Genomic DNA, 531,060 nt, shown 5'->3' on the forward strand with positions numbered 1-531,060 from the left:
TATGTTGTCCAGCCCATGAAGTTTTCCCAGTTGATTAATGCAGTGGGAGATCCGTGGAAAAAAGGGTGCCCCAACTGTCGTGTTAAAAGATGCAAACTAGTAAGAGAATTCCCTCAGGTCTGGTTGAGGATTTACTGTACTGTGTGGTGTCCCTCCGCGGGGGAGTATTTTTTGTGGCTTTGTGGTTGGAAAGTTGGCCAGCGCTGATGGAACACTTACCTGTTGCAGGCTTATTTCCTCGACTGTGATCTGGGTCACATGGGGCAGGCCTGCAGTGTTAGTCAATGGTATTGGATGTCTTTGACTGCAGCGTCCGGGCTCCTTTGCATACAGGGATTCCATGGAAGCACAGGCTCATTTTAAAGCACAGTGTTACAAAACCAGGCACTGTGGTTGTATAGTCAAATTAGTTTTGCATTTTTCCAAGCTTCGTAGGGGAAACTAAAAATGTTGTTCCTCGTTGTTAATTAAAGATCTGTAGAGATACAATGTTATACAACTTTATCAATGGTAGAGTTGTATAACATAAAGTACATGCCTCAATTTTTATTATGAGTGTCTGTGTATAATGTAATAATGACAATATGTATATATTTTTTCGTATTAGGTGGACCACTTGGCCAAGAATGATGCTCTAATAAGTAAAGTATCCTAAAAAATAACCATTTTCTGCAAGCTATGGCTTTTATTATTATTTAAGACACAAAACCAGAACAGACACCTTGTCAAAATCAACTTGTTAAAGGTCAAAAGGAGATGAAAAAATACAATAAAATCTGCATCCCTTGTTGCTGAATGTAGCCATGCTTTTAATGGAGAAAGTAAGGATATACATGGGTCTTTTCTTCAAAAGACTGGATTCAAAACTGCAGCCAGGTGGACTAAGATGCACTAATTCTCTGCAGTCAGATGTGTACGGTTGACATACATCGTACAGATATCACATCCAAATCAACTGCACACAAGTATTAAACTGCATGTGAAATACATTGCCTTCACGTCCTCCGCAGCAGAAAGAAAAGAAAAATGAAGACTCAAGTCATTGTGCATATTAGATCACTTAGTGCCGGTTAGGCAATTGAATTGATTATACAAATTCCTTTTAATTAATGTAACTTTGAATAAATTAAAACAATATGAAATGCCTTTACCATGTCAACAGGGGATGTGGAAAGTGTATTTATTATTTTCACAGAAGGCAATATCATGTACAGCTGTCAGTTTTCCTAACTCAGAAAGAATATTTCAACTCTCCTGACATTTGGAGTAAAATTAACACATTCAAGGAAGCTGAGTGGCAAAACCCAGCTGTTTTGGCAGGATATCGCCAAGACATAAAGGAGCAAAAAAAAGCAGTGTATTTGGAAGTACAGATCTTGGCATTTCAATGGTGTGCTGATGGATTCAAGTAGGTGGTTTTTGGAAGAATATTCTTCCACTTGGCATGCTTCACAATGAACGTTGAAATATACAGCACTTGCCAATTGTTAAAAAAAAGAAGGAATTTCAAAAGTCAAATAAGGTTGTTAAATCAAGGTCAAGAGCAATATCCGGACTGACAGATACTTAACACTTGTTCAGAAGCGATGGACTGTCTGAATAACTCTGTTTATGTGCATTGTTTTGGTTGTTTTGTTTGTGGATGCGGCTGCTTTCACTGCTAAGTCGGGGAAGAAAACAAAGCAGATGCAGGACAATTTGATCAATGATCTCCCAGAGTTCATCGAGAGGGCACATAGGGGTTTACCAAGGCTGGCTTAACCACCAAAGGAACAAAAACCTCCATTACCTACTCCTGCCGAGCCCACTGATGAGACACCAAATTAGGGTCAATGAAACCACCAACTAAAGATTGATTATCAGAACATCAAAGTCCCTCATGTAAATCCAGCCTTTTTCAGACATCTGGGGTATTGATACAAACCCCTCCCTGAGGAGAGTTGCTGGTTAGAAACCAATATTCCTCATAGGGGGTACGCTGACCCACCCTCTACAAAGACCCGTGAAGTCTGGAAAGTATGTCTTAGTGAAAGGGTTGAAAAGTTTATCCACACCATCCTCTACAGACCTGCCAGGTGGGCCTCTTATGCAACTGTCCAAAGTTCAAAAGGGGTTCACCGTCCCAAAGTTACATTCAAGGACACCTCAACATGTGTAAGAGCATCTTTAACTTTGCACAACAAACATATCTATCAAGGACCTGAAAGCAGCAAAATGTTTCCAATTTGCAGTGAGAGTGGTCAATGGAAATATGATAAACAATTACACAAACAAGCAAGTTCCCTTCACCCAATACGCCACAGGCCCTGCAGCCCCTCCCCCTGCCCTGTCACTCACTAGAGTATTTTAGTTCAAGTTCCACTGCGGCATCCGGCTGTGTTGCGGTCTCGGTTTCACCTCCCACTTCCTTTTTTTGGTCCTGACGTGTTTCCGTCCCCTGAATTAGAATCAACTCTTTCCACACCGAGTTGTGATATCAGGCCGTCTTCCTCCTCTTGCCGACAGTGTTCGGAAACTAATAAGAAATCCCCAATGAGGTCTGAAATCTGTCGCCCAAATCCTTTGCTCCAGACCATGTGACAGAGATACAGGGCAACATCAAAACCTAGCAGCTTGTGCAAAACAAAGAGGAAGTCGACGATAAGATAGAGGCAAAGAGGGCAGACCTGTTGCAGACTATACAAAAGACGGTTTGGCTAACTTTAATTAGTTAAACCTTTATGCTATCAATATCCCTTATACAGTACATTGTGTACAGTCTGAGCCCAATCGCTGGTGCATTTCAGGAGCAATTCTCATGACCGCTTGGTCCGTATTTCAGGGATCTGAGGGCCTAACTGAGCAGCACATGGCTCTGAGATGTGTCACTGAGAACAGCACTGCTGAAAATAAAACATGTTGCTGTAATGATGGAGGTGGGAACGCAAGGACGTATTGGCAAGAAGATATGATTCAATCGCCTGGACTGTTTTTTTTTCTTCCCTCCCCTTTTAAACAAACACCAGACGGCCATCCGGCTGGTATGACAATATCACTTCTTAGATTTTGACAAGCGTTGATTCCCTGCAGCTTCCCCTCCCTTTACCAAAAGGAGAAGAAGAAAAAAAGACAAATTCACAATGATAATTCCCCGGCAGCAACTATACCCTGCGTGCTTTCAACTTCCAACAGATTCTAGGGAAAAGGAGTGATTGTTTGGGTGTACAAAAGACAATCCCTTGCTCCGTATTCCAGAGAATCGTTGACATTCTGGTATTTCCGTATGTGGAGTAATCACATTAACAGATGCTCAAGAATAGGGTAGGAAAGTTAATCTTTTGAAAAGAAAGCCAACTATTGAAATGGTCCAAATCTTTAGAGAGAATGGTCTCACAGTTAGGGTTTGAGTCGGCCTCTGCCTGGACAGAAACATTACTGCTTTTCACCTCTCCATGCAGCTGCTTTACAGGCTGTGGCTGTTTTCACTATCAGAGAACCATATTTTGTGTTAAAAAAAACAATACTGTGTTGCTGCCACGCACAAGTGCACTCACCGATCATCCACTCAAAAAATGAGACAGATTCATTTTCATCTCTCAGACAAAATGTCTTTCAGGCTTTTTTCAAAATCTATTATTGTGTTGAATTATTTTCTCAAGGTTTCAAATTGGTCATTTAAAAAGAGAAAATGACGGTATTATCAAATCATACTAAATTATTCTATTATTTTCCTATGTACCCAGCCAATGGTCATGTACCCATCCCCATCCTCCGTAAGTGTTTAGCTTATGAGAGTGACACCTCAGTGTGGTCAGGTTCTGAGCTCAGCTGGGTAAGATGACTAATAATAACAGATGAACAGATGAGTACCTGTCTTGAATCTTGCCAGGTTCTCTCTATGAATGAGGATTGCCTGCAGTAATCAAATGGCGGTAGTGGAGTCAAGAGACCTGTATGTATGGTAGTACAATGGTCCCCCACCCCTCAGAGGTATTATACAGCACTATAAAGAATGCTGAGGGGTGAGACAACAAACTTATACTGACTAAAGGGTTCACGTATCAAGTGGCATATCTGACTCTAATGACACTCATTAAGGCGAGCCACGGCAGACAAACACATTTTTTTTTTGTTTTTGGGCTATTTTTGTCTTCTTTTATACAAGTATACAAAGTCCAACATGTACATTAAGGTGTTTATTTTAAAATAACGTTTCTGTTTGCGGCTGTATAGTTCTCCTGTACAACCATCTTTATTGGCCAATGCCATTATCTCAAAATTAGTATTTAACAATACTCTGGACAAAAAATCTCCACTTCAAAGCGACTAACTTCTTAGATTAAGTTAACTTTCCATAGTCATTCTAGCACTATTCTGATGGTTATTACAGAAGGATTTGTTCATATGTTGTTAATTGTAATTTTTTTTGTAAATCGTATCTTTTGACTGTATTCTTAATATGTTCTGTAAAGACTAGACACAAATATGTTTTAAAAATGAAAGCAATATTTTAACTATGGCTTTAACTACATCTACATTTTAGTTTTTTAAAGGGCTACTTTGAACAAATAATTATTTATAGATATTGCAAAATGTGTACATTTATTCAAACATTTCTGAAAAAATGGTAACAACAAAAAAATTGTTTTTAATGGAAGTATTGAACTGGCAAAGTTTCATGATTATATCTATAAGTTAAAAATGTTACCCTATTCACTTGCAGTGTCTCGCCTTCATGGTCAAAATTTCTCTTTCCATTTTCATAGCAAAGGCAATATTTCATCTAACGGAGAATGTCACACTGAGGATCATTTAATTGGAAAGCAACAATCAGAAGGATAGTCAAAAGCAGGCGCTGCTGCTTGTAAGGCTTTACACACATAATCCTGTCTAAAGCTGTGCAATCATTGGGCGCTATCCAAAAGGAGGAGAATTCACAATATCTGGTGCTATCATGCTGGCTGGTAAATACCTAGACTTACAAGGGACCTTAAAATAGTCCGGTCTCTGTTTGTAGTGAAGAGACATGTTTCCACCTCTCCCATCTGCCTGCTCATGGAAAGGACAGATAGTGTGGGACCTGAGGGCGATGTTAAAGTCATCCTGCCTCCCCTTTTGTTTCCACCTTGCTCCTCCATCTGGGTATGGCAGGAAGATCAGGACTGCTGCGAGGTGACACACAACTGCTACATTTAGTGGTGTGGGCGGTGTCCCTGTTAAACCTCTTACAGTCGCGCAAAAATACTCAAAACCAAGTGATGCTGTTCATCGCAGTAGAGTCAGAGGAGCCATATCATGGTAAGAGCTTTACTGAGCTTTATCATGTAACATTCACAGTCATAATAATGCACTCCTAATATCATGACAGAGGGAAGTTCTTTGTGGATGTCCGAGGTCACAGAACATTGCCTCTGGAGCAGAGACGGTTCCCGTTCAGAGATGCTTCAGCAGGAGAGATGACTGCTGTGGGTTTAGGAGCTGTGTGACATCGTTTGGCTGCCGATCTCAGCTCACAGCCTGCTGTCAGCAGACTGCGTTGTTACCAAGTGCTGCCGCTTTGCTCCTTTTTCAATCTCAAATGGATATGTCACATGGTTAGTATTCTTCATTTGTCACAATTCAGGATAAAAGGTTTTTGTTTTTTGTTCTTCAGTGCGCATTTTGCTCGATACATAACCCAATCACTGAATCAATTACCAGAATAGTTCCTGTTGATCAACTAACTTGATTAACAGACTAAGCATAGTGCGACTAACGGCTATTTATATTATCGGTGTTTGTGATCATTTTCTTGATTAATCGATTAAACCATCTGGTCTAGAAATTGTGAAAAAAAACAGTCAAAATGCTGGCACAATTAGTGCAAGGTGGCGTCATCAACTTCCAAGGTTCATCCATCCGATAGTCCAAGACAAAAAGTGACTCAGTCTACTGTCACATATGAACAAAAAAAGAAAATTAGGCATTTCTGCTTATATCGACTAATGGATTATTTTTTTAATTTGAATTTGGTTTTTGCTACTTTGATTGTTAATTTTAGTTGTTAAATTATACGAATACTAGAGTATAAAGTTATTTATGGATGAGGAGAGTTGAAAAAGAATCTCAAAACTTTTACTCTGAACCCAACAAGCTTCTGTATGAAAAAAAAACACAACCAGCCAAAATTCTAAACGTCAAAGTGTTCCTTTAAGGCAGCCGACTCCTGGCTGAAACTCAGGCCCGCTGTAGCAACCAAATCCTGGCTCTCTTGACTCCACGCAGCTCTGATTAATGGTAGAGGCTGTGGGTGGGTGGTAGACATGGATCTGCCCATTACCACACTGCAACATTGCAAATGGCTTCAATTACTGTGGAGTGTGCTGAGCTGGCACTAGGGGCTCTAGGAGGCAACAAGATGAGCAACGTGCACCATCCAACTAACTATCCGCTAACTCCACTGTGATCCATTCATTCGCACAACATGATCATCACAAACACGCTCTCCCTAGCAATTTACCACGAAATAATGTGAGGAAGAAAAATCACGAAAACTGACAAATTTCGGATATTCAACTTTAACCTTAAGTGTCTCAACTGATTCTGAAGTGAATCTGTTTATTTTGTTTTTGATAAATCTGCCATATAATTTTTTGTTCCAAGTCAAGAGACAGGGGGCTGGACGTGTGAACAGTGTATGTGCAAACTACCGTGTAGGCTGGAACACTAGATAGCCTCTCTCAAGGCCTCCGCGTTTCCCTGCCCAGCTTTGTAACACTGTTTCCCTTGACAAACTGACTGACTTGGCGGCCCTAAACAGTAGCAGGACATATTGAGGGCTTGCCAAGTGGCTAACAAGTATCACGAGGGCCTGTGTGCCCACGCCTGCCCCCCACCCTGGCACCGGGGCAGCCTCCAGTCAGGGACAGCCTTCCTGAGCCATGAGCGAAGGGGATTCCCTACGATCACGCCCCTGTGCCCTGTGCCAAGAGCGCAGCCCCCCTGTAGTTCCTTGTGTAACAAAGCAGCTGTCTCCATCAGTTCACTGACCCACATTCATAACCTTAACACAGGAGGCACAGCCCACACCCACGGTTCCACACAACAGCCCTAATCCACCTGTCACTGTTCACCCCCTTTACTACTTAAGTGATGGTCAGAGAGATGAAAAGAATAAACATGACAAATTTGCGCTAAAATTGAGTCAATGACTGCGCTGCTGGAAGTGGAAAATGATCATTAGGAGTCTCCCACCCACGACTGAATGCTCTCCCTTCGCAAATCACATCAATTAATGTCATGGGCTATGAAAAATGCTCTCTGTGTCATACCACATGGAGGGAGGACAGACGCTAATAAGTGAGCATACTTAACGGAGGAGGTGGGGAGACATGGGATTCCCTCCGTTCCACTTGTCTGTGCGGGAATACCGTGCTCATCACTGCCAAGAGAAGGCCATTTATAATACAGCAGGTACACCAATGAATTTAGCCAAACCAATAATGTAAAATCAAATATTTTTCCATTAATGACTAGGCTTACATCCCTAATATGTCATGCAGAGTCTATTTCCATTACCCTCTTTAAAAGGGTAGTTATCCTCTCCAGAATTGACCCATCAAATGAAACATTTGATTATCCAAGAGAGAATTTCTTAATTTCATTTCCCTTGAATGGAGAGATCAGTTTGCGGGAGAGAGAGGAAGTACTACAGCGGAGCTTAAACTCATCCAGTAGATTAAGGATGGGTGGATCCACTCAGTTCAATCGCTTCATAATGCGGGGGCATTAATTTACTCGGAGCTGGGAACAGAAAATTAGTACTTTCCAGATCATTTTGTGCAAAAAAAGTATAAAAATATTCTAAATTGCAGGCTATTATTTATGCCATTATTTTTCTTCAACTTAACCACTTCTGACAGAGTGAAAAGGTGAAAACCCTAACAATGCGATAAGAGTTCATCTCATCCTCCCCAATTGTGATTTTGGATATGTAAAATACATAATTTTTTTTCCAGAGGTTTCAACATCAAACAGACATCAGCCTAATGTGCCTGGATTGTTTGCTGACATAGCCGTCAAAAACTTCAAACAGCAGAGACTGGCAGCTCCACTCATTCAGGGCCGCAGCGCTTGAAGTCTCAAACCGCCCTGATCTCCCCTCAAATCACCGGCTGTGACCCGAGTAGAAAAGACAGACGGGCACGCCTCCTGTGAGGTGCTGCACTTTACATCCAAGTGCAGTTGCCCACCTCCAAGAGACTTTTCCTTCAGGGGGAGGAAAAGTCAGAAAACCTGAAGAATAAACAATACCATAACTCTGCTTTCTGCAAGACAAACACTGCTTGTCTTTTGAGAAACAGACTGAGAAAACAATATGGTTATGATATCAAATGTCAATAACAGTTATCAAGGTTATAAACAAACATACACCGTTCATGTTTACCGATAGGGATTCTAGATTTGGGCGGAGGTTAACAAGCTGGGGTCAGTCAGACTCGTGCAGGTGTGCGTGGGAGAAACGATACTTGTCTTGACCCCGCAGGCATTAACACTGCAGCAGAATTACTCTGTGACCTCATTAACATTTCCCTTGCTGTAGGTTGAAACACTTGGAGAAACTGATCTTTCTAAAGCAACTCCAAATGCTTCGATTAAATGCTCATAATTGTTTGTGAATTATGCGTAATTACGTGCATCCAGACACAGAATGAAACCTGGACTGAAAGATGCTTAAATGGTGTCTGGCTGGAGCGCCTTAATCGTCATAATCAAATAAATCAAATTGCTAATAACAGCAGCTACAGCATTGCAGCGTTTGCATGGTTTAAAACCTAATATGGAAATATGTCACCCTGCATAAAGGATTAAGCCCACTCAAACATGAGGCAATACCTAAATCAATTTAACGTTGTAAAATGACACAACTTCCTACTGTATGTCAGGAAAGAGAAAAATCAACCTGCTAATTCTTACAGAAATAGCTGCAGTCGCCTAAAAGACAAAACCTATAACCACAAAAACCAATAATGCGTGTAATTTGAGAGGAAACGTTTGAATGCCTCGGTGTAATCTTTCTATTGCTGATTCAACAACAAACTGTTGGCAGTTGTTTTGATCAGTGCTGGTATATGATAGATGATACTGTGAACTGGTGAGTGGAGTCATTACCGCGGGATGACTTCTCCTGCTCGGTGAGTGACACTGGTGCGTCTGGAAGCTGCTCAAACAACATAAACTGGTAGCGGTGGAAACCAGACTTCTGCGGTGGGGTCGGAGCAGAATAGTCTGCAGGGAAAAAAAACGGCAGAATCTCAATCAATACAGCTGTGAATGATGAACAATAGCACACAGCAATGTGACTGACTTAATTCTGCTGGGTTTAATCTTTAATATCCCAATTATTTTCATTCATACATCCTCTTTACGCATCCAGATTCTTTTTTTTTTAAGATTACAATAAACCAGTGGTCGCTATAAATCCATAAAAATGTAACCCTGAATTCCTAGCATTCTTCAGTCACTCCAGGGTGCAGGCAATAGGCAGGCTACAGATTTCCTTAGTATACATTATCTTTAATCAACTCGGCAAGACAGTAAACAAACCCAACCTCACATCTAACTCCAAACTCTAATGTTGCACTTGTTAAAGACATTACTCTCACAAATGTCGCTTGCAGAATTAAAGGAAAAAATGACCAACAGGAAAGAGCTCATGAAGATGTTTTAACACATAAGCAATAATAAAGTTAAGTAACATACATAGCCTACATGTAAATCATAAATTGTATTGTGGAATTATTTAAACTAAAACAGATTTAGTTACCATAGTAGGCCTACATTGTACAGCGTATACAACATAAATGAGTAAGACAAACTAATGTAATAAAAAATACACCTTGATGTCATGAGTTCTGTAAATAAGGTTACACATGTCAACTGAAAACAATGCTTACCAGTTAGGGTCGTCCCTTCTATGTGTCCTGTCTTGAGTGATTTGCCCTGGTTATTCAGAAACAGAATGAGTCAAGCATTTGGTAGATTTGAATAAGATGGCTAGCTCAGGTCCAAACTAACTATTTGACAATAAATGCAGTACAATGGGCCATCACATCACTTCCTACGACACAACATAATTCCAGCCTTCCTTCATTTTTGCCAAATATTCTGTGTTCGCTCATCTTAGTGGTCAGTCAATGAATTAGCACCCAGTGTAGCAACTAAAGAAAGGCCAGAGCCAGTTTTGTTACAGTCTAACCTGTATTTACACATACTGTCATAGCAAGGAAATTTAGCAAGCATAGACCAATGAACACAATAATTCAGGGTAAACTATTGGATTGTATAAAGAATGTTAAGGTTATATATAATATATACAAGATCTGTTATATTATTGTCTGCAGAAGAGAGACAATTCCCAGATAAAAGACAGTTCCAAAGCAAATTAAACCAGTGAGTGGATTTCCAGATAGCAATTTCCCATATTATTAATTGTATATTAACTTCCTGTTGCCTAGAAACAGACATCACATAACCTGATGTGAAGCGCAGATATTTCTCATAAGCATATTCTACTGTATACTTGTCAGGTTAAACTCCCTCAACCCCAGGAAACACACTGTCATGCACCTCACACTGCAAATTGCACACCGGAATGTTTGTTTAATAGACTTGGCTGCATATTGCAAGGAGGCTGCATCCTTGAGTGGGAGGAAAATAACTAAATATGTTGTCTGTGAAACTGCCTGAAACCGACTTGAGGTAAGCATGGAAGTCCCCATCACGGGCATCAAATATCTGGTCTCAGCACCCACTTCTTTCCTCCTTTTTACACGCACAGGCTCCCCCCACAGGGGGACAAAGGTACTGCGTTACTAGACAGCACGCGAGGACAAAGCACATCCAGGACAAGGGGCTTTTTTTTCTCGTCTCCTTGATGATTAAGCAGAGTTTTCAATTTTCTGGATGATGGAACCAAATAAAATACAGTTTATAGAGGTATAGAAAGATTAAGCTGCATATTCTGACCAACTCAGAATATGCAATGGTATTATATGGTAGGTTTTTTAATAGAATATGTATGAAAATAGTGCACCTGTCACTTGATGAAATGCTTCTATAGTACATTATTAGGCTACTAATACATATGTGCTACTTTATAGGCACAATCACATAATGTGTCTTTAAATCAATGCCAGAATGACTGAGATACACTTTGTGATGATTTATTTAGCAAGAAAATGTTGATCATTTTTCAGTATCTCTTTGAGTAGAACAAATGTAGCAGTAAGCATGTGTCCTCCATGGTGCATCATCTCAACTTTAATCCTGTAACTTCTGTTGAGCAGGTTTAGCAGTAAGTATAGGAGTGCAGAGTGCCAGTGTTTACACAGACTGGTAAAATTCAGAAGATCAGTTTCAACTGTGAATATCTTCATCTGCTGATCAGTGAGAAAAAAATCTTTATTTAGAAATAGCATGAGTCCTGCAGTATGCAGGATCCAAACTCATTGCCATGGCAACAGGTAGTCAACATTTGAGCGTGGAACATTCTCCCACATCTTAATGCTCGGTTCTCGCTCACTCTCCACGGCTCCCTCTGCCCCTTTATATTTTATTATAATACATTGAGTAAAAACAACAGAAAATTTATGCAATATTGAAATGCAGCCACATAATAAAAGACAAAGTCAATCGTGTGCAGAGCTCACAAAGAATAACATATTAATATTGTCGAGATATAAAAATCTTATAAAGTAATTACTGTAGTTATGTGTATTTCCGAGCAGAGCTGGTACCACAGTAGTTGTGACAGGGCAGGGCGGCGTTAAGGTTACTGACTCTTGGTTTTCACTGGGGAGTGACGGACCAGCTCACACTAATCTACAGGACATTCTCACATGTTGGGGGCGGCCTCCCTCAGGGACCCTGCTGTGTAGGCGGGGCACAGACCGTGAAAAGTTCTGACCACTAAATGACTGACAGCCGCTTGCTGTGTTAATTGTGTGTCTTAGAAAAAAGGCTCAAGCACAGGTTCAAACATGTGTAACATTGTATTCTTGAAATATTTTACATACTCAGGAATAGACTCGCAAAGTTTCTAATAAATAAGTTATACAGTTACATCTGCGGACAAAAATAAAGTGCAACAATTGCCTGTAGAAGTAATTCAAAATTTAAATAATGACTAGAATGATTCAAGCGTTTCTTGTAATGCCTCACCCAACCCTACGAAATCTGGGAATTATGTCATAAACTAGGGATATAATATGATTACAAAGCCCCCACAATGTCACATTGTTAAACCCACCAATCAGCACTTAAACAGCTCTCTCATTTCAGTAATTTCAACTTCATTTCTACTGCATGGATGATAGCGGTTATGGCTGCTTGCACTACAGAAAGTTTTTCATATAGTAAATCCATCACAGCTTTGTTAGGGTGAATCAAAAGCCACCTAGTGCATTGATGAAGTTAATCTGGGATCAATGATATCCTCAGCTAAATTGATACTCTGAGCTCAGGGTAAGAAAAGTCAAAAGCTCTAATACTCCACACCTCCAGACACTGTAAAGCTCCCCAATAAAAGCAAGAACAGTATACACTGTATATGCTGAGGATGTTTGGTGAAAATTGGTGCATGGTCAGAAAGTTAACCTGATGGATGTCATATCATATGATATTTAATCAAATTAAATAATACAATTCGATACATTTAAATAGTTTAAAAAGCTGTAATACATATGTATTAAAGGGTTTAATTAAAGTCTGATGTGAAGCAAGTGTGTTCTTGTTAATTATTGTATACTGTATTTTCCATTATATCACACTATGGTGTACCACTAACTTTTATACTTGTGCTCAAACATATACACTAAGAATAAATGGTGTAAATCTTTTGCAGTTTAATATAGTTATACCAGCTGACTGCAAACTGTTATTTTTGGAGTATCTGTGCTGGCCTGAAATTCAGGATAATAGATCATTACATAAGGCAAAAAAAAAAAAAAAAAAAAACCCTGGACAACTAGAATTGCACAGAATGTTTGCTTTTGATACAATTCACATGAGCCTTTTTGACAGGCAATACATATACTGTACAATGTAAAATGTTGTATATGGCCATTGTGGGACAGGGTAACATTATAACATTCTCCAAATAAGAAGATAAAGTGAAGCACTGTTGAAATGACAAAAATACTACTCATACTATTTGAAAATTGTGCAAAGTATAGAACTAAATTATAAATAAATCATCACAAATCACTGCGATTAGATGCCATATATTATCAATAATTACCGTCACCAAATATTAAACCATGACAACCATCAGTTCAATATAGGTTGGTCATCTTAACAGCATGGAGGTTTGGTGATCATCAGACTGTGCTTGAAGAAATATGCCAATCATTTAATCTAGAGTTGCCATGATGCTAGAGTTGCCATTTCTATTTACTAAGTTGAAGGACAAGCCTAACCTTTTATTTTTATTTAAATGCTTATGAAACAAAGAGATAAATCACCTGTATAGAGTTATTTCTGAGGTATTACGCCAAACTATGCTTTGCATCCTCATACTAGGGGAATACCCATTCTTGTAGCTATGATAGTGAATCATTCACTGAGCAGTGTCGGAGAGGCGGAAACTGACAGAGAGATAACAACTGAAAGCCTCAAAATAGCATTTTTTATTTTACATACTACGAGAAAAAGAACAACATACACATAAAGGTGCGTCATTCTTTGAAGAGGAACCAGGAACCAAGAAGAACCAGTGAACAATAATCAGGAGTGGGAGGCAATTAGTAATTATGGCACCTGAATCTGGCCTTTGTATAATTTATCTCAAGTCATCAATTTCCTCTTAAATATCAAATTAAAAATCAAATCCAAACAATAACATTGGAAAGATAATTGTTCTTTGATTGTAATTCTAACTCTAACTAAGTGCAACAATAAGTCACCTAGAAAATGTAACAAGTTGTTAGAGGTGTAATTGAACAGCTTAATATTTTTTATACTGGGCTGACAATGCTGGTGACCAGACATCTACCGATGTACAGTATATGTGGCGCCAGGGGGTGTAGTGAGTAGGGACACAACCTTTTTCAGATGGAGGGCCGAAGTTCAAGACATGCCCTGGTTATGTGGCCAATGAAAAAGACAGTCTCTACAAGCTGTTCTACAGCTGACCCTGACCTCTGATCTGCCTGTGTAGGGCAGCCATGGAAAACAACATTGTAGATTCCAATATAAGTATAGTATATAGTTCTTTTAAATCGAGTCTGAAGACTTTTCTGTTTCCATTTTAACCTGTACTTTTTATTTTATTTAAATGTTTTACTTCTTTTAATTTGCTTTTAAATGTCTTCTAATGTGTTTTATGTATTTTAATCTTGCCCCTGTAAAGCACTTTGAGTGGCCTTGTGTTTGAATTGTGCTATATAAATAAACTTGCCTTGCCTATAAAAATCACCATACAAAGAACTGACCATCCATTGTTTGTTCCTGAATTCTAATGAAACAATTTTAACTTAACTTTTTTTCATTTGCTCTATTGAAATGTAGGAGCCAGTAACCCAGTTCGATACCAGATCTATGTTAGTCCAGTTGTGGTATAACGAACACTTCATCCTGTCTCTCCATGTTGTTCACCGCTTGCCTTCATTCTTTACTGACTGTATTTCACACTATGACTCAGACAAAAGCAGAAAGGATCCCGAACAACCCACACGTTATGAGCAATGAAAAATTATGAAATGTTGAAAAAGGCGATGCAGCAGAGCTTTTTCTGTGGGTCACGTAATAGCCTGATACTCCAACCACCGATATTCAGTGCAATATCTCTGGATCTCTGTTCCGAATGAAGCACAAACGTGGCCTATCGAGACCAAGTCATTTATCATAATCAAAAAAAAGAATCAGAATTGGTTCAGAGTTGGAAACAATAATCTGCAAAGGAAATTCTCGAAAACATTGTTGATGGGACACGGATGACACTTCTATGGATCTGAAAGTGACAAACACAGGTACAACGGAGGGCAAACTCACTTAACATTTGAAATGAAGCTTAATATTATACATGGAGTGTTAACTCCTCCAGGCCCTAGAGAAAAGGATGAGCAAAGAGTTTGTATAATGTGTCTACATAACTTCCACTAGGAATCCTCTGACAAGAGCCAATAGGTAGGAGTCGGCGAGGAGGTGGTGGGTGGGTGCAGGGGTTCGGTTTCACCAGGAATACCCACTTGTCCAACAACCCTTCTCCTTTGCTGTGTGGGTGAGTGCTTTCCTTTGTCAGTTAGTCATGCACCTCCTTGTAAATCCACCACTTCCCTCCCCCTCCCTCCGCTGTACACCCCGTAAACCCACACCTACGACAATCAGCACCCACGTCCGTCTTCTAATGCAGTTCTGAGAGCATCATTCTCCCTTTCGCTTGCAGTCAGGCTAACAGACGGGGAGAGAGAGCATGACAGATGGTGTTCACAGCTCTATTTCTGAGGCTGGACTTGTACCGCCACAGCCACCCCTCCCCCTCCCCCCATTGCCTATTCCACTCAAGCCAAGTGCTTATGACTGCCTCCTCATCTCCGCCTCAGTAATCAGCCCATTCATTTGCAGGGTTATTGTGAATTAGACGGCTGTGTCTTACAAGGAACCTCACCGTTTACAGGTTTTCACCCCTAAAGTGGATTAGAAAATCCCATGACTGCTCAACAAGGAGACTTGGTTATTTTGAGGAGGTTGCTGGAAATTGAATATTTGAAGAAATATGCCATTTTTGAATTTATGATGACTGAGTGACAAGGTTGTCTAGTGTAATGAGTGAAAAAAAGACCAGCACATCACATGAATGAGTTCACCAACACGGTATGCAACAATTCACTGACAAAAGCCACTCAACCCTTCAACCTCCTCGAGCCGGACTTGGTCGTAAATGGTCATCCAACCAAAGCTAAAGGTGCAGGACAAAGTTTCTGCTGGCCTTCAGAGGAGGCTGAAATCAGACATAAATAAGGACGTTGATGCATTGCCCCAGATCTGGTTAACAAGTAGGAAGCCAAACGTTGAGCAAGGAATTCAAATACCAGAGCTTCACTTTGTAGCTCCTGTGACCATTACGGCCTCTGCACACATCCTGCGTCTACCTCTGGAGCGCGTCGCCTTACCTTACTGCTGCGTCTCTCTGACTTTTCTCGGACACACATGGAACGTCTCAGCAGCAGCTGCAGCGCTGCTTCTAAAAGCCCTATCTTTCTACATAGAGTTTTCATAGATAATTCCCATTAAAAATTAAGTTCTTTCCTGTCATTTATGATGCATATGATTTATATTGAGTCTAATATTGAGTCTGGACAGTAATCCGTGCGCCCCATTGCCTTTTTCTTTTTTTTTCGCTTGTTGGAAGTCTTATTTTGAAAGGGACACACCAGGAAATGGTGAAACTACAGCGAAAGCTGCCAGTATGAAGTCAATATGACTCGCAGCAGAGTATTTCTCTATCAGTTAAAGCAGAGAGACCCGAGAGAGACGCGCGGCTCTCAGAAAAAAATAGGCGAGCCTCCTGACGTAAAGGGGAGCGTCGCTGCAGACGTGCCTCCGACGCGCATCAGCAGTGCGTCTGAGGTTGGATGTGTGACCACTCTAGGTTGATTACACGGTCAGTGAGAAAAAGTCAGACGCAGACGCGAGGTAGACGCGCAGTAGAGGTAGGATGTGTGTGGAGGCCGTTAGGCCGTTACACTTCTGTTAACCACCAGGTGCAAGGTGCAGGCTGTTCAATTCATCAGCCTATCTAACAATATATTTGGGCCTGGATACAACCAACGTCGAGATCATCAACATGACTTTGAAAGTTACTTTTTCTTCTACACTTCCAACTGACCTTTGAGAAGGGTCCTGTACTCACCCGGGCAGCCATTGAAAATCTTAAAATAGCTAGTCAACTTATATCAGGTTTGACATGAGCTGTGTAAGCTTTTTTGTGTGACAAACTTCCTTATGCGGTCACTGTTGCTTTGCACCAAGTGGTTTCTATTACCATAGATAGACACTAGTCCACAGTTCATCTCTGTGACATACACTGAGGGAAGTGGCATCAAACCCATGTACAGTATACAGTATGTCTGTTAAACTGAGGACAAAGAGGTGTGAAGAGACTGAACCAGGTGTTGGAGAATGGCATCAGAGCTCAGCTAACTCACTCTTGTGCCATTGGAGGCTCTCTGGTGCTCTTCAAAAGATACTGTGCAGCCTATGCAGGTCATGATCTTTTTCTATTTCCCAAGATAGATCAAGATGGCACACAAACATACCTTGGCAAAATCCACTGTTTCATGAACTGGGAGTAATGTCAGCCTGAATTTTACAGCAGGCAACTTTAACTTCTCGGTTGAGCAGCTGGTAGATGCGCATAACAGTTAAAGCATGTATAAATAAAGTTTTATTTTCATATTAGTGTTTTGCAAAGTAGTGCAACAACACCAATAAACTAAACTTAATAAATGTAATCTTTTAACACAAAATAATCATTATAGTGCAAGTACAATTTTAATTCCCTTTTTTCATGTTCTTTATTAATTATGAAATAAACAGACACATTGGTATATTAATAATACAAATTGATAACATTGACCGTTATCAATAAAAAAATAACCCTAATATTTTTTTCCCAGAGACTCTAAATGAGCCTGTGTGAGCTTATAGGCTTGGGTCTGGGATGACTGCTTGGTAGAGCAACCTAATAATGATCAACTGAGCGGGATGTATTGGCCTGTGCAGGACAGGGGTGAAAGCCAGTGGGGGAGTCACCCATGATCTGCTTCAGTGCATCAACAAATTAACCCACTTAACAATAGCCAGCTAGACTAATGGCTTTAGTAAAGGAACTCATTTGGCTTTGGTAATGAACTGAGATGGAAACACAAACAGTCCAGTTATTAAGTGAACTCCAGCCATCAGTGACATCACCCGACACACTGTGATGTACCAAACCCACACTACATTTGTCGTGCTCATTAGCAGGGAACCATACCATTACTCAAAACACTGACTTAAGAAGCTAGCCATCCCAAACTCATTATCACTTTGGTCTATTCGGTGTGTAATTTGCATACATTACAAATTCGCCTTAACAAAGCGAGCCGTGCCTGGCTGGTCATCTCATTCTCATAGAGCAGATTGGGCCTAACAGGGCAGAGAGTACAGACCAAAGCAAAGAGCGTTTTAATAAGATAATTTCAGCCGACCTGGGTGCTGCTTCCAGCCCCTAACAGCCCCAGTGTGTGTGTTTAGTGAGTATGGGTGCTGATGAGTCTGTACTTAACTACTGTTGAGGGAAGCCCAAGCCTGAGTTCCCAAGGTAACAGTCAGTTTGAGTGGGGGCTGGCTGACTCATCTGAAGGGAATCCTGGAACCTGAACAAGGCTGCCCACTCGCCCCACCCCCAGCTTCATCAGCACAACAAGCAAACAAGGTGCTGACATGTCCCCAAATAGGGCTTCCCACTGACGGGGGTGGCACTGGAAAATCCCAGCCATAGCTTGCCTACAAGTAAAGCATCCCAAAGCTCGCATGCACAAATACGAGGCCGCCAGTAAGACCATAAATCTGTGAAGATAGTAAACTGATATACTGTATTATAAAAGAGCTGTATGCCCACAAAGACATCCTGGCACGTGCTGGATTTTGATTAATACATGAGAGATTGGGGGAGATGTCAGGGGGCGGGAGAGGAAGATTAAGCTTATTAAAACATTCAATGGCACAGGATTAAAACAGTTTGAGGAGTGACACAAAATAAATGAGCGTCGGAACCTTGTGGGCCCAGGCATGGAGGAGGAGGAGAAAAAGAAGTGAGAAGAAGAGGATGAAGGAGGAGTAGGTGGACAAGAGAACGAACTCTTTGCCCACACAATTAATTTAATTATTAAAAAATTAAAAGCGATCAACAGGCGTGTAATTGACCACTTAATTAGTTCAAGGTCAGTCTATTCTTCTGAATTTGGAAGGGCGGTGGGGACATTTTGGTGAAATATCCTGCAATGTGCAATGATTTCTAAACTAATGAACAGCCACGAGTGTTTCTATTTAATAATAACTTTTATGTACCAATGATCCAATATTGTGTAATTCCTAGAAAAACAAAGGACATATATAATTTAAAAACTGAACAGTTATTCTAGAAACAGTCAAATCTATCCATTAAACAGAAAGTGTACATGTACACTCACTAATCCTGCTGTTAGGAGTAGCCATTTGATACGCTTCTGTCCATGGTTATGTCTGTTGATAACTCCATAGTTCATTCAGTGTCTTTAGTCATTAACAACTGAGAGCTGGTACAAAGGGATTTAAGAGGCAGCATTACTGTTTTGAATCGCTGGATGTTTAATTCTTCTATTATAATTGAGGTAGGAGCGAGGCAGAGGTTATGGTAACTGCTGGAAACCTGTCCCACTTCACAGAAAGGTTAATGAACCTTACAAGTCCTATGGGAGATGGAGTATGCTGTTAATTTGACAAACGTGGGAAATAAATGCTTTTATGCTTTTATTGACGGTGACCAATAGCGGCCTTTGCTGAAATGAAAGGTTTTAGTCTTGTGGGTGCTTTGCTATGAGGCAAAACAATAACGTGGAATGCATTTGTTGGAAGAAACTAAGTACATAATTGTTTGAATAGCAATTTCAGGCCAAAAAGCATCTTCATTATTAATTCCTACTACTGGAGAGCATATACTGTGCAAAATGTACAGCAACCTGATGTTATGAAACATCTGACTTTATTCTGAATACATTTGTGGGAATGGGTTTTTAAAAAGCTGTACTTTAAATCTACATATTTCCCCATTCCATTTTACACACCGTTGGTCTGGGTTTCATTTTAACAGGGCACCAAGGGTATAATACACCGACAGCTTTAGAGGAACGTGTGTAACAGAGTCAGTGCTAACTGCAATTAGTCTATGGGTATGAAGGAATCATCACAAAAGGTGGCTGTGATGCATCTGATCAGGACAGAGGTGTTAGGCACAGGACCAACTATGTATACAGTGTGCATGATTAAGAGATTAAAAGGATAATCTCCTTCCCATTCAAATAGCCTGACGGAGGCAGGGATCTGGTTTCACAAAGATATACTTTCACTATGGCTTTAATCTAACCAACAGTCAGAGTTCATATACATCCAACTTAAATCAGTGGCTCAAAACGGTGAAGCTTCCAACGATCTTAGGTAAAAAATAATTTGGGGTAAAAAAATCAGGGAAAATTATAACCCTTTTCAATTAAAAAAACATAGACCTTTTTCTGGAAGAATTCCAACAATTGAGCATTGTATTAACAAGCACTTTCAGAAAAGAAAATGTGCATTACATGTGCATGCATCTGTAGCAATATCCCTTTCATATTAAATGATTAAACTCTGAAAGGGATTGTATTGTACTTTTGTAAGTACTTTACTTTTGATACAACACGGTTTGGTATTTGTACTTTTACGTTAGTAATATTTTAAATGCAGGGCCTATAATAGAGAAATTTGACATTAAAGACCCACATAAAGGTCTGAATACTTCTTCCACACCTACTTTAAAGATACTCATATAAGCAGATCACATAATGGATCATATTAAAGGGTTTGCACAAAGCAAACACTCTGGAAATTCTTTGGAGAGTGGAGTTAGAAGGTTCCACCGTTACGATGAAAACACAGCTCTGGTGTTGGACTAGTGAAAGAGCAAAAGTGACAGTCCTAACCTAATAGATCCGTCTAACTTTATATCCGCAGTGAAACCAGCCCTGTTCTTGTTCCTTTGGATACCCCTCTCTTCTGAGCATGTTGGCTATATCTCTCACTCTTCCTTTCTCCCAGCGATACTATGGGCACCGTTTCCTGTATCTGTGTTCACACTGTTTGCCAGAGGAACACACAAGAATCCGAGCTCCACAATCCCTCTTAACCTTTGACCTTGGCTTATTGTTACCTGTGAGCAGCACTGTGGCAAACATGTTGTACAAGTACTGTACAGCCCTGCAAGCTGTTTGTGTTCTGCAAGTATGGAGGGCAGGGGAGGAGGGAAGGAAGAGAGGGAGCTATTTAATCCCCCCCAAAGGAACTCCCCTCTCAACCCGTATCGTGAACTCACAGGCAAATCGTGTTGCTGGAAGGCACACCACACACACACTGCTGTCTTTTTAATTTCATCAGCTGAAAGAAATCTATACAGTGCTTTGGAATCCGACTGAGCAGCGGAGAGAAGTGAACTATACAGCACCCTGGTATGTAAACAGGTTTCTCACTAAGTGTAGCATACACGTACCACATTGTAACAAACCTCTTGGCTATGATAATGTTCAATAGTACAGATCAGAGGTCTTGGAAGATGTTATGGTTGTTAGTCCTTAAGCATATCAAGAAGAATATGTTGAACAATCCAGAGAACAATTCAGAGGGAATGCAGCAATCATGCACAAATTCACGTGTAACACGGATAAAACGTTGGCTTCCATTGAATGCATTGTATTTTTCTTTTTTTTGGGGGGGGGGGGGGGTTGCTTTTCACTAGCCATTATGAAAAGAATTATCTCTTGAGAATATTAGGAACGCTGTCATTAAATTCCAATTTAACCAGCTTCTTGGTTACGGACAGACATGTTCTGTAATCTGCCCTGAATGTGCTCAAAAATTGTTCAGAAAAATAGGAACAATTATTATTTAATATTCATTAAATACATACAATTTATATCCACAGACAATTAATCGACTCCCACCACCAAGCTTTAGTAACTATGATGGAAAGACGTTCTAGTATTTTATCTCACTGTTTCTGGTGTGCGAGTGCACTCATGCTAGTTCTTATTTTTCGTATACAATAGTTCTTTACACTACAGTTTCTGTTATTCTAAAGTTTAGTATAACTTTTGGAATACAAACAATTCTAATCAGTATGTAGAGTTAGACAGGCCACTATAATATCTGCCAACTTTGCATTCACATGTCACACTTAATTATCATGCCAAAATACAAAAAAATACATTGGCTGCAGGAGGTCTCTTGTGAAGTCTTTGTTTTTGTGTACAATTAACTGGCAAGCATGCTATATACTTAAGTGAGTGCTATTTTAGGTGTGCATAATTGTTAGTGAGTTGTTTTTATCAGCATGCCTCACTCCCATTCACCGTACCCTGGGGACACCCCAGAGAGGAAGCATTTTCCACAGCCGCGGCCCGGGCAACCCCCCACTAACCTTGACATTTGTTCATTTAACCGCCCCTCTCTCTCCCCCTTCTGGTTTCCATGCCTGCTTTTTCCCCCATCGTGTCCATATCTTTAAAAAATGACCAGTTTACCTGGGAACAGGTAGGCAGACTCTGGCAAGCCCCCCCACCTGTACCCTGAAACACATGAATCCGCACTCAGGGCCGACTGCCAGAGATCCTGCTTTACTGACTGAAGTAGAAAGAGGGGGGGGTGACAAAGACGACAGCTTGTGTGGGGGAACATTGTCTGCGGCTGCGACTAGAAATCTTTTCAGGAAAAACAGGATTTTATACACAATGGTCGTGGGTGTGAAGAAAGGGGGCACATATTAAAAGCGCCTTTATGTATGCAGAGCTACTGGTATTTTAAACTGCATTTGCATGGAGAAGGTCCAATCTGTTCTAGTTTTTTGCCCACTAGGCTATAGTGTGACAGACTGGATCAAAGAGGGCTTTCCAGGTTGTCCTTGTTTTTTTGGAGAGTAATCGTGATATATCCAGGACAGTGTGCAGGGTAGAACTTCATGGAGCACGCTGGCACACAGTAGGCCTACTTCCTTAAATTAAATAAATGCGTAAGGGATGTGATATTCATTTCTGTCTTCCTGACAAACAAACTTTTTTCACATGGTCAAATCAAATTGAAATTATGTTTCCTATAAAAAAACTATTGGGCAACATCTGAAAATTATAATTTATGGATGATGAAAACAGCAGCATTCATGACTTCTGATAGGAAACCATAGCAGCTCACATTCTTCACCCAGTGAAACCTCTTCAATCATCTCACCACGGCAACCACAGCAGGGAGGTCAGTTGTTTTAGAGATGGCTAGAGGCTTGGTAGGTTATCAGCCACAGTTATGTTTGTGTATATGTGTGCGTTTGTTGTTCGTGGATGGGGGATGGAGCTGACAATTGAGTGGAGGATTCTTATGTAATTTTCTCTTTAGGTGGTGGAGAACCGAGAGAGCAGCAGCCCACACTGAAGAAGAACCCGTTTGTTAATAAGCTGCAAGTGAGATAAGATCAATAGTACTATTACTATTTATTTTTAACTTTGTACACAAGCCCAGGGGGTCCAGATGTCACACGGCAACAGGGACACAGTGAGAGAAAGTTCAGATATGAAGTGGGCATGTCTCCCCACAAATAACTGGTGCCTGTTCTATTATGCTCTTTAAACTATCCTTCACACATGCATACAAATCTATGCATGCAGACAGACACAAATGAGAGTGTACAAACTTAGAAAAGGCCACATTACCAAATATATTTTTTAAAGTAGCCAGGCTAAAGCTAGAAAAGCCAAACTAACACACACTAGCATGCAAATCTGGCTAAGAGGCTGCGAGGATAGTTTGATGAGGTTAAGTGAGGAAATGACTTCCAAAAGCTGAACTCCAAGTAGTACCACCTCTGACATTTGTCTGGCTGTAGCTGACAGCAGGATGAGCACCGCTCTAAATGTTAAGCACCTCCAGCTGGGCCTCCATGTTAAGGGCTATTGTTGACTTGTACCAAGGGAGGTTTCAAACAGTTATGAAAAAAGATGAATGACTGACCTCTACATAAACTTTTTTCAGGTTTGAAAAAATGTCAAGCTGAAATGTAAAATGTACAATCTTGGTAATTTCATTAAAAGTGAAAATGTTTGAAGGTATATTCTCATAACTGAATAAACAAACCTTCTAAGCTTTGTAAACTAACTGCAGGCTCTGCAAATGTAAACAAATCCCCCTCCCCTGAAACTGCGTAGTGCACCTTTAAAACATTTCCAGCATAACAGCACATACAGACAGGTGCATAGTCCACATCTCACTTAAATATTATGGACAACAATATGCTTGCATTCTTTAAGTAACTCAATACAAAGAACATGTGTTTATTCTGTCAGTTTAAGTTTAAACAAAGGCAGACAACAGGTGCACATAGTAGAGTTTAGATTGGATGAAGTTACTTCATTTGACTTGGAGCCACGAGGAACTTCTGTGCAAAAGTTTGCAAACCATAAACAAGCCAACTGTTAACCGGGGTTATGAGCATGTTTAGCAATTTACGAGGGAAAAAAATCACATTAAAAAGGAAAATTGTTCAATTCCTGTGCGCCCACCCCCTTGTCATAAGATATGGATGTCCCGTAAGGTTATTTGTGTTTGCTGGGAAATGAAGTACTCAACTGGATTAAAAAACATACTGCATATGTTTGGAAATCTGTTTCCCTGGGCGTATGAGTGGAGTGAGCGAGCGCGAAGCAGCAGCTTGCGTCTCCTCCAAGAGAGAGGGCAGACACTCTCATCATTAGCTGGGCTACAATGTGCTCCTCTACCTGCTCCAATCTGCACAGCCAGGCTCCACTCTGACGCCAGACAGATGTTCCCAGCACGAGGTGCAAAATACCGCGAGGGAGAACCAGAGTGAGCAGGAGAGAGGCAGAAGAATGGAAATATTCAGGAGAGAACACAACAAGAGTTTAATTATGAATAATACCAATGGTTCTTTGTTCTCACAATGAAGCTATGGTTCGTCTGGCCTTTGGGAAACTGTTTTTGGCTTCCATATGGGGCAGCTGTCTGTCAAAAATAAACGCTAGATTCGTAACATGCCACAGTAGGGATAATTACAGGATAAAGAACAATGCAATTATGTATGTTTATTTGCAATATTGGATAGGTATTTTGCTGTAACAAGCTCTAAGGCTATTGCAGAGGTTAAACGGAAATTTTATTTCAACACTTTGTTGCTCAGATAATGATGATTTGCTAAACTTGCAATAAACTGTAACCTAAAAAGATAAACACTGGTAAAGTTTGAATGCAAAAATATTTATGTGACGAGACAGAGGAAGTTTCACAGAGGAAGTGTCACAGAGGAAGAAAGCTCCCTAAAAGATTAAAACTAAATTCACTCATTTAACTGGCAAGTATTGTCAATCCTACCACAACCTGAGCTCATTCCTATGTGACATGAACTATTGTTGTTCAAATAAATAAGTACTTATGAAGAGTCATGTCATAACATTGGTTAACACAGTATTTTTTCATTCTAATCAAAACTACTACCTTTTTGGCCTGTTGGAGAAAGTGGCAGGAAATAACAAAAAGACAACAAAACACCAGTGCTATCCTTCTTGAATGAAATGCATTAAGAAGTTACACGCCTAATAGTTGGCAGTTAAAGGACATCTTGAGGTGTGGAGCAGACGATCTCTGCACGCCGCAGAATTCACAAACACAAAGCCAGCTGGTCTGATACAGTCACAATACTTCACTGTTTGTATTTGCCTGACCAGCAGCAGAACACAGGCTCTGTTCCCCTTTGGGGGCTGCTACAACAGAGCTGGATGCTAAAGCATGTGAATCCCTCATGCACCAGAATAATAAGCACATCATGCTGTGTGCTGAACGGTCCAACTGGCCTTCAACTAGCCAGGGAGAGGAAGTTAACAAACATATCATGGCTGTTCAACCCAAAGAAAGAAATGAAAAACCATTCTGACTCTATGGGACACTGCATGACCACAGTCTGAACACATCATGGTGGGTCATGACTCTGTTGTCTTGCTCTGGCTGTTGATAAGAAAACTATCCAATCAAACAGCAACAAAAGTTGAAAGTATTAACGATTTTGATTCTTATGGTTACACACACATTTTTTCTTAAAATCAATTTAGAAAAGAAAATCAGTAACAGAAATGCAAGACTGATCCTTATGTTAACATTTCTGCACCACATTACAATAGTATTTCAGACAACTACCACCTCAGATAGAGACAAACCCTCAGCAGAGAAGCTTAATACACTATAAAAACCCATAAAAACATGAGGCTATACATCGCTGTTTAAATAGGATTTACAGCGATAATGAACACCTTGGCTTTTCTCAGAGCAGGAAAAAGCTTGAACTGTAGCACTCATTTGCAAGTTCATGTTGCATCATGTTGACTCACAAACTGCCAAAACTATAATGAGAGAATAAGTATTAACAAGTTAAAGTACCAGCCAGAGCTGTATTTATATAAGCTGCCTTCATTCACATACTAATGATTTGCTTGTTACAGTAATTATCGCTGCGAGACCATACCGGAACATCTGCATTGATTTAGAGTCTGGGAGAGCAGAGAGAGGGAGGGAGAGTCTCACAATCTGGAATTTCGACTTTGAGAGCAATACAACAATCTGTTGATGATTATTTTGGTAATTTTCCATAATTGATGTAAAACACTGAATGTGTTGCAGAAGATTCAAAATTGTGTAGCTCGGGGGTCATTGGAAATGGGCTTCTGCGATTAAAATTCTCATACAGCCCTTAAGTTCTAAGGGAAAGTGGACAGCTGGTGGAAGAAGACGAGACACCAAGCCACACAGTTTACACTGAACTGCTGAAGTAAATAGTTCTCGGCAGTGAAAAGTACTGATGTGATTAATGGTAGAGCCAGTTAAATAAAAATAATTTACAGCTGATACAAACATTAAAATATGATCGTCTTAGTTTGGGGGGGGGGGGGGGAGGGGGGTTATTCTGCATATTTCTAAAAGTGAATTGATCATTATATGGATGAACCAAAGAACAGAGATTAAGTTATGTGATTTATTGCACCATACACAAACAGGTGCCTAGGATTCATGAGACACCCCTACAGTGGTACCTGCTATCAGCAGGTACCACATGGTATCTACCAGCTATTCTTGCTAAAATGAAACTTCAGCCTAGTTTAGCATTGTAATGCCTCGTTTCCACCGAGCAGAGAGGGTCGGGTCGGGTCAGAGCGGTTCGGTCCGGTTATTTTGGCTTTTCATTTGCCCGCATTGAGCCGCTCCGACCCGCTCTGCTCTGCTCGGTGAAAGCGAGGCATAACAGTCACGGCTATTTTAGCTTTCAACAGTTTTTCGGTTTTATCTATGTGAATGTTTTTATTACATAACATATTAAGTCTGGGAAGACATACATGAATACATTATATCCAATATATCTATATACTTTAAAGTGAAATCTTTTAAACCTTTTTTCCATCATCATAATTTTTTTTATTGGTCTTTGCTTTTGCATATTTTTCCACACAATACCATAAATTCTTCAATGTAAAAAAAATTAAAAGCAAACATTTTCTGTCGAAGTCTATTCAAAGTTTTTATAATATCCATCCAGAAAAAATCATTACAAATTAAAAACACTTTCTATTCTCTTCGGGGTTTTTTTATATAGCTAATGCTCAAATAGCTTCATAAAAGGCTCCACACTGTAGTTGTAGATGAAAACTGTAGGTACGTAAATGCACTGCAGAGTAGGGGGCAACAAATATCAGGCTCTCAAACACCTCTTTCATGGTTAAAGAGGGTTTTGGCGTGGCTGACACATAGTAAGATCCTCAGCACATGTTTTGATTAGTGAAGAGCTAGCTACATAATATACAGCTCAAAACAAGGTGAGTGATGAGTCTATAATACAAAGGGTAGTCCAGTGTATCCTTGTTCTGCTACCATCGCTTCTCTAATGAGACCTCAGCTGGAAAAGCTATGCCGTGTTGCTCAGTCCAGCCTGACCTCACTTCACTCTAGGCTGAATTAAGGATATCCTCTACCTTCATAGCCGTGTCTTTGGATAAAGAATACACACTAATTATGAAAACATCTACAAACCGGGGCAGGACTGCTTGACCTTGGACTAATGAATATATATGAAAAGAACATGGTTACTGCAGCTCTAACTGTTTTGACAAGTGAGGAACAAAACCCTGATCCATTTGATACCATGACCCCTTTACAAAAAACAATACCGTCAAACGAATAAAAATAGTGATGTAACTGTACAGTAATTTGCCGTCTTTACCTCATACAGATGAAACAAAATTACACCCAAAAAAATTATTTCTCCGGTCGTATTTTTTTAGTAGTTTGCTTAATTCTCTACAGACAATAGTTCATAAACTGCCCTACATTGCAGAGAAAATCACAACTGCACTGAAACAAAATCCAACACATTCACATGGCCACTCGGAAAAAAACAAAACTGAGGTTCTGTGATGTCACCTAGCCACCTCTGGTCAATTAAACACCTCCCACAATGGGTTGGCATCACTCAAAAGGCTCATTAACCCTTCTGACCAACCACCAGTCACAATAGGAAAAACATCCCGTCACATTGGCCAATCCCTACATGGGCAACACAGGTCAACACCCACACGAGTGACAGGAAATTGAATTGCTCTATAGAATGTGGTCTGTCTGAGCACTTAAAAGACATTTGTTTATACACAGCTGGTCACACGGCCAGACTTTATGGGCTTCATAATAAGCAGTAAAGTTGATGCCTACTGCAACTGTATGAAGTGGAAATTACTTCTTTCTTTGTTTATCACTGATGTATGAGAGCGATACGAGGTAAATATCCACAGGCAAGTGGTAGGGCCTATGTGCTTGGCTGCTTGCATAAATCATCTCCAAAGCGCAGACCTGATGAGTTGAATAACAACATTCAAAATGTATACCTATTCAAAGCTTATATATATAAATATATACCCCAGATACATCACATTAGGATCTTTGAATTAATAAGGCATTTACTTAGTTTAAAACTACGCCTTATGAAATGAAGCGGGATCAGTGGTACGTCGCTAAAGCGTCTTTGTGCGTTTTTTCTTTTAGACCACTAGACTTAATCTACTGGGTTGATCTCCTGGTTCCCGCGGGATTATAAAATGTCTGAAAACCTCCAAATATTTGAGGCAATCAACAACTCAACACGCATTTGGCGTTAGAATGCAAGACTGAAAACACACAAACGAATGGATAAAAAGGAGCGAAATATGAAGAGAAATAAGGGGATCGGAGCCGTGCCCATTTCGGGGGTGTAAAATATGGAGACGTGTGGATCATTGGGGGAGCTGCTCTGCCTGGGGGAACAGATGAAGGGAGGACACTCTGCCAAGATCTCTCCACTGGAGGGGGAGCTGAGGGACTGGAGCTATATGGGAGAAAGAGTGTGCGCCTCGCATGCTGCTCTCCTCAATCTCAGTCTCACACGCCTGCATTGACACGTCCCAGGCTCTCTGCAGCGGAGGGAAATTGCTGCTGACAGGCCCTTGCAAACTTTCACAGCCATTTAGAAAGACTTACTCCCACACTTTTGTCACAGGCATTTATTGCACAAGATACATGATATGAAAAATTAACATTTTTTTGAATTTGGCATCCCTTTTTACACCAAGTTAGGCTTAAAAACCATTCATAATTTTTTGGTAATTTCTGCCTTGCGATCGGCCCCACTGCAGATAAACTCAAGACATGCCAAGTGATACCCCGAGATTATGAAAATGCACAATTTTCAAGAAAGAGAGATCCAAACACAACTTCATGAATTTGTACCATATGAGTTCCTAATCCTGTAACAAACGCTGTCCGTGTCACCAAAACACATGAGGCTGTGGTTTTTGAACTGTACCTGTATGTCCACGACTAGCCAGTGCCTCCAGTGAGCAGATGTTTGTTTGGTGCGGCTTGGAGCATCAGGATCAACCATCACCAGAACATACATCTTTTTCTGCAAACAAAAAGGAGATTCATACAGTATATTATTGATTTTAATACAAACAAAATGCTTCACTACAGAACCACAAACAGTGACTGCCCCAAAGGCAATTTAAGTAGCAGCAGTACCTGATCCCTTTTGTTTTTCAGCTGTCAAGGGTATAATGCTGCTTAGGAAAAAATAGAATACAGATAATATTGTTATACAGAGCATTTAATAAATAGGCAACAATGCAACACACATGCTCATATTTTGAGCAACCACGCTAATCACCAACTGCAGTACATTTATTGAAATAGCAAAAGTACAGATCTGTCTATTCTCTCTTATATCTGTGACATCCATGAAATGACAACATTTTGGATTCAATAACAAATCCTCTTGTTAACATATTCCCAGTAACTTTCTGCCACTTAACCAGCATCTTTGTACCCATCAATCTGTCAATGGATAAAGTGAGAAAAAAAGCATCTTAACTAACACTTGATCACAGTTATTGGACGTTGACTTGGCAACTTAACTGATGGAAAATGTTTCATTCTGTCTGTCCCTAAAAGTTAGAGAATTTTGAGAGCAGATTGAATTACTGCGAGAGCACATTTGTCTTCCCTGGTCCTGTGCCCAAAATCTGCCGGACCATATGATGGGCTTTTTTATTTTGTTCACTTCCTCTACAAACAGAGACACTTATCAAGGCTGTCTCAATCCATGATGTCCTCTTACTGTATATGTACAATCAACTGAAGCAAGGCCATAATGATATCAGCTTTAATGCATATAAACAGATTCAGCGTTTTTTACTTCCTTTCACTGACTGCCAAACAACACAGTCTCAAATGCTAGCACGTAAACATGAACCTTAAACCTCTGTTTGTTGTGTTCCATCATGACATTCTTCAAGACCTCTGAGAATTTATCGTAAGCCGATGTACTTGAATGAGATAAAGAAGTAGTCATGTATTTTTTCTGCAGATGCTCATTTTCAGAAGGATTCTCTGCCTACCTGACAAGCAGTAATAAGCGTAAACAACTAAGCCTAATAATAGGATAATACTGTAGTCTCAGTGATAGTGCCTGCAGGTAACATCCAGACACACCAGCAACAATAGAGCCTCCTCCACAGCCTGTCAAAAGTGACTCTATATCAGTGACCCCCCCGGGCAGCTTACCAACCATGACCTGTTGCCTTCTGAAGAGTTGTAATCCTCATTTGTACATGTTTGCTACCAGGCAAACACACTGTGATAATGTAGTTACACTAATATTTAAGTCAGACCCATGCATTCAGAAATAACATGGTTTCAAACAGCACACACACAAACACACACATGCAGACAAACACAAACTAAAAGGCAATTAAAGAATTTAAATTAAAAATGACCTCCAGTCACAATTATCAAAGAAAGGAATAGCACTTTTTTGGATTTTTTCACTAAAGTTACCATGGATGGAAATACACTGTAAAGGACGGATTAGTTTAGCCAAATTTAGAACATTAAAAATATTTCACATTTATTATGAACTGTAACAACAAAATTGTAGCCTATTTAGGATGGGAACTGAATTGGAAAAAATGGGTTCTGCACAAATATATACTAGATTTCTACCTGTAGGAATCTGGCTGGTCCAGCTGGCACGGGCAACAAATAATACAAGAGTCTCCCTCCATGTTTGCACTTCACACATTGTGGCATGTACCCTTCTCTCTTACGAGGACATTTTTTTCTCCATCTGTCAATATTCACATTAATTACGCACAGATATGTGTGAAAGACTCCAGGGAAAAACAGATGCATATTCTGCCATCTGAAATCATTTATCAGGGCTGAAACACTAACTAAATGTAGGCTACATCAAAAATTGTTTTAACAGGGCTAATTCGCACGTGAATGCACATTTCCCCCCCAAAATATGTTAGCACTGAGACTAATGAGGAAACTTAAAATTTGCCTCAATTATAATTCGAAATTTTGATCATGCTGCAGCTTATCAAATCTATCACTGATGACAGGTCCTTTTCTATGTTTGGAGGACACACAATGATTTAAAGGTGAAGTAAGCGGTTTATTTATGTTAATATAAATGTAAAATCGCTCTTTATTCATACAGTGATCACTTACATAATGTGCGCGTTTCATAAAGCCGATCTCGTAATCGGCAAATTAATTTATTGTAGTATCCCGAAATTTTTATCCAATCAGAAGAGAGAACGCTACAAACCGACACGCGTCTCACTCATATATAGTATATACACTCCATGGTCTCACTGCCGGTGCACGCCAGAGCAACAGATGGGTGAATGTGTATGCGCTTACAATGGCGGAGCAGGTAAAAATCCTTCCCAATGTCTGTTTTGATGGTTTTTATCATGTTTTATCACACTTATGGATCTGAGATGATGCTAGATAACTTGCTGCTTGAAGACCGCAGTGCATTAATGTGGTGACGTAGGGACGAACGAGGGGACTGCTAACTGCAGTAACTGACAGGAAGTTAGCTAAAAGAACCATTCCGCTTACAGCACCTTTAAGTAAACATTTGTAAAAATTTAGTAAAACATTGTTCAATTCTCCTGTTTGATCCCGTTTGTCTACTTAATTTAAAATTATTGTTTAAAACAGATGAGAGGTCATCTTTCTACTGTATTATGCTCTGTAATGGACTACATGAAATACAAAATGTCATAAAAATGTAAGGGCTCAGAGCAGTAGTCAAATCTCGCTAGGTGTCGGCCACAGACCGCAGTGCTCCATCGGGCCATTATACAGGAGGGGATGTGAGGCTCCAAGGTGCAGGCTGGAGGTGGGGGGAGTTTGAGCCTGCATTCTCTTGGGATTAACCTCCCACTGCCTTCTGTGATCACAGCAAAACGGCCCACTGGGGCAACACCTCAGACGTTGTGCGGCTGGAATACACCAGCCAAATGAGCGTCTCTGTCACGGCTACTGGTCAGTGGTGGAGACGAAAGGGGAAGATGCTCTCTTTAGCAACACCTATTTAGACTGAGTGGGCAGTCTTTTACTAAATGCATGAACTCAATACAGTCTTCATGATTAAATATCAAAGAAATGCCATCGTTTTTTGAAAATACATTTTCAGATTGCATTTTCATGTCATGAAACTCCCACTCCATGCCAAAAGCATCGAATAGATACAGTTATTGCAAAACAGAAGACGGCGTAGAACAAAGGCAGAGGAAGACCAGTGTCTCTGAGGATGCAAACTACTGGCTTACCTTTGAGTGAACTCTGCTGGGGATGAGAATCAGAGAGATGTCTAATCGCTGCTCTGGTAGAGCTGCCTGGGCTATCGAGCCCAGCCTGCTAACTGATGACACCACGAAGGGCGAGAGTGAGTTAGTGAGAGGGAAGGAGGGAGGAGAGGCCCCTCTGTGAGTTTACAAGTTCATGCTTTATCCCTGACCCAATAGCAAACAGTGTCGTCCGTGCAGCTGCCTATTAATATACCCATAGCTTTATCCTCCCAGTTCTTCATCTCCTTCAGCCTCTGCGCACAGAACCCACAATGATTCATTAAATGGCCAACTCTGCTCACTGCTCGACCCAGGGCAAAGCAACGCATCGATCTCAAATCCCTGTTTAAGTAGCAAAAACACTTGAACTCGTTTGGTAATTAACAGGTATCTGTGTTGTGATTACGAGACGGCGATGGCTTAACAACCATCGACTGCAGCTTAGAGCAAGGTTGAAAGATCGATCTGTAAGTACAGAAAAATATACTCTGAAACACAACTGTAGAAGTACGTTTTTTCAGATAATGAAGCAGATACATTTAAGACACAATTCCAATATTTTTTTGGATATAATGTAAAAAAATAAAATAAAGATTTCAAATTACAATTGATATACAGTACAGTCTGATAACAAGTGTATTGTGGACTTTTATACAAAGGACAAAGTAATGAAACATTTTGGTGGCAGGAGAGCGGGTGAGGTGGACACTATCGCCGTCAGAAGAGGAGGTTCATCCTGGTGGAGGGGAGGTCAAAGGTCAACTAGGAAGCAATAATTGAATCCTAACCAGAGAGTGGGACCCCCCATACACCCACAGATGAGATGGAGATAGACGGGGGCTGTGGCACTCCCCAGAGGTCACCAACCTTACATGTGAAAAGATCCTTGTTGTCATTAATAACAGCCAACCCCCATCTCTCATCTGCAGAAGCTTTGAAACCTCATTGTTCCTCAGAGCAAGCAGCATTGTACATCCTTTGGTAGGCAGTCATAAAGGGCAGATCTGTAATTTGCCAGAAAGGATTTGGGTGTGGACAAAAATGTGAATTTCGGTTCAAACATGACTACGGACACGTGAACACAGCTTGGATAACTAGAAGTTTTGCTTCATCCACAGCAGGTAGGCTTTTAATACATGTACAGGACTTTGTAAATATACACAAAGACTTATACCTGTCCACTGTCCAACAAACATTTTGCAGGGATTTCCTTTCAATAGAATATATGCAAAGCTGATTTCTTTTTACATAAAATGTTGCATTGTTCACAGCCATGTTTTCTTACGAGCAATGCCTTTGTTGCTGGACTATTAATGTCACCACTTGACATTCATTGGACAAGCATGATAGCAGATCTACACTACCAACAAAACAGGAGCCCATGTATGAATACATTGCAAGGTACCAAATAAGGTTGCGTTAAAGCACACAAAGAACTAGGCTATGTTTAGGGAAAGTTCAAAGTTTTGGTTTAATATATTTTAAAGGTGAAGTTTTAGGTTAGCGTTCCTTGACACTTGATTGAAATATTCCCTGACCAAACCTTAAACAAAGTGCTTATGTTGCCTATACTTGTACTACTTGTACTTGATATGCAAAGATAACACAAATATTCCTCAGCATGTTCTGAAGCACCTCACACAGCGCAGGCTGCTCAGTACCTCCAAACCTGCCTATTTTTAACTCAGCCTCCCTCCCACACAGGACTGGAGTGTGAAGTGGCTTAGAAATCCACACTTTGAGGAGTCACATGTGGATACAAACGCAAATTATGGGCCTAAAGACAACACAGCTACTAGATCCCCGCTGGGTAGCCAAACAGAGGAGTGACCTACAGCATCATGAGGGGCAGCAGTTCAAGATGATTCACAGCAGAATATGAAACACAACTTTACATAATTACATTAACACATTAACACTTTTCCTGTTTGAACATAAACATCTGTATTTAATGCTGCATTTTAATCAAATTAACACATGGCAGAAGATAGGAAGAGACATGTCAATATTCTTTATAGCATATGCTTAACATTCAAGAAAGATTTTCTGTCTTTGTGTGTGTGTGTGTGTGTGTGTGTGTGTGTGTGTGTGTGTGTGTGTGTGTGTGTGTGTGTGTGTGTGAATAACAAATTATCCAAACATCAATTTTTTTCCACCTAAACCACAAATAAACAACTCTTTGATAAATTGATAACATTTTTGAAAGCGGTCTTCCCTGAACTCTGTTTATAAAGCCTTGTTCTTTGGCGATGCAGGTTGAAAGTGCTATGAAGCCATAGCTAACAGTGAGATGGTTCACAGTCTGATTGAAGCTTGAGGGGGGTGAGGGAATTAGTAGCAGCCTAGGGAACCATTTCTGCATTTTTCTTAACGTCGAAGACTTCTTTCGCTGCACCATGCTTGCAAACACAGCCATGCTCATGTTAAGCTTATTAGTCACCCTGGATGCGATCTTGCTAGCTGAGGCTTTCAACACTTTCTAGTTGTGGCTTTAAACACATACACCTACTCACTGCCATGAAAGCATGTCTGCAAATGCACATGCTAAAACACAGTAACTACCGCTAACAGGTACTCTGAACTACCATGCAGCCAGGTGCTGGGGTATGAGCCTCTAATCCAACCCCTGCTAAATGAGGCATGAGGGAAATATTTTTGTCATGTAGTTTGCCTGCTGAGAACCAGTGTTGGGAATAACGCCGTTCTCCGTTCTTTTTTCAGGAACGGGGTAATCTAACTAATTACTTTTTCCGTCGTTACAACGCCGTTATCGTTACTGAACGTTAAATGCGGTGCGTTACTATTGATTGAATAAACAGTGTAATCCGACCGCACCCCTGGCTCCATACTACACAAACTGCTAGTGAGGAGACCGTTGTGTTTTAAGTTGTGTTTTATTCAGTGTGGATGACATTATAACTGTCAGTTAGCGCCGTCACGTCAGTCAGCCGGAGCGCCTGTTTAGTGAAGTTTCTTTTTCTTTCTCTCTGCTGTGTGAGCGTGCACGTTGCAGCAGTAACCACCTATCAATCCACGGTTGAAACGTGCTTTCCCTGAGTTTCTTTGCATCGCCCTTGTGAGTAAGTGCATGGAGTTTCCCGATCTCTATAAATTATAATTTATGCACGTTATTAAACGGCCGCGATTCGCCAGCATGTCATCACGAGCCGAATATTGCTATTGTTCTTTTCCTGGGATCTGTATGCTGCTGTGCATGTTAAAGAAGGAAATAAACAGCGGATAAATCCTTACTCCTCCTCTCATCGTCTCATGCTTCCTAGTCTGACGTTTTTGGCCTTAAGTGGTGTTTTAGCCGACACCCCTGAAGTGAATCCAGTGATATAGCAGATCAGCACGGTACATTCAGCAGTTTCCTCTACTACTTTTGTTGAGAACAAAATACTTTGTTGACATATAGCAACTTTTTTCTTTTTACAGTATAGGCTAACGCAAATAGTTACTTTCCCTGGTAACTAGTTACTTCTATTATAAAGTAATTCAGTTACTAACTCAGTTACTTTTTGGAACAAATAGTGAGTAACTATAACTAATTACTTTTTTAAAGTAACGTTCCCAACACTGCTGAGAACACAACGTAGTCCATATCCATAATTAGTCTACTCAAGCATGTCACACACTGGATGCTTTGGTTATTTTACTGTATGTGCAACTGACCACAGCAAGCATACACCGGCATGACATGAGATTTCAAAGCTGTAAACACCTAAAGTTGATATTTAACATGTAATTTAAAAAAATAAAATACAATTTTTCTGGGTCACCATATTTTATTTTGGCAGGTGTTTAGTTTTAATGGAAACCAACAGTTATGTTTTTTATTTGCAATAAGAAGAGGGATAGATTGGGCTAAATCACGAGTATTGTTTATATTAATAGGACAATAGTTGGTACATCTAGTTTGACACTTGATGCCACACTTTTAAGGACTTGAACATGTATATATTTGCAATTACTTTAAATGAAACATATGAAAGGGTTACACTTCATGGAGAACCATCATGCAGCAAACACAAGTCTGAAAATGATGGGATACATGCTGCCATTAGGGAGCTTAGTTGTAAGCACTCTGACACCCATTCCTATTTGGCCATCGGAGCTGTTAAAGGTGTCAGGCCTGTTCACAGGCACTGTGTGTTTCACCAGCCAAGATGGCTTCCACATTTTTTGTGATTAATTATGGTTTCTGATGGTAGTACAGTGAGAAAGTGTAAATTATTCCCACATTTTCTTGTGCCCTCCATTCAGTCACTGTTGTGTAGGAAGATGCTATTGACGCCATTCATGGATGGCGACCAAAAGGCTTCTTCATGGGGTGGCAAACTCTAGTGCCTATTAAGGGGTGGAAGTGGTAGTGTGTGTGTGTGTGTGTGGTGGGGGGGGGGGGGGGGGGGGGTGCTTGGCATGTGGGCTGAACCTATCAATACTGCCAGTCATCAACAGGGCCAGATTTTCCAGTATGGAAGAGTCTTGTTTCAGTGGGCGACGCTGGGTGTTGGGAGACTGGGAGACTGGGAAAGAGGACTGCCCAGGGCTTGGAAGCTTGAAACAGAATATTTCAAACAGACAAGCACCGTCTGTGTTCCAGTGTCACCAGCCCACCCGTCTGACAATCAGGGCCATGTCATTGCACGGGCTCTGAGTAATGCAGGGAGCACTCTTATCACCTTAGAAGATGTGGCACCCTCAGACGTCAGAGCAGTCTGAGTCTTTTGCAGTAGAAATAGCAATGAATGATATCAAGCACAAGGTATGCAAGACAAAAATACAGTAAACATGCTCACCTAGAGGCAAACATTAGGGACACGAATAGCAGATCTTCGGGAAAACCACAATAACTGCGCTTTGATTTGAATCCTTTACAAAATCCATAATATGTCCTCAAAAACTCATACTGAGCATGCAGCACTTAAAATCCTTAGTCCTCCAGTTAGAACTGGTTGAAATAAAATAATTTGTCTGACAGATCATTTTGTGTATGTTGATATATTTAGCGCTGTCAGACAGGACATCACAGAGAATGACACTTATATCACAATGCACAAACTGTTATCAGAGGAGGTACAGGTTTATGGTTCAAGGGCTCGTCCATTCATAGAGAACAAGCTCAGCCTCTCTGCCTGACACACTGATAAAGACAGCACAAATAAGACAGCTCCACGGCTCCATTTTTGCCTCTCCCCAAAGGAATAATATATCACCCATCTGAATGTGGCACGCATTGAATCATTTCCAGCGCTGATGATTCATTTGAATAAATCAGCCTTTTTTATTTTGCCAACTTGAACTGATAATGAAATAAGGAAAACTGAAGTAAAAATATTAGATATGAGGAAGGACAGGTGTTGGAGCGTTCTATAGGATGGGTAATCCTTATCCCCTTTCAAGCAACAATTAATGACTACAGAAATAATCTTCGCATATATGTTGTTGCAATTCCTTTTTGATTGTCAACCATAACCTGCCTAACTCACATTAACCAAATCCAGAGGGATATGTCGCTGCAGGCAGATAGGATCTTATCCTGGATTTGCATAGATAAATGCACAGCAATAATTCAAGAAGAACACAGGACAGACGTAGTTTTGACCGGAGATATATTCTTGATCTGACCACACACTATCGACAAGACCTGCTCCCAGGAGCTTTATTTTAAAATACAGTTGATCCATTTAAAGAGGTCCACGTGTTATCTGCATTAACACTTAAAACACCAAAGATATTTTAAGGTAAAACAAATTAAATATGGAGGCTTCCTAAACAAAAACTTTCAATGTCTTCCACAAAAAGCTATGGATGCACAGGATCAGCCTATCGGCAAAAATGAAAAATCAGCAGCTTGTGCAGTGAAAGGGTTATATCCGCATTCAAGCTAAGAGACATACTCTAACATACACAGACACAAATCCTGTTGAGCTGAGCCGAGCAGAGATACCCTACCAGCCCTCCAAGGCACAATTAGGATTTCACGGGGGGAAGAAATCTACATTCCTGCACACATGAAAAAAGTCCTTTTCTCACTCCCCACAACAATATCAACTTTTTACTCAAGGAAAAACCTGAAGCACCATTCGATAGGATTTGGACAAAGAAATAAAAAAACAAAGCCAGAAAAAAAATCTAAATTTAAGCTGCAGTTGTTAAAGAAGAAATATTATGGTTGAGGAAAATCCAGTCCTAAGCCTCCCAGTTCCAATCAATTTCTCCTATTCTCTGTGATATGAAGAGAAGCAGCCTCTCATAGTTTGTTTTGAAGTGCTCGTCTGTGTGGAGCTGCGGTACATTCGACAGTGTTTTGTATTGACAGCCTCAGTGTATGATTTTAACACCTGTCAGACATTCAGCCCAAGTACTTGAGATCGAGTACCAGCCAGTTTGAATAAGGGATGTGATCGAGCAAAACATCACCTTTCCTTTCATGCATTAATGAGTGGACACTTTTACAAAAACACATCATAGTTAAATAGTTATGGACATATGGTATATAAAGGGCAGTGTTACCTACATATGTTCTTTGCAAGGTATCACTGTGGTTCATCCACACCCTTTTAAGCATGTTTTTACTAGATATAGAAATACAATAATATAGGTACTGAGTCATTTTTTTAAATATTGATGTTTTGTTGCAGAGAATTACTTTTCAAGACTGTTAAGTAAGACCGTAGTGGACTAATGTATGCTTCTTATAAAGATGCAAAAAATACTTACATGAATGCATTATGTTCCTAGAGAAAAACAAACCAAAGCAACACACATTGCACTGTGAAGATGAATTTGAATTTTCCCAAAACAGAACCAATAGTCTTTTGGTCCAACATAAGAACTAAAAAGTGGTACACTGCTTTTGCTTTTCATAATGATTGCTGTCTCAATGCATAGCAGTCCTTCTCCATTTATCACAATAACACATTTATCCATTATACAAACCAAATAAAAATGTATTTCTAGTCATTTTCAAGATTTTTTAAATGCCATCATATTTCAAGCAACAAACTCTTATCCAAAAAAAATAATACACTGTGCTTATATCACGGCCACATTTGATCTGGCATTTGATATCACGTCTGATTTAACTTTGACAGACGTTAAGCTAAATACCACAAAGACAATAAATGGACTCAGGCTTCATCTACAATGAATGTCTCCAAGTTTAAACTTACAGTTCTACTGATGCAGTCTGGCAAAATGAATGCCCTAAAGCACATCCATAGAGCATTATGCCAAATAAGGACATTAGCAGCACTTGTGTTTGACCAAGACCTTTCAGCTGCCCGGCCTGTGAAGTGGTGTTTTAAGGAAAAACACATTGTAACCGTCACTACTGATTCTCAGATTGATGTCGTGTCTGAGGAAAAGGTTAAGCACATCGTCTTTCTCAAAATGCCCAGATCTGCAGTCAGGCATAAAGTTGGCATCCAGATAAATCATGCCATCACTGTGCCTCAGTTTTCCCATTATCCATACCTCTTATGACATTCACAGAAAGAAACAAAGCATCCTGCCAACACCTACTCTTTGAGAGAGCTCTTTCAGCTCAAAAGCTGAGAGCTCCAAACCTCCACACCACAGTGTGGGCAGTTCTGGCAGAGCCATGTTCCTAAGAACACTGACTGTGTGCAACAGTTGGACTAATAGCAGAACAAACCAAAAACATTTAAATGGACACACAGTAGGGACAGCCACAGCTCCGTAGCTGAAAAGCTGGTTGACTTCTGCCCACCTCTCTTATTCAAGAGCGGAAATATGTCCACAATGCCTCTCAGGTCTTAGTGCCATGAGGGGCGGTGCACAGCTTCAGCCACTCCAGGGTAAAGCAAATCACTTTAATATGTTAAGAAGATTAAGCTGGATAAATGTCTAGATACATTTTATGAAAAGCCACGTAAATCTGTAGTGTTTTTATTTGGGGAGGGGCGGAATGTGAGTCAGTTGAGACGATCAACACAAACCCACCAAAAGGCAACGGGATTGGCTAGGGAAAATTGGGTTTATTTGAGATTTTGCATTTTAAGCTTCTTGAATCTAAGACCATCCCACCTCTTTCTTATTATTTTTTAACACCAACCTTTGGGACAACAAAACCATAGGAATAAAACGCTGGTCACATGTGCCACTGCTCTCAGCTTAGACACAAGACTCAAACACAAAGAAGATAAATCTATAAAAGTTGAACATGTCTAAAGTGAAGTACTTTCAGGATGGTGGTATTTTTCAGGTAAATAACAAAAATCTAATTGATTAATTGAAGCAAGGAATATTCAAAATACAAAATGGATGGCTGACTTTCTTTTTCTATTTTAAGAATTAGCAATCTGAGGGTGTCCGCCTGTCAGCTCACTGTGCTAGAAATTCAGTGTGAAAATGAAAGGGAGAAATGGAACAAATAATGTAAAGGGATTAACAAATCATTTGCATAGCATTTTCTCTGCTTCCAAACTACAGGATCAGGAAAATTACAAGGAATGTGGTTTTATCATGCCCTGCTCCCAGATCAATCAAAGCATCAATGGACCTGATTGCTGCTACCATTAGTGACAGCCTTTATAATGTCAAAAGCAAAATTAATAACTGGCAATATATCTTACATTTATATTTCCTTAACTGGTGAAACAGATTGACAAGGCAACTTAACGAGTTGGGAGAAACAGGGAACATCAGATGAAATACATTCTCTACAAGGCAAAAACTTAAATAGAGTGCATCTTTGAAAAGATACTTTACTTTCACTGTGCCAGACGTGTATTAACCTGTTTTTTCTTAACACTCTCTCTCAGTCTCTCCATCCAGAGTTAAGACAATAAGACCACAAGGGAGATGAAGGGGATGGCATTATGGAGAGTTAAGCATTGTGAGCAGCCCTGAAGCTGTTCCTAAAGAAGGTGATTCAGAGGATTGGGACAAGACTGTAACTAAACCCTGTGCCGGACCACAAATGAGAAGCACAAAACATTTTGGACAAAATGCCACTAAGCCAAGCATCTGGGTCTTAAGTAAACTTCACGTGATCACTTTTAACTTTTTGATTACTTAGTTCTAAGAGGAAAGAGGCTGTCAGAAGAAGAATATGTCAATCACCCCAGTTTCAAACAAGCACCACAATAATAGGGTTCGTCAACTACAACTAAGTATCTAAATGAAAATTGAAATGTTGCCCTAATCTGCCCTAAACCTCCTCACAAATTAAGAAGCTTATTAAAATAAAAAGTACCGGAGAGGCACAGCCCGCAGACCTTTTGAGATCTTAGAACACACAAGATAAGACTAAATGAGAACTGTACAGAGCAGCTCAATATTTTTTTCAAGGTGATATTTTTGGGATCATGATGCTGCAGATGTCTCCAGGCTGGACTGATCACATTAATGAAATGTACAAGTTTCTTTCTGCACTGAGCTGCGACCGAGTCGACTCCGGCTCTTACAATGATTCCCCGGTAAATGTTAGGTTTCTGAGGCTCATATAAATAGAAATTTAATCTTGTATGTTTGTCTAAGTATCCGTAGCAGCACATGCACTTCCCATGCAGATTATGAATCTCTGTTTGAACAGATTTTGCCGTCAATGTATATGAACTGTCAAGATAGAAATTCTGTGTGAATACTGAATAATAATCAGGAGGCACAGTATTTTTTATGATAGACCTGCTGCTTCTCTTAGTCTTTTGCTATTGCTTCTGTGACAAATCATGATGGCAAATTTGGATCAATTTGGAAATTAATGTATTACATCTTATAATTGTCCTGTGTGTAATTTCCAAACTACTAACATGTGGAAATTCACTTAAAAGTTGACCTCTCTTTCAATTCTAAACAAGTTCCTATGCATCAAAGCAGAGTCTAAACACACCAGGGTCGGTTGATTCGGCTTTACCCGTTGAACCACAGCCTTTCAGCTGAGCTTTTGTCAAACGATGAAAATCTATAATTTTCTCCAATACCGCTGCTTGCATATAAACCTGACCATTGTCATCTGTAAGAGCATCTCAGAGCTTCCTTAATCTGTTCTTATCCTCCCATTGATAATACAATACATTTTTCTGGTAATTGAAAGCATATTTTACACACAGCCACAGAGTAAAAGTATTGCTGCCTACGCTCTTAGACCAAATGTAAGGTGAAGGAATACCATGTTAAGGCAACAACAGGAAACAAAAGGGAAGCGTCAAAATACCAAATCGACTGACAGCATACAAGTGAATGCATGGGTGAGTGGAGGGAAGAAGAAAATGGGAAAAAATTATAAAAACATTGGTTATGAGGTATAGATGTGTCAGGTGCAATCTCATTTAGGCATAAGAGACATTTGCACATTTGTCTCTTTATCCTTTTGACCTCAGTGCCGCCAACTGAGGGAAAAATGGAAACCCTGCGCTGCGCCACAGCCTACATACTGAAAGTACTACTGCTTGCACCTACATAGGTCTACATGCCACAGACATGCTTCACAAGGTACAAGTTATTCTTCTTCTGTATGGAAAGGTGGCTTAGGAGGTTTATTGCCTCTCTTCATTCTACTGAATATGCATAATCAATCCAGTGCTCCTGCTAGCAGAAGGTTGTAATTCTTTCCTCTCCAGGAGCCTGCGTGAATCATACATGCTGTGCAGTAATGGGCAATGGCTGAATGGAGCGGGACACGGGTCAGCTTAACAGGGTGTTATAATGACAAAGGGGAACATTAGCTAAGGAAATAAACTCCCTGAATCTTGGCCAAACACGCCGATTTAATCCGGCAGAGCCAAAAACACCCACTTGATGACACTGAATATGCAATTAGATGGCTATTACAGAACATGTTTCACTTGTTGACCCTTGCTGTCATGTGAAGGCTCAAGAAAGTGCCTTGTCTCTTCATCTAAATATACATACTTGACTATCCACTGAATAAAGGCCGTTGCCTACTGAACATAAAATCCCTATCTGTGCGCTCTGTCATCCCCAACCTATCAGGAATCCTGCATGGGTGGACATGTAGGCCTTCCTAGTAATGACAGGGTCTGCTAAAGAGGAACCCCACCCTCGCCTTCTCCAGCATGCCAACACAGGGGCGAGTGGGCAGCGCTGAGACGGCAGCCTGCCGTGGGCACTGCCAGGCTTAAAGCTGCCCTGTCGTCATCAGAGGCTTGCAGAAAAGAACGCTGAGATTCACCAAAAAAAAGAGGAGGGGGATCGTTGCATTTAAATCCTCTCTCAACGCCCCCACATGTTTTAGCAAAGCATAAAAATCATTCACAGAGAGAGAGAAAGCGAAAAAGAAAAAGATATAGGGAAATAGAGAGGAAACAGCTATTAGCAGCAGTAAGCAAGCTCAAGAGATCATAGTGAGGCAGCTCTAATCGCAGTAATGGTTTAAACCCTCATTCCATCCACCAGATGCAAGAATTGTCTACCCAAAAACAAGGCTTTGAAATCCCCCATGTCTAAGAATGTGCCCTGTGGCTATGGTCCTTACTGAAAAAGAAAAAGAAAAAACAACAACTCTAAAACTGTCTCCACTCTTGGAATGACTATGAGGTAAAGATACCTCCTGTGGCCTGTGTTGTTTACAACGGCTATATCAAAATATGAGCATGCTTGTATAGACTCATAATCATCAACACATAGTAGAAATCAATCATGAGAATGCTCTAATGGATGCACATTAGACCCAACTCCAAATGTATGCATTAGTGATAGATATGAATCTCAACAATGGTAGAGCCAAGTTACACTGCACTATTATTTAAACAATGTCTTGCAAATAATATGTTTTGCAAGTAGGAATTTGTTCAAACTACAATATTTGTAATCTGTTTGCAAACTACATTAAAATCAGAAGGAAACATGGTTTAAGAAGGTGTTTACTCACTTAAAAATTGGTTGTGCCAGAAGCTCAAGTTGCCATGTGGCCAAATACAGAGCTTTATAATCCTCTTCAGTGTAGAGGTCTTTGGTTATTTTTAAGGTCTTCTTAATTTACACTTTTTATTGTATTATTTTATGCAGGCAAGGGATCATGTGACAGGTTTTTATGTCATTGGCAAAGTTTGCTGGTTTTCCAAACAGCATCTATCAACATGAAAAACCCATGTATGTCCTCCTTTCTGTGAAAAAAATAAATAGAACCTTAAAAGCATTTACAGTAGACATTTATGTTAAACTTAGACACTAAGAATCTAGATTTCAGACAGCACACAGTGCCACACATCTTTTGACATTAACTAACTACTACCAGCAGTCCACAATTAATCTGCATTTGTATAAAATAATAACTAGCAACAGTAATGTTGTTGCATTCTTACATTTAAAAATATATTTTGCACATTTTACCAAAAGTTACATTTGATGATGACCAGTGCTGAGCATTATTTTGACCTCTGAGACACAAATGATGACAACACAATAATGTGATCTTAGCAGTTGGTTTTCTAAGTAAATATATTTATCCTGTGAATATTGAAGTTGGTTCATATTAGAGCTTTGACTGCACATTTCTATAAGTGCCCACAGACACTTTTTACAGCAAATAAAAGCAGCGTTCCTTATCTAAGTATTACTCCCAGAGGTCAAATATGTGTGATCCTTATTATCTGGCTGTAGACATTCCTACAATATGTCAAATATGACAATTTTTTTTATAGTTTACACGAAGAGGCTACTTTTGAATGAACTTATTAAAGGGTCTTCTGTCTTTCATTTGGATCGCTGTAACAATTATTCTTGATTACACTGAAGTCCATGGATACTATTTGTTCAAAATAAGAAACTGTATCAGGACGTGAAACAAGAGCAAAAAGTAAGTTTTTCCAAAGAGTCCAGTAATTAATTACTTTAATTTCCACAAAGACAATTGTCTAGATAAGATGTAGTTCTCATCTTAACACATGATAGTGATCAGTTACATACCTGCTGTTGTTATTTGTACAGTTCAGAGGTTAATTTAATAACAAAACTAAGTCCCCCCTTTTAAGACTTATGGCAACTTTCAGATATCTGTACTTTGAACTTTTTACAGTAATTTCTAATCATATTTCATTCATGTAAATTGTTTCTCTGAAGTTTGAACACAGAAATCTGCAGGTGTTGTGGCCCTTTGCCTTTGTTTTGCGGTTATGAGCACCTATTTAGAGGTGGGTTTATGGGACTGCTACCCATTGCGCTCCATAACAATTACTCAGCAGGCACATATCCCGTCCCAGTAATGAAGTGGGAGTTGCAGTGGGTGGATTTGAGCATGAGCGGCCACTATTCTGTATTCCTACTACCGAGTACAAGGGCTGAGTGGCAGAGAATAGCAGCAGCGCTCGAAACATGGCGCGGTGACAGGAAGCGTGGTGGACCAGCAGACCAACCACAGAACTAAAGATCTGCTCCTTCAATAGTGCGTGTTTACTTTAATGTCAGGAGAAATGGAGAATTACATTTCAAAGCACAGTAAATAAAGTTTGTATTGATTTAATCCAACACGTAATCTGTTTTGCTGTCTGACACTGATTCTGGCAATAAAAGAGAATCATGTAAGACAGCATTACAGATAATACGGCCATAGATCAAATGGAGTTTGGGCAGGGGAAGGGCAATAGATCATGTTCAAGCAAGACTGCTTAGCTCTGGAATTCATAAACTACCTCCTAAATCGAGGTGGCTTTCAATTTAAAGATATAGGATTTGGTGTGCGCTTGATGTAATTTCATTGTCAACTTCAGCATGAGTTCTGTGGAGAGGGAGCCGTAGCCTTCTCAATTTGTCACTCAATAATAAAACAATACACACATAAATAAATGAATACAACATAGAGCATGGGAACGACTCTCTGTGATCATTGCATATCTAGCATGACCAGTGGAAGTATTTTTAGAGGAACATACTAAACGCCATTGAAGCCACACTCCATGTAATGTCGACCCATGTTCCAAACTTGTTTTTCTTTTTCAGTTTATGTGGTACAGAAGTTATTTAGAGGCTGCTATTCAATGTCATACTCTTTCTGAAAAGCATTTCCTTTGTTTATCTTCAGTACTGCATTTTTTCCAGCTTTTAAATCATATTTAACACAAATAATGCATGAATCTAATAATATTGTAACCTAACACTCAAACTTCAAACTCTAGTTTTATGCGTTACTTTCAATTACAGCCAAATGCTTTACAATTAGTGATAGTAGTTTAGTCTTATGGGCATGGTTTGTGTTTTTTACAAAATATGAGCAATTTTTTTCAATATACATGAGTTCACACTAAATGATACTGGTTGACACACTGGTCCTCCAAAGCATGCATAGCATTTTTGTGCTGCCTTCCGAAATGTAATTAAATAAGTGTAATGACATCTAACTGAAGATGTAGATTTCTTTTTTTGTAGCTTTAATAGCTTGAAAGAGAGGCTAGAACATTTATCAAAATCAGGAACTGCATTAAGAAGATCAATGACAGTATTATGCCCTCTACTATATATCATATCATACATTCTGAATAGTATAAACTGTAGATAGGATATTGCATTTAACACAATTGTTCACCGAGGTGCTTACAAATAAGATGTGCTAGCACCACCGTCTGGTGACAAAGATTACTACATTGTCAAAATACCAGTGATCTTTACAGGTAATGTAGTCAATAGTAGAAAGTGGCAAGAAAGCGCAAAGCTGGAGTACAGACTGACATTTGACAAGTTACTGAAACATTATTTCATGAATACACTTTTTCAAAAACGGTGTGACCCTTTTGTTGCTTGTGATAATAACTCAAAGCCACTTGTTCAGTTGTGGTAGAGATGCAGCATGTCTTATCTATGACTGCACTCTAGTGTTAAAAATAAACACATGCATGTTTGCTAAATAACACTGACTACACAATGACAACATTTTACACACCTTATGTCAAAAGTGTCTCAAAAACAAACACAATGCAGACCTATGCGCCTGAAGCATGAGGAATATTTAATTTTTCATTTAATTTAACATTTATTTATACTTAAAAGATCATTGAGGGGTGACCCTCATTTACAATGACGTGGAATCAAACAAATGCATAGCAAAAACAACAACACAAACACATATGTGTTTGTAATATGCTTGTACAATAGCCTTTGTATGCTAGTATTTTCAGTATGCTTTTCGTTAATAAGAGCTAAGAGGGTGATTCTATGTAACATAAAGAAAGAATAAGTAAAATATTTGTGATCTGAGACAGTTCAGTCATGTATATGTTTCATGAGAAATAGATAGTAGATAATATTCTCTAATATATTTGTTAATCAAAAGTAAGGAATTTAAAGTCACTGCACACAAGTGAATGCATCCTACTATAACTATAAATTTAATTTGAAATGCCCCATAAAATCATAACAACACAGACAAACACAAACACACACACCTCTTACCTTGTGTGCTGCAGATAAGTAAATCTGTGGGGCTTTCCAAACCGTGCTGACCTTTTCTCTGAGTTTCTCTTGAATTACGAGGCATTTGTCAATGTTCAGTTCTGGATAGATCACTTTCAGTCCCCCACTTTATTTAGAGAGACAAAAATGGAAACTTATTCTACACAATTTTATATAACATTCTGTGAGGACAAAGTGAACCGGTGTGATAAACAAAGCTTTGAGCAAAACGTGCTTAAGTAACATTGATTAAGCAAATCAGGCTTCATTTCAGATTCCTAAATGTGGATTTCGTGTGTGTTTTACTTTTCCATAGAACTGTGAACACAGCTGTGTAAGTGCTACATTATGGACTAGGCTACTTACTGAAAGAAAGAAGAATCCAGAGAGCTCAGGGTGTCCATTTTTGCTTCTATATGGTAAAACCCCCCAATACAAGCAAAATACACCAGAAATGTTGCCAGCAGATCCTGCAGAACAGCATTGATAGTCATGGAGAAAAAAAAAGACAAATACATTATGTTCAGGAAATGTAGGACACCGAAAACAATCATTTCTCGTCTAATCCATCTGAATGTTGAAACTAGTTTTAGATGCCAGACACAAACGATGACAAAAAATTATAAAAACAAAATGAGCAGGAAACCTTACTATGTCAGACGTTGAAAGCAGAAAGTATTATGCATATTTTCTTGAGAAAAAAATAAATACTCAAAACGTCTCTATGAATGATGCTGTATGATCTATTTCACCTGCTGAGCTGTCATGTCCACCTGACCCGTCACCCGCCTACACCTGTGGACTGGTCTGACACATCATCAGCACCACACCGCACAGGATAAGAATCCCATTTATTATTTTTTTTTTTTTGTATTTCTTGTCTGTCTGTGTGAGGGAGGGGGTGGGGGGTTGGGGTTGTGTGTAATGTATTGTAGGGGAGAACGGGGTAATATGTCACAAGGGTTGGTTGTCACAATCATTATATCTCGGAACCAGAAGGCGCTGTCTGTGAAATTTTGGTATGTAAATATCCAGAATTGGGATCAGAGGTCACCTACATAGTCTTCTTTGGAGTTAGACTGCTGAATTTGAGGTAAGAGGACTGTTTGTGTTTTTCATGTCAAATTGAAAATATTTAGCTCCTCAGTATTTTTCTTCTAGGCTTTAACACAATGGGATTATGACAAAACACTTGTTACCCATAAAAAGTGTGAAGGGTAAACTATAGTTTAGATTGTGGTTAGCAAGCTAATTAGTTGTCAGATGGTTGTTGGCCTTGATGCTAGCAAGAAATTCAAGATGGGGTTGGTCGTCACATTTTTTGGGGGGTTGGTTGTCACATGTTATCCAAAGGCTACAGCCAGAAAATGAACCCAATAACGAAAGAAATTGTCAAGCTGTATCTTCACTGACACCCCAGAGAAGGAGAGAATAGAGCAGGAAAAGGCAGCTAGCATTCAAAATCAAAACAACCCAGTGCATCTCAAACTAGACCAGCTGCCAAGGCTATATTAAGTTATGTAGGCCTATTTTTCAACTTGACAATGCAATTAAACTTTCAAATTTAGTTCTGCTTTCTTGCCTTCTTTTTAAGATTATTCCCATTAAGATAACATTGTGACAAACATTCCCATAGTGTGTGACAACCGACCCCTTGATGGGGTTGGTTGTCACAATGTGTAAGGGTGTCTTTGATTATTAATTTCTTCTTTATTACAATAAGATAGAAAAAGTGAGGGGTACACATTTCAAGCCAAAACCTTAAGCTTCAATTTAATGTAGGAATGACTATTGAAAGATGTTTAGGTGATTAGCAATTCTCACTAGAGTAAAAAGTGTGCCTACACCCCGTTGTCCCCTATGTGTCTACTTACTTTGTCTTTTTTGTCGGTATAAAAAAAAATGAAAAACCCATTAAAATATAAGTTTAAAAAAAAAGAATCCCATTTACCCCAAAACATTGGTTTTCATTCTTGGTATTTCTTGTCACAGTTAAAGACACTGGGAATTACAATATTAAAGTGTGTCACACGCATCCATTTAGCTACAGTTGGAGGGACACGCGGCACAAGAAATGTAGGCCTATTAGGTACTGCCAATGCGTTATAGGCACTCTCGGTGTCAAACTTATTTATTTCTAGCCAACAACAAACGTATTTAGAACATTAGGCCTACATTTGAATGACAATTAAAAAAGGGAAGTAATTTCATAAGTAACATAGTCACATTAGCTAAAATTAAAATTAGCCTTCACTTGTTTTAGCTTGTTTATATTTGCAGACACTGTCACACTTTAAACGTCGACACGTAGGCCTACGGTGCCGTTTAGGCTACTAAGTGTCCGTTTAGACAAAGAATATAATAAATATCGTCGCATATAAACTGCAGTCTTCGTAAGTTATGTAGGCTACGTTCAATTGTATTGAACATTACCATCTCTTAGAAGTTGTCCACTTCTGTTTTGCTGCAGGTACTTTCTTCTGGTTCAGGGAGGACGCAGTTGCTGCTGCCTCCTCTGTGCGTGCACGAGCCATGGACGTTTTGTAAAGGCACGACCCCATGAGGAGGCTGCAGACGTTACACATGACAACTAAATGGCTTAAAAAAATATAGACCTTGCTCCTTTTTTAATTTATTTTTTAATTAGTAAATATTATTTACACATTTTCAAGAACACATGCTACAGAATTTCAAATGTACACCTCCCAAACAATAAAAACAGCTCTCGAGAACAAAAAAACCTGATGACTAGGGAAAATGTCATCTAGGCTTTAAACACTGAGAAAACATTCAAGTTTTGTTATTCTTTTTACATTTTTTTTTTATTTAATTTAATTTTCAACTGTTTTTGAACAAGGCATCTTAAACTATGCAGTAGTGATTGTGCAGCATATTCAATATTTTCCTGGTGCTGCTAAAGCTCCCTTTGGTTTGTGCTTTTCTGCAGCCATGATATTAGCACCCACACATATGTAAAAGGGCCCCACGTCCTTGTAATTTATGATCTAATCTTTTTTTCAACCTGATTTTGTCTAAATATCGATGGATGCTGCTTTACTTTTGAATGCATTTTTTTAATGGAACCTGGTGCTACAAAGCAGTGCAAGTTTGTAGTTTCAAAGTCAGACATGTCAGTATGCATATTACACAAAGAGTTCTTTCTTAAACTATGCCAAGTCTGAAATGCATCGCACAATTTATATTTACACGTTTGAGTTACAATCTAAACTCAGATGGACAGCCACTAAGCATGTTTTAATATATGCAGACCCCAAAATCGGAGCTCATTAGCGTAAAGCAACTTTAAAGTAATAAAACACATTTTGAAATCCCTGCATTAATTTCATGGTTAATGTCACTAATTGATGGTGTATCATTATGTTGGTCTAGTGTGGTCAGAGTATTTAATTAGTTATGTTTACCGCTTTAAAAGGGCATATAGCCTAAACCCTATGCAGTGTTCAAACAGAAGCTCACTCATCGAACAACCCAAATCATACATCAATTGCTTTACATCCTAATTATGGTAGATGTACATGTACAAATACACACACAACCTAGAGAGCACCATGGCAACTGAGCATACAGAAAACAAACTGGTAACCACAGTAACAATACTTTACATTCAATACCATAGACACTGTACATTAAGGCATGAGGTGTTGTTTTGATGCTTAATGTCAGCAGAAGATTAATTGAGAAATGCAATTCACTGAGAAATGAAATGCATGTCTATGAAATGTTTCAATAACACCATCAAGGCAGATTATAACAATATAGACCCTCCTGCTGTTAAACTATTTAAATAAACTGGTTATTATTATTTGTAAGTCAGTTATTCCTTTATCAGAATTTGGATTAAGCTTGCTCTAAAAGAGTATAGTAATCCTGGAGACTCATCCCTCTGACTGAAATCACACCAAGTGTTCCAACAGATTTGATCAGATTTAATAAGATATTCAAAATAACATCTTATGTTGACTTCATAATTGACTAAAGTTAATGTAATTGAGAATAATATTAAGCTACTGCTGGAAGCACCAGCACCACCACTTATCTATTATCTAACACTTTAATTGACAATGAATAAACTTGTTTTGGTCATGCATTTTAGGTATTAGGTCAGGAGTTAATATAAGCAAGAAACTGGTTTTGTCAATGTTTAATTCATACCACTTAATAATTTTAAGTTCATTCTCGTGCTCTAAATATCTGACTCGTCAAAAAACTGAAATCTAACAGCAAATCATATGCAGGATTAAAGAAAGCATTTAAACTTTAACCTATGCTGGAAAAGCAGAATTGACTTTTTTGTTGGGAATACCCTAAATCTTTATAGTGTCATTTATACAAACATGTGTCTACTTTAATGTGCACCAAAATCCTATTTTTAGTTACGTTAATTAGTCAACTGTTCATTTGATCTGCCTGTAATTTGCATGGATACTACAGTATATAATAGATGCAACTTGAGGTCGGCACAATGAGTATTCAGTTATTTTCAACAACAGTTTGTAGCTGCACAGTAACTACTGTAAATGCAAGTTGGGATAAGTCAAGTCTATATTCAGTATATGTATTACTCAGTAATACTGTATGAATCTGCTCACTGCCTGCAGTGCATACCATTAAGTAACTGCACATTAGAGAGATGCAAGTTACAAGTTGCAGTTCATTTGATATTTTGTACAATTTATAATACTACCCATCTTCTTCTTCAGAGCACCATGCTTTCAAGTCCATCCTACAATCATGTACAACAGTAGATGACAATCTTGAACATATACTGTGAGGTGTCCAAAAAACAACCATGAAAAATGATTTGATCTGAACCTGTGCACAATTTTTTTTAAACATTTTTACAACCTTGTACTCCCCCAAGTTCCTTTTTTTGTGACAGTAGTCTTAAGTGTGGTTCACTAGGATGCTGCTACTGGAGGTTCCTGTGTGTGTCTCTGTGATGGAGAATCCAGAAAGTACTTGAGGTGCGCAGAATAGAATGGATTACTTCTCCCAGGCATGAGGAAGCATCCTGCATGTACAAGTCTCACACAGCCAACTGCAGACAGTCAGGGGGCATCCGGTGATTAAATAGAAGGTAAATCTTTAAAGGCCAAATCACCACCAGTGACAGATATGTCAAACAAACTGTCACAGAGGGATGGCGATGTACATGTGGTTAATTTAGCTCTAGAAATGCTGCTATTGGCTTTGAGATGCATCTTGTGTTGCTTCTCAAGATGACAGAGATCTGGCTGATGGAATCATTCAATGAGAAACAGAGGGACTCAGGAAACATATGCTAACAAGCTCCATCAAGCAACACATAGGAAATAATAGTGATCTTGTTTGTTTTCGCAGGCATTTTACAGAAAAAAGTTATATTTTCCTAGATTTGTGATTTCTTGTATGTCTGGACACTGATGCATTCATGTAAACTAAAGCCCTTTTATGACAAGAGGCCACAAATCACACGATCACATTAATTAAGTGCTGAGTGTGTCCAGACTAATCACTTTTAGCTGCGTAAGCAATACACAAACATTCAAAGGTGGAATGACTTAACAAAACTGAACAGGAGTGGAACTTGCCAATATTTTCATTTATGTGTACACTGTCATAATCAGCACAGCTAGAGTGAATGACTTCAGTAAGTGGATTGTGGCAGGGTTTACTATTGTAACATCCTGTGGATGAGATCATACTGTACACATTGGTTGATAGATTGTACAAACACTTAAGGGCAAAGTGTTATCTCTGAGACTGAAAAGTTTTGTGTTGAATTGCTGGTTGTTGCAGCTCATAAGCAGCACTTGGTTATCAGGTTCAGGTTAACTGATGACAATTATTATCGTAGTTGGACAGTTCTGTGCCAGCAGAGTCCTATTTCTAAAACACACAACACTTGATATGAGTTGTTATTTGCGCCAGTTACACTGTGCCATTTGTCAGAAAGGTTCATATCACTGAGGTTTGAGTCTCATGTACACCGAGCTAAAAATCGAAGGAACAAAACTCATTACTTTAACCGCCAGATTGAACTGACCTTTAAAACTCGGAGGAGTGCCGTTTGACTGCAGAGGCAAACAAAAAGGTGGAGAAACTGTGTGCCTGAATAATTGGGGCGTACCTAGCCAGCAGTGCTTATCTTCTTTTTCTTCTTTTTATGCTTTACAACCCATGTCCACACTGATGTACTTCAGAGTGGACTTAGCTTTACCACTTTGTCAGATTACAGCGGATGAGCCAGAAGAAGGAGAGTTTGAGTTAGGAGAGGAAGGAAGGTTCCAGAAGAGCCACTTGCGTTTGCATTGCCGTCTCTGGTACAAGTAGTCCTCCTTGTCGCGCTCTTTGCGTGTTCTTTGGTAGTGGTCATCCTCTTTCAGGTACCACACAGGTGGCCAACGATGTTTCTCAAAGTATTCTTGGTTTTCTGCATCAGAATTAATATGATTAGGAACTTGAAAATGCTTTGTAGGATTTTTTTCAACTGTCAGTTGTCCAGTCACTCACAACAACAAACAGGGCATATAACTGGGAAATAACATATTTATATATTATATACACATTTTTTACAATAATATTTGTGTAAATATATCAGCATTATTCCCCATGATGTATAACAGCCAAAGCATTCATAAAGGAAATGTTAGTTGAGAAGCTTTTGTACAAGCCTAATTTAATAACTGACTTTGTAACTTTACAGATTTAATTTCAATTGGCCAACTTGACTTAACGCCTTTTAAACACATATTGATTTTGTGCTGGAGTGTTTGAAATGGCCACACAAGATACATGTGCGTTACCTGTCGATTTCGACTTCATGTCTCTGGGAAACTTGCGGCAGACACTGTTGTAGTTGGTGCAGATGTGGTGAAGACACCAGCCAGTGAGTTGCTGGGCACCGTGGAACTGTCGACATATCAAATCATTATTTGTCATTTTGGTATTTGTTAACTTTTGTAGGGGAGAATGGGGTAAAGTGAGACACTTTTTACATTTGCTCCCCTCTAAGCGAGCTAAAATGATATATCCGACAAATGTACACATTTCCCAATAATTCAGGATGTTTGACATTATCAGAATTTATTCAGGACGAAGGGCAGTGAAAATATGATTGTTTTAAAAAAAGTTGTCTTGTGTCTCACTTTACCCCAGCTTAGTGGTAAACTGAGACAGACCAGAGAAATCAAGGGGGTAAACTGATCCACTTACTTTTTCCACTCTGAAACTACCATAACAACAGTTGTTGTAACAGTAAGAATCCTGACAGTTAGCTTGAAACCCACATATTCCAGAACTAATGTCAGACTAGTAACAGAATCATGGGGTTTGTCAATTAAGAGCTTTTTTTTTCCTTTGTTTGCTCAACATTCATTAGCCGCTGTAGTAATTCATCACTGTCGTCTATACTATACTTTCAGCTGCACTTTGTATTGAATGCATTTAAGTTCTTGCCCATCAGCACAACATTGCTGAGCCTGACTCTAATGCCCTAAAGGCCCACTGCCCCAAAGATCGTTTTCCTTTCATTTGGGCAAATAGCTGACTTGCATTTTGAAAAACCTTGTTTATTTGGCTCTACCTACAGGATGTATAGATTATTTCAGCAGCCTCCAGAGCAGTTCTCCCTAAGAAATGCCTTCATAAAAACATAATTTGCCAAAGCATTATCCTATATAAGAGCTTTAAGTGCCTTCCCTGTTGAGTGCTAACTGACAGCTCACACTACCTGGGCCATGTCCAAGTACACCAGCACATCTCCATCTATGTCAGCCCCCATCATTGCTGCCTCTGTCAATACTGTGACTGTGTAGAGCTCTGAAAGAAACATAAAAGACAGGCACTTTAGACATCTGATTTGAAACAGACACAATGGCTTTGTGTAATACAAGCCTGTGGTTTAGAGGGTAATAAAAACACCAAATCTATTACCTGTAAGTGCAACCAGGTGGGGGAGGCAAAGACGATTGGCAAGAACAATAAGCTCCATTGAGTCCAGATCAGTACGAGAACAAAACCGCCCCGTATAGAGGTATTCCAGCACAGCCCTCATACAGCTGCGAGTTGTATTGGGAAACAGCACCTTAAAAACAGGAAAATGTGACACATGATGTCATGATTAAGAGGCCCAAGGCTTGTGCATCGCTTTGAATTGAACATTTTCACTTTTGTAAAAGCTGTTTATAGGATGAAATGATTTTTTTTAAGAAATAAGGAAAATATTGTTAATTTAAGATATGTTTCAGATTCAGCAACAATATAAACACATCTATATCATCATAATTGGTCAGTCTAAAAAAGCTTTTAAGAGCCATGGGATTTTTGATTCATTTAAATTATTTAAATATCCAAACAGATGCAGTGGTTGAATGATTGAATCCATTTATTGCCTTTAAGTGGTTGAGGTCCCAGAACTAGAGTATGTTTGGTTTGGTCACAGAGTACAGTGGAATTGTATTGGAACAGATTTGGAAGAAGATTAGACCACATAGTTCATTGTAGAACAAATGACAAACTAATTATTTATTAGAATAATTTACTTTTGAAGGTATACGTGCTTTGTGTTAATAATAATAATGAGAACAAAAAACATTTTAAACATGATCAACAATGTGCAGTAAATGTTTTACCCCGTACAGAGCTCTATTGGTCATATGGACGTCAACATACCTCTTTGGTGCAGCTTTCCACAAAAGGCCCGCCAAACATAGCTGCCATCCAGTCACAACTAGAGATGAGTAAAGGCTTGTGGGCCATGATGGTCCCATCATCCAACTTGAATACTACATCTGCAATACAGAGGTGAGATACTGACGACACCTCACTTACAGCTGCAACCACTCAAGCATGCAAAAACATGGATCATTAATTTCCACCCACCAGAAAAGGTGCCTTTGGCCAAACACTCTTTGACTCTGTTTGTGCGCCGTACGTGGAAGGCTTTGGTGATTTCTTGGTTCATGAAGGCTTCATTGTTAAGAATGTTTGCCACCATCATCCGCAGGTCAAACACCTCCAGCAGCTCAGCGATGTGTGCAATGTGCATTAGCTCTTTCTCGTTCTCGTCCAGCTGACCTGTGTACAGGTAGCGAAGTACAGCTCGGAAAGGGCCCAGCTGCATGGACTGGTCCAAGTGCACTACTGTCATGGGCCTGGGGCTGTATGTCACAGGGTCATCCACCACCTCCTCCTGTATGCTGAGGAAGGCCCGGCTCCACGAGGAGAGCAGCCTGGCCCGTCTGGCCCCCTCAGAGTCTCTCAAGGTTCCGTCACTAGTGCAGGCCCTAAGGTTGGCCCTGTCTCCGTCATCGCTACTCTCGCAAACATCAAAGCTAGCAGCACGCATTAGCAGCTCTCGGCCGGAGAGAGGACCACGAGAGGGCCTTTCATTCTCCTCGTTTGGTGTGTCCAATATAAAGAGGTCATAGAATTTGGAAGAGGATGTCGCCAAGTATATCTTGTGTGCAAAGATTTTCTGTCGCTCCTGCAGGACCAGGATCACGTCGGCACAGTGAGGGTCCTCCAGCAGGCCGACCGGATGCTCCTCTGTGGTGGTGGGGGGAGGAGGCACAGTGATGATAGGTGGGGGTGGTTTTGGTGGCAGGAAAGGCGCCTGTAGGAGAGGCCTCTGGACATTTCTGAGGTGGGATTTCCAAAACTGCAGGTGGCGGCGTGAGATGAGCGCGGCTCGGATAGCATTGTCAAAGACGTCCTTGACTCCGAACTGAGCGACAACACTGGTTTCATAATATGGCACTCCCAACTCTTTAGCCACCTCCCGGCCTCTCTCCGGAGGGAGAATCTCATTGGATTTTATGGGTCTGAAAAACAAGGGAATATATCAAATAGGCCACTCTGTCACTATAACAAACTAAATAAAAACAAATACAAACATTTTCTTGTGTTTGAACTTAAACCCCATTACCTGGCTAAAGGCCTCCGTGCCCTGTTCACTGCCTCCAGGTCTGCATAGCGCAGGTCCAGCTGACAGCCCACTAAGATGACAGGAGCGCGGGGGCAGAAATGCTTGATTTCAGGGTACCACATGGTCTTCACGTGGTATAGGGAGTTGGGGTTTGCGATCGAGAAGCACAGCACCACCACATCAGACCTTAAGGGGAGACACAAGATGAATTCAATCAACCCAGGTAGCACCAGAGCAACAGCTATTAGACTAACTGTGAATTTGACAATATCTCACCTGCCGTATGCAAAACGCCTGTCCTTATGATGATCTCCAAAAGTATCCCAGAGGCGAAGGGACACACTGACGTCATCCACCACATCTCTGGAGCGCTCTAATACCTATTAAGGCATTATATATTCAGGGATATTTAACCGTCAGTTTCTGTAAGTCACTAATGAATGAATGCTTAAATGTTTATATGAGGCGCATTGATTAGTGGTGTATTAAAGTGATCAGATACAACACAGCTTTTCACATTTTGGAAAAAATGCAAGTAATAACAACAAGTTATGAGCTCACATACTGACCTCCTGGCATACTCGGTACTGGTCAATCGCCCATACTGTGGGCACATGTGTGGCGAGTAACTGGTACTGAGTGAGTGTGGCATTGCAGGCCCGGGCGCAGATTAGACGGGTCTTTCCAACGGCATTGTCTCCGACCACCACACACTTGATAGTCTCAACGTTTGGCCTCTCATAGTCCATATCAGAATCTGTCAGCTGGGACCTGTCGAAATACAAAACGAGAAAAGCAGAGAAAGTTGCATCAGCAACTGAAATCCTAAACTATTGTCCTGAACAGAACAGGAACATGAATCAATGCAGTTCTAAGACACTGTCTGTGACTACTCCTCATCTGCACCGCACGTCCTGTCTGCAGAGCTATCAATGGACGGTCCCGTGACTCCCCCACCCCCTGCCCATTCACAAGTTCCCTGTGCCTGCTCATGACGTAGAGAAAAAATTTAAAGGGACAAGCAAAAATAGAGAGTAGATATTTTGTGTGTGTGTGGGACACACACACACACACACATCCAGTGCCGCAGAATAATATGACAATTACTTTTGTTGAATCTTTTTCAAAACAAGCAGATAATTTAACATAAACTGTAACGTTTAGTTACAATGGTTTACTAAAGGCTGCTATAACCGTATCCAGGTATTTATATAATCCAGCCAACCATTTGCAATGGTTATGCAAGTCTAAAATACCACCATGTTTACACTTCATACATAACAATGTCAACAACCCTTACTATAAAGCTTAGAGTGAATCATTGCAGCCCAATTCAACAATGAGCAGTAGACATGTAATATCCACAAATACACATGATAAAATGAAATGGACAGGAATAGATAAATAAAAAGTTTCTGTCTCTTGAAAATGGTGGCTGACTAATAGCCAGACTAGTTTCCAAGGGAACTGTAGCCTTTACACGACTATTATACTGATTTTTTTTCTTAAATTCAACAAAAACATCTGCATCTGTTTTCACTTGTGCCAACACAGAACAAAGGATATCTAGGCCTAACTGTTTAGGCTACTGAATGTCCCTGGGTCCCAAACCTTGCCATGTCATGGACATATCCATCGTCTACATCCCAAAACAACAAAGACCAATATCTAACTTTTGTCCCAGAATCCTCACCCTTACTGTTCCGGCATCACAGCCTTTGATTAAGAATGTAATTTGTAGGATACATGCTCAGTAGCCTACCTTCTTATGAATGAGGTGCGACGCCCCTGAGTATTCCTGTACCTGCCTGGACCCTAAAGGACCTGCTATAGTATATAAGGATTCTTGAAGCATCACTTTTGGTATGACCTACATACTGATTCAAGATGATGACGTGCTACAGTCAGAAAACATTATCTCTTAAGAATGTATATTTCTAATGTAGCCTATATGACTTGCATCGCCCGAGAGATTAGGCTACTATTAAGGGTTACTACGGTTTTTTTTCTTCTAACGGTCACTTTACGTCTGGAGCCATTCATAAAATCAGCCTTTCATTGACTGAGCAATCTGCATCCCTATAGGCCAGATCTGCACTTACATCTTCACAAAAACATCTGACAGTCTGACTTTAGGCTGGGTCTGGCCTGTATGACACTGAACAGATACAACGCCTCTAAAATTGCCCATTCATATGCCCTTTCCGTAACAGTCTAGCCTTCACTGCGCAACTCCCGAATAAATGTATTTTTTTTTGATAATGTCAGATACTCCAAATAATCCACACAGCGCCTTCATGCTATCCTCCAAAATGAATCACCGTTAAATAAGCGTGCAGCTCCATTTATCATCCACACCAAAGATGATAAAATAGCGCATATCCTACCAAACGGACCGAGCAGTCCCTCCACCACCGAGACACTAGTCATGAGGCTCTGCTGCATAAGGCAACACGTTATGTAACTCCCCGTCACTGACTCTTGAGCCTATCTATCTGACTGGCCCCGCGTCCGTAGCAAAACCAGCGAGGAAATAAGACTGCTTTGATTATCTTGCAGGAAATGTGTCAATTCCCTCTTACCGTAACATAAGGAAGTGCTGCATGGAGTAGTTCGATGAACGAGACAAAAAGCAGGGCTCTGAGGGATGCGGCTTGCACCTGAAGACAGCTCGTATTAAACTTCATCTTTAAGGCGAGGTGAACAAGGCTTGAAAAAAGACGGACGGCCGCAGATTTTTCCGTAAAAGGTCCTCCGGATCAGCACGTTAAGTCCGATACCATTGCCCAAAACACGAACGCCGATCTGGAGTCTGTCCTTGCGAAGCAGAGCTGCAGCTCTGCCCGTCATGAAACCACCTCCATTTACCGTAAGGCCTCCGTAGCTAATAATAGGCAGGCGCACCGTTGAAATAAAACCCATTCATTACAAAACACAGATCCACCCTAAAGTCACACCTAGATAAACAAGCCTACAGTCCAGCTCATGCTTTTTTTAACCTTTCTCAAAAAAATTATCTAGACCCTAGTCTACTTTGCATGGTTTACAGTATGCTTGTGTTGTGACAATAGGGTTGTGACAGTAAGGTTATAATAAAATAATATAAAACAAAAAGCATAAGAGTACCCTATAGGCTAATAAGGTGTGCACAATATTGCACCACATACTCTTAGGCATGAATGAGGTCATCTAATTTAGGCCTATATGAATCACAGTGTGTATGTATACTATATAGCCTTTGTACACACACTCAGGTTACATGTGTCAGATAGCCAACATGTCACACACAAAAAACAACAAAAAATCAGATCGCTGCCACACATAGGCCTATTATAACACAAGTGTTGGTTTGGATCCATACTAATTAATTTAGTTGATGATGATATCACCATGGTTCAGCATCCCTTTTAATTGAGCATTTGCTTAACTGTAGTAGATTGTCATTTTTTATAGATTCAAACACATTACATTAAATAGATCAACATGGACAGAATTTGCAATTAACCAAGATGATTATTAATATAGGGTTAATCATTTTGGAGAATGCCCTTACAATCACATGCAGCAATGGCTCTGGCAAAAAGAAATTGGTGTGATAATTTAACATCAGGAAGTGGGCTAAAGCAAAGAAATAAATTGCCATGGTTGGTCGGTGATAAATAAAAGGCTACTTACTCATGGGTTCTGTTAGATAAAGTTTATTTTCCTATTTTCTGTGTCCTCACAGCCTCTGATTATACTATTAAGGAAAGGCTGTAAATCTACAATTAACCAAATTCTCAAGAGTTGGTTAATCTTTCACCTCCTTCCCTCTGTTGCTGTGAACCATGTCAATCACAGTCTTAACAATGCAATCCAGTGTTTGTAGATCTTAACTTTGCTCTAGGACCAAGAGGATCAGATTACTGTTAACCATACTTCCAAATTTTAGAAGACATTAATGCCAAGGCTGCAGTGTGGACGGCTGCACTTGTGAAAGAAATGCTTCAACTTCCTTGACTGATTCACACAAACATTATGCTGTGAAAATGTTTTCTACACATTTATATCCTATTGCATTTTTATTTTATTGAATTATAAGTGGTCACAGTATCTCAAGCTTTATACAATGATATCAGCCGGTTCATATAGTAAAATGCACTTTTGCAAAACTGTGATTCACTCTCAACTTCTATCAATACGTGTTTCTGTAGCTCCCGCAATGCTGTGTTTGCTCCACCAGGTGAGGCTGACAGTCAAGATTTCCTTAATTCTTTCTTTAACACTGAGACACAACCTAAGCATATAAAAAAGAGAGCAAGGGGTGTTTTTATTCAACATAAAAAATAAAATAAAATGTTGCATTGTGCTATGACACATTGTACTATGTGTTTTATTGAATGCCATCAACCTGCTAGGGACTGCAGATGAAAATTAGCCTGTATGGCTGAAACTGGCAAATTAACATGATGTTAATTGTCCACATGTTAATTAGTGTGCATTGTCCCTTTTAAAGTACAGATTTACTTACAATGTATGTAGCAATTGTGTTGTAAGTAAAGGTATTTTGTACTCAATCAATAGGGAAAAAATAATAGATATATGATACGGTATGTTGAAGCTAGTTAACCAGTAACAAAAACATAATCATAAATACATAATAAGAGATAATTAAGTTTCAATGTTCGGACAGACAGGGGTAAATAAGACTGGAAGAAGAGATACCTTTTTTAGCTGTTTTTAGTATTCAAGTTTATTTTGATTATTTTGATCTCTTAGCTTCTTTTTACAGAGCTAAGTTTTGAGCAGTATCCTTTATATGAAGCAGAAGGCTGCTTTTGCCTATTGCTTAAGCTCTTAAGATTGATTAAGTTCTCAAAATGATTGCAATTCTATTGTATTGTTTACAAATGTAACACATTCAACCCTGTATGATACATTGAAACAGTAGTGAATGAACAGTGAAGTATTTAACACAACTTTGATGTAATGTTTAATTACCATCATAATCTTTTAATAATAATAATAATTATCATTTATTTACATTTATTCATTTTGGACACGCTGTTGAAACGTACTTTGGAATGAATGAAAAAAGTAAAAGAATAAGTCTGCACAGCTGTGTAATTCAACAGGAGCTGGTAAAATGCAGTCATTAAAGCTATCTGTAAATTCTGTCACCCCCATGAGGATTTATGAGTAATTACAACAACAACAACACTGTCGGCGCATCTACTTGAGGTATCCTCCTGTGATCGTGCATGGATTTTATACCTTCTGCTGTACATCCAGGTTTATAGCAGTAGAATCAAAAATTGAAACATTTCTTGGGTGCTTCTGGTAATTTTTCTGAACTCCTGCGCCAGTAGCACACTAGTTTTTAAACACTGCCATACTGAGAAATACAAAGATAGTTTGGTGGAGCTGAAAGGCTTTATCAACTTTGTTTCAACTGGTCTGGTGATGGCTTGAATGTAACTGAGATTCATTTCTACGAAAAAGTTATGCACTGTAGCTTTAAGTGCAGAGAACCAGGGCCGCTGCTAAGCTTTTGGGTGCCCTAAGCAGAAATTGTCAGTGATGCCCCCCCCTCAAAAAAAAACACCAAGAAGCGAGCGGAAATTTTTTGCCCTTGCAAGATCTCTGCGACTGCTTTTTGGCACATTTGCCAGCATTTACTAACAGAAAGAACAGCTTAACTTGTGAAAAAACTGCCTTTGCAAAGGAATTGAGTGATAGGATCATAGACTGATTATGAGATAATGGGCCCCTGGGCTTACACTCTTAAAGGGCCCCCCACTTGTCCCTATCCAGTCAGGTACACTGAATTTTTTACACGGATACATACAATTAATGGCAAAAACATATTAAGGAAGTCAGTGTTTCCCACAGGATTTTGGGGTATTGTTGGAGGGACCCTGTACCTTGTTGAGGGGTCCCGGAATTTTTTTTACCTTTTTAAAGTAAAATGCATCAATCTGGTGCACTTTGTGAGGAAATTTTAGAGACTAGAGAGATATCAAATCCTGAGATGCAGAAGGAACATTATTTTTCAGATTTTTCTTAAACAGGTAGCACTCTTTACTCTGCAACTGTAAAAACAGTAGATTGGTCTGCAGACCCATGTTCTATGATGGAGGGGCCCATTTCAACAGATAAAGGGTGGATATGAACAATTTAGAATTCACACATATAAAGGTTATTTGTGTATGTGTGAGGGGGCCTTCAACCCCCTTAGACAGAGCTACTAATGCTGTTGTTTTTAACTTGTTTGTATTTCTCCCCTACTAGTTGAGGGGCCCATGATGATTTCTATCTTGTTACATTTTAATGAGTATTTATATTTAGGCTATTCCTTTTTGGACCCTGTTATTGACATCAGTGACTGAGCTCTTTGACTATGCAACATGAAAAGTTACTATCAGTATCTCTGGCTAAGGGCCCCCCTGAGCCCTTGGGCCCCTGGGCCTGTGCCCGGTGTGCCTGTGCAGTAATCCACCCCTGGATAGGTTACACAATTAAGAAAAAACAACGATGGGCCTGTTCATAACTAATTTATATATTTTTTGTAATGTAATGATTATCATGAACTTTAAAAAAAAAAATATATTTTGGGGGGGCCCCGGACCATCTCTTTTTCCTTTTTAATAAAAAAAATAAAATAAAAAATTATAAAAAAAAAAATTTTGGGGTGCCCCCCCCCAGGAACTTGGTGCCCTACGCAGTCTGCGTACCCTGCGTATAGGGAGCGGCGGCCCTGCAGAGAACCCTTTGCTCATTTTGTGGAAGTGTGAAAATGATAGCAGTGGATGCACTCTACGTAATGATTCACAAAGTGAAACATTTAGGTACTGATTTGCTACACTTAACTTAGAATTGTGCAATAGCAGAAGTGTGTGTGTGTGTGTGTGTGTGTGTGTGTGTGTGGGGGGGGGGGGGGGGGGGTAAATGTTGTGTAAGCATTGATTAATGTTGACTACAATGAACTCTGTGCCAAAGTCCAGACAGGTTGGGGTCTCTTGAACCATTCAGATAGTCAGAGGATCTTTGCTGTCTGTGGGTTTCTTTTTCTTCCTCTACTATGGCTACAGCTCCTTTCTGTCTGGACTCCTACCATGTATCTGAGGAGTTAGGCTTCATCCTCTCTGATCCTCTGGTAGGTGGAGTTTTTACATTTTACCATATACACAAGCCGTCATTGTTTGGCTGTCAGGAAATCTCATTCTGTAGAAAGGAACACTTCAGTTCAGGAGGGAAATTGCCGTACTGAGTCTTGCATAGGCAGTTATTATCTCAAATTAAAGTAAATTAACATTACATGAAAATGGTGCTCATATTGTAGCAGTTATAACACTGTGAACCCGTGGCTGGCCGTATTGATTGAGAGCAGAGCCGGCCCGAGGCATAAGCGGACTAAGTGGCCGCTTAGGGCCCCCGACTGCCTGGGGGGCCCCCTCCAAAAAAAAAAAAAAATGTTTTATTTTTTTTTTAGTTTGTGTGTTTGATATTAACATCATATTGTGCAAATGTGAGTTATCATACAAAAAAAGGAATAAATGTTTTGGTCTAGATAATTAATAGCCTAAAAATGTAATCAGTTCATCTGGGAGGAAATCCGAAATTATCTGATCATGTCACGTTCACATCCATGCACAGTGTGTATTGAGTTTATTTAAAAACAATTGGAAATGGGGCTGCCCTCAGTTGCCCATGCACTGTGTATAGTCTATAGCCTATTTCAGCCTTGTCTGTGGAAAAAAAGATACAGTAGCTGGACAACAGAGTTCTTCTGCTTAGTTCCTCACACTGCATTTAAATGCATTCACTATATTACAGAGAAATATGTCCCGTAAAAGAAAAAGAGCTCCAAGCCCAACCCAGAGGACCCTCCATAATATTTTATTTTATATTAATATATATATTTTTTTTTAAAGATATTTTTTGGGCATTTTTATGCTTTATTGATAGTGCAGAGAGACAGAGGTGAAATGGGGCAGAGAGGGGAGTGACATGCAGAGGACGACCGCGGGTGGGAATCGAACCCGGGTCTGCTGCTGGGCCCGGCCCGGGAGGGGGACGCCTTACTATATTAATATTTTTATGGAAAATCCATGTGTCCTTCTTCAATAGCTTCTAATTCATCTGACCCAGTGTCTCCAAATTATTTGTTCACACAATTTCTCAGATTTAGCCTCTTAATTTTCCTCTCAAAGTGCACCAGATTCATGCATTTCACTTTAAAAAGGTTAAAAAAATCTCCCGGGGGGGCCTACCCCCGGACTCCCCTAGGAGGGTCTGAATCTCACCTGTCAAATATTTTCGCACAGCTGCACAATGGAGGCACTAGCGGAAAACACTGGGTGTGTGAATGATATTTAACAAAGATCTATAGTTTCAGCAGCACTAACATTGGAGAGGGGCCGCCTAATCATATTTCGCTTAGGGCCCCCTGAAGGCTTGGGCCGGCTCTGATTGAGAGCAATTGATTTAGGGAAGTTGGTATTGTTCCTGTTTGTTTTGTGTAATAAATGTTATTCCTACTTTATGTGTTGACAAAATCACGTTTTATTTCAAGTCCTCTTCCAATTCCAAACCTGTAACAAGCTTCTACAGGAAATAAAGCTGTACAGTTTGATTCCTCTACAGGGGATTTTAAACAGATTTTTCAAAATCTGGAGAGGACATCTGTGGGTCTAATTACCACACACTTTGCACGGATCGCTTTGAGAAGTTTTATGATGTTTTACTTTATTAGCTGTCTCTGTACTTAATGTCCTGTCTGTCTTTCCCTTTGTGTTTTTCTGTTCTCTGACCAAGTTTTTTCTTGAGAATGAGACCCTGTGTCTCATTGAAATTACTTGTTTGAATAAACGTGTATCATCAACAATGAAATGCATATTTGGGTACATTTATAGGTAACATGTCTTAGATTCTTGCATTAGTTGACCTTCACATCTGTGCTGTGGCCTTTTTCATTACCAATTACCATGGTGATCAACATTTTCTATGGATGCCCATTTTTAAAGGAAGAGCTTCCACCTTACTACCAGCCATGGATGGATATTGCCCTGCGAGTCCCAGAGCTTGTGTACTCTCACGAGTTGCGCTCCCACATTAACAAGGTGAGTGGGGACAATAAACTGACAATTCACTATGTTTATTGAGCCATGGCTCAGTGGTGATACTCTGTCGGTCCAGATGCCGCTGCTGAGCAGCCAGTTTCTGCAGAAGCACCGGGAGTTGCGGCTTGCCCACCTGGCCCTCAGTGCCATGACCATGGGCTACGCCTGGCAAGAGGGCGAGAACAACACAGTTGAGGTAACTCTGCGGTTCTACTTTTTGTCATATATGACTTTTTCATTCCCTATCTTCCTGACTGCTGTTGGTTGCTCTACAGTCTGCAATTTATATGAATTACTTTCTATAATAATCTTCTTAGATGCTGCCACGCAACCTGGCTATCCCATATTGGGAGGTGTCACAGCGCTTAGGACTTCCCCCAATTCTCACCCATGCTGATGCAGTCCTGGCTAACTGGAGAAAGAAGGATCCAGAGGGGTGAGGCCAGTCATTTTCAGCAAGTGGTTTGGTTGTCTCCTTAGCAGTTGTAAAGTATAAAATATGCTCTCTTCCTTTCTCATGTTCATCTTTATGTCTCCTGTACAAGGCGTTTTGACATGGAGTAAGTGCATTTTTACTTAAATTCGGATCCTTTATACACATTATGTGTCTTCATATCATGATGAACGAAAAGGTTGTTTTACTTGCATCACCAAGGAACCTGGAGCTGCTGATCCGGCTCCCAGGTGGAGACAGTGTTCGAGGTTTCTTTATGGTTACTCTGCTGGTGGAGCTGGCAGCAGTCCCTGCACTCAGGGTGAAAATATTTAAAAGAAATAAAACATTTATACTACTTGTTGTAAAAAAACATCTGAGGATTAATTGTGTTTTAAGTTGTTTACTGAGAATGATAAAAGTCACTTTCAAATGGCCATCATTACACAAATGTCAAACAAAACAATTGTATCTTGACAGAACATTCCCACTGTGATTAATGGTGTCAGGTGTGGTGACACTGAGGCTGTGGCCAGCGCCCTGGAGGACATCAGCCGGTCTATAAAGGACATGACAGATGCACTCAAACTGCTGCATGGTAAACGCTCAAACATAACTTATGTGTTCATAGATTTCAAGTATTGCTATTTCCCTATGAACAAGCATTTTGATCAATGTGATTCTTCTCAAGTGTACGTGGAGCCCCCCGTCTTCTATGGCATTATGAGGATCTACCTTTCAGGGTAAATGTCTCTTTGTTTTCGTTTTACTGGTTGGTGCTTTATTTGCAAAGTGTAACATGGTCACACTTTATTATAATGGTACATGAATCATGAATTCATGCCTGAATGAATGCATGAAAAACCATGAATTAATTCATGTAGTACTTCATGACCTATCAGAAATGCACTGGGATTAATGGTATCTCATGCATGATTTAACACAGGAACAATACATACATTAATGCTTCAGCTATGCTGGGCTTACACAACACGACTTTTCACGCGATTTGACAGTCGCAGACAATCTTCCAATGTCGGACTGAAATCACGGGAGTCTTGCTGGAGTTGAATAAATTTAGACATGAATTAATGATGATTCATGTAACATTAATATTAAGAGTTACCGAAACACGTTTTTGTGTGTGTATTGTATGTGTTTTTGTCCATGCACACATGCACAGGTGGAAAGACAACCCCTGTATGCCAAAAGGCCTGGTTTATGAAGGGGTCCAGACAGAACCAATGGAGTTTTCAGGAGGGAGCGCCGCACAGAGCAGCCTACTGCACTGCTTTGACGAACTTCTGGGCGTCAAACATGAAGCAAAAAGTGGTAAGAAGGTGGATGTTTTGCTTTGATTGATTGATTACGACAGTGCCAGTAGAGGAAAGAGAGGGACTCATTGTGATGATACTGCCCCCATGTAGGTGCCTTTCTAACCCGCATGAGGAACTACATGCCACCCACTCACAAGCAACTGATCCAGGACATCTCTTTGCAACCCTCACTACAGAGCTTTGTCCAGCAGCAAGCCTGCACGCGGCTAAAACAGGCCTTTCAGCACTGTGTAACAAAACTGTTGGATTTTCGCAGCTACCACATCAATGTTGTAAGCCGCTTCATCACTGTACCCGCTTCCCGTGCCCGATTACTTCGTAAACATAGCCGGGAATCAGAGGGGGAGATGATCAGCAGGGCACCCACAGCATTAGAGGAGAGGGGCACTGGTGGCTCGGGGATCATGACCTTCCTTAAGACCGTGAGAGATCAAACAAAAGACGTCCTCCTGCCTGAGACAAGCCAAGAAACTAAGCAAAACGGCTGATGTGGACTGTCAATAAAGTGTCAACTACATCACATTAAACAAGCCATAAATGTCCTCTTAATTATTTCTTAACCCACTGTTTTATATGTAATTAAAAATATGTATTTGGCAAAACAAGAGTCAGAATCCTCCAACGCTTGTGTTACATGTAGCTTTGTTGTGTCTATAAACAAACCTCAGCTTAATAGACATGAGTGAGACCCATCATTCAGTCCAAACCACTATTGAAACCATTCCTGTTACTTTCCATTAAATTTCAACCACTAATTCCTTCTTTATTCTGAACTGGAACACAGAGTATGCATCAGACATCTGTTCCAGACCCACGTTTCTGGAGGAGTTTTGGACAAAATACTACTAAAGTCATTACAAAACCCTCTTACTTTTTGAGGTTCAGTTCAAATGTAGTTTAGAAATAACAAAGAGGTTTTGCCTTGTATAACTTGAAAATTAGTTATCTTTTCGGTTGATAACCCATCCGAGATTACTGGAATTTGTTTTAAAGTAAAAAATAATAATTGAGAATGTTTTCAGCTGTCGAAAATCAAGCAAACTCAGTGCTGCAATACCTACTGAAACCATGGCAGGGCAGTCAAGGGCAGCATTATAATCCACACCAAAAGAAGATTTGACAGGGTTTGCTTAAAAAAAAGCTAAAACAGTGGGCAACAAATGAGTGCACCAAAGGCACACATGCTGCTGATTTAGCCTGGTTACACACAAAACTGATCTGATGAAATAATGCATTCATCATTATTAACAGTCATTGGAAGAGGTGTGAAATCCACACCAGCCAAAAAACTCCTGGAAAAAAAAACTAAAGTATAGACTGACTGGAACCTGACCTTTCCCTTTCAGAAAATAATAAGCCTTTGTTACATCAGTGGGTCCTCACAATGGGGTTGTCATGTCGAAGCACAATGCACAATGTAGTGCAGAGATGCATCACTTATCAGAGTGGTTACCTCAGCACTCCTGCCGTCCTCCTGCACCAGCCCACATACAGCCCTCACATGCCACCACTATACTTCCTGGACTAAGAGTGTGGAAAACCCAGAGCAATGAAGGGATGGATTGTGCCATGAATGGCTCACACTGTGTAATCTTCACCTGTCCTGGCGCGTCTCCACTGGTGTTTCATTACAATAGCAGCCTTTGCAAGATCAGATAAGGCAGACGATGTGGCAATTAGACATGACAATTCCCTTCCAACCGATCTACTACATCTTATCCTCTTTCCTTTTTACATGCTGGGTAGCATGGAACACAATGGAAATGCAAATGAGAGAGAAAAACTATTACACATGCAGCCTATCAAGACTTTAGTGCAAGTGTTTTAAAGGTTTTTGATGTTTCGCGTAAAGCTTTCGAGTGCTGATGGATGTATAGAAAATACATATAAAGTGAACAAGAGCAGTCATTGGGTTGGTAGTCATTCTTGACTCCATTCATTGCCAACTGTTGACTCTGACACGTTTCATAACCCGATAAACTTTTTGTAAAACATGACAGGAAGGCTCGAGGTGAGGAGGTGAAAGGTTAACAGAAACTACGCAGGGATGGAGAGAATTGGGTGGGGAGGAGGACAAATAGTGTGTTCACGTGTTGCGGTGATCTGATTAGAGACTTCTTCCACAGCCAAAGCAAATAATCCTTTTCCCTATTGACTGACTGGGGAGGACTCCCTAACAACCTGGCAGTAAACACAGGGCATCTAAGGATGTCTTCATTGTGTAGTTGGGGCCGGGCCTTACAAAGTTTCACCTCGCATCACAACAGTGGCTGGTTTCAGTGTGGGACATGACTCACAAGAATATAAAAGGTGTCAGTTATAATCATTGTATATCGTAAATGTTGGCTTAAAAGTTGCAAAGGAATCAACTACAAATGCTCTGCAGTATTTGGGTACGGACTAGCCAAACAAATGCTATCAAGAATTATCTCAGTTAACCAAACCAGTGATTTTCCTCACAGCAAAGGGCATCTGGAGTCACTCTTGTTTTCATGAAATTTACTCAAACATCCATATTCCATCTATCAGAGCCCAAAGGATACAGGCATGGGTTCTCCTTTTGGTTAGACATTCGGATATCTGTGCCTTGGTGGTTGACCACAGGATATCCTGGATTCTGTTATTTCAAAATTTAATTCAAAATGCTGCTGCTCACCTCGAGCCAAGCAAAGCCAGGACCTTTTTCACCCTGTGACTGAGCAGCCATGGCAGCAGCAAGGGATTGATTGTCTTTGGCGTGCAAATGACGGGTGTAGCTGGAAATAATGGGCTGTATGTGAAGTACAGTAGGTGGATCTGGGCGTTTTACCACTTTTTACTCATCTGGACTTGACTATCTTTGTCAAACATCTATGTCTACACACCCACAGGTCAGATACGTCTACATTATTCACTTACTAATAATTCTGAACACACCCTTTCTAATTAGAGCTCTATAAATCCTAATAACCGGCTCTCTACACTATTCGTTCACCACCATGTTCAAAATCTTTATGGAGTATAATTTTTAATCTTCATATACCAACATTGAGATTGAGATTTCCTGCATTCTGGTGAATTTTTATGCACCAATCTGTGCCTTTCCTGCATCAATCTATGGTGTAAATGTATTTCTGTTAAGGAAAAGACAACATTCAGGTTTTAGATTACACAAATATAATGGAGTATAATGAAGTAATGCTCTCAGTCATCCTGTATTGCTTACAAATATTAATTTTCTAGGACTGTTCAAAACATTCTGCACATTCAAAACATAGCACCTATGTTTTGGGTGTTTTTTGGGAATCATGTTCATCTCAACAATAATATATTAGAGAATGAGACCTTGTTAAAGCATTGGGCTCCAAAGTTTAAATTTACATAAAATTACAGTCAAAATCATAACAGAATACATCTTTATCTCATAAAGGGTTAGGCTGCTGTCACAGGTCCCATATTAGACACTTGATATACAGACATTGAAGTGTATTGGGCTTATTATTTGGGAGGTCAGCAAGGTTAAGTTGATGCAGTCCACCTTAGGGGTGTCTGAAATCGTTGGGAATTATATATACAGTATAATCATTGCCCCGACCTCATAATATCCATTTTGTGGTCTGAGTATAATGTACAGAAATATGTGACACTTCCCCCCTAGGGGAGGGTTTAAATTGTTCCTCACAAGTCTTCAAATGCCATGATCACCTTCAGGCTTGTGAATCATCCTTCCCATAGTACCTCCGTTCGGAAGGTTTCCATAGAAGCCTCTCTAAACACATGGACACGTAGAAGACATTTACTGTGTTGTGGGTTTACACACTTTACTTTCCCGCCTACTAGTCATCATTAAAAAATACATCAAGCTCCCTGTCACCCACCACGCCTTCCTAATACTTTTTTCTAAACCCAGCTCCTCTTTGTGCATCACCTGTGATGTCTGTTAGAGCATGTTAGCTGCTTTTGATGTAGTCATCTTACAGCGACTGTATCACTTCCTCCCCACTGACTGGACCGAAATGGAATGCCAACATGAAAAAAAAGAAGCTGTCATGTTCACAGGCTGAAAGGCTGCTTTTTCAGGTGTAGAATTACTGTTGTTGCCAGTGTTGATGTTCCGGCCCAGATGACGTCACTGACTTAACAGGAAAGTACACGTCATATTGCAGCCTTTGCTCTTTCAGGGAAAAAACTAGTGGCCAAGATGTGATCAAGATGCTGCATCATGATGCACCGTATGCCATAGATATTCTTCGGCTTTGCATCTGGTGGATAGTTACGGTCCATCTTTGCAGCCCTGTGAGATGCCGTGTTTAGCTCAACAAACCAAGAGATTGTAGACATGTATTTGTTAAAATGACTCTGTTCTTGTTTTGATGATTCACCCGTGATGTTTCCTGATCCTACAGGCACAGTAGTGTGTTGAGCGAAATGGTTATATACTGATGCTAAGAAGGTATAATGCTGACCATGTACCACTATATTTGTGTAGCATGTTGGCATGGTAACAATTCCTAATTGGCAGTTAGCACAAAGTGCAGGTAAGGCTGATGGAAATGTTAGAAGAGTCATAAACCAAATGACCAAATTGTAACCGCAGTGTTTCACTTCATGCTTTTATTTTCTTCTTGCTTTGAAGTTGCTGTGGCCAGGCAAAGGTAATAGGTATTTTATCACAATATCAAAATCTGTATAGATATTTTTTATGTTGTCAGCCTTAACTTCCTTGAACTCTACAGTCTGTATAAATCAATTAATAATAAGAGTCTCTACTAAACTGTAGTCAAAGTAAAAATGAGCAAATCCTGAACTTGAGTGTTGTTAGAGCAACACTTTGCAGGACGACTAACAGTGACCTAAATGCCATTACAATTCAGATTGACTTGCGGGGTTGGTTTCCCGAGATACCTCAACCACACATTTGAATCCGATTTTGACGGCAGCAAAAAGAATACATGACATTCAGATGGCTTCCCTCACAGGATTAGCAGAAGCCCACACACGTCACAGCCTTTTGTCTTAAAGGTTAACACAACGTTGTGCTGTGTGACAGGGAATACAGCTCAACCTCTCACCACTGCTGACTCACTTCTGACCCGGCCAGGTGCGCAACAGACAACTGTGCGTTCTCACACAAACACACACACACACACACACACACACTCCCACACGTGTGTGCACACAGACACACATGCAAATGTGCTGAAATGGGCAGACACACGGCATGCCCAAATGAGCAAACATGCATGCACGTGTGTACACAGCACCCTCGTTCCCCCTGACCTGCAGACAGAGATACCTCATGTGTGTTTACACCCACTTTCCCCACTTGGCTTTCCTCTCATACCACACTGCTATTGTCCTCCTCCCTCTCCCTCCGCTGATTGACTTCCTCTTCCTCTGAGTTGTCGCTAATGTCACCTTCCCCGCTGGCGCCCACACACTCATGTTATCATCAGCTTCTCATCCGGGTTCGAAAATACAGGAAATTCCCTGGGGGTCTCCTGTGTGGAACATACATATCCATCTCTCCCTGTCGCACACTTATTCCACACTACACACACAGAGCCATGCTGCATGATAAGGGGGGCGTGAATGAGCTCAGGGGTAGATTACACAGTAGGTGTTCCAAGATAATACCAGGAACCTCAGGAACTGGAGATAATATCTGCACTGGGATGTTCAACACAAACGTCGGCTCAAGCTTTGCAACAGGTTGAGTGACAAGCCAAATCTCTGACAGAAATGAAACAAAATTATACAGACTGAAAAGGACAACAGATTAGATTTCACGCTTTCGTTAAAGGCTTCCAAGCAGTGAAAAGATAAGTGCTGTAATTCACTACAAAATTGTTTTATGGCAGTCAATCAATGGGCAGCGGAGAGAGGGAAATCTTTTCTTCCCAGACCCTAGTTGCAGTTTGGTCACGGACACTTTGTACTGCAAATTTGTGGACACACAGTCTAGTCTTTGCTTTTTTCTGCACGGGATAAAGCTAATTAATCCACATGGTCGATGGCTTATACTCATGTGAGAAAAAAAGGGGGCTTCCTTTGGAGTGCAGCTACCGAGAGCTGGAATGAAAATCCTGCAATGGTCGTCTAATCCCAAACTTCCCAGTAAAAACATTCCACTTCCTCCCAAGCGAGATCTGGACTTGTTCGCATGCAGAGCTGAGGCAGGCAGAGGGGTGGGCTGCTGCGACCAAGGGGACAAGCTGGAGACAGACAGGATCAGGCAGATGGGAGGAGCGGTCAGGTGCAATTTACAGGCCTGGGGAGACCACTGACATGACACAGCGCTGCACTGTTCTACCACAGGCGGAAAGAGGAATGGACAGAGGAACAGGATCTTATTGTGCAACAACTAAAGATGAACATTTGAGTCACAAAGTCACCAAGACTGCAAAAAAACATCAGGCGGTATACGATAGGCAGCAACATTTATTTGCCTGCCCTAGCTTTTAGGGTGAATAGTTCCGGCATGTAGACATCTTCTCTCATTGTTGTTGATTATTCACACAACCATTCACAAGGCCAAAGACTGTGACAGCGTAAAAGACAAGCTTTATTTTTACTTTTTCTCTCTCTCTAGGTCGTCCTCGGACGAGTCCTCCATCGTTGCTTCCAGTCATCCCGATTCTCCATACATCTGGCCAGTTCATTGGTACTTTGCACTCCTGCATCCTTCTTGAGTATATCCACGTAGGTTAGTGTAGGACGTCCTTGCGACCGATGCCCATGGTTTGGTTTCCATAGTACCAGTTTGCTGGCTGGCAGCTCTTGGTGTCTTTGGCAGTGTCCTGCCAGTCTCATTCTCCTGGAAGCTACTTTCTCACTAACCCTTGGTAATCCTACATACAGGTTACTGTTAGTAACGTGTGCTCTTGCTGATGTTTAGTACTGCACGCAGCATTCTGGTGTAGCACCCGTCTAGGGACTTCTGCAAGGTTGGCTTCAGGGACCAGCATTCGCTGCCGTAGAGGAGAACAGACTCTACCGTTGCAAAGAAAAAGCTGAGTTTGATTTGACGGGGGAGGTTGGAGTTTCACACACAGGTCATGCCGTTCAGGGCCCTCCATGCGAGTGCCTTCCTCACCTTTAGGTCCTGCTCGGTTGAGTTGACCCATGAGCCCAGATACTTAAAGTCGACTTCCTTCAGCACAGAGCCACCAGTTGTTGTCAGTGGTTGATGCTCCGGTGAGATGTTGTAGGTGATGATCTCTGTTTTCTTGGCGTTTAGCCTAAGGCCAACCTACTTTTTGCCCAGATTTAATTACTGAAGGAAACAATGTCCATAGTTGTATGCACAATCACTTCACAGGTATCAAGACGGGTTTTGCAACATAACAAGCTGCAAGAGCTGGTCAAGACCCTTTCAGAAAGATTGTGGTCTTGTCTTCCTGGTTGGCTGTTAAAAAATGTAGAGTTTGAAACATTTGATTTCGAGGGTCAGGCTTTCTTTTGAGTACCACATTTAACTTTTTCTTTTTCTTTTTACAAACAATGTAATGTTGTTTTATTCACTCATTCATTTAGTAGGATTCCATTACGTTTGCTTTTTATTTTGTAAATTCATGATTTGGGATTTTGTATTTCCTTTACCAATGATGATTATTAAAACTATGTTGGTAGTTTTTTCCCCACATGATTATTGATAATGAAAACAGAGTTTCCAGCCATGCAAGTGGTTTTGTGACACAGTACATCATCAACATGCTAAAATACTAGGAATGTTCATTATATTAGTTTAGAGTGTTAGCATGCTTAAATTTGATAATAAAGACTTAAGACAAAGTACAGCTAAGACTGATGAGAATGTCATGAACATAATTGATATGCAAATCAAAATCTTGACCAGATAATGGCGTTAGAGGAGGGATTGTGATACCAACAAAGTTTTAACAGTTCATCCTTTGGTAAATATGAATTACTTCCAAATTTCATTGCAATACATCCAATAGGTTTTGAGATATTTTAATCTTTAGAACAATTTAATCGTCGTTGGCTAAAAAGCAGTGGTCGGTCTTGGTTGTCTTGGAAACTAACGCCACAATAGATATAATTTAATTAACAAAATGTGTGAGCACAACATCTTACAAAGTATCAAAGAAATATTGGTTGATTAAAACAGACAGTTACTACGGTAACTGTCTGGATATAGCTGTTCATATGGAGTGAAAAGCTCCGTACCCTGGTATGACAGTCAGACCTTTTATCCCACCCTTAGGTCAGCCCGTTGCCGCCCACACAGCGTGAGTTTACTCTTCTCATCCATGCTTCCAAGGCACTGTGCCCTGAAAAACAGTTTTCATCAAACAAACTATAACAATTTGTTCTGCCAAAACATGTTCACCTAAGCCAAAAACCAACCGAATTTAGATTTAAGACCTTGTACTTTCTGCCATGTAATTTACAAAATTGGGGAAGCCAATATTGTTAGTTTCCGTAGTGGGCTTAATGCAAAACACATAAATAGATGCTTGCCAAATGTACTTGTTCAGTATTTTCAGGGATAAAATTAGTTTTCTGAGAACTAAAATATGTTTCATTGCAAAGATCAGGAAACCCCAAAAATATATGTGTCATCAGAATTACTGCTGCAAACAAACAGTAGCACAGTGAAAAGTCCTTTCTCATTTCTGTTGTGTAATTACATAATCTAGTCTGCTGATATAACTGAGTATGTTTTGTAATGTGCAGAGAGAGCCTTTATGCTACCTATTATATCAACCCAGTCGACTGGGTTGATTAAATATGCAGAGCTCACTACAATTCTGGTAGAAAAAAATAAATGGTTGGGACTGCAAAGATCCAACCCTTGCTACTTTTTACTCTTAGATTTTTGCATGTCAGGAGCTCCTACAAGTTGTATTCTTGCTTCCCTTTAATACTCTGTACATCGGTTAATTCACATCTTCGACAGCATCCCCAGCCTTTCTCCAAAAATAATTAAATTAATTGGTTCTCCCATGTGCCAAGACAGTGTGTGTCTGGCCAGATCTAATTCAATAACTTTAAATATACTTAATTGTAAAAATTAGATGACAAATTAGAGTGTTTGACATTTTCTTGCTTTTCTTTTTCAGAGGCATGTATTAAAATCAGCTGTGTAAAAAGCAACAAAGAGTGAAAAGTGAGTTTTTTTTTGAAAAACATGCACATGAAGACACGTGCATTGAACTCATGTACACACGTACACACGTACACACGTACACACACACACACACACACACACACACACACACACACACACACACACACACACACACACACACACACACACACACACACACACACACACACACACCAGAGGAAGTAATCCCCGCAGCAGGGGCAGAATCTTCACTTTTCAACACCAGTCTCTGAGCAAGCGAGGTCTATAAAAAGTAATTACCCTGAAAAGACTGTGGTAGCACTGCAGTTCACTGTGACTTGTTCAACACAACCAAATTTTCTCCATTACTGTGAAATATATGATTTAACCCGTGATAGTACAAAAACGACAAACTATCAAACCGAGAATGGACATCATAGTGATATTATGTGCCCTGTAATTGCTCCAATGACACTTGTTTGTGCAGTTTTATACATGAAAAGCGCTTTCAAATCTTTGGCAGAAAATTCTCCATGAGTTTTGAGCTTAGAGGTTAATTGATATCTAAAATAGCACTAGCAGTTTGACAAGACCATCTCTGCACAAGGTCCACCTACTGGAAATGTTCCTGGAGCTTTCAGTGCATATAGTTTGCCCAGCTGTCATGGAGATGGCTCAGTTATTATCACAGTGCCTAAGTATGACATTTCAGTCACATGATAACATATTGGTGGGAAGATTGTAACCCCTCTCTCCATTTACTGATGAAGGCCACAAGATACGACAGAATGCACTCGGGGAAAAAAAAAACAGAGCTGCCCAGGGACATTAAAATCTTCCACAACTCAGAAAATCCCTTGGCGTTTTCCTTCAATAAACTCATCATAGATTAAAGTTCATTGTCCAGCATGACATTATTTGTCAAGAGGAGTGAAACATTAAAAAAAACAGCAGAACATTGTGGCCCCATGCATTCCCAGTATACAGCAGTGTGAAAGGCGGATGTACTTTTATTGAGCTGATTATCCTCTAGCACATTGTCCCGCTGTGAGCAATGCTCGTGCCTCAGTGTCAGAGCGTCAGCGCTGTCGCCGTAGCCTGAATGATGTTAATGAGGTTCAGTGACTTTTTGTCTCCCTCTTAGTTCAGTACATACTGTATCATGCAGTGGAGTGGTGAGTTGGATTTTGGCTGATAACCTTTGTTATCTTTTTTATTCTTTTTGTATATCTGATGTAGAAAGGCTGTAGAACAAATCTTTAGGGAGGTGAGGATTATACAGGAATGTGATAAGGATAGGTCAAATGCACAAGCAACCATTTAACAGTAAATTGTGTTTCTAAGCTCCCCAGATCTTTCCCAAATCACCAGAGTTTAAAAGTTCTTCAGGAAGAGAAACAAATCCTGGAAAATGTTGCAGTTTCTTCACAAAAACTAATAAAATCCATCCATGTACATGGAAGACAGTTCTGTGAAATGAGCCAAATTATTAAGAAAAATGTTGTGGGAACCAGAGTCAAGGTCCTTTCTGGATAATGGGGCAGGATGTTCTGGCTGTGTAGTCCTCACCTGCTGGCCTGGCACCAAGCAGACCCAGGAGAAATTATCGCGCAGCAGCTCGAATTAAACAGCCTCATGCAGACAAGCTTGTTCCATTAACAGATAACCACAGAGACAGGCATGTTCCACCATGCTCCTGTTGTGTCTGAAGTTTTAGGGTACAAAGCTGAAAGCTGGATGCCAATTAGGGACTTTGTAATGTAATTTAGGTGGAAAGCATCTGACTTTTGAGCTAGAGCGTGGATCTGCACAGAGCGGCATAACATTGTGTCCAAAGGATTGGAAATGCAAACAGATTTCAACTCACAAGAAAAAAAGTTACTAAAACATTAATCAAAATTTCTCTTTGCCAACTTTTTTATTTATTAACATAAGGCCTTTTCAGACTGCAGGAACCATTTCATAGTTCTAGGAACTTAGTTCTAAGAACCTCCCGTTTTATTGCATTTGCACAGCACAAACAGTGAACTATCTTTGAACTATGCTTTGAGGAACTTTTTTATCTCCAACTCCAGAGTAAGTACTTTTGCAGCACCAGAATAACTATAAAGAATGTAAGTGTACATTGATCGGATGAAACCAGGAGCTGGCACCAGCATTTTTTAAACCCCTTTTATATGTAAGCACTGTGACACAATTCATTATTCTCCTTTCCCAGTCCGTTATAACCATAAAACCCACTACACACAGCAGACTTGCAATGTGTTTGTATGTTACGTAAAAGTTACGCTGTAAGTCGCGCAAATGTGGCCACCTGATAAACTCAGTCCAATATGCTGTGAAGGTTTTGAGTTTCCCCAAACTCCTGCTCATCTGTTATTTGGTGTTGTTATACAGTAGGGGGAGAAAGTGATTTAAAATGTTACAGTTTAGAGGCAGATGATACATCTCTCTGTGTGTAGTTATTTAATCCACTGTCAAGGAAAGGAAATCCAAGCAACCAACTGAGATCTGAAAAATTGACGTCCCCTACTTTATTTTCATATTGTGGATAATTTCAACTCCGGCCTTTTCGGTATAATGTGAGCCATGAGAACTTTAGACAATGTATGTGTGAGATAAAAACCCAGACTCCATGGAGCCAGTCCACCTACTGTATATACAGCTCAAACAAGTGCCAACATGTACAAGCAAAGAAGTCTGTGTGGTGATTAAGTTCTTGAGGATGACATGATGGCCCATGTTTGTCACTTGTTCATGTTACGATACTCTACCCTCTTACAATCAGATTACGAGTAATGACTGAACTGAAAATATAAATCGATATGCCTGATATTGCTGGAAATCTTGACACGAACCAAGAGTGTAGAGTGCAAGAGTTAGTCTCTAAAAACCTGTGAAATTTAAGATTATCTGGATGATTAAACACTATTGGCATATGTCACCTTCACTTTCAGCGGTATCTAGACATATGACTGGGTTATTGTATCCACGTCTGAGGAGTTGAGTTTGCTCTTGCCATTCTGCAACAGACACAGTGAATAGACTCATATTGTTAAACGGAGCCATTGACTCTCACAGCTGATTTCAAGAGTAAGATAGTAGGCTGTTAAATCTCTCAAGGGAAAATAAATCAAGTAAAGAGTCTGCAGCGCTGAGGGAGCTGATAGCATTTTCCTGTGGATAGGAAAATGGAGCAGCCTCTGTCCTACACCGCTGGTGGGAACGTCTGTCAGCAAGCCACAGCCGGGTCACATTAACTACCAGTTTTCCCACAATCTGGCCTTTATTAGAAGGCCTAATAGCAACCCTTGAATCAGGTAGATCTGAACTGCACCACAGAGAGAACACTGAACACTGCCTAATTCATACAGGACGCCCTAAAAATATCTCCCTGTGATGCCAAGGAAAGCAGTCAGTTCCTCAGCTATTACAAAGGATGTTGTTGATCTTGAGTGCGCGGAAGGTGGTGGAGCAAAAATCTCCATTTAATGTCAGGCAGGTCAATGAAAGGTTGCTGGTTGAAGTTCTTTATTCTCCTTAAAACAGCAGCATTGATCCAGCATCAAGGTGGGCCAGAGTGTGGATTTGGATCTCATTTGTACAGCAGGTTTTAAGATGCAATGTGGCCTTAGTCCAATTTGCTTGGAAACAGATCTGTGACTAAACAAGAAAACACACCAAACATTTGCACTCATAACCCAGAGGAAAGCACCGTTCCCTGTTCCCTGTGCTTCCACCTTATTCATGTTGTGAAGCAGCGACAGGGAAGGCTATTTCCCACTTTACAAATAACTCATTGTGGTTTTCTTGGAAGCAATGTTTGACCAAGATAAAGTAAGCTCCAAACTGAATGACTTCCACACTTTATTCTTCTCGGGCGCCGATTGTATTGTGTTGAATTTACAGCTCCATCTTGCTCTGAGACCACTACAAACCACTTTTTGTTTTAAACTGTGTGTGAATTACTGATCAATTTTATATTGCTCTGAACCAGGGGTGTCCAAACTTTTTTCACTGAGGGCCACATACAGAAAAATCTACGAAGGGCCGGGCCACTTGGCAAAAATAACACATTCATCAGGACATGTAGCTGCTCTGATGCTTAGTTTCATATTGTCTTCGTAAAATGTAATCCTTCTTCACCCCTCCTCTAAACATAACAGGTTCTGGCTACTGTAATGAACAAATAAGACATCCTCTCTGGTCTTTCAACTATCTGAGGAGAAGAATGCCCAGCGCTAGCCCAGACACCATTAACTTTCACATCAGTTTTTTATCCAGTCAAAAACGTTACTTTCTGTATTAGTGTGGTAGCAAGGGATCGAGTGAGTTAAATTTGGTATTTTGCCGACATTTGTAAACAACACAAGTGCAAAACATGACTAATTATGTTTGTGTGTACGTGCTTTCCACGTCTGTTTTTGGACGTTCTGTCCAAAACTCAACATTTAGGATTAAGATGTGGACAGCTCAGTTCATATGGAACTTTAGGGCTGATGACTAAATCTGTCACAAAATACAATTTGGGCTTCAGGATTTTGATTGACCATCAAGGTTAGGATTGTCACATATATACTTAGGATGTATGTTGAACACCTAGATTCAGTTTTTGTGAAACCTGAATCAAAATGTTATTCTAAAAATTCATAGCGGTTTTCAATTGTTTTTTGAAGTAAATGTGGCAAACTGAAGCTGTATATTCAGGCATTCGGGACCTAAGTGGTCAACAGTTTACATTATCTGTAGAGAAAAACATCTTATATTTCTCACGGATCTCATTCCTTCCCTGAAGTATCTCTACAGCCATTGAGTCCCTGTGAAGGTTGCACAGAGTTATCTTTCATCTTTGAGGGAATCCTACGCCCTATACACTGTCTGCTGTAACCGTGACTCTGAGCCACCAGGGACCCTGAATGCTCCACATACAATGGTTCAGTTTTCAGCATTGAGTAAACAGAGGATGTAGCTAATATTATCTGCCCAAAAATAGACTTTTCCAGCAAGTGGAGCACAGAAAAGCAGCTGTGCATCCTGGGAAGACTGGAGACAGCGTCACTGGGATGCTGATGACTCCCAGTATGAGCAAGTGAGGATTGAACTGCATTTCAAACACATGGGAACCAACTTAAGTGTGAAAGGGAAAGACTATTGAGTGCAGATTGAAGGGCAGGTCGTTTGAAGTGTTCATGATGGATACACTCGTAGAGGAAGAAACACAGGATAAACAATTCAGTCCCGGCAACAGGAGGAAGTGAAGTCAAGTGAACAGGAAGTTCCCCAGCTTCCTGTTGAAGACGTGAATAATTGGTGTTAATGATTCTTAGTGCTGAGAGGGCAGTCGCTCACAGCTTCTTGGTATTGGCGAACATTTATCAGTAATGCTTTTGAACACAACAGGGTACCACACTGTCAATTAACTGTTGCATAAGAAAGGGTCTGTCGCTGCTACTTTTCCTTCTCTTACCTACACATTGGCTGTTGTTGCTTCTTCTTCTTCCTATGGATATGCCATGGATTTTATTTCTTTGTGAGAATTGCCATTATTCTCGTTCATAAAAGCCAGACCTTCCATTGAGCACAAATACAGTGTACACGACGCACTAAAGTGAGTAACAACAGGCCTCATATATAGCAAAATAACCAATACTTTCCAGGAGGTTAACTTAAGAAACCTCTGGCACCACACATGGCGATGGGGGAACATAAAATGAATGCCAGACTTTTGCACCCAATTAAAAGTATAAAAAACGGGGATAAAATATAGTACAACAAATATCCACTAGAATGCAGACTTGTTTTGGATCCAAAGTATAACCTTGTGTCAACAAGTTTTATAGATGGCATTTGATAGTTATCACTTTCAGGCTGTAAGTATGAGGACATGTAAGCCCTATTTAGGCTTTTAATGGACTACGTTCTTATTCATTTTATTCATTTCATGCCTTTCTTTTAGGTGTATTCTTAAAGAGACTATGAGGAACTTTTAAATGTGTATTAAGCAGTCTCATTTTTCCTCTGAATATCATAAATGACCTGAAAAAGCACACGAGACCATCAGCGTATGGAACGCTATTTTTATATACAACGTAGTTATTATTCAAGCCTTTGCTCGGGTCCTAATCACCGCCAACTCAGAGGAAACGATTCATGGCAGGCACACCAGAAAAGCCTGTTTCCCAAACGGTACTTTAAGAAAAAAGTTTACTTTGCTACAACATCGTCAAATTACCATTATTAATCTTACATAGTCACATATAAAAACATTACCTCATCGCTCTTTCACTGGCTTCCTAAACAAATGCATGCACCCTAGGCACACGCTCTCAAAGATCTTTAGGACAGCATGTGCTGCTGTAGTAAAAACACTACCGCTTATGTCCCAAGGTGCTGCAAGTATCAAGAAAAACTGAAAGGTCCTTGTAGTTACTCTAAATCAGCTCTGGCCTAAGTTTCAAACTTCAAATATATTGCGTAAAAGCCCGTCATAACACAGATGAGGGGATTTTTCACTGTAACGTTAGCCTCTCTCGCAGCGAGCAGTGTCATCTCAAAGAGCTCCGGCCAAAGGTAAAGACATGAGAAATGCAAGCGGAGCATGGCAAAATGATGTGACTCAGCTCACACACGGTTGGCACAATGCAAGCTTTATGGCTGCTCACAGGTGGCCCTTTAAAGTTTACTTACATCCTCTATAAAGCTGCTAAGTGACTATGCACTGACTCATCTTCACCAGCACACGGCTCTGTGTGCACCTGCATGATCACACGCAGGCAGAGGTTGCCAAGCACTAATGGAAAGGCAGCCAAGAACATGCACACACAGAAACACTCACTCAATCTATGATCAAGTGAAAAAAAGAAGGAGTTAAAACTGGGCTATGAGTCTCTGCAGAGTTTCCTACAGGATTAGTGTCGGGATTATTGCAAAGTGAGCCGGGAGCTATTCTTGTGCAGCTAAACAGAAAAAGGGTACGTCAATGAAAACAAAACAAGTAGTATTTCTCCAAACAGGCTGGTTATCATCCCAGACGTAACCAAGCTTCCCAGGACCTGAGCTGTTTACAAGCTCATGAATTTCTTAATGGAAAGAATTCGCCCCCAACAAAGTCACCGCCAGTGTTGTTTAATGTGTTTCTAATTGAACGCCTCTCCTTTTCGCCTCTGTCATTTTAAGTTGAATTTTGATAGAATTATCATGTCCCTCCCCTCCCTACTCAGTGCATAAGTAATGTACAGATAAGAAAAAAGAAAGGGAACACGAAAAACAGGACAATAACCCACTAGTCTTCTTTTAAATTCACAAAAAAACATAAGATTACTCCTTATGTTGCATGACTTCATTTCATACTTGTATTATGCTGTTTGAATCATGCAATAGACATGTGTTTTCATTATTTTTTAATAACAGTATTATTAAATCTTTTACCAGTGGAATGAACATTAAGATGGTATTTCGCAAAGTTTTGTGGGACTGACAGACCTCATGCTGAAAAGTCTCCTTCCCGAGTCGATTGACCACTAAAGAGAGGGCCAAGCTGAAACAACTGTACCACTAATTTGCCTGGGCTACTAATCAAAAGCCTATTATATGTTATTTGAATTAAATACTTTTACATAAGCCTCTTCAAGGTCCCCTTTCACTGTGATATAATACAATATTTTATGTAATTTTAAAATAATTAATTTCAAAAGAGACATAGAAGAGGACTTCCGGGTTACAGAGCATGAAGTAGGTGCGATTGCTTTCTAGCTCCCACTAACTATTTCAGACTTAACTGATTAAACCCTATTTTCATCGATTTTTTTGTGCTTGTATTGCCGGTAACACTAACACTGATTCGGAAAAATGCCTAAAGGAAAGAAAAACGCAGAAAGAGATTTGGCAGAGTCAGATATGTCCTCGGACAGCGTTAGCTTTGACGTTAATGCTAGCTCAACGGCTTCCATTCCGGACTTGCTTGAGCAGCATAGAGCAGCCATAGCCGCTGAGTTCAAGTCATCGTTCGCCAGCATGGACACTAATGCCTCGTTTCCACCGAGCAGAGCGGGTCGGATCGGAGCGGCTCAGAGCGGGACAGCTCACTTTTAAGAATCTCGGTGTTGTTTCCACCGCCGACCCTACCCTTACTGGTAGGGCGGGGTTTAGGCTGGACAGCGATAACCGCCGCCAGAAAGTGGGTCAAACTATCGGGCTGTGGAACTGTGGTCAAGCCAGCGGTCTCTCGTTTTTGCTTGGTCAAACCAGCCGCTTCTTTATTTATTCCCCCCGTGTTGTGAGCACAGAGACGGCTCGGGGCAACTGATAGAGACAGTGAGCGAGCAGCGCTGGCTGCAGCAGCTACGTGACATCGTAGCAGTGGGACACAGTGTAGCCAACTGATTCATTTAATGACGAGGAAAAACACCACACAATAAACAGTGCCGCGCTCACATTTTCGCCAAAACTCTCTTCACTCTAGCCGAGGTGACTACAAACGGCGGAAATGATTCAAACCAGCCGCTTCTTTATTTATTCCCCCCGTGTTGTTGTGAGCGTGTATTTTACTACTATCTATGGCGTAAACACACAGAGACCGCTCGGCGCAACTCATAGAGACAGTGAGCGAACAAACAGTGCTGGCTGCGGCAGCTACGTGACTATGGGACACAGTGTAACCAACTGATTAATTTATTGACGAGGAAAAACACCACACAATAAACAGAGCTGTGCTCACATTTTCGCCAAAACACAAGACTCTCTTCACTCTTGCCGAGATCTACACATGGCGGAAATGATTCTTTCGACCAATCAAATGACGGCAGTGTGTAGCTCCGCCTTCTCATGCATTTTCGGCCCGCTTTCAGGCGGCTAGTACCCCTACGGAGGAGTACTGAGATCGGGAGCGGCTCAGAGCGGTTAGGTGCGCTTAAACCGTACCCTACCCAACTTTTGGCAAATGAAAAGCCAAACTACCCGGACCGAACCGCTCCGATCCGACCCGCTCTACTCGGTGGAAACGAGGCATAAGCTAGACAACTTCCAGGCCGTGGTCTCAGGCCAGGGGAAACGTATAACCGATCTCGAGGATAATGCAGAAGCTGTTTGCGGACGCCTGGAGCAACTTGAGGCTACGTGCTCCTCACTGCAGGAAGATAACAAGTCGCTGAAATCTAAACTATCGGATTTGGAAGGGAGAAGTAGGAGACAGAACGTTAGTATTGTGGGCTTACCAGAGTCACTTGAGGGCACACGCCCCACCGCCTTTTTCGCCGAGCTTCTCGTCGAGGTTTTTGGTAATCAAGCTCTCTCTTCTCCCCCGGAGTTGGACAGAGCTCATCGCACTTTGGCACCCAAACCGGGCCCGCGTGAGAGACCACGTCCCGTCATCATCCGCTTCCACCGATACCAGACTAAAGACTTGATCATGAGAGAGGCACGTAAACAAGGCGAGCTGGAATACCACGGCCACAAGCGCCGGTTCTACGAGGATTACAGCGCAAAGGTTTTGAAGCAGCGGGCTGAATACAAGGGGGTCATGGCTGAGCTTTATCAGCGCGGTCTCAGACCCTCTCTCCTCTTCCCTGCCAAGCTGCGCATTACTCTCCAGAGCGGCGAGAGAAGGTGGTTGCGGTCCGTCTCTGAAGCATATAACTACATCTCTACATTGGGTGTGAGTCCGTAGTAAATACGATTGCCTGCTGTGAGTATACAACTGTGGATGTTGCCCCCTTGACTTGGTGGTAGCCAAGAGGGTGTGATATAAATCCTGTTGCTGTTGTTTGAGAAACAAGAGACACGAAGCAAAACTTTCATTTGTCTCGATCGCAGGATTTATTCTGCACCAGGACATTTATTACTTCAAAACATCCTGAATTTTACTTTATACACATAACATTTAACTGGCGACATGACGACTGACATAAACGTTTGACTTCAGAGATATGTAACTCCACTGTATGACAACATAAAATCAAACAATCCACATCTTTGTCACTTTTGCTATTCCAAAATAGATATATCCAAAACAATATAAACATATCAAAAATAAGTAAATGCATTTAGCTTCTCTGTATTATTGTTTGAAATGTCCCTTTTATATCAACTAACATTTAAACAGGAACTCTATTTAATACTATACAAAAACCCTTGAAATAACATATTCAACATTTTACTTGACACTTAAAAAGTCATTTCTTATTAGGTTACTCTTTTGGTCTAAGTTAAACTAATTCACTCAGTACACAATGTTATCAAAAGAAAAATACAAAAAATTCACTAATTTGGCTGTTATTTAACTTCTGTTCATTCATCAAACACAACTTAACATTACAGAATGCACCTTTAATAGGTCTACGTTCGGACGCAATGACATATCGGGGGCGACTGTGGCTCAGTTGGTAGAGCGGGTTGGCCGATGATCAAAGGGTTGGAGGTTTGATCCCCGCCCTGCCACCTGTGTCATAGTTGTTTTGTCCTTGGGCAAGACACTTAACCCACCTTGCCTTGTGTGAATGTCGATAGTTAGCCTGCTATCGGTGTACGAATGTGTGTGTGAATGGTAACGTGGGAAAGGAAAACAGGTTTCCCTAGCAAAAGAGTCTTCGGTCTCAATGGGATATACCTGTATAAATAAAGGTTAAAAAAAATTAAAAAAAATATCCCATTCAGCTGTTTAGCTACGGTACGGACGTCACACCCTTGCATTGTCCTCACACTCACGTGCCTCAGCATAGCATTACAACAATCAATCAATCAATTGACCAATCATACATAGATTAAATCCATAAACACATATTAAAAACCCACGTTTGGTATAAACTAACTGTAAGCGGCTAAACCGTGCCAAGGTGAAACTCATAACTTCATGAACCCAATGTCAGCATAAAGCTTGTAAGAACCCACTAGCTCCGCTAGCTTAACAGCATTAGCATGTAGCTTCATGGTCACGATCACACAAACATTCACAAAACAGCCCGTTACTCTTATTCTGACTGAAACTACTACACTCATGATCTAACTAACATGTTTACTCTTCAAAATATGCTGTGTTTGTGCATTTTGGAGGAATATTAACCCACATGTTGTTTGAGAAACAAGAGACACGAAGCAAAACTTTCATTAGTCTCGATTGCAGGATTTATTCTGCGGTGCCGTGCCCCCGTGGTATTTAAAAAGATCTGGCATAAAAAAAGCTTAAAATGCATCGGCGATTTATTTATTAATGATCTATTTGCTAGTTTTTCTCAATTGACAAAACATTTTGGTATCGAAAAGACAATTTTTTTCCGATTTCTGCAAATCAGGCATTTTACGCAGAAGTTAATTCCCCAATTCCTTTATAAACCCCCAGCCACTCATGTCGATTTGTTTCTTTCTGTAAACCCCACATTAAAAGGCTCAATTTCTGTGTTTTTCAACCTTATTTCGAAGTGCATACCCATCCTCACTAGCAGCTATAAGAACCCTGTGGGAGCAGGACCTAGGTTCTGCCTTCATAGATCACGTGTGGGATTCAGTCCTGGATCGGATACACTCTACCTCCATGTGCACCCGACATGGGGGTTGCGCTCTTGTGCAATTTAAAGTAGTACCACATATCTAAAACTAAATTAGCTTGTATGTACCCTGATGTAGACCCGACCTGTGATAGCTGTAAGAGCGCACCGGCATCACTCTTTCACATGTACTGGTTGTGTCCCACCTTGACTGAGTTCTGGACATTTTTCAAACAATTTCTGAAGTACTTCAGCATCAAATGGAGCCGAACCCTTTTACTGCAATTTTTGGCATTGCTCCAAATTCGGGCTTGCCTAACGTGAAGCTGAAGGTACTGGCCTTTACCTCATTACTTGCTCGTAGGGTTATCTTACTCAAGTGGAAAGATCCTGCTCCTCCTTCCCACTCACATTCGATTAGAGACATTATGTCATGTATGAATCTAGAGAAAATACGTTACACTACCCAGGGATCTGAGAATAAATTTTACAAAATATGGCGCCCCTTCTTAAATTATTTTAAGAAGCCAACTACAACAATAGAAGAGTAGCTACCCCCTCCCCTCTTTTATTTAATTCAATTTCATTTATTTATGTTTTTTGTTTCATATTGATTATTTATTTTTATTTCTTAAAGTGTGTATTTCGTTTCTGCCATTTTTAACATTTATGTATTATTTTGTGTACTAATTTCTTAATGCAGGATTGTTTGTAATTGGGTGTGAGGCTGGGATATGGGTGGGGTATGTTCGGGGGGAAAAAATGGGAAAACATGTATAATCCATTGTACTGCAATTGCTTTGCAACTCTGTCATTTAATAAAAAAAAACCTTTGAAAGAAAAGAGACATAGAAAATAGGATGAATATTCTTTTCTTTTTGTCTTCTTTTTTCTAACATTTTACCATTTGCTTTTAAATTCATTAAATAGTTCATCATAATACTGAAAATGAGGAACCAGATTTATTAATCACTGAAAAAATCTGTTCGCAATTTGCAGCTTGTAAAGCTTCAATAAAAGTGTTACATGCTGAACAATGTCAAAATGTTCTTATTTCCAGCCTTGTCTACTTCACATACTATAGTGTATGTGAAGTGATGGTATACATGCTTGACCACTCTGATATTTAGTAGGGTATTATAAAGCCTTGCTGTCTGTCAAAAATCTGAAAGAAAAGCAAGGAAATTATTATCATTATATCATAAAATCCAAAGACTACAGCCAAGCACAGCCATATACTGTATAAACAATGTGATGGAAATCTACTTACCTCCAATCAAATAGAACTATGAATCATGAGCTGTCAAGTTGCCAGCCGTGTATGTAAACCATTACGTCTTGAAACTGCAGGGAACTTACCGAGGTCCAGTGAGGACATACACAGACACTATGGTTCATGCAATCCCCACTGTGCACAAAGCCATTCTTTAATTCTGCTTTCCATGCAAGTAAAGCTGCTTTATCTGTCATCCTAGACAAGAATGCAAACACACTCACTAACAAGTACCAGGAGAGAACACCATGAACATTGCTGTTGGAATCTGTTGAGCTCTAATAGTTAACCAAACATTTGAATACACTGTCAGTTTGGTCAGTGTTTCGGATCATCTATTTCTCTCTGAGATTAAACCAACCTATCAATCTCTTTCCGGACCCTTTTAGAAATGTAGCAGCAATCAAAAGACACACACTTGGCTTGTCACAGCACCAAAACACCTTAACCTACAACATTTAGGATTATGACTATTAAAGCGGACTGAAGTTAGCGCTAGTACCCACGCTCCTGAGCAATATGTTTGCGTCATAGCTCCAGCCGTTTCAAAAGCTCTCCAACTGGGCAGCTGGAATTTAAAATGTCTCAGGGAAGTGAACATGGATTTGCCAAGAATGCTCACATGAAAGGTTAGAAGGACCCCTCTTGTTTTTGTTATTCGTCCCGCTCACTGTGAGTGTTCGATGTGGTTTATGCTCCAAAGTTATATATATAACCACAGGATTAAATGGCTACAGTAATAAAAACAGCACTCATTTAATTTCCCTTTGACTCACAGATAGGCCTATACACAAGCCACGCAAGAAAATACATTAAAAAATACTTTCTTATCCCCTTTCTTCTACATCTAATGATTGTGGACAGTAAAGAGTAAACTGGTTTCAAACTTTCCTAAACAGGTCTACTTAAAAGACTGAGAGATTTAGGGAATGTGTGCCAAAGCCACTCCACGACCAGGCACGTCTAGGCATGGTACATCTAACCGAAAAATGGTAAAACCTATAAACAATGAATCTTTCACTAATCATTACTGTATGTGCTTTACTTCCCACTACCTCCCTGTTACTTTGCATTCAACACAAGATCTATGCATGTTGGTAAGCGTCAAATATCCCTAGCTCTAAGATGGGAAGGTCAGTCGGTTCTGAACTTTGGTCCAGACTTAAGGTGCGAACACACTGCACTCCGTGGCTCGGCGGTTGGCCACGCGAATCGCAGGTTCCACGCCGCGTGATCATATTGGGTCACATTGTGTCCGCCGTCCAACCAGACTCTACTCTGGGGATATGCTGATGCTAACCGGTGCTGAGGAGGACAGTCTGCTGTGCTGATGGTGCTTTACCAAACTAACCGGTGCCAACTTGGTTCATATATAGCAAAACTGATAGCTGTACACAGGCAACAGACAAATATTCACAGAACTTATGGGAGCCCGACCTCCTCGCTCACCCTGAGCATGGACCATAGATAGTATATAAAAGGCATGAAGAAGGCCCTGAGCCACGCCTGCTCCTTTTTCCGGTCCTTGTAGAGGACGCTGGTGATGTCATAGAGCACCGGGATCCCGCAAAATGTGACTATAATGTTTTCATCCATCTTAATTTCCTCTGTCTATCGTCCCGAAGCGAGTGACGTCGGGAGGAGCTCAACGCTGATTGGCTACCGCGGCGCGGCCGGCGGCAAAAAGATCAATGTTCTCAACTCCTGCGGCGGCCGCACCGCCCTAGCCGCACGGCGTGAACCGCTCAATACATTGACTTTGTATGTAAACTCGCTGCGCGGCGGAGTGCAGTGTGTTCGCACCTTTAAACAGCTAAATATATGCTTTTAAAAAAATTAAGTGATGGCAACTTGGGGCCAAAATGCATTATGGCGCTTTTCCACCGCATGGTATCAGCTCGACTCGACTCGACTCAACTCGCATTTTTGGCTTTTCCACCGCAATTTCATGGTACCTGGTACCACGTAGCAGCTGCTTTTTTGGTATCGCCTCGCTCTAGGTTCCAAGCGAGCTGAGCCGATGCTAAAAGGTGACGTCGGCAGACGGCCGGCCACTGATTGGCCAGAGACTATTGTCTGGCCAATCAGTGGCCAGAGACTACCAGCTTCATTCTGTTGTTTATTCTCCCCAACTCTCCGGGACTTTTGAGTGTATTTACGCCGCGTGCAGCCTTCTCTGGCTCTCTTTCATTTGATTTGCATCACAGATCTGAATTTATTTTCCATATATTCGCTAAGCTCACCCAGTGTTGGTTGTTGGGGAAGTTACTTATCATACGAGAGGAGACATGTAGGGCAGCTAGCAGCTAGGCTAATAGTAGCCAGCTGGGACAGACATGATAGCGAGCGATTACATTACAAGCCTCGGACTGAACTGATTACCTCAATAAAATATTCAGGCTGAGACACGGCTTGCATTTGAAAACACGTATCCTGAAACAAGCACTAAACAGTCAACTTTATCATGCCCGTGTTTACGTGCATAGGGATGTACGTGACGCATCCCTACAGCTGACTGTGTGGCAGAGTCACACATCGGGACAACAACCATCCCTTTTAATGGCCCGTAGCAATATTCTTCTACTTCTTTTAGCAAACAGATACAAGGGGGGTATTTCTTAAACATTTTTCATCCGTGTTTTTGGCGGTTGGTTCAGTTAATAGTGCAACAACTGCTCGCAATTTCTGCTCTGCTACTTTGCTCCGGAGTAGGCTTTCAGCCCCTTACGACGACCCCGCCCACGTTCAGCAGGTACTATTTGCGGTGGAAAACGACCCGTGCTGCTACCAAACCAAGTTGAGTCGAGTCGAGTTGAGTCGAGTCGAGCTACATTTGCGGTGGAAAAGCGCCATTACATTAGTTTAAAAAGAACAATCTTGACAAAGAAGTTTGAACACAGTAAACCTGGTCATTGAGAGGGATTATTTATTTATTTATATTTTCATTAAAATATTGCATAGTCTGCCTTTAAGATAAAACCATATGCATTTGTGTATATTTCTTGCTCTTTTAAATTACAATTGCTTAAGATTTCCTAGCCTTACACATAACATCACCACCAACAAAGAAATGTATAATATAAAAGATGTTGCGGTGGTTAAGGACGCCACCTGGGGCCTGTTTCAGGTAGCTGGTTTTGAGGCAACCCGGAGTTTGTTCGCTCTGAGTTGGTGGAAACTCTGGGTTTTCCGTTTCAGGTAGCAGGTTCAATGCAACCGAGAGTCAGTTACTGCGGCAACATACGCCGTGGGTCTAACCTGCTGGATAGGTGGTTAGACCTACCCGAGTTTGTTTTCACTTTACGCTGCAGCTCCGACTGAAGAAAGAGTGTCACTGTCACACGCGTCCCTGTACAGTTTGAAGCAAAATCACTCTATAGAAATCTCCATCGGGATGTTTTTATCATTTCCTGATGATTTTACGTTTGACAAATCATTTATCTGATCAGTAGCCTTGTTCTCAGCCCTCGGTCCGTTCATAGGCGGCCACCTTACACATCGTGACATGCTCTACATTCAGATTAATAAACCTATTTGTAGCCTATTGTATGTTTTTTAACGTCTGTGCCACTGAACAGATTTATGTCAGGTGGATTCATGTAACGCTGCGGCTGCACGCGATCGTTGTAGTTCACTTGTGCGATCCTAAAGTCACAGACAAGCCTCGTTAAATAGCCTAATATGAATATAAAAATGATATAATAATTTAAACTGTGATCACTTGAGGAAAATGGATCTGGTAATAAATCAATCAGGCTCTTCAATGGAAACTGTCACCTAATGTGTCTTGACGTTAATGTATTTCACTCCCCATTTAAAAGAAGCGACAGTCTGTTCTGTTTACTGCACAGTAGGCTTTAGGCACTGTAAGCAATGCTGTGCCGCGCCAGCTTTATTACTTTACAGCTGATATGCGTAACTTTTTAAAATAGACTATGGCTTCTCATACGGAAGTGAAATGATTATCTTGACAAAAAATGTTTACTCTGTTTTTTTTCTGAATTGCCGAGGAGATTAGATCAGAGTTATGAGACAATATCCCGTTAATTCTTCTCCATAGGCTACCATAAGCTCATTCGTTAATATTTCTAACTCTAGTGGGAGGAGCGGAGATTTCTTTTTTTCTTTTTTGAGAAGTGGAGAAGTGGGAGGATCAATCATTTGTTTCTTCTGTTTCCATGGTGAATCATGTTATCAGCGATCCATTGACGATGGCTTTTATGCACACGCTCCACCCAGAGTGAACACGCTCAGAGTTGATAAACCCAACGCTGATCCACTGTTCTGAAACCGAAAACCCAGAGTTGCTTATCAACCCTGCGCTCTGAGTTAACCAACTCAGAGCGTATGATTAAACCCAGAGTATGTAAAACCAGCTACCTGAAACAGGCCCCTGGAGACGTAGGATGTAATCCTGGCGCTGGAAACCTTAGTTTTCCCTGGTGAAACGAGACGGTGTGGATCCGGCTCCCCCTCTGGCAGCATCTGAAGTCTTCCTGCATCCACACTATTAGCGCTTTACTTAAGTATTACCATATAAACATCTGGTCAATGATCAAAATCCTTCGTGATTTTCTCTACTTATGACATCTATTGCAGCATGTCCGTCCTGGGAGAGGGATCCCTTACTTTGTCAACTCTCCCTGAGATTTCTTCAAACATTTTTTTTTAATCCCGGTAAAGGGTTTTTTTACTGGGAGTTTTTTCTCAGCCGAGCTAAGGGTGTAAGGGCAGGGTGTCATATTGTATCATATTGTATGGAATGTAAAGACCACTGAGGCAAATGTATCTATTTATGATATTGGGCTATACAAATGAAACTGATTTGATTTGATTTGATAATAATTATGATATTGTATCGGACAGTATCGGTATTGGCCGATATCCAAAACCCAGATATGGGAATCTAAAAATAGTGGACCGGTGCATCCCTACTAAACATAGCAGTCACTGTTCATGGAATAATATGTGGAGGTGTGGACTGCTTCAATAATGGGTTATAATCTAATTCAAGAGTTATTGTTTTAGTGGAGATGAGTGATTTCCTAAATGTATCTTTTCTCTTTGTGTCACCATTTGATTTAGCTGCCTTATCACCTATGAATGAATTAATATCCGCCTTCCTGCAAACAAAGAAGAGAGGCAGTGACCCAGCCTTCCCTTGTTTGCACATCCCTGGCTCTCACATTTTGATTCAGTTCTTGATGGATCAGTGGAAAAACGTATGCCAACTTCAGTTGCACCAGGAGGATATATTTGGAAGTTATTAATGGCCTTTCTGTCAGTAGAGTTTGACGTTGAATAGACTGAGGAATATACTGTCCAAGAAAGCAACCATTACATTTAAGGCTTTTAGGTGACTACGCCTAAATACAGAAGGATGTAAAACAAGTGAAAAAGCAGTGTGAGGCTATAAAAGACAGTTTAACAGAAACCATGGCCATGGACACAGTGTTTGCTCTTGCAGGGTTTAAGCCTTTGGATTTAGTCTCTCAACTTCCTCCATTTACAAGGGGACTATCATCCTAATATATCCTCTTCCCATATGACTAAAATGATTAACAGATGTTTTGTTGAACATTGCTCTGTTCCTTTGAAACAATGCACAACTGTCCCTTTCCTGAACTGCAAATTCAGAAACTGAATATAAACCTGTCTATCCATATGTCACTACAGTTGTGTGATGTCAAGTATAAATCTAATTTGTGTGTATTCATGTTATGTGGTTAAGGGTATGAAAATTTTAAGAGAGTGTGTATTTACAATTCTGACAAACAACAGAACTTAACTAAACTAGACAAACAACGCCCATACTTTACTGGATATTCAGATTTTAGAATAGAATGCAAGTCACAGTCGTGTGCTTTCTGGAAAAATTGATAAAAAAGGATGATGATGTAAGTTGAGGAGCTAGACATCTGTGAAAAGTGAGACGGCAGCAAGCAGTGAATAGGTGGCATTGTACAGCAGAGCCTTGGAGAAGATAACTTCATCATGAAGGTTGCTGTCACCAAGTGCAGAGAGAAATGGCTGCTGTTGAGAAACGTTATTTGTAGTTGCAGGAATGAAAGTGGAGGAGAATTAGAAAAATTAAACGTCTGTTGAATGGTACTAAAATATGTTAGATAATTTCCCTTTTCCACTGAATAAGATATATATATATCAAGGACTATTAACGAAAATAATATAAACTTAAGTCCAACTAAAAATAAATTGGTGCTTCTTTTTTGGCTAGTAAAGCATACAAGCTCAGTAAATCACCTGTTTTCCCTTGAGAAAAAACAAAAACCATAGAGGAGAAATTTGGTCCGTTTAGATGGTGTGGCCCTGAAATACAACAGACAACACACTGTCTGCCCATGACATGATGTAGATGACAGCACAAGTTTGTTTAACTCTGGCAGTTTGCCAATGGCTGTCAATTAAACATGGAAACCACTAGGGCTGGCCCGAATTATTCAAATGTTCGAACACTGTTTTTTTAGGTATTATTTGAAGCTCAATTTAGTATTCGGAATATTCATTTTTTTTATAAAAATTTGTTTGTTTGTTTGTTGCAGAAGTATCTTAAACTGCAATATGTTGTCAGCAAATAATAATATTCAGATATGCAAGTTTAGAATAAATTATCAAATGATTTGAACTTTGACCTAGTTGGCCGCTGACCTTTCAAAGCACAACCGGTGATGCACCAGCTGTAGAGCGGTACCAAGCTTTGTTACCTGACAATAGTCATAACCATTCATAATGTTCATGACAGGTGTGGTGTGACATCATGGTTTTGTCATACCCCATCAAATAAAGTGTTACCCATTTTTTCTGCCTTTCAACCATCAAAACAATTATTTACAATGCAGATAAAAACACAATGACAATATTTTCAACTGCAAAGAAGGACTATACTAAATGTGATTTCAGATGCTCTAAGAAAGAGATGAGTGCACTGAGGAGAGTGGTCGATGAAAGCATACCCATACTGTCCCTGTTATATTATATATTAAAAACATAAAGGGCTATTACATCTGTTCAAACTTAAAACTTATGCATCGTATTACCCTAAGCGCAATAAAAGTGAAATACTACAATTTTTATAAATGGGTAACAAAGTCTGATTTATGAAATAAGCAGCAAATGTTGTAGCTGAACCTGAACTGAATGCTTTAAAATACTTCATAATTTTTATTTGGAAGAATTTAAACGAGTGTTTGCTGCATGAAGCAAGGCAAGTTTATAGCACCCATAAACACAACATTTAAAATACAAATATAAGGGAGGCAAAATACATTAAAGCACAACTAATTGATTATTTTTTGTTCTATGTTTTTTGCCACTTGTTGGGTTAATTAACCCCTCTTTTTATCTCTTCTTTGTTCCCACCAACTCCAATGGCGCTTTTCCAAAACATGGTATTGGCTGTACTCTACTGTATTTGTCTTTTTTGGTTATCCACTATGACCAAGTCCCTTGTACGTAAACAGCCAAGCAGAAGCAGAAAGTGACGGGCTGAAACAGGAATTTGAAGAAAACAATCATAATTGCAGTCGACAATAGCACACAAGGCAATGTATGGCTGACATTCTTTACTGAACAGCTAATGGTAAACATCAGCCGTGCAACACTAGAAAAACACAACTGTTGTGTCTATTCTGTAACACAAATTAAAACTTGAGTCTCCAGAGCTTTTCTTCTCCTGACACTATCAGGGACATGAATGCATTTCCAACTCCATCTTTTAAAGACAAGTTTGAGCTGCTGCCATTCTCAACTAAGCATCAAATTTTCCTGGTATGGTACTTCAGGGACTAACCTGTAACATGGAAATCAGCTTTTTGGCAACTCCCAGGAGGGGCTGTTTGGTGAGGGAGTGGACTGCCATGTGCCAAAAGAGGGCCAACAGTGCTCCTGGATCTAGGCAAGCTTCCATACCCCAGCACGCACACCAGCCCATCTTCCTACCCCCGGGGCATTCTCACTGATGGCTTAGACTGGCTTTTCACTCTGCCATGATGCTTTCATTAAGCTAGTTTATTCCCCGTTTTCCACTGCTGGGCATCTCTCCCATCTGCGTTCACTCACAGCGATCAGCCAAGCTGCTAAGGCTCTGGAAGACATGGAGGCTGTATTTCAGTGAGGATGCACAGTCGTTTTTACAACAAATCCCATTGCTTTCTCCATTATCCATCGCAGCGGTAGTGTGGTCAGGGTGTCTGCCATGAAACTGGTGGGCTGTCGCTTGGTTAGATGCTTTTTGCCTTTGTTTGGCTCCAGGCTCATCTTGGCAAAGGCAGGTCATGGCTTTGCTGAACAGGCCTAGGTTGCTGCAGCTGTGTATCAAAGCAGTTTATGTTGCCATTGAGTGAATAATTGCCCCTTCCTAATTAACCAGCATTGTTACAATCAAATTCTTCTTTTATAAGCACTTTACATAATCCAAAACAAGTTATGTAATGGATATATATTAAGCATTTGGGAAAGTGAAACCCACATATTTAGCTGATATATATATAAACACGACAACGATAAAGAAGGCACCAGTTAATTGAGCGGTTGCAGAGGAGGCTGTAGGGTAAGTTACAATGGCTGAAAGATTGGCACATGCTGTTTTTTGGACTGTTTTTGTTTGTTCTGTTTCCAGCTCAATTATGCCTTTTTGTAAAAAATTTGGTTATGTTGATTGTTTTATTTTTTTCACTTAGTTCTATTCATCACCACAGCCGTCCCACTTGTACAGTCCAATTACATGTAATGTCTGTAATTTCACTATGGTAATGTTGGTTTGATTTGTGGCTGTGGTGGTGGTTGCACATCTGGCTGCAGAATCATTCCATTTCATTTTCATTGAATGCACTTGATAACATAATAGTAATGAACTGTGTTAACATAAAACACATTTTTACTACACACATACTTATTACTATTTATAACTGGAGTTATATCCAAGTAAGTACTAATCCCTTGTCTCGTTACAAAGGAGACAACTCCTGTGCAGTTGCTGTCTTTACTTTAATTTATTATTTGTGTGTGTGTGTGAGAGAGAGAGAGAGAGAGAGAGAACAGAGATCTCAGTGAGCAGGTTTCCAATGGAGATTGCTTTACGAGATGCCTTTTTTTTAAAGATATTTTTGGAGTAGTGTTTTCACCTTTTATTGATAATCAACAACAGAGAGGAAACATGGGAAGAGAGAGGGGAGACTGACATGCATCAAAGATCACCAGTGACGGTTCAATCATGTGGCATGCCCTCAAGATGTTTTTTTTGGAGGTTGCCGCTACCTTGATTTTGCCTATGAATTATCTCCACATACGTCATAAAAAAATACTCTCATCAACACACATTTTACACAATTGGTGCAAAGTAGATGACTCTTGAGTGCGATGTTGAATGCATTGTTCATTTAAATTGAAACCTGGTTAATTTAAATGCCATGGCATGTGATCCACAGCAGTTTTAACTCATCAGTCAGTCAGTCAGTGCACCTCATGCCCTGTATGGAATCATCTGCATTATGTTTTTCCACAAATTTTGACTTTAAATTGTCATAAGAAGATAACAGTACACACAGCAAGAACGATTATCTGGCATGTTTTCTTTGCAATGCCAGCATCTGACACAGCACTGTAATGTGCATGTTGTATATCACTACTAAGCCCGAGTTCATTACTCAAGATGTTATTTGACCATGAGGATGCAGTTGGCATGGAAAATTTGGCTGTAGCAAGAGACAGAAGTTGTGTACAATGCTGCCCACAGAGCAACAATGTCATAAACATCCTGGCATCTGGCTAATGTTCCCATCATAAGCTATGCTCAAATTCAATTACCAAGTCAACATTCTTTGAGCGATGTTGAAGGGCTCTTGATGTAGTGCTATGAACATAACCATGATGAGGCATTACGCATAGATGGGATGAATACCACAAGAACTGAGAAACACTCTAGCATCATAAAACGAAAACCCAAAGGTCCTCCAGATTTCATGCCATGTTCAGTTCTGGTCATAAGAAAAAAGCTGTATATAAAACACATTTAACAACTTTGGAATTAGTATAATGGTGGGAATTATGGCTTTTTGGTGGATCTGGGGATATTTAAGACATTATTTTCTTTTTCTGCGACACACACCCACTCAAACTCCAGTAAACAACTACAGTAGAGCTTCGCAAACAATTTCTGAAACTTTTAAATGCATACATTTATTTGTTTGTCTTATCTTTCTTGTTTCTCCACTAAACTGCTTCTCAATGGAAGCTAATTTAACTGCAGAGGAAAGAAAACAAGCAAAACTAAAAACAATCATCAATGTTTTGAAAGTTTTTCCAGAATCCTAAAATAGTCCTATCTGGATGAAAATACAGTCCCTGACAAAAGTCTTGTCACTTATCCATTTTGTAGAAACAACAGCTTATAACCTGACTTTTAATTAATCCATTGGTTTTAGAAATGGCTCGTATGAAAGCTAAAACCCTCCCAAACTATGTTTAATAAACTAAAATAAATTTGCTTCACTGAAGAAATATTAATCATTTAATGAACACTGTAGCGGCTTTCCATTAGCATTTCCACTAGGCTGCATGACGGTTGGTGCTCTGACGCGTGCCTATAGTCATATAGATTCAGTTCACAATTTACGAATGTCCACTGGTTTCTTTAGTGTTTTATGATGCTTCGTTTATTCACCGAGTTCACTGAAGGTTAGACTTGAACAGACAACATATTTCACAGTACACCTGTAAGCTCCATGGCACGGTCGAAAACGTTTGCCTTCCGGCATGCAAGCACCTGCATAGTGTGAGTGCACCTGATAAATAGCCTTGCATCCGGTTACAGAGTGTTGCCACCAGGCGGTCGAATTGAGCATAACAAGACAACACAAACAAACAAACAAAAGGGTAAATGGCTCTTACAAACACAGAAAGGCCAGATTTTGGCAAGACAAAAGTGTTGTCGCCTATAGAGAGTAACGTGAACATTTAACAAATAATTACTTCAGATACATAACAATATGTTGCATAACATCAGTGAATTAAGTAGTGGTTTTGTGAGATCCATATTTGATATTTTGGATGACTTCCATGAGCTTGAAGGACTGCATCCATGTGGTTTGACAATGATTCATACAATTTATTGATGAAGTCATCAGGAATAGCAAAGAAAGCAGTCTTACATGCCTCCCAGAGTTCCTCAAGATTCTTTGGTTTGGTCTTTCATGCTTCCTCTTTCATTCTATCCCAGACATGCTCAATGATGTTTATGTCTGGTGACTGGGCTGGCCAGTCCTGGAGCACCTTGATCTTCTTCGCCTTGAGGAACTTTGATGTAGAGATGGAAGTATCTTTCAGTAATCTTTCATTAGCAAGTAAGAGGAATGTTCTGCTTTGCTGACCGACCACGCCAAAAGTTTAATTTAACACTTAACCCGCTGTTCGCTAACCGAACAGGGCTTAATATGTCACCTTGTTCATTGCTCTGATTGGTCGTAGTGCTATCCAATTGTGTGCAGTGGCATTTGAAATGCACGCGTGGGTGCCGCCCATTGAGTTGGAAAGGTCTATTGATCGTGACCAGACCCTATCGTTCCAGATATGGGTCTGGATTTCCAGGCTAGCCTAAGATGGCAAACATGGAATAAACATTAGAATTTTAGCATCGTCTTTGTAAACATTTAAGCATGTTGTTGTGTTACTTAGCATTAAGCTAAAAGCACCACTTTGCCCAAGTAGGCTACAGCCTCCAAAACTGCCAGCATGAAGGCCTACACTTGTTTTTAAAAGAATTGGATCTTTATATTAAAACAGATGCTAATTGTATCAATTGATAATCGAACCAGCTGGATTTATTATGCATCCAAGCCTTGGAAGGGCTTAACAAGCTGTGAATTGTTTGAGTCCATTGCTGGATGACATCACGTCTTGCTAGCAAAAGTTGAGCAAGGACCTTTTTCCTTTTCCCCAATGGTCTATTCTTTTCATTCTTTTTTCAAACCCCTCTCTATGACAACGCAGTTTGAATTAACGAGGACTCTTCATTTTTGAATCAGTGCGCTTGTCGGTCTGAAAAAGGGCCTTACAATATTTGACCAAGAATAGGATGCTGCTGCAGGACTAATGCAAGATAAATGTGAACGATGGAGAATGAGGGCTACCACTGTGCAGCTCATATCAGATTAAATCTGCAATGGTATTAGCATGCAAATTGAAAAAAAGGGGCAGTATTTCCTTTGGATTAACTGCCACTGCCTGTGACAATGCATAAGTGCTACACTATAGACCTTATCACACAGCCTTGTGAAATCCTGAAGCTAGGGAAGGTTTCCACTGGTTTAGTCATAGGAGTCATTCAAATGTGCTGTTGGTCACAATTTAAAATATATTTAGGTACAGGCATCACTCTGACACTGCAGAATTCATCCTGATGGGTTAATGTGTGAGGATGTAAGCACACACACACACACACACACACACACACACACACACACACACACACACACACACACACACACACACACACACACACACACACACACACACACACACTTAAGTTTATTTGCTACTTTTATGTCTTCTTTTTTTACCCTTTGAGTGGATTGTCTATCAAATCAAAAGGGTCAGATAATATTAGAAAATATTTGAAACAACAATTAAAAGGATCAATGACATCCATTAGCCGATTTCTGATTTACATTCCTCCAGAAGATTGGAATATGCAATATCCATAATTTATGATTAAGAAATCAGTTTCATGTAACATAATAATAAGACTTTTTTTTCATCAATTAATGCGATAAATAGATATAAACCTAAAGTGTCCTCTGTTAACTCGCTCCTTTTTAGTGGGAGCTTGTGGAATCATCCAGTCAGTTACAATAGGAGATGAGGTCTTTGCATGGTTTTCCACACTTCTCGCCTCTCTAGTTGCCTCATGTTGCTGGAGTGGATATTTGTGGTAGCTCTATAATCAAGCATGTGCCGTGATCCTGGAGGCTATGAGCTATGGTTAGGTTTGGCTTGGAGAGTTGAGCGGCGGTGACATGCTCCTGCCAGTCATCAAGGTGTAACTCAGTCCACCATATGTACTCGTCAGCCAACTTCATTTGAAGCAGCTCTTTAAAAGCAGTGTTTACCATCAGTGCTGCCTTAAAAACAAACAAAGAAAAAAATAAGAAACTCAATCACTTGGGTTTTAGAGACAAAACTGAATAATTGAAAACACTTGTCTGTGTGAACGGATGTGGGCACCCCTCCAAAATGTATTCCTGAGATGCCTGGGCTGGAGACAGATCCAGATGGGTCTGAACTGAAACCAGATGGCTGTGTGAAGGGAACATAGCCTAGGTACTACCACATGCTGCATACAGAAGGACGCCTTCTAAGGTACAGGCACTGTGATTTTTGCTTGGTGTGTGTGTGTGTGTGTGTGTGTGTGTGTGTGTGTGTGTGTGTGTGTGTGTGTGTGTGTGTGTGTGTGTGTGTGTGTGTGTGTGTGTGTGTGTGTGTGTGTGTGTGTGTGTGTGTGTGTGTGTGTGTGTGTGTGTGTGTGTGTGTGTGTGAAGTGTTTATGCACAAATGCAAATGTGTTCATGTAAAGATGAATTACCCTAATTATCTTAAATTCCACATGACAAATATTTTCATTTGAAGACATTAATTGAGGAATTACTGAACATCTATTGCCTTATTCAACCAGCTTGTTTTAGGATTGGATGACAAAATGTATGACAAGGCTATAGTATAACTTACTCCGAGAACTGCATAAAAGCAACTGTATAAAAGCAATTAAATCCACCTTGTATCTTTTGGTTCATGAATACAGTACTGCACTTTTCTTGGTCAGAAAAATGTGGCTGTAACAGTAACATCAATTGCATTTGGACTAGTCTACAAGCATTAGATATTCAACTGAGGAGCCATGACATTGCATTTATAAGGTCTGACACAAAGAATAAATCATTGAAAATGTTGCAAATCTGAAAATGTGTGTCTCATACGGTATTTCATTGGGTTCTGGAAGCACATGTTCCAGAGGTCTCTTGCTACACACATTTGGGCTGTCTGTATAGTTCTGTGCTACGTTTCTTTATGATGAAGCCAGAGTTTTTTAAATTGTCAGTCATCTTGATGTACAGTGGACAATGAGGTATATTCTCTGTTTAATACATTGGAATCATTTCTGCTGTGCACAATAAGATATCGCTCACTTCCCAACAGACAGCAGGTGTTTTAAACAGCCAATCATAAAAGCACCACTGCATGATTAGGAGCAATGAGACTCTGGGAATGATATTGCACAGTCAGTGATTTCCAGAGTTCTTTGAATGGCCTTTGGGTAATTGTGTGGGTCCGATAAACTAATGCATTTCAAATGTATCTGCAACAGCTCACGCAAGAAGAAAGTACTTGTTTCCACCGTCTTACTTCAAAAGCATTCCCATTAAAAAATGTTTCCAATCAGAATTAGCTGTCTGCAACTGAAGACTAGCACACAACATGCACACAGAACCGAAACCACACTTATTTTTGTCCTCGTAAAACGTATTTGGGCTCCTGATCTGCATGAGCAACCTTCTTTGGATTCCTTGAGGAGAAAACATTTCAGTTGTCTTGCAGAGAGGTTGAAGTGTAGAAGCAGCCGACAGAACAACACCGACAGAGCTGGAAGCTGAGACTCAGCAGCTTGCTCAAGGACACTTCGGACTGAGATTCTTCTATTGTATGGATGAATTTATTGAAGTAGATGTACTGAAATACTACTCACTAATGTAACCTGAAGCATGTGAACCCTAACCCATTTGGATTAAAATATATAATAAATAATGTTTTGTGATGCCATTGATGAAAGTAGAACAATTAGATCCCTGAACAGACTATTATCTATTTAAAGTATATCAGCAAAGAGTAATCAACCACATGAGCTTAATTTGGGTTTCGAGTAAATTTGTAGAAATGTTGTTAATGTAGTGTTCTGATGCTAATGTTTCATGCTGTAGAGCTACAGTGTGTTTTCATTCCAGCCTCCAGATGTATAGCCCTGCTATGCTACTCATACTGGATACACATTCAGGAATGCAGGTCCCCTGAGTTTTTGCGTTATGTTCAAGTCATGCAGACATCTGTTTGAGGAAAAACACCATTCATTCAGACACTCAGGGGAAGAAATATGTTTTAATGCTCTGCAGAAAATTATCTGAAACTGTACATCCCCCCATTCTGGTGATGTGACAATAAGTACTTTGTCAGTCAGAATCATACTTTTTCTAAGAATTGTGAATTCCACAGGGCCACAATAAAATAAAAGCTCTGAAAACAGCGGTGTCTGCTAATTTCAGCCTGTCTGAGTGGTGAATACCACTTAAGATGGTAAATAGGTTTAGCTGTTCACTGTACCCACAGAAACCACATCTCCATTTGGTTGCTCCACTTCTGGTATTTTAATAGACTTTCCCTTCACAATACGGATTATAAGTGTGGTTTCAACATCATTGAATCATTTGATTTATGGAAGCAGCTCTGAAAGTTTTTCAAGATTTTTCTAATATAATTAATCAAATTTCCTGGCAATCTGAGGTTGTGTTTTTATTGTAAGTATTTTCTTGTCATTTAAAAGTGACAGCATTACTCTTTTACTTTTGTGGGGGGTATTGCATGGTGTAGTGCTGCTACCCGCCTCCTGTTCATAATATTTCCTCTAAAATTAAGTGTTATTCTCATGTGAACAGCATACGAAAAACGACCATACATCGCACATCTAAACTCACCCAGAAAATTCCAAACGTAGGTGCTAACATATCATCATGACTGGTGTACATGGGGGCAACTTGAACGTAATTCTAATCCTGCAGGGCATCCTTTCCAATTCTCAAATATGACAATCATAAGGTTCCCACTACATCCTTCCGTTACACCAGAGTGTTTGAAGGTGTTGCTTTGGAGTAATAGCTCATACAGTATTAGTCAGTAACTTCTGACAAATGTCCCTCTTGTGGACACAGTTAGACTAGCACTATCGTTAAGGTAACAACTTGCCATTGCTTTGATACTGTATAACTCATTATTACAGACTTGTTAAAAAGTGTGAGTGCAGATATTAGCAATATTTGTGATTAATTTGCTTGGGTTTGATAAAAGATGAACCTCCTATATTATTACAATAATTTCAGATCTCTTGCTCATAGTGAGCAATCGCGTAATCATATAATTATAGAGGAAGTTGCTGTCAGGCAAACAGAAATAAGCTCAGGGCAAAATTCAACTTAGATGCAAAGTGACCTCTAATCAGAGAATCAGGTCATCCACCTAAATGTAAATGAATGCAAAACTCCCACATTGCAGCAGAATGTTTTTTTATTAATTTTTTTATTGTATGTTCATTCTCTGTAAGATTTGACCTTTCAATGAACTCTGCCCTCTATCTCCACTATGCCAATTTTGGCTTTTACCTATCTGCAAACAGAGTGAATCAGCTCCTTTAACCTGACAAAGGAATTCATTATCCTTCCCCCCCAGAGGACACAGAGGTGGTAGACTCAAACGTGTTTGTGGTATGGCTATGCTCCAAAAAGGAGAGTGTCTGCAGTGATGTGCTAACAAGGACGAGACAGGCCTTCAAACTCATGAATAAACTCTTAGTTCACGTCTTCAGTTTCGGCTGAGAAACCCCCACCCACTTGTGTGGAAAAGCATGGGAAGCAATAAATGCAAGACCAGCAACACAGTCATGGCAAGCATGACTCGCAGCTCAACATCTGACTCAAATTCTACATTGTTTGGATTGTTGTTTTATTCAGGTCTTTTGGGTGTGCTGACATAACCAAGGAGTAAACAGGCTGGCCTTTGACACTGTTTTCCAGACTTAATCCTCTGGAATCTCCTTTGCTGTAACAGAGCAGATAAAGATGCTAATAGTGAGAAATTAATACGCGTTGGACAGGTGAACTTCATTTTTAAAACATGGACATGTTTATCAAATAACAGATATAAAAACAAGACAGAGCTCAAAGCAATGAAAAATAGTATCAGTATAATATCAGTATTCAAGTTGAGTTTGGATTGTCAAAATTCTCAAACTTCACGTGTCTAGCATGTATCTTCTGCCTTCAGGGACGTTGGGCGTTGATAATGATTGATTATGACAGTCATTCATTGGGCTGTTACATTCATATTATCTTTCCATTACAAAGGCTACTGGTGCAGCTGGCATGGGCCCATATTTGGATTACCCAACACAGATAAGGTGCCAACAGCTTGACATCATGCCCAGCTGACAACTCTTTTAGGAAAAAGGCAACCACAACACGGGAATAAGAGAGATAAAGAGACCTCTTTTGCTCTCTGAAACACCCAAGGAAGAGTGATTTGACACTTCTTGCAAGAAAAATACCGCTGTTATTTAAGTAATATGGGAAGGTAATGGGGGGATTTATTAACACTTGTAATGAACTGTGTTGCATTGCTGTTGATTAGACGACAAGCATGACTTGAATAATTAGAGGAACACTTTTTTCTGATGATTGTTCAGCATTTTTTTTATCCCACATTCTTATCATCAGGACAATTCAACTACCTACAGTGTTTGATTCTGTCTGTAATAGTTGAGTGTTGCACTGGGTGGAGAGGAGTGAGGCCTCCATGATTAATGATAGCTCAGAGTCCCACACATCATCCTCTGTATGCCGGCACGTGCAGCTGCAAGTTAGTGGCCAACATTTCAGGAAGAAGAGAATGGAGAAATAAGTTGACATTACTGACGCTTTATGTCAACAACACAAGTAGTTTATCTTCATCTTAAGTAGATTCCCTTAAGTAAAAGCAACAATGGTACCATCATTAAGTATGGTTCAGGTAAATGTCAGATTGATAAAATAGATATGTCATTTGAATATTCTGAATTGATATTTGGACAAAGGCATTTCATTGCAATGTGCGCACCACATTTGACTAAAATACTAGTTGTTTAAATGGATTGGTCTTCTAGTGTGTTGATGGGCTTTGCATTTGTTGAACTTAGGGATTGTCGAAAAATTATTTGGAGTGGGGAAAGGAATGAATCTTAATAAAGCAAGATATATTTATGTTATATTATAAAATGAGATAATGTTTTTTTACAATAGATAATGATATACAGTACATATTAGAAAAAGTTAACTTGAAGCTATAGCACATAACTTATGTTTTGAATAAGGAATTCTGAGTGATTACAAAAACACTGTTGGCCCATCAACATAAGGTAAGCCTTTGGTGATCTGGCCTTCATTTTATACCTTCTGCTGAATGTCCAGGTTATTTCTTAGCAGTAGAATCAACAACTGAAACTGTCAGGAAAGTAAAATTGTCAGGGTGCGACACCAGTTTATAATGTTACCATACAGAGAAATACAGAGAGAGTTCTATTGGAGCTTATAGGCTTAATCAACTTTGTGTCAACTCATATGACAATGGCAAGAATGTATCATTGATTTATATGAAAAAAGTTAGGCATTATAGCTTTAACAAATTACAAAAATGTATGAAAATCTAATTAAAGGCATAGCGTAATATGTAAACTGTGGAACAACATACAATAAAATGCATGTGTTCAGGCTGAAGAAAGCATATATGCATTCAGGATCTGGTTACATAATTAACATTCAAACGTGTAATACCAAACTGTGACTGAAACCCAAACACATCCACTTCCACCACACTACTGAAACAAGTAAGTGAGTTTATTTTATAGATTATATAATGGTTATTGACCAACTTTATACAACACATTTAAATGAACATATCGGTTAGAATGCAGGCAGCGACTGGCTTGCTTTGGGGAGCTAATGTTGTTTTTGTAGTAATATGAATATCCACATTCATTCTGTGAGTCTACGAATGACACATTGGTCCTTCTCGTTACCACTTGATTGTGAAGAGAGGAAATTATGTTAATTCAGCGCAGGATTGTTATCCTCTGTATATGGCAACCTAACCATATTTGAGAAGAGAATGCTATGAATAAGAATAAAAAATGTAAATTTAGGATGCTGAAATTAAAAAACCCTCCCCTACTCTCATTATGTATGCAAGTATGGCTTCATGTCAGCCTGCATAATGCAGAAGGAATTCAACATGTGTACAATATGGGCAGTCATAAAAAGAAAAATACAACTTTTAATTTATGTATTTTTTTCTTTTTCTTTTCTTTTTTTGTATACAAAAGCAAACTGTTGTATGTTGTGTTGGCAAACTTATATCAATGGGAATAATGTATTGCCTGTAACATACAATAATTATGAAGATATTAAAAAAGATATCTCGGAAGGTTAACTGTTGAAATTAAAAATATATTTATATTTTGTTTCTTCGGATAATAAAATACTCCCAATCCTACACTGCTGGCCGCTGTTAAATGATTTTATCAATTAGTAGTGGAAAGACCAGGACCACGGTCTTGAATACTGCGTTCTGATTGGTCCAAACGCAGAACTCGTAATGTTCAGCGCTCCCATATAAACCCATGCAGACTTGACATCGGTTCTATCTGTCATGCAAGTCAAAAGGAGAGTAAGGATTCCAACGTGAAGAAATAGCTGGAAGCTCACTTGTTATAGCCTACGTTTAAGCTTTTGGAACGTTATTCCTTTTTGATTACACACACAAAAGCAGGAGGCGTCTCTTTGCATTTAGTTTTATTATCTGTGTTGAGAGGACGATGCCTTTAAGGACCGGACTTTTTCTCCTGATGGTGCTGAACGCATCTGCATATGAACTGGATCAAAACGAGTCCTACTCGCCCAGGAGAGCACGCTTCTCTGCCAATAGCCCTTGTAAGTAAGACGCTGCTCCCATCTGCATATCTGAGAGTGCACTGCTTGGTTGGCTTTTTTCTTACACACCATTTCTACAGCCTTACATTTGCGCGCTTACTATGTGGAGATTTGTTTCTTCATATCATTATTATTAATATTTTTGATTGGCCTATGCAGCCTTTCTGTAAAACGAGCGTTCAATTCATGGAAAAGGCTGCGGGATTAATGCTGTGGGTTTTGCCGGTGTCCTGCCGGCAACAGATGAGCACGGAGCTTGGTGCTGACACCTGAGAGCGGAGACCGTCTCACGCTGATCTTTTTCTCATGGCTTTGGCTGCTGCATAGGTCCCACAATTCAGCATTATAGCGGACTTGTTGGTGGTTTCAGTGCATTAAACATAAAGTGGAGTGCTGTATAGCCTTCAAGTCAGAAAAAATAAGTAGGCTACACCATTATCATTTGTTTGTCTCAGTATGTTTCACACCGTTTGTCACTGGGGCTGTGTCCTTTAGACAAAAGCATGCAAGCCTATTAGCTACCAATGAAAAAAAAAACCTGGGTTGAAATCTCTTAAAATGACACTGCAAAGCATAAATCTGCATGGCTATATTCAGATGGTGACTTTTAAGGCAAAGGTACAGCTCATTGGGATAAAGGGATGCTGATTCCCCTCTACAGGAACTGCTTCATCATCCTAAGATTTGCTGCTCACTCTCTGTATTTTGTGAACAATCTCTCATTCCTTACGGACTTGGCACATGGACTTGACTTCATCTAACAGTGTAGGTCAACATGAGGCCCCAAGAGTCTGTCAGGTAGGCTTAGGCTCCACTGTGACATTTCCTAATGGTTATTACAAAGGATTTGAGTCAGGCTGCTTGCCATCACATTGGATTCTTGGATTCAGAATAAGGAAACTAACTAACCAGCTATCTGGATTCACTGTTTTACAGATTATGTTTTATAGCTCTGTCTTGGTTTAAAATTTCAAGTCGGTTGCATGGACCTAGAGCTACGTTCCTTATGGCCAAGATCAATTTTTGGAAAATGCACTGAAGGGCTTAAAGATGTTGTAGGGTAGCTGTTCCATGGGTTAAACAAATATGGGGATCAGGGTTACTGGTTGGTTAATCAGCCAAATAACTATTCCAGTCATGTGAATCTCCTGAAATGAAGATGGCAGCGTTTTCCAAACACGTATTTCATTATGGAGATGTTCATGGGAACAGTTAACTGGACTGTGACATGTGCTGAGTCAATAGTTAAGATTATTAAAGGGGTTGGGGTTTACAGCAAAAAATCTAGGACAGAGTTTGGTGGCAGCGTGCGTTTGTATTCGTGCATGTGTGTGCCAGCAGTACAAGTGTATATTTGTGTGTCTACAAGGCACACCAACAATTTTTAGGAAACTCTTTGGTATTTCTGGTGCTGTTCATCCAAGCTCTTGCTGGAAAGAACCAAACAGTGGAATATAGGTCCCTGCCAAGAGAAAAGTACAGTTGTGCCAGACGGTGTCTAAGACTCTCCGAGTTGTAAGATGTCCAATCTCCGGTCAGCTCTCTATTTGCCCTGAGTGACTGTACGTCTTTTGTGAATCACCAAAGTATGAAAATCCTCTTTTGTTCGCCACATTTCTTAGCTGAAACCCTGGCAACCCATGTGTAATGAGCTCAGTGAGTGTGCAGTCATTCCCTGTGAACCCACTGTTGGCTCCCCTGCTGATGGTCCATTCTCTGTGCCCACAGCAGATGTGGCACGCTGTCTCAACAGTGCCCTCCAAGTTGGCTGTGGAGCTTTCGCCTGCCTGGAAAACTCAACTTGTGACACAGATGGCATGCATGACATCTGCAAGTCCTTCCTATACAGTGCTGCTAAATTTGACACTCAGGTATACGCTTTAATTCATTTCACAAACACTACGTACAGTTTGCCATTTTTCCCTGTTTTTTCTACATGAACATGAGCTGTGTAGGATTGTATGGGCGTATAACTGTGAGGGCAAGAATGTGTGAAGCACTGCCTTTTTTTTCTTCAGGGTAAAGCATTTGTGAAGGAGAGCCTTAAGTGCATAGCCAATGGCATCACCTCGAAAGCATTCCCCACCATCCGCCGCTGCTCCACCTTTCAAAGAATGATATCTGAAGTCCAAGAGGAGTGTTACAGCAAGCTGGATATCTGCACTGTTGCCCGATCAAATCCAGATGCTATTGGTGAAGTGGCACAGCTACCAAGCCATTTCCCCAACAGGTGAGCCCTTCCCCTACTGTACATACTTTACAAATACTTTATTTTTAAAGATGGTCATGGGTTGAGAGTTTAAAGCTTGTGATATTCAACAGGCTCTTTGTCCATAGAGTAGATTTAAAATCAAGGGTGTATTCTCCATTGAGGACAATCAGACAGTAAACAAAGATGCTATTCATTTTATGTGAGAGACCCTTAGACATGTGTTTGGATCATCCTAAAGATACAGATAAAAATACACATGCCTGACATGTTGGACATAACCCTCTGACTGATTTAAGCAGCATAACAGATGGCAAATATGTTTGAATCTCAATGTTTTGGTTACCATCTGCTTCATACTCTTTACAATGAAAGGAATATCAAGTTTGCATGTTTCCGTTCCTATTGTTGGTATAATTCAAGATTCAAGATTTTTATTAGTGTCCCAAGAGGGCAATTTGGTTTACAGCGAGGAGAGGCGACAACACATAACAGTACAAAACAGTGACGGACACAAACATCACAATATGTACGCAGGCCTGGGCACTAAAGTGCAAAGTGCAAGAATCAGGGAAAAACCAACACAACAAAGTCAGTTCCTTTCCCGCCATAGCTTTAGACGGGCCACGCAGGGGATAGAGTCTTGCTGTACGGCAAAACTCGCCCGAAATATGACCAGAGAAGACTGCAGTTGGGAAGTGGATACAAAAGGGTTGGGAGGGTGGAGAATAATAACTAAGTTGTGAATGGAGAAGGGATGGTCACTCCCATATGGATCAGGCTACAGAGCATATGTGTAAAAACATAGAATTACGTAGGAACTGTTAGAGAGTACAACAGCAATATACAGTATATTGTGTCACTACTGTACATTGTTGTCCTTTTTGGCTTTGAGCTCTCTGAAAAGATACTCTGAAAAGACGCTTTGTTTTGTTATTGTCCTAGGTTTTATGGTAAGCTGCTTCAGAGCCTGATGGACTGCGATGAGGACACGGTGGAGCGCGTTCGGACCAGCATGGTGTCGCGGCTTGGCCCTGAGATGACCATGCTTATTCAGCTGCTGCAGAACAAGCCCTGCCCATCCACTGCTGTGGCTGCAGCTGCCGCCATCCCAACTGGAGTGGAGGGCCGTGGGAGCTGGCGCTGGTCCATGGGTCCCCATATGTACAAGATCCAGCCTAATCTGCGAAACAGAGACTCTGCCAGTCATTTTGGCAAAAAGCGCTCAGCCAGTGACAGCTCCTAACTTCCACTCAGTTTCAGAAACTCCACACACTCCTCAAAACATCACTAAAGCTCCTCTATTCCCTAGGGGTGTTAAAATACATTCCTCCGCTAGACTGGAAGTTACAGAAATATGCACCTCTAGGGAATGCCGGAATGCCCATAGAGTTGATATCAGAGTTTGATTGTTGTTATATAGTATATCCTACACTTAAGGCTTCAGTGAACCCCCCTCCGTCTCCTAACCATCGATTGTTTTCAAATGTGTCACTCACAGTAAGTGTCGAACATGTGGCACCTCCTCCAGCAGAGCTGAATCCTTAAGATGTCTTTTAATGCCAAGCAAAAAAAAGAGGGAAAAAAACAAAAACAAAAAAACAGCCATAGTGTTTCACGCCTCAAGAGCACAAGTCCATACTTAAAAGATGAAAACACAATCTCAAAATCTCGACATTTGTTCTTGAATAGATGTCAGTAGTTTGATTCATATTAGTTCACTGATAGGAATGGGAAATTATTGATAGATGTATCTTATAAGTCAAATTGTGAGCATGAGATGTGTAAATTATTTTCTATTTTCTGACACCTAACACAACAGTTAAATGTACTGTATACTAAGTTATCTGAGACAGCCATAGCTAGCCCTCTGAAAGAGAGGGCGCATACGGAGTGAAGTCTGTAGAGGTGTCATGGTAACCTTTGAGAGGTTACCTTAAACTGACCAAAAAACTACATACTGCCCTGAATGCTATTCATAAAATACCAAAATAGTGTATAGCTATAGCACTTACGAATGCTTCTTTTTGATTTGTTTTTTTGATGGCAGATGTAGCCATGGTCATCTCTTTCAAATCATCCTCGTTCACAAATGGATTGTCCAGCTTGAGGCCAAGTCTAACTATCAGAAATAGTCCATTATGATTTCCTTGTATCCAAACACTTGTAATGCTTATGACTGTTGAGCTCTGCGGTATATGTGGGACCGTGGTTAGTGGAGTCTGTATCCTTGTTCTTAACTGAGCGTGAAGCAGTAGTGTATGTGCAGTTGCTGGTTAGCAAGTTCACTGATGAGTCTGAGAGCAGCCATCTTCTTGGACTGATGATCATCATTCTCTGAGGTGATTAACGTGACATACACACTGGCTCCCAGTGTCAAGATTGAAAATGATTATTTAAAACAAAAGCCTTGTTGGAATGATATTTATTTTCCTACTATATTATTTAATGTTTTATTTTTATGTTAAATGCATTATTGTAGTTTTAATTAGTTTACAGATTTAAAAAGCAGTTCTGTCATGGCTCCTATATGAACATGAGCACTATGCCAAAAAAGAAAGTGAGCTGACACTCTGGTGACTGAATGGGACCCATGTCATGACTCTGTGCTGGCCATAGGGGAACAAGGTTGGTCATTCAAGTCAGGTCTGATCTACTTTATGGCTGTCATAAGGGACCACAACAAAACGATAGCTTCATTTTGACACACTTCCTGGTAAAAAAAAAAAAAAAAGGTTGTTGCAGCTGCTAGATGTGCTTGTTCAATGCTGGGGCTTCGTGCACATTATTAAAGATTGACCGGGTCTGGTCACAGTAAAACAAACACCAACATCACTTTTGACTATTCAACACATGCTTTAGCTTCTCTCTGCATATGCTGAAAGTAGTTTTCTTAAAATTGCTACATATTGATGAATTCTGCCCAAGCTAGTCTCAGTGATTATCTTCATCCTTTGCATTCCTCTCCTGTTATTATTTATTTTTATATGTTTTTGTATATGTTGCTCCTGAAAACTTGGTTTCAAATAATTGTCAACTTTGATATTACGAGTGTGATCTGCTCCAAGATGGTAGTTCCCCCAGAAGGTTAAAGAGATCAAAGACTATTTCTCTATGTTACATAATGACAAAGGAAAATGAGGGCACCATCAACATATTTACTTTATCTTTCTGGAACCCAGAAGGAACAGAAGCTCATGGCATTAGGTGGTTTCAGTAGGTAAGAACTGGGACTTTGTAACCGTTCATCAGTGTAACCAGAAGTCCCAGTACACCTTATTCCTTAAGCAATTCTCTCCAGAAACATCATATGAAACCTAAACCTTTTTGCAGATACATTTTTGGCCTTTGCTGAATGAGACAATCTTTCAGAATCGTAGATTAGTACACAGCCACAGTCACTGAAAAGAGTATTAATGCTGGTGTTTGTCTTAGCTGTACCCGGTAAAATGGATGCTGGTTTGCCATTATCTACAATGGGATAATCAATGGTTTAAGTTAGTTTCTGTTTGTTTGGTGAGTAACTTACAAATGATTGTGCACATTGAAAATGCAATATAGAGATGAACTTGAAATCAGGGCTGGGTTCAGTTTACTACCAAGCAAATTCATTGCTTGAAAAAATAATAACTTTAAACACACTTCTGAGTAATTACTGAGAAAAAATCCTGCCTGATTTGGATGGCCATCACAGTTTTACTTTGACTTCATGAAAGGAATTGAACCCAGTTCTGTTTGAAAGAAAAAGTGAATTTATATATTGTCTAACAGATGAGAAAAAGAGATGTCAGTGTCAATTTAACAGCTATGTTAAGAATTCCAAACTATGCAATAATCTCTCATACAAAGGATACACAGCAACACAGAAATTGACCTTTATTTTATTTAGTGCTAGCTGATGCTCTGTGAATAAAGCAGCAGCATGCATGCTCTCATACTGCACTCACAGTGTGACGGCATTGCTTCTCTTAATTGCTTTCTGTTTCCGTGGTTTTTGTAAACTGGTGTTTCTTTTTTGTTCTGTGAATATGAACTTTTCTTTTGTCATTTGGTGTGAAACGACATCAGTTCTGAAGGAAACACTTGGGACGTTAAGAGCTATAGTCACACTGTAATATATCCTAGCTTACTATTTTATGTTCAAAATGCACTTTGCATCTTAACCACTATAAAGGGCATTGGAACATTCAGCACATGTGCAATTGAGACATGTTTAACTTACCCGGTGAATGGAAATTTAGTTTGAATATATTTTGCATCCTGAAGGGTCAGGGCTTCTTCATGTACTATTGATACATATGTCTGTATCTTTGTTGTCCATGGGTAAATCCAAAACCCAACAGCTGCTGCTAAACCGTTGCTTTCCTAAATGATGCTGTCCAGATGCCCTCTACTGTGGCCGATCAGTGAGCTCAGCATCAGTCCACATTTACATTGAAACATTTTAATGTATATCATATTTATTTTCTAAGAACATTCCTCATTTCAAATATATATTGGCAAGGGCAAATTGACTGTTTCCTCACCAAGTCAAATGTAATGGTAATTTCAGAGAATGTACCTGTATACTGAATGTCTGTTTCGACGAGAACATGCCCAAGTTAGCTGATCCATGAAGGCTGTTAAGAGAAAGAAAAGTGGGAAAAAAATCAAAGGCTTTCAGTTATTTTCTGTTATTAACATATAGGGTGCTTAAGGTGGTACTGGAGTATTTTTTAATCTACCCATGGTTAGTTTTATGAACGTGTGTTCTGCTGTCAACACTAGAGACTCAAGACTCCTTCACCTTTGGCACTTCGCGGTACTCTTTCCTCTCAAGACTTGAAATAGATTGATAAATGTTGTGCTTAAACAAAATCAAAAAGCTTCAGTGATTAGTAAAGTTTATTTTGTATTCATATATAAGTGACAGTTATTTTATTATCAGATTCAAAACTATCAATAATTTTAGGAGATTACTGAATTTTCCTGATGCTATGTAACGCATGATTGACCCTTGTGAATCACTTGCACTTTAAAATATACCCATGTTACATATATACCCATACTGTGTATATGTTTGGGTTTTTCCCTCTGTACTGAAAAGTCATGAAAGATACAAATGCATCAATTGTGTGTCTTTTGCTGATCAGAAATAAAATATTTATCAGATCTGGCATATGGTATGAAATATGTTGCTTTGCTCGTGTTTCACTCATGTAGTTCTAGTATTACTTGCAGATTTGCATCAACATCTTTCAATTTTAAAAACCCCAACCCCAAATGTGGTCTGTAATTGATGGAAGTTCATTAAAACTGATTAAGGTGGCGATACTAATACAAAAAACCCTAAAAAATTATTGGGGACACATTCATTGGTCTCCTCAAACCCCACAAGTAGAGAACACACATAGAAACAAATGTAGAAAACAATAAGAGTATAAATTACTGTTACGATGGGTCACCAAGATATGGAGTTTGTTTACTCAAACATTTATGTTGCATTTTCTAGATTGCTGTTTGGCCTCATCCTCTACTCTCCCACAAGATCACTGTATCAACAATAAATGTGTGACCCATGAGTGGCAACATGATAACATCCAGATTAGATTAGCATTTCTTATTTCCTTACCAACATGAGAAATGGAAACAGGTTCAGTCTTCGGTGCGCCATCATCCCAAACACTTGCATGGCAACAGTTTAAAAAGGGTGCATCGATGTCCGTTTGAACATTAGGAAAAACTGGGGTAAGGTTATTGAACGGGTATTCCACACACTTTTCAAGTGTGTCCCATATCTTCATTTGATCCAATGACACACCAGCTAAATATGAAATTAGCCTATGTGCATGCAGAATATGAGAGAGATGATATTTGGTGTCTAGGATCTGACCTTGTTTCTCTTCACAAATAAGTGCCAAGTTTAGGATAGCAGGGATTGGGGAGTGACAATAATAACTCCACCTAGGAGCCTACAGGTGTATGTTGCAGTCAAGTTGGGGCTTGCTGTATGATCATTATGTAACAGACAGTGGCAGCAAGTGACAACATACAGTAGCTTTCAAGTGAGCAGTAAGGGTGGGTGGGGTGGGGGGGGGGGCTGTGCCTGATCGACAATCCCCAACGTGCTGGGTGTGCACTGCGTTTAGATAGCAGTTTACAGAGCCTTGGCTGTGTACTAACACCCAGGTTTTTTCAGCGCAAACACTACAGGCAGGTAGCAGATGGTAAGTAGATAATAGATGATTTTGACAAAAAGTGTTCTGGGTATTACTGACTGGGTATATATGCCTTTAACTTCATATAACCTACAGTACTTGTTAGTAGCCTATGCAGAGGCCGATAACATGTCCCACGGAATACGGAGCCAAGTTTAAGCTCCAGATTTACTCTTTTTTTAGCTCTATTTGCCCTCCACCTGCTGCTTAATGCTACACTATGCAAACCAGTGAGTTTGCAGGGTATTTCAGGCTTTTTCGGCCAAAACAGCTGCCTTCTCTAACGGCAATATGAGAGCGGTGAGAGCGAGCCACAGCAGTTAAGTTGGGGGCCAGAATGAGCTTAAAGAAGCTATACTGCTCCATAGGGCTGGAGGGAACACTATGAGCGACCCTTTTCACATTACAATTACATAGCCCAGTTAAGCTCCCATTTGGTCCCTGTTTCCTAGAGTTACAGAACATTTTGTACACTATAGACTTCCTTTGTCCTGAAGGTTTATGATTTTCCATTGAATACTGTGACTTTACTTTGGTGTGGCTTGGCCGTATGTGAATTGAAATACATATTCACATTCCATGTTTATGTATGAGTTTCTTCGAACTACACTTAGGCAAATTAATAACTAAATATGAGCTATTTATGAATAATTTCTGTCCAATGTATTGTGTACTCTGAAACTAAAAAGGGAATCAAATTCTTTCCAGTGAATGACAAATGACAATGAATGACAAACTAGCTTACATTTTAACACACAAATCACCAGCACATAATAGCCTTTAGTCTTCGGTGCAAAATCTTGCAGCATCCACAAAGAAAAACTGAGGACATAGAGAGCACCTCCTGATGAAAATGAACTTTCTTAAACTTGAGCACAAACGAGCTGAAACTGCAAAGTGCCTGTTTGGTTGGAGAGCCTGAGGAAAAGAGGGGGCAGAACACAAGAGGCTCCATGGACGCTAATCTCAGTCAGAGGGAGATATAATTTCATGCCTATTTAGAGAAGAGTCCTGAAGGGCTTTCTCATCAGCCGCTCTCCAGTCTCATGGATAGGTGATGCAGCAGCTCTGCACACAGATTTGATCATCTCCTTCTTTAAAGAGACATTCACACTCAAATCATCAATGAATTTAGCACAATCATTGGTGGACAGAACAAAATGCTTTGGTATTTTCACATATGAAAATCAGTCTTTTTGCCCAGAACATTCTGTACGCTGCTGGACCTGGATAATGCATTTCGTTCCGTCATGTGTTTAATACGTTTGAATGACAAATCAAATGAACTAAACTAACATAGCAGCAGTGATGTGGTGTTGCAACTTTTAAAAGCAATTGGGCTGGAATGACTGCTTTCAACGCTGTTAAACATCCTGTTGCCAGGAAACATTTGAACAGATTTTTGACCCTGTCTATTCACTTTGTTGCCTGTTGCTTGGACTGCTGCCAAGTGTATCACCACCCTGACAATCGCAACCAGAGTTATAATGAATAATGACGAAATTAGAATATAATTATGCAGATGCCATTCATACCATCTGCTGGTGTTTTTTTAATTCGATGTTAATGTTTTTTTCAAAGCTGGTAATAAAACAGTGCTCCATTTGCAACCATCAGATACAGCGTTATGGTAACTTCTGCTTAACATTTTTATATAAACCTTCTGCACATGCATTTCTGTCCAATACATCCACCTGCACAATATCACTCGGATGAGGAATTGATGCATGCATTTCAGACCCAAGCGCACAGTTGGGTGCACAGTGTTGAGGGAAGGTGTAGGCTCTCCCTGAACAAACACAGTGACGACTTAGTTGATAGTAAAAATTTATCAGGAGCCTCTGGCTATGAGCGTCAGCTAGAAATCCACCATTGTTTATAATTGTTTTAACCTCTTGATCTGATTCTGAGGGAGGAAAGCAATGTGTCCATGGTGCATGCATAGTGTCAGCAACTTGACGGGGAACATGAACAATGCACCGTGGTTAGTGCGGTACGGCAATTGCCTCTCCCCTCTCCCAGTGTGTTTTATATTAATTCTGTCCTTTCCCTTTCCCATGAAACTTGTGGCATATTCATCAGCAGTGTGACAAATTAGATGTGCAGTGAAATGGAGTATGACTGAGAGCAGTGGATGATTAGATCCACTCCAATCTTACCCAGCAATCACTATCCCTTCATTTCTGTGGGGAAATACCCAAGGATGGGGAAGAAAATTAGATCAAATTTTACTGAACAAAGCACATAGAGTGGCAGGGGAAAGAGATGAAACAGAGTAGTTTTCCATTTCTGCCAAACATCTCTAGATTTAGTCTTGGAATCAAATGCAATGCAGTTTCTGGTTCTGGATATGCTGAATACATTCAACCTAAACCTTTTATCTGTTTGCAGAATTCAAAATATAGACATTGTTAAAAAGGGGTTCACTGCATTGTGTTCCCAATTCAATTGGCACAACACTAGACTATTTGTGCACCTTAAATCTGCCTTAACCAATCGAGCATTATATTCAGTCACTTCACTAGTGCAGTTTAAATGAACACTCTTGAACACTTGAAAATGTTGCTAGCACTGGACATTTGAACAGCTCTCTAACTGAACATTGTAAAAGGCAGGAAGGTTTAACCAATATGGATGAAGTCTGGTTCGCAGAGATAATGTATGTCTTTCCTTACTGCTGATTGCACTTGTCTTACATTATGTTTTAGCCTTTCTGTTAGATAAAGAAGACATGATAAGAGGAATATGACTACACAAGTCACATACCTTGTTTGAATATAGAATATAAAGTCAGAATTCTCTGTTATGATTGAAATATCTCAATTTGATATAGAATAAAGAATTCTCTGTAATAATGCAATGCTGAACAGCTAGCATAGAAGGTCATTCATGCCAACTGCAATAATGACCATATGATTTTCAATTCTGTTATTATTTTGATACAAATTTCCCTCTGATGTTCATTGAAGTCCAGTATCTATCTATCTATCTATCTATCTATCTATCTATCTATCTATCTATCTATCTATCTATCTATCTATCTATCTATCTATCTATCTATCTATCTATCTATCTATCTATCTATCTATCTATCTATCTATCTATCTATCGTATATACTGTATAGTATATATATCTATCTGTCTATCTGTTAGATAAGGAATAAATGATAAGAGGAATATGACTACACAAGTCAGGGCCAAATAGGAATGAGCGTTCGTTTAGAGAAAGATTTCAAGTTCATGGGTCTCCTCTTTTTTTCTGATAGTCTGAAAAGAAGCTCCCTGTGTTACAGCTTTTCTCAGTCGCTTTGGTGCTTTTCTCACATCACTATTAACATTTGCACAGCAGTTAGTGCATTTCTCAAAACAATTAGTGCAAACTGCAAAACCTAGTGGATAACCTGCAAAAGTATGTCACTTGCTCAAAATGGATAGTTTATTCCTCAAAAGCAAGTATTCATGTCAATGAAACTGCCAGTGTCATCAAAATGAGAAGTCTTGACACATCGTTTATGAACAAGATAGTCAAATGGCTTTGTCATGTTTTCATTATGACAGTTTATTCTCTCAGTGTTTTCCAATGCAAAAAAAAGGTCAGAACTCGGTGACACTACCTGAAAATGCTTAAGACAGCACTATACACTACTTGTACAGCCATTTGAAAACTACAGTAAAGTTACACATTGCTGTAGTTAGGGGAGTAAGTGAGTACAAGACACTGAATACGTATGTTTCACATTTTTACTGTATATGCTCTTTGCAATTCTACAGCATTGTGCAAAAGAAAAATACACTTCAGTCACTTATTTAGAACAAACGAGCTGTGCACAAATGTGAACAATATAACAGGACATATTGTAACTGAACATACAGGTATATAGGTAAATCATTCTGGCACATCCAGACGTTCCTGTCTGTCTGGCCACATATTTTCATCTAAATCACAACGGATATTATCCCTTGCAATGCAGCGAGAAAAGTATCTATGATAAAGAAAAGGTATAAAATTTGCTTGACAGAATTTGATAACTAGTTCAACAATGTTGTATGTAATGACTCAAGCAATGAAATGAAGACTATTAGTTGTATTGGGAAAGACTATTCAGCATCCATAAGTATAGTTCATTTTGACTGACATGACATAAGCAAATGACAATGTTATAAAACAGCAGAGAAATGTATGAAAGCAACTGATACATGTCCAAAAGCATTTGCAATTTGTTCAGAGGAAGGAGAAATTGCTTCTATGATGTGCTCAAATGACTAAATGTTGTGGAGGTTGAACTAATAGGTATGAGAATTTTCATTCTGATATGAGAAAAGCACCAAAGCAACTGAGAAAAACTGTAAAGCTAAGGATTTGGTTGTAAATTTGCATCTAAAAATTATAGTAAAAATTATCATTTCTTAAACAAACTGAATGAAGTGTAAATTCAACAGCACTACGCAGAACACTGGATCACAATAAATTAATGATGTTCTGTCACTTATTTATCATAAGTGTGGATAAATCCATCCTTGTATTGAAGCCCTTGGAATTATCACAGAGCGACAGAGACATCTGGTGGCTGATAACAGGTTACACTTATGTCTTTCTTCACACATGACACCCTGCTTCAACCATTTGGAGTTCTATAAACAATCCACAAGCACTCTACACTTTGGCCAAAGAGCACAAAATGATGCTCTGTTATGTCAAATTGAAATGTTTCTTTAAAAATATGTCATTGTGTTTGCTGTCCTTATTCTCCAAGAATGAATCCATCTGTTGCAAGTCCTTATCCATTATTTTTTCGAGCAGTGAAGATATACGTAATATTAAAAGCAACAACTACGCAAAATTGGCTGTTATAGACATAAGCCTGTTAAACGAACACAAAGTATATGGAAGTAAATGAGTGTCATCGGATTTTGAAAATAAAAAGCCATTGAATTTTAAGCACTGAATATTTATGCATTGAAATAACGTATCTGAATTTTTTGCAGCATTGAAATAATGTATCTGAATTTTTTGCCGCATTGAAATAATGTATCTGAATTTTTTGCCTCTGAATTTAACTCATTACATTTTAAACACTTCATTTTCACCTTTATTTGACAATGTTCTCAAATTCAAAATTAAATATTCAACGTTAAAAAATTCAACGTGCCAAATTCAACTGCAAAATCCCATGTATGAAATTCAGAGTAAAACTTTGGGGACCCAAGGAAGAGCAATCGATCATAGATGCTAGATCGCTTTCAAACAAGGAGAGCCAGTGGGAATATTAGCTTGTTGCCTTGGATACCCCTGACTGATGCAGGAAGGCAAATCAGGTTTTAGCAACACAAGTAACGATGGTGCTTGGGTGAGTACAAACATGTTTCTATATAGGGAAGAATATAATGGCTAGCATATATATAGAAACATGTTTGTTTCCCACTTGCTCTCTTTATTGAACGCGATCTACTATCTATGATCGATTGCTCTTCCTTGAGTCCCCAAAGTTAAATACAAGTGAAAATTTGTTGTTTAAAATGTAATGAGTTCAATTCAGAGGCAAAACATTCAGATACATTATTTCAATGCGGGCAAAAATTTAGATACATTGTTTCAATGCTGCAAAAAATTCAGATACGTTATTTCAATGCATAAATATTCAGTGCTTAAAATTCAATGGCTTTTTATTTTCAAAATCCGATGACACTCATTTACTTCCATAAAAGTAGGATTAATAATAGATATATATTATAATCATGCTATCATGTTGTGTTATAATACATTATGTTCAACAAAATCATCTTAACAGCTCCATTACTCTTTTGTATGATTACCAGGGACTCAGGGAGCCTAAAGTAGTCCTGAATATATAAGTTAAGTGTACATGTCTTAATACCACACCTGTATTTTGTCTTACGTTTTCTGTAAAGAAAAGCTCTTTGTTTAGGGTTGGTGGCTTTGCAGTAATCCTGTAGGTCCTTGCACAACCTGCTGCCTGAGCTACCATCTTTCAGCTTCGGAGTCTCTTTAAAAACCACAACGTACCTTTAAGAATGAAATGCTCCCATACTGTATCTCGTGACTACTGAATGAGTCTAAAGTCTAACAGAAAAGTCTTCCTTTCTCCTGAATGGAAATATCAAAGTAAAATCACATTTTGACAAGTATCTTTATTCCATTTTGGCCATAGGAAGGCTGGGTTTGGTTTCACTCAGCGCAACACAACTCTGTCTCCTCTTTCAGCTGCCATCAGCTTCCTATTTTTCTGTGTGATGAATTAGGGGTATTTTGTGGCAAACTGTGCTTGTCTTATGTTACAAATGGTTGAATCAATAAGAAAGGGTTTGACTCAAAGGAACAGGAGTCACACAAACTCAGAGAGAGCATTGCTTTTAGCCTTCAGAGAACACTGCAGTGATTCAGCAATTAACCCATCAAACTGGACACCCTGAAATCCCCAAGGTGTCAAGCAATTATTTTTCCCTCTATGCTTTTCAGTTTCGGGTTTCCTGGTTTGTCAGTATAAGGTATGAAAGTTTCACACAAAATCACAGCAGGTATTGCATTAAGTTTTGAGGTTGTGTTTAACCATTTTTTGAGACAAAACTTTAATGGATGAAGCTAAAGCAGTATCTCTCAGTGGATACAATTGTTGAAGAGCACATACAAGGTGCACATTCGAAGGTAGTGTTTTAGTTCAGTAAAAGTCTTTCCCAAAGAAGTGGAAAATGGGTTAATTAAAAAGAAATGATAGACCAATGATACATTCTCTAATAGAATGTAGAATGTAGGATTCTATTTTAGAAATTATAATCCTCTGTTCGAATGGTGAGTTCTGCTATAATGAAAAATGTAAAATTCTCAGTTAGAATAATGTAGAATGAAGAATTCTTGTGTAGAATGTGTGTCGCTTTTTTCTGTTAAAATATAGAATTGTCTGGTTGAATGTAAAATCCTCTAGTAAAATGTAGAATTCTCTATTATAATGGAGAATGTAAAATTCACAGTTAGAAATACCCTGTTTGAATATAGAACGTAAAGTCAGAATTCTCTGTTATGATGTAAATATCTCAGTTTGATATAGAATAAAGAATTCTCTGTAAGAATGCAATGCTGAACAACTAGCATAGAAGGTCATTCATGCCAATAACCATTTACAAGCTTATGTGCTTGGAGACCATATGATTTTCAATTCTGTTATTATTTTGTTACAAATTTCCCTTTGATGTTCAATGAAGTCCAGTTTCTTTCTTTCTTTCTTTCTTTCTTTCTTTCTTTCTATCCATCTATCCAATGTAAAATTATCAGTTAGAATGTAGAATTATCGTCTAGAATGTATGTGGTAGGCTTTCCACTTCTTCTTGAGTTTATCTGGGGCTGTTCCTCTTTGCACTCTGGAAACAACAGAATGAAATGATTAAAACTAATATTCTATTAATACAGGATAGAAACACAATTTAAATGTTACATATTGCAATAAGGTTTTTCCTTTATGTTCCTTTTCTGTGTATGTGTGTGTGTGTGTGTGTGTGTGTGTGTGTCCAACTATTGGCCAATATCTTCGATATCAAACGCCACTAATTATTTCCCAGCATTTCCTTTCCCACCACAGCCAAATCATTATTTCTGTACAGTCCTAGTAAAGGACAATGATGAATCATACAATTACTTGATGGTCTCAATATCTGAAGCAGTCGCTATAGAGAAAGAAATTAGACAACAGAGCAGCAACAACCTCTGGCATCGTCCGCTCTCCTCGTCTCACTTCATCCTCTTTTAAGACAGTATGGACAAGGGAAGCAGACTTTGAGCAGGCCGCTGTGAGGACTGGGGGAGGGGGGGTTTGGGACACAGGTGCGGACCAAGGGTGTTAAAACTGGTGTATGGTAAAGGACTGTATAGGTAGTTCACGGACTGCTGGTGTCGCCTTGGTGTGTTGGTAAGAACACCTCTTGAGTCAGAAATGCAGTTTAGGATTTTTACTGGAGGTTTTAGGCAGTACAGATGCAAAGAATGTGGTCTACAAGGAAAGGGAAACAAATATACATTGGTATTTGTAATTAAGGAATATAAACCATACAAATCCTCATATGCAAATAACATAAAACAATGCACTCGCCACTTAATGGTAAATCTGGACTATTCTAATAACACATAAAATACAGGAAAATAATCGGCCATTAATATATTAAGAAAGTAAAACATATCCGAGGCCGTTACATAACGTGACCAAACAATGGCGATCCAACCGTTTCTAAATCAACGGCAATTAAACATATAACTTCTACAAACAGATGAAAATACTCACGAATCGTCATTGACACACACACTTGCATCCATACAATGGTGTTCAGCTACAACTTAACAGGAAAAGGAGTCATTGACAAGCCACGTAACGGGCAAACTTATCCGCGGTCGAAATAATATGAGCGAGTGACAGTTACGAGGGACAGTTATGGGCAAGTGACAGCATGAGTATGAGCTGTCAATCAACGCTGGTCGCACGCGTCACAGTGATCAACGGCTGCGCGCATCACGGCAGCAGAGCATGCACTCTTGAGTTCGGAACAGCCATCGGACTTTCTAACAAAGGGGTTTCTACAAGTTATCCCCAGAGGGATAACCACTGAATCGCTAAAGCGAAGAAGGGGAGGGGGAGAAAGCAAAAAGCCACACAGGCTACTTTAAAATACCAAACTAAAGTGAGAACAAAACCATCACTGCCAAGCAGCTGAACGGACAGACAAACACTTCAACAATTATTTTCTCTTAAACTCAGAGGGCACTAGGATACAACCTCTCACTACCTCTTAAGGTGAGACAATGAGCAGCACAGAGCACTGGGGTCTCAGGGCATATATAATCTCTTCACACCTGGGTTCAATCAGCCAATCAGTGCACACACACCTGATTGCAGTGAGGAAATCAGTCACCATTCTCACGGAGGCGAAAGATTCCGTGGACTCACAGGGCTGAAATCTACCGTTTCCTCACAGGACCACCCCTCTAATGAACGGCACCAGACGTTCCAACAGGACCCCCCACCCACCCCGGGTGGAGGCCTCCATGGAGGGCTGAAATCTACCGTTTCCTCACAGGCCGCCACCCACATGCAGAGGAAAAAGAAGACAGTTCATACAACAACAAGCAGCTAGAAGAACCACAAGCGACCTAAACCGCTAAAGGACAAGCAAGCATGCAGCACTTTGTTGGTGTTAGTCAGTTAAACCAAAAAAAATCTCATTCTTTTATTGTGTAGAGTTAGCTAAATCTAAGCGATTATTTTTTTTCCAAACCGTTTATATGGAATTCATATGGATCATTGAGTGTTTTTGGTCAGGTGACAGAAGCAACCCGAGGTATTTGAAACCATTTCTTCAAATGTTGTTAAAGTTTCATCATGTTGTTTCACTTAGAGATGCTTTACCTCAAATACTGCTCTAGTGACTAAACCAAACTTTCATTATTTACTTATTTTTACAGTAACCATTATTTTTAATCAAATTACATTAAAACAACCCTTCATTTTATTCCTGTTGTTATTTTCACTTCATTTATTTTTTATTTATTTAGCGAATGCAAAGTCCTTTAGCCAAGCAGTTGCCTCTTGCTTTGCTGTATGAAGGGTGACGAGTCCTCCTTTAAGTTTTTGTAGAGGGCATGCTTCAATGATGTGATGCATTGTTTGCAGCTCTCCACACACACACTGTGGGGTTGGGCTGCTGCCCCATTTGTGAAGGCTGGCCAAGCAGGGGCCATGTCCAGTCCTGAATCTGTTCAATGTTGTCCACTGCTTCCTTGGGAGATTGGTGCCAGAGACCGGTAGGGTGGGGTCTGACACCAGATGTTGGTTTGGGACGTCCTTAGACTCCCATTCCTTTTTCCAAACTGAATTTTCACTGACAATCAGTTTGTTGTTCAAACCTGTTTTGACATGATTTATTATCAGTAATCCAAAAATGTTATGGTGTTTGAAATCAATTGTCTCTATCTAAAATATTTATTATTATGATGTTCGAGAATGTTTTGTTTTTATTTCTCACAGAGTTGCAGATATGTAGATTTATAATACAATCTTAAAATGTCACACATTGTATGATTTCATCTTCTGACTGTCAACCCCAACTGACCAAGACTTGAACAAACCCCCGTCCAGCTTGGTTGGCCATAATCAGTTGTCTTACCCAAATTATATTCTAAATAGGCTCATTATTCATATTGTGGCTCAGGTGGTAGAGCGGGTTGGCCAATGATCGAAGGGTTGGTGGTTCGATCCCCGCCCTGCCACCTGTGTCATGGTTTTTGTGTCCTTAGGCAAGACACTTCACCCATCTTGCCTCATGTGAATGTCGATAGTTAGCCTGCTATCGGTGTGTGAATGTGTGTGTAGGTCTCCTTTGAAAAAGAGTCTCCGGACTCAATGGAACAAAGGTTAAAAGGTTGTTTTACCATGACCATAAAAGCTTCATCTTAGAAAACAAAATCAAACTGTTCAAGTAGGGGAGAACGGGGTAATGTGAGACACTTTTTTCTGACAAAATCACCACCATCAACCATTCACTTTTCCCTGTACATGAACCCCCTGCACATTCAATGGCCCCTCCCCTACCCATTTCGCTGGACATCCCAACCCCTCCTCCCCATTGCCGTCTCTCCCACTTTGACTTGGTTACCCCTCTTGCACTCTCCAAGCTTATCAGCTCCTCCAAACCTACTACCTGCTCCCTTGACCCCCTCCCCACTCCCCTGCTCAAGTCCTGCCTCCCCGTTCTCTGCCCCTACCTCACTAACCTCTTTAACTCCTCACTGTCCCATGGAATTGTCCCCTCTGCTTTCAAATCTGCTGCTGTCACCCCCACCCTCAAGAAACCTGGTCTCGACCCCGCCTCCCTCTGTAACTACCGCCCAATCTCCAACCTCCCCTTCCTCTCCAAAACCCTTGAACGCATAGTCACCAAACAACTCCAATCCCATCTCCACGCCAATAACCTTTTTGAATCCCTCCAATCTGGCTTCCGCCCTCTCCACAGCACAGAAACCGCTCTCCTTAAAGTCTTCAATGACCTCCTCACCTCTGCCGATGCTGGTTCCCTCAACTTCCTCATCCTCCTTGACCTGAGTGCAGCCTTCGATACTGTTAACCACACCATCCTGCTCACCAGACTCAGCAACCTCGGTATCGAAGGTACTGCACTCAGCTGGCTTCATTCTTATCTTTCTGACAGATCTAACTTCATCTCCCTCCATAACCACACATCTGCCACAGTCACCGTCACACAAGGTGTTCCCCAAGGTTCTGTACTCGGCCCCCTCCTCTTCATCATTTACCTCCTCCCCCTTGGTCAGTTACTTCGCCATTTCTCAATGGACTTCCACTGCTATGCTGATGACACCCAAATTTACCTCAGTACCAAATCCCCCCACAACCTCCCCATCTCCCACATTGAATCCTGCCTGTCTTCCCTTACACTCTGGATGAAAAATAACTTCCTCAAACTCAACAGCAACAAAACTGAACTCCTCCTAATTGGCTCCAAATCCACCCTCAGCAAATTTACAACCCCCCCACACTCACTATTGATGGCACCATGGTCTCCCCCTCCCCCCAGGCCCGCAATCTTGGCGTAATTTTTGATCCCACCCTCTCCCTTGAACCCCACATCCGTCACACTGTCAAAACCTCCTTCTATCACCTCCGTAATATTGCAAAGATTAGATCCTCCCTCACACCCCATGCTGCTGAAAGACTCATCCATGCCTTCATCTCCTCCCGCCTTGACTATTGTAATTCACTCCTCGCCGGCATCAGCACCACCTCCATCAACAGACTCCAACGTGTCCAGAATGCAGCTGCCCGTCTCCTCACTCACACCAACTCGTGGAACCACATCACCCCAGTCCTCAAAAAGCTCCACTGGCTCCCCATTTCTTTCCGGATCAATTACAAACTCCTGGTCCTCACCTACAAAGCCCTCAACCATCTGGCCCCCCCATATCTCACTGACCTTCTCTCCCCCTATCAACCCCCTCGGGCCCTCAGATCCTCCTCAGCCAGTCTCCTCTCCACCCACACATCTAAACTCTGCAGCTTTGGTGACAGAGCTTTCTCCAGGGCAGCTCCCAGGCTCTGGAACAGCCTCCCCCAACATATCCGTGACTCTGAGTCCCTCACCATCTTCCAGTCCAAACTCAAGACCCATCTCTTCTCCTCTGCCTACCCCTAGTTCACCCACCAACCCAACTTTACATGACATTTTTGTTTGTTTATTGTTTTGTTTTTGTAAAGCGCTCTGAGTGAGAGAAGAGCGCTATATAAATAAAATGTATTATTATTATTATTACTTTTTACATTTGCTCCCCTCTAAGGGAGCTAAAATGATTTATCAGTCAAATTTACACATTTCCTATTAATTCAGGATGTTTCCTAGAAAAGAGCATTAGCAGAATGTATTCATGACGAATGGCAGTGAAAATATGATTGTTTTAAAAAAAGTTGTCTTGTGTCTCAGTTTACCCCAGCTGTGGGGTAAACTGAGACAGACCAGAGAAATCAAGGGGGTGAACTGATCCACTTACTTTTTCCACTCTGAAACTACCATTACTGTACATTAATGAAATCTGTACTGTGTCAAAATTGTTGAAATATGTGTTGTTTGCTGATGATACAAATTTATTTTGTTCTGGAGGGGATCTGAGGCAGCTTTTGGATACAGTGGAGAAAGAACTGAAAATCCTAAAACGATGGTTTGATATTAATAAGTTGTCTCTAAACTTAAAGAAAACTAATATCATTATACAAAAAATCAAACATGAAATAAAAATCATCATAGACAATGTTGAAATAGAAAGAGTCTATGAAAACAAATTCTTAGGAGTGATCATAGACCACAAATTATGCTGGAAACCACATATAAAACAAGTAAAAAGAAAAGTATCCATGTCCACCGCAATACTATATAAAACAAAAGATGTACTCAATTCAAAATCATTACACATGTTGTACTGTTCTGGGGAAACATGTACACAACTGTTACCAATCCGTGTATCTTCAGTTCAATCCATATCCGTTTGGAAATCAAGACACAAAAAACGAAAATAACAGTTTGATTTCATGTTTTAATTATTATTTTCGTTTAAAAAACTGACTTTTATTCAAAATATGCCTGTAAAACATGAATTGATTGCCATTTCTTATTTTTTATTTTCCATGTCGCCCTTTGAACAAGAAAATGGGAAAGGAGACAAACAGTCAATGTAAAAAATTTGCATTTTCATTTTTTTAAGTTCCATATAATAATTTATATTAATCAGCGGGCTAAACTGTGTCCCGCTGCCATGACACGAGCTATGTGCGGCCAGCTCCGTGATGGCTCTGACCCATAGACTGTTTTCTGACCGTGGCTATCTCCGTCTTTTAAGTAGGCTATAGCCTCTTGTCGGTAGTGGAAACGCATGGCAGATCTAGTAGGGTTACCCTGCCGAACCGTGCCGAACCGAACTGTGCTGCTCAGAGGAAACAAGGTTTGATCTAAACAGCGACAGACAAACAGCTCAAAACGAGACAAACCACCAAATGTTTCATCTTTATAGAAAGGGGAAACATATTTTGGCTGGCTGCCAAAGGCTGCTATGTCACTGTCATAGGCTACCATCAAGTGCCTTAATTTAAAAAAGCTCAATTCAGATAATTAGGCCTAATAAAAGTGGACATATTGTAGCCTAGACAAATGTCTTCTTTCCTCGACACACACACACACACACGCACACAAACACGCAAACACTTAAAAGGGGTTTTTTAAAGCGGGTTGCAAGCCCCCCAAATGGGTGATTGCCGACTTTGACTCAGCAAGTGAAGTGAAGACAGGGGAAAAAGGGAGAGACAGAGACGCCTCAGACGCAATTTTCACTCATGGACCTAACCAATAAAAATGCTTTCATCTGCAGCTGTCTGCACTGGGGCTCATGCCTCAGCTGATCACGCGAGTATTAATAACATTATCAATAATGTAGGATGTGTCCCCAGTCCCTCAGTTCCCAGTGCGATGCTGACGTCCGCACGCGTAAAAGGTGATTAATGAATAAAGAGTAAAACAAACATTTATTAGATGACCATGAGACTCAAGGCAATTGCCTATTTTGTTGTTTTTGTTGTTAATTCCTTTTAATCCATTGGCAGATTATTGGGTGCTGGAGGGAAAGTCAGCTCAGGTGCCTTTGTTGAATGTTGACAGCTTCTACTTCTTCCACTTCTGAGGTTTCCTGAACTCCAGAAAGTGGCGAACTCTCTTCCAGATTGAAGTTCTCTTTGTTGTCTGGGAGCTTACCATCACAGACTTGGACCTCAAGAAGTTCAGTTGGTTGTTTGATGGGGAAGGACTCCTCCTGCTTGCATTGCTTTTCTCCTGCTACTTTGGCCTCCTCAAGAATAGCTAGGTCTTGTTCTTTGGGGAGGGACAGCCTGCACGGCTTCTCCTCAGATACTTTAGCCTCCTTCAGAAAATCCAAGGCCGGTTTGTTGGGGAGGGACTCTTCCTCTTTGCAGGGCGTGTCCTCGGTTATTTCTGCCTCCTTCAGAAGTTCCAGGCCTGGTCCGTTCGGTAGGGAATCTTCCTGCCTGCTTTGATCCTCCTCAGATACTCCAGACTATCCAAGGTTGGTTCTTTGGGGAGGGAGTCCTCCTGCTTCTCTTCAGCTACTTCGGTCTCTTCCAGAAAATCTAGGGCTCGTTCATTGGGGAGGGGCTGCCTGCACAGCCTGTCCTCATATACTTCCGCCTCCTCCAGAAGTTCCAGGGTTGTTTCAATGGGTAGGGACTCTTTTGCCTCGTTTCCACCGAGTAGAGCGGGTCGGGTCGGAGCGGCTCAGAGCCGGACAGCTCGGTTTTAAGAATCTCATTGGTATTTCCACCGCTGACCCTACCCTTAGGCTACTGGTAGGGCAGGGTTTAGGCTGGACTGCGATAGCCGCGGCCAGAATATGGGTCAAACTATCGGGCTGTGGAACAACTGTGGTCAAGACAGCGGTCTCTCGTTTTTGCTTGGTCAAACCAGCCGCTTCTTTATTTATTCCCCCGTGTTGTGACCGTATTACGTCGGTTAATGCAAAGAGATGGCTCGGTGCAAGGCGACAGAGACAGTGAGCAAACAGCGCTGGCTGCAGCAGCTACATGACATCGTAGCAGTGGGACACAGTGTAGCCCACTGATTGATTTAATGACGAGGAAAAACCACACAATAAACAGTGCTGTGCTCACGTTTTTCGCCAAAATACAAGACTCTTCACTCTTGCCGAGGTGACTACACTCGGAGGAAATTATTCTTTCGACCAATCAATGGACGGCAGTGTGAAGCTCCGCCTTTTCGGCACACTTTCAGGCGGCTGGTACCCCAACGGAGGAGAACCGAAAATAGGAGCGGCTTAGAGCGGTTAGGCGCGCTTATATCCGTACCCTTCCCAACTTTTGGCAAATGGAAAGCCAAAATAACCGGACCGAATCGCATTTGTGTCGGCACGGCGTATCTTCAGTAGCCTGGCTCCGCCCGCCTACCTACTTCCGCTCAATTTTCATTTTACTTCAGTAGTCACTCTGGGGCTGAAGTGTATTCATGGGTTCCTTCTCCAGCCAGACTTTTGGCGGTCCAATCAGCGAACAGAGCGAGTGGCTGAGAATGATGACGTCGAAGTCGCACGCCAGTTTCAGTTGAATGCTGCGTTCCTTTATACTCGGAACTCGGAAATTTCCGACTTGGTAGTTCAGAGTTCCTACCTGTCTGTGTTCCAGTGCATCTGCTCGGGAAAGTATGGACGCCTACAACCTTTCTCATCCAAATAACTAAACCTTAAAGTCCTTTCCCACCGCCGCGCGGCAACGCGCAGCCTCCATTCATTTCAATGAGGGAAGGGCGGCTGAGCGGAGGCGGTTACAGCCGCGGCGGTTGGACCAGGAAGCGGTTGCCGTGAACGTGCACAGATTTTGCTCAACCGCTCAGCTTTCCCCGTGTTGAAACTTTCAGCGGCAGCCGGCGGGCGGCAAGGCGGTTATACAAGGCATCGTTGCAAACTGAGTATCCAGATCTAAATAACACGGCTCTACCATGTATTAATTCAATGCTAAAGTGTATGTAATTTAAAAAAGATTGAATATATATTCTACGCTAAACACAAACATGTGGAACCAGCGATTTAAGCCAATTTTCTAGGGGAATAATTTTTTAGAGGGAACTGTATTTTTTCTCTGTACTTTTATTCTTCATAAAAGCTCATATAGAGAGACTATAACATCGTTATACGAGAGAGATAGAGAGAAATAAGTGTGGTTGACTTCTGGTCGGGCTATCCCAACGATACAATCATCACCGAAACATCTCGCTGTCATTGCCGCCGAGGCAGCAGCCGCTTTTAAAAATGCCGGGCTCCCCGGTGGAGTCCTCTGGCAAGAAAGCGGTTGAGAGGGCAGTTGCCGCGCGGGCGCGGCGGTGGGAAAGGCCCTTTAGGCTCTAGCTAGTTACCGTTGCCTGGTATCGGTAGATCCATAGACTACAATATGTAGTGAAGTCGGAAATTTCCGAGTTCCCAGTACAACTGGAATGCACCGTCAGAAGCCGGCTCATGACATACGTCACGACCAAACGTTATGCGATTGGTTGGCTGATCCAGAGTGGCACTGGGCAGATCCAATAGTTTTAAACTTCAACACCCGCCTCCAAGTGAGTGAACGTTTGCCAATTACAGCAGTTCCAGACCATCTGTACAAATGAAATTAAGTACGATGGTCTGGTTGGACCAGGCTATATCAGCAGAGCCTTCGGCCTGAAAATTATTATAATTTTTTTTTTTTTATAAATAATTCTTGTGCATGCTTGTGCATGCTCCCCGCAAAAAGAAAACAGATTGTAGAATCCAGTTGGTTCATAGACGGTTTATGAGATGATGGGCCACTGGGTGCAGACTCTTAAAGACCCCCCGCTCCTACCTATCCAGTCAGGTATACTGACTTTTCCGCACAGATACTGTACATTCAATTAATGGTAAAAACATATTAAAAAGAAGTCAGTGTTTCCCACAGGATTTTGGGATACTGTCCCAATTTTAAAGGCACACATTTTGTTCCGGCCCCCCCCCCCCCCTCCCCCCCGGAACAAAATGTGTGCCTTTAAAATTAAAACGCATCAATCTGGTGCACATTTAGAGGCTATATCAAATCCTGAGATGCAGAAGGAACATTATTTTTCAGATTTTTCTTAAGCAGGAAGCACTCTTTACTCTGCAACTGCAAAAACAGTACAGTAGCTTGGTCTGCAGACCCATGTTCTACGATGGACAGACTCATTTCAACAGATAAAGGTTGGAAAGCTACTTTTTATGAACAGTATAGAATTTACACATATAAATCTTATTCCTGTGTGTGTGGGGGGGGCCCTAAAGGCTCATCATGAAGCCCCTTAGACAGATCTACCAATGCTGTTTTCTTATGCTTTTGTATTTCTCCCTGAGGGGCCCATGATGATTTATTCCCTTATTTAGGCTATTCCTTTTTGGACCCTGTTATTGACAGCGACTGAGCTCTTTGACAATGCAACATGAAAAGTTACTATGAGTATCTCTGGAGGGCCCCCTGAGCCCTCAGGCCCCTGGGCCGGGCCCGGTAGCATGAGGTGAAGGTATAGCATGCATTAGTTGATTATCCATTGGTGGTAACTGTAAAGCAATCAAAATAATCTCAGAGTGATTTGTTCATTTCCAATTAATGATAAAAATAAATCCTTATGAAATCAATGCATGAAGTCACCATGCGTGATCCATAAGCTTGTAATTTGTAAACGTATTTTAAACTAGTGTTAGAAGTTACCATGTCATCTGTTTTGACTCCCTTTGTCCTGAATAAACGACCTATTAGCAATTCCAATCAGTGTTTTAAAACACTCCCGTTCAAAGCGTTAAGTGCCCTCGATATGTCTCCCTGCGTGCTGCAGGGGGACATGGCATGTCTGTCCTTGTTCCTGTCTGTGTGGACGCGCGTCTCTGCCTCAGTCAAGCATCGCAGGCTGGCGCCGCCGCCTCTCCACTTCCACAACATCAGGTATAATGTTACTGTTTGTTGTGGCCTGAGAACACTAATAACCTGGCAGGAAAACAATGTTGATGGTAAAGCTGTTCAACATCACCTAAGATCACTCAACCCCCGAGGACCTGCAGCCTGATTAAGTGGCTTTACTTGGCTGACCAGAAGCGTGGTTTAGGTAGCCTATAGCCCACTGAATAAATTAGCGCCTTTTCAAGTTGGTTAATTAATCTGGGATAGTTTCACTTGTTTCTAACTGTGTTTGATTCGACGCAAACTTTCATGTGTATGACTTTTTTATGTCTGAAATGTCATAAATAAAACGAGGGAACGTTTTTTTTCGGTACAGCAGTCTGATTAAGAATTAACAGTCAAATGATATGTCACAGAATTACCTAAAACGTGTATTTAAAAGTATATTCTTCCAATGGTTTTGTAGAAAGCCAAAACTGCATGCACTCAACTACAGACGCCGTCCACAGTCTTATTCCTTAATCAACAATGTAATTAGGCCTACGCATGCTCACATATATAGAGCAAAACGGATACGATGTGAGGTGTTCCTGTGTAAGGTGAGAAGAAAAGGAGTTGTGTGCGCAGGCTGGGTGTTGGCCAGTATTCTGGAGAGGGGTGACAGATATCTACCTAGCAGGACCCTTGGATGATTTCAATCTTCACAGGCAGACCAGGCCCTCACTCATCAGTCACTTAGGAGAAACGTCCGGCAGCATCACCAGCAGCAGCTCCAGCACAGTGCGTAAAAAGGATCCCAATCATTTCACACAGCCATGGCTAAAATGGTGGGAATGCATCCCAGTTCAACGACCACAACGCCCTTTTCGGTCAAGGATATTTTGAAGCTTGATTTCCACCATGACTTTGAAAATGAATTCTTCATGACTGACCAAGTTGTTCCGATGCATTATCAGCACGTGCACGGCGCGTCCCGGAGCAGGGACATTTACGACTGCAAGCCGCCTGAGCCGTGCTTCTCTGGGATTCAGGAGAAGCCCGATACACGCAATTCAGCAGCAGAAGAGGAAATTCATGAGCAAGGTGAGATGACATATTCATAATAATCAGTCAGTTCCAGGTATATAGGCACAGGCAACTCTTCCAATGGTTGGTTTGGTTTGGGCCGACTGATGGAATGAGGCCTCGCGGGCTTGTGTTCCAAGGGATAGCCTAGAACATAGCCCACCACGAAAGAACTGCCACATTTTGCTTTCCTTTGACTCCTTTTTTAATTTGGAAACCAAACAAAAAATTATAAACAATAATTTGTCCTATATTTTGCAATCACTAAAATGTATGAGGAAAAAAGAGGCATTGACGGTGACGATTAGGATGTATTATTATTATTATTATTATTATTATTATTATTATTATTATTATTATTATATTTGGTCATTGTAATACATTATTGCAACCTTTTAAGTAGTGAGATGCGTGCACAGATAAAGAGAACTTGGCCACAATTGTGGCAAACTAACACGCACTGTAATTGGTTTTGACTACTATATTTGACTATTTCGTCTTTAAAACATTAAAATACTAATACATAATATAAAATGGTATTCATTGCATATATATTTTTTAAACTTTATTTAATTTTTCAAACAAGTTGCAGAAGTATGCTAAAAAGTTGACTTACAGGCTAGGCTTATGTTTTTTTGTTTTTGTTTTTGTTTTGTTTTGTGCAGAAATAGCCTAAATATACTATAAATTAAACTGCGGAATGAATGGAATTTAAACTTACAGAAACTACTAATCGATGTTGTAAAATGTTTTAAAAAAACTTTCCTAAACTAGCCTATCATATTATATAAAATATAAATACATATTCGAAATATTTTTCAAGCGAAATTATTAAGAGATATAAATTCCATTAACCTACATTTGACAGTTTATACATTTATTTGACTGTTTTCTTTTCTGACGTGCAGATACAAGCGGTCCTGACAGTTCACCTGACTGTGAGAAAAACTCAAAAAGCAGAGGCAGGCTGCGCAGGAAGCCCCGGGTCCTCTTCTCCCAGCCTCAAGTGTCGGAGCTGGAGAGGCGCTTCAGACAGCAGCGCTACCTGTCCGCCCCGGAGAGAGAGCACCTGGCTCACATGCTCAAACTCACCTCCACGCAGGTCAAAATCTGGTTTCAGAACAGACGGTACAAATGCAAGCGCCAAAGACAGGACAAGTCTCTGGAGCTGGCCGCGTATCCGCCTGCACCGAGGAGGGTGACGGTGCCGGTGCTGGTGCGGGACGGGCAGCTCTGCAGCGCGGGCTCCCATTCAGCACCTTATAATGTGACTCTTGGACATTATAATCCCGTGTTTGGATACGGAAACAGCATGTACAGCTACAGTTATCACAGCGCGTCTCCTGTCGCACAGCATAACCAGTTGGCTGATTTAGCAGTTAACAGTGAAGGGCCCTTCAACCACGGACACTTGCAGACTTCATTACAGGTTGTAAGAGGGTGGTGATTAGAATAATTGAAACGGTATGTTGAGTATAAAGCTATCAATTATTTCACTGTCAAATGTCTATTGTATATTTAGTATTGAATTGTATTTGTACTTGTAGCTATGTTCTCTCTTTTTGAAAATATCTGAGAAAAAATTATTGGTTATTGATTTGTTATCCTTTTGAATTTTTCTTAGATTATACAAATAATTCACACTTGTAATAGCTACAAAATCAGAATTAAAAAGGTTTAATATTTGTTACAAAATAATAGTTTTTTTTTACGTCAGCTAATCTACCAAATACCTATAGTAGGCTACATATATATAGTTATTTGCTTCCATGGACATCAATTAAATACATAGTTATTTTCTGTTAGACCATTATTATAGTTTTATCTGGGATTTTTTATTTCTTTCAAAACCTAGTCTTACTGCGTCAAGTAAAGGGTCCATCCACATAACCAATGTTAACCATGCTTATAAAGCTTTTAATGGTAATTTAAGTCTAAACTCTATAAGTATTACCTATTTCAGCAAAACGATACTCCCAGCTAAAATGTTAATTGCTCCCCCTAGGATTCAATTAAAGTGAACATGCCTGATTACAAACTCTTTGGTAATCTGCTATGGAGCTGTCATCTGCACAGTTTATCAAAGAGAGCCATCAGAAAGCTAATGGATGATGTGACATCTGACCTGACTGGGCTGCTCTATCAAACTGAGCTCATTATTGGCCCATTCACAAATCCGCTGATAAGGCTGGAGAGCTCGTCCTGTTCTGGAGCTTTGCTTGGTAAACAAACCCGCAGACAGAGTGGCTCTTCAACTGTTTCAAACTTTCAATCAAACAGGAAACAGTTCCAGTCTGACCTGTCACTCAACGATCATTCACAGATAGGACTGAATTCCCATTCCCATTCCCACTGCTAAGAGATTCTCAGTTTAATTCAGCATGCTATTGATTGGTTGTTAAACTTATTCGAGCACCTGCATGTACTATATTATATGGCAGCCTACAAAAAAAGCACTTAATCCCAAACGAAATATGCTCGGATTAAAAAAAAAAGACACATCAAACATGTATAGCAAATAAGGTTTTAAAAGTCCCAAATGTCCTTGTGGTCTATAACTTGCTCCAATGTTCAAATAATAACACATGAATGAAGTCAGAAGAATGTGTGTGTGTGTGTGTGTGTGTGTGTGTGTGTGTGTGTGTGTGTGTGTGTGTGTGTGTGTGTGTGTGTGTGTGTGTGTGTGTGTGTGTGTGTGTGTGTGTGTGTGTGTGTGTGTGTGTGTGTGTGTGTGTGTGTGTGTGTGTGTGTGTGTGTGTGTGTGTGTCCCTAAATGGATATGGAGGAAACACCTCCGGGAGGAGACAGGAGCTGAAGGACCATCTCTGCACAGATAAGAGAAAAGCTGTAGACAGAGAGGAGACCAGAGACACTTCAAGAGATCAGATAAGGCCCCGGGTGTGTGTGTTTATGTGTGTGTGTGTGTGAGAGAGTGTGAGAGAGTGTGAGAGAGTGTGAGAGAGAGAGAAAGAGAGAGATAGAGAGAGAGGACTATAGTTGTGTTAATGATGAGTGTTCCCTGAAATCCAAAGTGATTGATTTTTCAAATATTTCTCTTGGCTAAAGTAGGTCACATTTTTCATTCACAATTTTATGAAACACTTAAAAACATAAAACAAATACAAAAGATCAAATGAAACTCAACGTCATTGGAAATGAGGGTCACAATAAAAGGTTGAATGAATAAATCTACCAGCTACAGTCTATATAGACAAATCCTGAAAATAGGCATTATGGCAAAAGAACAAATTAATTTCACTAAAGCATTTCCAAATCATACATTACATTCGTGAGGGGAAATACGCTTATGTGCAGTAGTTTTTTTGTGAGATTTCTGTTAATATTTCAGAATTTGGTCAGATATTTTCTGGTACAGATTGCACACATGCTTATTACAAATAAAGTGAGCAAATGATGTGCTCACTCTATGAGTGGGCTGAGAGAGTAGAATAATACAAAAAAAACAGAAGTTGCCTCTGTGTTTGTCAGAAAAAGAGAGAGAGAGAGAGATGTGATAGAGATACACTTTGTATGAATGAAAGCAGAATCCGTAAAGATGCTTGATTACATTGTTGTGATGAGGGTCAGTTTAAATGGAGGATGACGTGAGTATGGCCATACAGGCTTACAGAAAAAAGGGGTTTGAACTCATGCAAGTTACGTCAGTTTTAGGGGCAGATTGCTCTCTGGCTATGTCATAGCTTCCAAATGCAATCCTGCTAATCCGGTGTTTATGATTGGTGCTATGATAGGTAGCATCACAGGTCCTCTTTCCAACCATTCAGCCTGTAACTAAACTAAACTTAATTGTGTAGGTATGAGCTATGATGATGAAACTATCCATTAAAGCTTACCCTTGATGGTGTATAATCAGACTCTCTTCAAACTAATCCTTTGGCAAAATACAGTAGCTCATTGTGTGTTAGAAGTGGCTGCTGGCTTACTATTTGAGGTGAGCTGATGTGTGGCTTTAAAGCTCCCTCTAGTGGAAGACTCCCAATTCACATTCCCATGAAGAAAAAAGTAATTTATTTAAACATAATATCACCAAATGGGCTTTTTTTGTTGTCAATATTTTATCCACCAAAAAAAAACACACAATGAATGAGATAACTGTAATACAGCCATTCATGAACGATACCTGGTTTGATGTTCATCCGTTTTGTTGTACATTGTTGCTCTAAAAGCGTGATACATTTTTTTTATTGGTTAGAGCGCCCGCCCATAGAGGCTCAGTCCTCAGAAACGGCAGACGACGGGTTCGAATCCAGCCCTTGGTCGTTCTCTGCATGTCATTCCCCTCTCTGCCCCATTTCACCTCTGTCACTCCAAACTGTCTGATAAAAGCACGAAAATGCCCAAAAAAATATAATTTTTTGATATGAAAGAGCTTTTTGTCTGTGCACTTCAAACTGACCTGTTCAATCTGACAACACGTGTTATGTGACACAATACACAGAGTGAAGAACTGGCGCAATAACACAGGTGTAGGTTATACAGTAAAACAATACTGATGCTAAGCAGATAAAACTCTAGAGTTACGACAACGTCTGGCTACTTGTCATCTCAGACAAAGAAATGTCAGGAAAACAAGAGAAGATTGATGGCAGAACAACGTTCACTGGCACAAAGAAAACATAGTCACCACCACATAGCATATGTAGTGTGGAAGACAAATGGCTTCCCAGGTTGAAAGGTCAGAGGTTCTACTGCGTCACATCTGATGCTAAGCTATGCAGCCAGATATATCAGTGCAATGAAAGCTATAAGGAAACAATAGATCGAAAAGGAAATGTCATTCTTTTCAACCAAGAGCAATCATGTGGATTGTTTCAGAATAAGGGCAGAGGATGACAGCATATAGTGCCCCAAAAGAAAAAAGCCATTGGATCAGAGCAAAGCACAGTCACCCACTCTCACTGCTGGCTTTGTTTGCAGTTTTGCCATTGGGCTGAGTACATGCGTTTTTTTTTGTTATTCACTCGAGTTAATATGCTTTTAAAGACAACTGCATGTGTGTTTTATGTATTTTTGAAGTGATACTGAAGTGTTCACAGCTTGAAATAAACCTTTAGCAGAGTCATAAAGCAAGTAAAGTAAGTACAGTTTATTTATATAGCACTTTTCACAGAAATAAATTCAAAAAGTGCTTCAGAAAGTCGTCAAAATGTTGATTTTTTTCCAATTACAAGCATGTTATGCTATGTTTGTGTGATCCATAAAGACACAAGAGCTTTAAAAAGTGAAAAAAGAAGTGTGTCTAGACAGAGGGATGAAAGCTTTGTTTGCTTACAGTTCAACGTACTTTTATAGACAGACGGTCGCAGACAAAGAATTCAAGGTGAAACATATCTTACCGATGATCTTAATACCGTGTTGACAAGACTGCAGCAAACGCTTAAGAGGAACATCAGTTGGATTAAAACAGATGGTTTTTTATAAAGGATGATCCCCGGCACAGGACAGTACAGGTTAAACTTCACATTAGTCAGTATGACTTTAAATATAAGTGTTCATATTACTCATACAGTACTTGAATGTGGAGTCAGCAATTTGTGAGTCTGCTTGTTGTCAAAATCACTTTTTGTCTGAATCAGTGAATATCTCCTCATAATCCCCTACCTGTATTGTCTGTGCGCTGAAAAAAAATCCTGCCTTAATACACAACACAGCATAGGCTCTGTAAACAGCTATGTACACAAACAGTATGTAAACAAAGGGGACTCACCAGAGCTAGCAACATGCCTGTTTACAGAGCCTAGGCTGTGTATTAACAATTGATTTACCGTATTATCAGTGCACACACAGTACGGACAGGAAGCGGATCATGAGTAGATATTTACTGATTTTGACAAAAAGTGATTTAGACAACAAGGATTCTCCAGAATCGCTGACTCCTCCACATTTAACATTAATGAAAACAAACATGACAACAGTACATTTAATTGTTGCATTTTCACCACAATTAAGCAGTGAGAATGCAAGCAGTCCTCAGTTTGACTTTGTAAATTGTTGGTGACCGCTCAGTGTGTGGTTGGTGCCATGGATGCTGGAGGAGTCAGCAAGGGCCAGGGGGCACAGAGAGGACCATGTTTATCGTACCTAAATTCATGCATTTCCTAACGAAGCATGAACTCCCAGAGGAACACAGACGCTGCTAGTAAACGTGTCATTCTCTGGAGAAAGTCAGGCTGAACTACAGAGAGAACAACAAACAAACAGTCACTAAAGCAGTGACTGTGTCTGCTGCAGGAGCCGGCCTAAATGTGTCCAACTCATTAGTGCTCCAGTAGGTCTGACCACCCACTCTCAGCTCCCCTACTGCAGCCACATTCATCTCCCTAAAGCAGCAGACAACCGGGTTACCATACACTGAGCTGATAAGGGCATGAAGAGGGATCGCCTACCATTTACTGCAAGAATATTTCAGTTTGGGCCTGTATTGAGTCTGTGGTGGGATTTTAGAACTTTTGCACCGCTTTTCGGACTCTGAATTACAATTGATTTCTATTATGAGCATGTGTTTTTGGCCTATTTCATACTTATTTATCATCTCATTTGGTATGTCATGAAGTTAATTTACCTTGTATACTGTTTTAGGAGAGGATCAAACAGTGTAAATATATGGGATTAAACTACAATATACCAAACGTACAGTCAGCATCATATTTCATTATAAGGAGGGCTTTCAAAAATGTTGTCCACCCCATTTATATAAAGTTGAAACAAAACATTAAAAACATCTCTCTGTATAATGCAACTGACAACTGTCTATAGTAGTAATAGAATATATTCTGTATAAAACGTTACTATGACTTATTTAATAATATAATGATACAATGTACATATATTGTATAGGTTTTAAACTGATAACATTTTAAACATTGTGCATTTTACAACATGTTTTCATGGATGTGGTATATCCTTAGCATGATTTAAAATAATAATAATAATAATAATAATAATAATAATAATAATAATATTTCTCCTGACATATGGATGTTGATAAGACATTATGATTGCTTAATCTCATAATTCAGATCTGAAGAGGCAAACAAATCATAGGTACTGAAAGTAAAAGTAGAGTTGACAGTATACTTGGCCACCTCCTTTACTTGTCAGAGTAAACCCGCCCCAACCCACCCCACAGCTCTTAGTATAAATTCAGACGGTGTGAGTGTGTGAGGAGACACGCTGCGTCAACCTCGTCTCCCGCTGTTGCACTCTGGCACCGACTGAGGCCTCTGACTTGTGGATAATTAGAGGGAAATGTCTGGAACTGCCAAACCTATCACCTCCTTCCTCATAGAGGACATTCTCTCCATTAAGGATGGCACCAGATTGAATGGCAAATGCTGTTCACAGAAGATGGAAAGATGTTTACAGTGGAATGAAGAATCTGAAATGTTGTCAGAGCAACTGTACCCTCAGGAGACAGAGTTTGGAGTGCAAGCAGGTAAGCCATAGCTGTAGGCTGTCAATACATGAATGTTATGGATCAATGAAATACATTCCTCTTTTTTTTAACTTTGATTTGGACTTGCACATTTTCTACAAATGTATAGTTTTATGGGTGGGAAAAAGTGTTTCTTATTCAATTTTTTTGTATTTTTAGTGTTGGTTGTTTACCTTATGATGATAATGAAGCTCTTTTCAAACCACCATGTCACAGCCCTAATATGCATATTTTACCATGCTGACTGACGTTACCTGATCATGTCATTTGATCTTTACAGAGTCTCTGGACACATCCTCTCCCAACACTTCTAAGTCCAGCAGCTTTTCCCCCACTGGGAAACAGAAGCGCTCCAGAGCTGCCTTTACACACCTCCAGGTGCTTGAACTGGAAAATAAGTTTAACCACCAGAAATACCTGTCTGCCCCAGAGAGGGCTCACCTGGCCGGCACTTTGAGACTAACGGAGACCCAAGTGAAAATCTGGTTTCAGAACCGGAGGTACAAGACCAAACGAAAGCAGCAAACATCAGAGTTCTGTAAGGACGTGTACAAAGCAGAAGGACTGGGCACAAGAGACAATTTGGTCCATTCATCACTAATCACTTCTTTCTGCAAAGCTTACCAATACAGAAACTACATGTGGGACTACAGTGGCCCATGGGGGCCAACGTTATGGTGAATCTGAAATGGTGTATTAAGCTTTGATTTATAATCATAAACCTATTTTGAGTTTTCCCGATGTTGAGACGCTGTTCACTTTCAAAGTTGATTCTTTGTTATTTGACATTGTTTTTGAACTCACAAGCTACCTTTCCCAGTGTGCCTTGGTCATGAACGCATCCTTTAATTTCTCCATAAAGATGCTATAAAAAATCATACAAATGTTGTGGTAATGGACATGATGCGGGTTTGCACAATGAAACATTTGATCACTGAAGTCAATTGTAGCATTGCTGATTTGATCATTATTTAATGACTGTTGATACAATTTACTTTTCATCAGTTTAACTCTAGCTAATTTTTCACATATTAAGTCATACATACAGCAAATCTTATCAATTTTGACATGTTACTCAGATCCTTGTGAACATTTTTGAATACCAAAACATGAAAAAACTGGGAACTTGTGAAATGATACTGCTGATTTATTATTTTGTAGAACAACCTATGCTTGTAACGATGAGCTGGGAATGAGCTATGTAATAATACTCTAACACTGACAAGTTGTGTTTCATACCAGAGACATTTCAAGTATCTATTTGGAGTTAAACATGATAATACTGTAAAATTACAAAAGAAGATACAACTAGACAGACATGAGGGTGATATTGTAAATGGGGGCCAAAGAATAAGATCTGATTCCTTAAAAAAAAACCTGACCTGATTACATTGAGATAAATGGAGCGCTCTTGAAACCATTTTGTTAAGAAAACTTTATAAAACAAACAGACTGCACTTTCTTTTCTTTGACATTTTGGGGGATATAGTTTAAAAATGACTCAGTGTGGCAATCGAACAAAAATTTAAAACCCATTATTCATGGAGAAAGGATAGATACTAGATAGCTAATCGAGTTTAAGACTAACATTCAGCAAAATGGGAAAGTCTGATGACTGAAGCAGTGACAAATAATTGGATACAACAAAGAAATGAATTCCAAAAAAAAAGAATGCAAGGTTACAGCACGTACGCAGTGGTGTAGGAACACGTGAGAAAGCACCAACTTTCAGTTTATCGTCCATCAAGTTAACGCTGGTTGAATTGCATCTTTTTTAAAATCAAAGACGGACTGCGTTGTCAAGTTCAATCAGAGGATGCCGGTTTTGCTTGTGCCACTGTGGCATGAAGTGGTGAAGCCATCATGTGCCTTGTGAATGTCATAATGAGTATAGTAACAAAACCTGTTAGTTAACATCATAACCATTGTGGAAGACAAAGAGGGTAAGAAAGGGTGATGGAAAAAATTAATTCAAATCTAACATTATTATTAAAGTCTCGCAGGCAGTGTTAGTTTTTCGTGAAGGCACAACTCTATGAATTATATAAAAATAATGTATAACCATATATATTTAATTTAATTTTTCTTTAGAGCCTGTGATACCCATTTCAAATTGTTTCATTGTTAAACTTAACAGAAAAGTTTTTTTTGTCAGTTTAATGTATACTTTTTAAAATGTGCCGCAATTTATCTGCTAAAACCACTCAAACAATAAGCTAATGTAATTTAATTCTAAACCATTTCCACATAGATCAGTGTGTTTGGTGCATTTATAAGCTCCATACACTTATCTGCATAATCTGGTCCCATGGCAGTTGCATTTCGCCTTAGTTTAAAGGGTATCTACCTGCAGGTGTGTGATGGTATGAGACACAATATGTCCTTAAGATGTCATAATCTCACACAGGTAGATATGGAATGCACTGTGTTATCTTTGAATGTACTGATAGTATCCATCCTTAGAATATAGAATGTCGTCTTCTTTCCTTATCCTGTACAGTAAGTATGTTGCTACAGGTCACTTCCTCCTTCATCACAAGGTTGAACTTTCAGGTTCAGTGCAGTTTGATTGTGTGTTATTCTGCATATCTGCAAATATGTACAGGTTAGAAATGTACAGGTTAGGCTCACCCACTTTGCACATCTTCTTCAAAATCTTCTGTCTTTTGACTGTCAACATTCATATGCTGTAATTTCACCACAGGGAATGTCACCACCATAGTGCCAAGTCAAAGTAGTACTATTTTCATAATCAAAATATATATTTAGAACATATAGGTCACTTCTGTTGGCAAGACATTCACACAAAGTATTGAGCATCAGCTTTTTCAACAAAGAGGAGAAAGGACAAAGTTGTACATCATTCAGATGAAAGTATCCTTATGTTAATCAGTTCAACACAATGTTGAATTAGTGGCATACAATTTGATGGCAAAAAAAACTAAACATATTTTTTACATCATTAGCCAGACTAGGAACCAATCAAAGAGTACACCTGGTGCAGTCTTTGGAGTGAACGGAAACTGCATCTTGTATAATTTATGCATTAAAATATCAGCAAAAAAAATCACATTTGTGGAACAAAAAAATAAAAAAATGTCTCACCTTCAAGGCAACTTCTATATGTATGTGGATACTCTCTTAATCCCTAGTTTCACTATTGCTTAGTGTGCCTATTTGAACAATCATGAGGTTGTAAAATATTTCCTAAAGAGATTCATCCATAAACTGTCAAGGAAAATCTTTTACAAATTCATGAGAAGTTATCCTGAAGTCATGTGGTCTCCCAGAATCCAGTTATTTACATAACTGAACTATTTATATAAAGGCTGATGTGGCCTAAGGTTGGCATGCTGGGCTGACTAAGTACAGTCAGTGTCTACAAGTGCTGATAAGATGATGGCATGCAGGATTTAGGGCTTGGCCTATTTAAGAAGGGTATGTTTGCAGTAACACAACCAATGTGTGAGAAGAGGACTGATAGAATTGATAGGGCGATACTTAAGAGCTCTCACGCCAGTAACCTGTTTGACATTGTGGGGGATTTGTCTTGTGCCTATACGGGGAAAAACAAGTGTCAAAAGAGTATCACAACCTTTTCTTCCCCATTCCTTACTGAGGAAAATGTTTGTCTCCACATTCTTCAACTTTAAAATGTCGCTCAATCATATGACTTTTGTAATCATCAACTCAATTGTCGTATCTAGGGATTAATATTGAGCCTAAATCATACCATCCAATTAATTGAGCATAAATACTTTGGACTGTCAACTTAAAAATAATAAATAAGTATAAGTAAAATACAGCAAACGTTGAAAATATTGTGGTATATCTTAGAATGTAAAACCTAAAAATAAAAAAATAAATAAAAAAATTGAATCCGGTATCTTAATGATTTCCTTCAACTAAAGTGAGTTCTTATCACCATGCATCGTAGGCCCTTGGAGTAAACAGGTAATTAGACATGAAGAGGGCAGATAGCATCTGTTTTGACGGCACTGAAAATCTGACAGTATCTCTCAGCGTCTCTCAGTGTCTCAGGTTTGTACGCGCGCACACTCATCAGATAAAGCAGCTTGTTGAAGGGTGAAGCTGCAAGGTTAGGAAAAAGAACTATTATTTTTGCGCCTGGCATTGTATTACCTGCACTTCCACCGGCTCAAAGGGACACGGTACATTGGTTCACAAACACAGAAGACTTAAAAACAACATCCTCCTGTCTGTTTCCTTCTCTATGGTTTCGTCAGGCCAGGGGAGTGTCTCGAAAATCTGTCCCTGCACCACCTGGATTAACTGGCTTTGGGCAGGCTAAATGACAAAAAAAGCAGTGAAGAAGAGTTAACTGCCTTATCTGCACTTCTATACTTAGATCATGGAATTTGACAGTGCATGGCTACGTAAAGATGTTTCTTGGATATGGCAATAAAGCGGCCATAAATGCATAGAAATACAATGTTAAGTCTCAGGAGTTTATCTTTTTTTCAGTAGGGATCTGATTATAAGATCCAGTGAGCAGTGTGGTCGTGGAGCCGTCGTCGTGCTCTTCAAGGTGGCCAATGATGCTTTGAAAAACAAGCAGATCTTCATAACAGATGAGGGGAAAACCAAACCCCCACCACAAAGACGGCCTTTGTCAGTGCTCCAATATGCCGTGACTGTCTGACAAACTTGTTGGGAGTTTGATAAGGAGGGTTTAAAACAGCCCTGATCTTTTCACATGGGAACACTCATAAACTTCCTCGGATATTGTAACTGGATCCCACATGTTACGGTACCAGTAGAGCAGCTGCCTTTCCTCTCTCTCATCAGCAGATACACTGCTGCATCCAACCTATCCGATGGATGATTACCATTGATTGTGTGGCTGGCAAAAGAGAGAGTGTGTGTGTGTGTGTGTGTGTGTGTGTGTGTGTGTGTGTGTGTGTGTGTGTGTGTGTGTGTGTGTGTGTGTCAGAGAGAGGGAGAAAGAGAGGCAGACAGAGAGAGAGAGAGAGAGAGAAGAGTTATTTCCCAGTGTTCTTATCTTTGGGATAAAGATATAAAGTAGTGGGACAGTTTACCGCAGATCAAAGCGATTATGACAAGGACAGAGGACATGGGCTGAAGGAGGCATTCATTGTGCGCTTCAGATAAACAACCTACTCATGGACAAGGGCAAAAACTAAACACATCAGGGACAACAACGTCACAGCACAAGTGTACGTGTCCGGAGGCATGTTGGTTTCGAATAAAGCTCTGCACTGTCTGCATCTCAATAGAAAATCACATCAGTCTAGCTTGTCTATCATTATACTCTGTATTGTGTGTAGGACACCCATTACGAATACAGTATTTACCTTTATATCAACGGTAGGATAACAAACTCAGGAACAAAGACTGTATAATTACTGCATAGATAGCTGTGAACAATATGAGGTCGATGGGGGCACGCAAACATTGAAGTGTGTATCTAATACTGTACTTGCAATGCAATGTTGATGTGATATTCACATGGGTATTGTGTAATGAAATTATTTGGCATATTGCTCTCACAAGACACATGTCTTTTTGATTGTCCCATTTGCTGGTGATCTATACATGTGTGTTCAAATCCTCATCTTCACCCAAGAGGGAGAGCATTTGAAGAGGAAACATTGTCATGTCAATGGAGAATAGAAGATAAACAGAAATATTTCTAACAGGTAATAAGATTTGGCCTTTGCAATGAAATACTGAGTTACGGCTGATTGAGTTTTTTGATAACTTTTTGGCTTGTCATAGTTTCTGTTATTTTCTTCACAGTATAAAGGAAAACAGTATATAAGGGAAACTTGAGGTGATTCCAGGTTAAACACTTGTAGGTGCTTCTTCCAACACTGCACACAATCTTTGTATGAGACAACAATAAGATATGTGCCAACCTGCTGGATTGACTGTGACATCATTATGTACTTGAGTGTTTGTTGGCTAGCGGATACAAACAGTGTAATCTCTGCCTTTGAGTACAACCTTTAAATTACACTATACCTCCCTCTACTGGAACTGTTTAACTCCTGCAGGAGCAGTATATACTTGAAAGGGCTGGTTCACATACATTTTCAATTAATGTATTTTATCAATTAATTCTTCTGGTTTTTAGACAAGCCAGATAGTTTTCGTTTGTCCGATTACCTCTGCATCACTACAATAGAAGTGAATGGATTTGTGGGTCTCACAACACTGAGGAAGTACATTAAAAACATTGCCATGTGTTGTACAGGTATGTGTACCAGTTTCACTAAACAACTACATATCATGGGGTCAAAAGTGGTGTTTTCAATATGAACCTCATGTTAATCTTTCTTTTGAAACTGGTAGCTCGGATGCCGTCGGGTAATTTCTTTGTAATACAATCAATTTGTTTTAACATCAATTAGATAGTTTTGTCTAATTCTTTTTTTATTTAAGCCCCATTAACTTGCAGAACTCTTGGTTTCTTGTAGTATAATGCTGGGAGGGAAAATACACATCTGGCTATGACAGGACACGGAAAATGTTGAATTGGTTCAGAAACAAAACAAAAACACAGCATTCCTCACTTGCATGTTTATTTCAGCTCCAGTGTTACATACTGTAGCAGCATTATTACATTCATTTCATATTTGCATGGTCAAACTTTCAAGCATTGTTTTTCTGGAGATGGCACTCATCAAAACATCATCCCAACTCCCATTTCAATAATTTGTGCGTAAGAAGCATAGAAATATGTACATCATGGAGATCCCCACAAACAATATAATATCTCTTAAAATGTAAGCATCTATTAGAAGCACTTAAACACATTTAATATACTTTGGACAGAAGTAATGCAACATAGTTTGGGAATTATGATTCACTACTATGAATCAACACCTTAAAAGGACAGAGGGAGGGCAAGCTGTGTCTACTGCAAGTGTAATGTAATAAATCATAAGCTGTTGACCGGCTTTATTTTTCTTCATGATTAACTTAAAATAAGTGGAGTTCCTTCAGTGAAATCAACCGAAAAAACTAACACAATGTGGGCAATAGACTAATGTAACACTGATTAGATTTAGATAAGAATAAAACAATTGTATGCATATAAGCTTGTATAATTAGGCAGCTTTCATATTTAAAACAGACAAAATATCTATTTTATTCATGTGGAAACGATATTGCTATCAATATAATAAGTTCATATAGTCTAAACAGACTGTTCAGTAAATAAAATGTAGGTTACAATGAAATTTCCAAAAATATTCACAAGAACATACAATTTGCACTTTCAACAGTTTTTTGTAACTTTTAACTGCCGTTTTGTCAAGTAGTCAATTTAACCTTTTGGAGGAGCAAATGGAAATGCTGAGTGAGCAAAGACATTTGTTACCATCGAGTTCCAAACTCCAAAAACATACAGAAAATAAGCCTCTAGAGCTAAATGAGTGAAGCTGAACAGATTAGGGAATTTAACGAGTGGAAACTGTAGGGGAAAAAAGATGGGGGAAAAAATTCACAACAAGCAGGCAAATAGTATCATGATTACATGTTAAAAGTAAGATGCATAGAATGCAATGCATGTCTTTGGTATATTAACGACTACACTGCCGCACAGGCATAATGAGTCCGTTGCTAAAGGGTTTGTGAGACCACAGGAATCTGACGAACTCTCTGAACCTTGCCAAAAAAACAAAGAAAACTCCATAATTAAAAGCAAATAAATCTGGTTGCTTGCTGGATTACATCAATATCTGAAAGGAATGTCTTGACGACTGAGTGGAAAATAGTCGAAAGACAGGAAATGTGTAACTACAACAAGATGAGACAAAAAAATGTTTTAAAAAAGTGAAGTAGCATTGCCTGCTTACTAGCTCAAGCAGCTGGTCAGGCTTATGCTAGTTACAAAGAATGCCAAAAGGTAATTAGTCAGTTTTAAAATAAAATTCAAGTTACGCGCTTACATTTTAGATTACAAATAGTCCGCACTTGAAGTTTCAGAGAAAGTTATACTCTGAAAATATTTTAAATACTATCTACAACCTCTAGGTTCAAGGTCAATATGACACGCATAAGGGTCAATATGACACACAAACAAAACAGGCCACTCCAAAGCTAAAAACAACACCAATATAAATGCACATGAAGATCCATTGGACCTGCATAATGACCTGCAAAATATATCTTCATGTTTTTAGTAGATATAAACAAGCTGCCTTCTTTCTGCAACAGGTTTGATTCTTTACATCAGACTATTATTGTGCGTGATTCTGGAGCAGTGAACTGCTGCACTTTAACGGCTAAAAGGCAAATAGCTGGAGCATTACTGTCTACACACCTTGATGCTGAGAGAGACAGATTCTCTCAGTGTACACTTTGACAAATAACGAACAATAACAGCAATTCTGCAGCCTGGCAGAGATAATAACTGAAAAGAACTAAATTAGTAAATTCGGATTTGACACATGTGAACAGTTATGACATGAAGAGCCACTAAAAGATTCTATCTTATAACAGAATACGGCACATCTTGGATCAAACAAAAATAAAATATGGAAAACAAAGATTTTCTCTGTCAAAAACCAGAAGGCAAAAGAAAAATAAGGTGAAGCAGTGTAATATTAAAATATGAGGCACTTGGAAAGCGCAGCTATTCGGTTCGCCTTCGAGTGAACATAATGAATGTGTTGTGATGTTTTTTATAAATACGCAATGAAATAAAAACAAAAAGCATTGTGTTTCTTCCGCATCCATAAAATACAAGCCTCTGAGAGCTAACAAAATAAATAAAAACTTTCAATATTAGGAACTATAAACATCATTCAAGACAACTTAATTATAAAGTCTCCACGTGTAGAAAACAGAGTTTAGGAAGTCGATGTGTTGGAGTGGATGAGGAAGAAGAGGACTGTTCAGCTCTTCCACTTGTATCTGTCCTTTTAACAATATTCATGTCTGTTGTATATCCTGGTTGCGCAACATCATCTTAACACACACACACGTGAACAGTAAGGTGTTCTATTTCCGCCACTCCACCACGATGTCTTCCCTGTGGGACAATAACTAATGTTATTTCCTCAGACAGCACACAGTGAGGTCACACAGCTTCAAGTTGGTTCCCGTCTAGGTGTAGTGTGTAGTGTGTGTGGCTCGACACACTTTTCATTACATTGGTCTAGTTCCTGCCTCTAACTCCAGCTGTCTTTTTGTCAGGAAGTACTTGAAGAACTCGTACACTGACCAGGCAATGGCGGTGGAGGGCATCTGGTATATAACCCGAGCCTGGACCCCTTTGAAGAAGGCCGCAAGACCACCGAGCCGGTACACTGTCCTGAAGGCATTAGCCATTCCCGATAAGTGTCCGCTGATTTTCATGGAGTTGAGTGCTACATTCTCTTGCGTGTTGAGCAGAGTTTTACAAACGTCGAGCGGAGTGGTTATTGCTGCGGAGATGGCTCCCGCTGCTGCTCCCGACACTATGTGACTGCCGGGGTGGTAATGTCTGTGCGGGTTTAACTGTTCCTGCATCAGCTCGTAGGTGATGAAGTGAACGGCCTGGAAAGGGATGTTCATGGTCAGCTGGGTGCTGTAGCTGCGGTAGAAGGCGCCGATGCCTTCGGTACGCGTTATTGTCTGAACGCAGTCCACAAGTCCACGGTACGGCGAGTTGTACATTTGCATCCTCTGCTTTATCACTGAGCCATGGAAGAAAACAAATAGCCATGTTTGTGCATTTATATGAATTCTATAACATTTTGCACTTTCTTTTTTTAAATCAATTGTGCTGCTGACCAGTACAGAACTAAAACAGTGTTCATTTCTGCTGTTGTAACAGATTAAGCTAAGATTATTTTATTTATTTTGTTATTGTCCACCAGCCCCACGAAAAGACCGCAACCAACTTATGCATTCATTTATCTATATTAACTATCTCCCATCTGTGAAAACCAGCACCAAGTCCATTAGTGCTTAATGGAGCTGACATCTTTACAAGTCAAAATTAATATATATATTTTTTTTTTTCAAAAACAGCTTGATACTTTAGTTTTAAGCTAACTTTAGTCAAAAAGCAGTAAAAAAACAAAATTTGCTGTGACATATTTTCCACCATAGTTAAATCCCCATTTGGTGCTTGAGTGAATATTTACTGTAGCAGGACAGTAAATGTGGGATTTAATTTAAAATAAACTACAAGGCACATGATGGAACTGGATATGCAGATAATGCTAGTTAGTAGCATTGATTCAATGCTAGTTTCAATCTTTCCATGGGATTTGTTGACAATATTCAGTATATTGAATATTGTAATCCTTTAAAATGGCAAAGAACCTTGTTAGAATTTCTTTCTTACCTTCAGCTGGGTTCATGATCGCATCATGGAGCACAGTAGCCACACTACCCGCAACACCTGTTCAAACATAAACCGATAATGTCAAGTCTTAATCAACAATTACAAGAATTTCAAAGGGCAACAAAGGATGTGTTATAGGTAGGAGCCTTATTTTAGTTGAGGTCGGGGTGAATAACCAGTTTCTTCTTGGTGTATAAAAATCACTGGTTTGCACCGATATATCCGAGATAGCGTGACTGAATCTTTTCTATTGGAATACAGAATATGGCTTAATCCTTGGCATTGTAAACAGGAAAAGGCATTAAAATTACTTATCTTTACTAAACCCCTCCAGGCCATGTTGCTTGGCCTTGTATGAAAGCTGTTGGTATGACAATCAAGTGATTTGTGTTGAGATGTGGAAACTCGTACCATTGGCCAAATGGCTGTTGCCTCCATTCTGAATGACGTCACTTAGTGAGCGTTTGACCCGTTCATAGCATGCGAAGTAGAGCGCATGGGCGGGTCCTGCTCCCAGCATGGTGATGTTGAGGCCCCTCAGTGGTCTGAATATCCCCTCTGTCTGGATGATCTTTTTCAGAGCTTGATACACACCCCTGTATTGTGCATTTGGGTCTGGCTGCAGGCTCTGCATCCTGGTCTGAACAGAAAGAGATATATTTAAAAGTTGTTTATCATGTGCTTCAGTTTGGCTGTTATTCAAGTGTTAAAGCTAGGGCTCAGCATGCATTGTAAAAATGAGGAAGGTAGGAAAACTCAACATTTCAAGGCAACTATGTTCAATAGATTGTTGAGGCTCTTAAAACTGCCTTCATTTGAAACCTATTATCTTTTGTTGAGATAACATCATTCATATGCAATTACATTTTTTTTAAGTTTGTTAGTGGCTCTAAAGTGGGCACCTGGTGTCGGCCAAATCATGATCTCTTGATGTATTGTTCCCTGTAATGCTGTCACATTGTTCTGACAGTAAGTGTACTTGGCAGCAGTGAAGTCCTGATTGAATGATGTGTGTCCCTCCAACGGCTGGTGGGGGAGACTGTGGCAGCTCTTTTGTTTTACATCTCGATGCCAAGTTATCCGGACACCACAAAACATGTTTTTAGTTGCGAAGAGATCTGGGGCTTGTTCAGGAGATAGGCCAAGTCTATCTTCCTCAGCCTGTTCCCATGAGTTTCCTTCCTCTAGCTTAACAATAAAATATCAATTACATTTCCTTTGGTACAAATTTTGGAACTTGGGGCACACAGAAGTTGGATACATATTTTTACTCTTCCATTTTGTGTGACTGAATCTATGCACTACAAAGCACACAAGCTTTTTTAATATGTATGAAAATTGATCAATTAAAAGTACTTACTGTGCAATATCAAGTTTGTTCTAGAGCTTATCTGACAACTTAAACCGGGCACAAATAAACTATCTCAAGACCTTGAGTCTCCTGAAAAGAGATATACAAGTACCATGTATTAATCTCATTATTAGACTTAACTCTCAAATGGCATGGATTAACTGTTGGGAAATGATGTGAAAATTCAGGGAGCTTTTCAGACAGATATTAACTGTAGTGCAAAACTTTTTAATTCAGCAGTTTCAGGACTAACTTTGGAAAATGTTAGATAGGCATATTGGCATATTAGAAAGTCAATCGGTTCTTAACCGAATCTGTTGTATATTTATTTATTTGCAAATAAACATTTAAACAATGTCAAACGTGGAACAGCAAATATAACACTACATTGAACATGATTGGTGTCCTTTTAAAAGATGCTATGAACATAACTATCCAACAGTAGTAACAAAACCTCTGTCCCCCAGGTCATTCTAAAAGGCGGTTTACTAATCAACCCTGCCGAAGGACATCAGTGTACACACACCCTTTACTGCGAGAGGCCGATTCCAAATGTGCATAACACCGATAAGATCCTCCACCTTGCATCAACACAGACTACTCCCTGATTTGAAAGATACATGAAGTTGACAGGTTTTGTGGATTACCATTATCCACTGAATACAGCAAGTCATCACAAGCTGGATGTGAGACACCTATTCTTTCATTCTATCAAACAGAGAATCCTGCTTTAAATATTTAACTGTAGATACATGCACCTGTACCGTACACTGCACCTGTCAAAGTAAAAGGGATCAAACAGGATTAGTTAATAATAATCATTCTTTAATTAGTTGAGATCAGCCGAAATTTAAAAGACAGGCTCTTTGGCAATTCCAGACATGTACTGATCAAACTGAATGGGTGTCAGATTTACAGCTGGAAGAAGGTGCTTGTGAAAACGTGTAAACCTCAAGAGGAAATGGCAACAGTCGTTTGTGTAATAAAGGTCCATGAGTAAAGGATGAGGAAAGATGTCAAAACTTTGACACTCAAAAAAAAGTGGATAAAATGACATTCTTTCTTGTAATGTGTTGATGAAGTTGTCTGTGCCACGTCGAGATTATCGTCAGGGCAGAGCAGCACGCCAAATTATCAAAACAAGACTACATTGTTTGAATACAATAGCTGGGCAAAATAGAGGGATTGCAGGGGCAAAGTTCACAATCAAACCAACTCAAACTTCTAGACACAAGCCACTTTCAACTTCAAGATGATGCTGATTAGTAAACTAATTTGTTTTTTGACTTTTGACAAACAAAGTTTGTGCAAACTGCTGAATTCAGGGGGAGTTTCTCCATTTATGAACTGATGTGACCCACACAAAAACCCCTCTGTGATAGCATGAGCTTTAATGTAAAATTTAAAACAATCCATCGGTTATTAAAATAAAAAATATTTTATTGACTTAACTGTATTTCTAGACCTCACTCATACTCAACATTTTCTAAACATACTTGTTTATTTGCTCATAACACTGTCACATTCCTTTACGGTCAATACACAACTGGTTTATTATTAATTCATTTATTTTCTATTTATATCTACTTTGTATGCACTTTGCTACTGTAGTATCCTGTTGCATGCTCAACTGCATTTTGTTGTAGTGGGATTTATTGTAATCTAAAAACGATGACAAATGTCTTAGATTGAGAACATTCAAATATACTGTCGATTTGAGCTTGTAATCCTGGACAATTCAGTTTTCCATTGAAACAAGTACACAACGAATACAGGTGACCTTTGTGGCCACAAAAGTATACTTTGCACTCCAGAGTTAAGCACCATTGTAAAACGTTATTGTTTACCCTTTACGTGTGGGTAACGTTGTGGTAACGTCTAGTTTGAATTTCAAATGTAGTTTGATATAAGGTCACTTGACCTTCACTTACCCTACGTCAGTAGCGCAAGTCAAGATACATTATTCAATTTCTCTGTATGAGGAAGAAACCCTGACTGAGAAAAGCATGGAAACGTGTTAACCCAAGGCAAACCGAGGTCAAGACGAAAACTCTGTTAAACCCTAACCTTGTTAAAATGTAACTTTGGAAATTTTATTTTACACTGGGTGTTCAGTAGGGCTTGCGCTGTTATGAAAGTTAATATTCCCATCAACAAAGAAGCGAAACATAGTAAAAATGTTAGTACTCGCTCGGTTTAGCTAACACAAGCTATTTTTATTCCAATTTAATTCATGCTAGCTTGCTGTATGTTGGTCTGTCTACTCGTGCTTAAATGAGCTAACACGGGAGCTAACTAAGGATGGGCAGCCTCAACGTTTTACAGCTAACATTCGTTAGCAGGCGATAGCAAGCTGCCCGTACAGTTAGCAGTGCTTTATAGCAAGCTATTGAATGAGCTGCGGTGGAAAAACAAGTCAGACTTGCTGCTTAGCCTCAGTGTACGTTACCTTGACAGAGTCCACAGGGTACATCACCGTGTGCTCCAGTATCCCAGCCACGGCTCCTGCTGTCATGTGGGTCCCCACTGAGACATGAGGTGGCAAGCTCTCGTAGTCACCGTCACCATCTGAAGGCTCTTCGTCTTTGCTTTTGACCTGCGACATCTCCAGTGTTGCCACCACAGGGTCCGAGCTCAACTCCATGCGTGATGAGCTCTCCCAGTCGGTCTCCCGCACAAGATAACGCTCAGGAAGGTGTCGGCGGCATGGACAACCACAACACCATCACTACATAGTGGAGTTCCAGCGCCCGTGTGACGTTGCCAGCTGGGGGGCGTGGTTCAGGTGAATATGGACCAATCATTTTGTAAACTCAACAGTTGGGCGGGCTCTTGGTTTGAGGGTGGCCAATGAAAAGTTCCAATGCTAGATTCCTCTGACAGTCAAAGCCCTGTATGCATCAATGCCAGTCTCGGTTTCTCTTGTCTTTGAGTTTTTGAATGGGAGTTATCGCAAGGTCCTGCGTGAATAGATAAGTAGGTTTGGTCTCCTTAAGAATCTTCTGTTCTTTGATACTGCAGATAGGCTAAAACTAATCTTTCTTATAAGGACATACAGTAACAACAACTTGTAAGACAAGAACACAAGTACGAATAGGCCTAGGCCTACTAGTAGCTACAGAAGTATGACAGTTACTAAATCTACTGATCATGCTGAGTGCCAAAAAGAACAATATTGAGCCTACCTCTGAAATGCAGTGCAGTAGAAATGTAAAGTTAAATGTAAATGTAAACATTTTTTTACTTAAATATTGTAAAGGAGGCTACAATAGCTAAACATGTATTGAATATCAGTTTTAATGCTTACTTTCCACCAGTGTTTTTTTTTTAAGTATTTCACCCCAAACAAAAACAGACAAGACATAATTCTTTATTTTTGAATAATCTTTTTGGTGCTTATTTCTTGACCAGAGGTTAGATAACTTACTAATTCATCTTGATGCAGCTAAATGAATGTCCACACATTACGCCTACATCTCTCATTCTTAATCATTTATCATTAGTCTTTTGGATATGTCACCCTGGCGCTATAGTTACAGGCCATAAGTTTGCATTTCACCTTTATGTCAAACTTCTTGTTGTTTTGAACATACTGAAGATAGAGTGGTTCTCTGTCAATTCACTATCCTTTTTACACAATGAAGAGAGATTTGCACTTCTTGTTTTCCAATTTCCAATCGGTTGATTAAAATATTTTATTTGTACATTATAATATTCTACTTGTACTCTACTAACGAATTAACGAATGTACTCCTGACTAAAGAACTATTTCCCCACTGCCCTCAGACTTCTAAAAGACTGATAGGAGTCTGTTGTTATTGTTATTATTCTACCTCAGGAGTGCCACCACTGTTGACATTTTGCTCAAGCACAATGGCACACTTTCTTGGATTTGCGCCATTCCGTTTTATTTTATTTGAATTCAAATTTATTATTTTATCTAGTTGCTGCTCTTCTATTTACCTTGTAAATTGTATATTCTATATTCTTGCTGCTTTTTTATATTTTACTTTCTTGGCATTCAGTCTGTGGAAAACAAAGGAAGAATTTCCTTGTATGACTGATAACATGTTTCTTATTGTGCATAATAAACACTTTGAATCTTGAATCTACTAACTGGGGCCTATTGCATAAAACTAGGATAAGGGATTAACCTAGGATATTTCGGTTATCCTGGCTTGCGTTAGCCATGATCCGGTTGCATAAAAGCGGAGGGACATAAATTACCATGGAGATTTATCCTTTACGTTTAGCCTGGGGACCAGGCTAAACGTAAAGGATAAACTTATTCAGTTGCCTGATTGGCTCAGTCAGCTGTCACTCCGATCTGAAATCAAGGTGTTTAACAGTTATTCCATGATCTTCCGTGTATTGCTTTATTTTCATTAGTCTGTTTTAAAGTACCACATAACAGACTGCATTGTCATTTAGTTAAATAGTTCTTCTTTTTTATTTATTTAACCTGAACCATTTATAATTACCTTAATTGTAATTAGATTAAGATGCAATGATATATATTATAATAATTTATGTGATAGTCTGTTCATATTGCAGGCTATATTTATACAATTGATTATCGATGGCAGCTGACGTTGCAAGTGTGGGTCAAATAAATTCACTTTGTACTTATAACTATATCGATGTGCATCTGAAACAAAATTCTATATCAATGAAAAATTCCTTTTTTCTGTAATTGAATTCAAAAAGTGAAACTTAAATATATTCTAGAAATTCATTACACATGAAGTGAAATTAATCTAGAATAAACATACTTTTCAGAAGGTCGACATTTCTGTATTATAAATCCTTTTTCTGATTGGTTGTATGTAACATTCTAATATTTTGAGATACTGGATTTTTTATTCCATGATCAATCAGTCATCTAAAAAAAAGGCCTGACATATTTCACTTTTTGTAATGAATCTATGAAAGTTTCACTTTTTGAATGGACTTTCCATGATATTCAATTTTTTAGATGCACCTGCAGACTGCTCACTGTCAACTATTTTATTATAAAACAATGCAGGGACATCAAGAACAGTTGGCAGAGAATACATCTCCTGTATGAAATTAACTGCCCCCTGATTTACGGTTTAAACTAGCAAGGCATTGTGGGAAAATGGGGCGTCTTTTCCATTTTTCCATCAGTAAATCTGTGTTCGATCTTTGGGTCTACTTCTGAAAGCTGTGGGCTGGCACTTAACAGAATTACTTACACCTGGCTTGACAAAGCAGCCCCTTTACATCCTGGATTGGCGTTTATGCAACTGACTAATCCAAAGTGCCCAGGCTAGACTTTGTCAAGGCTGGCTTTATCAATCATCCTGGATGTCTTTATTCCACTTTTATGCAATAGGCCCCTGGTGTTCTATTAGCTACACTGTGTTACTTATCACAATTGGCTGAAACATACACTCTACACTACATACAAAGCACATTGCATTGTCGTGTCGGCAGTGAAGTCGGACATATCAATGACTCAGCATTAAAGGAGCCTGAAATCTTAGAGCCACTTGTTTAGGCAGTGTTTTCTCAGCTGGTATGCAGTGCACTATGCACCATGTGGTTGGGTAATCTACAGCCAGAGCTAGTAAGGCTAACTACTACTCAATGGTAGAGAAGCATATCTCCAACATGACCTTTCTTTGTAAACCAAACGCTTTGTATTTTTTAGAACTGTCAACATGTTTAACATAAAAATATCTTCAAATCCAAGTGTCAGTTTGAAAGTGCAATTATACATTGATTTATAATGGTTATTATACTGTGGAAGTTGCAAATGAGTGAAGGCTTAAATCATTCTGCCTAATGGAGACACCACAAAATGATCTTGTGTCCCACACACAGAGTGCATCAAGTATTAACACTTCTCTCACACATAGCCTAGAGATAAAGACATTCACTCATCTCAATTCAGCTGATACTGGACGTTTCACACCTGATCACCCTCACATGTTGTGCAGTTTAAATTTTTTTTCTATCTTGTTTGCAACATTTCCTTTAACATTAGCCTTGGTTAGGTTGACATATGCCAGAGAAAACAAGGACACGCCACACGGTCTGAAAACACTTCTCTGTGCCTGTGCACAGCTATTTGTTTAGTCTGATCTCCTCATGAAATAAACATCCAGACAAGTATACAATAAAACCTTTATTACTGAATTGCAATGTGACAACATTTACTTCGCATCCATCTGTGCAAACATTCGACTAGAATTTTTTCATATAAATACTGGAGCATGTGCTTTCATTTACAATCCCCTCACAGCAGTGATATGGCGGCTTCTAAAAAGAAACCCAACGTTAATATATGCAACGCTATCCAACTTAAAAGCTGAATGACCCAACAAAAGAATCTCAGCAGGGCTTTAGTAGAGATGGATAGTCTCTTCAAAAGGAGCAGATGTGTTTCAGAGAGTTTCCCAACAGTGACAAGACATGTATTGCACTAGTATAGCCATTAAAGGCCATTTGTCTTATTGAGGCAGAACAATTTAGGATAGACAAAAACACACACGCAAAAAAGACGATTTGAGCATCTCAACTGCATTTCAAATTGAGCCTTCCACTAATTTTAAATCGTATTGCATTTGAGGTTTCTGTAGAAATTAGTGTTTGTACCATTGAACTATTAAAAAAAAGGAAAAAAATAAAAATGTGATCATGTATAAAAGGCATAAAGAAAGGCAACGTTCCAATACATTTCCACTGTGGTATAGTTGTCCAACTTTGCTAAATTCAAAGTATCGACTACATATTTATAAGGGTTTCAAATATAAGCGATGGAGTTAAGTACCGTTGTGGTTGTCTTTTTTTAAATGAAATAGAACACATCTCGAAAAAGTTGCCATTAGATTTTGACAATGGAGTATGTGGCAAGCAAGAGCATGAATTCTAAAAAGACATTTCAATGTGCAGCAAAATAACTTCAACACAAACGCTTTCTTGGCTCAGGTAAGCCTGACTCACATAAGATCTTCCTCATTGTCCAATTCTCAGTACCATCCCTGTTTCAACTCGTAGGGAGCAATCATGTTTTCAGGGAAGAAGACTTCAAAAGCTCACTGAACAAGCAGATGAGAGCGAAAGGAGTGAAACTGGCTTTGGAACATCAGACATGCTGTCCAGACCTTATGCCTCACGAACATTAGAGGGTGATAGGGATTGTGGGTGAACCGAGGCCCTCTTCCAACCATGGTATAGAGGAGGGCGTGCAGTGCTGTGCTGCACGCCGATGGATGCGGCGCAATCGCCTTATGTACAGCACAATGGACAACAACACAATGAAGATACAAGCAAGGACCAAGTAGTGGTTGTTGACAAAAGAGAAGCTGTGCCGCCAATGAGAGTGCATTCCTTTCAGACTTTCCTGCTGGATGTCCCTGGAAAAGGCAGAAAAAAACAACATGTATTGACCTATCATGTTGAAAAAATTTTTAAAAAGAAAAGGCCATATGCGAGAGACAATCTATCTTACCTCAAAGGAAGAAACCTTGTTCTATAGAGAATAGCTCCAAGAGTCCATTGGACCTCCTTGTCATAGACCAATAGTGCAGTCTTCAGGTTTTTATAATTGGCTGGGAAAGAGAAGCCTGAGTGCAATACTTCATGCATCCATGCTGATTTAAAGCACTGGTACCTGCAGACATTGACATGAAGTAATTAACGCACTTTCTAAACCAAGCTAGTAGGCAACCTTTGTGGAATGTGACCAACTTCTTAGTTGGGTTTTAATCCTTTGCAACTTACTTCAGTCTGTGGAGATCAGCATGTGAGGCGAACAAGCCAGAGTCAAAGCGTTCCTTAAGAGTCTTCCACTGGGTGGAACAGTAACTCTGTAAATAGAAACTACATCAGGAAGGTTTCCAGTGATAAGACATTAATAAATGGTAGATAATTATATTAAAACTAAACATGATTATACAAACCAAATTCAAAGACTGATCAGGGTTTAATTTTATAATACTATGCCTTAATAGACTATATAAAAAAAAAAGGCTTGGTGCAAAGTTTGAACTACGTCAATCAAACACTGTACATGCCTTTTTACGTCAATGTAAGTAAACATTGCACACAATGAAAGGCGTGGTGGTCGTAAAATCCTTATTTCAAATAGTAAAAAACACTGTCAGTGGTGGTGTGATGACTAAATAGACAATTTTAACTGCACCTAAATTAAAAGGTGATTTTAACAGCAAATACGATAAAGCTTTGTGAAAAATCTTGCAAATAATAATTTATCTGGCACACTTTGTGTATGTATTATATGTTTTGTTTTTTTAAATGCCGCATTTACCTTGGCGGCCTGGGCATATTTGGAAGCGTTATAGTCGCCACCCATGCGCAGCACGTCCTCCGTGCAGTAGTAGAACTCAGAGAAGCCGTAGAACTGACTGTTGCTGTAGTCAATGGCCGGCTGGTAGATACCATTGAGGGAGGTTTGGGTCTCATTGGTGCGGTTGAGGAACGGCTGCAGAATGTGTCTACACTGGTCAAAGTCTCCTGTGCCTCGCAGATGGAGCTTCTGTGTAGATGGACCGATCTGGTCCTGTTGGTCTGCTGGTAGACAAGGGTCCAGGAGGGGAGACTCTGCACTCTCACCAACATGCTGATCTAAGAGTCTGGAGAAAAATCAGAAATAGAGAGTAAATACCCACAATAATGTGCACTAAAACTTCCAAAAATGTAATAAAAAGTAAGCAATTGGATCTGGCTGTTCTCACTTATTTCGGGTGGCGGTATTTCTGACGAGGCTTTCCTCATATCTTTGGCGAGCTGCATTTCCTCCAAAACCCAGGAAGGTGGACACATAAACACGATAAACATGCTCCGTGCGGTGTGCGTCACACCCCAGGTTGAACTCAGCCAGTAGGTTTTTAGCAACTTCCTCCTGGGGAACAAACAAAAATCAGCCTAGGAATGATGGCGCCCTCAGGATACATTCATGCATATCAATTTGTTGATATTTACAGGTGGAACAGCGTTGCTGACATGCAACACACCCTTGAAAATTGTAGCAGGTCACCTATGTTTTGGGGCGGCATAGGAGTGAAACTTAATACGGCTATGCCTAGTTCATTGTATATTTTAAAGATATAAGAAAACAAGCTGTAACCACCAAACAACATGACAGAGAAACGCTTCATTGAACATTACGTGGTGTGAAGAAACAAGCAATGAGAGCAAAAAGGGCAACAAACGCGTGTCAAACCTGCTATTGTAGAAAATAAATAAATAATACAAAACGAGCAGAAACTCTCAGCATAGATTACTTCCATTGCATTTTTACAGTCTATGTATTTTTCCTCAGTTTAAAAAAATCCTGCTATGGGGTCATGCAGCAGGCTTACAGTATGCCTTCAATAGTGATGAATGGAGAGCAGATCATCTCCACGGGACAAAAATGGTGCATACAGGTTAAACCAGTGGGGATGACAGAGGTTGGAAGGAGGGAGGGAGAAGAACAAAGGGTGAGTGACCAAAACCAAAGACAGAACAAAAACAGAATTGGTTGGGTGATAATAACCTGCTGTGGAGAAGCAAAGCTTACAGTTTTGGGCACTTCGTATGCGATCTGTGTGGAGACCCCGCCCATGTCCAGTACACCGGCAGTCCTTTTCCTCACCATCGCCTCCTGCTGATCGCTGCCTGGGACATGGACCTCCACCACAGCTTCACCATCTGGAAAGATTTTCAGGAGAAGAGTTGGCAGTCAGGCACGGAGGGTATATCAATATATTAGAAAATAACCACATCAGCAATTTCACGTGAAAAAACTAAAAGCAGAAATGTACTTTTCGCAATGGCACAGTGTTGAAATTCAACTTCCTTGAGTGCTTACCGTTGTGCACATGGTTAAACCGTCCAAGGACAAAGTTTATTCCGATCCATGCATACACACCTGAGGCAAAATGACGACACATTTTGAAGTTAATTATAAACTTTTACCAGAATCTTAAATCCTGCACTACTTATATTTGGATCTACAATACAGCAGATAATCTTAAAAGGTGGAGTCTGTGATTCCGAAGAATGCTTGTTTGTCAATATTTCTTCACAATCCGCTTCCTGTCCTTACTGTGTGTGCACTGTAAAACACAACACATTCTCCAGAATCGCTGACTCCACCTTTAAACCTCCTAATTCAGGAAATGCTTATTTGTTTCCCATACTAATTATAAATGCATCACAACTGGTAGGAAGATTTTCAACTTCCATTAAATGATGAAAAAAAAAACTATTGTATTATTTAAAATATGTTATAATATCATGAATCTCATTAAAGCTGCATCTGCAATACATCTACTCTGAGCATTGCGATATTCATTCATGGGCATTCTTATCATTCTGTATAGCTACCTTCCTGTTTTCCAGAAATCACTTCCACATGGGAATCAGAGAAGAGGAAGTTAAAGTGGACTGGGATGTCTGTACGTAGATCCTCGAGAAGTGCTTCTTGCTGACTGGAAAATAACCACAAAAACCAGACTTTAAAATTACACAGTCTATCCTCTTTTCATTGCAACTTAGTTCTGCTCAAACCTTAGTTAAGTCTAACAATTCATTGCAGCTATTTACTGTATACACATTTGGGGTGAGTTTACATCATTAGAAGATGCTCATAATGCCCAATTGTACCTTTCAGGAAGGATTCTCATTCCAGCTGTGCACAGGATGTACAAGGGTGTTTCTTGATGTTTATTTTTGGGAATGTGTTGGGCTGCGAAGCTGAGCAGTGGATAGATATAGTCACTGGCTTTCTCTGGTGTTTTAGCCAATTCAGAGATACCTACAAGGAAAAAAACATTTGGGTCAAGACTCAAGATATGGTTTTATAGTGGATAAATAACAAGTTGGCAAATAATGGATTTTCTTACATTATATCAAATTATTTGAGTTTTCAAACAAATAGTGCTAATTGCTGAATATCTAAAGCACATATCCTCTCCTTTAAAAAAGGTGGAATCAGCGATCTTAAATATTTCCTCACGATCCACTTTCTGTACGTACTGCGCTGAACAAAAAAAATCTTGTCAATACACACAGTTTAGGCTCTGTAAACGAGCATGTAAACAAAGGGGGCCCATTGTAGCTAGCAACATGCCCGTTTACAGAGCCTAGGATTTATATTAACATTGATTTGAGTTTTCAGAGTGCACACACTCCATACAGGTGGTGGAACGTGAAGAGATATTCACAGATTTTTACAAAAAGTGATGTTGACAACAAGCATTCTCCAGAATCCCCACCTATAAATTCTTTTTCGATTGGCAAGGCGAAGCCAAGCATTGCTTATCGCTCACCTGGTTTGATCTTCATGACCACTGGCTTGCGGTGCTGATCTCTCATTTGCTGAATGTCGAGAAGTTCATGAGGATTACCATTGTGCTGGGGCCAGCAGTACACAAATACCCTGGAGCCACTGCTGCCACAGTCCACCACTAGACCATAGTTCAGGTCGGGGTTGCTTGTATCTGTTGCATCGATGTCTGTCACCCTTGCCAAGTGCCTTTTGGACAACAAAGATTTGTTAAAATTATATTGCCTGCCTGATTTAAATAAAACATAAGCACATGGAGAGATTGTTGGTTGTTTGTTTTCACCTGTGGAAGTGATTTTCCTTTCTGGTCCAGATGGCGGGCCCCCTCCCAGTGAAAAACAGCAGGTATATAAGTCCTATAAGGCAGACTAGCACCAGGCCGATGAAAAGCATCTGCCTCTGGGAAGGAACCATTAGCCGGGGAAGGACCTGGGATGACAGGCTGAAATGCCAAGAGGCTGGGAAGAGGCAGGAGAAGCTGATTCTGTCAAGAGATGAAAGAGAAGGACAGCATGAGCAAAGTAGTATATGCCTACAAATGGCACACAGATATGAGAACGTTCACGAATCAATCTACAGTTTGGAAATTACAACAAACAAACAAACCTTCCCATGACGCAGATTATCTCCGTCTTGTTGTACGTTTACTTATTGGAGATCCAAGAGTCTGTTCGCTGAAGGAGGGAGATGTGGCTCGTTCCGCGGCTCCATTCCGTTTTCCTCGCGTGTCATGGTGACCTTTTGGAAAGTACAGTCGAAAATGTTATCTTTAACTAGAGGCAACTTCTGAGCTCTTGTGTGAGACAGGCCTCACGTTAGATGAAGTGCACTGGCTAGTATGGGGACAGTATGTTCTCTCTGACCTGGGGTTTAGCCTGTATAGAAGCTGAAATGGTAAATATTACCATTTTTAAAACCATTAATAAGGCAAAATTGACACACCGACTCCAGAGGAACAATCTAATAAAAAATAAATCAGGTCGTGATAGCTACGTTAGCGTTTAACAGACGTCTGTGGAGTGACTGCCGTAGCCTGGCTGTAGCCGCGAGCTAGGATAACCTAAATATCCTTATATATTCTTACTAATCGTCCGTGTGAACACGTCAAAGGGATACATTCGCGGCCTTTAGACAGTTGTATACTTACTAACAAAAAAGTATCCTCTTCTGTGGCAAATATGGCATTTCTGAACAGCCAGATGCTAACCACTGGCTAATGTTGAGCGAGTATGTGGCAGGTCTCCGGTGAGTGACGTTGGTTCCCCAGCTGCGGTGTGTTTAATTTTCTCCTGCGCGTTGCCCCCGTGGTTGACGAGCCACAAAATAGGTAAATCCAATCCGCCCAACATTTTCCTTCTTCTTCTAAATGTAATATTGGGTTGTCACCATGATGAAGGCGCTTTACTGTCACCTGCTGGCTGGAAAATGGATCAGGAAAAAAACAAACACGATCAATTGTCCAGTTTCTCAAATTGCCTAACTAAATTAACTACTGTAGAATAAATACACTATTTCAGTTTGGCTCTGTCATGATGCATTTTCCACCAAAAAATAGTCTACGAAGTGTGATTCTTTTTACGATAGGGACCTTATCATGCCATTTTCTTTGTCACGCATTAGTTGCCTGTTGCCTTTACAATCCATTGAAGGCACTATAGGAATAAGTCCCACATGTTTTTGATATGAGATGCAAAATACAGTCTATAAGATCGATATGAGTCTGTTTGATCTTACAAAAACAGATCAGATAGATAGATAGATAGATAGATAGATAGATAGATAGATAAATAGATAGATAGATAGATAGATAGATAGATAGATAGATAGATAGATAGATAGATAGATAGATAGATAGATAGATAGATAGATAGATAGATAGATAGATAGATAGATAGATAGATAGATAGATAGATAGATAGAAATAATTTACAATTGACACTTAATGTTTATTGCAGCCTATATTTATTTTAGTTTTTAAGCCGTGTTGCTCCCGTATTGGAAGCTGCCCAACTCCTTCACTATGACCAGACAACCTGAACTTTACTGAACATCTCACAGCTCAGCCACTCATACTGACTTATATGCCAGCAGTAACTGACATCTACATACTTGAGTCTCTGGCTCAGTTGCATTACGCTTTTCACTGTTGTCATCTTCACATCCGTCCGCGACAGGTCAATGCGTTGTACACGGCCAAGTGGCATAGCAGGGAAGTCTGTGGAATCTGCAAAGAGACACAGGTCCAAGTCTGCAGAGCGCAGTACATCTTGTAATACGTAGTTCAGAGGGCAAGGAAGGGAGACAAGAGAGAGCTTCTGCAGCAAGGGAGAACCAAGCAGGAGGCACTTGAGCACCCTCTTCAGAGACATCCAGGACATCACAGGCTTCATTTGGCTGTGTTCATAGAAGAATCTTCAGGAAAATGGTAGACACAAAGAAGATGATTAGCAAGAAGAAGTTTGATCAGTGTTTTTTTTTTTATACATTTTTTAAATAAAAAAATGTCACAACTCATAGTAGATTAAAATGCTCTTCCACTAACTTTGACTTAATGGTCGCTTGTTTTCAGCACTACATCTCATTTGTGTTGTATGCTGCTGATATACCTCCATGATGCTCAGGCAGGAAGAAATGAAATCCTTAATTTAATTTCAAATAGGAATATTATACTTCCATTAATTTGATGTTCTAATAGTCTTAAAACAGAAAGGTTCACAGTCTAGTATTGCACCAAAACTGGCCTGCTAAATTTCAAGGTGTGTGTTCCTGCATTAAAATTGCATTCCTTATAAACAACCAATTATGTTAATTCTTGTGAACAGTAATTGTTTTCATTATTCCAGTGCTAACATCAAACACTAACCACTGATTCCTGTGGGGAAAATCTACATTGCTTTACAAATGTCACAAGGAGGTCTGAGGTCAGGATTATTTGCACATCAGTGTCTGTGGGGCAGATGACAGATAATCCAGATTGCATAATTTTTATTTTATTAAAACTTCACTTTGTTGGTCAGTTTTTGAAGTGGACTCCAAAAAAAGGCTAAATTCATAGTGTACTGTATAGAGTATCCCAGATGTACATACTTGAGTGTGAGAGAGCAGAGGTTAGGCAGCTTTGGAAGATCCCAATGGTCTGGCTGATCCTCCTCGTCTTCCTCTTCCTGTGGCGTGGCTGGAGGCTCAGCAGAGATGAGCAGGTCACTGAGTCTCGGACAGGCCTTGATGACCTCCAGCAGTGGGGTGCGAGGGCTGGTTTTCACCCCCTCCAGGGTGAGAGAGACCAAGGAGGAGCCTGTGACCTGCACCGCTGGAAGGAGATCCATCAGAGGGCCTTGGTAGTGTACAGAGAGGCTACGCAGCTGGCCTGACCATGTCTGGAGGCCTGCGGCTAACAGAGAGCCCTGCCTTCTTCCTGTGGCATCCTCCCAATCATCGACATTCACAGATATGGAGTGGATATTTGGACACAGACAACTTAAACTGACCACAGAGTCACATGATAAGCCCTTGACGTCCTTTAGGCGCAGGATCCTTTTTTCCTCTGCTTGGTTCTGAGAGCAACTAGCCCCTTCACTTCTACCTGCACCTTTCTCACTCCCACTATCATAGCCCTCCCACCATGTCCTCTCCTCCTCTTCCTCTTCTTTCTTGTCATCTGCTGCCGCTCCTTCTCTCTTTGTCCTCCGACTGTCCAGGCCCCGTCTGTGCATCCACTTCCCCCACACTTCCTCAAGCCTGGGAAGTCCTTCCCTGTCTGTGAACCCATCGGCCTGGTAGAAGTCCCTTAGCTGGATGAGACAGCAGGCCTGAGCGAGGCCCTCCATGGCCACTCTCTCCAGGCAGGGCAGGGAGAGGAGGAGGTAGGCTGCTGCAGCCACAGCGTCTCCCTCTTGTTCCCCGAACCCAATATCCACAGCAAGCAGGCTGCTGAGAGCGGGAGGAGGAGACTGGGGTGTGGAGCAACAAGGGGTGTTAATAGATTGGGATTTAGAGGTGCTAACTCTAGAAGGACAGCTGGAGGACGAAGAGGAAGCGCCTCCTCCAAGAGGAAGCAGTGCAGCAGGGGAAAGGAGATGACAGCGGGAGACGTCTAGATGGCGCAGTACACGACACCGCTGGGCAATAGTTTGGATGACACATCTGTCACAGGGTGTACCGGACAAGGAGAGTGAGCGCAGGGCAGGGAGACAGCAAAGGGTTTCAGAAAGGACCTTTGAAGGCAAATGCTGGGCTCCAGATAGGTCCAGACTCCACAGACCCTGAGACATAAAAGGAGGAAATATTAAGGCATTAAGGAGCTATGGGTCAGAAACAAATATATATATACAAATATATATACACTCACCGGCCACTTTATTAGGTACAGCAGTTCATTTTCTTGTTAACACATAACTTATCAGCCAATCACATGAAAGCATCTCAAAGCATTTAGGCATGTAGACCTGGACAGGACAACTTATTTAAGTTAAAACCGAGCATCAGAATGGGGAAGAAAGTGGGTTTAAGTGACTTTATACATGGAAATGTTGATGGTGCCAGAAGGGCTGGTCTGAGTATTTCAGAAACTGCTGATCTACTGGGATTTTCAATCTAAACCATCTCTAGGGTTTACGGAGAATGGCCTGAAAAGGGAAAAATATCCAGTGAGCGGCATTTGTGTGGACAAAAATGCCTTGTTGAAGTCAGAGGTCAGAGGAGGATGGGCAGACTGGTTCAAGATGATAGAAAGTAGAGCTGCAACGATTAATCGACAAATCGATTATCAATCGATTATTAAAATAATCGCCAACTATTTTGATAATCGATTAATCGTTTCAAGTAATTTTTTAATAAAAAAATTCTGAATTCTCTGATTTCAGCTTCTCATATGTGAATATTTTCTGGTTTCTTTAATCCTATTATGACAGTAAACTGAAAAATCTTTGTGTTTTGGACATAAAAATACATTTGAGGAAGTCAACATGGGCTTTGGAAAATTTATAATTTTTTTTTACCATTTTCTGACATTTTATGGGCCAAAACACGAATCGGTTAATAATCAATTAATCGAGAAAATAATCGACAGATTAATCGATTATCAAAATAATCGTTAGTTGCAGCCCTAATAGAAAGGCAACAGTAACTGAAATAACCACTCATTACCATCAACCATGCCATGTTAAAAGTCGCTTAAATCCCCTTTCTTCACCATTCTGATGCTCGGTTTGAACTTCAGAATGTTGTCTTGACCACGTCTACATGCCTAAATGCATTGAGTTGCTGCCATGTGATTGGAAGATTAACTTTTCGTTTTTATAAGCAATTGAACAGGTGTACCTAATAAAGTGGCCGGTGAGTGTATATATAATATAAATGTATATAGCCTACTGTATATATTATCAGTGAATATATTTTAATCAGTGAAAGACAACATTTAAAGAAGCAAGTGCTAATTAGTAGCTCCTGTAACAAAGACAGAAATGCGTGGACTGGCTTCTTGTCTGACCTGGCAGCGTGCAGCTATGTGGTTACACAGGACGGAGGTGACCAGACCAGGACACCTTTCCAGAGACAGGCCACGGAGTTGGGGGACCAACAGGAGGTGGAGGGCGGCCCGGGACAACTGCTTTCTGCTGCATAGCAACCACGTCAGCTCCTCCACCAGGTCGCCCGCTGTAGGGAGAGTAGGAGATTGAAGGGGGAGACACAAGGGGGGTTGAGAAATGTTGAATCAGGATTTGAAGTCTGTATATCCCTTCATATGTAGATATTACCGGATTGTAAAAAAAAGCACAGACGCTGAACTACTTAAGGAATTAGTTCTAAGCAGTTCATAGGCGTTTTTCTGATACAGCGAATAGATGGAGTTCACATGGTCAATGGGCATGTTAATTGTAAGAGAGTAACCATGTGATGATTCCTCACAAACTCACGCAGTAAGTTGAAAGGCCCCATGATGTGTCTGAAGAAGTAATGATCCAGGTAGTTGTCGGCATAGTCTTTGGCCCACACTTCCTTCATGTTGTCAGCCAGGCTCACCAGACACAGCCTAGTTAAAGAAAGGACGGAGCCTTCTTCATCTGTCATCCCACGGCTCCCCATCCACTCCATGTTCCCCCCCGTCCTCCTCCTCCTCCGCTCGGGTCGGGCCTTGGCCTGAAACAGAGGCATGGCTGGGCAGGAGTGAACGCTGGCTCTCCGTGCTGCTGTAGAGATGAGCATCGATTAGATGATAAACATGACAGAAAAATATGGGGGTTGGGGGGGAGGGAGACATAACTCTTCACATTAATGATTAGCCTACTGGGTTAAAAAATTAACTAGTTAGATGAACAAGCGAGTCATAAAAGCACTGATGCAACTCACGGACCAAGCACCCTATGAGTTTTTTCTGTAATTTGTACATTACTGTCGGGCTACTGGGTTATGCTATAAAAAGTAAATCATCAAAGAAAAGGTGCAGTGTACAAGTAGGAAAATAATGCTTAATTATGACTTAGACCTATGTCTTAGTGATTCAGTTGTTATATTTTCAAAGGACACGTTGACAGGCAGTGATCTGTGTAATCCCACTTACATATACTATTTATGACCCTCACCTTTGTCCATAGTAGGCTATATAGCCTAGAGAGTCAATTCAACTGAGTGAGAGGATAGAGCCAAAGAGAGGGTTAAAGAGTTAAAGTGTGCACTGTGCAGTGTATACACCAGTAAAGAAGATTTCTGCTGCATTAAGACCTACCTCCCAAAATCACTGATGGTTTTACGTCCAAATATCAAAGTACAAATGGGTGTGAGGCAAAAGGAAATAGGTAGGCTACAGCAACAATCTTTTTAGCACGTGACGTCACAGCAACGCTTCCTGATTGTACGGTTAAAGGGATCATACAGCCCTGAGTTTGGTCTCTCAGGCACAACTCTCTGTCGCTCTCAAGCTGGGTGAGCTCATTTCATTTTGACCGATATACAGTTTCTAAAACGTTGCACATACTAATACTACATACTTTGATTAACTAATAGATAAAGGTTGATAAAATAAACTAAGAAAAATGTTCTCACCTACCTCGGCTGCACCATCCATGTCGATTGCTTTGTTCTTATGTTTTAAACAAAACAAAAAACAAAAAATAACAGACTTGGTGACCACGGGTGACATAAAGGCCTGTTACTGTATTATATTTAAAATGATAGGATCATGCAACTCCTTATGGGCCCAGTTTTATATAGATGTGAAAAATATTATATAGTTATAGTTTTAAAAAAAAGAGAAAAGGAAATCCAATATTACCACATAGGCTACAATTTCTGCAACATTTACAGTTACACAGAAGAGGAAAACAAACATAATTGTATAATTGTATTTTTTATTTGTAATTGCTTCTTTTTCTCTCTCCATCAGTCTTTCTCCTGGTTGGCTTTATCTAACTACTTCCAACTAATGCGGTTGGTTGACAAATACAGATTGTAAAAGCATTCCAAAGAAATTAGAAAGGGATTATCCAATTAATTGTCACACTGTATTCAACAATTCACATATAATAACATGAGTGGAACCTCCTAATATATGAGTGTGGCTGGAATACATTGGTAAAAGGTGGATATGAGATATCTGATGTGTTTGGAGCACATTGACTTCCTCTAGTGGCTGTGACTGGTAATATGACTTCTTCCTCTCGTCAGTGTGCTTGCTCCAATTGTCTATTTGAAGTGGAGCAAAGGACTACTGTCAGTAGGACATGACAAGACAATAGCCATCCTCGTGTGTGTCTCTTTGTTGCCGTCTCATCTCCTCAGCTGTCTGGCCCAGGCGGTGAAGATCAGTTGGTATTACGTCTATCCATACGTGTTACTTAGGCTGTCATTCTTGATATACTGTAGCTGCTTGTGAAATAAACGTGGATGAGATATTTAAAAAAAAAGGTAAACAGGCTTGGTGATATTATTTATTTCAAGCTCCCATGGTGTGACAAATCAGAGAGTGGTGTGCCATTAACCTCCGTTTGGTGTCATAAGAGTGATACTTTCTGATCAAAATTGGCTAAACTTCAGTAGAAAAGTAAACTTGCCGGCTTAAATACATTCAAGACATACAGATATTCAGCAATCATTACATATACGCTCCCTTTGTTTCCAAACATTCATAAGACAGTTTGTAATGGTTAAAATGAATTCATACGTGTATTTCATTCAGGTGGCCCTTAAAATCAACAATCTCAGTAAAACCGAAGATCGACTGATTTTCATAACAAGGCACCAGGTAAGAGTGCATTTTGCTTAGTGAAATTTGAGATAAATCAGCTCAGAGTCGCCGCTGCTACATGTAAAAATAAAAAGTAAAATTCTCATTTCAGTTCAGGATAGACCAACAACTGCAATGGTGACTTTTTTTAGGTTTGTATCAGGGGTGTGTGTCCTGCTGCAATCTGATGTAGACTCAATAAATAACTAAAGGAGTCAAACTGAAACCAAGTACAGTCAGGTGAATACTATAAAATACTACATTATTACTTTGCTTCTCAGTCACTTTAAACACCTGAGTGGAAAGTACAGTGTAATAACTGAATACTTTATGACATATGATCATAAGGCATTTTTAGCTGCACAAGAATGAAGAGGAAATCATCAAGCGATTCAGGCATTGCAGCCACACTGAGCAAGTACACGTAACCAGCACAAAGTCCAAGTCAATATCTCCTTTCACTAATTAATGGACAACCGTACGGTTCAAATCTCTGGAGACAACAAAATGTGATTTGAAAATGCACTAAAAAAACTGAAATAGAAAAACACACTATACAGTCAACAGTACATCTATCATGTATGATGTTGGTGAGTTCAAGGAGGAAAGGTATGTCACATCAAATGAAAAGGCTTGGGTCCACTTGATGAGAACATAAAAAAGTGGAATGTAAAGTCAGCAAGTTGTGGTGCATGAATATGTTTTAGTTCAGAGAAATAACAAGCAACAAGCTAACTATGATGACAGTAAAATAGAATCTTTAGAGTGTGGTCCCTTATTTCCTGTTTTAAAGCCCAGTAGTTAAGGCCAAATGCACATACAGAATTTGAGCTCAGCAGAGTACAGTCTTGCATGAAGTAATTTTTTTCACTGAACCTTGTTAAATATAGCACATCCTCTCTGGACTTAACAGTCAAATGTTAATAGTGATCATTCATTTTCTTGTGCAGCACAATTTGTGATGAATTCTAGTGGTTAAAACCCTCTTCAAGCTGACTCCTGGCTGGGTTTAGGATGTGTGACGAGAAAAAAGGTGTGTGGAGGACCATAGCGTTTACTCTGGCGTTGTCTCTTTGAATGGCACCACCTTCTTCCCGGCGACAAACACCTCTACTATGTTACGATCATCACCTGTCAAAATGGAAGTAATAGTGACACGCATAAGGTCAAAATGGCTAGTGGCACATAAAGGTATTAAGAGTTTGGATAAAATAAAGTGAACTTGACACTCACCCAAATTCAAGAACTTCTCCAAAATAATCTAAAAAAATTAGAGTTGCATAGATATCTTATTTTCTGCTTTTATTCATTTGTGTGTGAATAGACTAAAGACAGCCACTATACTGTACCAACCTTTGGTCCATCACACTGGATCAGGTCAATGGGTCCACCACGAGCAGCGACATTCACCCTCAAGGCATCAAAGTCTTTGCCTACTTCAAAGTTTCCTGTTTGGTCATCCAGGGACAAGGCTACAGACAAAACAAATCATAAAAGGAGCCGTTGTATTATCTGCCATTGCGTAAAATTGCCATCAGTCATCAACAGAAATACTTTTCCACAGCTTTTGAAGTGTATTTAATCAAGCGTTTCAGCTGTGTGACACTCTAATACAGACTGAGTTGGAGTGGGCACAGACACTTCAGCAAGGCACTTGATGTTTTTGATTGTGACCTCTACACAAAATAAACAAACAACCTGTGTTTCTTAGTGACAGCTGAGTTGTGAGTCTTATACCTTGGCTGCCTCCCAGTGTGGCCAGTCTGAACACCTCCTCAAAGGTGAGCGTGTCGTGTTCTTGGTGCTTGATTTTCAAGAATTTGGACGAGTCCAGGGTTCTTCTCACAGCATCCAGCATAGAGGCGGAGTAGCCCCCCGCCACGTCTGAACACAGACTGGACCGGTCAAATCATACAAACATGCATACAGAGGCGAGCACGAGCGCTCACAAAACATGTGTTGTGTGGACGTTAGAAAGAAGCATGTCCGTTTCAAATCGCCACATTTCTGCTACTACTAGTGAAATGAAATGATCTATTTCATCAGATTTTTTTTCAAAACTTTCAGTTGGACATTTACAACAGCAATAGCGAAACACGCTGATCAGCTGGTTGTCAGCTGACCTGCTTTGCCATATCTCTTTCATTTCAGTATTTTAGTGGATTGCACCCACTAAAACAATTAAAGGTCACATATTATGCTAAATGCACTTTTTAAATATGTTCTAACATATCCATGGGTCCACGGTGTGCCTAGAGACTGCCAAAATATTTAAAAAAATAACAATCTCTCCTGTTCTCACTCTCCCCCTTTCTGAAACCCCCACCCCTCCCCCCCAATATACTCCAGTCAGAATTTACCCCTTTTCTGACCTCACAAACTGGAAAGCCAGAAGCTTCCACTGTGCAGCCCACACCCCTATTTCTTATTGGTCCACGGCCCTGACAGACAGAGGGCGAGGCGTATCTGGCTTCGCTTCCGGACAGGGGGCGGGGGCAGCTCAAAGATTGTATATTTACGAGGGGAGCTGCAGCTCTTTTTAAAAAAATAGGCCATTGTGAGATTAGCTGAACATCAGCATAGTACAATAAATTATCTGAAAGTTTTTTTCAGCAAACAATTAAAGAAAAACATATTAGGGACCACTAAGACCATATAATATGGTGTATAATAGTACCGAAAAGTGTATAATATGGGAGCTTTAAATTACCATCTGCTGTAAGTCATCAAATATTATTTTATTATTTCCTCATAGTGTGGCAAACTTTGTGGAAAGGGGTCATTCATTACTTAGAAGAGAAAATGTGCTCCTACCTGTTCCGAGCCCCAACTTCACTTTGTGTTTCAGGACGTTGCGGACATCCAGCACTCCACTGCATAACCTGGGCACATGAGGGGAGGGAGAGAGAGAGAGAGAGAGAGAGAGAGAGAGAGAGAGAGAGAGAAAGATGACCATTACAAAGAAACAGTAATCAAAAATACTTTTTGAAAATGTTGCTTTCAAGTGTTAATTCAGGAATACACCCGATTTCAGCTAAAAGTCATGCCTATACAGTATTTGTACGCAGGCATTTACAACCCTACTGTACATTTTACGACATTGCTTGAATGCTATTTCATTGTAAAAATCTGTTTTGAACAAATCGTTGTCATGGGATTTACATTGATTACATTAAAATGCATATAGTCTTTAAACTATCAGAGACTTACGAGATGTTGGAATTGGGACAATGAGACACAGAAGCTCCTGTCTCTCTGAACAGAGCCAACTCTTCATCACTGAGGTAGATGCCATGGGCCATCACTGTCTGTGAATCATCATCAGCACCAATTATGTCATCCATATTCAGCGTGCTTATCTGCATTTATTTCATTCTAACATAAAACCTCACCTTGTCAGTTAGCAGGTTGTGTTTGTGATAGACGTCCGTGTAAGTCTCAGAGTCCGGAAATAGTTCCTTTACAAACTTCATTTCATCAATGTTTTCACTGATATGACTCTGGAAAATGATCACATAATGTCAGACATCAAAGGCAAGGCAAGGCAAGGCAAGTTTATTTATATAGCACAATTCAGACACAAGGCCATTCAAAGTGCTTTAAAAGCACTTTGAATGGCATCAAACTGTAACTTGAGTAATGCCACATGCTATTCGGCTTGTTTTTCATTCCTGTCTTGCAGCATTCTATCTGGCATGTGTTTATTCAAGTCATTGTTCAAAAATCCCACTGGTCCAACTCTAAAATAGTCTCTATGAAAACTGTCCCCTATGGACAATGCCTTGTTTGGTTGCCATAGTGAGCTCACCTGAATGTGCAGGTTGTTATTCTTAGCGATTTCTCCCAGCTGCCCTAGTAAGGCTCCCGTGCAGGATGGAGCGAAGCGTGGAGTCACCACTGGCTTCACAAGACGGTACTGCCCAGAAAATACAAAGCAAATCAAGAGGAGACAATGGAGAAATAAAAGATCAAAAAATCTTGAAAATAAAATGCAGGCTAACCTTGATTTATTATTATTTTTCGGTTAATGAATTATGGAATCTTACCTTTCTTTTCAAGAGCTCTGCAATGAACCTTGAGGGAACAAAACAATGATACGAATTAGGGCTGTCAAACGATTAAAAAAATAATCTAATTAATTACAGGCTCTGTGATTAATTAATCTAAATTAATCGCATAGCCTATTTATATGACACTTTTATGCCTGTTTATAAACAACTGTATAGGCTACCGTTCGTCTCTCTCTCTCTCTCTCTCTCTCTCTCTCTCTCTCTCTCTCTCTCTCTCTCTCTCTCTCTCTCTCTCTCTCTCTCGTAACTTCTGTCTCCTCCTCTCAGCCAGGTTACTAGGCTACATTAAATAAATCTAAGAACTACTAGCGCCGAAAAAAAACACAAAAAAACAAGCAGGCTAAATGACTGTCTATCTCCCACAACAGACAGCACTGCACTGCCACAGGTGCGGTGCGCATACCCTATATGCCGACTCATTCACATGCTCATTCACCGTCCTTCTCATAGCCAAAAATATTGAGACACACACACACACACACACACACACACACACACACACACACACACACACACACACACACACACATACACACACAAAGGAGGAAAAAAGACAGGCATATGCTTGGAAGAGTGAGAGGGGGCAGGTGTCCGTTTGAAGGAGACGATCGCAGCTAGCAAACAAAAGTGAGACAGAGGAAGATTGAGAGATACAGTTTTGAACCTATTGTTAATTAGGCACCCACTAAATCAATAATGCACAGACACTGCGGAGAATAACATAAGACGTATTCCTACCTTCATGCTTATTTGCCCGGAGCTTCCCATAAAAAGTCCCTCTCTATGCTTCTTTTTTTACTCTTTAATCCCGTGCGGGCCGTGTCAACAAACTACAGGTGCAGCTCCGCTTTCGCCTCACCTCTTTTGCACCGGGTCAAAGGGCAATATAGAAGTGCGATTAATCTGCGTTAATTTTTTTAACCGCGTTAATTTTTCTGTGATTAATTAATCGAAATTAACGAGTTAATTTGACAGCCCTAATACGAATTCATTTGAGGCTGCCAAATTTACAAGTTTGAAAATGCCCAAAACTTTTACAACAACTGAAACTTCCATACAATTTATATGGCTGTAATGTCTCTAGTTTTATCAACGTTCATAAGGATCAATTCCTTCAGAATCAGGTGCACATTCTAGGTGAAGTGCAGTACATAGCCTACGTATTGTAGCAATGTAGCATGTTTTGCCTTTCGATGGACAGACAAAGGTTACACGGATGTATGTTTTCCTGACACAGAGGGGACGTATTTTACTCCATGGAGATAAACTCTTCCATATCTTCATCTTGGCAATGCACATCCCAACTCCCTTTGACAAACAGTATCTGTTGCTTTCAGTCACTACCTATTACATATAGACCATCTTAAATTGTAGCTTATCCGACACACACTGAGTAAATTCAGTGTGACTAAAGTTGTTGTCTCTGGGAAATGTCTAAATCCAGAATAATCTGCCTGATCTCATTCAAGTAAAATACCCGGCATGACACTGTTGAATCATAAATGTTGCAGGATTTCTTTTTTTAAATGGCACACATAGCATTCATATTGTGTTTGACGCTGCTTTAAATAATGTTTATTTCAATGTCAATTCACTAAATCAACTGCAGGCTCCTTCCGACACATCTGCTATGTACCGTATAAAACGGGTGACACCCACCGGCAGGTTTCCTCCTGAGACTCCTGGGTGGTTTCTTTGTAATGTTCCACAAAATCGTTCCTGTCCATACACACCTTACCCACCAAGGCACGCTGTCCAAAGTCATCTGCAAGAAAAATAAGGATGACTGAGTAAAAAGAACACAAATAAACATGTATCCATTTTCGACCGTTTATTTCACAGATTATCTTTAAAAGCTAACTTGCATGCGTACTTGGATAATGTTTGAAATATTCTCAGCAAGGAGGCAACGTTTCCTTTGTTAATATTTCACATTGCATAAGCAGAGTTTGTTAAACTCACACATAACCAACAATCTTCACAATGTCACCTGTCTTTGTGTCAGTTTTGCTCATCACACTCACATTGCAACATCTCAATGCATTTCGTACAACAGTCAAATTATGGTGTCACTCACAAGCCCTAATCCCGTTTTAAATACATTCCACAGACTCTTACACAACCGAAAGGTTATCACTTGAACTATCATCCCCAGCCCTATAGTCTATCTTTCAGTTGCAGGGAAGTAGTTTCTTTGTACAAGTACAGTATGTCCACCAATCCTTATCTAAATGTTGACCAAATGACCAAACAACCATAATTTAGTCTCTGGTAATAACTAAACATGTGTATTTGAATGTTGACAAAGGGCCACCTAAAGCCACCTGTACTTTATATGTGCATTATCTTTATGAAGTTTCTGTTGTGGAAATCTCAATGCAGCTTGTCATTGAAGAAGTTTCAGAAGACTCTGATGTATGAATTCAAGCTCGATAGAGGAGTATAGAAATTAGCTATACAAAGCAAATGCTAAGTAGCCTATAGTGCCACCAAATTTCTGAAGGACACTTCCTGATATCAAGTCTTCTAACCCTTCCTAGGACAAGGTATATTGCATATATCCATAGAAAGTTATTCCTACAAAGTTTAACTTGTGTAAAGACTATTGGACAGCAGTACAAGAGTCCAATATACTTTATTTACCTGACAGTGATTTAAGGGAACTCTATGTCTATTACCTAGAAACGCAACAACAAAAAAATGGTAAAAATGGTACACATTTTTTTTACTGCAGAATGTTTTTCATGTTGTACATCAGAAAAAACGCAGACGTAAAAGATTATTAATGATGCCTCTGTTTAACGAAGCCGGTTAATTGCAGGTGTGCTGGTGTGCTATTGGGCACAATACCAGAGGCCTGGCACTGGGACAGTATGCAAACTGCTATTGTAAACCAGAATGCTGAGATGATCATGAGATGATAAAAGCATTAAGCGAATGCTACTCAAATACATGGTTGTTATTTGTTTCCCACCAAGTAACATACAGTGTCAGATCATAATTTGAACATGTATTGCCCATTTTTAAAGGCCTTGCACAACCATATCAAATCCACACAGGTGATTTCACTTATTTCCATGCTTATTTTGACATCCCTCTGTCTCTTCTGTTAGCTTTGTTGACATGTTGGAAAAAATAAATTACACCTTTTTCATTCCTAGTATTCATCCCGTTTTGGAGAGAATGGAAGTGCAGCACTTATGATCATTAATACGGTTGATTGGCCATGTCTATTACATATCCGTTTTTACTTAACTTAAAAAGCTCACAGTACAGAATGTGTGTGGTTGGGAGTTTGCCTCCCCTTGGTTTATGTAAAGCAACACAGGTCAACAAATGTAGTGTTACAGATGCCGTAAATGATCGGTCACTCAAGGACTGTGAGAGAGCTGTGTGCTACTGTGACCAAATATTTCCAGAGAAATCTGGCAGAAAATGTGAATATATATTTATATCCGATTTCCCTGGGATCTTGAACTTTGCACTGTGCAAGACTCTTGCTTAAGAAAATGCAGCACATCAGATTTTGTATACATACATATTTTTCATTCTTTATATAACATTGAACTAATTGAACTAATAAATAAAATATGCACAAGGATAAAAGGAGCATGATTTTTAAATGTATGTATTGTAAATATGTTTAAACATGCATATGCAAACACAAAGGCTTAAGTGTAATGACAACAGTTTTGTGAAAATCGGAAGAGCTGCTCAGAACAGGACAAAGGTTGGGGTTCAATGACCCTGATTGTACAGGACTGTGAACAGCTGCCAGAGCCAGTGCTTCAATCCAGTGCCAGTGTGTGTGTGTGTGTGTGTGTGTGTGTGTGTGTGTGTGTGTGTGTGTGTGTGTGTGTGTTCAGTATTACATAACATGACACCAAGATGATAAGGAAAAGGCATAAATGTGAAAAAAGTATGTTTCTTTTTTTTACAGGTATATCCCATTGAGACTGAAGACTCTTTTGCAAGGGAGACCTGTTTTCCTTACCCATTCACACACACATTCATACACCGATAGCAGGCTAACTTTCGATATTCACACAAGACAAGGTGGGTGAAGTGTCTTGCCCAAGGACACAACAACTATGACACAAGTGGCAGGGTGGGGATCGAACCTCCAACCCTTTGATCATAGGCCAACCCGCTCTACCAACTGAGCCACAGTCGCCACAGTCTGACATGTTTGAGACTATCAAAGAGAACAGGTTCAACAGTTTAACTGTAATCTGATTGATTAAGGTCTCAGGTTGTATTGTGCACCAAAGTCCAAAAAGTTATATGGATTAATATTCACATTAAAGTTCATGGTCCACATTACAGATAGAAAAAACACCAAAGAGGGCCAACGTAAAATAAAAAACTATATAGGTCAAAATGTGTGCATGCAAAAAAGGGGTGTAAGATATCTTACTTGCAATCTTGGCCAACAGGAGAGAGGCATCTGTATGTATGGTAGCAAAGTAACATGCCGTGGTTGTTCCATTTTTCAGAGTCCTTGTCTGTGAATAACAGTTATTAAAGGATTAAGGCAATGTTCAAACTCGCTCTGGCCACTTATTACATGAAGCTAACAAACTCACCACTATTTTAGAGTAGACCCTGTTGGCAAACTCCAAGTCCTTATAGCCTGACTCCACAGGAAAGGTGTAGGTATGGAGCCACTGCATTAAGGGCATGTCCAGGGCTGTGCCAGCATAGCTGTACTGGGAGGCATGGATGTGGGTGTCCACCATTCCTGGCATGAAGAACTCACTGCAGTGCAGCAAGAATTGGCAATGGTTCAACGTTCAGTGATGATTTTAATGCCCAGTGCATGAAATTATTTGAATTCAAGTGGTTTTATGAAATAATTGCGCATGCAAAGAATACCTTATGTTCATATATGCCATCCAACATCACCAACTACAGTGTAACTGTGACTTACTGAACTCATTTTATATGTAGCCTTGTATTACTTTAATTTCTCTAAAATCACTCTTTCATTCCTGTATTCAACTTACTGTTGTGCCAATGTAGTGACTTCAAGCGGACTGAATCCAAAGGTCTTAGACAGTCTATCGAGTTCTACGCCTTTCTCAATGAAAGCAATCTGATGACAGAATAGAAACCGTGGGAGTTATTGGAATGAAACAGGATTACAAAGATGTGTTTGTATTTTCTAGAAGCGATGAGGTTATGTGATATTCTATTTGTATGGAGTTTGAAGCCCATTTGTTATAATTGAGGAGGCTACTTCAGACTGCCATTAAGGTCTATGTGTCTGACAGCTTAGATGGGGCCAAATTGTGAAAGTTAGTCAGCAACAGCTCAATGGGGGAGACAATTAAAGTATTAAATCATTGATTTGTCTCCTTGAAAAAACACAGACGCCTATTTGAAATGTTGTGTTATGAGAGCAGAAGTAGCAACAACAAGCTGCAGATATTTATCAAATTACAAATAATAGCCAAACCCTTATGCCCACCTTAAATTCTTTGATTTTGTTTATAAACCGCACACTTCTTAATCAGTCCAAAAGCTGTTAGAGATGTTTCAGAATCTGACAGACCTTTCCCTCTGTATCCACTCCTAGGATCGCATCTTCCAGGACCTGGAGCGCTGTTTGCTGGGTCGAGTGAATAAATGTTCCCCTGTAGACGAACGCAATATCGTTGGTGGTTCTATTAGAGTTTGCCATCCTTTCGATTGATCAGTCAGTATCAGTCAGTGTCGAGCAGTAACGGCGCACCGGGGTTTTGTCCGCCGGGAGTTCATGGTCACCACGACACATCAGGGCGCACGACTCCACCTGACTGCAATGTCTCAGCCAATCAAATGGGAAGATAGTGTGTGTGTGTGTGTGTGTGTGTGTGTGTGTGTGTGTGTGTGTGTGTGTGTGTGTGTGTGCGTGCGTGCGTGCGTGCGTGCGTGCGCGCGCGCGCGTGTGCGTGCGGAGGCAGCAGCAGAAGACACGGAAGATCTTACTGATATAACTCACCACATGACCGTCCTTTTTTTATTGCAACACATTTGTTAACAAGTTCCGTTCATACAAGAAAATAGAACAGTGAGCCATCAACGTACAAAATAAAGTGAAGTCCATCAATATAGCCTATATTATAAACTCCAGGCATTCCAACATGTTCTCCATTTGAGGGAATTATGAAGAGACATTAGGATATTAGAAAGTATAATAATATAAGCAGCACAAAGATATACGAATATACAGTATGCATATTATAGCCTATAAACAAATGTGTATAAAAATATACATATTCTGTATTCATAGGACCTGCATTTAATATAAGGATAATGATAAATAATTAAATAAAATAGAAACAAATCAATACATTTAAATAAACAAATAAAGTAGGCTACATAAATAAAAGACAGAGGTCGCCTTTACAGACTAAATTTCCTCAAGAAGTTCGGTCGCTCTTTGGGTCACAAAAAGTGAGTAGTTAGTTAGGAACGAATGAGTGGGGACTGAGAGAATGTTATTTAAGCACCATTGATTAGTTACTGTAAACAGACCAGGAGTTACTGTATTAATGAAGCATTGGTTAATGACAGGATAATGATTAGGTATTGAGAAACTGATTCAAGCACTGTTTAGTTACTGGTAAATAGACTGGGAGATACTGTATTAATCAAGCATTAGGTAATAGTAATTAAATGAGCAGGTACTGATTCACTAACGGTACAAAAATGGACAAGTAAGCATTCGTTAATGAGTAGGCCTATGATGCATTAGTTTACATGAAGGTACACAAACTGCTTCAGTTAGGGTCTATTAATGGTCAAGTAACCATCAGTTAATGAGTACGATGCATTACTTTATTTGAAGATGCACAAACTGCTTCACAGCAATCATTATTCAATGAATAACATCTCATTAACGATCGATTCAGTATTGGACCTCCTAAGCCATCTTTAAACAGTGACTGAAACCTCAACATCATTACCTAATGCTTCAGTAATACAGTCACTCCTGGCCTGTTTACAGTAACTAATCAATAGTGCTTGAATCCCAGTCTCTCAGTCATTAACTAACCGTTTGTTCCTCATTCTTTCCTCAGTAACTACTAACTTTTTGTGACCCTTTTAACAGAACACCATATGACCATCATGTGAGTCATGAAGCTTGTGTGTGAGTGAGCTTTGATAATAATAATTGTATGATCTGTATTCCCTCTCATCTTTATTTCTGGTGTATCCAATCAGCCTCCTGGGGGCTGACATCCTAGGTGTGGGGCAAAACCCTAGACCTCCTGAGGGGTTACTTTAAAGTCAACCCATCATATCATTTGCATCATCCTGGCAACTCACACTCAAATAAGCATTGAGTCATCAAGATCCAGACTTGATTGATCCATTGTTAGTCAACCACTTGGTACTGTATAAAGATCTCATTTTGTGAATACAACTCAGACAAGAGTCAAGAAGACCCTGGCATTACTATGATGCTAGTCTTCTCTTCATGCATGAATACTGATCAGTTTTGATTTCCTTGGAGGCTTCAATACTGGTTTCTGGAACTTAACAAACTGTAATTTTTGTCAGCTGCCCAAAGAGAAGGCCCATATAGATATATAGTTATAGAAGAAGGACATTCCCTATCCTGTGTCATTCGGGAGTGACAGCAACAGGTCACATGCACATCAAAAAGAGATGTAGACAAACTAAATAGGGCTTCCCTGAGCAAGATAGTTTGAATTTATAAATAACACTACAATTTGTTTAGCCCACATGGACAAATCCCAGTTGTGTAATTTCTTGGGTGGGGTGACTTGCAAGCAGAATTAAGAGTAGAATTAGCTCATTTCGTCTCAGCAAACGTACCCAGACAGTTCAGTATATCTGTTAGTTGGAACAGACTTAACATCCGGTCAGAAAGTCATTCTGAAAGTCAGAAAGTCAATAGTCACAAAGCCACATGATAAATACAATGTAATGGGCTGGTCATTATGACATTGACACATATCAAAATGAGGAAGGGAAGTATACATTTCTTTTGAATTTGTCAACCCCACATGATGAATGCAGCCTGTCACACACGCTCCCTTTAGATCCACACAGATGCACGGAACTCTGTTAAATGTAACCCCAGGGCAATCGGTTGAGGTGCTGGAAAATTTGACGACTTCCTGCAAATAGTGGAAGAAGTTGGGCATGATCATTTTCTGCTCATAAAAACCATGTCGGCACTGCTTTATTGCCCCCTACACATAAATCCCTGTCGTAGAGTGGTAACATTATTTAGGTTACTTAGGGTTGCATCTGGTGTGAAGGGAATTAGAACTAAAATGTTGTAATTATTTTTGAGTTAGTTTGGTAAAAAGCTGTTGCAGTTCTTTTATTTAACTTTTATTGTTAGGGATTTCAGTGGCACCACCATCAGAATCACCCCCCCTCCCCATTTGGGTATACACTACAGTATGCTGAGAAGATTGTTTGGAAGAAGTTACAGCATCCTTAGCAAGTCTTTTGTGGCAGTTAAAATACAAATAAAACAAAGGGTTGTGATAAATACTTAAATAAAATGCAAACTGCAAATGTATTAACCATATAAGTAATTCTGAGGAAAAACAATTTGATTACTTTATTGTATTCAAAGAGATAGAAAAAGTATAGGTGGGGGACAAGACCATAACAGCGATATTCTGCAACAATTGGTATTTCAACACACTTAGAATATCAGTTTATTTAGTTATGATGTTATGTGATTATAACATTTAATCCAAATAAAGTGGAACACATTAGAATGCCTTCTCACTATAACACAATACAATTCAACGGCAACTCAAACTACGCCCTACAAATGTATCATAATATTTAATTAACACCTCTGACACAGTTTCAACACAAATTGATCCATTATAACCTTCATGTATGGATAATTTATGGCGCAGTGTTTATATGTTAGATTGCATTAGCTCTAATTTAAGATGGGTGTACCGACCTGCCAATTGAGTGTAAATATAAGTACATGACGCAGTATTCAGTAATTCAAAGTCTGGTCCTGATATCCTTGAAACATCTCCTATTAGTGTTGCTGATACTACCAAGGCATCTATCAGTAGCTTGTATAGATGAGTTCAAAATGAATCTAGTCAATGTACAGGTTTTAATGACAGTGGATTCAAAACAAATATGTCCAACTGTAAATGGGTTTGTGGATGGTGGTTACATTGTTTAACCCATTTATCTTCTTTTAGAGTACTTGACATTCTTTAAATAAAAAAAATTACATACAAAACATCTTATCATCTGGTAGCTTTGGTCTACTTAACTGCCCAAGAGTTGACATGTATGCATCTGCCAGGCTGTGAATTAAACCAACAAAATGTGCTTATTAACATCAAACGTCATACTGTATTTTGATTAGAAAATTTGTTTTGTATACAATGAAAAAAAAAAGTCCACTCGGTATGCAAAGAAGAATCCTCTAACTGTCTTTAGTCTTTAAAGGTGACGCGGGATACACCTGGGAGCCCATCAGACTTTTTCTGTGTCTTCTTTGGTTCTGAGTGACCATCATCCTCCCCGAGGTCACTTAAGTCATCACTATCATAATCCTCATCACTGTCCAAGTCATCCACGTCCTTTTTCCCTCTTCCACGCACTTTCTTCTCCTTCTTCTGCTCAACATCATCTTCTTGCTCTTTCTCGGGCTCTTCCGAGTTTATCCTACAAACGGAGAGAAAAAAAACTAAATGAGTGTCTACTGACGCCATGTTTGCTTGTACAATTTAAAGATCCAAAAAAAGGGAAAATCCGTCAGGTCTTGTTTTGAATGCCATAGTGTACCCAAATAAATATACAATACGATACACGGGGATAAATGTAAGCGATGTCCAATAATCACTTGTAATGTGTCTTATTGTCCACAGGATGGCATACTTGCTTTAGAATTTAAGGCTACTCTATGCTCCAATCCCGTGCGTAAATAGAGACGTACGTTTACAACGTTATATCCGTCACTGCCCTCATACTTCCATGCGTCCTTTATGTTGGAATGGACATTTAACAAATCAACCATTAGTGGGCAGCATCGCCGCTCAGAGTAAAAAGTTACTCAAATAGGAAGAAGAAGAGTCAAACAGTGAATTAACTGGAATACATATTTTATAATAGGTCCATGGAAGAAACAGCTTTAGCGATATACTACCGTAGCAATGGAAGAGGCTAAACTGGAGGCTGTATTATAGACAGCGGGGTCTGAGGACATCAATCACGACATGTCAAACAAACTAGTCTCGCACGGACCTCCGGTACTTCTCTATTGCTGCCGTCAGCCTGCCGTCTAGCTGACAGCCTGCCGTCTAGCTGACATTCTTCCCCGTGCGATCCCCGCTCATGCTGCTCTGTTGTAGTTGTCTGTCCCTGTGCCCCGGCCGTGTAACTTCATAGATATATAAATGTGTAGGCTATATAATTTCGTACCAACTCACACAAACCTCTCCTCAAAAGTTAAGACCTTTTCTAAAGTATTATGTCTTTCGTTTGTGTTTGTAAACAAATGTACAGTAAGTAAAAGTGAACTGTTGGCTGTGCGCCCCCCATGATCTTCTGTAGTAATGCTCCGTTCTGTCCGTTTGGTACGCAAGCTTGCAGGATACGTGCAGAAATACGCACGTAATGTACGCAGAGTACGGACAGAAGGCTCCGTCTGTATCCGTATGCGTATCTAACGTAGAGCATAAATGAGCCTTTACTGTAAGTGTTTGACAATGATGAAAAAATGCAAAGACTGATTTTGTAAAAAAAGAAAATGTCCTGCCCCAAGAAAAAGGGGGACAAAAAGTATGAACCTCTTCTGCTATTAATCCCTTCTGTTTTTTTTCTTCTGGTTATTGGAACTGTGTTTTGGTTCATTTCTTGCCGTTTTAACTTCTACACTTTCGATCTGAGATGCTTATTTATATAGCACTCTGTGAAGTGCTATACAAATAACGTTTATTTATTTATTTTATATAAATTTAAGTAGTCTATTATATACAGCATACCGTCTATGGTACAGTATGAACACATTGAGTCAAGAAGGTAGTGTGGGCATGAAAAAGCATAACATTGGGGCGCCCTTAGCTCAGTTGGTAGGGCGTCCCCCCCATGGGCCTTGGCCAGCAGCGGACCCGGGTTCGATTCCAGCCCGCGGTCGTTCTCTGCATGTCACTCCCCTCTCTGCCCCATTTCAACTCTGTCTCTACACTATCAATAAAGCATAAAACATGCGCCAAAAAATATCTTTAAAAAAAAGCACAACATTGGCTACACAAACTAAAAGAGCTTCTCAATATTAATCAGAAGCTGATCATTTTTAAGGTTGGATCCGAACACAAAATTATTTCATATTTATTAATCCTTTCTATGTATGAATCTGCACACACAAACACATTATTAAAAAAAGGACCACTCACGGAACAACAATGTCTTCTTTCTTCCCACACTTGCAGCAGATCTCTAGCTGAAGAGAACATGGCTTACAGATGACGTGGTATGCATCCTTCACAGTCTTTTGAGAACACTTGACACTGAAATGAAAAAAACATGTATGCATACAAAGGTCATCGACTTATACAATGGTACCGACTACAACATGGCACACTGTCTGGCTTTACCCTAGCACAGCCAAAAGTACAACAATTTACTGCACGTATACAACAGTGTGATACACCTGCCAAATCTGACTGCTGCATCCTTGAACTAAATTGATGAAAGCAGACATTTTCCATCTTGGCAGGAGAGATAATACATGGACGTAATTTAGCCACTACAGCACCTCGCACCAGACTCAGGGATGGCTTGCCAGAGGATCCGGGGCTGGCAGAGTATGTGGATAGCATTATATAATACATCTTAAAACACAGCTTTTTAGCCTAGCTTCTTTTTTTAGCTAGTGTATGTTTCTACCATATGTCCATGGTTTCTACCTATAGATCCGATCAGTTGAAGAGTGTCCAGTCATGAACACTGGTAGCAGTGAAGAAACGTTTCTGTATTGAAATAAATGTCTGCAGTACTCAAGGTGTACTCACCATGTCCGGGGCTGTGAAATTGGCTTATATTTGTTGTACTTCACCTTCCACTCAAGAACCCCCTTACAATGTTGACAGAGCCCATCATGGATCTTTGATTTGGCCTTCTAAAATGAAGATCACATAAGCAGAGACTTGGTGTTAATGTTATACTATCTTTTATAATTACAATAATAATGTTATAACATGGCTTTGACAAAATAACAGGTTGTAACAGTGGCGGCTCGCCCATAGAGGGCGATAGGGCGACGCCCTCCTTGAGCCATACCAGCAAAAAACAAAAATATAATAAGGATAATAATAATGATGACATTTTTTTTTTTGTATTTATAAATCATAATTTATTATTTCAATACAATTTTTACCTGCATCTAAGTCTGAATAGGCCTATCATTGTACAATCAGCTTCTGTGCTCTGTACCGTCACTTTCGGGCTGGCTGAAAATCGCCCTGAGCGCTCTCATAGGCTTAAATGTAAAACTTTTTTTTTTCAAACTGCAGGCTTCGCAATGCAATCTCTATGGGTTCCGGGGGTACTCGCCCTAACGTGTTGTCGTCATACGTACAGTAAAAAATTAATCAATTACAGTGACTGATACAGTCACATGTTCGGTCTGCTTCCCGAAGCGGTCAAATTCAAGAGTCAAGACCAAGACCAACATAACTAATATCAACTCAGGCTAGGCTGGCAAGCTACTTGATCATGTCATTAAAAGGACTAGGTCCTTTCCAGACAAAATGTAACCATCAAGCAAGTAACTACCAAGATGGATTGGGGGATGTATAAACGCGGATTTTCACGGGCTCGTTTGAACGGCTAATGAGGCTAGTAGGATGCTAAGGCGCTAACGCTCTGTTCTGCTGCAGCTGCATGATGATAATGGACTGTATACTGACTTTTAATCCATCCTGATGGCAGCACAGACACCACATGGATAACTTTGGGTGTCACCCCTATGCATCATCTCTCAGAAAAGGTAAAACAAACATTAAACATCAATCTGCATATGGACGAGCCAGCGCCGTTCAACAGCTGATCCATAGACTGTTTGTTTACTCTGACAGCTGCTGTCCGTCCGCGGCATAAACCAAGTAAAGGTGCTGTAACAGCATGGACATATAAAGAAAGGTAGACAGTAGTAATGCAAACCAATGTGATGATTGCACATATGCTATGCCAGCATCCATTTTTGTTTAATCAGAACACAACTGTCAAATCAATCAGATTATTGTGATTAATTGTAGAGCTGCGGTCTCTTAACTTTTAAAGGAAGCCAATCTGAGGAGCACACTGGTAGATGACAAGTTATCTGTGATGGCCACAGCCGGATAATTAAATCATTTTAGAGCTAAAATAATGTTATTCAAGAAATTAACTAACTTAATGTACACAAATACTGTACAGTACAATGCTTGTCTAATGTTGCCAGAGTGGTTATGCCAGATGAACAGGAAAAACAAACTGTTAAATGCAATATGACATTGTCATATTAGCTATCTGATTTAGGTTCATTTTGGGTCATTTTACCCATCATGGCAACAATTGCCCCCCTGAGATTATTGTCAGGAGCCGCCACTGGGTTGTAAGGACAAGGAATATAAAGGAAATACTTTAGCCTATTAATGATGATAAGAATACTATTATATGATGATCAGATAAAATAACATTATTTTATATTTTGCACATCGTTTCTAAACTATATGCTACAACAAAATCGTTTGCAGACAAGTTACAAAATCATCGCCCTGATTCGCCTCTACATTGTTACCGTTAATTAAAAACTTCAAAAGTCCCTTGATTTGAGCTCAGCGCTAGTATGCAGGCTAACTACCATGGCCATATAAAGAAACATGACAAATAGCCTAAGGTTCACATACCTTCACGGTTTCTGTCGCTCCGTACCTGTCGTTTCTGTAGGCAAATGTGTTTTGATGTTTCTGGCCTCGCGAACGAGATACGTTACCTTTCTGAGAACTCATCTTATTTCTAATGCTCAGATACACATGTTAGTGAATAATACCAAAAACCCAAACCACGCCAAGAACAGCACTAACCCGGAACAACAACGCACACGTCATGCAACGTCATAAAGGTCAAACCATGAAACCCTCCCCTTTTCTTATTGTGGTTAAAATATATTAAGATAAAGAGCGTTTTGTTTTAATAAAAATGGGGGGAAACTGAATTGTTTTTACATTGACAAAAACGATTAGTAAACTAGTTATAGGTCAATGACGTCACCACACCAAACGATAGAAACACATCGATCGGTGCTGATTGAACGGTTTCTCACACTAGTAATCTGCGATTGGTTCTGCTTAACGTCAATCAAAACATTAGATCACCACTCTGCGGCGTCGACGGGTACCGCCCATAAATCTCAAAACCACTCCATTGGTGGGCTCGTTTCAGCAACCTATTTGCTATTGGTCCGTATTTCTGTCAATCATGGTCTTCCTCCCTAACTGAGCAAAGTGATTTTTCACAACGAAAGCGATGATGATGCTTCGGAGGCAAGTGAAGTGATACTGCCGTGAACTACCACGGGCGTGTGCCACGTTAAATTGAGACCTTTATTGAATTTACCCATGTCGCCGCTGAGCTGTTTAATGTTTAACATTATGACTGAATCGACCTCGTTATCATTCAGGACCATATGTTGAGAAAACCGAACGGAGGAAAAAGTAACGACAATTTCGGAGGCTGTCTGTAGGACGAAGAGGCTAATACTAACTCTAGTAGCTGTGGCGCCAAGAGGGATATACACACTTGAAGTGCCATCTCTTAACAAGTACAACAGAGGATAATCTGGACGAGGATAACCTTGTCAATCTCTTGGCGTCGAGAAGAAGATAATTTAGCTGGTTTGGAGCGAAGACCTGACTACGGCGACGTTGGCCGATACTGTCACCGCAAAATAGAAATAATACAAAACAAGCGTTCAGCCTCCGTCCAGGTAATATTGTTTCATAATAATAATTGACCCGCTCTCTGTGTATAACGAGCAACACGCGCATTTGCATGCTTTGTAGATAATTTGCCCATTACACTTTGCAATAAACTGTGTCCAGCCACAGGATGTGAAACCTCCACAAACTAGCCTAGAGTCATTTTAATCTAATTTAACACATTGCTGCCTTCACCACCATTTTACAGTAACTTTGCTGCTGGGCCCCATTCTGTCTCCGTGGCTGAACTGAAGATTATTAACTATTTTAAGCATTTGCCTCCACTATGTATTTTTGGTTGTCACAGCATCTTCCAGAAATGGCATAGGTTACGCTCGTCTATAAAAGTATTGGCCGTAAGTCACCTCTGACTCTGCTACAGCTAGGCTAATTGTTTATACAGTATAATTGGCAAACAGGTCATTAAGCTGAATTAAATGCACCTGTGTTGTCAATGATGCGACTAACTCCGATCTCTTTTTTTGTTTTTATGTCCAAGAGCTGGCTAGCCAATGTTCTTGTAAAACCAGTGTAATGAAGATAAAACACTATTGCAAACAAATCTTTGACAACATTTTGATTATCAATGAGTGTGAAGTATGGATGGTTGTGAAATAATTGAACTTTGACCTGATAGAAACCTGTTTCGACCTATTCATAAGGGCATGTATTGTGTAGAAAGATGGATTCAAATTACAAACCCCCCCCCCCCCCCCCCCCTCATCCATAGCACTAGCTCCACTGCAATTCCAAAGCACCTGAACTGTCTGAAAGAGTTGTCTTAGGTAAGGCTAGGTGCAGAGTGAAATAAGAAAGCCTTTCAAGTCGAAAACTCTCGGAGTGGCCAATCGTGGTCTGGGCTATACATTATTCTTATAGTCCTGGCAAAGGAGAGCCATACATTCTGGGGAGAGGAATTGATAGTCTGTGTGTTTTTAATTAGAAAAGAGAGAGAGAGAAAGAATGACCTTAGCCCCCAGTCTGGAAACCCTCTAATTTGTTTTCTTCTTCAACAGTTCTATTGCACAAATTTAATCCTGGTGTTTTCCTTCCTTGTGATCAATCTCAGGGGATGCGGTGGCCAATTAAGGTTTCAGCTGTTTGAGAGAGACCAGATGCTCTTGTTTGACGATGTTATCCGTTTTCTCTCTCGTTCTTAGCTCCCAAAGGCATTTCAAGGCATTTAATCTGAGGAAATGTGTTTGCTTCTGTTTTAACCGACGTCACTCTTCTCTCTCTGTGTCACAGGGTTTTGAGGATGAACCACTTATCCCTCAGCGAGCTATGTTGTCTGTTCTGCTGTCCACCGTGCCCAAGCAAGATCGCCTCCAAGCTGGCCTTCCTGCCCCCAGAGCCCACCTACAGCCTCATGTCTGACGACAGTGGCAGCAAATGGACGCTGCACCTCTCGGAGCGCGCCGACTGGCAGTACTCGTCGCGAGAGAAGGACGCCATCGAGTGCTTCATGACACGCACCTCCAGAGGGAACCGCATTGCCTGCATGTTTGTCCGCTGTTCGCCCAGTGCCCGCTACACTCTACTCTTCTCCCACGGAAACGCAGTGGACTTGGGCCAGATGAGCAGCTTTTACATTGGCCTGGGTTCACGGATCAACTGCAATGTCTTCTCATATGACTACTCGGGCTACGGGGCTAGCTCTGGGAAACCCTCGGAGAAGAACCTGTACGCTGATGTAGACGCTGCCTGGCAGGCTCTCCGCTCACGGTAAGGAGAGATGATGATGATGATGATGGTGGTGGTGGTGGTGGGTGGATGGGAGGAAGGAAGGTCATGGGAGGACCTGTACACAGATTGTTGGCACAACATTTAAGATTTTTTTTTTTGCAGTGATCGATTATTAGTGATGCCTATTGACATCATACACTTGATTTCTCACGTGTGGGAAAACGGCAACCATTTTCCAGTGAATATCTACAATTACGGGGAAGTTTGACAAAAACTAAAATAAAAGGTATTAAGTAAAATCTGAAGGAAGAATTGGGCTTATGTAGATATCTATAAGAAATCCCAGATGCACGAAAGGAGAAAAATTTGAAAAGACAAGAGTGAGCTGGTTGGAGGGATGATTAGATGGGACATGAATCATGATAAAATCATAGATTGCCTACACAATGTTCTTGTAGGCGATAACTAGTGTGTTTTCTAAGCTGATGCTTGTCATACGTAGGTGTGAGTGGGTGTTCTCCTGCATCTTTTCGCTCTGTGGGCTATGAATAGATTGAAATTTATTTGCCGTCCGATATTCAACCTATTGATTTGCTAAGAATTTTCCTATTGATAAAACATATTCAATGTATCTTGTTGAAGTCTGTATTCATCTGAATTAAATGACAGCAAAAGGATATTTGTCTTGCGGGTGGCCGCGATGTCCCTAAAAGCATACAGTCTACCGGAAAATAAAAGGAGAAGAAGACGAACTGCAATGCACTGTGGGTGATATCCACCTCGGAGTGACCATGGATGTTCACTTGATCACTCAGCCCTCCGAGGGTCTATCTCACGAAGTTCACTTCAGTTTCCAGACAATTGGAACGACACTTAAGATGGCGGCGGGGATTCCCCCGAGGGCAAGTGCCTAGGGAAAGTGAACGAGGGCATGTTGAACGGGTATTGGAACGCAGGGATATTCTCTTTCTCTGAGTAAACGAGCACATAGCCACACACCTGTTCAGACAGAACAGGATATGGAGGAGGAGTGTACTGTGACACTGTGATTAATTTGTCCATCATGTTTACGCCTCTTTATTTATGTGAATAAGGGGGAAATAAAAGTTCATCCAGTAGGCCTGGTTGTTTTGTAAACTTCCTGCAGGAAGACAAACAAATGTAAGAGATTGGGAACGTTTTCTCAGGAAAACTATAAAGGCTGCAGAGAAGAGCCGAAGTAGTTGAAAGAGAAATCTAGGCCTGTACTGTGAAGTGCCACTCCTGTGTGAATGCTGAAGTGGGTGTATGTTCTTTCTTTGGTAAATGAAGATGTTGGCACTGCATACATTTAAAAGGCCTGGGTGATAACAGAGGGCCACTGACAATGTGTCACAGTTTCTTTGCTACTGATGTTTGCCTGGAATCTCTTACATTTTATCTTCAATTTTACTGAATGAACCGATTGAGTGACTGTGGTCTCCTGTAAATAAGGGCCTTTGAATAAGGAAGCTGGTGAGTTAAACAGGAAACTCCTGCTTTTTTGGTGACCAGGGTGTGTGTGTGTGTGATAATAAATTGCATTCCTTTACTTTAATGTTGAGACCTGTCTCACTTATTTTTAGTTCAGCTTGTGTTCAAAAGTAAAATGGGGACAAGTAGCATAAGAAAGCCCTTTTTAGACGGTACTCACATAAATGCAGAACCTCACTGATGGCTACCCATCTCATGTGAGTTCACTTATATGGTTTAGATAAACATTGTGCAAATGTTACTTATCTTCCAAGTCTGTCTTGTACTCTGCATGTCCTGGACTATGTTTCCACTCTTTACATTTTTTTCTGTTCAACACAGATTTCACTATAGAATTTATTTGTTGGGGTAATTTTTGCATTCTAGTCATGTGACAAAATATTGTGTATAACTTATTTCAGTCAGCAACATTTTTCCTTGTATATCCGCACTGTCCTAATCCACATAGGCCCTTCCTAATTTGCCTAGGCCTATACAGTTACAAATTAATCAGATCAGGTGTGTGTGTGTGTTTGCCTTATAGTGTTACTGAAGCCTCTGGGTATATTGGTTGTATTAAGCTATATCAGCTGATTGTTAACCAATCTCACTAGACATTCATCACATGATTTTGTAGATTATCCAACATGTGTGCATGCTGTTCCCTGTGCCTTGAGTTGTAGTCTCATGGTTAGCGGTCCCTCCACAGTGATTCTGAGCTTTGTGTTTATATCTCCCAATAAAGACGTGCTGAACTGGGTTACATCTCTGAGTGCTTGTTGCTCAGTAGTGCTTTGTTATGTAGCCGCACAGTTGTAATTACGCTGTCTATCAGTTTTGAATAACGCCCAACCTGACCCAAGCACATCCCCACCCTCTAGGAAGAGGCCAGGAGATATGAGGCATCACGTTGATCCTTTCATTTGGATGTGTTGGGGAAAAAAGCTGATGCCATTTTTCACGCAAAGATAAGATAAAACTTGGTGTGAGAATATACCTTTTTAAATAAATCTATACATTTGGGACAAAATAATCTCCCAACACTGAAGACATTTTAAAGACAGACTAACAGGGGTTTAAACAAAGGACTGTATAATTATGTTATAACCTGCATGGGCTTAATTTTTATACAACCAAAAAGTTGTCAATTAAAATAAGACCATAGGTTAATTTTACAAGTCTGTTTTGCATTATTTTTTTTGGCTTAACCAAATGACAAGACTCAATGTAAAATTTGTGGTTGTGATACCTCGAGCGCTGACATCTCTTCTTCTACTGTAATCACCATGTCACTGTACTAGCCTGAGAGCTCTGCTGCTCACCAGTTACAGTATACTGTATTGTGTGAATGGTTCGTAACGGCTTTTGTTACCACTCTCCTAATTTTGTTGATGATGATGCTCCGCTATAAGGCTGGCTTTTTAACAGCACAGTAGGCACTCCAGTGTCACATTAATCGTAACAAATTTCTTACAGAGGGGAAATTATGAGTTTTAAAGATTAAATATTTTTACAACCATTCAGGGCTAATTGCTGGCCATTTACTTAAACTAAAATGTGGGACCATGGCCATAAAATTACAAGTTTAAGGGGATTTATTAACGGAAAATGTGGTACGAGATTCCATGAATATTTGTGGCTTCATTTTCTGCTTTTGTATAACCCTTTTTAGTGTACAATCTTCAAAGCTTATTCTAAGTAAGGCTCCTAGTGTATTGTTTTCCTCTTTTAAAAAAAAAATCAGCTGTCTGATGGTTTGAGGGCTTTGGCTGATTCATAATTGGTTGTCTGTGATAGAAAAAGCGAACAACCCAGCCTTTTGACCCTGCTGAAAATGAATCAAGTACATTGTGACTATTACATGAAAAGGCTTCTCTGCATGGCCTCACATAAGTGGGCTGCATACATCCCTTGTGCATGATTCTCATGTTAGATCAGACATACAGCTTGAAGAAGAAAGTGGCTCTCTTTTCTTTCACTATCTTCACTTGGTGTACTCTCGTCTCACTGACTACATTTACATGCACACCAATACTCAGATATGAACTCTGTTAAGGTCATATTCCAACTAAGACATCGGCATGTAAACAGCAGTTTCTGCTCACCTTTATGAGAATAAGCTCATATTCAGAGTAAGCCCTGTGGCATGTATAAACCCTAATCGGAATAAATATTTTTCGGCACTTGCCGCAGTTTGCGACCCATGCCCTGGTTTATGGCTGTTAAACTAGAGTGTGTAAAAAAGCAACAAGGCTCCTTGAAAGAAGCAGTGTCATTTTTGCCAATGCAAGGCAACGATAATGACATAAAGAATGTTCATTTTCCTTGACTGGGATAGGAATTGTTACTGTTCAAAAACATCATCATCATCAGACATCATGATGCTTCTACATCATTTTAACAGACAGAATATGCTGAATGACATGTAAACGGAAATATCACTAGCTGCTGAACATGTAAACACCTTATTTGCAATATTGTCTTAACTGGAGTATGGACCTTAATCAGAATGTTGTGTGCATGTAAACGTAGTCAATGTCTTTATTTTCTGATTGACATTTGCAAACACAACACGTTCTGCTTTTATTTTCTCTTGACTGTTGACAAACTATAGTCACATGACAGAGTGGAGCTACCTGTCTCCTCGCTATCGGCCTAGCAACAACTGCTCAGCAAATGCATGATACACACTACTCCTCTGCTGTTTAGTTGATGGGGCACTCCCTTTACCTGAACAGGGCGTGTGCCAGATGATTCAATATGAGTCACCAGGTGTATATACTCGTCCATTAGCGTCATCTAACCACACACTGATAAAAGAATGTGTCAGGTTGTTGGTGGTGTTCCACATGAGAAGAAATCAAGCAGGCAAAATGGTTTCAGTTAATTGACTTAAAAGTTACAATGTGTTCTCACTGTGTGTATATGTGTTTTTCTAAATAGGATGGCACTGTCATTTTCTTTTCCCTGTAAATTTGAGGCGGGCCAGCAGTCAATCCTGCTAGTCTAACATTGAGCGGTAGCCTAGCAACCAATTTCCAATAAGCTTTCAGACAGAGGTTTTCCCACACCATTAACAAACTGGGGGGAAAAAAACTCACTTCCTGGTCAATCATCTTTATTGATACAAATCAAAACGCCATCCATCTTCTTAGGCGAAAGACGAGTGGGAAAAAAATCGCAGACATGGACGCAGTGGACCAACCCATCATGCCTATGAATTGTTCACTTTCCTTTTACTTGAAATATCAGTGGAGGTTTGGCTAATGGGTCTTGTAGACAACCATCCTAATGTAATTTTAATCTTTATTTATTTTGCATAAATGAATGAAAAGGCAATGAGTGAAAAGGTGATGCATAAGCACACATCATTCGAACGCTTCGGAGAAGGATCCCCCTGCTATAGTGCAGATGGTGCAACAATCTGTTGCAAATGCCTGTGCATATGTTCAGGATATCCTAAAATATCTATCAGTCATCGTGCCTTCTATTTAGTGAGAATATTTTTGGTCTTCAGGGAGCAAGAGGTGGGCAGCCAAGCAGGGGAGAGGGGCACTTGATAGAGGAACGATGGCGGATGTGATGCATAATGGATTGGATTTGTGTCGAGAGACTAAATTGATGACGGTTTGGGGGGAGGGGAGTAACCATGGAGCATGGCTGGCTATGGCTTGGTGAGGCCTATTCAAGTTGAAATGCAATGGAGTAAATTGTAGGCTAGTGTTGGCCGAGGGGGGATGCATCTTGTGTGGAACTGGGTCTTACAAAGCCTGTCGTAGTTCCGCTCTTTGCATTCCCAAATGAGTGAGCAAAAGCCTAAGCAGTCCATCTAACTGTGCCAAGATAGCAGGGTGGGTGAGAGGCTAGAGTGACCTTGTTGAAAGTGGAAGGCCACAGCAGGTTAAAGCCTTGCATTATTCATTCATGTGTTTATGTGTCCTTGAGCAAAACGTGCTTACTAACTGCACGGTGACAGTGTAAAGATGTAAGCATGTGGAGTAAGATTATTATTATTATTATTAAAAGATGATACATTTATTATAATGCATCCTTTCACCTGATGACTAAACAGTCAAGTGGTTTAAATGAACCTTCTCTATGCACATTGCACAAGCTTCACATTGTTGGGACATCCGTGTTGTGAGTCTTTGCATGTCTTTGGATGGGCAAGCATTTAGTGGCCTGATATAGCAGGGAACATTGACCAGATGAGCATAAACAAAAGGAGTTAAGAATAAGTAGGTAATTGCAGAAAAACAGATTGTGGTTTGCTTGACGGTTGCAATGATAAAGCTGTTAATAACTGAAAACAACAAGATTGCTTTGACTGGAAGGTATGTCTTTGGCTTTTGAATTGAACAGGTCCCACCTACAGGCATTTCTGTGCACTGTTCAGCAACACGCTGGAGTTATGAGCTCTAATTAAACATGCCCATTCAGAATTTCAAATGTTGCCTCTGAACACGTATGAATAGTGGAAGTAAGCAACCCAACAACCTGCTTGTATTTCCTTTTGTCTCTAGCAGAAGGAGTTGTTATTGAACATACATAAATCGGCAGATTTAGGTCATATCAGATAGCTTGAGAAATGATTTAACTTGTCTACCTTCCTTTCAAAATATAGATCACTGCTATAGGAGGCATAGGAAAATGTAGTCACTTTTTATTAACTTGGTTTCTTTCCATTATTGTCTCTGTCAAATGAAAACAGAATCAGGTCTAAGCAGGAATCTAACTAGTATGCTTATCATAGGGATTGTAGCTCATTGTTGGGTCTCCTGAATGCATTTCAGTGATGAGGCTTTTTATTTTAAGTTCAAAGCCCTTGAGGCTTTTAAGGTTTCTAGAAATGGCCTAACCACAAAATGAACTGGACCAAAACTAATTTTCTTTTTTTATTCTGAAAACAAATGAGTTGATATTGCACTGAAGGTTATGCACACAATATGACATTTACTTGCAAATGGTAAAACTACACTGTAACAGATTATTTTAGAAAAAAGCTGTTTGTCCCTAATGGGACAATTCAGGAAGGTCACTGTCATTTTTGATAGTTTGTAAAAATACTTTTTGAGATTGTGGCCTCCTCATTATCCTTTTAATCGCTACATTATGCCGTGTATGTTGGATAAGCTTTCTGTCCCAAGTGTGTGTGTATATTCTTGTCAGCCAACCTTGAGAGTCTATGTTGCTGTTAACAACCCAGCACCTCACAGTTTACAGGGACAGTTTCCCATGCCATTCAGTATATTCACCCCTATTTATACTCTGGGAAGACCAGCTGAGACACACCAATGGTAAACAGTCTGCGTATTCCTGCTTGTCTGCAAACTATACTCTGTATGTACATGTCCATGCTCTGTCTGAAGTCATTGGGCCTATTGGCTCTTCATAGTAGTACGACTGCATTACTGCAGGACAGGTTGTCTGTTTGCAAAGGTTGTTGTATTAGGTCTGTTTCTGTGGTGTTCCTGGTGATAATTATCCAGCAATATAGCATTGTAGAGTGATGTCAGACTTTGGTGTTTGAGTGTTGTTCATAACTGTGTATAATAGAAGTGTTGTGGCAGAGGCTATAATCTTAAGCCTATAATGTAAGCATTCCCAATTTACATAACAGTACAGAGCAGGGCTTTTTTCAGGCTGCTTGAGGCTATTTATTACTATGCACTATCCAGCAGCAGTACAGACAGTAATGCAGTGTTCTCAGGACTAGGCTTCAGGATGTCAGCTGACTGATTGCTGGCTAGACTGGGTCACGTTTTCCATAATCAGCTGTGGAATTTCTTCTTTTCCGTTTCTTTTTCTGCTCCCTCTCCTGGTTTCTCCGTCACCCTCAATCCAGTGGAAGTGTCTCTTTTGCTCTAGTTCTGCTTGTTTTGCTATTCTTGCCCCTCCTCCCCTCTGTATCACAAGGCTACAGTGGTGGCCCTCTCTGTTCAGCTGCCTTGAAAGCTGCTGAAAACCACTAAACCCTTGCTGTTTTCAATCTTTGCGTGCTTGCTTTAGGAGGCCACATTATCACTGAGTCACTGTGGCATGACGTTTCAGCCTATAATAGCGTATGAGTAAATCTCAGTCAGCAAACAGGTGTGAGTGTTTGTGTGCATTTGGTTATGAAAGAGCATGTGGGGGAAATGGAAGAACGATGGGAAACCAAATGGCTTTGTGAGTGTATTTACTTAGTGATGGGTAAAAAGAGACCTAATGTAGGGGAGAGTGGCCTAAGTTGTGTGGTTTGGGAAGTGTGCCATCCCTTGTTTCTAGAAAACCATAGAAGAAATTGGAAATGTGACCACATATTTAAGAAGAGCCATCCTTTTGACTCATCCTGTAAAGAAGGGAGAAACATGGAATAAGATATAAGCACATTTAAGCTCAAAAAACAGTTTTTTGCCTTTCAAAGTAAAATTTCCATGATCATGGTTTTTTGATTATTGTGTCTGAACAATTATAGACACGTTTGAAAACATTTGAGACATGTTTTAGTGCTTTAGAATGCCACACTTTGTGTCTATATAGTTAGCACGATGTCAGCCCTAAACTGCTGCATCATGCCTATTATCCAAAATTCTGGGATTGGGGTGATTTGTGCCAAATGGCCTATGTGAGTTATAAGTAAGTAAGTAAGTAAGTAAGTAAGTAAAATATATTTATAAAAGCACATTTATGACAGTTTGCACTGTCCAAAGTGCTGTACATAGTGCATTCAGTAGATAAACAATGAAGGTAAAATAACAAAAATAAAAGACATAAAGCCCATACATCCACAAATATAAACAAAGATAGTAGTACAGAGGTAAGATAGTTAATGGGGAGGAAAAACCAGGGTGTAAAGATGGGTTTTGAGCCTTGATTTAAAGGCAGAAATGGAGGGGGAATCACATTTGTCAGGTGGCAGTCACAAGCACGGAGCAACTAGTGCGAAGTACATTTCTGAGAGTTGTGCCAGTGTCATGGCTGTATACGCTGGTCACCAAAAAGAAAGTGATTGTCTACAGTAGCTCAGAAGAGACTGACATCTCCATTCCACTTAACGACACCACTGATGAGAGTTCAGATGACCAGAAAGATGATAATGGTGACTTTGTCATTGTGAGCTTTGCAGACAACCACCTAGATCTGCTAGGCCTTGTTTAAGAAAATTTACCTTCAATCTTTGTAAAATATTTACTTTATTTACTTTAATAAACCTTAAATAAGTAATTGTCTTATGGATTTGTCTTGCATTACAGCTTGTGAGATATATATCAATGGCACAATTTACCCCATGGTATTCTCTCTTGTGGCACAACTTACACCACACCGGGGGCAAGTTGTGCCACAAGACAACTTTTTTTCCGAAAGCTATATTTCTTAAACAGTTTATTCCAGATCCAAAGTTTGTATTGCCAGGGATGCACAACATCCTGAAATATATGTACATATTTGAGTTGAACTGTCAAGGCCTCACTTTAAAATCACTTTGAGTAAAAAGTTGCACAACTTGGGCCACTCTCCCCTACTATTTTACTATGAAAATCCCCTATTTTTAAGAAAATCGAATTTCAAACAAACAAGTGAATCTAAAATACATTTGCTTTTTCTATTTTGCTATTCATGCTACTTTTTATAATTGCCAAAAGCCCAACTGGGCGCCTGCCAGGGTCTGGTATACAGTAATTACTCAGATATGTCTGGCTACTAGTAGCGTAAGTATATATTTTCAGCTAAACAGTGATATTGAGACATTCTGTGTCTTTCTGATGCAGGTATGGCATCCGGCCAGAGAACGTGATCGTGTACGGCCAGAGCATTGGCACTGTGCCCTCTGTGGACCTGGCTTCTCGCTACGAGAGCGCTGCAGTCGTCCTCCACTCCCCGCTCACCTCTGGCATGAGAGTGGCCTTCCCCGACACCAAGAAGACCTACTGCTTTGATGCCTTCCCAAAGTGAGTGTGCTGCAGAAACAAGATGGCATGTGTGAAAGCCAGGCTAAATGTATCACACAAACATGCACAGACAGGCACACAGCCTCACTGTAGCCTATAGTACATGTTCATGTACAAACACCGCATTGTATGAATGAATCTCTATCAGGAAAATGCACACAAGCTTGCAAACATGAACTTATACATTTAGATACGTCAAATCAACTCGAGAATTTTTTTTCTTCTTAATGAGATGGACTATTTTAAAATATTTTCACTAGCCCCTTTTACACAGCTAGTGAAAGCCGGGAAAATGCCGGAATTTCGGCCCTCCACCCTGCTGTATAAATGCGACTGTTGCGGAACGAGGGAAGAAAGGTGCGAGAGATTGTTCACAATCAGTTCCGCCTCTGTTTAAATGCTCCAGCTTGTTGTTGCGGAACAGGGGGGCGTTTGACGTTCCATAGCCTACGTTCTAAACATGCGACCATGTTAGCAGTTGAAGGACGTGTGTTTAACATTAATCATGGCGGCCTGATGTCCCGTAAAAATCACCAAATAAAAGGAACGGCGTATAATCTAGTTGATCATAAGGTCCATTGCTCAATCCAAACCCCCGCGCTTCATTTTGCAGAGTGTATGAGTCTATTTCTGCCCAGGAGAAGTTGTACAATGGGAAAGCTAGGCTAGGCTAGGCTAAGCTAGGCTGCGACCGGATCGCCGCCGCCGCTATTATTATTCTAAGTCTGAGCGTATATCCACACTTTATTTCTGCCTACAGTAACGTGACTTCACACACTGTGTGTATGTCTGATTGGCAGATCTCTGCCCTCACAAAGAGACTCGCTCACAGCCAACCTGACACACACACACACACACACACACACACACACACACACACACACACAGAGGTGAAGCGGATTGATTTTGTCAGTTTGGTTAACAGTCCCAGTGATGTTGGACTCAGCGCGTAGCGAGATCAACTGGCACATCGTGGGGAGAGTAAAATACGGCCCTCTTACTGCAAGCTCCAGCACTTCTGCTCTCAATTCACCGGCCAGTGTTGTTGTTGTAAAGCAGCTGACCGGCGCGGCGCTAAATGTTTACGTCACACCTGACGCTGTTTACAAGCACCTCTTTCATTCTGGAACGCTGTGTAAAAGGAGCTACTGATGCGCCAGCAGGCCGGCGTTGCTTGGTTCTGTGTAAATAACACAGAAGCAAGCAAAGCTGGAATTTTGGAGTGATGTTGTTCCGTCAATATGCAGCAATCTCTGTGTAAAAGGGGCTAATAGCTCTCTCTGGTGGTCAGTTTGGAAAGTAGCTCCGAATGTATTGTGAATTTTTGTGATTTTCACTTTTTCTTCATTGTACATCCCTCCCTAACTGACTGTGTTTTTCTATTCTCTCTCCAAAGCATCGACAAGATTTCAAAAGTCACATCACCAGTACTGGTGATCCACGGTACGGAGGACGAGGTCATTGACTTCTCCCATGGCCTGGCGCTGTATGAACGTTGTCAGCGCCCAGTGGAGCCGCTCTGGGTGGAGGGGGCAGGACACAACGATGTGGAGCTCTACGGACAATACCTGGAGAGACTCAAACAGTTTGTTGCACATGAGCTGGTCAACTTGTAGAGGAGCTGGAAATGAGGTTGGACAGAAGAGAAGAAAAGCAGTGGTTAAAAGCAGAGGGTGTATGATGGAGAAGGGGTACATATTTTTCTTTGTTTTGTGTGTGAAGTGAAGCAGGTAGAATTGGTGTAATTTGTGTATTACTGAAAGTTTGGTGGAAGTCTTCTCGCATAATTGAGAACGTCTCTCCCTTTGGAGCTACAGTTTGCCAGAGCCTGTCGGTACCCTCCACTACATGCTGCAGCTGTGAACTTATAGATACCCATCACTTTGTTTTGCTTTTATATTTTCTTCTCATCATGTTGAAAATTGCACATTGAGAAAGTGCGTGAATGAAAGAGGAAGTGGACATGTGCATGTGTCAAAAATATACTATGTGTGCAGGCAGTACTTGAGAGAGCGTGTGAGTGTGCGAGTGTCACATTTTTGCTGCCTTTTGAGAAGGACCTGGTCCACAGTTGTCAATGGGGACCTCTGGTCAGGTTTTGAGCTTCTGAGAAAAAGCCATGTTACAAACTGGACTGGACACAAAGTCGACCTTGGTCCTACAAACTGCAGTCACCATGATTTGTTTTAATTTTATTACCGTTTATTCTTTTTTTGTTAATATTATACATGATATTTGCACATATCAGTTCAGTTGTCACTGAAGAACTGTATAAGACAAACTGATGTTATCTAGCTGTGTCAGTGTTGCCAAATGTTTAGTATAATACATTGCAGAGACTTGGAAACAAGAAACTTTGTACAAATAACATGTAGAAACCTCTGCAGAGCTCTCTTTGCTGTATCTACGTCTCTGCTTAGTCTTAAAATGGTGCAATTTGATTCTGCAAACAACGACAATATGATGCAAGACGGGGCTCAGTCAGCTGCTCATGTAGCCAGTTAAAAGGCTGGGGATGTAAACCTTTGACTAATAGAGTGAGTTATTTCCTCCCAACGTTTCCACATCTCTTACTTCGGAGTTCACCTCCAAGTATTATTGCTCTAAGATCACTTAGATAAGTATCACTACGCTGTAGTTGATGAACCTGATGTTTTCAGAAAAGTGACATGCTGGACACTTGTGGACAAGATATCTGACCCCTTCTTTTGAAATGACAAGTATTCACTTTGGTATAGTTACTAGTATCAGCCCTGTGTTGGCAGTGTTTTTTCCGTCTTTGGGTTAATAAAATGTATGTAGTTATCGTTAAGAATGTCACTCATGCACCTGTATCAGATCTTTCTAGATGTATCTTTTTATATGATACAAATTGAACTACTGTGACAGCAGCTAACTCTGTGCTCTGATCAAGACTCATACCACTAATGCCAACCTGGACTGAACGGTTATCAACCTAGCAGATGTCAACTCATTTGCAGTTCAGGAAGTTGTTAAAAAATTTAATTATGTGACTGTTCAATGGTTTATGTCGGCGTGAGTGGCTCCGCATTAATGGCCTCCATCATAGATCGATTTCTTTTTTTTTCTTTTTTTTTTATAAACTTTATCCTTTTTGTCTGCATGGTATTTTTTGTTCAATTGTAGTCTGTTGATTTGCCCTTTTTTTAAAGGAACTGTCGGAGCCCTGAAAAGCATGTCAAAGTGCTACTGCATGCCACTAGTGGCTAGCTTTTTTTCCTTTTTTTTCCGCTTGTATAAAGAAATACATACAAGATTAACATTAATGATTTTCTTATGGCTGTTTTTAATACCTGTATAACACTTGAGCCTGTGTTCACAGAAAGGGTCAAATACTGTTGGTAAGTGACAATTAACCAATAAGCCAATGGGTGCTACTGTAAACCTTCGGGTCTGATTACTTACAAGTTCAGAGGAAGCAAAGCTAGCTTAATATTTGTCAGTTTGACCAAGCTCCAGATCAGGATTGGTAACTGTTGTTTGTCAAGTGATGGTCTCATTTGTCTTACAAACAAGGTTATGCATTCTTTAATTTTCACTTTTGTAAATAATATTTGTACTGAACATGTCAATTTTTTCTTTTTCACAAGCTGTCATCTATGATAGGCTATCATTTTGGCTTTTCAGATGACCTTTGTACTGGTCAGTTTGACTAATGTCATCTCTGATTTATTTATCTTAATTTTGTATTGCAAATTTCAATACAAACAGAACTTGTATGTTATAACAATATAGTAATTCTAACATGGATTAAGAAAATAAAATTGTATTTGAGAAGCAAACTCAATTTGTGGCTGAACTGTTATTTTTTTTTGTTGGGGGGGGGGGGGGGGGTTGATACTATCAATGCCATTGTAATTAAATCCAGCACTAAATAAACAAATGAAACGTATAACCTTTGTAGGTCAGAGCCAGGTCATATTTAACTGTGTACATTGTGATATTTATCTCTGTGTAGATACTGTGGTAGATGATAACATGTTCTGTACAGTGTATGGTAAGTCTTTGGTCCTGAGGCACACAGGTTGGTACTTTTCCCAAGTCGATTTACGAGATGATGTTTCAAAGCAGCCTCCTTTGAAGGGAAAAAAATAGCAGCTGTCAAGAGGTCCGGTCTGCTGCTTGGGCTCGGGACAGTAATAGAATATCGATGAGACAACTGGAAGATTGCTGAGGTTACGGGAAAGGATGCAGGGAAATCCTTCCATGTGACAATGCAAAGATGTACTAATTGTGGGTGCTCTATTTCTCTTACACGGCAAACTCTTACTGTTTTTGATAAATGATCAGTGTTAAATACATTTTTTTATTCATATTTTGTAACCTCAAGGCTAAAATGTATAGTATTCTTTCTCATACCGGCAGCAGGGGGCACTGTGGCCCAGGTTTAAGCCCCTCCTAGTTCATGCTGCTGGTGGTGACCCATTCAACGACTCCTCGGAAACCCCAAATTTCCATCAATAGGTCTTCAGATATGGTCCTGTCCCACTTTCAGATACATTAGGTTTGGAAAAGAAACGCCCAGGATACGTTATATAAAGGCAAGATTTGCTTATTATGAGTACACCAAAAAATTAAATGTGTCTGGAATATTTCTATCGAGTTATTTCCTACTTCACTGTCAATTTCACAGATTTTCCAAGGGATCATGTAAACAGGGTTTCAATATCTCACTGCAGCAGATATAAATCATCATAAAATGTTGCACCATACAACTGCAGCTTGTTATGTTCTACTCAATTTGCCACTATGGACTAACTCTTGCATAGGCTATATTAACTTCAAAATGTATAACAATAAGATATACTAACCTCAAACACCTACTAATAAAAATGTTAATATGACAAAATAACTACCAGCAATAACAAAACAGCATTTTAAAGTAATTCAGCTTTATTGTCAATCCAAATAACATAATAAATAAATAAATATTTATCCTTTATCTTTTGTGATAACATTTCCTTAAGGGAAACAAATGCATTTTTAGGATTTATTTACACAGTCTTAACCCCGTTTACCGTCCTGATATCGTTTTATTTATTTATTGACCAGGTTCTCCAAAATGACACATTTGACGCTAACTTAATTTGTTTTCTGGATTCCCATCAATTTCAGTCAAACTTTTTCGACAGTGTTTGAACGCATCGCCACTTCCTCTGTCTTCCAAGCCGCGCCTGCTTACCTCTCGGTGGGGACAGGGGCAGGGGGCCGACCACGGACGGACGACAGCCCATCTGCAGAAGCAAAAAAAACACCATGTGACGAAAAAGTTTATAAAAGGGGACACGGAAAGCAAACTCACAAGGGTGACAAGTTATTCACTCGTCTCAGCACCACCGGGGTCAACGTTTTTCACGGCTCGGCAGAGAGCGAATGGACAGAGCGGGAGAGAAGCAGGACAGTCTCGCCCACGGTAGCACCTCTTAATGGGTCCTTGGGTAGCACGAGCTCACTGTACCGCGGCGCCCGACCTTTTATCTTGTGTCCGTGTGTGTCTGTGAACCTTTGGAAGTGATAGAGAGGACTCACCGGCTAACACTTTGTGTATTGGGGTTCGTTTTCTTGTGAATGAGAGGCTTCTTGTTAGTCTTCTTAGGCGAGTAGAAGTTGACAGCTTCACAAAGGTGCTTTTGGTGTGTCCAAGCTAGTGTTTAAATGTTTCCCACCATGTGTTACTACGTGTCTCAGTCGTACCTTTAACTGTCAAAGGTTAATAATAACCCAACACAAAAGCCACATATGCTAGCTTTATGTTACTTTAGGTTTTTCTTTGGGGGTGATATATCGGTCACAGGTCTACCCTTTTGAAATGTGAAATTATTACTCGACTAGCTAGTGTTTTCTGATGTTGCCGAAGGAAAACATTCTGATAAATAACCATTTATTTTACTACTAATTAGTGTGACAGAATTGTTTCGGTACAAGGAACACGTGGCTTACTGCTTGCTACACTGCCACTGTCCATCTTCAAAGCAAATTATGATTTACAGCTGAGGAATGTGTGATGATCTGTCCCGCTTTGACTCCAGTGTTTCCCCCACCACGCATCTGTTTGATATCCAGTAGCTCAGAAATCAGGAAAATCTGAGAGTTTGGAGGGGGAAAGAGTGAGTTCTCTATGGTCATTAGGGAATTCTGCATGAGGTCCATCATGGAGTAGTGCAGCCTTTGATGAGTGTGTTTTCCACAAGTTGAATAGCCCTAAGGTGTGTAAGTCCACAACTCGTTATACTCTGACAGGTCAGTTAAAAGCAGGAATCGCTTGGAACCTTTTTTTATATAGGGAGCAATGTGAATAAAAACACAGCCTATAGAGATATAGGCCAAGGCTGTAAAGACTGACACTGGGGGGTCATCCCTTCTAGGGACTGGTGTAGTGACAATGCAATGGCGTAATACTAAATCGGGTAGATGTGGGTGTAACAGCTGCTGCTGAGCCTACAGAGCTGACAGAGCTCTTGTCCAGCGCTCCTTTATTGTGTATTGCATTGTCTATGAGTTAAAGAGGTTTGTTGTGCTCTGGGCATGATGACTAATTGACATTGCAAGACAATGGTCAGTTGTGTGTATGTTTGCAGGATGGCATTGGAGTGTGTGTGAAGCACTGATACACACTTGGAAAGATGATCATTGTTTTCTGGCTGTCTTTGGTACCAAAGAACCTGTGCTTGGAGCAGATGTTGCAGTTTTGCTGCAACCTCTTAAAAAGACTGGCTCATTCGTCAAGTCATGGGGCCAGAATCTGATGTGAGAGCTTGACCTTGCTGACGTTTTATTTATGAAGACCTATAGCAGCAAGCTGAGGTGTCGTTACTGTGGTATAGTGTGTTTGTGTTATAGAAAAGTGCCATTGAAGCCTTTTTTCTGCAGTGTCATTTCCTTTACCCTCTTTGGGTTTGTGTGTGAGACCATATGACCTTTCTGTGTGTGTGTGTGTGTATGGCTTCAGTCCGCTTCAGTTCTTGCTACCTTCTCCAATTTTTTTGTGAAATAAAGTGAGCTCACAGCCTCAAGCGGAGGCACTCTCGTCCTCCTTCACTACTGTAATTGGTGCCATCTGTTTTGGCTGTGTTAACATAGTCTCAGGAATGTTGCAATCCATTATTCACGACCTCCTTTGTTACTGTGGACAAGAGCGGTCAATGTCACTCTGTCCGAGACAAATTGCCAGGGGTTAAGCTGTCTGCTTTTGAATAATAGATTAATAGCCTTCTTTTTTAGGGCAGACTCCCATGATCTTTACCTGGAGGTCCACAAGTGGGATGCTCTAAGGGTTATTGCCCATTTCCCCAGAATCAGCCCTTTCTCTTCCGTCCCCCTGTTCTCCTTTGACTCTCATTTTATGTGCCCTTTTAGTGTCTTCTTCCCCCCTCTGGACCTCTTCTGTCTGACCTCTTTCTCACTACTTTATGTCTTAACCCATAACACTTCATTTTACAATGACACTTTTACTACTATTAACTCTGCCTTGTAGTTTAGTTGAGTTATTATTTCACATACAAACAATATAAAAACGCATAATTACATGTGAGGGTACGGCAGAAACCTGTACAGGCGTGAATAAAAAATCACACCCAAAAAACATTTGAATATTAGAACACAATAAAAAAATTACTCCTTACTACAGTATTTAGCGGTAAAGAAAATAACGTATTCAAATCAACTCTGAAGACAAACCTAGTCCAACAATTTTGGTTAGGAATTAATCTGTTTCACATACCGACAGGCTCATATCGAAGTACATTTTGTTTTATTTTTGTTTAACGTTTAAAGCGTGACAGTGGTTCCTAACGTTTTTCCAATTGCCCATACAAACATACATCCTCAGTAGGGCCCGACCGATTTATCGGCCGGCCGATTATACCGGCCGATTTTCGCATATTTCGGAATTATCGGCATCGGCCATTGTAATACATTAGATTAATTTACACTTGACAGTTCCCCCTGCAAGCAATAGCAGAGGCATTGGTCATCGCTTGACAGTTAATAATAATAATAATTGATAGAATTTATATGGTGCTTTTTTGGAAGTCATTCAAAGACACTTTACATCATAGAGAATCATACATGTAGAAAAAGAAAACAAAATACAGAAAAAATTAAAATAAGGTTTGATGTGGAGTCAGGTGTCATTATGCTTCCTTAAAGAGGTGACTTTTGAGTTGACTTTTGAATGAGTTTATTGAGTCTGAGATGCTGATGTTTGGGGGGAGGGAGTTCCAGAGGGTTGGGTGCAGTAAAATAAAATGCATTGAATTTAGACATATTTGTTACACTTTATTTTTTTTAGACAATGCGTATTGCAATAAAGAAAAAGTTCCTGTACATATTTTCAACAGTAAAAGGTGTATATATATATATATATATATTTAAGGGTTCAAAAATTTAATTTTTTTCAATATATATTTTGGGGATTTTTTTTTTTAATCGGCCGATTTAATCGTAATTTTTCTCTGAAAATAATCGGCATCGGCACTCCAAAATCAATATCGGTCGGGCCCTAATCCTCAGTGAATCTTCATTGTTAATGTTTGTTTTTGTCGTGACTCTTTTCCCTCTTCTTGTCTCATTTTTCTCCTCTCAGGTAGCAGACACGTGTACCATGCCGACCAGTGATGGCCCCAGCCGCTTCCCGGTCTTTGTGGCTCCGCCCCATGCCAACCACCAGCGGCCGCCTGGTTATGTCCCCGGGCGTGTGGCTCCAGTCCGCTCGCCGCCACCTGCCAAAGCCCCACCACCCCCACCGTTAAAACCTCACGGCCCCCCGCCGGAGCGCAGGGCCACTTTCAGCCTGTCTGAAGAGAACCAGCGCAGAGAGCGTGCACAGAGCCTGCAGCAGAGGAAGAACACATTCATCTGTGTTGGAGTGTCCATCGGAGCTTTCTTCCTCTCACTCATCCTCATCCTTAGTCTCACAAGTGGAGATGTTTTAGACGGTCAGTATAACAAAGTACTTGTTCAAATGATTTCACTTTATGTAACCTATAGCTTCTTAACTTGTTGCCCATGTTCCCTGATGTGTATATACCATCTGTGTATATTTTAATTATGAAGTTCTCTGAATTGTTTCTGATTGCTCATGTTCGCAGAGAATTGTCCAGACCACAACCCGTCCCTTAGCATCTGGAACCCGGGCCACAAACCAGAAAAGGCCGTTATTGTCAAGAGGGGACATTTGTTTAGATTGGATTCTTCTGCAACTTTCCTTTCTCTAACCATCCAGTCAGGAGGTAAGAACATCAAGGTGCATGATTTGTGAAGAAGCATTTTGAGGAGGATGCATTCATGTTTATAAAGGTGGAGTCAGCGATTCTGGGGAAAATATTTTTTTTTGTCAAAAACAATAAATATCTCCTCAGGACCTGTCCGTACTGTGTGAGCAGAAAGAAAAATCCAGCGTTAATACACTGCCTCGGCTCTGTAAACAGGCATAATGCTAGCTATGGTTGGCCGGTCCCAGTGACTTTGTTTACATACCCTTTGTTCACATACCCGTTTATTGGGCACACACAGCACTCCGGATCGTGAGGAGATATTGACTTTGATTTTGACAGAAAATATTTTCCCAACAAGCGTTCTCCAGAATTGCTGACTGCACCTTTTATAATATAAAAAGTGACATTGAAGAGCAGATCAAGTTCAGTTTAAATTAAGTTAATTTAACATACAGCAGCACATTACAACTCGGGTTTGTCTCTTCCTTCTCACAGGTCGAGTGGTTTTTGCAGACAATGCCGATGGCTCCAAAAACATAACCCTGAGGACACGTTACATCCTTGTGGAGGAGGGGGGCGCCCTTCACATCGGTGCTCCCAAATGTCGCTACCGGTCTCGTGCCACCATCGCCCTTGTGGGCCGCTCTGACGACAAAGCCGTCCCTGAAGTGCCTGGCCTTGGCCGCAAGTTCATAGGTGTCATGGCCGGTGGGACTCTGGAGCTACACGGCACTGAGAGAGTTTCCTGGTCTCTGCTCACCCGTAGTGTTCCGGCCTCCGGTCTGGCCACGGGAGGTTATGCCTTCCAGCGCAACTTCAGCCGAGGCATCAACCTGCGCGTGGTGGACCAGGACACCGCCGCTGTGCTGCTGTCTGAACGTTTCGACACGCACGAGTCTCGTAACGACAGCCGACGGCTCAGCCAGCTGCTGCGGACCCTGCCGGCAGGCCGCATCGTCACGCTGGCCGTCGGAGATTCGGCTGTCAAAAGTCTCCTGGATGAAACCAAGAAGGCCATTGAAGAGAAGCTCAGCAGCAGCTTTGTCTACGATCTCAAATACAGGTAAATACAGTGTCAAATTAGGAATTTGAGACACAGACTTGTAAATTATGTGTTTTTCTAATCAAATCCAAATGTGTGTATATACACACGGATTGTTTGTTGATGTTTCCCGGGCGAGTGTGTCTTTTGTCAAAGTATAAAATGATGCGTGAGTGGATTTGTGGTGGAGAATCTGCCAGCTCTTGGAGAGTTTGTATTGGTTCTCCGTGGAGTGTTGTCCTTGGAAGTCTAGTGTTTTGTTTATTCATGGTCTCCTGGGGCTGATCGAGAAGGTAAATGTGTTTGTTTTTAACCACTGACGTAAGACCGTTCGCCTTTTGAAGCCTTGTATTTGGACTGACAATATCAGCATTTTGTTTTGCTCATCCTGCCTGGAAAAATCTGCTCTTTCATGTGTCTTTCTTTTCAATTGGGATGTTCCCTTGACGTGTTCCTAGTTATTCCTCTTCCTGTGTTTCCGCTATATCTTGCTTTTCCAGAAAAGGAAGCACGTACCGGATAATGGGGTTACGGTTGTTTCCAGGATTTGTGCAAAATGGTGGTGATTCAGCAGATTTAATGTCCATGATTATGCCCTACAAAGGACAGATACTGGAAGTCTGATCAAGAGTGAAGTCATGTCCATGTTGGCTACTGCCTTTTTGAGCTCCTCAAGTGAAAGAGTCATCTTGATGTGACAGTAGATCTTTTGTAACTGTCACTCAAACACACGTATGCACACATGTGTTTCTTTCAATGGAAAGTCTCTGTGCAGCATTTCACTGAGTTGTTTGTAGTTCGGCCTGGTTCCGTCCCCGGTTGGCTAAAAAGCCAAGTGCTACGTAACGCCAGATTCTCCAGTGTCATATTTCACTTCTGGGGTTGGGTGCCAATGCAAAACAGAGTTTTCAAACAAATCCCATGCACAGAGGTTCAAATGGATCAAACGGTAGAGCCCTGTGTGTTTTCAGAGGTGTTTGTGTGTGTATAGTATACCAATAGGTTAACAATGTGCACTCTCTTCTAAAACGCTTTCGCCGTTTATTGGAGTGGGGATTTTTATCTTGGCTTTCTGTGGATTTGCTCATGGCAGGAGGAAACACATAGCACACATTTATGAGAGAGCATGCAGTTTAATGTGTCATTAAAGTCACACAATGTTAGGCTGAGTGATTTTATGTTGAAAGAGTTTGGGATTGGGGGTAGGGGGGGTATGACGTATAGAATTGAGCATAAAGATGCAGTGTAGATCCGTTTATGACATGTCGACCGTGTTGCGGGGGAAATTGGTGGAACATATTCTGAAAGCTATTGTGCCTGTTCTTTCAACATGTTTTGTTATTTTTTTGTCAAGGCTGTAACACTTCACATGCATGTGTACCCTAGGGCATGCTTCACGAACCTCTTTAACCCAGGAACCTCTTTAACCCAGTGTGACCTTCAACGTATGCTTGGTTTAATGTAAACAATAACAAACTAGGGCATTAAACCCAAATACCCTTGAATTCGTGTTGGCGGTGGCGTTAACCATCCTTCCTGGCACATATACATGAATGTGTTGGCTCCAGCCTCGTGCCTGTTGACCCCTCAGTCTTTAATCTTTGTCTCTCAGGAGAGCACTCACTCACACACATAAACAAATCACACCTATGCATGTCTCTGGTGAATTCACCTTGGGCCTCAATTTCCGGTCAAACAATGAGGTTGTTAAAATGCCGATGGACATCAAATAAAGGATGTTGCAAAAGGAAACAGTGAAACACCCACTCCTTTTCATTCTCTCATATATGTTTGATTTATTTATTTTTCATCTACGCGTTTACGTTGTGATTATGCCAGTGGGAGCAATTATTACGATGATAGAATGGCAAACAGCTGCCAATAATGAGGGAAACTGGGAAGATAGTTCTCCAAGAAGTAGATCGTCATTTGTATAGTGTTTGTAATGTGCCGTGAATTGCAGGCTTTACTGCAGATCCATCATAGTACCCAGTGAAATTGAGCTGTAGAGATAAGTGTAAAGAATTGTTTCCTGTTTGTGTGGAAACACAAGACTTCTACTGAGATAACTTTCCTCTAGTCAATGAGAATGTACAACTGCCTGACCCAGATATGATTCAAGTTGTTTCAAAATAGGCCTCTGAAGGGTCGGACCTGATAACGTGTTTGACGGTCATACCATAGTTTTTGAACAATGGTTCTTAAAATAATTTACATGGATAGCAAAAAGGTGCAGTGTGTTACTACAGAATCAAGTAGTGAAACTCCTCCCTTTTGAATAATTACGGAAGCTACAGTGGCCTTCAAAGCTTCTTACTAAAGATGGAATCATCCACCACTGCCTCAAGTCTTTCCACAAATATCTGGTTATATGAGGTTAAGATGTACAGTATCTAGTTATTTATTCTATGGTACCTCTTCATCTTCCAACAGGTTTATTTTCCAAGTACACCCACTATATATAAAAACACATATGGCCGTTTATCCTATTTAAATAATATAAAAGGCTTATTCTAAGCCATTATACACTAATTAAACATACTTATGATGAATATTTTTTTCCATTTATACCAAGTCTGTTCTGAAAAAATGTCAATCAATTCTACTCACTTCACCTCGTAGCTTGTTTGGAGTGATTCAGCTAATCCCGGAAAACCACAAAAAGCAAGAAGTCATTCTTCAGGCTCAGAGCATGACAATTGAAACACCACTGTCTGGTTTTAGGTCACACGCCCTGAAAAGCTCGCCCAATCCCTTTCCCCATCCACACCCTCAAGCTCCTCAGCTCAAATCATTTCTTCCTCTTTATTTAATCATTGTACTCTCGTTTTGAATGTGTTTTCCTTGACATTCCTGTGTTATAAGACAATGTGCAATAGAGTGTGAAGGGAGTACTTGGAGCCAGTGTTTCCCCCAGCGCTTTATAGCTAAGGCGGCCGCCTTAGCAACGCCAGCCCCCCGCCTTGACTACCAACCACCCCCCCAAAAAAAAAAAAAAAAAAAAATTATTTAATTTTTTTTTTTTTTTTTTTTTTTTAAGTGCTGCACAATTAATGTACTAGCAAGCGCGATGTGTACTTATACATGGTCATAACTGCGCGAAAGGCCGCGATTTGCGGTAAAAAGCATGTCTCCAAGCGTTTCTCTATCATCTGCTGTGTCCACGGCTTTGTGCGCGCGACCGTACTGCACCGCGCGACTACGGCATGCACGCGGGAGAGTTAAATGAGCAGAAGCAAACCGACATTTAACTGGTGGTGATAATAAACGCGGTGCAGTTCTATGGGGATATTTAGCTGAACAGAAAGAAGTGCTCTGCAAAGCTAGAACAGTTTAAGACTCCACATCACTGTGGCAACACAACCTATCTATCAGCTCAGACAGCGCAGAGAAAAGTTTGATGAATGCATGAGAGTGATGGCCCAGCCAAGTTTCAGTAAGTGTTTACAGAAGTGCCACACTGTTACTGTCTTTGACCTTTGGAGAAATGTATTTAGTCATTTTAAGGGGAAAACACATTGTATTTATTATTTCAACTATTGAGTTATTTTTCAAACAGCATGCTACTGTAGGCCAAGAAGATTTATTTTCTGAATTTTCAATGCTGCTTTATTTTTACGTTTTAAATTTGGAAATACATGTTAGAAAACGACCAATAAACTCTGTATTTAAAAAGAAATCAAGCAAGTAGGCTAAAAACAACCATTAATGAATTATAGGCTATCTCATCACAATAGGCCTATTGTCCACAATAATCGCACAACAGCCCCCCATCCAAAAAGGAACTTTAAAGTTGAATTTTCACTTTTATGTGCATACACATGTTGAGTGTATGGTCCATTATTTGTATTTAGTGTGTCTGTATAGTATTGCACCAAAACAGTAGAAGTTTTCTTTAATTGTGCTTTGTACTGTCTGCATGTTTGCACATAATTTGTACCTGCACATAGCAAACAAAATTGCACAACTGTAAGGTCAGTGTCTGTTGTATTGAAATTAACAGTTTATTTCTTTACTGCGCATTGGCATCTTTGAGCAAAATACCCCCCAAATTTTCGCCGCGGCGCAAGGCGCCGCGCCTCCAATGACCCAGGGCAGTGACCACCTTGACTAAGCCATTTTCTGGGGGAAACACTGCTTGGAGCAAAAATGAAAAGTTGAATTTTTATAAGTTTTGGGACTAGAGAAGGTACACCCATTGTTCCTCTCAACACCCTTCCGGGAATCCTTCATCCTTAATTTGATTATCCTCAGGCTCCTTTCCTTTCATCTCATTTTGTTTTTATTGCCACATGAATTCACTCTGATTGGTATTTAGTCGCCCGGTCATCTCACCCCATATCCTGCTTCAGGCTCATCCCAGGCCTTCAGGGAAATACACTAGGGGCTTGTTGAATCTCATATAGCCCGTGTGAGTATTTGTCTGGTCTGGTCTTTAGAAACAACACATCTGGGCCCTGATTCCTGAGCCAAACAGACTGAAAAACACAGAGAAACTTTATAATGGGGGGGCTGTGGCTATTAAGCAGGTAGGGCTGTCGTCTAGTAACCGCAGGGTTGGTGGTTCGATCCCCACCTCCTGCCACATGCCGAAGTATCCCTGTGCAAGACACTGAACTCTAAATTGCTACCAATGGCTGCATTAGTGTATGAATGGCTAAGAGAGAGAGAGGCAAATCATTAAGTTCGATCAGCCTACAGCCTCCACACACATCCTGCGTTTACCTCTGGAGCGCGTCACCGTCCGTTACTGCTGCCTCTCGCGCTTTTTTCGGACCCACATGGAACGTCTCAACTGCTGCTGCAGCGCTGCTTCTAAAAGCCCTGTCTTTCTACATGGAGTTTTCATAGATTATTCCCATATTAAGTTGTTTCATGTCATTTTATGATGCATATGATTAATATTGAGTTTCGACAGTAATCCTAGTGCCTGGTTCCCCCTTTTTTATTTACCGTACTTTTCGGCCTACAAGCCGCGACTTTTTCCCCGTTTTTCGACCCTGTTATTACACAGCACAGTATATATTCTGTAGCTACTGGGGATGGGCGTTAGTAATCGAGTACTCGAGTACTCCTCGTTTCAAATGATCTCGATTGGTGGATGAGGAAAATCGTTTTTTGTTTTTTTTAGTGTTTGTAGCCTTTAGGCCGGCCGGCGGGCCGCCCCTATTTTAAAATGTTATATACGTGTACAAAACGGCACAAAACGGATATAAAGTTTAATAAAATGAAATATTTTTGATCCAAGTTAAATAAACTAAGCGTTGTGTCAAACAGAAACCGCAAATAACTGCCACCTCCGTGCAGCGCAGCCAGTGTGTGGTCTCCACAGCACCGCGGAGCTGAATGCGTGCTGGAAAACTTGGAAAATCACGTAAAGAAGCCAGGCTGACTTCGGGCACATTAGAGCAAACGACATTTAAGAAGCCTTTATTATGGAATATAGGATTGAGATTCAAAAGCCGACGGTGTAACGTTCCGTTAACGAGGAATTAGTCGCGGTAATTAGTCACGGACAGGAGTGAGCATTACGCGGTTGGATATACTAGCCTACTACTTCTACTGCTTTGGTGAGTTATTTAGCCTATCTATGTGTTTAAATTGTAGGACAATAATTTTATTGTATTTGCTGCCCTTCTTATTTTAAATGTCTATTTTGAATGTTAGCCAACTACAGCCCATGCTTTTTTTCTCTCTCTTTTTTCTCTCTCCACCGCAGACCTACTCGATCGGTTTAAATTGTGGCCCGCTTATTTAATTACTTTCAGTTAGGAAAATGTGTTTTAAACTTGTGGAAAATAAATCCTTAATATCATATGGCAACTGTGACTGTTTGACATAAGCATTGAGCGCTTTATTGCGGTCAACCGTTGTTCTGTAGACAGATGCGTTGCGTCCTAAAAATAGAAAAAAGTTTAACGAGGAATCGATTGATCCTCGAGGAATGCAAGCGATCACACGAGTAGCGAAAACACTCGTGCCCATCCCTAATAGCTACTATTGCACAAAATGGTAACACTTACGTACGTTATGCAAATATGCAACTTGTTTGTTGAAATGTGGGAGCTTCCTCAAGCAGCCATCTCTTTCCCGACAATCCCCTCTGTGCACGAACTCTTACATATGGTAATTAAACATTATAACACCTGCAGCTTATTGTCCAGTGCGGCATATAGTACGGAAAGTACGGTATTTATTTTTTCCACATTTTCGCTTGTGGGAAGTCTTATTTTGAAAGGGACACACCAGGAAAACCTAAAACTACAGTGAATGCTGCTGGTATGACTGTCAACAGAGTATTTCTCCATCAGTTCAAGCAGAGAGACGTGCGTCTCCCTGAAAAAATAGGCGAGCCTCCTGAGGTAAAGTGAAGCTTCGCTGCAGAAGCGCCTCCGACGGCCGTCGGCAGCGCGTCCGAGGTTGGATGTTTGGCCGCTGTAGTGTGTTTACACAGTCGGTGATAAATAAGTCAGACGCAGACATGCAGTAGAGGTAGGATGTGTGTTTCAGGGGTTAGAATATCTGATGCCTTCACTGCGTGAATGTGTGTGAAAGCTGTGAATGCGACAGAAGTGTTAAGCGCTTCGAGTAGTCAAGTATGACAAGAAACACGCTATATAAGTCCATTTACCATCTAAGTACAATTCACATCCTATATATATACTGTATCTGTAAGATATCACCTACATTTGAATTTCACTGAAAACCTGCAAGGCTTTTTTTATATAGGTAACATGAAATGCCATTACCTTCTCAGTCTGGAAAATAATAAAATAATGTTTTTCATGACTATGTGTGGTTGTGCGTGCAAATGTAAGCCTGGTTAAGATTAATCAACTAACGAACCTGTGAAGAGTGTTGATGATTGCAGTAACTTTCAGCTACACTTAAAAGTTATTCTCATCATCAAGGAAAAACTAAAGCAGTGAATTCAATCATTGGTCGTTCTTCGATATGGATTTGTGATTACGTTCTCTAATGTCTGAAAATGACTCACTCTTCTTTCTGTCTTTTTCCTACTCTTCTGTCCATCCCTCTGGTCTCTGCAGACAGGCGTGGGCTTTGGTGTCGGTGGTAGGTGGCGATAACACGTCATGCTCAGAGGACGTAAGGGAACATGAAAACCACGACACAGGAGGGAAAGCGCTGGCAAGGCGAAACTTCACTACCGTGGACGGAGTGGGCTTCTCTGTCACGGCCTACAGCGAGTGGAAGAATGGTGAGAAGCAGCTTGTCATGGCATAGATTTTAAACCAGTTCAACATACGGTATATGGATGGGCATTGACAGCAGTAAGAAATGATAAAGTGATCGGCCCATTTATTTTAGTGCTTTGTCTGTGCCTTCTGTCATTTGGTGCCTCTATATATGTTGGATAAAAATAGTCTTTAGCCATTCACATTAACAGGCTTCATTATGATTGAAGCGGTTAAGGTGAAATGGCTTTGTTTCTCTAGCTTTGATGGGGTGAAGGGTTTATAGAAAGGTGACAGGGGGAGGAATGAGGTTTACCATATGCACGATCAATCATCTGAACATGAAAAACATTCTTCTGTGTGGGTGACAGTGTTTTTGCGACCGCGTCATTCTGACCAATACCAAGTGTTAAGGCAGTAAATGTTTGGTTTGGGTGAGCCATTTGCACAACCGCTTTCTTTATTTATTGTGGCTTTCCTTGCCCACACCTTGTAAAATACATTTTGACAGTGATTGAGTTTTACTGTTGAACATGAAGTGTAACAATTTTCTGTAAACAAATTCTAAAATGTTTTCTTTACTATTTTGATTGATATTGCCCACAACTGAACAGTATAACTGCTGTAAACAGTCCCTTAATGTCTTATAATGTAGAATTTGGGGTATATTCAGTGTAAATAAATTACTTAATTATGCAGTATTATATAAAAATACAGAAAAAAAATATTAGGAAACGTTATATTAAACGTATAAAGAACATACTTCTCTCTCTCTTTCTTGTCCTCTGTTATCTCCATGTCTTTTAGAAATAATGGTATAATGGAATCATCTTGGTGTTACAATATTATGCTACAATTGAGACATTTGAGTGAAATTGTACAATGTCAAAAATCTCTTAAAGAGGACCTATTATACTACTTTTCTGGTCTTAATTTCTTGTTTTACACTGCTATAGAGCAACCTGACACGAATCACATCACAAAAAACTATGTAGATTTTCGGGAAGCTCTTTCTCTTATTTTGGCGATCCAGCACATCCTGTCAACACTTGAGTGTGTGTGCTTCGGCAATCTCCGCTCCCTCCGCCTGTGCATCGGCCATCTCCGCTACCCTCCCCCCCCCTCCTGCAAACCCCACTCCGTTGTGATTGGTTACCTTCCTTCCGAAACACTTTCAGTGGCGGGAAGCGCGAGCATGGACCTATAAGGGCGCGAGGCAGACGCGAACAGGGAAGTGACAGCATTACCATACATGGAAACATCCGCGTGGTCACCTCACCAATTTTTATGCGACGTCACGAATTATGAAAGGGTAGACCGCTTTGAAGACGTGACTTCTCGACTGGCTAGAATAGTGTTTAGTGCTCTGCACAGACACCCCAGACGGTCAGCAGGGAATACGTCGAAATGCATGTAAGTCATTATTTGATAATTTAGTATGGTTAAGCATGACTATGAATCATCATAACAACGTTTATAGGTCATAAAAGTCAAAAAGCATCATAGGTCCTCTTTAAAGTAAAAAATCAATGGTTATTTTTCATTTTCAATGCATTACAAAAAGGTAGAATTAATCATTTTTAAAGTGTATAACTGAAGAAGAATTCTCTTAAATGAAGTGCTAACTCCCCTTCCAGGTTTCCCCATCTCAGGTTTCCAGGTGGATGCTGTGGATCAGGTGGTGCTGAACCTGCAGGATGAAGTGCAGCAGACCTGGCAACCCAGGGATCAGATTGTAGTTGCCAGCACGGACTACTCCATGCACCAGGCTGAAGAGTTCACCTTGTTGCCCTGTCCTCACTGCACCAGCAGGCAGGTCAGGATCCAAGGTGAGAGAGAATGAACAGTGCTGGTGTGTGTGTGTGTGTGTGTGCGTGCATTCAAAGAATAGATCCGGTTACTGTGGCTACACAATTTCTGTAAAATGGGTTGAAAGACCGAAATAAATAGGAAGGAACATATACAGGAAGTACAGTACTGATGTATTTCATATAAGGAAGCTTATATTAAGACTTCTGAGCAATGTCGTGCCAGCAGCAGCAGAAGACACAGAAGATCTTACACTGACTTTTTATTTTAGTCAATAAATGTGATTAGCAGATGTTGAGCCACTCGTTGTGAGGTCCAGAGAGATCTAATTTCCTGTTCAGCTGTTCCAGTGATGTAAGATTATTGGAGGAGGCTAAAGAGAGATTGTTGGCCTGTGATGTGATAGTAGCCTCAGGAAACAATAGCCCCCGTGGCTGTATTTATGTTGGTACATCGCCTCCGCTTCACAACCTCCTCCTACCTTCTTCTACTCTAATGTGGTTAGTTACTGTTATCCATTTTATGAGACATGTTTTCTGATCTCATCAACGTCAACTCCTTTCCTGGAGAGAAGGGTGTGTGTGTGTGTGTGTGTGTGTGTGTGTGTGTGTGTGTGTGTGTGTGTGTTTGTTTGTGTCTGTGTGTGTGTGTTCTTGAGGAAGTGGGTTTCAGGTGTGGTTATTTGTGTATTTTTGAATGTGTTATGCCAGAAATACTTCCTACGGTTGAAAGCGCGCTATTTGCTGAGAAAAATACCTCAGTTTAGTTTTCAACACCGGTTTGTTTCAACATTTTATATTATATTACGCTGGTAACTTTAGCATAACTTCTGGGACCAGTGAAGAGGTTTTTGCTAGAATTTGATTCATGAATTGAGTTGGATATTGAGTAAAATGATATAAGTTTCCTCCAACATATGAACATTAATATTCTTTTCTGCATTTTTGGTAAGAAGGTGAAAGCAGTGATTTGATATTTGTAACAATGCCAAGTGTGGCTTAACAGCATTTGACCCAAGAATCTACCTGTCTGTTCTGCCCAGGAAAGCCTCAGTATAACCACGTTGGAGAGATCGTAGATGGAGTGGACATGCGTGCAGAGGTGGCTCTGCTCTCCAGAAACATTCTCATCCACGGGGAAATGGAAAACTCTTGCTACGGAAACAACAAGTGCCAGTTCTACAACCACGACACCTATGGGGGCCACATCAAGGTGTGTCCTGTTTTGTGTATGTGTGAGTAATGTTATAGCGCAGGCCCTTGTTTAAGCTGTGCTTTATGTCTGTAATCGCTGAGGTTTGAGTCTGTTTCAGCATGACTTTGCATTCTGATTAAATGCCACTGTGTGACAGTTTCCATACTGCAGAGCCAAAGTGTTCATACATTGTACAGTATATTCATATGCTGCCTAAATGAGAGTGGCTATTCATGTTCCCACTAAAGATCAGTTTGTTATATGAGGCACTGCTTTTCTCTCACCCCCATTCTCTCCCTGTTTTTCTCTTTGCTATTACCTCAAGCTTTTTTTTCTCTCCAATAACTGGAGCATCATGTCCTCCCTGACCTATTTGGGTCTCTGTGTAGTCAATGAGTTCACTGTAATTTGGTCACTGATGGTACAATTTCCTTTTATTTGGTGGCAAATACACAGTAACATTCCTTAGGCTTTATGTAACTGACCCCCCTTGCGCGTAAAAAAAATAAACACATTTTTTTTTACCTCTTTTCTTTATACCACTTCCATTAACCGTCTGCAACAGAAACACATTCACTAATTCAATCTGTCTTGAAAATGATTGATGCTCGAACTAACAGACCTTGACAACAGAGCTGTCACACACCAACAGCACTCGCCATCGCACATTTTCTCAATCCTTTTGTCACACTGCTCCTGTCTGGACTTGTTAGTATGTTACATGAATGCAAATTTAAATATGCATGCAAGAATTCATGCAAGTATGTGTCTTTTAATGGATGTACACTCAGCAAATATATCTTTAGGCGTCATCTGCAGCATATATACTGTAGGAACAATTAGTTTATAATCTAAATGTGTATATGTTTGTGTGCATGTGCTCATGTTAGTCTGAAAGGGGGAGCTGTGTGTGTGTGTGTGTGTGTGTGTGTGTGTGTGTGTGTGTGTGTGTGTGTGTGTGTGTGTGTGTGTGTTACAGTTAGCTGGAGGGATTGGCCAATACCTCCTTAACAGGAACCAGACTGTGTGGATTATGCCATACCCACAAAAAGACCTCATAGAGAGCATTGTATGGCATATTTATATTGGATTATTTTTTTAATGTTCATTTATAACTTTATTTGCTCCCCAGTCCATTGTCTGCATGCGTGCAGCCCTATGTGTGTGTTTGCTTTTAATTTGTGCTTCTATAACTCACATTTATTTTTCTTCAAGATGACAGTCAGTGGTTTGGGCACAGTTTGACTCACTGGAGCATGCTGCCAACAGAGCTATAGCTCACATCCCAGTGGGATCATAGATGCACAGAGAAAAATCATACTGTAGAACCAAACCTTTAATTAGAATAGATTGGGTGGTTCCGGCTTGGTGAAACGACATGTAGGTCGCATCGTCTTGAGCTCCTGCAGATTTATTTATTTTTTCAATTTTAAGGCACTTTTCTCACCCCCACTACGGTTCAGCAGTTTTAGTGAACTTTTATTTAACACATTTGGTTTATTTTCTACTACTTTCATGTCGCCTAAGGCGAAAAAAGGGAAAAACAGCATTACGCCTCACCTGCGGCCTGTTGCGCGCCCTCGGTCCCCGACCCCTCCTGAATCTCCCCCGCGGAGTATACCGCCGGAAACTATGGACGTAGCCTCGCTCAGAAATGAGCTTTTATCAGCTCTTCGTCTTGATGTCGCGGCAATGTTTAAAGCCGAGCTCCGGGAAGCCTTGGCTGAGACCCTCAGTTCAATTAAGACCGAGCTGCTAGCCTTTAAAACGGAGCTTTCCTCCAGTCTGTCCGCTGTCCGGCAGGACGTTGCTAGCTTGAAGAGCACTGTAGCTGAAGTGGAGCTGTCCCTCTCTACATGCACTGATGACATCTTGGCCCTCCGGGCTAAAGTGGAGCACTTGACACAGGAGGCGGCTAAGATGGAGGATAAATGTGATGATTTGGAGTCCCGATCGCGCCGCCAGAACATCCGCATCATCGGTATCCCGGAGGACGACCCTAACTCGGCATCAGCGGCTAACGTTTCCAAACTACTGATGGAGGCTTTCTCACTCGGGAAGGAGCCGCTGATCGATAGATCACACCGCGCTCTGGCGCCAAAGCCTGCACCGGGCAACCGCCCCCGCGCCATTGTCGCAAGGCTGCACTACTATACTGACTGCAACGAGATCCTCAGAAAGGCGAGAGAGTTACAACGGATTACTCTTCGCAACATGTCCATCTCCGTGTTCCCGGACTATACCCCCAAGACGGCCCGGGCTCGCGCAGCCTTCACCGAGGTTCGGCACCTCCTACGAGGCATCGATGGAGTCAGGTTTGGTATCCTCTTTCCTGCACGGCTTCGCATCACCTATGCAGGTGTACAGCGCGACTTCACTTCCCCAGAAGAGGCTAAGACATTTATTAAAACACTGAATAAATAGAGTTTTCCAGCTCACTCTACAATAGTTCTGGTGAGTTGTAAAATGACTTTTTCCCTATAGCTATTTAAAGCCTCCAGCTGTCACCTAATATTTTTGTTTATATTGGACGACTTTGATATTTGTCCAACTCCATTCATGGACAATTAAGTACGTTTGGTGACTTTTGTAGCTGTACTGTTTATATTTTATATTTTTTTTAAATATTTTTAGATCTGATTGAAGTTGGTAACAATAGCCTACTTAGGTTTGTGTGCCAATATGTTCTCCCTAAAAAATATTTATATAAATCACATGCCACTAGCCTTGTTATTTTTGTTGTGTTCTTTTCCATTACAGAAGCTAGTGGATGTGTGTAAATGCATGCATACACGTTTCCCAGATGTATAGTCAGTGGGAACATGCATATTTTTATTTATTATTTTATTTTTGTACAATCTAATTTTCAGTTCTGCTGTGCCAATACACCATAGTTATTTCAAGTGCCTTATATTTAAAATTCAATGTTTAGAGTTAATGCTCTGCAGAGTTCTATTTGTTAGTTCTAGCTTATAAGTCGAAAGCTTCATTTTGAAGATGGCTCCTGTCGGAGTCTGCACTGCTGCTCCCATCGTTTGGGGATGGGTTCAATTGATGTGCGGGAGGGTTTGGGTGGGTTGTGGTTGTTTCTGGTGTTATGTCTCTGTATCATTACTTGTGGTTTTTTTTTTTTTTTTTTTTTTTTTTTTTTTACCCTGGGGGATCTCCTCTTTTCATCTACCATCTCCATTCCTGATAAAAAGCAACCTTTAGATGATTAATACAACTTGCCCAAACTCAGAGAATGGATCCACTACTAGATTTTTAAGCTGGAATGTGAGAGGTCTGAACAGCCCCATTAAACGATCTAAAGTACTTTCTCATTTGAAGAGATTGAATGGCGACATTGTATTCTTACAGGAAACGCATTTACGTGATAGGGATCAAGTTAGACTTAAGAGTCCATGGGTCAGTGATGTCTTTCACTCAACTTTTGATTCAAAAGCTAGAGGGGTAGCTATTTTGGTTAATAAAAGGATACATTTTACCGCTTCTAAGATCATAGCTGATAAGAATGGGAGATATATGATTGTCGCAGGCCTTCTATACCAGAATCCGGTTTTATTAGTAAACGTTTATGCTCCAAATTTTGATAACCCAGATTTTACAAATAGATTATTTGCCACCCTGCCTTACCTAGACACTCATCTTTTAATTCTTGCTGGGGACCTTAACTGTGTTATGAATCCAACACTGGACCGCTCTAATCCCCGTACTCTCAACCAATCTTCCATGTCTAAATCAATTTCTGATTTTATGCTCCAAAATGGGTCTGTAGACCCGTGGAGATTTCATAATCCCCAAACTAAAGCATATTCTTTTTTCTCCCAAGTCCATCAATCCTATTCCCGCATTGATTATTTTTTTGTTGATGGTTCCCTGGTCTCCAAAGTGACCTCCTCCGAGTATCATTCAATTGTTGTATCTGATCATGCTCCTCTTAGTCTCAATATACAACTTTCAGGCCAACCCCGTTTCTCCTCACCCTGGAGATTTAACACTCTGCTTCTGTCTGATGATGCATTCAACACCTTTATATTGTCCTCAATTGATGACTTTATAACTATTAACAAAGATGACTCTGTCTCTTACTCATTACTATGGGAGTCGCTCAAAGCCTATTTGCGTGGTCTAATTATTTCTTACTCAGCTCATCTCAATAAAACCCAAAGGGCCAGGCTAAATGAACTCCTAATTAAAATCCGGGATATTGATGGACAAAATGCCATTAACCCATCCCAGAGTTTAGTGAAACAGAGATATGATCTGCAGGCAGAGTTGGACCTCCTTACAACAAGCGACGCTGAGCGACTTTTACTACGTTCTCGTGCAACTTATTATGAGCATGGTGATAAGCCGAGTAGGCTCCTGGCTCATCAATTGAAACGTCAAACTACTTCTAGACTAATTCCACAAATTAAAGATTCCTCTGGCGCACTTGTCTCTGATCCCACTTCTATAAATGACACCTTTAGGGATTTCTATTTCTCCCTTTATGAATCAGAATCATCATCAGACAAGACAGAAATGACTTCTTTCCTCCAGAATCTTGATATCCCCAAAGTTGATCCTACTACTGCTAATGAACTTGACGCACCTTTGAATTTGGAAGAAATTCAATCATCTATCAAAGCCATGCAAAACAATAAAACACCCGGCCCCGATGGATTCCCAGTTGAGTTTTTTAAGAAATTCTCTAATAAGTTGGCCCCTCTCCTCAACTCTGTTTTTAACGAATCCCTAGAACGTGGTTCATTGCCCCCCACTCTAACCCAAGCGTCCATATCCCTTCTTTTGAAAAAAGGAAAAGACCCTACTTCTTGCGCCTCGTACAGGCCTCTGTCACTTCTTAATGTTGATGTTAAGATTTTAGCTAAAACCTTAGCAACTCGTCTTGAAAAGATTCTTCCTGTCATCATATCAGAAGAACAGAATGGCTTCATCAAAGGGCGCCAGTTGTTTTTCAATGTCCGAACACTTTTAAATGTAATTTTCTCTGGTCATTCTGCCTCAACGCCCGAAGTTGTTATTTCGCTCGATGCTGAGAAAGCATTTGATCGGGTAGAATGGCATTATCTTTTTGAAGTTCTACAACAGTTTGGCCTAGGGAACAGGTTTATTTATTGGATTCGGCTTCTGTATACTAACCCTCAAGCCAGTGTCCACACGAATAATTCCCGGTCTAAATATTTCACATTGTCACGCGGTACTAGACAGGGCTGTCCCCTCTCCCCCCTACTTTTCGCTTTGGCCATAGAACCCCTCTCAATTGCTTTAAGATCCCTCCCCCACTTTCACGGCATTCCTCGTTCTGGCATTGACTTAAAATTGTCTCTTTATGCTGACGACCTTCTTTTGTATATATCGGACCCCTTGACTACTATCCCGCCAATTTTATCATTGCTGGAGAGATTTGGCTCTTTCTCAGGCTATAAAGTTAATCTACTTAAAAGTGAATGCTATCCCATAAACACCTTAGCTTTACAACTCAAACAGTCCGCAGGGTTCAACATAACTTTTTTTTCCTACTGGCCCGCCGGGCCAGTGGATCTGAGTTTTACTGGCCCCTTGTATATTTTCACTGGCCCTGCACACACTTTTTTTTTCTTCATAAGTTAGTGTCAATAATTATAATACCTGTATTAGAAAAATAAAGAAAGATAACCAGATCTAAAGGGAATATCTATACTGTAACAGTATAGATATTCCCTTTAGATTTGGTTATTTTTATTTTAGTTAATTATATGAAATGTTGATATTGCTCATACACATAATATAAAACCAGGCAAACATATTGAATTAGAAGCCTACAACTGAAAGTATGTTGAAAGAGTCGGACAGTATTTTAAAGTCCAGTAGTTTGATTTTATGATTTTTGATTGTTTTTATTCTTGAATTTGGGCAGTTTAATGAATAGTTCACCTGCAGAAGTCATGTTCAAACATAAAAAAAAAATAAGAGATGAAGGTCTGATCATTCTTTGTGGTGTGGTAGGCTGTTTTTTACTTTCTCTATATGCATTAGGGATGTGAATGTGTCGACCGAATGACCGGTTTTCCACTTGCGCTCAAGTTGACTTGCGCTCAAGTTGACTGCGCTCAAGTATTTCTATTCTTAAAAATAGAATAGAAATACGAAAATCAGGGGGTTATGCCGTTTTTTTAATGGGATATTTCACCGTGTATGTGAGTTCACGTCTGGTCGTGAGCGCGCTGCAGGAGTGTCACTTCTCCATGAAGTGTCAGCTTCACATAAGAGTCCGGTGTGGGACCATTTTTTCAAACTATTGATAAAAAACAATGCAGTGCAAAATATGCAGCATAAGTTAAACGCTCGTCTGAGACTATGACGTTAAATCACCTTAGAAACACACAATGCGTTCGTCCGATCACAGCAGCGTTTCACCGTGTGATCTCGCCAGCGAGTGAGCCGCCGCGCAGATGAACTGTGGTTTGTGGCTAAAATAATAACCGGGGATATTCTCCCCGTTAGCGATTTCAATGGGAAAGACTTCCGCGATTTGATTGAATGTCTCGAGCCTGAAAACACAGTGCCAAACTGCGCGACTATAGGAACTGTACAGTGAGCGGAGTCCCTCCGTTCGTTTCTGTCTACAACCGACACAATCACCGGAGACGCATTCACAGCGTTTAAATAACGCCTCTCATTTGTATTACCATTGGGGCTTGTATGCAAATACTGTAACATTACGGTGGCAGATAAAGGAAAAGCGCAGTTATCACTTTCTGCACCTCAACCTCTGCTGTGGGAAGAAAGAAAGGGGGCAAAGCAAGTCGATTGATTTGTCGACTCGCAGGCGGACGGTAGGCAGCTCTGCCAACGGAGCGAGAGTGCACCCGCTTCTTGCTCCACCTGTCAAAACGCCCACGCATCGGTTGTCCATTAAAAAATATATTTAATATTAGGTTTATTATATTGAGTCTTAAATAAACACTGCTTTCATTACGACTCTCAACGCGCATTTCAATGAACCATGATAGTCTACAAAAAAGGTAGTCTACAAAAAGATACTGAACTGTGATTGGCCAGTCACTGGCCCGGGCGGGACAGTGACTGGCCAATCAACTTGCCCTGCATATGATTTTACTGGCCCCGGGCCATCGGGCTATACGTTATGTCGAACCCTGCAGTCCGATATTCCTTTTAAGCTCAGCCCCTCAGGGTTTAAATATTTAGGGATTAATGTTACCCGCACCTTGCCTTCTCTCTATTCTGCCAATTTTGCCCCTTTGGTTACCCAGCTTGGACTAGATTTCAAGAGGTGGAGTTCTCTTCCTCTGTCATTAATAGGTAGGATTAATGTGGTAAAAATGAATGTCTTGCCAAGATTTCTTTTTCTTTTTCAGTGCACTCCTTTATTTTTGTCCAAAAAGTTTTTTAAGTCTTTGGATGGTACCATTACTTCCTTCTTGTGGGGAGGTAAGAGTGCCAGGGTAAGAAAGTCATTACTGCAAAAATTCTCATCTGACGGTGGTCTCGCCTTACCAAATTTTCTTCTATATTATTGGTCAGCACAAATACATAAATTAACTTACTGGCTTCAATCTCCAGAACTATTATGGTGTAAGCTTGAAACCCAGTCGTGTTTCTCCTCTGCACTACCGGCTTTACTCACATCTTCATTGCCCATTAACCCTTCCAGTTTCACTAAGAATCCTATTGTGCTATCTGCACTGAGGATTTGGTCCCAATTTAGGCGCCATTTTAAGTTTTCCTCTGCATCCACTCTGATGCCCATAGTGAACAATCATCTATTTCCCCCATCTGTTGGGAGTATCTCCTACGTGTTATGGCAGAATCGAGGCATTAAAGTTTTCAGAGACCTTTATAAAGACGGTACTTTTGCTACTTTTTCAGACTTGTCTAAAGATTTTAATTTACCTACATCCCATTTATTTATGTATTTTCAAATTAGGCATTGTGCCTCCGCTCTTTTTTCATGTTATCCCTCCCTCTCTATTAACCAACCATGGGAAGACCTTCTGACCTTAAAACCTCAGCAGAAATCACTAATATCTAAGATTTATGACAAACTCATGGCTCTGGAAAACAATTCTACTGTCAAAAGCAAAAATGCTTGGGAGCGTGAGCTTGGGGTAGATTTGACAGATCAATGGTGGGATAAGGCTGTGCATAGTATACGCTCATCTTCTCCTTGTGCCAGGCTGCAGCTTATACAGTTTAAAGTGTTACATAGAGTCCACTTTAGCAAGTCTAGACTATCGGAAATTTACCCAAACGTTGTGGACCAATGTGACAGATGCCACGCCTCCCCTTGTAATTTGAGCCATATGTTTTTTTACTGTCCCACATTAAATAGATTCTGGAATTACTTTTTTATGACCATGACGAAGGTTCTAGGAGCCCAAATTAAAACAGACCCCTTTATCGCAATATTTGGAACCCCATCTCAACAACCCCATATCACAGCCTTACAATCAGAAACATTAGCTTTTACTTCCCTTCTGGCAAGACGCCGTATTTTACTCATGTGGAAATCCCCTAATCCCCCATCAATTCAAATCTGGCTCCAAGATGTTATGTTTTTTTTAAAATTCGAGAAAATTAAATTAACAGTGAAAGGCTGCACTAACAAATTTACAAAAAAATGGTCTTCTTTTATAAATTATTTCAATTCGCTATCAACTCTGGCCCAAAACTGAAACCCCCCCCCCCCTTATTTTTATTTATTTTTATACTTTCTTTTGGACCTGCAGTGTGAAAAATTTTGGGTTTTATTTCCTGGCGGATTTTGTGGAGGGTAGTCGTGATGTCCATGGGTGCGTTTGATTTGGTGCATAGTGGCTGAATTATTATTATTTTTTTTTTTCAGTATTCCATTCTGGAGCTTTCTGGAGCTTACTTGGTGATGTCATGTTACACACTGCAACTTTAACTGTGTATTTGTGATCCCTACTTTATTTAGTCAATGCTTGTTTTTTTTTTTTTTTTTTTTTTTTTTTATCATGTATATTTCTACATATTTTTGTATGAAAGCCTATTATTATTATTATTATTTATTTTTATTTTTTTTCCTTATAACATATTTTGATTCCATTTGGACTCAGAGACAGTTGTTCCTTGTGTTTGTTTTTGTTGCTTACAAAAATGATAAAACCCAATAAATACATTTGAAAAAAAAAGAATAGATTGGGTGGACAGTTAGCCGACTTTTGTGGCACAATATGAACCTTGTGTTACCCCCAACATAGCCAGTGTAGTTAACTACAGCGTTCTATAATAGCTTATTGTTCCCGCTTGATCCACTTCAGAATCTCTTGAGACTCATCATCCATGCGTTCCTTTGTCCCCCCCGCCCCCTACACACACACACACACACACACAATGGCAGGTCTTTGGTAACTTCTCATCAGTGCATCTGTCCCATGTGGAGTTGAAGAACATGGGCCAGCAGGGCCAAAAAGGCCGCTACCCCCTCCATTTCCACATGTGTGGGGATGTGGACCAGAGGGGAGGCTATAGGGAGCCCACCTATGTGGACGGACTCTCCATACACCACTCCTTCTCCCGCTGCCTCACAATCCACGCCACCAACGGCTTGCTGGTTAGTAAAGCGTGTGTGTGTGTGTGTGTGATGATGAGTAGGTCTATAATTCATGTGAGGACATATGAACCCATCTGTATGAGTCAGCTCTCACTAATAAATACCATGTGAAAGTAGATGTTTAATACTCATCAGTTACAGCCTCATCACCGGATTACTGTTTCCTTCTTTCTCTCTTTTTTCTTCTCCCTCTCCTTCTTTTCCTTAATCTTCCTCTTAAAACCATCCTATCCTATATCTCGCTCTCATATACAGTCTAATGATCCATATAGAACTCTCTGTATGTAAATGTTTTTGCTGGATAAGAGACGCAATATGACGCATTCATACAAGTATGTCTGTCGGCTACAGATTAACTGTGTGTGTGTGTGTGTGAGAGGGTTATATTTCCTCGAAAGTCCTTGAAGCCATATAATTGAGAGCATTCCTGTCCGCTGCCTTGAGGATATGGAATTTCCAAAGTTTTGGATAACATTGTTTGCCTCCGCTGTTTCTTCTATTTCCCTTCTGGCACAATAGCCATGTGATTCTTATATTGTTGTCTATCTATTCTGACAGCTGTCTTGATAACATCATCCTCCACATAGCTTCAGATGGCTTTAATGAAAACAATTGGTCTTAGTAGGGAATTCTTTTCAGGAATTTGACGTATTTAAGGACGCAGGCACATGTAGCAGTTGGAACGTTCCATATTTTCCTGTGGGTTGTTGATCATTCCAACATGGACTAACAAATGTTGTTTTAGCCATCTTGTTTGCCATGGTTTTCTGCACATTTCCACTAGGTGTAAACTACCATATCCTTGGAGATGAAAAAAAATGACATAAATGGGATATAGGACTGTATGTATTTTTTTTTCTCCAGTTGAGAACTCTTTTAGCGCTATAAATACTCCTTTTTGCTCCCTTTTGATATATTGTGGTATTTTTTCTTTTACCAAGGTAAAGAACACTATAGGCTATGACACCTTGGGTCACTGTTTCTTCCTTGAGGATGGGATTGAGCAGCGTAACACTTTCTACCACAACCTTGGCCTGCTGACACGGCCTGGGACTCTGCTGCCGACTGACCGCAATGAGACCCTCTGCACCAGCATCAAGGACAAAGTTTACAAGGGCTACACTCCCTCACCTAGCACAGAGTGCAAGTAAGAGATCAGAATTATTAGTTTCATGCCCTCTGGTAAGAGACATGTGTACAGAGCAAACTGATAAAAGACAACATTAGTTTCTGCACCAAGAGCATGTTTATGAATAGTTACAGTGTATTACAAATAACTTGTCATCTTGCTTAACAAAAATTTACATTTACATCGTTGTTGTTGTTGTTATTCAAATGTAGGTGTTAAAAAAAGGAGGAAGTTTACCAGTGTGTTTATAGGTCACACATTAGAGTAAATGTAGAAGTCTAGATATTTTTTAACTTCCATCACAGACCCATCACTGCCATGTAAGTACACACATGGGGGAAAAATTACCATCTCAAAAACATTAGTATACTAAACTTAAATTGTGGACTGTGTTTTTTACTTTATCTTGATGTTGTAGTGCAAAACCACCTTCATGTTCACATGGCGGTCCGATTTTCACATTTTCCATTTTTAAGCTGAAGAGAAAGAGTCTATTTCTTTTTTATCCGTTTCATATACGTCATTGTAAAAGAGGGTAACCCTCAATTGATCTTTTGAGAATAAATAAAGGAAAAATGAAAAAAATATGAAATACCTTATTCATCCACCAGCAATAGCTGCAATTTCAGAGATCCTGGGGTCTTTGCTAAGCACAAGAATAAGGTGATAACAGTAGGGAAACTCCAAAGGTGCTCACCAAGCCTTGAGAGCTGCAAATAAAATTGTACTGAAATATTGTAGACACTGAGTTACTATCTTCTTGTCTTTAAAAACACCGAACAGTGGAGCCAAATGATAACAACAGATTATTTGCCACTTTTAAATCTGCCATAATGACATTATTGTCTTAGTGTCTCAGTCAAGTGTCTGTGTGGGAAGCCTGGTGAGATAGTGCAGACATACTGTGAGAGAAGGCAGAGGGCCCATTTCCATGTGAAAGAGATACTGTATTTGGTAAAAGTGTGTGCAAGAGATATTGGCAGGGCGGTTTTATCCATGCAATAACAACCACCTCTCTCCATGGGATGTTTTTATGTTGTAGCAAAAAAAAAGGGCCTCTTTGCGAGAAGCAGCAAGGCGTGTTTCCTGGAGTTTGTGTGTGTGTGTGTCTGTGTGTGTGTGTTGGCAGAGCTGTCCCTGTCTGGTTTATGTTGGAGAGGTGAATTATTGAGGGGATTTGTGAAGATCACAGGATTCTTGGATCTATGTCTCCTGCTTATAAGTCATAGTCTCTGTTATGCCTTTTTAATATGTTCTTCTTCTTGTATGTCTGTGTTTATTAGTCTCTGTCTTTGTCGGTGTGTAATTCATGGTTGTTTTTCAGGGCCGTTTCAACATTCTGGATCGCCAACCCCAACAACAATCTCATTAGCAATGCAGCTGCAGGTTCTCAGGTAATAACATCAGACTTATGTAAGAAAACGGCTTTAAAATATATATTTATATATATGTCTTTTTTTTATATACAAATGTTTAATAAAAATGAATTACCAGAAACAAGAGGCTCTTATTGATAAATTAAACTGTTGTACTTTACATGAAGCTACACAGGCTTTGGTGTTCATTGGACTGAGTAAAATGAAATGAAATGCTCATAACAAAGTGATCCATCATTAAAATGGGATTCATCAGGATTAAGTGTCCAGGTTTATTCTTGATCCACATGTAGTATGACATCCTGCCCAGTTCTGCTCATTGATTTTGTATGTTACTTCTACCCTCCACCTACTGTATAGAGGATGATGTGCACACAAGCCACAGATAATGAAATTCTTGCTTTTGACCGTCTTGTTTATCACCTTATTTCTCTACTCTTCATTCCTGGTCCAGGATGCTGGCATATGGTTTGTGTTCCACAGCGCTTCCACCGGAGACTCTCATGGGCTGGTACCAGAGACCAAGGCAGAGCTCACTCCCATGGGGATTTTCTACAATAACCGTGTACACTCCAACTTTAAGGTATCATCCCTGTTACTTATCTTTGAGCTTTTTTTATTACTTGAGGGAGTTCAAGTCTGTGTGTGCTCTCTCCGCCCTATGAAGTTTAGTATACCAGGTGCCAAAGCTCTCAAAGTTGTCTCTCTGCCTCTGAAAAAAATATACACTGTTTATAGTATCTTGTGAAAAAGAAATACACATAATTATCTTCTTACTCAAAAGGTTATGACTAAAAAGACGTATTCACACACGCACACGCACACACACACACACACACACACACACACACACACACACACACACACACACACACACACACACACACACACACACACACACACACACACACACAACTTGGCTCTACAATAGTGCTCTGTGTAATGACAGCAGTCGGGCAGGTGAACTGTGAGTTCTTTGTTCAGTCTGACCACAGCAGCGTCTTCTGTAGAGGAACGAGCCTCCAGGTTTCAGACTAGACTTTGCTTGTACCACAGGAGCAGCTCCTCACAGCACTGGTTTCCATATGCATGAGACACACACAGGGATTACATTTTTCCATACATTTATTTTACAACTAATTTTTTTAAACATTCCATAAACACACTAATCCATATGTTTTCACTATGTAAATATAAGATACACATTCATATTCATTATAGATTATCCACAGGAATTCTGTTTACCACTTTTCCTACTTTCCACAGAACCCTCTAAAGCATTGATTATGTAACTTTGTTGGCCCATGATTTATATTTAGTTCCCACACTGAAAAATATGCCAGTAGTCTTGTTTATGACCAACAGAAATAGACCCATTGGAGAGGCCCATCTTGGGATCTCAACCATTGAAGCTTTAGCATTATAATGTATTCATACCTTCATCTTTCTAGGCTGGGCTGTTCATTGACAAAGGAGTGAAGACCACCAATGCCAGCGCTGCAGACCCCCGAGAATACCTGTGTCTAGATAACAATGCCAGGTGTGTATGTGTGTGTGCAAACTTGTGTTCAATAGCATTTTACATTTTGAGAAGTATACTTTTGTTTATGCTGTGTAAAGGGACTTAAAAAAACTATTTGGAGTAATTTATTGTCGTTAGACACCTTGCCTAAATTGTTTTTGAGTGTATGTAAATGGATACTAACTTACTAAAGGCTAGTATAAGATATATGCTTTTGCACAAACCCCTATGGATGTGTATTAGAGGCTGTGTGGCGGGTGATAATCTACATCTTGGTGTACAGTTTCACTATGTAAATATTAAGGTATATGTGGTTAACTAATGTATTTATTTATTTGCCACTGTCAATAACCTTTTGTGAATTAAGTTATTTATAGCTATATCTACTATTGACTGGGGTAGATAGATGGCCTTATACTCTGTATTTTAGTGGAAGGTCTGTCAGGTTTGTGTTGACAGAGAAAACAAGGGTTCACAGATAGAGTTTCCTCTCTGCAGCTCCTTAACCAAATACAGCCTTCAACTAGACGGAAAAAAATCTTACGTGTCCGCTGAGACTGCTGGCCTGTGTGTGTGTGTGTGTGTGTGTGTGTGTGTGTGTGTGTGTGTGTGTGTGTGTGCTTTCAGAGGTATGAGGGAAGGATTATAAAAGTCAAAATGTGTGTTAAGTATTCATATTTGATGAGAGAGAGAGATATTTGTGTTGTGTGATTGTAAGAAAGGCTTTACCAAGAGGATATTAAATATTAATATTTGACAGAATATTATTTATTTTAATGTATGTGTATGTATCCTCTGACCTTTCATCCTGCCCCACATTCAGCTTAATCGTTTTCCTTGACCAACACTTTGGTCCATGACTATATATTATTACAACAAAATGTCAGCTTTCCATAACATGTGTGGTTGTCCAGAGCACACATAATGATGTTGAAGATGTTAAAGAAGAGCTCTGACTTGAATTGAGGGTCCTGTTCATTATTCAAGAATACAAATAATTAATTTCTGGTTTGTAGAATATATTTCATTCATATATTTAATTTCATTGTGGGAGGCAATGGATATTGCAGCCAGCAATCTGTGGGGTTTAAGACTTTCAGTGTAGTTATAAATGATGTTTGCTCAGATTTATAGTATGATGAGGTTATGATTAAATGGTCCATGAGTCCCCATTACCCTACAAAATTAAATTGGTTAAATGTAATCTTATTAGGTCTGACATTGTGGTTGAAAACTTGAGAGGAAATGAATGTAGACCATGGAAAGTCACAAAGATGATATAATAGATGCATGCGTGCATTTACGTGTTTTTTCAGATTTCGACCACACCAGAATGCTGACCCTAGCCGTCCTCGGGTGGCAGCAGTCATTGACACTCTGATCTCCTTCAAGAACAACGACTTAGGAGCGTGGATACGGGGAGGGGACATCGTCATCCAGAACTCTGGGTGAGACGGCTCATTGGCTGTCATGTGATTAATGCAATGTCTTCCAGAGAACTGCACTGAAGATGGTTCTGATGAAAAATGAAACGGTGGTGTCCAAAAATAGAGTGAAAAGTACTGTGGTGTTGATGACCGTTTGTATTAGTAGTGTGATGTAATTCCACCGCAACTTCCTGTGATGTCATCATCCACTGTTTGTAATAACTGCAATTTTACTCACTATAACCATTTGAACCAGATTTATGTTCCACCTTGGATTGATTCCTATCGTTTCTCTTTTAATGATTTAATTCAGGTGGTATAAACCCCTTGAGTTGTACCAACTCGTTTTCAAGCTTTAAAAAATATATATTTGGGTTAACCATGAATAGACGATGATTCCACTCTGTTTGACAAATATTTTTTTCACTTATTTTCTTATTTTAATTATTTACTCAATGTTGGAGTGATAGCAAGATACTCTTCCATTGTGTTGTATCATAACAAACATCTTTCCTTTTTCCCTGAACAGCTTTGCAGACAATGGAGTGGGATTATCTTTTGCCAGGTTTGTACATCTGAAGCACTCCAGGCTCATGCTTGTATTCGGACACATTTGCCTTCCTATTCTCCCTGCCAGATGAACTTGCCAGGAACCCTTCATGATTTATAAAAAAAAGCAAACACTTTAAAGCTCCTGTGTGGTCACAAGCATGTCTTTGTTTCTCAACACAGTGCTTTCCCCCCTTTCTTTTATTTATTCTGCTTGCTTCCATCTCTAAACATGCATGCATCACTATTCGTTTATGTTTACATATGTATACGATGTGATTGTATTGTTATAAGCATGTGCTCTTATCTCCAGTGATGGCAGCTACCCTAAGGATGAAGGCTCCAGCCAGGAGGTAACGCAGTCTCTGTTTGTGGGTGAAAGTCGAAACAGAGGAACCAACGGAGGACAGAATAAATACTGGGGCCCAGGAGGGGCTGATGCAAAGATGAGGACACTGCCGAGAAACAGGTGAGGGGGAGCGGACACAGGGAGGGAAAAGTTAATGAAGGGAGGAAAGACATATGGGAGGAACCAAGGGGAAAATCCAAATCACGCTGAGTTTCTCAGGAATTGCAGGGGATGGTGCTGGAGGAGTTGGCAAAGAAAAATATGCTGGGAAAAACCAACAAGGATGAGAAAGCCAGTGAGGCAATCAGTTTGACAGATGGACATATTAGGCTGCTACAGCTGATTCAAGCAGTAAATGGATGTGTGAAAGGAAGATCTGTTTTCGACTGATTTCCCTCTGTGGATATTAGGCATTCTAAGAAAAACTGTGGAGGCAACACTTAACGTGGTCTTGTAGAAAGGGATTACTCATTATAGCATTTGATCATTTAAGACCATGTGGGTGTTTTATTCTCTCCAAGATTTCCAACTGCTTTGTTATAGCAACACATTCATTTCAACTTTATTTCTGTTGTTTGTATAATTTTCAGGTTCTTTGGAGGTATTGTGCCACAGATACAATGCCTTAGGACATCCATTATGAGGAAGTGTATAGTCTCTGCATGCTGTAATGCCATGTTGGACTAAGTGGGCAGTCCTAATGAAAGCAGCCTATGTCCCCTCAGGGTCTCTGTACAATTATCTCTCTCGCTCTCTCTCTCTCTCGCTATGTATATCTTTCTCATTACAGAGATTGTTATACAAGAGAAGGGCAATATAAACTGGAGACTGGCGAATAGCTGCCTTTTTTAGTTTTAAGAACCAGAGTTTATGTCAGTCTGAGACCACTGTCACCACTGTGTACAACTTTACAGCCATTTTACAGGCTTCCTGACCGCACCATGACATCTGGCTCAGTCCGCTTGTCTGTCATCATCGTGATTACTGCCAAAGCCTCTGACACTGTTTTTTTTTCTTGCAAGAGGAAAAACTGGATGGATAATTTGATCCTTTAATTAAAATACAAGTTCAGTAAGGTTTTTATCGATAGCAATAAGATAAGGCTGACAAGTCTAATTTATTATTTGTTTAAATCACGTTGGAACACCAACATTACGAAAACAAAATAAATCAACTGTTCAACCTAAGATTCTCATCTGAGGCCAAGTAAAAAAAAAACTCCAAAGGGGTGATGCAGGAAAGAATCTAAGGTAAATTCTTCTCCAACACAGATTGCAGATTTAATTATTATCCAACTTAACTTAACCTATTTAACCTTTTCCACATATACAGCTATTTCTACTTGTGTGCCACACTATTTGCATGAGAAAAGGTAACATTTTATGATTCCTTTTACAAAGGCTGTGTGGTCAGTTTTTGTTAAGGTGTTATTTTTTTTTTTACAATCATTTATTAGAATACCTTTACTACTGTCCTTCATTGTCCATTATGTCTACATTACTGATGTTAACATAGTAGGAGTCATCTCGGGAAGAACCCTTGATATTGTAAAATTGTCTCAAGGCCCATATGACCAAGACTTATGGACCATGTCATGCCTGAGGTATTTAATGTTCTGCTCCCATATGAGCTCATGGACTGTTGGAGTATTTAATAACATGTTCTATTAAAACTCTTGTTAAAGTTTTGGGGTTTAGCCAGTTGACGACTAAAGCCCATCGATGTCACTCTGAGTGATGGTCCCTTTACTGGTATTGGAGAGGGTGCTATTGATTTATTGCTGTCAATTGACTTTAAAACATGGACAAACTCCTCTCCCTCTCCACGGTAGGACGTTCCCAATCCGAGGTTTCCAGATATACGATGGCCCGGTGCAGCTTACACAGAGTACATTCCGTGGATTCATCCCCACACCAGAGCGTTACACCAGCGCAGTGGGATTCAGTCTGAAGAACACCTGGCAGCTCACCCCACGAAACAACCTGTCCCAGCTCAACTTCCACTCCACTGTGAGTAAACGATGAACATCTAGGCTCGCATAAGACTTTTCCTGAGAAATCGTGAGCACAAGAAACGGTTGCTTTTTAGAATTGTAGACTTGCTTAGACAAGATATCACATCCAGGGCAATACATGAACCTGTTTAACCTGACTCAAGACTGACCTGTGTATTGGAAGCAGTGGCATGGGGTAATTAATGAATACTCCCTCTCTTCATTCTCTCTTCCTTCCTCTTTCTCCTTCTGGTGCTTCTTATTTGGTTGCGTTTGTTTCTGGTCTGCAGATTCCCTGTAGTTATGAACTTCTTATCCCAGTCTTTACCATCCTCTTGGCACACTGGGTCTGACTGTTTCCTGTTTGGCATTTTCCTCCCATTTTTCCTCCCCCCCATGTAACCATCCTTTCACATTGATTGGATCACAACTCAGATCAGTGTCACAGACTTGGCAGTCGAAGCATCAGTGAGACAGAATAAATGAGCAGATAAGTGGACCCCTCATCGTGTCAGGCCTGTTTTCAAAACCACTGTGAATCTTCAGTGCTCCCTTGTGGTTGTATAATGCAGTGCACATCCCTATGTTAAATATTTCACACTTAAAAAGCCTAATTTACTCTTAACTTATTTATGTATCTTCAGCTCATCAAATCTGAGCTCTCATCCTAAACATGCAGGAAACCCTTTGTAATCAAATAATACAACTGTTTAAAAGTGAAGCTCCCCAACCCTTCCAAAAATAGAAGGTGGATTTATAGTTGCAATCACATTTCTAATTGGCAAACGAACAAGCAAGGAAACAGTCGATCAAGACAACTCAAGATGACATTTTTTATTTTGCAAAATATAATTAAAATTTGCCGTATAGGCTCCGGCCTCACTCCCCACAGTTATATTACATGCAACATTGAGGATTGATGATTAAATATCTTTTTGCCCTGGAGCATAGTTTAGTTTAGTTTTATTTATTTGTCACATACACAATTGCACAGGGCAATGCATAGTGAAATTCGTATGTACCAGTCCGGTTGTAATTAAACTATATAAAGTGCAAGATTATAATAATGATTGGGTGGTCACTGGGTGGTGGGCTAAGGGGCCACTCACACTAGTGCCGCGGCCCCGTGCCCGAGCTCATTTGCATACTAAAGTCTAGAACATTTGGCTAGTGTGACCACGCCATCCATATTCCAGCACGGAACAGCCCCTTGGCCACGGCACACTTGGGAGAGGTGTGCCGTGGCCAAAGTACAGATGCTAATGAGATGACAAGCGCACAAGCAAGCGCACAGGCGGCGTTCCTGACGTGAATTTATTAAGGATGCATTGTCCGTCAACGTCCGCTGCCTTTCTAGTCGGCACCAGAATTGCCCACCACTTGGACTGTAGCTATATAAAATATGTGAGAATTAACGTGTGTGTAGGCCTAGGTGTGGGCTAATAAAAGAGGGAGAGAGCTAAATAGGTGAGCGCAGAAAGCAAAGCAAAAAGGTTTTCGTGTTTACTCACGTTCGTCAGATGATTTTTTTCTTTTTCCTCCCGTCAGCTGTCATAATACTGTCTTTACGCATGGCGGTGGAGACGAACCCAAAACAACACACAGTGGGACTCCGCGGCCCGGTGATAAGGAAACAGTAGCCTTCACTATGGTTTAACAAGAAACTTTATAAAGACACTTAAAAAAACGATCTCTGCCCATACAAAAAGTTCTGACTTGGATTACTTGATGGAGCGATCGATGTGTATAAAACCATCCGGTACGTATGGTCTGATGACGGGCCGTTATATTAATAATAAACAGCGTGCTGCACAAATATGAGACTGTCCACCGCGACGTCAGGGCTACATTTAAAAAAAAAACCAATAGCTTAAGGATTCTCGTTGCTCTAATGTGGAAGTGGAATATTTGATGCAAATTTGGCCGGATGAAAATATTCACAAACAGTCGTATAGCCTACAAGTAGACTACGCTCCGAATCCTAAGCGCGCACGGTGACGTAGGCAAGGTGCAATCGTGCCCAGGCCACGAGCAGTGTGACCACGGGCCAGCGGGGGGAGGAGGGGAATCGTGCTGAATCTTCCTGCATCACGGAACAGGCAAATGGCCCTAGTGTGAGTGGGCCCTAAGTGACATTGTCAGTCTGGTTTAACAGTCTGATGGCCTGGGGAAAATACCCCTGCATTACAGGTGGGTGCTGGGGTGGTGGGGCTATGAAGAAGTTTTTTTTATCATTAAGTTTCTCTGTGAAAATGTTGCCATCAGAGAGCATTCATAGTAAGTAATGTATGTAAGAAATTTAAACAAAAATTCTGTATTGCCTATTTATCTCTCTCTGGTGGACAACGATTATCATTATGAAACAACTACATTATGTATATGAAAAATAAACTCATAATTTAGTAAATGGCAGCAATGTTGGAGAGAGTACACTAACCCAAACATTTACCAGAGGTAGCGTGGTAATTCCCTGAATATATCCTCTATGTAGTGTTTGGATGGTGGCATTCATTCAGAATCACAACGCTCTCTAATTTTGCAAATAACATCCTCAGGTGGGTCTGCGGACGTTCTTTGGTCGCCCCGGCCAGTGGTTTGAAGAAAACGACCTGGACGGTGACAAGAACTCCATCTTTCACGATGTGGACGGCTCGGTAACAGGCTACACTGACACCCTAGTCGGCAGAGCAGACAATTACCTGATCCAACATCCTGGCTGTGTGAATGTGTCCCAGTGGAGCGGAGTGATCTGCAGCGGCCGCTACTCTCAGGTATACAGTATGTCAGGTTCTACACCTCAGTGTTGTTCGGTCTTTCGTCTGTTAAATGTGTACTGTTTCTAAACCGTGCACTCCACCTCATCCTCTTTTCTCTCAGGTGTACATCCAGACCCAGGCAGCACCCAGCCTCAGTTTATCCATCAGCAGAGATGAATATCCCCACGCTCCTCTGCTCCTGAGGGGGATTAACAGCCAGGGAGCGCCGTCTCAGCAGTACCAGCCCATCCTGATGATGAGCAAGAGCTACACTATGCACTGGAGTGGACCCGCACCCAGAGAGATTGTCCTCTCTCTCATCAACTTTGACAAGTGAGTAACGGTTGAGTCAGAAGAAAGAGTGTGTGACCACGCCCGTTGCAAGTCATGGGATTTCTATCATTTCTAAGGAATAAGATTTTTAAAAAATTTGATCGGACAATTATGATGTATTTTTCTCTTGGGGAAACCATTGAACACTAAAGTTTTTTCCTTGTCAACTGTTGTGTTTTCATAGCATTTCACTAGTTCCAAATGGTCTTGCGGGAAGCCCTGTGTGATGTAATGTCTCTCTTTTCCTATCTCCCACTCAGAGATGACTGGGTGCTGGTGGGACTCTGCTACCCATCAGACACCACATTTCAGATAATGGCCGACATCAACGACAGGCAAAGTAACACCTTTGATGATATCACAGACTACGGCACTCTGTCATCCCTCGCAGAGCTGGAGAAGAAACCAATGGAGAGGAAGTACTTCTTTGACCGAACGGTTGGGTGAGACACTAAAATCCTCCTTTATCTTTCATCCATTTTTTTCTCTCTGAGGCTTTTCCTGGTTTCTGAAAGTTTCTAAGACAATTTCTCCTGTTCCATCACACCCAGCTTGTTGTGGCTGTACCTGCGGGCCCGGCATGGTCGTGACAGTCACAGCTACTGTTCAGTAAAAGGCTGTGAAAGAGTGAAAGTAATGGCCACCACATCCTCCAAACAGACCTGTAACTGCTCAGCCAAAGCATATCCCAAATACTCCAAGACACCCTCTGCAGTGGTGCCTATGCCAGCCCTCAATACACAGTCCTGCAAAAGCTGCGGTGCAAAACAGGTTTGTGTTGTCACATTTAAGATAACGATTAGTCCATTAAAAGCACAAGCCGCCACTGCTGACAAATGGATTTCTGTCTCAGTTGGTGTTTTCCAGTGAGCCATGGACCTCCTACCTCCAGACACAAATCAAGTCTCTCAGCAGCAAAGAGCAGCACAGAAGAGATAACAGCTCCTTTATCACTGTGAGCGTTGCCAGGCCACATTCTTTTATCAGTATGACTTGAACGTGTCAGGGTTTTTTAAATGTATTTCTTCCTGTCACCTGCCAGGTGAATGAAGTCACCATGCCCTTCTACCAGCCTGGGTATTTCCTGGTCTCAGTTGATGCCTGTTCTGGGAAAATTACCAAGAAAAACTCATTTGCCAAGATGGATGCCAAGATGGAGCAGTACCTAAAAACAGGAATACCAAAGAGGTGTGCCATCAAAAATAAAATAACACTACCTACACTGCTACATTTACATTTCTTACACAGACCTACAGTAGTATGAACATTTTGAAACAAACTTTTTTACATTTATTGTGAAATGTAGTATAGCAGAATGATGTACATTCTGTAATTGACAGAGGTTTTTGTTTCCTTAACAGGTCAATAGTGCTCATGGCAACACGAGGTCAACCAGAAGGCCTGGATGGTGTAGCACCATATCTGGTCTCCTTTGGTATGGCCAAAGCTGCTGATCTGCACAGTAAAGGTAAGTGACACACTCAAAAGAAAAGAAGCTCTGTGTCTGTTAAGCTACTGTATCTTGCTGTAAAGCCTCTCTTTCTTATACACTCCTTTTGCTACCTCTCACCGCAGAGACCCTGGCAGTTTGGGGGTTCCATGGTGAATCTTCACCCCCTCCGTGGGTCTTGCTACAAGCCGGCCAGGGGGATGAGTTCCTGGGGCTGCAGGAGCGTTACTTGCCCCTGGGTTTGGAGGCATATGGCTGTACGCCACCTGCAGCTAAAAAGCGCAAAGACCTGGAGCTACTAAAAAAAGCCACAGGACTACAATGACCAATGTGAACTATACAACTTAACTACCCAAAACACTCTTGCACGCAGCTACACAAACACACACAACCAGCTGATGAATGTGAACTGCTGAACCTTTAATTTATTAACAATGGCAAAGATGTTTACCAATTTCAAGTGGAAGGAAGGTGTTTTATTATGAACGGGGTGACTATTTTTGCGTGTGTATGTGTGTATGTAAGTATGCCTTGGGGCTGTTGAGTCAATGCACTTTTCTTTTTAAAAAGACACAACTTGCCTTATCAGCCAAAGTGATCAGATGGAGCTTTACAATTACTCAGTTGTTTACATTGGACAGCAGAAAAAACAAACAAACCGAAAGCAACCTTTTAAATCTATCTACCAATGGTATTATTTATTATGCAGTAAATGAAAACAAACAGAATTGGATGCAGAGAGATGAACACAATGCATTAGATACACACAGGCCAGGAGGAAATTATGAAAATAAATTGCATTGTCCCTGAAATGAGACCATGTTCGATTGGCACTGACAATTAAACAAGATGGATTAGACATACTCAGGTCAAATGGAAATGATGAAAAGAAATGCCATTGCGTATGAAAACTAGACTGCAATATCAAGCCAAAAATTTACATATTGTGTAAAAGCAGAGCCAATGGGTTGGGCGTGTTGGATTTAAGGATTTTTTTGATGGAAAACCATATTTGAAACAATGTCTTAATAAGCCATATTCATATTCAAATGTTTATACAGATACAGTATCTCACAAAAGTGAGTACACCCCTAACATTTCTTCAAATATTTCATTATATCTTTCCATGCGACAACACTGAATAAATGACACTTTGATACAATGTCAAGTAGTCAGTGTACAGCTTGTATAACAGTGTAAATTTACTGTCCCCTCAAAATAACTCGACACACAGCCATTAATGTCTAAACTGTTGGCAACAAAAGTGAGTACACCCCTTAGAAAAAATTTCCAAATTGGGCCCAAAGTGTCAATATATTGTTTTGCCATCATTATTTTCTAGCACTGCCTTAACCCTCTTGGGCATGTAGTTCACTAGAGCTTCACAGGTTGCAACTGGAACCCTCTTCTACCCATTCATGACGACATCAAGGAGCTTGTGGATATTAGAGTCCTTGCGCTCCTCCATCTCCCGTTTGAGGATGCCCCAAAGATGCTCAATAGGGTTTAAGACTGGAGACATGCTTGGCCAGTCCATAACCTTTACCCTCAGCTTCTTTAGCAAGCCAGTGGTCGTTCGGAGGGGTGTTTGGGGTCATTATCATGTTGCAGTACTGCCCTGCGGTCCAGTTTATGAAGGGAGGGGATCATGCTCTGCTTCAGTATGTCACAGTACATGTTAGAATTCAATGAACTGTAGATCCCCAGTGCTGGCAGCACTCATGCAGCCCCAGACCATGACACTCCAACCACCATGCTTGACTCTAGGCAAGACACACTTGTCTTTGTACTCCTCACCTGGTTGCCGCTCCACACTCTTAACACCATCTGAACCAAATAAATGTATTTTGGTCTCATCAGACCACAGGACATGGTTGCAGTAATCCATGTCCGTAGTCTGTTTGTCTTCAGCAAACTTTTTGTGGGGTTTCTTGTGCATCATCTTTAGAATAGGGTTTCTTCTGGTATGACAGCCATGCAGACCAGTATGATGCAGAGTGTGGCGTATGGTCTGAGCACTGACAGGTTGACCCCCCACCCCTTCAAGCCCTTCAGCAATGCTGGCAGCACTCATACGTCTATTTTCCAAAGCCAACCTCTGTGTACGACGCTGACCACGTGCACTCAACCTTCGTAAACTGGGCCGCAGGGTGGTATTGCAACATGATAACGACCCCAAACACACCTCCAAGACGACCAGTGGCTTGCTAAAAAAGCTGAGGGTAAAGGTTATGGCCTGACCAAGCCTGTCTCCAGACCTAAACCCTATTGAGCATCTTTGGGGCATCCTCAAACAGAAGGTGGATGAGCGCAAGGTCTTTAATATCCACCAGCTCTGTGATGCTGTCATAAATGGGTGGAAGAGGGTTCCAGTTGCAACCTGTGAAGCTCTAGTGAACTACATGCCCAAGAGGGTTAAGGCAGTGCTGGAAAATAATGGTGGCCACACAAAATATTTACGCTTTGGGCCCAATTTGTAAATTTTTTCTAAGGGGTGTACTCACTTTTGTTGCCAGCAGTTTAGACATTAATGGCTGTGTGTCGAGTTATTTTGAGGGGACAGTAAATTTACACTGTTATACAAGCTGTACACTGACTACTTTACATTGTATCAAAGTGGCATTTATTCAGTGTTGTCCCATGGAAAGATATAAAGAAAATTGTGAAGAAATGTGAGGGGTGTACTCACTTTTGTGAGATACTGTATATGGCTGTTTGCAGTAAGATTATTCTGGCTGTCTTGCCCCAGTAACATACTGGAAGGCCATTAAATAGATATGTTTGGGCCATACACTTCATTCCTCTCCACTGATCCTCATATATCTTTAAAGCTTGTTAGTTGATGTCTATCGCAACTGAACCATTGACTGGAAAACCTCCTCTGATCATCGTGCAGCTGTACAACTGAAGACTTTGAGCTCCTTTTTTTATGGATTCCTACAAGGACTTACTGGATCTTTTTTTATCTCAAAGTTTTATTTATCTCTACACAGTGATGGTGTCTCAAGTGCTGGTCACATGTTCAGCACAAAAATACATTTATTACCTTGCTTAGTCTGTTCGTTTGCTTGCTCAAACAGAATTGAATGTTTTACCTTTGATCTGCCTCATTCAAGATCATCCACTTTTCATGTGCATTATTGCCAAACCATGTTTAGATACAAGTACAGGGGGCCTTTTTAAAATAAGAACTCTGTCTGTATAGTAGTGCACAACAAAATGAATACAGATCCTATACCAGCTGTAAGGCATAAGGCTGAGACTTACACTATATAATCTTTTAAAGGGTGTTTGGATGTGAGCAGGGCTCCCCCACTGAGCGATGAAAAGTGTACGTGTGTACATGACCGACCATGTAAGATAGAAACAGAGAAATCCTCTGGAGGACAATTACCTTGCTGCCTTTTAACCACTCTTCTGTTAAAAAGAGCAAAAGAAAAAGGTTTCCAACCCTCGCCTTTTGTTCAATTGATGATTTGAAGATGCACAAACAGAGAGCTCTTATTTTCTAATTAGGAGTGGGCTTTGTAAACATGGTGTTTAATATTACAACTCAAACTCTGCCATGTAATTGAAATGTCAAGCAGGTTGTCACTCGTGTGTTTTCACTGTTTTAGTTTTTTGTCGATTTGATTGTCATTTGAAAAAATGTAAGCAGATTTTTTCCCAATGGAAACTCAGCATTTGTTATGAACTTGCCAATAAAGTAAACATTTATGCTTTGTTATAACTTTATCTTTTTTTTCAGCAGTAGCTGGAAGATAATGCAAATGAGTCTTTACCTGGAGTCTGTTCTACAGTTATACAACTTCACCACTTGGGGTCAGCAAAGTATTCTTCAGGATTTTCAGTCCTATATTTTGAAATAAAATTTAGCAGAAATCCATACATTTCATATAGACATAGCTGCCAAGTCTCACTCTTTGGCCGTGAGACACACGCAAATCAACCCGTTCACACTCTGATAAGAATTGTGTCCCCGCCGGCCGGTGAGCGCGCGTGCATCAAACATATTAACCCTTCAATTTCACTCAAGTAAATTCAGAAGATCTTTGGATCGTTTTGTATATTGTTTTTTGGTAATTTAGTTTGAAAATTAGGTTTGCAAAGTAACAAATGGCTCATCCGCCAATAAAAATGCTTTTATTCTTCTGTGTAATGAACTGTAGCCTATGTATTGCACATTTATAGCACTTTTCATAACACAAATCAAGGTAGCCTAAGAGGAGGGACCAAGTAACCCAGATGTTTTATTTTAGCCTAGTTTGAATTGGTGTTGAACTGTTCCCTAATTTTTTTTTCTTTGAATAAAGCCTAATGCTGCTAGTAAAACACCATACTCAATAGTAGACATGATATAGAATAATTACCTTTATTACAGTTTAACCAAATGTTTTAACAATAGGCTACAGGAGATATTTGAAAGCACTACACATGAATTGAATACTATTCAATAACATTTGTGTCAGCGAAACCGTGAATGTTCTCTTTTACTTTACATAAAAATGAATGCAGAAAAGGCACACATTGCTTCATAAAAATTCACCAGAATGCAGGAAATTAAGTGTTTAATGCTCAAAATTTTCGGGGGGGACCCCCAGACCCCTAGTTATAATGTGTCCACACCCAATGTTTAATTAAAACCTGTCCTACAACTTTTCAATTCATGAATTAGTTTATTTTAATAAGATTTTGGATGTTTTATCACATTTTCCAATTGTCTTTATTTCTGATTTATTATGAACAATATATAAACTTGCAGGACACTAGCAAAAGTTATTGGGTGGGAGAGAGGACACGGTTTTGGTCCCTCGGCCAAAAAATCTCACTCCAAACTTTTGGTGAAACTTGGCAGCCCTGCATATAGAAGATATAAGTGTTAATATGTAATTTAAAGAAAGATTAACATTATCTCTGTTTTCCAGCTAGGGAAGCTTTTGGTAGACTAAAAAAACAGCATCCAACTGTAAACTGAAAATAACTAGCACTGTTTATTTCACAACACCAGCCGACGTGGCCAGAGGGATATTGTGCAGTTTTAATGAGCCTCTGGAGGTCAGAGTTACTGTTTAACGTACAGTCAAACATATATGGCAAGATGGAGCACAGCAGATGCTTACTACTATAAATGATGGATTAGAGAGAAGTTGTTGGGAGAAAACGATTCAATCATCTTTCACAAGAGGCAACTTGTTCTAAAGTCAGCAGTAATAGCCCGGAAACAAACAGCAACATATGCTAGGTAAATGGAGGAAAGTTTATAGATCCAGGGAGCTGCTTCATTAAATCAGACAGGCGTGTGGCATGCTGCTAGTGATATAAGTGAGACTGATTGTTTCTGTGTGTGCAAGCATGTGAAGATCTTTGAATAAAAAAAGGACATAAAAACTGTTGCTGCCCAAAAAAATATGGTGCAGTCTTAACAGTACACTGCCCACCGGCTCATAAAACAGTCCCTGATAGTTTTACGGACAAGATTTGGTGCTCCCACACACTTCACACCATTCTGAATATAGGAGAGGGGACAAAGTGGCATCACACACTTTGCAGGCAAAACAACACACCTGAGGACTGCTGCCCCCTCCCATAGCATCCGCCAAAAGGAAAAACAAAAAATACATTGGTCGGAATACTCTGCATCTTTCGCATTGTTTCTCACTTATTGTCTCTGCAGAACCCTTTGTTATAAGTAGGCTTGGACATACAGTATTTAAACCTTCCCAATCAGACATGAGCCGATTCCATCAGATCTGCCATTGCCAAGACATGTCTGAAATGTATGTATGTAATGATATGTGTCGGATTATTATTATTATTTTTTAATCCTTTGATTATTATGTTTTCAGTGTGTCAAGAGTGGACTGGATGTTCTATACAGCTGCGTTTTAATTATGTAACACTCAGGCCTTTGAACTGTGCAAATACAATTAGAGAAATGCCAAAGCTAAAAATGTGACACAGTGTAGCCACCTGCATGTGCTGGAGTATGGTGGGTGCTACAGCCTTTCGCACTATACTGTGTAGCCTATATTGTTTTCATGAGATAATTATAGCTAGGAACCATGAACGTATTATAAGGGCAACACACACTCTACATTGTGTCACATTAGTAGTAACTGTATCTTTTCTTCTTTGTGTTTCCATAGTTTTACTGTTACCAGGCAACCACACCCTTATTCAATCGAAAGGTTAAATGAGGAGAAAACAATATTTGAAGAAAAAGAGAGAAAGGTAGACAAATCTTTACAAAGGCAGAGAGCATTATTATGACATTCACAATGTCTTTGAAACTCTTTGAAAAACAGTCGCACAACAATAAAACAGAGCAAGGATATGTACAAAGCAATATCAAAGCAATACAAACAACAATAGAATAAAATACTTAGAATTACACAGAAAATGCCAGTTTTAAGAAGGGATTTTAATGTGGTAGGCTAGAGAGTCAGAGTCACGGATGTATTGTGGGAGAGAGTTCCAGAGACAGGGGGCCTGCACGGCTGAAGGCTTGTGTGACCCCATGGATGACAGCTGTGCAGGAGGTGTGGTGACGAGCATGGAGGAGGAAGAGCGGAGAGTACAGGTAGAGGTGTAGTTCTGGAGGAGGTCAGATATGTAAGATGGGGACATGTTATGGAGAGCTTTGAAAGTGAGAAAGAGAATTTTGAAGTCAATAAAGTGTTTGACAGGGAGCCATTAAGTATGTTAGACAATCATCACTGGTATATTTCAAATACAAGAAACAGCTTGGGTTGGGGAAAGTAAGTTCATCTAACTGGGTTTGACCTGCTTACTTTCACAGTTTGGTTTGTAGCTGGGTTTGGTTGTCACATTTTTTAACATGCTGTTTTGCTTCAAATGTTAAGTTTATTATAGACTGAAAAAATTATAATGATAATAATAATCATACATTGGATTTGTATAGCGCTTTTCTCGTACTCAAAGCGCTTTACAAAGGCAACAAACGACAAAAAAAAAAAAAAAAAAAAATGCAAAGTTGATGGGGGGTGGGTAGGGGTGGTCTAGGAGTAGGCGAGAAGAGATGGGTCTTGAGGTGGGACTGGAAGATAGTGAGGGACTCGGAGTCACAGATATGTTGTGGGAGGTAGTTCCAGAGCCTGGGAGCTGCCCTGGAGAAGGCTCTGTCACCAAGGCTGTGGAGTTTTGCTGTGAGTGGAGAGGAGACCAAAACAAATTCCAACCATTCTGATTCTGGTCTTCAATGAATTTTGACTAAATACTGCATTTTGGTTTTGTGTGGCAGAAAGCCTGGTACACCTTGGCCACATGTATCTTCTAACAACTATACCTGCCTCCTCTAGATTATTGGCTTACCGTGTGAGCATGTGCATGTTTCAATGGAAACAAATTGCATGCGCAGGCAACAGCCTACTCAATGGTTGAGTCCCAGCAAGGGCTTTTTAGCTCAACAGCTTAGATTATCCAGGGGAAGTTTATCCGGATTCCTCAACTCGTTTAATGTTTCTCTCTCACCATTCAAATCGGTTCAGAGATTCCCAGTTGATTCCCCGTTGATTCTCGGTGATGGTGGTCCTGAATAATTAAACAATTCTGACAGCCTTGTAGGGGTCCGTTTCCATGACAACCCCTCTCCCGGTGTAATGGCTGGCCTGAGGAGTAATCTACAGTAAATCTCCTGCCTGCTTAATGTCACGGTAACAGCAGCAATGTGGCACAAAAAGACAACACAGGTTGGGGTCAGTGGGACCTTTTGATTAAATGTCCGGCAAGGGTAGCCTACCCTTTCTGCTCATTTTTGTCACAGAAGGTGTACCACCTGTTACCACATGAGGAAGACGACCCTATGTTATCATAACTCTGAACTGGGTTTTTCAGGGGCCAGATGAGACTGGCTGTAACATGGCCTAATTATGCAGTGCACAGATTTATGCAGGGTTTAGGCTATATGAGGCAGTATAAAAACATACTACGAACAGTTTCACTATTTACTGATGAGTCATCACAGAGTTAAGTGAGATAGCTTTAAGGTCACGGAGGGGATATTTTAATGATGTCTATAATCTGTTTCGACAGTATGTTGACATCTATGCTTCTGGGAGTGATACTCCCTCCGTGACACACACACACACACACACACACACACACACACACACACACACACACACACACACACACACACACACTACTCAGACATAGTCAATTACCCTTTAACATCAAACGGTTCATCCATTCCTCAGCCCATTAGACAGTGAATTAACCTTATACCTGCAGATGAAGAGATATGGGTGTGACGGGTACGGCCTTGTCCCAGTCAGTGCTATTACTAGAAAATGTGCCATGTACTTTCCATGCAGCATGAAGCTGGCTAATCGGGTCCAGAGAAATGCAATAAAAAAAGGATTAGGATGCAGTTTTTATATCTTCAAAACTGCTTATGCCTTGTTTAATCATTCACTAAATTTAATACGTGGCTGCGTGTTGTGTTTGGGGACTTGAAGGGGATGCTTAATGCTAAAACCCAGCATGGGATTTTTAAAGCCAAACTTCCAAATTCACTGAGTCTCAACTGATTAGTGCACTGTGTTGCGCAAGCCAGTGGAGGACTTAATGGGTAACATTCAAAGAGGCTTTTTAATTTGGTTAAATGTAAGTTGTAAAGTGACCTTGTGGAAGCCGTTGTTGAGACTCAAATGTGTTGCTTTCAATAGAATCACAATTTCATGTTAAAGAAAATCACAAAATCTGCACCACAGAAGTATTAGACCATTAGTGTCTGACAGTCATGATGATGATAACTATACAATTATGATAATGATGGCAGCAATCCCGCCTGATGCTGCCAGCCTCAATCTCCAACTAAACTAATTATTTCTCAATGTGAAACCAATTGCCTGTTGAGACAAACGGTGTGGTTACCAAACCGAGATGATCGCGGTTCCCCAAAGAAAATCTGCCAGATCTGTGTCTACAGTTACTGACCAAAGATGCTCCAGGTTGCCACTGATGCATCTGATCCTGCAACAGAGCTAAAACTAATTAGTGTGAAGATCTCGAAGGGCCCGGGCTCAAAGGTAGAGGTATCACAGGCTATGCATTGAGAGAGTGTCAGAGGATTTACCCTGTAAATCAGAAGACAGCCTCATGACATACAGTTTGTTTCAAGAAACCTATAGTTGCACTGATAACTTTGTCAACTGACTGGCTCATTATACAATGCAATTGTTCAATATTGCTGTGTGTTTCCCAATAACCGGGACACAGTTTTTTGTATTTCAGAACGTGTAGGGAGGGAGAGCTTTGCCACCAGCCAGACCAAGAAGCATCAAAACGCTTTCTGATTAGATATAGATTTTGTGTGTCCTTTGGCCTTTGGTGAAAAAGGACTTTACTTTATCTGCTTTTCCACAGTGTTGATAGATGTCTGTAATGTCCTTGCCCTTCAATCACATTTGAAAACCCAAACAACATAAATGTCTATTAAAAACACATTGATTTGGAAATACTTGTGTGTGTGTGTATGTGTGTGTGTGTGTATGTGTGTGTGTGTGTGTGTGTGTGTGTGTGTGTGTGTGTGTGTGTGTGTGTGTGTGTGTGTGTGTGTGCGCGCACGTGTTTTGTCACCTATCTTGCCATGTGTTGGTTGTTTGTGTGGAACATGGAACATGGAAATATACTGTAGATAAGGGTAGACGTTTCTACGATTGCTCGGATAAGTTCTCCATTGTCTATGCTATGTACTTTTTCTTCCCCTTTTCTGTTTCAATAAGGCACACATTTTCTGCACAACTACAAAAAGTGACCTTATTTTTTCTTAAACTTGAAAGCCTAATCCAACCTGTCAGCTAATTTAAAGCACTCTTTACTGTCAGCAGTGTTTAATCGTTCTCCTCCTCATCATCCAGCTCCCTTTCCATAATAATTGCCTATTTGGGCCTTCCACAGGTTTTTTTCAATAATGAGTTTGTGTGTAACAAAGGTAATTTATTACTTATTGTTGCACTGTTATCTGGACCTAAAGTCTAAAATATTATGCCTCTCTGAAATGCTTTGTTGTTCCCGCACTCATTTTGTAGAGTGGCCTCTTCTCTCTAATTTGAGCATGTTTAAAAATGTATTCAACAGTGGGAAGTTTGTTCGGCTTGCATGATGTAGCAGTGTGGAAATGAATGTGGTCCTGATCAGTACCAGTTCAAACCTAATGTGACAGACCACAATCGGATGAGTCGTTTTACAATCTCGCCGTTGCATCGGTGCAGGCAGGCTATGACAGGAGAAGGGGCAAAGTGATGAGATCAAGGGGAGTGGGGGTGGGTGGGTAGCCTTAAGTTAGGACGGATGGAAAGGCAAAGCGTAACAGAGAAAGGAAAGAAATTCAAAGAAACTGAGATAAAAGAATGTTTTAAGTAAACTGCAGGAGGATATGGAAGCGTGAGGGACACATACTAGTCAGCCAAGTGAGACGCAATGTCGTGCTCATGTTTCCAGACAACCAGAGAGGCCTCTCAGGGCCCTAAAATGATCAGCAGCTTGACAGGGGCCTCTCACTGTCGTCCCACGAGACGACTACTCCCCTCTGTTGCTGTGGCATCTGAGTGATCTCTTCATTTATTCATAGCAGAGTGCCGCTCCAAATTAGTACTTGTTAGCCACCCACTGTTTACTTTTCTTTATTTGCTATCATTAACCCTCCTCTCTTCAAACTGTGCGATGCATAAGGGTGGTTGTGTGTGTATGTATGTGTGTGGGTGGGGGGCTTGTGTGTGTGTGGGGTGGGCATCATGACTGCCTCACCTAGCAACCTGCCCCGGCGAGATGCTCAAAGGGTCTGGATCACTGGGGATGGTTCACACACTGAGTCTCCCACCATTCACTGCAGCCCCTCAGAGTAACTGGGACTCAGGTGCTATTGTGGAAGACGCGCCACTTGCCAGAGGCTCATCACATCCATTTCCATTCTCTTTCACTCCCCTCTGATAGAAACACCACAAGGCCTTGCCAGCCTATGCCAGGAAACATGGCGCCAATGAGGAAGAGCAGAGCAGGTGCGCAGAGTCATTAGGGGATAAGTGACGCCATAGATTCATCTTTGTCATCTTGGATATTTATTTAATTTTCATGGCTGCCAGATGAGAAATGTTTTTGCATAGATGTACAACACTCGAAGAAGACTTCTATTTCCTCTATATCTTTTACCACTTTCTGACTTTCCAGGCTTCGAGAACAGACGAAGCTTGCATTAACAAGAAATGTAAACAAATCAGCATGCCCAAAAGTTTTGGATAATTACCTGTAATGATAATAACTGGAGGAATTTGTATCTGTTTTTGCAGCATGAATATGGAACATCTGGATTCTCAGGGTCCCCGGCCCAGTGCTTCTTCTGGACCTACAGATGTGTTTTAATTGAGACTGACAGCGTCACACGCACGCGTAGGAAGGCTACGTCATGCCCTGTCCTCCAACACGCCTCCACTAGCAGAGGGACGTCTTGCCCACCTGTGGTGTCTGACTCCTGGAGCCAGCCATCTCCTCTCAGCCACCACTTCCCTCTCCTACCAATCATCTGGCTTTTTTCCCCTTTTCCTCACCTTGTTGTGAAATAACCCAGTTTTACACCTTCCGGTTTACATTTTTATTTTTTTTTAAGGAAAGAGGGACTTGGAGGCAGATTCAGAATTTCAAGACTGAAGTGCAGTGAGGGCGGGACGAAACATTTCCTAAAGGAGCTTTGAAGACCTTCAGCGTGGTAAGACATCCGCCATTTTGAATTGGAACGCTCTCTTGGCGAGGAAGCTTGATGATTTCACACATAGCCTACACAGAAAGTTTTCTTGAAAATAAATAAATAAGTGAAACGAGGACAAAGGGATTTGGCATGAAAAACTAAATTGTTACTTTTGGCATCACTTTGGACTGAAATTTGGTCACTGTTATTTTTTTTGTGTTATGATAAAAATGCACTATGTAGGTCAGAGTAACAGATCAATACTGAGAAGTGGTAGGCTGCTGGTGTGCTGAATAAATTATTATCTTACCCATATTCCCTCTTTCTGGCTTTGCGCCACCATCTGTGGGCTGTTGGACACTGAAGCAACCATATGCCCTATGTATAAATCATCCACAATAGCCTGCTCCCTGTTAGTGGGATAAAACATGGATTTAGCACATATCTCAAGCAAAAGCCTTCAAGGGTTTCTCTGTCCCCTAAAGAGAGTTGACTTTTGTCTTTCCTTGAATTTTTAAATGTGCTTGTCTTTGGACTCTTCGAACAGTCATAGAGTATATTGTGATTTTAAGTTTTCTCCCTCACACCATATCCTGCCACACTGACAACTTTATCTACAGTTTTATCTAGGGTTGTGAATCTTCTGTGTCCCAAAATCTGATCGATTTTGATTCTTTGGGTCACGATTAGATTCAAAATCCATTTCTCATTTAATTCATAGGAGGAAGAAAGAATCATGAAATCAGAGTAAAGTTATGTAGTTTTTACGTTTGAATAGTTTTATTAACTGATTGCAGTAAAGTAAACACACCTAAGTAAGCAAACCTAAGAAAAAGGTAACATTTATTATGTTAGTAAACTTTAACAGATAAAGACTTTTTGCTCAATCAGTGAGAGAATAAATTAAAGTTATACAATACAAATACAGACTCTGCTCTAAATAAAATTGGTAGCTTAAATAAATAAATAAATAAATAAATAAATAAGTAAGTAAGTAAGTAAGTAAATGAATAAATAGATAAATACAATAAATAAATAGGGGAGAACGGGGGAATCTGAGGCATCGGGTAATGTGAGCCACCCCCTGTATCTAGGCAACGGAAAACATTTGTGGTCATGTGAGATATATGTTTTCAAGCCCCTCTCATTTCCCAATGGCCCTGAAAGAGAGGACCTCATGGTGCTGTGGTCAGCATGTTTTTTTTCACCAAAATAGGTATTTTGCATGTAAAAGTAAATTTTCTTGCTGTCAACTTAATCAACTGTTGTGCCAAAGCAAATGTATTCATGTAGAAAAACTTATATCATATGTGTTGATGAACTACCAACATATAAATACCATGTGATGATATTTGCTAAAGATTAGCCTGAAATGCTAAGAGAGGTAGTTTTTTCTCAAATTGTGGTGGTGGGGGAAAGTGAGCCACTGTCTTACTTTCCCCCACCATGAGGCACAAGTTAAGTTTAGTCTTAAACACATTTTAATGTAATGTTATATGACATGTGTTTTATTTTAATGTCATACACATTGTAGAAAAGCCATCATGCCAAGGAAGTACACCAGGAAGACGACCTGGGGCAACCACAGGGAAAGAGCACCTTCTCATCTTTCCCTGTAACCTTCAGGGCTGGAATGTAGAGTAGGCCTAGTTGTAGAGTATGACAGGCTGATGTTATAATCCAGTTGGGTCTTCTCCTGTGTTCTGAGTCCCAGGCTGTTCTTGCTGGTTCTGATTTTCCTATGCTTTGACCCCCAGACACAAGCTGGCTCTAAGGGTCCTGTGTTCTGACCCCCAGACTGTGTTCTAATCTAACTGGTTCTATCTTTCATTTGAATCTTATCAAAACCTTTTGAATTATAATATGTTGTATTTGATTTTGTTCAGAGTTACTTTCAAGTGTTTAGAAAATTTGCTTTGCTTAATTGACTCAACCCCATCATTATTTTACTAGTCCGACATTAGTTCTGGAATGTGTGGCTAGCTTTCAGGATTCTTACTGTTACAATATGTGTTGTTATGGTAGTTTCAGAGTGGAAAAAGTAAGTGGATCAGCTGGTTCACTTTACCCCCTTGATTATTCAGGTCTGTCTCAGTTTACCCCACAGCTGGGGTAAAGTGAGCCACATGAGAACTTTTTTTAATACAACAATATTTTCACTGCCCTTTGTCTTGAAAAAATTCTGCTACTACCCATTTCTAGGAAACATCCTGAATTAATGGGAAATGTGTAAATTTGAGTGATAAATCATTTTAGCTCGCTTAGAGGGGAGCAAATGTAAAAAGTGGCTCAGATTACCCCGTTCTCCCCTACTTATTTACATTTTTTTTTTGGAATTTATGAATCGAAAAACTTAAAAGATAGGAATCACCCTTTTTAAACAAATCGATTTTCTTTCACCACCGTTAGTTTTTTTCTCTACAATGCAATAGTGTCTGAAGACCACTAATTATCCCTCACTGGAGAATTACACTCACTGGTTGATTACAGAGGGAATTTGTTTGTGTGTGCTTGTGTGTAAGCGTGCACATGCTTTGGTCTCTTCTCCATGAAACAGTGATTAGTGACTTGTCTCCAAGCCGGTTTGTGGCTGTCGTTCGGACACAGATGAGTTGTCCCTCATTAGTGTGTATGTGATTCAGAGAGAAAGCCAGCACTAGTGACTCATTCGAAACCACACATACACACACATGCACAATTACAAATGCATCATTTTGTTAGCATATTGTGAATACAATGGGTTGGCTGGCCCTTATTTACCCAGTTTAGGTGACACTTCTCCACAGGAGGCTGCGTTCGCTTTTGGCTCATCTTCTTACAGAGCTTTGACAGCCAGTCGAGTCTTTCCCAGCTGAATTACGCACAGCTGCAGGAAGGAACATTCATCTTATCAAGTGTCTTTTTTCTTCTTGTGTTGGTATAGTGATTTTTGTTGCCGTACGAACATTGCAGGATGGGCATAAATGATAACTCAAACAGTAAATATTACATATGCAGTGTGGTTTTACATATCTTATTCTCCAGTAATGCTCTAACATAGTATTATCTGTGTATATTTACCTGATGCAAAAAAGCAGGTATACTTGAGAGAAATTCACAAATTCTGGGGGAGGGGGGCAGAAACACACACATTGTCTGAGGTTTCTGTGTGAATTATTGATGCTATCATCCTGCTTAAAAATGCATCCCCAACCTTTCTGTCCTTTGTGAGAGAGGAAGCAGTAATTAGTGTTAGGATATGAAAGGAGACAGGGGCTAATTATCAGTGGGGGTAAACACAGCAGCCCTCGTCCTCATTTTAGAATAAAAATTTGTTTATTTGCCACATGGTTCTGCAGGTGCATAAATGACACTTTTGGAGAAAATGCTATATCAATAATTATTGTTTTAAATTTCCTCACATGATCCAACAAGTTTGGTTTCAAGGGAGGTGAAGGGTATGAGAGTGAGCGAAGAGGAGTGAAGATGAGGTCTTTCCATAAATGTAGGGTCAAGTGCGAAAGAAAAAAAGGTGGTGTTAAGCCACTTAACACAGACTATTCCATGTTCAAGGACCAGACCATTCTGAATCACACCAATTTTCTAAACTAATTTGCTTTTTTTAATGGGGTGGCTACGTGCCAGACTCTGAGTATAGCACTCACAGCTGAATGAATTAAAAAAGAAAGAATTACTATGAAGCATGGAGGGATGGGGAATGGGATTCATTGCAGATGGTTAAGAGTGACAAAAAGGCAGAGAAAATAAAGTCAGAGGGAGTCTAGGTGGCTGTGATGAAACTAAAAAAGTTGATGGACAAATCTTGTGAAGGAAACGGGTGTGACAGGTTGAGAGCCTTTCGGCTACTCATGCCTTCTGCAATAAAAAACACTGATTATTTGGTATTAGTATGGAGCTCAGATCTTTTTATAAAAAAAAGCTTTCAAATCACATTCATATTTTTAATTATTTAATTATTCGTATTATTAGTTCTTTCTTTTTTTTTGGGGGGGGGGGGGCTCTTTTGCCACTTTAGTGAACATATTGATTTTAAGTTGAAACATTCACACTAGGCTGTCAATCTATATAGTGCTAAAACCCCACAGGATATTTGTGAATTTTGCATAATTTAGTTATAAAATGTGGTCTGGTATTCTTCAAAGTCACAACAATGGAAGTGCTACATCTGCCTAAATAGTAACATAAGAATAATTCCAGAGATTCAAGAAGGAAAATATAAGAGAAACACACAAGTAAAGAGAGCCACCTGAGACCTAAATAAAAAATTATTACAAAAAAAAAAAATTGTGCAAAGACGGTGCAGAGATAGGGTAGGGTGTACCATATATAAAATATAATGTAAAATAAAATGTAAATGACATAGAATACTGTATATGGAATAGAATGCTGTACGGGTGTATTATATTTATTTTATTAATATATAAAAACTTGTTGTTTACAAAGTTGTATATTTGTGGCAGATGTTACTATTTTATATCTACTATTACATCTCATAAAATACAGGTTAAAAATTCAGGATCAGAATGTGTTCAAATTCTAAAATATTGCCTAACAGCCTGGATTTTAATGACATTGAATCCACTCACAAAACAAATTGGTCAATTTAGTCAAAGCAATTCATGTAAAACAACTGTGATCAGCAAGCGAAGAGGGAGCAGTAGAGCGATTTCAATAATGGAGGGAATGTCAGCTCAGAGTAAAAAAAATACCCCAATCAGGCAGTAAAACAACAGATCCTTTGTTAAGTCAAGTCAAGTCAAGTCACGTTACGTTACGTTAAGTTACTTCATTAGTCAATGGTTACATTGAAATTTGTCTTTCCGCATATCCCCTCTCAAGTTACCACACTTCGTAGGGGGTCAGAGCGCAGGATCAGCCGTGGTACAGCGCCCCTGGAGCAGTTTTGGGGTTAAGTGCCTTGCTCAAGGACAACACATAGCAAATGACAACACTAAAACTATACATTCAGAAATATTATTATGATTTCTTATAATTAGTCTTGTGTAAGAACCATCACAAATATAATGAAATTATGAAATTAGAATCAAACTTTTGAATGTATTATTGGAAATATTTGAATAGCCTGTACATTAAACCTCTTTCTGAAGCCAGTTTAAAGTCAAATTATGTAATTGTGAACAAAGATTGTCTTACTTTCTTCTCTGTCTGATTTTTTCCCCCAGAGGAAAATGACAAGGAAATCTCACACCAGAAGAGTTCTGACCCCGCTGTGCACAGATATTAAGGTAGGAAACACACTTCGGGTTCCCTGAGGATTTTCAACACAATAGGAAGGCAATGGTTTAATGGTTGTGTTCATTTTGCGATGAGTTCATCATTATGGATGCATTGCTGTATGTATTTTATTTATTTCTATACACAATATAAGTTGATCAGGATCTGAAATGATTAAGTTCAACTCCCAAATTGTCTTAACAGCTGCTCAACTGCTGCTAATCAATCTTATGAGAATGTGTAGTCACCAGGGCCGCTGCTAAGCTTTTGGGTGCCCTAAGCTGAAATTGTCAGTGATGCCCCCCCCCCCCCCCCCCAAAAAAAAAAAAAAAAACACCAAGAAGCTTGCGTCCGTAGGGCGTGAGCGAAAATTTTTTGCCCTTGCAAGATCTCTGCGACTGCTTTTTGGCACATTTGCTGTAGTGATGAGTTTTTGCGAACAGCATTTACTAACAGAAAGAACAGCTTAACTTGTGAAAAAAGAAAAAAGTTGCCTTGTATCCTACTAACTGCCTTTGCAAAGGAATTGAGTGATAGGTTCATAGACAGATTATGAGATAATGGGCCCCTGGGCACACACTCTTAAAGGGCCCCCCACTTGACCCTATCCAGTCAGGTACACTGAATTTTCTACACAGATACATACAATTAATGGCAAAAACATATTAAGGAAGTCAGTGTTTCCCACAGGATTTTGGGGTATTGTTGGAGGGACCCTGTACCTTGTTGGGTGGTCCGGGGGTATGCCCCCCCAGAATTTTTTTTACCTTTTTAAAGTAAAATGCATCAGTCCTTTGACTATGGAACATGAAAAGTTACTATCAGTATCTCTGGCTGAGGGCCCCCCTGAGCCCTTGGGCCCCTGGGCCTGTGCCCGGTGTGCCTGTGCAGTAATCCACCCCTGGATAGGTTACACAATTAAGAAAAAACAACGATGGGCCTGTTCATAACTAATTTATATATTTTTTGTAATGTAATGATTATCATGAACTTTTTAAAAAAAAACTATTTTGGGGGGCCCCCGGACCATCTCTTTTTCCTTTTTAATTAAAAAAAAAAAAAAAAAAATATATATATATATATATATATAGCCTATAGCCTATATATATATATATTTTTTTTTTTGGGGTGCCCCCCCAGGAACTTGGTGCCCTACGCAGTCTCTGCGTATAGGGAGCGGCGGCCCTGGTAGTCACATTATTAATAACCAACATTTCAAGGGAGAAAAAAAGATAATAGCATTGCAATTGAAATGATGTAACTCTTGAAATACAAGTGTAAGTGCATATTAAGGCGTGAAAGCTGAAATAAAAACTGTACCGTGCAAATTTAGTATACATTTGTATAAATTGGTGTTAGTGCTCAGCAGCAGATGAAAAAGTTGTTCTACAAGCTCAATATCTGTATTTAAGTATGGATGAAACAATAACCTCTCTTACCTCTCATGGCTTTCTCTTTTGTGGTGAAATACAGCACTTTGGGATTAAAATTGAAATAATTTATTAATTTATTTTAATAGCTAAAGGAAAGAGATGCACTTAGATCATTAACAAACTAAAAGAAGATTTAAAAGTATGTATTGTTAAGAAAACTATTCATTTTTTAGTGGAGATTAGAAACAAACTGAGCAGTATTCTGTTATTCCTGTGGTTAATAACAGCTCCTTTCACATGGGCCTACTTTGTTATTTTCTTTCTTTTTTCTATAACTTGTTGAAGTTGTTGCTTGACACTCTAAATAACCCCAGAAAAAAAACAGTTTACTAATCTGACAGTCAATTAAAAAGATTCTCCCACGAAAAAAGGCCCTGGAATTAATGGGTGTTTTTTGATCAGGCAAGTGTAGGTGTTTGTTTTTCTTTTCTTTTTTCATTAAGTCTATCTATTTAGTTTGTGTACTATTATTAGCCCTACATGTCTCACTAGCTGAAACTAAAGATGTGCTCTGACTGAGTGGGCTGCTCAATGATACATTTTTGCTTTATAAAATCAAATGTGGTCATCTGGTAGCCTAATGGACACGTCTTCATGTGAGTATTGTAGGAGATAGATTCCGAGAGTAATTGGTTTTGTGTCTGATGCTGCGTGGTGTGGGGGAATGTGTGTTTTCGTGGATATCATGGTCTGAAATTGTACATGAGTGAGTGCACAGGGTGATGCACATGAGGATTGCAAGGAAGCACTGATGATGCAAAGTCTAAATGGTCGGTTAGTAACCATGGCAACCACACAATCCTGTGTAGGTGGATATTTGATGTTAAAGTCAGAAAGTGGCACTGGGAGACAGGAGAAAGGAACCTGTCATCTACTACACTGTGTGGACTAGTCCAAACTTTAGAAATACCATGTCAAATTCTCTTTAAGCTCCTCAGGTGTGATCTACAACTCTTGGTTTTCCTTCTGCTTTTCAAAGTTTCAGAGGTGCAATGTTCTCTCACTTCCTTTCAGGGTTTAGGCTAATAGCCTATAGGCCTAATCTTAAAATAACCAGTTTTAAGAAATAGGCTATTGCCCACTTATGTTCAGCATGAGGTTAGCATGGTTTTATGCGGAGCCAGCCCCAGATAAAAAAAAAAAAAAAAAAAATAGGCTGGCCCATCAAAGTGATGTCTCAATCTTTTTTGTTTTGCCTTTTAAAATGGGCTATATTTACTAAATTAATATGTTAGTCATTATCTCTTGCTTCCTTCTCTGTGGTGAAACCGCTTGTATAATTTCTGTCATTGCTTATTGGCATATTACACTTGGTATTTTTCTCAAAAGTTGGTGGAGACCAAACCAGACCTTTAATAATTATAAATATTGGTTAGGCAGGCCATGTTGAACTGTATGGTAGCCTGGAAATCCAGACCGTGATAACGGGCGCAGCAAATTTAATTTGCCAGCGCCTAGTGGCAGGTCTGGGAATGCCAGGCTAATCGTATGGCCAAAACTCGGAATAATGCAGCTTGGTTTTGGCTGAGGTATAATTTGAAATTATCTGACTGTGGCGACCCCTGGCGGTAGCACCAAAACAGGCACCATGTTGGACGGTCAGACAGCGGTAACAGAGCTCGTGCAGGGAAGCGGTAAATTAGCTCGTGCAAGGAGAAAGCAATGAAGTGGGCAGGTCCTCGTTTGCTAGTACACTTCTCTAGGCTCAGGTAAGATATAGTCAACAATAGAGTAACTTACCTAAGCATATTGTTGTCATATTAAGCAGTGTATTCAGTCTAGTAAAGTATAATTTGTTGTTAAGCTGTGAAGTTTTGCTATAAGCCGAGGCAAACGCTAGTATGCTAGCTAGTTTTTCTGAAAAAACATCAAATGGCCTCATGAAGCTAATCTGTCGGCGACAGTAGATTGCTGTCACACACAATCGACAGTAGAGTTCTTCCTACAGTTCCTGTAAATCAATTTAAGCCTTCATCCACATTAGGTGTCCCAGCCCCCAAAAATAACACAATAAGCATTACAGTTTTCTAGCTAGCTATTCAGTGGAGTTACTATTTTTTTAAATAAGAATATAACGTTGACTATTTACATTACATTATTTATTTGAAGTGTTTTGCAAATTGAATTTAACAGAAAAAAAGACCTGTTAATTATTGGAGATTTCTGTTGTTATGTGGCCTACTTCATTTGTAGGCTATTTTTGTACACCTCCGAACACAAGGGGGGATTGTGTAAGGCCTGGGCTAGCCAGTAGCCACAGTTAATTTAAGTTCAAGTCAGCAAAGACAGGTGTTGCTGATTGATGGAGGAAACCAGTTTTTGACTGTGCTCTGTTGTGCACTATTGTTTTCAAGCATCAAACAGAAGCAATGACATGCTACATTAATTAGTTTGTGGAAGACATATTGGAAGTCATGGAACAAAGTTAGACGATATCTGACGTCTGATATAAGCCTAAGGTATTGGCAAGCTGAATGACATTCGTTTAACTGAACCGTTGAACGTCTAAAAAATCCAGTAGGCCTACCAGTCAGCATCAGCCATAGCCGCTAAAGTGTGGGACTTAGTCACTAGAGAATATTACAACTTGGGCTAACCTTGAAGTCCCTATGGTCTCGTTCTAAGAAAAATTGTGATTGAGTTTTTATTCATTTGCTTTTTCTCCCTCCTTCTCATTGTGTTTTGCTTTTTCACTTCCCTCTGTCACTTGCTCCATAATACTCTCTCACACACACACACACACACACACACACACACACACACACACACACACACACACACACACACACACACACACACACACACACACACACACACACACACACACACACTTAAATACACACAGGAGCTATTCCCAGGTGGTGGTGAGTGGTTGCTGGGAGCGACGACAACAATGTCCCTGTTGTTCAGAAACTGACACCTCTCCTTACTTTGTCTACATGTCTCTATCCCACACTATCTTACATTCTTTTTCTATATCTCATTGTGTCACACACTCAGTAATTTTTTTTTTGTCAGAATACTTTTATACTCTTCTTTTTTCAAATTAGCAATAACATCTTATACTCTCAAAGATTAACAGGCGTATTTTTCTCACAACTGCATGCCTTATAGCACAGCTGGAGACTTGGAGTGAGAAGTGTCAGAGTGAAGGAAGAAGATGACCAGCAAGGCAGCATGAGATGGAGAAGATCAGTTCCAGTTCCATATGTTTTTTCTCTTCAAGTGCGACAGAAAAACTGAGGCTTAACTCATAAACTGTGAATCATGTACATCAAAAAGAAGAAGAGGGGGAGAGGTGTGCGTGCCCCTCACAGAAGAAAGAGAGTGAGATTGTGAATGAAAGCTTTGGGAGTAAGAAGAACAGGAGAGGAGATGGAGGTTTAGTGGCTGTATTCAAAGCCCCGTGCTTACTGAACAAGGGCATCCGTCTCTGTTCTTCTGAGTCAGCTTAAAAAAGCCCTGCACTCACTCCAGAGACTCTTGCATGTCTCTTTGTTTTCCTATCTGAGAACCTTTTATTTTTTCCCTTCACCACTTGTTTAACTGTCATTTGCTCTATATTCCGATTCCATCTCTTTCCACCTCTTTGTCTTTGTCTTGAATTCCCTTTCACTGGGATTTGAATATCATACATTTTAACCCCCCCCCCATACACACACACACTCCCTTTCTCTCTCTCTCTCGCTTGCCTTGTTTCTCCCTCTCCCTCTCCCTCTCCCTGTGAGGAGGGAAATCGGCATCAGCGGCTAAGCCACAGTAACGGCACATGCAACAGGGTGCAGACAGCACCTTCTGCTTCACCACCTATCCTCTCTGACTGCCATCCCTCCCAGAAGAAGCTACAGGGAAGAAAATAAGAGCACAGGAGTGCAGCTGAGCAGGTGAAGACCTGCTGTCCCACTCTTTTAATCTGGAGATCTGAAGAGGGAAAAGGTAATACAAGCAGGAAAGGAGCACAACCTTCTAGAGCAAAAAGAAGACTGAAAGAAAGAGGTGAGACACTCGTTGAGTAGGCAGCATACTGAAGAATGAAGTGAGGAGGATGCCACCTGTGGCACTAGTTTGATTAAAGAACAGCCTCCTCGTTGCCCTGCTTGCTCCATCTGTTTGACCACATTTTTAACACCAATGGCTTCCAAGAAGAAGTGGGCTGAGCGGAGGGAGTTGCGCAGGGACCGGCCATTCTCTACCCGGGATGATTCATCTGTTGCGTCCGGGACATCTGGGCCGGGGCGTCCCACCACCAGGGGGCGTTTCTCAGAGTCGTGGAAGAGGCTCAGCTCCAGAGGGGGGTCCACCAAGAGAGGGGTGCTTAACTCTCAGCAGCCACCGGTAAGATGTTTGGAGGATACACAGGCACACTCTACATGTTCCCTCAAAGATTAATCGATGAGCTGGGCTCTGGGAGGGAAATTGGACAGGGAAGGCTGCTGTCAAGATGGTATATTACCTTGGAGGGTGTTAAGCAGCAGTGAGGGATTAGGAAGTAAATGGCGTAGAGGAATTTGGAAGACTTAACATGTCGATGAATCTAACAGTTTAATAATAAGTACCGTATTTTATTCCCTCTCTGGTGTCTATTGTTAAAACTTACATATCTTGAGTGATAAAGGCATCAAGCATTACCCAAAGTAAAATGCCTTTTTTGCTACTATGCATGTTTTTTAGCTTTGCACAGTCTTCCATCACCTGTTGCCTTGGAAACGTGGTACTATAGTCAGAACAGAATATTATTTTTATATTTTGGTTTGTTGAAATTCTTGTACTTTATATTATATATCTTTTATACTCAGAACTCGGAGATTTCCGACTTGGTAGTTCCGAGTTCCGACCTGTCTGTGTTCCAGTGCATCTGCTCGCGAAAGTATGGACGCCGACAACCTTTCTTGTCCAAATAACTAAACGTTAGGCTCTAGCACGTTACCGTTGCCAGGTACCGGTAGATCCATGACCACAATATGTAGTGAAGTCCCATTACAACTGGAACTCACCGTCAGAAGCCGGCTCATGACATAAGTCACGACCAACATTATGCGATTGGTTGGCTGATCCAGAGTGGCACTGGGCAGATCCAATAGTTTTAAACTTCAAAAAGGCGCGCCCCACCATTTGAGAAGCACTGGCTTACTGTGAGACATTAGGCTGTCAACCAGTTTTCTCATTGATGTGATTAGAGTATTGAGAAGATATGTGGATTTAACAGAATGTGTGTGCGCGCTCCTGTCTTTGTCTCTAGCTAGTTTAAGTGTATGTGTGTACTTGAGAGAAGATTTATTTGGTCCTCTGGGATTAGTGTTGCCTGGATATGAACTACAGAGTAATACTACCAACAGAGCCGGCCCAAGCCTTCATGGGGCCCTAAGCGAAATATGATTAGGGGGCCCCCCTCCAATGTTAGCGCTGCTGAAATTATAAATCTTTGTTAAATATCATTCACACACCCAGTGTTTTCCGCTAGTGCCTCCACTGTGCAGCTGTGTGAAAATATTAGACAGCCGAGATTCAGACCCTCCCCGGGAGATTTTTTTAACCTTTTTAAAGTGAAATGCATGAATCTGGTGCACTTTGAGAGGAAAATTAAGAGGCTAAATCTGAGAAATTTTGTGTGAACAAATAATTTGGAGACACTGGGTCGGATGAATTAGAAGCTATTGAAGAAGGACACATGGATTTTCCATAAAAATATTAATATAAAATAAAATATTGGGTCCTCTTTGTTGGGCTTGGAGCTCTTTTTCTTTTACGGGACATATTTCTGTAATATAATGAATGCATTTAAATGCAGTGAGAGGAACAAAGCAGAAGAACTCTGTTGTCCAGCTATTGTATCTTTTTTTCCACAGACGAGGCTGAAATATGCTATAGACCAGGGGTATTCAACTAAAATTCAAATAGGTCCAGTTAGAGAAAATGTCCTCAAGAAAAGGTCCGGAACATCATAATGTCTAACTTGCGTTGTGATTCAGTGTGATATATAGTGAAGTAGCCTAGTAGTTGTATCAACGTCTGCATGTAATTAACAACTGACTGTCAGATCAATATAGAAAGAACAATTCAAAAACATTTCAACAATATTTATTCTCACTTTTAAATAATTATAGATATATAATACTGAAGATATATGTATTATTTAAGTGACTCAACTGAAACTAATCTCTTCATAGAGAAGGGCTGCATTTAAAAATAAAATGGTGAAAATAAATATAATAATCTTAAAATAAAGATAAAATATATAATTCATTTTTGAAAAATTAAATAATTTTGAGAAATATTTTCAATGTATCATTTCTAAACTTCACTATACCTACTATGTTTGTTTAACATAGTAATCTCCCACTTTGTCTAATACTGGATTTTTATTTTGCAATTTTGAAAAGCTCTGAAAAAGTGACATGTCAGAAACTAAACCCCTGTAGAGGGTCTGGGGGTTTCCCCCCCAGTAATTTTTTTTTGTGTTTTTAGAATGTAATCGGAGCATTCTGGTGCATTCTGGGGAAAATAATAAAAGAAAAGGTCAACATTTAATATAGTTAAGATGAATAGAAAAATTAACAAAACAACATAACTTGCTAGCAGCCAGATAACTGGACTGAGGGACGGATGACCACTAGCTTTCGCTAATGTTAGTGGGGGCTACTGCCAAATATCTTGCTAAAAAATTAACCTGTATTTATAAATTCTGCCATTACTAAGAATATGTAAAACTTAAAATGTAGATAATTGTAACTACATACAATTTTTTTTTTTAAATAATGTTTTTCCTGTTGCTGTTGTGGGCAGTAGATGCAGTGCTGCTGGCGATTGGTGATTATGTCAATCTTATGTCTGTGTCATTCACACATAGGTCTACATCAGGGTAATAGAGAGTCCACATGATTGCACCTTGACCGGTTTTCACCAGTCTTACAAAAGGGGAAAAAACCATAGATAGTAAATAATAGGAAAAAACTCAGCTGTTGATCGCTCGTTAACTCGCTCGCGACACACGGAGCCGGTGAGCGAGCGGGCGAGCGAGAGAGAAAGCTGTCTCTCACTCTCCTCCCGCTGTCTTTCTCACTCTAATCTGACTTATTTCGCTGAAATTCTCGTAATTCTTGCACTTCTCTCTGACATCTCTCGCATGATAGCTCACTGTCTCTGTCTGTGAGCCAGCCTGAGCCGGGAATGCAGATTCGATTGGCTGCCTGAGTAGCAGGAGGCGGGATGGCTTAACTCGAAAGCATTTCCTGATTCGCGAAACCAGTACCGTAAAGTCTAGAAAAGCTGCGCCGGTCAAAATAGAAGCGCCCCGTCAAAATTTTAAATACTTAAATAATTGATTGACTACAGGTCCGGGTCCGTATAGGACGGCGTCTGGGTCCGGACCCGGACCGCGGTCCGCCTGTTAGTGACCCCCGCTATAGACTATACACAGTGCATGGGCAACTGAGAGCAGCCCCATTTCCAATTGTTTTTAAATAAACTCAATACACACTGTGCATGGATGTGAACGTGACATGATCAGATAATTTCGGATTACCTCCCAGATGAACTGATTACATTTTTAGGCTATTAATTATCTAGACCAAAACATTTTATTCCTTTTTTTGTATGATAACTTACATTTGTTAATATCAAACACACAAACTTAAGCGACGGCTTAGTTCTCTTATGCCTCGGGCCGGCTCTGACTACCAATACCACTGTGACTGTGAAATCATTAGATATTTTGATTAATTAGTCAGCTGTAATGGCCAGGTGTTTGTCACTGAGTGAATGAGAGAGACAGAGGTTGCATTCCGAATCGCATACTCTTTCTTTTTTCTATTCTACATACTACATCCAACGATAAAAAGAATCTAGTTAGGATGCAGTATGCATACTATTGGGACATACTTTACTCTCTTATTTCATCATAACATTGCGCCTTGATCTTGCCTCTTGCTTTTATATCCGTCGCATCCCCTTTTGTTTTCATAAGGAGGCTTCATCGATGTGACGTCACTTCACGTGCGCAATGGATTGTGGGTCAGAATCGCCCAAATAGGATGCAGTTTTCAACACTAACAATCTTGGCCGCATGAAGTAGGACATCCGGGTACTTCTAACCATCCTAAATCTGGCCACAAGAATCGGGACATCCTAAATCTTTTTTCTACATACTATATAGTAGAAAGTATGCGATTCGGAACGCAACCAGAGTATAAAAGATAGAAATTGGAAAAGAAAGTGAGCAAGACATATAGAATTTCTCCAGTGACACTGCTGTATGAGTGAAAGATTAGGAGAATAAGAAGGCAAAGACAGATAGAGAAAGTTAGGGAAAGAAGCTTTAAGATAATTTTATGCTGTAGATTTAAGTTGGTCTCTTTAAAATCACTGCCAAGTCTATTACTGTATGTGTGTGAGCCTATTTCCCTCAGAAAATTTCACTTTTAGAAGCAGGGATTGGACCCAAACGCAGAAGCCCAGGGCAGAAGGTTTCATTTTCAGGAATTTATTAACTTGAGATGGCTTACTGGTTCAGGTGTAGGGTGACAGGAAAAAAGCAGCATTGTGTTGAAGACAAAATATTAACAAAACTGACAAAGTTAACAAAGCAGAGGAACTGATGGAGAATAAAGGACTCGGAGTATATAAATGGTGTGCTGATCAGAGAATGAGAAGCAGGTGAGGATGTGGATGGGGGAGCCCCAGTGATTGCACCACAGCTGAGGGAAGTGGGAACGTGTAGAAGTGGGTGAGACAGGTGTGGTGAATTTGAGGGAAAGTCAGAGGGCCTCTTGTGGATGGATGGGTGTGAAATGGCAGAGGAAGGCCTGGAGACAGGGAAACATGACTAGAGATGGATGTGGAGAAAGACTTAACATGACGGTTTCCTCCTGAGTCCCGAATCATATTAGGACTAAGGCTATTCAAATTAAACTTTAAAACTTTAATCAGCCAACTTGTTAAAAATGTTGGGTTTTATTCAGGCTTTTTATTTAAATGTTTTTGAATCAATCAGTTAAAGGGACGGGCTAGGCTTGGAGAGTAGGCCTACGTGCATTGTTCTAGTAGCTCTAACCAATGTTAAAGAACCCTTTTGCATAGCAGACTGGCACAGAGAACTTCTGTCCCGGGGTGAACAACCAGGCTATGAGAAATGACGACCGAGTGAAACAACTGATATGTGATAAACAAGAATTGGTGCAGGTGGGTCGCCACTGACTGGCCACCACAGTCACATGCATTAGTGGGAAACCCTCTAATGATTAGTTTCCTTTCTTTTCTTTTTTTTAAATATATTTTTGGGCATTTTTATGCTTTATTGATAGTGCAGAGAGACAGAGGTGAAATGAGGCAGAGAGGGGAGTGACATGCAGAGAACGACCACGGGCGGGAATCGAACCCGGGTCTGCTGCTGGGCCCGGCCCGGGGGGGTCGCCCTACCAACTGAGCTAAGGGCGCCCCATGATTAGTTTCTTTTCTGTCTCACATTATTCCTGCTAGTAAACACAGTTACCATAGTTGTCCCTTTTTTATTCCCACATTCAAAAACAACGATTTTGTATTTTGTGACAATTTCCTTTTGGAGCTTCAGTTTAGTGCAATCTGTATTGTATAGATACAGCTTACAGTCAAGTATGTATGGGGCAATAAGCTTGCAAGCAGGATAAACCATTAGTGTACCACAAGGGAGGCTGGGGCGGAGGTTCACCTTCCACTTGTAGAATGTGAACATTTTGGACTCAGGATACTTGCAATGGTATCATCAAAACAGCATTGTGGCAATCACACAACCCTATCTAACTGGAAACTTTGGCCTATCTGTTGGCTCTCGCATTACACAATGCATATCACAGTATGCAATAAAGTAACAGCTCAGTCAGACAACATGCAACAACAAAATGCAATGCAAAATTGTCAAAGGATAGCTGTCATCTTCTGACCATCGCGTTCATCAACTATGGCACTGACATCTCATTTCAGGTTTCCTTAAGTAACGTGAATTCCAAGAGCAACTTGATTACAAGCCAAAATTAAACTTAGCTTTTTTTTGGTTTATGTTTCTTTTAGGGATGGGCATTTTAAGAAATTTCATTGATCGATTAATAGGGAAAATTAACGATCAATTATCGATTTATTCATTTTCTTTTTATATAATAAAATAAAATGCCAACAGAACATCCAAAATACAGCGTTTTTACCATAGACTGTATACATGAGGTTTTTACCCAATTACATCTTTATTCCAAGAACTTCTAGGCAAACAACAATCCATTAAGACAAGGCAACATAAAAATTAAATAATAATAAAATGTGCTGCTGGTTAAAGCCCGAGGTCATGAGCCAACAATGAGCCAATGCTACAAAACCTTTAAACACATACAGTATGTGCCTCCTAAGATGCTACCAAAGACTGCAGAAGGGCACGGCACGTTTCTCTGAGTGGTAAAGGACCTATCGTTACTTCATATAATAAACAAAATGTGCAAATTAGTTCCCTGATGAAGGCGAATCGATAACAATTTCACGTGATCGACAATAATTTCGGCAATTTCAGGAGTCGGAAACTCCCAGTTAAAATGTCATTCACATCATTTAAGATGATCAACCTAAAGGTATTGAGCCAGGAGGTAATAGTGAAAAATCAGGTGTGCCAAAGTCAGAACGACACACCTGTTATTTTTATGTGCTAACCATACTTTTTAGAACTGTAACAACTTGTGTTTTGGATTTTGCTCAGTGTATTATTATTTAACACACATTCATATAAATTCCTTTCATAGAGGCATTCTTGATAGTAGCATGTGGTCAACAGCCTGGGAGGATATTTATTAGAGGTGTTATGATCTCGATTGTAAGTCGGAAATCGATTGAAATGACGTTGCATGTAGTCCTTCAAAATTGAGTGCACTTTGAGTTACCTACAAACAACACCACAATATGGCATGACATCTCTGCAGGGAGCCTAATATGGCATGACATCTCTGCAGGGAGCCTGTGAAGAATGCACACTTGGAAAAAAGAGTCACTATACATGGCAGGTTCCTACGGTGGCGCTGAGCATTCACCAAATAAAAAAAAGTTTCACAGCAGGATCTCGTAATTACGAGATAAGGATAACCCTCTCATTCATCAATAACAATGTCTGTGTGTGTGTGTTTGTGTGCAGACGAGGTGAACCTAGCCATAGGAAAACGTAGGCAATAGCCTTGGTTTCCAGACTACAATGCAGGGTTTTTCCTGCATTCAAAAAATTTTGGCGCCCGCCAAAGGAATTTTAGCGCACGCCAAAGGAAAATCCTCAGCGCCAAAGTGTTTTTTTTTATATATAGATAAATAAATAAAAATCTACTTAAAACGGCTCCAAATATGTTTCCATTTCCGCGCCATTCCAGTCATATTACTTGCAATCTCAGTTGTAAAAAAAGAAATCAGGTCGGGGATAATCGTTATTAAACTATCATTGTTCCGCTCGCCGGGGCATGCAGGCTTATAAATGCAGCAAACCCTTTCAGCCGTGAGCTCCGCTCTGCCCCTCCCTCACCTGATAGTTTCGCTATCGGCCATAGTCCAGAGAGTACGAGGGAGATGTTGCGCATTGCCGGGTGTTTTGAAAAACTTCTAGATGACGAGAATAAAGGTAAAACTAATTGTGTTGTCTGAAAACACTTCAGACTCACAACAAACTAAAATAATGTGCAAGATTTGTCACGCGCGGACACGCGAGTAACATGACATACGCGACCGAGAGACAGAGAGAGAGAAAGAAACGTGATATAGGCCTACAACCTGATCTGCACCTTTAAACATCCCGACCAATTTGTTTATTCACTATTTTAAGTCGAGTCATAGTGGTCTATGACCAAGCAATCAATGAATAAAAACACAGGAAGTTTAAAGCTCCTTGACTCCTGCCACCACAACTGTCAACACTACAATGCAACTGCCTATCCAGCCAGCTCCATGACATAAATAAATCATGCCCTTACATTCAATGCTAGCAAAAGACGTGCCCTATCAACACCATTTACAACTGGTTATTTTTATTTTGACATATTTTTATTAAATTATTAAAAATATGTTTCACTTATTTAGCCTATTTCTATTCTCCCTGTTTTCAGTTCAATTAGGCCTTTGTTTAAAGTCCAAAGTCATGCTGTTTTTAGAAAAAAACCTTGTTAAAAGTAAAATAAATGCATAATGTTCTTAAATCAATGATTAACTGTCTTTAATAATCTTGATAACACAATGTGATTACTCAAAATAATCATGATTATGATTTTTTCATAATCGAGCAGCCCTACCTTCTTCCATGGTTTAGATCAATTAGAAACAATTACAGTATTAAACAGGTAGGCCTAGTCATTATTAGTATTTTGACTTCATATCTACAGGTTGTTTATTGTGATTTCATAAGCGTCAGTGAGCTCCATGGTAACGCAGTGATTGACAGGCTGACAGAAATGCTCTTGAGCTGGACAGAAACTCCCCTCTCCCAACCCAACACCCCTCTTAAAATACACAAACCGTTTGCCTTTACTGTCGCGACCCCAAAAAAAGTCGGTCGCGTACTGACCCCCCAAAGGCCCATTCTGAGCCAGGAAAAACCCTGCAATGGGCCCCATAATCAATACACTTATTTTAAATATTTGTTTACTGTTCATTCATTAATCATCGAGTATTGAGGGACACACTTTCGGCTTTACGCCCGTGATCAGCTGCTGAGGTCCGACTGGGCTTTTCTCCTGAATAGTCCCAGTGACTGCATATCTGCACAAAGTTGACATGGCTATACTCATTGTCATGCCCTCCTTGTAGAAAGTTCTTATGTGTTTGTATGAGTCATGGATTACACCGAGTTTAACGACTGCATTTAATCAAAGCATTCAATAAAACTGCGTTCCGATACAGTAACAAACAGGAGGTAAAAGTGAACTAGCCCACCGGGCATTCTGATTGGATGAGGCAACACAGTACGGTGGCTCCGGTGGCTCATAATGAACAAACTGCATATAAAAAGTGTGTCCCTCATTTCCCGATGCGATCGCTGATTAATGAATGAACAGTAAACAAATATTTAAAATAATTGTATTGATTATGGGGCCCATTGTAGTCCGGAAACCAAGGCTATTGCCTACGTTTTCCTATGGCTAGGTTCACCTCGTCTGCATACACAGACATCGTTATTGATGAATGAGAGGGTGATCCTTATCTCGTAATTACGAGATCCTTATCTCGTAATTACGAGATATTATCTCGTAATTACGAGATCCTGCTGTGAAACTTTTTTTTATTTGGTGAATGCTCAGCGCCACCGTAGGTTCCTTCTATGACTTACATTTTCTTTACAATTGACTGGTGGAACAAGTTATTGTTACATTTATATTGTAAATAGGTGATTTCCCATTAAGGCTTTAGTGTGGTTGCAAATAACTAATAATGGAGATTATATCATTCATGACACAATGATGACCATCTATTGAAATAGGAATAACACATTTAAATGAGTTATCATGGCACAAAACCAATTATCTTAGTTTAGACTATATAGCTAAAGGAAGCAAAGAGGAAAGATATGAGAGCCAAACTGTAGAAAGGGTGGGTGGCAGACGGGTCACGGACAGAGACAGAATCTCCACACTGCCCTGCATCCAACACCAAATCTAGCAGGGAGTACCAGCAGCGAAACACAAGCGAGAATGCCAAAAAGGTATTTGTAAAAGTAGTAATAGTAGTGATTGGTTGGTGTTGGATATTTTAATTTCACTTTTGGAGTGGCTGAGTCATAAACTTGAAGCTGGGCTGTTGGTATGCTAACACAGTTAAGTCCTCAACATTTTAATCTGCTTAATAGTTTCACTGGCAAACCGTTAAAAGAAATAAGATGGTTATTTAATGGAAGTGTGTGTGTGTGTGTGTGTGTGTGTGTGTGTGTGTGTGTGTGTGTGTGTGTGTGTGTGTGCGCGTGCGTGCGGAGGTTTTTGACTGACATCCGTAGCAACAGGAGCTTGGGAACAGCCCAACGTATTGTGTAGAGTTTGCTTAAGCAATAAGAGCTGTGTGAGGTGTTATAGTGGGAGAACATTCTGAATAGACAAAGCATATTTTGGGAGGCTAAGAGCACTTATTGTATGCAATTGTGTATTATGTGTCAGTGAGACTGAAGAGGAGTGGGATTGTGATACCGATGGAGCTCTAATGTATGAGGGTTGAGCAAACATGATCATTTGAAGACATGTATGAGTGTTAGGTGTTACAAATGAAGGTGGTACATTTTTCTCTCTTTTTCTTAGGCACATACCGGTACACAAAACCTTTATGGTTAGAGCCTTACTTAGGAGATTGTCTCCCCAGAAACCATTTCAGAGAGATGATGTGGATGGGAAACTTTTCTAATGGGGAAATAGAAAGGCGAAATTTACTCTGGACATGAAAAGCGAAAGGAATGAGGACAAGGTGTGATGAGGTTGCCATGCAAACTTTTGTTGCTGTGGTAATGATTGCCCACTACCCAGCTCACTTTGTCAAAATTGCCACAGTTGACCTTCCAGACATGATCTGTGTGTGTGTGTGGTGTGGTGTGATAATATGTATGGAAACATGGACTACCTTATGAAAGGCGTATTCTGACCTTCAAAGAATACTCGCTGTTGCTGCAGCTTGACCCAACTTGACTATTTGTGCAGGGGCCCATCAAGTTCCACTCCACTATTTGCCTGCACCGTCTTCCTTTGTTAAATTAAATAACAAAAAAAAAAAATATTTTTTTTAATAGATTAAATACCACATCCTACACCTCATTTTTCTTGTAGTTTTGAAAATGTAGACAAGGACACGTGTCTCAAAAAATATGTGATCCAATTTTCCAATTCATTCACTCCCCTCTCTTTTCTCTCTATGACATTTGAGAAGGATAAATATGACGGCTCAATAATCCTTTCTCCATTTAAGGTCTTTGGTTAATTTTTGAAGTGCACTGTAAGAGATCAAGGCAAGGTGCAAACTCTTTTTGTTATCACAGTGATTGATGTGCTCAATTTGTACTTCTTTTAGCTTTGTATACACATATCCCTTGACCTCCCAGCCTGTGCACATATTCTGAGTGAAAGGGAAATAACTTGTCACCAAATAAATCATGAATGAACAATTTGTTAATAATCAATTAGATACACTTAAGTTCAGGAGGATGGAGCACACATATTCCCACACTCAGGGCATGATGACAAGTCAATGCAATATATAACATCTTACAAAAGAAAGCAATTTGAGTTGCTCCCCTTATGGATTTGTCAGATTACTGGCATGGTTCCTGGTCAAAGCTTTTTCAAACCCTCCTCTAAGCAGCTTCTCTGAATTCATTCCGTTCATTTATCCTCACTTAGACAGAGGAGGAGGGGAACAGAAGGGGAGAGAGAGGGACAGACCGAAATGTTTCTGAGATTCTCAGTCATGCCTCTGACAATATCATTAGCAAGTTCATATTACATTAAAGCTTTTTTTGTATGCAGTAAGAAATGATAAGTCTTTGTTTTTCATTTGCCTTACTTTTTTTTTTAAATGACATAGCTTTTTTCCTCAGATTTTGGTGTTATGTGTTGATTTGCAATCAGATCTTTTCTGGCCTCACAACCTCACCTAGCTATTTGGAAGTCCGAACTATATAGACTTTTATTTTTTTGCCCATCAATTATAGCATTAAGCATCGCTATATGCGGTTTGTCCAAGGATTTATTCAGTTATGTCAACAAAATAACATGGAGCTATTGATACAAGTCTTGCCTGCCTATTTTCACTAGAGTTTAATTTTGTATCTCATTATCAGAGGTGCTCTTTTCAGGTGAGGCGGCTTACCTCCACTGTAGTATGGTATGGAAAGCCCTTGTATTTTTAATGATCCCAAATTATCAATAGTTCAGAAGTTGAAAGCAGTCATTTGTAATTCAGCATCCAGCCTTTATACCCTCCCTGCCCTCCTCGAACATGTTGTCAAACCTTATAGAATCCATTTAATATAGAGTACTGTATTTTTATGTAAATATATATTTTTATTCATGTAAATGTAGACATCTTTGAATAGAGATATGTTGATCTGAAACACCTATTGCACCCCCTCTTTGAACTGCGGCTTTGAAGCTCATCTGTCTGATGACACCAGCTCTGGGCTTTTAGGCCAAGCGTTTCCTCGCATGTGTTTCCTGGTGTAGTGGTGTAGCAATAATGATTGCCATAAAAGCCATTACCAGGGGCCCCAGGGCAACTTGGCTGTGGGTCGAGCTTTATTACACCGACCCGCACGATGGTAATTACACAATGTCTATGTTGCTACAGCAACATGGACATTCTTAACTGCTAATGCAAACTTTATGTCAGGGGAGTTTGGTATTTTGTTTTAATTCACAGTATTGTAGGCAGGCAGGCAGTCAGTATTTGTGCGTGTGTATCTTTGTGCGTGTTTGTGTGGGCACATTTTTGTAGCTGTATATGTGTGTGTTTGTGTGCAGCCTTCTCAACGGGGGGCTCCTTTCAAAGATTGAGACAACATGGAGTTACTTGACTTATTAGTTATTCTGTTCGCTATTTCACCTCACTGGTTTCATCCACACAGCTGAGCTCTGAACCTCGGTTTTTAGGACAACCTGGGAACAAAAACAGGCTACTTCAAACACTCGTTAATATTTATTGATATCGATACTAGGGCTGCAACTAACGATTATTTTGATAATCGATTAAACTGTCGATTATTTTCTCGATTAATCTATTATTAATCGATTAGTGTTTTGGTACGTAAAATGTCAGAAAATGGTGAAAAATGTTCATCAATTTTCCAAAGCCCATGTTGACGTCCTCAAATGTATTGTTATGTCCAAAACACACACATATTTCAGTTTACTGTCATAATAGGATTAAAGGAACCAGAAAATATTCAAATTTGAGAAGCTGAAATCAGAGAATTTGGAAATTTTTTATTAAAAAATTACTCAAAACGATTATCAAAATAGTTGGCGATTATTTTAATAATCGATTAATAATCGATTCGTCGATTAATCGTTGCAGCGCTAATCGATACCTTTATCGATACGCCTTATCGATCCGGGTCTTTATCAATACCACTATCGATACTTTTCTATTATTATTATTATTATATATTTTGAAGAATATAAAATTTTTGGTTTTAAAAAATCAAGTGTATAGGCCTACTATCTATGAAAAAAATATATAAATGTTTGCACTTGTTGGTTAATGTATGTACTGTCACTTTTCATCATGTTTTAGTGATAAGGAAAATATTTAGGAAATAAATAATTGTAGGGGAAGGTGGGGTGATTTGTGCATTTTGGAAGTTGCAAAACCCCTTGTTTCTAGAAAACCGTGGAAGAAATTGGAAATGTGACCACATATTTAAGAAGAGCCATCCATTTGACTCATCCTGTAAAGAAGGGAGACACAAGGAATAAGATATAAGCACATTTAAGCTCAAAAAACTGTGTTTTGCCTTTCAAAGTAAAATTTCCATGATCAAGGTTTTTTGATTATTGTGTCTGAACAATTATAGACACGTTTGAAAACATTTGACACATGTTTTAGTGCTTTGGTATGCTACACTTTGAGTCTATATAGTTAGCACAATGTCAACCCTAAATTGCTGCATCATGCCTATTATCCAAAATTCTGGGGATGGGGTGATTTGTGCACAAGGGCCTGGGTGAGTTATAAGTAAGTAAGTAAGTAAAATGTATTTATAAAAGCACATTTATGACAGTTTGCACTGTCCAAAGTGCTGTACATAGTGCATTCAGTAGGTAAACAATGAAGGTAAAATAACAATAACCAAAATAAAAGACGTAAAGCCCATACATCCACATAAACACAGATAGTAGTGCAGAGGTAAGTAAGTAGTGCAGAGGTTAATGGGGAGGAAACACCAGGGTGTACATATGGGTTTTGAGCCTTGATTTAAAGGCAGAAATGTAGGGGGAATCACATTTGTCAGGTGGCAGTTGGTTCCACAAGCACGGAGCAACTAGTGCAAAGTACATTTCTGAGAGTTGTGCCAGTGGCATGGCTGTATACGCTGGTCACCAAAAGAAAGTGATTGTCTACAGTAGCTCAGAAGAGAGTGACATCTCAATTCCACTTAACGACACCACTGATGAGAGTTCAGATGGCCAGAAAGATGATGATGGTGACTTTGTCATTGTGACACAATGACGCACAAATCACCCCACTACGTGGGGTGATTTGTGCGACAAGACAACTTTTTTTCCGAAAGCTATATTTCTTAAACAGTTTATTCCAGATCCAAAGTTTTTATTGCCAGGGATGCACAACATCCTGAAATATATGTACATATTTGAGTTGGAGACATAACTGTCAAGGCCTCACTTTAAAATCACTTTGAGTAAAAAGTTGCACAAATCACCCCACCTTCCCCTATTTTAAATTAAATTAAATTTTTAATAAATATTGGCATCAGTAGTTTAATTATATATTTTAAAATGAGAGCACTATACAACTAGCCTGACATTCCCAGACCTGCCACCAGGCGCTGGCAAATTAAATTTTTCTGCGCCTGTTGGTCTGGAAACTCTACGTTGAAGCTTTTTCAAAAAGACCAGAAATCTGGGCTCACGTTTCAATTGGTTCTATCTAATATGGGCGCGCCAGAGCCCTTTGGATGGTACTCTGGGGCGGACGTAACCGGATGACGACAGTGACGTGCAAGTAAGTGGAATGTTCTGTTTTGCCGACCGGCAAACGTTTAATTTAACAGTTTAACAGCTGTTCGCTAAACGAACGGAGCTTACGTCACCTTGTGCATCGCTCTGATTGGTTGTAGTGCTATCCAACTGCGTGCAGTGGCATTTGAAATGCACGAGTAGATCCTTAAGGCCTACCGTGTTCCTCCCAACCTACTCCGGGCTATTGAGACCATGCACGCAGGAACAAGGTCCAAGGTGGTTACCCCAGACGGCAACACTGAGGAGTTTGATATCCTGGCTGGAGTAATGCAAGGGGATACACTAGCCCCCTTCCTCTTCATCATAGTCCTGGATTACTCGCTCAGAAAAGCCATCAGTGGGCGGGAGCAGGACCTCGGCTTCACCCTAACCCCAAGGAGGTCAAAGCGACACCATGCAGTTGTCCTGACAGACCTGGACTACGCGGATGACATCAGCCTGCTCTCCAACAACGTGGAGCAAGCACAGGAACTCCTGAACAGAGTGGAGCTGGAGTGCGCCAAGGTTGGCCTTAGGCTAAACGCCAAGAAAACAGAGGTCATCACCTACAACATCTCACCGGAGCATCAACCGCTGACAACATCTGGTGGCTCTGTGCTGAAGGAAGTCGAGGACTTCAAGTATCTGGGCTCATGGGTCAACTCAACCGAGCAGGACCTAAAGGTGAGGAAGGCACTCGCATGGAGGGCCCTGAACGGAATGACCTGTGTTTGGAACCTCCCCCGTCAAATCAAACTCAGCTTCTTCTATGCAACGGTAGAGTCTGTACTCCTCAACGGCAGCGAAGTCTCTAGACGGGTGCTACACCAGGATGCTGCGTGCAGTACTTAACATCAGCAAGAGTACTCATGTTACCAACAGTATCCTGTATGAAGGAATACCAAGGGTTAGCGAGAAAGTAGCTTCTAGAAGAATGAGACTGGCGGGACACCAAGAGCTGCCAGCCAGCAAACTGGTACTATGGGAACCAAATCATGGTCATCGGTCTCGAGGACGTCCTACACTTACCTACGTGGATATACTCGAGAAGGATGCAGGAGCGCAAAGTACCAATGAACTGGTCAGATGTATGGAGAATCGGGATGACTGGAAGCAACGATGGAGGGCTCGTCTGAGGACGACCTAGAGAGAGAGTAGGAGCCGCCCTTGAGTTGGAAATTACTATTGATCGTGGCCAGACCCTGTATCGTTCAAGATATCAGGGTCTGGATTTCCAGGCTACTATACAACTGTATTACTCATGTTTCTCGCCAAAAACTCAATTTCCCATTCCTTTACGTTACACTTGAACGCATCATGATAACCTAATAGTCGTTTTACTGAGCCATCCTGAACACATCATCACGCATCACGTCTGAAAACTTTGTTTACTTTTTAAGCTAACTAGTTTGTATGCTGCCGATTACAACACGGATTTCACAATTGGATTACTATTTTTAACTGATGGGACAACAAGCTACACAGTCTGTGTGTGTGCGTTTACCGCTGGTACTTTGAGTGGATGATGAAGACGGGCCCGTCTGTGGATCGGCGGCAGCAGCAGGAGGAGGAGGAGTAGACAGTCTTTTCAATCTGGAGACAGTCGAAGGTACTGCATTTGGCCTTTATTTGATGCACAATGCTGATGTGCTTGGCCATTGAGGTTGTGTTCCCCCCTTTACAAGAAATGATTTTGCAACACAAGTTGCATTTCGCTTCTGCTTTATCTTCGAGCTTGGTAATATAACGCCAAACCATAGACCTTTTCGCCCGTTCAGCCATCCTCGCGAGCGAAGTTAACTGCCAGACTTCACTTGTTTTACTTTTAATACCTGTTTGCAGTTCATTCATAAACATTGGCGGACACGCAGCAGTGATTGGTTTGATTTGATTTAAATGCCGTGACACGACTCGAGGGACACACAATTGCGTTAAAGGACCTACGGGAGAAAAAAAACAACGAGACTCGATAGTGGTATCGATAAGCCCAAACGTTATTGATTTTCGGGTTTTGAAAAAAGTGGAACCGGGTCCTTGATAGAACCGGGTTTCAATCCCCATCCCTACTCAGTAGTCAGGAGCTTTCAGAAACAACTAGCCTGAACTAGACTGATCCAAATAATATCATCATAATAGCAGGAGCCTTATGGCTTGGGCTTGTCCTACATATTATTTAGTGTAAGGTGGCCTTTTTCTAAAGGTAGAATGATGATTGCAATGCTCCTTTGCTTAAATTAATTATCATTTGTTTGTAAGAGAAACAAATCCACATGGTGGAACAATTATATTTTAAAAATCACAATTTCTTTACCATAAAGTCTGAACGTCTTTTAGGCAGTTAAAGTTTCACAAAAAATGTGTGGACTGGACTGAATTAATAAATCGAAAGTCAAGCAAAGCCAAACAGAGAGTTTTGGGACTGAATTGTCAGGTTTAAATACAGCATTATACTCTGCAGTATTTGGGTGAAATGAGTGATTGTTCTTCAAAGTGGATCGGCAAGCACTAAAGCTAATCTGGCATTTATAGATTTCTGTGTGTGTGTGTGTGTGTGTGTGTGTGTGTGTGTGTGTGTGTGTGTGTGTGTGTGTGTGTGTGTGTGTGTGTGTGTGTGTGTGTGTGTGTGTGTGTGTGTGTGTGTGTGTGTGTGTGTGTGTGTGTGTGTGTGTGTGTGTGTGTGTGTGTGCTTGTGTGTGTGTGTGTGTGTGTACTTGCTCTGCTGTTCCACTGAGCACTGAATTTACACGGTCTTAGGCACTTCATGTATCACCAGTTGGGCATTGCACTGATCTCTTGAACGGGAGGCCACATCACCTTTTGTATGAAATTACTGTGCAAATGGATCATTCTGCTCTCTGTCTTACACAGAGGTTATTTCAATTCGATGTTGTCCTGCTGCTATCTGCAAACCAGAGATAACATATTTTTTTACGCAGTTATCATTAATGAATATGCAAGAGACCGATTTCTGGGGAACTTATACAAAATAATTTTCTGCAGGCAGATCGGAACATCCTGCGTTTCCCGAACGGTACTAAATTGAAGTTTACTTTGCTTCACCATCGTCATATCACATTATTAATCTAGCATAGTCACACAAATACATAAACCCATATCGATGCTTATGCGGTCTCTGTTTCACTTGCTTCCTATACACATGTCGGCAAACGCTCCGGCGCTAGTGTCGTAAAAACACTACACCTTTTGTCCAAAGGTGCCGCTAGAATAGACTCAAACTGAAAGCTCCTTGTAGCTACTTTGACTATGCATGTTAAATAGCCACTTCTGGCAATACAGTGAGAAAGCCATCTGGATGTTAGATTAAGTTTCAAAATATCTATCGGTTTAGATATGATATAAATAGCTTTGGTGGAATGTTAAACACATTTAAAAAACAAAGACAGTTTCCTGTTTCTGAGATAAATTTATATGGGAAAACTTGATATGGGAGTTTTATTTGCTTCAACTACTTTAATGCAGCCACATTACGCAAAACAGCAATTCAATGATGGCGCCCAATAATGATATGCATAAAATAAGTATAACATTGTTTATCTGTATATTGTTTTTCTCTCCTTTAATTTTTCTTTTGCTTCATGCTCTCTGCTTCAATCCAATTCTCTTTTCTCTAACTTTGGTCTTTCAGTCACAATCAGAGGGACAGCAGAGAAGTTCCGTTGCCATGATTCTGTCACAATTACTGTATCTGTTTCATTGTGGGATGAAGGGAACGTTAAAACAGTCCCTCAAATGTATTTCTTTAGAAATGTGAAGGTTAGGAGACTGGAATCACAATTCACTCTTGCCAGTGGCGTGCACAGACATTTTGGGGGGCAGGTGCTCAGTGCAAAAAAAAGGGCACAATATATTCTATCGATGAATGACCAAATAATTTGTACTTGTACAAAATCCCCCCCTGGCCTAATGACTTTTAATACCCGGCCACACATATTGTTAGAGCCATATTCTATGTTAATTTACAACCTATTTTATTTCAATTATTATATTAATGAATTCCTAATTGATTTAAGGGATGTTTATGTTTTATTCTTATTTATTTAGATTTCTGTTGGATTAATCGGAGGTATAGCCTAATTAGAGGCAGCCGGCATAGAGTGGGTTGGGTCAACAAGCCAGGTTAAGAACGAGGAAATTAGCCATTGACAGGGTGGAACAGGGGGAATCGAGACTGCTTTAGACCTCACGCTCACGCTCACACTCACTTAGCTCATGCTCACCAAACTGAATGAAATGTTCTGTGATAAGAAAGAAAATAAATCATCTGAAACGAGAAGCAAGACTCTTGAGTATAATTGAACAGAGACGTGCGAGTCCAGCGAGCGATCCCCTGTACGGTGAAAAGTTTAAAACTAAGGTTAAGAACTGGCCACGACACATAGAGTGTTTCTCAAAGGAATTTGGGAGACTGTGTTTGGGACCCTAGACCTTCTAAAGGCCAGGACACACCGGCCAGTATATTGTCAAACGTTTTTAATCGTTGAGCATTTATAGATGATAATGTCGGCATGGGCCACATACACTGTTAAACAAAAAACAAAAAAAAATTCCAGATTATTATTATTTTTTTTCAAAAGGGCACTTGATTGGGCCAGGGGAAAAGGGCAGGTGGACTTTGGGTCTACCTGTGCACGCCACTGACTCTTGCACTAACTGGACAGGACACACAGAAAATGAAAACGCATCTGTGTGCTTTTGTGTCTCTGAATATATGTAAATACGGTGCATATGCATGCACAATAAGTATGCCTTATTGTCAGTAAATACAAGGAACAGAAATGTATGAGGACACAGTGAATCTTAAGTATTCTTATAAACAAAATAAATACAACTTCAATAGTATATATATATATATTTTTTTAATCGATGTATTGAGCTCGAAATCGATACAGATATCGCAACACTAAATATAGCGATATATCGCCATATTGATTTTTTAACACTGGACTAGTAAATATATAGTACAGACATAGTAGATTGTCATGCATTCTTAACACCAAATAAACTGTTATCAACAATAGGCTAAACAACAAACTGTACTATGCTTGGCATGGTGGGCCGCCAAGCCTGGAATACACAGGGGAAACCCTGTATTACACTACATTTGTGAGGAAAAGAATGGCAGAATAACAGCATAATAGTTATGCTGTCGGGAGAGCTATTTCCTTTAAAGTTTGCTATGAACCTCCTTTTCTTCATGAAGTGATTCAACATTAAAAAGTTGAAATCCCTGTAGAGGGACTAATTGTTAGGCTATTCCATAATCTGACCATCCAAACTGCACTAGGGGTTGAAGCACACCAGGATTTGATTTAAATGGACTAAACATTACACTTTTGAAAGCGCCCTAAAATAAATTGAAAGTAGATGTTTAATTTGAATATACTGTATGTGTGCTGTACACTGGTTAGGTGGCTTATTACTACAAAATGATTTATTCTCCAAGGACCGCCAGTATTCCTTGTACATTATTCATTTCCAATTACAGGGACAGAATTCCCATAATTGCAACACGCCGTGTGCTGTTTATGCCCTCCTATGTTTTGGGGAAGTTTGAATATGCTATTTATCTGCATCTGAACACATCCACACAAGTATACACTTACTGTAAATGCGCACACACACAAATCCAACTCAAAGGTCCACATACTTGGCCCGAGTAATTAGAATATTCTAGTATTCGTTCGTTAGGTTGGTATTCAAGGCTCAATTCAGTATTCAGAAGCCTAGTTTATTTCAAGCCTGTAAATGGTATTTAGGATAGCCCTAATACATTGGAAATGTTACCATACTATTCACATGTAGCATGCACACTGTGCGCTTAACTGTAATTGCCATATGCAGGGGCGCAACTACCCACTTTCTGGGAGGTATGCAGACACTTAGCAGGCACTCATTCAAGTGAATGAGAGAGAAGAGGCATTAACTAAGATAGAAAATAACTTAGAGCCTCAAATCTATTGCACCAAATTCCCTTACAATAAACTATTAAGGTTGTGCCAAACAGGATTTTTATTATCATTGCTACACAACCGTCAATCAAACAAATATCACTCTCTCTCTCTCTCTCTCTCTCTCTCTCTCTCTCTCTCTCTCTCTCTCTCTCTCTCTCTCACACACACACACAACTCAGTCATGTGCTGGAACGGTGCAAAATATGATAATAGTGGGAAACAGGTGAGTTTGTTGTTTGGGCGTTGACCTGCTATAATCACTACACTACCATTCAAAAACTGTGAAAACAGCAATAGTCAAAAACTTGAGGTGACACGTTAATCTGCAGTGATAATCCACGAGTCGCGGATTTTCTTTTACGTTCAAAGCAGGGCTTCCGGGTTGATGGTGTCACCCATAGTTTGAATATTGCTTCTTCTTGCAATACTGCATTTAAGAAAAGCTGTTTTCATCTTCAGTTAATCTGATGTCTGTCAGGTTCTATGACAAAACATCTAGATTCATCATACAACTATAATTACATATGTGCTCCTATTCGGTCTTGTCTCCAGGAACAAGTGTCTGAGAGATGTAAATTAAGGATGCATTTCATATGGTTATGCTAAGTGTAAGATCTGGTACCTAAACCATTCATCTAAAAGTGCTTGTCCTTGTTTGCCTGCAATTACTGTATGTAGTCCTGAGATATTTTCTTTTATGGGTGATGCCAAATGTCACATAAATAATTTCTAGTGCAGAGAAAGAGGATTGACTTGCTGTTCCTTTGTCAGACCACCTCACAGCATGAAATATTAAGTAAAGGTTGAATTTATCTGGAGGAAAGATTGTTGAACTTTTACATTATGTTCTCCTACCTTATACCTGTCCTGCTGTTCTCTTACCTACCTTCTTTCAGACCCCTACACTATTAATGTGACGTGCGTGTCTTTTACCAAACATTTAACTCTTGGCTATAGCTTGCCAGCATGATTGATAGGTAGACAGTAACACAAAGAAAGGCAGAAAGAACATGTAGGTGTAATAGTAGGAGGAAAATAATGGCTGCTAACCGGAGAGTGGTGAAATGGCGCTGATTATCCCAAAGAGGAATGTTTTCACAGTGGTGGTAACACAACAGCCTAATAATGCTGTATTATCGGGTAAAGTGAGACAAATGCTATGGGGTAAAGTGAGACAGTGTCTGTGCCATCTTTTAATGAATCCATTATATTTAAGGTAGCAAGGAGACTAGTTTGAATAGAGACAATATGGGCTGGAGGTGAGGGTTGAAGGGGTGTCAGCAAGGGCATGGTTTGGCAGGTATGCATGTGGGGGACAAGAGAGTGACCTTTTAACATCAATGGACTCTAAGTAATATGTCTTTATTCAATGAATGATCCCAATAAAACAAATGCAGAAAAATATTAATCAAAGACTCAAAAGATTGAATCATTATGAATTATATGTTTATTTGATCAGAGTTATTTTCTAGTGTTTAGAAATGTTTTTTGCTTAATTGACCAAACCCCATGATTCTGTTACTAGTCTGACATTAGTTCTGGAAAATGTGCTTGTCAAGCTAGCTGTCAGGATTCTAACTGTTACAACGTGTTGTTATGGTAGTTTCAGAGTGGAAAAAGTAAGTGGATCAGTTTAACGTCTTGATTTCATGGTCTTTCTCAGTTTACCCCTAAGCTGGGGTAAAGTGAGACAAGAATACTTTTTTAAACAATTATATTTTCACTGACCTTCATCCTGAATACATTCTGATAATTTCCATTGCTAGGAAACAACCTGAATTAATGGAAAATATGTACATTTTACTGATAAATCTTTTCAGCTCGCTTAGAAGGTAGAACATGTAAAAAGTGTCACATTACCCCACTCTCCCTACAAATGATGGTGTCCAGAGGCAGGCTAATTGATCTAAATAGAGAAATGTAGTGGTATGTAATAAAAAAATATTGCAAAGGTGTGCCTTAAGAGTGGCCACATTAAAATGCCATGTCTAATCAGCATCTTGAAATGCCACACCTGTGAGGTGGGATGGATTATCTCGGTAAAGGGAGAGTGCCCCGGCCCCAACACAGATTTAGACTGATTTGTGAACAATATTTGAGAGAGATGGTCATTTTGTGTTTATAGAAAAGAGCGCATGAAAAATGGTAGCAAAAACAAAACTGTTGAGTTTAAAAAAAAATTGTTCAGTGTAGTAAGAAAAGGGCAACATGGGAGTGGATTTTCACGTCCGTCCGTCCCACTTCCACACAAAAAAAAATCATGTCCCGGGGCCGTGACAGTCAAAAAATGTATAATGAAATTAAAATGAATACAGACTCCTAGTGCCGTCCTGTTTTTTTTGTTTTGTTTTTTTACCTCTAAAGTCTATAAGCAAAGCAATGTTTATAATCAGCCAGAAGGATTGTCCCTGCACATTGTTACAATGGCTTTTGGTTTAATGTTTTGGTCAACCTTTTCTGAGATTACTATATGTTCTTCTGCAGTTTTTTATTCAGTCACACTTACACGTGCTCGTGTACGTCGTCAGTATCGTTACACTGGTCAGTGATTGGCTGGTTGCCATAACTTAAATTAACTAAAATCGGCTGCCTGCAGCAACCAATAACTAACCTACTAGTAGTGCTATCCTATTGCGTGCAGTGGTATTTTGAAGCGCATTCGTTGGTGCCGCCCCTTGAGTTGGGAAGGTACATCGCAATTCCTGCATCGTTCTAGATGTGGGTCTTGATTTCATGGCTAAGCAATAACAGCAAGCAAGTGGAAGAAGAACGATCAGAGCAGATATGAGAGAATAGAAACATAATAGGGTTTTTATATATTAGAAATGCTAAATGTTTTGTCTAAGAAAATAATAAAAATATTCCCTTTGTCAATGATGAATCCTGCTCCCGTTTACTATTTTCCTGTCCCTACCCAAACATGTGTTGAATAGTGAAAATCCACTCCTGACTCACGGGAATCCAGTGAGAATCCCAAGAAAATGTTAGCTTCTAGTAATGAGGCTTACTGAAATTTTAAAAGATCTTGCAATAGTTTTAGGGATGTTACAACTAGTAGGACATGAGTTATACATTTATGTTTATAAGGGTAAAGACTTACTACAGATATTTAAGAAAGCATTTAAGTTCAATGGGGCATTCACGTATTTACACAAATACTACTGGACACATAGCACAGTGGCTGATAGTGATTGGTAGTGAGTAGGAAGTAGCACATTTTGAGATCTAAAGTATGTATGATAGTGTGTCTGTGCTTGTGTGAACATGTGGTTCCATTCCGCAGGCTAATAATCATTGCCTTTCTCCAGATGGAAGAGTGTACCCGACTCAGCAGAGGTCTTCCTGCTTCCTTAGGGCAAGAGACGTAGGGGGTAGAAGTGTGTGTGTGTGTGTGTGTGTGTGTGCGTGCGTGCGCGTGCGCATACGTTTGTTTGAGTGCTTACGGAGGGAGGTATTGAACTGTCACTTACCGAGCATCCTCCAAGGTATGAGAATCACACAGAGGAGAGGGAGAGGTAGCCAAATTAAATAGAGGCTTTTGGCACCATCAATCTAGAACAGAACTGAAAAACATACATGCATTGGTGGCTGTGTAACTGTGTCCGTTTAGTGCTCATCTTTATGTCAACACTTTTTGGTACCACATGTTTTCTTTTCTCCATGATTGACCCTAAGCACACCAAACTCCAAATGCCAGCACTGCTACCATAAGAAATAGACGTTAGTGTATATTAACTGAGTCAAAACAAAATGGGAATTCAATAATTTAATCAGCAGGATGCTCTGTATCAAATCACAGCTTTCTAAGAGGAAACTGGTGATAGTATTTCTACACTTAAATAAACTATTAACCAGAGCCAGAACAGTAGCCTACTGCCTACACAGCTTTTACAAACACAATTTTGCAGTGGTTTTTTGTTGATGTTTTTTTTAGAAAATAGGATATGGATGCTGTAGCAAACAACAAAAAGTAATTGTTAGACACATCCTTAACACATCTCTTTTTCTTCTTTCCTCAATTCAGTTCAAGTTGTTCAGTTCAATTCAGTAAATTTTTTTTGAAGATAGTACCAGGACTCTTTAAAATGCTAGTTAAACCCAACAACATTCCAAGAATATAGCTCTCACCCAGACACAATCTTAGATTCACAGTTTTGTATGTTGCACAAATACCAGCTGAGAGGATTCACATTTTCAATGAGCGAGCAGCTTCCCTATGCTCCTGGCTTTTCTTGAATGACAGGTGGAAATTAGCTTTTTTCTCACTTCTGTCACAGTGCATATGTCACAGGCTCTATCTGTAGCAAAAATATCTCAAAGAAGAAATGGGCTACAGAGAACTCCCACTTATGTGTAATAAGTAGGGCTGTCAAACGATTACAATTTTTAATCAGATTAATCACAGAATTCTGTGGATTAATCACGATTAATTTTACCATTCGAAATATGCCCGAAAAATTCAAATTTTCTCTGTATATTGATGTATGAACGGAAAGATAAATGACAGAAGGTGGGTATGTACTTTTAAAATTAGTATTTTTATTCATTTAAAATCCAAATGATGGTTTTAATACTGAAAATAAATTTAAATCAAACTAAAATATATACCTACCACACCATAATTCAATCGGTCTCTCTCACTATGTCTTTGGGCAAATATAGGCTATATAATGGCATTCATTTGGTGAATCTATACGTTGTGCATTCTTGAATACAGTTGATTACAGTGTGTGTGTGTGTGTGTGTGTGTGTGTGTGTGTGTGTGTGTGTGTGTGTGTGTGTGTGTGTGTGTGTGTGTGTGTGTGTGTGTGTGTGTGTGTGTGTGTGTGTGTGTGTGTGTGTGTGTGTGTGTGTGTGTGTGTGTGTGTGTGTGTGTGTGTGTGTGTGTGTGTGTGTTTGTACGCGCGACCACATCCTAGGGGACTGTTCATTTGTGCCAGGAAGCCGACGTTATGGTGATGTCTAATCACACACACCTCTGAAAACGGCTTTGTGTCTCTGAACAGAGCCGACAATGTTTCTCCTCCTGTTGCTTCAACATCAACTGCTACCCGCGGCAGTTGATTTTATTTACTATCTATGCCCGCAACACAGATGTGGCCATTAGTAGTTTAAAACACGTCAAGGGCTAACGTGCTGCTATGTTTGGCTGCGCGCAGCTACTGATCCTGGGTCAGCCACAACGGTAGAGTGACTTTAGTGCAGAGCGGGTGGGTTGTACGGGGCGGATCATTCTGCACATGCATTAATTGCGTTAAAAAAATTAACGCGTTAATTCCAGAAATTAATCACCCTGCGTTAACGCGTTAATTTTGAAAGCCCTAGTAATAAGCGGTCACACACTCTCACTACACACAGAAGATGATGAAAGGTAGTTTCACTCCAACTTGTGGGTTGTAAATGATCTTCCTTCCACATTTACATGTAGCACTAGAGCTAAGTGACTTTAATTTGGCGTTTCAATCATGCTGAGTACAGATCAGTATCAAGTTTACCGTATATTCTGTTATGATTCAGGTGTAAAAATTAAATGGTGACAATTTAAATATATGTATATATTTATTGTTTTTCCCTCAACATCTGATACAACTTCTCAGCTTTTAAGCACTTAAGTTATCCACAGTAAATTGGCTCCCTCAACTGCCAAGTTAAGTTCCCATGGGGAGAAATAAATCACTGTGAGAGAAATAAGTCACATCTTGTCTTGTTTTTGCCAGTGTTTTCATACATTTTAACATTGATGTAATTAGAGCACCTAAGAAGAATGAAAGAATAAAACACACTAGACACCACATCAGGTGTGTTGAACTGGTGCTCCCTGGTGGTTAAAAATGTATATGTTGTGTTTTTAGGCAGGACTGAGACTTTATCTGCTCAGTATCCTGATGCATTAGTTATGAAAGGCAGTATGTTTATATTGCAGATATGTAACTGCTTTTTTGAAATAGATTCTAAATTTTTATTTTAGCATAATTTTGGACTCCAGTATGAATGATAGGCTGCGGTGGGTTTTGTGCATTATAAGGCTGCCATCTAGAGTTTGGATGAAGACAGTGCAGAGTGATGCCCTGATCTAGATGTGTTGGTTGAACCATTTAATGGGGTGAGATGGAGAAGCGTGAAGGTTATGGGGGTTAAATCCTCACTGAATGAGGGACTTTAACTTATGTTTGAGCTTCATTTTTGTCAAGGTTCCCTTTATAAAGATACACTTTTCCCTTGGTATTTAATGTCAACGTTTTAAACTTTTTTTATTTTTGTTTTTATTCGTTTTTACATTTTATTTGCACATACTGAATTGATAAGCTAAGCTAGAGCATGTGTTGCATAGGTATATTCAGATTTATTTCTGTTTAAAGCAGCAAAATGTGTATTGAAGTTATTTACAGCAATGCATTGAAGTAGGCAGCATTTGTTGTCATCAACACCTCTGAACCTTCATTGTTGGGATCTCTTTACATCAGATAATCAATTCAAACATGCCAGATCTATAAAATAAAAATAATAGTTCATTTTTGTTCTTAATATCTGTTGTTATGACAAGCATTCGGGTGAACAATGGTTTTGTATCAGTAACTCAGTGGAGACAAACCGTCTGACTAGAAATAGAAATAAAGACAAACTAAATTTGGAACACCAACAGAGATGAAGCACAAATAGCTGGCACATTTTACATTTTGTTGTCAGTGTGCAAGCATTGAAGTCTTTGAGAGCTTAACTACAATGGTTCCTACACCTCTGTGGTTGGTAATAGTATGTGTGAACCAATATATTACTAAATTATATTCTTCCTCTGCTCTTAAACAGTAAGGATAATGATTTACCCTTAAACCTTATCATCTCATACAGTACAGATACATGCTTTATATACTTAATTTTAATTAACCTGAATTGAGATGACTGCTGGCCTTTGTTCCTTACTTGCTGTAAGAGGTTGTCAACAGCGTAACACTTAAAGGCCTACTTCACCGGTTGGAATATGAAGGTGTATTGAACTCGGAGATCCTATTTAGTATAAATGTGCAAAAAAAAAATTAAATTGGATCATCTTAGCCTGAGAAAAGGCAGAAAGAGTGTTTTATGGTCTCACTGTATAACCCTATAGTTTCCTTACTGTGACATCACAGTAAGGGTTAGGATTAACAGGACAGCTGGGCCAAGGGAAGACTAAGGGAAGACTGAGGGAAGAAAAACCTCATTCATTATATTATAATAGTTATTTTATAATTATATAACGCTGGTTCCGTATGGGTGAAGTATTCCTTTAACTATTTATTAATATTACAAATAATACATATATTAAATGTGTTGGTAACACTTTATTTGAAGGGGTATCCATAAGACTGACATAACACTGTCATTACACTGTTATAACATGACATGACACCCATCATGAACATTATGAATAGTTATGACTGTTGTCATAAAGTGTCATTCCGTCAATTATGTCACATTTAATGCATCATCGACATTGTATGAGATGTCTTTGTTATGACAACCTGACATAAACTGAGACAAAATAACTTGTCGATTGTCTTTGTTATGACAACCTGACATAAACTATGACAAATTATCTTGTTGATGTCTTGGTTATGTCGACTTGACATTAAAATCAAATCAAATCAGTTTTATTTGTATAGCCCAAAATCACAAATACATTTGTCTCAGTGGGCTTTACATTTCCTACAATATGATACAATATGACACCCTGCCCTTACACCCTTAGCTCGGCTGAGAAAAAACTCCCAGTAAAAAACCCTTTACCGGGATTAAAAAAAAAATAATTAATATCATAACATGACCTGTCATGAACATGTCATAGTAGGATTAATAATCAAATGTAAAGAAACTGATTCATGTGGTAAGATTACATTAAACTATCATATGCGGAACGTTTTGACATTGACTGTCATGAGAGCTTTATTAAACTGGCATGAATGATTCTGTTTGTCTCGAGTATCGTGAAACAATTTGGACATGACAGGTTTCATGTCATGGTTATGACAGTGTAATGACGGTGTTATGTCAGTCTTATGCATACTCCTTCAAATAAAATGTTACCAATTTGTCTCTGTTGGTTTGGTATTTGGTGTTAAGAGCCTCATTACGTTTAGTTAATTAGTTTTTAGATGTAAATAACTGATATCATACTGTAAAATGAAATTACATATACACATCTTTTTAACTCTATTCATAAATACCTAACATTAAAGTCTTTATAAGAAATAAAGCTTATTTTGTCATCTAGTAGTAAAACTCTTCAGTCATATCTTAAAGGTCACATATTATGCTAAATGCACTTTTTAAATGTGTTCTAACATATCCATGGGTCCACGGTGTGCCGAGAGACTGCCAAAATATAAAAAAATAACAATCTCTCCTTTGCTCACTCTCCCCCTTTCTGAAACCCCCCTCCCCCCCAATATACTCCAGTCAGAATTCTCCTCGTTTCTGACCTCACAAACTGGAAAGCCAGAAGCTTGCACTGTGCAGCCCACACCCCTATTTCTTATTGGTCCACGGCCCTGACAGACAGGGCGAGGCGTATCTGGCTTCGCTTACGGACAAGGGGCGGGAGGAGCTCAAAGATTGTATATTTACGAGGGGAGCTGCAGCTCTTTTAAAAAAATAGGCCATTGTGAGATTAGCTGAACATCAGCATAGTACAATAAATTATCTGAAAGTTTTTTTCAGCAAACAATTAAAGAAAAACGTATTAGGGACCACTAAGACCATATAATATGGTGTAAAATAGTACCGAAAAGTGTATAATATGGGAGCTTTAATACATCTGTAATGAATTCAGAAAATACAATTGGTTTCCTAAAGGAAATCATGGGGCAAGGATTAAATTGTCTTTTCTTTTTATTTATTTTCTATTGTCCTTATAATCACGACTGAACATATCAATGCAGAAAACTGAGCTGTATCAAATAAGAGAGGTAGAGGTGAAGGTGCCGAGATGCATTAAAAAGGAGTTCATGCAATATGACTCAAGTCAACATCCCTGTCTTCTAGGGTTCTTGTTTAGCCACTTTTCATGCATAAATACAGTCCCCTCCAATAGTATTGGAACGGTGAGGCCAATTCCTTTATTTTTGCTGTAGACTGGAAACATTTGGGTTTGACACCAAACGATGAATATGAGACAATAGCTCAACATTTCAGCTTTTATTTCCAGGTATTAACATCTGGATCCGATACACAATTTAGAAGATAGCATTTTTTGAAAAGGAACGCCAAATTTTTAGGCAAGCAAAAGTATTGGAACAGATAGACTTTAAATAAATTAAAGTGAATAAACCGTAATATTTTGTCGCAAATCCTTTGCTTGCAATAACCGCATCAAGCCTGTGACCCATTGACATCACCAAACTTTTGCATTCTTCTTTTGTGATGCTTTTCCAGGCTTTCACCGCAGCCTCATTTAGTTGCTGTTTGTTTTGGGGGGTTACTCCCTTCGGTCTCCTTTTTAGCAGGTAACATGCATGCTCCATAGGGTTTAAGTCTGGAGATTGACTTGGCCAGTCTAAAACCTTCCACTTCTTGCCCCTGATGAACTCCTTTGTTGTTTTTGCAGTTTTTTTGGATCATTATCTTGCTGCATTATGAAGGATCTTCCAATCAGTTTGGTTGCATCTTTCTTTAAATTGGCAGACAAAATGTTTCTGTAGACTTCTGAGTTAATTTTGCTGTTGCCATCATGTGTTACTGTGTTGTTGTCAAGATGCACCTTTACCAAAGTGATGGAAAGGCTAAAGTTTAGAGAAAGAAAGAATCTGCTCATGATCCCAAACATACAAGCTCATCTGTGAAACACGGTGGAGGCAATGTCATGGCTTGGGCTTGCATGGCTTCTTCTGGGACGGGCTCATTAATCTTCATTGATGATGTAACACATGATGGCAACAGCAAAATTATCTCTAAGTCTACAGAAACATTTTGTCTGCCAATTTAAGGAAAGATACAACCAAACTGATTGGAAGATTCTTCATCATGCAGCAAGATAATGACCCAAAACACAACACAGGAGTTAATCAGGGGCAAGAAGTGGAAGGTTATAGACTGGCCAAGTCAACCTCCAGACTTAAACCCTATAGAGCATGCATTTAAGTCTCCTCATGCCAAAGAGGAGACTTAAGAGAGTAACCCCCTAACACAAACAACAACTGAAAGAGGCTGCGTTGAAAGCCTGGAAAAGCATCACAAAAGAAGAATGCAAAAGTTTGGTGATGTCAATGGGTCACAGGCTTGATGCGGTTATTGCAAGCAAAGGATTTGCGACAAAATATTACGTTTTATTCACTTTAATTTATTTAAAGTCTATCTGTTCCAATACTTCTGCTCGCCTAAAAATGTGGTGTTCCTTTACAAAAAATGCTATCTTCTAAGTTGTGTATCGGATCCAGATACCTGGAAATGAAAGCTGAAATGTTGATCTATTGTCTCATATTCATCTTTTGGTGTCAAACCCAAATGTTTCCAGTCTACAGCAAAAATAAAGGAATTGGCCTCACCGTTCCAATACTATTGGAGGGGACTGTATAATGTATAACACAGGTAGATCAGTAAGTAGGTCGTACCCCTCTACACTGCTACTGCATTGAGGTGTTTCATGTGCTTCCATCCACAAGCTCCATTTGAATTCACTCTTTTAGACAGCTTTGACTCTACTTCACTCATTTTCTACCACCATACAGTGCCTTATCACATCTATCCTCTCTTATTCTCTCCATTTTGCTCTCTCTCTCTCTCTCTCTCTCTCTCTCTCTCTCTCTCTCTCTCTCTCTCTCTCTCTCTCTCTCTCTCTCTCTCTCTCTCTCTCTGTCTCTCTCCATGGCCCCTCTTATTTTCCATGCACATAAACAATCATTCTCTTGCATCATGTCTTGCATCCTATCTGTATAGTTTCAATTTCAGTTTGTTTATCAATTGCATTGGATCTTATTTTATGTCTCCACATTCACTCTATCTCTCTCTCTTTCCTATCTCTCTCTCTCTCTCTCTCTCTCTCTCTCCATGTCTCTGTCTCTACATCTTCCATTCTCCCTCTCTTTCTCTCCTCTCATCTTGAAGACAGTAGTGTGCATGCAGTCTCAAACCTAAGCTGTTGCCTGTCAGGCTGCTCCGTTTAATGCGCTACTCTCCTCTTCTCTCCTCTCCCCTATGTGCTATACTGCACCGCACTGCTCTACTCGTCTCTCCTCTACTCACATCTCCATCTCTCATCCTTCTCTTTTCTTCCTCTTTCTCTTTCTCTACCTTCATCCCTCTCACACTACGCTGTATTATCTCTGTTGTGCATTGCTGCACTCTGCTCCATTGTTTGGGAAAATACTCTACACTGTGTTTTTTTTCGCGCCAGAGCTGAATAACCTTCTGCCTTTAGTGGAAAAGGATTGGTGCTCCAGTTTTGGCTTGCCTTGGACTCTTTGGATCTGTGTGGATTGCAGAGGAGGAGAGGGCAGAGAGGGAGAGGAGATTGGGCAGAGAGCTGCCCAGGTGAGAGCTTCATCTGCTCGGGGAAGTAAAGGGTTCAAGGTGGTCGCGATAGTGGTCGATGGTTGTCCGCCGAGGGTCATGCCCTGGGACTTGTGTGCTTATCGGCAGTTGGAGTTGGAGACCTTCTCCCATTTTTGCCCCCCTAGTGGGGCAACATTGATCCTGGTGCCGGGAAAAGCTGCCGGTCACCAGTGGCTGCAGCGTGAAGAGTGGGCACCATGAACCAGCTGGATGCACCACGGCCAATCAACTGGACCATCAGAAAACTGTGCCATGCAGCCTTCCTGCCATCTGTACGCCTGCTAAAGGTAAAAATACTCAAGGGAAGGAATAATGGGAATGAACTAAAAAATAGATGCCCAGGGAGATGTATAGTAAAATATGTCAGGCAGCCCTTATTAACCTATTACTTTCCAAAGGAAGATAACTAGAAAATGAAAGCTGTTAAAGCTGCTATTCAACATCTTTGTCTTGCTTCGAGTGTACAAAGAGCATAACCCAGTGGATATAAGGAAGAAGTTAAGAAGGGATGGAGGGAAGGATGTAATGGAAAATGAACAGAAGTGTGTCAAAGCTGGCCGCATGACACTCAGAGGTGAGCATAAAGCTTCTCAAGTGGGGGGATGTGCAGAGTGAAGGTTAAAAATGGAGACAGGAAAAGCTGGAGCATGCTGTTCAAGAGATACACAGAGAGTGAAATAGATAAATGGAAAAGCAGTGACATTGAAAGTGTGTTGAAATATAATGAGCAAGAAACTAGAAAGACAAAGTATGGTTGACGAAAAATATACTGACAAGATATGAAGAAATCAGAATGTGATAATTATTAACACGGGTCCAGTGGTGGAAAAGGCGAAGTTGAAGAGAACAAGCAAAAGGAAATAAAGAAGAGAAAATGAAAGGTAGAAGGTCAAGGGAAAAGGCGGCATTAAAGGCAAGAGAGAAATTTGTTGGGAAGGGTAAGCGGAAAGGTTAACCTGTACATGACGGAGACGACTGAGGAGATTTAGGAAAGAGGTGGATGTGCAACATCAAATCAAAGTAGGCAGTTGCAAAAATGAATTTAACAATGCATCTCATTGTAAAGTATGTCAAATGTCGGAAACCACACCATTTCACATCATCACCTGAGCAGAGATGTGTAATGCACTGTGTGAGTGAGTATTCCTGTGTATCTAAGCACATGTTGGTGCGTCTATATGTGTTTAACCTCTTGTGGCTTTATATGGCTTGCTTACAGACATTTGTAGCTGAACACCTCAGCCTTATTCATAATTTGCTTTTTATAGACCAGTTGCAGGCACTCTGTAAGCAAGGCTATTGTAGGAGGTCTTGAATGCGTGTTCTTCTCTCCTTTGATCTGGCTTTTTTAAAGTCTCACAAAACAGTGTTGATGTAATGTGAATCATACAACCAAAGTGCCTGGGCTCACATGTCAGGCATTTGCATTTGTGAGGCCTGATTAAATGAATATTATTCTTGATTGAATGTGCATAGGGTGTGTTTGTGTGTATGTGTCCGAGTGTGTCTGAGAACGGATATGTCTGGTTGTTAACACATGCTTAAAGGTGCAGTCAGCGATTCTGGAGAACCCTTGTTGTTAAAATCACTTTTTTGTCTAAATCAGACATAATCATCTCCTCAAGATCCGCTACCTGTCCCTACTGTGTATTTACTGATTTTGACGTCAAGTGACTCCACCTTTAACTTAAAGCCATTTAAGAGTGAGACTTGTGGGGGTTAGTGCATTTAACACTAAATAAGGGATTCCTTCTGTGTGCTTACCACAACACCAAAGTAAGTTTTTTTTTGGAAGTGAGGACTCCAAGCTGGTAAACAGAATATGTTAACATCCTACATACCCTCTATGTGTCCTACTGTGGTTAACAAAGCTGCTCCAGATGTAACAACATCATTACAACAGTGTTGTATGTGCTGTTTAGCTTGGGAGATACTTGCTCATATTAATCCAAATTCAGTTGTAGTACAATAGTATTAAAATACTTTATTTTTACTGTTAGTGCTTAAAAAAGCTGCTACACAGTTTTGTTGTCTGCAACAGCTGAAACTAAAGTGTTTCCTATATTAGCTCAATGAAGCTTGAGGCAGAGCTTACTGTATGTGAACTCTGATAGAGATATAACAGGCTGTCAGTGTAAAATCAACTAAATAGGCCTGTCATTGTTGGAAACTTCTGCTCAACAAGCACTTTACTCCCATGTCCTTCTATCTTATTACTTGCCTGCTGCTGCCAACTGCATAATTATGCTTGTGTGCAAGTGTGACTACAATTTATAGGCTGTCAGAGATTTTTCCTGTCTTTCTTGGGCAGGGAAATACTGTATGTCTGACAGATTGTGTGTGTATGCGTGCCGTGTGTGCGTTTGTGCGTAGGTGTGTGCTTGTGTCTGAGCACATGCTTTGTGAGAATGTGAATTTATAATGCAGTGCTACAGGCACGTTGCAAATATGTACTCTTCCATTGCTAGTGGTGTGAGCACGTGATTTGATTACCCTGTGATCTGCTCAGAGTGGGAGGAACAGTTACAAAAAGTAAGTTTGATAAGAGAAATTAAAAATATATGTTTTTCAAATTAAATTAACAATGAAAACCTCGACAACACGCCAAGGAATTTTACTGTGTACATCATAGAAGCACTACCACCATAATCCGTGTACCTTCCGTTCAATCCATATCCGTTTGGAAATCAAAACACGAAAAACGAAAAAAAACTGTTTGATTTCATTTTTTAATTATTTGTTTAATTTAAAAAAATAAAAAACGGACTGTTTTATTAAAAATATGCCTGTAAAACATGAATTGATTGCCATTTCTTATTTTTTATTTTCCATGTCGCCCTTTACATACGAAAATGGGAAAGGAGACAAACAGAAAATGTAAGAAATGTGCATTTTCATTTTTGAAGTTCCAAATAATAATTTATATTAGTCAGCGGTTTAAACTGTGTCCCGCTGCCACAATGCCACGAGCTATGCGCGGCCATCGCCGTGATGGCTCTGACCCATAGACTGTTTTCTGACCGTGGCTATCTCCGTCTTTTAAGTAGGCTAAAGCCTCTTGTCGGTAGTGGAAACGCATGGCAGATCTAGTAGGGTAACCCTGCCGAACCGTGCCGAACCGAACTGTGCTGCTCAGAGGAAACGAGGCATGATCTAAACAGCGACAGACATACAGCTGTTGATCCAGATCGAAACGAGACAAACCACCAAATGTTTAATCTTTATTGAGAGGGGAAACACATTTTGGCTGGCTGCCATCAAGAGCCTTATTTTACAAAAAGCTCAATTCAGATAGCCTATAGCAAACATGGACAAAATATAGCCTAGACAAGTTTCTTCTTTCCTCGACACACACACACACACACACACACACACACACACACACACACACAGACGCGCGCGTGCGCGCCCTTAAACTGGGTGATTGCCCACTTTGACTCGACAAGTGAAGTGAAGACAGGGAAAAAAGAGAGACAGAGACGACGATCGCCTCAGACGCAATTTTCACTCGTGGACCTAACCAATAAAAATGCTTTCATATGCAGCTGTCTGCACTGGGGCTTATGCCTCAGCTGATCACGAGTAGCCTATCAATAACATTATCAATAATGTAGGATGTGTCCTTCAGTTCCCAGTGCGATGCTGACGTCCGCACGTAATCGGTGATTAATGAATGAAGAGTAAAACAAACATTTATCAGATGATTATGAGACCCAAGGCAATTGCCTACCTTTGCGCAATGGTTAAGTTCGCCTCTGGGCGCGTGCGCACGCACTTCTTTCACTAAATTGAAACATGTATTTTTCAAAATCGACATTTAGGCCATTATTCTCATATTTAATATCCTGGTCATGAATTGTGATTAAAAATGGATAAAAACGTGTTTTAGTATAATATATAATGTAGATGAGAGGATGATTATCAAAAAAACAGGTCACTTTTCGTTTTTCGTGTTTTGATTTCCAAACGGATATGGATTGAACGGAAGGTACACGGATTCACCATATCTGTCTCTTCAAAGCTAACCAAAATTGCAATCAATTCAAACACACATTCACATGCTCACACGCACACACACACACACACACACATACACACACACACACACACACACACACACACACACACACACACACACACACACACACACACACACACACACACACACACACACACACACACACACACACACACACACACAACCTAACCTGCTGATACAACCCACACACACACACACACACACACAACCTAACCTGCTGATACAACCCCAGAAGTGGTTCCTTTATGTTATCAACATTTTTGGTGTCTTCTTAACCTACTTCTGTTACCCTTAAGCTAAGCAAGTAACGAGTTGAAGTATTTTTGTGCACCTGTGTGTGCTTGAGACATACCTAAGTCATGATAAGAAATTGATCATTAAGCTCATAACATTGAACTTAGTGCATGTTGACTGTTTGATGTCTTGTTGATTAGAGAAACACAAACCTGGTGTAAAGTTGTTTATTCATTGTTTTTAGGTACTATATATATATATAATACTTAATTGTGTCTGCAAAGGTGGTATTGTATTGCTACACTTACTCAGTTTGATTAATAATCCTGAACTGACAATGTATCAAGTTTGTACTGACATGAATGTTCAACAAGTTATCGAAATCATTACAAAACATTCTCATTGAACTTTAAAATGTCAAGCAATTGGTAAAGTGCCACTTCACAGAAGAGTAATGCTACTATTAGACTAGAGGGGGAGAGGTGTTTCCTGGACTAGGACACCTAAAAAAAGGAGGCGAAAACACGCCTGTGGTTTGTCTCTGGTTTATGTACTCTAATCCTGTTTGTCAAGACAAAAAGCCACGCAGAATCAGAAGAGTCATTAATACAGTTAGGGATTCATTGTCCCTTCGGTGTGAATTGGTGGCATCATGGAAGTCTAAAGTAAAGTATATAATAATATATTATATATATATATATGATTTCTTTATTAAGGAGTGCAGTTGGAGTCTTTTTAAATGATACATCAGAAAACAGTGCCACGCCTCTGTGCATCTTTGTTTTTATTGTTTAATACATTGGTCGGTAACAAGTGTCTGTTGAAATCTGTTCAGTTTGATATGATACAGTGCTTAAAATATCCTATTACTGTTTAACTAGAAATCAGATGTAACGTGATTTTTGGAGCAGATTTTTCTGTACAACAAAAGCTGGGCTTCATTTACACATTCTGAGAAATCATAAAGATTGGGACTGCAGGAATTGTTCCAATTACGAAGCTCTCGGAAACCACTAATTATCAGATTATATTTGCCATGTTGTGTGACAATAGCATCCAAAATATGAACATTATATTGGAATATTTGAGTACTTAGTTTGTTTGAGCAGGGGAAGCGTAAATAAATAATTTAAATAATGAAAATGTTATGTGTTGCAATAATTTTATTCCAGATTATAATAATATCTAAAATCTTAACTACTGTTAGTTCTTGTATATGTTAACATTAAAAAATAGTTACAAACTGATATTACCGTAAACAAATAAAACCATGGATTACAAATCCCTCCAAAAACTACATACAAAAACCAAAAACAGTCATCATGTCTTCAGTACATGTACAAAGGAAACAAGCTTCCTATCCAATTTTTCTGTTCACTTAGGTTTTACAGTAGTTTGAGGTCACTATAGTTTCTCTGGAAAATCTTTCTTTCTTTCCCCTTTCACTCACTTTTCCTTTTTAAACAGAGTTCAAAGTCATAGTGTGTCTTGAGCTTGCTTGTTAAAGTCTCACATACAGCATTCTAAGTCTCCCTTAGAGATAGGGTGAGAAGCTCAGTCATTCGTGAGCAGTGGCGTGCACAGACATTTTGGGGGGCAGGTGCTCATTGCAAAAAAAAGGGCACACTATATTCTATCGATGAATGACCAAATTATTTTAAGGGTACTTGTACAAAATCCCCCCCTGGCCTCATGACTTTTAATACCCGGCCACACATAGAGTGTTTCTCAAAGGAATTTGGGAGACTGTGTTTGGGACCCTGGACCTTCTAGGGGGGCCCGGGTGAATGCTCCCCCGGAAGAAAAATTTGAACCTTTTAAAGTAAAATTCATCAATCAGGTGCACTTTGAGAAGAAAGCTAAGGCTAAATCACCTGTGTCAATGTGGGCTATTTAGTACTATTTTCTGGAATAATTTGGAGACACAGAATTACTTTGGAGACACAGAATTACCAAAAAGCAGGAAACCAGTCAGCTTCGTATTTTTTAAAATAATCCCTTATCCCGAATTCTCTCTTTGAAGTCTTCGTTAGGCCCTTGATCTCCGTACTAATAATATCCTATTAAGGTAAATACAAGATTACTGCAAGTCTTGTAACATAGAAATAACTTATGGTTGGGACAAAATAATATAATTAGCTTATATAGCTTCTTGACTGATTTAGTACCACCAACCCACTTTGCGTAGTTAAAATAAAATGTGTGGACAGCTTTTAAGATATTTCAATAACATTTGAGGAACAGTTGAACATGAAAAACCTGAGCTTTAAAAGGCTCTGAACAGCTAACATGACTCTGGTCTTGACTCTGACCTTTCATCTTCATCTTCATCTTCATCTTCATCTTCCTCCTTGCTGCTGGTGGATGCTTTCATCCAGGAGAGCAGAGAGCTGTAGCTCCCTTTCTTTTTAACCTTTCCTTTCTAGGCATTATACTGCAATTTTTAAATAAAAAGAGACCAACCATATAAAATAAGACTGCTTGGTTACATTACAACCAGGCACAAGGCTACTTTTCTGCAGGCAATTGGGAATTGCCTGTTTGTCATTAATAAATACTGCATGTGCTAATTATATAGCCTAAAGTAAACCTAAACAACACTAAATATTCAGCATACTGATAGATTCACATGCTGTACCAATGACAAACTCCGCCGACATTAGTTGTGTTCATCACGTCATATCTATTTTTTTTTAGCTTGTTAAACAGGACAGGGCTAATTTATGCTCAGCTGTGTGGCGCTGCATGATAGAGGCTACTTTAAAACAGAGACAAATAAATGCAAGTTATAGCTTGGCAACTGAGGCTTAGGGGGCAAACAATACACTCTTGACTCCATTCAATGTATGTGTTACCTCGCTGGTGGGGCAGGGCAGGCCGGGGAGTAGGTGTGTGTGTGCAGCAGCTGCGGCAACGCGCCTCCGTTTGTGTCCGCTCTGCGAGTTCACGTTGACAAAGGAAGTGTGTGCGGAGGAGGAGGGGGGGGGGCATATTTATTGTGGCATTATTGTCAAACGTTTTTAATCGTTGAGCATTTATAGATGATAATGTCGGCATGGGCCACATACACTGTAAACAAAAAAATAAAAAAGGGCACTTGATTGGGCCAGGGGAAAAGGGCAGGTGCTTCAGCACCACTTCAGGTCTACCTGTGCACGCCACTGTTCGTGAGGAACTCGGGGCAGAGCCGCTACTCGTTTTCATTGAAAGGAGCCAGTTGAGGTGGTTCGGGCATCTGGTAAGGATGCCCCCAGGGCGCCTCCCTAGGGAGGTGTTCCAGGAGCGTCTAGCTGGAAGGAGGCCTCGGGGAAGACCCAGGACTAGGTGGAGAGATTATGTCTCCACGCTGGCCTGGGAACGCCTCGGGATCCCCCAGTCAGAGCTGGTTGATGTGGCCCGGGAAAGAGAAGTTTGGGGCTCCCTGCTCAAGCTGCTGCCCCCACGACCCGATTTCGGATAAGCGGTTGAAGATGATGATGATGATGATGATACAGCATTCACAACATTTCAATTAAAACAGTATCTGACTAATGAGCTAAAATGAGAACATAAGCTACCAATTACCACATAATTCCTTTATTCTGGCACAACAAGACTTTAAATTTCCTATTTGGCAGGCTTCCATTAAACACTATTAAGAAGTAATACAAGCTGTATGCAAATTTTTCTTCTGTGCTCTCTGAGACATCTGGATGTATAAACAAGAAGCCAGCTTGAGGAAACAGTGTTTCGTCATGCTGTTTTTCCTCCCGTTTCTAAATGCTTTGGTCCTGAGTGAACGCAACTCATGACACAGAATTACTCTACCTACCAGTCAGTTGCTGAAACTTTTATGAGAAGCAATGCTTAACGGGCCTGCGGTTTTAGAATAAATGTATAATTTGGCAACCACTTCTTGCTTTCACTGTGGAAATGTCTCACAAGCTGGTGTACAACATCAGTGTCACACACGCACATAGAATCACACGTTAAAATGCAAATTCTATATCCATCCACCCACTGTTCCCACCTTTCAGCAGCAACCTTGACACTAGCAGTAGAGTTATGAGCACTGAACACTGACCTTTGACCTGTAAACTGTCAGGAGGAATTATATGCTGGTGATGGAGGGCTATCTAATTATTTATAAGGACAGTAAGTCATGAATCCTCTTGATATGCTTTATGAACACTATCGCAGAAAGTGGTGTCACTTGTATGGAGAGAATTTATAGTGTGCATTAATATATGTTGCTTGTCTGTGTGTGTATGTGGTTTGTGGCTGTTGGATTTTATGTGCAGCTTTATGTTCTTGCGTGTTTCCTATAAACCCATGTTACATTTACAGTACCGCAGAACCTAACATTTGACGTTTTTCATTATCATTGTTCCTCACCATGTAGACCTACAGTATTGATAAGATTGCATTGGAGAAACTGACTTTGATTCAGAACACCAACATTAAGAATACAGCAATGTTTCTATTCATGAGAATGTTTTATTACTAGTTGGAACAGTACATGATGAGGAAATTATTAAAGTGCGAATAAGCATAATTTGACTTTCGCTTTCCTGTCATGCCTTAGATGAAAAGATCAATACCACTCTCATTTCTGCCTGCTCAATGTGAAGCTTTAGCCCGGCACATTTTAGCTTAGCATGCATAAAGACAAAAAAACAGGAAACAGCTGGCCTGGCTCAGTCCGAATGTACAGTACATACACTGCAATGTGTAATATTTACCCTACGGCAGGGCTTTAATGCAAACATTTTGCGCTTTTCCTTTAATACTCGATACAATTTAAAGGTATTGCCTTCAGAATCTTTGCATAAAGCAAAGTTTGGAAGTTGTTTTGATTCAGGACCTTTGTTAGGTTAACTCTTTGATTTGTTAAGTGTTGCTGTTGTTGTGTGAGCTTTGCCTAGAATGTGGAATGAGGGTATTGAATGTAGAGTGTTGGACTGTGTGTATATGTATCAGAATAGGGAACACCCTATTCTGATACATATATAATACATCATTGCATATTAGTTCTTAATAAATGATAGAGAGTTCATTTACAACTCATGAAAAGGTGAACATAGATCAATAAATCCACCAATCAATGCATTTCCATTGAATCCCTGTCACATATAATTGTCAAGGCTGTTATGATAATACAACGGCATACTGGGATTTGAGGGGGTGGAATATTGAATTTTCATCAAGCCAATGATGAATGAATGAATTAAATTGCAGTTCATCGAGTGGCCACTAAAAGCAGGTTTCAAAACAGAGCAATTTCTCATTGACTCCCACTTTAAATATGCCGTTTTCATAGCATTATTAAACATTTGGGGTGCAGTCTCTTGAGTGACAGCTAGCCTCCCGTTGGCCCTCACTTCGCCTCGGAGGTATACATCAGCTAGAAGGGCGTATCTCCCTCAACCCAACTTAACATCAATGCCCTTTTTCGGTAAGAGGAAATGAGGCGGAGTGAAAATCTGACAAGATGCTGACGCGCATATGCAAGGACAATTGGATGCAATTGGAATAACTGAGGTCAGCCCGGATGCTACATCCATTTCATATACTATCTATGATTTTCATCCTGACCTCATGAGACCACATTTAGAGGCTCTTATATTTTGAGAGTTGAATCCGTACTTTTACTGAGGCTTGTGTAATCAGTCAAGCTATTGTTCAAGTTAAACTGAAGCCAGCCAATCATTGCTACTTTTAGACACACTGGCCCTCATTTATCAACCGTGCGTAGACCAGAAAAATGGGTGTACGTACATTTCCACGCAAATCTCGGCATTTATCAATATGGACGTGAGCGTAGGATACGCTCAAATCCCACGCCAGCTCTCAGCTCGTGTACGCAAGTTTGTAAACAGCATGGACTCACAGTGCAGGCTGTGCCGGGTAGCTGATGACTTTGTTGGACAATTATTAGAAGGTAATACAAATGCAGTGTTTGCTCAGACCGAAATAAAGATATTAATCACTTAAAATTGTGCAGCTTATGGTGTGCAACTGAGTAGGAGAGCTGATTCAATAGTGCGCACACCGGCCACTTAGGAGCGCTGCATGGGACTGCGTAAGGGCAGTTATCTTCGACTTGGAGCAGCTGGGGGGACACTGAGGCACGGGGGCTGCATTCATTCAAAATGTTAGCCTTAGTATTAAATATAGTAGGCCTACACTGCTCTTTATGATAAAAAATATACGGCACAACATTCAACTTAACATTTTATTTATTTGACGCACTTTTTAGATGTTAGTTCCTCTTTTAATGTGTCATTGATCGCTTAAGCGAGCGATTTATTTCCACCGTTAACCGGCACGTTTTTCCGATCTGCTAGTGGAGCAGCTCAGCAGGACAGTGGGAGCTCGCACAGCTGATCGTTGCCGGGTCGGCTTGTGCAGCTGACGGCCGGGCTGGCCACTCGTGCCAAGCGCATGCTGTCATACAGTACAGTATTTTTAGTTTTTAAACCCCTTTTGAGTAGTGCTATCTAAAAGGGCCAATACATTTTAATCATTCAAATCTCTGCAGACGTGTATTTATTTTGTGGGGACTATTATCGGACAGTTGGTCCGTCTTTTTCTCCTCTACCACTTATATTATGCCCGCACGTTGGTTGCATTTCAGAACAGCAACACACTTTTTTTAGTGGCGATTTTTGAGTCAGACCACTTTTTCTTCATCTATGTAAAGAAATGGCGACATATAGGCCTAATTGTATATGCTGTTTTATAGCATTTGAGCGCTGGAGATCGTTTGTTGTCAACATCAACGCTGTTGACCGCAGGAGTTATTTCCTTCCTAACTGCTGCCTTCTGTCGTTCTTTGATGCCGCTTGTAATGCTCCGAAATGAAACTCTTTTCTTTTCTACTTTCGCTGTTATTCTGTCAATTTCTACTTCAGAAAAGTTCCTCTTCTGTGCCGTAATGCACGTATCCATGTCGTAAAACCTCTGGGCGAGGCCTCTAAACTGAGAAAATATAGGGGCGTGATACGATTGTTTTCAGCCGCCGCATTTATCAATAATGGCCTGGCGTACGCTGAGATTGGCGAGATACGACTGTTCCCACGCGATACCTGGCGTAGGGAGGTATTTGTGCCAGAATCTGCACCAGTTTCCACGTAAATTTGATAAATGAGGGCCAATGTGTTGAAATGCAGCCAGATTAGTTGACGTATCAAAATCAGCACCATGGAAAGCGACTGCACAGCATCTAAGCTAGTATGGTTAAACATGACTATAAATCATTATAACAACGTTTATAGGTCATAAAAGTCAAAAAGTATCATAGGTCCTCTTTAAACAAAATGCTTTGATCTGAAAGAGCATTGGAACAGAGCACTATCTCTCTCTCTGCCTGTCCTGCCTTATGTAATGTCTCATTTCGTCACTCTCTTGATCTGCCTCCTCTCAGTGTTTCGCTCTCTGCTTCAGCATCCACCAGTATCAATGTCACTCTGCCTATTCCCCTTTTCTCCATCTCTGTATTTATGCCATCAGAATCTACTGCATATCTATAAAGAAACAGTTATGATCAAACTCTATCACTCTGACATTACTATATCTGTTTTTATTCAAGGTGCTTAGGTTGAGTCATCTGTCTGACTGTCTCCTGCATAAGTAATTTGTCATTCTGGGACATACACATATCAGCTTCCGTAACAAGAGTTGGATAAGAAGAGTGCTACAACTCTCCTGTCTATCCCTAGTAGTTGTGATGCACGAGCCAGGGCCTGATTAACTTAGCTTAGCATAACACCACTGCTGGTTGCCTGGCAACCCCACAGTAGCTGGGGTTCAGTCACTTTGCTTTTATGGGCATTTTGAATTATTGCATCAGAAAAGAGTGATAGAAACGGTAAAATCCTCTGATTCACCTGAAGTGGTTTTTGTCTTTAGTGAAAAAGAGTAGCTTAATAGATGGAAACAACTTTGTCGAATACGTTCTGACAGAAAATTTAACTGGCGTGACTGATCATCGTTTTCTGATCAGCTGTATTGCCCTTGCTTTATAAGTGGTGACCTTGAATAAACAGGTCACCACTTATAAATTGGTGACCTTGAGATAGTAGTGACCTTGAATTGATTTGAATTTACTGAAATGGTTTAAATAAGACGGACCAGGTCACCACTTTATTTGAGGGGCCACAAACATGTTGAAGTCATGAAAAATTAATGCTTAGTCCATCATGATTGCTTCCACTTTGGTTCTGAGTCAGAATGATAGTTTCAATGGAAGGGTATTACTTCTCTTGCAAAATGGAGGAAATGTCAGTACCCTGTGGAGACATAAAAATGTTTCCAAAGCTGAAATGATAAACACATTTGCGCGCTCAGACACACACACACACACACACACACACACACACACACACACACACACACACACACACACACACACACACACACACACACACACACACACACACACACACACAATTCATGAATAACAAGAAGGGTCTTTGAAGATCAGCTATAACATTAAGCCTCGATTTTATTTTTTATCTTCTGAAAAATAGGCTGGATTCCTGTGTCTCACTATTTCTCTCACCATATGTAGACCACATGTATGCAAATTCTCCTGTCCTTCTCTGTCCCCTTCTCCATCTTTACTTGCTTATTTAAGCTTGTAACTCTTTGCTTCAGTCTCTTTTTACTTCCCATGTTTCCTCCCAACCTCTTACCATCTATCACTCTAATTTATGCCCGCTTTTAATGGAATGAACAGCTTTAAATCTTACCCCGGGAGTCCTAACAGCTGCATTCATTGAGTGTGCACGGACTTTTGGATGCATACATCTCGATTTGTTTCCGTATATATAGTTGTTACCATTGCATGGCTAAGTACAACTTCTGTACAACAACCGTCAGTTGGACATATGCGGAAAAGAGGTGGGCACAGGACTGAGTAAAGAACAGTGAAGGTGTAAGAGAATGTGAGAATAGGCCAATGTTAGCAAGAAGATAAATGTGTGTTTGGAATTGTGAGCGTAATTTGGGGTAACGTTGAGTATGTGAGGGACACATAAGAGGGATATGTGTGAGGGTGTGTGGATATGTGCCTGTGCGTGTATCTGGATGTGGGGGGAGGGGGTGTAAATTGGATATTGGAACATGGAAAATGAAAGCGAACAGCATGGCCAGACACAGGGCTATTTTTGTCCTTCCATCCATTTATCTGTCCTTCTCACTCTCTGAGTTCTGGATTCCTTTCTTCCTCTCCCTTTTCTCCAACTTAAATGTATTTGTCTCCCTGGCATATCTGACTTTCCCCTACTGTTCAATATATCCGATTTTATTTGTGGCCATATCAGCCAAGTCAAACCAGTCCACACTCTCAATATTTCATCTCTCAAGACTAGTCACACATCCATCTTAGACTGTGGTTGCAGCCGCTACCCTGAAGGGATTTCACATCTCAGAGGTTATTATAGCGGTGCTCCACTTTGCTTTCGTAAGTGCAGTTTTTATCACTGCCATCCTCTTATAAATCATTTCCTGCCCTGCAAAATTCTTCATCCATAAAGTCCGATTGAGAGTCCTTCACGTATTTGTTGCATACTATTTCGTTTTGTTGTAAAAAATCTTAAATATTTGTACTACAATGAAACATCAATATGGCATTATCCTTGTGGAGGATACCTTTGAAGATTCTGCAATAGTTTTGCAGGATATACCTCCGTTCCTTGTCACCTTTCAGCAGAAGACAGCTCAGCTATGGTATATTTTTCTGTCTAGAAAAATTCAATTTCTACCTCAGTGCTTTAGTGAGAGATGATTTTCATAGACTGAATGTGATGAAATATAGTCAGAAGGTCATTTGTAGAAACAGTTACTTTATGAAACATGTTAACTAAAAAAAAAAAAATACTTGTTTCACATAACAGCCCGTTAGCATTTCAGCTTGAATATTTGTCAGTGCTCGTTCTCATATGCGTTTTTACAAACAACTGTGTGTAACTCATCATTATACTCTATGTATCAGTACGTTACTCTGTGCAGCTATACTACAGTTATAGCTTTCAAATTCCTGGAAGTACATACATGTGCTTTTTTTTCTAAACTTAGATCCTTTGCAGCACATACTTACAGAATGGATGTTCTAACACTGTGGCTCCCTCTCGAGTGTACAACAACAGTGGCAGAACATCAAGAGGATTATGCACTCGATGAGGAGAACCAGAGACTTAGACAACACTGCACTCTCTGCCTGCCTTCAGCCTGATCCCCAAAAGGCAAGCAGGAGAAAAGATGGATGATTCATTTTCCCAGAGAAAGGGGAGGGCGAAGGGAAGGGAATGGAAGGTAAAAAATGAAGAGATATAAAAAGGGTAATAGAAAGAAAATAGCTGAGGTGTGAGATGAAATCAATGAATTAGCAGACGGAAAGTGGTACAATAAATATGCAGAAAGTCTGTGTAAAGATGAATTGATAAATGTATGCCCGGTGCTCTGTGGGATCATTGGCAGGTGCTATGCCGCTGAGCGCAAACTCCAGTCCAGAAAGTTTATGTAATGAAGCTGAATCCCCGTCACTCTATGGGGGTCCAACTGGTACACACAGGCCCATTGCTTTCCTTATGTAAAAGTGCTGTAAAGAAATATCGAGCTAAAGATCATTGATGGTGAACATGGATGGAACCTGCTTGCTCAGTTTCTCATTTTTGCTCTTAAAAGATAGTGCTGTGACTCAATTAGGGCGCACTCACACTAGGCAAGTGTGCCTGTTCCATGCTGCAGGAAGATCCCCCCACCTCCCCAGTCCCCCGCTGGCCCGTGGTCACACTGCTCCCAAAGGCCTCGGCCCGGGCACGATTGCTCCATCATACATACGTCATCACGTCGTAATACGATACATACGCCATCACCAAGCGTACTCGCTGCTGGAATTAGTAGAACAACAATGGAGAACAACAGTAGTCGTGGATTGCCCCAAACACCTCCGAATTTTTGTGGGTCTTATCCAGCTGCGACCATGGCTGCGACTGAATACTGTCGCCGGTCCAAATTTCTAGCAAACTCTCCACTTCGCGATCGCACCAGAACCCACTCGTGAACCTCTTGCCACCATTGTTTACAATTATTGCCAGCTCAGCCAGCTCAGGTTGCGTATCCGTGCGTGTGCGCGTGTCATCTCATTAGCATCTGTACTTTGGCCACCTCTCCCAAGTGTGCCGTGGCCAAGGGGCTGTTCCGTGCTGGAATACGGATGGCGTGGTCACACTAGCCAAACGTTCTAGACTTTAGTATGCAAATGAGCTCGGGCACGGAACAGCGGCCCTAGTGTGAGTGAGCCCTTAATGATGTAAAAATGGATTTACTAAAAGGTCTTTCAAACGTGACTCTTTGGTCTTGTGCATTTGACTTAAAAGGTCAGTACAGTTGCAAATGGTAGGTTGTAGAGTCATTAATATGCTAATTACTGCAAAGTACCAACCACTCTGCCTTACTACAGCGTGAGTATGGAATAAAACATATCTTATATTTTGAGCTAATAAAATAGGTCCTTGGCTCTTAGTGTTAAGTTACAGCAAAACGTTTTTGGCCAAGGGCCCTACAGCCATCGCAAAGTACGTAAACTGTAAAATAAAAAATTTGAAATTATGTGCTTCTTCTTATACATCTTTATTTCTTTCCTTCTTATTTTTCTTTCAAACTTTCCATTAACCTGTTGTGTATCTAGTTTTAGAACGATCAAGACTTGATCTGGCCCAACTAAAAAAACTATTAACTGATAAACTATAAAATGTATTAGACACTGACTTTGTGCTTTGTGCAAAACATTCACCGAGCAGTTTTAGAAAGTCTTCACATATCCACACTTCACATATCCAGGTTGTGTACAACAATTCCTAATTCAAGGCACATGTAAATTGTGTATTATTCCGCAAAGGGCCAGGAGGATAGGCACACATCACATGCTTGAGTGAAGCTTGTTTGAAACTGAAAAAAACAAGTCCTTTTGTTAGCTGTCAATCAGAAGAGATCACATTTGGTTCAGCAGTTTGTAAAACATATTGAGGCATGTGGAAAGTCAGTAATGCACTGTGTCGGTCCTGCCATCCCTTTTGGGATTTCACGTATGCTTTTATCATGAGAGGGTATCCCTATTGTATGTTTTTAGAACAGTTGCCATGTTTGCTTTGAACCCATGACCTCTGTGATTTTAATAACATACTTACAGGTTACAGGTTACAGGTGCTTGCTTTGCAGAACCAGTGTTATTGTCCTAAAGAGTATGTGGGTAACGCTTTACATTAAACGTACATTAATTAACTGTTACTCAATGCTTATTTAATTCTATTATGGGTTCATTAATGCTTAGTTAATGTCTATTAAGCATAAAGTATGTGTTAATGCTTAGTTATTTACAGTTAGTTAATGCTTCGTTAACTAATGCTTAGTTAAGCATAAACTAAGCATAACAGTTAGTTAATGCTTAGTTTATGTTTGTAAAGCATCTACTAAGTATGTATTAACAGTTAGGTAATGCTTAGTAAATGCTTATTAAGCCTTAATTAAGCATTACCTAACAGTTCATTAATGTACCCTTATTTTAAAGTGTTACCAGTATGTGTGTATGTGTGTGAGTGATCATTTAGTAAAGAAGGTCAGGCGCTTCACAGTAGCTGCTGCCAGGGGAGACAGACAAAGAAAGCCTAAACCACAGAGGCTGAAAATGAGAGTAGCTATTTGGGGAAACCTCACACACTCCCAAGCTCTGCACCACAGGTGAAGAGAGAGACATACATGATTCATTTCATAGCCAGCCAATGCTCCTGTGCATGGGGGTGCGAAATACAGTGTACACATCTACTGTGACGTATGCATACATTAGTGTGTGTGTGTGTGTGTGTGTGTGTGTGTGTGTGTGTGTGTGTGTGTGTGTCATGGTTTATGTGAAGTGCGTCATACATGCATGGGCACGCACACACACTATCTCTCTATCGCTTCCTTATTTGCATGTTTGCATGAAGGCATTTTTCCCCATGGAATTGAATAGATTGATAGAACGGGGCAAGTCGCGGCGAGGTGGGAATAGTGGGAAGAAAAGCAATTAAAGTGGCAGTCAAATGGTTGTGGTGCAGCAGAGCATCGGCTGGAGTCCCTAGCTTAATTACGCTTACCCCTCACCCCAAGATGTGTCATCACGACACACCATAAAAGCCAGGAACATGTGGCTAAGCTTCATGTTAATGTGCGATCTGACTCCATTGTCACCTCTCTGAGACCGAAAGAAAAGAAGGGAACCGTCAGAATTGTAAATGTTTAGTGGGATTGGTAAGTAGTAGACGGAGCAGCAGCTTGCAAGTTAGCTTGGAAGATGAGAGGGAAATGCTGACATTCACCGGCTGGAAATATGGCCATTACGTTGATTCTTTTTTTTTTCAAGTTTATGCTGCGAAGAAGCTGCTGTGGCAGTGCAAACGCATCTGGGACACACACTCACATCAGTGGAGGTGCGAGAATTGAACAGATCCATATATTTCATGGCCTTTATAACAAGTTGAGGACCACTCACTATTATAGCACACTGTCCACTTTCACACTGGCAGATATTTCACCTATTGACCTTTGATTATTAACGGTTGAACAAAAAAAATAACTACATGAAACCTCTCGGCTATGTAACATTGGTCCAGCTGGAATTCATTATCTTAAGTTATTACTTTAACTTGTTGCAGACTGATGTGCCAAACCGTTTAACCTTTAATGTAGGCTATATATTCCTGGTATTATTGTCAGGTTGATGTTGAAGGGCTATTTTCTTAAAGAGGACTTATTATGCTATTTTTCAGTCTAACTTTGGTACTGCAGTTTAGCCTCTGCAAAAACGCTCTCTCCAGAGGTGTGGACTCGAGTCACATGACTTGGACTCGAGTCAGACTTGAGTCATGAATCTGATGACTTGAGACTCGACTTGACAAACTGTTAAGAGACTTGCAACTTGACTTGGGGCCAATCAGAATAGTCTTTTTTTGCATAGGAAATTTCCTTTCCTATCGAGATGAACCGGAAGTATTCGGCAGATAGGTGATCCGAATTCTCAAAATGCTTAGGAAAGGCATAGGAAAGGAGCCTCGATTCATCCTTTAACCCTCCTTTAGCATAGGTTACTCCGGACCAACCTATGCGAAAGGAAAGGAGATAGTGGTGTCCCATAATCCTTTACGGCGGCAAGATTTAAAGCAACAGGCCACCGCCGGAGTTTACCGACTCTACACGAATACGAACGAGAGGTAAAACAGAAGAGAGGAGAGGAGAAGAGAGGAAGATTTAACTCGGCTAAAACAAAATACCCCCCCCTCCCCAATAAAGATAATAAAGAACTCATAAAAGACCAACATCATAATAGTTATTTTCGTAGCACATAATTTACACCATACGAAAATAAAATACCAACTTCACATTTAATGAAGTTACTGGGGGCAGTTCATTTCAACATCAACATAAGTGTAGCCTCTTTTTATTCCACATGTGAATTGGGATATATGCGAGTGATTCTCACTCTGATGGCGACAACCTGATTAAAATCAATATGAAAAGAACGCATGGATCAAACGAGCGCTTGTTGTAGTCAATTTTCGGAGAATAGGCTAGTGTAGTTTCACGCTAGTGACTAGGGATGGGCGTGAGTAATCGAGTACTCGAGTACTCCTCGTTTCAAATGAACTCGATTGGTGGATGAGGAAAATCGATTTTTTTTTATTTAATTTTAAGTGTCTGTAGCCTGTAGGCCGGCGCTATTTTAAAATGTTATACACGTGTAAAAAACGTCACAAAACGGATAAAATATAGTTTAACAAAATTAAATATTTTGATCCAAGTGAAATAAACTGAGCGTTGTTTCAAACAGCAACCGCAAATAACTGCCACCTCCGTGCAGCGCAGCCAGTGTGTGGTCTCCACAGCACCGCGGCACTGAATGCGGTGCTGGAAAACTTGGAAAGTCACGTAAAGAAGCCAGGCTGACTTCGGGCACATTCGCTCTGAGCCAACGACAGTAAAGAAGCCTTTATTATGGAATATGGGATTGAGATTCAAAAGCCGACCGGTGTAACGTTCCGTTAACGAGGAATTAGTCGCGGTAGGCTAATTATAGTCACGGACACGGAGTGAGCATTACGAGGTTGGATATACAACTACTAGTTATACTGCTTTGGTGAGTTATTTATCTATGTATTTAAATTGTAGGACAATCATTTTATTGTAATTGCTGCCCTTCTTATTTTAAATGGTGTCTTTTTTTATTGTTAGCCAACTAAAGCCCACGCTTTTTTTTCTCTTTTTTTTCTCCCCACCTCAGACTCGATTGGTTTAAATTGTGGCCCGCCTATTTAATTACTTTCAGTTAGGAAAATGTGTTTTAAACTTGTGGAAAATAAATCCTTACAATCATATGGTAACTGTGACTGTTTTACAATAAGCATTAAGCGCTGGGTCTTGGCATTATTGCCCTGCACCGTTATTCTGCAGACAGGTGCGCTGCGTTCTAAAAATAGAAAAAAGTTTAACGAGGAATCGATTGATCCTCGAGGAATGCAAGCGATCACTCGAGTAGCGAAAACACTACTCGTGCCCATCCCTACTAGTGACTCACGTCAGCACTACTCGCCGTCGCGCAATGACGTCGGTTAGGAAAAGTGGAGTCGAATTCATTTGAAACAGTGCTGTCTTTTCCTATGTTCGGTAGGAAGCACCTTTCATATCTCCTTAACCCCGATGACGTTTAGGGGTTAAGGTATAGGAAAGGAGGCTTATAGGTTAGGAGATTGGACTATTCGGATTGGCCCTTGGACTTTAACATCAATGACTCGTGACTTGACTTGGACTTGAGCCTTTTGACTTGACAAGACTTGCTACTTTCCCCAAAACCCAAAGATTTAAAAGTATTGCCTATTTTTAAGTACCGTTACTCGTTATCTTTCATCATGTAGTGTAGCGGAGGAAACTAGTGGATGTACCGGTACCGCGCTGATCTGCTTATCACTGGTATCACTTCAGAGGTGTCGGCCAGAACACCACTTAGGGCCAAAAACGTCAGACTATAAGCATGAGACTAGGAGTATGGTTTATCCGCTCTTTATTTTCCTTCTTTCACAGGCACACAGTAGTATAGATTGCGGGAAAATAACAAAAGCTTACATTCCGCTCGTGAGGAGACGTTAGAACAGCTGTTTGCGACCCGCGAATCGCGGCCGTTAATAGCATCCATAAACTGTAACTTATAACAGCGATCGGGATTCGGGACTGCATGTACTTACTCACACACGGGTGATTCACATAAACTCAAATAATAGTAATGAGTTGCTGGGAGGAGACAATGAGTTTAAAGAAACAGTTTCATGGAGTTCTATTTTACTGTAAGCAAACAAAAACAGGAATAGATTGGGTAACAGTATGATAAGTAAGGTGGGAGAGAAGGAGAGGGCAGTGAATAAGAGACGGAGTCATGTCAGAAGCAGAGGGAAAACCTAGTAATTTATTAGGGAGTGAAAGAGCCTTTGAAAAAGAGAGAGGGTAAAACAGAGGTCTCGTTCACCCTGATCCTTAGCCAGTTACTTTTTTTTCTTATCAGACTAGTCCAGACAATGGAGAAAAACATGTGCCCACAATGCACTGTGCCCCTTGTCCATTCGCCTTGAATGAACCGCTAACCCTGCCCTATCAGCCCAGAGGTCGACTGCCAGTACCAGTTACTTTTCATCTCTGCATTCAGGGAAAGATTTTTAATCAGCGTGATACAAAATATAGTACCCTATACATTTATCCTATTGTCATTACATGAAAAAATAAATAAAATTGACATATTTTTAATACACTCATAGCATTATTAAATGTAGCCTATGTTAAAGGCCTACTTCACCGGTTTGAATATGAAGGTGTATTGAATTCTGAGATCCTATGTAGTATAAATGTGCGAAAAAAATTGAAATCGGTTCATCCTAGCCTGAGAAAAGGCAGAAAGAGTGTTTTTTTTAACCCTATATTTCTCTTTCTCGTGACATCACAGAAAGAGAAATATAGGGTTAAAAAAAAACTTGCTTTGTAAATATTACTGTGATGTCTTTTACTGTGACATCACAGTAATATTTACAAAGTACGTTTTTTTTTAACCCTATATTTCTCTTTCTGTGATGTCACGAGAAAGAGAAATATAGGGTTAAAAAAACACTCTTTCTGCCTTTTCTCAAGCTAGGATGAACCGATTTCAATTTTTTTCGCACATTTATACTACATAGGATCTCAGAATTCAATACACCTTCATATTCAAATCGGTGAAGTAGGCCTTTAATGTTCTATGTGTAAATGGTGTAATAAAATGTTAAATACTCTTACATATTTTCAGATATTTTCTTTTATTGCACTGGTTTTGTTACACAAATAGAGAAAATAAAAATTATCCTTTTAGGAAGAATACTTTTAATCGGGGGTGAGCAGTGTTAAACACCACAATACGTAATTAAAAGGTACCAACATTTATTACAATAAAATAAATCCTAAAAGAGCAATTGTGTCACTGAAATGTATAGTATAAAATTATAAAAACAATAATTTAATAAATAGTTTAATATGGTTGCAAAGAGAGGGTTTATACCAGGATATGTGAATCATGTAGAAACTTTGTCCGTTGGCGGCCCCTTTGGACAAAAGCGGTAGTATTTTTACGACACCAGCTGTCATAAAGCTGTTTTCTAGCGCGTTCCGGGCGTGCCAGTGTCAAATAATCAGGAAGCAATATAGTGCATGTCCGTGTGTTGAAAGTGTGAGGGCACAGACTCTTTTCAGCTCCATGAGAGTGGTTGGTGACTCTGCATCAACTAATGCCAGTCAGTGCCACACACACCTGATTGCAATGAGTTGATGCAGTGTCACCTAACTACTCTCACGGAGCTGAAAGATTCCGTGTCCTCACAGAAAGCGAATGAACGAGAGACGGCAGTTAGTATGGATCACGATGAGGTAATGTGTTTATGTTGTTGTAAATAATGACTATTTCAGATGAATAATGGTCATGTGATGAGGGTGAAGCAAAGTTTTACTACCGCTCATTCATTTAGGAGTAAACACTGCAGTCTAGTTCGCACCTGTGAAATTGTGTACACATTGCTTGGCAACGCGCTCCTCCCGCCCGTCTATCATTCTCCCTTTTAGCTTTTCTTCATTGCATTTTCTTTGTTTTCCTTTGATGGTTCAGCCCCGTCAGTCATTATGACGACAAATAACTGTCTCAAACAAGGCTCCCGCTCGCCTTCCCTCACCTGGAGGGATAGGCTTCTCAAATCGTGTTGCTGCGCTACACTGAAATCTGCGACCAATACGATTATGTGACCATAGAGCCTGCATGCGCGAATCGAAAATTGGACTGGGTGTGCGACCAGACCAAATGCAGTATTAAAAACTATGTAAAAATGTCTTTCTTTGCACTGATGGTCTCGTTTGCTGTTAAAGGTAATTTATGATTATCAGAGGAAACATGAGGCTGTTTAAAAGATTAAATGTTACTCATAGCTGCTTTAAATAAGTAATTCTTCAGTGGGTAAAACATTCATTGGTGTGTTACCCTTATATAATGGTTACATTTTAGGAATGTTTATGATAAATACACTCTTTTGAAACTAGCTATAAATGCTTTTCATCAATTTCAATGTTTTTGTGCTTGAGATATTTTGTGATAAAATTATAATACTTAATACACTCAAAGATAACACACTTTTTAGAGCTACAGTATACTTAAGCACATTAAGAAATACACTCAAATATAGTACACTTTGTATATCTATACTTAAGGCGAGACACGGCAGGCAAAAACATCGTTTTTTTAAGCACTGGTCAATTTTGAGATTTGTGTCTATTTAGCTTCCATAACATGTCTTCTTTCATACTAGTATGGATAAAAGGTCCAAAATATACGTTTTAGGTGTTTATTTTACTAAACTTTGACTGCTTGCGTCTGTATTTTGCTCCTAAATTCGTCAAAAGTGAGCATTCTAACGTAACATACAGCACCGCGACCGCTGTATGAATCATAATAACCATGGTACTGTTGGAAAGCTTTGAATCTCAAGAACAACGTTATCTGGTCATTTCCTTTGTATCAGTAACCAATCGTGAAAGTGTGAGGAGGGATTCAATGCTAGGAAAGCGACCTCATTGGCTAATGCACATTTCTGACGATGTGATTCGCTAAAAGGCATCACGTGATGCTAGCCCCGGGTAGCTCGAAAATCACAAAATAAAATGGGAAAAACGTCGAAAATATGCCAAACCAAGACAAAAAAAATACTTAATCAATTGGCTACGGACATTACATGATCGCCATTTGAAGGGGAGAAGTGTTAAAGACATGTAAATCACACCGATCACGTCGGAGAGACACAGACTGTCAGACGATCAGAGGGGAGAGGGGAGAGAGAGCGTCTGTGCCGACAGGAGCAGGTTGACAGACAGTGGCTAATAATGAATTAACCACGTTTAAATTAGCATGTGGATGTAAATGTTACGATGCTATGGTTTATATATGTTAAGAAGTGGTAGGCCTATATGGCATTGAAGGGTGTAGGGCCTAATTCAATAAATTACTCTAGCTATAATCAGTGATTATCAGCAGAATTCACGTTTTTATCTTTAACGGCCGTTTTCTCAAAATGAGCTTTTTCCAATACTCTGCGAAAGATATCTCAACTTCTAGACCACTGACATCAACCAAACTTTCTATGATCATTCATAGCACTATTTTAAAGGTTTTTACACAAGGATTTGTTAATATATTGTTAATTGTCTGATTTATGATACATTTTCCTCCTAAAAACATGCCGAAAATGCATTTCTAAGACATGTACATAGTCTTTTTTGATTTATTAAATGAAAAAAGGCTGTATCCAAAATCTGTTGTGTAAAAACTTTAGAAACTAATATGTGGTTAAAATAAAATAGAGATTTTAACTCTGGCTTTAACCAACATCTCAAAATCTTTCTCGAAAAATGACCCAAATTTACGCATAATTGGTTAAATATTGCCATATTTGCATATTTAATAAAATATTAAAGAAAAACATGTAATACAAAAAATGATTGTGTTAGTGTCAGTAATCAACTGGCAAAGTTTCATGATGATATCTATAAGTTAAAAAAAAATCCCTATTCACCTGGGGTGTCTCGCCTTAACAGACCTGCAAACTCATAGGAGGTGAAAAAGGTGACAAACACCCGTCCCTTCTAGGGGGGTCGGGTGTTTTTCGCTGTCCAAACGATTGGCTATTGTTAAATATCATTCACACAACCAGAGTTCTCCACTATTGCCTCCAATGTCCAGCTGGGTGAAAATAATAGCCAGCTGAGATCCTGACCCTCCTAGGGGGGTCCGGGGGTATGCCCCCCCGGGAGATTTTTTTTTAAACTTTTTAAAGTGAAATGCATGATTCTGGTGCACTTTGAGAGGGAAATTACGATTCTAAATCTGAGGAATTTTGTGTGAACAAATAATTTGGAGACACTGGGTCGGATGAATTAGAAGCTTCTTGGATTTTCCATTAAAATGTTCATTTAAAATAAAATATTATGCAGGGTCCTCTGGGTTGGGCTTGGTGCTCTTTTTCTTTTATGCGACATATTTCTCTGTAATATAATGAATACATTTAAATGCAGTGAGAGGAATGAAGCAGAAGAACTCTGTTGTCCAGCTATCTTTTTTTCCACAGACGAGGCTGAAATAGGTTATACAGTGCATGGGCATCTGAGCCCCATTTCCAAATGTTTTTAAATAAACTCAATACACACTGGACGTGAACGTGACGTGATCAGTTAAACTTGGATTACCTCCCAGATGAACTGATTAAATTATTGGGCTATTAACTAGGCTATCTAGATCAAAACATTGTATTCATTTTTTTGTATGATAAAATAATATGATGTTAATATCAAACACACAAACTAAAAAATAAAAATAAAAATAAATTGGGGGGGGGGGGGGGGGCCTGTCGGTCGGCTCTGATTGTGAGCGCACTGCAGACACTGCGCTCATTAAACTGTCAGCTTCAAGAGTCCTGTGTGGGTCAACAGTGCAGTGCAAACTATGCAGCATAAAGTTACAACATTCGTCTACGACCGTGATGTTAAATCACCTTCAGACAAAGTCTCCGCCCCAGCAAAGCAGCGAGTCGATCGCTGTGACGGTGAAAATCACCGGGACCAGGGAGACCCAGTGAGCGAGTGAGACGCCGCTCAGAAAAAACTCTGTGGTTTGATGGATGAAATCAGTCGGGGATATCCTGCCCGTTAACTTTGTCTACGGGAACGGCTTCCGCGATCTTTTTCTATGTCTCGAGTCTAACAGAGAGCCATGTCGGCAAACTGACAGCGCGACTAAATAAAGGGACTGTAGGCTACAGTGAGCTGCGTCCCTCCGTATAGTTTCTGTTTCAGTAGGCTGTTACATTAACCTCTGAAGCATTGACAGTGTTTAATCAAAGCCTCTAATTTTTTATTATCAAAAGGGCTTTGATTGAGACTTTTAGCCAATTCAAAAGTCTGAACACACAGCGGCAGCAGTGATGCTTTACGGTGCCCGATCTTAACGCTGATTGGACAATACTCATGACGTCTACCAAAGATGTTTTATTGCCAAGATAACGATATTCCCTTGTCTCACACTACGGTAACTCGCCCACACAGTCCAGTATGGGAAGCGCTGGCTGACTTCTCTGGCAGCTGCCGCTACCCCCCCCCCCCCCTCCCAAAAACAAAAACTCTTCGGATCTATACGATTCACGTGGGTCATATATTTTGATTCTAAACGGCGATTTTCGCCGAAAAGCGACGAGTTTGCAGGTATGCTTAAGCACATTAAGAAATACACTGAAACATAGCACACTTTTGATAACTACTTAAATGCAATTTAAGTGAAACAAACATTAAAGTATACTTTTTAAAAATATATTTATACAACACTTAAATATACTGATACAAAGCATACTTTAACTTTACCTTAGAATATTGGATTGAAGTACATATGAAGCACAAAATAATATACTTAAAGTATACTATTACAAAAGTACATAAGTGTTATGGTTACGACAGGCAGGCAAGCAGGACCCAAATGCAGAACTTTTTCAAGTGAGGGTAATTTATTGTCCAAAAATTTAACAAAAAAGGCCAACAGGCAAAAGTCCAGGAGTACAGGAAACACAGAACATACACAGGAAAAGAACTCGCCAACAGGAACAATGCTCAGACAGGGAACAAAGAAACACTGGGAGTTAAATACACACACACACACACACACACACACACACACACACACACACACACACACACACACACACACACACACACACACACACACACACAAGACAGGGTAGAAAACGAGGGACAGGTGAAACACATTAGGTAAGGGAGCAGTAATCAAACAGGAGGGAAACTTGACAGGACATGGGGAGGAACAAGACAGACATACCAAAATAAAACCGCCAAAACAAGACAAAGACAGAACATGACAGTACCCCCCCTTAAAGGTTGACTTCCAGGCGACCAAAAAACTGAAAAAAAAAAAGTCAAACCCAAACAGGGTGGGTGGAGGGGAGCCAGGAGGAGGGAACAACAAAAAAAATGGCCAGGGGCAGAGCGCGGGGGTGACCGGCTGGTCAGGGAACTGGAGTGGGGCAGTGCACGGGGTGACCGGCTGGCAAGGGAACTGGGGTAGAGAAGAATGGAGGGCGGGCGGATGGAAACATGCCCCAGGGCATAGAAGGGAGCCTCAGACGGACGGCCTGGTGGATACCTTCCAGAGACCGATGGCAAGGACGATGAGGGCTCAGTCCCTCCGGAGGCCTGCAGCAGCGAAGGCGCTGAAACCCTTCAGGAGGCCGGCAGCAGCGAAGTCTCACAGGCCGCCGGCAGCGGTGAAGACGACGGCGAGGAAACCTTTCTGGAGGCCGGCGGTAGTGAAGACCCCCAGGTGACCGACATCGGCGAAGGCGAGGAACCCCTTCTGGAGGCCAGCAACTGAGAAGACCCACAGGCGGCCGGCATCGGCAAAGACGAGGGCCAGGAAACCCCTCTGGCAGGCAAGGTAGAGGGCGGACCCCTTCCGGAGTAAGGCGAGGCAGAGGGCGGGCACCCCCTTGAAGGTCTGGAAGGACTGGGGGCTGGCCCCCTCGGGCAGGAGCGAAGGGCGGTCCCCCTCGGGCAGGAGCAGGGGGCTGTCCCCCTCGGGCAGGAGCAGGGGGGGATCCCCCTCAGGAAGTTAAAGCGGCCGGTCCTCCTCTGGAAGGCGAAGAAAGCAGGCCTCCCCTGGCAGGCCTGGAGGGCGGGTCCCCTCAAGAAAACGTGTAGTGGGCTCAGGAACTGGACAGTGTTCTTGTGGCTGCTTAAGCGCCTTCAGGAGCTGGTAGCTAGCATGCTGGGGCTGGTAGCTGGCATGCTGGGGCTGGTAGCTGGCATGCTGGTTGCAGGCGGCCAGGGGCTGGAGCTTGATGCTGGAGGCCGAAGTCAACTCGGAAGCTGGAGAGCATTGTGGTAAAGGAAGGCAATCCAAACTCACCACCCCCACTCTGATAGTCCTTAAGGCAGGAGGAGGCTGGTAGCTGGGGCCCGGGAGCAGAGGCTTGAAGCTGGGGACCACGGGCAAAGGCTTGAAGCTGGGGACAGGGGGCAGAGGCTTGAAGCTGGGGACCGGGGGCAGAAGCTTGAAGCTGGGGACCGGGAGCAGAGGCTTGAAGCTGGGGACCGGGAGCAGAGACTTGGGATTGTGCTGGTAGCTGGGAGGCCAAACCTTGGATGGGTATAAAAAGTTATTTGCCCACTCCGGTAGGAACTCCCACAGCTGAGGCTGTAATACCACAACTCGACGTGCCAGCGTCAAGGCTGCCTCTCGGTGGTCGAGTGTGGGGCCCTTCTCACAGGCTTTCTTGAGGCAAGTAGTAAGAATTCCCTCCTCAAGGTCCACCTCAAAAGAGCTGTCTGCTGGGTCCATTTCGGGTCCGAGCATTCTGTTATGGTTACGACAGGCAGGCAAGCGGGACCCAAATGCAGAACGTTTTCAAGTGAGGGTAATTTATTGTCCAAAAATTTAACAACAAAGGCCAACAGGCAAAAAGTCCAGGGGCCTGTTTCAGGTAGCTGGTTTTGAGGCAACCCAGAGTTTGTTCGCTCTGAGTTGGTGGAAACTCTGGGTTTTCCGTTTCAGGTAGCAGGTTCAGTGCAACCGAGAGTCAGTTACTGCGGCAACATACGCCGTGGGTCTAACCTGCTGGATAGGTGGTTAGACCTACCCGAGTTTGTTTTCACTTTACGCCGCAGCTCCGACTGAAGAAAGAGTGTCACTGTCACACGCGTCCCTGTACAGTTTGAAGCAAAATCACTCTATAGAAATCTCCATCGGGATGTTTTTATCATTTCCTGATGATTTTACGTTTGACCAATCATTTATCTGATCAGTAGCCTTGTTCTCAGCCCTCGGTCCGTTCATATAGGCGGCCACCTTACACATCGTGACATGCTCTACATTCAGATTAATAAACCTATTTGTAGCCTATTGTATGTTTTTTAACGTCTGTGCCACTGAACAGATTTATGTCAGGTGGATTCATGTAACGCTGCGGCTGCACGCGATCGTTGTAGTTCACTTGTGCGATCCTAAAGTCACAGACAAGCCTCGTTAAATTGCCTAATATGAATATAAAAATGATATAATAATTTAAACTGTGATCACTTGAGGAAAATGGATCTGGTAATAAATCAATCAGGCTCTTCAATGGAAACTGTCACCTAATGTGTCTTGACGTTAATGTATTTCACTCCCCATTTAAAAGAAGCGACAGTCTGTTCTGTTTACTGCACAGTAGGCTTTAGGCACTGTCAGCAATGCTGTGCCGCGCCAGCTTTATTGCTTTACAGCTGATATGCGTAACTTTTTAAAATAGACTATGGCTTCTCATACGGAAGCGAAATGATTATCTTGACAAAAAATGTTTGCTCTGTTTTTTTTCTGAATTGCCGAGGAGATTAGATCAGAGTTATGAGACAATATCCCGTTAATTCTTCTCCATAGGCTACCATAAGCTCATTCGTTAATATTTCTAACTCTAGTGGGAGGAGCGGAGATTTCTTTTTTTCTTTTTTGAGAAGTGGAGAAGTGGGAGGATCAATCATTTGTTTCTTCTGTTTCCATGGTGAATCATGTTATCAGCGATCTATTGACGATGGCTTTTATGCACACGCTCCACCCAGAGTGAACACGCTCAGAGTTGATAAACCCAACGCTGATCCACTGTTCTGAAACCGAAAACCCAGAGTTGCTTATCAACCCTGCGCTCTGAGTTTACCAACTCAGAGCGCAGGGTTAAACCCAGAGTATGTAAAACCAGCTACCTGAAACAGGCCCCAGGAGTACAGGAAACACAGAACATACACAGGACAAGAACTCACCAACAGGAACAATGCTCGTACAGGGAACAAAGAAACACTGGGAGTTATATACATACACACACAAGACAGGGTAGACAACGAGGGACAGGTGAAACACATTAGGGAAGGGAGCAGTAATCAAACAGAAGGGAAACTTGTAGGGCTGGCCCGAATGCCATTTTTCAGGCTTCGAATATTCGTTGGTTTTTCCGAGCAAATATTCGAATATTCGTTCCAAAAAAATAAAAAATAAAAAAAACTTTAATAATCCCTATATACTCCCTGGAACCGATTTTGACAGTATCTGCATATTTTGTTGAAGATTTACGCGCTCGGAGGTGAAGTAATGGATGCGCTATGACACTTAGTGATGTAATATCCTCCTAAATGAGCAATACTACTACTACTACTACTACAATATTACTAACTTTTGTATCCAAATATAAAATTATTTGATGACATTATATTGCAGTACTAGCTTCTTGCAAAAAAATTTTTTGAAAAAAAATATAGGGGAAGGTGGGGTGATTTGTGCAACTTTTTACTCAAAGTGATTTTAAAGTGAGGCCTTGACAGTTATGTCTCCAACTCAAATATGTACATATATTTCAGGATGTTGTGCATCCCTGGCAATAAAAACTTTGGATCTGGAATAAACTGTTTAAGAAATATAGCTTTCGGAAAAAAAGTTGTCTTGACGCACAAATCACCCCACTATGTGGGGTGATTTGTGCGTCATTGTGTCACAATGACAAAGTCACCATCATCATCTTTCTGGCCATCTGAACTCTCATCAGTGGTGTCGTTAAGTGGAATTGAGATGTCACTCTCTTCTGAGCTACTGTAGACAATCACTTTCTTTTGGTGACCAGCGTATACAGCCATGCCACTGGCACAACTCTCAGAAATGTACTTTGCACTAGTTGCTCCGTGCTTGTGGAACCAACTGCCACCTGACAAATGTGATTCCCCCTACATTTCTGCCTTTAAATCAAGGCTCAAAACCCATATGTACACCCTGGTGTTTCCTCCCCATTAACTATCTTACCTCTGCACTACTATCTGTGTTTATGTGGATGTATGGGCTTTACGTCTTTTATTTTGGTTATTGTTATTGTACCTTCATTGTTTACCTACTGAATGCACTATGTACAGCACTTTGGACAGTGCAAACTGTCATAAATGTGCTTTTATAAATACATTTTACTTACTTACTTACTTATAACTCACCCAGGCCCTTGCGCACAAATCACCCCATCCCCAGAATTTTGGATAATAGGCATGATGCAGCAATTTAGGGTTGACATTGTGCTAACTATATAGACTCAAAGTGTAGCATACCAAAGCACTAAAACATGTGTCAAATGTTTTCAAACGTGTCTATAATTGTTCAGACACAATAATCAAAAAACCTTGATCATGGAAATTTTACTTTGAAAGGCAAAACACAGTTTTTTGAGCTTAAATGTGCTTATATCTTATTCCTTGTGTCTCCCTTCTTTACAGGATGAGTCAAATGGATGGCTCTTCTTAAATATGTGGTCACATTTCCAATTTCTTCCACGGTTTTCTAGAAACAAGGGGTTTTGCAACTTCCAAAACGCACAAATCACCCCACCTTCCCCTATATATAAAAAAAAAAACGAAGCTCCGAATACTAATTTAAGCTCCGAATACAAATTTTCCGAACGAGTATTCGAATATTCGAATAATTCGGGCCAGCCCTAGAAACTTGACAGGACATGGGGAGGAACAAGACAGACATACCAAAATAAAACAGGAAACACAGGGAACCACCAAAACAAGACACGACAAAGACAGAACATGACAATAATGGTCTTTATACTTGCACAAACTTTTAACATACTTAATAGACTTAAAATATACTTTTAGTATAAAACATTACAAAAAAATTTCACTTGGGCAGACATGAGATACAGACAAGTGCGATGGGACCCACACAATTTACACAAATATGCAGACAGACGTTTTACGCTAATGAAATGCTGATGAGCTTTTAGAATCAGGGTTGTAGTTTCCATTTAAAGTCATATCCACTTCTAAGTGCTACTTTGTGTGCGTGTGTGTGTGTGTGTGTGTGTGTGTGTGTGTGTGTGTGTGATCCCATATTCGCACCACCCTCCTCTTTGTGAGGTTTAGATATGTCAGATTTAAAGGTTTAGATAGCTATGTATAGACATTGATGAGGTGGTTGATTAGTTTACAAAAGCATTTCCTCAGCCGTGGTGACTCATGATCATTTCAACTTGACACAGGGTTGAAAAATCCTTTAACATAAAACCCTTTTGAATCATTCCTCTTCCGTTGAAATGAAATAATATGCACGGTATCAGAGTGATACAGTTGGAGCGAGAAAGAGAATTATGCACTGCATGTGGAAGGGTGTGAATGCAGTGTCTTAAGACTCCCTGTGGAAATCACATAGAGATGAGAATTCTCCATCTGCAAAACACAAAAAAATAAAATTAATGTGAACGGGGAAAATATGCAAACAGATAACAGGAGAAGCAACAGGACTCTTTTCTTTTGCATTGACATTCGCTACCCAGTGTTTGTTCACATTGGCCCTCATTTATCAGAGCGCAGAAACAGGTGCAGAAATCATCCTATGCCTGGTTTCATGGGTGATTCATGAAATGTTTGTATCTCGCCAATTACAGCGTAATAATGATCAGCATAGTACAGAATATATTATCAATGTTGTATTTCCTCAATAACTTTGGACCTCAAAAGGGGATAAATTCTAGTTAATTGCATTTATTTTTTCAGAAATAAAAACATACTTTTGTTCTTTATTGGGCTGGGTTGTAGAACTTGGGAGGTGAATTAAATCTTGACGTAAATATATCTTTTTGAGATGTCATGTGTGTGTGTGTGTGTGTGTGTGATATTACTGTAGGTCCAGCTTGAAAATTAGATACTTTTCCTCGAAAAGACATGTATGGCTGTCAGTGTACTGCCCTGGCAGCGCGTATCCTGGAGCACGGCTTGACAGCCAGCTAACATAGATAAAGTCCAATATTGAAATGAAGAACCAAGGCTTGCTTTTCTTTTATCTTCAGTGTATCTCCACTGGTCGCTTTATCAATTTGTAAAACTGTAACATACATAAAAACATAAATCAATATACAGACATCACCAGATCCATACAGACAGTAGGTAAAATACACGGTAAGTATAGACGGTAAGTATGACATAAATAATACACAAAGCTTAGCTAACAAATGCAAAATAAAGGAGAGCTAGCTAAGAACACGATACTGTTGCAGGCTGCTAGCTAACCAATCCACATTAGCCACATTAAACAAACATACAATAAGTAGCTAACTTTACATGTATATATGAATAAGCTAGACTTAACCACACAAACACTACTCACAGACAAATAGTATCCAAGGCACGGTGATTTAACAGAAATACTCGACAGCATTCATCTCTATGCTCTTCCTTCTGACGTGTCTGCATAAACTGTGATCAAAGAAAGTCCGAGCAAAGACCGGAGATTTGACGTGAAGATCCTCTATTCGTGAGGGCTCACTCTGCCGTTTTTCCCAAACCCAAAATACAAAGCAAATACCAACACTTGTTCTAATTTACAAAACTCCTACATAACAAACCTACTGACTTAAATTTAAGGCAGCACAGTCAGTGAAAGACATTTATATATAGGTAGTACAAAAGACTGGATGTTATTGCTTTAATGTGTATCTGTGTGTGCGTTCAGGTTGAGTGCTGCTTGTGCTATGGACCTCAGCTGACAGGTAAACTTCAATAATTACAAATTGGCTTACCTAAAATGTAAAGGCAATCTATTCAGTTTCAAATAAATAAATAACACAGAAGCTGTGGTGTAATTGCCATGCTGACAGTTTTTAAGTGATTGGAAGGCAGTGCTGATTGGCTGAGTATGTAGCTGATTGGGCTTTCCACCGACATCCAGTTGGCCTGACGGTTCATTTCGCTGGACCTAAAGTTAAAGGTTCAGTAAGCGGAATGGTTCTTTTAGCTAACTTCCTGTCAGTTACTGCAGTTAGCAGTCCCCTCGCTCGTCCCTACGTCACCACATTAATGCACTGCGGTCTTCAAGCAGCGAGTTATCTAGCAACATCTCAGAAAATATCTGTAATGTGGAACAATTATGTTAAAATAATGTATAATGCCCAAGTGAGGTTGTGTGTGTGTGTGTGTGTGTGTGTGTGTGTGTGTGTGTTTTACTATTATTTAATTTTTGTCTTTCTTGGAAATAGAGATAGATAAATAGAATGTAAACATGAATACAAAATATAATATTGGATACACCTAAAATATATGCTTAGTTAGGCGCACCGGTGCAACCAATGACAAAGTTAGTCTGGAACCCTGAGTCTATTGTCAGAACTGTGGGGGCGCCCTTAGCTCAGTTGGTAGGGCGTCCCCCCCCCGGGCCGGGCCCAGCAGCAGACCTGGGTTCGATTCCCGCCCGCGGTCGTCCTCTGCATGTCACTCCCCTCTCTGCCCCATTTCACCTCTGTCTCTCTGCACTATCAATAAAGCATAAAAATGCAAAAAAAAAAAAAATAGAAGAACTGCTAATGACATGGCTGAGCTTCAACCTGGACAGGTATAATGATAACTTGCAAAACATGAAAACAGCAATTCTACCTTGCTGCCATAAACTCGATGAGACAAAAAGAGAAATGGTTTTAAGTGTTTTAACTTTTTTATGCTTTCTAGTTTATTTCTCTGTTTATCTCATTTCAAACCATATTGCATCTCAACCTCCTTAAATGGCATTATGCTAAAAGTGTAGGAGGGACCAACCATTTTAATGAGACTTACTATTCTTCCTCCTACACTAAAGAATGTCTTTAAGTCCAAGGTTCATCTTGATTTAGCTGTTGTGAGTTTGTGTGGGAATGGCTGAGCACAGATCAATTGGATCAATGATTCACACAGAAAGAAAAAATATATCTGCAGTTTATAAATGGGCGCTTAAAGGCACTACGAGTAAGATGGCACGTTGGCGTCCCCTTTGGACAAAAGCGGTAGTATTTTTACGACGCCCGCTGTCGCAAATGCTCGTGCCAGGCGCGCGAGTGTGAACTGAGAAGGGCGCAATATAGTGCATGTACGTGTGTTGAAAGTGTGAGGACTCTTTTCGGCTCCGTGAGAGTGGTTTTGACACTGCATCAACTAATGCCAGTCAGTACACACCTGATTGCAATGAGTTGATGCAGCAGCGTCACCTAACTACCCTCTCTCACGGAGCTGTGTCCTCACAGAAAGCGAATGAAAGAGAGACGGCAGTTTGTATGGATCACGATGAGGTAATGTGTTTGTGTTGTTGATGTAAATAATGACTATTTCAGATAATGGTTATCTGATGATGGTGAAGCAAAGCAAACGTTGTGTTAGTACCAACCGCTCATTCATTTAGGAGTAAACACAGTCTAGTTTCGCTCTCGTGAAATTGTATACACGTTGCTTGGCAACGTCCTCGTCCCGCCCGTAGTCACTCTCTCTTTTCGCTTTTCTTCATTGCATTCTCTTTTTTTCTTTGATGGTTCAGCCTCGTTACCAGTCATTGTGACGACAAATAACTGTCTCAAACAAGGCTCCCGCTCCCCTTCCCTCACCTAGAGGGATAGGCTTCTCAAATCACGCTGCAGCGCCACACTGAAATCTGCAACCAATACGGATATGTGACCATAGAGCCTGCACGAGCGAACCGAAAATCGGACTGGGTGTGCGACCAGACCAAAAGCAGTAATAAAAACTATATAAAAACGTCTTTCTTTGCACTGATGGTCCCGTTTGCTGTTAAAGGTAATTTATGATTATCAGAGGAAACATGAGGCTGTTTAAAAGATATTTAAATGTTACTCGTAGCCGCTTTAACTGTGCTGCTTGTGAACATTGTTATAGAGGCTTTGTGATATCTTTAACACGGCAGAGAAGAAGGATACCAAAATAAGTGGAAATGTAGATTAGACTTGCTTCATGGCAAGGTGCATTAATAACATGTTCAAGATGTTCATCAGCTAATGGAATCAGATGCAGCATGGCATGGAGAAATAACTTCATTTGTTTAAGAATACTGTAGATGAATAGACGTGGAATATTTATTAAATGCTGATTTTCATTGGGCACCATGCCCTGACTCTGGCTTGCTTTGTCATTGAGGCACATAATTGTTGTTACAAATGGTCTAAAAGCATCGTACAATTTGCTGTCAAATTCAGGTATATGATCTTGTGAGTATTGCCATTATACATTTAAAGTTTTATAATCATATAATCTTGAGACAGCTGTTTTTACTTGATGGATGAAGAACAGGGATACTGGGACAGAAATTCGGCCCAGGACTTTGGGATGGAGAGGCCTTTTATGAGTGAGTGTGACAAGTGCATGAAAAAAAATATATTTTTAAGTAACTTTACTAGTAGGCCTAATGATAATACTACATAATATAATACAGCTGTAGAACACAGCAACAACTAATACAGGCATTTATAATCTCCAGATGTAATGTTTGGATTGGCTTTTATCTGAAAGATCCCTTTTCTTGTGGCGCTTGAGGATATTTTTGAGTCCACTTCTAGGCAGATGTTAAGACATTCTTAAAGCTCTCCATTTGTTGATGATTTGCTTCACGTGGACCGATGAAGCTCAAACTTTTTTTATATGAATCCCAGACAAATATGCAACATCAAAACTCTATTCCTGAGATCCTCTGATATTCTTTCCCCTTAGAGCATGTCTGACCTGTATGGGTTCAGTTTGGTGGGCCTAAACTGACCTGGTTTTATCTTTGTTTTATCTAGTTCCGCCCAATTTCTTCCCTAAAGATCTCTCATTACATTGGTCTATTTCATCAATCAATTTGGCCCACCTGATTGTGTTTACCTTGCTCGATTTAAGCAATGCAGCTCAGGGTTCACAATCTTTTGCTCATACAGTTGTCAAATAATTTGTTTTATCTGTTTTAACAATTGATTTCTGGAAAAGAAAAATGTTGAATTGATAAACAAACATTTGTTATTTCATATAAAAAATACTGGTATTAATAAATATTAATTAATAATGGTTAAAATAAATAAAATCCCAAAAGGCTCAAGGGGTTCACAAACTTTCAAACAGCACTGTATTTTTAATAATCAAATAAAATAAGTGTCAAAATCAAAATAAACCGTTGCAAATGTTGTTGATAAGGCACGCCTTTTGCTAGCAGGAATGTGACGGCATATTTTATTTATATCTCATGGAGCTGGCTAGATAAGCAAGTTGCATTGTAGGCTACAGTGTTCTTAATTGATGACTGTTGTGGTGGCAAGAGTCAAGGAGCTTTAAACTTCCTGTGTTTTTTATTCCTTTATTGCTCGGTCATAGACCACATGGATTCGACTTAAAGTGAGTAAACTAATTAGTCGTGATGTTTTGAGGTGCAGCTGGGCCTTTTTTTTTCTCTCTCTCTCTCTCGCGGTCGCGCATAGATCTGACTCGTGTGTCCGCGCGTAACATATCTTGCACATTATTTTAGTCTATTCGTTTTACTTTTCTTCTCGACCAAAGGCTGACTTTCTGCCGTCTTCTGGAAGTTTTTCAAAGCTCCCGGCAACACACACCGTCTCCATCCTACTTTGCACTGTTAAACTATCAGGTGAGGGAGGGGCCGATTGCACAGCTGGATGAAAGGTTTGCTGCATTTAAAAGCCTTCACGTCTTCACGTGCGGTACAATGATAGTTTAACTAGGATTATTTTGTTTTAATGATAGAGGAAAGCAATGTTTGTTGTTATCATTTAGTCGCAATGTGTTCTCTCCTCCTGTCGATCATTCACTGTGTTAGTTTCCGGTATTGTGCCGTAAAAATAAAAGCCCCCGCGATATTTATTTTCTTTTGTCTCGTTTCCCTATCTATGTTTTTACTCTAGGTGATATAAAATGTAGCGAAGTACAATACTTCAAAATAAACATACTCAAAGTAAAAGTAAAAGTATAGGTTTTAAAAATCACCTAAAAAATTACAAGTACACGAAAAAACTACTCAATTACAGGAACGCAAGTAAATGTAATTCGCGAGCCGACCAGCTGTTTGAGACGGATATGTTTGAGACAGAGATGAAAAGGAAAGTGAAACTGAAGGTGTAGCAGTTAAAGGTGCTGTAAGCGGAATGTTTCTTTTAGCTAACTTCCTGTTAGTTACTGCAGTTAGCAGTCCCCTTGCTCGTCCCTACGTCACCACATTAATGCACTGCGGTCTTCAAGCAGCGAGTTATCTAGCAACATCTCAGAAAATATCTGTAATGTGGAACAATTATGTTAAAATAATGTATAATGCCCAAGTGAGGTTGTGTGTGTGTGTGTGTGTGTGTTTTACTATTATTTAATTTTTGTCTTTCTTGGAAATAGAGATAGATAAATAGAATGTAAACATGAATACAAAATATAATATTGGATACACCTAAAATATATGCTTAGTTAGGCGCACCGGTGCAACCAATGACAAAGTTAGTCTGGAACCCTGAGTCTAGTGTGATAAAACATGATAAAAACCATCAAAACAGACATTGGGAAGGATTTGACCAGCTCCGCCATTGTAGGCGCATAAACATTCACCCATCTGTCGCTCTGCGGGTGCACCGGCAGTGAGACGGGTGCCGGTTTGTAGCGTTCTTTCTTCTGATTGGATACCACTTTCGGGATCCCCGAACAATTTAATTAGCTGATTACATGCAGAGCGGGTGACTGAGAGATCGGAGGTATAAAACGCGCACACTATATTTTTCCAAACTAAAAAAAAAAAAAAAAGGTTTTCGTGGAGTGCTTTCTTTATATGCAGGTGGAAAGTCATTCACACTTTAGGGGCGGAGCCACTGGACTTTGATTGACAGCTCTCGGGGAGTCTGGGGTTGCCAGGTTGGAGCATGGAAAGGCACATGATCAGCGAGTGGTTTGGAGAGTGATTGATTTGATTTGCAGCGGACCACACCCTCACAAATATCGCACATGTAAATTATATCGTGTTAAACCAATATCGTCATCGTGATAAAAATTTGATATATTGTGCAGCCCTACCTGAGATTGGGCAATCCTAACTGCCTGTTCCTTGCGATCCCTTACATCTCAGCTGGTCTTGCATCTTTCAGCCTAATCACTCTCTTCTCATGGTGTCTCCTGTGCCGGTTTCAAAGAAGGTTATTTGTACTGTTATGAAACACATTGGTAAATCTCCAAATTAGGGCTGGGCGATATGGGCTAAAATCAATATCTCAATTTTTTTTTACTATATCTCGATACACAATATTTATCTCGATATATTTCAAATCTCATCTAGAGCATCCTAAATGCTCAATTTAATTGATTTTTTGCATAACATCACATCAGTAATATGATTTAAATAGTCCCTGCAAAATGTGTCTGCACTAATGATCTATTAGGCTACATGAAACAACATCTTGTTTATATTCTTTAGTGCTTTCTATTGGAACAATTTGAAACTTGCACATGGCAAAGAGTTTGCACATTGTATTGATTATTCCACTCCCATACAATGGATCCAGCATTATTTTATTTGGAAACAGTTTTTTTTCATCTTCTGTTAATCTGTAAACTGAGAACACTAATTATGACTCATTACAACCACTTACTAATTGTTTATCACCACTAACCCCCTGAAGATAGCAGCCACATTTTAAATGCAGAACAGGTTTTGCTCCATAATAGTAGTCTGTTTTATTTTATAAAAAATACTCGCAAATGTAGCCTACAGTATAGACTTTTAGTTAATAAACGGTGTGCACCTCCCTTGGTTCTGACATGGACCTATTATAAGAGGCTGCCCGTAATAAATGTGATGCCGTGGTTGTGTGACGTTGGACCAAAAACTCTCCGTGAAGTCGGAGTAATACGCCCCCCGGCACTCGTTCGCCTTCCTCTCATAAGGACCAGGCTCTGTACAGCGGCCGCTTATGCTGTCAAGCACCCGCCTCCCCCGTTCTTTCGTCTGTGTAGCCACTAGCCTTCCTCTCATAAGGACCAGGGCAGGCTGTGCTGTGTACAGCGGCCGCTAATGCTGTCATGTGCGCCCGCCTCCCCCGGTCGTTCGCCTGTGTAGCCTTCTTCTCATAAGCATGGACCTACAAAAAAGGTCCATGCTATGAACGACGGCCACCATCGCCGTCATGCCACCGTCCCCTCCACCCGCTCGTTCGGCTGTCATAAGAGCATAAGAGCACAAGAGCCCTCGTCTTTTTTTCTCCCCCTCTCGTTGTTTTCACATAGCGACAAAAGTAAACACACACAGCGCACACTGCAGACTACGTCACAGGTGCGCGCCCAGGAGACTCTGGTTGGGAGGGGGGAGTGAGTGAGTGAGTTGCCAATGCATGTGAGTCTGTGAGGCAGAGAGCCACAGGAAAGAGCGAGAGAAGCGAACACCAGCGAGTTTGCCGGTGGCGGCGGTGGCAAAAAAAAACACATTACGTGCCAATTTGTATTCGATGGTCGCGATAGGGTCATTTTATACATCCTGTGGAGAACATCTCGCGATACATCGCATATATTCGATATATCGCCCAGCCCTACTCCAAATGTATTTTTTGACCAAGTTTAACCAGCTCCTGCCACCTACATAAATACCTGTGTACCTGTTGATGTAACCTTAAGTCTTTGCCAATAAGTGGTGGTTAGGGACCAAAGAGCACATTGTAGAATTGTATCAGAGTATGCAGGGTTTTTCCTGGCTCAGGATGGGCCTTTGGGGGGTCAGTACGCGGACCGACTTTTTTGGGGTTGCGACTATGTGTAACAGTAAAGGCAAAACGTTTGTGTATTTCAAGATGGGTGTGGAGGAGAGGGGAGTTTCTGTCCAGATAAAGAGTATTTCAGTTAGCCTGTCAATTGCTGTGTTACCATGGAGCTTACTGACACTGATAAAATCACAATAAAGAACCTGTGGATATGAAGTTAAAATGCTAATAATGACTACCTATTTAATAACGTAATTGTTTCTATTTGATCTAAACCATGGAAATTGCAAGAAGGAAGGGCTGCTCGATAATGAAAAAATCATAATCATAGTGTAATCTCGATTATTAAAGACAGTTAATCATTGATTTAAGAACATCATGCATTTATTCAACTTTTAACAAGGTTGTTTCTATTAACACCAAGACTTTGGACTTTAAACATAGGCCTAATTGAACTGAAAACAAGGAAAATAGAAATAGGCCAAATAAGCGAAACTTTGAATTGAATTGAATTGAATTGAATAAAATAAATATGTCAAAATAAAAACAACCCGTTGCAAATGGTGTTGATAGGGGACCGTCTTTTGCTAGAATTAAATGTAAGGGCATCATTTATTTATGTCTCAAGGAGCTGGCTGGATAGGCTGTTGTATTGTACAGTGTTGACTGTTGTGGTGGCAGGAGTCAAGGAGCTTTAAACTCCTGTGTTTTTTATTAATTTATTGCTTGGTCATAGACCACTATGATCCGACTTAATGTGAATAAACTTATAGGTTGTGATATTTTGAGGTGCAGACAGACAAAGTCGCATATGCCTTTTTTTCTCTCTGTCTCGCGTATGTCACGTGACTCGCGTGTTCGCGCCTGACATCTTGCACATTATTTTAGTCTGTTGTGAGTCTGAAGTGTTGTGTTACGATTCGTATTTGGACCCAAGAGCAGACAGAGGCAGATCAAGATAAAAAAAGGTTTTATTTAGTGAGGTGGGGAAACTGGTGGTGAGTGGGAAAGCCGGGGTGGAGAAGCAGGTAGGTATGCTGGAGAGCGTGGTCCGGGTAACTGCAGACAGAGGAACACAGTGTTAGTGAATTGCGAAAAAACAGCAAGAGGCGAGAAAAACAGAGCGAGGTAGTAATCTCAACTGGAGCCAGTCACGTATAGTTACCACGGTGAGGAGTAGTACGATCTGGCGACGACAGCAGGGAAGCCACAGGTAAAGTAGGTGAGTTGATTGATAATGCAGACCAGGTGTGAGGCAGACAGTGGGAGTGGCAGAAAGAGGCGGAACACACAGCAGCCAGCTGATCACGACCAGGGCCGCCTTAATGCACGGGCTTACCTGGGCTGAAGCCCCAGGGCCTACGAAGATTAGGGGCCTCTCAAATTTTTTTTTTTTTTTTTTTTTTTTTTTTTTTTACTTTCTCAATATAGGCCCCTGATCTAAGAAGGCCCCGAATATTGCCATTTAAAACAATAAATTATTGACTGGCTCATGATAGGCCCCTAATCTTCGTAGGGGTGGGGGGGGGCGGGCGTACAGAGAACAGGGGCCTATCATGAACCAGTAAAGAAAAAGGAAAAATAAATCACATTATTTTTTGGCCTATGAAGATCAGGGGGCCTATCATTCACCAGTACATTTTTGTTATTTTTGTTTAATTAACATTGTTCGGGGCAACGCAGATCAAGGGCCTATATTGAGTTGAGCCATTAAAAGCAAAACGAAGAATTCAAAGAGAGAAGTAGCTTTGGGATAAGGCATTATTTATAAAAAAATTGGGATGCTGAATGACTGGATTTTTTAAACCTTTATATTTTTGTTTCTGCTTTTTGGTATTTCTGTGTCTGCAAATTATTCCAGAAAATAGCTCACATAGGACACAGTTGATTTAGCCTTAGTTTTCTTCTGAAAGTGCACCAGATAGATGCATTTTACTTTAAAAAGGTTCAAATTTTTCTTCCGGGGGGGCATGCCCCCGGACCCACCCTAAAAGGTCCTGGGACCCCACCGCTGTCTCCTCAATAACTTGTGTGTTTGGTTAATAAAAGTAATTAGACCAGGGTGGGGTTATTTACATGTTACCTTAAGTGATTTTGTATTTCATCAATAGACATATTGTGGTGTAGACAAACATGGCTTTAACGCATCTGTGTTGTAAGACCGCCGCAAGGGGGGGCCTACGAAACCTCTCAGCCCCAGGGCCTAGTGGGAGGTAAAGGCAGCCCTGATCACGACATGTTGTCAGATAACACAATTAGTTTTACCTTTATTCTCGAACAAAGGCTGACTTTCTGCCGTCCTCTATAATTTTTTTAAATCACCCGGCAATGTGCAACATCTCACTCATACTCTCTGGACCAGCCGAAAGCTGGTCCAGAGAGTGAGGGCAGGGCCGAGCGGAGCTCACGGCTGAAAGGGTTCGCTGCATTTAAAGCCTGAGCATGCGGAACAATGATAGTTTAATTACGATTATTTTGTTTCCATGATTGAGGGAAGCCGTAATAAATTTGAAATTTAATTTGAAATTGAAATTCAAGTTATTGCCCAGCCCTACAAGAATGATGACATTAATTGGGCTGAATTTGGAAAGGTTTTAAATAGCTACATTTATTCTGAATCTTTATCATTTCGGCGCTAGTGATTTTCATTTGGTGCTGGATAAATCCTTTTCGGGGGGCGCCGAAAAAGTGTCATATTATATGTGACACACTGGTCACTAGAAACAGCTTAAGGGAAGACCAGGACCTATTCACCCAAGAACCACTACCATTAGTCAAGACATCTCCAAAGCCTGCATTCATCCTGACACCAGCCACAGTTTTTACAACCTGCCGGCTGGCAAAACAATAAAAACATCCTCCACTCTCCATGTACTGTCACAAGGCACACACAACAGCTCTTACTCAAGTGACAACTTTTGTAGTCCCTCCTAACAAGAGGTCATTCTGGCCTGCCATTGTAGAGCCAAAAAAATAGACCTGCTAATGAAGATGTAGAAAGACAGAGAGAGAAAGATATTTTACAATAGATGTTATCAGCTTTCCGTTTGGCAGATTCCCCTGTCGCTGAGAATTGTTTCCCCCACATCATTATGTTTTGAAGCCTAGTTCCTAGAAAATAAAAGCTGCTTGACTGCTAGATGCACAGTGGGACTTTTTGGAGGGGACTTAGTTTGGTAGGCTACTTGGCCAACTTTCTTGAGATAGGAAAACAAACATGCACATCGGGAGGCAGGTAAACAGAATAAAAAATAGTGTGTGGGGGTACATAGTGTGCTCAACCCAGTGAATAGTATGTCTTGACATGATTTGTTAATGGACCTGGAGTGTCTATTTCATGCAGTACCATAAGAAATCCTTATCTGTGGTGATGATGCAGACATGGCAGTAACAAACAACACACATTGCATTTCAGTTCATCCTCATTTAATGTGCCTGATTCATTGCTGTTTTAGTAGAGCATGGTGTTCTGTAAATAACTGTGTTTACAATGTATACTTTACCATGGTGCTACTCAACCACTGCTTCAGTGTGAGTGCTTTATTGCCCCTAGAGTAGCCTTGACCACAGATAAATAATTGGGTATCTGCAAACACAGAGTACATCTCATTCTAACAGGCCAGAGGCCATAGGCAGGGAAATGGAGGTATCCACCAGCCTTTATACTCCTCAACCTCCCAAACAGTATTATTGAAAATACATGTAGACATGTAGTGTATAAATCATCTGAAGGACAAGGCTCAGTTCACAATATATAGACCAAACAAATGGACCCACAACTGTTTTTTCCTTTGAAAGGTTTTTGTAAAGGTCATCTCCCAAGAGATCAATGATGTGAAATGTGTTTGTGTTCCTTACAAATTGGTTAGAAATGTACATCTGTCAGAGGCAGTTGATAAAGCAGTGATACAGCCACTTTTACTATGTACTGTCCATAGTGTGACAGACAGCAACATTAATTCTCAGGCAGCTCAATCAACAGGCTGATAATAAATCACTATACTGTGCCATTTCTATAGAAAAGAGCATGTCTCAGAAATGTCAACATGCAACAATTTGTTATTCTGTGTATGATATGAGAGTTGCCTCAGTGGTCAAACTAAATGCTTTACATGGCACTTTTAAGGTGGAAGTATTATATCAAAAACACTGGAGACAATCAGTAGCTTTATCGGTCCTGCATTTACAATACACTCTTGTTTGTACTAAGTTATTTACCTCAAATGTTTTAGACGACCTTCGGGCAAGTCAGTAACAAGATGAAATTTCTTTTTTGTGAGGTAAATAGCGCTGGCTCCCATGATTCCAATCAGTTTTATTGTATCAATGCTTGGACGCAGTGGGATGGGGCGCTGCCTGTCACAGGCTTGTCAGATATCATACAGAATCATGTTTGATGGACAGATGAACAGATAAACAGTAAAGGCCATCCATTACCAGGCTCTTCATTTCATTCAATAATTTTCACATTTTCGCAATATGATTCAAATATTTCTATGAGCCTGTCAGAGGAATATTGTTAGGCAAATATGCAATTAGCTATTGTTACCTACCTCTGTGTGTGTGTGTGTGTGTGTGTGTGTGTGTGTGTGTGTGTGTGTGTGTGTGTGTGTGTGTGTGTGTGTGTGTGTGCACACGCTTTCGTGTCACTTTGCAAACACACACATGTACACCACTCCAGTTCTCTGCTTTGCCTAAGGGGCTATGAGGGGGGGGGGGGACAGGATGCAAAGAGCAGGGGTGTGGGGGGTCGGGGCTTCCTCCTAGTTTTCAGTATCCATGGTAACAACATCCTGCCCTGCCAGGATCTGTGTCAGTGGTGCTGAGATGGGAGGTAGGGAGGGGAAAGAAAAAATTAAGAACGGGAGAATGACAAAAAACAAAAAAAAACGATGGAAGGGGTAATGGATTACAGGGATTGAATGCATAGAGAGAGGTGGGAGGGACGGAGGGAGGGAAATTAAAGAGGTAAACACTGTCCAAGCTTAGTGACCTGGGTTGTACTTGCTAGTTCATCGCACAATAATGTAATGTCTCTTTCATCCACATATCTTCCAACCACATGCTCCCAGCCCAAGCATACACCCCTCTCTCTGTGGCAGCACGGCCAACACTGTCACTTTGCATTTCGGCCAGGGATGAGCTGTGAATTCCTTCCTCTCCCCAGTCCCCACCTCTCTTCCTGTATACCTAATGTATCTGTGGATCAAGTATCTCTTTCTCTCTCAAACACTTCTCATACAGAGTCAGATTGAGTTTACAAAGCGAACAAACTGCTAATTGATCGAAAAATGGGTTCCAGAGAGAGACAAGCAAAGGGGGAGACCTCCAATCCAATATATTCCTAATGATTTAAGGCAAGGCAAGTTTATTTATATAGCACAATTCAGACACAAGGCCATTCTAAGTGCTTTACAGGGCCAAGATTAAAATACATAAGACACATTAGAAAAGCGAATGAATAGAAATAAAACATTTAAATAAAAATAGAAATGACCTAAGGGCTCTGGATGGTTCATAACGTATCAGCAGATCAGTAATGTATTTTGGCACTAAACCATTTAGGGCTTTATAAATCAACATCTATATTTTGAAATCAATTCTTTGAGTGACAGGAAGCCAGTGTGAAGACCTCAGAACTGGGGTAATGTGATGCACTTTTTTGGTTCTAGTTAGGACTCGAGCAGCAGCGTTCTGAATTAGCTGAAGCTGTCTGATAGACTTTTTTTGGAAGGCCTGCAAGGACACTGTAGTCAAGTCTACTATAGATAAATGCATGGACAAGTTTTTCTAAATCTTGCTGAGACATGAGCCCTTTAATTCTTGATATGTTTTCAAGGTGGTAGTAGGCTGACTTATTAATTGATTTAATGTGTTTCTTGAAATTCAAGTCTGAGTCTATGACAACACAAACATTTCTGGCTTGTTGTGTGGTTTCTAACATAACGTTAATGCTATTGAATGTATGTTGCTGTAATGGGAAGGTCTGGGTTTACTATAGTTACGGTCAAGGGATCTTTTGTTCTTGTGTGTGTTTGTGTGTGTGTTTGCTTGGAAATAAAATTGATAGCGTGCCAGAATAGGAATATTGTCAGCTGTTCCCGCTGTGCTGGGAACAACAAGGAGACAGCAAAAGAGACGGACATAATGTGTGTGGGTCTTGCATATCTTCCTGTGATGAATTGATTTAGCTGCTCATATCTGCTTCAGCGCAGTATCAGAACAGTTATATACAAGTTCTCTTATGCTAAAACAAACAAAAATAACTCCTAAGATAGATATTTCACTTGGAGAAAATAATGTTTTTTATAAGACACACCCTAATAATTTTTTTAAAATAATTGATATTCCTTTTATTTTAGAATACAACATATTTTCTTTTTCTTTTTTTTCTTTTTGTTAAGTTAATTTATTCCAATTCCATTAATGTTCCTTCAGAGCTATTGATCAGGAGACTATGCAACATTAGATCTCAAATTACTTTCGTCAAAAGATAAGCTAGTTGTTTTAGAGATTTCAGAAAGCTATTTGATGTACGGTGTCTGACGCCTGCCTGAAACCACTGGTCTTCCTCTCAGTGAGAGTGCAAGCTTTGAATCACTGTGTCACTGAGACATGAAAGAACGGGAACTTGAAGGAACAAAGTGAGTAGCGGTGGAGGAGGAGAGACCGGCTTTATGTCTGTTGATATGAGCCTCTTTGACACAGATCATCTCATTGCAGCTTTTCCAGCATCAGCAAAATGTCCCTTTCTCTCTCAGTCTGTCATTTCCACACACACACACACACACACACACACACACACACACACACACACACACACACACACACACACACACATATTCCAACTCCCTGAATGCTTGAGTATGGCGGTCAAACGAAAAGCAATTTCACAGCCCTTGGCCTGAACCACATCAGCACCTGCAACTTCATCACAGTAGCACCGGTCCGTTGCGCATGCATATAGACACACAACTCAGCACAGTGGTTTGCAACAGCTCTCATTGAACAACACCAAATAATTTTGTGCAACAACACAAGGCAGATAATAATGAGATGAACGACAGTGCTGGACAGGTAGAGATACATTTGAAGCTAAAAAGCTAACAACAAAAGAAAATAAATAGATAGAAACACCAAACCTATAAATGAAAATAAATGATTAGTATTATTTTATTTGACTGGGCTTGATGCCTTGTATACATGTCACACACACACACACACACACACACACATATGAGGAAATGGACTGGTGAACGCTACAATAGGTTACATTTTGATTGAAATACTGTTGGTTGATTATGGAAAGACAGAACAAAATGCCCCTTCCCCTCTTTAAACGAATGTGTAGTGAGACTGTCAGACTGCGTTACCCAATAAGCACAATGAAATTCCACACAACACAACAAAACATGTCACTGTACAATATGAAACACAATGGAACTCAATATGACACAACAGAAAAAACATGACAAGCCAGCATACCAACACTTACCAAAACTGCAAAGCACAGCTTAATGCAAACACACCTAACAACAATACCACTAAAACAATTAATACACACCCTATTTATTTTTCCTATTTCTTTCTTACTTCTGGCTCCCAACTGTTATATACGTATATCATCACTTCTTAGGCTACTCGACAGGTGTCAATCAAACCGCCGTTAACTTCTTGAGATCATTAGACTGACTGCAGTACACTGGCGTGTTGCTCTCCTTGTCATTCACTGTGGCTTGTTGCATCTCACTCTGACTTTCATCCCTGTTTTTCCTTGATGGCTTTTCATTTCCTCTGGTTTTTGTTCCTCACTTCTCTGCCCTCACTTTGACATGGACAAAATGGGGTCCAGCTTATCTCTCCTGCCTGCCTGTCCATTTCTTTATCTCCTATCTATCCCTGTACGTCCACTTTTTTTGTGCCTCTCTTCTATCACTCTGCTTCTTCACAGTTCTTAATGTTGTATGGCCCCTGAACTTCTCCCTTTTCTTCTTTTCCATCTCTCTTCAGTCATGTCCCCATCAGGGTGACTGTCTGTTCCCTGTCCTCTCTGCTGTCATTCTTTTCTTTTGATCACCTCCACACTTTCTCTGTTTCACATGGCATTTTGACTCTCATATCTCTTATATCCCTTATTTCACAATGCAAGACTATTTGATGTCACATCTTCCAACTTTCTTCCCTTCTTAATCTGATAACATTCTTGCTGCCCTCTCACCAACCTTATCGTCTACCTCTTCCTGGACCCTTTCCACTATCTACCTAACCCCTTCCATCCTCCTCATCCCCTCTGATGCTGACACCAGACCCCCAAAGTGTGAAGCTGCCCCCCCCACCCCATCCCCTCGGTCACAGACAGAATGGCCATGCCAGTGTTGATTAGAGTCTGCTTGGCCAGATGTTCAGCTAGGCTTAGCAGAGGCCTGTGGGAAAGAGAGCTGTTTATTCTAGCTGCAGGAGATGGATTGAAAACGACGGGAGCTAAAACAAGCAAGCATTCTCTCATTACACTCACTCATTGAACACACCCGCACATGCGCACTAGTGCACAAGTAAGCACAGCATAGCAATACACAGTAGTCTATACATTGCATAGGCAAGCACATCGTAAACATACACACTTAAATCCATTCTTTTTTGGATGTTGTGTGCTGAATTATATAAGTCGATTCAACTGGTGGAATAAGCACCCACTCTTGCTGAGGAATGATCTTGCTTGAAGAACAATGCAGTGCTGCATTGCACATGCATTAATACATACTGTTTGTGCAGTGAATTGCAGGAAACCATCGTTATTTGTAATTCCGCTTTGCAACTCAATACATGTAAACCACATTGCATGGAACTCATTGGGATGATCTGAGTTAATTGAGGCCAGAGAATACAGTAGTACTGAAGACCCCCATAACCTAGTGAATGTAACCGATAGTTGAAACTCTGATTTCTATGATAACATTTTAGTTTAGTTTAGTTTAGTTTTATTTGTGCAGATAAACAAGATTAAAATGGCAAGAAGATGCGCATAAACATACATAAATGCACGGGTGGGACAAAAGAAACCCCGAAGGGCTTATAAGGGATGTCCACCTGATATTAAAATACAATAAGGTAAAGAAAAAAAGTAAAAGAAAAAAAGACAAACAGAAAAATAAAATTAAAGAGCTAAAACAACTACAAAGTCATGTTACAAAAATGAAAATACATTGAAGTACATATAGTAAAAAAGCAAAGTAAAGATGTAACTAACAAGCAAAAAGACAATATAACATACATTCAGTTTCACAAAGTATCGTAAGCTTTTAAAATGAGGTACATTTTAAGATGTTTTTTGAAAGTAACTAAAGATGAGTGTTTACGTAGAGTAACAGGAAAGCTGTTTCACATTGACAAAGAAGGTGTGTGCATCCTTACCTATAGCTATTGAAAGCAGCAACATATGCCTCTAAAGTCCCTATATTTCCTTTTTCCACCCAACCATGCTGTTCCTTTTCTCCCCCACTCACTGTTGATCTTCCTTTCTCTTTAGCATTTCTATCCACCTTTCTCACATACCTGTGCCAACCTCGATTCTTCCTTTTTATATTGCTCTCTGATTTACAGTTACATCTCGGGGACATGACTCACAGCAACAAGTGCACTTAGATTTTTTTCATAGAAAGCCATTAATAAATTAAATGTTGAAGAGGATGATTTTTTTAAAGTGGTATTTAGGATTTCAAATAAATGTTTTATAAATCAAACACACTGCATGCAGAACTGAATGAAATAGAATTGCTATTTTAATGGCTTTACTCCATCTACTCTCTTCTACATCATAGGACATGATATAGCTGCAGTCAAACCCATAAATTACAAGTCACTCCATAACCTGCCACATCCTGCCGTAAAGACTGCCATCAGGATAGCAGAAATCCCATTCCAGATAATTTCCGGGAAGGTCTCCTCAATGCCATTGAGTTCAAAGGTCAGGGAAAGATAACTAGTCACTGATCCGGTCGTAGGTGGTGTGAATAATGACACAATATCAACACTGACGTTTGAAATGTGTGTATTCAGCTGCCTGGGAAGGCTGATTCAGAATGAGGAGCAGATCTATAGCAGTTTATGTTTAATCTACTAAAACTAAAATCGCATTAAATCTGCTTGAATATCTAAGTGAGCTGTGCTCCTCCAGGGTGAATTTGTCTATTGTGTTAAAACAGGGAGTCCCAGTGGCTCTTTTATTAATGGATTTAAATAAATTCCATGTGTTTTTTAATGCTTGTTAATTGAAGTGAGCTATTCTTTTATTTTATGTTTGTTGGTTACATGGTGGTATTAAATAACAAAGTGAAATGGTGAAATTGTGGACAATGTTGCAGGAATCCTGCTACATCTGAGAGTAAAATTGCTGGAACTGTCACGCCTTTCCGTGTCGGTCTCATTAACACTGCAGGGCAAGGCGAAAGAAAGCCTGAACATTCAAGAATTTCACAGTCAGTGTAAAAGGGGCAGCAGAGATAGAAAGAGTATGGTTGTGTGTGTGTGTGTGTGTGTGTGTGTGTGTGTGTGTCCATATACGCATACATGCCGGTTACCCTCCAGGGAAATAAACCCAGTGTCTGTGTGTGTGTTCAGGTCAGTGAATGCTACCTCACTTGCATAAGTGGGTCCCCTCCTTGACAAGACTCCATTTAAATGCAATAACCTCATCCTTAATGCAAGCAGTAACTGCCAGTGCTGGCATTGGTGATTGTTGGTCTGGATCACAAATTCACAATGAAAGTCACAATGAAGTGCTGTTTACCATTTTGTTGACCTGCTCAAGATAGCTTTCTGGGGAAGGTCATTGTATATGATATTGCCCATCTCAGGGGTAACATGGTGTGCAGGGTTTGTTCCTGACTGCTGTTGTCTGGGGTTACATAGGGACTTGATAGAGGAGAAAGACTGAGAAGAGATGTCATAGAGAGACAGAAGAACTCAGAGACATTACAAGATGATGAGTATGATAGAGATTGTATTTTAACTTCACTTCAGTTCATATCTGTTCTGGCCACCCTGAGTCCAAGAGCAAAGCCACAGACTGGCCTGTCAGTAATGCCATCTGTATGGCTTCAAAAGTCTTCTGTTAAAGTGCCATGACTCTGTATATAAGGTAATTTCTTAATTTCCATATTTAAACCAGCCTCCTAAATGTTTCCATCAGTACATGAAAGCATTTAGATCACATCAAATAGATTCAGACAATGGGAGGCGAAAGACCAAAATTATTCTATACCAGTGTTTAAAAATATGCAGATCATGTCTCAAACAATATGTTGTGCCACTCTGATGTGTCTGATTGCACATTTGTAGACATAGTCGATTTTGTTACTAGTTTTGATTTAACAATAAATTCAGAGCTGCAGGTGGCCACATGGGACTGGCAGGATCTGCTTTGGCACTTCAAATATTGTTGAATATGTTTGTCTGTCATTAGCAAGACAAATAGAGGCCCTTAGCAGAAAAACCAACCTTGTAAAACCTTGTCATGATTTTTTGTCAGAATTTGAATTCCCATAGACTACAGAACGCATTTGTTTTAACAGAATATTTCATAGAGCAAAAAAACATAAGGATGCTTGGTTCCTCAATAATTCATATCTATTTTTGTAACTTATTTTTTAAGTGTAACAAACCATTATGATATAACAATGCCAATATATTAACTAAGATTGCTTCTTAATATACTATATTTGTTTTGGCAGACAAGGGAGAACATCTAAGATAGCAAACATAGTGTGTTTATGTGCAAATGTTGCTGTTAACCTTACCATCCTCACTGCTTGCTAATTGGTTTGTATTTGTGTGTATTTCTTTGTGGGGCTTATGTGCATACACATACACACATATGCATTGTGGTGCCTTGTAGCATCTGGACTGTCCTGCCCCATGTGCACTTCATTCTGACTCCGTCATGACATTGATTACGTTACACATTCATTCGCCACTGATCTGGGAAACACTTTTGTTTCCCATGATTTAGCTTACATTCACTTTTGTATGTTGTGTGTTTTTTTACTTAACATTAAGCAGGATTACAGTTTTTTGAAAGTACATTCTTTCCTTTCTTTGATTATCCTGCTTTTGTATTATTATACTTTTTTTAGTTCAGATTACAGTCTTATGTTTCCCCCACTGTTCAGTCTAATTAAACCTGGTCAGTATTATGTGCAGGTCCATTAATCCCTTGGACGAGAAAAGGTTTGGAACCTCTTGAGGTGTAAAGAAATGGAAAATATGCACATGCAGTGCCAACAACTTGCATACATAACTGTGTGTGTGTATGTGTGTCATTAAGGACACAGTAAGGATGGTGAGCAGGCAAGACGAATGTCATGTTGCTCCACCTAACAGGCTCTCTTGCCATTCAGAATCCCTTTCCCTCTTGATCTCGGACAGACTTGTGGCTGAGGTGGATGCCACACATTCTCACATTCTACAGTTCTCATTCTCTCTTTTTTAAACACACCCACACAGACCCCCCTCCACACACACACACACACACACACACACACACACACACACACACACACACACACACACACACACACACACATACATTTTGAATATTATTGTTGCATTGCATAATGATACATAGATTATGCTTTATACATATAATTAACCATCTGTGTCATGATGGGTGATTTAACTTATTTCTCTCTTTTATTTCTTGGCTCAGTATTGCTTGACACTAGTTTAGTGGTCAATCAGGGCTTTTGCTGTTGGGCTCAGCACCATGAAAAACACACAGCCACACACACACACACACACACACACACACACACACACACACACACACACACACACACACACACACACACACACACACACACACACACACACACCAGCAGTGCTAATATTCCCAGAGTGGGACCAGTTGCCAGTGGACAGAGAGGTTGCCTGATCAGGTTTGCTCTGATCTATTTCGCTCAGTCATCTTGATTTTAAGATAGGATCATGCCTCTTACTTTACATTCAACCGAGTTTATGAAGGAACAATGCAACCCATCACATAATACAGGTGAGACCAAAACCCAGGCTTGTGTGGCAAAGTTTGTATAGTCGTTTAATTGGGCTAACTAAGTCGTCTTCTCTACATCTTACTCAGTATCTCTCAATTCGTATAAATGAATCTATTTGTTTACGGGTTCTACGTACTCTCTTATAACTACTACAGTTTTTGCATTGATTAAGAAATCCAAAAATGTCTGTTTGAGATTTTCAAGATGTTCAGTGTTATTGTATTCAGAGTTGCATGTAGTATGTGCTTACTCCGTTTCAGGAAATACCCATTTTTATAATATCTCTGATCTTTATATTTGTCGTATTTTATCTATTTTCTCATTTTAAGATTATGACTTCAAGTACAGCAATAATGAGATGTCCTCCCCTTGTACAACAACAGAAGAGGATTTTTTCAGAAAATAATGATACCATCTTTAGCTATGGACTTTGCCATTTCTTTTACACAAAAAGTGCGTCAAATATGTCAATGTGTTATAAAAAGAAATCATGAATGCGTTAACTATCTGCTTACACCAATATCTTATGAATGTGATAACACTGTGTTAAAACCCAAAGAAGAAATTGAGATACACTTCAGCAAGGGATGCAGCTATGTCTCTTTTGTACTTTTATCACTGACTTGGCAGTAAAGTCAAATGCAATATATTAAAGAGTTGAACAAAGAGCAGAAAATAAAAGACTTAATGCAGCTCAAGAGGAAAGATGATGCTTTATCACTTCCTAGAAACGATCAGCCCGATAATCTAAGGAAGATTTGGTTATCTTGATAGTACGCTTATCAGTCTTTTAAAGGTTTTAGTTTGTAACAGGCTCTTTACAATTGCTGCAGGCTACCTCTCTCTCTCTCCCCCTCTCTCTCTCTCTCTCTATATATATATATGCATATATATATACAGTATATATGTCTTTATTTATATGTGTATGTATATATACAGTATATGTGTGTATATATATATACATTATACACAATTGATTTGCAAGAAAGGTTAGTCATTCATTATTGTTATAAGGTAAAGGGGAAAAACGGGAGAGAGAAAACGCAAAGAGATTAGGGTGTTGATTGGATTTGGTTCTCAATTCAGCTCCCTGCCAGTGACAATAAGAAAGAGGAGATACAATAGTAAAGGAGGGGGAAGAAAGGACAGGGAAAAGAGCGTGGAGGCGGTGGAGCTTCAGCGTAATGGAGTCAAGACCCCTAACAGGCTGTCAGATGATGCTCACTTGCCGCACAGTCACTCCTTACACACAAACACAACAGCCGTGTGTGTGTGTGTGTGTGTGTGTGTGTGTGTGTGTGTGTGTGTGCACCATGGTGATAAATCTTAATTACACAATGGAGTGTAGGCAATGTGCCATCTCATCATACCATGTCAAATCTCATAAGCAACAGAGGAGTGTGAGGGGGAGAACGAGAGAAAGAGACGCAATTGTATGAACCAGAGATAGTGAGAAAATGTCCGCACCATATCTAAACAGAAAAGCAGAATTGAAACGCGTAAAGCAAAATATGGGGTGCAAAGATGGCAGGATGCTTATAGGTTAAACTACTGTTACCTATTTTGAAAGTTTTCTTTCGTGTTGTTCGACTTGTTTGGGTTTTTAGCGTAGTGTCAATACAAATTAAGTCTCAAACCTTCTGCCGCCGCTACAATTGCGCGGATCTAGTTTGTCCCAGGATGAACGGGCGGATGAATACACAGTTCTAGCATGTCAGGGAAAGAATGGGGCTGGGGGCGTTGTTGTGGGCTGCTGAGTCATCGTGGCCAGGGTGATCTCTAAAAGCAGCCCCCCAGCCCCCCAGAGTAATGGTTAATCGTGGGAAGTCTGGTGTTAGGGTAAGTGTGCCTGTGTGTAGGCCGAGCCTGTTTGTTGCCGGTTGCGGTGGGTTTTGGCGTGCCGTGGTGTGACAGGGCCAGTCAGGCGGATGGGGCGTGTGTTGTTGTAGCCGTGATGGTGGGGAAAGCCCTGTACAAGCAGCTCTCAGCTCTGCTGGCTGGGAGAAGAGCCGTGGCAGCTCTCCCAGAATAAAAAGCAGAAAAAAAATAAAAGAAAAAACGCTCTGTCCTTTTTGTTTCCACGGCTGTTGTGTTTTCTCTGCCGAAGGTTTGGGAGTCTGGTCTGTCTGTCCTCCTGCTTTGTCTGTGACTGTCCCGCTGTGACATACAGACCTATTCTGGACCGCTGGGGGAAGTCACCACGGAACCTCGCACAGACATAGTCCACTTCCTTTAGTAGTGGTGCCGAACCAGGAAGTGCAACCTCTAAACCGTAAGGTGCTGTGTAGAAGTAGATTTCAATGTCCGCAGGTGCCGTGCCCATATTCACAGACACAGAAAATTGACACCTAAACGTATGCAATACAAAGGATTAACTAGATTTTAGAGAAGAGAAAAAACTGAAAGATATTGATCTGCTACAGCCGTTGTGATAGTTTGACAGATTATAAAAATGATTTGGGCTTGACAATCGATGGAAGCTGAACCAATCCTATTCCAGGCTGTGCCAGTTGGCAGTAGGGAGATACAATCCTACAGTGAATTGTGTTGTGTTGTTGTTATGACAATTGTTCTAAAAATGTAAGATATTTACGCAAGACTGGAATCAGGACCAGGCCCAGAAACGATATGTGAAACTGCTATGTGCTGAGATAAAGAGTGTAGCTATTATCTTAAAATCCACTTGACCGGGTATTAGTGTAACGTTACGCCACAGCTTCCTCCACCAGTCTCGTCTGAATTGTTCATAAATGAACATGTGAGATTTCATGTGTCTCAAAGGACTTGCATGACTTTTGGTTGGCAGGGAATAGGTTATGAAATTTACCAATTCCCAGTGTGTTGTCTCTGGATTTACTCAGTCATTTAGTATCTGCTCCTTCCTGGCTGTTAGTGGAAAAAAGTGTTGCTGTACTGTACCAGTACCTTAACTCATTGCAATCTTCAAATGCATTGTAGGAATAACTGCAGTTTGTTTACGGTATTTCCTCTTATCAAACCCAAAGGAACTTAGGGAAATAAAGGAGAACATTGAGGCAGCACCCACTACTAAAGTAGTTGTATTGTATAGCATACCAAAAGAAAGGGCAATACAACTGCCTGCTCCATAAGTACTGTAATGCCCCTTTGAATAACAGGCAGAATAGCAGAATAGGCCGACATTCTTCATACTTTGATCATACAGCTCTGGATACAGTGTCCTTTCTTATTATTTCTTACAGATGATCTATTGTTGTACTTATCCTTGTTGGCACTTAACAAGTATTAATGCATGTATCTGTGGTGACAGACATTTATCCACATGTCTATGAGTCTCTTATCCTGTGCTGCAAGAGTATCATGGGCCAGCCCCGTGGCTCTACAGTGTCTTACTGGTCATGTCTGTGGCAGAATAATTTGCTCAAGTCATTCTCTCTGTCACTCAGACCTGCAGCAGATGTGACCGCAGGATACATGCTGTCACCAATACAACATTCCACCAGCTGTTTTATGTTGAAGGAGACTTTCTATATTGCACAATACAAAGAACACAAAGCACACACATACTGTAGAATCTACAATATGTTTGTGTGCTTTGTGTTCTTGTGTAGACAACACACACACCTTTGATCATATAATGCATAAAGGCTTAGCTGGCTTTAAATAAGAGTATGAAAGGACTGATACTCAGACATAATTTACCGCCTCACTGTATTCACAGTAACATCTGCTTTTCCTTTCCCAGTCCCCGAATAACAGCATTTTAATTATGTGTGAGAGTCTCTGAATTGTGTGTGTGTGTGTGTGTGTGTGTGTTTGTATGTATGTGTGCCATTTCCAAAGTGCTTGTTTCTAGTCTGCAACTAGGTTTGGGTGTGAGATTGCTGATTGTTTTCTTTTAATGTTGTGTATGCTCTGTTTGCCATCCCCAAACCAGCAATGCTCTGGCTGTTATTTTACACAACACACGGAACACTTCTTATTTATTGGAAGACAAGAAAACGCTTTCTTTCACAGGCGAACACCTCAGTCAAACATAAGTTTGCTCATGATTGGAGCCCGCTGCTGCTGCCAGTCTGCTGACACTCCTGCATGCTCAGGTCACAGCTCCATTATCTGACAAACACTGACTGAGTTCTTCTGTCATCATTTCTGCAGGCACAGAAATCGTGGATAGAAAGAGCCTTCAGCAAGAGAGAATGTGTTCATATCATAGTGAGCGCCAAAGACCACCATAGGTGAGTAACACAGTGTGTGATAGAAAGGGAAAATCTCAATCTCAACGCTTTGCAATATTGTGTATACTGTATGTATGTCAATTACATTACCCTTGATTCCAGCTAGTCATTTGTTTTACAAGAAAGATATTTTGTATTTTAAAAAAGGCTATACATTTAGGATGCAGCTGCATTTTTTCCTATAAAAGCGACAAGACTGTAATGAGCAAGCAAGCTAATGTGATAGCCCACCCCCTGTTACACTACTGACCTTTTAAAAAATGCCTCAAAGTAATGGATTGGATTTATATAGCGCTTTTATTCGCACTCAACGCACTTTACAGGGTTCCAGGTTCCATTCATTCACACACAGTCATACCGGTAGTATTAAACTACGATAGTAGCCACAGCTGCTCTGGCAGACTGACGGAAGCGTGGCTGCCATTCCGCGCCTACGGCCCCTCCGACCACGACCTCAAACATACATCAGAAATACACATTCACATGAGGCAAGGTGGGTGAAGTGTCTTGCCCAAGGACACAATCACCATGACACAGGTGGCAGGGTGGGAATTGAACCACCAACCCTTCGATCATTGACCACCTGTGCCACAGTCACGCTACTATCACGCTGGCTTCTATTTGCATCACAGGTGGATGCTCTTCAATAATGAGCCAAAACACTGACATTTTACATAAGAAAACCACAAAGGGTAAATTTGAGTACAGTAAAATATTCCTAACATTATTTCAGAGGGTTATTCATTAAGCAACAGACAAAATAGAGCCCAGAGCAGCGTACTGCTCATCAGCATATCAAAGCGTAACTATGTACATTTATAATACTAATTTTATAACATGATTGTTATGATAAGGCTGCACTCACTATCTCAAAGTTCCTGCTCCTGCAAACTCACTGTCAAGTTGACGTAATCAAAATATTCACTACAGCTGAGGATGTTGCTTAGGGCAACAAAGTCAGAGAGAGAAGTCTTTTTCCTGCAACTAACTACCAGTCCTCATAGTGACAAACTCAGGAAATGGCACTGTCTGTTAGGTAAACAGAATTAGCATAACTGGAGTAAAGGCGGAAGCCAATAGGAGGGGAAAGAAATGTTCTCCAAGATCAAATTAACTTTTCTCTTTTAAGTCAAAAACACGTGTGTTGATGACGCATGAGGCAGAAAGACGCTTTTTTCCCTTTCAGTCACACACAATCTCCGTCTCACCCTCTCCTGTTTCTGTCTCGGTGCCACAGTAGTTCCTCTTGGGGTTTTGGCTTCTAAAGAATTCAGTTGCTATATGGAAACTTGTGTGCAATATACAAATCTCTCTTTCACTTCACTGTCTCTTCTCATCCAGGTGCTGTTGTGGTCGTCTGGTAGGTCTGCATGTGGGCCTCCCTCCGGGCATTTCCTCCAGTCAGAATGATAAGTCCGAGCGCTTGTCCAAGAATGACAGCCTGTCAGAGAAGTGGTCGATCAGCAAACACACACAGCTCAGTCCCACCGATGCCTTCGGCACAATTGAGTTCCAGGGAGGAGGACACTCCAACAAAGCCATGGTGACTCCCATGACAAATCTACTGTGTTGTTGCATTTTGTCAGTGGACTTCCTTTCTTGTTCTGCCTAAGGCAAAACAAAAAACGGTTTTGGAGGTCCAGAAATAAACTCACAGAGACAACACATGGGAGTGAGGATAAACGTGCACCGAGTTTTAAGTGTCTAATGGAAACCCTTCCCTCATGTTTATAAGTGTGGTTTTGAAAATGGCAGACTTATTATTTAATTCACCCCAAAAGATGGAAATATTAATGGAGGTTTAGGCATGGAGGTCAAACAGGAGCTACATAGTCCAAATACAGATGAGATGTAATAATTACTCATCTAGAGTCTTTTTGTTCCTCTGCAATCCAGCTTCTCTTCAAATTACACTGAAGCTGGTTCAAATGTAAATGCATCACACATATCCAGAATGACAAAAATGCATCATAACAGCATACTTTAAGATGACAGCAAAATCAATACAATAAGTATAATTAAGTGTTATTATATTTAAAATACTTGTGCATAGACACTGCCACAGATTAAATGTTTGCCTATTTAATTAATCCATCTCAAAAGTAGGCTGATTGTACCTGTTACATGGTGACAGAATGACATCACACATACAGTAAGATTCAGGACATCCATTTGGTTAGAGCTGAATTATATCTGATTCATTCCCTTGTTAAATTATTCATTTACGTTGAAGAAACATAGGTTGGGTGTCTGGGGATGATAAATTAACAGATGCTCTATAATACATGCAGCTCTCCAAGCATAACAACTTCTGTTGAATGCTGCTGCAGCTTGAAAATGGAAAGACACTGTGATCCAAGTGATATGTCATTACAGATTAGATGTTGTTTTTAAATGTAGTGTTGTGTCTATGTGTGCGATCCTGTTTGTGTGTATGCCTCAGGCACATGCAGACTTCAGGTCATTGTGTGCCTGAGGGTAAAGCAGATATTATGCTCTTGTCCATCACTGACACATGCCCCACTTTTTTCAGTACGTGCGAGTATCTTATGACACCAAGCCTGACCTGCTGCTTCACCTGATGACCAAGGAGTGGCAGCTGGATCTGCCCAAGCTGCTCATCTCAGTCCACGGGGGCCTGCAGAACTTTGAACTACAGCCCAAACTCAAACAGGTCTTTGGTAAAGGGCTCATCAAGGCTGCCATGACAACAGGAGCCTGGATATTCACCGGAGGGGTCAACACAGGTAAAGTACAGTACAGTCATGCAGCTTTTGAAGTACTCACACATCTTGCTACCTTTCCTGGAATAGATATTTATGTGTTATGTAAAGTCTATGTCATTTGGATATTCTATCAGCAATGTGCAGCCTCACTTCCTTTTATATAAATTGAGCCATGTTCTTGTGCTGGGAGTATGATGACTGTGTTCAAATGTTCTTCATGAGTTATCAGTTATTAAATAACCCTTTATCAAAGCCTTCAGGGCTGCAAGGATGTTGAACCACTGGATAACTGCAAAATGGTTCTTTTAAACACATTATATATGAGCACTCAGCTATATTTAGAGACACTCAAAGTCAAACCAAATAGGTTAAGTAATAGCTCTCAATTAATAATGCATGCATCTTAAGAGAGTTAAAGTAAATAGTGTAAGGGAGTCTAGATTGCTTATTTTTTATCATGAAAGTCAATATAAGGGTGTCACATTTGGACCAAAAGATGCATTTGATTAAAAAACGTCTTGACACACTGACAGAAAGTAGGGTGTACCATTGAAATCAATATAAAGTTTCCCCTTTTAGAATCTACAAGTATTTAAGATAGTGAATAAGTGACTTTGGTGACTAAGGAGATCTCTTTCTGGAGATACCGAGCTGGATGGATTTGGCCTGGGGCAGGATTTATGAGGATTTCAGTGGACTGGATCTTGAACAGATGGATAGTTAAGTGTTGGAGGGTTGGAAGTGTTAAAGCAGTCCATTAAATAATCTGCTCAAAGTATGCAGCAGCAAGAGGATTTGGTAACAGTGTTTGTGACAAAATTGGATTATAGGTTGAAAAGAAAATAGGTAAAACAAAACTCCACTGACAGATGGACAGCAGATGAAATATATGAAGTTATTATGCATATGGAGGGTATTGACCATGATTAAGTTTGAGCTCTCAATAAGTTATGGATTGGAAACTTGGCCGCTCCTGTTTGTCAAATGACTGTAAGTATATGTTGAAACTTTTATCAATTGTTAACATGCATGGGAATGGAAATAAATTACTCTTTTGTAAAATATATAGGATGGTATGGACTGCATATGTGTTTCTTAGCCTGTTGCCTTTGGTCAAACATTTTCAGAGGTGTTGATAGTGGATTTCTTATTAGTGCCTATTAATTTTGTCTTCGCTGTATGAGTTAACTTTTTTTTTACTGACTTGAATTAATTAATAGGAGGTGGAAATAAATAGTTTTTCCACAGTGTGCCCACTCTTGAATACAGAAAGGAATGGACAGTGAGGTTACGACAGAATGGGTGCAGAGTCAAGAAAAAGTGGGAGAGAAGCCTGTATAATAGATGAAGTGATGGATTGGAGGTGGAGAGAGAATGAATGTCAGCAGGAGAGAAAGGATAAGCTGGCCTCCAGGTCTGACTGTTGCTCCCCTGAGGACCACAACTAGAGGCCTGGAGCTACGACCTGTCTGTTTGAATCTGTGTTTCTGTAAATGTGTTTGCATTCACACTGGCTGCTATGCTGTGGTCTTTCTGTAGAAAGACATTCTGTTTATCTCTCACTGCAGAGTATATCATTCTACTTTATTCATTCTTTAGGTGGTCTATTGATTGTGACAAAACTGATTTGTAATGTTTCTGTCGTTCTCTCTTAACACTCCTAAACATTTCTGCAACACAAATCCACAAACACACACACACACACACACACACACATACACAGGGGTGATTCGCCATGTGGGTGATGCACTGAAAGACCACGCCTCCAAGTCAAGAGGGAAGATCTGCACCATTGGCATTGCTCCATGGGGCATCGTAGAAAACCAAGAGGATCTTGTTGGAAAAGATGTGAGTCTGTGAGGAAAAAACATTTAGAAAAACACTGACAGACTAGCCGTTTGCTGGCTTTAGTTCTTGTGTGTTTGTGTGTGTGTGTGTGTGTGTGTGTGTGTGTGTGTGTGTGTGTGTGTGTGTGTGTGTGTGTGTGTGTGTGTGTGTGTGTGTGTGTGTGTGTGTGTGTGTGTGTGTGTGTGTGTGTGTGTGTGCGCGGTGCATGTGTGCGTGCGTGCGGTGCATGTGTGCGAGTGAGTGAGTGAGTGTGGAAAATGTCATTTGCATAGTTGCAAAATCTTTTGAATTGCATTTATTAACTGAGATGCTGAGTAAGTCAATCTGTAATAAACATTCCTCCAAAGAGAGTTGGACAGCTGGCAGAACTACATGAGACTGCGCAGTACATGCTGACTCAATTAAATCTCTGGAATTAATGTTACATTAAATTCCATCAGAATGTGCTGCACTCTGTCCTATTGAACAAGTCGAGCAAAGTCAATGAATACTAAAAGCTAAAATGAGATTATCAAAGGCCCACTATGCAACATTGGAATGAAAGAAAATTAGTCACACAAAGATAATCCCTCACACTAAACACAAGATTCAAACTAAGCTCCTCCCCAGCTACTTCAGGCTACCCCGTGTCATTTTATTAACAGCAAAATAAATGTGTTGTTTAAAATGATGGATTGTGTAAATGTGTCAGATTGTTTTTCTGAGCTAACCTTAGAACCTGCTGTAGATATAACAGCAGTGGCTAATGAAAATACATTGGTGAAATTGATGCAACATGAGGCATCTCTTTTTTAGTCTCTTATGCCTGCAAAGTATGTGCCATTTTGTGATAGGATAGGGGTTTCCATTTTAATGTGTAGCTTTTAAACCAAGACAATCCCAGATGACCATAAAGGTTATTTTTCAAACTTTTGAAAATTTCCCCTTAAGCCACAGAGGTCCTTACTCAACTGTTTTTAAGGCGGAGTAGAATCTGCATAGCAATTAAATTGAATTTGAGGTGTTAAATCTCCTAAATTTAAAATTTTTGAAAATGAAACATTCTGCAATGTTTGTCTTTTTCTTTTTGCTGCCAATACTTGAGCAACATTAATTGTGCTAAAAAAAAACATGCAGTCGTTATCGTTAAGCCATTCATTTGAACATTGTCAAGTTGCCACAAACCCCTCTAAGCCGTAAGATTCTCAGATGTTTTGTAATAACTTCAATGCTATCTTTTTTTCTTGGCTAGGTGGTGCGACCATACCAGACCATGTCAAACCCTTTGAGCAAGTTGACCGTTCTAAACAGTCTCCACTCCCACTTCATCCTGGCAGACAATGGCACCACGGGAAAGTACGGAGCTGAAGTCAAACTGCGACGCCAGCTGGAGAAACACATTTCCCTGCAAAAGATCAACACACGTGAGTGGATTTTACTGTATTGGCCTGTCATGGCTATCAACAGACCTTTTTACCCCCGAATTAGTGGACGTTTTTTATGGTCACACAGCATGATAACTCACAGGGTGTCAGGAAGTATTTTATCAAATGGATACATGGTTACAATGCCGTCATTATCATGACTCAAACTTTACTTCTCTCAGCACCATTGTTGTTATCTGTCAGTCCTATCACTTGTGTTCACTGATAGAGGACTTTATGAAGGTATGTTAAATGTCACTCAGAATGAAACTGGGCTTTTTCCACTAGTGAAACCATTGCCATATTCTTCTAAACCTTTTGGGTTCAGGTATTTAAGAAATGTCCCTGGGGTTAACAGGATACACAAATGCATTTCCTCTCTGTTCATCCTCCAGTCATGTGACCCATGGACTTCCCTTTGTCATCCTATGCCTGGACTCATACAAAAGGGGCTGGGAAGGCAAAGGGACGCCCAGTCGTCATATAAGCATCTGACATATAATAGTAACATACTGCACCATCCCTAATTTATTTATGTATCTTTATTTTTTTTGTGGATCTATGATTAGCAGCAATACTGCCTCCTCGGAACAAATTGATAAGTGACCATGTGCACTCCATACAGTACTTTCTGCTGACCGTAACACAGAGCTATATCACCCACGGACTCTCTCAAGCTGTTCTTAACAGCCTGTAGTGTCTGAGGAAACATCAATAACCATCTTCAAATGGGTAACCTGTCAAGCAGGTTGGCAACAGTTGCCGGATAAGGACTGTTTCTTGATTTGATTACCTGCCCAGTCAGTTGTGGAGTGCATCAGTTTTACTCGCTGCAGGGATGCTGTGTAGGATCAAAGAGTAGCCTGAGGGGCTGTTGAGGAAGGAAGGATAAAGAAAGTAAAGAGGGAAAAATCATTTAAGTTTGAATTGCCTTACACGTGGGTTAAGGACCACATGTAACCTCTAGTTCTTTTTTCTCTCTCTCAGTCATACATTACATTATAATTTAAAGATTGCTGATTTAAAAAATTATACTCTTATTTCTGATCTTTAAAGGCGCACACGCAGGGACATATTATCTAGGTACTGTAACTCCTCCTTACCATCACCTGTAGCCAACAGACCTTGTCAAGCTTAAAAGAGGAAGAAAATCAATAAAATTATTGAAACCATTCAGCACAGCTCACTTTGCACCACTGCACAGCTATTTTGACAGCGGTGGTCATGATGCCTTTTAATCAAAAGCCTGCCTCAGAGTAAAAGAGAGAGAGAGGAGAGTGAAAAATGAAAACAGAGAAGAGGGATTGAGGGAAGAAAAATTATATAAAGCGCGAAGGAAGTGTGAAGCCGCTGAAGAAGATACAGGCAGTGAGACAAGATATTACCCAGAGGTGACTTCACTGAAAAAGCGAGGTGAAGTAATATGATTCATTCATGAATGTTTTCGTATTTTGTCTCTCAGAATTGTTCAGGTAAATAATAAAACCCTGGCGGTCAAAAGAAGACTAAAAGTTATTCATTTGTGCAGGTTCAGATAACGTCTGCTTGAAAGAATGAGGCACCTTGAGCGTGCCCTCCTACATTCCATCTTAATACCCCAGAATATTAAAATGGATGCACAAGTACTTTGTAAATTGAATGTGCGCATAACTCTGTCTACTGTGTAACCTTCACTTATTCTTCTATAGCAGTGGTTTGTTTCATTAATCACATCATAGGTAGAAAATGAAGTAGCTAGGGTAATTGAATCCAGAAGCCATAAAACCTTGTGTTGCAGATTAGCTGTGACATTGTGACCTCTACTGTGGATCAGCCCATACAGTAAGAGATTACAGTCAAGCTACGTTACATGGGACATCAAGAGGGTTGTAATCTTCTTCTTTCAAGCACCATAAGTGCCCAGACAAACTCTTGATTTTTCCGATATAGCTAAAAATAAAACCCGTCTTATGCTATCTACTTGTGTGACCAACTGGATTACTTGGCGGCTCGCGTTCTTTGACGCATCATACAGCTGCAGTGTCACGGTTTGATTCTGGTTGAAAAATGTCACCTGCTGAATGTGACTGCATCCAGTAGAGCACAGAAAAGCAGTAAAATAGTAAAAAGATATGGTAGGCAAAATGTAATATTCAAAAGCTATTTTAATGTTGATTCAGGTTTGAAAACAATCAACATTATGAGTTGTATAAATGAATATTAGCTTTCCATGTCGGGGGTAAGGTGTGTTCATGCACAAACTTACACATTAAAAACATGTCAAAATGATAAGCATGGCCCTCCAGAGTGTTCAAACCTGTGGTGAAATGATAAATGAGCCAATAGTGGGAATGCTTGGACATACAATAAGACTTCCAAGGCTCCAGGGATGATTATAAGTTGAGGATGTGTACAACATGTTATGTGTTGTGAAAATAATTTAAACATCGGATAAGTAGTGTGAATTGTGGCAGCAAAATATGTAAAATACTGCGGAAATACTGGATATATTGTTAATGTGAAAAGTTGTGAAATGCAATTGAATATAATTTTGATTAAAATTCTTAAAATATTTTAATAATTTCAAAATAATTGTGATTTTAAAAACATTATTTGTTTGAGAGCCCCTAGCCAACTCATATGTTCCACACTTTTTGTAAATGTGTAGTTTGACAGAGCGCTTACAACATACATACTTGGGAAGAGAAAATACCTCTCCCCCTTCAATTCCATTATTCATGATAGACTCTCAAAGGTATTTGGTACCAAAGGTACTCTCAACGATATTGATTTTGGAGTGCCAATGCCGATGCCGATTATTTTCAGAGAAAAATTAAGATTACGATTTAAAAAAAAAAAAAATAATCCACAAAATATAGCCTATATTGAAAAAATTTACTTTTTTGAACCCTTAAATATGTATATACCTTTTACTGAAGAAAACATGTACAGGAACTTTTTCTGTATTGCAATACACATTGTCTAAAAAAAATAAAGTGTAACAAATATGTCTAAATTCAGACATTATGCATTTTATCTTACTGCACCCAACCCTCTGGAACTCCCTCCCCCCAAACATCAGCATCTCAATAAACACATTCAAAAGACAACTCAAAACTCACCTCTTTAAGGAAGCATAATGACACCTGACTCCAATTCAAACCTTATTTACATTTTTTCTGTATTTTGTTTTCTTTTTCTACATGTATGATTCTCTATGAGGTCAAATTTCTTTGAATGACCTCCAAAAAAGCGCCATATAAATTATATCAATTATTATTATTATTATTATTAACAGTCAAGCGATGACCAACACACCTGCTGCTGCTGTAAATAGGCTATAGCATTAATGCTATTCATTTAGGCTACCTCCAGGGCAGCAATACATTTCACATATGATTGCTTGAAAAAAAAAAAAAAAATCGGCAAAAAAACGGCCAATGTCGATAATTCCGAAATATGTAATAATCGGCCAGCCGATAAATCGGTCTGGCCCTAATGATAACACTATAACTTGTCTTAAAAAGGTGGCACAGAACATCAGTTTAAATCAGAATTCCACTTGATGTCACAATACAACTGAACGGGTAAAGATTGAGAGAAGGTTTTGCCCTGTAAATGTACCGTATTCCCTGACCTGTTATTCTGTAGCCTGTTATGTCACGCTACCTTCACAGTTGGGATGTTTCCTTTCTTGTTTAGTTGATGCTAGGATAAGAGTGTTTGTGTGTGTGTGTTCAGAGTGTGGGGATGAAAACAACCCACACATACTGTAGCACACCTCCATCAGTCACGCTGATACTAATTTGGCACATGGACGGACATACTAACAGACACTCGCACACACCCACGCACACAGAGCATGAATCATTGCTGGATCCTTAATTAGGACCATTTAAGTGTGCCTCGCTTAAACGCTCATCTTTTCCTCCCTATTTCCTTCTACTGCTCGTATTTCATCATCTGCAAGGCTGGATAGATATAGAAAGTTTTGGCCATGTATTCTCATCAACCGCCTTGCTCTATCTCTTTTCACACTTTTTCAGGGTAGTTTCCCTCCTGAGAGGTTAAAACTATTTAGGAGATCAGAACGTACATGGAGGAAGTGAGAGTAGGGGTTTGACGATTGTTTGATCTGATGCGTTGATGTCTGTATTGTGCACGGATACAGTCAGTCCAAGAATGGAGGGTGAAAAGGCTGAATGTGCTGAGAGAAACCATAGTGTTTCGGGTTGGTGTGGGATTATATGAAAATTTCATATCATCATAAGTATCGTGGACAAAAAAAAATCTATTCACAATGTTATCCCGATAATATTCAATATATTCTTAAAACTCAGGGAGTGGTTCCTAAACATAATTTAATTACTTTACCTTACATTTTGTTATATTCCCCCCTCAGGGAATCAGTATAGGACTGTATGTTAGCAAGCTTTTTAAAATAACTCATGAGCATATTATAAATTATCCCAATAATGGAAATTCACTGCAGTACTAGTAGTAATAGTAACGTACATTATCGTAACACCAATTGCACAGCAGGTTTAAAGTATTCAGTTAGCAACACGGCTGGGTGAAAGTTGAAAGTTATCTGAAGAGTGCAACAACAATGATATCAGGGTGTACTGATGGAAACAGAACATGAATTTCAAGTGCTGAGTGTTTTATTTGATATAAAGGGAATGTTCCGACTACAAAAATTCGCCTCCACAGATACGATTATTCATAGGGCTCTCAATTTTCTAACAAACACCGGATTAAATTCAGAAAAGTACAAAATAGCAAGTTCACTAGATGCAGCAGTTGGCAGAGTGCTAACACTGCTAAGCTCCAATTTCAACTCAAGCCTCCAGAAATAGCACTGTTTTTTGGTGGAATATTATGTTCATGGATCCAGAAAAAACTTTCTAAGCATTCATTATAATTCAAATGTCTCTAAACCTAAAAAACACATCCGCTAGGCATCACACACAAATACTTTTATCACTGAGTTGTAAGAGGTGTAACCATTAGGTCCAACTTAATATAAAGGCAGCAAGAATTCATCAACATATTATTTTGGTTCCATTCATATATGTGCACCCACAGAGGGAAACAGGAGGAACCTTTTCGGTGTGTGTGCTGGGTTGACAGCTTTAATTAGAATGTATGGGCCACAATGTGTGGCTTTCTAATCCATGTTGTAATACATCCAAGCTCCCACAGGAATAAATACAGTAGTTAAGGCTGTGGTTAATTACACAAATGAACTATGCATGCTAGGTCAATCCTGAAATGTGCCTCTTGTTTTTGTTTGGTCAGGCGTAAGAGAATTGTGTTTCATTTATCATCTGTTGATGTGTGTGCACCTCGATCTGTGTATTTGTGTGATTCTGTGTGCAGGCAGGAATGTGTCCTTCCAACTAGCCAGTACACAGCTGTGCTTAGCCCTCTTCATCTGATCCTTGTAGGGTTTTGATTGAACAATAATATGCTTTAGATACTGCTGCCAGTCATCAATAAATGCCCGATCCACACCAATGCAGCTTACAGCTAAAATAGACATCCAAAAGAAATGGAAGAATCAAATTCAAAACACAAGTCATAAGTCTGCTTCTCTTTCACATTCAGTTCTGTTGCTGTTTGGTCATGTCATGTGATGTGGCACAGTGACGTTTTACCTCTTTGAAGTAGGCGAGGTCCCTTAAATATTCTCCTTATGTAACTGTCCCTATTGAAAGCTGTTTTATATGCTATCTATAGTTGAAAGGTCTCGTGAGGCTGTGTGAGGCAAAGCGTAATGGTGGCGGATAGGCTTCATTATGTGAAACACACTATGGATTCTCCTCTGTGACTTATGCTGGCCAGGATGAGGTTGCAGGGCGCGGAGATCCATCGGTCACACAGCTTTTGAATTAGAAGAGTCAAAACACAACTGTATTAAAACAGAATGGAGGGCACAGGATGAACATTGAGTAGCGTTGGAAAGAAAAACTGGACAGAGTAAGACAGGTTGTAAGACGGAAAGCAGGAGAATGGTTTATAAAATGTATTGGACTGAGAGCACTAAAAGGGGGAAGGAACAAGGGGGGGTAAGATCGGACTTGGAAACCAGAAGCAGGACATTGAGCAACACTAAAATACAGTATATCAGGGAATTCATCCATGAGGTTGGAAAATCTTTCACATCTACAGTGCCTTCTCCTGTAGACAGTGCCATGTATTGATACCTAACTGCAAATTATGTATAATTACTCTAAATAGCCTGTGATTAGCAAGCAAGGACCCACCATGTGTGTTGAACAGTAGGGGATTTTTCAGTGACACCTTCTCTCTTTCTCTTTCTCTCTCTATCTCTCTATCACACACACCACAAATCTACACACGCACACACACACACACACACACACACACACACACTCATCCATAGCACCTGAACAGGGCACACAGTGCTAAGTGGGCTGGTTATTTTGGTCACAGGTGCTTTTTTTTCTTGACACCTTTTTCTTCTTTCTTGTCTTCCTACAATAATTGGAAAGCGTACAGCTTCTTGACACTGACAGGTCTGTGGAGTCATGAGACGTCACACATGCACATTTGCCTTGGATTTAGCTGTTATTTAGAGGAGAAGACGTATTGCTGATGTGATGAAGCCATCTTTCTGTATTTTTCCCTATGCCTTCCCTTTTCCTCATTTATGTCACTTTTTCTGTATTGCTCCTCCCCTTTTCTTCTCTCTACAATCACGCTCTGGCCCATTTCTCCTGCTCAAATGTGTTTTTATGTGCAGGTATTGGTCAGGGTGTTCCAGTGGTGGCTCTGATAGTAGAAGGAGGCCCCAATGTGATCTCCATAGTGCTGGAGTACCTCAGGGACACACCTCCCGTCCCTGTGGTGGTGTGTGACGGCAGCGGCAGGGCCTCAGACATCTTGGCCTTCGGTCACAAATACTCTGAGGATGGAGGGTATGCACTCACATGTGGACATTATACTTCAATCCAAAGAAAAAACACATCATTTTGTGACATTCATCCAGGGTGGAATATCAGATTTTGTATTTGGCTAAACTTGAAGCAATGCAAGAACTTGCCCAAATGTAAACTTTTTCTGAAATGCACATTGATTTTAAGTTATATATCTCACAAGACACACAAATAATTCCAAATGTTTTTACAGCTTTATATAATTTAAACTTCTGGAATGTAATCTCTCATTTAATTTCATTACTTCTTCCTGACACACTTTCTCCGTGCACCTTCTCCTGTCTCTGCAGCATCATTAACGAGTCTCTCAGAGACCAGTTGCTGGTGACCATCCAAAAGACTTTCACCTACAGTCGCACACAGGCCCAACATCTGTTCATCATTCTCATGGAGTGCATGAAAAAGAAGGAACTGGTAAGTGTCACTTTCTTATATGTGCACACACAGATGCCAACAAACACATTTTCACATTCATAAGTACATTTGAAGATACACAAAAGGCAAACATATTGTTTACACACAAAATATTGAAACACAGAAAGACTCACAAAGACAGATGCACATGCGCATACACACACACACACACACACACACACACACACACACACACACACACACACCATTACACCAATTGTAACATACATTTTACCATTTACCTAAGCCTTGATGTGTATGCTGTAAATTGAAGAAAAATATGTGAAGGAAAATCAAAAATTGATATGTGAAATGAAGCTTGTTCACCATGAAACGTTTGTTGAAGCAATTATTGCCCCATCTTTTATGCATGGCATGTGGTGTTAAGTGGATGTTAATGTATTCAGGTGATGTTCGGGGCCAAAAGGCCTACTTCTGAAGTCCGTACCCATTTAGTAGTCAAAGTCAAAACACACATAGACACACAGTCACAAGAAACTCTATTTAATGCCGTTAAATGCTGTCTATTTATAGGTTGTGTGTGTGCCTGCGTAGGCACAACCATATATAATTGTACATTTGAACACTGTAGCAGAGGGCATGATTAAAAAAAGTGTACCACTGAAATTCATTCTGTGCACATGCAAACACCCACTCATGAGCTTAGGCTCATTCAGAAGATAATATTGTACCAAATCCTCTATGCTGCAAACAAAAAGAAAACAGCTGTTTACTGTATCTCAGTTCTGCAGCAATATTAACGTATTGACTCCTTGGTCGTTCTCACCTCAACTCACTCAGCAAATAATGTAAACTCTTTCATGAGAGAATATCTGCCAGATCAGTGACGTCTGGTACTGCTGGCTGCTGGCATTTTTGCTAATTTGTCAGTAGTATCACACACACCCGAGCCTTATTTTATCACAATGTTTGCAGTGAAAGTGGTGGCTGCTTAGCTGTTTGAGATGACTCAACCTACTTGGTTATTGGGCATTTTTTTAAAGACACAGTAGGTTAATCAGTTTATTGTGTGTTTCAGTTATAACTTATTACAGTAATTGTAACACACTGAGTTGCACACACACGCACACACACACACACACACACACACACACACACACACACACACACACACACACACACAGAAACAAGCACATACACCCACATTGGTCATGGTTTTGCAGCGTGTAAATGGATTGATTGGCTCCTCACTGGGATTCCAATGGCTGGCTGATGCTCACACTGATGGATCTTGTGAACAGAAATGTACCAGGGCAGAACAATGGGGTCTGAATCTTTCAGCAGGAGAAGCTGTAGAGACCAGATAATCTGATCCTGTGTCCTCTCTGAACTGACTAAATTTTCGCCACTTCCATACTGAAACAGAGGACTGAAAGTATATTTTGGCATTATTATAAAAGTATACCAATTCTGCTTCACGCTTGCATTAACATGTCTTCATTTGACATGCCAACCGTTTTTTTTCAGTAATCTATTTATTGCCAAAGGAAGCTTAAGTATTCCTTGTTTACTTAATACAACTATGATGCAGTGGGTAAATTCAATAGTGGGATAGGTATTCAATATCCAAAATGCTTTAATTCATGTTGCATGTATGAATGTGAAATCTGTGGTTATTATCTGTGGTTTTCCATCCATTGAAGTTCATGCAAGTGCATTCATTCTCTAATCATGTTTAGCTCTGCAGGTGACTTACGTGTAATAAAAACTAGGAGGTGTGGACATGTTAGCTAATACTTACCTACCACAGGGATGTAGTGAAATCATGTTAGTTCTATATCACCTGTACTACGATCTCCTAGCGATTATATAAAGTTGAGTGTACCCTTGTATACCAAAGGAAAGTAGTGCATAAGCCATGTTAACACCCAGGTCAGGAACAGGGTCACACTGAGGGTTATGTAGACTCACTGGGTCAGTGCTGCAGTCTGAAAGTGTTTAAGAGGGAGAGATAATGAGAGTGAGTGTTTGTCTGTGTGCCAGTACGCCTGCACTTTCATTGTTCTGGCCCTGCAGCAGGAAAGCCAAAGAGTTGGAGGAAAAGAGAAAGACTAAAGGTGACTGGCTGGGATAATGAGAGAGGGAGATAGGGAGAAAAAGAGAGAGTGTAGTGTGTGTGTGTGTGTGTGTGTGTGTGTGTGTGTGTGGGGGGGGGGGGGGGGGTATTGGTGAAAGAGAGACTAAAGACATACTGTGTTTTGTGTTTCCTTATTTCCAGCATGGTGGTTCATTCCTATATATTCTTGACATTGTGTTGCCTATGTGCTTCTTTTTTAAATCATTCTCAGGACTCTTGTGTTTTTTTATCAAATGACAATGAACTTACAATCCTTAATGTACGTATAAGAAATATGTATGTACCTGTGTACATCTACATTCAGTCTCTTTTTTTGGCCCAAAGTGGAACTTTTGCTGCTTTTAATAGTGCCATTAAAGTTGCCACATGGTGTATTTTATCATCATTATATTGCTTTGATATAAAGTTAGGCAGTAGAATATAAAACTAAGAAGTGCTCTTTGCAGCTAGAAACTATAGTCCCAATCATCGGCTTTATGCTTTGGTCTAAATTAGGAGTGTTCTGGCTGATCTCCCAGTAAAAAGGAAAAAGAAGTTCTTATAGATCATTAGTGCGTTCCAAGTAGGAGCTAATCATTGAATAATGAACAAGCTTCTTTTATCACTGTTCTGCAAAGGTGGAACAGTTTGATTTGAATGTCAAACAAGCACACTGTCACATAGGTCTTTTTTTACTCAAAATGTGTGAATCCAATGCCTGGCCTAATTAAAAGGGGATTGCCTTTTTCGCTCTCTCTGGGTCCCATTGCTCTTCTCATGTAAGTTATGTTAGGGGGTTGCAAACGACTCTCCTGGTATCTATCTCCCAGACTGGTATGAATTATTGAGTGTAGAATAGTCCTTATATGTTTAATACGGATTAAATATTCAGGAGGAACCACCGACCGGCAATTTTCCTCCGCCTCTTTGACAAGAGATACTAAACGAGTAGGAGGAAGATATGAGGAGAGTATGTTAAATGGACAATGAGCGAGGGAGGGTGTTGGGGAAAGATGGAGGGAGAGAGGGGGAGGGTGGGATGAAATCAGAGAAAAAAGGTAAGAGGAGGGGAAAAAACAAATAAATACAATGTAAGAGAAAACAATTGCTTGGTTGATTGTTAGCAGGTCGCTTTGAAATGTATTTCCCTCTCCCCGCTGCTTTAGCTGTCCTCCTGGAGACTGTTGGTTTTCATTACATTTTATTTCATTTAGCTGACACTTTCATCCAAAGATACTTCCAGTAAGTGCATTTAACCAGTTTATTGCTTATCCCAGTAATAAATAAATACTCATCTAAATATTTTATGCTCAACTTCAGACTATTATAAACTACAAGAAATGCTTTGGAAGCCACTTTGGGGACTGTACTTTGAGAGAGAGCTGTGTTAGTGTGTGCGTGCTTGCCTATGTGGTGGGTTCCATGTGTGTTTTTGCACATGTAAATGTAGCAGCCAGCATTGGCGGGGTCTTTGCCTGTTAAATGAAGATGAATGTTTTCCAATTAGCTTGGCTCACTGCAGCGTGAAGAGCAGTTTTCTGATCCTCTAAGCATGTAGCTTATATCGTCTCTGAAGACGCGGGATTCCTCCGCAAGAGCCTATAGTCTCACTGAGAAAGATTGCTCTGCCTATCCCTTTCTCATTTCCTATATCCGTCTTCAATTTGTCAAAACTCCAATTCCCTTCCTCTGTCTTACTTTGCTTTACACATGCTTCCTCTCTACTGCTATCTCACATAATCCTCCCGATATCTGCCTCCCATCCATGTTACCACTCGTTTTCTTCTCCTCAATTCTCGTAAACAGAGATTTTTCAATGCCCCCCGACCCCCGGGGGACAGCTGTCACTTTAGTGGCAGAGAAATGTCAAAATACATTAAGCATTTAAAAATATTTTAAGATTCAGTCTCTAATGCAATGAAAAAAAAATGATGGTGGAGAAGCTGTCTGTTTACCTCTGCAAACACATTCTGACGACTCTGTGGGATCGCTGGGATCAAATGATCAACTTTGCATTGTCTTTGTGCTTGTGTTGCTAAGCCTCTGTATTGTAGAGCCTCGATGATACAAGGTAGCGCATATCCACAGGGGTCACCTTGGGGCTAGGATTGGAGAAAGGGAAGCTGGAGGAAGACGTAAGAAGGAAGGAGGGAACAGATGAGTGGGGGAGTAGCATGCCAGTGGAAGCTTGTTGTAAGATTAGCGCAGAGGGGGACATAAGGATAATGGGTGGAGAGTAAAGGTGGACAAGCCTGGATGGAGAAGGAAAAATAGAAACAATGGCCAACATGTTATGCAAATAATCTTCTTTCCCCTCCCACTGTCATCCATCTTTGCTCCTTAAAGCAGTCACTCATGTGTGAGTGTTAACTTGCCATATTCTTACAATGATAATGACAGGGTATGATGACCAAGTGGCCAGAAGAGGAATACATACCGATTGGGTGAAATTCGGCTGCAACATGAGCACACCCTAGACATTTTATAAATCATCCTCCTTTTCTCTTTCTCTCTCCCTGTCGCTCTCTTTCTTTCTAATCTAATTCCAAAAACACAGATTTGGCTGCTTAGTTGGATTTGTCACTACATAAGAGCACACACATGACCGATCTCTTTCAAACAAACACACACACACACACACACACACACACACACACACACACACACACACACATATCATAGTATTGTGTTTGCTCCCTAAATTAGTTTTTAACATCAGAGAGAAGACAAATGCATTCTAGCAAAAAATCATCAAGCCAGTGGCAGTATCATTCAGACACACACAGGAATGATCACTGTAAGTTACACACAGAAGCTCATGAAATCACACACCTCACCAGCAACTCATTGGTGTCCACAATCATGAGGACCATAATCCATTGCACTTTTGTTCCCCTGGAGAAATAACTTTTGATTACACAGGCTGATGATGGCGGTGGCGTGCACATGCACGCACGCACACACGCACTCTCACACACACACAGACACACACACACGTAGATCGGTTCCTCATTAGTGATTGCATTTTCAATACATGTGACTGGTCTAAAGATGATGTCTCGCTCCTCGTTTTTCTCTCAAAGAGGAGCCAGTGTGTCGTCAGCATACACTGTACAAATGATGGATGAGCTAACTACTGCTGTAAATCATCATTGTGAATTGAATTATTTTGAGGCATTTACATTATGTGAAAAGAGAGAGGGATGGAGGGAGGGAGAAAGACAAGCGTTAGCCTACAATGTTGCAACATTGCCTGAGGGAAAGCAGCAGCAGCATCAGAAAATTCTGCAGTTTTCATGAGCTTCACAAAATGAAGCCATTTAGAGGGGGAAGATAGGGAGGAAGATGGGCTGCAGGGAGGAGCGGGAGGAGTGGGAGGAGATAGATGGGCGGATGGAAGGATTAGAGGAATAGCTCGTCATGCATTCAGAACACGCATTTTCCCGTACACAGCTCCCACAAGGTGCCCTTCACACATGCACACGTACAAGCATGTATGCCTACACGCATGTTAACAAGAGCATGTGCCCACACGCTTGCCAGATGACCAATAAAAAATCCAGAAAAGCTGCCCCATTTCTCAGATTTCCCTCTCAGCGGACATAAGCTTTCATGCATCGCACCATTAGTTCCTCTTACGCAGAATATAAAACAAATGTAGCTTAACGAAATACAGACCAAGACCACACCGGTCCGACTAGCCACCGTCGAGAGTCTGCCGATTCAGGCAGCTCCAGTCAGCCCTTCGCGGCCAAAAAAGTGCCAAGAACACACCGAGCCGACTACTGACTTTCCGTACGCTCTGCGCTTGCGCGGGACGTAATGTCTCCATAACAGTAGGCGGCGCTAATCTGTATTGTGGCCCAAAAAAATACGGAAGCCGGAAATGATGGGACAGCTCTCTAGACCATAAACATAGACATAAATATGTATTTATATCTATGTCATAAAGAGCACCATTTTTAGCAGAGAGTGTCGAGCATGGTGTTGAGCAGTCAAGAAGGGTTGATGCATGTGAGTACTCGCTGAACGAAACAAACAAACGGATTAAAACAATGGCTAGCGATGCGATACTGTTGTCAGCTGTTTGTGCTACCCGCCTCACTTCTGGGCTTCACTGATTCGCTAGCCCTCCACCAATCAAATTGCTCCGACTGAAAGACACCCCGACGCCGATTGAACATGTTGAATCGGCTGAAAAGAAGCCCGACGACATCTACGACGGCCGACGTCACCGAACGCACCAAACAGATTTGTGTCCCCGCCCCTTCCAGACTCTCCGACCATGTCCGACGGCCGATTATCGGGCTAGTGTGTCCTTGCTTTAAGAGTAAATTATTTTCCTTAATCCTAATCCAAATTGACACAGCAAAAGAAAAAATAACAAAATGTTCTTCAGTAATGGAGATCACCATTAGTTAATATGTTCATTTGGTTTATACTATCGTTCTCCTCAGTTGACTTGTCATTGAATCCTTTCATTCCCTCCTACTGAAGTGAACAAGTTGTAGTGTGGGAGAGTGTTGTGGTGTACTCTGCACAAGAGAAAGCAAATGAGACACTGAAGAGGAGATACAGTGCTTTACATCAGAGCAATACCTCTGCTCTCCCTTCCCAGTCTGTGCAACTCAGCAGTTTTTAGTGAAGCAGTTTAATCCAGCAAATGTGTGCACTCTATTTCAGGATGTGACCGGACTTTGTTCTCCAATAATTATTTTTACGTTAAATCAAACATCAATAGAAGTAGTAGAGCAAAGTCCCTTTTTTTTTAAACTGTTCCGTTGTGTGTAGAATTAATGTCTCTGTGTGTCTGTCTTCTCTCTCATTGTCTCTCAGATAACAGTTTTCCGGATGGGGTCAGAGGGTCATCAGGACATTGATCTTGCTATCCTCACTGCATTACTTAAAGGTAGGTGTGTGCATTGATGTATGGTGCCATATTTTGAATGGATTCCTTTTTTAATGTTGTAATCAGTGAGCTTTAGAGGTGTGTGTTGGCAGATTGTGTTGCCAACAGTGAGTCCGGCTAGCTGTTTCCCTCTGTTTACATTTGTTCGAAGCTAAGCTGAACACCTTCTTGCTCACATACAGTATGTACTGTACATCCATCTTCTCAGCTGACGTATAAGCCTATAAGTGTATTTATTATAATATTTAACTATTACTTTAATGTAGTGCTGTCAGACGATTAAAATATTATTATATTATTAATCGCATTAATGTCATAGTTAACTCGCAATTAATCGCGGCATTCTTATCTATTCTAGCCTTAATGTCCCTTGATTTCTTTTTGTCCCATTATTTGTTTCTCATTGTAATGCTCTAACAACCATTCTCTACACCCTTGTAATTCAGTGTATTTCTTCTAAAATATCATAATTTCCAATTCAGTGCAAATAGCCCACAATGTAGGTATGCTACCCCCCCCCCCCCCCCACCACCCCTAGAACAGCATACACAAATTTCATTGTAACTTCCTTTTTTATTTAAAACCAAACCATAAAACATCATAGGCTATATAAAACAAATAAGTATTAAGGCTAAATTAAACTGGTTGTTCTAGGCCTAAATGTGTTGGGAGTAGTTCATTCACGGCTTTTTTCAGACTGTGTGGAGTGGACACACTATATGCCTGTGTGCAGGTGGTTGCTATGGCTCTGCTGCGGCCGAGGCTCCAGTCGCCCTTCGTAGCGAAAATTAAAGTGAAAATTAATGACTGGCGGCTGACACTAACATTCATGGATGCTTTGGTGTGCGCGCAGAGTTATAAGTAGGACTTTTGCAAATGACAAGCTTTCTTTTCTGTTCTTTTTCCACGTAGTCCCAGAGTCACACACGGATGAGCTACTAGTGAAGGTCGCGCAGCTGAGCTAGGAAGTGCTAGGTTTCGGTTTCGGCTTCAAAATAAAAGTCAGAATTTACTTGACGTTTAGCTGTTTTGCCAATTAAATTATTTTAATGTGAAATTACGCTGTAGGACATGTTCCGTTTGAATTAACAGTAACTTAACCGAGAGCCATATGTATAGGTTGTGGTGTTTCAGTTGTTCTAACATTACTAGTTGGTGCAACAGCATGAGAAAAACCACAACGTTTGCTTGACCATAAGGAGCGTTAATCGCGCGATAAAAAATGTAACGCCTTTAAAATGGGTTTGCGTTAACGCCGTTAATAACGCGTTAAACTGACAGCACTACTTTAATGTGTAGAGAACGTGGCTCTCGTGGCCTACCAGCTATTGAGGCCATTGCAGGCAAGCTTGCAGCGAGTCAGGTTTTTCTACTTTATATGCTAATAAGACCACGATATCACAACATTCCCTCACTCAGAATAGTTCATTTGCATGAAGACAGCTGCTCATTATCTGTTTCTCCAGAGACAAATAATTAAAGGACAACACTACAGTCAACAGTGAATTATGAAACATAATGTGTCTTTTAATCTATCTCTTTTGAAGTGTATATTCCAATTTAATTTCCATTTATCAAATTATTTCCCATAGAGTTCAATGATCGCTTTTAAAAGAGGAAACATGGCCTATTATGCTTTATTGTGTATAGTTGCACACAAGACAACCATAAATTTAAAGGCTCATATCTAGCCCGGTTTCCTTGGTATACAGTAGAGGGAAATATACTGTTAGCAGAATCGACAATCCTCACACTAGAACAAATTGATAAGCGCAATTGTTAAGAAGCTTGTGTTGATGTCTTTCCTCCCGCCTCTTAAAGTAATGTGACACTAATCAGTCCCATTGGAGTTTGGATACATGCTCTCTTTCTGAAACACACCTCAACATTTTGAACAGAAGGTACACACACATGCTGTTTAGTAATTCAGAGCATTGATGGACTATCTCAGGAATTATTCCACAGAGACTGAACCAAGTAAGTTTGGAGAGGGTACAGAGTGAAAGAGAAAGGTCTTTTACATCATTTATGTGTAACAGTCATGTTGTATGATCACATGTTGTACTATATCACTTTCAGATCGTTGTCTTCATCCCAGGCTCTTGCCCTCTTGTTTGATTAATTTTCCTATGTGTACTTATTTCCTACTCATGTATTCTGTGGACTCCCATCTGTTAATCTATCTTTCAGTTGACTTTTTTAGCCCGTTTCTATTCATTCCATGTCATTGTATTGGGATTATAGAGAGATGGATGAGTGAAGGAAGGAATCTAAATTAAAGACAGCATACAAGACAAGGAAAAGATCCGAAAAGTGAAAGGATGAGAGGGGAATACTGTCAAAAAGGAGCAAAAAAAGCTTTGTGGTAAACAGTGGGAAGGTCTTTTTACATGCAAGTCTCTGTCTGTGAATGAATGAATGAAACACATTAAGGCTTTTAGTGTAAAATTAAATCGGTCACATCCTGCGGTAGAGCTTTTTAAAACACTAGATTATAGTTCTTTACTTAGGAGCTAAGCTACTGCCCCGAGCTCAACGAGGCACAATACAGCCAAGAAAAAACACAGTGAGGGGGGAATAGAGAAAAAACAAGGAAAAACACAATCAAAGGATTGAGTGTGCGAACGGAAGACTTGAGAGATTTCAATAAGTTGGAACAGACAGCAGTGAGGAAACTGCAGCTAAAGACACATGGTGTAACAGATGGGCGTTTGGAGTAACGGATGGTCTTTTATCAAGAAGTCAATATCCTGAAGATTGGCTCCATAAAGTCAGTTGGATGAAATTCAACCTCCCTGCAGGCAGACAGAGTGAGGCCACGGGCCTGTGATAAGGCAGGGCCGCCCTACCTTTTAATATACGCATATCTCTATTGAAGCACTTATTAGTTGGCTCTGCATCTTATTAGGAGGGCTCTGTCTGAACAGTAAGCTCCAGTAATGCTGTAGAGAGACCCTGGAGAAGGATAGAGCCCCGTGTAAAGTGAATATACTCGTATGCTTATTAAAAATTACACTGTCTTGTCTACACACAGGGGATAATTATTATACGTTGTACTGGATTTACTGCTTCACTGCTCTCATTTTGGTTAAGTCCTCCCCGTGTCCAGGTAAATTAATAATGTGAATATCAGACTGGGGTTTTGTGTTAGAGCTCCATGGTCAAAAGTGCTTGAAGTGTACCACTACAATTTTTTTTTGTCTTTTTACTAGCATTTTTTACAATTAAGCTATTTTACATTGTATAGTAGGAATCGGTTCTGAATAGAAAGGTTTAACTTTTTTTAAACTCCTTCTCCATCCCTGTTTTGTTTAATGCTGTTTTTTGTCCATTGGATGAAGTGTTTGAGACGTATTCGCTCATGGCCAAACAAATAACATATCACTGTTTTCTTTGCTCTAATACTTACACTTACATGAGGGAGAACTGCCGTGTATTCCACAACTCTCTATAGGCAAAGATGATCCTAAACACATCATACTCATCTTGCATTTTGGAGGTTTGATTGTAAATATTTTAGCCGATTAACATCCAACAAACTGTCCTTTACCAAACAGCGATTACATGCAGCCAAGCTTTACAGTGATGAATCCAACACTGTAATGTTATCTTTATCTGTCAATGTGCCCTTGAATCTTACAAACAAGAAGTGTTTTTCTTGCCTTACTTTATCCAGCGTCATTATCCCGAATGCCAATCTTGTGATCATTTATATTAAGTTTTCTTGTGTTTTTATCTACTGTAGTTCTTTCTTGTGCTGATTACGTTCCAGTCATGTTGATCTTACTGGAGGACCAGAGCACTGTAAATTCTGTTCATGAACACAGCAAATCAAAGGAACACATTTTATGCTGGAATAAGGTACAGAGTAATCTAAAGCTTTTCATCAAAGAGCAAGCTGTCATTCTTCAATTGGGAGAGATCTTCTCTACAGACATACAAAAAAGGGCAGGGACAGAGCAGACACGGTAATATCATAGTAAAATACTCTGTCTATAATATAGATTGCTTTTATATAACTCTTCTTCTACAACGAAAAATATAAAACATCTAAATCAATCCACATCAGATGGCACACAAAGATAATATTTAAAGAAAGCAGTGGAGACAATGCAAGTTAACTTGTTTTCCAGAAATGTGACTGTATTGTTCCTCAACTTACTTGTGTTCTCTCACAGGTGCCAACGCTTCAGCTCCTGACCAGCTGAGTTTGGCTCTGGCCTGGAACAGAGTAGACATCGCCCGCAGTCAGATCTTCATCTACGGACAGCAGTGGCCTGTAAGTACATACACAGTACAAACAAGAATAGACACACTTCAGAATAATTATTGATTGCATTCACAGGGCTTGTTTGTTCTTTGCATTCTCAGTGACATTAACATTATAGTTTGCTGCACAGCCTAAACAGGTCCCTTAGCACATGATTGATGAGGCAGTGTACCTAAGGCTTCAATTGTACAGATGTTTGCTAACAATCCTCAACAGCTGATATTATAAATAACAAATAACATTGCATGTGAAAGATGCAGTTCAAAATGCCTTACATTTACCTGTCTGTAAAAAATCATGAAGAGAATATATATTTTTATTGCAGTTTTCTAACTTTATCATTTTAAACTGTCATGAAAAATCTTAAATAAGTATAATAGTTTTAGCGCTTTTAAAATAGATATAAGGTGTGGCTCCACGCACATGTTATGTGAGATCCTATCATAATAATCCTCCTGTAGTTTTAGTAAATGATGGTGCTAGATCTAAAACCCTGTTTCCACCTGGGATTAACATCTGATTTTGGTAATCTGGTTACAAGTGGACAGATCTCAGTCCGTGTGTTCACACTTGTATTTTCAAATGTGACTTCTTTGTCTACTTGTCATCCGATTCCATTTACCCGCGCTGTATTTAGATCAAAACGTACATAGTTTTTAACCGGTGGGGTTCAAACAAGTAAACATACAGGGCTGTACAGTGCCACTGTTTTAATCGCATTTGCTATTAAAATGCATTAAATGCGAAGATAATTACCAGTCTAGGTTGACGAGATAGGCTACTGTCTCATTTAGACAAGGAGGAGCGATGCACAACACTGCTTAGAGGGCTCTACATTTGCCAAATGCGGGTAAATATCTTCGATAGTATATAAAAGTAAAAACTCTTAACGTCTGCTACACTCTTGTCACCACTACCAGTACACGGCTTTCTATATGCAGTTAAGATACTGCATATGCGAAGAGAATATTTCCTGTGTGCCTTCACATTAAAAGCCTGTTACTAGCCAAATGCGAGTTGACTTTTATTTTTAAGCAGATAACAACAGGAAGTCGTTGCCTTGCAGCTCTCCAGTCAATAGCAGCGATTTCCGTGTTTTCATATTTACGCAGTGAAATGAAAACAGAGGACAGAAAGCTTGTCATTTGCAATACTGGCGGATGCAACTAACGTTCATGAGGCTTCTATGAAAGCTGCATGAACGCCAATGATGCATTTTCAACGTATTTCCGCTCAGGCAGGTGGCGGCAATTGAGTAGGAGGTCCCTAATGTGGACAAAAGTCACTTTGCTGTTTCCACTATCAAATGAATGTGGACACATCGGACACAAGCGACATAAACCACTTCCGAATGTGGTTTTTGTGATCCGATCTCAATGCGTCTTGAGAGTGTTTTCACCTGTAGTTAGAGCTGTATTCACGTGATCCGATCACAAAAACCACATGTTAAAGACAAATGGAAATGGGGTCTTAATGTATTTTGATGTAAATGGTGTGTGCTGTGCATGTAAGTATACTGTGCATAAGTATTCTGCATCCCATTTTGCCTTAGGTCGGGTCCCTGGAGCAGGCGATGCTGGATGCCTTAGTTCTGGACAGAGTGGATTTTGTCAAGCTGCTGATAGAAAATGGAGTCAGCATGCATCATTTCCTCACACTTTCCAGACTTGAGGAGCTCTACAACACGGTAATAAGAAATGCTCAGGGAGGGTTAGGGTTAGGGTTACATTATCTTTTTGAAATGCACCAATAAACTCCATTGGCAAATAATGAAGAAAGTACGTTTCAAAGTAAAATGCTGAGTCTGTGGTTACTTGCACACAATATACAGTGAACAGTGTAGCATGAAGGGTCAGTGTTGTCTTATGGGCACATAGTTACTGTCAGTGGGGGTGATAATATCCTTATGCGTTTTTTTGTTTTGTTTTTTCTCTTGACAGAGACATGGACCATCCAACACGCTGTCCCACCTTGTCAGAGACGTCAAAAAGGTATGACCATCACTGCCGTCCCTTTAGCTCTGTGGCTGTTTAGGCACCATGGCTTGATTTAATATATTAAAAAAGACATGTTTGACTTCATAAAGTTTCAGTTGCTTTTTTTGCAGTGTGTGTTGTTTCTTTGCTTGTGTCAATTCGTCCACATTTTTGGTAGCAGTAGTTGCTGTTGACTGCAAAGTAGAGGCCGGCTTTTCTCTTTCAGTGGGAGAGTTGCGGGCTGCAGTGGCTGTGTAGAGCTATGCACGACTCACATCCCTCTCATGACCCTTCAGCATTTTACTCTGTTCTCTATCTAAAGCTCTCACTCCCGGGAAGCAAAAAAACAACATGTATTAAACATCGCTTTATCCACAGAACTTGAGTTTGAGCAAACTGTGGCCCCCAGTGGAACGGCTGTGAGGCTAAGAAGAAAGAACTCAGTAGACACCAACAATCTTTTCATTTCTGTTTTCATTTCTATTATTTACATCACTATTCTGTGTTCTTTGTAATATGCTTAATCATCTTTGAATAGTAAAATGGTGTGTTCGCTTATATGAAATAGGCCATTTTGCATTGTGTTATCTTCGTGTTTAACACAATGGAAACGGTGGAATGGTCTCTCTCGGTATAGGTTTTGGCTGCATGTCAAAATTTTTGAGCAGTGTTTTTTACTGCATATCTGCTGTTGCACCTTGATGATTACCGGGATAAAAGACAACAACAAAGAATTCTTTACATTGAGAACATGTCTGCACCCATGATAAGTAGCGACCCCACTATATGGAGATGATGGGGAGTTCAGCAACACCACCATTAGCATTGAGAGGTGTTCATCAATTACAGTATTACTGATTAGAGTAATACCTCATGCTCCTCTGGGAGACACTGAAGAGGCCCGATGTGGTAATCACTCACTTTACCTCCTCTCCGTCTTTACACACAACTCTGATCTCAAGTTGGTGCAGAGAGAATACTATGCTTCACACACATGCCATACACACACTGTAGTAGCGCATGGCATACCATATCCATCTTATTTTGGCAGAGCTGTGTGTATTTGCCATAGTGTAGCTAAGTGTTTGTGTGTCCTAATTGTTTCATAGAGTGATGCTTACTAGATTTAACTGCTATTCTCGAGTTGAGTGACCTTGGCATTACATTCTTCTCAGTAGTTTGCTGGGTTGTACTGTTAGCAATTGACAGATGCAGGTGTCATGCTGGCAGTTGTATGAGCTGGGGAAGATTGCTCTCAGGTTTAATCAAGTCCATTCATTAGATTGTGTGAAAACTGAGGGATAAAACTGAGAATCGCAGAGATTGGATTGAAGACACCGGCTGCCAAAGCATAAATTGTTTTTCGTATAGACTAAATGAACAATACATTTTTGTTGCCAGAGGTTGGTCTGAGTCTCAGATATCAGGAGCGGTCTGGAGAACATCCAAATGTAACCCAGTGGTGTTACTCTTTTTCTTTGCTAATTGAAAGCAGAAATGGGCCGTTATAAAAGTTGATTGGTTTTGTAGGTCATCATCAGCTAACCTATTGCATTACACTTTGTATTGTGATAATCTGGTGAGGTCATTTAAGGTTGGCAGAAGAACACTTAAACAATAGCAAGTGTTTTAGAAGTTGCTGTTAATGCTGGGGCTATGAAGTGTGGAGGCAGGAAATGTTCAGTTCAGTGGAACAGCTTTGTCATTAAAATCTATAGCGCTCTAAGCTCTCAGTGGTTTCACACAATGTGTAAACAAACAAAGTTATTAGCTTGAGTTGCACTACCACAGGGAATTAAAGGAAGGCTTGGCTGACCACTAACTAATGCATGACAAGTAGTAGCTGTATACTTCAAAGAGTATAATTTGGCCTACAAGCGGTTTGCCAGGCTTTACTGCCAATGAAATTAAAATATTTGAAAATTAAGACAAGGCGAGGGATGAAGAGAGGATTTCTAGGATCTCACATCTGAGTACAGATCTGTGGAAATGGTTTGAAGGGAGTGTAAAGATACATGAGATCATTTGTGTAGCTCAGAAGGTACAGTAGGGGTCAGGATAATGACTACAGTTTTTGGGGTTGATTTTAAGGGCACGGTGAGGAGCAGATAGTGTTAACATGGTTATAATCCTCATGAGAAAAGAACTTAATGAGTCTCTCCTCCAGCATTAATCTCTCTCTCTCTCTCTCTCTCTCTCTCTCTCTCTCTCTCTCTCTGTTTTCCACGCTATTCCCCCTCTCTTCCAGGCTAATGAGACATAACCACTTTCTCTTTCTTTCCTCTCTTCATTGAACCTCACTGAGAAGATCTCATTATTTCCCTGAATACAAATGATGTAATTGTCCTCAGGAATCAGGGTTTCTCCTTAAGAATGACACGGCACCTGAGTTTGCATTCTCTCCTCATAGTCTGCTCCTCTATAAGAGCACAAGTTAAAGTTTGGGGCTTTAAAGATTCACTTTCTAAAGAGCTTCCAGGAGTTATACATTACCTGAAACTGTGACCAGTTTTTGGTTTGCCCAATTAAAAGACTGGAGGAATAGCTCGACATTTCAAACCAAGATCCACATAGTTTTAAACAATTCAAAATAACAGGTAACATTTGATTAAAAAGGCTGGAAGAGAGATCTTGCGTGAGAGTTCCTTTGTATCTCATTTCCCCCTGCTCTTGCTTATCGTGCGGTTTGCTCACTGACATTGTGTGTTCTTTCCAAGCGAGAATATCCAGGGTTCGGTTGGATCTACTTCAAGGTGAATCCGATAATCACGTTTCTCTTTCATAGCCAAACAGTTTGATATGGATTTTGTGAAGTGAGTGTGTATGACTGTTTGATTTGTTTTGTACTCTTGGTTCCCTCTTGTTTACTCTCCTGTATTCATCAGTTGGACGCTGGTTGTTTCCTATTTAACACCGTCTGGTTTTCTAGGGAAACCTGCCACCAGACTACCGCATCAGCCTCATTGACATTGGACTGGTCATTGAATACCTCATGGGCGGGGCATATCGGTGTAACTACACCAGGAAAAGATTCAGAACTTTATACCACAACCTCTTTGGACCCAAGAGGGTGAGTGACTGATTCCCATTCCATTATTTTCAACAGTGAAATCAGTCATGATAAGGGCAAGGTGAATAATATAGACAAATTATATAAATGATGTAGGTAGTGAGTTAGCATGTATATAGGGGAGAGTGGCCTAAGTTGTGCCAGTGGGGAAGTTGTGCCACCCCCTGTTTCTAGAAAACCATAGAAGAAATTGGAAATGTGACCACATATTTAAGATGAGCCATCCATTTAACTCATCCTGTAAAGAAGGGAGAAACATGGAATAAGATATAAGCACATTTAAGGTCAAAAAAACGTTTTTTTGCCTCTAAAAGTAAAATTTCCATGATCAAGGTTTTTTGATTATTGTGTCTGAACAATTATAGACACGTTTGAAAACATTTGACACATGCTTTAGTGCTTCAGTATGCTACACTTTGTGTCTATATCGTTAGCACGATGTCAGCCCTAAACTGCTGCATCATGCTTATTATCCAAAATTCTGGGGTTGGGGTGATTTGTGCCAGAGGGCCTAGGTGAGTAATAAGTAAGTAAGTAAGTAAAATGTATTTATAAAAGCACATGTATAACAGTTTGCACTGTCCAAAGTGCTGTACATAATGCATTCAGTGGGTAAGCAATGAAATAACAATAACAAAAATAAAAGACATAAAGCCCATACATCCACATATAAACAAAGATAGTAGTGCAGAGGTGAGATAGTTAATGGGGAGGAAAAACCAGGGTGTACAGATGGGTTTTGAGCCTTGATTTAAAGGCAGATATGTAGGGGGAACCGCATATGCCAGGTGGCAGTTGGTTCTACAAGGGCGGAGCAGCTAGTGCAAAGTACATTTCTGAGAGTTGTGCCATTGGCATGGCTGTTTACGCTGGTCACCAAAAGAAAGTGATTGTCTACAGTAGCTCAGAAGAGACTGACATCTCCATTCCACTTAACGACACCACTGATGAGAGAAAGATGGCCAGAAAGATGATGATGGTGACTTTGTCAATGTGAGCTTTGCAGGTAAAACCATTAGATCTGCTAGGCCTTGTTTAAGAAAATTGTCCTTCAATCTTTGTAAAATATTTATTTTATTTACTTTAAATAAACCTTAAATAAGTAATTGTCTTATGGATTTGTCTTGCATTACAGTTTATGAGATATATATCAATGGCACAATTCACCCCATGGTATTCTCTCCAACGGCACAACTTACACCACACCGGGGGCAAGTTGTGCCACAAGACAACTTTTTTTCCGATCGCTATATTTCTTCAACAGTTTATTCCAGATCCAAAGTTTTTATTGCCAGGGATGCACAACACCCTGAAATATATGTACATATTAGAGTTGGAGACTTTACTGTCAAGGTCTCACTTTAAAGTCACTTTGAATAAAAAGTGGCACAACTTAGGCCACTCTCCCCTACAGTATAGGGGAGAACGGGGTAAGTAGGCACACTTTTTACTCTAGTGAGAATTGCTCATCACCAAAACATCTGTCAATAGCCATTCCTACATTAAATTGAAGCTTAAGGTGTTGGCTAGAAATGTGTGTCTCTCTTTTTTTCCAACTTATTGTAATGAAGAAGTAATTTACCATCAAAGACACTCTGACACATTGTGACAACCAACCCCATCAAGGGGTCGGTTGTCACACACTATGGGGTTGTTTGTCACAATGTTATCTTAATGGGAAACATCTTAAAAAGAAGGCAAGGAGGCAGAACCAAATTTGAATGTTTAATTGCATTGTCAAGTTGACAAATAGGCCTACATAACGTTCTGTAGCCTTGGCAGCTGGTCTAGTTTGGGATGCACTGGGTTGTTTTGATTTTGTTGCCCTTTTTTCTTTTGCTTGCTAGCTGCCTTTTCCTGCTCTATTCTTTCCTTCTCTGGGGTGTCAGTGAGGATACAGCTTGACAATTTATTTCGTTATTGGGTTCCTTTTCTGGCTGCAGCCTTGAGATAACATGTGACAACCAACCCCCCAAAAAATTTGACGACCAACCCCAACTTGAATTTCTTGCTAGCATCAAGGCCAACAACCATCTGACAACTAATTAGCTTGCTAACCACAATCTAAACTATAGTTTACCCTTCACACTTTCTGAGGGTAACAAGTGTTTTGTTATAGACCCATTGTGTAAAAGCCTAGAAGAAAAATACTGAGAAGCAAAATATTTAGAATTTGACATGAAAAACACAAAACATCCTCTCACCTGAAATGCAGCTGTCTTCCTCCAAGGAAGTCTATGTATGTGACCTCTGATCCCAATTCTGGACCTTTTTTATATCAACATTTCAGAGCTAGCGCACTCTGGTGGCGAGATATAACGAATGTGACATCCAACCCATGTGACAAATTACCCCGTTCTCCCCTACATATTATATATTTTTTTTTCATGACTGAATTCATTTGAAAACATATGCAATACTGCAACTGGATTCTGTTCTTTTAGTTTTTATAAATACAAGGAAAAAGTTTGTTGTAAAAAGCAGGAAAGATATAGTTTCATACGGGTTTAACTGATATCAACTGACTACTATATCGTTTAACATATCCATAAACCCCAAACAGTATGTTGAGATGAAATCAAAATGTCAGCCCCAAAAAGAACAACACATCCGTAAAAAAAACAACATTGAGGAGCTAACATAAGAGTCGTCTTCCCCACGATTTTTTCCATTTCCACTACAAGTAAAGTGGCAGCAATACACAGCAGGCTATTATCTTGATGCAACAAATCATCCATCTATAGCAGTGGCTCTTTATCATGTGCCATCATAACCCCAGGAATATACACACTTCATTCCAAACACTACATACACTCATCTGATTGATAAGCACACATTCAACCAAACTGGAGGACCTGATCATCATGAAATCATGTGCTTGGTGGTTGTGTGTTATACGCCACTTTATATAGTATCATATATAGTAGCATTATATAGTATTATGTTCACGCTCTGTGGTTCTGATTTGTAATACTCTCATTCTGCCTTAATACCTCATACACGGTCACAGGTGTGGTGAAAATAGAAGCATACACAGCTCTGTCAGAAACCCCATATTTCTGCTTGATGGTGCACCAGTGTGTTTTTATATTTGAGTATGTGAGCTTTTGAGTGTGTTTGTGAGCCTTCACGTGCCTGTTTATCTCACTGTATGTCTCCCATGGCAGCAACAAAGCAGCTGAAAGACTCAGATAAAACCAAAGCAAAGAAACGGGACACAGACTGAGCACAGAGGCAAAATGAGAGAGAGAGAGAAAGTCAGAGTCAGTTCCAATTTAACTGTGATTAACATTATGAAACAAACGTGTGTTCACGTTTTCACGTACACACGTGCACAAACACATGTTAACTAAGAACAAAGCCTCGAAATAGATGCAAATATCAAAATCCCCATAAGAGACCTGGGCTATTTTTACCAACTCAGATGATGGCTCATGAATACATAATTCATACATGCATGCCCTGCTTTAATACAGATACACAGCACTGTTGCACAAATGAACCCTTACTTTAATACATGCAAACATGCAACCGTAGTATTGTTGCTGTTTGCATAGTATATGGTCAATCACGGCAGCACAAAATGCTATCCGTCATTGTTGTTGCCATTTTTAAAGACAACCATTTAACTGACAGTGAATGACGTAACATATTAAAGGATTTTTATGGCCTCATGTTAGTGAGTCTGTCTGTCCGTGTTGTGTTGTGCTTATAGAGTAAATCACTCTATAAAATACATCCGACAAGGTCTTGTTCTGTTTGTTTATGTTTTTGTTGCTTTTCTAGCCCAAAGCCCTGAAACTGCTGGGAATGGAGGTGAGTGTTGATCTCATCATGGCTGTTGTTCAGCTGTTATCGTTCCTTCAGTGTTCCTCTCTCTCGTCTTAAGCACAGTCTTCTCCTTCGTAACGTGTTGAGTCTTGAGTCAGTCTGCAGAACCTTTTGAGTAGAATAGTCGTTTAGTGTTTATCGTGTGCCTCGCCGTCTTTTAAAGGAAGACCCTGAAGCATATTTGATTAATTTTCCTTTCTGTATACACTTTTGAGCCAGTGGAAGGCTTAGTGTCAAATGCAATTATTACTTAATTTATCTTCCTTGTAAAAAGTTATTTTTCAGTTTACACTTCTTTGCCATACTAGGTGGGTGTTATGCTCACATGTATCCATGGTGTACACACCATGAAGTATCCACATCATAGAACTTTTACCACAACATTGGTCTACAGATTTTTCAGGGACATTTATATCTAACTTGCATGGCTGTCTATTACTTTGTATGTTTGCCGGTTTGAAATCTATCTGTGTTTTCTCTCGATGTTTGTGTTCTTAATGACATGCTCTCTTTTTTAATCCGATTCACCATTGAATCTGTTAGGCAAGGCCTGGCCATGAAACAGAAAATGTTAAATATTCAAAGATTCACAAAACCTACTTTTCTACAGTATATACAGTACATACACTCAACAAAAATATAAACGCAACACTTTTGTTTTTGCTCACATTTTTCATGAGATGGACTTAAAGATCTAAAATTCATTCTAGATACACAATATTACCATTTCTCTCAAACATTGTTCACAAATCTGTCTAAATGTGTGATAGTGAGCACTTCTGCTTTGCTGAGATAATCCATCCCACCTCACAAGTGTGCCACATCAAGATGCTGATCTGACATCATGATTAGTGCACAGGTGTGCCTTAGACCGTCCACAATAAAAGGCCACCCTGAAATGTGCATTTTTTTTGCTTTATTGGGGGTCTGGGGACTCAGAACCAGTCAGTATCTGGTGTGACCACCATTTGCCTCATGCAGTGCAACACATCTTCTTCGCATAGAGTTTATCAGATTGTCAATTGTGGCCTGTGGAATGTTGGTCCACTCCTCTTCAATGGCTGTGCGAAGTTGCTGGATATTAGTGGGAAGTGGTGCACGCTGTCGTATACGCCGGTCAAGCACATCCCAAACATGCTCAATGGGTGACATGTCCGGTGAGTATGCTGGCCATGCAAGAACTGGGACATTTTCAGCTTCCAAGAATTGTGTACAGATCCTTGCAACATGGGGCCGTGCATTATCTTGCTGAAACGTGAGGTGATGTTCCTGGATGTATGGCACAACAATGGGCCTCAGGATCTCATCACGGTATCTCTGTGCATTCAAAATGCCATCAATAAAATGCACCTGCACCTGTTCTTTGTCCATAACAGATGCCTGCCCATACCATAACCCCACCACCACCATGGGCCACTCGATCCACAACATTGACATCAGCAAAGCGCTCACCCACACGACGCCACACACGCTGTCTGCCATCTGCCCTGAATAATGTAAACCGAGATTCATCCGTGAAGAGAACACCTCTCCAACGTGCCAGACGCCATCGAATGTGAGCATTTGCCCACTCAAGTCTGTTACGGCGACGAGCTGGAGTCAGGTCAAGACCCCGATGAGGACGACGAGCATGCAGTTGAGCTTCCCTGAGACGGTTTCTGACAGTTTGTGCAGAAATTGTTTGGTTATGCAAACCAATTGTTTCAGCAGCTGTCTCAGTGGCTGGTCTCAGACGATCTTGGAGGTGAACCTGCTGGATGTGGAGGTCCTGGGCTGGGGTGGTTACACGTGGTCTGCGGTTGTGAGGCCGGTTGGATGTACTGCCATATTCTCTGAAACGCCTTTGGAGACGGCTTATGGTGGAGAAATGAACATTCAATGCACGAGCAACAGATCTGGTTGACATTCCTGCTGTCAGCATGCCAATTGCACGCTCCCTCAATGCTTGTGGCATCTGTGGCATTTTGCTGTGAGACAAAACTGCACATTTCAGGGTGGCCTTTTATTGTGGACAGTCTAAGGCACACCTGTGCACTAATCATGATGTCAGATCAGCATCTTGATGTGGCACACCTGTGAGGTGGGATGGATTATCTCAGCAAAGCAGAAGTGCTCACTATCACACATTTAGACAGATTTGTGAACAATGTTTGAGAGAAATGGTAATATTGTGTATCTGGATTGAATTTTAGATCTTTAAGTCCATCGCATGAAAAATGGGAGCAAAAACAAAAGTGTTGCGTTTATATTTTTGTTGAGTGTAGTATGTGCCCGCATCTAATATTACTGAATGATTTACTGCCATACTAATAACGTATCTTTCTATGTCTAGACAATCCGTTTTAGAGGAATCAATAGTAGAATAACCAAAAGCCTTTCTTAGATCTCTGTTATTGATATACCGTCAGTAGTCCTCAATTGTTAGATGTGACATTATTTGAGATCAATGCCGTTCTGCTAACATGCCATTAAGACACTAACTGAGAAAGGGAGACAATGTGGAAACACAGGTTTCACCACTGGGTGTGTTTTTTTGTTTGTTTTTTTTTTTAAAGAGAGAGAAAAGTGTTTGAGACTGTGGCTGTTATGTGTATTTCCTGTGTTTGTGTGTGTGTGTGTGTGTGTGTGTGTGTGTGTGTGGCACTTTGTCCTTTCACGTGTGTCTTCTAATGTCTGATTACGCCTCTGCATTCAACTAACTTTCATCATGTGAAGGGTGAGCAATTTCAGAAAATACATTTAGAAAATATTTTCTTGGTGAAATGACCCATCTAGACATGTGTCTAAATGTGCCAAACACGGGGCCAGCCAACTCTATCTTAAGAGATAAAGTTATGGGGATGATCCAGTTTCTTGGGTTTGACTTTTACCTTCCATTGGCAACCCAAGCTTTGAATGAATACAACATAGCATCAACCTAAAAAACTCTACGTTGTTCTGTTTTAATGTATTCAAGACAATAAATAAATTGAGTAACTAGTCACCCCAAAATGTGTACATCTACATAGCCGTCTCTCTCTCTTAGTCTCCACCCCACTCACCTGCTTTGGATTTCCACCAGGATGACATGCCCATTCGCAGAGGCCGCCAGAAGACGACACGTAAACGAGAGGAGGAGGTGGACATTGATTTGGACGACCCAGAAATCAACCACTTCCCTTTCCCCTTCCATGAGCTCATGGTATGGGCCGTGCTTATGAAACGTCAGAAGATGGCGCTGTTCTTTTGGCAGCATGGAGAAGAGGCCATGGCCAAGGCCTTGGTTGCGTGTAAGCTTTGTAAGGCCATGGCACACGAAGCATCAGAGAACGACATGGTGGATGACATCTCCCAGGAACTAAACCACAATTCCAGGTTGGTGACACAGATTATGTACACAAACATCGCAAAAACACAGAAACACACTCTGTTGGTGTGGTTCTAAATGATTAACGCAAAAGGTCTACCAGAAATGTGTTCCTCCACGCTCCATGGGCAGATACACACACTAACATGCCTTCTTCCCTTCAAACTGACCTGTTTCAGACAACTCAATTCTCCCATGGGATAAGTGACAAAGATACAGAAAATTAATAACTTGCATCAATCGTTAGAGGAAGATATGCATTTGAGACACTCTAGGTAATTACCTAGAGTGTGAAATTCTGGCTATGAAAATAACTTTTAATTAAGGAAATGTATTTCAGATACAACAAATGAAGCACAGTCACACCATTCCCATCTCCCCTGTGTGTGTGTGTGTGTGTGTGTGTGTGTGTGTGTGTGTGTGTGTGTGTGTGTGTGTGTGTGTGTGTGTGTGTGTGTGTGTGTGTGTGTGTGTGTGTGTGTGTGTGTGTGTGTGCGTGTGCGTGCGTGCGTGTAAACTCAAGGGATATTCTTTGTGAACTTGGGTTATTTATAATGCATAGAAGTACATACAGTAATAGCTACATTCTATAGGGGGTTCTTACTTTCAGCAGCAGTTGTTCTGCAAACAAGCTGTGTAAATACAGTTGGGATATTCCCCTTTTATATTTCATGATATACCGTATCCTAGAAGCCCTTTATAGGAACAGAAACGTATTTGTCCATCCAAACAATGCTGAACTTGCTGTGCATTCATGACATTGTGAGACCTTGTTTTATGTATCCTCCAAACCTCATAGATATTAGTCCTGTATTATACACATTGAACTACTGAGGACAGATTGCTTTCCATTAAGTTTCCAGTATTCTTTTGTGATTTTTGAGTGCATGTATGGCTGCATGTGAGAATGTCCTCCGGCTGTATTATTATATTATGGTGAAACTTTATCTCAGAGTATTGATAATTTTTTTATCGTCTAGAAGGGAAGATATTAAAATGCTGTCTCAAGGGTACACGTCTCATTTGTGTCAATAATTGTTCTTATTTGATTGAGTGTTGTGTGTGTTTATGTAATGTATGTGTGTGCAAATGGTTCTCATATGTTGGCCTTATTTCTCAAAGACATTTTTGAAATCTGCAAACAGCATTTTTTTGTTCAGCATGCAGTACACGTCATTTCGCCTTGGAAAGAATACAGACAAATTTACCTGTTAGAATTTGGTCCCTCTTTGCAGTGTACTCTTGTGCTAAATAAATTAGATATGCCTTTCATGTAAGGCCCTGATCATGTTGATATTCAAGATGGTGCGTCTGTGTGTGCAAGTATTTGTGTGCTGATTTAATCTCTTAGAATCTGACTACTTAAGCAGTTTAATTACATTTTTACATTTATTGAACAAAGTGTTTTACCGTCTCTATGTTCCTGTATATGTCCTACCTATAATTTCCTAGAGAGTTTGCCCAGCTGGCAGTGGAACTCCTAGACCAGTCCTATAAACAGGATGAGCAGATGGCCATGAAGCTACTGACATACGAGCTAAAAAACTGGAGCAACGCCACCTGCCTGCAGCTGGCAGTAGCAGCAAAGCACAGAGATTTCATCGCTCACACCTGCAGTCAAATGCTGCTGACCGACATGTGGATGGGACGACTGCGAATGCGCAAAAACTCAGGGCTGAAGGTAATGGAAGTGATCCATGTGTTTGGGATAACCTGTGGGTTCAAAAAAATGTACTTGCATTGGATAAAATGTATGTGCACTTCACAATGACTTCAGAGCTTTTAGAGAGGTAGGTTTTATTGGAATGCTTGAATCCCCGCATACTGCCTAAGAGAAGCCGGGCAGAGTAAGTAATGACAAATCCTCTCACCTTTCCGGAGAAACTACCATAGAGGTGGGCCCAAATCCCTAATGTGGAACTGCTGAGCGGCTTACAGAAAAGTGGAGAGAAGTTACATCACGTGGCAGCCACCAGGTGTGATGTGTGGAAATGTAGGGATGTGAAGCAGGGATAATTGCTGATTGCCTTTCTGTAGGACATGTGCTTTGGAGTGGACATGTTATCGATATTGACGCAAAGGCCACCCAGTATGAGCTTAACAATTTCGCACCAGATAGCACAAGTTTATTTTCCCCAACAACTGTACAGTGTATGCCTTTTAATAATTTTTTATACATTTGACCCAAACTGTGCAGATGAATAAAAGGTAGCTTTTATTCAAAACTCTAGTAAAGAGGCATAAACAAGCGAAAGCTTGGAGCACGCTAGTCTGGCTGGTTATAACTGTGGTGTGGCCATGGTGACTCATTCCTAATAATGGGGACAGTGTGCAGTGGGCTGTGAAAAGTGGGCAGGTCACTTCTGACGTATGTACGCTTGTTGGCACCTAAGAGGAATAATGAATCTGTATACAATTTTATGATATCAATAAAATATATTTTTCACCAGATTTGAGGGTTTAGTCAATATCATAAAGTTTAAAATATTTACATAAATATAAATAAAGTGTTTGAAATTATTTCAAGTCTTCCAGGGTGTTTCTATCTTAAAAGATAAAACATTTCGACGCAGTGCATTCAGTGAGTCTACTTGGACTCTTCAGAGTAATCTTAATTGAGTTTAAGTAGGTTTAATGATGATAAATACGCTGCCAGTCAAGGTCACATGGGATAGCTGTGAGGAGTAGTAGCCTAGTTGTGTGCCTCCTAGTTGAATTTCTTCGACAGCTTCATTAGCAGAAGCCTACAAAGCGGTCTCTTAAGCCACAGGGGACCGAACAATTGATCTTAACATTGACATCGTGCCCCACATATTTTATATCAAGATGTCTATTAGGACTGATGGTTGAATTTTTGGTGATAACGGCTTTCCAAACGTCCGTCAGAAGGGTGATCGCAGGCAGCTGTTCAGATCAGAGAGTGTGAAGTTATTCATAATGAAGAGTAGCCCTGCTGAAGAGACGGCTGGGTTTACACTCATTCATACACTGAGTGAGACGCGATGATGAGTCTGGCTGGCTACTTGGAGCACACTTTCGCCTTTGCAGGAGTGAGTGAGAGAGTGCACTGCTAAAGCAAGCTCATTGGAGCAGAAAGGAAACTACAAGTGGAACAAACAAGATTCTGTGCCCCTGGGAGTTCATGATATACAGCAAATTGCATTGTCAACATGTTGTCAAAATAGTATGTGTGCACATTTCTCAGTTGCAATAGTTGTGGGGGCAGTCACCTTAAAGCCAACACTCTGACTCATATTATGGTTACTGGATGCTACACATGGACTGTCAACTGCAATTGCAAGATAAGTATATTGATTTCTTCACACATCAATTACTCTATAAAACTATTGACGTCTTTGCTTTCGATCCCTCACTTTATGTGCTTTGGTCATGATTGTATTTCTCACTGGTCACTACCCTCATTCCATCATCTGAAACACTCCTTTGTATTCAGTCATTATGTCTGGTCATTTGAATTTACTAACATGAATTGCCTCAATTGTATACCTCAACCGATCAGAAATGAGTACACTTAACTGATTCAGTTTCAGTTCAATGTTGTAGTCAAGTAATAGTCCAGTCGTCAACGCAATTAATACAGCTAAACTTTACTGCTAAATTAGTTGAAGACAGCTGCTTCAAGAGATAAGAGGACACTCGATTACACAGCTCTCCATTTTCGTTCCTTTCTATTGTTCTTCACCTTCATTATTTGGTAACAGACTTGCTCTGGTTTTACTTGTTTGAAGTATTTACAGCTTGCCTGCTTCCCTTATCTGCTCTGAGTGTATGTCCCTCTCATCCATCCTGGCAGTGCAGCTTGCTGCCTGTCTGGACTAATTGTTTTGTAATTGACTTCCACAATGAGAACCCTTGCTTTGGCTGTCATAAATACAAAATATTTGTCATTCAGCCTTGCGCAGGCCAGGACCTGATGGTGATTTTATATTATGGGAGTCTCATATGTGTCTGTCGCTTCCCAATTATGACGGTTGGTTTGTACCTAATTTCCACTGGTCATGAAAGTGTACATCTTTATCACATCTGTCGCTTCCAGCTCTTCTCCCTAACTTTCCCCCTCCTCCACATCCTGTCTCCCTCATCATTCAGGTCATCCTAGGGCTGCTTCTGCCACCGTCCATTCTGAGTCTGGAGTTCAAGAACAAGGACGAGATGTCCTACATGCCCCAGGACCAGGAGGCCTACCTGCAGGAGAAGGAGGAGGAGGAGCCCGATAAGCCAGTGAAGGAGAAGGAGGAGGAAGACATGGAGTTCACAGTAAGATCTTACTGTGAGACGCAGTACAACTCCGTGGTGAGAGAACCCACCTCAGCCCCGCAACTCAGAATCTATACACATTATTCAAACTTTAGGTGATACACAACATGCAAAACATGTCCACACCTCTTGTGGACCTTTTTTATACAAATGTTTTTGTCCACAATGACGTGTGGATATTATTCTCCACACACACTCACAAACACACACACACACACGCGCACACACACACACACACACACACACACACACACACACACACACACACACACACACACACACATACTTGTTTCTCTATTCTGGCCAACTGGACCCTCTTCCAGCCTAATCGGCCTTTCCTGTTTCTCGTTGTCTTAGCAAAGACATAGTCGTGGAGTTGTAGAGTCTCAGTCTGTTTGCCGCTTGTGGGTTCCCTCGTGTATGTTTCTTCTTCCAGCTATCTCCTTCTCTATTTTCTCTTTGCCTTTTCTTTGGTCCTTCCTGTTCTCTGCCCAGCTCTTTTTTCTTTTTTCTTTATTACTTTTTCTTTTAGCTCCTTCGCTCTTTAGCTCTTTCTCTCTTTTGTTCCCTTCTCCAAGTTCAGTTCTGATTGAGGTACTGTATGCTAGCCGATTGCTGCCCCTCACTCTCTCTCCCATTGATGATGGCTCGCCGCAGCATACCACTCAGCATGTCGGCTGCTGAGCATGGAAGTCCCAGGCTTTTGCATTGTATAACCATGTCCGCCTGCTATTGCAGAGCTGAAATCATGCAGAGTCCGAGCACCTTCTCCCAGCTCACAGTGGAAGAGTTTGTTCTATCTGCATAGACATGGGTGTACAGCAAGGTTATAGGACTTGTTCCATTTCAATTCAGTCAATTCTGGAGATTATACCGAGATCCAGTTTGTGTGTTGAAATCAAGGCTGGAATCAAAACAACAATGTTAATATACCCAAACTGGATTGAAGGTTGTCCCAGTAAGTGATTGAACTGAAGCCGAGCGCCTTTCAGCACCACTGTGCATAATCTCCATTTGCATTGAGCACAGCCAGCAAGCCAGGGCATGGATTCACTGACACATGCAGCCCCCAGACAATGTAGTGGTAAACAAGGAACCCTTCTGCCAGAGGATGCATTTGCAACGAGCCTCGTCCCTTTGCCCTGGCTTCTGACTGCACAAATGCACCTTCAGATACTTATGAATCACACAAGGATTCATACAGATAACACAGGCTGCTACACCACAAAGGGAGATTGTATTGTTCTATCCTGAGATGCTTTAGATAAACCACACTGCAATGAATGTCATAGCTTGTGTGACAGCTTGTATTCACTTGCTGATCAGATAATGTGCATGTTCAGTACAGTAAAGGCATGGTGTGATTTACACTCTGGCATCTGAATCTGTTCACAATTTAGGCCCCGTCTTTATGTGCCAAACATTTGGCAATATTAATCCCTTAATTGATTACTGATAGCAATTACTTCTTAAATTACTTGGTGATGGTTCAAGTAATGTTGTACCTTTTCGGTGGCCTATATTTCATACCAACCACTATATATTTGGACCGCCTTTCAAGCATTTTATATTGACCCATGTCTGCTATACTTCCCTACAAAGGCACAGTGCAGTAAGTAGTAAGGATCAGTAAAGAAAACAAGGTTCACAGTAGACTGAAATACAGTTAGAAAGGTTGTAATGCATTTCAGACTATAAGACACTCACAAGTATCCATCATTTACATAGAACTATCAAAATGTGTCCTCCCAGCTTTGTTAATCATTTTTAGAAATCAATAGAATACATACATTTACAATTTAATATGTTTTATTATTTTTCCTAATATCTGAAGGTAGCTTAACCATCAAACCACATATTCACAAGGGTCAACATTATTTATCAGCTACTGAGATTGTCTACACTAGCTACCTAATTTCCCTGTAGTTTTGTTTTGTTTGTTTGTTTTTCTTTTTAAATCCAGCATGATTTGATTTAGCTGCTGCCTTAATGAACAATGTGGAATAACAAACTGAATAACAAAGATGTCAGTTATTTAAAGTGAATATGTTTTCAATTATAGAAAACATCTAGGAGAAAATCAATAACTAAACCTAATTTGAGCTATCTAACAAGCTAGCCTTAACTTGATAAAGCACTCTAACCTTATTTAAATGTAAAGTCACTGTGCTTTGCCTTTATAGGGCAGTATACTTGTTCACATACAATACAATCCCACAAATGAATGAATGAGTTCTGGTGTTGCGTTGACATTAAGACCACGATCCATACAAACAATGGGCTTCAAAACCTCTCTCATGGAAATAAATAAATGTGTCACAGATCAAAATGAGATATCTATGTCTTATCTTTCTCCTTTTCTTTTTCTGTCTTCTTTTTGTCATTATGTTGTGTCTTTTCTGCCTCTTTATCGTTGTCTGAGACACATTCCATGAGTGTGTGTGTGTGTGTGTGTCTGCGTCATACTGTGTTACCAGTTTTCACCCAACACTCCACCTCAAACACACATTTTACATTTTGGAATGATGGCTTTGCCTGTGCTTGCTTCTTTGATTATGATATTAAAACTGTGCAGTATAGCCATAATGTAAACCTCTCCCCCTTCTCTTTTTTCTCCTCTTTTCTTTGTTGTTTGACTCTTCCCATCCCACCTCCCCCCTTCCATATGCTTGTCTTCCTCTCCATCCACCTTCTGCATCTCCCCCTCATCTCCTCCTCCATCTTTCTAATCGTCTGCGTATTCCCGCTCTTTCCATCCCTCTATACCTCAAACCTTTCAATCCTTCCTCCCTCGCTCCATGTGGGGTTTGCATTCCCCAAGGCAATGCTGGGCAAGGTAACAGCAGAGACGTCCAGAAAGAAGGATGTTGCAGAGGTTCAGAAACGCCACCGCCTTATCCCCATGGGACGCAAGATATACGAGTTCTACAACGCTCCTATTGTCAAGTTCTGGTTCCACACGGTCAGTGTCGGCTTCAGCAACACCACCTACATATTTGGATTGTCACTGTCCGTGCTTAATGTCTTCCTGCAACAGCATCAATTCCCGGTTCCCTGCTATTAACTTCTACTGCCACAATGCCTATATTGTCATTAACCTCCCATTCCACCCCGTCATTAGACCCGCTTTAGTGGGGTGGGAAGCTGACGGAGGCAACGCGGTAAAAGAAGTACAGGGGAGTGAGAGAGAGAATGGCTGCAAAGGTTTTATTTGACAGTACAAGCACCCACTTAAACTTTAAGTCATGGCATATTGCTACTGGATAATCAACTTTAACAATAAGTAAATATTTGATTTAGAGTTTAGAGGGTGTGTCTTCTGTTTATGTCTTTTTACATCCTTATATACAGAACTGTTCATATAGATTCTGAAATGTTATCTGTATTTGAGGTCTGTAGGCAGTTTTGTAAAGAATCTGCCTGTCAGTGTGTGTGGAAAGTTTTATATAAGCTGATATTTTGTCTCAGAAACCGTGTCTTAGTCTCCTGCAATTTGCTTGCCCAGTGAAATCATCTCTCAACATCACCGGCAGGGAATTCACTGTTTATGTATACTAAGAAATGTTTTGACTGCCTTTTGTTTTACCCTATTTTCTCTTCCAAGGGCATTTAGTCCCCTCCTCCTCTCCCCCTCACTTATCCTTCCTGCCCTTCAGGTTAAAGAAAATATTTGACTGTGGATTTCATTATTGCGCTCGTAGAACAGATGCTGGGTTCTCTCAGAGTCAAAATGGGGACTTTGCCTTGTTACAAGAATTGTATTCTTTCATGTTATCCACAGTAAAACAATATTCCATTTATAGTACTTGTTAAACTACAAGATATCGCACAAACCCTATGTGCATGTGAGACTCAATGAAGTCCCAGTCACACATTATTAGAATCATTTTACCTGTTTACTTCACTGCAATTATTTAAGTGTCGACTGGGAGAAAACCTTATTCAGATTGTTATACTACTGAGTATGTTTGAGCCAGGAATTCCATACCTAATATTTAGATTGTTAGGATTGCATTGTGATTATATTTCTATCTATTCTACATCACTAAGAGCCATAGTGCACATATACAGTAAGTGCAGGAAAAATCAAAGTGGACAGCTGGCAACCATGTAAATAGATACAGCACAGGAGACGCATCATTTACATTTTTAGGCCAATTGTGAAGGCACAGCATCAAGAGTCTTGACAGTAGCCTTTCACAGTAGCCATTTGAGCCAGTTTGTTGAAAATGGTTTGCAATTTGTTAAAAAGTGCACAAAGAAACACAAGCACATAAAAATGAATTTATCCCTGATGCTTTCCCTCTGCTGTTGTGTTTCTATGTAGATGGCATACGTAGCTTACCTGATGTTGTTCAACTACATTGTCCTTGTCAAGATGGCCCTATGGCCCTCTCCTCAGGAGTGGATCGTCATCGCTTACATCTTCACCAATGGCATTGAGAAGATGAGAGAGGTACAACAGATCATAGCAGTGGCTACATACAATGTGCACTATGCATGCACAGCTATATTGAATACACAATAATCAATTATTTACCACCACACAGTGAACTGAAGACCCAAAGCTTGTCACCATACTATTGCCCACAGTGTAATACGATGTGTTCTATTTTCATGATCATTAAACAGCTCATAGTAAATAGTCAAAACTGTTGAGCGTTCATTGAAGGGGAAGAAAAACCAAACAAAACCAAGGGTAACAGGAAAGGTAGGTAAGAGATAGAGATAGTTAATGTATTATATGTTATGTGGCCATATGAGACTATCTCGTCCAGCCTCACTTTATGGCTGTGTTTGTACTGTCAGTGTATGAAATGCATTTATCATTATGTTACATAATTTTCAGCGGCACAACAATGCCTTAAGGCATCTGCTAGATGCCCTGGTAGCTGTACTCATACTGCCCTCTTATGGTGGCATGACATAATGCATTTCTATTTTTTGACTAATGTTTCAATTACTTTTGGTTCTCACCTCAATTTTTCTCCTCAATGTATGTGTTTATGAGCACATCCTCCCATGACTCCTGTTTGTGAGAATCCTCCTCTTTGTTTCCTTGCTCAACTCAATTCCTTCCAACCCTCTTCCAGATCCTGATGTCTGAGCCGGGGAAGTTGTTACAGAAGGTGAAGGTTTGGCTTCAGGAGTACTGGAACATCACAGACCTCATGGCCATCCTCATATTCTCCGTTGGCATGATTCTGCGTCTCCAGGAGCCACCGTTCATGAGCTATGGTCGGGTCATCTATTGCGTCAACATCATCTATTGGTATATTCGGCTGCTGGACATCTTTGGGGTCAACAAGTACCTTGGGCCCTATGTAATGATGATTGGCAAGATGGTGAGAGGAAGCAGGGGTGGTGAACTTGTGTGTGTGTGTGTGTGTGTGTGTGTGTGTGTGTGTGTGTCTGTCTTTCTTTTTTATCTACAGTATCTCTCGTATTTTCTTTGCCCATTTTGTAGAATGTATTTATGTCTGACTTGTTCTACTTTCTGACTTTATTCAGTATAATGTTTGCTGATGCTGATATAAGAGATTATTGAGCCCCATGATTATTAAGTGATCATTTGTATGTTCAGGCCACCTTAGTTCATGCTGCCTTACCTTAAAAATATATAGAGCAAGTGTTATCCCCTACTTCAGTGATCTAGTGCAGTTTAAATACTGACTTTCAGTTTCAATCCAGAAAAAAATAAATTGAAGTTTAAGTTTAAGGCACCAACCAGGACTCTGTGAGGGATGCTGATCCAAAAATGCAAATGTAGACCATCCTTCATAAAACCTTTTTGACTTAGGCTCTATCAGAGTAGCATGCTCCCCTACTCTTCTCGTTTTGCCTCATTACTGCTTTGCTCACGTTATCCATTCCTGAAACCACTCACCGCTTCCCCTCTCTCTCCTCCCATACCCCCCCACCCCCTCCCTGTCAGATGATCGACATGATGTATTTTGTGATCATCATGTTGGTGGTGCTGATGAGTTTTGGTGTGGCGCGTCAGGCCATCCTCCACCCTAATGAAGACCCGTCCTGGATGCTCGCTAGGAACATCTTCTTCATGCCTTACTGGATGATCTACGGAGAGGTGTTTGCTGACCAGATTGACCGTAAGTTCAGGGTCAAAGCTTCAGAGCTTTACATTTGTGTTAATTCAGGGGAGAGTAGCTCCTGTCTCTGAAAGAGAAATGCAAGTAATGTGACTGAATATGTATAAATCCCCGCAGAATTACATTTAATTTTTAGTCATTCCTCCACAGGTTAACATATCACGGCAAGATGTCCTTATTTGACAAATATGTATTAAAACAATGTACTGCAATACAAATTGCATTACATTATGTATTGGGAAACTTCTGACAAATGTTGTTTCTTACTATAAAATCTCTCAAGTCAATCAGCTTCAGGACATGAATTCTTACTGTCTGTTTGTCTTTATATTTGTTTTTCCTGCATTATTTGATACTTTGTAGACTAAGTGACCTTTGACTCAATAAATCGAACAGAATGAGTGAGGAAATGTCTTGAGAGTGAGAGTGCATTTGTGTGCTGTTCTGTTGTCTTTTTGTATGGTAGTATATCTGATGGTGTGCACAGAATGTGAGGAGTGGCCCAAAGAGAAGAGATCTGAAATAATGTTTTCGTTCTTTGTTTCAGATGTGCATAATAGGAAGTTACAGCACAAAAAACTCTGGCGGGTCGAAAATTACTTTCGCACTCGAGGAACCTGGCGTAGTAACGGTCTATCCCACATTTCCCAGTGCAGTCAAACTCCCAGTAAATCAATAAATATAGACCCTTAAAACTGTTCCTTCGTCACGTCACGTCACCTCACATTACCACCATGTCATGCCCACTCAGACCACTAGAGGCCACTTGCAACAAAATGTGCATGCGGCTCCACACGCTCTAAGGTTAAAGTTGCCCTCATATGTTTGGTGTCTTAGGTCAGCTACTGTATACAAACAGCATTTTCTTTAAATTATCGGAACGTTTTAAAGATAATTTAAAGTGTAGGTCCGAATTTTAAGGTCTGATTCAAATATTTGATTGATTAACTAGTAGCTTGACCTAAGTCTATATTTTGTAAGCAACTTCATCCTTACTAATTTTGACACTGGCTGGCAAAGTTCACTGTTACATGGCAGAAGCACTTTTCAAATGGGTTTTTGGTCAGTGGTCACATCAAGAGGTCACTATCAAAGTTTAAACGTTTGATATTCCCTTGATGTCTCTTTCACCCATTTTGTTCCTTGACTTCCAATTAGTTTCATTTGAGGAAGTGACCCTGCCATGTTTAACATAAACCATATCACCCTCACTTTATGCCGGCTAAGCTTCTCATAGGAGCAATTGCAACACTACAAAAATACAACCAATATAGCCAACATGTCACACATGTAAGAATGTACATTTACATATGAATACCACATCATACAGCAATAAAACACACAAACATACACACCAGAATATGTTTTATCTGCCACCTTTTGTCATCTGCAATCTGTTTTTTCACGTGGTTCAGTTGTCAGAGTTTTTAATCCAAATTTATTTAAGGTGACATTTTAAGAAATAGAAAAATTACTTCAGTTCTCTGTCCTTGGGCTGCATTGTGTGAAACAATTGAATATCAAGTAACGATGAGCATGACTAGAATGAATCTCGAAGGCAAACAAACCAACAACCAATCCTGAATGTTCCCAAGATAAGCCACAGCAACTGAACCATCACAGATGGAAAAAACTATGTACCCTAAATACACTTCCAATGATTCAAAGAATTCAACCATTGCTAAATGAAGCTATGGCACACATATTGACGATATATTTTAAACATCAACTGCATGTTTAAATATATTGCAAACACAAATTGTGATGAGACATGATGAATGCTTTTTTCTGTGTATGTTGTTTTCAGGTGCACATTTCTGAACATGAGCCCCTCCCATAAAAGTGTCCACTCGTTCCAGCCTCCTTTTCAAGAAGCATAAATACAAAATATGCTTCTTGTTTGTTTGCAGAATATGTATTTATGCATTTTTGTTTGGTATTTTTAGGTCTGCTTGTCTCTTTGTCCATTATTGCTGTCTTGAAATTTAGTGTTAAGTCTGTGCTTGATTGTTCTTTTGATTTGCTTAGGTATAATATAACGTTTTCTGTCTATGTCATGTGTCTGCATGTCTTTCTAATTTGTTGTGCATCTACTAATTTCTTCTAAGATATTCAGGATGGATTCCAGTGTCTGTCTGCAGACAGAGGTTGCCTTGTTTAACTTGTATCTTTATTTGTTTTGTGACGGTGTGCAGCCCCCTGTGGGCAAAACATCACTACAGAGGAAGGGAATGTAGTGTCCTTGCCTCCCTGTAAGACGGGTGCCTGGATTGTCCCAGCCATCATGGCCTGCTATCTGCTGGTGGCCAACATCCTGCTAGTAAACCTTCTGATAGCTGTGTTCAAGTACGTAAGCTCTCTAATCATTTGTACCTTTCCACTGCTCCCTTTACACAGGCCTCAGGCTGTGAAAGCACCATGGTGCTCAAGCATATTAGCACAATCATTTTAATATTTTTTCACACTTTAATATCTATTTTTCACAAAAACAATATCACTCATATTTTGCCGTTATTCATAGCAGTACTCATGTAATTCATACTCTTATGGACCAAGTAGACATAACTGTTACTGTCTATAAGACTTTTCTTGAAATACATCTAGGTACGTGTGTATGTACTGTATGTGGGGGGGGTGGGGAGAGAAAAGAGAAAATACCGTAGTATCTGTTTGTGCTGCTGTTAAGCATAACGGCTTGTAGCAAATTGTATTAACAGAATTGGGTGGTGCTCCTTCCACAGACATTATCATGCTAATGATCTGTAATAGTGCCTCTAATTAATCCATGTAGCAAGGTTGATCATCCCCTTCTCCACATGTATCAGGGTAATTACCAAAAAGTAGAGGGAAAAGAACAGTTAAAAGGAAGGTTTAATCACATTACACATTGAAGCAACCTGTTTTTGTGCTGTCTCCATACTGTGTATTGTGCCTAAACTTGGCTCTGCAGTGCAGCAGTATGCTTAGTGAAGGAAGTTCTGAAAACTGTATGCAATCTGAATTGCTTGTGATATTTGTTGTGTCACTGAGGACTTGATTTCTGTGATTGTCCTCATAGCAATACATTCTTCGAGGTGAAGTCCATCTCAAACCAGGTATGGAAGTTCCAGCGTTACCAGCTCATCATGACCTTCCACGAGCGCCCAGTCCTTCCTCCACCACTCATCATCTTCAGTCACATCACTATGGTCCTCAAGCATCTGTGTTGTCGCTGGCGCAAGCATGACGACGACGAGAGGGACTATGGCCTGAGTGAGTTGCAGATAAACGTTAACAAATCTGTAACTAAACTGAAGCTAGCGATGTTTAAGCAGTTATATAGTTGACATAATTAATCACTGTGGATTATTTTCCATACTTTTTTTTGTGTCACCACACAATTTTGGGGGATTTTAACTTTTGCTATTAACATACTGTCAGACAGATTAATATCACTTACTCAAACTCTCCCATCCGCAGAACTTTTCATTACAGAGGATGAATTGAAGAAAGTCCACGACTTTGAGGAGCAATGCATAGAAGAGTACTTCCGAGAGAAAGATGACCGATTCCACTCCTCTAACGATGAGAGGATCAGAGTCACTTCTGAAAGGTTGGACATAGCTACACAGAAAATGTGTAGAACGTCTGCATTCTACAAAAGGCTTTCAATCTATTTAAAATGTGTCCATACATAAGTCCAGTGCTCTGTCTACTAGGTAGAGGAAGGGCCAGAAATAAAAAATTATATATTTCCATTCCTTTCTTCTCTACCCTAACAGGGTGGAGAATATGGCAATGCGCCTGGAGGAGGTCAATGAAAGGGAACACTTCATGAAGGCCTCACTGCAGACTGTTGACATCCGTCTTTCTCAAATGGAGGAGCTGATTGGAAGAATAGCCGTTGCTCTGGAGCGTGTGACAGGTGTTGAGCGTGGGGAGGTCAGCAAAGTACGTTCCCGGACTTCATCTGACTGCACAGACTCGGCGTACATGCTGCGCCAGGGTGAGTGCCCAGAATCTGCCTACATCCTCCGTCAAAGCAGCTTTAACAGTACAGAAGGGAATGCCTACCGCCTGCAGGAGGCGCTGGATGGAACGGCTGAGGGCTCCATGTCCCCTCCCTCTCCCACTGGCATGGCCACACGGACAAGAAGTCGCTCATTTTATCATGGAGGCGGACGTGGTGGCGAACGTGCAACTGGAGCTGAACGAGCTGAGAGGTTCTTCAAAGAACGCTCCCTCAGTCTCCACCGAGCAAACAGCTCACAATCGGTGTCCTCATCCGCCGCCCCCAAGGAGTCTAAGCCCCTCCCCTTGGCAACGCTGTCGGTCTCCCAGCAGCACCGTCCATCATCGTGCATTGATATCTACGTCTCAACGTCTGAGGAGGTGGGGCCTGCCGAGGTCTTTCTGGAATCTCTGCGCGTGGTCCCACCGCTCCAGAGAGACTCCTCGCTGCAGTCTGATATCATAGAGACGGTGCTGCCGGGAGGCCGGGACTTCAGCAGCGCTGCCTCCAGCGGTATGGGCGACAGGCACTCGGAGGGTGGTGCAGGCAGCCAAGGGACGGCTGGTGCCATGTTTGACGACAGTGCAGCTGCCGATTTGTCATTGTGCTCAACCTATCTCTTACCAGACACCACTTATCACATACCTTCTTGGGACACGGAACCGTCCCCACCTCCCTCAGCAGGGCTGCTGGAGCGCTCCAAAAGCAGCCGCTACCTCTCTACAGCAGGCACTTCTTTCCTGGAGGAGCCTACTCTGGTCAAGTCCCACAGTCTCGTGTTCACACCGCGAGGGTGCTATGGTGGACTGGGGGCGGGAGTCCAGGTTAAAGCTACAGAGTACACCAGCATCACCGACTGCATCGATACACGCTGTGTCTCAGCTCCATACACTCCCGCAGAACACTCACACTCCCCGGGAGGATCTAGCTCATTCCCCTTTGATAAGCCGTCAGACATGGGCTCCTCTCACCCAGAAAGAGAGGCAGAGCTTAGCCACACAGAGTCTGATCCAGAGGACCCTGAAGACCTGATTCCGGCCCCTGACACACCTCGTCTGAGGGGCCTTAGCGGGGCCCCTCTCTGCTCCCCCTTCTCCAGGCTGGAGCGAGCAAACAGCTGCTCGTCAGACGACTCCCATCCTTCCCTCACGCTAGCCCCTCCGCAGCGGAAGAGCTTGTCAGTGAGTGAGAGGATGGAGAGGGGACCGGGTCTGGGGGCAGACAGGGGGCCTGGGCTGGGGGGCCGGGGGCTGGCAGGAACCAGAAACCCCTTCCTCAGGAGCAAGTCTGGGGCACGGCCTGAACCAGCCAAGACTGACAGCCTCTCCATGAGGAAGCTGGCCACTCCGTCAGCGTTCCGCAGCTTCGATAGACAAAACTACACGTGACAAGAACAGCGGTCAGCACACTCACACACTGATAGGACCAGGGAGGAAAAGTGAAAGAGCCCAGTGCAAGAGTGAAAGCAGGGTGAAGTAGCCCGTAGATACTGATCTGGACCAGATCTACAGTTTTTTCACTTACGTTGTAGGTTAGAAAAAGAGATAGAAGTTTATTTATAGTCAGTGCTGGAGGACAACTTTACCCTGGATCAGGAGTCAGGGGGAAAAGGATGGGAGCTCTAGAGGTCCTACTGTACACCTATCAAAGAGCTATGAATATAGTGTAGTTTGTACCTCCTTTTGTAGCTAAGTAACTCTCAATGAGGTGTTATGGCAATGGAAGGTGTCTTTGTAGTGTATGTCTTCCACCCACCACCTTTACGTCATGTAGACATATTTCACTGTGTTAGATCACATATCAATCAAGTTAGTCAGAGAAAGTAAACTGTTACTCCTTGCGGCATTATATGGTAGAGACGGCCAAGTCTGAGAGACAAAGAGAGGAGAAAGAAAGAGAATACAGCCACCTCATTCTGTCGTTTTGTGTCAGCATACTCTCAAAAAACTTTCGCTTTAAATACATTATCCTTTCTTCATTTATTCCTAACTCCAGTCTGTAAGACCCCAACACTATAGCACATAGAAAGAAGTGAACATTTCTGCCTCCTTCATAGAGGAATTCAGGAAGTGTTTGGAACCATCGGGAACTATTTCCCTTCTGAGCTGCACAGCCAATGATTGCTGTAACATGGCAACAACTTACCTCTGATAAACAAAATACACCTTTCAAATAATCAATTTTTTCAAAGAAATATCAAATTTGCCTTTCATGGTCTTTGGTTTGTTGCATCATTTATATGCATACTTATTTTCGCTTTTTTTTTATGGTTAAGCTAGAAAAAGAAAGCACTGTAAGATTAGGAACATACTCCGGTCAAAAGGTCAATACAGTGTCACATGTTGTTAGAACAGTAAACACTTTAATTAGCCATGTGACCTGAGGGAAAAGCTTAAAGATGATGAACATGAAGACCTTAGAGTTTAGCAGGTGACAGCAACCAGAGTTTTAGGACACTAGGGCAGCCCTCACTCAGCACATTGAAGTGTCAATCTACAACAGGAAAATGTAAGAAGGGAGGATTTGATCAAGCACATGTTGACATTCACGTGCATATTTACATGTCTACACACACTGTCAGTACCAACTAGAAAAATAAAACCTCTAGTTCAGAACAGTTCCCTCAGAGCTTTAAGTGCAATTGCAAAAAATGAGGACAAGAGGGCGCTCCGTGCCTATTTCAGTGAGTGAACTGATGTTAACCTTCCTTGTCTGCACCTGACACCAAAAAGCGTTGCTCTCCTGTGGCCCAGTTCCCCTCCTACAGGTTTTGGCAGTGGCATTATGTTGCAATAGTTTGACATCCACCTACACCTAATGGATCCGTCCTTCATCTATTCCATAACTACCATTCATTTGCCTTTCTGCTTCATTTAAAAAGGAAATTGTATTAAAAGCCAGCCACTGCAAAAAAAAAAACAAGACTTCAAAAGAAAGCAATTGCCCGATGACTAAGACCATTATTATATATTTTAAACCATATACAGGTCAAGAAGAGCTCCTAAAGAAAATAAATTGGAAAGTAATTTATGAATTTATTTATACAAAAGCTTGAAAGAAGCTATCAAGTATATGCATTCTAGCTGGAATATAAAAAGAAAAATTAAGTGACCTGTAGGAGGAAGCATGGGGTTATTATTTCTGAAAGATGAAAGCCAGATCAGTGTTTGAAACATTTCTCATTTTTATATTTTGATGGGAAAAGTCTGGGTGGGGGAGGAGCTTTGTAAATATAAGAAATGTGAAATGAATAGAATTATTAATGATTTTTTATGTTTGTTTTATATTTCCTCCTTATTACCATTCAGTTTAATCATGTTGAATTTATTTTGAGATTGGTTCTATTTATTGACATTTTCTTGCTCATTATCGATAATTACAGTACATGCCTGTTTGAATTGCATACAAATCAATATTTATATCTTATCTGATATTTTTGTCGAATTTTAAGTATTTTCTAATTAAGATTTAAAATTTAATAAAAGATGACCATCGACATGCACTAAATGCTGATGTATTATATTATTTATTAAATATAGAACTGTCTGATAAACTGTACATTTGAATCATATTTAAAGAATTTAAAGTAGTTTTTTGTATGTTTTATCAAGCAGATTATGAGAATTTTCTAATATTGACATGGCAATGCAAAGTTGCCAATATACCAAACTTAGGGTGCCTTTTGGGCATGGATGGAGTATGTGGGGACTGGAGTGATACAGAAATCTGTGAAATTTCTCCTTTTTTTGTTTTTTTCCTGAATTATAGAGTCCACATATCTGAGATTGTTTTCTATGTGTGGCTCTTACACACACTGACAGACCATTGTCGTTCTCTTGAAACACATTTGATGTACATAGTGGGGGGTATGTTGTTAATAGTAGACTGTATACTTGCTTTTATAGGCATTCATTTGAATCCACCAAAATCCTATAGAGAAAAATAGTTTCATAGCTTGAAGGAATGATCTATTTGCACATGAAACTGAGACATAAGGATGGGGATATAGCATCACAATAGGGGGATGCTGCTGATGCCGTAACTATGTATTGCTTGAATTTGTATAATTTGACTTATCTCTATGTTACAGTCCAATCTGTTTGATGCTCCAAACTGTTTGTACGCCTTCTCACCCTGACCCCAATACTAAACCCTAACAGGGGTTTCCTCTAATTTAGTAAAGCACCTCTTCAAACTTGGGGGAGATTTGTCAAAAAGTGTATTGTCAAAATTGAAGGAATAGAGGCTGAGACTGACTTTTCTTCTAGACTGGAGAGTATGTGTTACGCTTCAAAACACTGGATTCTAATAATATCCATAGTGAAACTCAATAGCATATTTTCCTTAACTGTTGTTGTGCTCTCATCTTGCAAACTCCTTGCCCCCAGTTAATGATGCAGTTTGTCTGTCAAATATTTGAAGCCTGAAGCCCAACTGAACAAAACACTGATGACATCGTCAGGTTTATTTTTCTCAGACTGTGCTCCTTCCAGAAATACAAAAAAACATTATACAGCTGTCTTCATGCGCTGAATCCTACTCTCAAGGTAAACTGACTTTCATCTGTTACTTATTACAACACCAACAGCAATTGCATTATGTACACAACACATGCTCAGTTACGTTGTACCATATGACAGATCAAGGAGTAACACACTTAAATACCTATAAAACAAATCTGGTAGCACACTGACACAGGCAAATGATCAGATAAGCAATTCCCTCAACAAATATGTTAACGGACCCCAAGTCAATGCTCAGGGACAACGTTACCTCAGTGATGCAAGATAGTACGTTTATGGTGGAAAGACAGACAGAAATACAAAAGAAATGGAGTGATTTGAGGTTGTCTTTAGCAGAAGGCTTTTAATATGATCACTGTGCTTTTTGAGTCTAACCTAGAGTCTTCAGGGATCGGGGGAAATCTAAATATTTTGTGTTGAATGTATTTAGAAAAGGCAATAGAATGTGATTGAATGCCTTCATACCTGGTCGACTGACTTTGTTCACCCACAGGAGTTCCAAACAACAAGCTTAATGCTAGAGAGGGCTTTGGTCATGCAAAGTTGACCCCCAAACACTAAACCAAACCAAACGTTGCCAAACCAAATGAACCAAGTTGAGTCACGCTCTTGTGACCTGTTGTCTTCTCAGCTGTGGCAGAAAGGGTTAACCAAGCAAAGGTTGCACAGCTCAGGTTTGAATGGCTAAGAATGAAAACAGATGGCTGTGTCAGACTGAAAGCGCAGGCTCTCCTATTCCTAATCAAAATATAATGTATTTAATTTCTTCATCCCTAGTAACATGATATAGCATACATGTCCATGGCACTTCAAAACTTGTGTGAACATGATGCTATAAATGGCTGTTGTGGGAGCTATTGATAGGACGTCTGCATACGTGTGTGAGTATGTGTGTGTCTGGGATAACATTTACTGCGTGTGAAGCCCAGAAATGTAGACAACACCAATAACCAGTTGGCACGCCAACACATCATAACCCAACAGAATCTCAATGTACAGTATTTTTTAAATATTTTCCTACACTGTATCTTACAGTTTTGTGTAATATGATATGCATATGATGATAACCAATAGATCTGCTTCTCTCATTTGACCATCTGTTACTCGTAAGCTGAAGAGAGTTCCACCCATGTTTTTCTGCAATAATTACCTATGTTCCACTTTTAAAACTCAAAGGGACTAAACTTCCTGATGGTCACACTTTTTTTTTAAATGTCCTTCAAATGCATGCAGTTCTTCCACTCAGAGTGTACAGAGATGACCTGTAAAGATGACTGATAGAAAGAGTATAATATGAAATCAAAGTAGTGAGTATTTGGATGCAAATACAAATCTGTATTCTTCAATGTGAATAGGATCATGTCTGGCATGCATTGTTAAATAAAAAATGAAATAGATTGGTTCTCATTGTCTCGCCTGTTTTCACTTAACCAAAGAGATGAGCGTGTATAGTGCAGGTTATGATAATGAGAGACAAAAACAAGCAGAGAGGTGTTTCTCTGATGCACAAGCTGACACAGAGGAAGAGCTAAAGAGAAAGACTCATTATGTTGCTTACAGCCCATTGCACAAGACAATCAGGAACATCTACATTTCACTGAGTCCCTTTATGGGCTTTAAACTGGGGCTGAGAGCTGTCCACCTTGTTGCTGTTGAACTTATTAACATCAAAAGCACACAGTGTGTATAAAACATTAATTAATTAGGCACAACACACAAGTTGTTCTGCAGTTAAAGCAGGACTTTAGCCTCCCCCTGGATGGTGAGATGAGTGGGTCAGGGGCTGCTTGCCTGTTTAGCTACCATTTTTAAGACTTATCCATTGCACAAGACAATCAGGAACATCTACATTTCACTGAGTCCCTTTATGGGCTTTAAACTGGGGCTGAGAGCTGTCCACCTTGTTGCTGTTGAACTTATTAACATCAAAAGCACACAGTGTGTATAAAACATTAATTAATTAGGCACAACACACAAGTTGTTCTGCAGTTAAAGCAGGACTTTAGCCTCCCCCTGGATGGTGAGATGAGTGGGTCAGGGGCTGCTTGCCTGTTTAGCTACCATTTTTAAGACTTATCCTGTGGCACAGTCTTGATTTGGTACCACAAGAGAAAAACTATGATAAGTGTGCTTATGTATAATTTATATATGCACAATTGTTCAAGACGAGTTCTGCTTTTACTACTATATCCCCTGGAGATGATCGTATATTCACATGTCATATTTTACAACAAGTATCTTTCTCGCATTTCCTTTTGCTTCATGGTAGATATACCTCTGGTCGTTGGCTCTCGCTTGCTGGGTTTTAAAGTCTGATAAACAACCTGTAAAAGCCTGAGGTGCATCAGTTTGCTGAATTCCCACTTTGTGCAGGCTTACATAAGGTCTACTACCATTTCTGCTGCATTATTATGTTTTCTCTGCAGCTGCTAATTTAAAACTCTTAATTTGCTTAATGTGTATGTATATATGCAAATGAATTGTATTACTTTTGCAGATCATGTGTATACTGTGTATCTTTAAAGTGACCAGTAAATACAGCTGTCAGATATATAAAGGGGCGGCAGCTATTTACTCCGCACGCGGAAGGAACATTCTGTCCTGGGACTTCTCACGTGCACTCTTTACTTCTCCCCTGCACAGCTCAGACAGGCGCGCGCCCGCGAGCTCGATAACAAGTTCATCTTTTTACACAATCGCCATACCACGTCACCAAAACTACATGACCCAGATTTGCCTTGCACTCTTGAACTACAGTGAGAAGGTGAACAGGGGGCAGCCACAGCAGGAGCAGCAGAGGCACCTCCTCCTCTTTTCAAAGAAATGTTTACTTCTCTGCTGAAGGAGGAGCTGCTGGAGGGCGGCAGCAGGCTTCGCGCGTCCGGCCAAGACACTCAGTTCAACATGAGCTTTTCCTGGAAACATTGGGACTGTGCCACGGACGGACTCGAGCAAAGTGGAGGCGGAGTTCCAGCACGGGGTGATCCAGGATCAAGGGGAGTGATGTCCCTGCAGTGTTTGGGCTTGCACCGCATCTGTTGTGCTCAAACAGGAACGTTGTGTTATTAGCAGATAGTATATGGTTATTAGTTACTCCTACATTCTCCCTGAACCTTTCCCCTCTCGTGTAGCCTTCATATTGTTTCTCATATCGTGAGAGCGCTGGACATATAAATGGTGGGATCACGAGGAATTAGTTGTTAGGCAGTGAGTCATTGCTGCAGTGCAGACAGACAGGATTTAGCTCTTGACGTGTGTGAAATGTTGCTACATTGTGTCATCATCCCTACAGTTAAACATATATACAATGCCCTCCATGGCCAAATCAACATACAGTGGGCTACATCATGCATGCTGTTGCATACATAGATGTGGACTTATTGGGCTCGGGTCATGTGCTACTACTGCAGGAAAATACCACTGTGTATTGGCACCATGACATTGTCTGAGTCAGTCTATTCTCATGTAAACAACCCCATGGAAGAGCCTGTATTCGAACAACAGCATTCTGTCTACAGCACAGTTCATTCCAGTTAAAAAGTTTCCAGAGGCAACATTGCTCAACCCCAGCACCCCCACAGTTAAGAGGGATTTTCTTGGAACTTCACTCATGAATGCACCACAGACACTGCACTGCAAGTACTTTCATTGTATGGTTACACTTGCAATTGCATTCATACGAGATTATCTATATGGGGCCATTTGCCATACAAGACTATACATTATGAGTACACATTTGCTTTTTGTAACCATGTTGAATGGAAATCATGGTTAGGGTTAAGGCTTCACAATGTTGTCTGGTTTAAGTAAAGTAATGCTCTATTGATAAACATCACAGGCTGCCGAGAGAGGCAGGATATAACCATCATGCTATTTGTTGATCCTCACATCAGACTCCACTATAAAAACCTTGAGAAAGAACATAGAAGTTCATTGGAGACACAGCTGCAGCCTTGTCAAAACAACATTTCTAATTAAATGAGAGCAAATACTGGCTAGGACTGGTAGGATTAAGGAAAACATTATGCTTGGGTGGCTCATACTGTACAAAATACAAAGAGATGAGTCATTGTAGAACTCCTCATTCCTGTGTTCCTTTCAGCTCCACTCAAACTGTAGGAAAATAGAAATCATATTCTTGAAGATATTTTAACGTGTCACTATATAGTCACAAATAGAAGAATAACTTTTATTTTCTCTTCTTGTTTCACAGCCATCCACATATTTAAATCCTATGAAATGTACATACCTGTAACTGTATTAGCGCTAGCGGACACAGCGTTGTCATAACTATGTCATGCACTGAACTAAACTGTCCTTATGCACGGCGGTCAAGTGAGTTTGAAGCACCACTAAAAAGTTCAAGAGGGGCCCTGAGGACAGCGGGGGACTGTGCTAATTTAGGATCAGAGCACAGTTGTGAAACAGGGACACAAAGTAAAAACTGTCGGCAGCTAAAGCTTTATGGTCCACAGTTGCTGAGTTCATTTCTAAGAAAACAAAAAACAGATGTACTGTATGTGGTAGTGCCATGCCCTATATTCTAATATTGTTGGATGGCACTATACAGCTGCTATGTGGATGTTACCCCAGCATGATCTGTCTGATACTGTACTGAATTAGTTGGCTACTCAACTTTCATCACACATATTGTGTTGCAAATAGGCCGGATACAATCACCTTACCTTAGTAACTTCGCAACATAGTAGCCTATTGAAATAACCACTTATAACAAACCTGAAAACGATGTGATGACAAAAAGATGAGGTTTCACATGACTCTTAGAATTAAATGGAAAATAACAATTAACTGCCTAAAAACGTATATGGACAGATGACCTTACACAGCTGCTGCTTTAAGTACAAAAAGGATATATGGACAGGCTGGTGTTAATAACTGCTGCATTATTGCATTGCTCTGGCCTAAAGGTGAAGTGCTGCATGGTTTGACCTTCACTGATTTATAACGACAGGACCAATAGGTTTGAGCTATAGGCGGGACATATAGCAACATCATTGTTCTTGCTCACTATTAATCTGGCTTTCGTGCAGATCAGCGTGACCTTGTCTCCCCTCCCATATGGCAGTGAAACGGTTCTACTTGTTAATAAATATATAATAAATTGGCTTTCACAGAAAAGAGCCTTCTCCAGCAGAGGCAACAGCGTGGGCCCAGAGGCGTGCCATGGTGAGTTCACGTACCCATGTTGTGATGTTGCATTTGAATGGATCTTCGTAGATTTGTGTTAGGTTTGGTATGCAACGGTCACATGGACAGTGTGACAGGAATGTCAGTAATAAAAACATATAGCCTACGTTGAGTTTTTATGGGATAAATAGGTTGAAATATAGCCAACTTATTTATTTAAGTAAGTAGTTATATATTAACCTATTTATTTAAGTGAGAGGGCTACTACCATTGCCCTCTCACTTATTCAGGGCGGTTGTAGCATTAAAATAGACAAATAATAAAATAAATCTAAATAAAAAATAAAGTCCACCGTTTTTTGATCATGAAATCAACACTTACCATTTATTTACTAATTAATTAAGGAGAAACTCGAGAGTTCGCTCTTATCTTGTAATTATAATTAATATACAGACTGCATTTATATTAGTAGGCTTACACACACAAACACACACAATTGTATTTGTATAAAGGCCTATATAAAGCCTAGGCCTATATATAAACACACACAATTCTTCTTTTCCTTTTAAATGACTTCCTGACTTTCAAAAATCGATTTTGGACAGTAGGCTACCCACATGCTATTTCCTCCCTCAACGTATGTACCTGAAGGCAGCATGGATCTTGTCCTACCCTTTACACACATCCCTGCCTGTGATTAGTCCAGTCTACCGTCACTCACTCCTTCGAATAGTCAATTCCAAAAACAGAGTCATGTTTCCCCCGAGCCAATCACAGCCCTGTGTTCTGATGACACCGTGGGATTCCGCGAAATTGTTTCTTGGACTTGAGAGATGTGGTGCACGGATTTAAAGTAGAACAAGTTGACGCATGTGTAGGGTGCGCACAGAAAGGCAGAATAAAGGCAGACACAATAGAACAGTCAGTAAAAGCCGTGTTTTAGCATTCGTCGCAGTTAGATAAGTGTGATCTATTGGGAGAAGGAGAGAGGAGGCGCGAGGAGCGATTCAAATTGCTATCTTTACTGCGGGGGAGTTTATTTCTCCACTCTGCAACCTCAACAAGAAAAGTCAGCCTTCGGGGAATAGGCACATAGGAGACAACACGTGTGGATGGTTCACCACATGTTCCCCGGGGGTTCTGCGGTCTGATTACTTTGTTGTATCCGTTTTGTGGGATTGTTTTTGAACACACAGATACATCCCTCAGATACATTGTTTCCTTTTTCTGCATCCGGATCTACTGTAGGCTAGTGATGTCGGAGATGGATCTCTCTGTAGACTGTGTCCCCGGCCGACCGCTGGGTCGCACAGAGGACATGCTGAAAGAAAACCAGGAGAACAGGACTTTACTGATGGTGGCGATGATTTTATTGGACTTGAACAAATGCAGCCCCAACGCCATCAGCGCAGGAGGCAGCTTATGTCTCGGGGACAGCGAGGGCGGCGGCGCGCAGGACAAGGTGGAGCGGGGGAGTTGCCGGTTGAACACCGGGGACAGCCGGGGCTCCGTGGAACCCAAACTGTCCCGAAACAAGAGAGCGGCGGTTGCGAGACCGGAGTCTCCAGAGAAGAGACACTGCTGTCCTTTCCCCGGTTGTGGGAAAATGTACGGCAAATCGTCCCACCTAAAAGCCCACCTAAGGGTCCATACCGGTAAGTGGAGGCACTGCTGATGCAGGCTTGGGACACATGCCATGGGCTCGATTCTGTTGACGACAGCAAAACCGCTCTGCGTCACTCGTAATTTTTAGGAGGTCAAGTATGAGTAGGCCTCGGAAAATATGAGTAATTGTAGGCCTGCAGTCTGCTAACGCGCAAGACCAGCGTGAGCAAACAACTTACATGATAATGTCATCATAAAGTCGTGATTTCATCCCTAAATATTCTGTTTTATTTTATATAGCCTACTAGGCCTACAGTGCATGTTATGCATTTATTGTGTGATATAAGTGTGTAAAGTGAGAGAGCGCATGTTACGGGACGGCAGCAAATGAATAATAGATCATAAGAAAGGTAGTCCCGTGAATTTGTCCCTGCGGGGGGGTGTGACCGGCCAGCCCATAGCGGGTCAAAAGAGGTTGCCTAGGAGGTGAAGAGAGGGGGTGGGGACTATTTTAATGTGCTGTTGGCACGCATCCATAATTCGATCTGGGAGTAACACCTTCGTGAATGAGAGTAATGCCAGAGAGAACCAGATTTCATTAATTAAGTAAGTTTTCACATAAGCCTACGAGAAATGTTCCTTGGTAGGCCTATATTGGTGCACACAATAAACGTGGATAAGAAAGTTCTGCAAAGTATGCACTAATACTACTAATAATACATTATAATCACAATAATGAATAGCCTAATATAGTGCAACGATCTGTAAAATGAAAAAGTGTGCTGGTGATGATCAAAGTTATTAAGGACAGGTTAATATATTGCAGCATACACGTGTGTCATTATATCAGCAAGTGTGTCGTGCATGTCGATATCTTGGACGATTGATTCACATGCAAGTCACTGCGACACCGTTGTCCCCATAGACATTATAAAGGATAATGTCCTTTATAATGTCTATGGTTGTCCCCACATGTTCCTGTCCGGGAGATAACCATAACCCTATTTCCTCATACGTCACTCTCTTCCTCTCCGCTTGCGTCAGGGTTGTAAACAAGGGCACACCGGGGCATGTGGTTCAGTGGAGCACGTGTTATTTTTTTCCTTTTTTATTTGTTCTATGGGCTCCCTTATCATGACTCACCATTTCTAAATCAATGTGTTCTCTTGTGGTTCCTAGAAATCTAGCTGTTGATGCAGGCCTTCCCAAATTTGTATTAGTTGCCACAAACAAAAAAAACAAAAACAGGGTATTTTTGTGGAAGTGTGTACTCTGTAGGCTACTTTCTCCCCCTACTCCATCCAAGAATTAAAACTGTGATTTAAAATGGTGATGTGAATTAGGATTACTTTAGAGAAAAGGATATAGATTAGGTTTATGAACATTGATAAAGGTCAAATTTACCCTATAGTTCAGCCCTAGGGAGAGAGAAAACACGCTTAACACTGATTTATCACCTTTTAACATTTGAACTGATGATGTCAATCAGAAACAAAAAAAATAATAACTTCTTTCAAAATTATTATAGGATTAGAGGTCAACAAAACAATTTTTTTTTTAAATTTTCACAAAACGAAATAATTTTATTTGCTTATGTAACACATACAACATATCAGACATGAAACATTTATTTATTAGGTGTAATAATTAAAAATGCTCTATGATAATTTTTTGTATTATGTCACCTTCATCATCGCAAAGGGAAGGCATACATTTTTAATACCTTTATACATATTGGGTTTTAAAATAAATAATAAATATTAAAATGAAATAAATAAATTATTTATTTTTATTTATTGTTTGTATGCAAGGCAGATAGGTCCCCAAACAATAAATAATAAAAGCCAATGTAAACTTAACACAGGGATGCAGGCAGTCAAAGGAAAGTCCTCAAAAGTATAGTAAAACAAAACATGTATGTGTTTGTTTACTCAGGTGAGCGCCCATTCGAGTGTACCTGGACAGACTGTGGCAAGAAGTTCTCTAGGTCAGACGAGCTGACGCGTCACTTCCGCACACACACGGGTGAGAAGCGATTCAACTGTCCGATGTGTGACAAGTGCTTCATGAGGAGTGACCACCTTACCAAACACGCCAGGCGACACGCAGGCTTCCATCCCAGCATGCTCCAGGGCTCCAGTGCGGCCAAGAGGCGCCGCTGCTCCTTGTCCCTGTCCTCCTCTGACTCCGGAGACCAAAGCCCTGCTGGGGTTTGAGACATGCTCGAAAACTGTACATATTTAAATTTTATACTAAAAGGTACATGCCGTAGTACAGTAGACATAAAGGCATGCACAAACTTTAGACACACCCGCATGTGGGGTGTGCTCAGTGACACGAATCCCGTCAAGTCAGACAACACTACCAGTCACAGCACTATTTAAAAAGTCTTTTCTATGCATGTTGCAACAGTGTGCAACAGCAAACAGAAACAATGATTTGAACCTGGATGTAATCAAACTAGAGCTTCACCCTCTTAGTCACAGAGGTGATGGTATTTATTATGGGTAATTCAGGGTTTGTCAGAAAGGTTCTTGTCGCCATTTGTAATTATATAACTTTGTGTTGTGATTTTTATTTTATTTTTACTTTTACCCCGGGTAGTATATGCCATTCAAGAGGCATTCATGTACATATATAGTTTTCCTAAACACTACATACAGTATGTTGAATTTACATCTCATACTTTGTTTGCCATAGTATAATAAGTCATTGTTTTGTTGCACACGTCACATACACTCATGCCTGTACAGTTACTCTCCAGTCCAGGACAAGGTGAATGTACAGCATAGCAGTATTATCATGTAAATAAATGAAACCGACTTCCTTTAGGATGAATGATAAACATACTATAGCGAAGTGTTATCAGAGAGTAATAAGACAAAGCTATGCTATAGAGAATGACAGAGCTTGGATATTTAATTTCATATATTTGCTTATGGACTTAGTAAATCAGGTATACTGTGAGCTTGTAGGTTTAGTCTGTACAATCCTGTGTTGAAACATAAATGTTGCCACATCACAATACACCAGGCAATAAGTGCATGGAAACACCTTTACCATAAGACCGTAATACATAAGAAAAACTACAAAAGAAGTCAACCGTTGTGTTGCTTTTTCTGGCTTGAATTGTGACGAAAAAACACAAGAAGGCAAAGCCTACAATGAAAGGGAAGTTGAATACTTTTTTCACTTGCAATTACAACACTTTTCAGTGTGAAGACTATAATGATTCATGTAAACTGTTAACAAGGGGGTCTGTGCCTTTTGTAGAAGAGAGGTATTTCTACATTTTCAGCTTTTGAAAATACAACTTTTATGAACTTCATCATATTCTTTGTGTTGATATTTGATCATCCTTTCAATATCAATGACTGTCTCTTTTGCCAACAGTGCCAGTTACTGTACATCGAAACTAACCTTTGTTTACTCTGTATCTGGACTGCATTTTATCAGGGAATAATCACATACTATCTCTATGGGAATAATGTGATGAACAGTCATTTCAGTCAATATTACACCCCCTGGTGGTGACTTGAAAGCACAACATTTGACAACAGAATGTCATAAATCTTTTTTTATATTTCATTCTCCGTCCTGAAATTTTAAAGGCACACTGTTGATGAGTTTGTTTGTTGATCGATTACATCTTGTAGCATGATGATATGTTTTTGTGTATTACAATGTATTTTTTTTAATTGTCTGGTAATCTTTTATATTATTACTAATGGGACAAGAGGTCCTATTTGTCCACTACAGGAGCCAGAAACATTGTTGATGTCATTAGTTGTTTTTTATACTTGCCACATAATGCATTCAAACTTCCAGACTGTAACTTAACCCTGTAGGAAATACGCTAAATATATTTGTAAAAGTAAAATGCCGTTTTTCTTTTCTGGGATTATGACAACTGTGATTAGATGTTGGTGCCTTTCAGGTTGAAGCCCTTACTTCTGATGCTACTGTACTGTAATCAGGGGGTGTCAATCCAGACCCCATGTTATCGCAATATACATAGCTGTGTAATAATGACTGCTCAAAGGGTTTAACATTAAAATTATTTTTTTTCTAAACATTTTCTAATTTCTCATTTCTTCTTTCCACCATCTCACAACAACAGTATACATTGCATTTTAACTTACTTTTAAAGTTTAACAGGTGGCCTTATTTAAAAAACTAAATTGCAAGTAATATTTAAAGACAGAAAGAAAGTAGAGGAGGGAGTGTTCCATTAGCTTTGTGTTTATTGTTTTTCATACACGGCACATAACAATAACATTGTTAAATACTGTAATGGAAGTGTTTACATTACAAGAAAATAATTTTAAAAAAGGAAACGCAAAGAAAAACGTATCACCCGTGTCTTAATGAAAAAAAATAGAATAATCATAGACAGCAAATGCTCTTCAAATGAACTGTATGATAAAGATGTCAATAAATACACAAATCTTTTAAACATCTCTATACTTAAGGCATACTATAATTGCAAATAATCATCTGATTCAAGGGAGGATGAAATGAAGGATATTAGGGCTCCAAATCAAGGATCATTGATGTTGCTATTACAAAACAATTTCCAACCTATTAGTCAAAAGAGACGAATCGATGCCATCTCACTGTATGCATGCATATACTGTATGTGTGTGTGTGTGTGTGTGTGTGTTGAAGATTAGACCGGGGATGTGTTTACTGTGTTTGAACTTGTGTGCTCCCTTGATGATCTATGCAGTAAAAACAGAGAAGGGAGGGAGGGAGTGTTATTGTTAGTTTCTGTGACAATGAAGATATAGCGGGGGTGTAACACACCAGACAATATGTGATGAAAAAAACATCTAAAGACAGACCCCAACGACCCCTTGTAAAATGTGAATCATGTGAGAATCACGTGCTAGGGGTCAATGATATGCAATCTTTCCGTAAGACACAGATAAGACACTGTCACTGCTATGCAGGAAAGAGTACACAGATATGCCACCCCCTCCACAAGAAAAAAATTTGCAAAATCAAAACAATACAATTCAAACCAGTGCCGTAAACAGTAGCATGTTAACAGTAACAAATTAAATGTGCAACAAGCTTCCTACTCCAGTGCTCATCACATTCATCCCTAAACTCTGTATTGAAACAACTCAAGCCAGTGGGGCAAATAAAGCAAATGTGCTGAAGGTGGTGTGAATGAGTGCAAGGACCTGGTCTGTGCTACATGTATAACAACCCTGTGCAGTACATTGAAAACAGTAGCAGATATCCTCTAGTCCCAGTCCATGCTTCTCAAATATCTCCACGTCAATACTTACAATCATACTGATCACTTAAGTAAAAAAAAGGAGTGAGCATATAAATAACAATATTAATAATAGTTGAAAAAAAATAAAGTTTTCAAATGCAACCTAGAATCCAGGTGAGAAGAATTTGACATTTTGACATTTTATTTGTCAAGGAAATGGTAATCACTTTACAGCATCAGTTGGCCTTTTGTCTTCTGTCTGTCTGTAATATCAGTGTGTTAAGTCACGTCATGTTCACCAGGAGGAGGGCTCTCAAACACAAGTGTACGTCCTACCATAGGAGGAAACCACCACTTTGCCTCATATTTCAAATACATATTGAATATTTTCATATTTGCTTCTTCTCATAGACTTTAAATCAAACTTTTTTATATGTTAATTCGATTATTTCTCATTGTCATTATCATCATAGCACTTAAACTGGCATTACAATACTCTACCAATGCTTCACTGTCACCACTCTGGCGCCGAAGTTAACTCACAGCAGATGAAGATTGGGGGTTATGTTGTGTGGAAAGGGGGAAGGAGGCCAGAAGGGGCGGGGTTACTGTATTTGGCAGGTGGTGGAGGAGGTTGCCTGGCAACACATGCAGGTAGGGTTGACTGATTTGGGCGGGATCAGGTCCAGGTCCTCGTCGTCAGGGATCTCGTCTAGGCGGTAACCATCTTTCAGCAGCTGGATGTTCAGATCCTGATTGATTTGCTGGAGAAGGGAGGATAAACATCATTCCCTCTTTCTCCCACAACAAGTGATTTTAAACTACAGAAGGTCAGCAGTAGCTACTTAATCTGCATGTTGTCTCTACAGTTTTTCTACCAGACCCGAATCCAACTTGTCCAGACATGTTGTTGCATGAAGCTTTGCGGTTGTTTAGGGTTTGTTTATTTTCAAATTTGAGAGATTGGAAAAAGCTTAAGCAAACAGTTAGACATTGTGGGTAATATGCTTGAATGAGAAGATCAATACTAATCTCATAATTTTCAAAATACAATTGTCTTTAATGTATCAATTTCTTTTGATGAAGACTATACTACACTATACTATGCCGTACTGTACTGGACTGCATAAACAAAAGCGACAATTCCCTACTTTTGTTTAGCTAACAGTTCAATCACACTATTGCCACAATGTATTGCCTTATTATATCACAACATGTGCTAAGAAAGAGGACAAGATGGATTAACTGGATCATAAAATTATCCGTACATTAGCCATTTATTCCGGACAACATGTAGATACACTTGTAAATGTAACTTAAATATATCCATATCGAAGCTGGGCTTTGTCAGAGACTGAAAATGGATGTAGAGGCCAGGAGCAAGGATTCCTCCCGGGAATAAACACGCGATGTGTCTGTGTTTTGAATTGCCAGCAGCGTTGAAAACAGGATTTCCAGGGACAGACACCCAGAGATTATATTTTAGTTTTTATTTCACGCTTTGTGTCTCACACACATTTATATTCAGGTGTGTCCACAATGTAGTCATGCATTTGAAGCAAGTGCACACGCCTACAGAATTAACATGGATGAGCATGATGGTTATAAATGGGGTTGCTTCACGACTTGCTTATAAAATGGCATGACATTTGGCTCCTTGACAACGATGGAAAATGGAGAGGAGAAGGCGAGGGCGTGAGGGAACGCTAGAGTGAATGTGAGATGAACAAGCACATGCTGTGTTTGCTCTGTCACACGTCTCACCTCAGCAGAGGAGTATCCTGACGATGAGTATCTAGACATGTCGAAGTCATCATCACTGAAACAAATAAACAAAAGAACACAAGTAAGCTTATTGTTTGGGGTGTTTTTATAGGGCAACGACTGAACGTGTTAACGTGTGTGTTTGTGTTGTTCACCTGTCTGTGTCTAGGGCCACCAAGGGCTTCTCATCAGGGCTCTGGTCTAAAGACGAATAGCCTTTATTTGGCACTACCAGCCTGTGGGAAGGGACCATAGAGAGAAAGAAAAGAGTGTAACACATTGTGAAAGGAAGAGGGCTGGAGGAAGGGGAAATAGATTCACAGACAGGAAAAGGTGAGTAGGTAACAAGCATGGCAGAGATGTTGAAAGAAGAGGAAGACTGCGGGGCCTTGAGGCAGAACAACAGCTCAACAGTAACAACAGAGGCGTGAAAGAGATCTCATTTCAAACTCAGACATCTTTGCAAACCACCAAAATCAATACAACTCTTCTCTCGACAGACAAAGATAAGGGACCATGAGAATAAAATCAATTTTCAGACATTTTAGACTAATCTACATACAGTACACTATAAGGTAAGCCTTAAAGAATAAGTGGGTCCATTTTGAGTTGAAACTGTTTCGTACCATCATGTATAAAAAAACATACTGAAATTGCATTAGACTTGATTTTAAGTTGCATTGTTTTGAGGCTTTCGTATTCCTATCCTTAAATTATATCATTGCATTTCTACATTCAATCAATCAAATACTTCATTTTAAAAAACTTTTTGGGGGTTAATTAGCCTAGATGTGGTCTGCTGTCAGTAGCTAAACACAACCAGAATGAGTAGTTCAATTGAGTTTATCAGACACACAAAAAGACACTTGAATGGAGTTAATCCCTCTGAGAGACAGCATCACTGCACAGAAGAGGAACCACGTATTGTGTTCCCTTCTTACCGTGTTCTGGCCATGACGTTGTTCTTCTTGGGCTGCTGGTTGACTGGACTTCCTACAGCGTTGCCATTCTTCAATGAGCCCTTCCTAGCCAGCTCTCTCTGTTTCTCTGCACAAGAAAAATGCACAGACAAAAAGTGATGGACATTCAACCAATGGCAGCATCATCATACAGTATCTCACAAAAGTGAGTACACCCCTAACATTTCTTCAAATATTTCATTATATCTTTCCATGCGACAACACTGAATAAATGACACTTTGATACAATGTCAAGTAGTCAGTGTACAGCTTGTATAACAGTGTAAATGTACTGTCCCCTCAAAATAACTCGACACACAGCCATTAATGTCTAAACTGTTGGCAACAAAAGTGAGTACACCCCTAAGAAAAAATGTCCAAATTGGGCCCAAAGTGTCAATATTTTGTTTTGCCATCATTATTTTCTATCACTGCCTTAACCCTCTTGGGCATGTAGTTCACTAGAGCTTCACAGGTTGCAACTGGAACCCTCTTCTACCCATTCATGACGACATCAAGGAGCTGGTGGATATTAGAGTCCTTGCGCTCCTCCATCTCCCGTTTGAGGATGCCCCAAAGATGCTCAATAGGGTTTAAGACTGGAGACATGCTTGGCCAGTCCATAACCTTTACCCTCAGCTTCTTTAGCAAGCCAGTGGTCGTTCGGAGGTGTGTTTGGGGTCGTTATCATGTTGCAGTACTGCCCTGCGGCCCAGTTTATGAAGGGAGGGGATCATGCTCTGCTTCAGTATGTCACAGTACATGTTAGAATTCAATGAACTGTAGATCCCCAGTGCTGGCAGCACTCATGCAGCCCCAGACCATGACACTCCAAACACCATGCTTGACTCTAGGCAAGACACACTTGTCTTTGTACTCCTCACCTGGTTGCCGCTCCACGCTCTTAACACCATCTGAACCAAATAAATGTATTTTGGTCTCATCAGACCACAGGACATGGTTGCAGTAATCCATGTCTGTTAAGTAAGTAAGCCGTAGTCTGTTTGTCTTCAGCAAAACTTTTTGTGGGGTTTCTTGTGCATCATCTTTAGAATAGGCTTCCTTCTGGGATGACAGCCATGCAGACCAGTATGATGCAGAGTGCGGCGTATGGTCTGAGCACTGACAGGTTGACCCCCCACCCCTTCAAGCCCTTCAGCAATGCTGGCAGCACTCATACGTCTATTTTCCAAAGCCAACCTCTGTGTACGACGCTGACCACGTGCACTCAACCTTCGTAAACTGGGCCGCAGGGTGGTATTGCAACATGATAACGACCCCAAACACACCTCCAAGATGACCAGTGGCTTGCTAAAAAAGCTGAGGGTAAAGGTTATGGCCTGGCCAAGCATGTCTCCAGACCTAAACCCTATTGAGCATCTTTGGGGCATCCTCAAACAGAAGGTGGAGGAGCGCAAGGTCTTTAATATCCACCAGCTCTGTGATGCTGTCATAAATGGGTGGAAGAGGGTTCCAGTTGCAACCTGTGAAGCTCTAGTGAACTACATGCCCAAGAGGGTTAAGGCAGTGCTGGAAAATAATGGTGGCCACACAAAATATTTACACTTTGGGCCCGATTTGTAAATTTTTTCTAAGGGGTGTACTCACTTTTGTTGCCAGCAGTTTAGACATTAATGGCTGTGTGTCGAGTTATTTTGAGGGGACAGTAAATTTACACTGTTATACAAGCTGTACACTGACTACTTTACATTGTATCAAAGTGTCATTTCTTCAGTGTTGTCCCATGGAAAGATATAATGAAAAATGTGAAGAAATGTAAGGGGTGTACTCACTTTTGTGAGATACTGTATGTGTAAGACTTCCAAGAAACCTTCATTAAATGTTGGATATAAAACATCGCTGACCAAAGAGATATAATTTCTCAACTTTCTGTTTCACGATAATTAAGGAATTTAAACACAAATTCAGCAGGAAGAGCACATGAACTGGGTGGGATTTTAAATCTTCCACTTTAACAACACTGTGACATCTCAGGGTTTGCATACAGAACAAAATGTGGCATCATGGTAGGTCAGTTTTTTGGTTCCCTTGAGGGAGTTTCAGTGGTCAGCTGACCAGGAAGCAGGTTTCATTTTTTATTTACAATAAGAAACACTAACATTAACAACAAAAAGAAAAGAAAAAGAAAAAAGGAGAACAAATTGAAGGTGGATTGGCTAAACATCACTCAGTATTATAAAAGAGGTCTATATGAAATAAAACTAAACAAAAACACAAACAGCAGCACACCCCTCATGAATCAAGCAGTTAAGCATCTCCCAAGGCATATAAGTATGTTTCTAATGTATGCTCAAAATAATGATAATAAAGTCAAAACTTCATCAGTAACAAAGACACTACTTCTGCCGTCAAAATCGATTTAAACAAAGTCCAAACTGTTCGACTTCAGGGAGCTTTTTTACATCCCTTCCCCGACTGCACTCTGCTTTATCGTCTAGTTTTGACACACAGCTCGTCTGAAACAAGCCTTACGATTTTGACAGAGTAGACAACTAATGGAAAACATCCAGCATTTTCAATGTCCGACAGCTGAGCAGTAACAATTTAGTCCTTTCTCGTCTCATCTCGCCAACAAAAACCAAACATTCATTTCGTCAAAGGTTTTATTATCAAAGATCTCATTTTAGCTTGACAACGTCCGGTCTTTGTCACAAATATTTTTCCTCGTAGTTTTCCTTAACAAAATTAACACAGCCAGGAAGTGATTAGCAATGCTGTTGGGACTGAGGGCATTGTCTAATATAGTTGCATTCAGAATGAACAGAATCCTAATGTCATATCAAATAAGCTCTTATCCCTTCTTCTGCCTTGTGTAAATTATCATCACTGATCAGATAGCAAATGTCTATTCTGAGCCAGCGATGAACTACTATAATATACTATATGTGACACTGGAATGTTCTATATCATTTATATCGTGCAACAAGGTGATGGCATTACCGTTTTAAGAAATTCTAAAAGGCCATCAAATGTAAATTTGAGTCTTTTAAAGGCTTTGGCTAAGAGAGTATTTCAGTAGGAGTAGAACAACTAAAGAGGCACAGCTGTTCACCACTGGCCTCTGTCCAAGGTGCTGAAATGAGCCTTTAAGGATTGGCTCTTCATAAACACAAGAGACAAAAACTCCCAAACATAAAACAGGCCAGAGTGGCTCATATAGTTTACCATGGATAACATCCATAAGGCAAGCAATAAAATGGAATAGAAACAATCAGACAGTTTATCAATCGATTAGTTGATCAAAGCGTAATCAACAACAATATTGATAATCAGATTTGTTTTTTAAGTTACTTTCGAGCAAAAATGCCAAAAGAAAGACATTCGATCTACAATAGATTACAACATGTTGATTCCCTCAAGCAGACCCACAAATATTGTCGCTCTTACTTACCTATTTTCATCTGCAAGGGTGAGGGCTTGTAGTTGATAGTGACAGGTTCCCCCTCTCTGGTGTCTGAGTCCGCCTCTGAAGCCGTGGATGAGGCCGGGTCCTGGAGACAAACAGGAAGACGGCATGGACAGAAAGATGAGCAGAAGTGTGGTCTACTAAGGCATCAATGAATTATTGCTGTATTTTTGTTATTCACAACACACCCTCCAATGGCCAGATACTATTTTTTTTAAACTAAAGAATTATGAATAAATAAACCATGTGAGCAGCGCCGGGAATATAATATACCAATAGCTTGCCTAAAAATTACTTGAACCTACAAACACATACTTCTCCAGAAGTGGAAAGGCAATTGGGTTTTGTCATAAACTCCAAATGATTAAGTAAAGAAAAAAACAGTGAAATGTATAGTTCGCTTAGGGGCCCTTTGGAGGACCCCTGGAAGTCCCTGGATCCCAGTTTGGGAAACATTCATAACTTAGCATATCGTATAGCCTATCTCCAGGGCAAAGATAAGGAGAAAAAGACCCTATCCATAATTAGACACATTATTAGCAGGGATGAATGGATGTGTGGGGAGGCTGGGAGAGAGCAGATCAGAGTGCTCTGGTTCCTTAGTCGTGCTCTCATGGGCAGCAGAGGCCGCCCTGCAGGCTGCAGTAACCCAGGGCCCCATCAGGCCGAGGAGCGCACAGCTAAAACCATTCACACAGATACTTTTTTTTAAAATCCCAATATGGTGATTCTAGTATACAAGCACATATAAGCTATTGCAGACTGCTTAATAATGACGTCAAGGCGACACAAGAGGCGTTGAAGCCGGAGCAACCTGCTGCATGGATGCTGAGGATGAAGCAGCAGTGCTGGGATGGGATGCTTGTTTTCGCCAGACATGACGGATGCTGCTCACTACCATGCTCACTACGCAGGAGAGCCGACGTTGCTCGCATTATTAGTCTACACAACAAAAACGCGAGTCTATGAGCTTATGAGCACATGTCAATGATCCTCTGACATGTTAAGATGTCGGTTTCATATTTTGCTGTAGTCAAAAAATAAACATGTCGAAAACGTTCTATTTGTAGGCTACAGCATCCAATAAACGGCTACGCATGGCAAGTGATGGATTTGCCGGAATCCCAAAGCAAAACATTATGAATGGCAGCCCTCCTCATACACTCAGCATCCTGGAACAGTCAAATAATGACATTCTGAATAGGACAAGACCAAAACACTGATTGATGATCTCAAATGTGACTTACCAGCGGTTGCATTTCAGCCTGCATCTCCGCCTCCTGCACGGCACTCGGCACTTGAAATCTGTCTATTTCTTCCATCATGTTGGCAGCGCGCCTCTCTCGTTTCGTCTCCAAGGAATAAAAGGTCGGAGACTGGTCGTTGCGACGAGTTATCGCCGTGGCTCCGAGCGATCTCAGATTTGCAACAATCTCTGTAGTTTTCCGGTGGCGAGCTTCATCCCAGCAGGCAGTATGTCGACGGTGGTGTGAGCAGTTGGGTGACGGTGACACCACCACCCACTTCCGGGTAGGGTATCCCAAGCTATGGTCCGGGGACCTAGAAAGGGGCTTTTTTAAAGGGCCTAACAAAGTGAGTAGTTTTATGGATAATCGTAGCCTAATTCAATTTGAAGATATTAATATCTGTATGAGTAGCCTATTTATGTGAGGCAGTTTCTTCTTTTTGTTTCTCATGTGTTTGTGTTCTTTCTGTCAGGAATTATAGGGTTAACCAGCTCCACTGTAATATCCTCAAACACAAAATCCATATTTTAGAGAACGTATTCTAGCACACTGTTTTAACTCCAGTTTTAAACCTTGCAGACCAGACCAATACAATCCATTCCGTCATTAGAAATAGGCCTATACATAGGCTAGCACTTAACATACATCATTTGTGAAGTCATTTAACATTGTCTTCACCCAGGAATCTTAATTAAAATGGAATAAATTACTCATTAAAATATACTGCTTGGAACTTGGAATTAATGAAACTAACAAAATGTTGTTGATCACTGGAAAAACACAAAGAACAGCAACAATATTTGTTATATAGTAGCCATATTATTGAGGTTGAATATCTTTGGTTTCAAACTCACTGAACCATTAGAAAAACGCTTCCGATGACTTTACATTTCAAGGAACTGCAGTTCAACCATGACAGCTCTCTGACTCACGGCATTACTCAGCATCCTGTTTACTATTTTAATCCAACAAATTTCCTGAAATCTACAGACACTTTAACAGATTCAGATTCCACCATAAACCATAATCAGCTCCTATAATACGATGCATTGTTATAGATTAATCTAACCAACACAGCTACAACCCTAAATTGCTGCCTCCATGTCCATCAACAATGATATTCCAATAATATCATAAATATCATAGCCTTTCTTTCAATTTTACACTGTGGTATATCTTACTTAGAGAATCCAGTCTCCCTCAACCACTGGCTATAAACAAGGTACAAGGCTCTTGCTTGGATATGTATGTATATGGGTTTAAAAACAGTTATAACAAATTACCAATTGGAACGTAATCATAAATTTTGGATATCTTTAGAAATATTGGCAGGGATTTGGCACAAGGACAAGAACATAGAGTAATACAATCTATAAATGACTACATAAGTACAATCTTGATGATTTTTTCTTGACTACTTCAGTTTTTCTATTCTTTTACATGTATTTAAGAGCTGTAATTACTCAATAACTTTGCATATTTAGATTTTCTTTTTAAATATACAGTACAGGCCAAAAGTTTGGACACACCTTTTCATTCAATGCGTTTTCTTTATTTTCACGACTATTTACGTTGTAGATTCTCACTGAAGGCATCAAAACTTTGAAGGGACATATGGAATTATGTACTTAACAAAAAAGTGTGAAATGACTCTTAAATAGGTCTTATATTTTAGATTCCTCAAAGTAGGCACCCTTTGCATTTTTGACAGCGCTACAAACCCTTGGTGCTCTCTCAATGAACTTCATTAGGGAGTCACCTGAAATGGTTTAGCAAAGAATTCCACGTGTTCATTCAAAGTTTTGATGCCTTCAGTGAGAATCTACATTGTAACTAGTCATAAAAATAAAGGAAACGCATTGAGCGTGTCCAAACTTTTGGCCTGTACTGTATATAAATAAAAATAAAAGTAAATCTGATGATTATTATTTTTTTTAAGATATTTTTGGGGCATTTTTATGCTTTATTGATAGTGTAGAGACAGAGTTGAAATGGGGCAGAGAGGGGAGTGACATGCAGAGAACGACCGCGGGCTGGAATCGAACCCGGGTCCGCTGCTGGCCGAGGCCCATGGGGGGAACGCCCTACTAACTGAGCTAAGGGCGCCCCCTGATTTTTAAATACATAATTTTTTTCTGAAAGTAATTTGAATTAGTTTCACCTTGACCAACTACGATCATTAAAATGCTAATAAAACCTTTCTGATGGGAGATATTCAGTGGTATACTGAGTACTTTTGCTTGTATATTTTACTGATAAAACCTCTGTACTTTTAGTTATGTAGTTAACTAAAGTTATTTTTTTGTTACTTAACCTCTTTTTGTTATTTAAACAAAAACTGAACCAACCAAACCAATGAGCATGGTGGGGCAGTTGAATAACACATCCTGGAGAAAATAACAAAACCTCTGGCTTATGATGGCCTGCCAGAAAAACATTGGCAAAGTCCTTATTGAAAGTCACTGAAACGTCTGACTGCACATTGTCCTTACCCAGAAATACCAGCAGAGAGCAGTAATAGCACGCTCTGCTGCACAATAATGGAGAATAGTCTTGGCAGCAATGAGCCACTGCTGCAGCCAACACCTGGCGATTACAACTTGAGGCAGCTGCACTCGTTGAAGGTTGAGCCAGCAGGTGGCAGTCTACTTATACAGGAAGGGAGGCACACAGGATGGATGGAGGATGAATGACAACAAGATGTGTCCAGGGTCAAGTAGGGCATATTGTTTTAGTCTGCTAAATGCAAACAGCTAGAGTGAGGTCCATACTTCAGGTTGTGCATATGCATTACATATATCTACAGAAGGGTAAAGCTGAAAGTTAGATTTTTATTCATTGGGAAATGAGAGGCCCTGGTCCTTAATAAAAATAATATTACAGTTAAATTGTGTTATATTTCTCTATATATCACACACATTCCCTAGGCTTCATTGTTTTTGTGCCAAGCATAATGATTACTAACACCATCATCACTTCAGCTTGTTTCATCCTATGATAAGAGCTCTGTTGACAGAGTAGACAGACATTCATAGTGACTAAATTATACTGCATTATAATGATTTGGATATCAGAGCCGCACTGTTGTCAAAATAGATTTAATGACTGTGTTTCTTTGTGTGTGTTATTATGATAAGAGTTCTTGGCTCTGGATGAGTCCTGTCATGAAGCTCTGATTGCTTGTGTTCAGATTTTTTATTGATTGATTATTCATACATGCAAAAAGACAGTAAGACATCAAGACATGTGTATCCCATCCGTCTTGCCTATATACCTTTTTGTGTATTTAGTGTCCAGAATTTTTTTTTTATCCCTTATAATTGCGTTACAACACACACAAAGACGGACACAGACTAGGCAGGACTCTGGACTGATGTGGGTTATGCAACCCCTCCAGCTGTACAGATGGAGCTGCAGATTACTGGCCGCTCATATGTTTATTAGTAATCTCTCTGTCCAAAATATTTGTTCTGATCATTATGTAACACCGCCCTGTGTTCAGAGAACCTCTTCCATCTCTGTTAGAAGACCTGGGAAATTGCTTTGTTGCTATACTTTCCCCAAGAGGAGGGACTCAGTAACCATGTCCAATCTCAACTGGATTGTGTGGTCTGGCTGTGCGAGACTACTGGATAATAAACATCACACCTGAGATGGAAGGAACAGTGGAAGATGGATGACTAGATGGATGCTTATCCAATGTATTGTTTCATTGGTATATTATCATGCAGGTGTGATTGACGAGCTCCTCCAGCTGTATTGAATAGAAGTTCTGACTTGAAAAACATGCTAGTTTAATGCAGTGGTTCAAAACTATGTAAGTTAGAACAAGTTAGTTAGAACATACTGACCTTCGCATCCAAACAGCTCGATCACTGAGTGTGTGCTGGCCAGTTTGCATGGGTCTGGCACTGGTCTGACGAGATGGGAATAGGGAAACAAATGACAGGAAGACAGCCAGAGAGCGAGAGAGAGGGAGAGAGATAAACTGGCAGGCAGATAAATAGGAGGGAAGCAGATAAACACGAGACAGAGTGTCTTTTTGTTCAGTTTTCAAATCAACAGTCCACCAAAGGCCCTAACCATCTGTCTCATGTGCTATAAACCACTGCTCTACATACATGCATACATGTAGTTAGATTCTCAGTTTCTGCAACTCACACTCACTAGACATGCAGATGATATATCTCTATGGAAATAAATAATAGCGCACAATTCTTTATTTATTCCATGAGATATGTTATTAATACATGGTTTCTTTAAATGGTGTTCACCTCTGTAGGATCAAATGAAAACAAATGAACTGTTTCGAGCCTGTGTTTATGAATGGGTGAAATAAGTATTCAGATTCAGCTTTATATAAGTAAAATTACAAATACTCCCTTATTAGTAAAAAATTCTGCATTCAAAATGTTCCGCAAATAATTATATGTTAAGTAGGGGAGAACGGGGTAATATGTCACACGGGTAGGTTGTCACAATCGTTATATCTCGGAACTAGAAGGTGCTGCCTGTTAAATTTTAGTATGTAAATATCCACAACTGTGATCAGAGGTCACCTACATAGTCTTCCTTGGAGTTAGACTGCTGAATTTGAGGTGAGAGGACTGTTAGTGTTTTTCATGTCAAATTGAAAATATTTAGCTCCTCAGTATTTTTCTTCTAGGCTTTTACACAATGGGTTTATAACAAAACACTTGTTACCCGAAACAAGTGTGGAGGGTAAGCTATAGTTTAGATTGTTTTTAGCAAGCTAATTAGTTGTCAGATGGTTGTTGGCCGTGATGCTAACAAGAAATTCCAGTTGGGGTTGGTTGTCACATTTTTTGGGGGGTTGGTTGTCACATGTTATCCAAAGGGTGCAGCCAGGAAAGGAACCCAATAACAAAAGAAAATGTCAAGCTGTATCCTCACTGACACCCCAGAGAAGGAGAGAATAGAGCAGGAAAGGCAGCTTGCATGCAAAAGAGAAAAAGGGCAACAAAGTCAAAATGACCCAGTGCATCCCAAACTAGACCAGTTGCCAAGGCTACTGCACCCCAGTGCACTCCACCCCAGCGGGGGGAGAAGAAACAGAAGAGAAAGAGACAGGAGGAGGAATCTTCATCAGATGAAGAGGATAGTTTGTGTTTGGTTTGTATGGAAACGTTCTCTCCAGCACCCGTTCAGAGGAGGTAAGGGAGAAGTGTTGTATGTGCAACCAGTGGGCACACAATTTCTGCTTAGTTAGTGAGCAGACCCTACATTTGCCAACACTGTAACTCAGATAGTGAATGTGTGTATCCTAGTTGAGTAGGCTATTATTGTTAAACCTATTTGTTTTGTTCTTTATGTTGTTACATACAGTAGGTTGGTCTTAATATGGATTTCGTTTTTGTTTATTCCTTGCTCATTTTGTGTTAAGATGCATACAGTTATGTAGGCCTATTTTTCAACTTGACAATGAAATTAAACTTTCAAATTTAGTTCTGCTTTCTTGCCTTCTTTTTAAGATTTTTCCCATTAAGATAACATTGTGACAAACAACCCCATAGTGTGTGACAACCGACCCCTTGATGGGGTTGGTTGTCACAATGTGTTAGAGTGTCTTTGATGGTAAATTTCTTCTTTATTACAATAAGTTAGAAAAAGTGAGGGGTTCACATTTCAAGCCAACACCTTAAGCTTCAATTTAATGTAGGAATGACAATTGAAAGATGTTTAGGTGATGAGGAATTCTCACTAGAGTAAAAAGTGTGCCTACTTACCCCAGTCTCCCCTACACAATATGTTGGCAGAACAAACCCCTCCTCTACTTTAAGTAACGTACTGTGGTTCTCTAATGATAAATGATGACTTAAAGCAATTACACTCGATCAAGATTCAGTCAAAGTAAATAATAGTAGCAGTTATTATTCACAAGTTCTTCCAACCTCCCCATGATGCTGGATGGTGGTCACCAGATAAGGATTACATGACATTGGACTGACAGGATGTGGGCCACTGTTGAGTTCAATATGTTCCACATTGATTCCCTCTGTGCAGGGAACTGAGGCCAATTGTTAGTTTAATTTGAGCTATTATGTTTAAAGAATGAATGCTAGTACACACCATAGGGGAATGGCAACACTGATTGTGGACCAGTAGTTATAAACAAGAGTGAATGATTTCCTTGTGTCAGGAAGCGATACAATGTCATCAGTAACACAAGCCATAAAGCACAATGGCAATTACACAAGGAACACAAGCTATACAGCAAAGTGCAGTGGGCTGAAAAAAAATATTATTTTCAAGAATAGTTATTCTGTTGATTATTCTTTGATTGATCATTCAGCCATAACACATTAAAGTATCCACAAGTCCAAAGGGAGGACTTTAATGTGTGTTTTTGTCTGATCATCAGTTTAAAAAGTTAAATGAAAAACATATTTCATTTAGAATGAAATGACAGTAAAGGTTAACAAGGAAGAACCTGCAACCCAAATGGGATTTAAACGATTTATCAAATACCAAACGTATTTGTTTTAACTGTATTTTAACAGACTAATCAATTAAACCACTGTTCATTGTGACACAATAACTGTTCATCCTTACATGTACATGGCATATAAATATCCCATGAATGAGGCAGCACCGAAAATCAAATACGCATATTTGTATCTTCTAAGATACTTGAGATGAGATTACAACTAGTTTCCTAGATGCAAAATAAAGCAGAAGATCCCTTTCACTGATAACAATTGCAAAAAAAGAAAAGAAAATCAAGAAAAAAAGAAACTAAAACATACACGGGTATGCTGTACTTTTTATTCTGAAATGGAGATACAAGTACGATTGGCTTGTCACAGTGTTGTATCTCATCTTTCCTCTATCCTTTAAAAAAAAGATATCACACAGTTAGTGTGTTAGCTGCATTACATTCACTACAATAAATACAACATTTGCTTGTGAGACTGAGGTTGCGTTCCGAATCGCATAGTCTTTCTTTTTTCTATTCTACATACTACATCTGACGATAAAAAGAATCTAGTTAGGATGCAGTAGGCATACTATTGGGACATACTTTACTCTCTTATTTCATCATAACATTGCGACTTGATCTTGCCTCTTGCTTTTATATCCGTCGCATCTCCGTTTGTTTTCACATGGAGGCTGACGTCACTTCACGTGCGCACTGGATTGTGGGTCAGAATCGACCAAATAGGATGCACTTTTCAACACTAACAATCTTGGCCGCATGAAGTAGGTCATCCGGGTACTTCTAACCATCCTAAATTTGGCCACAAGAATCGGGACATCCTAAATCTTTTTTCTACATACTATATAGTAGAAAGTATGCGATTCGGAACACAACCTGAGTGTCAGTGTCAGTCTGCCACTTCTTATAACGGCTGTCTATAAATATCTTATCCAGTCTTTATAGTATAGCTTACAAAGTGAAAGAGAGGCACACGGGGACACGAGCAACATATTTTGCTGTTCCTTTAATCCCATGGGAGACAGATCATTGGAAGTGGGATGTTTGTGTGTCAAATAGGGAGACTGTCAAACAGGGGTCTTTGGTTCACTTCTATGAACAAAACATCAAAGCATGCCCTCTCTAATCCTTCCCCTGCACATATCAGCCCCACCAAATATCTGCCCTTTGTATCAGACTGTCTCCTTCTATGCCCTCTCTGACTCTCACACACTTTCCCCAGCAGCATCTTTCATATTCTCCCTCTTGACTCTTTCAACCTTTTCAGTTTCTACCTTTTGTCTGTCTGCAGCCCTGTCCATGCATCATTAGTGCTGCAGATGGCTAACACTGAGCTGCTTGTGGGCTATGGAGCAATACTTTTTCCTCCATGTTATTGTGACTCTCAGCCAACCCCATCTACCCAAACTCTCCCTTTACGGCCCATCCTGTTTTTGCCTCCCTCTCTGCATCCGCTCCGTTGGATCACAGAGAATGAGGTAGAGGAGCAGATCATGGTCTGCCTGTGTAGAGCAAAGCAAACAGACTGACAGATGGACAGTCCCAGCGACGCACAGCAGAGATAAGAGGATTGGGCCCGGCCGCTTGTTGCTGTTCTTGCCACAACTCTTAAAGCTGTTAGCTCAGTCGGAGCAGCACTGACTGACTGACATGGATGAGGGGCTGATGGTGGAGAAATATGAAGAGTTTGTAAATCAAAAAGAGTAAGTGAGGGTAAATAATGACCAGGAAGAGAAATGCCTCAAAGTCCAGCTGGGCTTGTAACACAATGTGTAACTGAACCTTTGACCTAGATGGACAAATTAGAATTTTGTCCACAATTGTGTCTGTGTCCTCAAGTCATGATTTTGCTGCAGTCAGCAGGTACTTATGTTCAGGCTTCTTGTTGTTGTTGTTGATCTGCTCTGGCTCTGCTGTGAAAACAGGCACTTTCTCTTGGTGTGAAGGCACCTTACAAGCCTTGTACAGGATGACGAAGAGGATGAGGATGAGGACACCCACAGCACAGTTGCAAACGATGGCCACAATGGTCCAAACAGACAGTCCCATACTCAGATCATGATCCATGGTCCACTGGACAGCAGCAGCTTCCAGGCTCACTGTGTTCACATCACAGTTAAGGGGTAGTAGGGCAGGAGGTGTGCACCCGGTGCCAGAATGGTCCCTTCAACTCCACAGATACTCCCTGAAAAAGAAATCCAATGCATCACATGAACATACCAAAATCATTTCCCCATATGCTCCGTGTACATAATCACAGAGGCATACATGGCCACAGTTAATGTGCCTGTCACATGGCTCTGCTGAGTCCAGTGAGGTCAGCTCATTGAAGATTACTTTCTCTCTGACGAGCTATAGGCACTAGGCCAAGGTGGCTTTAACCCTATAGAAGCTTTGCACAATGTAGCTACAATGTACTGTCCAGTATGTATCTTCGGGATGGTTTTTATCTTAAGAATGACATGGGTTGGTTACGAATAAAACACAATGGAGTGTTATTATAATATCTCACTATGTTTAATGTACAAGAGAGGTGGCAGATACGGAGAACACATCTGTGGATGACAGGAGAACATTGCAGGACAAGAAAGTGCCTTTCAGCTGCAGTTCTGTGACATCCTTCTTTACTCTTGTTTCCTCTCTAAAGGCAGAGAGCAATGAAGTTATTAGACTGATAAAGAAGGCGCCAGCAAGCACTTCCTCTTGTTGAATTATGTTGAGTGAGTTTCAGTGGTAATGTGTTTTTTGGAGGATCAAGTGGGAATATATTTGCAGGTTTTTGCTGATATTTTATGGCTCCCTGACTGTACTAGTGTGTGTGTGTGTGTGTGTGTGTGTGTGTGTGTGTGTGTGTGTGTGTTTGTCTCAGATATGAAAACTGACACAGAGAAAGAGACGAAGAAAGAAAGAAAAAAAGAAAGAGAGAGAGAGAGAGAGTTCAGTTAAGCATGAGCAGGAGAGTGTGAATATTTTTTCACAGATAAAAACTTGAGCTCATCTCCTCATTTCTATACCTCTCTCCATCCCTCTAATGCATTTCTAATGAGACCACGTATTTCCTCCTCTCTCCCACTGAGGGCAATACTGCAACAGTCCAATCTTTCCATTGAGAACTCATTTCAAAGTTATCCTTCCCTTTATGGGCATTTTATGACCATGCCAAACAAAGATGGATAACTCCAGGTCTGAGTAGACGGCAGCGATACATGTGAGCTGCTCTCCAGCGCATGCAGTCATCTCTGTTTGTACCAGACGTGTCCCTCTCAGGATGCTGGAGGCAACACTGAGGGGAAAATGATCCTCATAATCACTAACTATGAGTAATGTCAATAAACTGACCAGGCTGATGAATATTTTTCATAACATCGTAAAGGAACTTTTTGCAGAAGTCAGGTGTGTGTAAGTGTGCGCGCATGTGTGTGTGTGGTCTGTGTGCTCATATTGATTCTAAACAATCAGTTGTGCAATTATAAAACACTGCATTCCTGCTAGTTATTCATTTTCATTGATAAAACACATTTTTAAAACCCATACTTCCCAGAGTAGAGGATCATGGTTCATCTTTTAACAACTACATATACGTATAGGTCATTCATTCTCATTTGCAAGATAAATACTTCCTCTGAACACAAAATAGCTCTGTTTCAGTAAGTCAGGCAGAACACATTGCTGTGCCAAATGCTCTTCCATAGCGCAATGTGTTACAAGTCAGTTAACTGTTTCACAAGTTTCAATGATTGCATGATTGTTATGGTGGATCCAAATGTTTAAAGATCAGTACAGGATGTGACTGACTCAACACAGAAACGTGCACAAACACACACATACACACTCTCCACAAAGTGGCCACAATCAATACTCAGATAACTAAAGTCTAACTGATACGTAATGGCCCTTTTCTCTGTGTGGCTGTAGGAAGTGGTGAAGCCTTGGGTTGGAACTTGAGACATACAGCAAAGTACAGAAGGAGGGTGTTATCTTGCTTGCCTGTGTGTATGTATGTGTGTGTGTGCATGTGTGTGTGTGTGTGTGTGTGTGTGTGTGTGTGTGTGTGTGAGAGAATGGTTCCATTGACCAATATGAAGATCTCCTTTGTGTACACATGTAATCAAATGTAAATTGATGCAAATACTAGCCTACATGCACCAAGAATTGCTTGCTTACATGGGCAGCTAAATGGGCACTGCATGCTACCACACACAGAGACTTGAGCCTGCAGTGACCACATAGAAAACAGGCAAATGCTTGTGTATTATGCATCACTTTGAGGAGACTATCTGTCCATCTCATGTGACTGAACTGCCTCCCTTCCTCTCCAGCTCATTGGAGAACAACACTTGCATGACCACTACTTCAGTGCAAGGTCGGGGGAATCAACAGTGAAGAGGGCTGACACTATGTATTACACTTGAGAATAGCCACAGCCAAATCGTTGCTGATTTGTCTTCCTGGACATAATCAGACAATACGTTATTGGTTGTCCTTATTGGGGGGAAAACCTATAGTGGCCTATTATTGTTTTAATTCTAATTAAATTATAATACAATTTTTTTTAATTCAATTACTTAAAATAGGCCAAATAAAGAAAATTAATTTAACACTGTGTTGTAAATATGTATAAGAGATTAAAAAGCATCCCATAACACACAAAACAAAAGTAATTTATAAAATATTTTGTAAAATACTTTTTTGTCAAATCCAAAAATTACTGGATGGCATTCGTTTGAAGTTCAAAAGGCCTATTGTGCTTACTGCTTGCAGAATCACTTTAAGCCTATTCATGTTTCACACAGCAGCCTACCCAATTCTTCCCTCCGGTGTCCGGTGTCCATGCGTTTGCACTTAAGTATCCTCTCTCCTCAGCGCGCGCCTCATCTGCAAACCGCGTCCACATATAAATGAGCAACGATATTCAGCAACTTCATCGAATTGTTTGTGAAGCGGAAACTTCTGTCCCAAAGTAGGTCAGCAAACTTTGCCCAACCGTTTGGCAATATGGCAGCAAGTGCGTACACGGTCGACACCGGACTGTTAATGAAGCCAAGCTGGCGGAGTCCCTGCCGGTTCCCATTGACTGCTCACAGGCGCAGGGCTACAGAGCCGAGACGTCGCTGTCAGTGTGACTGCTCATCATCCTCCTCCGGTCCCTCCCCCCTCCTCCACCCACATCTCTCTCTCTCTCTCTCTCTCTCTCTCTCTCTCTCTCTCTCTCTCTCTCTCTCTCTCTCTCTCCCGCTCTGTCAGTCTGTAACTAACTACTGAGCTATTTATACAAAGACGCTCTTGGAACATCCCATCAAGGGCTTTTCCTCCTGAAGATCCCACAGCTGACACTTTTGCGCATGGCAAAAGGTCACTGCAAAAACCCAATTAAAAGTTCAAAAGGGCAGAAAAATTCAAAAGGAAGAAAGAAAGATAGAAAGAAAGGGAAAAGAGATGCTGGGTGAACTTATCAATAATAACAATAATGAGGTTATAGCAAATTGTAAAATGTATTGTCAAAGTTTTAGCTTTAAACAGAGCAGCAGTTATTCACAAGACTTATTTCCTACTATCAAAGTGTTCCTCGTGGAGCTGAACAGCAGCTGCACAAACTGAAACTTGTTGCCTCCTCTTTTCCTCATTGATATTCAGAACAACAGCAGGGTGTCCCTGGGGATTTCTGCTTGTCTCCCTCTCTCCATTTGCGTGTGTGTGTGTGTGTGTGTGTGTGTGTGTGTGTGATGGGAGTGGCGTACCCTGACCCGCAGAGTTCAGACAGAGACAAAGCATTCTTTTGAGGCCTCATTCAGCAACACTGGCTTCAGAAAAAGAAAGAAAGTTTTGCAGTTGATAGAGAGAGAGCAGCAGTTCAATCTGCAGTGCTGCACTGGTGCACATACTAGCAACACTTGCAGAAGTTCAGTGTTTTTTAAATTAAATATGACTGCATTGACTTACAATGTACCAGATGATGCAGTAGCTTCATACATGTAATTCAATGCGGCACATTTGCTCCCATTTTTATAAAATGTCTCTTAAATGTGTATTAATAACAGGGATTATGAAGAAATTACTTTACGAGTGTGATGAAAGTTCTTCAGAGGCCATAGGACAGACACTTCCAGAGAGCAGTGTTTTACCATAACCTTGTGCTATCTCTAAAGGCTCCATGCTTGGGCGCCAAGCAACCTTGTTTTGGGTCTGAGCTGAACACAGTGAACCATAACAATCCTTGGAATCTAGCGACAAAGCTGAACTACTGTCTGAGATACACAGAAGACAGGCAATTAGTTATTAATGATTAATCATTTAAATTAATATTTACTATTCTAAATGCCAAAAATGATCTCATAAGAAGTTTTAATTTTGTTAGAATATAATCATTTCAGCACAAGGTAGAAGATGTCATTTCTTACTCCTCTCTAATAGTTGGAATGATGACAGTCTATAGCACATTAGAAGGTTTGATCACATATTGTTCATCTAGTTATTTTATTACATTTGAAGTACTGCTATTAGCATTAACTTACAACAAATGAATTCATTGTTATATTATCAGTATCTATGTACGGTTACATTACAGGGTGCTTGTACAATCAGTGAGGGACCGGGCATGTATCCTCCATAGCAAACATGAGAGCTTACATGGGATAGTTATCATTGATCACTGGCTGATGCTACAGAGAAAGCTGCTTTAGAGTGTGTGATTAATCTTATCAGGGAAATGCACTTAAATATAGCCCCCAGAGAATCAGGGACAAACAGTCAAACTCCCTGTCTCCCTCTGTTTGCATGCCAGCAAAAACACACACTTCACAGAGTGATCATTACTTGCTCTTGCAGGACGTGTCATGTCTAATCCCTGCCCCTCATGTTAATGAAGACACTCACACAACCATTACCATAGACATAATAAAGGATAGACGGCGGCCAACGCGGCGTCTATCCTTTATTATGTCTATGCCCATTACCCTGTCAAAATTCATCATGTGTGTCTGCGTCTGTGAGTGTTGCTGAAGTGAGGGAGAGGGAAAGGAGAGAGAGAGTGAGATAAAGGAAGAAGTGAGAGCCAATTTCATTTCATACTTAATCTCCCCCCATTCGCAGCAAGGGGACAAAAAAAAATACAAAAATGTTAATCACAACTTTGCCATTGTAGCCTTCTTCATTTGCAGAGCGATGTTATCATGAGCATAGATAGGCCCCGCAGATGAGTACTATGATTTTCATGGAGCCCTCCTGTAGAGAAGGCACGGAGCACAACCAGGCCAGTCTCAAGGAGGGATATTAGATTCATATTTTATATGAAGGGCCTCCTCCATAACAGCACACACCCTAGTCAGTGTAAGCATCCAATATGTGTTGTGTTAGAACATATAGTCAATGGACAATTTTATCTGAATAAAAATTGAATCTATTTGTAAGTGAAAAGAACATGAGTATTTTAGAGCTGTTTTCCAGGCAGAAATATTGATCATTCTGCACAACATCCTGCTTTGGAAAGCTGTCACAACCAATTTCCTATCCTGACTGTATGAGGACACCTGCTGGACATCTGGAGACATTGTTTCCATTTCTAACCAGCTTCATTAGCAAATTCAGTTCATGAAACGTAATAAGGTTAAGGATTCATTCACTACTCATCTGTGAGATGAGTCAGATGTGAGAGTCTGCTGCATCTGATCGGTATTGGAAACCAACATTTCACACAAGACAAATGCACTTTTTTCAGGCTTTTTTATTGTCACTTTCATCTTCTTTAGTTGTTCATCATAACCTGAAAACAGAAACATTCAGTCATTAGCCAAAAAGCAAAAACAAGGAAACAGCATTTACTGTAAACAGACTGGAGGCTCTCCTTCACAACAGACTTTGAATTTGTTTGTTTGTCTCCCTTACCTCGTCGATCCAGTCATTGAAGGCGGAGACTCTGGTGAAAACGGTGGGTTTTTTCTCATAGTTGCAGGCAAGAGTTGAGACGAAGCTGGTAATGCCATGGACCTCCCAGGCAGGGCTGTACAGTGCAACAGTTTTGATCACATTTGCTACTGAAATTGATCACATGCGATGATGAATACAAGTCCACTCGCACTAGTGCTAATGAGGAGAGGCTGTCTTTGAAACACAGAGGAGCGCTGCACAACACTGCTTAGAGGGCTCTACATTAACACTGCGGGTAAATGAGTCTTACGGCCTCTGCACACATCCTGCGTCTACCTCTGGAGCGCGTCGCCTTACCTTACTGCTGCGTCTCTCGGACTTTTCTCGGACACACATGGAACGTCTCAGCAGTTGCTGCTGCTGCAGCGCTGCGACTAAAAGCCCTATCTTTCTACATAGAGTTTTCATAGATAATTCCCATTAAAAAGTAAGTTCTTTCGTGTCATTTATGATGCATATGATTTATATTGAGTCTAATATTGAGTCTGGACAGCCCCATTGCCTTTTTTTTTGCCACATTTTCGCTATAGTTGGAAGTTTTATTTTGAAAGGGACACACCAGGAAATGGTGAAGCTCCAGTGAAAGCTGCCGGTATGAAGTCAATATGACTCTCAGCAGAGTATTTCTCTATCAGTTAAAGCAGAGAGACCCGAGAGAGACGCGCGGCTCTCAGAAAAAAATAGGCGAGCCTCCTGAGGTAAAGGAGGCACGCTGCAGACGTGCCTCCGACGCGCATCAGCAGTGCGTCTGAGGTTGGATGTGTGCCCGCTCTAGGTTGATTACACGGTCAGTGACAAAAAGTCAGATGCAGACGCGAGGTAGACGCGCAGTAGAAGTAGGATGTGTGCAGAGGCCGTTAGGCAAGTAAGTTATTGAGTCCACCCTCCACTTTGGCTGGTGAAAGATGTGTGCTCGGGATCTGTGCTCGTGCAGCGATTCTAGCGTCTAATAAACTTCACCAACGGTAATAACCGGAAGGACACGGCTCTCTGCTCTCTTTACATTACCACAGTTAAGTTAGCGCGTGTGCAAACAGAACATTTCCTGTGCGCCTTCACATTAAAAGCCTGTTGCTAGCCAAACGTGAGTTTACTTTTATTTTGAAGCCGGTAAGAACAGGAAGTTAGCGCTTTACAGCACTGTAGTGCTCTAGCTTGAAAGGCAACTCATTCAGCTGCTGAGAAAAGTCTACAGTAGTCTATTTAAAAAGTTTTAAATAACTTATTTCAAACTTTGTGTAAGTTACACAATAAGCCACTGAAAAACTACTCCCAACATATTCACAACAACCTATTTAATTTATCCTGAATTGTACCAATGTACACTTATTTATTTAATAGGCTATGTTTAATGTTTTAAAGTTTGGTTTTAATTAACAGAAGGACATTTTCATTTATTATTATTATTATTATTATTATTAATAATATAATAATTATATGTATATACAAAAAAGATATAGATATTATTTTTATATTTTTATGGGGAGAAATAATTCTGAATCAGCAAAAAATTGCAATTGGCAGGTTAGATTATTTTGTCTAAATTGCAATCAGTGCACCCCTATTCATTCTTCTATAATTATTACTGCACACACTAGGATATAATATTAATTGAGAATCTCAAATGAGACCAAGATGACAAAGGTAATAGATCGAAATGTAAGGGTTAAGGTTATGCAAGTTTTCGATCATACTTTGTGTGCTACCAAATTTATTTTTGTGCTACTGAATTTTTTTGATTGCTAGCACCAGTGCTACCACCTAAAAAAATAAGCGTACAGCCCTGCTCCCAGGCCCCCTCGGTGTTCTTACAGTTCAGAGGGCCACCGGAGTCTCCCTGGACACACACACACAGAGAGAGCGAGAGAGAGAGAGGCTTATGTTTTATTCCTTTGGTGGAGGTGCTGGTAGACTGGCAAGGCACTGCAGCTACCAGAATCCCAACCAGGACCATTGAGACTTAACAAACATTTGCCATGTTCCTTGGCAGCTAGAAAAAAATTGAATGTTCCCACTCCGACTATTTTGACATTTTAATTTGAACACACTCACGCATTCAATTCAAAATCTACCTCACCTGCAAAATTAAAGGTGCACTATGCAGTTTCAGGGGAGGGGACTGTGTTTACATTTGTAGAACCTGCAGTTAGTTTACAAAACATATCGACTCTACATGTCATTCTTAACATTGAATAATTAATTATCATAAATCACAACAAAATTATTTTGAAGCACCTAGAACCAAGTAGAAAATAGTGTTGTGAACAAAACTGTGAGCCCTACTGCTGTAAATAACATTGAAACGGTTACTCTGAAGGTTGATTCGTAACTCAATCAAATAATAAATGAAACGTACATTTAAATAATTTTCTTCTTTTTAATGCACACGGCAAGTACAGACTTACGTAGCATCCACCCACGATTCCATCCCCACCGGCACACACCATGTTGGGCCTGACATGAACACCCCACCAGTCATTCTGGCTGCAGGTGGCATGGTCAGCCACAGGCATCAAGGCCTGCTGCAGCTTATCAGCTATGGGGCCTTTGGCTAAAAACACAGGGGTAGAGTCTATTAAATTCATCCACATACACTGGTCGTCTGTCAAATCTGCTTTACAGAATTTCCCAGGGCGGCAAATTCACAGTCCCGACCTAAATTTTCAATCTAGGAGTAATCCTGCCCTGAAAAAGTTTCAGCTAAAATCTCATGCATGCCATTTCCATCCCATCTTGGGGGGTTTCCCTGGTTAGCCATGATCACACACGCAGCTGTTTAACACATCATGTTTGCACAACAGTTGAACAACCTTGAAGAGAGTAACATTAAGACATTCCAGGAGATGCATAGCCTGAAAAACATTACATTGACACATTGACACATAAACAGTGACTTACTGGAGACCCTGCCCCACCCAGTGACATAGCAGGGGTAGAGGTTGGACAGCACAGTTTCAAATGGAGGGATACATGCCAACTGCACATGGTCACTCACAGTCACAGACTCTGACAGCTTGATCATGGCAATATCGTTTCTGCAACACAGACAGAAAGAGAGAGACAAAAAGACTTAGAGGGGGGGGTGGGGGGGGTGGGGAGAGAGATGGTCTGACAAGTGATTTAAATCTTTCTCTGGAGCCAGACAGAAGGAGAGAGAAACTAGATCAGATAATAAAATAGAGAAAGAGAGTCTGTATTTTTGCATGAATCCTCATTGTCCTTATGCCTGTACATACAAATAAATCAACTCAATGGCTAATCTTATTTCTGTAATTTACCATTGTATAAAAAATCCAGCTTCCTGAACCATACGTTGAAAATTACAAGGTGTAAGAAGATGGAGAACCTTTGTCTGAGGTTTATGCTGGACTGAAGTGAAAACATGGAATTTGAGCCTCGGATCACTTTTATCCCCCCGACACAGAACAGAAAAGATTATGATGTGCTCGGACTGCTCTATGTGCTGTATGCTGGTGGTGCTTGTCTCACTCGAAGGTCTGGAAGTTCCGTCTCTCATGGACAATAATCTTCTCAGGCAGGATGGCCTTGGAGCCGGCCTCTCCCTCCACCAGGTTGTGTTTGCCCACAAACACTGTGTAGTTGTGTGCGGTGCTGGGGGAGAGACATCACTGTTGAGGCCCATTCTAAACCAGAAACAATATCTAATGCACAGCTGATTTGATGATTTAATGAGCTTCATTTTGAAGGAGATTTCAATTGGGTGGTGGCCCAGGTGACTTTGAATAAACTTTTTTTTGTATTTCAAGGCTTGCGAAACCTTTGGAGTTCATGACTCGCACAAACCCTAATTTAAAAGTAGAGTTTAAGGTCCAGAATTAGGCATGTGTGGGCATTAGCGGTTATGTTTATCATGTGTTTGCGTGCTTGTGTTACTCTGCTACTCTTACTTGATGCAGTGAGCAGCAGTCATGACCCAGTTGGCAGCGATCAGAGATCCCCCACAAGTGTGCCTCCATTTTCCGGACCTCTCATACTGCAGAGAGATCTGCAGACAAACAAGGACAACATGGAGGAAACAGTAAGGAGTATAGGTTGTGGATGTGCGGATGGATGGCACAGTTTGCTGGTGTAAATTCAAAAGCAACCATTTAATTACAGAGTTTTAGGCAACCATAGGGAATGGAGTCTAATAAGCAGATGCTGGACACACAAGGTTTGCCAGTAAATATAACAACAACAGATGTGTTCTTATTAGCATACCTGCCAGTGCCAGCTGTGAGGCTTGGCATCTTCTCCATTAACCACACGGGAAGTCAGTGGCCTAATGGATGGGGTGCCAGTGCCACACCCAAGGGCTGGATGAGGAGGAGATTGAGACCAGTGAGATGGACATGAAATTTGATTTACACATCAGGCACAAACGGCCATTTTTTCCCCTTTCAATACATAATTGCACTGTGCTAACTCCATGTCTGCTAATATGCAGGTATGCTGGGCTTACACTACACGACTCTTCACGCGATTTGACAGTCGCAAACAATCTTTCAATTTCGGACTGAAGTCACGGGAGTCTTGCTGTGCGCTCAGCAAGACGAGCGTCATAATTGCGCAGATTTTAACAAGACGGCTCCTTCTCAAACAAGGCTACTCTCTCCAGCACCAAACACGACGCAGGAGGAGCGTTATTAGTCGCGACCTGTGTCCAGCTGTGAGGCACTTTTTCCGGACACTTTCACGTAAAAGCCTCGGCGATGGAACTAGGTTGTCACACGCTACCTTAAAGGCCAGGACACACCGGCCCGATAATCGCCGTCGTAGAGTCGGGAGGGGGCGGGGACACGAATCTGTTTAGTGTGTGCCGTGAAATCGGTCGTCGTAGATGTCGTCGGGCTTCTTTTGGCGGCGGGCAGTCTTTCAGTTGGAGCAATTTGATTTGTGGAGGGATAGCGAATCAGTGAATCCAGGCGAATTAAAATAAAGCAGTACAGAAGATCATGAAATAACTGTTAAACACCTTGATTTCAGATCGGAGTGACAGCTGACTGAGCCAATCAGGCAACAGAATAAGTTTATCCTTTACATTTAGCCTGGTCGGGACCAGGCTAAACATAAAGGATAAATCTCCATGGTAACTTTTATGCAACCGGATCATGGCTAACGCAAGCCAGGATAACCGAAATATCCTAGGTTAATCCATCTTAGTTTTATGCAACAGGCCCCAGGTTTGCTGCCACTTGCTTGTTTTCTCCTAAATGTAAAACAAAAATCAAATATGATAAACAACCAGGGTAATGAGAAACAGATGGTGTCACTGTTGCAGAAAATATAGACAGTGACACTGCAATCTCTTTGACATTTTACAACGTACACAGTACTGCGATGTATTCTGCTGTGCCAGGAATGTGAGTCATATTTTATGAGCATATGCAGGCTACATATAACTTGACATGTTTCACATTAATATATTCCTGGTAATTTTATATGCAGTAAATGTATTGTTGTAAAGTAAAATAATGTACGGTTGACCCAGTGTACCATAAGGTTGTTATAAGTATTTGAATGAACAGAGCTTGAATATGTTATGTGACTTGGAGGAAAGAAACAATTCCTGAGGTGTGAAAGTGTCAGAGTATGCAGGCCTGAGGTGACTCAGCATGCAGACATTGTAAATCTGTCAAAAGTAGCTAATATTGCATATAGCACAATAAATATGAGGTGTTTGGGTGCAGTAAACAGGTAGAGTGACTAGAGTCAGTACAAAAGGCTGTGAGGAACAGTCTGTATTTAAGCACAAGAGGCCTATATATAACCATCATTAAGGGGTATGATGAAAGAAGCTGAGAGCAGCTAAGGCAGACTCACATCATTAAGCCCAAAACTTATTTAGGCTGTTACTAGAGATTTATATCTGGGCTGTGACCAGACGCGAAACAAACATCAGGCTACTACAGGCGGCAGACTAGACTTTTGGCTCATGAATCATTTAGTTTTCTACTTCACCACTAGATGGGACAATTTATCTGTTTAGACACCAAACTAAGTTACAATCTTTTCCAAAAGAGACAAATTCAGTGAAATAAAACTACTTCCAAGCTTGGTAAAAAGGTTCTTCTTAGAAAATCCATCCTCAGCCTAACTGGGTTGCAGCATCTGAAAGGGAGGTCAGTCAAAAGTTGACATTGAAAATGATAGTAGGACCCCATAGAGAATACTTTACAATTGATAACAGCTGAATCTACAAAAACAGTGGTCTCAAAGTTAGGTTAGAGCAACCTGTTTATATTTTACAGACTGTAGAGCTACTCAATAGGATGAAAAAACACTTGCACGGCAACTACAGCAACAAAACAAGCTTAGACATGCCTGTGTGTCTGTGTTTGTGTGTGTCTAAGGGGCACTTTACACGACAACACGAAACGGTGCAAACGCGGAAATATTCCCGCGGTTGCACTATATCATGTACATGAAAACAGCAAACGCATGCATGAAACCGCAGGTTTTTGAGATCACCTCCAAGGGAGGATTTTTTGGAAAACACAACGGTTTTGGTTTCTTGTAAACACCGAAACCATTTCCCCTGGTAACGCTGACGTCACGGCTCCAACCTCACACATGCGTAGTCTATAACATTTGCTGTCAAAATACCCACAAGCGAGTTATAAAGTTAGAAGACAACATGAACGGTGTCTCCACGGCACCATCACTGTGATCAGCGGAGAGTGTCGTGCAGGGGTAAAATATAGGCTAACACTCGCCAATTTAGTCCAAGCGATTACCGTTTTCACCGTGTAAAGTGCCCCTGTGTAAATGACCTTGTGTGTGTGTGTGTGTGTGTGTGTGTGTGTGTGTGTGTGTGGGTGGGTGTGGACGATTCCGTTTCCTGCATGTGTGAGCTTCTCTAAGGCTGTGATATGCAATTAATTGAAAGCTAATTAAAATTGCTCTTCAAGTCTGGAAAAGAGACCCCTGTTTTCCATTTTCTGATTAAACTTCTTGCATTCATTTATTCGATAGCGGACAGATGACGCGGGATAATGAGCTGAGGTGCGTGCTGAATTAATATAACTATATTAAAAAAATAGAGGATAAAAACAGATTAAGTAAAAGATTTGAGTCAACCTGACCTGCACTTTCACCAACCCTTCTTGTTGAGTTCAAAACCTCTGATCTCCCACATCTGCTCCTTACCACTGAAACATGTTAAAATGAGTCAGATGCAATCTGTCATGTTCTGGATTGAGGCTTCCTAGTATCATGACTGAGCAAAACAGCACACCTCATCAAATGAAACCCGCCCTCAGGGGTTTATGATAGGTGCACTTCAGCCTGTTTTCCCTACCAGAACAGCTGAACTCTGAACGACGCTCTGTGTTTATGATGGGTTTATATCACTTTGGGGCCAGTCAATATTGTACTGACCATTGCTATTCCCCATGTGGAGCTAAGGAGAAAGATTTTGCAATAAAGTACAATTATTATTGTGGTAAGTTGATGCTATTTGCGGCTGTCAACAGGGTGGTTTTTATTACTAATTACCCTTGCATACCTCTTTGTATCAGAACATAACACTATGCACAGTGTGGTAAATATTTTGGTTTGTAGCAATAACCTAATGTTTAGTACATTCTGAGCCCACTGAAGTCCATATTGCTAAGCTTTATGCCAATACAATATACACAGCTGTATTTTTCAGTGGCTGTCTTATTTGCCACAGGCCATGTGTTTCGAGTTGGAGGATTGGAGTAAATCCAAACATGCTGCTGATTTGCTTTTATCATTATCCATCCCACTGATGTTGACTGAAGGCTTTGCCTGCCTTTGCTTTTTTGTGTGTGTATGTTAATTGAATTGAACATACACACATTTCTTTAATTATTTTTCAAAATCTTTTATTAACTGTGGTTTTAAAACAGTGCTATCCTTCCATGTGTTTGTTTATGATCCCTTAGAAACTCCCAGGTTGGGAACTACTGATTTAATCAAATATCCTAAGCACATCATGAACCAACTGGTATTCCTGCAGATCTTGTATGTACTTGCCAGGTTTTCATTTATTTCATGTTGACTAGGAGAGAGAAGCAGAGGAGTAGTGGGACTGGGTGCAGCCTGTCTCACACAGTCTATGGTCTCACCATGTACACTGCAGTGCTGTACTGTGTTTGGACCTAATTTTCACTGGTATAATAACCCTACTGCCTTTTTCTGTGATAAATAAACAATCAATTACCTGCATCTGGCTTTTACTCTCTTGTGTTTTTACCCATAATATTACTGCATGTCCCCAAAATGTTAATCCCTCTCACCCAACATAATATATCTAAAACACTTCATAAATATTAGAGACCGACGTCTTATTTTTGTAAACTTCATAAACAGAATTGTCCACATTGTTTATTTACAAAGACAAATAAGTATGTGTTTGTTGAATTAGGTTTAATAGTTTAACACATTTTTTAATGTTCTCCTTTCAAGTATTCTGCATTAACACGTCTGACACTTGTACACACCTATCTGCATGGTTAATCATAGTAATTTGGTTTTGGAACCAACACAACTATTTCAGACATGTATGTACAAAGTTACTTGGGGATATGGGAAGCTTCCAATGACATGGAAATTGAAAATAGTGCTTTTCCCATTTGCTGCAAAATCTTGAAATATGTAGGTACTATTATGGACATATTAGGTTTTTTGATGGATCAGAAATGTGTAGGAATCCTGATTGCAATGTGCCAACCAACCTTCAACTGCATGGAGATAGACAATACATAATGAGATAAGATAAAGAAGAAAATGCTCACTAACTACGTGGACTAAGAGGCATGTATAAGCTAACGATCATTTGCATAGACAGAATTGTATAAACTTTGTAACAATATCATAAAGAATACCAGGACTAGAACTATTGATATAATACATTATATAACCGACAGTTCTATGCATTCATTATTTTTCTTGCAGAATGGATAACTGAAAATCCCAAATAACTTTGTTTCTGCTATGCTCGTCATGACATAGAAACAGTATGTGACACCATGCCAGCAGTGATGTGAATCATGAAGCCATGGTCCCTGCCTTTTTTGTAACTTTAATATTGAGTTTAATGAGTAAGTCAACACTGTAGCAAACGGTTGTTTACTGCTTGAGATCTGCCTTCACTTGGCAACAGACCAACGGTCCAAAGGTTTTCCTTAGTGCCTGTATAAGTCCTCTGTGTTTGTCTGAATTGAATCTGAGTCTGAGTGGAATCCACAGAACAACCAGCCATGTCCAGCACCATAGAAGCCAAGGCACCCCGTGAGTAGACACCACTTTCAGATATGTATCCAAATCAAAGAGACTGAGCTATATATTTCATTCTTCATTCTAGCAGATTGATTTTATTCATAATTTTTCTCAACAAAAGAACGTGGATCAAAACTGAAGATGTTTCTTACATTTGCATTTTGGATAAACTAATTGTAAACTACGGTAATGATAGTCCTTATAATTTTTTAAAAGGGGTCTTCTTCTGCCTGCTATGCTATTTTTATAATGCATTTGTATGAAAGGGTTTGACTAACTGAATCATCATTTCACTTATGACTCAAACATGTAAGTGTAGACATTTCTAGCATTACTGCATCTTTGTGTATCCCCTTTTAAAGCGGGATCATAGCAACATCTATTACATAAAAAAACATTTGTTCCACATAGTCACGCACACAGAGACATCCATTTAGTGGTTTAGTCATAATGGTAGTTTGTTGCAAAATCACAGCCGCAGTTGCAATAGGACAAGTTGGCATTTTCTATTGTTCCTATTCGAAGGTTTCTTGCTGAATCGGAGCTGGTGAGAGAATATGCACAATGTCTCATTATCAGTGTATAGTCATTCTCCTCTGTTAACTTCAGGAAGAAATAATAGGCTGACAGGTCCATGCACAGGAACATTGAAAAGAACTGGAAATAAAAAGATTTGCTGGAATATGACAGGTATTTCCAACAAGGTCATTTGTTTGTACACTGTACTGTTGACGCTGTGAAGAAGAGTGTTCTAAAGCAATAGCTGTTACAAAGGAACTACTGTTGAAACAGTGATCACCCATCAAATTGAAGATAAAACACTATAATGCACAACAGTTCTGTACTCGTCAGAGACTCAATTTTGAATGCAGCCTTAGTAGAAACTAGATGAATGACCCCCCCCCCCCCACTGGAAAATGGTATCACATATTCAGGCATAATTTGCAATGCTGCAGTAATCGCAATAAAAACTCACAAAGTCAACATTGTAAGAAGTTGTTAAAGCCCACAGCGGTTATCTCTCTATTGCACATGCTTGTTTTGATATTCTGCACTACTAGTGTTATGGGAATGAACACAATTATGTATCTGCTTATTGGTTTCAATAACAATTCACATAGTCAAAACTCTGATATTGAAACACAAGCACGGCATGGGGCTCCGTATTGAACCATGATGATGTCCTTCAGCTAATCACGCAATGCTCATGTATATTTTACAATCTCCATTTCACATGGAGATAAAAGGTAATGAAAGGGAATTGGTTATTGGATAACAGATAAGACAGAAGATAGTGCAGGTGGCATTCACAGTGCATGACCCCGGAGAGCTGTGAGTTCACACAAGCAGGAGCTGCCACAACACATATAGTCATATACCACATATTTTTCTCATTAAACATCTTCTTTTAATCACTTGAATAGTTAGAATGTTTAATTTATGTGTTTGTAGCTAAGGCTCAGCTGCAGATGTGTGAACAAACAGAAAACCATACATAAGGTGTTAAAATGTGACATCCTATTTCCTGTAGAAACGTATATATATATCACAGCTTCACAACAGCAACATTTGATTGTATTCAACCGATTTATAAAGATAAAGTTTGGTGTGTTTATAGACCAATTCAACAATATCAGACTGCAAACAGTTTTGTGCTAAAGATTGGTTTAAAATCTTACATCACTTTCTCATTCACGCTCGTTCAAAGTTCCAAAGCTGTAAATTGTCCCCAGTACAATAAATGGTGCTCTTAATGGTCCATAAATATAAATACGTATTTCTATCTATCCCTGCATTCCAATAGTAGTTGCACTTCCCCTTGTTCATTTACCCTCAGCCCTTGGCATGACGTAACAGCATACGTTGCACGGAGGGAACTTGGAGAGCGGAGGGAGACTGGGCGGGGGAGGAGCGGAGGATTTAAATGGAACCCACTTGCCCACTTGCCCTTGTAGTCGCAATGGACCGTCAGTTACATAGGTAAATCTGAATGCAAATAATACAGAATTATAACATTCTGCTAAGGTAGCCTATGTTGCAGAAAGCCATTTCCATAGCATAACAAACATTGAATTTCGACACGGTAACTCAGATTATCAAGATATTGTTACTTACACATGTAAATAGTTTGCTCCGACATATTTTCTTATTTATACTTTCAACCAAAAACATTTGTTTTAAATAGTCCTCTAATTGGCATCCATCGGTGTTATAGCAGCAATGTGTAAACTGCAACACATTCACTGTATTGTTCGTATGGAAATAGGATAGCCTAATTGAGGCGTTTTGGAATATATTTATATATATATATTTTTCCTGCGGGTGGCCGCGATGTCCCTAAAAGCATACAGTCTACCGGAAAATAAAAGGAGAAGAAGAAGAAGACGAACTGCAATGCACTGTGGGTGATATCCACCTCGGAGTGACCATCCATGTTGACTTGATCACTCAGCCCTCCGAGGGTCTATCTCACGAAGTTCACTTCAGTTTCCAGACTATTGGAACGACACTTAAGATGGCAGCGGGGATTCCCCCGAGGGCAAGTGCCTAGGGCAAGTGAACGAGGGCCTGTTGAACGGGTATTGGAACGTACCCTATGTTCATGGTCTAGAGAGCTGTCCCATCATTTCCGGCTTCCGTATTTTTTGGGCCACAATACAGATTAGCGCCGCCTGCTGTTATGGAGACATTACGTCCCGCGCAAGCGCAGGAGCGTAGGGAAAGTCAGTAGTCGGCTTGGTGTGTTCTTGGCACTTTTTTTTGCCGCGACGGGCAAACTGGAGCTGCCTGAATCGGCAGACTCCATTTTCGGGTAGTCGGACCGGTGTGTCCTGGCCTGAACCCTGCTCGAAGAATGTGCGATGCACGTAGCCCGTGACTGTAGTTTGTGAACCAGCCGGGAGTTCTGAATGAAGTGTGGCCGACCCAGAGTCACTGTTGGCGGATTTGGGTTGAGGCCGTTGGCCCTACATTTTTAACCACATAGTAGCCTATTTCTGTGTGTGAGATTGGGTGTGTGTCTCCCTTTTCTAACCTCTCCCTGTCACCTTCCCCTGACCCTAACCACCGAGCTGTGATGCCTGAACATAATCGCCAATTTCAGGAAAACACAGGGCTGTGGTGGGACCAACAGGCTGTGGGAACATAGGCCTATTGATGACCCCGACCAACACCGACAACCGAGTCACGGTTGGCGGGGCTGGGCCGGAGGTTGTGAAACAGCGGGGTGTTCTGCATGAAGTTTGGCCGACCAAGAGTCACTGTTAGCGGCGCTGGGTTCAGGCACACGGACGGGGGCCGGTGACTTGACATTTTCTGCTACCCGTCAGATTTTGCTCCCTAGTGGTTCTGCGCATGCGCATTCCGAAAATAACAATCCTGCGTGAGCAGCCGTCAGATTCTGCTACCTTTTTTTGCTACCGAGTATTTTCTTCAAAACATGTTTTTAACTGCGTAATTATGCTACACATATGTTTAAATTGTGCCTTTTGACCTGTGAGCATGTAGACACTGGCTTTGCTGCAGAATATAGAAATAAAATGATAGGCTTTTCTATGTGTTAACTTTACCAGACTCGGAGTGGAGAAAGTTTTCGCCGGTGGTGGTGGTGGGAGGGGGGTGTACATAGGTAGTGGTGTAAAATAACGTGATTCTGTAGCGGGAGCATTATTTGATAGAGACAATTGATCTCACATTATACCCTACTAAATCTATAATAACGTTATAAAGTAGCATAAAAATATACAGCTTTCAGTGTAGGCTACATGGGGTGAGTAGTGGTGTTGTAAGTACGTGATTCTGTAGTGGGAGCATTATTTGATAGTTAATGGGTCTACAGATCAAATACGCTACCAATTACGTGAGGTAGCATTTTCTGATAGGGTAGCATCATTTGATATAGGCTATTAAACACTAACAGCATCAAAATATGCTCCCCATATTCCTACAGTGTAGGCTACACTGTGTGTAGGCCTACATAGGGTGAGTAGTGGTGTAAAATAACGTGATTCTGTAGTGGATGCATCGTTTGATGAGGTAATTGTCTATACGCTACCATGACGTAGGGTAGCATTTTCTGATAGGTAGCAAAATCTGACGAGGGAGCAGAAAATGTCAGAACACCGGCCTGGAAGTGGCGAATGAGCTTGGCGTTATGGATGTGGCCGAGTTAGGCCCTTTCTAGAACCACCCCCTACACCCTATCCCTATCCACTATCCCTCCGTTTGCGCGTTCGCGAGGAGGGCCCGCCATATTGAGTGTCATCCCAAACCACAGAGCCTCGAGTGTGAGTGGGTTATAAAGCCCTCGATCACCGAGTCTGCATCGATGGTGGCTCAGCCCTACGTTTGACACAGGTGTCCGCCAATCAATTAAGTCCGGAATGGAGGAGCCAAACCTACAAATGAGAGTTCCATGGAGTTTGTTTCCCGAATTATAAATGAAACGTTCTCTTACCTCAAACAGACATTTGATTGATTATTTTTATGCATAGCCCTATATGACGGAACCGGAGGGTAGCCTACAATATCGGAATTAACATTGTTGTTTTACACTTGTTGATTTGATTATGCCACTTGTCAAACGTAGGGCTGAGCCACCATCGATGCAGACTCGGTGATCGAGGGCTTTATAAGAAAAGTCATGCGCTCCAGCTGACTGACGTCACCGCCGCTATTACTACCCCTCATCTGCTTTAACAGTAACACAAATCTTACTAACAATTTAAGGAAATAATAATCACTGTCCCTTATTAACTTGTGGGCATTTTCTTCGTTTTATCTTTTATCCAGATAAAACGAAGCAGATGAAGAAAATACCCACAAGTTAATAAGGGACAGTGATTATTATTTCCTTAAATTGTTAGTAAGATTTGTGTTACTGTTAAAGCAGATGAGGGGTAGTAATAGCGGCGGTGACGTCAGTCAGCCGGAGCGCATGACTTTTCTTATTTATGACCACCCTTGCAGTGCATTATAATTTATGCACGCTAATTAACTGCCGCGATTCGTGGGTCGAAATGGCAGATTAACGTATCATGACAAGTGGAATACATGCTTTAGCAGACTATTGTTCTTTTCCCTGGTTGTGTATGCTGCTGCGCATGTAAACTAAAAGGATAATTAAACAGCGGATAAAAACACCCACCCGTTTTCTCCACTACAGACTGAGCTGGTAAAATTAAGAATATGCAGTTACAAAATGTTTAACAAAAAATTAATTATGCAGCCAAAAAATCATGGGAGTGTTTGTTTTTATTCAATGCTACATTTTACTCTCACATGCGTAGCTGAATATGAATGTAAAGAGTGTTTCAGGTCAAATATAAATGTGGTGGAATTTTATTTTAGGGTGAGAAGACTTAACAGTTTAACTAGTATTAGTTAGTCTTCCTGTTTCCGTCTGACAGAGGCGAGGGCTTGCCAAAGCCGCGCCGTTGTTATACCTTCCCCTTAAAGCTACTACGAGTAAGTCGGCACGTTGGCGACACCTTTGAACAAAAGCGGTAGTATTTTTACGACGCCAGCTGTTTTCTAGCTCGTGCGGGGAGAGCAAGATTCAAATAATCAGGAAGCAATATGGTGCGTGTCCGTGTGTTGAAAGTGTGAGGGCACCGGACTCTTTTCGGCTTCCAGAGAGTGGTTAGTGACACAGCATCAACTAATGCCAGTAAGTGCTAAACACACACCTGATTGCAATGAGTTAATGCATTGTCACCTCTCACGTAGCTGAACGAGTCCGTGTCCGTGAGATGGCAGTTAGTTAGTAGTCTATGGATCACGATGAGGTAATGTGTTTATGTTGTTGTAAATAATGACTATTTCAGATGAATAATGGTCATCTGATGATGCTGGTGAGGCAAAGTAAAGTGTGTTTTAGTAGGCTACCGCTCATCAGTGACGTGCGGTCAGGGTGGCGCCGTGTGCAAAAAAAATAAAATAAAATATTTTTTTTATTTAATAAACTTATATTTGTATTACTGTTAATTATTTCGATCTTTACATGTAATCCGCGATTACTTTAAAAAAGTGTAGACGTTTTGATTAGAAACGTGGCAGTTAGTAAGTTACGCCAAAAAAATATTGTGCCTTTGCTGTTTCCCATTCATTGTGTACGGCAAAGAATCAGTGCCTTTGCGCCTATTCATTGTGGATGGCAAGAAAAAAAAAGTTTTCGCGCATGCGCACTTGATTCGGTATTATTTAACATGTACGCAAATAAGCATAATTCTTTGGAGAAGGGTCTAGATGCAGCCGCTTCCGCCTACCAGTGCAGCTCGATCAAACATGCCAAACACGCCCATATCTGCCAAAAACGCCCATATCGGGCAAAAACGCCTACAGCTCGTGCGCATGCGTAACGCTACAGAACTAATTCAAGCCCGCAGCTCAGTCCCATTGTTGCTTACTTAGCGATGTTGTCGCTATATTTACCGACTTTTCAGACACCTCTGGCGACGTTTTCTTCAAAAAAGCGACCAGAGACAAATCTAGCTACTTTTTCTGGTGTTATTGGTGACTTTTTCGCTCAAGTATCGCTCTTTACTCTAATCAACGATCAGCGGGTGCCTCCCCTGCCTGTCCCCCTTCCTAGAGCACTGACAGGCGGCAGAGTCCTCGCGCAGCAGTCCCTCGCAGCTGCGGACAGAGCAGGAGATACACACCTCTCTGCTCTAGTGTTCCTTTAGCATCCCTATTAGCAATTGTATTACCCCTCTTTTATGAGTAGTGCTTATTGAAACTGTGAGCATGTATGATTACTGCTAGACTTAACATTATCACGTCGGTTTTCTATGCAATTGTTTGATTCAATTTTATTTCAGACATATCAAAAAAAGACAAATTAAAAGCATGAAAATACAATAAAAAATATGTTCAAATGATTTCACAAATAAAAATAAACAAAAAAACCCAAAAAATAAACAAATAACATATTGAATTGATATGCCTGAAAAGGAGTAGGAAGAAGTATAAACTTATTTGATCCAACCCCTTTTCCACAGCTCAATAACTTTATAATAATTTTTTATATTATTATTATTATTATTATTATTTTTATATTTATACAATCCATATATCCATATATACTCGACACCATTGCAAATGAGGGCCACCCCTCAATTGGTCTCCTGAGGATAAACAAAAATCAAACGAAAAATGAAATGAAATATCCACTATACATCCATACAAAAATACATCCATCCACCATATGCATCAACACAATTCATATGTCCATATCTCCATATTTGTACAACTCACATATCCATATCCACACATACATACTTTCCGTCTTAAATCTCTCCCTTATCCCTGTTAAAAATCATTGCTTTGAATTTTTTTTTGAACTGAATCATGTTTGGACATTGCTTTAGCTCCGTGCTCATACCATTCCACAGTTTCACACCACCAATTGAGATGCAATGACATTTTAAAGTCATGCGTGCAGCCAGTGTCTTAAAGTTTAACTGTTCCCTCAAATTGTAACCCCCCTCTCTGTCAAAAAAAAGTTTTTGAATGTTACCTGGTAGCAGTTTATTTCTAGCTTTGAACATGATTTGTGTAACTTGATATTCAACCAGGTCCTTGAACTTTATGATGCGGGGAAAAAAGAGGAGGTTGGTGTGATCATAATATCCAGCTTTATTGATTATTCTTATGGCTCGTTTTTGAAGTGTGACTAGTGGTTGCAGTGAGCTTTTGTAAGTGGTCCCCCAGACCTCCACACAGTAATTTAAATAAGGTAAGATCATTGGGCAGTAAAGAATATGCAATGATTTGTGATCCAATATATGCTTTCCTTTACCCAGGACTGAGATGCTTCGTGAAAGTTTAGATTTAACAGTTATGTGACTGTATAAAAAGTAAATAGCCTTCAGTCGCTAATAATATTATAAGAGACTGAAGTATTATTAAATTATAATAATGTTATATATAGGCTATATATTTATATAAGTATTATTAATATACATCTCACATGCTTTTCCATACTGATTGAAATGCACTTTTTTTGTAAAGTGTTTAAGTATCTTAAAAAAAAAATATTATTTTGATGAACTGTTCTGCTTTTGTTGTTGTGTAGTCAGACACTTTCCCAGGTTCTTAAATGATGGACTTCAATGACAAAAATATTCAAATAGTTTATTTACAGACAAAACAATTATGAATATATTTTCTCAACAATGATATGAAAATGAGTTTTGTTTTAAAAATATGTTGAAACATTGCACTTTGTGGGAAATCATCAAATGCAAAGTGTAGCAAAAACAGACAAGAAGTTTTTGACACTGAATATGGCAGACCCATTGGTCAGTGACATCTTTGATTTGATATGAATTGCAGGCTCTCTGGGACAAAAAAAACCTTCGTTATCAGAAAATACACAATATATTAAATAAAGGCAGCCCCCAAACCTGCGGACAACCACCTTGGCAACCCAGCAAGTACTGTTTAATTGTGATTACTGCACGTATGGAAGAGCTGGAGCTTTTTGAAAAAGCCCACTAAATATGTTCAGATGTATAGCTCTGAGACTCGCTATGTGGAACAGAAGCAGAGTCTCTCATGAGGCTCATTGCAATCAAACATATATAACTGCCCTTAATCCATTTCTTCTGACTGAAAGGTATTTTTCAAGAGGGTCATGGCCGACACACAGCAGTGCAGTAAAGCATACACATTAACACAAGGTACACAGAAACATAAAACTAAAAAGAATGATGTGCGAAAACACAGCATGTAGGCTGTGTATCAACATCAGATTGTTGTTCAGCGCTCAGACAGAACGGACAGGTAGCATATTGTGAGGAGATATTCATTGATTTTGACAAAATGTTGTACAAAGTTCATGTGCACCTAAAAATAGAGAAAAACAGTCACTTAATTACACTGATGTATTTGAGGGGACTGAGTCGCTAGTTTAGCCTTTAAGTCTACACAAATACAATGACATCTTGTTTATGTATTATAAAGTATGTAACTACCAACAAAGCACCATTGAACTTGAAGGACGTGCAGGTGTGACAACTTAATTTCTTTAGGCAGCTGATTTGGCTATGGAGACCCAGACCATTTTGTTGATGCAAAGCTCCAAAATGTCATCAGGTGTTCGTAGCTTGCAAATCTATTCATAGGTGAGTCAATCTAGGAAAAAAAAGGGCTTAACCCCAAAAAAATTGATACAAAAGGTTTTTCAATGGATTCCAGTAGTATTTGGTGTGCTGAATAACATACTAAAAGTCTACCAAAATCTACCCCCCAGAAAGCCCTCATTTCCAAGATGGCGGCCGAAATGGCGGCCGGGAGCTTGAAATGGCTATATCTCAAATTGAAAAAATGTTGCAAAGGAATTTTCAACTGATTTTGGTACCTCTGGACATGCTTACAAACATACTAAAAATCTAGGAAAATACACCTTCCGGAAAGGCTTAATTTTCAAGATGGCGTCCAAAATGGTGGCCGGCCAAGCTTAAAATGGCTATATATCTCAATAGAAAAAGATTATTCGAATGATTTTTAACTTGATTCTGGTACCTGCAAATATGCTTATGAACATACTAACAATCTAGGAAAATATACCTCCCAGAAAGGCTTCATTTTCATAATGGCGTCCAAAATGGCGGCCGGGAGCGTAGAATGGCTATATCTCAAATGGAAAATGTTACAAAAGAATGTCAACTGATTCTGGTACCTCTATACATTAATAAAGTGCGACAAATCTAGGTAAATATAACTGCTAGAAAGGCATCATTTTCAAAATGACTGCCTGTAAGCTTACATTGGTTAAATGGTTCAAATTGGTTACTATTCAAACTAGAAAGGTGGTGTTGTTGTTGAATAACATAAATGCCACACTTATTGTGGTCTTTATTCATCATCATCTTCGGGCTCCTCTGGAAGAAACTTGTTAAGTGGATTGTCACATTCCTTAAGTTGACATGGTCCACAGACAGTAGTACAAGGTAGTCCATATTTTCTGCAAGAACAGCGGAGTGTCTTGCAGGCAGTGGTACAGTTACAATGAATGACCTTCAAGAGACTGTCTGGAGCAACATTCGTTGTTGACATGAGTGGGACAAATCTATTGTCCTGCAGGCTCCACCCCCAGTTCAGGGCATCCATACCATCTTCTGTTCCCATCCAGACCATGACCTGGTAGTACGCTCTACGATTCAGTTGGTGGCAGACGTTCAGGCGTTACAGTTGATGAAGCTGAGACAACCTTCTTGCTGAAAATGTTATATCGCATTGCTGCAAGGGAATCTGTGCACTTTCCACCAAAGAGGACAGCCATTACTTGGCACCCAAGGTCATCAATCACCTCTGTGGTCTGGTTTGGGACAATGAATGCATTGGCACAAGATCGAAGGACGGGATCCCCTTTTACAAGCTTCTGGAAAGCAGTCTTTTTGCAAACCCCGAAGATCCGAGAAGTTGTGTCACAGCCAGTGAGAGCATGGATGAACATCAACTGAGAACACACATCATGTCCAAGTACTTCTTTTAAATGGTTTACGGCATACACTTTAAAACTGCCATCAGCTTTTGACTTGTCTGATCTGAAATATACGCCCTTACTATCTCTCTGTGCATAGTGAAGTAGTAAGACAAGGAGATCTGTATCTTCTCCAATCAGCGTAGTGGTGTGAAGAAGAGATGATTCCACTGCGGCCCTTACGATGTCTACATCAGCATCTCCAATTGAATTGACCACAGTGCAACCCCTTTCTTTCAGTTCATCGCTTATCATTTGGATCAGCCTTTGTTTATTCAGATCTCTTGACATGAACTCCTCCTTCTTACCTGAGAACTCTGTCTCAGCAGTGAAGTTGACAATGGGATGAATATTGTTTCCTCTTCTCTGATGTGTGTTGTCTTTAATGGATGGCCCATCCCCATAGCCATCGAACACAATGGTTGTAGCTGAGCCATAATGTTGGATGGTGAAGTCTGCATATGACTGCACAATTTTACTATAGCTTTGTCCGTGCTTCCATGGTATTCGGTGAAGGAGTGAACCTCCATCAAGAACATAATGATCTGTTTCTGGTACAGAATCTAGGATTGCATCACTTGCATGATCACAGATTGCGTGCGCAAGTTGTGGTTTATCAGCCTTGCGGAAGATGTTTCCAGCTTCAAAGAGGGCAGGAGGGAAAGGACTGAGTTCGTAACGCATAACCTCCTCCAATGATAGCTCTCCAGTTTGGGAGACAATCAGGAAACGTTGAAAAAGAAGTGCAAAATCAATTGTTCGATCAGGAGCAACCTTGATAGACGATTTTTGTCCAAGGGTTATGGCTTTATCCTTTCTACTAAATGAGAACGTGAATGCAGGCTGTCCAATCATTTTGTGCATGATATTGCGTCCAACAGAGTCATAATCATGCACGTTCACTCCGTCCTCAGCAACAACACCTGTAACAACATTCCTTAAAGAAGAGTCTGGAGAGAAAGGTGACCATATAGCAAGTTTTGAAGTGATCTTCTCCAGGTCAGCAGCATCCCTTTTCATCCTTGCCTCTGTTGAGTCCTTGTGCTGTTCTGATGTTGTGTATGTCTGGTTTGTGAACTCCTGCATTGCGGTGTTGTACTGTGATGTTATGCACTTTGACATGGTCCAAAGGGCTCTCTGATTGTCAGTCATTCCACTTCCATGCGTCTTCAATGACCTCATCAATGTCGTCTCGATGACAAGATCTGAGCTGAAGCCTTCCACATCAACAACGTTAACAGGCAGGATATCCCCGGTTCATTTTAGCCGTAAAGCCACAGGGCTTTTCTGTGCGGCGGCTCACACTGGCGAGGTGTCACTGTGAATGACACCGTTACCCACCGTCACGGAGTTTCAACTGGCAACTCGCTATTTCGCTCACGCAAGGCTTTTGTGTTTCGATTTAACATCAGTCTTGGGCGAGTACTTTAACTTTATGCTGAATAAACCATTGCATTGCAATCGCTGAAAGCGAAAGTGTTTGGGTGGGGGCACAGAAGGGTTCGCTGCATTTACCACACAAGACACGGCGTGCGACACAATAATCAATTTATTACGATTATCTTGTTTTCATGATCGAGGGACGCCAAAATCGTAATCGAAATTGAATTTCAATTAATCGCCCAGCCCTCCCCTATACCATCAGGCAGTCATTTTGAAAATGACGCCTTTCTAGCAGTTATATTTACCTAGATTTGTCGCACTTTCTTAATGTATAGAGGTACCAGAATCAGTTGAAACATTCTTTTGTAACATTTTCCATTTGAGATATAGCCATTCTACGCTCCCGGCCGCCATTTTGGACACCATTATGAAAATGAAGCCTTTCTGGGAGGTATATTTTCCTAGATTGTTAGTATGGTCATAAGCATATTTGCAGGTACCAGAATCAAGTGAAAAATCATTTGAATAATATTTTTCTATTGAGATATATAGCCATTTTAAGCTTGGCCAGCCACCATTTTGGACGCCATCTTGAAAATGAAGCCTTTCCGGAAGGTGTATTTTCCTAGATTTTTAGTATGTTTGTAAGCATGTCCAGAGGTACCAAAATCAGTTGAGAATTCCTTTGCAACATTTTTTCAATTTGAGATATAGCCATTTCAAGCTACCCGCCGCCATTTCGGCCGCCATCTTGGAAATGAGGGCTTTCTGGGGGGTAGATTTTGGTAGACTTTTAGTATGTTATTCAGCACACCAAATACTACTGGAATCCATTGAAAAACCTTTTGTATCAATTTTTTTGGGGTTAAGCCCTTTTTTTCCCTAGATTGACTCACCTATCACAAAAGACACATCACATAAAAATCATGTTAGTCATTAATTAACATCGTCAAATAAATTATACATTGCCACCAAAATAATGTTAACAGTAACACCTAACCTGTTACCTCATATGCTGACCAGATGCCTGTCTAATTTAATATATACAAACAAACACATGTTAATCATTTTTATCATATACTAATTATCATTCAGATAAGACTTATAAAGAAGCTATTTGGTCTGTAACGTTAAGCTATTTTCTAACCAACAAAATCCTTTGAATAACACAAACATAACATTAGGTAACGAAGTAGGCGAATAAAACATTTGTATTGACTTACCTGATATAGAAGAGCAGGGGGGTGTCTGTTTCAGTCCCAGCTGACTGTTGTAATCCATACTCTCGCTGGAGACGTAACTCCTGTACTATGAGCACTTAGTATTCATGTTTAATGTAGCGGATGCTGATTCTCTTGTTTTTAACTGTGCTGTAATGTCCTGTTTTAAACATTTTGCTGGTGAAATGGTCTCAACATCGACGGCAGCAAGAGCAGCTAGCTGGCTAGCGCGATATTAACCAACAGAACGGAACAGGAAGAACGTCACACAGTTTAGTGCAGAGCAACCATAGCAACAAGCTGTAGGCGTTTTTGGCCGATATGGGCGTGTTTGGCAGATATGGGCGTTTTTGGCATGTTTGGCCGAGCTGCACTGGTAGGCGGCAGCGGCTGCATCTAGACCATATAGATTCTTTGTGCCTTTTTTACGTAAATGGTATGCCACATAAGCCTTTACGTTACATATCATTCATGGACCAATTAAAATCGAGATATTACTAGACATTTACGCAGCTCAGGCCAACGTCATTACGTTGGCTATGCTCATTCACGTCGCATTACCCCCGCGGATTTTTAAGTCAACATTGCAGCTGCCGTGTCCGTGCCCGCAGATATTTCAGACTGGAGGAATTTTAACAAATTGGATTATAATTTAAAAAGGAACAGAATGAATAGCAAGAGAAAGGCCTGCGCCAGCCTCGGACGGTGTACAGCAGCAACAGGGACAAACAATGTTCGAGCATTTCAAACGGACAGGTAGCCTACATGAACGGAAGGATGCTAGCTAGCTAGCTGTGCTGTCAGTCAGACTGTCACTGGATTACTATCGTCTTGCTTATTTCTACAGCCAGGGAGTCAGATTGGTGAGTCAGAAACTTTTTGGGGGTTTATTTAATAATAAAGTTGGATGAATTGATACCGAGTGCAATCCATTCTGCATTTTATATTCAATTGAGCAGTTGTGTTTTCATTGTTACTGACGGACAAACCTAAGCTCTGCAATGTGGATAAATGGTTACATTCTGATGCTGGACAGGTCCATGGGGCATATGCTACTGGTACTTTATCTATTAAGATAAAGTTTATGGAGTGGAGTTGCCATCAGTTATGCTGTAGTCCTACATAATGATGAATGCTGTCTTTTATTTTTAAGTTGAATAGAAGTAGTACCGGTAGTTTGAATCGGCGAAGGTTTGACTTGTTGCCTTACGTTTTTTCGGCCCTCGATGTGAGAGACGGGTCCGTTAAGTCGATGGATGCAATGTTTAATCATTTAGGGAGTCGTTTGGGAAAGGGCCCTTGAGTGAGTGAAAGTGGGTCTGGGGGTCCTCACAGTGTTCCCTTGAAAAACATACATTGAACTATGCAATTAGCATATATTAGGCTATATAGTAATATTAAACCTACATATATAATATGTATATAGGCCTATCAAATATAATATCATCGTTATATTCAACACAACAATGTGCTGCCGGACCTGCCACCAGATGGCGCCCCCGAACTCGAGTTAAATGTTTAGACCAGCCCACATTTAGGGAAAATGTAAGCTCCTCCTCGATCTGCAGTCAGGGGCACTTGGTTTTTCCTGCATAGAGACATTTTTGGCGCCCCCCAAAGAGGATTTACCCAGCGTCAAAGGAAAATCACCAGCGCCAAAATGATACAATTTGAGAATAAATATAGCCATTTAAAACCTCTCCAAATTCAGCCCAATTTAAGTCATCCTTCTTGAGGGGCTGGCCAATAACTTGAATTTCAATTTCGATTAATATTACGGCTTCCCTCAATCATGAAAACAAAATAATCGTATAAACTATCATTTTTCCGCACGCCGGGGCATGCAGGTTTGTAAATGCAGCGAACCCTTCTGCTATGCGCTCCGCCCAGCCCCTCCCTCACTTGATAGCTTAGCGCAGGGGTGTCCAAACTACGGCCCGCGGGCCAACTGCGGCCCGCGGGCCGCTTTTTATTGGCCCGCGGCCGATTTTAAAGATATAATGTAATATGGCCCTTTGAAAAAAATTTTTTTTTTTTTTTTTTTTTTTTTTTTTTGCATTTCTTAGTTAACCCACTAGTGCAGGGTTGTCAAAACTGATTGATTGGCCCGTGGCACATTTTAAAAATATAATGTAATATGGCCCTTTTAATTTTTAAATAATTTAAATGCACTCATTATATTACAGAGAAATATGTCCCAAAAAAGAAAAATAGCTCCAAGCCCATCCCAGAGGACCCTGCATAACATTTTATTTTAAATTAATATTATTATGGAAAATCCATGTGTCCTTCTCCAATAGCTTCTAATTCATCTGACACAGTGTCTCCATTTTTTTCATACAAAATTCTTCAGCTTTAGCCTCTTAATTTCCCTCTCAAAGTGCACCAGATTCATGCATTTCACTTTAAAAACTTAAAAAAATTCTCCCGGGGGGGCATACCCCCGGACCCCCCTAGGAGGGTCGGGATCTCAGCTGGCTACTATTTTCACCCAGCTGGACATTGGACGCAAATGCCGAAAACACTGGGTGTATCAATGGCATTTAACAAGAGGGGAAATGTATCTGTTTAATGTGCAAGTAAAGTGTTGCCGTGAAGAAGGATTACAATTTATGAAAACACTATGAAACATCAGAGCAGCTACATGTCCTGATAAATGTGTTATTTTTGCAAAGTGGCCCGGCCCTTCGTAGATTTTTCTGTGTGTGGCCCTCAGTGAAAAAAGTTTGGACACCCCTGGCTTAGCGGCTCGGCTGGTCCAGAGTGAAGGAGGGAGATGTTGCGCATTGCCAGGTGTTTTGAAAAACTTCGGAGGACGGCAATAAGTCAGCCTTTGGTCGCAAGAGTACCTATTTGCAGACCCATGGGGGAAACCATTGAAAACGGAGCTCCACCGGAAATAGGATGGGGCCACGCCCCGAACTAATTTCATTGGTCAGAATTGTACGGCCCAAACTCAGTTCATTCGTTCATTGGTCAAAAGCGTTGTCCCTCCCCCAACGTCATTTCATTGGTGGAAAACCATGAACTCTCAATTTCATTGGTTTAGAAGACGATTTGTAAATTTGACAGCTATAAGTGCCGGTACATTTGACAGCTTCATTCAATGATTGTACTGTAAAGTACAAGTATCAGAATGGCTTTCTGTCCTCAGCCAGGAAAATACACACACTCAGACCATGACTCAGACAAGCAGCTTTTGGAAGTCAGGATAATTATATATTTGTTACACAGATATGCCTAATTGTTTGTTAGACAGATAGGTCTACTAGAAATAGACCTAATTGTGATAGTTTTTGCACTTTTTAAAATTAGTTATTTATTTTAATGTGTTGGCACTTTTTGTGTTTCATTTACAAGAGTTTATATTTGTATGTGATTGACCTACTCGTGATAATTGTGAATTAAACAGACGGATTTCGGAAGATGTACACAAAGCTTCGTTGCTTCATTCATCTTCTACCTCAACATCTACTTTTTACCACCGTCCTGGCCACTTGGGACCCTTAACAAACTGACGTATTTTACTGTGTACTAGCACCATAACCGGTGGAAACTGTGTATTATTATTCACCGCTAGGTGAACTCCGGCAGTAAAACAAAAAGAAGAAAACAAATTCAGAGTAGGTTATAATTCTGACCAATGAAATGAGTTCGGGGCGTGGCTTCCGGTGGAGCTCCACTTTCCCCATGGGTCTGCAAATAGGTGCCTCTCTTTGGTCGAGAGGAAAGGTAAAACTAATTGTTTTGTCTGAAAACACTTCAGACTCACAACAGACTAAAATAATGTGCAAGATATGTCACACGCGGTCCGTGACTCACGAGACATACGCGACCGCCAGAGAGAGAAAAAAAACAAAAGGCATTTGTTGTGACCTAGCCTGTCTCCGACCGCCTACCTATTTCCGCTCAATTTTCATTTCAAAGTAAATGAAGTACTGTGGTCTGGTATCACCAGGCTATATGTGACCATGTCTGCACCTCAAAATATCCCGAACAATTTTTTTATTCACTTCAAGTCAAATCATAATGGTCTATGACCAAGCAATACATTAATTGAAAACACAGGAGTTTAAAGCTCCTTACTCCTACAACCACAACAGTCAACAACACTGTACAATGCAACTGCCTATCCAGCCAGCTCCTTGAGACATAAATATATGATGCACTCACATTCCTGCTAGCAAAATACATGCCCTATCAACACCATTTGGAACGTTTAATTTTGACATTTATTTATTCAATTATTAAAAATATTTTTCACTTATTTTAGCCTATTTCTATTTTCCCTTTTTTCAGTTCAATTAGGCCTATGTTTGAAGTCCAAAGTCATGGTGTTAATAGAAACAACCTTGTTAAAAGTTAAATAAATGCATGATGTTCTAAAATCAATTATTAACTCTTTAATAATCGTGATTACACAATGTCAATCAAAATAACCATGATTATGATTTTTTCATAATCAAGCAGCCCCTACCTTCTTGCAATTTCCATGGTTTTGATCGAATCAACCTACTACCTTCTGCATTATCTCCATAGATTTTACTTTGTACTTTACAGTCATTTGAAAAAAATCACCAATACAGAGACCCTCCTCTCCTCTCCTCAGTGTCCAGCAGGGAGCGATGTCCACAGGCCAATGGACTGGAGACGTTGGCCCCTCTGGTGCGTACTGTAGAGGAAACCCCAGACCCCATCCACACCACCATCAAGGGAACTATTCCAACCTGGATCAATGGGAGCTTCTTGAGGAATGGTCCTGGGAAGTTTGAATTTGGAAAAGACAAGTATTACATGTTTAAACTTACATAAATTACTTGAAATACATTTGCTTTATCTGCATGATTGATTGCAACGTACCAATTAGGCACATATCAGTAATTAGTGTAACAGTAAAATACTAGATGAGTATTCTGAATTGATTGACATGACAGGTATTTTCATTCAGCGACATATAACCCAACTCCATGGTCAAACAACACAGATAGTTATTTTAATTACTGTAAATGACAACTTGAACAGTTTTGAGATATGTATCTGCAAAGGTAGCAGGATTGAAACAGTTTAGGGACACTCAGTGAATAATTTGAAGAGACAACAGAGCCATTCAAACCATGTGGATTATGCTGTCACACACTGAGCCACAAATGGAGTTATTTTTCCTCCACCCATGACAACTACTCAAAGTTTTCTGCCATTTTAATTGAGGTCAAGATTAAGGTTTTTTGTCAGTATTTATGAAAAGATTACATCAAAAGATGAGTATTCCTCACTCTCTCTCTCTCTCTACTTTGGTCTTGTGTCTTATGTGGCAAATGTCTTGTGGAGAAACCAATTTTCTTTTTTGTAAGATACACCCACTGGTTTGACGGGATGGCCATGATGCACCGGTTCCACATCTGCGAAGGCGATGTCACCTACAGTAGCCGATTCCTGCAAAGTGACTCATATGTCCACAACTCCGAGAAGAACCGCATTGTGATGTCAGAGTTTGGGACATTGGCTATGCCTGATCCCTGCAAGAACATCTTTGCCCGCTTCTTTTCACGCTTTCAGATTCCTAGTATGTGTGTCTTCTTTAGATCTTACATATCTCCAAGTGTAGCATGCCATATCTTAAAATTATTAAATTAATTTGTTCATATATAGGTAACACACAAACTGTACAAGTTTAGTTGTTTATCCTTATATGTGTATGTGTGTGTGTGTGTGTGTGTCTGTGTTTGTGTGTGTGTGCATGTGCGTGCGAGTGTGTGTGTGTATGTGTGTGTGTGTGTGTGTTGGGGAAAGGCACAAAGCCTCTGGAAAACTACCGAGGAACAAATTGATGGAAAAAGTAGTGTCCGATGTTATCTGTGAAAAGGATGACTGTTGCTAAAGCGCTATTTAATAAGTTCCCGACATCTGTGTGTGTGTGAACAGAGGCCACAGATAACGCCAGTGTGAATTTCGTCAAGTACAAGGGGGACTATTATGTGAGCACAGAAACCAACTTCATGAGACGAGTGGATCCACAGAGCCTGGAGACGAAGGAGAAGGTCAGTGCAACGAATGTAAAAGTTTTGAATGCTGATGATGCTCATAAACAGTCAGAGTGTAGAAGAGAGAATGATGGATGACCGCTGATAAGGATGATGAGGACAACCAAAAATGATGTGTCACTGTCCATTTAAGGTGGACTGGAGTCAGTATGTTGCTGTCAACTCAGCTACAGCTCACCCACACTATGGTCGTGACGGGGCCACATACAACATGGGCAACTCATTCGGCAAAGGCGGTAACCTTCCATTACTCCTTGCTTTTACCTACCTACAGTATATATGTCTTTATTTGTGTAGATATCCTTAAGTGATCCATCATAACAAATAGTGTACAATGTAATCTATTTCAGGTTCCTTCTACAACATCATCCGTGTGCCTCCTCCTGTTGCGGGGGATGCAGCGACAGAGGCCAGTCACAGTGCAGACCTGTATGGAGCCAAAGTCCTCTGTTCCATCCGTGCCACTGACCCCAGGAAGCCTTCCTATTATCACAGCTTTGGTGAGATACACACACTGCAGCAGTGAAACAAACAGGCTACAGCTTGCTTAAGTAGCCTTCCCTTTTATATGTATAGTCATCATCATCATCATCATCTTTATTGGCAGACTCATGGTCCATATACAACACACATAATAAATATAGACATAAACACAAGAAAATATTAAAAAAGAGACATCACAACAGAGATTTGTACCAGAGCTTCCATTAGGAAGACTGGTATCGCACACAACTACATGCAGGATTCACCAGTGATGTACAATTAATGAATTAATGGAGAGAGATTTTGTTTTTCATCCTGTACTGACAGGATGATTCTTTGTCACTGATGAGAGTGTCACAGTGTTTTTGTGCTCCTATTAATTACTGATTTAAATTCTAGCCTCGCCTTGCTTCTTTTTTTTGTCAATAACATCTCCGGTGTCTTTCTGTTTAGCTTTCACCATCTCTCTTTGTCTGTTACTCTGCGTCTGACTCCATGGCCGAGCTCCATTAAGATACACATAATTTATGTAATAGTGTTTGAGATGTTTTGTTGTTTGTGTCTATATTAGTTTTTACCTCATATGTGCATATTTCAGTCAGAGATCATTTATAGCAAATGGTTATACAGCTCAATTTGGCGGAATAGGCTCCGTTCTTTGAGGGAGCTCTTAAAGAATCCCGGCAGGGACAAGGACTCTGCCGGGAGAGATAATCCCCCTAATAAACAAATCCATTAACATTACATCTTAGTAAAGGCAACAGTATCAAAAGCATACCACATAATGTGGATATTGGGGTGGTTAGGAGAGCTGTGACAACATTGCATAAGCGTATGAGCAGAGTAAAAGTTAGAAAATGTTATGTTATAATGACCACACATGTATGAATGTGATTGGATGTTACTAGTCAGCTAAATAGTCAATCATTTGATAAAGAAGCCATTGATAATGGTGAGTCAAGCTGGTGCCGATCAGCTAATGCAAGCATGCCTTTATTACGCTCCGAAAAAACTAAGTTGCACCAGTTGGTTTTCGTACTGCACCAGTTCCCTGATTATATCTGTTTATATTTCTGGCAGACCCCCGTTGCCCTGACAGACTGTCTGGCACCAAGAAAGGGTGATGGAACATTTTAGGTTCATACCGGCAACATATAATTACTTCAGTAGAGGTACAGTTCATGGGGAGTTATGTTTAGCCCCTATTTTAAATTTTTAGGAAAGGTTTGTAATGAGGTAGTAAAGATATTTACTAGCTGCAAACTGACTGGCCAAATACAGGGTAGGAGTGGAAGTGGCCTCCTGCAAAAAGGCAGAGACATTCCCATGGCATCATTTTTGTAAACCCTCAATTACTGGTCCATTTAAACAACATGGTGCCACTTAGAAATTGTTTGTCAGTTCTCATATTCACCTTTAGAAAAAAAGAAGCTTTGGCTTACACCTAAGTCACTACTGAATCACATTGACAGGTAACAAGAACTTGCAGTAATGAACCCATTTTGTATATGTTCATGAAAATATTTATGAGGCGTATCAGTGAGGCATTGCAAAAATACGATGAACTCTGTCATGAAACTACTATACGCAATCAGCATTGCACCGATGGGTTACACTCTATCTGTGACCGAATTCAGATGTATTATTTATCCCATCAGGCCTATGCATGAGTGTGAAAATATGATGTATAATGAAATATCTATATGCAAATATGTGTTTTGTTTACCTCACACATTCCCTCCTGTGTGTGGCCTGCCTCTCCAGTCATGTCGGAGAACTATATTGTATTCGTCGAGCAGCCGATCAAGCTGGACCTGATGAAGTTCATGCTGTACAGAATCCAGGGGAAGAGCTTTCATAAAGTCATGACCTGGGAGCCTCAGACTGAAACAATCTTTCACTTGGTCAACAGGCACACTGGCAAGGTGGGCTAAGATTACTTCCCTGCAAACAGCAGTAGGCTTACTTCATGCAATAAAGTGAGAAATAGGAAACACACATCCATTTGCTGAATAGTCAGAACAAAAAAAAGGGAAAAATGCAAGCTAATCTCTTCACGCATGGTGAGGTTTTTTCCTCATTTATTTTTGATGAAGTCACACTTCGATGGGGTATAGCCTTTTCCCATACAATGTTACTCTCAATTTGCTCCATCTCATTACACAGAATACCCATAAAAATATCAAACAACCCAATGTGAATCACAATAACAGCAATGCCGTCGAGGGCACTTAAAAATCGAAACAGAAACTCCTTCCTGTTTGTTCAAAATGCGTTATTTTACATTACATTACTCCTGTGTTGTTAATATAGTTATTCCCTAATTGCTTGCTCTGACTGGTCCAACAGGAGAGTAAAGTGAAGTACCGTGCAGCCCCCATGTTCGCACTGCATCAGATCAATGCTTATGAGGACAACGGCTTCTTGGTCATGGACATGTGCTGTGGGGACGATGGAGAGGTCATTGGAGACTTTACTCTGGAGAACGTCCGCAGGGAGTCAGGGGCGGAAATGGACAAGGTAATCGCATACAGTTTGACTCTGAGTCGTATGCAAACACACACACACGCGCGTGCGCACACGCGCACACACACACACACACACACACACCTTCTCATGTAAGGCATTTTATGATTGCCTGACATAACAGCATCCTGTTTTATACGTTGTTCATCAGTGAGTGGCTTAGAACGACATGCTAGCTTTTACATACACATTCAACAGAGGTGTTATTCATATATGAGTGCTTCTATTCAGCAAGTTTGCATTCTTACTGTAACACTGCCATAATTTCACTGTCCACAAAACATTTTTCCTCTTCATCTTTTTTTCACCAAGGTCATCTCTCTCTCTCTCTCTTTCTCTTTCATTTACAATTTTAAGCAGAGTTTGTTCAGTTGTAGCTGACCTTCTCTTATATATCCTTTTACTTTATACTCTAGTCACTCATAAATTAGTCAGCTTTGATGCAATAACTTTTTGAAATCTCTGCAATTCCAAATGTGGTGAACTGTCATTTCCAATCAAAACATACTTGCCTGAAAAGAAGATAAGAAGGCCTCCAAACTAAATTGCTCCCATGTAAGAATGTTATTTTGTGTCAGTATTTTTGCATGTGGTCTGATTGTACCTGAGGTCATATTGCACCTTTCAGGCAAAGGAGCTACTCACAGTCTGTCTGATTTATTTTGGCAGTTTTACAACTCGTTGTGCAGAAACCTCCCAAGGAGATATGTCCTACCCCTCTCTGTGGACGAACAAACTCCTTTGGACCAAAATCTTGTCACTCTTCATCACTGCAAAGCTACGGCAAAGAAGACAAAACCAGAAGAGGTAGGGTTAAATGGAGTGCAGCAGTGTTTCCCCCAGAAAATGGCTTAGTCAAGGTGGTCACTGCCCCGGTTCATTGGAGGCGCGGCGCCTTGCGCCGCGGCGAAAATTTGGGGGGTATTTTGCTCAAAGGTGCCAATGCGCAGTAAAGAAATAAACTGTTAATTTCAATACAACAGACACTGACCTTACAGTTGTGCAATTTTGTTTGCTATGTGCAGGTACAAATTATGTGCAAACATGCAGACAGTACAAAGCACAATTAAAGAAAACTTCTACTGTTTTGGTGCAATACTATACAGACACACTAAATACAAATAATGGACCATACACTCAACATGTGTATGCACATAAAAGTGAAAATTCAACTTTAAAGTTCCTTTTTGGATGGGGGGCTGTTGTGCGATTATTGTGGACAATAGGCCTATTGTGATGCGATAGCCTATAATTCATTAATGGTTGTTTTTAGCCTACTTGCTTGATTTCTTTTTAAATACAGAGTTTATTGGTCGTTTTCTAACATGTATTTCCAAATTTAAAACGTAAAAATAAAGCAGCATTGAAAATTCAGAAAATAAATCTTCTTGGCCTACAGTAGCATGCTGTTTGAAAAATAACTCAATAGTTGAAATAATAAATACAATGTGTTTTCCCCTTAAAATGACTAAATACATTTCTCCAAAGGTCAAAGACAGTAACAGTGTGGCACTTCTGTAAACACTTACTGAAACTTGGCTGGGCCATCACTCTCATGCATTCATCAAACTTTTCTCTGCGCTGTCTGAGCTGATAGATAGGTTGTGTTGCCACAGTGATGTGGAGTCTTAAACTGTTCTAGCTTTGCAGAGCACTTCTTTCTGTTCAGCTAAATATCCCCATAGAACTGCACCGCGTTTATTATCACCACCAGTTAAATGTCGGTTTGCTTCTGCTCATTTAACTCTCCCGCGTGCATGCCGTAGTCGCGCGGTGCAGTACGGTCGCGCGCACAAAGCCGTGGACACAGCAGATGATAGAGAAACGCTTGGAGACATGCTTTTTACCGCAAATCGCGGCCTTTCGCGCAGTTATGACCATGTATAAGTACACATCGCGCTTGCTAGTACATTAATTGTGCAGCACTTAAAAAAAAAAAAAAAAAAAAAATTAAATAATTTTTTTTTTTTTTTTTTTTTGGGGGGGTGGTTGGTAGTCAAGGCGGGGGGCTGGCGTTGCTAAGGCGGCCGCCTTAGCTATAAAGCGCTGGGGGAAACACTGAGTGCAGTATGCTCATTCCTTGTATAAAGTGTTATGTTTAAATATGCATTACTCTATCTGCTTTTACTGGAATTATGTAAAGAATGAGATGTATTGTCATTAGGAATAGAGCAGACTCACTACCATACTCTATTGTGCAATTATGTATCAAGATGAGACACTAAATGTACTTTCTTCAAGATAGTAATTTCATGACTTACAGATATATGATGTTAAAATGGGAGTCAACCATGCAGCAGAACATGTGCCATTTAAAAGCACACACACACGCACACACACACACACACACACACACACACACACACACACACACACACACACACACACAGTCCAGTATTCTCGGTCGGAAATGTTGAAAGAAAGGGTGATGCTTTAGTTGTCATGACTACCTCAGTGGCACCGTTCTCAGTGTTGGTTCTCAGTGAATATGGTGTTATGTCAATGAAATACAGCTGTGAAAGTGCCGCTGGCTACCACAGTCACTGAAGACAAATCAAAGAATGTGGGTTTGTCACTACAATTATGTGTACATATATTTTACAAAGTATAATTTGAAAATAATATTGTCCTAAACTAAAGTTTAAAATAAATGCCAGGAATCTTGTGCAGGTATCCATTTACCTGCTTGAGAGAATAATAGAGTATTGATTTTAGCCCTCGCAGCCTAACAGTATACAGTAAATCAGGTCGGTTTGTGTACATTACGTAACAAGACATGCTTTTTGGCTACAAAATCAAAGATGATGGAAAAATGTTGACTATCTGCTGGGATTTTCAGGTGTACATGACCCACGAGGAACTTCACGATGAAGAGTTGCTGCAATACGGCGGCCTCGAGTTCCCTCAGATAAACTATGACCAGTACAACGGCAGACCCTACCGCTACTTCTACTCCTGTGGCTTCGGACACGTCTTCAGTGACTCCCTGCTCAAGATGGATGTTCACACCAAAGAGCTTAAGGTTTCTATCAATCAAAGACTTCTTATGGAGGCCTCAATGTGAACTATAATGATATCAAAGTTAGGTCCATTGCTGTTTTTTCTATATTTGAGGGCAGGCGGTTTGGGAGTTGGTTTTAGAACATGAAACAGCTCAGAGTGAAGAGGATATCGATGTAATCTTGTCTGTCTAGGTGTGGCGTTATCCCGGCTTGTACCCGTCTGAGCCTGTCTTTGTAGCTTCGCCCAAAGCCACTGAGGAAGATGATGGAGTGGTCCTGTCAGTCATCATCACACCCAGAGAAGTGAGTAAACCACAAAACAAAAACAGCAGCATTAGCACATTGTAAACTCAAACATTACATTGACTGATATTGACATTAGATTATATCAGCGTACAATTCAGAATGACAAAATGTCACGCTAACTTGTATTGAAAAAAAAGAAAATGATAATAACCACAGTCAGACAGTGCTCTTATATATCTTTTATATCTCTTATATATCTCACATGTCTTATATAGTATACTATATGTATATATACTGTATATACGGTTAATCAGCTATGTATGCATGTATATACGGCTATAATAATAATAATAATAATAATAATAATAATAATAATAATAATAATAATAATAATAATAATAATAATAATAATAATAATAATAATAATAATAATCTATGGTTTAATAATTTAATTCTTGTGAGAAGGTCAACCTTTTTCTTTCCATAAAATATTTAATCGCCTCTGTTTCTGTTTCCAGGAGAAAAGTGCTTTTCTACTGGTTCTGGATGCCAAGACCTTCACTGAGCTGGGTAGAGCAGAGGTCCCTGTTAATATCCCTTACGGGACCCACGGAGTGTTCAACATTATGGGGTAGCTGTGCCACACAGAAAGCAGCTCTGTGGCAAGAGGCTGAAATTGAACAATATCCACAGCATAGAATATCTCTGTCAATGAAAATTCCCTGAAACTGTAAATGAAAGATGCAAATAAATAAAAAGCTGGGGGGAAATGCAGAGTGGTGTTATTTGTTCTTGCCCCCTTTGATAGGAATAGTTGCATGTCCTCAATGTGTGCTGCAATATTTTTAAGACGGACAAGATAGAAAGCCCAGCATGGGGCAGAAAGTTTGTCCTCTATTTGTTCTTATTCAAGCAATCACCACATAGCATACAAAAGGTGCTTGAAAGGACTTAGTACTTAAAAATAAAAAATGAAAAAAGAACACAAAAGTTAATGCACAAATAAAATTAAGGCCATTTTTCTGTTTAACCCCATAGTGTTTTTGGATCATCACGCCCCTGGAAACGGAATACTCCCAGTGAGAACGGAGCAGCACTCAGGATACATAAAAATGCATCGGAGGAAATTCAATTTACGTTAAAGTAATGTGATAGAAATGGACAACGTCTGAAAGGCCTGTAAAACAAATGTATCCAACTGGTCGATAGCCTCCGAAGAGTCTAGCAGAGGTCACATCACACATTGTGTGCAGTTTAGATGCTTAAAACGACCCAAAACAAAGCTGACGTACATATGAAGTGACATTGCGTACAAAACTGTGGGCTGAACAGAGCAGTGTTAAATAAAAGGCAGTGGTAGGGCACAGGCCCATCTCAGAATGTGAAGCAGCCTACACCTGTCACTTCAATATCTCCACAATTGACTATGCTGATGCTTCTCCCATTGGCTATTTTTCCTCTCACATTGATTTGAATGAGTTGATTTGACTCCAGGCTCCACACCTGACACAGGCGTTATGGCTGTGTGAAGGCTGAGAGGTGTCAAATATGTTTGGACTTTTTTGATATTTCAAAATCGACTCTTAGTCAATAGTTACAGTTTGAAAGATATATTGCAACTGTGCAGTCAAAATAGTTTGACGTTTCATCTTTATCTCCGCTTTTTTACACTGAGCTGACTAAAACAGGAGTGAATTGAGCCAAAGTTTACGGTTTCAATTAATTGAATTTCTTATAATTAACAACACTTATGTTTTTGTCATGTTCTCTGTTCAACTCATGCTGTCGCCTGATAAGCATGCTGCACAGGTCTCCCAAGATACACACTAATTAGCCAATAATAATTCCTAATCTAATCAGTCATGCTTAACTTCTGTCTGTGTAAGTGCACATACTGTATGCTAAGGTTCATTAGTCTCTCCAAAGAGCACGACTAGCCGAGAGAGATACAGCGACCTTTGCCCTCAGATAAATCTCAAGCTAAATTTTGCGTTTGCAAAGTTGCGAGGCGAAGCACACCCTTATCAATGTTGCCCAATACCCTTTTAATTTAAAATGTTATTGGTTGAGACATTAAGCATGAGGATCAATGGCTCATTCAAGGTGTTATTCTAGATAGTTAACACTTTGATGGCTCAATTTGTGGAATTCACCCGGTTCGAATTCCACAAATGATGGCCGAGCACACTAACTAAATAGGCATTCTGTAACACACACACTGAACTTGCATGCACAACATTGGTATGCAAGTTTGTCTGTCCAGCTTTCAAGGTGACAGACTGTCTAAGCTGTTATTTGACCTATGAGAGTAAGCATGAGCTCACTCTCACTCTCACCCCCCTCCCCTCTCCTGTCATACTGGGGATAAGTTATTGCACAGAGTCTTACATTTGACTGTTATCTGCGTCATTATTTCATATCCCATGAATTCAAAATGATATCGTCTATATTCACCATCTTGGACACACTTCTCAGAGGCGGAGGCTGTGCTTTTTCCCTCATAGTGAGAACAATGTCTTCCACTTCCAGATTTGTCACTTCCTATCTTCACGGTCTTGAGCCATCTTGTGGGAGCACAGTTATCTGACACACGCATTATGTGCATCATGCGTGCCTGAGCGTCTGCAAGTGCTTCCTTCAGTGCACATAAAGATATGCTTATTTACCAAAGAGTCTAGGGTACAGAGTCTCACATGTGTCTGTGTTTCCCTGTACGCTCTCTAATTATAAGCGTAAAAATGATGCTTTGTGAAGTCAGAATGGAGCAATTAAATACCAGTGGAGGGGATGAATCATACAATGTCATAAAGAATAAACTCCCACCATGGACGTGACAGTCTGGCTCAAGAAAATAAATATGTGAAGAGGATTTAACCATGTGCCACTATCGCGGATGGAAATAATGTGATGCCTGAATAATAATCCGCGATGCAGATGTAGTTGTATTCACTGTATTTGCAGCTAATGTTTCTCTCTGCAGGCCTTTTTGTGTTAAATGAAATGTTCTTCTTCCTCTTAAGCCAACTGCTCAAGCAACTGTAAACGTCATACGATTTATGCAACTGACGGGAAATTCCTTGAATAAGTCAATGTTCTCTTTCTTTTCTGCGAAAATAGAATAAGAGAATTTGGTTTGGTTTTGGAAATAGTTGCTCAAAATGCACAAGGATGACATTCTGTGTTGAAAAAATGCATTTCTGCACAAAGACAGTTGAACAATAGGTCGTGTCAGTCACTGCAACACTAATGCAGGACAGATGCAGGACACATTCATGGTGGTGGATGATGCGTTTCAGTTTCCTCGTAACGACAGAGACCTTAAACACTGGGGGAGATGAGAATAAGCCCAGGTCAATATAGGCAGAATGAGGCTGATTAAGCCATTATATCAGCAAGCTCTTTTCCCTCTTGGATGCAAGCCTGCGCTGACAGTCAAACATCATTATGAGCAAGTGGCCTTGCAGTTTGTCAATGTCAGATTCTCTGAATAGAGACTTTGTTTTCAAGATTTGTAAAGATTTATGACATTCTGGGCACTATTTAAGCGATGATGCGCAACAAAGTCATCTTGTTTAATGTGAAGCCACTTTGAAAAATGGCAGAATCTGTGGGTTGTGGGCTTATTTCCTCTGAGCACATAGGCCTATATAATATGAGGCATTGTTCTCCTTTTTTCTTTTTTTCTATCTTTCTTTCTATCAGAGGAAACACAGATGTCATGCAAAGTGTTGGGGTATTGCAGAAATGAATGATGACATTGTTGCTATCATTGTTCATTCACCCTTGATACCCACTAAGAAAGATATTGTGCATGAAACACAAAAAAATTGTTTCATATAATGTTGCGGCTTTCACAGTGTTGGGAAAGTTCTTTTTCTACGTGAACTAGTTCAATGTTCAGTTCACAACCTTTTAAATGAACTAGTTCAGTCCATAGTTCATAATTCAAAATTCTGAACTAAGTTCACAGTTCAAAAATGAACTAGTTCATAGTTCTTTTTTTTTCAATATGTTGCTGCAGGCTGCTATTTTACTAAATAATTGCCACATACCATATAGACCCCTTATCTGTTTATCAACACGGCGGATGCGCGCGCTGCATAGCTGCATAGCTGCAGAAAGAAAAATTGTTTGGCTGGTTGCCATGGTTACCCGTTTGCGATGTAGTCAGCTTACTAAAAACAGTTTATCAGCGAGTGATGATAACATTGGTTATGCGGAAACATTAACACTATTGAACGAGATACGTCTTAATGACCCATATGCGTTGCTGGCAGTTGAGTAGATAAATGATGAGAAGAAATGGCCCCGACGACTTCAGTGGCCGGACTGCTGTTGGAGAGTGACAGTAAAGACTGGCAGACAGATAGACTGTGGCTGTGTCTTGATTCAGGGGTTGCGGTCTTGGAACCGGCCTCGTAGGCTGCATTTGAAGACCGATTGCGTCATAGCGGCGCGCAAAGGCTGTCCCATTTGCAAGGCTCCTTGCAAGGCTCCTCATATGCGGTCGTGAAATGCAGCCTTCGTTTCACGGTTTTGAAGCAGTTTTGAAGGCTGCATCAGATGTATCCTTCGTGGCCCAACATATCCCAAGATTCATTGCGTTTTTTTCAGAGATTGCATAAAATAAAATAAAAAATAACAAAACAGCAACGTGTTGCTCCATCTTCTTAACTTTTATCTTCCTTTCTTTTTTTCTTGTACTTTTTTTTCTTTTCGTCTGGTAGACAACTTCTTTTTCTTTTTTCCTCCGCTGACAGGGCTGTCTCCGTTGGCAGCAATCAGGGTTGCTAGGCAGCACAGGAGCGGCGAGTCGTCACGCAAGGTAACGGCTTGTTACGTAAACCGGAAATGCTCGTAAACGGAGACCTGCGGAGACCGTCTCGTTTAACAAGGCTCGTTGGCCTTAAAACCGGCCTTAAAATCGGCCTTCATAGGCTATAGCCTTCATAGACCGCGAGACTGCGTCCTACCAAGTGCGTGGTCTCTGAATCAAGGGGTTGCGGTCTTGGAACCGGCCTCGTAGGCTGCATTTGAAGACCGATTGCGTCATAGCAGCGCGCAAAGGCTGTCCCATTTGCAAGGCTCCTTGCAAGGCTCCTCATATGCGGTCGTGAAATGCAGCCTTCGTTTCACGGTTTTTAAGCAGTTTTGAAGGCTGCATCAGATGTATCCTTCGTGGCCCAACATATCCCATGATTCATTGCGTTTTTTTCAGAGATTGCATAAAATAAAATAAAAAATAACAAAACAGCAACGTGTTGCTCCATCTTCTTAACTTTTATCTTCCTTTCTTTTTTTCTTTTCGTCTGGTAGACAACTTATTTTTCTTTTTTCCTCCGCTGACAGGGCTGTCTCCGTTGGCAGCAATCAGGGTTGCTAGGCAGCACAGGAGCGGCGAGTCGTCACGCAAGGTAACGGCTTGTTACGTAAACCGGAAATGCTCGTAAACGGAGACCTGCGGAGACCGTCTCGTTTAACAAGGCTCGTTGGCCTTAAAACCGGCCTTAAAATCGGCCTTCATAGGCTATAGCCTTCATAGACCGCGAGACTGCGTCCTACCAAGTGCGTGGTCTCTGAATCAAGACACAGCCTTCAAAACCGTGAAACGAAGGCTGCATTTCACGACCGCATATGAGGAGCCTTGCAAGGAGCCTTGCAAACGGGACAGCCTTTGCGCGTCGCTATGACGCAATCGGTCTTCAAATGCAGCCTTCGTAGGCTGCAATACCCATGCAATACCTGAATCAAGACACAGCCAGAGAGAGGCAGAGATGCCTTTATTTCATAATTTAGCTTTTTGATTTAAAAGTGATCATAACTAGCCGTGATCATCTGTTTTTAGACTGACTCCTGCTTTCGGGGCCGTTGGGCTCACGAGCCGACCAGCTCATCAGACCAGCTGTTTGAGACGGAGATGAAAAGGAAAGTGAAACTTATGGTGGAGCAGTTAAATAGTTAAATGAATAAATATCATAACCAAACACAATAATATGTTGTGTTATCTGCTTTAGTAGCCTACAGTAGGCTAGCACATGTCGACCCCACTCGGTTTTCGTTTATTGATTTTTCCTAAATGGTATGATTTAGCCTACTTACCGGCTACACGTGTACACGTGCAAACCCCTACTGCCTAGTCAAACCAGAGTCAAACACAAGGGAAGAGGACGGAGATGTATAACGTCTGGGTCATTGTAAATAAGCCTCCATTGCTTTCCATTGCTATAGCCTCGTCTCCGGTCACTGTCCTTATTGTAAACATTTCACAACTCATTTATGTAATTATACAGCGGTGCATTTACTAGCTTTATCACCATTCAAATTAAAAATAAACGGTTTGTGCATCCAACAGCACAACAAGACATGATTGTGGCTCGTCTCGCTCTTGTCTCTTTCTGCGGCTGACATGCGCAGTTGAGCGGGGAGTGACGCCGTGTGACGTAGACTGATAAGGGAGCTGTTAAGCGGAAGTGGCGGAATTACGGGGCATGGGGCCTATCGGCTGAAAAAAAATTAATGGGAGTCTATGGAAAGTAATCTACTATTTTCTGGTCCCAGTCATTAAATGCCTTGGATTACATATATGTTTTGTATGGGTCTAAATGATAATTTTTCATGTGAAGAGTTTGACGTTATGTTGTATGATTATTCGTCTAACGGCTTTTGAAAAAAATGTACGAGAACAACTACAAGTCTTGTCGCCTCTGTGACGTCACCTCAACACATTCCCTCCACTTCTCGACTGACAGTGCTAATGCTAATGCTAATGGCTGGCCTGGACAATGCCAACAATCTCCCCACTCGAGAAATTGAAACTCTCCACATGTCCACTTGTGTAGTGGTTTTCGCCACGCTGAAGACTTTTGTCTTGTCATTGAAAGAAGGCGGTAAAGTGCATTAAAGACACAGCCATGTTTCTGAGCTAAGCGGATGCGAGTGGTGGTGACGTATATAAGTGTCAAGAGCTGCGAAGAGCTGTAGTCCACAAAACCTGACCGTTGTAGGTACCAGATCGACTCGGGCTGCAAGATTGACTCGGGGTCCTAGATGCGCGATTATGACGCACTTCCTGTAAACTTTGTCTTTTAAATGCGCATGCGCTATGGTTATGCGCATGCGCTCTTATCAGTGATGCAAGACACTACAAATGCTCCAGGGGCTGGAAATTATACATCTGAGCCACACCTTTACATTTTTTAACTGATAAATATCATTATGAAACTCTCATTATACACATTGTTTTTCAGTGTGATGTAAAATAACAGTGAACCCAGGGGATAGTTGTTCTTTTAATAAAATAGTATTTCTTAAAATACATGCTAGAGTACATTAAACTAAAATACTCATTCAATGTTTAAAGTATTATTTACCAAATGGGTAACACTTTACAATAAGGGTACATTAATTAATGGTTAGTTAATGCTTAATAAGGTTTAACTAACCATTAGTTAACTGTTAACTACGGTGTCTAGTAAGCATTTACTAATGGTATTAATGTTAACTAAGGTATTAATTACTACATTATGTACTGTTTATAAATATCCTATATTAACCTTAGTTAACCAATTAATTAAGCTTGAACCAACAGTTGATTAATATAATAATAAGCATTAATTAACTGTTAACAAATGTCATTTTTGTAACATTACTTAAGCATAATTAACCTTTTATTAATGTTCTTTGTGACCCTTATTGTAAAGTGGGAACCATTTATCCATTAAGTAACACTTAATAAATGCACACCAGTGCTGAATAGGCATTACTTAAGTGTAATTAACCATTTACTAATGGACTTTGTGACCCTTATTGTAAAGTGAGAACCATTTCTCATGAATTAACACCTAATAAAGGCATACTAGTGCTGATTAAGCATCACTTAAGCATAATTAACCATTTCTTAATGTTATTTGTGACCCTTATTGTAAAGTGGGAATCATTCATCACTTGTTACACTTAATAAATGCAAAATAGTGCTGAATAAGGATTACCTAAGTACAATCCATCAATCAACATTGCTCTTTGTGACCCGTGTACATTCTCTATAATAACAATATTAAACAAATATTTCCAACTGGAAATCAATTCATGACAACAATCTGTTATCAACACAATTCAGTCACAATTTAAAAAAGAAAGAAAATGTTATTTTATTTAGAATCTTTAGTTTTATTTGGAAACACGGCTCTCACATTTGACATGAATACCGTCAAAGAACTCCAAAATAGTTTCTTCAACAAATTATATCCAGTTTAATGATTTTCTCTGAAAGTAACAAACGGGAGGAAATGGATTACTAACAGCAATGGTGAAACACACTGACTCAACAGTTAGGTTTAACAGGTAAATGTGTATTTTCTACTCTCTTCCTTGAAGTGTATATCATTGTTGCAACATAAACAAAAATAAAATACACAAAGAACATAACAGTTCCATTTTTAATCATGGACTAAAGATAAAACACAATAATGATCACTCTCTTGTGACTAAACACTAGTTTAACCTGGCCCTATCATTGTTATTTGAATGAACACATATGTATTTCATTTAACCTTTATTTATACTCGAAAGATCAGTTGAGGGGTGACCCTCATTTATAATCTCTCGCTCTCTTTAGATCCAGTTCTTGGGTTTGCTAGCCACTCCAGGCCTGGGTGCTCCTCTCCAAATGAAGCAGTTGGGCTGGAATCCAAGAATCTTGTCTAATCACCAAGTTGATGTACATGGAAAAAATGAAAATAATCAGTTAACAGTTCAGATGCATTTTTGTTTCCTTTATCTAAATCATTATAGCATAGCATTACGGTTCCACATTATGTATTATTATTATAACATAATGCATTGCATTGCTGAAACTGAAATATATTTGGTACCTTAATCAAATAACATTCTCACTGAACCTTTAACAAGTTGACACTATTTTTTCATTCAAAAAACATGTCATCTCTATGACGATTCTACACAACACATGCTCAGTTTAAGCCCATTTTAGCCTGGAATAGCAACGTGCACTTTGAATATGGAAAATGCTTCCATGTGTTCACATATGGTTTGGTGTCTATAAACACTCACTTTATTTAGCCACCGCTACAATTACTGCTAAAAGTTACCTGTGAAGCTAGCCAGCACAAGCCTCATGCTAACGGTGCTATGCTAGCGGGAGGCTGCATCACTAATATATTTCACATTATTCATTTCTTACATACACACACACACACACACACACACAGCTATATCATCTCACGAATACCTTAGTTAACTCACCAATAATTGTGTTGGGCTAATGGCAGCATACTGTAATTGTAACCACCACGGGTCTTTTGTGAGAATAAAGCACATAGCTGCTGGCCTGCTGCTTCACTGTCCAGACACACATCCTCTTTCTTGCTGGCTGATCGCTGGGCGAGTTCAAGTGCTTGTAAAACGTGGGTAATCCTAATGTCAATAAGGTTTGTAAAGAAATATTTTTCTTAAGTAAAGTCTCCAAACATATTTTCACCTTCCCAAAGTTGAAAATACATTGCATACATACATGCATTCACTCTACAGCCATTGTTGATTATCAATAGCCTATTATTGATCATATAAATCACCTATAGATCTCGTTTTTACTGGATCCTGGCCACTGGGAGGATAGAAAGACGGATGTGTGCCTGGACAGTAAAAGCAGCAGCTAAGCTACGTGCTTGAAGCCAGCTTGACCTGACCGACCCATTATTCTCACACAAAAGACCTGTGGTGGTTACAGTTATGCTGCCATTAGCCAAATGAAATTATTGGTGAGTTAATTAAGGTGTTAGTGAGATGATATAGTTGTGTGTGTGTAAGAATACTTTGAAATATATTAGCGACATAGCCTCCCGCTAGCATAGCAACGTTAGCATTAGCGCGCTGCTATATGAGCAGCGTTAGCATGAGGCTTGTGCTGGCTAGCTTCACAGGTAACTTTTAGCAGTAATTGTAGTGGTGGCTAAGTAAAGTGTGTGTTCATGGACACCAAACCGTATGTGAATAAATGTTAGCATTATTCCATATGCAAAGTGCATGTTGCTATTTCTTGCTAAAATGAGCTAAAGCTGAGCATGTGTTGTGTAGAATGGCCATAGAGATAACATGTTTTTTGAATGAAAAAATAGTGTCAACTTGTTAAAGGTTCAGTTAGAATTTTATTTGATTAAGGTACCAAAGATATTTCAGTTAAGCAATGCAATGCATTATGTTATAATAATAATACATAATGTGGAACCGTAATGCTATGCTTTAATGATTTATTTAATTTCATTTTCATTTAACTTTTATTTATCCTCGAGAGACCAATTGAGGGGTGACCCTCATTTTCAATGGTGTCGAGTTCAAACAAATTCCAAGGAAAAACAACAATGCATAGATAAAGGAAACAAAAATGCATCTGAACTGTTAACTGATCATTTTCATTTTTTCCATGTACATCAACTTGGTGATTAGACAAGATTCTTGGATTCCAGCCCAACTGCTTCATTTGGAGAGGAGCACCCAGGCCTGGAGTGGCTAGCAAACCCAAGAACTGGATCTAAAGAGAGCGAAAGATTATAAATGAGGGTCACCCCTCAACTGATCATTCGAGTATAAATAAAGGTTAAATTAAATACATATGTGCTCATTCAAATAACAATGATAGGGCCAGGTTAAACTAGTGTTTAGTCACAAGAGAGTGATCATTATTTTGTTATATCTTCAGTCCATGATTAAAAATGGAACTGTTATGTTCTTTGTGTATTTTATTTTTGTTTATGTTGCAACAATGATATACACTTCAAGGAAGAGAGTAGAAAATACATATTTACCTGTTAAACCTAACTGTTGAGTCAGTGTGTTTCACCATTGCTGTTAGTAATCCATTTCCTCCTGTTTGTTACTTTCAGAGAAAATCATTAAACTGGATATAATTTGTTGAAGAAACTATTTTGGAGTTCTTTGACGGTATTCATGTCAAATGTGAGAGCCGTGTTTCCAAATAAAACTAAAGATTCTAAATAAAATAAAATTCTCTCTTTTTTAAATTGTGACTGCATTGTGTTGATAACAGATTGTTGTCATGAATTGATTTCCAGTTGGAAATATTTTAATATGTTTAATATTGTTATTATAGAGAATGTACACGGGTCACAAAGAGCATTGTTGATTGATGGATTGTACTTAGGTAATCCTTATTCAGCACTATTTTGCATTTATTAAGTGTAACAAGTGATAAATGGTTCCCACTTTACAATAAGGGTCACAAATAACATTAAGAAATGGTTAATTATGCTCAAGTGATGCTTAATCAGCACTAGTATGCCTTTATTAGGTGTTAATTCATGAGAAATGGTTCTCACTTTACAATAAGGGTCACAAAGTCCATTAATAAATGGTTAATTACACTTAAGTAATGCCTATTATGGTTAATTATGCTTCAGTAATGCCTATTCAGCACTGGTGTGCATTTATTAAGTGTTACTTAATGGATAAATGGTTCCCACTTTACAATAAGGGTCACAAAGAGCATTAATAAATGGTTAATTATGCTTAAGTAATGTTACAGAAATGACATTTGTTAACAGTTAATTAATGCTTATTATTACATTAATCAACTGTTGGTTCAAGCTTAATTAATGGGTTAACTAAGGTTAATATAGGATATTTATAAACATTACATAATGTAGTAATTAATACCTTAGTTAACATGAATACCATTAGTAAATGCTTACTAGACACATTAGTTAACAGTTAACTAATGGTTAGTTAAACCTTATTAAGCATTAACTAACCATTAATTAATGTACCCTTATTGTAAAGTGTTACCAATAAATGTTTAATTTAGCACTCAAACAGGGTTAAAACCGGGGGTTAAACCTTGCTAAACTATAAATTCGTATAAAATAAAATGTAATTTAACCTTAATAATGAGAGATGACTACTATAAGCCAAACGTAACAACTAATTTTAAACCTTGCAGAACAATAAATAAATCGATCTATCTATGGAGCCTACTGGCTAAGCTATCAGCTAGCGCGATCTTTTACATGTTGTTTGAGTTTCGCACCATCAGCTATCGCGATCTTTTCAAATGTTGTGTATGTCCACAATGCTTTGCAGTAGCGTAGCAGTAGCGTAGCAGTATCTATGGTGACAACGTCAAGTGTCGATACGTCTTGCCGTTGCGTAGCAGTATCTATGGTGACAACGTCAAGTGTTGATACGTCATCAGTAGGCGCAGGACCCCGAGTCAATCTTGCAGCCCGAGTCGATCTGGTACCTACACCGTATCCAGCTTCTACTCGCTAAATTGTTCCATTCTTTGCACGAAAAAATACCATCTAAATCCATACAAAACATATGTGTAATCGAAGGCATTTCATGACTGGGACCAGAAAATAATACATTTCTTTCCATTGACTACCGTTGTAATTTTTCGAGCCGATAGGCCCCATGCCCCGGAAGTAAGGGACTTCCGCTTAACAGCTCAATAGAACCACAGACAGAAATTATTTCAATAACATTCAGTCCACACTAGAAGCCAGCTGCAACTTTTACCCCTACAGTATATTCTCAAAAACATGAGGAAAAAGTTGCTGTTTGATGGTCTTTTTAATGAAGAATTATTCAAACAAAAACGGTTAAGGTGCAAAAGTTTTTCCATTTTTATAATTTTCCAAACCTGGAAACAATTCACATGAAATTTCATTCAAAGAAAGCAATACTGAAAAATATACCAGGCAGGTTCTACTGTACAAACAAATTAGCAGCTACAACTTAAAATAGTAAAACCCTCAAGGAGACCATTCTAAACTGCAGTATAGGGCCTACTGTTAACAACAAAGTCCAGAAGATGTGTTGACATACTTATTAACACAAACACAATCTAAGGTAGGTAACAATCATACGAAGAAGAGGTAGAACCTGAGGCTAGGTCCATGGTCTGAGTCATGGGTCTGAGTAAGCGCTGCTGCATTCATTTGTTTTTGTTTTTTCCCCGCGGTGTTTCGCATTTTGATGACGCAGCGGCGGTGCGACGCTGTGGTGGCATGTGTTGCCAAATTGGGTGTTTTTCAGCTACATATTAAGGGCTGTTTACGATGTCTTTTAGTGGGGGTTTTCTATGGAAACCTGGCACTCGATGAACGATTGAACGACTGTAAGAGCGCCGTTCACAAACGCCAGAATGAGCGCGTTCGCAAAAACGTTCATGAGGCAGAAATACGTTCAGTTCACGTTCGCCCCCAATATGAACGAGTTCACGAACAAACGTTCATTGAACGCGTTCAGGCACAACACTGGGCTTTCACATACAATTATATCGTCACCCTCTTAAAATAATGACCTAAGTCATATTTTCAAGTTGTTCAGAAAACAGAAAAAACTGAATCATATATAGATATGATATTTATGAATCATTTCAAACAAAAAGGTTATTACAATAGATGACAATTGATATACAAATAAGGATGTCAGTCAATAGTGTGACATGAGAGGATAAAATGACTTAGGCCAATTTATGAACATGCCTTTGCGATTTACACAATTTTGAACCTGACTTGGGCCAAATTAATTCTGGGATAAGTAAGGCAAAACAGTGCATTTCTTTTTTCCCCAACTACTGTAACATACCATGAGGAAGGGTATGCCACAAACATTTGAATATGCTAGTGGAGCACACATAGACTCATGAGACAGAGGGAAGTTTGGCTGTGAATGGCACCATTAATCCACTCTACCGACGCAAGACTACAGACTCGGCACCCCACAGCTCTCATGATAATCAACAGAGACTTCAATCATGTCTCCCTCTCCAAAACTCTGACCAGCTTCACACAGTATATGGAATGTAAAACCAGAGGAAATAAAATCCTGGACTTGCTTTATGCCAACGTGAGGGAGGCATACAGCTCCTCTCCCCTCCCACCCCTCGGCCAGTCTGACCACAACCTGATACACCTTACACCTGTGTACAAGCCTGTAGTAAGCAAGCAGCCGGCTACCACCAGGACTGTGAAGGTGGTCTAGAGAGTCTGAGGAGGCCCTGCAGGACTGCTGCCAGAGAACAGACTGGGATCTGTTCCTGGAGGACCACGCAGAGGACATTGAGGGACTCTCCCATTGCATTACAGATTACATCAGATTCTGTGAGGACAGCGTTGTACCCATCAAGAAGGTCCGCTGTTTTCCTAACAACAAACCCTGGATCAATAAGAACATTAAAAACATACTCAACAGGAAGAAGAGGGCTTTCATGGCAGGAGACAGAGAGGGGGTAAAATCAGTTCAGAAGGAACTGAGAAGGGAACTAAAGGCGGCCAAAACATGCTATAAGGAGAGGCTGGAGGGCAAGCTCGAAAGGAACAGTGCCAAGGAGGTTGGGATGGGATGAAGAAGATCACGGGACACAAACTGCCAGGTCCAGCTGTGGCGGGTTGACATGAACGTGCTAATGAGCTGAACCTATTTTTCAACAGGTTTGACTCAACCCCTGCCCCAGTGAGCTCAGCAGGTCAGTCCGTGCCCCCCTCCTCCAACTCCCCTCCCTCCCCTACTTCCCCTCCTCCCCCCCTTGTGACCAGTCTTGTCATCACATCAAGCCAGGTGAGGCGGGAGCTATCAAAGGTCCAGAGGAATAAGGCAATGGGTCCGGACATCAATCCCAAGGTGCTTAAAACGTGTGCCGGACAGCTTGCTGGAGTGTTCCAACACCTCTTCAACCTTTCCCTGAGGCTGAAGAAGGTGCCCCAGTTGTGGAAGCCCTCCTGCATTGTTCCGGTGCCTAAGATAGCTCGCCCAACGATTACAGGCCAGTGGTGCTGATCTCACACATAATGAAGACCTTCGAAAGACTCACCTTAAGCCCCAGATGTGTGACTCCATGGACCCACTGCAGTTTGCGTACCAGGCCCAACTCAGCGTGGCCGGCGCCATCATTTACCTGCTGCACAGGGCTTACTCACACCTGGAGAAGCCAGAGAGCTCAGTGAGAGTCATGTTCTTCGACTTCTCCAGTGCGTTCAATACCATCCAGCCTACCCTGCTTGAGAAGCAGCGCTCAGCAATGCAGGTACACCCCGACATGGTTGCTTGGATTGGTGACTACCTCTCCAGCAGGCCACAGTACGTGCGGCTGCAGAGTGGCCTGTCAGATGTTGTGATGAGCAACACTGGCGCACTCCAAGGAACAGTACTTTCACCCTTCCTCTTTACCATCTACACTCTGGAACTTGCCATCTCCAGAAATTCTCAGACGACTCCTCCATCGAGGGCTGCATCAGTGAGGACAGGGAGGACGAGTACAGAGGTGTGGTGGAGGACTTTGTCAGATGGGCAGAGGAGAACCACCTTCAACTCAACATCGGCAAGACCAAAGAGCTGGTGGTGGACTTCCGCCGGAAGAGGAAGCCCCCAACCCCTATTACCATCCAGGGGGTTGAAATAGAGACGGTGGATTCGTATAAATTCCTTGGAGTACACATCAACAATAAACTGGACTGGTCAGACAACACAGAGGCCCTCTACCGGAAGAGTCAGAGCAGACTCTTCTTCCTAGGATGCTCAGGTCGTTTGACGTGTGTGGCAGGCTGCTAAGGACATTTTATCTGTCTGTGTCCTTCCACTGCTGCTGGGCTGTTTTTGCAACAAGCACATTTCTCCTACGGGGATTAATAAAGTTGTATCTTATCTTATCTTATCTTTTCTTATCAATGCACACAATAAGGGTGCATTCATTAATGCTTAATTAATGCTTAATAAGCATTAATTGATGGTTATTTAATGCTTAATAAGCATTAATCAATGCTAAGTTAATGTTTTATAAGCATGAACTTAGCATTAAAGGTGGGTTAAGCGGATCGTCCTTGTTAAAATTCCCTAGCCTAGGCTGTGTATTAACAAGATTTTTGTCAGTGCTCACACAGTATGGGCCGGTAGCAGATTGGGAGGAGATATTCACTGATGTTGACAAAAAGCGATTTGTCAACAAACATTCTGAATAATCATTTACCACACCTTTAAATTAACTGATTAACTAAGATATTAAGCATGAACTAAGCATTACGTGAATAATCATGGTAATTCAACATAAACTTACTGTTAATGCTGATTAACCCCCTAACCCTAAACCTTATTGTAAATGTTTACCATATTTGGTTATAATTTCATATAAAATATATTTTTTTACAAACCACCGCCATTTTGAAACGCTTATAAAATTGCCTAAGTCACTCCGTCTAGTGACTTAGGCTAAATAAAATGGCCTAATTCACACTCTTGACATAGTCCATTACACTAAAGGGGTGGGATCACATGATCTGTTCAACTGAGGATGCTTTTACCATCCTGGGGATTTTTCAATAGGGCAGCATTTATTATTGGGACTCGATCATGGACATATAAAGTCCAACGTTTTCCACGTTTTCCAACGAGAGCAGCTACCGGCAGCGCCCTCTGCTGGTCCCACAGAAACTACACTTTATAAAGTGCTGTGATGCCTCGACACACATGCAGTCAGTGCGAAAGAAGCGTTCACTCCCTCCAGAGGAGCGCACAGATTTTTGAGGCAGCCAGTGGAGGGAAAGAAAAAAAATCCAGTCAGCGTTTTGCAGCACTTTCAGATGAGTTATTCTATCTTGTTAGAGACACTGGCATAGCTGATAGATAATTTAACGTCAGTTTAAGGAATGTTTTAGGGACTACTAGTCTCCAAGGGGCAATTGGAGCGGGCAGTCTGAGCCCTTATAATGCGGAGAGATCAAGTCTCAATAGTTTGTCGGTATGAACGCAGCAAAGACGGACCCTGAGAAACAAGCTTCATGGATGGACTGACTGATTGACTGGCATTTGATTTTTGATTTTTTTCAATATCAGTGGATTTCTTTTCTGAGTCGTGGTTAGTCTAATATAAAAAAAAATAAAAGAAAAAAGAATCGTGGATTATTATTGGGAGTCGAGGATATTTTTCCCGGAGGTGTGTCGTTAATGAGGATATTGATTTTTTTACAGTTAGCCTACGCCTGGGTCAAGGATCCGGAGAAGGGAATTAACCTTTCTCAAGGTGGAAATATTAGTCTTATTGGACCCTAACTCATTTTTCCTGCCACCGAGTCCAACATGAAGTCAGTCACCGTGTGGATCTGCGTTTACAGCATTCTCCTGCTCTTAGGTAAGACGTGAAACATGGAAATAACATGATCAATTGTGTACAATATATGTTTTAGGCTATAGACGTGTAAAAACATTCAAACATCAGAAATGATTGTGAGGGAGAATATCCTTGTCCACTTTCATCATGCATGAGTTGTTGGAGGGCACAAGGTTATTCCTCTGCTTTTTTATTATGTGTAGTAAAATGCTGATGGGCGTTCATGTTGCAGCAGAATGAGTTGATTATATTATGTTTAATTGTCATAATTATCACCCATAGGCATAGATTAAACTTGGACTAAGCGAGTCACTTTCTTTCTGCATTTGGATCCATTAAACAGCCATAGTCTCCATCACAAAAATATAATGCCCATTATTGCAACAGCACAATCCTGCTTTCATTCAGTGAAGGTAAAATATCTCAGGTATTTTTAGTAACACACTTGTCTAAAACTGTGTATGAATGCGAGAAAATCCATCATTATCGTCACGTCTGTCATCGCCAACAGAAGCAGCACTACAAGTGCCTTCCACAGACATTAGTGCTTCGGTTAAAATCATCTGACAGACGAAAAGGAAAAATTATACAGTTAACTTTATGTTGCTCTTTCCTTTCACATTGCTCTCTGATACTGATGCAGTATCCCCTCCTCTCTGAGCCTAATACTTAAGATCACCACAAGGGGTCTCTCTTGTCATTTCACCAGAACTGTCTGTACTTTCGTTCGTGGGAAAGGTGTGTTTGTATCTTGACCCATGTCATACTGCAACACCCGAGTCTCTGCTCCGTGGGATTACTCGGGCTTTATTGTTTCAAGTTTTTTCGTTTTTTTATTATTTTTTTAAAGCTAATTCAGATACAGTTCTAGCGGTAGCTTTTAGGTGCCAGCTTAACATCAGGTAGTGAGATATTCATCTATGATCAAGTCTTCCCTTAATTAGATGTAATAACTTGTTTTGGAGCCTTTAAATGCACTCAAGGGAGTAGAGTTAAGCACAGGTAAATCACTAATTATAAAGTATATGAGACATAACAAGATCCCATGGTGAGATGTGGAATGGTTAGAATGTAACTGTGTGGTTAAAAGGTGGGGGGGCATAAGGCCATCAAACCTAAATAGGTCCTATACTCCCCCAAAAAAGGGTAACCAGGTTTATGATATGCACTTTCAATTGCACACACAAAGACTAAAAATCTCAAATATAGGCTACCAACACAAATTCCTTTACTCATTATTTACCGTTTCTGAGCCCACTTTCTATGATAAAACCCCCACCTCTGTCTCCATGTCTACCACATAGATGAGGCTGCGAGTTCCTGGGATGGTTCTTCAGCTCTGTCCGTGTCCCTGGCCAACACTTCTCCAGGATCCCCAGGAGGAGTGGTGCCTGGGCCCGGGGCTCAGCCAGAATGGGTGGACTGCATCCAGGCCAGTGACATGTGCAACCAGAACCCTTCCTGCAGCTCTCGCTACCGGGTGATGCGCCAGTGCCTTGTGGGCAAGGAGAAGGAAGCAATGCTGGACAACAACAGAGAGTGCCAGGCTGCCCTGGAAGTGCTGCTGTTGAGTCCTCTGTATGATTGCCGCTGCAAGAGGGTCATGAAGAAGGAGCTGCAGTGTCTGCAGAACTACTGGACCATCCACATGGGACTCACTGAGGGTAGGAGCCACATGCTTTTATGATTTTCTGTCTCACACAATATTCATATCACTATTTTGTTAAACTGTGTGGCAATTTCGAAACTTAAAAAAACGAATGTCAAACAAGTCATGCAGGTTATTTTTAAGGTTAGAAATATACTCGTGAAAGGAGACTTTGCTTTTTTCTCCTTTTTCAGCTTATTGTGAATTATCTAGGTCTTCCATAGTATTAACTACCATAATGCTATAATGTTGTAGCTTGCAACTTGTGCAATGGTATCGATACTAAATGTGTATGGCAGAGCTCTACATGTCTTGTACAACATTATATGTGTACAACAAGATGAATGTGCATGCTGCAGAACATAGTGTGTAAGTACACCACACCTATAATATTAATGGATATGATTGAAGGAATCTTTCAGCTTTATAACTTTTATTTTAAATGATTATTCATACTCAAGTACCAGTGTACTTTCCGGGCAAAGACAAGACTGATGTACACCACACCCATTGTTGCCCAATTCCCTGATGCCCTTTTATACTGATACCCAGAAGCCCCTGATGAAAAATATATGCTTTCCTACTTTCCTCACCCTCTCAAAGGTAATGGATCTATAATGGGATTACATTACTTAGACCTGTTATGGTAGACTTATTGGTTTTCACCTAAAGTGTTCCATATTACCATGTAATTAGGTTGCAATTGTATAGCTCAGTGGCCCTTATGTGTCCACTTACGGTGGACATAAAATAGCACTCTTGTTGTAACATTGAAACCTTCTGGTTTTTACATTGCAATGCATTTAGAGAGCAGGACACAGCCTCATGGACTGAAAACACTCTTGGTTCATCCTTGAGGGTCAAACGCACACAGTGTTTTGTCATATTAAGACAGATTTGACTGAGTCAGAGCTGCTAGAGTTGCTCTCCCCTGGGGATCGGGCTAAAGGGGGACCGTAACCCAAGAGTGACATCTTCTCCATGCCTTGTACACGTGGCTGAAGTCTCGGTGACCTGGTTAAGTGTCATGCCTTGTAAACATGGAGGAAGTAATGCAATCAGCCCGTTTGACACATGGGGTAATGGTGGAAATGTTGCAAAGACCCCAAGCTTTGAGCGTTCGGGGCGTTTGTGTGGTGATCCGTGAAGTGATTCGCCGGGCTGACTACTCATAGCACCAGCTGCACTTCATCAGACTTATGGCAGCAGAGGGTCACTGACACGAGTTCATGGGAACTGTAATGACATGGATGCTCCCCAGGCCTTCTGACTCCCTTCCTGTCTCTCTCTCTTTTTTTAGAACTCTTCCTCTGCTTTTAACCATCTTAATGAGTTTGCTTTTGTACTGCTTTCTCACTATCGCTTTTCTTTCCCCAACAAACAGCTGCTTCAGTGTTTGTGTTTCAATGCATCATGCGAGTTGTCTTGAACTCAAGGATAGAGACCTCCTGTGCCTGCTGTATGCCCTTCAATGAGCTTGTGCTTCTTTCTGAATAAATGCCTCTCAGCAGTGTCCCGTTTTGGCCATGTCGCCCTCTGAGATAAAACCTGCTTTAAAACCCAACAAAAAGCTCTTACAGCCCGGCTCTAATCTAATCACGATCCATTGTGCAGTCAAGCATGCTTTTGTTAACTGGAAACAATCTATGTACAACATCCATCTCTGGAAGCAAACATGAAGGGCGGAATCCCCACGGACCCTCTCGAAATGGTGCTAAACCACTCCTTCCATCATCAAACTCATTTGTTGCCAAAAAAAAGAGTGTTCTGATATCATTTAATGTGTTAATAAAAGTTAATGTGAAGAGTGAAAGAGTGGATGAAGAGGATGTGAAAGAGAAAGATAAGAAAAGTATTGAAACAAGTGATGATAAGGTCTATATGAAAAGTAATAACTGGTGGCTTGAGAACCAACATATTTAAGTACTTTGCACAGATATGGCCACTTTTCTGCAGCCTAACGCCATTATACAGTCTAGAGATACATACAGTCAAGTGCGAAAGTTTGTGAACCCCTTGAGCCTTTTGGAATTTTATTTATTTTAACCATTATTAATTCATTTTTATCAATACCAGTATTTTTATATGAAATAACAGATGTTTGTTTATCAATTCAACATTTTTATTTTCCAGAAATCAATTGTTAAAACAGATAAAACAAATTATTTGACGAATGTTGTATGTGCAAAAGTTTGTGAACCCTGAGCTGCATTGCTTAAATCGAGCAAGGTAAACACAATCAGGTTGGCCAAATTGGTTGATGAAATAGACCAATGTAATGAGAGATCTTTAGGAAAGAAATTGGGCGGCACTAGATAAAACAGAGATAAAACCAGGTCAGTTTAGGCTCACCAAAGTGAACCCATACAGGTCAGACATGCTAAAAGGGAAACAAATCTCAGAGGATCTCAGGAATAGAGTTTTGATGTTACACATTTGTCTGGGGACAGTTATAAATTCATAAAAAAAAATTTGAGCTCAATCGGTCCACCGTGAGGCAAATCATCTACAAATGGAGAGCTTTAAGAGTGACTTAACATCTGCCTAGAAGTGGACTTCCTTCAAAAATATCCTCAAGCGCCACAAGAAAAGTGATTTTTCAGGTAAAAGCCAACCCAAACATTACACCTGGAGATTTGCAGACAATTTGAAACCACCATTATTCACTTGGGAGAAGGTTCTCTAGGTGGTAGGCAGAATTGCGTTTTTGCCCAAACATGGCGGTTTTGGTTATGACCAAACAGTTCAATTTTTGACTAATCTGTCCACAGAATAAGACTTCAGGTATCTCCAGGTGCTCTCTGGCAAAGTTGTGACAAGCAGTTTTGTTCTTTTTTGAGAGCAGAGGCTTCTTCAGCAACCATCCCATGAAAGCCATGTTGACTGAGTTTTCTTCTTATTGTGGAACCATGCACATCTGTCCCAGATGCTGCAAGAGAGGTCTGCAAATCACCAGATGTAATGTTTGGGTTGGCTTTTAACTGAAAAATCACTTATCTTGTGGCGCTTGTGGATATTTTTGAAGGAAGTCCACTTCTAGGCAGATGTTCAGTCACTCTTAAAGCTCTTCATTTGTAGATGATTTGCCTCACGGTGGACCGATGGAGCTCAAACTTTTTTTAAAATAATTTATAGCTGTCCCCAGACAAATGTGCAGCATCACAACTCTATTCCTGAGATCCTCTGAGATTGTTTCCCCTTTTAGCATGTCTGACCTGTATGGGTTCACTTTGGTGAGCCTAAACTGACCTGGTTTTATCTCTGTTGTATCTAGTGCCGCCCAATTTCTTCCCTAAAGATCTCTCACTACATTGGTCCATTTCATGACTCAATTTGGCCCATCTGATTGTGTTTACCTGCTCCATTTAAGCAATGCAGCTCAGGGTTCACAAACTTTTGCACATACAACATTCGTCAAATAATTTGTTTTATCTGTTTTAACAATTGATTTCTGGAAAAGAAAAATGTTGAATTGATAAACAAACATCTGTTATTTCATATAAAAAATACTGGTATTGATAAAAATGAATTAATGATGGTTACAATAAATAAAATTCCAAAATGTTCAAGGGGTTCACAAACTTTCGCACTTGACTGTATAGAAATACGTCTCCAGCTATAAGTTGGTATACCTATATGTTTATTATGAACCCTGTTGAACAGGGGCAGGAAGTTGGCCTGCAAGCTTGAGGTCTAAACCATTGTGTAGCCCATACGAAGAGAACGCTTATGTGGACTAAGGATGGACTGGGACTGAAACAATGACCTTCTACCAGGCCAGATTGTCCTACACAAACAGCACACTGATACTCCACTGCCTCAGGCGAGGTTATTTCGCAAACTTATTTAGTGAGTATCCCAGTATTCTCATTACCAAATACATAATAAAGTGAATGCAGTAAACAGTTCAATAAAAAGTGCACCTGTGAACATAAATAATCTAGTAGCCTACGTTTACATCGGACAAACCCAGCACAGGAAAACATAATAAAATGTCTTCAATTTGAATAACTTAGAGAGAGAAGGTTTGTTTTATGTTCTTAAATACCAGTTTGTCCTTCATGTTGACAGTTTTGTAGTTTTTCTCTCAAGTAAGAAAGAGAAATAATTATTTGGAACATTGGCATCAGAGAAATGTTTGAAAAGTTCTACATAATGTATACAGTATCTTAATCAGAAGGAAGGAAGGATCGCTTTCGCAGCATCAATCAACTGACAAGCCTGAGAGGTTTGTGCTCAAACAGGAGGGGATTGTATTTGACATGTGCAGACATTAATCCATAGTGTGTCGATAAGAGCTTTATTTGCTAGATAAAAAGGGCTTTGCCCACTAAAAGACTGATACTCACTGTGTGAAACAGCTCAGGGACTGTACTTTAAGTGATAAAGAATACATTTCAAAGATTAAAATAAAAAACCTTGGAAAGATTTGCTTCTACAGATTCTTTACGGTGCTACCTCGTCTGTTTCTCCTCTCACTGAAGTTTATGTCATTCAGCTACAAAATGGTTGCATTGGCACTGTGAGCTAAAGCAACCGTACGAAATTATAACTCATGACACTCTCAAATTGCAATTTATTGATCATGTTTTTGTATTGAAACAGTGGGTTTAGGTTTGTAATGGATAATAATTATAATAATAAATGTTTGTTTGAAACAGCAATAAATAACTGCCATTTGTCTTTCCCTCACCTATGCGGATGTTAGAGAGAAGACAAGTAGGCTAAAGTGAAAAAAAGGAAATAGTGTGATACATTTAATTACAACTGTATGTTTTTGTGTGGCCTTATTGCCATGGCAGGACATTTAACACTGGTTCAAAGTGATTAAGGTCATAAGGGAGTATAGGATGTTGCCGAGATGTGGTTTAATCCTTGCTAGACCAGGTCCATAAACCAAGCATCAGCATCACTTGCTCCTCACCACCCATGTGATGTAACATCAGTTATTGTAATGACTGGTTTCTGCAGCCAGAATTAAGTTATGTACTATCAAAATTAATTCCAGATCAAACAGTCAATATATCATGCACAGGCTTTAAACCGTAGTGTTAAACCTCTCTCTCTGTCTTGTGAGAGTCCACTGATCCCTCAGTCTGATAACTGAAAATGTCATACTTATTTGAAACCAAACTGAAGAGTCTACCCTGAGACGGAAATGTAAATCATTTGTCCTTTAGCCAAGTCAAACCAGACTCACCATAAAACGCCCCGGTAGGAAGGCCCTCAAGCTGCCCTGTGTCTGCGAGACGGAACATTAAATCACAGTGTTTATAACAAACAAGCTCCAGACACTTATGAGCAGCACAAGTGTCTCCTAGTTATGTAAGTCCAATGACAGGCCTGAATCTTTTAAATGGGTTTCAAAGTTGACAATTTGAGTGATGAAACAGTGCATTGCTTCTGAGAAAACCCTTTCCAGTGTTTCTAGAGTGACTCAGTGTGACAACAACATGACTCAATCATGTCGCTGCTTGATGTGAAGCAGAAATCCTTTTTAGACATTTGACCAGGTGGTGGTAGCTACTTTTCTGCAGCATTGTGAATTTCCAAACGCATTATTTAGATCTATCTGTTTGAGTAACAAGGCCCCTGCAGCCATGATTTGTGGTCAGGTTTCTTCGCCATTGTTATACTATTGTTCCCTGCCTTTGGGCTACTGTACGACACAGCTGAAGGGTGTTTTAATGTTGTTGAACCTTCAGAAGTGGTGATAATGGTGACCTGATAATTTGATCGTAAAATGGCAGCAGAATTCCATGCGTCAATGCAGCGTCCTTGAAGGATAATGGGTGCTTTCTGTTCTGAATGAGCCTATGTTGGTGTGAGACAATGAGGTCTAACACTTTGAATCTATAAAATAAATAATTGCTAAGAAAGAAAAACTGTCTGCTATACGCAGGGCAATGGATAGGTGGCTGTAGTTCTTTTTACATTGTGCCCCTGGCCTAATGTTTATATAGCTGTAGAATTGTAGTGGAATTGATCATTTAAGCAATATATTTCACGCCTCCAACATACAATGTTTCATTGCCTCAGCTCTGAAACCGAAGCCTCAAAGTAGGAATGAAAGATCTTTTGTGAGGACCTTTCAGAGCAGTTTAATAAGCAGAAGCAACTAGCAGAGCTCCACCAGTCTGTTCCAGCTTATTGTGAGAGAGGGCAACTGTATCTTTGCAAAGAAAATGACGAGAATACCTGTCAGTTTTGTGGAATGATTTATTTTCACCATTTTTCATGAATGCCAGCGTTGCAAAGGTCATCCTCTGAATATGTCGCTACATCGTGCTAATTCCACAAGTTGGCACCCTAATGATGTGGGAGGTTGCATGAAATGGACAGAGTGTGAATGTTGTAGGCACGAAGGGAGAGACATGGGGAGAGTGAGAGTGAGGACAGGAGGTGAGGACAGGACAGTAGATGGATGATGAGGAGGGGAAGGGGAAGGAAATTTAAGAGAGAGAGAGAGAGACAGTAAAAAACAACAAATGTGAGAGTGAGAGGAAGAAAGAGAGAGAGTCATGGGGGTGACCACAGAGGAGGGGGGTGTACAAAGGTACACAGTATTCCTGGGTGAAACCATCATTACTATGAGCAATGGTAGCAGTCACCGGCCATTACCTTAGCCATCCACTGTCATAAGCAGAACATTTTTCCAGCCTGGCCCGCATGTCAGGGGATCGGGGAAGCAGGCTCCTGCATGCTGAATATGTCCTCTCTCTGCTTTCTCCTCTCCCCTGCGCCGGAGACCCAGTCTGCACTCGCTAGGTGGCTACTTCATCATCAGAGGAAGGGACCTGCCAATAGCTTCTTGAATGGGATCAATAAGGTCTTTCAGCGCTTTCCCCCTCCTTGTCCTTTTCATGCCTCCTTCTCTCCTTTCATCTTTCATCCCAAAATGTGAAAAGGATCAGTGAAATATGATGACAATACAGACGCTGTTAGTCCTCATAAATCTGTCTAATGATTTTCCATACTGTAAGGTGAACTGCCCGAGATGGATCCCATTCACCATCAGGCCGGTATAGAGAGTGACAGTGCGGGTGAAATGAGGGCCAAGTAGCGGGGTTTAGATTAGCCTTTTATAGCAGAGTGAGTTCTCAGGGCTCTCTATCAGAGGGCAGAGTGAGTGACGGGCCATTCTGCTCTGTGAATACTGTCATGATGTGTGCAATGAGACTCACTCCTGGCAGAAAGGTTCACAGCAGTGCCGAATGACTTGAATGAATTCTGCATTGCCAAATTCAACTAACGGGCCCCTGGGGCTGTCATCACAGCATGGTTACTGCTGTCTTTCTCTCTCTGTGTCAGCCTTTTTCAATATCTGCATCGAAATAGCTACTTGTTGAAATCAGTCATCCAAGCTTTCTTTCTACCATACAGAGAAATTCAAAGCACAATTAGACTAGTAGTCAAACACAGGTTATATAGTTAGATTAATCCTTTGGGACATTATCCCTCAGTTAGCAATACAGCAGCACTAATCATGTTTACAGTAAATATTTATGTTACTTAATTAAGGCTATTTAAACCGTTGTAAATGTGTAACATCCAAAACGATTGGGGTATTCCATGCCTTCATATTAGCATAAAATGTAAAATGGCGATAAGAGACTGATATATTGGGCTGGCTGTTTTTAATGTTCTGCCCAATATGCTGCTATGCAATAAAGATGATAGCCTCTTTTACTGAAGTTTGCAGGATTAACACCATATTCAACATTTAGCACCTATCGCCATGTATTAAAATGCTGATTTAGATAAGCAACTGTGTAACTATTCATATAATATTACAATCGCATTACTGTACATTCCATTCTGTGTGTGTGTGTGTGTGTGTGTGTGTGTGTGTGTGTGTGTGTGTGTGTGTGTGTGTGTGTGTGTGTGTGTGTGTGTGTGTGTGTGTGTGTGTGTGTGTGTGCCTCCTCTGGGTCTAGTCTGTAGCTATCACATAATGTCCCGGTTAGAATAGCAATGTTTCTGGCATCAACACACTCATTGATATGACACAGTTAGAAAAGCTGTCAGGCCCCTGTATGGTCAGATGAGAGAGAAACTATTATAAATCTGTAAAACACCACGACGGCTGGTAATTGAGTTTAAAATCTGAAAATCACTTGAATCGTGAACTGAATTGATACTTCAACTTGGGAACGTTTAGGCACTATTTTTAAGGAAGAGGCATTTGTGGTATCACTTCATATTTTTTTTAATTCACAAATGTTGGGAGTTAGTCGTCGAATAGAACAGATTAATGTATTCAACCTAAAAATTATATAAACTGAATTCCCATATTGTAGATATAAAGAGGACAGTAGTCTTGGCGAGCATTACCTCCACTGACAGCTCATTTACAAACTTTGGGAGCTTTGACAGCAAAGGCTCGGCCACCTTTTGTTACCAGGCGAGTTTGTGCAACTAGCAGGGCTGTGCAGATGACCTCCGGCTGTGCCATGGGCTGTGCCCCTGGATGCTCAGACTGTGCTTATAGTCCTCCTTGTATGTGATTAATACAAGTGGAGAAATAATAATGCAAAATATTGTTATTATTTAAATAAGAAGTAATCGGTAACATGATTTTACAGCCTTTTCCAGTTGCCTGCAGCAAAAATAGGGAACACTATGAAATCAGTATTAAACAAGAGCACAATCGATATAGGGCACCTTTGGAAAACAAAACAAGGTGAATGACAGTTATTAAAATTGACTTTGCTTCCAGCCATAAATGGTTTGCCAAGAATGTCACAAAAAAATCCATTGGACAGTTTCCATCACCTCAAGAGTTTAACTTCATTGATAATGCATGTGTAAAGAATGAGTGATGGCGCCTAATGGCTTCATAAAACCCCTGATGGCAAAGGAGAGGACTGTGAATCTACTTAAAAGCAGCATTCCTCTGCTGTAACTAGGGAAATGCTCAATTGTCTGTCTGAGCTATGCCGGTCATGCTCCATACTGTCAGAGCAAATGAAGTCAAACGGAGGCTTAATTACAGCGGTAAGTTGTTGCCCTGTGGCTAAAAACATCTTATCACTAAATAGCTGGGAAGCAATTTTTATTATGAATGCATAATTGGGTCTAGGGTGACTGTCAAAGAGCATTTTATAGATATATATATATTTTTTAACTACAACAAGGCCTCCTTTTCCATATCTTAAGGGCGTGTTTGATTATGTGTTTTTTGCAATGTTATGATTAATCACAGCTTGTAACATCCATGTATATATAAGCTTCAAGAATTCATTAAATCCAGCATGGTTGTGGCATAATGTTATTGTTTTATTCGATATTCGATATTCGATTATACCACGGTACACACTGATGCAATGTGCCTTTATATTGTTTGATTCGCGGCTGATTGTGCAGTGAATTTTCTCTACTACGTTAGAAGCTGCCTGAAAGAAAATGTTACGCAACCTCAGAACAATACGTTTTGCTTTTGGCAAAGATATGGTATCCCTTTTTTTCATGTTGCTCTGCACAGAACAAAGGGTTCTTGGTTTACTGGAAGAAACTTTGTATTTTCTCCTGTGGAATATTTGCTCCTTTTTTTGAAATACAATGTACAACTGTTTCCTTTGCTAAGAAATGTGAAAGGAGGGTTTCAGTTGTTGTCTGCGGAGTAAGTGGTAGCCTTGAACTCTCGAGAGGCTTCCGAAGCACTAGCTTTCGAAGGTAATTGTCGTAATTAGACATACTTAGAGATCTCCAATCCGACAGCAACTCGAGTCCCTTTCTTTCTCTTGACAGTAATGTAAAGACATGAATATGGAGATGCGTTACAAAGATAAAGATAAAAAACGAGTAAAAATAAGGTCTGAATTAGGCGGTCTGGTAATTCAATAAATCTTTTGCAATACACAAACAAAAAGAGAAAAAGAAAGGCACGTACAATACACTCAAAACTTGGAGGATTGAGGTAATTATTTTATTAGTTTCTCTGTTGCCGTCTTCGTGTTATGCCTCTCTCCTTCTCCAATTATCTCTCTCTTTGTCTGTCTTTTCTTTTCTCTTCTTTGTGTCTCCCGTCTGACTCTCCTCTGCTCTTTTTCACACTCTCAAACACACATACAATCCTCAAATGGACCAGATGTCAATAGTTATATGTGCTCAGTGAATGGCCGCTGAGCTGCTCCATCTTCTTATGATTGTCAATATTGATGGAGAGGGGAGAAGTAGAACTAGACCTATAAAGCAATGACTTGTGTTCACCTGCATGTGTTCATGCAGGTGAACACAAGTCTGAGATCACGCCTTTCTTTCCCACTGTGTTGCCAGTTGACATGCGCATACCTTTATGTCCTTTGATTAGTTTTAACCGAAGTATTCAACTTGTATGACTTGCATTAATATACAGTATGTTGATTCTTTATTATAAATGATTCAGAGAAACAGGGGACACATGAATAACATTGTACTGTATGTAGTGGTAAACACACACACACACACACACACACACACACACACACACACACACACACACACACACACACACACTTCCCGCAGTGGCCTCACCTATTATTGGAGCAGAAAATGTAATCACCTGCGTCATCTTTTTCAAAAGCATCAGAGGAAAATGTTGATAAACATAATGCACTTTATCTATTGATTGGATCTATTGGTTGTCTCGTATCAACAGGTTTTGCATTTTCTCATTTTACACAGCGGGCCTGCAAGCCTTCCTCACACAACACCCTTGCTGTGTTTCTGTTGGGATCAGAATGCAAAGCTATTACACACTGGAGGGTTTGTCTCAATCACCCCGAATGGCTATGAATTTTAAATGCGGGATTAGGGCCTACCGAGAAGCAGGCACATGGGAGAGACTCAGTTGAGTGCTAATTTGATTTTTGAATTTTTTATTTTTTGTAACAAACAGTTCGGAAATCATTGTTAGCAGGGAAGATGCATTTCTCGTGCTTTAGTCCTTTTAGCTGCTCCCCCAAATCTAACGACAGCAGGAACAAATCCTCTAAAGCAAGGGAAATGATTTAACCATGATGAACATCCTGTTTTCCACATGAAAGCAATAACTAAACAGCTCATAGCGGGTTTCCTCAGATGTTGGTCAGCCAGTCCAATACTTGGAAATTACATCATTACACTATAATGTCACATTTAAATCCAAAACATGCTTTCAGTCAACATGTGCTTTGAAAATTCAAGATTCTGTGTGTCTTCCAAGTTATTGGAGCTTAAACACATTCCCGCAAATGTTTTTCAATGATTATTTATAGCTTATGGCTTTTTCTGTTTTGAGCTCAAATGCTCTGCTCTTGTGGGTAGATAAAGGGAGGAGCAGGCCATCCATGGGAGTGATTATGAATCTTTGTCATCCCTGCTGTTGTTTCAGGTGGAGACATGGATGACTCATCTCCTTACGAACCTGTGGCACCAAACCGACACCCCGACGCGTTCCGCTTGGCCTCCATCTCTTCAGGTATCGCTGATTTTGATCTCAACTGAACACTTGGCGCTTTATCATATGAGTGGAAATATGATGTAAATATTTGTTCTAGATCGGGTGAATTTCTTCGGAATAAGAAACAATACATTGGTCTGTGTCATCCTTCCTCACTGGCAATCCAGCTGTAAACCGTCCTTGGCCTTTGAATAAATTGGTTGCTTATATTTTGTTCTGCCTTGTGACATACACAACCGTTGTTGTGGACTACTACAAATTTTTTCCCCAGCTATTGAATTGGTTTCAGTTTGATTTCCTCTTTGGTTTACTAATTAAACAGGCTAGCCCTCAGCAGGGGACCTTGCAGCCTGCTATTTAATTTACTGGTTATTACTGTCATCGTGTCACTAATCAATGCAGATCTTATTATAAGACACAGCCACAATGGTTAATGCAGTGCAAAGAAGCGAGTTGTACAATCGGTGTGATTGGACACAGGGACGCCTGACCTACAGTCTCTAGTCCCTTGAATATTGAACAATTTTTTTCTTTCTTTCTAGTTCTGACAGAGCTTTCCGGGGGATGTTCTTTTCTGTTTGTCTGATTTATTTTTTCTTTTTTGCAAAAAGCAATCTAAAACGCTGCAGACAGAACATTTCCCTTTTATTTTGGCTGATGCATCTTGCTTTGTTTTATAACTGGGAGGTACAGAGAATACACACTTTTTGCATAATCCCCACTGTTTGAAATCAGCAATGTATCACTTGTTTTTGAAAATGCGCTTGTTTGATATATTGAAAGAAGGAGATAGGACCAGAATGAACATGAAAAGAGTGGGCTTTGATTTCTTTGGGGTTTGGAGAAATGGTGGCAAATTGCCATCCTTGATTTAAGTGCATATCCACCCAGACAGCATTCAAAAAGCGCATACTTCAAGTTCTGCCAAGGCTGCAGAAGCCACACAATTATTTATTTTAATGATAGAAGATGTTTAGAAATTGCATCTGGATTTGAGATTAGCACCATCAAATATTTGTAGTGAGAAACAATCATTCAGATTTTTGTTCTTCATATTTGGTTTTATTTGAGCTTTGTACTAGGACAATCTTTCAAGTGATTAAGATTCACAGAGTTAAGGCCATTCCATTTAAACCTATGTATAGGGGTTTGAAAGGCGAAATACCGTAAAATATTGCAAAAAGTATAACTGTATATCTCAAAATAATAACGAAAACAAAATGACACATTTCCATTATGATACATTATGAACCGATTTCAGTAAAAGCTGGATGACATTTGTAAAATAAGTGGAGTTTTCGAAATGTTGAAAAATATGTGCCGATAGAAATATGCCTGAAAAGAATCCAGTTCATGAACGGGAAGTAAAAAATGGGCCCATACATGCCCTAAATGTTATTGACATATGTTTAGCCTATTGGTTTTGAGTTTCCCTGCAAACTAACAATCAAGACGGACAACAATCAAAGAAAACAGTTGCTTCTTTAGCCATCAAGTTTACCATAGGTGCCCTGGTAGAACAAAGTGTGGGGTAGAGTGTTGGCTGCCTTAGATATATTAAGTTACAACAAGGGACTCATTATTGTATCCATTTTGCTTCAGCTGTTTCCTACATTCTCTCAGAGGTGAAATATTGGATTTACTCTCTGAAATCTGTTTAGCTGCAAGCCTTCTTCATAACTTATCATTTCTGAGGAGAGAGAAATTGATTGTGTCCCTGAAAGAAGACCACAGGCAAAAAGATAAGTAATTACACACTTGTTTTACGGAAATAATTCTCACTTCGATTACTAAACAAAAGTATCCATAATAACGTCCATAAATGTTAAACTGTATAGAGACCCGGGGAATATATGATATCTGGTTGGTTGATGAGGACGGGGGAATGTATACTCTCCTCGGGGAAAAGGTAGGAAATTGAAAAATTATCTCTGCTATTTTAAAAAGCTTTTTGTCTGGAAGGAAGATAAGGGACAAAAGTTGTAAAGAAATGGAAAAGGATTCTACACTTGTGTATGCACTCACACTCTTAAGTGAAACAGACCATATGGAGACTCTGTTTCTGCATCGCCCCAGGTGATACCTGAAAAACTATTTTGCACAGGCGTCTCTTTCTAATGGGACTGTGTAGTCTCAGCCACTCGTTTTTGCATATCTTCAAACTGAAAATTTGCATGCACCGACATGGACAAAAACACAACGCCTTACATCAGGGGGAATGTGGCTGTCCTTTTATGATCACAATATAGCCAAGGATAACTTTGTTACAAAGAAAGCGATGTAGCCTGCCATCACTGGGCTGGCACCAGTACTTGGCAGAGTGTCCTCGTTGACATCTGTGGGCCTTTTTCCAGTGATCCCTTTGCTGGGTCCTGTTCATCTGCTTTTATGAGGCACACCTCTCACCACTCAAAGTGATAGTATATGTAGTTAGTGTTACAAAAAGGTGGACTGCCATCAGTGTGACAACAGTGGCATATTTCTACTGCCATTCTGCTACAAGCTTTGACACCCTTTGCTAACCAGAAGCATTTTTCATGTTTCTCCCATCCACAAAGAAATATTGTTTTCCAAAGAGAAGAATGTTGTCGGCATCAGACTCTCCAAAGCACCACATTAAAACACAGACCATTTGACACAGCACCAGACACCTGGAACACTTACGCATTTGCTTTCATCTGGTATACATTTGTTCCCCATTCCATCCAAGAAGTGCAGTGTCCGATAGATTCTACCACACTTTGGCCCATAGTCATGAGTTGTGATGCTGCAAACCTGTCCATCTTTATACATTCTGCTCAGGTAGGCTGGTCATTGCCAATTGTTGTTCACTCCTTTGACCTGTGATACACACTGTACCCTGCTGTCAGTGTCAGGGCAGAGGGCATGGTTATCTGATGATATAGATGGACAGAGAGCAGAGGTTATATAGGGCAGCAGACATGTGAATAAGACAATTCAGACAGCTGACTGGAAGTGTGGGTGTGCCCAGATTATCAACAAGTGGGAATACTGTCAAAAGCATTGGTGCTCTAACCCGGGGGTGGTCTTGACAGTTCCAAGGCGCACAATATAGTCAGCGCCCACAAGTACTGACACAAAGCCTGTATCTGAAATACAATGATAATGAGATTGTAAACATGTAGTTCTCTTAACACAGTCAGGGCTTTGAAGCAAGTCCTCCTCTTGAAAACTCAAAGCTGTCGCACAATGCACTCTGTGGAGAATTTATGTCAATACATAAGACAACATAAAACCAGATCGACATGGAGAAACACAGAGTGAAAAATGGTGTGCAGATGACACCTCTTCTTCACGAAAACCCAGCTAGTGCACTACATGAAATCTAGTGCAGAAATGAAAATACCCCATATCATGTCGGCACCGTATAGAGTGAATTTGCCAGTGTCGACAGATAAAGAGATAAGAACTTTGGTGATTATTATCAGTTTGGGTGAGCTGTGTTAGTTAGCTTTTTCTACTGCTGCCCGAAGTTGTTAATGTACCACACATTTTATTTAAGTCTAAGAAAAAATGTATAATGTGTATTTGCCTTCAAGCTTGCAGCAGTCCAGTGCATCATTAATAATACTGACAGATATATATATATATATATATATTATACATACAGTATATTGAATACTTTCCTGTTACAGCACTACTCTTTTCAAACATTAGATGCAAACATTTAATTTAGCCTGTTCCTACATGTGTATATAAATAAAAGTATTATCAAGGAAAGGATGAACTCCCTAAAATGATCTGTTCTTCCTAAAACAAAGCCCGTCTTGTACCACTATTACCTCTTTACATGGTGGGACAAGTACAGTGACTGCATAGTGTCTGTATAGACTGTATAGCTGAGGGGAACATTTTGCCTGACGAAAAGTATAGTTTCTTTAAAATAAATGTGTTATCATTAAATGATAGGGAGTGCTGAGTGAGTCTCTCCCAGAGGAAATCTATTGATAATCAGTTCTCTACCCCAAACTGCTTCAGTTGCTCTAAGAATTGAGGGCAATGAGTAATATCAATGGATATTTTCTCTGTTCTGATCAAATTGGACTAAACAAATCAAAGAAAAGGTGCATTTGTCTTGATTTTCAGCACCCAACCTGCCAATGACAACAATCTCCACACCACCAAGTATATTTAGTTTGGAAAATAAATCACCTTTGGTGCCTTTTGTGATCTTGTTTGATGCAGAAAAAAACAAAGATTAAAAAGTAGGCTATATTTTTAAGTACCGCTCTGTATCTTTCATCATGTGTAATGTAGCGGAGGAAACTGCTGGATGTACCGGTACCGCGCTGATCTGCTTATCACTGTTTTCACTTCAGAGGTGTCGACCAGAACACCACTTAAAGGTGAAGCGGTTTATTTATGTTAATATAAGTGTAAAATTTATACATGTTTATTCATACAGTGATCACTTGCATAATGTGCGCGTTTCATAAAGCCGATCTCCCAGTCAGCTGCTTTGCATGTAATAGGCAAATAAACTTATTGGAGTATCCCGAAATTTTTATCCAATCAGAAGACAGAACGCTACACATCGACACCCGTCTCACTCATATATGGTACACTCCATGGTCTCACTGCCGGTGCACGCCAGAGCAACATATGGGTGAATGTCATAGATAGTATAATAAAGGTGAATGTGTATGCGCCTACAATGGCGGAGCAGGTAAAAATCCTTCCCAATGTCTGTTTTGATGGTTTTTATCATGTTTTATCACACTTATGGATCTGAGATGATGCTTGATAACTTGCTGCTTGAAGACCGCAGTGCATTAATGTGGTGAAGTAGGGATGAGCGAGGGGACTTCTAACTGCAGTAACTGACAGGAAGTTAGCTAAAAGAACCATTCCGCTTACAGCACCTTTAAGGCCAAAAACTTCAGACTATAAGCATGAGACTAGGAGAGGAGTAGTATGGTTTATCCACTCTTTATTTTCCTTCTTTCACAGGGACAGCAGCATAGAGACAGTGCATAACGCGTCATAATCTGAGGCCACGCCCATCGTGGGGGAAAACAATTCACAGCGCTCCATTCACTTTCTATTGAATGACACTCGTATTCGGCAAACAAACTTAATAAAAACGTAATACGACATGCCTTTCACAAATACACGTTACATACTCTAAAGCCACGACTCTTGTCTGTCTATACGAGCTGTTTTTGTGAAAATTGATTGAGTAATTTTCCATATCGAGACAAAACTCTTAACTAATGTATGCTTTATGCTAGGCTAATGTTAGCCTTCTGCTGTAGGCTAGCCAGGTCGGACGGGAAAAAACACCTCAATATCTAAAATTACTCAATCATTTTTCACAAAAACAGCTCGTATGGACAGACAAGAGTCGTGGCTTTAAAGAAAGTAACGTGTTTTTGTTAAATGGATGTTTGAATAAGTTTTAATTACGTGTGTTTGCAGAAGACGGGTCTCCTTCAATACAAAGTGAACGTAACGGTGTTCAACGGTTTCCCCCACGATGGGTCCGACTGGACAAAAACACCTCAATATTGAAAATTACTCAATTATTTTTCACAAAAACAGCTCGTATAGACAGACAAGAGTCGTGGCTTTAAAGAAAGTAACGTTTTTTCGTTAAATGGATGTTTGATTAAGTTTTAATTAAGTTTGTTTGCAGAAGACAGGTCTCCTTCAATACAAAGTGAACGGAACGCTGTTCAATGTTTTCCCCCACGATGGGCGTGGCCTATTTCATGCACTGTCTCTATAGATTGCGGGAAAAGAACGAAAGCTTACATTCCGCTCGTGAGGAGACGTTAGAACAGCTGTTGCGACCCGCGAATCGCGGCCATTAATAACATGCATAAACTGTAACTTATAACAGCGATCGGGACTGCATGTACTTAGGCTACTCACACACGGGTGATTCACATAAACTCAAATAAACACGTTTCAACTGTGGAATGATCGACTACTGCGGCAACATGCACACTCACACACCTGACCGAGAGAGAGAAGAAAAGGAAACTTACTAAACAGACCCTCCGGCCGACTGACGTCACGGCCTCTAACTGACAGCTATAATGTCATCCACACTGAACAAAACACATCTTAACACACTATAAGAAATAACAACACTGTAACCTATACACTTTGGGGCCTTTTCTACATGTTGCCTATGCGTGAGTGTCTGTGTGTGTATGTGCTAAATGAGTTAGATGTTAAAAATCACTAGTAAATGGGAAGTGCAATGTCCGTACAATTTTTTTTACACAATTTCAATTGCGCTTGTTTTAATAAATACATATAGATTTTAAAAGCGTACATGATGTGGGTAAATATATAATTAGTTTTTGGTTAAAAGGACTCGAAATGACTCGAAGCTCAAACTGCAGGACTTGGGACTTGACTTGAGACTTGTCAGCATTGACTTGGGACTTGACTCGGGACTTGCCTGTCTTGACTCAAGACTTGACTCGGGACTTGAGAGTTACTTGTGACTTGCTAAACAACGACTTGGTCCCACCCCTGCAGTTTACTATGGAACATCAAGCCCCAACCACAGCGAGTTCTACCAGGCTCCAATGCGGAAGTGACAAATTGCAGTAGCACCGGGTGGCCACTAAGGGCAGGTTGCAGAGTAATTTCTCTTTGACTCCTATGTTAAATGTGCCGTTTTCACAGCATTATTAAACCTATTTAAGGCCTGGTTCAAAAAACCATTCTAGTCTGTATGTTTAGTTCATATCTCCATGACAACACTGAGGGGGGTGAATTTTTTTCTAGCTGGCTAGTTTTTATTCTATTGGACTTTAAAATATATAAATAATTAGTGCGCGGCCTCTTGAGGGACAGCTAGCCGCCCGTAAGCCCTCACTCAAAAAAATAACATGTATTTTATTTTCTCCTTGCATGCAGAGCCCCACTAGAGGTTTCTGGCTATGTTCATGGAACTATAGTTGTTATTCATAACCATTGGTTTTCTTGGTGTCAAGAGAGTTGTTGTTCGGGTCAGTAGCCTTCTACTCAAATCAATGAAACGGTATGAAGGATGTGGGAGAGAATCCTTCCTCCACAATGCAGCGGAACCCTTATCAAAGCCCAAATGACTGCCGTATTACGTACAGCATGCAAAGATATCATTGACTGTAATTGTTAATATGCTCCATGCAAAATGTATTCTGTTCTCTTGACCCAGCGCTGAGCTAATTAACTTATTAGGGGCAGAGGGCAGCGTAGAATCTTGCCTTCATGGGTCCCTCCAGGAATTAAGTTTAACATCCCTTAGTTAGACCTTCTAACTCTGAGCACTAAGCCTCTCACCTTTCTGCTCAGCGTACCCACCATCCAATTAAATCCAGAAAGCTGTTTCTACAGCTGTGGGGGAAAGGACCAGAGCAACAGCCGTGCTCAGCATGCTGTAGAAATGTTTGACATTTTCACATTGTCCTAATAACAATTACTATTACTAAGGCAAACACTTAGATTTTTTTTTTTTTGCATGGGTCCCGTGTTTTTTTTTTGGTCACTAGGGGTCTGAGTCTGTCTGATGCATGTGTTTCTTCGTGCAATTGGTTCATTGGTTTTGTGTATTATTGTACTGTGCCTGCGAGAATATAATACTACTTTGTTTATATGCTTCATTATTCTTTGTGAATTTTCTAAGCTTCATCCAGCCTTAGCTTGTCTCTCTATGGGTCAGTAATGAGTTGTTGTTCCAAGCCCACTTATCAGAGACTCTTTGTAATAGTCAGCGTTTTTCTAACAAGTCTGAATTAAACAGCAGTGAAATATGCACAGTCAATGTTTGTTGTACTGTATAGTTAGTGAGTATGTTTAGTTATTTGCGTTCTGCAGTGAACAGGGAAGCAGAGTATTGATACAATATACTATATACTGTGTAGGTCCACCTGGAACACATACAGCATCCTGTTAGATTATTTCAATACATTATGCATTACTGCCAGAGACGGTTGAAAGTGCTAAACATCATGCATATTATTAAGACTAAGGGGGCCACTGAGGATGCTCCAGCTTTGAATTTCGCTAGAGGAGGCAAAACTCGACGGCAGATGCTCATAAACAGCTCAAGTATTTAGAAGTGTGTTTACAATTATTTAAGATTCCTTTGGACATTCCCTTCCCACCTCTGCACGCATACTGTACATCTATCCTCACATACAAATATTTTCTATCTCCTCTCATCATTTCCTTTCCCCTCACTCTCTGTCACTCACCTGCTGGCAGCAATAATTCAATGCATGGATGTAAAAAAATAAATAAAAAATTGTACTAAATCTGCTGGTCTTCCTGTGACGTCTGTGCGTCTAACTTGCTCAGTAAGGCTTAGGGAGATGATGTCGTAGATCCAGTGCACTCTCTTTGCCCCCCTCCGGAAACCCTGCCGCAACACAGAGTAATGACTGATGAGCCCTTTGACACGCAAATGCTTGACATGCTCCTCGGGGTCCGGACTAAAGACTTCCCTAACAAGCTCTTGTGGCTCACCCAGGGCCGTATTAAATCCAAACTTTGGCACCTTTCCTAATTACTGAGAACAGACCCGGAGCCAAGATCCTCTTGCTAACCTGGGCTGAACTCCCCCTCTGCAGCGCAGCGTCCCTTGAGTACGGGATGATATATGAAATGCAGAATTCAAATTAGGCTGACGGAGAGCAATTACTGGGCAAGAAGTTCGCTTACACTTTGGGGGGAAAAAGTATCAGATGAGATACAGTGTACTTGAAATGTGTTATCCGCTTCTTTTCATTCACATGTGCTCTGTCCATCTCCCCCATCCCTCTCTTTCTCTTTATTGCCCCTCTTTAATATTTCTCACTGGAACACGGGTATTTTTCCTTTTCTCCCCCATGCCTTGCTCCCTGTAGGTGTCTCCTATCTCACATATTAGCTCTCTGCTTCTTTCTCTATCTTGCTTTCTGTCCCTATGCATGCTATACTGTTTGTGTGGAAAGAATAGATGGTTATTCCCACTACATTATTATCAGTGCAGTATAATTTATGGTGCCCGTAGAGTGGTGAGTCCTATTAAAAGCCCATTTACAGTCAAATGGCCGGATCACCAAAAGCAATGGCAATGCTTTAACTGGTGTTGCGAGGCTGCATTTTCAGATACCCACCGGGCAGTTGTGAGGGAAGAACACAAGACAATTTGAGGCTCTTTTTCTAAAAGCTATATATTTTGTATTTGCAAAACAAATGAATAAGTAACATGCAGATGTAAAGTGTAATTCATTTTCATATTAGTTTATTCCCGCAGTCAAACAGTATCAAGATGTTATGGGGAAAACAACATTTATGACTTTTCCTGCACTCAATGAAACTGATTGCTCTGTGTTCATCACATCCATTAATCAATTAATCCGCTGAATATGTGTTAATTCACGCAGCACCTCACTTGCTTATTAATGTATAGTACAACACCAGACTAGATACGTTAATTGATATGTGTAAACTACTGCATGCTGAGAGTTGTTGATTGGACTGCTGATGGGTCTGGGTTAATTACTCCGGGGTAAGAGTCGCACATCTCTCCTGAATTAGGCTGGGTTAATTGAAAAGTCTCTGTAAGTGGCTGTCCAATCTGTTCGTCTGTGTCCTCTCTCATCTCATCCGTCATGATCAGCCACCGCAATCAACTGCTCAAGTTCTCCTCTCCCCCTCTTAAAGCTTTTTCCATTTTTATATGTCTCGTATCATTAGCTTATCAACCCCTTTCCTCCTCACATTATAGCTGCAGAATATGTTCGCTGAAAAACCTTCATTGTAATGCACTTGGAAAAATCAATTATAAAGCTGTAACACAATACCGTGCATTTCCCCTCCCCATCTCCACTTCTTTGCTTCCTTCCTCTCTTCTGCTCCCTCTCTTGCTTTCATCCTGTTGTGTGTGTAAGCATGTCAGAGCCATCAAGTAGGCTTTGTGTCTTACGTTCAACCCCCCAGGACATCTTTTTGGGTTGAGCACCAAATTCAATCTCAGCTCCCCAATCAGAGGTAGTAAAAACGTGTCCATGGCTGCAGCCCTCAGAAGCAGCTTCAGCCCTGCTCGGTCAGATAAATCTCAGTAGCTCATCCTTCTCCTATGCTCTTTTCATCTTGGACCCCCCCCAGTGGCCCACATTAGAGCCTGCAGATGGCCAGGGGAGATTTAGGAGCTGCAATCCATCAATGTAATGTAAGCCTGAACCGCTGGACAGCCGCACCGCTCACCTTTCCTCCCAGCCGAACCTATACCGCTGCTCCTTGAGGCCCGCTTCAGTCAGGCTTGGCCCACTTTAGCAAAAACTTTGGCCCTGCTTTGGCCTCTTAATGCCTAAGTGCCAGAGTCAGCTCTCTTTTAAATGAACATTGTAATCACAGATCAAGCAATCTGCTCCTGCTACTTGACAAGGTTGGCTAATTGTCTCACATCATGGTTAGATGCCTTGTTACTGTCGCGGAAGTCAATGATCCGAGCTCAATTCTTTCTGCACTTTGCAGTCATGTATACTGAGTTTGTTGTGCTGTTAGTCATGCGTTGAAGAGTGGTTCTCCTCTCCCCTCAGACGTTGATAATGATAAGGAAGTTGCATTGGAACATTCAATGATGTCTCATTTTAATGAGAGCCATAAAAAGTGAACGCTCCCATTACTCAAACAACTGTGACAAACACTGAAAAAGGGGGCACTACTTTGAACACATACATCCGTTAGGACGTGTCTCTGTACACCCTACCTGTTTATCAGAACACTGGCAACATTTAACCTTGATACATCTAAATGAAAGCTCTGGTTAACGACAAGCCAGATCGAGTGTTTTCTCTTCTTTCTGTGATACACTCCCGATATTCCGCTTCTGCTATTTTTCAGTGGCAGTGAGTTTTGTTTTATCTGACGTGATCTGAAACTACAAAATCATTCATTTGGGGGGTTTCATTATCCCCCCTCCCATTGTGATGTGATGTGTTCTACGTATCCCCATTTCTAGGATTGATAGCGTGCGATGCACCACTTGGAAACAATAGAGCATCCCCAGCACACCCCTCCAAAATAAATGGTCTTCTTCCTGCTCCGGGCTGTCTGATAGACACAGAGTGAGATTGGTTCTGTTGAATAAGAGATGAATCTCTCTGGGTGTCACCAATGCCGCTACAACCTCTGAAATATCATTATCTACAGGGGAGGGAGGTTAACTTCTCTAATATAGCCTGAATACAAGAGAAGGGGTGCCACAAGTGAACATGATCCTGTTTTATTACCGGTATATTTCACGGAAAGGTGTTGTTTTTGTTCTTGCACTGTCGTATGTGCAGTATCTCAGAACACCCAGAATCACCTAATGACATAATCTGTTTTCCACAAACATGATGTGGAAGCCTGAGGGGTAATTGCAATGTTTCAGTTTTTGATTACACAGAAACAAAAATATGGGAACTTAATCTTGTACGTGAACCATCCAATAAGTGGATCATGCAGCACAGTGTGTGTATCACAGCCTTTGCCAAACCCTTGAGCTGAGCAGAGTTTGGGCAGACATTAGTGTTGTTTCCAACTGACCAGTATTTACATCAATTAGTAGCTGTCTTTTCAGTATTTTCCAAGGGACTCCTGCTTGCTTTACATTATTTCCATTAAACTAATTAAAGTAAAAAAAGTATTACATCAAGGTAATAAGATAATGTACTTACATTATGATGATCACGTCATAGTTTTACCTGGATATGAACCCTTTCTGAACTTCCAATTTGGAATCATAGCTAAATTCATTCATGTTTCACTCGAGGTCTGAAACAGACTGGATCAATAATTCAGTTAGAATGGATGAGGGCTAGCTGCAGGCATGCCTACAGTGGCTGACTGTTGGTTGGAGAAACAGAGAAGCATAGATGATATTGAAGAGTCTCCTTCAGCTTTTGCAATTAACTCCCTGACAGGTGAAGATACACAGGTTATTGTTTTGTTTGCCAATCATACGTTGCAGCTGAACCCACTTTGTTGAGTCGGATGGATTAATGGAAAAAAAATGTATCTACTGTATATGCTGCGATTGTTTATGATCCAGGTGGTGCTTGCCAAAATACTAACAATTGGAAAAATAATTAATTAAATCCCTCAAATTACATACAATCACATTAAAATTAAAAAAGAAAAGTGTCTACGTCTGTTATCCCTGTTAAAGGTGGAGTCAGCAATTCTAGAGAACACTTCAAAATCCCTTTTTGTCAAAATCAGTGAATATCTCCTCATGATCCACTATCTGTATGTACTGTGTCTGAGTGTATCAACACTGAAGAAATTCAGTGTTGATACACATCCTAGGCTCTGTAAATTGGTATGTAAACAAAGGGTATGTAAACAAAGGGGCCCACCCTATCAACATGCCCATTTTCAGAGCCTAGGCTGTGTACTAACACTGGATTTTCTTTCAGCGTGCAAACAGTACGCACAGGTAGTGAATCCTGATGAAATAGTAACTGAAAAAAGTTTCTGACAACAATCATTCATTCATAATTCATCCTTCCATCTTTAAGTGAAACTGTTCTAAGTAAAAGACTTTGAACTCTTTTTAGGAACCCACTTATGTTCACAAAGTCACTCTGTCCTCTCTCCTCTTCTATCCACTGTCAGGGATGCTCACAGTGCCCCAAAAAGGTTTCCAGTGTCTTGACCCCGAGAGAAACTGCAACCCTTGTCTTGATGCGGCCAAAGCCTGCAACCTCAATGGCAGCTGCAAGAGGCAACGCTCTGCCTACATCGCTACCTGCAGCAAGGAAGACCCCAACAAGGGTGAAACATGCAGCAAGAAGCGCTGCCACAAAGCACTGAGGTTGTTCCTGGACCGTGTGCCCCCCGAGTTCAGCCACAGGCTTCTCTTCTGCCCCTGCCAGACTGAGGGCTGCGCAGAACGACGCAGGCAGACCATCGTGCCTGATTGCTCCTATAAAGATAAGGAGAAACCGCACTGTCTGGAGCTACGGAGGGTCTGCCGCCAAGACTCTCTCTGCAGGTAACGTAAAGGGAAGTGGTGGAGGGTGGGAGGACGTCAAGGGAAAAAATAGGAGTTTTCTTTATTTGTGAATTGTTAATTGTTCCTTCAAGTGCATGTATTTTTGTGTTTGCAGATTATGTTTAGTTGGTTTGATAGACAGATTTGAGTGTTGTGCATATAAAATTAACTACTTCAAAACACATCTGAAGATTTATGATCATACCCTTATATTCATGTGAAATTTCATTTGTGAAATGAAAACGTAATCTGTGCGTTACAGAGTCTTTCTGTTTGACGGCAAATTCCTTCTTCCTATATGGCAAAGTTGTCTATATTTTTTTGAAGTAACTTTTTTCAGTGAACTGATTAGACTTTCAGGGAAATGGTGGCTATTAGACGCAAGATGAAGATGTGAGGCTAAGTTGAAGGGACAACGCTCAATTAAGCCAAACAAAACATTAGTGGAACACGATGGCGGCATGGGGCCTCTATTGGATTGAAGCGGCTGGAATCAATTCACACCTACCCAGCCGTGACATGTTTCCTTGTGCTAGTGCTGCTGAGAGCAGGAGCAGGGCTCTACTATCAGCCCAATCACCTGTCAAGGTCTTTTTACCCCCCAGAACCCTGGGCTACACATCTAGTCGGTTGAAGAAAATGTGCGTTTATTAGTCTAATAGCATAGAGAATGGGGGATATTTGAATAATTCTAACCATTTAAAAGCTCATTTATGAGCCTAATGGAGTTTGAACAAGTGTTACACACTTGAAAGCTCACTACTAAAAATAATACTCATGGTGTGAGGATTGTCAGAAAAGGGGAACTTTTGGCTATGTTCCAGTGTGACGGATGATTAGGCAGCTGATACAGTTGAGCGACAATCAGTGATGGATCTTGACTTAGTTCATGGTTTTTTAATACTCCAAGTGGCTGCCCAGATGATAGCACCTTCTCTGGTTCGTTACTTGCAATAACTGCCTGAAAATTAGACACCAGCCGCTTCTTCAGAAAAGTGCTTTCAGTTATTATCAATGTTTGCTTTAATTTGACAAGCTTGGTATACTAGTCTATGGAGCGTCACATTTCTCCTGTTTCCATTGAGGTTGGAGCCTTTGAGGCTGAGAGTTAATGGAAAATGCCCAGTCCCTCCACCAACACTATATCCAACCACCATTCTGCTAAAGTGGGGAAATTATATCACGTCTCCTCCGATTTATGATTGCTTTAATAATTACCTGCTTGCCTGCATTGTGTAATCTGTTTTCAGGCTGAGTTGCTTTCTTTGACCTTTGGGCCCCTCAGGTGTCTGCTGTGCACCTCCTTATTGAGAAAGATGAAATAGAACGTTAAAGCTCATTATCTGTGGCTGCGTAATGCCCCACTGAGGTCAACAGCTCGATCAGTGCACACACACTCAGACAAAATGGACACACACTGGCCTGCACCCACAACCATTCAGCAGCCCCACACACACACACACACACACACACACACA

At 40.3% G+C, this 531,060-nt stretch overlaps 18 protein-coding genes across 34 annotated transcripts in view; 10 read left to right on the forward strand and 8 right to left on the reverse strand.

The window, feature by feature from the left end:
- Window positions 1–54,506: 54,506 nt before the first annotated feature.
- Window positions 54,507–60,937, reverse strand: rhobtb2a (Rho related BTB domain containing 2a). Its single transcript, XM_080039357.1, has 10 exons — window positions 60,885–60,937; window positions 58,872–59,073; window positions 58,579–58,682; window positions 58,303–58,488; window positions 57,258–58,198; window positions 57,048–57,166; window positions 56,310–56,460; window positions 56,107–56,195; window positions 55,181–55,286; window positions 54,507–54,807 (listed from the first exon to the last, which is right to left on the reverse strand). The coding sequence occupies exons 1-10, from the start codon at window positions 60,905–60,907 to the stop codon at window positions 54,602–54,604; spliced, it is 2,127 nt and encodes a 708-aa protein (XP_079895483.1). The 5' UTR covers window positions 60,908–60,937; the 3' UTR covers window positions 54,507–54,601.
- A 4,425-nt stretch (window positions 60,938–65,362) lies between these two features.
- On the forward strand, window positions 65,363–69,661 carry ido1 (indoleamine 2,3-dioxygenase 1; the record flags this gene model as incomplete). The annotated part of the gene is made up of 9 exons (XM_080034863.1): window positions 65,363–65,437; window positions 67,308–67,403; window positions 67,480–67,599; window positions 67,721–67,839; window positions 68,059–68,158; window positions 68,317–68,434; window positions 68,528–68,579; window positions 69,020–69,168; window positions 69,264–69,661. The coding sequence occupies 9 exons, from the start codon at window positions 65,363–65,365 to the stop codon at window positions 69,659–69,661; spliced, it is 1,227 nt and encodes a 408-aa protein (XP_079890989.1).
- A 40,959-nt stretch (window positions 69,662–110,620) lies between these two features.
- Window positions 110,621–115,279, forward strand: stc1 (stanniocalcin 1). The gene is made up of 4 exons (XM_080037155.1): window positions 110,621–110,786; window positions 112,515–112,657; window positions 112,805–113,016; window positions 113,941–115,279. Exons 1-4 carry the CDS (start codon window positions 110,672–110,674, stop codon window positions 114,239–114,241), a joined length of 771 nt encoding a protein of 256 aa, XP_079893281.1. The 5' UTR covers window positions 110,621–110,671; the 3' UTR covers window positions 114,242–115,279.
- A 22,751-nt stretch (window positions 115,280–138,030) lies between these two features.
- Window positions 138,031–139,718, forward strand: nkx2.7 (NK2 transcription factor related 7; the record flags this gene model as incomplete). The annotated part of the gene is made up of 2 exons (XM_080034876.1): window positions 138,031–138,289; window positions 139,180–139,718. 2 exons carry the CDS (start codon window positions 138,031–138,033, stop codon window positions 139,716–139,718), a joined length of 798 nt encoding a protein of 265 aa, XP_079891002.1.
- A 5,822-nt stretch (window positions 139,719–145,540) lies between these two features.
- Window positions 145,541–146,408, forward strand: nkx3-1 (NK3 homeobox 1; the record flags this gene model as incomplete). The annotated part of the gene is made up of 2 exons (XM_080040123.1): window positions 145,541–145,727; window positions 146,008–146,408. The coding sequence occupies 2 exons, from the start codon at window positions 145,541–145,543 to the stop codon at window positions 146,406–146,408; spliced, it is 588 nt and encodes a 195-aa protein (XP_079896249.1).
- Window positions 146,409–152,329: 5,921 nt separating this feature from the next.
- On the reverse strand, window positions 152,330–160,142 carry slc25a37 (solute carrier family 25 member 37). Its single transcript, XM_080038836.1, has 4 exons — window positions 159,852–160,142; window positions 156,463–156,691; window positions 156,052–156,108; window positions 152,330–155,395 (listed from the first exon to the last, which is right to left on the reverse strand). Exons 1-4 carry the CDS (start codon window positions 160,044–160,046, stop codon window positions 154,866–154,868), a joined length of 1,011 nt encoding a protein of 336 aa, XP_079894962.1. The 5' UTR covers window positions 160,047–160,142; the 3' UTR covers window positions 152,330–154,865.
- A 3,398-nt stretch (window positions 160,143–163,540) lies between these two features.
- Window positions 163,541–170,039, reverse strand: entpd4 (ectonucleoside triphosphate diphosphohydrolase 4). Of its 2 annotated transcripts, none has more exons than XM_080051605.1 (13): window positions 169,870–170,039; window positions 169,329–169,460; window positions 169,006–169,206; window positions 168,706–168,911; window positions 168,041–168,191; window positions 167,762–167,865; window positions 167,244–167,303; window positions 166,953–167,083; window positions 166,126–166,292; window positions 165,699–166,023; window positions 165,152–165,237; window positions 164,880–165,041; window positions 163,541–164,784 (listed from the first exon to the last, which is right to left on the reverse strand). In XM_080051605.1, exons 2-13 carry the CDS (start codon window positions 169,334–169,336, stop codon window positions 164,550–164,552), a joined length of 1,836 nt encoding a protein of 611 aa, XP_079907731.1. In that variant the 5' UTR covers window positions 169,337–169,460; window positions 169,870–170,039; the 3' UTR covers window positions 163,541–164,549. The 2 variants fall into 2 exon arrangements, with proteins under 2 accessions (XP_079907731.1, XP_079907730.1); XM_080051604.1 differs by having other exon boundaries at window positions 166,929–167,083; window positions 169,870–170,037.
- Window positions 170,040–170,740: 701 nt separating this feature from the next.
- On the reverse strand, window positions 170,741–174,926 carry LOC307256026 (uncharacterized protein; the record flags this gene model as incomplete). Its single annotated transcript, XM_080034887.1, has 4 exons — window positions 170,741–171,134; window positions 171,810–172,984; window positions 174,211–174,377; window positions 174,638–174,926. 4 exons carry the CDS (start codon window positions 174,924–174,926, stop codon window positions 170,741–170,743), a joined length of 2,025 nt encoding a protein of 674 aa, XP_079891013.1.
- Window positions 174,927–177,922: 2,996 nt separating this feature from the next.
- On the reverse strand, window positions 177,923–185,771 carry gda (guanine deaminase). The gene is made up of 12 exons (XM_080043944.1): window positions 185,600–185,771; window positions 185,431–185,518; window positions 182,673–182,778; window positions 180,990–181,017; window positions 180,752–180,859; window positions 180,336–180,443; window positions 180,154–180,251; window positions 179,758–179,825; window positions 178,681–178,827; window positions 178,297–178,415; window positions 178,177–178,204; window positions 177,923–178,074 (listed from the first exon to the last, which is right to left on the reverse strand). Exons 1-12 carry the CDS (start codon window positions 185,759–185,761, stop codon window positions 177,998–178,000), a joined length of 1,137 nt encoding a protein of 378 aa, XP_079900070.1. The 5' UTR covers window positions 185,762–185,771; the 3' UTR covers window positions 177,923–177,997.
- Window positions 185,772–190,106: 4,335 nt separating this feature from the next.
- On the reverse strand, window positions 190,107–195,070 carry cUnh9orf85 (chromosome Un C9orf85 homolog). Its single transcript, XM_080040010.1, has 4 exons — window positions 194,915–195,070; window positions 193,037–193,143; window positions 192,419–192,532; window positions 190,107–190,688 (listed from the first exon to the last, which is right to left on the reverse strand). The coding sequence occupies exons 1-4, from the start codon at window positions 195,014–195,016 to the stop codon at window positions 190,457–190,459; spliced, it is 555 nt and encodes a 184-aa protein (XP_079896136.1). The 5' UTR covers window positions 195,017–195,070; the 3' UTR covers window positions 190,107–190,456.
- A 470-nt stretch (window positions 195,071–195,540) lies between these two features.
- abhd17b (abhydrolase domain containing 17B, depalmitoylase) lies at window positions 195,541–210,888 on the forward strand. Its single transcript, XM_080037642.1, has 4 exons — window positions 195,541–195,993; window positions 197,234–197,710; window positions 206,914–207,093; window positions 208,490–210,888. Exons 2-4 carry the CDS (start codon window positions 197,244–197,246, stop codon window positions 208,707–208,709), a joined length of 867 nt encoding a protein of 288 aa, XP_079893768.1. The 5' UTR covers window positions 195,541–195,993; window positions 197,234–197,243; the 3' UTR covers window positions 208,710–210,888.
- A 1,430-nt stretch (window positions 210,889–212,318) lies between these two features.
- Window positions 212,319–251,187, forward strand: cemip2 (cell migration inducing hyaluronidase 2). 2 transcript variants are annotated; one of them, XM_080050684.1, is made up of 24 exons: window positions 212,319–212,527; window positions 215,699–216,050; window positions 216,204–216,344; window positions 216,825–217,392; window positions 224,421–224,590; window positions 226,205–226,396; window positions 227,419–227,588; window positions 236,944–237,156; window positions 238,098–238,303; window positions 239,610–239,679; window positions 240,116–240,244; window positions 241,113–241,201; window positions 242,500–242,631; window positions 243,140–243,175; window positions 243,473–243,628; window positions 245,340–245,517; window positions 248,057–248,272; window positions 248,379–248,590; window positions 248,851–249,033; window positions 249,142–249,361; window positions 249,444–249,545; window positions 249,633–249,778; window positions 249,952–250,058; window positions 250,166–251,187. In XM_080050684.1, exons 2-24 carry the CDS (start codon window positions 215,717–215,719, stop codon window positions 250,363–250,365), a joined length of 4,170 nt encoding a protein of 1,389 aa, XP_079906810.1. In that variant the 5' UTR covers window positions 212,319–212,527; window positions 215,699–215,716; the 3' UTR covers window positions 250,366–251,187. The 2 variants fall into 2 exon arrangements, with proteins under 2 accessions (XP_079906810.1, XP_079906811.1); XM_080050685.1 differs by lacking the exon at window positions 236,944–237,156.
- Window positions 251,188–272,543: 21,356 nt separating this feature from the next.
- On the forward strand, window positions 272,544–414,859 carry trpm3 (transient receptor potential cation channel, subfamily M, member 3; the record flags this gene model as incomplete). Of its 12 annotated transcripts, none has more annotated exons than XM_080051476.1 (27): window positions 272,544–272,747; window positions 362,202–362,281; window positions 363,623–363,824; window positions 364,815–365,028; window positions 366,731–366,855; window positions 368,087–368,258; window positions 375,007–375,181; window positions 375,490–375,613; window positions 382,527–382,599; window positions 386,778–386,878; window positions 388,422–388,556; window positions 388,810–388,860; window positions 391,563–391,598; window positions 391,775–391,915; window positions 395,702–395,731; window positions 398,808–399,100; window positions 400,545–400,773; window positions 403,203–403,406; window positions 406,192–406,332; window positions 407,698–407,826; window positions 408,464–408,715; window positions 409,306–409,480; window positions 410,028–410,147; window positions 411,676–411,826; window positions 412,539–412,732; window positions 412,940–413,072; window positions 413,242–414,859. In XM_080051476.1, 27 exons carry the CDS (start codon window positions 272,544–272,546, stop codon window positions 414,857–414,859), a joined length of 5,502 nt encoding a protein of 1,833 aa, XP_079907602.1. The 12 variants fall into 12 exon arrangements, with proteins under 12 accessions (XP_079907602.1, XP_079907606.1, XP_079907607.1 ...); XM_080051479.1 differs by lacking the exon at window positions 272,544–272,747 and adding an exon at window positions 304,657–304,883; XM_080051480.1 differs by lacking the exon at window positions 391,563–391,598.
- Window positions 414,860–424,007: 9,148 nt separating this feature from the next.
- klf9 (Kruppel like factor 9) lies at window positions 424,008–428,785 on the forward strand. The gene is made up of 2 exons (XM_080041162.1): window positions 424,008–424,797; window positions 426,683–428,785. Exons 1-2 carry the CDS (start codon window positions 424,398–424,400, stop codon window positions 426,961–426,963), a joined length of 681 nt encoding a protein of 226 aa, XP_079897288.1. The 5' UTR covers window positions 424,008–424,397; the 3' UTR covers window positions 426,964–428,785.
- Window positions 428,786–430,579: 1,794 nt separating this feature from the next.
- fam219ab (family with sequence similarity 219 member Ab) lies at window positions 430,580–437,449 on the reverse strand (the record flags this gene model as incomplete). 3 transcript variants are annotated; one of them, XM_080048359.1, is made up of 6 exons in its annotated part: window positions 430,580–430,726; window positions 431,730–431,793; window positions 431,894–431,974; window positions 432,680–432,785; window positions 436,110–436,209; window positions 437,423–437,449. In XM_080048359.1, 6 exons carry the CDS (start codon window positions 437,447–437,449, stop codon window positions 430,580–430,582), a joined length of 525 nt encoding a protein of 174 aa, XP_079904485.1. The 3 variants fall into 3 exon arrangements, with proteins under 3 accessions (XP_079904485.1, XP_079904483.1, XP_079904484.1); XM_080048357.1 differs by having other exon boundaries at window positions 430,580–430,738; window positions 431,739–431,793; window positions 437,372–437,449; XM_080048358.1 differs by having other exon boundaries at window positions 437,372–437,449.
- A 14,120-nt stretch (window positions 437,450–451,569) lies between these two features.
- Window positions 451,570–464,309, reverse strand: ela3l (elastase 3 like; the record flags this gene model as incomplete). Its single annotated transcript, XM_080034900.1, has 10 exons — window positions 451,570–451,587; window positions 451,710–451,824; window positions 453,551–453,588; window positions 454,157–454,302; window positions 454,650–454,786; window positions 455,241–455,363; window positions 455,660–455,757; window positions 455,973–456,067; window positions 458,837–458,902; window positions 464,165–464,309. 10 exons carry the CDS (start codon window positions 464,307–464,309, stop codon window positions 451,570–451,572), a joined length of 981 nt encoding a protein of 326 aa, XP_079891026.1.
- Window positions 464,310–477,779: 13,470 nt separating this feature from the next.
- Window positions 477,780–487,022, forward strand: bco2l (beta-carotene 15, 15-dioxygenase 2, like; the record flags this gene model as incomplete). The annotated part of the gene is made up of 12 exons (XM_080034909.1): window positions 477,780–477,783; window positions 478,699–478,876; window positions 479,441–479,652; window positions 480,012–480,127; window positions 480,264–480,366; window positions 480,481–480,630; window positions 482,378–482,538; window positions 482,963–483,133; window positions 483,809–483,946; window positions 485,979–486,161; window positions 486,334–486,444; window positions 486,906–487,022. 12 exons carry the CDS (start codon window positions 477,780–477,782, stop codon window positions 487,020–487,022), a joined length of 1,644 nt encoding a protein of 547 aa, XP_079891035.1.
- A 15,928-nt stretch (window positions 487,023–502,950) lies between these two features.
- The window catches only part of LOC307263577 (GDNF family receptor alpha-2-like), a 47,441-nt gene continuing 19,331 nt past the window's right edge, over window positions 502,951–531,060 (forward strand). The window contains exons 1-5 of one of the 2 annotated variants that reach the window (XM_080044763.1): window positions 502,951–503,272; window positions 503,386–503,545; window positions 504,829–505,188; window positions 516,526–516,612; window positions 529,204–529,582. In XM_080044763.1, the coding sequence (XP_079900889.1) occupies window positions 503,494–503,545; window positions 504,829–505,188; window positions 516,526–516,612; window positions 529,204–529,582 (878 nt within the window). In that variant the 5' untranslated portion in view covers window positions 502,951–503,272; window positions 503,386–503,493. Of the gene's footprint in view, window positions 503,546–504,828; window positions 505,189–516,525; window positions 516,613–529,203; window positions 529,583–531,060 lie in introns of both variants that reach the window. The other variant, XM_080044762.1, reaches the window with a different exon arrangement.

Source organism: Ammodytes marinus (genome assembly GCF_949987685.1).
Source record: "Ammodytes marinus genome assembly, chromosome: 2".
NCBI classification, from domain to species: Eukaryota; Metazoa; Chordata; class Actinopteri; order Uranoscopiformes; family Ammodytidae; genus Ammodytes; species Ammodytes marinus.

Bases quoted from the DNA above. Each gene is read 5' to 3' on its own strand.
- klf9 (XM_080041162.1), top strand. From the start codon at position 424,398: ATGTCGGAGATGGATCTCTCTGTAGACTGTGTCCCCGGCCGACCGCTG. The intron at 424,798-426,682 runs GTAAGTGGAGGC...TTGTTTACTCAG, and splicing joins CCACCTAAGGGTCCATACCG to GTGAGCGCCCATTCGAGTGT.
- rhobtb2a (XM_080039357.1), bottom strand. From the start codon at position 60,907: ATGCAGCACTTCCTTATGTTACG. The intron at 59,074-60,884 runs GTAAGAGGGAAT...GTATTTCGACAG, and splicing joins CAGCACTTCCTTATGTTACG to GTCCCAGCTGACAGATTCTG. The intron at 58,199-58,302 runs GTAATGGGGTTT...CTTGTTTTTCAG, and splicing joins GCACGGAGGCCTTTAGCCAG to ACCCATAAAATCCAATGAGA.
- gda (XM_080043944.1), bottom strand. From the start codon at position 185,761: ATGCCAGGAATGGTGGACACCCACATCCATGCCTCCCAGTACAGCTAT. The intron at 180,444-180,751 runs GTGAGCTCACTA...ATCATTTTCCAG, and splicing joins ATAACAACCTGCACATTCAG to AGTCATATCAGTGAAAACAT. The intron at 180,252-180,335 runs GTGAGGTTTTAT...GATGATTCACAG, and splicing joins ACAACCTGCTAACTGACAAG to ACAGTGATGGCCCATGGCAT.
- cemip2 (XM_080050684.1), top strand. From the start codon at position 215,717: ATGCCGACCAGTGATGGCCCCAGCCGCTTCCCGGTCTTTGTGGCTCCG. The intron at 217,393-224,420 runs GTAAATACAGTG...TGGTCTCTGCAG, and splicing joins GTCTACGATCTCAAATACAG to ACAGGCGTGGGCTTTGGTGT. The intron at 226,397-227,418 runs GTGAGAGAGAAT...TGTTCTGCCCAG, and splicing joins CAGGCAGGTCAGGATCCAAG to GAAAGCCTCAGTATAACCAC.
- slc25a37 (XM_080038836.1), bottom strand. From the start codon at position 160,046: ATGGAGTTGAGCTCGGACCCTGTGGTGGCAACACTGGAGATGTCGCAG. The intron at 156,109-156,462 runs GTACGAGTTTCC...ATGTTTGAACAG, and splicing joins CAACAGCCATTTGGCCAATG to GTGTTGCGGGTAGTGTGGCT. The intron at 155,396-156,051 runs GTAAGAAAGAAA...TCCATGGCTCAG, and splicing joins GATCATGAACCCAGCTGAAG to TGATAAAGCAGAGGATGCAA.
- abhd17b (XM_080037642.1), top strand. From the start codon at position 197,244: ATGAACCACTTATCCCTCAGCGAGCTATGTTGTCTGTTCTGCTGTCCA. The intron at 197,711-206,913 runs GTAAGGAGAGAT...TTTCTGATGCAG, and splicing joins TGGCAGGCTCTCCGCTCACG to GTATGGCATCCGGCCAGAGA. The intron at 207,094-208,489 runs GTGAGTGTGCTG...CTCTCTCCAAAG, and splicing joins TGCTTTGATGCCTTCCCAAA to CATCGACAAGATTTCAAAAG.
- stc1 (XM_080037155.1), top strand. From the start codon at position 110,672: ATGCCTTTAAGGACCGGACTTTTTCTCCTGATGGTGCTGAACGCATCT. The intron at 110,787-112,514 runs GTAAGTAAGACG...CTGTGCCCACAG, and splicing joins CTTCTCTGCCAATAGCCCTT to CAGATGTGGCACGCTGTCTC. The intron at 112,658-112,804 runs GTATACGCTTTA...TTTTTTCTTCAG, and splicing joins CTGCTAAATTTGACACTCAG to GGTAAAGCATTTGTGAAGGA.
- entpd4 (XM_080051604.1), bottom strand. The intron at 167,304-167,761 runs GTAGCTATACAG...ATTTTGCCTCAG, and splicing joins GATTTCTGGAAAACAGGAAG to GTGTGTATGCATGGATCGGA. The intron at 166,024-166,125 runs GTGAGAACAGCC...ATTTTTCTCCAG, and splicing joins AATACCGCCACCCGAAATAA to ACTCTTAGATCAGCATGTTG.
- cUnh9orf85 (XM_080040010.1), bottom strand. From the start codon at position 195,016: ATGAGTTCTCAGAAAGGTAACGTATCTCGTTCGCGAGGCCAGAAACAT. The intron at 192,533-193,036 runs GTGAGTACACCT...TTTTCATTTCAG, and splicing joins ATTTCACAGCCCCGGACATG to TGTCAAGTGTTCTCAAAAGA. The intron at 190,689-192,418 runs GTGAGTGGTCCT...CTCCGTTTGTAG, and splicing joins AAAGAAGACATTGTTGTTCC to GATAAACTCGGAAGAGCCCG.